This window comes from Episyrphus balteatus, chromosome 1 (genome assembly GCF_945859705.1).
Source record: "Episyrphus balteatus chromosome 1, idEpiBalt1.1, whole genome shotgun sequence".
Taxonomy (NCBI): Eukaryota; Metazoa; Arthropoda; class Insecta; order Diptera; family Syrphidae; genus Episyrphus; species Episyrphus balteatus.
Window position 1 is genome coordinate 154,846,904 of NC_079134.1, and position 502,998 is coordinate 155,349,901.

Consider the following 502,998-nt stretch of genomic DNA (forward strand, 5'->3'; position numbering starts at 1 on the left):
TACATTCAAAAATTTTTAAAACCTAGTACATTCTTTAACTTACTCAAAAGTTATGTTCCTCAAAAGTCTACCAAAATCTAGTGTCCGCAAGTCGGGATTTTGTAGGTCCAACTGGAAAACGCATATGTACATAAAAGTGAAGAAAAATTTGTGCTACGTGTTTTATACATTTTTATAATGACGAATCTATATAGGTCAAAATCAGACCGACAATCATAACGAAATATGTTGGCCAAAAGAGAATGCCCAAAAATAGGTACATTAAAAAAAAAAACCAGGATCATCGATAAGAATGAGACCTATGCATGGCTTGAAAGAGTATAGATAGTAAATAATAAATATGATTTTTTTTTTTTTTTTTCAAAAAAACATATTCGGAACTTGCTATGACGATTCTTATTTTCAAGCTATAAAGTGTTTATTTCAGTCAAAACTTTTTTCAGGGAAGTCCGATTGTCTTGGTTTTAGTTCCATGAGATGCAGCATTGAGAAATATCCCACCCCTACGATCATGTGGCATAAGCAGAGGTTGATTTTTAAATGACGCTGTAAGCTTGTTTTTGGTCAAAATGCACATGATACGTAGATAAATAAAAACATTAAATTATTGGTTTCTTTTATCGTTCTTTAAAGTAATGTTTTTGAATAATTTAGTACAAAATTAAAGTAACTGTAATGCATTTTTTAAAAGCATGCCCAATAATTCCCCTAGAGGAAATGAGCTCAAACAAAAACAAAATTTTATGTACAAAAAGGGATCTATTAATAAGAAAAAAATTTCTTAAAACAATGACATTCAAAAAGATCTAAAATATTTAATTTAGTAAAAAGTGAACTAAGGGCACCCCTCTTCCTTATGCAGATTTCAAATTTCAATAATCTCAACTTTAACCAAAGTTATAGTGTTTATCAAAATTAAAACCGCTGACGACTATTAAGGCAACGGACCACTTGGAGAAATAAATAATTAAAGTGATTTTTCATTATGATTTTCATTTTCTCTTAATACGAAAAAAATAAAAAAAATTTAATAGATACGTTTTCAAAAAGGCAAGGTAACACGAATAATCCAGATAATATTTCATAGTTCGGAAATGTTAGCGGCTAAAGGTTTTTTCAAAATATTTTGAGTCCACAGTTGAAGTGATTATAAGGGCTAATTGTGATTGTTGTTTAACATAACCAAAATCATTATCATGCAAATTGATTGCGTTTCTGATGGTAGTTACTTTTTTATAAATTTTAACACCAGCTAGCTAACAAAAGTTAGACATTTTGTAGTAGTAATAGTTTAATAAAAATCCACTTTTAAAATACTTTCTTTCGGGACCTTGTACCTTTTTTAGAGCTTATTTTGAATATAGTAAAGCAGTATTCTTTTATTTTTCAAATAAAACACCAGTATCTGAAGGATATATCTTAAAAGTGATATAACATTTTTCAATACCATTTCGAAATCAGTGCAACGACAAAACGTTATAATGCATCCGTGTTTTATCCATGCCAAAAGATCTGAAGCTCGCTGCTCTCGGATATCGAAATCAATTAAAATTGTTCGTTCTGTTTATGTTTACGCATCGCCCGCAATTCACAGCAGTCACAGAAGTAGTTCATGAACACTTAAAATGAACGAAAACAACTCTTTAAATGATTTTACATCGAAGACAATAGCTTTTAACGATGTTAATTTTAAGTGGTATTGAAATTAACTTTGTTTCAACTTTGAACCCTGCTTTTTTGGAATTTCTGGTCGGATGCTCTACCATCAGGCTAAAAATTACTAGGTTGAAAATTACTCTGACAAACTGCACCATTAGTTTAAGTCTAATAATTTATTTTTATTTTTCGATTTAGTTTTAATAAGTATGTATTTGATATATCTATAAGTTTTTTGCAAAGTTAAATCAACGTTGATCATAAATTGTATTTTAAGTTGCAACATTTTCGCCAAATTTAATTTTGATATTTCTTGTCAAATCGATTTGGACAACTTTTAATAATTTAATAACGAATAGGTTTCTACATAAAAAGCCTACTTGTGCTTGAAATTTGGTACAGTTGATTTGTTCGTATTTTCACTTTGTTAACATCTCTTGAACGGAGATGACTTCTTGTATAAAATTTTCTAGTTATTTCAATTCTTCAAAAAAAAAAAAAAAAAAACTTAAATTATATCGATTAAGGCTTGGCCACACCGGAGGGTATGCGGTATAGCGGTAACGATATTTGTACTAAAAAAATTCCACACCTGAACGTTGATGTGTCAGTTTGGAATTTTTTTCATACAAGTACCCTCACCGCTACCCGTACCGCTACCGCATACCCTCCAGTGTGGCCAAGCCTTTAAATTTGACTAACGAAATGTTCAAAGAAATTCGAATAAAACCGTTTTTTAGTTTTTATGTCCTTACGGTTTTTTGCCAAAATCGATATTTCTTTGTCTTTGAACGCAGATATCGAAAGCGGACCATGAAATATTATTCAAATTAAATTATTCAATTAAGGGCCAATTTTTCAATAGACAGTTAAATAGTCATTTAGTACTTATTCCTAAGGATAGAGAAAAAATCAATTTTTCAACAAGCAGATATAGCTTATTCCTTAGAATAAAACTATTCAGAGACGAGTATAAATTATTCTAAGGAATAAACTCAACAAAAATATTGTGTCAGTTGTCAAAGCTGTTTTGAAATAATTTTGAAAAAAGTACAGTGGAACACAAGAAAACAAAAACAATCATGAATAAAAATGACGTTTAATTTTAAATTTTTTTGAATTTGACAATTTATTTTTGTTATTCTGTAGAATAAATTATTCTTGATTGAAAAACTCAATGTTTTTATCTGATTGTTTATGAGCCTAATATTTATTCGTCGAACAGTTAACTGACTGTTTATTAGACGATTGAAAAATTGGCTCTAAAAACAAAAAAACTGATTTTTTCTTCTCATTTTTTCATCTAATAATTTAATTTCAAATTCATAGGTACCTACTTTAAACCACAAGAGCAAGTACCTAACTATCATATCACTATAATGCATGCAAGACTTTTTTCAAACTTTAATTAAAACAAAGAGATTCAATGAACTTATTGACTGTCACTCAACAAAATAAATTGAAGACTTGTTTTCAACTAATTAAACGTTTCTTATTAAATTATTGCACTCTTGCTTCTTATTAAATTCTCCACTTAAAATATTAAAAATTTGAATGCGTTTTGGTGATCTTCTTTAACAATATTTCTTAATTAATTCTCAAGTTCAATGTTGATCATCAAGAACTGTCGTTTTTTGTATCAACTAAAAATGATCAAAAAATTACCGCAAATAAAAACAAAGAGAACTATTTTTTTAAGAGTAAAAGTTCTTTAACTATTTAAAAAGAAAGTTCTTGATATTAACATTTTTTTTTTCTCTGCTAATGAAATGTACCTCAATAAAATTGCTTATCCATTTATCAAAAAAATAAAATTATTATCATTAAATCATTATTTTCCAATTAAAGTCTCTTGATTGTACCTACAATAACACCGCCCGCGACAATAAGTTATATCCATAAAATCCACCTTATCCATATAATACACTTGAGAAAAACGACAATATATTATTGCTAGTTTGTTGTTGCTAATAGGCTATCAAGTCCCTTAAGCCTTTATCCAAAATTAAATTAAACCAACTAACCTATATAAAAAAATTTTAAGATAAAGACAAATAAAATTCTTAGATTAAATCAGCCGATCGATTGATGACGGCGATCGGTCAATTTATTCGAAGGTTCACCATTCTGGCGGCGGCGGTATATAAATTACAAGTTTGCTAGGATCGCCCGATCAAACATAATTGTTTCGCTTGGTGAATCGCACGCCTTCTGTAAAAAAAATAAGTAGTGCTCCCCAATCGAACAATCCCATCATACTATCGATCGCAAACATTGTTCTTAGCGTTAAACAAATATTTGAAAGATACTTTTTTTTATCTGTAAACCACACGATTGAGAAGCAACTTTCATCACTGATCTTGCAGAAGCAGGCAGATAGATTCATTCAATCAGTCTGCAACATCAAACTTGGGGGTTCTCAACATCGAACTACTACAACAATCTAGCACCACAACATATCAACGATCGAGCAACCACATCGTCACGATCATCATCATCATTAGAGGCTCTTTTGTGCCGCCCTGATTGCCTCAAGATTGTTGGTTGGAGCATTTAGTCATGTCTGACATCTAGAGACCTTTGGAGATTGCTCCTCAAATATTTACTCTCAGATACATTATTGTGAAGAAAAAGATACTTGCTTCTTAGGTCGCAGCGCGAGTGCGGGCTATAATATTTTGTGTGCGTGAGGATCGAAGTGGGGAAAAAGAAAAAATACATAAAACAAAAAAGAGTAAAGTGAAAATTAAGTGCATCAGTGAAGTTGAAAAGGAATTTGATTTTTGGTGCGCATAAGGGCCCGTTCTAGATACACGAGGTGTGTACGGTTTAGATACTTTTAGCTCGAGGCTTTTTGGATACCAAAACAACAAAAACACTCAAAGTAAGTTCTTCTTTTTACATTCAAGGTAGAAAAAAAATGACATAAAAATGCAATGACAACTGTGCACTGACGACACGACAATAGAATTCAGGAAGTATATCTTCTAGATGCGCGCTACAATCGTGTGTTAGATATAGCAGTCTTTTCCAAAAGGTTATTGACTTCTTCGTTTTATTGGTGCAAGAGGAGGAATGATGGGACTGTCGAGAACCTGTCTTTCACAAAAGACACAGGAAGAAGAACAAATGGAACTTATTACTGTCTTGATATTTTTTTTGTCTTTTTGTACCTTCACGAAAAAAATATACAACTTCTGTCTGTCTGTCAGCAGTCTTGCCTGTCTTGCAAGGTAAATTGTGAGTTTGTTTGGATAGATTTTTTATATTAATTTCGACAGAATAAAAGTGCGCGTTAATTGGCTTATACCAGACACAATCCTCTTAATGTAAACACACATTCATTTTCATTCTGGCCTGATCTTAATTTTAAACTTTTTTTTTTTTGAATTTCTTAAATTTTCATTTTTCAATTTTTGTTTTCATTTTTGCACTTTTTTTTTTTTGAATTTTGCAAAAATGAATCGGAACGAATGCACTTGTGTGCGCTTTAAAAATAGAAAATTAAGATGAATTGCATAAATATACTAAAGATTTTTAGTTTATTTTTGTTTATTTTTTTTTTCTATTTAAAATGAGGATGATGCATCACCCTGTTGCACTAAGAAGCACAGAGTTTTTGTATGCATTTATCAGTATGTCGCGGGTAGAGCAACAAATTTGCAAGTGAGGGAAAATTGACGAATAAATTTATTTGAATTTAGGTCGAAGACGGAGAGGAGACAGGGTGGATGATGGGTTTGGTACAATTTATATACTTGCAACTTTACAGACGTTTTATTTTTCTAGAAACTATATTCATGTGGGGTTATTCAGATGAGTATTATGCGATGGGGTTATATTAATTTTTGTTTTTAATTTTTTTTTTTCTGTAAGATCCTCGTCTTATCTTTAAGATGAACTTAATTTTTACTATTTTTTTTTTTTGTTTATTTGTTGGATTGCAATAGTTGCAGAGTAGAGATAAGAGTGAAAAACAACCACAAGACTGCTCATATTATTTATGATTATCAGAATTTTGAACAGATGAATTCTAGGAAAATATGTACCTAATATGAAACATGGATGTGTTGAAATTTATGTTGGCGTCAGTCAAAATGGTTTAATGTTGGAGGAAGATTAATAGGTTGACGCTTGAAGGAAATGTGGGGTTTGTTGTAAAACAAAGTTGTTGGTTTAACGCGTAACAAATAGGCCTTCATAAAAATGAAAAATTTATGATTACTAGGTACCTACATATGTACATATTTTTATGATGACTAAGTTCTTCGCGATTTAATCAATTTTTGTTTTTTTTTTTTTGAGTTATTTTCCATTAAAATGAATACATTTTTTTTTAGGTAACTATTTTTCTGATTAAAACTTTACGTGTGGCTATCCTTATGTTAAATGATATAAATGAATGATTCACAGTTTACCTACCAGATCGAATAAAAGTTATGGTTCAAAATATTTTTCGAAGTCTAATCAGGGCAGTGATAGTGGAAAAAAAAAATAATTTTATACGTACCTACCTGCAATATTTTAATAAAGAATACAATAACATTTTAAGTACTGCTTTTAATGATGTTTCTATATTTATGAGATCAAAAAATAGACAAATGCGTTACTTTGTTAAAAAATTAGAGTCTTATTTATAAAATTATTTTATTAATCTTTCCAAACACGGCAATTTTAAGCAATGTTAATAACGTAAGTCCCCATAAAATTTAATATCAGATAAATCAATAAAAAAATAGATATTCTTAAAAGTTTATATCACTGTGTTACAAATAATTAACTCATACCAACTTTAGTTTACCTAAAAATGGAGAGCAAAAAATTACTTCATACTGGGGTTAGAATATTCAACTTAGCCCTGATTTTTCAATCGTCAGTTAGACTATCAGCAAAATAAATGTCAATATAAAAAAAAAAAAATATTCCTAGGAATAAGCCCTAACTGAGGTTTATCTGACTATTGAAAAATTGGCCCTTATAATAATAAATCGGAACGCTAAGCTTAGACATTTTTTTAAGTAATTCAGAAGCTCAAACATTCAATATAGTTGGTAAAGCTATAAAAAGTGTAGACAAAAAGTAACGCAGGAGTACCTTGTCTTAGCACCAGAGTAACTTCTTACCTTCATACAATTTGTACTTTCAAATCCAGAATGTATTAATAGTACAGTAAAATAAGGCGAAAAAACTTTCGTTTTTGGCATTCTATAACTTAGCTCAAAAGTCTAGAAAAATTTCATGTCAGCAAGTTCAAGGTCAAACCACTAAATTAAGGTTTTCTAAATAAGCAATAATAGACAATCGTATTATATAACCATATGATACATACAGGGTGTCCGGTAGAAAATGGGTAAGCCGAAAATGGCTTATAGGTGCACTTTTGACTGTTCTGAAACCGAATAGAAAAAGTTTCTATAGCAACCAGTTTAGAAAATATTAGCTCTTGCGTTTTCTTTAACCACAACCACGAATAAATGAATTTTATAAATTTCTTATTTTTATAATTTTCTACAATAATTGGCTCACTGCATACGAAGTTAAAAGTTTTTATAACTGTTGCATCTTTTCTTTAAAAAAAATTTTGAAATTTGTTTTTCGATGCAAAAACACCTGTGGTATAAAAAAAATCCATAGGAACGAAGGTGGCCAACTTTTTTAAAAATATGCGCGTCCAAAGGGGATTGAAGAATGGCAAAAGTTTTTATCAAATCTAAAGTTACTAGGAAGTTATTGGTACCAAAGTGCAAAAAAATCCTACTAATTTAATAAATTATTTTAACTGTAAAATCTTTAGTTTTTCACATTGCTGCCACAAATGCATGGATTCCATCAGTTTTACAAAATGTCATACAACTGGTTGCAATAGAAACTTTTTCTATTCGGTTTCAGAACAGTCAAAAGTGCACCTATCAGCCATTTCAGGCTTATCCATTTTCTATACCGGACACCCTGTATACATACATGCTTTCAAGGTGTTTTTTAATGCTGATTCTCCAAAAACCTTAAAATCAAGGCAATCTTACATTAAGAATGTACAAAAGTTTTTTGGTTTTTCAAAAAATTTGTTTATTTTCGGTGCAAAATTTTCAACACAAAAAAAAGCAGAGAAAACGAGGTTTGAAAATCACTCTCAATAGAATAAATAAATGAAAAATTGTTCGACATGGCTGTATTGAAGTGTTAATATTTCGAGATCTGCGCCTTGTCCTTTTGAAATAAAGGTCTCTAAAGAATTGTGATAAGATTACTGTACGAATATAAACAAAAAATTACCAAAGTTTTGTTGAAAAATTTGGAAAAAAGTCAAAAAAGTTTCCACGTTTGATTAAAAAAAAAACGAAAAAAATTCCATATAGCTACCTTTAAACTTAAACTTAAAACTCTTATTACATGAGAATGCCGCAACCAATTTTTATGTTTATGACCTTAAAATGTAGCTTAGATTATAGAAATTGTTTTCTGTTTTTTTTTTTCAAAAAAAAATTTTACACCCTTATACCAATGTACGAAACATACCTACTTAAAATACCAAACATACGAAACGTATCAAATACATGAAATATACGAAATGTACGAAACACACGAAGCATGCGAAAGTAACGAAACATGCGAAACACCCGAAAAATGCGAAACATACGAATGTAACGAGTAACGATATTATTGATGCGGTTACTAGTATCAAAAGTAACGTATACATGCGGGTACTCATTTTGTCGTTACTTTTACAGCCCTATTTCATAGAGTAAGCAAATTAGGTTGTTAAACCGTTGAACGACCTTTTTCTAAATTTACTTTTGTTTACTTACTCGAATTGGAAATTTCTTAAAGTCTTGAAAAGTATAGTTTTTAAATTGAATTTTGTCTGACATATAATTTTTTGTACACCTCTTAGATTTGTTACATTTTCTAGCACTATTAGCGTATTTGTAAAATGGTTCTTTTGACACTACCTAGACGCCTGAAAACTATTAGACACACATACATGATTTTAGGCTTTAAATTACTATAAATTGTATATGCTTTAAGGCCATTATCAGTCTTCTATTAGCAAGAAATTGTGGTTGATACTACTAAAAACAATACGTAGACAATAGAACGTTCGTCTAAGTCAAGCAAATTCTAAAAAATTTAATGTTTTTCGTTACTTTTTAATTTTTGTACAGTAAATTTATTTTAGGACTTCTTGTTTATATTAACAAAAATGCCCCAAACATTATGCGATTTTGATTTATTATCTTCTACATAAATAATTGCACATTTTTCTGTTTCAGAAAAGTTTGGAAAACGCATGAATTTATTTTGTTTATTGATCTTGAATGGAAAAACTTGAGAATAATCTTCTAAGAGTCTATTTTTCTTAATATTTCAAACAGGCACAAAACTTCGTGACTTTATTGAGTTTAACTAAAAACTGATTTGTACTCGCACAAAAAATTACTCATCTGAGAAATTATAATAATAGTTTTTATCGATTATTTTTTTTTTTGCCTTGCTTCTTTTTTTTTATATCGCGCGAACTTCAAAAGTTTATTCATCCACACTTCAATGAGTCATTTGTCGCCCATCCGATATGTTATATATTTTTTTTTTTTTAATTTTAAAAATAAGTAGGAAAAAAAAACTCTCTTAAGGAAGAGCAATTGTGATAAAGTATAGGAGCTATCGGTCGTTTGCAAAATATATGCGTGCATGAATGCCATTTATTTCCTGCGATCGATAAAAACAATTAATAGAATAATCGATATAGCAATATCTACTCGTATAATAGCTATAGAGCGATGTTGGTTGTAAAGATTGTGAAATTTTAATTTTAATTACTTCGTTTTTTTTTGTTGTAATTAATTTATTTCTCTGTATTATCTTTCTTTGAGTTTTTTTTTTTTTGGTCAGATATCTACTTATGTCGCGAGTCGCGACGGACGTTTTTATATCGAATGTATGATTCCTTTCAATATACATTGGCAATGAGTCCATATATAACATGATGTCGATATTTTTAGTGAATTATGGCTTTGGTAGCAATAAAATGACAATAAAAACGTTAACACGATGATTTGAAGATAATTTTTAAGAAGGAGCTATATAAAGTCGTTAGCTGATAAAAAATATTTTAATTTATGTATACAAAAAATCTTCCAGAACAAAATTAAATGTAGATATGTTAAAGTTAATGTTTTACATACAAGTACCTGCTCATTTGATTATTATGTTACTATGTAAGCAAATTAGGTAGATACTTATCTTTAGATAAAAAACATTTCCAAAACAAACTTAATTTTGGGGCCACTATAAAAAGTCAAAATTTTTATTGAAAAGCGGAATAAATTTTAAAAATGTTCTCTATACATATGGGTCAAAATCATGGAGGTGGAAAATTTGATGTCCAGGCATTTTTTTAAATCAAAATAACATTTATTTAAAGTTTTTTTTTCTTATTTACCAATTAAAATAGTAGGCACGCATATACGAATATTTCGGTTAGAAAAGTTTAAATTTCTTTTTTATTCCATTTTATATACCCAAAAACAGCGTTCCCGGACATGTCCATAACTCAAAAACTGATATTCAAATGACTTAACAACACATTAAAGTCAATTATTTTTAAGTATTTCTTTTCTAAATACTACATATAAACAATACTTTTTATAAATTGGTACATCTCTTACAAAAAAATTAAGTTTTTGTTTTTTTTTATACATTAATAAAAGTTGTCCCAAGAAAAATGACGCATAAAAGCAACATTTCTTAATGTATTAATATTTTAATCATCTAACTTACTTAGATTTATCATTCCACGCTTATTTTTATGGATAAATATATAAAATATATGTAAGAAGCTAGTTTTAGTTTCATTTTTAAGTAGCGTACATCAATTAACCGTCATTCCGGGAACGCTTGTTTTGGGGTATAGTTAGATTGAAATTTTAATTTTTTGGTGATATTATGATCGAAAATCGAGGCCACTGCAATATAATCTCAAAAATATTTCGTTTAACTTTGTGACATAAAAAATAAAAATAAATTAAGGTCAAAACGTCATTTCCGGGAACGTCATTTCCGGGAACGCTCTTAGAATCTGAATAAATAATGTAGTCTAGCACTCATAATTTTGCATTTTTTGGGTATTTTTACTTAGTAGTCTATCTAAGTATGGCTGTAATATACACTTTTATCAAAAAAGTTACAAGAAAACAAAAGAAAAAATTACTTATGGCCTAAGTGTTTCGGACGTGCATAAAAGCATTTTTTTTTGTAGAAATCGGTCTCTGTCCCAAGAAATAAAGTTATATTTCATTTATTTATGACCTACTACCTTAATATAGTAGTATATCATTCACATTGATACTATTTCTAGACCCCTAAAGTCGTTTTGAAGAGATTACCATCATTTCCGAGAACGTTTTTCTAGTACCTACTAATTTTTTGGGGTTTTGCGGTAAATTGAAAAATATACACTTTTGTGCTCTGCCCGTTCATGAACCGACAAATTATGGCTAAAGCGAACATTTGAGCATGAAATTTTTATCATAAAACAAAGTTGATTTTTTAAGAATTCGGTCATCGAAATTTCCTACCTCCATGATTTTGACCCATATAAAGATTTTAAAATTTTTGAACTTGCAGCTACAAATAGTCATGAGTTTTACACTATTTTTGTTTTTTCGTCAATTTCTAACTGGGTTTCCAGAGTTTCATTTTTTTTCATTTAAATTTTTTTTGTAAAGTATATTGAAAAATCATGAATTTAAGTCAATATTTTTTCTGAGAGATATCACACAATGTTGTTTGCGAGAAAAAATATTAAACTTTCGTTTATTTTATGGAGCGGGGGCTCCATAACACTTTACCAAATGTGCATATTCAGGGGATGATAAGTGATTAATAATTTTTCATATTTAAATAATATGTAATTAGAGATGATTTTGAGCCCTATAAATGACATGACACACCAACATTCTTACGACTTTGACGTCATTTTATGTGTGCCTCTTTTTAATTTTAAACAAAAATAATGATGTCAACAATTTTTTTCCATAGTTACATATAAAAAAACTATCTTATCCCCTTGTTTTTTGACTTGTCCCATAAATTCTATCAAATTGAAATCAATATTTTCATAATACGAGCAATTTTATACAGGGTGTCCCAAAAGTTAACGTCGAAACGAAAACGGTAGATATAGTAGGTGGTGACAGTTATCAGAAAAATAATAAAAAAAATCGCAGCCATATATTTTGGGAGTTATGGGCATTTGAAAAAAAGTCGAAAAAATGGTCACCCTGTGACGGTTTTTTATGTGCCGTGACTACAAATCTTAAATTTTCTCATTTTTTTCTTTTGTTACGGAACCTTGAATAACCCTGCTATCAAATGCATTCAAAAATTTTAACTCAGCTGCCTCAGTTTTAAAGAGAATATTATTTTTTTACCCAACTTTGTACTAAAAAATTTTACATGACTCTAATTCAATGAGCCGTAGTGTAAAAAAAATGCACTACGATGTTTCGGCAAGTTGCCTTAAAAGTTGGTGTGTTCAATTCTCTTTTCAAAATGGTATAACATTATCGGGAATATTTCATAAATAACCGAGATAAAATTTTTTTTTTTAAGAAATCCGACTTTTGTTTAGGTAATTTTTCCATATTATTTAAGTTTTTGTATTCTGAAAGGTTCTGAAAGGGTACATAACTTGAATAATATGGAAAATTTACCTCATAAAAAAGTCGGATTTCTTAAGAAAAAAAAATTTATCTCGGTTATTTATGAAATATTCCCAACAATGTTATACCATTTTGAAAAGAAAATTGAACACACCAACTTTTAAGGCAACTTGCCGAAACATCGTAGTGCATTTTTTTTTACACTACGGCTCATTGAATTAGAGTCATGTAAAATTTTTTAGTACAAAGTTGGGTAAAAAAATAATATTCTCTTTAAAACTGAGGCAGCTGAGTTAAAATTTTTGAATGCATTTGATAGCAGGGTTATTCAAGGTTCCGTAACAAAAGAAAAAAATGAGAAAATTTAAGATTTGTAGTCACGGCACATAAAAAACCGTCACAGGGTGACCATTTTTTCGACTTTTTTTCAAATGCCCATAACTCCCAAAATATATGGCTGCGATTTTTTTTATTATTTTTCTGATAACTGTCACCACCTACTAAATCTACCGTTTTCGTTTCGACGTTAACTTTTGGGACACCCTGTATACAAAGCATCATAAATATAATTTTAATAATATTAACTTTTTTATAGTTGGAAATAAATAAAACACGTCACTTTTTTTTTTATAGTGAATTCATAAAAATATTAGATCAAAATACTTATCTGCATTTAAAATTTGACATTTTTTGTGTCTGCAATCATGAAACTTTGAGCCGCTACAAAAAACACATAAATCGATTTAAACTCAATGGGGGGTAATTTTCTTTTATCAGATTATCTAAAATATTCACATTATTTTATTTTTTTTTTTAATGATTATTTTCTTTGTCAGTTTTGTAAATAACAGAAATAAAATTTCAATTTAAAAAATATTTATGTTTAGATACTCATAATAGAGATTATATAATAAAAAATTTGTTGTTTCAATAGCGTTTATCAGAATGACAAAACACAAAATGCAATTATAAAATTTTCAATGAAAAACAAATTTTTATTATTATATTTTAAATGCTTTTTATCCATTTATTGTAAAACTCTTCATCACACGTGTGTAAGTTTGATGTTGTGTATTGTTTTTTTTTTTCTGTGTTAGTATATGTGACCCATTAAATTAGATATGAATAATATCTATAAAATTATTGTTAATTTTAAGATAATTAGGCTCTTCATGGTAATTATATGGATCATATAAAATACAAACAAAAAAAAAAAAACTTTGATAAGGATTTGGGGAGTGGGAATGGAAAAAATAAATTATTTAACCTTGTACTTATAAATATCTATCAGTCAAGAGAGTAATAAAATTATTTACATTTTATCATAATATCTTAACCTTTGATTCTTGAAATCAGATAAATGAATTTTAGGCAAACTAAAATGTTCAACATCATTCGCGACCTTTTGTTTTTTGTATTCAGGTAAAAAACATTAAAAAAAAACAGTTTTTCTTCAAAATTTTCGAAATCTTTCACCTTCGAATACATTTTTCAAAAAACAAATCAAAACAACCAATCCCATACAAATTTCTAGGTTATGTTTACACATAAACAAACTTTTATTTTATATCCCTTCTGGAGATCATTTAATTAACAAGGTCAATGATATCCAAAAATAGCATCCCTTACAACCTTGCTTTCAAAGGGACAGAAGAGAAATGAGTGGTGTTGGGAAAAACCTTTGTCAATATAAATAAACATACCGCCAATGAAACATGTGTGCTTTCAAAAACAAAAAACAAAAAAAAAAAACAAAATCATACAGAAGCAAGAAAACTAACAAGAAGTATTTTTAGAATTTATCATATTTTAAATTCTAGTTTTTGTTTTGTTTTTGTACTTACAGATTTGTTTTTTTATTAAATGAAAATAGATTTTATTTTTAAAGATTTTTGTGTAGTTCATTGTTTAAAATACTGTGACACAAATAAAAAATCAGGCCTACACGGTTGAATTAAATGGCGAATAAAGGTATTTTGTTTTTTATGTTTAGTTTTTCGCAATATTATTTTTTTTATACGTATCCTCTTTATGATATGCATAGGTGTTGACATGGTTTTAGTATTTTACATTTTCAGATATAATTTTAATTTTATAGGTATCTAACTTTAGAAAAAAATCTTGAAGTGCATAGTTTGCATGCTAGACGTTGAGCATGCGAATGTTTTCATAATCGTTCATACAAAAATTGAGATATTTGAGCTTGTTGTTGTTGATTTCAAAAAATTGACTGTTGGAACAATAACACTTTAGACAAAAAATTGGCAAAAAAAGATTTCGTAGATTCGAAAGATCTCTGGTAACTGTGTGGTCCGTGTAAAACAGTGCCATTTTCGAACTTTTTTCAGCTTATAGGTTAAAAATAGTAAATGTTCCATATTATGGAAAAGTCATTAGAAACTAGTTAAAGACTTAAAAACGATAAACAACATATAGCTGTGTTTAAAACTTCTTGATATAATTAATTTTAAATTTAAATGCATCGAAAGTGTGTAAGAAATTTTTAAAATTTTAATAGTTGTTTTATAGTTAAAGAGATCTTCTAGAGTAATGGTACTAAAATGTAAAAAAAATGATTCTCTTATGCATGTTTAGTATCGACTTGTTTGATATGTTTTTTAATATCGATATTTGTTGATACACGTAGTTTTTAATACAACCTTTGGAAATAGGCCTTTTTCAAAACAAAAATTCTTAGTTTTTAATATTGCAATTTTATTACACAAATTTTTAATAATTTTTTTTATTAATTTCAAATATAAATAAAATTAAAATGTATTAGTTTCAAATACAAAACATTAAAATGTAATCAAAAATATTGAAATATAAGGAAATTTTTATTAAAAACTAATTCCTTTAGGTACACCTAAATTATAACTTAATCTGGTTAAGAATTGAAATTAAATACTCGTTTTCTTTTTTTAACACATGAAAAATAAATTTTAATAAAATTGTATTAAAAACGTAAACAAAAATTTAAGCCATTTTAAAACAGAAATACATTTTTTTGTGCCTTAGGGTTATCGCTACCTGAAAAAGTACCTATATAAAACTATTTTATTTCAGAAAAATGCATTTGGTAACATTTTTTCTGATAAAAAAATAAAAAATCTGAATTTGCACTATTTTAAAGGCGTTTTGTATTTTTTCGAAGTAAAATGTATAAAATACTGACAAAATTTGATCGGCAATAAGATTTCACTTCTCATAGTTTTTGAAAAAAAATAATAATAATAAAAAAAATAAAAGAGATAGATACTAACACGGTTGCCACTGGTGAAAAAAAAGTCCTACCAAATTTCCCCAGAAATCCTACCAAATTATACAAAAACCTACCAAATCTCGCATTTTTGTTTTTAACTGATAAAATGATTCAAAATTCGAAAACCAGTAACTACATTTAAAGTATATACATTAAACTATAAAGGCCACTTTTTGCTAGAATTGCAGAGTATAAAAATGAAGCAAAACGAAGAAAAAATTTTTTTTTTTAAATTATAATGTAGCAAAACGAAGAAAAAAAGGTTAATTTCTAGTTTTTGACAAAAAAAAAACATTACGAAGATTTTCTGATGGTCCTCAGGAAATTTCGTTGTTTTTGTCATTTCAAAAGTTTTTTTTTTAAAGCGGAGTGATTGAATAAAATTAAAAGTTTCTCTCTCCTCCAAAATGAGTTTTGGTACCACAAGGTTCATCAGTTAGAAATGCAAATTTTGGTCAATTTCTGACGTTATTTGGATGAACTTATAATCGAAGTTTTGAAGCTACATTATTTTTTCTTATACTAATGCATTGAAATTGCAACTTTTAGAAACAGATTTTGTAATCTATAAGAATGAAATTAAATAAATGTAATTGACGGACTTGAGAATAAAGCGTTTAATAGTCATTCTAAAAACTTTAAAATAGTATTTTAAGTTGACTTGAAAAAACCTACCAAATCGAGTTTAAACCTACCAATTTGGTAGGATTCTACCAAAACGGCAACCGTGGATACTAATATCACCATTATTATATTTATAATGAGATCACTTTCAGAAATGTTCTGTTTCATTTTAAAGAAGTAAGATAGAAATACTTAAAATAACAATAAACTGCAACTTTAAATTTAGGAAAACCTCCTTGATTTTTAATAAAAAAATAATTAAATTTCAATAAATTTTGTATTAGACTAAAAAATGTATCAAAGTATTAAATTTAAATAAAATTTCGTGTTGCCTCACATGTAGATAACCCAAATTTTCGTAGAATCTACACCAAAATTGTTTAACCGTGTACAACTGTATTTACCCCAAATTCTTGTTTTCTAAAAACATACAAACTAGAACTCTGATTATCGCTAGATTTTGGTTCGCCATCGCCAATAATTTAAATTGATATTCAAAGAAGTTTCACCCATTTTTCTTATATTTTTGTTTGTGGGAAAAACCAACAATCACATGTGTAAATCTCAAGAAAAATTGAGAATTTCGTGAAAAATATATAAAAAGTCATAAAATTGTACAGACTATGTCAAAAATGAATCCCCTAGATCCTTATCCTAGAAAAAACAATAAAAACACATTTCTTTATAGTCAGTTCATCCTTCACACTTCATCTGATGCATATACATGTGCTGTGGCTGTGTGAAAAATTTAATGATTACGGAATTAACACCATGCACTTCCCCAAAATCATTCTCAACATGATTATTTCATTAGACTTTATTATGCCGGCTTAATAGGGGGGTGCTAAGACTGAGGCTCAACTTCGAAACCTTGTCCATTTAATAGCCCTCCATCAATATTTTCTCTGTTTTTCTCTATTTGACCAAAAACAACGCACAGTTCATTAGGTCATAACACTTACTTAATATACTTAAGCTATAAACCCAAGGAAAACAAAAAATAACTTAAGTTGGTGTCTTTTAAATGAGAAAAACACTTCATAGTCAAAATGCCTGTGCTAGTGCCGCGCCTTCAAGACTATGAGGCTAGTGCGAGTACAATTTTTTTTCGTCTGTAAAATAAAAATACTTTCAATATACGATTTTCGATTATGAAGTTTTCATTTTCAACGTTCACCGGCATCGGCATAGTAACGATGACGCCATCTTATTCTCTATATATGCGGCCGGATATGATGATATTGTGTGTGTGGTTGGTTGGTTGGGTGGTTTTCGTTTGAAAGCATGCGACATATGTTTTTCGATTCAACAACTTTTAATGGTTCTACAAATAACCATCTGCTAGGTCAATAAACAAAATATATAATTCAATCTGATAAATTGAAAATGAAAATAATGAAATCTCAAAGAAAATTGTAGCAAAAGCAAAACGAAAAACGAGAAATTTTTCGCACACGTTCCTTTCTTGCTTGAGTGATTGACAGAGAACTTAAAATTATGAAAGTTCGATAGAAGAAAATTTTTGTTGAGAAAATAAATACACGAGTGGGTCGCGCAAATACTTGTCAAAATAGTGAATGGGGAAATTCATGTTCTTACATAATTTTTTTTTACAATTTTCACTATTAGTGTATAGTGGAATTGGAAATGATTCAAAAATAATTTTAAGAGTTAAAGTAGGTACTTACCACATAAACTACGACGACATTTATTTAAATATTATTATTATGAGTATGAACATATTATGAACATGTTTTGGAATATTTTTTTTAATGATTTTCAATTGAAGCAGGTTTTCAACAACGTATCCCAACTATTAAAAAAATTTTGTGATGCTTGAATTTATTGAGGCATTATGTCTCCCTGTATTAAACTTGACCAGCTAATATGTTTTTCTTAGATTTTTGAATTATGATTTGATGTAATCTTCTGGATGGAAGTTCATGAATCATCTTTCGAGCCGAGATTAGGGCTGCCAGATAAAATTTTATTAATGTCGGGACAACAAGTCTTAAAAGTCGGGACAAATCGGGATAGCAAAAAAATACAAGAAATCGAAAATTAATAAAATTAAAAAGAAATAAAAATAATAGAACATGCATTTGACTTCATTTCTTACATTTTATACAAAAGTATGAACCAATTTGGTAAAAATTTAATTTTTTTTTTATAAAAAAGGGGAAAGCAATACAAAACATGCTGCGAATGTTCTATAGAAAAAAAATTGAACTTGAAATCTGAACTGACCTCATTTGCGAAACTATCTCATTTGAGCTCTAGTGAAAACAGGCTATAAGGAAATGTCTAATGTAATTCATTTGTTTTTGTAGGTATACCAGTCACTTTTATTTTCTTTACCAAAGTTTTCGAACGAAAACGGATTGTCGGGACAAAATCGGGACATTTTGTAAATCGGGACAGATATCGGGACAGGGTCAAAAAATCGGGACTGTCCCATATACTTGATATGTTCTGAAATGTATCAAGCCATGAAGTTCAAGCTTGCAAACTATCACCTTTAAGAGAAGGCATGTTCGATAGACGTGGTTAAAAAACCAAACCGATCTCAGGAAGAAAGGTCTTAATCTTAATACAAGCTTTTGATGAATTGTTTTTTACATTCCAACATTCAGTGATAAAAATAAATATTTGACAAACATTAAATCACAAATTTGAAAAAAATTAAACAAGAAAAGTTAAAAAGTAATATGCCACTCGCAAAATAAAAATCTCAAAAATAGAAATTAGGCTTTGAAATCATGTCTGCAGGCTTTTCCAACGCCAAAAAATCTGCTTAAGGTATCTCTGGGTGAATGGTTTTTTAGATGTTGCAATTCATATCAGCTTTCTTGCTCCAAAACTATGCTTGAGAGAGGAAAACACGTGCAGTATTGTATCGCTGCAGACCAAGGCTGTGCCAAATATTAAATGAGATTTTAAAACTAACCTATCCCACATAATCTTAGAATGCAAACGCCTTTCTGTATCAAGGCCTCGAGCACCGAGCGTATTTTTAACAAGATTCTCTTTTTGACGTTCTACAATGTAACGCAACGCACGGGTTACACATTTCTAAAAAATAATTCTACAGAAAAGTATACAAATCTCAACGCGTTGTTGAACATGCTTTCTGTGCCATGAGGACTTTAAAGTTCAATCAGCATTCAAAATATCGCCATACAAATCGTTTTTAGAAAAAGTTGCTAGTGGAACATGACTTTAATAACCGATTTTGTTCGAAAGCTGGACGATCGTTATTCAAACGACATTCCTAGAATGTTTTGTTCCTGTTTCAGAGGTATAGTTTAGTCAGTATATACATTTGGAAATGCAAAATGACCGAGAAAGCTAAATTTTGGATATGTTGTAGGGGATGCTTAAAAAGCTTAACTTGAAGTTTTCGACCAAGATTTCCTTTGAGCTTTTTCCGCAATAACTTTTTTGACAATAACTCAGCTATCCTTCGAGATACCAAAATTTTACAAGGAGCTTTTTTGTAGCTTTTACCATGTTCTACAATTCATGCATACACATTTTTTGCGTATCATGTACCGTTTTCGAGATATCGATCAAAAAAGTCAAAAATATACGATGTGCGATTTGTTTTTTGACATTATCTATTTTTTGGTGATGAATATCCAAAAAAATATTAAAATCAAATTTGTAGACCCTGTTCAGACCGCCCGCAAAGTCGTTTGGTCCGCACCCAACGTCAAGCAAGCCGCTCATTCGGTTGTGAAAAAAAAAACAATCATTCGTGTTTTTTTTAATGTCAAAAAAAAAAAATATGAAATTGTAGGTCTGAACAGGGTCTACAAATTTGTAAAGTTTTCGTATCTTGAAGGATAGCCGAGTTATTGTCAAAAAGTTATTGCGGAAAAAGCTCATAGGAAATCTTAGTACTCCAACTTTATGTTTTTTTCACTTATTGAGGAAGCTCCAAAGCAGTTGTGCTGTGGAAGAATGATAACAGCTTTGAAATTTGTAGATCAGATTTTTTTCAAATTGCACATAAGTTGGGCTCTTCATTACTTTTCTGTCATCGAATATTCCATGATAAATTGTTGATCCCTCAATTATTTGAACTTTTCAATGCTGACATCATAAATTTCAAACTGCAATCCTTTAATTTCAACTTGTAACTCCCTTTTCTAAACGACACAGCTCAGAATAATGACTTTAATTAAAACCATAATAATTCTTCTTTCCGTTAAATGTTAAAAAAAAAGAAGATGACCAATGCAACCAAATGGCCAGTTTTTAATAAGATTAAACTATTAAAACATTCCCAAAAGGATGAAAAACTCTAAAAATAAACAGTCTTTTATATCCTTTTTCTATCTCTTTTTTTCCATATCTCTTGCTTGCATACATTGCATTTTATTTAATAGTCCAATTTAATTTTTGTGAAAAGTTTATGTTTCAACTCAAAGCGAAATATGTCGCGTCACGACTTAACTTTTTTCCAAAAAAAGGATTCACATCCAAATTTATTTACTCAATGGGGGCTAGTAAAAATTTTGTTATAAATCCCACGACCATCCAAAAGGATAATGTGACTTTCAATTTGTAGGTATGCTACGACAACATTTGACTAAAAAGAGAGATGTGAAATAAACGAATTCTTCTTCCAGTGGAGAGCAATAAACTCTTAATATCAAGTTGATGTCCGTTGTGTATATACAAAGACCGGCGTCGTATATTTATTTATATGAAAAACAAAAGAAAAGAAAATAGCTTTTAACGATATTTTATTACCCTTAAGACCAACAAAGGATATTTTTTATTTTATCTTTCTATCTTATCCTTTTTTTTCTTTTCTTTTTTTTTTGTTGCAGATGAAATCCAAGTATGAGAATCTGAAAATCATCTATAACCGCAATAAATTTGGTTGGTATTGGGCGCCAGTTTTTGTGAGCTTCTGGTTTGTGTTATTCTACGTGACCGTTATACCATGCTTCGAATATGCGCCAGAACCTTTACTGATAAAGGATGAGGCCAGTAATCCGGAAAGATTTATTGGCGAACGGGCTGAAAATAACCTGTTGAATTTAACCAAAATGGGACCGAGAGTTGTGGGCAGTGCAGCCAATGAACAGGGTGCTGTGCAATTTTTCTTAAATGAAGTGGATAAGATACGAGAATCAGCGAGGAATGATATCTTTGAAATTGAATCAGATGTACAGATTGGATCGGGGAATTATATACTTTGGGAAATGGTCAATATGTATCAGAGTATACAAAATGTAATTGTTAAAGTTTCGAGGCTGGATTCGAATAAAACGTCGTGTTTGCTATTGAATAGTCATTATGATTCGGTTCCAGAGAGTTCTGGTAGGTTCTAAAAGACTTTTTTTTAAACCTATTTGAAGGATATAAATGAATTTGTCTTTTGTTATTTTAGGAGCTGGTGATGCAGGTGCTATGATTGTGATTCTGTTGGAAGTCCTGCGAGTGATAACCAAGAATGACACTCCACTAGATCATTGCTTGTTGTTCCTTTTCAATGGCGCCGAGGAGAATCCTCTTCAAGGATCTCACAACTTTATTACAAATCATAAATGGGCAAAGGATGCTAGAGCAGTGATCAACTTGGATTCAGCTGGCAGTGGTGGTCGAGAGTTACTTTTTCAATCTGGACCGGATCATCCTTGGATCTTGAATGTTTGTGTTTATTTATTTAAACTTTTTTGACTTTGATAAGTTATTTATTTTTTTATATTTTAGTATTATGGAAAACATGTAGTTCATCCATTTGGAACGACAATTGCTGAAGAACTTTTCCAACACAACTTCATTCCGTCCGATACTGATTTTAGAATTTTCCGTGATTTTGGAAAAATTCCTGGTAAGTCTATTTTGTTTGTTATCTGTAATTTTGTTTAGAAATCTTTCTTCTATAGAGATAAAATTACTTGCGTCCAGATCTAATTAAATGCGTTAAGAATTAAAACAGCACTTTTTTCACCAACTTTAATAAATTATTTTACTAAAATTAACTTAATTTGATAAAATTTGAAGCCAGAAATTAGCTTGGAGATCTTTTTTTTAAGCAGACTTTCGTGCTTCTCTCGGAATATGTTTTAAATTGTATAGAAACGCATAATAAGTTTGCAATTTCTTTAGAACTATCGTAACTGTAACATTTTTATAAAGTAAAAAAAAAAACTTAAATGAACATAAAAAATATAGGTTTTGGTTTTATGTCGGTAGATTAAATAAATCATTTCTTGTTACATGCTGTTACGAAACTTAATTTTTTAAGTTGAAGATAATCGTGTATGTTCTAATTTTTCCTCTGTCGCAACTAAATGCTTAATTTTGTTGGAGCAAACGGTTGGTTGACAGAATTTGTCTTACCAAAATTGAAAATTCGATTGGTTATAAGAGAAAGTCGTTAGAAGACTTTAAGAAAATTGGTGTTTTCAGTTCTGTAAGTCTAGCAAACATCTTTTGAATGTTCTAACTTTTTGTAGGCATTGTAGAAATATGATTGAAGCGTCATATTAAAGGTGAAATAATAAGCTTTCAGACGATATAAAATTTATTTTAGGTTGTCATACAAAAAAATTGATTTAATTGTGTTAAAAAAAAGATTGATTTTTTGGTTTTATTTTTTTGATGAAAACTGATTGGGTTCAAAAAATTCTTATGTTCAAAGAATTTGTAAAAAAATTAAACATTAAAAAGGTTTAATTTTTTTCAAGAAAAATGACTCTTTAAGGTTTCACTTGTACACATGATTTTTTTTTACACGGAATTTTTTTGAAACTTTGGTTTTAGGTGTTTAGTGGAGTAACTAAAGCAAAATATTAGGGAACCCGGCGAACAGCTCTGATTTTGACGATTTTTTTTTCAAACGTAGGTAATTAAAAATACTTTAAAGTCTATAGATTAAAAATTACCGATGTTGCCGTATTGTTTTTTAAGATTAAAATTTATTTTTTTTTGAACAAAACCATTTTTTTGCTTAAATTTCATAAAACAAATAATAGCAAAAGATTCTCTAGGTAATTTAAGGAAAAAAAATATAAGGGAGTAAGGGACAATCTTTCATCGTTTAAGCGATAAATGCAATTTTCTAACATTCTGACCTCGAACACAAAAGAATTATTTTGAAAACAACGGCAACATATACAATATTTTAAAATACATTTTTAAAAAGCCAGAAGCTTATTCTTATCTCTAAAATTTAAATCCACTAAATTTAATTAAGAGTTTTTGAAAAAATGGTCCTCAACTCATGTTATTAAAAAAATTTAAAATGACTTTTTTCCAAACTTTTTCTAATAAAATATAAATTTATTTAAAAAAAATTTTGGCCATAAATATTATCAGTTGAATTCCGAAGCAGAAAATATATATCACACTTTTGAAAAAAAAAAATTAAAAATTACTTCAATTTCAATGGTTTTTTTTTTTTTGATAAAAACTGAATTTTTGCATTGAAATAATAAATTTTCTCAAAGAATTTGGTAAATAAGAACTTTAAATTTTTGCTATTTAACTTTCAACAGTAAGGGTTATTAAATGAATGAAAAATAATTTTATTTTTAGATGTTGAACTTTAAAAAAAGTAAGTAAAATTTTTTTTCAAAACTTTTATTAAAAAAAGTTCTTCGAAAATGAATTACTTTTTATTTTTTTTTCATAAACCGTAATACATATTGACATTTTCTTTTATAATTTCAAATCATAATAAATGCGGCCAAAAATATTTGAAAATAAATGCATTTTATATTACGAAAAAGTTTAAAAAACGACATGTTAAAATTTTTTCAATAATTTTTTTTTTCAAAAATCTGAGTTCAGTTACCATTCTTTCGAAAGCCCTTAATTCAATTAACTAAATTTTAATTAATATTGTAGGTGTTGCCTAGGCTTCTATTGTCTGAATTTCCTAGACAATCTTTTGGCATCAATTATTTTATGAAATTAAAGAAAAATTTTTGAAAAAAATATTTTTTTGTTCACAAATTAAAAAACTATTAAATTTAAAAAATTAAAACGGCAACACCGGCAATTTTTATTCCATAGACTTTAAAGTATTTTTACTTACCGACGTTTGAAAAAAAAGATCATCAAAATCTAAGCTGTTCGGCCGGGTTCTCTAATATTGCCAATATTTGAGCTTTAGTTACTCTACTAGTTGTTGAAATGGGATAAAAATTATATTTCCAAAAATTATTTATAAGTAGATATTTTTTTTTAGAACAACCAAGGTTTTTAAACTTCTTTTTAAAAATTCCTATCCAAGTATTCAGATTTTGTATCTAAAATCGTCGAAAAGTAAAGTTTACTAGATTCGGTGCACTTTTCACATTCACGTAGCTTTCTTAGAAGTGATTTTGGTAATGGACATCACCCTATCAAGAACAACATTGAAACAGTTGTTTTACAGTTACTTTACAGTAAAACGTAGTAATTTTGCTACTATTTGTCACTTCTGCTGTGTATTTTTGGGTCTATTTTGTCAAGGTAGTTGTGCCAGCCTCATCGAATTATACTGTTGAAATGTCTATTAGGTACAACTTATTTATATATTTGAGAATAACACTTTCTTCACTTCAAGAATAATTTTTTTTTTAGCCTTTTATATAATATTTTTAATTATCAACTAATGTTTTTAAAGGTCTTGATATGGCACATGTTGTAAATGGCTACGTATACCACACCAAATTTGACAAGTTCAATTTAGTCCCAAGATTCACCTATCAACTTACTGGCGATAATGTCTTAGAACTTACCAAAGCTCTTGGTAATGCACCTGAACTTGATGATCCGTCGGTAAGTAAAAAAAAAACTATACTAAAAAGTTTATTTTGTTATAATTTTTAAATTTATTTTAAAGAAACATGCAGTTGGTCACACTGTATTCTTCGATTTCTTAAATTGGATATTAATTTACTACTCCGAAAGTACTGGAATGATTTTAAATATTTGTGCATGTGTTGCAGCATTGATTAGTATCTTTCTTTATGTCTGGCTTTTGCCCAAACACATGGGACTTAGACGATCACGAACTTTTATACATTTTGCAATAATTTTTGGAATTCAACTGCTATCAGTTATTTTGGCAACTGGTTTAACGATTGGTTTGGGAATCCTTCTTGATTCTGTAGGATTCCCATTATCGTGGTATACTAAAAATTGGATGCTTTTTGGATTGTATTTCTGTCCAATGTTCTTCTTTTTGGGAATTCTACCAGCAATCTATTTGCAGAAGACAAAAGAGGTTTGTCAGAATTCAAATTTTTCGAATCATTTTTAAGATCAAATTTAATTTCAGTATGGAATTCCATTGGGAATAGCAGTCCAATTGTTCATGCATGCACATTGTTTGATTTTGGTCCTTGTCACTATTCCAATGATCTGTTTTGAAATTCGATCAGCTTTCTTGTTGATGATATGCATACTTTTCTACACAATTTCGGTAGTCATCAATCTCGCAACATGTCTTCATAGGAAAAGTAAATATAGCTTTCTTCTTTTTTAATGTTTTTTGAATTGATTTGATTTTTATTTTCAGCATTCTTGTGGTTAATTGCTCATTTATTGTGCCAGATCATTCCATTCCTTTTCTACACTTCAAATTGCTATTCATTCTTTAAAGCTTTCATACCAATGCAAGGACGTGATGGAGCCGATACCGATCCAGAATTGCTGATGAGTGGTTTTATAGCAATAATGAGTTTGTTAATCGCAGGTTTTTTGGTTCCAATTTTATTCGTTTTCCGGAAGACAAAAACTATTCTTTCACTTTTTGCCTTGGTTTGTGTTGTATTCATCATTCTTGCTTGCACACCAGTAGGTTTTCCCTATGAAGCCAAAACATCACCACAAAGATACTATGCTGTGGTAAGAAAGATTTTTCAGTGCGATAAAGGTTTTTAAAAGCTAAGTGGTCAATGTTTCTTTTTAGAATACTTTAAGAAGGTTTTATAATTCTGATATGACAATGAGAAGAGAAGACTCTGGATTTTATATTGTACCTGTCGATCGAAAACCTGACTCTCTTGATGGTAAGTTTAACTTAATCAGCTAAATTTCGTACCATTTTTTGTTAATAGAAACTTACTTTTAAAGTTGTAAGTTGTTGTCAGATTTTTAAAACTTTTAAAAGCTAATTTGAGAATTTGAGTAACAAATTTTAAATTTTTTAAAATTTATGCCAGTAAGTAGAAAATATGCTCAGTTTTTATATAAATTTAAAACAAATGCAAGATCTTTTACCGGTCACATACTACTACAAAGTTTATGATAAAAGCTTAATTTTGAAGCTATACAAAGTTTTGAGTACTAAGCCCCGGTTTTTTCACACTCGATTATCTTTTAATCAAGGATTTTTGTATGGAATAATCCTTGGTTAAAAGATAATCGAGTGTCAACAAACCGGCCCTAAAGCTTTTCTTTGAAAAGCTATGAAATAAAAATTTGACCTTTACTAAATTTATTGGAAAATTATCGTTACTTTGAAATAGTCAAAAATTGGAAATAATTTCAAAATAACAATACCTACTCATTGAAGCTTTGAGCTTTCATAAGTAATATCATGAAACTAAGAGAGAAAAAACTAAATTTTGGTGTCATCAAAGCTGAGCAAAGTTGTTTCTTTTTCAATTGAGATAAAGGATAAATACAAAAAAATAACCTATGCTAACTCGGGGAAAATGGCAGAACATCATTAACTCTGTATAGAATGAAAATAATGTTTAGTTTCTACTTCACTCACTCCAATGGTTGGAAAATCATTCTTATCACATCTTCTTCTTTTATATATATTAAAGTTTGGTTTTGTGTACGTTCGCTAACCGGCCACACCGGCTGACTTATTTTCTTAATTTTTTTTTAAATCAAAGATGCATAAGAGGAGAAGGTTTAAGGCAAAACAAATTTAAGATTTTATAGGGTAAATAGGGGTAACACGACATTGAAAAAAGAGGCTATTTTCTAAACGGTAAGTCATAAAGCGTTGAATTTTTTTTTACATGATAGACACATTTATTCAAATTTATTAAAAAAAAGTATTGAAAAAATTAAAAAAAATTTCACAACCAAGTTGTGAAGGTTTTTTTTTGCAGTCATGGACCTTCGACAAAAGACTAATTACAGGTACGCAAAATTTTGCACAGAAATTTGAGTTACACCATTAGAAAGATATAAAAAAAAAATAGGGGTCTAATACTGATTTTTTTCATAGGCTCTGTATTTTGAAATACAAATTTTTGAAAAACAACTAATTTTTAGGGACATTTTTGAGTAGTCTTTTATTTTTTTTTGGAATTTTTAAAAGTCTGCAAAAAATCTCAAACTTATAGGAAATATAGGTTTTAATCATGCGCATGCATGAGTATTTTGCAAAGGCCACTTTTGCTAAAAGTTTAAAAGTGAACATTTTTAAACTCATTTTATGAACTTTTCAAGTTTTGATCTGAAAAGTTTTCATTTGAAAATTAACTAATTACAGAGGCGAAAATTAGAAATAAATACAAGAAATGGCGGAACGAAGTCCGCCGGGTCAGCTAGTTAACTTATAAAACAAAAAATTAATTGTGAATTTTATTCCCACTTCAAATAGTTTGAACTAAAGCTGTCTTTCACCGAATAATTGAGTAACAAATTTAGGGACTTATTACAGAATCTACTTTCACTTTGAAAAAAAAAACACCCTTCATTCAAAATAAAACTTTATTACCAAATTTCAAATAAAAAAGAAACATCCTTTAACCATGATATTCTAATAGACACATTAGATTCCTGCTTCTAATCAAAAAGTAACATATTTTGGGGTCTATTTGGACCTAGGAACCTAGTACTATTTTAAGTTTAGAAAAAAAATATTTACAAAAAAAAAAAAAAACTGTGTTTTTGAACGCTTCTGTGAAAAAAACTGGTCAGTTAATAACATTAACCATTAAAAACGGGTTCAAAATAACTTACAATTACTAGACACCACTACAAAATTTGCTAACGCAGTAAATTTTCACACATAAAAACTCGATACACTTTTTTGTTAAAAAATGCTGAGTTAATTTTTTTATTCGTAGTACAGAATCAGAAGTTTAAAAATGGCTCTAGTGTAGATTTATGAAGATTGTTTTCAATTAATTTATTTTCGACACAAATATTAGAAATAAGATTTAATTTTTATCAAATCCTAATAAAGACAAATTTATTTATAAAATTTCTTGTTTCGCTTCCAGAATTTTTCTTAAACTCGAATCTCACTAAAGCTTCTGATGAAGATTGTGCAACAGAGGTGGTTTGTGGTTTTCCAATCTATAACTCTAGATGGTTAGGATGGAAGTAAGTAACTAAAAAATTCTTTCAACAAAAGTTTTAATTTTGTGAATTTATCTTTTTTTTTAGAAATCAAAGTTTCTGGATACCTGGGCCAAGTCCTCAACCTATTGGCATACCATCGATGCGTATCATCTCAAAGGAAGCCGTTTCAGCGACCAATATTAAATTCCAAATTGAAGTATCTGGCCCCGATCACATGGGACTATTCTTCCAGCCATTAGACGATGCCAAACTGGTTGACTGGTCATTTAATAAAGAACCAATAGACAAACAATTCACTCCGCCATATTTTGTATATTTCTCACATGGACTTGATCCAACACCTCTAAGGTTTATCGTGGAATTTGAGGTAAAATTAATTTTTGATTTTTTTAATTTTTTAATTTAAGTTAATTTTTTTTTTAAATTTATTTTGCAGAGATACAGTCCTGATTGGTCAGGTCCAACATTTGACTTTGCCTTAATTGGACATTTGGTGCATCATGAAATTCACTACACAGACGAATTTAGAGAATTTATAAAAAGTTTCCCCGAATGGGCATATCCAACAGCATGGACAAGTTCTTATCAAAGTTGGAGGCTGTAAATACACATATACATATAAAAATGTACACTACTTAGTTTCTTATTATTTGCCATTATTCGAGCAAACTTTAAATGTAAATTATTTATATGCTTACATTGATATAGTTTAATATATATTTTGTAATATTAGTTTTTTTTTTTTTATTTTATTATTTGTCTTAGATGTTAAAATTTTTTAATTAATTTTATTATTTCTCATAAGATTAAGATAAATAAAAATATTTTAAAATGCTTCTTTTTTGTAAATCATCTTTATTATTTGTCTTCATTTACAGAAAATGCTATTAATTTAGTGCTTCAATATTAAATTGAAAAAAATCAATTTCAAGTTTTATCTGTAGAGTGAAAATAAATTTATTTGAATTAATTTTTTTCAACAGAATCTCATTATCAAACTAACGAATGCATTCTCTCATTAAAAGATATAATGAAACTGTGTGGATAACTGATTGCATTTTAATTACTTTGGTAACTTCTACCTCACATTTTAAATAATTCCATGAATTTTTTAAATGCAAAAAGAAATCAATAGTAGGTATAGCATTTGCTGGGAAACAATATGCTTCGTTCTTGTTGATTCTCATCGATTTGAGTAACCAATTTCTATCGATGGATTTATATGATAAACTGTTTTCCTATCATTAGCATTGAATTTTGAATTGAATACGTGAGTATGTAGTGTGTAAGCAATTAGACAAATAGAAACAAATCGGGTTGATTGGAACAAAAAAATCCTATTGAAATTCTAGTGAAGGAAAAATGAGTAAGTGCTTTAGGTTGGGTTCTTTCTGAACTTTACTCCTTGTTTTGCCTCACTTAACTGTCAGTCGGTTTCTTATTAGAATGAATTAAGTTGTAAATACTTAAATTATTACATAGATAAAAATTTGTTATTGATTTTATGAAGATGGTTACAGGGGCTGCTAAAAATAGACTCGAAGACCGTAAACCAGTAAGCTCATTATCACTTATTGAATGAACATACATTTTTTTAAATAATTTGTTTAGATAATTACTTGCTTTATAATCATTATCTCTTTTTTTAACAAAGCCGCAACTGAGCCTCTAGGCAAATACTACAAAAATGCACTTCCGTTTGAGTTTAGGAACAAATTTAAAAATTATAGCCAGATTATGCTTTTAAACACTTTATTTAATGGTTTTAAAATTAAGCTTCTTTAAGGTTTGTGATTAGTAAAATCGCAAAAGTCTAAGCCTTGTATGCAGATCACGAAAAACTTAACTTTTCCAAAACTTATGCAGAAATTTAAAAACAAAGAATTTCGTTCTATAGAAGATATTATTGCTATTAAATATAATTTATTTAAAATATTCTAAGAAATGGTCCGTTATATAAATGTTTTGTTTTCACAAATTCTACATTTCAAGAATTAGAACCATAAAAATCATTAAAGGTAAAAATTTTAAAAACTTTCAATGCAAGTTTAAATTAAATAATGGCAATACTGCTTCGGATGTTTTTGGTCAAAAAATGCGGCATTTGTGTTATCTTTTAACAAGAAAAAGTAAGTGTAGTTAATAAAGAAATTTAAAGTTTATTACAAAAGGTAAATAAAATGGTGCTACTTAACGATAAATAAATTGATAATATGATGGAAATGAAAAAAGATTAAAAACAAAAAACCGATAATATGTGTATGGCATTGACTTTCTCTAATCTTTTTATAATTCCTGATTAAAATACACAAAACAAACAGCTTTACGGCTTCTTTATTTTAAATATTGCCGAAACCAAAAACACACAGTCAATTGGTAACCGTTTTAAGAACAATAGGTACGAATATGTTTTCTTCCCGGGTTTAAAGGTTTTGAGTGGTTTTTTTTTGTGTTGAACAAAATTTTATATATTTTTATTTCAACTGCGTGAAAGTAAGTTAAAAACAAAAATAAGTGTAAAGTCAATTTATTATTTTTTATTATATGAATTTGTGCAAGTTCGAAAATACTCCTTTTCACAATATTATATTTATCCGAAAGTTCTTGTGCGTTTTATTAACAAAAATGATTTATTAAAACTTGTTTTTAAAATATTACATGTTTGATATTTTAAATACATATTTCTTTAAAACAATTCCTGAAAGACTTATTCATTTGATTCAAAGTGAGAATGATTCTAAAGAAAAAAAAAAAATAACTCGATGTCTCGTGTTATTTAATTAATTTATATAATTTCAAAAGTACAATGGTAATATTGTTTATTTCCTTATTATTTTTCAAAACTCTTGATATTTCTTTCAACTTTGTTTTTTTTTAAGTTAAAAATTTTATAATAAAAAGAATCTTCTAGAATCTGATAGCAATAAATAAAATACTTCCATGTGCTTCTTAAGTATATTTAATAATTATAAAATATCTTTAATAGACATCAAAGTTAATTATGAGATAAGATTCACTTGAATTATTGTCAATTATTGATTTATCACTGAAATATACCCATAAATAAGCTTGTGAATGAGAATTATAGTAAAAATGTTAACACAAAGACAAAACAAAATCTTTAATCGAAAAACTGTGTTATTTGTCACAAGTGGTTCAATCGGTTCAACAACTTTTAATCGTGATTATATTTTAGACTATAGCTATTATGTGATGGAAATTGCATTGGTGCACTCAAAAGTACCTGCCAATTTATTATGCCGATTAGCTTCTGAAAAAAATTTGTTGTGAAAATGTGTATTTGTATGAAATTAATCGTTTTTTATATAATTTGGAATTTTTTTTGGAAAATGTATAAATTTCACTTTGGAAGAATAATTAAAATCTAATAAATGACTCATAAGAAAACACAAACAACACCATATAACTTGAAATGGGTCATCAAAAGAATTTGGATTAAATTAATTTAAAAACAAACAATAAAATTAATGGTTCATTGTGGTGTATGTGTAACATATTTTTAAAGAATTATTGTTGGGTATGAAATTTTTTATTTTGCTTAACAAATCATAAAATCAATTGTTCGATTGATCTTTATAGACCATTCTCTGACAAAAAAAGAATATTAATAGTTAAGACCTTGTGAACTTTTCATATACAAGGTATATAGGTCCTAAAAACACTTCCGAGTGGAACAACATCTTCCTCGAACTGACTGTGTTATTGGATTAGATTGGATAGCAACATTTAAAAATAAATTCAAAAATATAGCTTTTTCTTCTTATATCTTTTTCATTACACACAGAAAAATAAAATGCACGACTGGGTCGCACGAACTTGCTCTTAGAGTTAAAGTTGCTTAAATTTTTAAGACTTTTTATAGAAATTTGAAAAAAAAAAAAAAAATAAATAAAATAAAATCTGAAATTAAATTGAACTCCAAAACAAGTATGCAGTTTTGATTGATATATTAAGATGCATTTAAAAAAAAAAATTTCAAAATCGTTAGAGCCGTTTTTTTAAAAACTAATTCTTTATAAATAATTTTTTGGAAAAAAAGTTTTAAAATAAAATTGGTATGCCATTTTGTAGAAATCACTAATCAACATCTAAAAACAAAATTTCAAAAAAATTCAATGTCCCGTTTTCGAAAATTTAATTTTTCAAAAAAAAATTTTCAAATTTTTTTTTAAAATCCAAAAATTATTTTTTTCAAAATTTTATTTTTGGCTTATATTTAAATTATATATATATATAAATGCTTCTTCACAAAAAGTTTCGTTGAAATCGAATAAGCAGTTTCGGAGATAATCGGTTCTATGGCAGGTACCGTTAATAATGATTTTCAAAAAAAAAATTTTTTCATTGAAACATAGACCTTAGCTTAAAACTAACATTTGAATTTTTTAAACAAAATCGTTAGAGCCGTTTTGAGATACCTCCCTCGCCAAATAACGCTACATACCAAGTTTGACATTAATCGGTCCATCCGTTTAGGCTGTAGCTCCTTATACAGACAGACAGACTGACAGACAGACTGACAGAATGACAGACAGACTGACAGACAGACAGACTGACAGACAGACAGACGTACTTCCGGGACCCACTTTTTTGGCATTCTCTACCATCGTAATGTCATGGAAAAATGTTATCTCAACTTTTTTTTTTGTACGAATGCATAACTTGATATAAAGTACCTATATCGCAAGTAAAAACATCTAAAATTAAGCGGATTTCTGCATTGTTTTTTTACCAAGATGACTTCCGTCTTAAATTTAGCGGGAATCCACTTAATTTAAGATGAAAATCTTCTTATTTTAATAAAAATATCTTCATCTTCAAATTAGTGGATTTCCACTTAATTTAAGACGGAAGTCATCTTGGCAAAAACTCATGCAGAAATCCGCTTAAATTTTAGGTGGTCTTTTTCTTTGTGTACGTTTGTTATTTTCTTAATTTTATGTTGTTAGTTTTATGACTGTTGTTTACTTATATTGTTAAAGGATAACAATTATTTACATATTTATTACATAATCAGATCGTGACCTAAAAATTATTGTTCGATTGTTGGTGTATTAACTTTTATGTTTCAAATGAAACATAATTCAATCTGATTTTTATAAGTCTTCCTTAACAATAAGGAAGTTAGTGTTATATTTATACTAAATCATTTAAGATTATAACATTTTATAATCAAATGCTATCCTCATGAAATATAAAAATAAAAAAATTGAAATTTGCCAGTTAAATTCATAGAGAACGTTGCTCTTCTACTTTTTTTTTTTAACAATCACTTCAAAGTGGTTCCTGATTTATTAATTGTTGCTAATCATCAAAGATTTATCTAATCTATAAATTCATAACACATATTTGAAATGTTTAAAAAAAAAAAGTTCCATTGTTCCCAAGAATCAGTCTCAGATAGAAAATAAACAATCAAAGCTTGTCAATTATTAATCAACAATGGATAATTGACAGTTTTATTTTATCATTCAGACATTCTTTGTGTGAATTTAAATAAATCATTCAAACCATTTAACAATAATTGAATTTGTTTCTATATCTTATCAAGATTATTTGAAAATCACCTATTGGAATTAAAAAGCAACAATATACTTAAAAAAAAAAAACAAAACTAATTGATTTTGATAATGAGATATTATTAAACGGTTTATATTATTTATGAATTTCCTCCATTTTTCCTTGTTTAATTAATTATGTAAATTAACATATAAAATTCTATAAAAAAACAAAATTGAATTTCAAATATCAACTAAATAAATCTCAATTTGATTTATCACCAAATAACAATTCTCACAGATGCAAAAACCTTACCACAATTTTACTTGACGTTGAACACAATCAAAATCGATTTTTAAATGGTTTTGTTTGCAATAGTTCAAAAATAATTTTACTCTCTATCCGTGAAATTAAATGCACATTAATATCACCAGAGAATTTGAGGTTGCATAAAAAGTTATAAACTTGATTAAGTTGGTTTAAAATTAAAACACTCGACTATTGCATATCGCCAATGTGTTATGGTTATGAAACTTTCTAAATAATACCATGGAGGAGGTTTCTAAAACAAGCTTACCAATTTGTTATTAAAATTGGAAATAAAAATGGAAAACAAAATCACTTTGATGTTTCTATCTACACTTTGTGACGTCAGTTTAAGCTTTTACATAATAAAAAATGCAAATAATTTGTTTTAAGGATTATATCCTTGCAAAATTCTATTGATTTTAATTTGCTCTACGGCAAGTACCTCTTAGTTTAGAGTCAAAAAAATAATCGAGAGTTTTCAATCAAAACCAACATAACGATGATGGATAAATTCAAAAGTCCTTTTATGGGTTAAGAATCCTTTGCACAGTCATTTCTTGACAAAAAGTCATGAATTTTGGTTTGCTAAAGACATACATAGATTTATTTCGACTTCTGATTCGAATTTCGAAAATAAAAATCTATTAGAAAAATATATTTTGGTTAAACGAAAAATTAATTAATTTTGTATTACTTCATGTTTTTTACTTCACTTTACTTACTTTTAAAACATACACAGTTGGCATATACCGCTAAACAATCGTGTTTAATAAGGAATTAAAAAAACAGACTTGTCAAAATTGTTGTAAATTAAAAAAAAACCTAGGAAGTGGCTAATAAAAGGTCAAAAGGGATATTTTACTAATTTTGCTCTTCTTGAACTTTGTTTTTAAAATTTAACATTTTTTTATTGAAAACTAGCTGACCCGGCGGACTTTGTAATTAGTCATAATTTCCAATACAAAAAGGAAATCAAAACTTGAAAAGTTCGTCCAATAAATTTAAAAATATTCACTTTTAAAATTTAAAAAAAGTGGCCTTTGTTAAAAACGTTTTTTAAGTTTTTTAATTTACCATTGTGAAGCTTGTAGTGAATGTAGCGTTATGTGTGATATATCAAATCAAAGATAATATTATCAGGATGCTCAATAAAGATAAATCAAATTTTTTTAAGCTCCAGATCAAAAGATGTAACGTGTTGAAAAATTAGAGTTTATTTTACCGTTATTTCAAATTTGTCATTAGAAAATTAATTGAAACTTTGTACAAATATAGTCTTGCTCATTATCTATATACACTGTTAATTTCATTCATTTATCTATTGAAGAAAAAAAGATAAAAATAAAAAAACTGTTAAAAACGGCCAAAAAATGGGACACAAAAAATTGTTTTTCCCGTTATTCGGTCAAAAATCATTTTAAAAATTCAAAAGTTTGTACATGCACGCGCATGATTAAAACCTATATTTCCTATAAATTTGAGATTTTTTGCAGACTTTTAAAAATTCCAAAAAAATAAAAGACTACTCAAAAATGTCCCTAAAAATTAGGTTGTTTTTCAAAAATTTTTATTTCAAAATACAGGGCCTATGAAAAAAATCCGTTTCAGACCTCTAATTTTTTTTTTAAATATCTTTCTCATGGTGTAACTCAAATTTCTGTGCAAAATTTTGCGTACCTCTAATTAGTATTAGTAAAAAGGTCTATGACTGCAAAAAAACCTTCACAACTTGGTTTTGAAATTTTTTTGAATTTTTTCAATACCTCTTCACTTACTCACTTCACTCAACTCTTTACGACTTACCGTTTAGAAAATAGCCTCTTTTTTCAATGTCGTGTTACCCCTATTTACCATATAAAATCTTAAATTTTTTTTGCCTTAAACCTTCTCCTCTTATGCCTCTTTGATTTAAAAAAAAATTAAGAAAATAAGTCAGTCGGTGTGGCCGGTTAGCGAACGTACACAAAACCAAACTTTAATATATATAATAGATGAACAGTTGTTATACCTAAATTCAAGGTTTTTTTTGATATGAATTTAGTTAAATTTTCTTACTTCTACACTGTTTTTAAAGAGAAAATTCTATTTATGTAAACGCTTTTTTCTATCCGCCATTTTGGAGCCACCATTTTGAAGAAAAATAGTTTAAAGCTTTTTCTTATTCTCCACAATAATTATTCTCCATTGACTTTTATAACTTTTGATCTAATAACGGTAATGCAAACGATTTTTGACGAAAAAAAAAATACAAAAGGCACCACTGTGTGCCCTACGTGTCGCACAGTGGTGCCTATCATATTACATATTACACAAACTTTTAACAAAAATCCTTCTATTTTCAGATGACTTTCACATTGAAAATTCAACTAGACAATGTCGAACCTCGAAAAAGTGCCAAATTTGGTTGGTATTGGCCACCAATTATCTGTGTTGCATGGTTTGCAATATTTTACGCAGCCGTAATTCCAAGTTATTTTGCTTATCCGAAAATACTTTTAACCAAAAATGAACATTTACATCAAGATGAATTTATTGGTGAAAGAGCTGAATTACAATTATTAGCTTTGTCAAATATTGGTGTAAAATTAGCTGGTACACCTGAACATGAAAAAGCTGTCGACTATCTACTCGAACAAATTGAGATTGTTAAGAAAAATGCTCGATATGATTTGTATGATATTGAAGTTGATGTACAATTTTCTTCGGGAGAGTTTTTGCTGTGGAAAATGGTTACAATTTATCATAATATGCAAAATGTTATTGTTAAATTGAGTCCGAAAAATACAAATAGTTCAGCTTATTTGTTGGTCAATAGTCATTTTGATTCAGAAATTGGATCACCAGGTAAAAACTATTGAATAGTTGTTTTAAGAAGTTGTTAAAACCATTTTATTCTTCAAGCTGCTGGTGATGCTGGAGTCATGATTGCCATCATGCTTGAAACTCTTAGAGTGATTTCTATATCCGAAAGACCTTTGAATAATCCAATAGTGTTTTTGTTCAATGGAGCTGAAGAGAACAAGCTTTTGGGATCACATGGTTTCATAACAAAGCACCGATGGGCAGAAAACGTTAAGTAAGAAAACTTATAAAACTTTGGTTTTCAAAACTGAATCTGTCTTTACTTTCAGAGCTGTTATCAACCTTGACTCTGCAGGCTCTGGCGGAAGAGAGGTTCTTTTCCAATCAGGCCCAGGACATCCATGGCTTACAAGGGTAAGATTGACTGAATTTCCTCATTTTCAAAACATTCTTTATCATATTCCTTTTAGTATTATGGAAAATATATTCCCCATCCCTTTGCATCAACGATAGCTGAAGAACTGTTCCAAAACAATTTCATTCCATCGGATACTGATTTTCGAATATTCCGCGATTATAAAGGTGTCCCAGGCTATGATTTGGCCCATAGTAACAATGGATACGTCTATCACACGAAATTCGATCGTTTCAATATAATTCCCCAGGGAACTTATCAAACTACTGGAGAAAATATTCTCGCTTTAACAAGAGCTTTGGCTAATGCACCTGAACTAGAAGATCCAAGTGTAAGACACCTGTCATTCAATGTAACTTTTCGAACTTAATTTCGAATTTAATTTTTCTGATTTTAGAAACACGCAGCTGGTCATACTGTTTTCTATGACTATCTCGGTTGGTTCACTGTTCACTACACAGAGGGCAGTGGTGTAGCTATCAATCTTGTAACTTCTATAGCAGCTTTTGTGAGCATTGGTGTCTCTGTTTGGATGATGTTGAGGGAAAAAGCCTACGAAACTAAAGACTGTTTAATAAGATTTGCTCAGATTTTCGGAGTTCAATTGTTAACTGTGATACTTGCAATTGGCCTGGCAATCCTGGTTGGAATGCTTGTTCGTGTATTGGGATTGGCAATGTCATGGTATAAGGATTCATGGATGCTATTTGGAATATATTTTTGTCCCATATTCTTTGCTATGGGAATTATTCCGGCTTTTTATTTGGGATGGACTAAAGATAAAGTAGGGTTGCCAGTTATTATTTTAGAATTTTTTTTTAAATAATTGTGATATTTTCAGACTGTGATAACTCTACGACACTCAGTGTTCATGTTTTTACATTCTCAAGCTATAATCTTAGCTCTCATAACGATTTTGATGACAGGGTTTGCTATACGATCAGCTTTTCTTCCAATGGTTGGAGTGTTTTTCTATACATGCTCAGTTATAATCAGCATTATTGGATATTTGATCTTCAAATGGAGTAAGTATAATATATTGAAATTTTCATGATAATGCGACTGCGCCTCAAATATGTCATTCAAGTCTGTGACTAAAGTTTTTCACTCAAATCTGTGACTCAAATATGTGACTCAAGTCTGCTTCTCAAGTTTACGACTCGAATCTGCAAGTAAAATCTATGACTCAAATCTTCGACTCAAGCTTTCGACTCAAATCTAACACTCAAATATTTGACTCATGTCTACGACTCAAATCTGCGAGTCAAATCTGTGAGCTGAATCTGCGACTCATGACTGCGGCTCAAATCTGCAACTCAAATCAACTACTCAAATTGAGTTGTAGATTTGACTCACAGTTCACAGATTTGAGTCGCAAATTTGACTCGCAGATTTGAGTCATAGACTTGAGAAGCAGACTCAAGTCTGAAGTTGTTTTGAGACGTAACGAAATTGAACTCCGGATTCGAGTGGAAGAATTTAGTGACAGTTTTGAGTCAAAAACCTGAGTTGCAGATTTAAGAAGAGGATTTGACTTGCAGGTTTAAGTCGTGGGTTTGATTCGCAGATTTGAGTCACAAAATTGAGTTGCAACCTCAACCTCGATTCGTAGATTTGAGTTACACTCAAGTCTGTGACTCAAACTTGAGTGAGAACTTAAGTTTTCGGGTTTGAAACACAAATTTGAGTCGAAGACTTGAGTCACAGTTTGTCTTTGATCAGTTTAAGGCTAAACAAAAATATTAGATCCCAAGTTTTTGACCCTTAAATAACTAAAAGACTATTTTTGTAACATAATTTGTATCTCTTTATTTTTTTGACAATTTTTACAACTTCTTTCCACAGAGCCCATTTGGTTCCCCGTTCATTTAATTTGCAACATACCATCATTCTGGTTCTATTCCTACGTGACATTTACCTTCTGTCATGTGTTTGTTGCAATGCAAGGCCGTGATGGACCTAATAGCAATCCGGAGCTATTTATTAGCGAAGTGGTTTCTGTTTTAGCCCTTCATGTTGGTGGATTTGTTGTAAGTTTCACTATTCTTCGAAATGTTGAAAACTCCACTCAAAACGAAACTTTTTTCCTTTTCAGATTCCATTATTCCATTATTTCCGCAAACCAAAACTATTTTTCTCATCGTTTCTTGTGATAACTTTGATATTTTTTGGCCTAGCCTTTTCGCCAATAGGTTTTCCATTTCAAAAGGATATAAGTGCGAAAAGGTTTTATGTCCTTGTAAGTTTCCTTTAAGCAGACTCGCCGAAATTGTATTCATTTTTTTTTTTTCGAAAGCATACAAATCGAGTATTTCATGACTATGGTGGTGAGGTTTCACGAAACGAATCAGGATATTACGTTCAGCCTGTTGATCCGAGAAATGTTGACTTAGATGGTAAGTGCCAATAAGTGAAACTTTCTTCTGTTAATAACCTTCTTTTTTTTTGTCAATAGATTCAGTTTTTAAAAATGCAATGCCATTGAGCTATACTACTGAGAACTGTGCAACTGAAATGTACTGTGGGCTACCTTTATCCAGTACTAGATGGAAGGATTGGAAGTAGGTTACAATATTTTTAAGTTTTATTTTATTTAATACGTTTTTTTTTGTCAATCTATAGCGCTTACAGTCGATGGGTACCATCAGGAAGGCCCAAAATAACCGACACAATAAATCTTCAACTAAAGGCAAAGAGTTTACTGACACCAACAAAAATTCGTTATGAATTTAGTTTAACTGGACCAGATCGAACGGTGATATATATTGGTCCTTTAGAAGGTGTAGAAGTCACTGATTGGTCATTTAATCGAACACCGTTAGAAGACAAAAAATACAAACCACCATATTTCATTTATACAACTTATTCAAAAGAGTTGATTCCATTGAATTTTTGGATCGAATTTGAGGTTAGAAACGATATATTTTGAAAATAGCCATTTTTTAAATAATATTTTTGTTTTAGCGTTCAAATGCAACATGGGAAGGACCAACATTTAAATTAGCTGTTGGTGGACATTTGATGCATCATCAAAAATATTATACCAGAGAATATAAACGATATTTAGCAAGTTTCCCAGAATGGGTGTATCCAACCGCCTGGGTTGCATCACATGAAAGTTGGCTTTTTTAGTTATTGATTTAAGTTTTCTTATTTATTTTTTTTTTTTTAAAAATAAAAACTCATTTTACTTAAAAAAAAAAATTGCGTTTCAAGAAATATATTTACAATAATAGGTAGCAAATGACTCTTAAAAGTTACTAATGGTAACAATTGATAAAAATTAGTGACGTACAAAACAAGTCGGAATTGTCATTATTTGACACTTACAGGACCTTGTCTAGAGAACAATACTACAAAATTGTCCACTAAAAAACTGACATCTCAAGAAATGAATGCAAGGTTGATGTTCTGAAGGTTTTTCTGCCTCCAGGGTGTAGTTCAACGTTGCACTAAATAGAATAAAGCCCCCTCTATTTTATTTTCACTACATCATTATTTGCACATATGTACATAATTTTAAAACTGTTGGTACTCGAAAAAGTGCGTTTTTAAAGATTTTTTTTACTAAACGAAAGGTGGTAACAAGAATTTTATTAAGTTCACTCATGCTAAAAATTTAACGCATACCAAGAAAAGAATTGCATGTTGATCCTAAAAGTATGCAATTTTTTTAAATCCCTTTTTTAAAGAAGTGGGAGGCTTAAAAGGTTGAATTTTTGGATATTGTGAAGATGGGCACTAACTGAACTAATTCCTAAGTGTAAATGTTAAACAATTTTTCATATTGTTCTAAAACCTCTAGTATTTTCCTATCACGTAAACAAATTAAAACAATCATAACAGCCATACAAGAAGCTTCAGATAATAACTGCTCCGGAACGACAAAGAGACCTGGAATAATACTGTGCAAGTCGAAATCTTAGACCTGGGTGCTGTTGACTGTTTCCCCCTATTTTGGAACTGAGAAATCGAATGGCATCATTAGTTTTTCGATTTATCGGTACAACATTTTTTTCGGAAGTTTTTTCAATAATTTTAAGCATTTTGCTCGGTTTAAAGTCATTTTTCTTGTTTATATTGTTATATATTCTGCTCAAAAGTTATTTACTACCGACATGAAGACTATTAAACAATTTTGAGCAATTTATTTTGCAATCTAGCAATTTTTTTGTTCAAAAAATTCAAGAAATTTGGGTTTTTTTTTTGCATTTTTATCGTTTTATTATGTTTTAGTGGAGTAGGAGTTACTTAAGTAAATTACAGATCCAATTTTTATATTTTCTATTTATTAAACGTGCGTCGGTCGGTAATGAAAAATACTTTAGTCTCTATGGGTTAAAAATTGCCGGTGTTGCCGATTTGTTTTTTTAAACTTAAAAATAAAATTTGTTTCAAAACATTTTCTTTTGAATTTCAGATATAAAATAATGTCAAAAGATTATTTAGATTATTTACAGAAGCATAGAATTTTGTGAAAAATTGATTACAAAAATTTAAATTGACCTTTTTCAATATTTTTCTCAATAGATTTTTCAGGTCCGAAACTGGGCAAAACATTCAATAGCGCACATGTCTAAAAAATTAGTTTGAAAAAAACTTGCACAGTGTAATTAATATAATAGACAATGGCGTAGCTAGCTCTTTGGGGGGCCCTGCATCCAAATTTTTCTGGGGCCCCTAGATTAGGACACAGCCTTTTTCCTTAACTTAAACACTTACATAAATAAGTATCTTTGCACTTAGACTTGTAAAAGTATTACTTTCCATGCCTTAAGGGAAACTTGTTGATTAGTTTTTCAACATTTTCTGCTTTTATTGATAAAATCGATAAGTCCGATAACCCGTAGATATTCTGAGATATTTTTTCAATTTTTTGGCTTGAAAAGTGTGGTAACCTCAGAATTATACATTTTTTCGAAAGTATTTTGAAAGCTCTCTTTTGAACTAACTTTCTTTTTATTAACAAAATCTTGAATATTTTAAAAAGTATTTGAACTACAAAGTTGGGGCTTACACCAAACATTTTGTTTTCAAAAATTTCCACTGTCTACTGAAAAAAATTTAAAAAGTACTTACCTACTTTTTTTTTTAAATTTCTCCACTGGCCTGAGAAAACCGAAGTGCACTTTTTAAACTTAAAGTTGAAATATAAAACTACTTTTATGATCTTTGCGGAACAAATTAGCATTTAACTATAGCTACAATTTTTGAGTTTATTTTTTTTTTTTTGTATTTCACCACAAAATATCCGCAAAAGTAAGTACAAATTTAGTAAGTTCTTTTATGGAATCATTTTGTAAATTTTCGATTTCAAACGATTACGGATTTGAAATTCTTTACTTGTACCGACTCATAAAAAAACAGCTTCTCCATTTATTTTTGAAAGCAGGTTTCACTTTCCAATCGCATTTGTTTAATCTTTGGACTCAGAAAATTTTCGATAATCAATTTTTTGGGGGCCCCTACATCTCGGGGGCCCTGTTACATGGATACAGCTGATACAGCGGTAGCTACTCCCCTGATAATAGACTTACGAGTAAATATGAGTGTATACGCACCTCAAATTTGACAAACCTCAAAAGTTAAGGTTTTTCTCAACAACAGGCAGAAGGATATATAAGGGGTCTAGGGCAAAAACAGCACAATGTACATTCCAAATCATTTCGAAAAAAAACCGCAATTTCAAAATGTTGTTCTTAACCACCTTTTAAAGAAAATATTGCATACTTTTGGGGTCTATAAACTTTGAACTAACTTCCAAACGACACATATAAGTTCCATTCTTACAAGGTTTAATCAAGAATAAGTAATCACCAGTGCACCAAGAAATATTTCAAGCTTCAAAATAAATAAAAAAAAAGTTACCTCTAGTTGTTTTACATTTTTATTTTTATTTAGAAAAGCCTCACAGTCGAATAATTAATGAATCATTCAACAATTGAAGAAAATTAAGTTTTTTTTTACAGAAAAATAACTAAAAAATGAAATCTCTTAACAATAATTAATACTTCCATGATTCATATGAACTTGGCCATGCAGTTGTATCGACATAGTCTGGAAAACTTGCCAAAAATGTTTTAAATTCTGGAGTTTTCATACTATCATGATGATTCCAATGACCACTAACACCAAATTCGATATTTTCTAAACTCCAATCACCAGTAGTTCTCTATAATAAAAAACAAACAGAAAAATAAGATTGATTTATTAAACAAAAGTGTCATTAAAGAGAATTATTGTATACCAGAAATTATGAATTAAATATGATTAAATTAATGATATAATAACTTCATTATTGGAATTTATTGATTTAGTGTACCTACGTAATCAATAAAAATTCTTCTCGATAATAATGCATAATAAGCTGACTCATTAAATTAATTTTAATAATTGCAACAATGGTATACAATTTTAAGAATTGTGTTTAAAAGTTTTTTCTTACTTACCTCAAGTTCCACGAAGAAGCTCAAAGGCTTTGGATCAATACCATATGAGAAATAAATGAAAAATGGTGCTTCCCAGTCTAATCGTAATGGTGTCTTATGGAAGGTCCAATCCTTCACTTTCGCTCCATGCAATGGATTTATAAATATACTCATATGATCAGGCCCAGAAAGTTTCATTTCATATCGAATTTTAGTTTTCGAAATTTGATTTTTCGAAACAACTGTCAGTTGCGGAAGTTTATCAAATACCGGATCTGGTCCTGGAATCCATAAACTATAGATTCTGCAATATCACAAAAAAAGCAAACAAAAGTTATCCTCTTCATATCCTTTCTCCTATTTGCAAATAATGTTACCTTGACTTATGCCACCTGTGATTGTAAACAGGCAAACCACAAAATACTTCAGATTCACAATCTGTGGTAAGGGTTCGAGCTTTGGTCATGTTGAGTGCTTGTTCTGAAAATGATTCCCATTTTGCAACATGCAAACAACCATTTTTTATTATTATATTATTGAAGGATATGCTCTCATAGACAGACAGACAGATAGATGGAAAGTTAAAAGTACTTACGTTTCACGGAATAAGTTCGTCTATCGTTGGGGAATATGAAATATCCTGTTTCCAATCTACGCACTGATAAGTCTGCTTCATGGAATACTCTTCGAGTGTGCTTTAAAAGGTACAAAAAAGGCAGGTTAGTTGGAAATTGTTATACAGAAGTAGTACAAGAGAAATTTATGTATTTCTACATAAGTCTTTGTGTGTCTATGTAATATAGTTACCAAAATCGAAAATCGTTGAACTGATGTTTCAGGACGATATGGGAAACCAATTGGTGTTGCAGCTAGGATGATGAAAAATACAGTTATAACGAGCAATGATGAGATAAGGGTTTTTGACTTTTTGAAAAGGTTCAACACGGGCATCTGTAAGTGAAAAGTTCATTAGTATTATTGATTGTTTTGAAAATATAAAATTGCAGAAATATTATATAAGGGAATGTCCTATAATTTTGTTAGCATTTCAAAAAAACTTCCTCTAAATCCATCGAGTAAGATATTAAAAGAAAGGCCTTTTTAAGCTGGATTAAAAGATGAAAATCAAAACTTTCTATGAGGTCTGGTTGCTGAGTTATTTACATCTAAACATGTTTTTTAAAAAATTTTTTCCTCAAATTTTATTTTGGAAGCAGATTTCTTCGTATTAAGGTCTCGAAACAAGTTTTGAATTATAGATGAGTTCATAATGAACAGGTGTATGCATTTAGCAACAAAATATAGAAATCTAAATTTTTCAGATTTTCGAAAAAAAATCCAAGGTTAACCCCTTGCCACTTAAAAATGCATTTTATAAAATTTCCTATAAAAATATCGAGTCAGATATCAAAAGAAAAGTTTCTTGAAGCTCTATACACAAATGAGAGCCCAAAATTAAAACTCCATTTTTTGTTCGGATTTTCGTAAAATCCTAGGTTAACCCCTTGCCACTTAAAAATGCATTTTAGAAAATTTCCTCCAAATACATTGAATCAGATATCAAAAAAGGTCTCTTTAAGCTCTTTACAAAAATGAAAGCCCAAAATTAAAATTCCAATTTTTGTTCGGATTTTCGAAAAAATCCTAGGTTAACCACTTTCCACTTAAAAATGCATTTTAGAAAATTTCCTCCAAACACATCGAGTAAGATATCAAAAGACAGTTCTCTTGAAGTTCTATACACAAATGAAAGCCCAAAATTAAAATTCCATTTTTTGTTCGGATTTTCGAAAAAATCCTAAGTTAACCCCTTGCCACTTAAAAATGCATTTTAGAAAAATTTCCTTCAAATACATCGAGTCAGATATCAAAAGACAGTTCTCTTGAAGTTCTATACACAAATGAAAGCCCAAAATTAAAATTCCATTTTTTGTTCGGATTTTCGAAAAAATCCTAGGTTAACCCCTTTCCACTTAAAAATGCATTTTAGAAAATTTCTTCTAAATACATCGAGTCAGATATTAAAAGAAAAGTCTCTTGAAGCTCTATACACAAATGAAAGCCCAAAAGTAAAAAAATTCATTTTTTGTCCGGATTTTCGAAAAATCCTAGGTTAACCCCTTGCCACTTAAAAATGCATTTTAGAAAATTTCCTCCAAATACAACGAGTCAGATATCAAAAGACAGTTCTCTTGAAGTTCTATACACAAATGAAAGCCCAAAATTAAAATTCCATTTTTTGTTCGGATTTTCGAAAAAATCCTAGGTTAACCCCTTTCCACTTAAAAATGCATTTTAGAAAATTTCTTCTAAATACATCGAGTCAGATATTAAAAGAAAAGTCTCTTGAAGCTCTTTACAAAAATGAAAGCCCAAAATTAAAAATCCATTTTTTGTTCGGATTTTCGAAAAAAACCAAGGTTAACCCTTTGCCACTTAAAAATGCATTTTAGAAAATTTCTTCCAAATACATCGAGTCAGATATCAAAAGAAAAGTCTCTTGAAGTTCTATACACAAATGAAAGCCCAAAATTAAAATTCCATTTTTTGTTCGGATTTTCGAAAAAATCCTAGGTTAACCCCTTTCCACTTAAAAATGCATTTTAGAAAATTTCTTCTAAATACATCGAGTCAGATATTAAAAGAAAAGTCTCTTGAAGCTCTTTACAAAAATGAAAGCCCAAAATTAAAAATCCATTTTTTGTTCGGATTTTCGAAAAAAACCAAGGTTAACCCCTTGCCACTTAAAAAAGCATTTTAATAAATTTCTTCCAAATACATCGAGTCAGATATTAAAAGAAAAGTCTCTTGAAGCTCTTTACACAAATGAAAGCCCAAAATTAAAAATCCATTTTTTGTTCGGATTTCCGAAAAAATCCTAGGTTAACCCCTTGCCACTTAAAAATGCATTTTAATAAATTTCTTCCAAATACATCGAGTCAGATATTAAAAGAAAAGTCTCTTGAAGCTCTTTACAAAAATGAAAGCTCAAAATTAAAAATCCATTTTTTGTTCGGATTTTCGAAAAAATCCAAGGTTAACCCCTTGCCACTTAAAAATGCATTTTAGAAAATTTCTTCCAAATACATCGAGTCAGATATCAAAAGAAAAGTCTCTTGAAGTTCTATAAAAAAATGAAAGCCCAAAATATAAAATCCATTTTTTGTTCGGGTTTTCGAAAAAATCCTAGGTTAACCCCTTGCCACTTAAAAATGCATTTTAGAAAATTTCCTCTCAATACATTGAATCAGATATCAAAAAAAGTCTCTTGAAGCTCTTTACAAAAATGAAAGCCCAAAATTAAAAATCCATTTTTTGTTCGGATTTCCGAAAAAATCCTAGGTTAAACCCTTACCACTTAAAAATGCATTTTAGAAAATTTCCTCAAAATACATCGAGTCAGATATCAAAAGAAAGTTCTCTTGAAGTTCTATACACAAATGGAAGCCCAAAATTAAAAATCCATTTTTTGTTCGGATTTTCGAAAAAATCCAAGGTTAACCCCTTGTAGGGTGTCCATTTGGGACCTTAATAAAAAGAGAACATTTTACTCTAGAACCTTTAAAAAAAGAGGACTTACAAGAAAAAAAAAACAAAGAACAAAAAATAGAGTAATTGATAAGAAAAAGCAAAAGCTAACGTCACATAAGCAGAACAAATTTATTTTTCCTAAAGAGTTACTTAAAAGTAGTGGATCTGGGACACAGGAATTACGATAAAAATGATCAAATCTTTTCAAAGAAGAACGCGTCCATATTCTCAGTTATTGTAAATCTTTTGAATGGATGTTTAACTTCTCTAGAAAAGTAAACTTTGGAATAACTGCACAAGTCAGCTTTTTAACAAATTGTTAAAAATTACTTAGATACAAAAATCGAGCTAAAAGGCAATTAAACTGGAGATCCGTATAGAAAAAGAAATTATAAAATATGTAGATCGAAAACGAAAAACAGAAAACCTCTTTTGAGTTTAAATGCGATGAACACTTTACCTTAACTGTGAGTGAGCAGAGTTTGATAGTTGAAACAACGAGACAGATAATCGTAACAATCTTGAAAAACTATGGACGAAAATAAAAAAAGATACTAAAAAGAGGACATTTGAAAAATAGAGAACAAAAAAGAATATTATGAAAAAAGAGAGTGTAAAAAAGATCAGAGTTGAAAAAGAGAACATGTTCTCTTTAAAAGAGATGTTCTGGAAACCCTACCCCTTGCCACTTAAAAATGCATTTTAGAAAATTTCCTCCAAATACATCGAGTCAGATATCAAAAGAAAGTTCTCTTGAAGCTCTATACAATATGAAAGCCCAAAATTAAAAATCCATTTTTTGTTCGGATTCTCGAAAAAATCCTAGGTTAACCCCTTTCCACTTAAAAATGCATTTTAGAAAATTTCTTCCAAATACATCGAGTCAGATATCAAAAGAAAAGTCTCTTGAAGCTCTTTACAAAAATGAAAGCCCAAAATTAAAAATCCATTTTTTGTTCGGATTTTCGAAAAAATCCAAGGTTAACCCCTTGCCACTTAAAAATGCATTTTAATAAATTTCTTCCAAATACATCGAGTCAGATATCAAAAGAAAAGTCTCTTGAAGCTCTTTACAAAAATGAAAGCCCAAAATTAAAAATCCATTTTTTGTTCGGATTTCCGAAAAAATCCTAGGTTAACCCTTTGCCACTTAAAAATGCATTTTAGAAAATTTCTTCCAAATACATCGAGTCAGATATCAAATTAAAGGTCTCTTGAAGTTCTATACAAAAATGAAAACCCAAAATTAAAAAATCCATTTTTTGTTCGGATTTCCGAAAAAATCCTAGGTTAACCCTTTGCCACTTAAAAATGCATTTTAGAAAATTTCCTCCAAATACATCGAGTCAGATATCAAATTAAAAGTCTCTTGAAGTTCTATACAAAAATGAAAACCCAAAATTAAAAAATCCATTTTTTGTTCGGATTTTCGAAAAAATCCAAGGTTAACCCCTTGCCACTTAAAAATGCATTTTAATAAATTTCTTCCAAATACATCGAGTCAGATATCAAAAGAAAAGTCTCTTGAAGCTCTTTACAAAAATGAAAGCCCAAAATTAAAAATCCATTTTTTGTTCGGATTTCCGAAAAAATCTTAGGTTAACCCTTTGCCACTTAAAAATGCATTTTAGAAAATTTCTTCCAAATACATCGAGTCAGATATCAAATTAAAGGTCTCTTGAAGTTCTATACAAAAATGAAAGCCCAAAATTAAAAATCCATTTTTTGTTCGGATTTTCGAAAAATTCTACACTGAAAATAATAAATTTCGTAAAATTACGAAAATCCTTTCATACACTACATTTTCGTTGGCCCAACGAAACTTTCGTTGGCTCAACGAAAATATGTAATTTTTCGTAATATGAAAACCTTCATCAATTAATGAAAACGTTTCATACACTTTTTCTCCCTACCTAGTGCCAAAAAATCCAACTTAATGAAAAGATTCATCACTTAACGAAAAATTTCATACTCATTTTAAAGAATAAAAATGAGAATTTTTTCCTTACTTTATCAAAGTTTTAATTAACGAAAAAATTCATTAACTTATGAAATTCAACATTAACTAACGAAAATCTTCATAAGCTTATGAAAATTCTTCATATACTAATGAAATATTACATCGGCTTATGAAAAAATACATCAGTTAACGAAAAAAAATCGTTGCCTTACAAAAAAAAACGTAGCCTTGGGTGCATTTCTGTTTTAATGATTAAAAATTGAATCTTGCTGGATATAGTTCACATTATGTTTTTGTTTAAAAATCTATGTAAGTTGGGCTGAGTATAAACAATATTTGCGTATTGACAAGGTGTCTCACGATAAGTCAGTCAACTGATGAGTCCAAGTGAGTTCCACCGGGATAAATGCCAATTTTTTGTTTGGACTATTAAATCAATGATTTAACAGGTCCAATTAAATATTTATAAAAAGAAAAATGAATGAAAAAATTCGTAGGTTAACGAAAAAATTCGTAATTCTACGAAAAGAATGTAAAAATAATCTACTAAAAAAATAATGAATACAACTAAAAGTTTCGTAATATTTTTTCGTAATTTAATTAAAATATTCATAAAATTTACGAAAAACTTCGTTAGCTTACGAAAGTTTTAATTAAATTTTACGTTAATTGATGAAAAAAATTCGTAAAGTGATGTAAAAATTCATTAATTCTCGATCAAAAATTTGTATGAAAAATTGCATTAAAATACGAAAGTTTTCGTTAATTGATGAAGTTCTTCATTAACGTATGAAAGAAATTCCGTTGAGCCAATTAAATTTTTCATCGGCTGAAAATTAATTAAATTTTCGTTGGCTCAACGAATTTTTTCGTTGTATTTACGTAAGGATTTGGTTCAGTGTAGGTTAACCCTTTGCCACTTAAAAATGCGTTTTATAAAATTTCCTCCAAATACATCGAGTCAGATATCAAAAGAAAAGTTTCTTGAAGCTCTATACAAAAATGAAAGCCTGAAATTAAAAATTCATTTTTTGTTCGGATTTTCGAAAAAAATCCTAGGTTAACCTCTTGCCACTTAACAATGCATTTTAGAAAATTTCTTCCAAATACATCGAGTCAGATATCAAAAGAAAAGACTCTTGAAGTTCTATACACAAATGAAAGCCCAAAATTAAAACTCCATTTTTTGTTCGCGTTTTCGAAAAAAATCCTAGGTTAACCCCTTGTCACTTAAAAATGCATTTTAGAAAATTTCTTCCAAATACATCGAGTCAGATATCAAATTAAAGGTCTCTTGATGTTCTATACAAAAATGAAGCCCAAAATTAAAAAATCCATTTTTTGTTCGGATTTTCGAAAAAAAATCCTAGGTTAACCCCTTACCACTTAAAAATGCATTTTAGAAAATTTCCTCCAAATACATCGAGTCAGATATCAAAAGAAAGTTCTCTTGAAGCTCTATACAATATGAAAGCCCAAAATTAAAAATCCATTTTTTGTTCGGATTCTCGAAAAAATCCTAGGTTAACCCCTTTCCACTTAAAAATGCATTTTAGAAAATTTCTTCCAAATACATCGAGTCAGATATCAAAAGAAAGATCTCTTGAAGCTCTATACACAAATAAAAGCCCAAAATTAAAAATCCATTTTTTGTTCGGATTTCCGAAAAAATCCTAGGTTAACCCTTTGCCACTTAAAAATGCATTTTAGAAAATTTCCTCCAAATACATCGAGTCAGATATCAAAAGAAAAGTTTCTTGATGTTCTATACAAAAATGAAGCCCAAATTTAAAAATCCATTTTTTGTTCGGATTTTCGAAAAAAAATCCTAGGTTAACCCTTTGCCACTTAAAAATGCATTTTAGAAAATTTCCTCCAACCAAATACATCGAGTCAGATATCAAAAGAATCCTTTTTTTGTTCGGATTTTCAAATAAAACATAGGTTAGCCCCCTTTCCACTAAAAATGCATTTAAGAAAATTTCTTCCAAATACATCGAGTCAGATATCAAATTAAAGGTCTCTTGATGTTCTATACAAAAATGAAGCCCAAAATTAAAAATCAATTTTTTGTTCGGATTTTCGAAAAAAATCCTAGGTTAACCCCTTTTCACTTAAAAATGCATTTTAGAAAATTTCTTCCAAATACATCGAGTCAGATATCAAAAGAAAAGACTCTTGAAGTTCTATACAAAAATGAAAGTCCAAAATTAAAAAATCCATTTTTTGTTCGGATTTTCGAAAAATCCTAGGTTAACCCTTTGCCACTTAAAAATGCATTTTAGAAAATTTCCTCCAAATACATCGAGTCAGATATCAAAAGAAAAGTTTCTTGATGTTCTATACAAAAATGAAGCCCAAAATTAAAAAATCCATTTTTTGTTCGGATTTTCGAAAAAAAATCCTAGGTTAACCCCTTACCACTTAAAAATGCATTTTATAAAATTTCTTCCAAACACATCGAGTCAGATATCAAAAGAAAGATCTCTTGAAGTTCTATACACAAATGAAAGCCCAAAATTAAAAATCCATTTTTTGTTCAAATTTTCGAAAAAATTTTAAGGTTTACCCCTTGCCCCAAAAAATTGCATTTTAAAAAATTTTCTCCAAATCCCTCAAGTGAGATATCAAAAGAAATGTCTCTTCAAGCTCGATTAATCGGTGAAAAGCAAAAGTTCCTTTGAGGTCAGGCTGCTGAGTAATCAATGCAAAAAGGTTTTTTTTCGAAATTTGTTTGCAATTTGACAATTTTCTATAGGTAATTTTTTTTTTGTCTAAACTCTTTTAAAATCTATTTAAACCTGCTAATTCCGTCAAAATATATTTTTTCAGTGAACTTTTCTTCAATTATTTGCAGGATAAAAATAACTCAAAACAGAAAAACTGTCCTGTCCCTTCATTACTCTATAAAAATATAATCTACGTACTTTCCGACGTGTAAGTAACTAAATCGATCCTTTTTGAAATAGCCAATTAAATAAATTAATCTACACCTGATGTTGTTTTGAAATTCTTTTCAAAACATAAAAAGAATAAAAAAAGGACTCTCTCAGTCCCTTTTTTTTACAATCTCCTGATGATGATGATATAACCTTTTTTTTTTTTTAAAACGATTTGTTGATTGACGATTCTTTATATCCTTGATCTTCTCTTACTTACCATAAAGGCTCCACATAAAATGCCAACACCCACAGTAAAAGCACAAATAATCAACTCGGGATTGGTTTTTGCGCCATAACGTCCACACATCGGAATGAAGGCAACAAAAAATCCATGCGACAAGTAGGCGTAAAATAGGAAAGGAATTATTTGGCACAAAATATGTGGCAGCATCCAAACAAGGGCTGAAATAATATTGAAAACAAAACGAAGTAAAAAAAAATAACAAAAAATAACAGACGTCATCATTTATATTTTTTTTTGTTTATCGATATAAACTTACGTTGGTTGTGCAACTTTGTGATGAGGTTGATTATAAGAGCCATTGAATAGAATAGTATCGTCAGCATAAATAAAAATGCTGAACGAATACCGCAAATGGTCATTATCAAGGTTAACATGACCAAGAATAGACAATGACCATGCAGCAAAAGCTGCACTCTGAATGAAACTGGCAGACGATCCTGCAAAAATCCATTTAATATAAATCAAGGTGAATGTCCTTTTGATATCTCACACGAAAAAAAAAAATATACTCACATCCTTAGTTTTGGCAATGAATATAGCTGGAACAATGCCCAGTCCGAAGAATAGTGGACAGAAATACAAGCCAAGTATTAGCCATGAATTTGTGAACCATGACAATGGCATATGCACCAAATCCATGAACATGCCAAACAAAAAGGTGAGCGTTATCCCAGCAATGCAACCGAGAACATGAACTCCAAATAGAATCGAAGCTCGTTTGATTATCCTGTCAACCGATAGGCCAGTGATTTGGGACATCATAAAGAAGGAGGCAGTAATCGAACTGATTGCTATGATGCAAACGATGATGTTGAGAATGATACCTTCCATCTCGCTGTAAAAGACAAGGAAATATCCTAAAAAGTCATAGAAGACAGTGTGTCCTTCGGCAAATTGCTAGAAATATAGAATTTTTAAATTGAAGGATTTTCGTATGAAATGTCAGAGAGCTTTACTGAAGGATCTTCGAGTTCAGGTGCATTGGCTATTTCTCTGGCAAGTGCCAGGACATTGTCACCGGTATGTTGAAAGGTTCCTCGAGGTATTATTTCGGGACGGTCAAAGGGTGTATGATAGACATATCCATTGTAGTTGTGAGCCATATCGAGTCCTTAATTAGATTTGAAAATAATATCACTTTGTGTTTGCACACACTGAGAATTTTCAATATTAAAGAAAAAGACTTACCAGGAACACGTCCATGATCTCGGAATATTCTGAAATCCGTATCGGATGGAATATAATGTCTTTGGAACATTTCTTCAGCAACAGTTGATGCAAAAGGATGCATGGCACTTTTTCTATATAACTGAGCGAGTTTATGTGGGAAAAGAATATATAAACATTTTTAATGAGAAAAGTTGATGATAAGTTTGGATTGGGTGTCACATACTCTCATAAGCCATGGATGATTAGGTCCAGATTGAAAGAGAAGTTCCCGACCACCACTTCCAGCTGAATCCAGATTGATGAGTGCCCTTTAATAATGATGTTGAGTATTTCTTTTATTAGAGTTGAATTTAAATATTTTCGGATAGAAAAATAAATAATACAAAAAAGTATGTACAAAAATGGTTGTCTTTTTATATCACGGGTGAGATACGGAACGGATGTTATTAGAAAAGTTTCTTAGGGCAATTTATAACAAAATGAAAAAATCTATGAATGAAATAGTTAAAATAATATTTACTTTAAGTTCTGATTTTTCAATCGGCAATTAGACTATCAGAAGAATAAATATTAATATACAAAAAAACTTTTATCCGTAGGAATAATTGGCTCTTAATCAAATAGGCTAAACAGTTTTTTCCATATTTTTTTCTGTATTCGAATTCTAATACATGTAGGTAAGCTGAATTACATATATAATAAAACCCCTGCACTTGATTAACTAAGACTTTAGGGTAAAATATCATTAAGTTTTTCTTGAAATAATTTGTCAGAAGTAATGGTTTTTAATGCAATAACAACAAAACCTATGCATTGCAAATATTAAGGAGTGAAAAGTGAATTTTCAAAAGGTGATAACATCATTTTTAATTCCTTATTTTCTTTTTTTTTCTAAGTTTTTCTATCTGAGTCATAACATCCAATACATATTTAAGACACTCAAAACCTGGACTTTGCGAACTAGTAAAGCACAATAGACATTGAACTTTAAAAAAAAGTATACCCAAAACTCAACTCATACAAATATGTATGTAGGTATACCTATCAAAAATTTTCTTGATTGTATTTTTTTTTTGTCGAAAATAGTTGTAGTTTTAGTACCTACGACAGACTTAGGCAAATTTGCTCATACGGATCATAAGTTTGAATTATAGCTAAAGGTCGAACATGTTTTACTTAGTTTATTCTAAGTTTAATTTTTTTTTGAGCAATTTAGCTGAAATTTTTCATAAATTTTGTTGTTTTGTGGTTTTTTACTGCAGAAAATAGTAAAATTTAATGAAAATGTCAAAAATTGTGTCTTGATTTAATAAAAAAAAGTGGTTATCTGTAGAGCCGGTTTACGGACGATCACGTGATAACGTCGTAAGAAAACAAGTTGCGTGCTTTTGTTGAAAATGAGTCAGTTGAAGCGTTTCTTTATTTCAAACAATCATAATTTACAAGAAAAAGTTAAAAAAACATTTTTTTCTTTTCTCATTATATTAATTTTTTACTTGCGATATAGGTACTATAGGGCAAGTTTAGGATTCGTAAAAAAAATCGAACTCGAGATAACAATTTTACATGAGGAGAATGCCAAAAAAGTGGGTCCGGCAATTCTGTCTGTCTGTCTCTATCTGGAGCTGCAGCCTAAACAAGTGAAGTGATTTTCTTCAAACTTTGTAGTTAGCCGTTTTTGGTGATTCCCTAGAGGGGAAATTGAAATTTTTTTTTTATGACCAAAACTAACGGTACTTGCCATATAACGGAAATACAAAAGTTAATTTTTTTTTAAAAAACGGCTCTAACGATTTTGATTAAAATTTTTGTTTGTAGTATTACACATAAGAACCAACTTTTAAAATAAAAAAAATATTTTTTGTAGCGTTATTAACGGTACCTGCCATAGAACCGTTTTTTTCGTTTCTGAATATCTCGTACAACATTAACCCGATTTTAATACAAAAGTGTTTAAGTAAAGGCAATATTAAAATTTTAGAAAATTTTCAAAAAACGCATTTTTGGATTTTTAAAAAATATTTCAAAATTTTTTTTTTGAAAATCTATTTTTTGAAAACGGATCAACGAAAAATTTTGAAATTTAGTTTATATGTGTAAATCAATTATTTCTTCAAAATGGCATACCAACTTTTTTTTTGAAAAATGTTAAAAAATTTTTATGTATAAAAAATTATTTTTTTAAAAAACGGCTCCTACAATTTTCGAAATTTTTTTTTCTAAAAATACCTTTTTATACAAGAAATAAAATGGCATATTTGTTTTTTTTTAAGATAATTTAAAACGGAATTTAATTAATTATAAAAAACAAATTTAATTTTTTTTATACTACTTATGAAATTTCTTCAAAATATCAAATTTTAAATTTCTTGAATAAAAAGCTTTAACATTATAGTTACTTTAAGCATAAGAGCAAGTACGTGCGACCCCAGTCGTGCAATTTATTTTATTTGAAAAGCTTACAAAAAAATTATGCTATTAAAAAGCCAAATATTACTTCTAAAGAATAAAACCATTTTTAAATTTTTACAATGTGCAAAAAGGATTAAAATAATTAATTAAAAACAATCATTTCTTTTGAAAAAAGTGAAAAAATCACTTCTATCACCCAAAAATCCATTTTTTTTTATATAACAACCTATAATAAATTTTATACCATCTGAAAGCCTATTATTTCAGCTCAAAATATTTGTATCGCCCATGTCTGTGCAATGTCTAAAAAAAGAGCTAGAATTTTTTGAACCCAATCAGTTTTCATTAATAAATGCAAATATATCAATCTTTTTTATCTTCTCACGCCATTAAATTAATTTTTTTATTTATCAACCTATATTAAATTTTATATCATAAGAAAGCTTATTACACCTTTCATATTATTCTTCCATCATATTTTTATGATTCCTACAAAAAAAGTTAGAATTTTTTAAAACCAACCATGTCGAAATTTCAAACTGAGAATACACTGGTGGGAGTTATGGGCAATATTTTGTTTTGAGGTATTTCTGAAGTTTTTTAATTTAACATTGTGTAGCTTGTAGTAAATGTACCGTCATGTGTGATATATCAAATGAAAGGTAATATTACCTATCAGCATGCTCAATGATAGCTGCGTTCCTTTGGAAATATTTATCTACTTTTTAGTACTTAAAACTACTTTGAACTACTTTTGCTATACTGAAAAAGTAGTTCAAAGCAGCTTTAAGTACTAAAAAGTAGATAAATATTTCCAAAGGAACGCAGCTAAAGGAAAATTAAATTTGTATCTACTGTAAATCAAAAGTAAGAACGTGTGAAAAATAGAACATTATTTTACCGTTATCTCAAAATTGTGACTGAAATTGACAAAATTGACTACAATATAAATTTCATTTATTTATCTGTTGAAAAAAAAGATAAAAATAAAACACGGTTAAAAACAGTCAAAAAACTAGGGACAAAAAACTTGCTTTTCTCATTATTCAGTCAAAAATCATTTTAAAATACGTGTATGCGCACGGTTATAGACTATATCTTTTATAAGTTTGAGATTTTTTGAATTTTAAGAAAAATTAAAAATAAAAACTCACTTGAAAATACCCCAAAAAAAAGTAGGTGTTTTTCATAAATTCATATTTCGAAACGCAGAGACTTAAAAAAAATCTGTATCAGACCTCTAAATTTTTTTTCATTATATTTCGGACGGCATTTTTAAAATTATCAAAAAAATTTCCCTTACCTATAATCACTACTTTGTCAAAGGTCTACCTCATGTTTATTTATACCATTTATAACTTGATTTTGAATTTTTTTAGAATTTAATCTATCGATTAAAAAAAAATTCAACTTTCTACAATATCGCATTTAGAAAATAGTCACTTTTTTCAATTTTGTTTTACCCCTATTTACCCTATTAAATGACGGAATTTTAAAAAATCCTTCATTTGTATACAACTTTAGGTTAATCTAAAAATTTCATGTGGAACGGGAGAAAATGGCGTAACTTTTTCATGGTGGCTGCCATGGTTAATCGATTTATAAGACGTTATCACGTCAAAAAAAAAATATGCAACCTTAAACAATTTCACGCTTTCAATAAGTAGATATATCCAAAAATGCATTTTCTTGGGGTGCCTAATATTTTGGCTATGGGATTAGCTCTGTCAGTTTAAATTTTGTTAAATCGTTATTTTTTGTGCTCAAATAAGATGTTGTTTGAAATTTTACTTAGTTTCTACAACTTAAAGTCCTTTTTGAAGCTAAGTTGTCAGTGTTTGGTTTTTTTCTTAATACAAAAAGACATCCCATACATTTTTTGTTCTTGTTTCAATTATGCCTAAACTTTGTTCGTATCTTGCGGAATTTTTACCTGTGATACTGTTGAGGAACGCAGCAGTTATTGTTTATGTATTTATTTTTTGTTTTGAGTTAAATAATTTTCTATTTACATTTAATTAATTTATTTTCAATTAGTTTTCAATTTAATTTATAATTTCATTTTCATTTAATTTCTTAAAACATATTAATTTTTTCTACAATTGCCAAACATTTTGCATTACCTTATGGTATGTTTCCTATGTCGGTTTTTGTTTGTAATATCATTGGTTTTGTTAAATTAGTTAATCCTCTTATCTTTGGTCTCATCATAAGCATTGTATTTTTTTGTGTATTCATTGCAAATGCAGTGCATACACATTTGCTGAAACCGTTGGTCATTGGAAAAACAAATCACCGCAATGTGAATGCCGATCAATGCTAATGGTGACGTGTGCAATGGTTTTAGCAAATGTGTATGTACCATATGAGTGATAAGAGTTTTACTCTTTCACTTTCTTAGCAACCACCAAAACAGCCGGTCGATTTTTGCATAGGGAATATTCCTATGGAATTTTGTTTATAAAATAATTGATTTGTTTAGTTTGATTTCTTGTTTAATTAAAAGATTAAATTATAACGTTTTGAAATATTTTGCGTTTGTCTTTAATTTCAATCATTCTAAAACAGATACTATTTATAAACTAAAAACTAGAACTTACAGCATGAAATAATTTAATATTTTTTTTTACTGTAATTTCAATGCAAAAAACTATACATTTTTAAATCATATAACCTCACTTTCGAGTTCGTGCAATTTTTCGTTTTGAAAATTTAAGTTTTATTTTAATGTTCTCTGATATAGATACATTATGCAACAACTTGCCTTTATACATATGTCTTTTGCCACAACTTTTCAATTAAAATCAAGACATGTACTTACTTTGCATTCTTTGCCCATTTGTGTTGCGTTATAAAAGCATGTGAAGCTTGCAATGGATTTTCTTCAGCTCCATTGAATAGAAACACAATTGGATTCTTCAAAGGTCTTGCTTTTGATATAACTCTCAGGACTTCCAACATAATAACAACCATTGTACCATCATCACCAGCACCTACAAACAAAATATTTTCCTCTCAATTAAACAAAAAAAACCTACACAAACACAATTCATTACACATACCTGGTCCACCAGGAACCGAATCATAATGACTATTAATCAATAAAAACGACGAACTATTTGAATTTTTCGCTCCAACTTTGACAACAACATTCTGAATGCCCTGATACATATTAACCATTTCCCAATGAATATAGCTGCCCGATGCAACTTGAACATCCAATTCAATATCAATTTCGGGATGTGCGTCTTGTTTGAGCTTTCGTATTGTGTCGAGGAAGAAGTTTACGGTATCTTGTTCATTAGCTTTGCTACCAACTACCCGAGGACCAATATCAACAAGACGACGCAAATTAACTTCGGCACGTTCGGCAATAAATCGATCAGGATATTTGGCCTCATCCTTGATGTTAATTGGCTTCGGAAGATGATGAAAGGCTGGTATTGCAATGCAATAATAGAGTAGTATCCAGAATATAAAGAATACTGGACCCCAATATGCGTTGATTTTGTTCTTTGTTGTAAAGTACTTTAAGTATGGTTGTTGTTGTTTGTCCTGGAAAGAAAAAAAAAAAAAGATTGCGTAGGCGAATGTTAACTTTTATTTTTAGTTAGATTTTTGGTATGTGACGTGATTGGAATATTGTATTGTGTAATAAAAATGCTGAAATAGTATTTGATTGGAGGTACAACAGATCTTATCAAATTATGGGAGTAATCAATCATTTTGTTTTGGATTTTGTTATCGCCATTTCTTCAAGAATGGTGGAATAAATCAAATAAACTAACATTTGTCCAAGGTTTTTATTTTTTTTTTTTAAGAAAGACTTTTTTAACCACAATTTGTTCTGATAAATTTAATTAAAATAAATATTTAAAAAAAATAATTACATGTATCAAAACAATCACTTTGTGTTGTTCCATTTCTTTATTCAACTGGTTTGAAATGCAGTAGGTTCCCGAAACTCTGAAAGCTTGAACCTGACAAAAATGTCTCCAAAAGTACTTTAGACAAAATTATTGATTATTATGAACCATCTTTTCTGTACATTGTACATATCTTTCCTTCATTGATTTATTGCAGTTCTCATAAAATGTAAAGCAATCTTTTGCAATTTTCGTAATTATATTGATTTCCAATAAATTTGGACATCAGATATCTGAATAAACGCTTATAATAAAAAAAAAAGAAGTAAAGTAATAAACAGTAATTAACCGATTGTAAATTATTAAGAGGACACTACCTTTTGAGCTCATGAAAAATATTTGAGAACAATGATGTATCTTTTATCTTTATTACAGGCATGGTGATCGGCCTTTTGAGTAAAAGAGGATGATTCGATATTTATAGCTGTAAGGTTAATGGACTTGAAAACAAAATATGATACATTTTTATATCGTGATATTTTTTTACCAGAAAATAAACTCTTCATTAAAACTGGATACAAACTTAGCTTACCTCAAAAATGTTATCAGATTTTTCTCTATTGACTGAATTATATTACGATGATAGAGAATGAAAAATAAGTAAGCCATGCAAGTCCAACTGTGTTTCAGCAAGTCAGTTTTGTTACTAGGAAAAACAACAGTCTCTAAACGGTTGCGTACCAATTTTAGATTTTCTAGATAATTTCAAAAAAGTGTTCCCAGATTCCAGACACCCTTAAGGGGGGAAATCCCTCTGGACGACACCTTTTTCAATATTTTTTTATGAAAAACTGAAAGCACTTATTGAAATTTGGAAAAAGACAAGATATTAATGACATTATTAAGTATTGAAAAAATTTTTTTTTGAAATGAAAAAATAACAAAATGGCGGCTCTGGAGCCTTTCAAAGTTGACGCCTCTAGTTTACGCCGTGCAATGCACAGGTCCAGGAAATCATCTTAAATCAAAATCCGTTAGATGATATTAGTAGGTACGCATTGCATGAACCCAAAATTTTTTTTTTTTAAATGAAAAATAAAAATTAGAAATCAAAAAATGAAAAATAAACATTTTTTTTTACAAAGAAGTAGTTAAAAAAAATATTTACTGTACAAATTTTATTCAACTTTTAAGTTCATGTTGTGGCCAATAAGTTAAGGAGTAATTTGCTTCAAATTTCAAGTCGATAGCTTCATTAGTTTTTGAGTTACATTGCACGGCGCGGAAAAAAAACTAGTTTCGAAAAAAATGCGTTTAAAGATTTCGTTTTCGTACTATGGTAGGTTCGGAGCACATTGGTTTCGGGACTATCTAGGCACTTTTGAGGCTTCATTTAAGGCTAAGACCATTGAAAATAGTTTCTTCGGTTGATAAATAAATTTATTACGCAAAAAAAAAAAATAATGCAAAAAAAAAATTCCAGAGGGATTTCCCCCCTTAAGCGAACATCTTTTTTGAAGTTATATCGAAAACCTGACGTAATGGGGTAAAATAAACTAATGATTCGGTTTCAGAGACCCAAAAAAAATTTGGATTTACCTCAGCACCCCAGGTCAGAACAATTTTTTATTTTTGTGTGGCTGTGTGTGTGTATTTATTTCTTATTTGTTTTGAATCCTTTGAGAGTTAAAGATGTTCACAGGGATTTATTAAATAAAATGGACTAAAAATTTTGCTCAAAAAAAATTCAATGCATTAAATATTTTTTTTAATGTTCGTCAAATTGTTTACAATAGATTTGCTATTTCAACTATAATATTAAACTTAGGGCCAATTTTTCAATAGTCAGTTAAACAGTCAGTTAGTACTTATTCCTAAGGATAGAGAAAAAATCAATTTTTTAACAGGCAGATATAGCTTATTCCTAAGTCAGCTATTACATGAAGCCTCAAGAGGCGCGCCTCTTTTCAAAACTAATGAGTGCAAGAGAGAAAGAAGATAAACAAAAAATTATCCGACCGGAGAGTCGTGGGCCAAAATTCTGAGACTCTTTTTTGACGTTTCTTTTTCCACTCTTTATTTTTTCAACATTCCCTTCCATTTCTTTTTGCTTCTTGGTGGAATACAACAACAACAATACTTAAATTAAAGGATAAATGTCAAATTTGAGTCTTTGACTCAAGAGGCATCGTGTAATAGTACGCGCCTCACAGAATGATTATCAAAAGAAAATTCGAAAAAAGAGTCAAGCCTCTTGAGGCTTCATGTAATAGCCGACTAAGAATAAAACTATCTGCTTCTTTCAGAGACGAATAAAAATTATTCTAAGGAATAATCTCAACAAAATTATTGTGTCAGTTGTCAAAGCTGTTTTGAAAGAATTTTGAAAAAAATACAGTGGAACACAAGAAAACAAAAACAATCATGAATAAAAATGACGTTTAATTTTAAATATTTTTGAATTTGACAATTTTTTTTTTGTTATTCTGTAGAATAAATTATTCTTGATTGAAAAATTCAATGTTTTTCTCTGATTGCACTGGTCAACAAAATTTAACTTTTTTTTTGCCACAAGAACCAAAATATACTTTTCTAGTAGTTTTTGGGGTGCTGAATCCGAATCTGAAGTCAGAAAAATTTGTTTGGCCTTCGTTTTTGAAATATTACCGTTGGAAAATGTCAAAAAACGTAATTTTGGCTGTTTTCGAGGTTCTGTTTGTATGTGGAGTAATTCATTATAAACAAATTTGTAACGGTTATTATAAGAACAAAAATATTCTTCTTTCAAAAACTGTTTAAATTTTCCTGATATCTCTTTTATTGCTCGAGATATCTTAAGTTTCATTTAATAAGTCAAAGAGAAACTAAATTTAATCTAAAGTTTAAGTCACTGGTCAAAGAATTTTTGCCACAAAAACCAAAATATACTTTTCTGAAGGTTTTTGAGCTGCTGAACTCAAATCCGCAATCGGAAAAAAGGCAAGAAAGAACAAAGGCTAATAGAATTTTTCTGATTGTGGATTCGAGTTCAGCTACCCAAAAACCTTCAGAAAAGTATATTCTGATTCTTGTGGCAAAAAAAGTGAAATTTGGTTGGCCAGTGTTGTTTCTGATTCAAAGACCGCTACTTAAATTTTAAATATCTCGGGCAATAAAAGAGATATCGGAAAGATTTAAACATTTTTTGAAAGAATTAAACTAGCTCTTATAGGCACAGTTACAAATTTATTAACAATTAATTACTCCACATAAAAACATAACCTCGAAAACAACCAAAATTATGTTTTTTGACATTTTCTAACGGTAATATTTCAAAAACGAAGGCCAATCAAATATTTCTGAATTCAGATTCTACTAGAAAAGTATATTTTGGTTCTTGTGGCAAAAACCTTGTTGACCAGTGTTGTTTATGAGCCTAATAACTTTATTCGTCGAACAGTTAACTGACTGTTTATTAGAAGATCGAAAGAAGATTACTTAGTTAGCTATTCTACAGAATAACACAAAAAAATGTCGAATTCAAAAATATTCAAAAATTTTTATTCCACTGTTTTTTTTTTTTATCAAAATTTCTTTCAAAACAGCTTAAGATTTAATATAAAGTACTTAATTCTGATAAAAAATTTTGGGAAAAAAAAAACAAAATTCGGTGTATTTTTCAAAACTTTGAATTGTGGTAGCGACCCCTAGAACGTGTGTAAACTGGCCCAAAATTTACCCAATTTATATTTAAGGCAGGAAGAACAAAATGAAAGGGTGTCCCATTAAAATTTCGAAAATTGATTTTTAAGAAGCACCCTAATGTATATGTATAGTAGGTTAGGTACCTACATCTTCCAAATTTCTATGTAGGTACTACATAGGGCAGCTTAAAAATTCGAACATAGTAACTATATTCCTGCGAAAACAGTAATTGTTCGTTTCCGTACATAAATGAGTAGTGTGTGCATAAAACGAATTTTACAATTTCTTATCGTATTAAAATACAAATATAGGAAATTATTCCGATAAAGTATATTATAGCCTCAGTGTCCGATGAGCTCATTTGCCTCAAATTTTGATAACATTTCGAATAACAATAAAAAAAAACTGTCAAATCAAACTTAAGCTTTTGGAGAACTACTTCTCATAAAAAGTGTTATTAATTTTGTTGAAATTCTTCATTGAACATAACTTTGTTTATTTCAAATATCAATAAATTAAAATATTTTCACTTGGTTACAAATTCCTTCAGCAAAAAGGTATAGATTTTACCACATTTTAATCACACAAAATATTTATCATATCATAGTAACAACGACTTTGCACGTAATAGTTGTTATTTTCAATTCACCAAAAGTACAAAGTCCAAAAATCATGACGAATCAATAAATAACTTATTTATTATTATTACCTCTTCATAATTGAAAGCATGCACAAGCAATGGATCGGTATTGTGTTGATCACTAGTTGGCGTTATAATTCGCCTTCGTATCGGTGTATTATCCATATTTAAATTTATATTAATTTATATCTTAATTATATTAAAACATTTATCTTTATTTTACAAAATTAAAAACCAATATTAACCAGAATGAAAAATTGACAAACTATAACTATGAGCTTCGGCAAACGGTTACCTACTGGCTTTTGAATTTTTATTTGATTCGAATATTTGCAGGTGTGAGGGATTGATTTTATTTGGGGGTATCGAAGTTATCTTATCATTTTCGTTAATACTATTTTATTACCATTTTTTTTTTTTTTATAGTTGCCAGTAAAGATTAGAATTTAATCAAATATTATTTTTTTATTTGGAAAATTCAGCAATTTTGAAAAGTAGAACAACTCATTTTTTAGCAAACAACACAAAAAATTTAACGAAAATCGAAAGTTATCTAGACAAAGAGGGTGCTTATTTGAATTTCAAGCGATTCAAAGATAGACTGTCTACGATCGAACTAAGACGCTAACTCGAACTTGAGATAAAATATCTTTGGCAGACGATGGGGAGTCACCTTTTTTGTTTAATTTGTTTTTTTTCGTTATTTGTTTACTTTTTGAATTGAGTGTTTGCAATATAATTTTTTACGTGAGATAAACATGAATTCAAATATTTTCTGGGAAGAAGTTTTGGATTTGTAAAAAAATTAAGGTCAAGATTTTGATCAAAGGTGGCAAAGTAGAGAAGACGAACAATTTTAGTTACAACAAAGTTCAGAAAATCTAGATTCTAAAGTTTGCAAACACATGCAACGCATGTGTTGGGGTTTTTTTTATAGGTACCAAAAAACCATAAAATTTCAAACGGAAATGTTTCACCAAGAAATTGATGAGTAAAATAAATAGAATAAAACAAAACTCTTAGGTTTGTTCTTAGGCATACGGTGTATAGTATAGGTACTAGGGTGGGTCAAAAAAAATTCGTTAAAATATCTTCTAAACGGTTAATGCAACCAATTTGAGGCCAAGGACTTTTTTGTAGAACATTTAAGCCCCTAAAATAATCCATCTTACTTATTTAATAATAAATGACTTTTCAGTGAATTGGAAAATTTTGAAAAGTAAAAAAAGTTTTTATATTTTTGTTTAACTTTGACCTCGAATATCTTTAGAATGGTTAGATTAATAAAAAGGGTTAATAAGACCTTTTTTGTGGAGCAATCAATTTCCAACAAGAATATGTCTTGGGTGTTTGATTATTATAATTTTTCAATTTGTTACAAAATTAAGAACAAAAAACGAATTTTTAAAGATTTTCTCGATTTTTGGACCTCAAATATCTACTAAACGGTTAGATAATTCAAAAAAGTGTATTTCACCTTTTTTGTAAAGCGTTCAATTTTATTGAAAAACATAAGCAATCGGTTTTAATATTTATTATTGAGAAAATTATTTGTCAGAAATTTTCTCATTCGAATTTTCAACGTTCAAGAAGCAAGACCTGTTTTCTTATAATTGTTTATCACCTTTGTTATATAAATAAACCAACAAACTCTAATAGGTTATGGGCGAAACTAAAGAGTCGGTTTATGGAATTCCGCAATTTCATGGAAGCGGATTTGATGATTGGCAGTTTAGGGTCAAGACCCATCTGGACTCGCTTAATCTGGGAGATGTTTTGACCAATGTCGTTGAAGCAAATGGTGTGGGATACGAAGATTTTCTGAAAAGGGATATGAAAGCCAAAGAACGAATTGTAGCGTTTGTTCATAATGATTTTTTGAGCTACATTCGTGAGAAGACTACAGCTAAAGAGATGTGGAAAAGCCTCCAATCGTCTTTTGCAACAAAGTCTGTGGTGAATCAGATGTTGCTCAGAAAGCAATTGTCGAAGCTCAAGATGAAAGATGGTGATTCAGCCGCTAAGCACATCACTGATTTTGAGAATTTAGTAAGGCAGCTTAAGATGTCGGGAGCATCATTAGAAGAAAGTGATCTTCTAGCTCAGTTTTTTCTTTCCCTGCCTGAAAAATTTGATCCGTTGGTTACTGCTTTACAAAATCTTAGTAGCAGTGATTTAACGTTTCAAACTACCAAAGACAGACTGCTTTTAGAAGAAGCAAAGTTAAATGACAGAGATGAAGAAGATGATCATGTGAGATCAGCATTTGCTGGAAAGAAATTTTTTAAGAAACCTTTCAAATTTCAAGGCAAATGTTTCAAATGCAATAAGCAAGGGCACTTAGCGAGAGATTGTCGAAATTCTGAATCAGGACATAGTCAAAAACCCAATAAAAATTCAAAGCGGGTATGTCTGATGTCGGATCGAAATAATTGTAATAGTTTCAAAGAGTCAAGCTCCAAAATAAAATTTAAGCTTGATTCTGGGGCAAGTGACCATCTGATGAATGTGAACTGGTGTTTTTCTGAAGAGAAAGAACTGAGAGAACCAGTAAAAATCAATGTTGCAAAGAATGGTCAATTTTTAATTGCAAAAAGTGCTGGAATTATTCATGGAAGAAGCAACACTGGTATCGACCTGACAATTAATGATGTTCTGTATCTACCGGAATTAAGAGACAACTTACTTTCCGTTCGAAGATTGACAAGTCTTGGTGTTGATGTCCAATTTGCCAACGATATAGTCAGAATTGTTAAAAATGGTATTCTCATTGCCGAAGGATATCTAAATGGCAGTTTGTATGAAGTTGAATTTGAGATTTAATATCTTTCAGCAAATTTATGTAAGACTGTTGATATCAAATTATGGCATAATCGTTTGGGACATGTTGGACAAGGAGCCTTAAAAGAAATGGCAAAAGAAAATCTTATAAAAGGACTCAATGCGACTTCCGTTGATGGCCTTGGTTTCTGTGATATTTGTGTAGAGGGAAAACATAGTCGTGACCCCTTCAATGGCACAAGAAACAGAGCAACTCGAGTGTTAGAAAGAATTCACTCCGATGTGTGTGGACCCATTGATGAAGCTAACTGGGATGGATCCAAATATTTCGTATCTTTCATTGATGACTATACGCATTTCGCTATGGTGTATGTTATCAAGAGAAAATCTGACGTCTTTGAAGCAATGAAAGAATACGAAGCCATGACGAAATCAATGTTTGGACATTCGATCTCTAAGCTAACCATTGACCAAGGGAGAGAATATTGCTCGAGAGAACAGAACCTGTGGTACAAGAAGATGGGGATTCAAGTTGAACCTACAATCTCTTACTCCCCTCAGCAAAACGGAGTATCAGAAAGGTTCAACAGAACTATTGTTGAAAAAATAAGAACGATGTTATTGCAATCCAACATGCCGAAACGAATGTGGGGTGAGGCAGCACTCACTGCAACATACCTAATTAACAGAACACCAACTAAGTCGGTAAATTGCAAGAAGACACCTGCAGAGTTGTGGTATGGTTCGAAACCAGATTTTGAAAAGTTCCGAGTATTTGGATGCAAGGCTTATGCATGGATTCCAAGTCCACAAAGAAAGAAACTGGATTCCAAGAGTCGAAAATCAATCATGATTGGATACGTACCAAATGGATACAAGCTTTGGGACATCCAAAATAAGAAAATATTCACTGCCCGTGACGTAAAGTTTGATGAAAATGTTTTTCCATTCAATCAAGTTCAAAAAGATGACCAAAACGAAAACGTAATAACGATATTCGACACCCACGAGCAAGAAGGGGAAGAGGTATCTGAAGTACTCGTTGGTGTTGAAAACATCCAAGATACTGGTTGCGATACGAATGAAGATACTGATTGCGATGTGAATGAAGCTGAAAACTATGAACATCAAATAGTTGAAGAAGAAAATGAAGAATCCGATGTTTGGGAAGATGCAGCTGCGCTCCCTTCACAAACTGATAGTGGTAATCTTCATAATGAGATAACTGCAAGGCGCAGTGAACGGGAGCGCCGACTTCCAAGTAAGTTTCATGATTTTTACATGTGTTATAGAACAACTGCTGCTGATAAATTTTCGACAGGTGTACCTAATTCATATGATGAAATCCAAAGACGTTCTGATGCTCCAAAATGGTTCAAGGCTATTGAAGAAGAGCTTTACTCTATGAAAGAAAATGATGTTTGGCAAGTGGTTACAAAACCGAAAAATGCAAAGACCTTGAAGCCCAAATGGATATTCCAAATTAAAGAAAATGAATATGGTGAACCCACAAGGTACAAAGCTCGTCTAGTAGTTAGAGGGTTTACGCAAAAAGCTGGGATAGATTATGAAGAGACTTATTCACCCGTTGCGAAACTAACCACTATTCGAACTGTGTTAGCTGTGGCCTTACGAAACAAGTTTCTCTTTCACCAACTTGATGTAAAAACTGCATTTTTGCATGGCACACTAAAAGAAGAATTGTACATGGCTGCTCCTGAAGGGGTTTCAGTCAAGGATGGAGATGTTTGCAGATTATATAAGTCCATTTATGGTCTTAAACAATCTCCTAGATGTTGGAACAAGAAGTTCAATGATTTTATAATTCAGTTGGGGTTCAAGAGATCTAGACATGACTATTGCTTATACACTAAGATGGGACAAGAAGAAGATGACCTGATTATACTTATACTATATGTGGACGATTTATTGATTACTGGATAGAACTTATTGAAATTACAAGGACTTAAGACAAAACTAGAAGCAAGTTTTAAAATGTCAGATTGTGGAAACCTTAAATTTTTCCTTGGAATTAAAATCGATGTTCAAGAAAATGTGATAAGACTTTCACAAGAATCAAGTATCGACAAGCTGCTTGAAAAATTTGGGATGGAAGAGTGTAATCCAACAAGAAGTCCAATGGAAAAAGGATTACAACTTCAATTGACAAAATCAGAGCAAGAATTTAACAAGCCTTACAGAGAATTACTTGGAAGCCTCATGTATATCATGTTATGTGTTCGACCTGATATATGCTTTCCAGTTGGATACATGGGAAGGTATCAACAAAACCCTTCAGAAAATAACTGGCAAGCACTCAAACGAATAGTGAGGTATCTAAAAGGCACTAAGAAGAAAAACCTTATTTTTGAAATAACTGATGATCACCCTTTAACTGGTTACGCTGATGCTGACTGGGGAAGTGACATAAATGATAGGAAATCGGTTACTGGATATATTTTTAAAGTTTTTGGATGCACGGTTTCCTGGTCAAGTAAAAAGCAAACAACAGTTGCAACTTCTTCCAGTGAAGCTGAGTATATGGCACTCAGTGCAGCTGTTTCCGAAGCTATTTGGATTCGGGGGTTATTGCAAGACTTAAACCAAATTCAAAATGAGCCTGCAATAATTTTTGAAGACAACAAAGGCTGTATTGGAATGGCAACAAATTTAGAAACGAAGAGATCGAAGCATATCGACATTAAACATCATTTCATTCGAGACCACATTCAAAATGGATTGATAGAAGTTAAACCTATTGGTACAAAAGATCAACTTGCTGATATGTTAACAAAGTCCCTGGATTCAACACGTTTTCAAGACCTATGCCAACGCCTTGGATTAAACGATTGAGAAGGGGTATTGAAAAACATAAGCAATCGGTTTTAATATTTATTATTGAGAAAATTATTTGTCAGAAATTTTCTCATTCGAATTTTCAACGTTCAAGAAGCAAGACCTGTTTTCTTATAATTGTTTATCACCTTTGTTATACACTGCGCGTCACTTGAATAGAAACAACATTTTTTCTTTAGAAAATAGCGATTGGCGCTTTGGTGAGTTAACTTAGTAAATTTTTGGTTTTGCATTTTCAAAGAGGAACTTTTAACAAACAATGTTATAAAAACAAAAAACCCAAAACAGAAACCGTATGGCTACTAGTTGCGTTTTTTCGCATAACTTCACAAAAAACAATGTTTTTTTTTGCGTCACTTGAATAGAAACAAGCTCTTAAATTAGATAAAAATGATGAAAAATCATGGACAACACTAATTTTAGTAAAGCAGTATTAAACTTTGACATTATTTGCACATTATAACCAATTATGGGCTACGAGCTACCAATAGGCACCACAGAAAATGCATAAATAGCAGCTAACATTGAAAATGCACTTGCACTATGGAAAATCGCGAAAGATATTGAAAAATTTGGCAAATTTGGATGAGAATATTTTTAACATATCGTAAACTAGTGATTGCATAAAAAAAATAAGACAGGCGAGACCCAAATGAAGAGCAGAGAAAAAATAATTTAAAAACTAGCTGCAATTTCCTTCACTTTGCCGCTAAAATCGGTCAAAAACGTGGTGTTAGTGCGATGATAATGTGTTGGTTTGTTCCATCATGGAAGTTATAAAAGGTGCACAACATTAAAAAAGCCTCAAAATGCAAAATAACAACATTTTAAGTTCTACTAAGATTACAAAAAAGTTAACTATTTTATAGTTGCATTCGAACTGAAAAGAAGTGAGGTAAAGAGTGGTTTTTCAAAGGAAAACATACCAGCTCAGAAGGACCACTTTAATATTAGTCCTATTATTGGTTTATGAAAGAATAACTTTTATCGCATCGCCACCAAAGGGCACTAAAATGTGTTATAGTAATACGCTTTGTTTTTATGATGTGCAATAGCAAAATTGAAGCTTCATACTTCGAAAAAAGATGCAAACTTTTACAAAGAAATAATGGTAGAAGCTCTTGGGAGGTTTAGGAACGTGGAAAAACAACCGTCTTAGAGATTGCACAAGGATAGTTCAAGAAAAAACAACGCAATAAAAACAAAACAGATGCATTCCGGACGAAAACGAAAGTTTATTTCACTTATTCAATCCTTAAATTGTAGAAAATGTCATTTTCTTAATTTGTAAGAAGTTACCAAACACTTTTATAACTTTCTCCAATTAGGTCCACGATTGTGTACAGTACAAGTGCATTTTAAATATTAAATTCTATTTATGCATTTTCTGTGGTGCCTAATGGTAGCTCGTAGCCCACAATTGGATATAATGTGCAAATAATGTCAATTTTTAATACTGCTTTACTAAAATTAGTGTTGTCCATGATTTTTCATCATTTTTATCTAATTTAAGAGCTTGTTTCTATTCAAGTGACGCAAAAAAAAACATTGTTTTTTGTGAAGTTATGCGAAAAAACGCAACTAGTAGCCATACGGTTTCTGTTTTGGGTTTTTTGTTTTTATAACATTGTTTGTTAAAAGTTCCTCTTTGAAAATGCAAAACCAAAAATCTACTAAGTTACCTCACCAAAGCGCCAATCGCTAATTTCTAAAGAAAAAATGTTGTTTCTATTCAAGTGACGCGCAGTGTATAAATAAACCAACAAACTCTAATAAATTTTCTACAAGAATATGTAAAAAAATTGGCTAAAAAGTCAATTAATAAAAAAATTATTTTTTTTTGTTAGAAGCTTGATGTAAAAATGGAAATTATTGAAAAGATAAAGAGCTCATATTTGGTGAGTATATTCCAGAGGTGTCTTACAATCGAGTTTTCGAAGTACCAAATCAAAAAAACGAATTTCCATTTTTTTGACCCACCCTAAAACGTACACATGTTTATAATACCTATAGACATTAGACATTCTCTTAACGGGAATTAACTTTTGAGGATTTCAAGGTAAATTGAACTTTAAACATTATTTCAAAAGCCCCTAACCATTACCTAAATGGGTTTGTGGCAAGAAGTTTTAATAACATTGTCTTTGAATTTTGGGGTAGAGAGTTGGAGACATTTTCCTAGAATCTTAAAATAGGTACTAAGAAATGGAGTCAATAAATTCAATTTAAATTGAATGGAATTTTTTTTCAATTTTGACATAATATTTGGTTTTAAGGAACAATTTAATATATAAGATTTTCTTAAATAGAGATTTTCTTGCCTGAAGATCAAATAACATTATAAGATTTAAATTCTGGATTTTAAAGCATTAGCAAAATTAGCATATATTTCGTTTTTAAAACGAAGGAAATAAAATGCAGCTAATATCATTATGAGATTTTTAATTCTTGGTTTAAAATGAAAATTTCACTTTGACAGTCAATATTGATATTTACAATATTGACTAAATTTTAAGTTGCAGTTTGTTATAATAATATTTCTTTATTTTTCGTTTTTATTAATTTAGGTAAGTACCTATTTTCTTTTTATTTCCCTTAAAATAAAACAAAACATTACCCAAACTATGTGAAGTAAAATCTTATTGTAGATCAAATTTTCTGAGTAGTTCATACTTTTTACTTTGAAAAAAAAAAAAACACAGAGCTCCTTTAAATTAGTACAAATTAAATTTTAAATTTAACATTATTTTTCAATCATTTGGAATTAGAAACAGATGAAAAATTGATATAATAAATTGATATTATAATGTAAAAACAAATTTCAAAAATTTGATATTTTAAATATCATAAAAGCAAAATTTTCCAGCTTTTTTTGCTGAATTGATAAGGTATTTAATTTAATATTTAAAAATATTAAAATAATATTTGATATTTTTTTTTTCAGTGTTTAATTTTAATTTCATTTATTAAGACAAATTTTTAGAAAAAAAAAAAAAATTAAATCTGTTGGAGTTATCTTTAAAAAATATAAATATTTAATTTATTTAACATGTAATTATTTTTTTGCTCTAGGTTATGAAAGTCGACCAAGTCACTTTTTGTATTGTATCAAGAAAAACAAGCCTAAAAATATTATTTTAAAAGTTTATAATGTTATTTCTTTCTTAAAACAACTAAAGGAGTAATATTAAGTCTAATTACAGCTATGCTAGTTTAAAATACTGCAAATTTCAAAAAGTTCAGTAGTGAAAATCAGCCTACTAAGCTATGGAAATGTATCAAAACTTGAACTTAAGATTAAGTTAAGATAGTTTTTGGATTTTTAGCTTAAGATTAAGATATATCAGATAATAAATGAATTAAACAGTTTTTGGAAGAACAAAAAACGTTCTTATATACTTACATCATGCCGGGATAAAAGCAGTAAAAATAACGTTTTTTGCTTTTTATAACTGTAATATTTAAAAAGGAAGCCAAATAAATATATATGGCTTTGGATTCCAGTTCAGCACCCCTTTCACCTTCAGAAAAGTATATTTTGGTTCTTGTGGCAAAAAAAAAGTTAAATTTTGCTTACCAGTGTTATTTAATACATTTCCGTAGCTTAATAGACTGATTTTCACTAGTGAACTTTTTCAGGTTTGCAGTGCTTTATTCATTTTTGGAATTACATACATGTTATGTAAATAATATAATATATCCCGAATCAATGTTAAACTCAAATTTCATCCATATTAAAGGTTTTGAAAGTCAAAAAAATAAAAAAAACATGAAAAAGTGAAGTTTTTGTTTAAAAAATGCTTTGTTAGCGACCGAAACATAACAATCTAGCTTGGAATAGTGTTAAACATATAGCTATATACAAGAATAGCTTTTTTCTAAACTAAAAACTGCTTAAAAAAACTTAATTATTCGAAACTATCAGTATTTTAATAGTCCCGACCTAAGATTTTATTTTCGAAATATCTTGAAAACCTGAGCCAAGTTTTTAAAACGGTTGCCACCAATGAATTCAGCATATACTCGAATTAACAAGAATCGATGTGTCTCCGCTCTGTTGCAAAAAAAAAGTTCTAAAAACTATCACAGTGATGATTTAAATTTTTTTTTGTTGAAAAAAGGCGTAGGTAACTATTTTTTGTAAAACTCAGTATCTACTCATTTTTTTTATTTTATTCGCAATGCAAAAAGAAAACAAATATGTATTTGCTTGTATAGTTTTTTGTTTATTTTGCGCTTAAAATAAAAAGTGAGTAACTACTGAGTTGTACAAAATACCGTTTATTTTTACTACAAAAATTAATTTTTTTCAGGTCTTCGAAGCCCGAAGGTAGTTTAACAAAGCTGGGAGATGGAAGATAGGAGCTGAAAAACAAAAAATTTTCAACCTATATTTTTGATTTTATTATTATTGATTGATGTTATTGATGCCTTTTTTCACTGCTTCTTTAAAATTTTTCAGTTTTTTTTTTTTTCAAAATGGCGTACGAAACAGAGGGTTATTTTGTTCGAATTTTGTGATTTTAAAATAAAACAGAAAAAATTCTCCTCAGCTATTTTTGTAGATATGTTTTGATAATTTTACTGGAATATTTTCTCTTTTACATCCATTAAATTTCGAAAAGACTGATGGCATTATTTGTTCACTGTGTAAAATTCCACACAAACTTACTCCTGGCAACTGAAATTCGCAGAGTGAATTATATGTTCTTCTATCCTGGTTATCTATCAAATGGTCTTTAAAGTTCCTTATCCTGATAGATATTCGATAGTATTTTGATTTATTATTCTAACTTAGACCAACGATTTTTCTTTCCAATAAGTTGAAGATGGATATCTTCATACTCAATGATTTAAATTTATCGGATATGAATATCTTTCTACATTATGTAGATATATTAGTATGCTTACACAATAACTTTTCAAAAGGATTTAAATTGATAAAAGGTGGTATTGACACATGCTATATCCGTTTGTATAGTAACTCTTGCGGAATTGAATCACATTTCAAAAGTAGCAAATTCGAAATTCATCCTATTCTTAGCTTATGAGTATTAATCAGTAGCAATTTTTACCACGTTAATTCCGATATCAGTTCTGTCACCATGTTCAAAGGAAATGAAAAAAAAAGCATTATTATTCATTAAAAATTAAATAAATAACTTCCTCAAATAAATCTTCAAAATGCATCAGGAAATTATAATTTTAATGGCAGTGTCTTTCAAAACAAAAAAATGCACTGACTTTTAACCTTTAAGTGTTCTTAAATTTATAACCATCATGCGGATTATTACAAGACGCTCTTTAACATTTTTTAAAGCACCATAATTTGATGAGACTTAGGTCCATTTTCTTCACTCGGAGTTGAACACAACTTGAGAAATTTTATATTAAAAATTCTCAAGTTATGTTCAACTCCGAGTGAAGAAAATGGACCTTAGTAATCTCCTTATGACAAAGCCATAAAAAGTGACTTAAAAATATTTAAAGAGAATATCATTTTCATAAGACTGAATGAATTTTTAATCTCCGTTGACAAAAAATTCTATAAATAGATACTCGTACATCAGCATGCTTAAAAATAAAATTCCTAGACCTTTATGAGCAGAAAATATACTTATGAATTTAAAATAGCGCTCTCAAAAAACAAAAAAAAAAAAAAAACCTCCCTTTTCATGGTCATAATAAAAGATGAGAACTTAAATGTCTCCATCTCTATATACAAAAATTCAGTTGTAGAGTGTGTTTGTAATTGGTATCTCACAAGCTGTCATATCAGGATTCTTTTTTTTTTTTTTAATTTTTTTTGTTGTAACGAAGGACATCCTTAAAAACCAACGCAGACATAATTGTTTAAAAAGCACTCGACCCAAATCAAGTAGCAACGCGAGTGCTCGAGCTCAAATTAACCCAATGCCAAAACAGACAAAACGACTATGGCTGCCTAATTAAAAAAATAAGCCTGAAAAGAGTATCGGCTTTGGAAAGAAAAAGTTTGTATGTTACTTTACTTCAGCTGTCTTGTTTCCATGTCCTCAATTTATAAGCAAATATCGATTTTAAGTCAAAACCATATAGAATATAATAGATACGACGAGTTTGACAATAACACAGGAAGTCGTTTTGATTGATCAAAAGGAAAAATTTGTTTAAGTAATATGAGTCAGTAGTAGTCTTCTCTAATCGTGATAGTCCATCTTATGAAATATATCCTCTTTTATCCTTTTTTGCCAATAGGAATATAAAACTGCCAAAGAAAAAGAAACCCATATCTGTATGATTTGAAATCCATTTCCATTTTCATTTCATTCTGCTATCTGAATGGTTTTTTATTTTGACAGATTAAAGTTTTTTTTAGGGCTTGTTTGCATTTAAGTGTAAGAAACTGACCTAAAAATTCCAATACTTTACTATATTCTTATATACAGATAGAACTAGAGAGGCATGGATACTACAAAAAAAAAAAGGAATAAAAAGTTCACTCTGAACGCTAAAGTGTGCTTACTCTGGTTCTGGCTGTTACACTCCTCGTACACGCACATAATAATGTCGTTTTGTTGTTGTTGTAATCTGGTGTCATTCAACTTGAGTATCCTTTTTTTCCTGCAGCAATTTTCTCGCCATGAAAATCGATATGATGAATGTGAGAATGAATTTTTACAAGAAATGAATTTTTCAATTTTTCAACTAAGTAATGTGTCATCGACAGATTCTCTTTTCTACTTCTCTTATTTTTTTTGGAAAAAGAGAAATTTTATTTTAACTTTTTTGTATAAGAGATATTATAACTGTTATTGTTTACGTTAGTGGATAAAAGAAGAGGCTAAGTTGAATTCATCATAAGGCTGATTGAAATCGCATAGAGGATGGGGAAGATATGACACTATAGACAAGTAAATAGTAAATAGCAACGGGAAAAAAATAAAGATAAATAAATGATGGCCCATATTTTAAAGCTACAAACTGCGCAACCACATAGGCATTCCAAATCCTAGGTATTGAATAAAGTCATGAACAAGACAGTATGTGAATCAATGAAAAAGAACCAAGCTATGAAAAACAGATATGAAATACCGTGCGGTAGTTTTGGTTTTTTTGGTACAGTTGTCCAAAATAATGGGCAACGTCCTAAGTTTTCACTGTCAAAAATGCAAAAAAATTTCAACAAATACCCCAATCTTTCTGTCTATGTTGATGTCAACTCTAAATTGGAATGTCGCCTCACAGTCTAAATATACCTGAGTAAAATGGAAATGGAACTCCGTCACACTTCCGCACCGCCCCCGCTCACTGGACCCTTTGCTGCTTTTTGCGTCAAAATTCATTTGAACGGACATTTCTTGACCTGTCATGAAATATGGTACACTGAAGAATATTAGAATGGAAAATACGAAAAAGCTCTCAACTTTTTTTTATTCAAAATGGCCGCTCCAAAATGGTGACCAGAATAAGACTTTAAATAGAATTTTCTTTTTAAAAATAGTTTATAAGCTAAGAACATTTTTTAAATTCATGTCAAAAAGGTGTTGGATCTTATATTTAGGATTCATAGATTCATATTCTATAAAAAAAATCAAAAATTATGAAAATAAAGTCCAAAAAGTGCCAAATTATTTATTTTTTAAATCAGCTCAATTTTACAATTTTGACATCTCCTCTATTTATGTTTTATAAGAAATTGAATATTTTGGGGTTAAATGGTTGCCAACTATGTTTTTAAAGTTAATATGAGAAAACATGATATAATGTAAAATTTCAATGTTCAATAAAAATGATAATTAATTTTTTGGGTAAACAAAATATACCTACTTTTGTAATAGATTTTAGTATTCTTAATTCAAATCTGATGTCGAAAAAAATTTATGACGTCACATATCGTAGATAAAAATTCATTTTGAACTTCTTTTATCTCAAAAACGTGACGCATAGGGGAGAGGTGCGGACAGTGAGACACCCTTTTTTTTAAATTGGTATATCTTAGAATGTTTTTAGGATAGCTTAACGAAACTTTGAAGTCAGTTTAAGACATATTTTATCTTAATGTTGCAAAAAAACTTGTAGTTAAAAAATGAATGAGAGCATCACATTGGACTAAAATGTAGAAAAAGTCAAAACGTCTCACTGTTTGCAAGGGGTGCGATCAGTGAAACATAATAGATTTTTTTTTTAAATCTACGTCTCACTGTTTGCTTTTTAAAAATCTATGTCTCACTGTTTGCTTTTTGTCTTTTTTCGGAAAGATATTAAATAACAAAAAACGAGAAGGAATTCTATTTATATGATATTTTTTTATGAAAGAACATAGAAATATAATACATAATTATGTAAAAAAAAGTTCTGTCCACTAACCAGATTTTTTTGTGTTATATACACTCTTTTTATAACACTCCAAAAACTACTTTCACCTGATTTTGTGTGATATTTTACGGTGTAGGAAAATGGACAGCTTTAATTTAGTCGGGACAAAATTAAAAGACGCAGACGGGGAAATAAATGTTTTGACCCAAACTAGCGTTACTGTGCTTATTTTCAGAAAAGAGAAAAATGGATTGTCTCACTGTTTGCACTGTTTCACTGTTCGCACCTTTCCCCTACATTTTTTTCGACCTCGGATTTGTGATTAGAATATTAAAGTCTATTTTGTAAAGGATATTTTGGTTTTTATTTTTGTAATTTTTGATTCTATTAACTCAAACGAAAAATTTTAAGAAGTACTCAGAAGCCTAACTATAGTCAGAAAAACTTTAAAAAACTAATCTGGTGACCACTGATGAAAGTAATGAAAGTACCCAAATCAAAAATTTTAAAAATAAGAAAAAAAATCCAAAACTTCTTCAGAAAACATTTTTCTTTGCTTTATCTACAATTTATCAATAAAATAGTCAAACAAACTCAAAAAAAATTTGATTTTACTCATGTTATCTAATAGTCATTTTATCTATCTAAATATCTGTCTATTAACGTAACTTCATAGAACCTTTTTTTTAAATCAGATTTTATCCCAAACGATTTGCTTAGTTTCAACGAATTTTTTTAAACAAAAGCACTTTATTATTTTTATATAAATCAAAAATTTAGTTTTGAAAAAAATAATTTTAGGATTTAAAAAAAAAAAATTAAAATTAACTGTTGAAAAATCAAACTATCGAAAACATGACATTGAATTTTTTGAAATTATTGTTTTAGGTGTTGATTAATAGTTTCTACTAAATGGCATGCCAACTTTATTTTAAAACATTTTTTTCAAAAAAATATTTATAATAAATTAGTTTTTTTTGAAACGACTTTGAATTTTTTTTCTAAAAATGCATCTTGAAACTAAACTGCATTTTTTTTTGGAGCTCGATATGATTTAAAGAGTTGTTTTTTTTTCATTTAAAGAACGAATTTTATGTTTTTTTTTAATTTTTTTTATTTTCATATTAAATTTTTCAAGTATTTTAAATAAGTCGTGCATTTTATTTGTTCTAATTTTTGGTAATCAAATAATTCAATTGAATAAATCAATCAAAGAAACTTAATAAATTTTAAGTAATAGAAAAATAAAATTTAAAAAAAAAATCAATTAATGGGTTAAAAATAGCATTTTTTTTTGACAAACCTAATTTTGAAAAATGTAAATTTGAAGTTTTGGTTTAGACAAAATGGGATACCAAATTTATTAACTTTTTTCCAAAAAATTATTAATAAATATCTTTTTATAAATAGCTAATCAATTAATCTAAATTAAAGAAATTAAATTGAATACTTGTTTTGAAGCTCAATTTCGCTTAAAACGTTTTTTTCCCTTTAAAGAACGAATTTTATGTTCTTTTTTTTGTCATATACCAAATTTTTGTATAAATCGTCTTGAAAACTTTAGCAAACTTGAATACTTTAAATAACCTTTTTTTGCGAATTGTGTTCAAAAAAAATTTCTAACGCTTTTCACAGAATTTTTTTTAATAAAAAAGCATTTTAATAAAATGTTAGTGTTTTTTCCTACTTTTTTTTTGACGTCTTTACTTTCAGAAAACATGCGAACAGTCATATTTTGCAAGTAATTTTGTACGACTTTTGGCCTTTAAAAATTGTTTTTTTTTTACTTATGGGTAAACGTTTTCCAATGTTAATTTTTATGATGGTAATTTTTTGAAAAAGTTCAAATTTTTGGAAAAAAAAAACTTATAACAAGTTTCTGTCACTTTTCTTGTCACATTCATAGTACTCAATCGTGTATTCCTTTTAAAACCTCATCACCAGTCACCACGTGCTACATTTGACAAAATGTAAACAAACAACATTTCTCATAGTCCGCCATAGAACAAAACTTATGTATGTACGTATGTTGATGTTTTCCAAAACAATAACAAAACAATGTGGTCAACCAACAGCGCATGACACTCCTAGCCAATTTCCCCAGACATATTGTGTACAAGTCATATATGAAAATTCCTTCGAAAAACTAGGTCTCTGAACTGCGTCTGCGAGAGTTTATTATATGCTTGGAGTCTTCCTGATTTCCCCTACTATACTGATTTTTTTCTAATTTTTTTTTTTCGTTTCAGAAAAAAATAACAATACAAAGCTAGGGGTTGAAGAGTCGAGTGGTGCTGTATACATCCAATTGTATCTTATTACACCGGCACTATGCGATGATATACACACTTTCTAACGATAACTTTTTTTTTTTTTGCTTTTACCAGACAACAACGACAAAACGAGGTTCGCAACCATCAGCTTTCATCGAAGAGAAACAATTCGTCGCAGTTCAGTTTGCCGCAGGAACCTTTCGTGTTAAGTTGTGATTTTTCTTCCTTCGAAGGATTACCAGAACAAAAATATATAAAAAATTAAAAAAAAAAAAACCGTCAACGTGAAGAGAGAATTTAATTTTGAACGGAGTCATTACAGAAAAAGGGTCAAACCTTTTCTTTTTCTTAATTTAAAAAGAATTTTAAAAAAATGTGCGTTTTGAAAAAAGTTATGAAGAATTTTGAAGAATAATTACTAAAAGTGTCCTACTTTTGAATTTTGTTGTTTCTCTATTGTTCCCCAAGTCCCGCTAGACAAAAAGAAAACTTCTAAATATTGATTTTATTTTTCCTCAAATTTCCTCCAATTCCATTTCAAATAAATTTGTCTATCCTCCAAGTCCGTCGGAAGAAAAAGAAACAAAAATTTGTGCGTTCACTCGGTCGTATACGTAACCTTTTTTTTTTCAACAAACAAATCTTTTTTATTTGGTCTCTCCGATGGTCCTCTCGATGTTATATCCCAAACCGCTTTTAAGAAGTGTCATCGCTGGTGTTGATAATCTCGAATGAAGAAAGAAAAAAAAAATATATGAGAGTGTGTCCGTGTAACCTACATTTAACAGAATTTAAAAGAGAATTAACCCCTAAAATAAGGGAGGCCAAGGCATAGATAGAATTTTTGTCGACCCAAAAAGAATTACGCTATCCATCTCTCGTGTATAAAAAAGTCAATGGTTTTTTGTTATTTTTCATTTCTATTTTGAGTTATTTTTTTTTTTTTGTTTTTGTGTTTTATATTTTTTACTCGAGTGTTTGTGAGTGAAATAGAAGAAGAAGAGGAAGAAAAAAATGCCCTGTCATATGACACCCGACAAGATGATGATGAAAAAAATGTAAATAACATGTCAGGATGTTTATGCAACGGTGTGGAAGAGTTAATGAAATCGTTTTTCTTCGTTTTTTTTTTGTTTTGGATGGTTTACTATCCCCACACGATTTTGTGTAAAAATCTACTAAAATAAAACAACAACAAAAAAAAAATAGATAAATAAATAAAAATAAAATAAAACATGATTTAGATTCAAGTTTATGTGTTGCGTTTATTAAAAAAGAAAAAAAGGGCAGCAATATAATATTATATACATTTTGTGTATGTAAAAAGAAAAGGATTCTTTGTCCTGCTGAAGAAGGATTAGAATGAACAACGAACATTTGAAGGTGAGTTATGAATTCAATATAGAACTTGGTTTTTGTATAGGTACCTTTTTTTATATATGGAGGATCTCTTTTATATCCGTTTCAAATTATAGGATTTATGTGAAATGAAATTTATTTAGGACTATAGTAGATACCTACACAAAGTCAACAGAAAACTATTTAGGCTGAAGAAAGAAAATTTTGAAAACATTCAAGATAGAAGGATACAACCTTTTTCAATTTACAAGACAAATACAATTTTCTTTGAGAGCTTGAGAGTAGTGTTTTGCTGAAAAGGAACAAAATATAACTTAGTACCTATACAAGAATGTGTAAACATTGCAAAACTAATAGTGCACTTTTGTTAAAAGAATCAAAATATTTTGTACTGATTTTGTTTTAAATTTTCAACTTTTTCAATAAACCTGCCTTTTACATGGGGTATGTAAAAATTAATTTTTGACACTATGTGCTTGTTTAATATAAAATCATATCGGAAAGATCTAAACAGGTGTTGAAAGAAGGAAAACAGTTCTTATAGAAACCATTACTAAATATGTTCAAACAATTTTCCTTATACAGGGTGTCCCAAAAGTAATGGATCAAACGAAATAAGCTGGTAGGCCAACTTAAGGGCTCTCAGAATTTGGTAACTTGTTCATTCTAAATCCTTATGGTTTTGGATTAAATGCAGTTTTTGTGAAATTTCGAAAAATCCCTACTTTGCAACAGTATTTTGCTTTCTCCGGCCATAATTGTTTTTTTTTGTTTTTTTTTTTTTTTTTTTTAGAATTCTTTAGCTAAAACATTGCCTAATAATAAGAAACAGAAAGATTAATTATCAAAATATTTTTTATTTCATGCGCCATTTTGCTGCAAATTAATTAACAGTTCCAAGTTTTATAAAAATTCAAATTCTTACATTTTTTTCGGAGCAACACGCTGAAAAATTTTTTTACGATGTGACACTGGTTTAATATTTTAAAAAACTTGCCCTGTTATTGCTGTTTCTAAAAAAGTACCAAAATTGAAGTTAGATCGAAAGATATTACAATTTTAATTCAACAAAACAGGGATTTTCAGAGCAAAAAAAAAAAACATACAAAAAACACATGAAGTAAGAAAATACACACAATATTGACTTTTACTTAAGAATTTCTTAAAACTGTATTAATTGGTAAATAATTTTATTTATTTTAATTTTTTTGAACAAAATTATGTTAGTTAAAAAATTATCAAAGAAAATTTAATTTTTAACGGTTTGTTTTCTTAGGTTTTTTTTTCTCAGAGTAAATTGAAAATGAATAAAAATTCACAAGACTAAACACATGAATTAGGTAATTAATAAAATATTTTAATATATTTTCTGTAAAATACAGTTTCCAAACTACAAAAACAAAATTAAAATTCAAAATCACAACTTTAACAAAAAATAATTAAAAAAAATATTTTTTAATATTTTGTTTATTTTGATGTGCTTATTTAGGTAATTTTTTATCTATTTTTAATTGATATAGGCTTTATATACACTAAAAAAACGTAAAAATCTCTCATATTCATGATTTTTTATTTAACTTTTGCCAAATTTATTCACACTTTATTAAATTTAATTTTAAAATTTATATGCGATTTGACAGATTTTTAACTGCGACTACAAATAAAATGGCGAGTATCTATATTAATTTTTAAAAAATTAGTAAGTAATCTTTTTAGTACTTTATTTATTACTTATTGCAAGTTGTGTATAAAAATATTTGCATTTGTTTTTTTTTTCTAACATTTTAGCGAAAATTTAAGTAACATTTATTTTTCATTTTAACTTGTTTAATTTACATATCACTTTTTGTGTGTGCAAAGTTTTAAACTTCCCATCGTTTTACGGAATTTTTAAGTTAAAGTCAAAAACTTCAAGTCCTCTGTGGTACGTTTGACTGTTTACTGATTTCAATTAAATTTTCCCGTATATTTTTTTTCAGTTTTCTTGAATTACAGTGGTTTTTTATGATTTCAGGTGTTGTTTTCTTTATATAACTCAAATTTTGACAGACTTTAATAGATTTTAAAAATTTTAGTAAAGTGATTTCTGTATAGTGATAAAGTTAGATATTTGAAAGCAAAACATCAACATTGAATATCGGGCTCTAAAAACAGATAAAAACTCAAAATCGTATCGCTTTTGGTTTTTTTTTTGGAGTGAGCTCCTTGCATTTTTTAAAAAATCCAAAAAACTTTTAACCAAAGTATTTTATTCATTTTTACCGATTGAACTAACTGGTATGTATCTAGAACTGTATTTTTTTTTTTTTTATAAGAATAATTTTCAGTATAATTTTATTCCATCTAATATACCAAATAAAGGGTTCCCGGAACATCTCCGTAACTAAAAAACTGAAACTGAAAGGGTTTAAAGACGTATTAAAGTCTTCTTTTTATACACAAAATTCTTTATAGCTTTTTTAAAAGTCTAAAAAATTATGTATTTGAATTTCATCATATGCGAAAGTAATCTAACAAAAATTTAAGTAAATCCAGAAAATAAATCACTCATACGCCGTAGTGACCAATTTTCAATTTCGCAAAAATTCGATTTCTGTAAGCATTTTTAAGAATTATTAGACAAAATAAAAAACTCTGTTGTTATTTTAAACCTAAAAATAGAAATTTTTGGCAAGTTAAATGGGACTATCCCAACTGTAGCACTCGGAGTGTAAAACTTTTTTAATCACTCCCAATTTGAATTTTACCACAAAATTATATTTTTTAAAAAGCATGCCCAGTTGCAAGATGCAATTATTTTTGTCTGCCTTCTAGTCCTTTGATCCTTATTCAGTTGTTTTTGAATGCCATTTATAGTTTAAGAGAGTATACTCATTGCAAAGATAGTGAAAGTATATCTATGAGTAACATAGACAGATTCATGGTGGATATCTATGTTTTTTTTTTGTTTTATTTTATTTTCGACGAAGAGAAGATTTATTACCTTGGGGCAGCAAAACGTATAGAGTCTTCCTATTTAAATGTTTGTGTTGTATGATATCTATCCTTAAGGTGAGTTCTTACTTTACCTTGTGCCAGAAACCATTATGTAGGTGGCGATGCGAATATGTACGAGTATTTCCGACACTTAACTTTTTGTGCACAAATACAAAAACACACAAACACCTAGAATAACTGTACAGCTAGAAGAAAATAAATTTTCTGCTCTTAACTGGCAGCAAGGACTTGCTTTTTTCTAACAAAACAAAAAAAAATAAAACAAAAAATAGAACTAAAGTATTCTCCTTAAAGAGTAAAGAACTTTTTCTTTCCCAAAAAAAATAAAAAAAAAAAAAATAACATTTCAGTTTTTAGTGCCACAAGTAAAAGAGAAGGTGTGGTCGTTTGAAAAGCACTAAAGTCTGAATTTTTAGGTGAAAGTTATTTGAGGATTTAATTTGGAAAAAAAAGGGTTGATGTGAAATTTAACTTTTATCTTTTTCTTTTGGTGTTTTTTTTTGGGGGGAAAATTCCTGTTCTCATTTTGTAATCTGGGGTAAGAGCACTTAAATGTTTTTGTTTCTAGTTACGAAAACTTGAAGTTTATATTTGAAGTGCTAATTTGAGCAATTTTCGATGAGAAGCAAATAAAAACCAAGGAAAAGGATAAACTTCTGGATTATCAAGTTCTCATCATTACACTTAAACTTTGATGCATGAGTTGAGAGTTTTTATTTTTCACAAATTATATCATTTCCAAAAATTCAAGACTCTTCTCTTGAGAATATAAAAGTTTTACTGCAGTAATCTCATTAAAAAAAACCTACTTTTATAACACTTGAAGTGGGGATTTATAATAAGGGTTTTAATGGTTTACTTAAAATGTAATCGGTTTTAGTTTATTCGGAATTCAGCCCGAATTTTCTATTGCAATTGATGGAAGGTTCAAAAGATTAATAGATCATCGCTTAACTTTTATTTGAAAATTGTTTTCGTCATTTTTTTTTTTTTTTTTTTTGTTGAAGTGAAATATAAAAGTTTTGAATTATCAAAAGATTTAGGCACAACTTTTGTTTTCAAATTTTTTTTTAATATAAACAAACAAAATTTATTTTTATGATAAAATTTTGTGAAAATGTGTTTTTAGTTATAGTAGGTATATAGTTTTAAATTTTAAGTAGCGTAATTTTCAAGCAAAAAAGTTGATTAAAAAATTTTATTTTCGACTTTTTTTTTATTGAAATCAATAAAGAAATGTGGAAAAGTACTAAACTACTAAAAAAAATATTTTTCTAGATCAATTTTTAAGAAAATGCCAGTAATTACACTAGTTTACAAAAAAATAAAAAATTTTTGGTCACCAAGTACCGTTATACTTTTCGTATAGATTAGAGTCCAGAAAACTCAAAAATCTTATCTAATAAAATGTTTATGGATAGGTTTTTGAGATATGATTTTTCAAAGTTTTTTGTCGTTATTTTCCCAGCATATCGGGCTATAATTCTTTAAAATCTAAATCTTTCGAGTCCTCATAGTTTTAAATTTTTCATGTGTAAAACACTTTCTGACAAAGTTAAAAGAATAATTTTCTTCAAAATTTATGAATAAATTATAAAGATATGACCATTTTTGTAACGACTAGTAATATCCTATCGGTATTTATCCTTTTAAAAAAATTTTAAAATAAAAATATTGTAAGAAACTTAAGAAAATATATTCAAAAAGGAGATAATAGTATATTTTGTAAAATAGACTCATATTTTCTACGCTATTCTAATTTGTAGATTTTTAAAAAGCATTTGTTTTTTAAAATAAATTATTTATGTTTTCAAAATCGTTATATTAAAATTAAAACACAATTTTTTACACTGGTTTACAAGGGTTTTGTTGCCGAAACAAAAATATACTTTTCCAAAGGTTTTCGGTGGGCTGAACACGAATCCGAAGTCAGAAACAACTAATCAGCTCCCGTTTTTGAGATATTACCGTTAGAAAATGCAAAAAAATGTTTTTTTCTGTTCTTCGGACCTTATTCTTTTGTATAAGGAAAATCGTTTGAGAATATTTAGTAACGGTTTCTACAAGAACTGTTTTCCATCTTTCGATACCTGTTTAGATCTTTTCAATATCTTTTGTATTGCCCGAGATATAATAAAATGAAGTAAGTGGGTTTGGCTTTATATTTTATAAAGGAGATAATGACGTTATAAAGTTTATAAAAATACCAAACAACTGAGGATATCTTGGGCAGTAAAAAAGATATCGGAAGGATTTAAACAGATTTAAAAAGGTGGAAAATAGTTCCGTTACTAAATATACTCAAACAATTTTCCTTATATAAAAGAATAAGGTCCGAAGTACTGCATCTCAAGTAGCACACTTGTGTATAAATTGGTGTAAATTCATTAATTTTGGTGTAAAATTGAGAAAATTGAAAAAATATGGTGTATTTCTCAAAATTAGTGGTATAAAAATTATACCACTGTCTTTTCTGTACAAAATTTCAACATTTTTTTAAGATTCCGTGCAAAAAATACACCGATTTTCAGTTGTTTTTATAATATACCATTAATGGTGCATAAAATTATTTGATTCTGAAATCAACCAAAACGGTTTATTTTGTACACTCTGTTTGGTGTAGGAAGCACACCCTGTGGACATAAAATTCACCAAAATGCATATGTGGGAGACGCCATATTTTTCAATGGACGCCATTTAAAAATAGAAGACAGCGATTAATTATTTTATTAAAATAGTATATTTATCGACCTAATAGTCCCGCATTCTTAGTTTTTTAGATTCATTATAAAAAAACTTTTCTTAAAAAAATGTAAAACAACACAAAAATTATAATTTTTGAAAAATGGATTCTTAAAATCGAAAAAAAAAATCATTAATTCACTGACATTTTTGAGGCGCTCGATTTTTAGAGGGGGTAGCATCTAAAATTAGTAGATAGAATGTGTTTCGTTTTAAAATTTGGCAAACAAAATCATATTTAACCATTGGTTTCTTATGGCAATATTATGAAAGTGAATAAAAATTCATTTTCATTTATTTCATAAGAAATGGTGTGAATTAGAATTCATCAAACTGTTTGAGATAAAAAATAAACTTTGGTTCAAATTTTAAATCAGAATAATTTAAATGGTGTATTTTATCCATAGATTTATTGTGTATTTTTCAATTTCAAAGGGATAATTTTCACCAAAAACAGATCATTTAATATACCACTAGTGCCATTTATACACCAAAATCGGTATATTTTTTTAACCACCGGAGTTTATTTTATACGAGAAAATGGTGTATTTTTTATATTCAAAATGCATATCACGAAAGTGCAAAAAATACACCAAATATTTTGGTGTATCTTAGACTTTTGTGCTACTTGAGATGTTCTAACGGTAATATTTAAAAAACGGGAGCGGATTAATTTTTTTTGACTTCGGATTCGACTTCAGCACACCGAAAACCTTCGGAAAAGTATATTTTTGTTTCGGCAACAAAAAAAAAGTTTAATTTTGTTAACCAGTGTTATTTCTCATTAATCGTATCCCTTTTTGTTTGAAAAATGGTTGAAAGTTAACTTACACATTAAAAAATATTTTTTTTTAATAAGCGCGATTTAAATGATTCTTTGAATATTTTTTTTTTTTAATTTTCTCTTATGCAAAAAATTTAACTGCATACCTACTTCTACTAGAAACGAAGTCTTGTAAGAGTTTTGATTGGTTTTAGAATATTCATATAAAAATGCAATAGCGAAAAAATTTAGGGATAAAAAAAATTCCAATTTTTTTGAGGTTTTTCAAGCGATTGTATTTCCCTTAAAAATGATCGCACTGTAATTAAAAAAAAAGTGCTTTGAAGCTCGAACTTTCTAATTTAGAGAACTTACAATGAAAACATTTTTCAAGCTAAGTGTTCGACTCAATCCTATTGAATACTTGTTCATTCAGCTTAAATTTCCTTTTTTTTTTTAAATTTTGATGCGAACATTTCGACGCTTAGATATCTAACTTTGAACGGAAAAGGATCTTTTTGCCTTTAATCATCAGTAACCGGTGATTGCACAAGACATTTAAGGAGTGTTTTGAAATCTTGATTTAATTTTCCACAAAAATCAAGTATTTTTTATTTATTTTTTAATAATTTGGAAAATCAAGAAAAACTCTACAAAGTCTCAATTCAATCGATCAAGTCGTTTTTTTTTTTGTTACATTCGATTGAATTTTCACAAAAAAAATTTATATTGACTATAAATGACCAAAGTCTTTAACAAAAAAAAAATGTTAAAAAGTGAAAAAAAAAAACATTTTTTTGTTGAAAATAATCCAAATACAAAAATATAAAATTAATGTTTCGACATTATACGTCAAATATAATCGTTCGGTTGCACTAAAAATATATTGATTGACTGTCAAAAGCTAGAAAAGAGTGTTTAAAAATATGCACTGTGGCGTATGAGTGACGTTTTTTTTTTTGAATAGGTTTTAATTGATTCAATGTGACCAAAAAACGACAACTGTAATTATTTTAATATGAACTTGTGACATGCAATAGTTTTTTTTTTTTTTGTATTGTTTGAATAAATTTGAAATCGTTGAAATGGTTTGAAAAGTGGAAATTTTAAGCGACACGTTTTTTTCGAATTATGTTATGAAAACTGTTCATTAATTTTTAAAATAAATGATATTGTCATCTCGAAGCCAAAATTGTTTATTCATGCATCTATTTTGTTAAAGATACAGCCATGCATAAAATTTTACTGTTGTAATTGCCCATGAAAAAATCTATATCTAGGTTTGAGTAGGAAGAAAGATGTTTTCTATAAATATAACAAAACATTTATTGAGGTTTCACTCAAAAAATTTAAATCATCTCTAAGATATTCCTTCTTTTTACAATGAAGTCTTAGAAATATTTAAAAGAATTTTTAATGCTTCCTAGGATTTTGAACTGTGGGTTGAGAAGAAGTTATTTACGGATATTATGTTGATGTATTATGAAGGTTCACCTACAGATTGAACTTTGTAAAGTAGGTACATATAGGAAAATATATCTACAACTGTTTCAATATTATACCCAAATCAAATATAATAGTAACATGAAATTTTTCATCTTTCAAGAAAAACAAAGAGAATCATTTTTTTAAAGGCAAATGATATTCATTGAATAAAATCAGGAAAATATTAACTTTTTTTTATAATTCGGCATGTTATCAAGAGAAGGATGATATTTCCAATTATTATGCTCTCTAGTTCGGTTTCAAGTGGTTTTAAAAAAAGACTTCCAGTTTTGATAGACATTTAAGAATACTTTTTCATAGAAAAGGTCTTCAAAATATTATGTTTTCAAAAAAAGGTAAAATATACAAATGTTTCCCATCATATAGATTCTAAAGAATATAACTAAAAAGGATAATGTTACAATGAAAATGTTCCTATTTTTTCCTAGAAGTCCTTATAAAAATTAATTTAATAAAAAATATTCCATATTCCTAAGAATTGACCTAAATAACAACTCATCTTTTCACATCTTTACATAAGTATGCTTTTGCTAAATTCTTCTTCAACAACAACAACAACAACAAAACAAATCAACTCATAAAGGATTATATTGTAGACTCAATGCCTGGAACTGATTTAGGGTACTTGAGAGTCATCTCACAAATTGACATGCATCCATGCAAACATAGACGACATACATTATAAAGGATTTCAATATTATAATAGAGTTGAAATATGTATAAAAAAGTTTATCATCTGCTATCATCTATTCGATGACAAACGATATGTGACATGACAACCACTTGAGTCTGTGTCTGTGTGTGTTATAAGTGCAAATAAATGTCAGAGGAGTTTTTCTGAAGAGCTTCACACATTAGATTCATAAAAGGATATCGAGAATTTGTATTGTGCATACGACTTTGAGAGGGAAATTATAGTTTTTTAATTGTTAATATATGGATTAAAGGTAAGGCTTTTCTTTAGGGAAGAAAGATTGGAACAAAAAGTTGGTTTTATGATGAGTTGTATAATGATAAGTTGTCTTGTAATTACTTGTTGCTTCACTGAAATCAAATAAAGAATATAAATTGACACCGACATTGTATTCATTTTAAAAAAATACGTTTACATTTAAAACAAGTTTATCTTCAAATCATCTTAATTTACGAAAATACACAAAAAACCTAAATTTATACCTTTTAAGGATACAATTATCTCTTCATTCATTTGAATGTCTCACACGTAATAAGTTTTATCATCTCTAAACAAATCACATCTCTCTATTATACTCCTATTAGATCTCAATAACCTTTATCTTTGTTTACGTATTTCCTGCCATAACTTGACCATTGTATAGGTGAATTTGAAATTCCTGAAATAGTTGTTTGGTCTTCCGGTATAGTCTTTTATTTAATATCATATCACTCCTTGAGGAAAAAAATCAAAATATCCTTGGCGATGCTATACACAATAATATCACTCTCTATTCTACACCTCTATCAAATATCCCTTAATAGGACCTTTTTTGAATCCTGTTTATCAAAAGTTGTGTTTTCTAGTGAATCTATACTAGAGAAAACCTTATGTTGTAGATGTAGATATGTGTAGGTAAAGCTATATAATATATAAACAGGATATAATATGGCAGTCTCATAAGAGTCGTCGTTATCGTTTTATGCGGAAGTAAAACGAATGGCCGGATGTTCGGACACAAGTCAGGCGTAAAGTGTACCTATGTGTTTGTGAATTCGTGTGCTAAGTATGTGCGAGGAAAAATCTTTTCAGGCGTGTCCCTTATTTCCAATATCATTAGTCCCAAGGGTATTTCATGAAAAACCAATACGATCTTTTTTTTTTTCTTAAAGAAACTTTTATATACGTGTTATAATTTTCTTTTTTTTCGTTTGAATAGGAAATTAAAAGGATATTTGGAGAAATTTTTTATTTTTGATCTTCTGCATCGTTTGGTCTTTATTAAGGAAGATATACTTAAATAACATTAAAGAATTATTAAAAATGCATAGAGTTCCTAAAAACCTTTGATTGGTTTGAATTTTTTCTAAACAGGAGAGATTTTTAAAAGGAATAAGTTTAAAAATTCGTCAGAAATTAAACAAAATATTTTTTTTTAAATTCTTAAGAAATTTTTGTATTCTTTTGATGTCTCACCCGACGGATTTGAGTGGCATTTTTTAAAATACTTTTTTTAGACAATTTTTCAAACTCACATTATTTTCTTCAATATAAACGTTGTCGTTATAACCTTGGATTTTTTTTTTCGAAAACAACAAACTTTCGAAAACCCCATTAAAAAAAATTGATTTTTGGTTTTGGGTTTTCAATTATTATGAATAGAGCTTTAAGATACTTTTCTTTTGATTTCTCACTCGATGGAATACGACGAAATTTTTTAAAATCATTTTTTTCGAAAAAGACTTTGGATTTTTTTTTTTTTTTTCGAAAACCCAAAAAACATAGATTTTCAATTTTTTGTTACAATAATGAAATAAGCTTAAAAAGACCATTCTTATGATTTCTCACTCGATGGAATTTGATGAAATTTTTTAAAATCATGTTTTCAAAAAACGGTTAACTTTGGATTTTTGTTCGAAAACCCAAAAAAACATAGATTTTCAATTTTGAGTTTTTAATAATGAAAAAATCTTCAAAAGACCATTCTTTTGATTTCTCACTCGATGGAATTTGATGAAATTTTTTTAAATCATTTTTTCGAAAAAACGGTTTACTTTGGATGTTTTTTCGAAAACCCAAAAAAACATAGATTTTCAATTTTGTGTTTTCAATAATGAAATAAGCTTCAAAAGACCATTCTTTTGATTTCTCACTCGATGGAATTTGATGAAATTTTTTAAAATCATTTTTTCGAAAAAACGGTTAACTTTGGATGTTTTTTCGAAAACCCAAAAAAACATAGATTTTCAATTTTGTGTTTTCAATAATGAAATAAGCTTCAAAAGACCATTCCTTTGATTTCTCACTTGATGGAATTTGATGAAAATTTTTAAAATCATTTTTTTCGAAAAAGAGGTTAACTTTGGATTTTTGTTCGAAAACCGGACAAAAACATAGATTTTAAATTTTGGGTTTTCAATAATTAATAAAGCTTCAAATAAAAAGACCATTCTTTTAATTCTCACTCGATGGATTTCGCTGGATTTCGATGCAATTTTTAAAAATGCATTTTTTTCGAAAAAGGGGTTAACCTTGTATTTTTTCGAAGATCGGAAAAAAAAATATATTTTGAATTTTGGGTTTTCAATTACTAAAAGAGCTTCAAGAAGCCTTTCTTTTGATGTTTCATTCGATGGATTGGGATGAAATTTTCTAAAATGTTTTTTTTTTTTTGAAGGGGTTAACTTTGGATTTTTTCGAAAACACCAAAAAAAAAATATAGAATTTTAATTTTTTGTTTTCATTGTGAAAAGAGCTTCAAGAGACCTTTTCTTTTATATGTCTTATTCGATGGATTTGGATAAAATATTTATAAAATGTATTTTTTTTTTTTTTGAAAAAGGGGTTCCCTTCGATTTTTTTCGAAAACCCAAAAAAAATTTAGATTTTTAATTTCGGGTTTTCAATTGTGAACATAATTTCAAGAGACCTTTCTTTCTATGTCTCACTCGGTGGATTTGCATTTTCTTCGACAAGGTGTCATTCTTTTATAATGTTCTTATAAAGGTTTTATAAAGCATCACACAAAAAACTACTTCAATAATTTTTTTCAAAGAATTCTTTAAAAAGTTTCCCCCATAATCAAGTCATAATAAAGTGTGTTGGCTCTTTTAAAAATAAACTTCATTTCTCAGAATATATTTTGAAATCATCCATTCAACACAAAACGTAAATGATGTTACCCATTCATTCCCCTGGCAGGTGATTTACTTTCCTGTTTTTTTTTTTTTTTTATTAAAATAAACTAACTTGTCCAAAACAGACATGAAACATGTTAATCAATCAAACATTCTTTTATATTAAAAGAAAAAAAAATGAGGAGGAAAAACATAAATCCAGCCATCAATCAAAACCTGCGAACATAAAAAAATGTGTTCATACCTGTCTGTCATCAATACAAAAAATATAAAAAAATAAAATCAAGAACATATTACGTGCTACTTACATGAGAGTGTCCCCAAAGTACAACAGAAGAGAAAAAAAAACACCTTGTACAGGTCAATTAATTTCCAATTACACTTTGTAACAAACAAACACATACTTGCGTGCTTGCTTGCAGTTTGCTTGCTCGCCTCATGTAGAAGGTACCCTTAGAGACACTACTTCTTCTACACCGCGCGCGTGCTTCACCTGCTCAACATGGATTACTTTAAAGTCTTGTCACGTCTGGCAATATTGTTCGTGTGATGGCTAAGTAAAAAGGACATTCACTGATGGCAAATGGCAACAAGCAGAGTCATCAGCTGATGTCTCTCAAAAACGTTAACAAATTCCATCAACGCAAACTCGAGTATAAAAATTGTTTTTTTTTTTCTTTTTTTTTTTGTTTAAGAAAAAAGTTTTTCTTTCTTTTTTTTCACATCGGTTAATATTGATTTTCAATTTCTTGGAAGAAAAAAAAAAAAAAATGTTTTTAAATTGATATTGAAAGTCTGTGGATAAAGTTCTACTGATGAAACGACTTTAAAAGTTATATCTAAAAGGCGTAAGAGCTCTTCAAAAACTTCATTCAGTTTAATAGTTTTTAAGAGATATGAAATAGATAGAATAATGTCTTTTTGTTTGAAAAAAAAAGTCGAAGAAGAAAAGTTTATCACTAAAAGGCCAAACCAGTATTGAAATGACGTTATTTGAAAGTAGACCATTTTAAATCATTAAAGATTTGTTTTTCTTAAGATAAAGGAAATGCATTCTCAAATATACCTATTTGCTTATATTTACTTTTGTTTTATTCACACCCACCAGGATAATGAGATCATCAACACTTTCACAATAAAGAATTCATCGTTATCTATCTGTGAGAATACTTTAGCCCAATTATCAGGATATCAGCGCTCATTTATTTTACATGAGTTTTCTTGGGTACAGTGATGTGTAAAAAATGTTTATTAGGGAACTTTTATTTAGGCGTTTGTTTATTTTAACTATGAAGGCTACCATTTGCTTCAATTAAACAGTAAGACACATTCAAACCGTTAGAAAAAATTTTTTTTAAGTTCAAAAAATACCTTCGAATTGAACCTTTTTTCACAAGTCCGTCTTTATTATGTTTTCAGGGAGGTTATTATATTTACTTGGATTATACGAAAAGTTTATGATTGGTGAAAAAAACCAACTCCATGTAAAAATCAGACTTGACATTCCGATGATACAGAATGAGAAAAAAGTGCATTGTGCAATGTTTTTCTGTCTGTCTACTTGACCTACAGCCCAAACCAGTTGAGCAATTTTCCTCAAAACCGAATTGCTATACCGATTTCAACGATAACTTTTATACAAAAAAAAAGTTTAAGTAGCCGTATTTTAAATTAAAAAAAAAAAAAATTAGGACTTTTTAAAATATTTTAAAATTATTTTTTGAAAAAATAATTTTTTTGAAAAATTATTTTTTTGAAAACGGATCAGTGAAATTTTAGATTTATGTGTCAGATAATAGTTTCATAAGAATGGCAAAGCATTGTTTTTTTTTATGTTTTGAAGATTTGCAATTATAAAAAAAAACGGGAGCGGGTCATAATTCTGCTTGTCAAAATTCTGTACGACAAAATTCTGTGGGGTCAAAATACTGTAAGACCATAATTCTGTATGTCATTATACGTTAAATACAAAATTCTGTATGTCAAAATACTTTATGAACAAAGCACTGACTTGCAAAATTCTGTTTTGTAAAATTCTGTACTGCAAAATACTGTATTATTCAAGAATTTTCCATTGATAAAAAACACCATAATACTAGCTTTAAATATAATTATTGACAGTAAAGTTGTGATTTTATACAAACATAATTATTAAAGTAAAAAGTAAATGAATTCATAATAAAACCTCTTTTAAATAAATCTGTATTTCAAAGTTCTGTAAAAATGTTGTAAAAAATATCGTTTTGAATTTTGATGTACAGAATTTTGAAATACAGTATTTTGACCAACCAGAATTTTGAGTTTCAGAATTTTGTTCGTACAGCATTTTGCACATACAGAATTTTGACATACAGTATTTTAGCATACAGTATTTTGAATACAGAATTTTGCAACATACAGCATTTCGACCCCAACCCAAAAAAAACTTTAAAAAAAACGACAATAAAAAAAATATATAAAAATTCCTTCCTTATGGGAATTTTTTACTTGCTCTATAGGGCAATTATTGGTTTCGTTTAAAAAAAAAATACGAGGTTTTAATCAAAACCAACATTACGATGATGGAGAAGACCATATAGTCGCATATCTCACATATAACGTTTTCGAGGTATTGCAACTTTCTCGAAAACGGCTCTAACAATTTCGATTAAATTTGGTATACGTAATAATCTTATTGATTTTAACAAAACTGCGTTTTTAGTTTTTCCCAAAAAATTCGGAGAATGGAAATATGGCGTTGCGGTTTTTCAAAAATTGACATAATTTTTAAGTTCATATATTTCATCAAAGCATAAGTTAATTTTATTCAAAATTTACAGAAATCATTTTGAATTGTCAAATGTAAAAAAAAATAAAAAAGTTTTTGAAAAAAAAAATTTTCTAAAACGTTTTTGAAAAAAAAAATTTTTAACTTTTTTTTTTTTAAATTTTTTTCTTGACACTTAACAAAATCTTAAATTTCCAATAGATATTTAAGATAAAGATACTTTGAACTACAAGAGAAAGTACGTGCTACCCAGTCGTGCATTTTATTTTGTATAGTAGTTTTATTTTTACATTTTCTTTCGGGAGAACAGGTTTATGAAATTTTGGATTTCATAGATTTCATTACATCAAACATACTACATTATGTTGGTATATCCTTACGTCATATATTAAGTTTTAGATCAGATTTAGAAAGTGAAGACAATTTTGAATACCTACTTACTTCAATTTCAAGTAAATAAAATGCGCGACTGGCCCGCATGTCCTTGCTCTTATACTAAAACTTGATTAGAATGTTAAGGCTCTTATGTACAAACTTGTTGTTGTAAAATGTATTAATTTAAATTTAATGTTATAACAAGACATCTAAAAACATAGAAAATTTGTTTCTTTTTTTTTAATTAACAAAAACATTATGTTTAAATTGTATTAAACCTTAAACAAAGTATTTCATATAATTTTTTTAATAAAGGAACCGTTCTTTATATAAATAATTTTATATTTATGAAAACTCTTATTCATTATTAAAAAAAAAAAAAAAAATTAGTAAGCCACTCTTAAGAAATTATTATTTTACACATTAAACCAAAATTTAAAAAATTAAAATTTATACAGATGTATTTTTAAAAATAAAAAAAAAATTGATTTTTAAATTTTTTAAAAATTTAAACAAAATTAACAATGTCAAATTTAAATGATTTTTTTTATCAAAATCGTTTGAAAAAACAATATCTTATCAATAAAATCACTCAATTTCAAAATTAAGGACATATTCAAAATCTACTCGTTAAATCGCAACTTTTGGTACCTCTTTCGATTAAATATAGAAACAATAACAAATTTATTTATAAAACAATGGAAACGGTCAATCATTCAAATGTAGCACTTTAATTTTCGAAAATTAAGATTTTGTAATTATTCAACAGATATTTGAATAAAAAAAAAAAAAACAAAAATCATGTATGTTCATTGCTCGTACATTCCATGTTAAATATTTTTTAAGTCGAAATTTAGGTTTTAAAATCCTTAAAGCCATTTCTTTCACAGCACTGTAAAATTCCCCTATACCTGTAAAATATATACTTTTTGACCTATTAAGATCAAGCACCTTCATTAATGAGACTTTTCTTCACCATTTATCTGATTTTATCTGTTTCAAGAAAGAAAGTTACAAAAAACGTGCCTCTTTGTCGTTTTACTTCCTTCAAATTTCAAGATATCAGCATTTAAACAGTAGTTGCAATGGTCAAGTCAAGCCCACATCACAAGGTAAAAGACATAGGTAGGCTATACAATACAATTCAATAGGTCATTTTATCGAAATAAAAAAAAAATTATCCAGGGTATGAGATATTTTGCAGGACTTAAATGACAAATCGATATAAAAAAAAAATACTGTCATCAATTGGAACGTTTATCGATGAAAATCAGAACAAATTTCCGACTCAAATGAGGCGAACAAGATTGTGGTGGTTTCTTATTGTTTTCTTATCGTTTTTTTCTTTTTTATCTTTTTTGAGAAAAAGTCTTAGTAGAGAAATAGACAAGCAACGAAGTTTCTACCCAAGTAACAATTTCAAACCTCGGTTACAAAATAACCAAAGTTATAAAATAACTGCAAATAACCGCGGTCATAAAGCGGCTATAAACGGGTTGTTAAAAGTCTGTGGTTAATTTTAGGTTAGAAAAAAAAACCCAGTATTTTCGAAGGTTTGTTTTGGGTTAAAATTATACGTAAAATAAACTTTTTAGTCATAAATTAGTTTAAAAAATTCCATTTTTAAACTAAGGAAATGTTTTGGCTATTTATTTACTTTTATTAAACCCTGGTTACATTCTTGTTATTTTTTCAACCCAATTTTTTTGGTTAAATTATAACCTCAGTTTGAAGTTGGTTTTAAAATAACCAAATTTCTTCAAAAGTTTCGGAAAAGTATTTAAATAACTCGTTTTTGACACAAAGTCATAAATAAGTTTTTAAATAACTTCTAGTTTTGTGTTTTAAGGGTTAAAAAATAACCAAATTTTGACTCCAAGTTTGAAGTAAGTATTTTAATAACTTTTTTTTCGCACAAAAAGTTTTTTTTTAAGTTAGAATTTAACCAAATCTGATCCCAAAGTTTTAAGTAAGTATTTTAATAACTCTTTTTTTACCCAAAAAGTTATTTATAGGTTATAAATTAACCAAATTTTATCTAAAGTTTGAAACGAGTTTTTAAATTACTCACTTTAAGATGGAAGTTGTTTATTGGTTTAAAATTAACCCATTATAAATCCTAAGTTTAAGGTGAGTTTCTAATTAACTTCTTTATTTTTGTCTTTTATGGGCTAAAAAATAACCAAATTTTCATTACAAGTTTCAAGTAAGTATTTAAATAACTCCTTTTTTACACAAAAAGCTATTTATAGACTAGAAATTAACCAAATTTGACCTTAAGTTTGAAACGAGATTTTAAATTACTGACTTTTTACCATTAAAGTTGTTTATTGGTTTAAAATTAACCCATTATAAATCTTAAGTTCAAGGTGAGTTTCTAATTAACTTCTTTATTTTTGTCTTGTATGGGCTAAAAAATAACCAAATTTTCATTACAAGTTTCAAGTAAGTATTTAAATAACTCCTTTTTTACGCAAAAAGCTATTTATAGACTAGAAATTAACCAAATTTGACCTTAAGTTTGAAACGAGATTTTAAATTACTGACTTTTTACCATGAAAGTTGTTTATTGGTTTAAAATTAACCCATTATAAATCTTAAGTTTAAGGTGAGTTTCTAATTAACTTCTTTATTTTTGTCTTTTATGGGCTAAAAAATAACCAAATTTTCATTACAAGTTTTAAGTAAGTATTTAAATAACTCCTTTTTTACATAAAAAGCTATTTATAGACTAGAAATTAACCAAATTTGACCTTAAGTTTGAAACGAGATTTTAAATTACTGACTTTTTACCATGAAAGTTGTTTATTGGTTTAAAATTAACCCATTATAAATCTTAAGTTTAAGGTGAGTTTCTAATTAACTTCTTTATTTTTGTCTTTTATGGGCTAAAAAATAACCAAATTTTCATTACAAGTTTTAAGTAAGTATTTAAATAACTCCTTTTTTACACAAAAAGCTATTTATAGACTAGAAATTAACCAAATTTGACCTTAAGTTTGAAACGAGATTTTAAATTACTGACTTTTTACCATTAAAGTTGTTTATTGGTTTAAAATTAATCCATTATAAATCCTAAGCTTAAAGTAAGATTTTAAATAACTACTATAAGTACGTATAAGTTTTTAATCAACTCGTTATTTACCTTTTAACAACCCTGGCAATTTTTCAACTAAGTTCAAACCCAATTTCAAATAATCAACAACTCTCCACACATACACATTCACCATACTCGAGCGTCGCGTGTCGCCCATCATATTTTTGTCTCTCATTTTTCTCAGATCTCTCAGTATTCTTTTGTGGCTGGTGGTAACAAGTTATTGTGCGCGAAAGTTATTGTGAAAAAATATAAATTAAATTAAAAAAAATATCTGTCTGTGAAAAATTATTAAGAGGTAAGTTATTTGTTTATAATTTATTTTAAATATTGTTATTTGTTTATAATTTATTTTAACCCTTTGCTTCCTAGTGGTTTCAGCATGATACCACCTATTAATTACTTTGTTAGTTTTTTTTTTACTACAAAATGGACTTTTCCTTTTGTACTCTCAGCTCAAAACATTCCTTATACAATGTTATTACTAGTACAATCATTAGTTTTTTCATTTTAGTGTGTTGTTAGAAAATATCAAAACTTTTTTTCAAGATATTTGTATTTTTTTCCGGGAGCAAAGGGTTAAATATTAAATATTGTTTAATAAATAACTTCAGAGTATGAAAAATAACTTCTGAGTTTGAAAAATATCTTCTGAGTTTGGAAAATAACTTCTGAGTTTGAAAAATATCTTTTGAGTTTGGAAAATAACTTCTGAGTTTGAAAAATATCTTCTGAGTTTAGAAAATAACTTCTGAGTTTGAAAAATATCTTCTGAGTTTAGAAAATAACTTCTGAGTTTGAAAAATATCTTCTGAGTTTGGAAAATAACTTGAGAGTAGGCATACAGATAACTTAGCGCGTCTTTTCATTTGTCTTTCTCATTCCGCGTTATTATCCCAAGCTTGACTGTTGATAAAATCACTGTAATAAAAATGTATTCTATCATTAAAAATAAAATTTGTAGTAGAACTACTTTTAAAAGAAAAGTTAAAAAAATAATATTAGAAATGCGTGAAAAAGAAAGAATTAAAAATCTTGAACAAGTTTTTCTTAGCAAGAGGTTATTTGAAGTGCAGCAACACCTTTCGGAAAATGAAATAAGTGCTAATTGTGAACAAGGTTTTTCTAACACGAAATTTGAACAGTTGCAACACCTATCGAATATTATTTCTGAACATGAAAGTGACAGTGAAAATTCTGGAAACAATTGTGTCGCTGTCTCAACTAATTTTGAAGCTATTCCAGAAAATTTAAAAAAAAACTTAGTATTGTGGGCTATTCAGCATAACATATCGAATATTTGCTTGCGTGATTTGCTTAACATTTTGCATAATTCTCATCCTTATTTGCCATTAGACCCTCGAACATTATTACAAACTCGCGTTTCCCTTGAGAAAATTTTTATCGAAGTTCCACCTGGTAGATACTGGCATTTCGGTTTGGTTCGCGCTCTTACTAAGGTTTTTGAAAGTGTTCAGACATGTCAAACAGTAATATTCTTGGACTTTAATATTGATGGGATTCCTGTTAGCAAAAGTTCAAAGGGCCAATTTTGGCCTATTTTGTGTTCACCAGATGGTTTTCGTGTGCCGCCGCTAGTAATAGGTGTTTACTACGGAATGGCAAAACCTTCAAGTGTTAATGAATTTCTGCGATTATTTCTTGAGGAGGCTGTTAACATTGATGATTTGAACATTGGTTCCAAAAAAATAAGTTTTAAAATCAGGAATTTCATCTGTGACGCCCCCGCTCGTTCTTATTTAAAAGGAATCAAAGGGCATAATGGTTATTTTGCTTGTGAAAGATGTAATGTAGAAGGGGATTATAATTACAAATCTCACCAAATGTGTTTTCCAAACTTATCAAAATCACTTCGCACGAATGATTCTTTCCGGGCTGGGATACACGAAGATCATCATACGCAACCATCTCCATTAGAAAAACTTCCAATAGATATTATTATGAATTTTCCTCCAGATTACATGCACTTGTTGTGCTTAGGTGTCATGAAAAAATTGTTGGTTACATGGATTAAGAATAGAACCCTTAAAACAAAATTCTCGGCAAAAAACATTGAGAGAATCTCTAAGACCTTAGTATCACTACGAAAATATGTTCCATGCGACTTCAATAGAACACCTCGTGGACTTGATGTGATAAGCTTTTGGAAGGCCACTGAATTTCGTATGTTTTTGTTGTACTTAGGTCCGGTTGTTTTGCAAAATGAAACTCATGAAGAAGTATATGCCAATTTTATGGAACTACAGTTTTTGTTGATGTCGCACAGAGTCTGTTCAAATCATTCATATATAACTTTTCTAATATCTATGGAGCTGAAAACATAAGTTATAACGTTCACAATTTATATCATGTCGTAGATGATGTTAAATACCATGGACCTTTAGATAATATAAGTGCTTTCAAATATGAAAATCGTTTACAATATTTAAAACGTCGAATAAGATCTGGAAACAGACCCCTGGAACAAATTGCAAATAGGATTATCGAAGATTTTGAGAATGTAGATCTAATTGATGTAGATGAAAACAAAACTCCTATGCTTTATATGAAAGATAGGAATAAAATATGCAAAATTAAACACTGTGTTGGAATCTATAAAGCAATTCAGCTTCAACATTTTGTTTTGAAGTCGCCACTTGCAGATAGTTACTTCTTAACAAACTCAGAAGAAATTGTTAGAATGGAGTTTGCAACATATCGACATGGCATTCCAGTTATCTATGGTTCAAGCTTAAAACAAAAACAAAATTTTTACGAAAAACCGTTCTATTCTAAATTTTTAAGCGTTTATAAATCAAATGAAGAAGAAAATTTGCCTAATTTTTATAACATAGAAAATATTTCCTCTAAATTTTTCAAAATAACTTTACCAAACACTGAATCTGTTTTTTTTCCATTAGTACATTGTTAATCAAAATGTATTGTGTTGTGGAGACGCTCGAAGATGAAGGGAAGTTCGTGACGGCAGTTCCCAAAAATTGGGTCATCGATGGAACGAAGCTATTATGGCCAAAGTCCAAGAAAGATTCCATTTGCGGTCGGAAAAATTGCATCACAGCATCGGATGATTGGCAAAGCATAGCATGCAAATTAATATTTGATGACATCGGTAAGATACAAGTTTAACTACATCTTTTTTATTTTATTTTTATTAAGTTCACTTAGACCACTTTTCTCCAAGTAAAATTTTATTCGTATCTAAACTTAAAGCAGTTTATCCTGGGGGCCTATTTTTGACAGCTTAGTTACGTTAATTTTGATACACTTTAGGTCCCCTTTCATATACTTAAAGTAATCGCGGTTATGACCTTTCAATATGTAAAAAAAAAGTTTTTTCCTCAAAAAATTACATACATTACTGAACGTAGGGATAAATAAAACTCTTAAACATTAGAAAATCCTATGTATTTCTCATATATCAGCAGCGTACTTGGCTTTAGAGCTTGACCCTAATAAAAAAAAAAAACACAACGAACGGTCTAATGTACACATATAGTGGAGTAACTAAAGCTCAAAAATTGGCAATATTAGGGAACCCGGCCGAACAGCTTAGATTTTGATGATCTTTTTTTCAAAGGTCTTAAATTAAAAATACTTTAAATTTGGCGGTGTTGCCGTTTTAATTTTTTACTTATTCAAATTTTTTAAATTTAATTGAAGATTTTTTTTTAAATTAAATTTTTTTTGAACAAAACCAATTTTTTTTGCTTAAATTTCATAAAACAAATGATAGCAAAGATTCTCTAGGTTATTTAAGGAAAAAAAATATAAGGGAGTAAGGACAATCTTCCATCGTTTAAGAGATAAATGCAATTTTCTCATGATCTGACTTCAAACACAAAAAAAAAATTTGAAAACAACGGCAACACCTACAACATTTAAATATACATTTTTAAAAAGCTAGAAACTTAGTCATATTTGTAAAATTAAAATAAAGTTAATTGAATTAAGAGCTTTTGAAAGAATGGTATCTGAACTCAGATTTTTGAAAAAAAAAATTATTGAAAAAATTTTAAGATGTCGTTTTTTAAACTTTTTCGTAATATAAAATGCATTTATTTTCAAATTTTTCTGGCCACATTTATTACGATTTGAAATTATAAAAGAAAATGTCAATATGTATTACGGTTTATGAAAAAAATTAAAAAGTATTTCATTTTCGAAGAACTTTTTTTAATAGAAGTTTTGAAAAAAAATATTACTTATTTGTTTTTTAAAGTTCAACATCTAAATATAAAGTCATTTTTTCTTCAGTCAATAGCCCTTATTGTTGAAAGTTAAATAGAAAAATTTAAAGTTCTTATTTACCAAAGTCTTTGAGAAAATTAATTATTTCAAAGCAAAAATTCAGTTTTTATCAAAAAAAAACCATTGAAATTGAAATTTTTTTCAAAAACTCTTGATTAAATTTAGTGCATTTAAATTTAGGAGATAAGAATGAGCTTCTGGCTTTTTAAAAGTCAGATTATGAGAAAATTGCATTTATCTCTTAAACGATGGAAGATTGTCCCTTACTCCCTTATATTTTTTTTTTCCTTAAATAACCTCGAGAATCTTTTGCTATCATTTGTTTTATGAAATTTAAGAAAAAAAAAAATGGTTGTGTTCAAAAAAAATTTAATTGTAATTTTAAAAAACAATACGGCAACATCGGCAATTTTTAATCTATAGACTTTAAAGCATTTTTAATTACCTACGTTTGAAAAAAAAATCGTCAAAATCTGAGCTGTTCGGCCGGTCTTAAGCCGCTTCACCTTTTGAACAAATATTTTCTTGTATCCCTTTCATGCCACTTATATTTACGACAAAACATGTATTTCCTTTTAAGGTTCCTGGGAGGAAGCAGTTCAGAAGGAAAAGGATGCCGAGTATTTGTCTTCTTCTGAAGAAAATACGGAAGAAGTGACCATCGACACCAATTCTTCGGAATACATGACAGATATGAACAAATTGATGTCAACTTTGATTCCTAATTCTGGTAAGTTTAAAATGTATAAACATGGGAACAAAGTTACTAATTTTGTCATACTTACTTCTAATTTTCAAGACGTTTCCTCGTTCACCCCCCAAACTGAAGATGTTACCATCACTAATGTCATTTCCGAGTTATACACGTATGAAGGTAAAAAATGTATTTTAGCACTAGTACAATTATCAAAGTCGTTTTTAAACTCCAGCTTATCTTAGACTGGGGTTTATCCAATGTTATTTGAATAGGATAAACCCCAGTCCCTCTTAGTAACAGCTGAGATAGCATATTAGTTCTTTCACTAACCGTATTACTTTTTTTGTATTTTACTATAACTCTTATTTTTAATTGTTTATAGGCCCCAGCACCAGTACCCAATTCAAGGAACTGTCGTCCAAAATAGACGAAAATTTGGAAAGACAGCGTTCCACTGAGGTGAAGGTGCAGGCCATGCAAGGAATGCTGGAGGCATTCATGGCGTCCAAAATTGCAAAAGAGAATGCAGAGGAAGTGGATGAGGAACTGCGACTGGATGAAATTTTCCCACTTACCTCTGTCCAACAAATTGAGGAAATCGAGGAAAAACTCCATCAAAATGCAGCATTCAAAAAAAAATTGGTAAGTATCAAAATATACGAAATATGCAATTTTCTTACTTCAAACACAAAAAAAAATATTTAGAAAACAACGGCAACACCTACAATATTTTAAAATACATTTTTACAAAGCCAGAAGCTTATCTTAAATTTAAATTCACTAAATTTAATTAAGAGTTTTTGAAAAAATGGTCCTCAAACTCAGAATTAAAAAAAAATTTATTAAAAAAATTAAAAATGACTTTTTTCCAAACTTTTTCTAATAAATATTATCAGTTGAATTCCGAAGCAGAAAAGGTAATATATATCACACTTTTGAAAAAACAATTAAAAATAACTTCAATTTCAATTGGTTTTTTTGATAAAAACTGAATTTTTGCATCGAAATAATTAATTTTCTCAAAGACTTTGGTAAATAAGAACTTTAAATTTTTGCTATTTAACTTTCAACAGTAAGGGTTATTAAATAAATAAAAAATAATTTTATGTTTAGATGTTGAACTTTGAAAAAAAAATAAGATACATTTTTTTTCAAAACTTTTATTAAAAAAAGTTCTTCGAAAATGAAATTCTTTTTAATTTTTTTCATAAACCGTAATACATATTGACATTTTCTTTTATAATTTCAAATCATAATAAATGCGGCCAAAAATATTTGAAAATAAATGCATTTTATATTACGAAAAAGTTTAAAAAACGACATCTTAAAACATATTTTTGTTTTCTTTCAGGTCCGTAAGTTGAGCTCATATGGGGGGGTCAACGGAATGAAAACGATCCGCACTATTTGCAAGTGCATTTTTACGGATCCACTACTGGCAGAACATTCTTGGCTGGGGACTAATGCCAAAAAAAGTTTCAGCCAATACAAATTCCTGTATAAAACTATATTGGAAGCGGTCCGATCAAGGTACCCCACTTATAGTGAAGCTGAGGGTGCTTCATTTTTTAAAGGCTTTTTGAAGCAAGCCCCATTTCGAATGGGAAAACCGTCCACGTAAGTTAAAAAATAAAATTATAATCAACATTTAAGTTAACATTTTTCTCTTTACAGAAATACCAGTTCCAACACCAGCTCCTCTGCCTCTGACGGGCAATCCACAACATAATTAAGTTAAGCTATTTTTTATTTTTAGTTTTAGTTTTACTTTTACTTTAAGTTTTAGTTTTAGTTTTAGTTTTAGTTTTACTTCATTAAATAATGTTTCACTAAACTTAAATTTCAGCGTTCTTATTTCAAATATTAAATTTTCAGCTGGGAAGAATCTTATGGTTTGCAGCATGTTGGTAAGCAAACATTTTATAGGTTTTTTAAAATCTGTAAATAACCGGTTATAAAAAAGCTGTGAAGTAACGTTTATTACAGGTTTTATAAGAACCTGTACGAAGTTATTTACAGGTTTTATAGAAACCTATAGGTAAGCGGTTATAAAAAAAACCCGTCAAATAACTTTTGTTATAGGTTTTATAAAAACCTGTACAACGTTTATTACAGGTTTTAAAAAAACTGGAAGAAAACGGTTATAAAAAAACCGTTAAATAACGTTTATTACAGGTTTTATAGAAACCTATAGGTAAGCGGTTATAAAAAAAACCGTCAAATAACGTTTGTTATAGGTTTTATAAAAACCTGTACAACGTTTATTACAGGTTTTAAAAAAACTGGAAGAAAACGGTTATAAAAAAACCGTCAAATAACGTTTATTAGAGGTTTTATAAAAACCTATAGGTAAGAGGTTATAAAAAAAAACCGTAAATTAACGTTTAATACAGGTTTTAAAAGAACTTGTTATATTACAGGTTTCAAAAAAACCTGTAATAACGTTAATTACAGGTTTTATAATAACCGTAGTAAAACGGTTATAAAAAAAACCGTCAAATAACTCAGTACAGGTTTTTTTTAAACTGTATAATAACGGTTTGTAAACGGTTATAAAATAGCCGTAAATGGTTTATTTCAAGTTTTTCTTTAACTAAAAATAAACAGTTATTTAATAACCGTAAAAATTAGGTTTTTAAAAACCCAGTATTTGTAGAAAAAAGTGGGTTTTTTAAAAACCCGATTTAGACGAAGTTAAAAAATAACTGACCATTTTCGGTTGTGGAGACGTTTCTGGAACGTCTTAAATACGTTTATTTAACGAGTTTAGTAACTTATCCGTTAAATAACCAGAGTAAATATCCGGTTTATTTTCCGCTTTCTAACCACAAAATGTTATTTGGGTATGCTTTCATTTGATATCAAATTTCATTTCCTGTTTTTTTTTTTTTCTCATTTTATTTTTATTTTACTTTACATTGAAATATAAGATATCAAAACAAAATTGAGGGAGGAAAAGAATTTTATTGAATACTTAGGAGATATTCTAGTTGATAAATATTCTTCTTTGGAATTCACAGTAAGAAGACACTTCAAAAGGCGGAGAATTTAGATGACGAATCATACAAAGTGGCAGGAGGTATCTAAGTATAATGGGAAAACTTAGAAAACCAGTCAAGAAAGGACGAAGGATGTTTTTGTTTACACAAAACTTAGTTTAAAGTACGAATTTTTATGAGAATTTATTCAAGAGTCGATAATTCGTCACTAAATATACTGAAAATTTTTTTCGTTACTAAAAAATTTTAGTTTTTTTTTTTTCAAAAAAATATTATAGGTATACTAATGAATGTTTCTTGGAAATATTAATTAACTTTTGTAATACTTTTTCTTTGAGTTTCCATAGGAATTGATTTGAAATATCTAAAATGCCTGTAATAATTTTTGTTGAAACAAAAACAATAGCAAAAAACCATAATCCTTAGAATAACTCTCGAGATTGTCATTAGTCTTTGTATCCAAAATTGCAATATGCAATTTCAAAAACAGTTATTCAAATATTTTAATGGGCCAAAGATGTCAGCCATCAAGCATATCATTCCTACCATCATGAATGTTCGGTTCCTTGATCTGAGTCCTGTGTGGTAGATAAAATATGAAAAATAAAGATGCAATATGTGCCTCACTTCTGAGGTTGAGCTCTGACCTAATTCAAAATTCATAGCAATCTGAATAAATGAGCATCAATATCATTATCCCATCAAAAAAGGCGAAGAGAATGCATCACTCCTGTGAGGAGTTTTGGGTCCTCCATACAAGGACACACACTCAAACATAGACACAAATAATGCTGGGGAAAATATTTTATGGGGTGCAAGTCATAAACTTGAGATGAAATGGACTTTTATATGCACATAAAGATTAGAAAAAAAAAAATAATAAAAAAAAAAACACAAACAACGAGGTCATATTTAATTCAGCAATGAACAAAACTTTGCAATTTACGTGCAAATACATAAAATTTGACACTCACAGCATCACACCTTTACGTTCAGCTGTCACCATTATTTGTTGATCCATGAACGTGACACTATGGTGATATTGTGGTTTTCTAGGTTAAAAATAGAAAAAGCACCTTGTGGCACACTCTCTGGATGATGGCTGCAAAATTGATTGGCCTTTATTTGAATTTCAAATTTCAAGATTAAATAAAATTTCATCTGAATTAATTTTCATTTTTTAAATTTCTTAATTTATTTTGAAAAAAATGCAATTAAATTTTATCATTTCTATATTAAAGGGGGTAAATTCTACTTTATTAGATTTATTATTGTGAAATAATTTCTGGTGCTGATTTCTTATTTAAATTGCGAATTTATTTTGAAAAATATTTGCTTTATTTATGAAATCTTGACATTTAAAAAAGGTTTCTTCTTTACACTTTGCCAAAAATTGGTTAGATTAGGGTTGTACTTGTAAAGAAACAATCTGAATCAGCAAACTGCCTTCCCCTTCATTTTGAGATCTGTTTTTGGTGCGAACCATGGTCGGATTTTTACCAAAGATTTGTTGCAATTTTTGCCTTAGTTCCTTGAAATGCCTTCTAACAAAAAAAAAGGTTTACAGACGATGATTTTACTTAATAACGTCGTAAGAAAACAGTTTGTGTGCTTTTAAAATGAGCCATTTGAAGCGTTTATTTATTTTCAAACAATCATAATTTACAAGAAAAAGCTAAAAAAAAATACCTTTTTTCTTTTCTCATTATATTAATTTTTTTTATTTTAAAAGCTCACAAAAAAATTATACCATTAAAAAGCCAAATATTTCTTCTAAATAATAAAACCATTTTTAAATTTTTACAATGATCAAAAAGTATGAAAATAATTTATTGAAAACAATCATTTCTTATGAAAAAAGTGAAAAAATCACTTCACCCAAAAACTCATTTTTTTGATACAACAACCTTTAAGAAATTTTATACCACCTGAAAGCTTATTGCTCAAAATATATATGTATATAGATCATGTCTATTAGACATCTATAAAAAAAGCTATAATTTTTTGAACTCGATCAATTTTCATCAAAAAAGGCAAAAAAACATATAATTTTATCTTCTCACGTTATTGAATCAATTTTTATCATGTGAAAGCTCATTATTTCACCTTTCATTTGACGTTTCAATCTTATTGTGATGCCTAGAAAAAAAGTTAGAACTTTTTAAAGCCAACCATGTCGAAACTCCAAACTGACATTACGGTACTTCCCACACTCGTGGCTGTTCATGGTCAAAAGATCTCCACAGGTGTTTTGAGGTATTTCGCAAGTTTTTTAATTTAACATTGTGTAGCTTGTAGTGAATGTACAGTTATGTGTGATATACCAAATGAAAGGTAACATCATCAGGATGCTCAATAAAGTTAAATCAAATTTGTATTTGCTTTAGATCAAAAGATAGAACCTGTTGAGTAATAAAACTTTATTTTACCGTTATCTCAAAATTGTGAATTGATTGAAATATACAGATATAGCCCTGTCTATTACCTATCTACAATATAAATTTTATTTATTTATCTGTTGAAGAAAAAAAGATAAAAATAAAAAGGTAAAAAAAACTTGGGACAAAAAAACTTGTTTTTCCCGTTATTCAGTCAAAAACCATTTTGAAATACCAATTTTTTGCACATGTATGCGCACAGTTATAGACTACATGTTCTATAAGCTTGAGATTTTTTGAATGCCACAAAAAATTAAAAAAAATAAAAACTCACCCAAAAATACCCCAAAATAAGTAGGTGTTTTTCAAAAATTCATATTTCGAAACGCAGAGACTTTTTTACTATCTTTCGAATGACGTTTTTCAAATTGTCAAAAAAAAAAAAAAATTCCCCTGCCCATAATCACTACTTTGTCAAAGCTCTACCTCATGTTTCAGTTTTAGAAAACCATTAATAGCTTGGTTTTGAAATTTTTTAGAATTTTTTCAATACCATTGTCAGTCTTGCAATAAATTTATCTATTGATTAAAAAAAATTCAACTCTTTACATTATCGCGTTTAGAAAATAGCCAATTTTTTGAAATTTTGTTTTACCCTCATTTACCCTATTAAAAGATGGAATTTTTTAAAATCCTTCAAATGTATTTAACTTTAGGTTATTATCTTTTAAATAAGCTATAGAAGATTTTTGTACCTCTAATAGTTTATTTTTAATTTTGAATTGAAATTTTTGCCGCACTGCGAAAGTGCGAGAGTGGAACGCTAAAAAATGGCGTCACTTTTTCGTGGTGGCTGCCATGGTTCATCGATTTATAAAACGTTATCACGTCGAAAAAAAAAAAACAAAACAGCAGTTAGTTTGACTTATATGTAAGTCGTGAAACTCTGCGTAATTTAAGTGTAACGATGATATTAAATCGTTTTTTATATCAATTTTCGCTCTTATTTTTTTTTTAAGTATTGAATTGCTCAATGCCGTCTTTACCATAAGGGCACACGGGGCCCGTGCCCAGGGCCCCCATTCTCAGGGGGGCCCCGAAGGAACGAAAGTTTCTCTCACACATTTATTCTTAAAACATTTTTGTCGGGCAGACCATCTACCAAAAAATTTTAGTTTTTATATGGCAACCAAACAATCAAATAAATTTTTTTCTACACCTATACGGAAAAAATATGTTTTCAAAAAGAAAACAAATTATATAGCGTTGTATGCGGACAAAATTTTAAATCCAAACGACCAAACCCAAATTCAATTTTCAAAACAAATTAGACAATAATATTTTCAAAAAACAAGAAAAATATCTTTTTTTTTTCCACTGTAGGTAAGATTATTTATTATTTATTAATACAAACAACCAATTCTCAAAACTGTCAAATTTGTAGTGCGTGTTAAAATCAGTGGAAAAATAATATGTAGAATCGTATTAAAAGACGAAAAAAGAATCAATTCGTCGGCAAAAAAACATCAATACTTTTTCCGTTGGAAAACGTTTAAGAAAAAACTATTGCCGTCTCGTCGACGGTACATCAATGTTTTGGTTCAATGGAAAACGCCATTGTACAACGGTTGGCACATCCAAACATTTTTTAATTTGCATTGCGAATTGCTCTCGTATTTAAAATAAGTAACTTTAAAAAAAATTGTTTTTCAAAAAAGAATTAATTTTTTTTTGTAATCCAAAAATAATTTTTTTTTAAAGTTTTCTTAATTTTAATATCAGTTTAAACATTTTTATGCCAAAATTTTCATTAAAATCGGTTCTGTCGTTTACATTAAGAAATCGGTTTTATGGCAAGTAGGTACCGTTAATAACGGTCCAAAAAATATTTTTCTTATTTCAAAAGTGCGGCCTTTTGAGCAGCATTACATGTTTTTTTTTCAAAGCAAAATCGTTATCCGTTTTTGAGAAAATTGCAATATCTCTAAAACTTTATATTAGAGATATTTGTTGAAAAGGAGACATTAAAATAAAATTTAAAAAACGGCTCTTGGAAATTACGTACATATCGTCTGTACCAAGTTTTTAGCAAATTTATCGATCCGTTTGAGCTTTTTTTCCAATTTTTCAAACTGAAACTTATAACGGATACCAGGGTATAATTATTATTGGCAGTATAAAAAGTATACAATTATTGGCAGTGGCAACGATTGATGTCTCAATGCACGTATTATTGGCACCCCCTGTCAATAATAAAGACACTAGGTACTTTATATGGAACGATATATTGGCATTGGCACCCCTTTTTAACCAACCATTGCGTTTAAGCCAACCATTGTTCTTATTTTACTTTCCAAAAGGGCCCCCAAATTCTTATGTGCCCAAGGGCCCCAGGATAGTTAAAGACGGCCCTGGAATTGCTGACCCCTTCTCTTTTTAAATTTACTTGAAAATTCTAACCTTTTTCTACTCCTTTAAATACCAGTTAAGGACATATACATAGAAATAAAAGTCGCCATCAAAATTCAAACCTGTCAGAATTGTTGTCATAGATTGGCACTTTCAAATTTTCCTGGAAGTTTTGTTTTTGTTTTTCACAATAATTTTTGAAAATTATTCATCGGAATTCAACCATATCAGCAAAAAAAATCTCCTTTCGTCACCAATAGAAATATGAAGTGTGTTTAAATGAAAATTGGATTTTGTATTGTTCTAAATTCCAACCCACGACACACGAACAATATTTTCTACTTGGGCGTTTAGAATTATTACAAAGAACACTGTTCCAGGAATATAGGTCTCAAGTAGAGCCTACGATTTTGTTCGTGTATTTAATTACACGTGTACCCGATACACGTGTACACGTGTATCTAAAAAACGTTTACACGTGTATCTTATTTACACGTGTATTTATTAAATACACGTGTATTTATATTTACACGTGTAAATACGAAACAAAATGATTTTTTTGCTTTTTGGGGGTAAAATAAAAGTTTTTAAAACTAAACAACTGAAGATTATTGTGCAAATAAATAGTTCGAATTGGAAAAATAGTATTTGAACTTTTTGAAGACCTTATAAATAATTTATTCAAAAATTAAAAATAATGATGTGCCTTTTCATTAAAAAAAAGCTAATAAATTTTTCCAAGATATATTTGCATATTGCCTACTGTGTCTTTCTCAGAAGAAAGTGTACCAACTGTTACATGTTTTTTTTTTTTTTTTTTGTTAATCACCGTTTATTTGAAGATCATATGGTTTACTAAGTTCATAGTGAAAGTGTAAAAGGTGTTTTATAAATAAAGCGACAAATTCAATCAAAATAAATTTTAAAATAAAACTAAAATATGAAGCCAAGGAGTTGGGTATGGCAATATGCCCACCGAGAAGGGACAAATGCCTACTGTGACTTATGTAGTTCACAACAAAACAACCGTTTTTCTTGTCCCGGTGGAACAACCGGAGCCCTTGGACGGCATTTAAAGGGACTCCATGGAGTCAATTTAATTATTTAATATGTTTTGTTGCTTGGTAATCTAATCTAATCTGCTTTATTTTTTTACTTTTTAGAGCCAATTTTTCAATCTTCTAATAAACAGTCAGTTAACTGTTCGACGAATAAAGTTATTAGGCTCATAAACAATCAGATAAAAACATTGAATTTTTTAATCAAGAATAATTTATTCTACAGAATAACAAAAAAAAATTGTCAAATTCAAAAATATTTAAAATTAAACGTCATTTGTATTCATGATTGTTTTTGTTTTCTTGTGTTCCACTGTATTTTTTTCAAAATTTTTTCAAAACAGCTTTGACAACTGACACAATATTTTTGTTGAGATTATTCCTTAGAATAATTTTTATTCGTTTCTGAAAGAAGCAGATAGTTTTATTCTTAGGAATAAGATATATCTGCTTGTTGAAAAATTGATTTTTTCTCTATCCTTAGGAATAAGTACTAACTGACTGTTTAACTGACTATTGAAAAATTGGCCCTTAGTCGTATAATATTTGAAAGAAGATGATAATTTGCTTGGGTGGTATGAGCTCCCAAAGCCCCTCTCTTGCAATTTACCTACAAAAGCTTTTGCGATATTTAGAATGGGATAAAATAGATTTGGGGTGTTTCAACCCCCCAATGCCCCTCCCCTGAGTTCGGACCCCAAAATATTGCGTTGCAATCCAAACTTCATATGTGTACAAAGTTCAGTTCGATACGATAATGGGAATCGGGTCAAAATTTTTTTCCAAGATTTATATGGCTAGGGTTGAATAAGAATTTCCAATTAAATTTTCCGTGTAATTTCAATGTGTAAATCTAGCCAATAACCGCAAAAACCTGAACAATATCCTTTTCATTCAATATAATACATATTTTAGGAAATCTCCACCAAATCTACCTGTTCGAACGCTATTTACACGTGTAAATATAAATACACGTGTAAATATAAATACACGTGTATTTACAAATACACGTGCTTCGGCACGAATTATTTAAATACACGTGTAGCACGTGTACCTTAATACACGTGCAATAGTAGGCTCTAGTCTCAAGCACCGCTCTAGTTGGGATTTTTTTTGATAAAATCACTTGAGGTGATATATTTTTGTTCCTTTAAGTCACCATTTAAATTTGAATGAGTGATATCCTTTTATGGTGAAGCATCAAACCGAAAAAAAAGTTTAAAGTGATTTGTTAAAGAAATTTCCAAAGGAGCACCTTTTTTGAGCACAGGTAATAGTACCAGTACCTACTTTTATGCTCATACCTTTTATATACAATTTATGTGAAGTACAAATTTGACGAAAAAGCAGCGAAAGAGAGTGGTCCCTTTGCCTACGTTCATTTTCATTTCGTGCTTCGGTGGTATTTTAAAATGGCAATTTGTACAGTGAAATCCAATTAGGAAGCATTTATTCGTGTTTTTTTTTTTTTTTACTTTCTTTTGCTAGCTTGGAGATGTGATGATGTTCGTTCGCATGAGAAAAGGAAGGATATTGATTCTACTTTTTTTTTCATTATTTTGTTAATCTTTAAAGTGATGTCTCTCTATCTTTTTTTTATCCTTCTGTATTTGTGTGAGCCTGCTTTTCAAGTTATTTTATTTCATTAAATATATCGCAAAAGTATCGAAGAAGAGGGTGACTTTTCAATAAAAAAAAAATACAACTTCTTCTTATTTTTCTTTCTTTCTTTGTTACATTTTCAAGGATATTATGACAAATTCAATTTGTGAGTAAAAGATTGCGAGAAAAGAAAGAAAAAACAAAAGTAAATTCAACTATCGGCATTACTTATGCAATCATTTAGATTTGATCAATCTAAAAGCTTTAAGTGAAGACGAGAAGATTCCTTTGTCTTTGATGATAGAATAATTAAATTAAAATAAATTAAATTAAAGTTTGAAGAGCAGAGAATCGTTTAGATTCGAATAAATTGAAATTTTACTAGCTAATTTATATTCAAACTTATTTGGTAACAAAAAGATTTTTTTAAGAATTTGACGGAAACACCTTTCTTTAACAACGTTTAGATATACACGTGCTTTCTTAAATAGAAATGGTTTGCGGGTGAAATATTTTAAGAACTCTGCGAAACGAGTATTAAAAATAGAAACCATATTCTATTGAAAACACTAACCAAAATTTGCTTTAAAAGTTCAAAAATAGTGGCTTGATAAGAATAAACTATCCGATGAAGATTTTTTAACTGTAGTTAGTAGTTTACAGTCAGCATTTTGACTTAATAAAATTTTAACTTCAGATTGCTGTCAGATTCCTTGATAGGATGAAATTGAAAATTTTCAGTACTCAAAACAATTATAGGGAGCGAAATTGTTAGCGTTAACTGAAACCCAAGAGTATAATGTGCTTGAAATTGTTCTTATTGTTCATGTTCGTTGGATTTGAAACTATTGAAATTCTCTTCTCTCTCTTAAATCCGCTTTTGACATCTAGATTCGATACTTAGTCCAGACTTGAACATTTCTGAAAATGGATTTTATCCTGAGAAAAAAAGTGCACGACTGAGTCACACGAACTTCCTCTTACGTTAAAAAAAATGCTTTGAGGGTATAAAACCTTTTAAATTCATTAGAATAACTTAAGTTCAGTTTAGCATTAGGTACTTTAAAAAAAAAAATGTAAAAGAAAAATATAAAAAGTTGTTTTTTTTTTAAACTACAAACATACATTAAAATACGCTACAAGAAGGAAGCCAAGAAGAAATGCGCCCAGCATAAAGCAGAGAGTACGGAAAGCATGTATCGCGAGCTTGGGGAAATATCTGATCCAGCTGCTGATGCAAACCAGGCTCTCCAGGAACTGCGACATGCCAAGATGAACAAGGGTGCAGCCATCTTCAAAATTGCCGCTCAAAGGAGAAGGAATGCTCAGGAAATACGTTCACCAAAGTTCATTAACGATGCTCAAGGCCTACTACTTGTGAATGACGACAAAATTCTCCACAGGTGGCGACAGTATTGTGATGAACTCCTAAATGAGCAATTTCCGAGGATATACTTTCCAACAGCCGAACCTAATTTAGACGAAGTACCCGACCTTACAGTCGAAGAAGTTAGCGTGGCGGTGAAAAACTCCAAGAAAGGAAAAGCTATTGGTCCAGACGAAATACCCTCTGAGTTCTGGAAGAAGATGGGAGACATTGGGTGTAAATGGCTCACGATTCTCATCTCCAAACTCATTAGCGGTGACCAAATGCCAAATCAGTGGAGAGTAAGTTTCCTTCTCCCAATCTACAAAGGAAAGGGGGACACACGAAACTGTGATAACTACCGATCGATTAAGCTGATGTCACACACCATGAAGATCGTTGAGCGGATTTTGGACGGCCGACTGCGAAAAATAATACGGCTGTCTGATGACCAGTGCGGGTTTGTCTCGGGTAAATCAACCACAGATGCCATACAGAGTTTAAGAATCCGAATGGAAAAACACCGTGATTCTTTAAGGGATTTGCATATTGTGCTGGTTGATTTCAAAAAGGCATTCGATAGACAACCACGAGATCTGATTTGGGTGTCCCTGAGACAGCGAGGGGTTCCGGAAATCTACGTACGGATGATCAAGGACATGTACGATGAAGTAAAAACGAAGGTAAAATGCCCCGCAGGAGTCATCCAAGAGTTCCCAATCAAAGTCGGTGTGCACCAGGGAAGCGTCCTGAGTCCTTTGCTCTTTATTACAGTCCTTGACTTTCTGCTTGAAGGAAAAGTGACGGATCCGAAAGTGAATCAGTTATTCTTTGCTGATGATAGAGCCATCATAAGTGAAGATCCAACATCCTTGCAACGAGCACTTGATGTGCGGGTGGATGTTCTGGAGGGAAGTGGGTATCGGATTAGCCCGAAAAAGACAGAATATCTCTGCTGTCCATTTTCTGACCCAGACGGCCCTATTCCGGACATTTACCTGAATGGAACAACACTTCCCAAGTGCGAAAAGTTCAAATATCTTGGATCTATGATCAACAACCAAGCTTCTTGTGATGACGACATCAACCACCGAATAAGTGTAGGGTGGATGAAGTGGCGCGAAAACTCTGCCATCTTCTGTGATCGAAAAATGCCCCCTAAACTGAAAGGAAAGCTCTATACTGCAGTTGTTCGCCCGGCACTTACATACGGTTCACAATGTTGGACAATGTACAGAACGTATGAGAGTAAACTGACAGCAGCTGAGATGAAGATGCTTCGTATGACAGCAGGAGTAACTAAGCTTGATCGAATCAGAAGCAAGAAAATCCGAGGAAGCCTTCACATCAAAAACACCATCTAGGATAAAATACAGCATGACCGTTTAAGCTGGTACTGTCATGTACAAAGACGAAACCCTGAGAACCCAGTTCAAAAGGCGATCGCTTACGACGTTCCAACGCAATCGCGAAGAAGAGGCAGGCCAAAGAACTCATGGAGAAGACAAATGCAACGACAACTGCATTCAGTTGGCCTTAGACATGGAACAATTCAAAATCGAGAAGCCTGCCGACGTTTTCTGAGGTCAACCCGGCGAACCCCACATGCGGAGCCGTAGTGTGAAGCAGTAAAGTGGGAGAGTTGTGACCCCATCCGAGATCATGACTATCGTCGATAATGGAGAAGAAGAAGACAAAAATACATTTTTGAATTGTTTTAACCACTGCATAACACAGAACTGTACTGTAGCGCAGTGGCGTAACCAGAAAAATTTTTGGAGGGGGCTGAAAATTTTTCAATACCTAATATTTGAGAGGATAAAGGTACGAAAAATTTGTCTCTATTTTTAATTCCTCTTTGATCGACAGTGAAGCGCTGTTCTGCGGTACTATGTAAAGTAGTTAAGTAGCATTTTACTGTACAGCTTCGGACTACTCTCTCCTCCTTTCACATTCAAAGTAGTGTTTTTTCAAAGTTCTTGTATCCAAAACATTTTACACAAACAGCAAGATTTTGAGTCATCATTAAAAAAACACTTTATTTCGTTTTGGAATTGAATTGTGCTGAATTAAAACTGTTCACAGATTTATTCCTATCACGTCTAGTTTTTCTACTCACCACAATTAAAATCACATTTCAATTTCACTTGAAATCAAAAATAATGTTCTACATTTCGATCGATTTCGAAAACTTCGAAATTGCTTCGAACTTTCAAAACTGAAGGATCATCCATTTTTATATTGTTTCTTAAGTGAAATTACTGCTGCAATGGATGCAATTTAATTGACAATTTTAATGAAAAAAAGTAGCAGAATTTAAAAGAAAAAATAAGAAGATCCATTTTGCAAGACAAATTAAATAAGTGAAATGCAGAACTTGGGTGATATTATTGCAAATTTTAAAAGAATAATGAATTAGGTAAAGTGTAAAGCGAATGAGCCTGCAAACACAGATGCAGTGCGCCATATCTATCCAAAAAAGTGATGAATTATGATATTTCATGCATCATGTGTTTTATGTATTTTGTATTAAATCAACAACAAATAAACATTACAAAACAATAAAAATATATTAGTTTTGATAATATTTTGCCCGAAAATTGCACATTCATTGAATTCGATCAGAAAATCTAAATGAGTGAAAAAATGCAGAGCACCTTATTTCACTTTCACCAAGTTAATGCACAAAATGCAGGACGTGAAACTCTCAAATGCATATATCCGAAATATATATTCTTTCGTAATATGTTGCTTTTTTAATCCAAATCAGAAGCGCAAACTGGAATTTGCTTAAAGAAACCATTAGTTATGTTGACCACTAAGATTTTAAGATATTAAAAATTTCTATTTCCAATATCTTTGAGAAAAATGTTATTTTTGAAAAAAAAAGGAAATAAAAGTTTTGCAAAATTTAACGGTGATGTAATTTGACGTCAAAGGTAAAATACTATAAAAATGATCTGAAGAATTCCGAATTAAACTAAAATCCGAACAAAATTTACCCCAACCCTGAACGTCAGCTAAGGCTCTTATTCAAACAAACAAAAAAAGCATTTCAGAATTTGGAGGGGGCTCAAGCATCTGAGCTACCCCTTAAACTCTAAGATTTACGAACAAGTTTCAGTTAATCATGTTCAATATGTTAAAATCAGCTAAATAATAACATGATCTTGAAAGCTTGGGAAGGCTTGAGCCCCCTGAAACCCTCCCCCCCCCCCCCCATCAATACGCCACTTCTGTAGCGTATAAGGTCCTACTTTCGATATAAAAAAATATTTTTTGAACCGTTTTAGGTATTGATTTCTTATTTTCTCGTGAGCCATTTAACCGATTTGTTTGTGTAAAAAACTTTTATTAGCCTTAATTTAAAATAAAGAAAAAGAAATTCATAAACTTAAATTTTTTTATTAGGTACAAAAAAAAATATTTAAAAACGGATAAATGAATTTGCTTGAAATTTTGTTTATGTTATGCGGAGGAAAACAGTTCCTTTAAAATGGCATACTCATTTTTTTTTTCCAAAATTTAGGACAACCTACGAAAAATTATTTTTTATTAACGGCTAAAAATATATGTATTAAAGTAATAGACCAGGGTCGATAATTTTTGAAACCAAAAAAAATCATAGTAGGATGAAACCCATTGGAAAAGGAGGTGAATATGATAAAAATTAAAGGAAAAATAAATTACGGGCGAGCCGAGTTCGGGAAGTGGGTAGGTTGAGTTTTTAATGGTAAAAAATGGTATACCTCGATTTCCGGCAAAACTACAAGTTCTATGGAAATAAGTTGTATGGCAAAATTGTAGGTTATAAAAAGATCTACTATTCAAAAAAACGAGTTTTTGGTTTTTTATTTGTATCTTTTTCAAAAATATGTTTTTTTCTACGAAATTTGGTAAAAACCTACCTTATTATATCTCAAATACACAGTAATTTATTTGATTTAAAATATTAATTTTTTAACTTTATTTTGACTTAATATCAAAAAAACACCCTAATTTTCAATCGAAAATTCACGTGTCAAAATATCAGTTTTTTTCAAAAAATCGGTGGGTAATTTGTTCGTTAAAATCTCTACTTTCTGATGGTGTAAACATAAATTTACATTAGTATACGATAGTACATATTCTCGGAAAGTGCAAAAAAGGAAAAAAGCTTAAATTCGAAAAAATTTTTTTATCATTATTAACAATTTTGGCCTATTTATTAAAATTTACACTTTAACTACTCAAAAACCAATAGATTTATCAATGTAACATAAAATCTTATTTCACCAGAGGACAAAGTGAAATAAACTGTTGTGGCGGCGGCCGGCGCGCTGTCCTATAGTTCTTCTCATTGATTCTCTGAAGAAACGAAGCTGTGTTCTTCAGTTGTTCTTCTATTTTATGACCTTGAGTACAAACTAAATTTTGGTTGTTTATTTCAGTGGAATTCCAGCAGATCAGTTAGAACATTTTTTTTTTTTTTTTTGTTAAATAGTATTAACACCAAGTTTCATAAACTAAATTTAAGCAATACTTTGAAACTTTATTCATAATGTCCCAAATATTAAACATAACCTAGGTACTACTTCTTGCTTTTAAAGTTTTTCAACTTGTTAACTTTTACAAAACAAGCAACCACCTCAATTTGAAGAGCAATTTACACACAACTTTGAGGACTCTTGCACTTTATAGGTAGTCATCAGCACTTAATCTAATGTAATAATCAGGGATAGGATCTTGTGGACCTAAAAACTTAAAAAAAGGCAAAATAAAACTCCCAAAAAGGCATAAAAAGGCATTTATTGAGAGAAAAAAATGAAATATAAAAATTAATTGTAGTAATTTGAACAATCATGATTTTTTTTTTTAATTTCAGGTAACAAGCGCCTGTGATTGTCCCTTAAGAGTACTTTAAAGGGGCTAAAAAAATTCTCTACATCTGTAGACACGAGTTGAGCCGAATTAAAGAACTTTTTTTTTCGAGGGTGCTGTTTTCAAATCAGTTATTCTTTTTTTCTATCTTTTTTCGTTGCTGAGATATTCACGTATTGTTTGACGTAAACACCAAATTTTAGCATTTACGTCAAAATTTTTATTGCAATTTATGAAAATTTTGAGAATTGTTTTGACATACATACGTCGAGTTTTTTTTTGACGTACAAACGGCGATGTTTTTTTTGACGTACAAACGTGTATGAACAAAAGAAACTTCTGATTTTCATGGCGTATACGGCAAACTCATTTTGGACAAAAATTTAAATATTTTGAATATTAAACGAATTTCAGATGTCCAATTGTAGAAAAGATAAATTTTAACTATGTATATATTAACTAAAAATCAAAAAATGCCGTATACGGCACTTAAATACTAGGGCGACGATATGCATTCATGAATATTGTAAATTGAGTAAATTCTAGTACGCAGCTGAAGCGAAACGAAATTTTCCATACAAAATTTTCCATACAAAACTTTCCATACGAAATTTTCACGAAATTTTGAACGAAATTAAATTTGTTTTGTTTTTGCTTTAAGACTTATTTTCTGATGTTTTTTCTTGAATTTTTTTATTTGTGGTATTTTTTCTTTAATATGTTCGCTATTGACTTTGGAGACTTCAAAATTTTTCGTTTCGCTTCAGCTGCGTACTAGGCGTAAGTTAGCTTGAGTAGTTAGCTTTTGAACGTGTCGGTTGCCGGCCGCACAATAGACCGTAGAAGGCAATAAATGGTAGCAATAGCAGACAAAGAAGTTGCATTGGTAGATCTTTTCACTCGAATTTGTTTGTGTGGGATAATTAGTGAATACTAAATATGGATATTCAGGCCTATCGAGGTATCCGTTCGGAGAAACGATGGCCCGTTCCGATCGGAACTTACATATCTTTCAAGGTATCCACTTCTGAACAAAAAAATAAAGTATACAATTTTGTGTGAAGGCATTACTTTAAAGACGCTAAAAAGATAAAAAACATAGGAAAAGGCAAAAAAAAAGGCAATAACAGGAGAAAAGGCAAAAAAAGGCAATAACGAAAGAAAAGGCAAAAAAAAGGCAAAATAAAATACATATATTTGGCACGAGGGGGACGTGAAACGTGTTTGTTTTTAATCTATAATGTCGTAGGATTAAGCAAGAAAAAAAGGCAAATTCCACAACATCCTATCCCTGGTAATAATAAAGCTTTTGCTTATTTGAACACAAAGTGGCAATTACACTTGCAGGCATATTCTCACCTTTGTTGAAGGAGCAACAAAATCTAATTCCATCAAAAGGGTATATTATTTGCGCTATTTTCTCTTTTTGATATATTCTTCATTTTACAAGAGAAATCCTTCTTTCACATCCTTCCTATCAACTTTGTTAAAAGTTGAAGAACCGTAAAATTATAACCCTGGCAAATCAACAATAAACAGTTAAACATCCTTATCTGGAGCCATCAAGATGTATATACAATTTTCACTATACCTAGCTCTAGCCCGCCTAAAGCATTAGAGACTTTTGGTGTTGGTTTGATGAGTTGGATGGTAGGAGCTATCTATCTGGGATGTGTGTGTTGTTGGGACGCAGTCTGCTGTCATTGTCAGAAACTCAACATCCGCATCTTCAACTATGTCATGCACATCACGTACCAAAGGCATAGAATTCTTGAATATTTCTCCTTTTCGAGAGGAAAGTATAGACCTTTCTTTTTTTTATAGCTATCGCAGATGTTTATAAAAGGCTTATTTTTTTTTTTTTTTTTGGTTTATGCCATTGGCTATGTAGACAGCGTGGAGACCTATTTAATAAAAAAAAAAAAGCATTATTGTAGCCAATGTGGTGTCTCACTATAATATTGTTCATTTTTGTTTACTCTTTTAAAGAAGAAATCATAATGTTTGTCGATGCAGATGTGAACAAGTTTAGGCCAATTCTCTTTCCTTTCCTCCTTGAAAATGTTTACTTTTTTTTATTTTCTAACATTTTTTTCAAGAAAAGTTTGAGTGAAGTCAAGTGTTTTCTTGACTAGGAGAAATGGTAAATCTGAACATTCATCATTATTTTGTACGATAAGGGTTGTGCTGTGATTTCTTTTGGAATAAATTGAACTTATTTGCTTCAATGAATAAAACAATAAAATGTGTATAGGGTTGAATTTTAATTAAATTAGATTTTCTAAAGAGAATTGAAAAACGTGTTTTTATTCGATGTTTTCCATTTTTGTTTTGAATTTTTTTTTTTTCAAAATTTTGTTTTTCCAGTTGTTTGGTTTTATGTTTTTTTTGTTAAAAGTTAATTCGTAGATGAAACTGTAGATGAAAATGATGACATTAAAGTTCAATAACCGTTTTGAATAGAATATATAGGTACGTTCGAACTTGCCGTTAGGCTCGTTTTCAATCGTGGCATCCTTTTTTAAGGGTTTTAAATTTTTGTTTGTTTTTTTTTTAATTTGTTTCAAAGAAAATAAAACTTTTTATTTATGAGGTCTCATCACTTTTTGAAGTCAATGAGCTTCATGAAGGCTTTTTATTTGCAAAAGTGCCATCATTCGTTGAAGTCTCTTCTAAAGAGGTTTTATTATAAGAAGTCTCGTCACATTTTGAAATCACATCACTTTTTGAAGTTTTTGAGCTTCATGAAGAATTTTGTTCATGAAGTTGCACCGCTTTATGAAATCTCTGAGCTTCATGAAGACTTTTTATTTAAGGATTCCCTTCACATTTTGAAGTCACATCACTCATTGACGTCTCCGAGCTTCATTAAGCTATTTTTTAAGAACTTTAAACGAGTTTTGAAGTCCCTGAGCTTCATAAAGGCTTTTTATTTCAAGAAATGTCATCACTTTTTAAAGTATCTGAGCTTCATGAAGACTTTCTATTGCAAGAAGTCTCGTCACTTTAGTCATTGAAGTCACCGCAGCTTTACAAGGCTTTTTATTTAAAGAAGTGAAGTCTTTGAGTTTTCTTAAGACCTTTTATTGCAAGAAGTTGCACCGCTTTTTAAAGTCTCTGACTTCATGAAGACTTTTTATTTCAAGAAGTCTCATCATATTTTGAAGTCACATTACTTATAAAGTCCTTGAGCTTCATGATTACTTTTTTTCAAGAGGTTCCACCGCTTTTTAAAGTCTCTGACTTCATCAAGTGTTTTAGTTTCAAGAAGTCTCATCACTTTTTGAAGTCTCTGAGCTTCATGAAGACTTTTTATTTATTAAAAAAGTCTTTAAGGTCTCTGAGATTTATGAAGTCTTTTTATTTCAAGAAGTCTTTGAAGCATCTTATTTTCATGAACAAGAAACAATTTAGCTCGTTTTAAAGGTCGCATTAGTTGATCTTTTGACTGTCATGTTGGCAATGACAATGGAGAAAATGATAACACAAAAATCAATTGACGTCGTCGTGACTATTTTTTCAAACGTTTCATTTAAAAGCAGTCTATTCACCGCCATGGTGTTTTTTAAACAAAAACATAAATTTAAAAAAAGCTCAAACAAAGCTTCGTACACAATGTCTATAGTTAAAACTTTTAGCCTTGGGTTGAAACAAAAAAAAATAAATAAAAAAACAAGAAGAACAAAATAAAAACACAAAACGCATAAATACATCCTTTTTTTTACAGCGGAAGTGCACCATCTCGCCATCATAACGATGTTAGAAATAGGAAATGTATGTGTGTTTGTATCTTTTGTGAACGTGCTACAGGCATAATACAAAAACACTTCAAAAATAAAAAAAAAAGAAAATTTTTTAGATTTTTTTAATGCCACTAACAGCACCTGACTGACAATATGAACAGCACACTATTACATAATGCTAACTATGGTTCTTGTGCTTTCTTCGAATTTTTTTTTTAAATTCTTTTTGCATTTTCTATCCTAACAAACTGAATGAAGTGAATGAATAACTCACCCAAGGATGTTGTCCTGCAAAAATGAATGAAATAAAACCAGAACTATGAACAAAAAATTACACACACACACCAAGAGTGAAAATTCTAGAGTTGATGAAGAAAAAAAATAAACAAACAAGAAAAGAAAAAAAAACAACATCTTCCGACCGGAACTCTCAAGGTGTAGCTTGAGGAGGATTTGAAGAGATTGAGGATACCTATCTTATACCAATTTAGGTTTCAGTTGGGTATATGGTTTATATTTTTTTAAGCAATAAAGTTGTAGCTAAATGGTGGTGTAGGTAAATGTTGAAAATTAGGATATTCTATGTCTGTTAGGTGTTTTTTTTTTTTTTAATTAATTGGACGGAAATTAAAAACTTTGGTGTTGACAGAAGAAGTTTTAATAAATATTCAGCAGGACGACAAAGTAATGTTTTTAATTATTATTTTAGAAATATGAATGTTAACTAAAAAAACTACTACGAAAGTTTTGTTTCTGCGTTTTTTCCGCAGAAGTTTTAATTAAACTGGTTAAAATATTGTCAAGTAAAATTTGCACCAAAAAAACTTAAAAACTTATTCTGATTTCTATGTACCAGACTTAATAATAAATTATTTATTGGAGCATACAAACTGAATTATAATAAATCATTTTTAACAAAAAAACAAAACCGACTTCCATGGATCAAAACTGGGATTTATGGTATTTCTGATAGTTTCTATGGCAATAACTGGACGAAATTGAAATGGGATCAAACCAGCTTTCCAATACTAAAAGAATTATCAAAATTGGTTCACTTAGTCTAAAGTTATTTTGGATTATATTTTTTCAATAGCTTTTTGTTTGATCTTTTTTGTAACTTGTTTGGAATCCTTACCAACGATTTAAGGCAAAAGTGAAAAAAATGGGCTATGTGAAGTTGGTTAAAACGGAATTATTTTTTTTTTTTTTTCAAATAAAAAAAAATAATTTTGTTTTTTTTTTCACTGTTAAAATTGTTGGTTTTGCACTGTGGTTCGTTTGCCCAACGTTACCCCAGGATAGCTCTTTTGTTTTTTCTTTATTCAACTATTTTTTCAAAAGATACAACAAAAAACTTTTTTTCATATCAGAAACCGCAAAAAATTGTGATTTTTTTCCTGTGAAAAAATCGTTAGTTTAAAACCTTGGTTTTTGTTTGCCTAAGGTTAGCCCAGGATAGAACAACTTTTTTTTTCGCTATCCTACGCTGAGTTTAAAATTTATAAGAAAATTAGTTTTTATTCACCACAAAAAAAAAGTACGTATACACCACAGTGACCTTTTTTAAAATTTATAATTAAGAACCTTTAAATCAACTGGTGTTTGCATTGCCCCTCAAATGTTATTGATTTTACTTAGAATACTTACTCTATTGAATATAGTCCATAAAACATTCCTGTTAAGCAGCTTAAGTTGACATTTCACCTTAAAAACCACAACATACAAATATTTTTTCAAGTGTAAAAATCATTGATTTATTTTGGTTTGCCATATAAGCACCTAGAAAAGCTACATGCTTAGTAAAATATATCCAAACATTTTTCAAAAGTAACAATTAATATAAAATGGTGTGAAGTGATTTCTTTTTCAGTACAAGAAAATAACTTTTTAGACCTTTCTGAACTGACCTTGGTAATTCAAACAAATTAGATCACAAATTTTCTGTTAGCCAACCCTTAGTTCAAAAATTATGACAAAAAAAACTTTTTTCAAATTACCAGCCTCTTAAAAATCAGTATTTTTTGCCAGTGTAAAAATTGCACTTTTTCCTAATTAATTAGACTATTTTGGGTCAAAAATTTCAAGGTTGCAGTTTTGGCTTCACGAAGCTTTACCTTGACTAATTGAAATAAAATGTAAAACAGATAAATTTTACTTTTATGTATGTATTTTGAAATAAGTTTTTGTGTTAAAATTTCTTAAAAAGAAAAAAACGATAACTTAGGCGCCGAGATTTGAAAACGGTTTTTTTGTAGAGGTATTCAATACAATCATTTTTTGCTATGGAAGGAAGGGTCTATGCGCCCCATTTTAGGAGGGAGGGGCAATATTCTAAAAAAACTACTTAAAAAAATTATTAAAAAACAACGGCAACACTTAAAGTTATCAATGATACCTTTTTCAAAAGCTTGAATTGTACACTTAATTTGAGTTTTTAAATCATTTCATTTGGTAAATTACATGCATTTAGGTTCATTCTGTAAAACAGATAAAACGCGTATAGGAGCTTATCTCCTAACCTAAGGCATTTAAGTAAAGAACGAGCTCATCAATACCTTTGTGCAACTGCATTCAACAAGCTAAAAAAAAAGGATATTATTCAATTAAATTAACAATGAATAGGTATGAATGAATTAAAAATTTGGTAGAATGATTGAAATTATATAAAGTTTAAATTTAAAACTAAAAGCAGTACCTAAATACACTTATTTTCAATAAAAAAGTTAAAATTATGGAAATGAAATGCCCTTCAATGCCGTCCAATGTCCCTCGAATTATAAGTCCTTTGTTTTTTTGCAAATTGAAACTTACATCACAGGCAGAAGAAGCCATTCTATTCGTTTTTTTAATGAACCCTATAAATCAATATAAGGGTCAGTAAATGTTGTCAGTTTAGTATTGGTACTTTTTTCACAAAAATTTTACATACCTAGAACAAACAACCTACCTTGCATTCTGCAGTTCTGTACCTTTAGTTATGGTTGCCATTAAAAAAATTTTAAACAAATTTTAATTTTCTTTAAATCTTATTGAAAAGTTTAATAAAATTTTGGAATTTAATAGATTCTAATAGAAATAGCTTACAAACTACAATTTTGTGTATCATTCCAAAGAATTTTATTAAATTTTATTCAATAAAACCACAATTATTAACAACTTTAGTCGCTATTAGCGACCTTTTTGAAGCCTTAGCGACCAAGCGACGACTTCTTATTTAAAGCGACTTTTTCACTAATTTCATAATAGCGACTTTTTTTTTTCTTTCTAAAAATTGTATTTCTTTTTTAATTTTGAACATTTAGAGCTTCAAATTTGTGTTTCTTTTTTCGTTCTGAGTTTTTTATTTTTATTCAACCCTTTTGGACCCAGCGTTACTCTCATGTAACATATTTTTAAAAATTCGTAAAAAATATTCCATTAAATATTTTTTTTAGGTTTCGATGGCTTAATTGAAAGATAATAATGCCTATTTATTTATTTAATATGTTAAATGGTTACATTAGAAATAAACTTAAATACTAACAATGGAATTATTAAACTACTGGATTATTACAAAAATTTAGTCAAATATCATACCTTTAATTTTTGTTAATCGAAAAAGGGACTGATATTCACATTTTTTTCTTTTTTTTGCAAACATTTTTTTATATATGGTCATAGTTTTGAAAAAAGATATAGAAAATGTTAATGCAATGAAAAAAAAATGTTAATTTTCAATGAAAAAATTTAGTGAGCACAGCATTTTGAAGGCAATTTAATCTTCTTTTTTTCTTTGGAGCAATGTTTATGTCTATCTCAACCCAAAAAAAATGTATAACTAAAAAAACAAAAAAACTCAAAAATTCGATTTTTTTGATATTTTTTTTATGATTGTTTCGACTACTGTGGTATGGAATTTTTTTCAATTTTCAATTTTTTCAATTTTTAAAAAACATTATTCCAATAGGAAATTTAATTCTCTATAAAAAATTTTATATGCAATATATCAAAATTTTGCTTGGTTTACGAGGTATATTGAAAAAACCAAAAAGGGGGCTTTTGCACCCCTATCTTCAGTTTCCACCCTCTCATTTAATAGCACTCCGCAATTTTATCTTCTTTTATAACTACGGTGACCATCCATCCCGGTTTACCCGGGACTGTCCCGTATTTCTACAGCTTGTCCCGGGTTTTTATTTAAGAAACCCGGGACGTATAAGTGTCCCGTATTTTGTAATTTGTCCCGTGATTGTCCCGTATTTGCACATGCTCTGATTTTTGTATTCAATATTTTAAAAACTTTGTACGGAAAACAAGAACAAGAAAACAGTGGTTGGAAATTAACATTTATCTAATTTTTCGGATAAAGCATTAAGCCTAGTACGCTGCTGAAGCAAAACGAAAATTTTTCTAAGTCTCCTAAGTCAAAAAACTTTTGCTGCAAGAAAAATTGCTAGGACAAATAAATGGATAAGAATTTCGTTGCCTAAGCTCCTCCGTATTGTGAAACGAAAAGCAAAATTTTGTTAATGATTTCGTTGTGTTGGTTTTGTATGAAAATTTTCGTTTCGCCTCTAGACTAGGCTATAGTTTTTTTTAAATGTTCGTCAATTATTTAGTTCTAGTTTCTGTTTGTCTGGTTGCTACACCAGCTCTCCCGATTTTGATTAAATATTGATTTTTTAGAAGTTATTAACAGACATTATTATAAAACCATTTTCTTGATTTCTGATTTCGTAAACGACTTAAATGATTTCAACGAAAACGCTCCCAAAAAATCATTCTTGATATCAAAATAAGGAGAAAAATTATTTATTTAAAAAATATTGAATTTTTTTTGGAAAAATCAATATTTTCAAAACGATCCAATGAATTTTGTATGTGTCCCGGGTTTGGCTTCCAGAAATATGGTCACCGTATTTATAACCCATTCAACGATTCCTGCAATAAAAACCCGTGAACGTCTTAGTTCCTTTCTAAACTACATAATCAATAGCCTATTAAGATCCTAAAATGAAGACTGTTTTTTTTTTAGTTTCTAATTTCGTTATTGTTAATGAAAACTTTGTTTCAAGACAACTTATGTTTATTTTTCTATGTAAAAACATATGAAAACGATTTAGCGACTTTTTTTTTTTAAATAGCGACTTTTTCGACAAAAAAGCGACTTTTTTTCAATTTTTCAGGTTAGCGACCTTTTTTTTCTAAAAGCGACTTTTTTAGCGACCTTTCAAAAATTTTCGACGGTAACGCTGTTAACAACCTTTTAAATAACGTATTACACATTTTTAAGGTAAATACTTCTACTACTTACCAAATAGAATCAACTTTTTCCTTGTAGAATTTCTACATCATCAAATTTCCAAACCATTTCCGAAAATTTTCAAAAAAATCCTAAATTTAATAAAAAAATTTCCAAAGTGGCAACCATGCTTTTATATAACATCCATATTTTCAAACAAAGATGCACTAGGTTGCATTTTACTTTTAAAGTGACAAGAAAAGTGTGTCAAGGCGCAGTAGTTACAGCCAGCAAAAACTCACAGAACGGCATAGGCATCATAGTTAGTATAACAATACCGAGAAATAAACAAAAGGCCCATACACATTACGATGATGATGATGATGATGACGACGACGATGGTGATAACTTTTTTTTGTTAATTTGTCGTTGGTCGACATTGCCGTCAGTGATGTCGTAAACGCTCTCTCACTAAATGAAGTGAAGCCCTTTTGTTTTATAGGAAATTATTTGAATGAAAGCAAACTTGTAGTTTGACTTGTGGGAGAGTGTATGAAAATATGAAATATTATTTTCCTTTATAGACCGAGAGCCGGCAGCATATTTTGGCAGTTTTGATATAACCGAAATTCGAGTGTGCACATATCTAGATATGCACCACAGTATATCAACGGAACAAGTCTGGCAGTGATCTTTTTCAGCTTTCCCTTGCCAGACGCATCCAAAGTGCAGCAAAAAATCAATTTTTGGCGTTTTGGTATAACCGAATAAATGATACACCAAAAAATCATAAAAAATCCCCTGATTTCGAATCTGTGGGTACCGCAAATTTCTTTTTCAGCTTTCCCCCCGCCAGACCGCTTTAAAGCATTTTTAAGTGCATTTTTCTAATAAAAAAACCTTATTACTTATTTTCTGTTAGGTATAACCGTATGATGGTAACAAATTAATATTCTATGTCTATTCCAGTACTAGAAAATATAATTTTTAGCCAGCTATTTTTCAGCCTTCCCTCTGCCAGACGCATCCAAAATGCAGTCAAAAATCAACTTTTGGCGTTTTCCTAGGTATTAACCGAATAAATGATACACGAAAAAATCATAAAAAATCCCCTGATTTCAAAAATATGGGTACCAGAAGTTTTGTTTCAGCTTTCGGCCCGCCAGACCGCTTTGAAGCATTTTGAAATGCATTTTTCTAATAAAAAACCTAATAGCTTATTTTCTGTTGGGTATAACCGTATGATGGTAACAAATTAAAATTTTATGTCTATTCCTGGTTTAGAAAATATGAGTTTAAGCCAGATATTTTTCAGCCTTCCCTCTGCCAGACTCCCTTAAAGGTTTCCCAAACAGGTTTTTCCATAGAAAAAACACCTAGTTTCTGTTTTTTTCTTATAAAATTGAAATAATATTTTTTGTTTAGAGTAACCATATGATGGCCAAATATTAACATTCTCTGCCTTTTCCTGATTTAGAAAATGTAAGCTTAAGCCAGTTTTGTTTGAGCCTACCCTCTGCCAGACGCCCTAAAAGGTATCTCAATAGTACGGGAAAGTTAGATTTTGCTATATGGGATATGGGGGTCTGGGAAAAAATCCGAAATGCATTTTGTCGTCAGGGATTAAAAGAGCATAAACCCAGGGATCGAAAGAGTCTAAAACCACATTTTGTACAACCGCACCAAGAATCATTTTGTTTGTCCCTATACAAAAAATTGCAATTTTTTGAAGTTTTTTGCCTACAGATCGAAAACGGTGTGTCAAATCGAAAAACCAATATTGTAACAAATGAAGGTAATTAAAAGATCTACAACTTTTACAACGAACAAATTTTTTTAAAAACGCTCAAGTAAAAGAGATATGACAAAAATAAGAAAATCACTTTTTGACGTGTTTAAAAAAAAAAACACCCTAACTTTTAAACCAAAGGGATAATCGAAAAATGTTATTTAACATATATTGTAGAAAATTAAATTATTTCAAGTTTGTCATACCTACATTGTTTTTTCTGTAGGTTCAAAAATACGCGAGTTATGTGAAAAACTAAAATTTGTATTAAAAAAAAAAAATGGCGGCCAAATGACTCTTGGTGCGATTGAACAAAATTTGGTTTACGACTCGTGTCTTTATGCCTTTCGAGCCCTGAAGTCAAAATGCATTTCGGATTTTTTCCCAGACCCCCATGCCCCATATAGCAAAATCTAACTTTCCCGTACTATTGAGATACCTTTTAGGGCGTCTGGCAGAGGGTAGGCTCAAACAAAACTGGCTTAAGCTTACATTTTCTAAATCAGGAAAAGGCAGAGAATGTTAATATTTGGCCATCATATGGTTACTCTAAACAAAAAATATTATTTCAATTTTATAAGAAAAAAACAGAAACTAGGTGTTTTTTCTATGGAAAAACCTGTTTGGGAAACCTTTAAGGGAGTCTGGCAGAGGGAAGGCTGAAAAATATCTGGCTTAAACTCATATTTTCTAAACCAGGAATAGACATAAAATTTTAATTTGTTACCATCATACGGTTATACCCAACAGAAAATAAGCTATTAGGTTTTTTATTAGAAAAATGCATTTCAAAATGCTTCAAAGCGGTCTGGCGGGCCGAAAGCTGAAACAAAACTTCTGGTACCCATATTTTTGAAATCAGGGGATTTTTTATGATTTTTTCGTGTATCATTTATTCGGTTAATACCTAGGAAAACGCCAAAAGTTGATTTTTGACTGCATTTTGGATGCGTCTGGCAGAGGGAAGGCTGAAAAATAGCTGGCTAAAAATTATATTTTCTAGTACTGGAATAGACATAGAATATTAATTTGTTACCATCATACGGTTATACCTAACAGAAAATAAGTAATAAGGTTTTTTATTAGAAAAATGCACTTAAAAATGCTTTAAAGCGGTCTGGCGGGGGGAAAGCTGAAAAAGAAATTTGCGGTACCCACAGATTCGAAATCAGGGGATTTTTTATGATTTTTTGGTGTATCATTTATTCGGTTATACCAAAACGCCAAAAATTGATTTTTTGCTGCACTTTGGATGCGTCTGGCAAGGGAAAGCTGAAAAAGATCACTGCCAGACTTGTTCCGTTGATATACTGTGGTGCATATCTAGATATGTGCACACTCGAATTTCGGTTATATCAAAACTGCCAAAATATGCTGCCGGCTCTTAGACTATTAGCACAATAAAATAGCAAACAACAAAATATTTTTAAACAAAAACGAAAACTTTTACAAAAAAAAAAAAAAAAAACAAATACTGGTCATGTTGTATTGTAATTGTAATAGGACGTAAGATAGAACGTAGGTAGATTTGTTTTAAAAACTAATTCATTTATTAATTAAGAAGTTTTATTTAAATGAAAATTTGTTGATGTTTTCATTAAAGACACATAGGCACTTGAGAAAATCAAAAACACAACAAAAATATGCATAAGAACTACTAGATAATTTTATTTCTTGCAAAACTGAAAAAAATTGTCGTAGAAAATGCTCAGCTCTGTTTTATTTTAAGACTTTTCTTGCGATTCTTAAATTCCTAAAAATTATTTCCTTTGTCAAAAAAATTTGTCATTTTATGCAAATAATTTCAAAACCTAAAAATTATCATAAGATATCTCAGTTGGTAAGAAATTGAAATACTATAAATTAATCTGTTTGTGTTTTTCTCTTGATAAGAAATGTTACGCATACGCCACAGTAATCAGCTTTTCTTTACATTCGAAAATTGATGAAAAATTATCAAGGTAGCATTATTTCCGAAAAATGAATAACTTTAAAAAACATATATTTCCCAATGGCCCAATTTATTCATTCTCTATATTAAATATAAAGTCTTATAAATTTTTTTTAAGTCATTTCACAGATTTCTAATTTTTAATGACGACTTTAAATATAATAGAGAGTGAATAAAATGCGCCTAAAAAAAAACTTTTAAATCACTATTTGATTCAAGTCTTATTACGAAAAAAAAGTGGTGGCAAATTACAAAAGAAAAATTATATGGAATTTGTATATGTTTTTGTCAAAACTCTGCCGTTATTAATAGTGAAGCAAAATAAGTTACAGTGACTAACAAAATACAAAGAGTCCAAAATTTTGTTTCAAAAGTCATTCCTGTCATGTTCCAAATTTGTTGTTGTATTTTTTTCTTGTAGTCCCTCAAGTTATGAAATTTTATTTAAACGAAAAACTTGTTGACTCTACACGAAGAAAAAAGAATAAATTAACTCAAGCGAATTTTGTATTAAATTAAGCGGATTTCTGCATTTTTTTTTTGTCAAGATGACTTCCATTTTAAATTAATTAAAGACAAATCATCTTAATTTTTTGTAATTTTTTGAATACACAAATTTAAAAGAAATCCACTTAATTTAAAGGGAAAATCATCTTATTTTTATGTGGAATCATTTAAATTAACAAAAAAAAAAAAAAAAACTGGAAGCCACTGCAGGCCCGTAGCCAGAAGGGGCATTAAGGGGCAATGCCCTACCTCAAATTTGAAATGCCCTACCTTAAAATAGCTCTACCTTGGAAAATGCCGTATATTAAAAATTGCCCTACCATCAGAAAGGGATTCCTCCAAAAATGTTCCACCTTCAAAAATACTCTTCTTATAAAAATGCCGTACAATAATTCCCGGCCTTAAAAATTCCCTAAGTCCTACCTTAAAACATTCTCTAGTTATGAAAATATCCTACTTTCAAAAAAGCTCTGGCTTTTAAAATGCCCTAACTTCAAAAAGGCTGCCCTTATAAAAATGCCCTACCTTCAAAAAAGCTCTAGCTTTAAAAATACCCAACTTATAAAGATGCCGTAGCTTCAAAATTGATCCAGCTTTAAAAATTCCCTGCCTCAAAAATGCACTACCTTCAAAAATGCCCTATTTATGAAAACGTTCGACCTTCAAAAATGCTCTTCTTTTAAAAATATCCTACTCATAAAAGAGGCGTAATATTTCTCTTTTATGATATTATAATTCGCTAAACAAGTGAAATATCTCAGACAATAAAAAAAATATCGGAAAGATTTAAACAGTTTTGACAGAAGACAACGTTTTTTATAGGAACCGGTATATTAGAGCCCAATCTCAAAAACAGTAAAAAACGAGTTCAGCGGCCCCAGGAAATAAGGCCGCAATAAAAAAATGAAATAATGCCCCAAAAAATACACACAAAACAACAGGAACGAATTTTCTCAAATTTTGGGGTGTTGTTTCTTTTTTGGAGCCTTATTTAATTTTGCTTTTAAGTCATAATTTAATTACGAAATAAGGCCCCAATGAAATAAGACCCCAACACTAATTTTGGAGAGTCTTATTTCATTTTTCATGATTAACATGAAAATGCTAAACTAAATTGTAAAAATAAAATAAGGTCATGAAAAAGAAAAATTTGAGATTTATTTCATTTTTTCACAAAAGGTCAAAAGAAGTTATTGCCTAATTTCATTTATTTCTGAGGCGTTTTTTCATTTCGTTATGGCCTTATTTCATTGGGGCATAGTTTCATTATAAAAAAATACCCCAATTTGGGGCCTTATATCATTTTTTTCTTTTGGGGCCCTATTTCCCTGGGCCTAATTTTGCGGAGCCGAGTTTTATAGTATTAAATTTGCTGTAGGTACATATATTGTGCTCAATTGCGATTTTAAGAAGAAAACAAAGAAATAAATAAGATATTAAAAGAACATGTTATTTTTTATGTTTATATTATATACCTATTAGGTATGTATAATTACATATTTTCAAATTCAATGAGGTACTTTTCATGAGAATGGGTTGAGAACTGACTGAGAAAAAAATTTAAACAATTACCAATGCCCTACCTGATAAGACCGTTGCCCTACCTTAATTTCAACTCTGGCTACGGGCCTGAGCCACTGGGAATCGAATTTACAACTGATAAGTCACTAAACGAGTGCTTAACCATCAGCCTATTTCAATGTTAAAATACAGTATGATTAATTTTAAGCTGAAGCCTGTCTATAATTTTTAATTTTTATATTTTGGCGTTTTTTTTTTTTAAGATGAAAATTCAAATTAAATTTAGCAGAATTTAAGAGGATTCCATTTATTTTAGTCAGGGATCCAATTATTTTAAGGTGCCCTTTTCTTCACGTATTGTAAAAATATTACATTGAATGAAGGTGTGCTTGAAGTAAATACTGATGTCCTTTTCAAAATCTTAAAATTTATATCTTTTGCGTGTTAAATTTTTGTATTTATCCTTGAGATAGCTGCCAAGCCTTTCTCTATTAACCTTTTCAGCGAAAATTTCATTGAAAAATTACAACCAAGTTTTTTTTTTTTTTAATTTTGAATTATAAAGGAGTTCCAGGAAATGATCATTAAAAGTTGATTATTTGATTCTCTTCTATTATTACCCCCATCTCATTTTCAACTCAAAATCCAAGTGCAACATGCAAAAGTGTAATAAATTTTTGGTATCATTTCTTAGAATTCCATTGTACAAGGAAAAATATTGTAATTTATTGCCATAATCATTCTCTTTCTCTGGTTACCTTTTTACATTTATATGTAGTAAGTATTTGTATAGTTAATGCGTTTGCCAGAAAATTATAAATCTTCTAAATGTGAAAATTCTTTTGAAATTAATACACTTTAGTGTGTGGTGTAAAGTAATCAACATTAATAAATTTAATTGAGTTTGGTCAAATTTTCTAACGAAATAATTATAAAATCGCATGACTTAGGCGAACAAAAAAATTAATGATAAATATTTTCTTGGAAACTGCGAAATCTTTTACTAGCTCGAGGTCCTTTTGGAATCCTTTACTCAGAAAATACAACTAAAATTTTAACAAAAAAAAAAAAAAAAAAACAACAGATCTGACGAAAGTAGTGTCCTATTTATAGAATTTTTTACCCTTTACATCTCTGCAATGTGACTTTTGCTCTTTCGCATCCCACGAATCAAGCAAAGGTTCTCAAAAAAAAGTCATCATCTAGTTTTTAGAACATACATAAATAGCAAATTTCATGCGAGATCCAATCACACTCGAGCAAGTCATGAATTTTCAACGAGGATAGTGTTGGTAACAACTTGCCAACCACAATGTTGTATAGTTTACTTGAAAAAGTTGCATTTTAAATAGTGTACACCAACCAACTCGCATAAATCTGTCCACAGTCTAGTTAACCGCAAATGTAATCAAAATGTAGAAAATTTTGGACTTCAGAGACGAAGAGAGGGAAAAAAAAACCTCAAGGACATAAAAAAAATTGTGTAACTACCACAAAATCGTATTATACACAGAGAAACGAGAGTTATCCTTTACTGAATGATGCCCTTGGGTGAGCAGACCAAACCAATTACCTGGATGCTCCTGTGTGGTTGGGACTTTTTTGCAACAACAAAGTAAAAAAAAAATAAAGAAACTCTCTTCTATGATTACACTATTCTGGAAAAATAAGTTGCACAACTTATTTTATGACTACACCAAGCATGAGTATCGTCTCTAAGGACTTGGAATGCAGCGAACAGGACTATTAAATGTGAGAAATAAATAAGAACTCTTAAAGTGCGAGATGTGCAATCGTCTTAAAGAAAAAACCAACCAAGTCACAGATATTGTTTGGCAGGACGACGGACGCATTCTATCTACCACTTCACCGCAGGGAATCTTCAAACTCTCATATTATCAGATCCAAGTTGTATAGACGAAGTTATCTTGATTTCGTAGAACTCGTGTTTATTTTCTTTGTAATAGAGCAGAAATTCTAGGATAAAGTTTAATGATCAGCGAGCAAATGAAATTCTCGATTGTATATGTCTGCTGCGATGTGGATGGTATAGTGTTTATACGTTAAAGGTCATGCGACTGCACTAGTCACGTTGTGGTTGTACAACAACGCAACTAGCAATTTTGTAACAAAGGATAAGGTGATGGAATTTATTTTTTTCTTTTTGAAATACACAAAATACAATGAGGTTTTATTCACAAAAAAAAAAAAAAATGCAACAAAACAATGTAGTTGACGTGCAGATTATTAGTCAAGTTAAGTTCAAAAAAGATATATCAAAGGATATTGAACTCATCAATAATGTCAATCGATGTTGGTTGGTAGAAGTTTTTTTTTTTTTTTTTTGAAAAACAAAGCAATTTTATTTTGCTTTTGGAAAAGTTTTCATCAAACTTTAGCAATATGATTGCAATGTCTACGAATAAAGAGGAAAATGTAAGAGCATTTTGAGATAATAGTCTGCGATATGAATATACAAATAAGATGTTACAAAATGTTTAAGAATTCGGAGTTCTTCAAATTCTTGTATAAATTTGTTTAAAGAAAAACGATGTTTAAGAAAATCAAAAATTTTGAGTTATACATTTATGAGTGTAGTTACCTTTTACGTGAGGCCATGCGTCAAATCCGGGATATTATTATTAAAAATACCAAAAAAAAAAACATTTTTTCTTAGTATTTGATGATTTTAATTCTTGAAGACATATTTTTGACCAAAATGGTGTATCATGGCCTTAAAGGAATCAAAGATGTAAGAGTCCATTTCATCAAATAACTCCAGTAACAGTTCTTTAAAAAAATTTGTGTCGGCTTTAAGAAAAATAAATTAAATCTTTTGAGATCTAAGCCCCTTTGGGAAACTATATTACAATAAAATAATTCTACATAAATCATTTAGATTTCTTGTTTTCATTGCAATTAAATTTTAAAGGTTGTGATAAATCATTTTATAGTCCATAGAGCTTAACTCAAGAAAGTTGAAAAATTCCTTATTGTTTTTTAAATGTTGCATTTGACACTAGAGTCCGAAAACTAACAATGTTCATTGACCTATAATTACACTGGTCGACAAAAAAAGTCGGGAGCAAGAACTCTGTAAAGTGATTTAAATAAACTTGAGTGTGTTTTTGAGCTTGCTCATCACAATTTTAGCTATTAAGTCCAAAAAACTAATCTTAAATGAAATGTTTTTTGACATTTGATCTAAAAATATTATTTTTCCGTAATATTCTGCTATTTTTTCAACCGAATCAGGAGTCGAAAACTGAAATTTACTTCAAATCTGTTTTAAAAACCTTAAGTTACCTTAACCACCAAGGTTTCGAGATATCATACCTTTCTATACCAAATATCTTTTAAAAGAAAGTATTTTGGCAAAAAACAAATAAAAGTATTTAAGACGATAAAATATGGCTTTTGAAAATTAGATACCTAGTTTTGTGAAAAAAAATTTAACGGTGATGAAATTCAACATTAATCCAGTTAAATAAGGGTTTAACCTCGGAATGAATGTTAGTACAAATTTTTTTTGCTCAATATCTTTCTTTTGCCATTCTATAACATATCTCAAAAGTCTAGAAAAATCTCATGTCCGCTTGTCGCGATTTCAAGGTCAAATCGCGAGATGGAGATTTTCAAAATTAGCAAAAATAGGCTATGGTAGTATATACACATATGATACATGATTTCAAGGTATTTTTTAATGCTGATTCCAAACAATCTAAAATCAAGACAATCTGACGTCTCTGGAAAAAGTTATACCTGTTTTTCATCTGTCAACTCATATTATTATAACAGTTGCAAACTTACTGCTGAAAAACCCTTAAAAGTTATGGTAGATGAACCAAATTTTGCATGAAGATTTAAGAATCCATCATTATTAAAAATCAAAACAATCCCTTACAAAAAATATATATACCTACGAAATAATGGTATTTTTTGAAGGAAGGGCAAATTTTAGGATATGCACTAAAGAAGATTCTTGTTCATCTTAGGAATAAGTGCACATAGGCTAATTTTTTCATTTTAATCTTTGTTTGGATATTTTTTAACTACCCTCAAAAATCTAAAAAAATCTCATGTCCGCAAGTCCTAATTTTCTTGGTTTGAAAATAAGGTGCAGATTTTAAAAAATTAATAAGAAAAGTTTAAATTTTTATATGTATACCAACATAAGCGACATTATTTAAAGGTATTTTTTAACACTAATTCCAACAAAACTCACAAACAAGTCAACCTGACCATCCCTGAAAAGTAATGCACCTTATTCATGTTGATCTGACACAAATATCTGAAGTGTAGTTTTCCAATTTTTTAAAATCTGCACCTTATTTTCAAACCAAGAAAATTAGGACTTGCGGACATGAGATTTTTTTAGATTTTTGAGGGTAGTTAAAAAATATCCAAACAAAGATTAAAATGAAAAAATTAGCCTATTTGCACTTATTTCTAAGATGAACAAGAATCTTCTTTAGTGCATATCCTAAAATTTGCCCTTCCTTCAAAAAATACCATTATTTCGTAGGTATATATATTTTTTGTAAGGGATTGTTTTGATTTTTAATAATGATGGATTCTAAAATCTTCATGCAAAATTTGGTTCATCTACCATAACTTTTAAGGGTTTTTCAGCAGTAAGTTTGCAACTGTTATAATAATATGAGTTGACAGATGAAAAGCAGGTATAACTTTTTCCAGAGACGTCAGATTGTCTTGATTTTAGATTTTTTGGAATCAGCATTAAAAAATACCTTGAAATCATGTATCATATGTGTATATAATACCATAGCCTATTTTTGCTAATTTTGAAAATCTCCATTTCGCGATTTGACCTTGAAATCGCGACAAGCGGACATGAGATTTTTCTAGACTTTTGAGATATGTTATAGAATGGCAAAAGGAAGATATTGAGCAAAAAAAATTTCTACTAACATTCATTCCGAGATTTACCCCTTTTTTCTCCTTATTTTACTGTATTACATCAAAAGTACGTTTTTGACCTGTTAATATTCAAATATTTCGAAAACTTGACATGCTAGTAAGATTTTGACTTCAGATTCGGAATCAGCACACAAAAGTCCTTTACAAAAGTATGGTTTGGTTCAAGCTCCATTTTCGTTGCCGACCAGTGTTATCAGAAATGTTTAATTTTCAGACTCAGTTTTAAATGCGTAATTATTAAAAAAAAATCCCTCCTAAACGTCTTCTAGCTTTTGAAACAAAATACAAATTTTTTGTTTAAGATGGGTCACGGTGGCGTATGCGTAACATTTGTTTCTAGGCATAGAAAAACTTATGGCGTTTTCGATTGGCAGTCCGGAAGCGTCCGGAATCATTCTGAAAAAATTTTATTCACACAAAACTGTCAGTTTTGTACGAATAAAACGCTTTCAGAATGATTCCGGACGCTTCCGGACTGCCAATCGAAAACGCCATTAAACAGTTACATGAAAAACGCTAATATTTGACTTTATTTTTTGAGTTTTTTTTTTGTATAAAAATTGAATAAAAAAAAAATATGAACTTAATTGATACATATTTATTTAATCTAGAAAACCTTATTAATGAAATAACTTTTTTTTAAATGTTAAAGAAATAGAAGATGTTACAAGAAGTGGTTTAAAAGTTTTAAGTTTTTATTTATTTTTTTTTTTTTGTGAGAAAAGAATTGTATCACAATATTTTTTACTATTTTCCAAAATTGTGTGAGAATTTTTTTGAAAATGTGTTGAACTTCTCCATAATATAGTATTACGCCCTCATAGAGTTCACTACTGACGAAAAGAAGGAATCCTTTTTTATGTTAGATCGACAACAAATTTCGATTCAATGGAAACGCCCGTTATGGGAAACGTAAGGCTGTGTTCCCTTCAAAAGATCAGTATGTGAACTGTTGCAAATTTTTGTAAATATATCGCTCAATACAACTTAATAGAAACAAATACATACACTGAGGGAAAAAACGCCACGTAAAATTAAATATGTTCGACGTTGATTTAACGATGAAAAAACTAACATGAAACATCTTTAAATTAAAATTTAAACAACGTAAGAATTTTTTTATTTTTGTCGGATTTCACCTTTTGTTGCATTTTATCACCCTTATTTCTAATGGTGAGTAAGCACATTGGTAAAGCATTCCTCTAGAGATCCAAGAGTTGTAGTTTCTATTCCCATTCACAGTGGTTGCCAATTTTTTTTTTTTTTTTTATAAATTGATGATTTTTTTCAAAGTTGAAACAACGTTGAATTAAAGATGTTTTATAACGGCAAACCACTTTAAACTAACGATTTTCTACTTTGATTTTAAAATTTTCGTCTTCAACGCAAAATCATAGATACCAAAAAATAGTTTAATCAACGTATTTTTCGTTGATTTTAAGTTGTTTTTTCTCAGTGTAGTTTCCTAAAAACAAGAAAACAGCATCATTTAAATAACAGTCTAAGCTTATGGTCTTAGGGTATTTTTCCAATGTTGAATCTCATGGAACTAACAATAAGAAAATCTGACTCCCTTAAAAAAGTTTTGCATACAAATAAAAATACTAAATACTTCTTTATTCCGTGACCTTTCTTTTTAAATAAAGTGAATCTTCTTCGTTGGCTATAGGTCTTGATTTGAGTCTATATTTTCTTCTGTGTCGACGTTTCACGTGTGCTTACACGCTTCTTCAGGACTAAGAACAATAATTCTAGAAAGCTCTAAAAACGTATAGAATAAATACTTATCTTGAATCCTCTAATGATCCCCAATTGATTGCAGTTGATTAAAGTTTAGGTTTTCTTTTCAAGCTTATATGTATATTTTGAAAATCAATAATATAAAAAATGTCTTGAAAAAGACGTTTTGAAATTTTGATAATTAAAAACGTCTTTAAGCTTGATAAAAAAAAAACCTAAACTTTAATCAACTGCATTCAATTGGGGATCATTAGAGGATTCAAGATAAGTATTTATTCTATACGTTTTTAGAGCTTTCTAGAATTATTTTTTTTAGTCCTGAAGAAGCGTGTAAGCACACATGAAACGTCGACACAGAAGAAAATATAGACTGAAATCAAGACCTATAGCCAACGAAGAAGATTCACTTTAAATAAAAACACTATATAATATCAAGTTCCGGGAATTCATTATTCATTGCTGGGTTTTTTCTTGCTTTGTTCTTGAGCATTCCCCTTTGTGATATATTTCAAAACGCCAATGATTTAAATGGTAATTTTAAGAATGTTTTCATCAGATACACCATACAGGCACTGGTATTATTTTTGGTTTCTGTCTTGAATAAAACATTTTAACCCATGTTATTTTATTTAGGTACTTAGGTACCAGCTATTGTAAAAGTTTTTTTGGAATACTATTTCTGAATTTAATCTATTCTTTAAAAAAAAACACCTTTTAGACTTTTTAGACTTTTACTACCATCAACAATAAAAATAGCTTAACAATTTTTTTTAAATATTGAATCCTAAGCGGGCTTTAGGTCACGAAGATAGAAATTATTAATTTTTTTAAAAGTAAAAACTATTTAGGTTAAAAGTAAGTACCTAAATGTTATCTTTTTTACAAATAGCTCAACCTCTCAACCTTAAACACCCTTTTATACATAATAAAATGCACGACTGGGGTCGCACGTACTTGCTCTTATGCTTAAAGTTACTCTAATGTTAAAGCTTTTTATTCAAGAAAATTAAGAAAATTAAAAATTTGATATTTTCAAGAAATTAAAAAAAATAAAATCTGTTTTTATAATTAATTAAATACCGTTTTAAATGACCTTTCACAAAAAACCAAGTATGCATGTTTACTTCTTATATAAAAAGGAATTTTTAGAAAAAAATTTTCGAAAATCGTTAAAGCCGTTTTTTTAAAAAAATAATTTTTTATATATAAAAATTTTCTAACATTTTTCAAAGAAAAAGTTGGTATGCCATTTTGAAGAAATAATTTATTTACGCATAAAAACGAAATTTCAAAATTTTTCATAAACCCGTTTTCAAAAAATTGATTTTTCAAAAAAAAATTTTGAAATATTTTTTAAAAATCCAAAAATGAGTTTTTTGAAATTTTTCTAAAATTTTAATATTACCTTCACCTAAACGCTTTTGTATAAAAATTTTCGTTGAAATCGGGGTGGTCTTGAACGAGATATTCATAAATCAAAAAAACCGTTCTATGACAGGTACCGTTATTTAAGGTAAAAAAATATTTTTTTTATTTCGAAAGTTGGCTCTTATGTGTAATACTACACTCAAAAATTTTAATCAAAATCGTTAGAGCCGTTTTTGAAAAAAATTAACTTTTCTATTTCCGTTATATGATAGGTACCGTTAGTTTTGGTCCTAAAAAAAAAATTCGAATTTCGAATCACCCAAAACTGTTAACTACCAAGTTTGAACAAAATCACTCGAATAGTTTAGGCTGTAGCTCGAGGTAGGGGAGAGTGGGGCCAAATGTAACACTTTTTTCTAAAATCGATGGTTCTCCTACAAATTTGAAAGTGGGTCAACCAGACCTTTTTTAAATTAAAGACCCATGTTTTAGCTCCAAGATCCATCATAAAAATTTAGCAAAACATAACGGTAATGTTGAAAAATATAGCTTCCAAAAAAAAAATCGTGTTGTTTCAACTTACCCCACATACGGGGCAAAGTGTAACACATACCGGGGTAGGTTGTACCAAGAACTAAAAATAAGAGAAAAATACCTTTATTTGTTTATATTTATTTGTTTTTAATTAATAACAATAAAAACAAATCTTAGTCATGAAATTTTGGTGCAAATTTGTAAAAAGTGGAGCAAATCCAAGATTTCCAGAGAAAATTTGACAGTAGTCTTAAATAAAAGTTATTCGAATTCATAAATTGTTTTATAAGCTTTATGAATTCAAATGGTGGTTCAAAAATGTGTTTCCAATTTCAAAATAAATACAAATTCAATTACAAGCATTCATATTCAGGGTTGTTAATTATATTAGGTAAACAGTTTTTCAGTATAGGTAGGTTTTTACATGGTACAACTTGCCCCGGAAAAATGTTACAACTAGCCCCAGCATGAAATTTGGCACATAAAATCAATTTAAAAAAAAAGCGAAACTGATATAGACATAACACATACACGCAATTTGAGCCAAAACACGGTTGCATATAACAAAAAAACACTTAGCACTCTATCTTTTTCGGGTAAAGAGGTAGACCAAAAATAAAATTAAAAAAAAAAGTTACAAACATGCATTTTTTGGGCACCACTAGTGTAACTTCTCACCCTGTCGTCTAATCTTCATCTGAAGAAAATGTGCCGGTAGATATTCAAAAATTGAGCATTTTTCTCCTTTACGCGTTTCTTAATATTGAAAGGAACATCGCTTTTTTTAGCTGTTAATTCTTACCCCTGTTACATTTAGCCCCACTCTCCCCTACATACAGACAGACAGACAGACAGACAGACAGACAGACAGACAGACGGACAGACAGACAGAATTGCCGGACCCACTTTTTTGGCATTCTCCATCATCGTAATGTCATGTAAAATTGTTATCTCCAGTTCGATTTTTTTTACGAATCCTAAACTTACCCTATAGTACCTATATCGCAAGTAAAAAAAATAATGTTCGCCTATTATAATAGGATAATTGTCCTCATACCAAATTTCATCAATGTACCGGTCTATTTCAAAGAGTCCTGCTATTAGGTATCAATTGAAGAAAAAACACAGACATAAATAAATGGACCCTCTGGTCTAAATAATAAGCTACAGTTATTATGATTAAACCTTTAATTATTTTGATTAAAGTCTACCAAGTGATAATAATTCTCAAATTACATCTGCTACGTCCAACAATAATATTCCCTTTATACTATATCATAGATTTTTACTATATAACTTCCAAACATATATTACATCCGTATAAAAACGAACAAAAAGAAAAAAAAACATTAAAAAGCCATAAATCTCTTTCTGATGCGATATCAATCCGCATAATAAGACACATACCAGACGGCTGTAAGTAATTAAGAATATAAACACCATCTCCGCATTATGACGTTTATTTATCTTCTTACTTTTAGACTTTTTATACGTACATATATATTTCACATTAAGCCAAAAACGACCAAACAAAAAAAAAACATCCTTCACGTGTACGACGCACATTATTTCACACATAACCCAAAAATCTCATTAATTTTAATTGATTCATCTCACAACAGCTTATTCACATCCTTTAAGTATAGTAATTCATCTCTCTTTTGCTACTTAAATATATACTGACAAATAAGTAGATGTAGATATATAGGTACATTTAGTATCCTTTCATTTTATTTAACTTAATAAACTAGAGGCCCAAAAAAAATTAAACATAAACCTTATAACCTCCTTGTAAAAGATATGGAATTAGTGTTGATATGCCTTATTCTTATGCCAGTTTTTTTCTTTTTTTTTTTTCATTCTTTTCTTAATTTCTCTCTCATTTCAGGATCAGGATCATCATCTTATATACACATCTTTTCTCATCGCATCTTCAACTTGTCGTTTTCGTCCTTCAGCTTCTAATATCAGAGCTCATTCGGGGATACCTTAAGCCTCTTACTTCAAATTAGCTTTTGGCAAACACAAAAAAAAAATAAGAAAAGACAAAATCTGATTTCCGGATGAGTAATTCATATCATGCACGCAAATTCGCATCACATCTCACCACAGTTACTAATTATATACTTTGACTACCGTAATAACAACAACAACCAACACACACGCACGCAATAAAACCATCGAATAACGCGCTCTTGATGGTTTTGATATGGCTGATGAGTGCTGTGTTCTGAGCGTGGCTTAAAAAGTTTTGCGGGGTTTTTGTTCGTTAAAACTTCTTGTGCATTGCGTGTATTTTGTAAATTGAGAAAATTACATCTTGATGGAAAAACAGGATAAATGTGATTATCCCAATGTAACGGTGTTATCCTTTTGTTGTGGTGAAAGGAAAAAGGAAGTGTGAGCAAGCTTCCAGCTAAAGAAAAAAAAAAGTGTGAAATAATTATAAGATTTTGTGAAAGTTTTCTTCTTTTTTTCTTCATTTTTGTTTTGTTTTTTTTTTTCTGTGCGCGGATTTTTAATGATAAGAGTTTTTTTAATTTTTAACAAAATTTTAATCTTGTAAAACACGAAGAGAAAAAGTAACTGAGTACCAATTAAAATTACATAATTCAATTTTGTTTTATTTATTTTTATTTTCTTTAGTATTTTTTTACGTATAATTCGAAAGGAGAAAAAAAAATAATAGAAATCGACAAAAAATAGAAATTGATAAAAGAAAAGTGTTTTAAAAATCATTCAAGGTGTTTTGTGGATGCATTTTGTTTGGAAAGGGGCCCGACAACAACAATACGGAGGGCCTCAGGAGTGCTTTGGCCCGTCTTCGCAACAGAACGGGCCCCTCACTCCCATCCAATAACCCTTCCAATGGACAACCCCAAAATGTAAGTACAAAAAATATTTTTATATAAATTTTTTCGTTTGATGTTTTTCTTTAACGTAAACTATTAACTTATATAATGTTAATAGACCAGGGTCGATAATTTTTGAAACCAAATAAAATAACAGTAGGATGAAACCCATTGGATAAGGAGGTCAATATGATAAAAATGAAAGGAAAATAAATTACGGGCGCGCCGGGCTCGGTGGGTTGAGTTTTTAATGGTAAAAAATGGTATATTTCGATGTCCAGCAAAAACTATAGGTAATAAAAGAAAAAGATTTACAACTTTTGTACTAACAATTTTTTTGGTTTTTTATTTTTATCTTTTTCAAAAAAAAAAAAAAAATTAATGACAAATGGTGAAAAATTACCTTATAACGTCCCAAATATACTGTAATTTATTTGATTTAAAGTAATATATTTTACCCTATTTTGACTACCTTATACAGGGTGTCCCAAAAGTAATGGATCAAACGAAATATGCAGATAGGCCAACTTTAGGGCTCTCAGAATTTGGTAACTTGTTCATCCCAAATCCTTACGGTTTTCAATTTAATGCAGTTTTTGTGAATTATCGAAAAATCTCGACTTTGCAACAGTATTTTGCTTCCTCCGGTCATAATTGATTTTTGTTTTTTACAATTCTTTCACTAAAACATTGCCTTCTTCTTCTTCTTCCTTTTTTCTCGGCGCTGTTATGATCTCGATGTCGAGGGGATCATAACCTTCCCACGTTACTGCTTCACACTAGTGATCCGCCTGTGGGGTTCGCCGGGTTGACCTCAGAAATCGGCGGCAAGCCTCCCGGTTTTGTATTGTTCCGTTTCTGAGGCCAACTGAATGCTGGTGTTTTTGCATTTGCTTGTACCAGGAGTTTTTAGGCCTACCTTTCTTTTTATTTCACTAAAACATTGCCTAATAATAAGAAATAATTATTTAATCAAAATATTTTTTATTTCATACGCCATTTTGCTGCAAATTATGTAACAGTTCCATGTTTTATAAAAACTCAATTTCTTACTTTTATTTGAGAGGAACATCCCGAAAAAAAATTGTATGGTGTGATACTGGTTTATTATTTTAAAAACTTGCCGTGTTATTGCACTTTTCAAAAATGTATAAAAATTTCCAAAGTTCAAATTAGAACGAAAGATATTACAATTTTAATGCAAAAAAACAGGGGTTTTCAGAGCAAAATAACAAACAAAAATCGAGGCTTTTATTCAAAAAGAAATAAACAAACAACAGTCGAGGAAATGTGTTTATTTTTCTTTGTTATTTTTCTCTGAAAAGGCCTGTTTTGTTGCATTAAAATTGTAATATCTTTTGTTCTAACTTCAAGTTTGGAAACTTTTATACATTTTTGAAAAGTGCAATAACACGGCAATTTTTTAAAATAATTAACCTGTGTCACACTATACAAATTTTTTGCAGTGTGTTGCTCTGAAAAAAAATTAAGTAATTGAGTTTTTATAAAACATGGAACTGTTACATAATTTGCAGCAAAATGGCGTATGAAATAAAAAATATTTTGATTAAATAATTATTTATTCTTATTAGCCAATGTTTTAGTGAAAGAATTGTAAAAAACAAAAATCAATTATGACCGGAGGAAGCAAAATACTGTTGCAAAGTCGAGATTTTTCGATAATTCACAAAAACTGCATTAAATTGAAAACCGTAAGGATTTGGGATGAACAAGTTACTAAATTCTGAGAGCCCTGAAGTTGGCCTATCAGCATATTTCGTTTGATCCATTACTTTTGGGACACCCTGTATATAAAAAAAAAACATTTTTTGCATTTTTCGAGAACATTTACCATAGCATATTGATGTAAATTTTTTTTACAACAACGAACAAAATGCCCACCGACTTTTTGACAAAAGCTTATATTTTGACACGAGAACTTTCGATTAAATGTTGGAGTGTTTTTTTATATTTAGTCAAAATAAGGTGAAGAATAAATATTTTAAATCAAATAAATTACAGTATATTTGGACGTTATAAGGTAAGTTTTCACCATTTTTCATTAATATTTTTTTTAAACCATTATTTTATGTTCAAATTTATACATTAGGGTGATTCTACGCAGGTTGACCATCAATAGGCAAAAAATGAAAGTGAAAAAATAAGAAATTTAATTATGGTATTTAATACTTATATTTTTTACTTTCATAACAAAATGAGGAAATTTTTAATAATAAATTATTTCAATTTTCAAAGCAAACAGTATTTTAACAACACTACAATAAACTGTATTGATGTTTGACACACATTTTTATACAAAATTAAAATTATTTGCTCAAAAAAATCTCCATTCAATCTTCTTTCACATTGAATACGATATCCACGACTTTTCATTCAAAAATCTACAAAATCTACTTTTAAAGTCACCGAAGTAGACTGACTCAATTTAATCTAAAGTCACACCCGTTACACCTAACTTTAAGAGTTTACGACATTGACAGACAGGTTAAAAAAATGTTATTTTAAACAAATATTAACAACTAAATAAATTAGGTGTTGAAGCTATTAAATACACTCCTGCTCAAATTTAGAGCAAGTCCTATTAATTTTACAGTAAATTTCTACTATTACTTTATGCCACAGTATCATGGTTATTTTCTCAAATAAGACAGTAGTGATCTTAAATTCAAGGTATGGAATAAAATAATTGTGGGGAAGATTTGGGGAGAGCTGTGCTGAAGGTAGTCTTTTAAACCGCGAACCTTTTAGAGAAAAGTCATACATTTTCATTGAGTAAAATTTGCTTTACAACACCTACAGATACTTGACTGATGTCCTCGAACAGCATCCGGTTCCAATCACCCTTAGATTTGGTCCACAGTTTAGTCTGATGCACGATAAATGCATGCTAGAGTCCTTTGAGAATATCTTCAATATTTCAATATGCCGGCTTTGGATTGACCACACAGAAAACCGGATTTGAATTCAAAAGAACATGTCTAGGAAATATTGAAAAGATGCATTCGCGACCGAAATCCACCTCCAAGCAGTCTTAATCAATTGCAAACTACAGTGCAAGAAGTAAAATAAAATTATTGAAAAGAACTGTCACTTGCTTCCATTTTTAAAAATTTTTTTTTTTCTTAAAAAACAAAAATTATTTTAATATCAGTTATCAGACCTTGAATTGCTAAATTTGGTTTATCTTTTTTTTTCGGTTGATAATAAATACTGTTGCAGTTTAGCATTTTTTCGACTTGCTAAACAATAAGCAAACACAAAAAAATACACCGAAGAATTTCAAAGCCATTTAAAATAAGATACCGGAATAAAACTAAAGAAGAAAAAAGTGTGCGTTAATTTTGACATTTGAGCAGGAGTGCACTTTATTTAGTGAATAGTACACAAAATAGGATCCAAAAATGAAGCAACTGTGTCACACCCGTTACAATAGAAATACCCAATATTAAATACGGTGATTCCCAAACTTGTTTATTTGTTTTTTTTTTGTTTACTTTAATAGCGTTTTTTAAATATGTAAAATACGTTAAAAGTTAAAATTGATAAATAGGATCAATGACCATATTATTTTCATTTTAGTTCATACAAAAAAAACATAAATAAAGGATAAAGAATATTTTCGAAAGTTTTTCATCTTCTTTTTTTTTTGTCTTATTTTAAAAGAGGTAGCTACTGAAGATAAACATGTTATAATATGATGAATTTGGAAATTAATTGCCGAATTGATTTTTAATTCGAAAATTAGGTCTTTCTTAAAGTCTTAATTGGATATTAAAAGTAAGCTTCGTTTCGTTCTTTCCTACTCAAAAAGTCAAATAATATATTAAGAACTGGTTTTCAAATCTCTTTTTAACAATTTTTAATGGAAAACAAAACTTTCATAAATTACCAATTTTACAAAAATATAATTTTAAAAGCTTCACGCTTTTGTTTCAGTGTAAATTAGTTAAGAAAGAAAACCTACCCAGCCCTCTCGGCTGGGGGTTGACAAGCATCGATGCTTTCAAGTTCTTTTTCAAGGATGATAGTAATGATTATTGAAACACCAAACTGAATCAAAGTCAAAGAGACTCAAAGTGTAACGACAGAGTGAGTGAGAGAAAAAGAGACCTTCTACAGTGTAAAATTTTTAATTTGCTATTTAAGAAAGAAGAAAAATGGTGTGGGCGGATTTTAGATTTTAACTTCTTTGCTTTTAAAATGTAAATTCATTTTTTTATCGATAACAATGTTCGACAAGGTTCAGTTCATTTAAAATTTTTTTTTTTTTTACTTTTACATATCTTTTACTTTGGCAGCCTTCGTTTCGTTTAGAAACTGGCACTCACTCTCTGAAAAGCTGCTGCTTCTGATGGAGTTGGTAAATGGAACAATTTAGGTGTTGCTAATAAAGTTAGGTATGAATTTTATGCTCAATTGAGTGTTAAAAGCCTTTGATCCTATAAAGGGACATTTTTCGTTGAAAGGCTGCTGATGAGGAGGATGGCATAGAAACAGAAAAAAAGGAGACACAAAAAAAAAGTGCGAGTAGTGAGTTAGAAAGAACCGGATGGCTAAAGAATGTCGACGAATAAAAAAAAAAAATGTATAACGAACGAGGGTCAAAATATTTCGAATTTAAAAGCTCATTCGTGTGTAACCTTTAGGCAAATTTTTAAGGTTAAATTATTGAGGATACAAAAAAAAATAAAAGAGAAGGAAAAGGAAACTTTAATTCAATGAGAAGGATATGCTGGTTTTCAATTAACTCTATACAAAATCAATTTAATGCGAACTTATGTTTAAAATCTTTTGTGTGTTGGAAATTGATGCATTGCTAAACGTTTATTGGCATATATACAATACCTGAAAAAGGGGGTTGTTTACACTTCATTGGGTTTAGAAAGTTGATAGTTTTAAAGGATTCAAGGCAAAGGCATTAATATTATTTTTGAAAAGAGCAAATGAAGAGTAAAATAAATTGTTTATGTTTTCTGTTACTAAAAATATAATGCGAAAAGGTCAGTTGATTTTCAAACATAAGGTTTTGAAAACTAAAGTTGGTGAGCAAATATTCTGAACACCAATCCAGAAGACTACCAATAATTATAATTGCCTATTGGAATGATCAAAGAATTCATGTTTTGATTAATCAGCAAATGGTTATGTCAACTTGAACCATTATACATTCCATCCATATACTTTCGTAGCTATATCGATTTGAAGCCATCACGAAACCAAACCATATAAACTCATTAACTATTAACACGAAATGCCCATTAAAGCAAAGTATTTAACTAATTATTTCGTCATTAACATCTGATTTCGATGTTGAGTGAGGTAAAAATATAAATAAATACGTCAAAAACAAACATATAATTTGATGACAAACTTTGAAGCCAAAAAAAATTTGACACAGATTTCAAATACTTTGTTTTATTCTTTCACAACAGAGGCATAAATAATTATGGTGACGTAAAAAAAAAGAACAAGTAAAAACAAAATGAAGTGGTAATTTAATGTTCATATGAACAAAAGTTCGTATACTTCTACAGGACCAAATTATATATGTACGGTATTTAGTAGTAGGTACTAAATGTGTATAATTGGTTCATTAAACTTTTTCATGAAAATGGAAAGTAAATGTGTTAGGCACATTTAAAATATTTGTTTTTGGTTATTTCATTTTTTTTTTTAGGTCAAGAGGTAATTGAGGTCTTTGGGGTAGATTTGTCAATACAATCGATATTGCAGGCTTCTAAAATTAGAAATTCAAAATTGACGGAGAATATTTAGAATGCTCGCACTTTGGCTTGTGTGAGAAAAAAATGTATATTCAACATTTTCAGAAATCATAGTAAAAGGTAAGATTTTTTAGAACAAAAAAATTACTCATACGCCACAGTGACTCAAATGAAATTTAAAATTCTTTGATATTTCAGACTAATGGTTAAAATATATAGTCTTCTAACCATTTATGCGTTATATGAATATTGGTGTCGATGTCAGAAAATGATTTTTTGATGAAAATAAAATTAAGTAAATGTAAATAACAATTACTTCTGGTGGGAAAATTGCGGAACCGCAGGTGGACTATTCATTTATTCAAAATGATTATTTCTTTTACCAAAGGGTTATAAGCATACTCAAAACAAATTAAAAAAAAAAATTTAAAACTCACTTGCACACATATTTGGATTAAAAAAAATTTTGAAGTGAAAACTTCTATAGTATCGTAGTGATTTGAAACAAGATGAAACGAAAAAGCGACACGAAAATTCAATTGATCATAACTTCTTTTTAATAGATAGATGAATGAAATTTATACTGTAGATAGGTAATTAAATAAATTATGATTGTGCAAAAATTCAATTAATTTCATATTCAAAATTCTGAGATAACGGTGAAAAGATGTTCTTTTTCTAAACACCTTATATCTTTTGATCTAGAGCACATAACAAATTTATTTAACTTTAATATGCATGCTGATAATATTACCTTTCATTTAATATATCACACAATTGAAAAACTTGAAAAATACCTCAAAACACCTGTGAAGATTTGTTGCCGATGACCAGCCAGCAGTAGAGGAAGTACCGTAATCTCAGTTTGAAATTTCGACATGGTTGGCTTTAAAAACTCTTACTTTTTTTGTAGGCATGGTAGAAATATGATTGAAGCGTTATATAAAAGGTGAAATGATAAGCTTTCAGATGATATAAAATTTATTATAGGTTGTCTTTTAAAAAATTCATTTAATGGCGTTAGAAGAGAAAAGAGATTGATTGTTTTGCTTTTTTTATGAAAACTAATTGGGTTAAAAAAATTCTAGCTCTTTTTGTAGATGTTGTATAGACATGGTCGATATAAATATTTTGAGCTGAAACAATAAGCTTTTTTTTAATTTATTGTAGGTTGTCATACAAAAAAGTGATAAAATAAAAAACAGTTATATTTTTTCGATTTTTTTTAAATGATTTTTAAGGTTTCACTTCAACCACGTGTTAATTGCAAACATGATTTGTTTTTTTATAAAATCAGTTTTTCAGATGGTTTTTTTTTCCAAAAATATATTAAATAGATTTAATATACAAGCAAGCTTTAAAAACCATCGCTTTTTATTTTCTTGAAAAGAATTTTACCAAGTAGGTCTGAAAATCGGTGAACATCTATTTTTATATATTTTTTATGGGGCTTGGGGGTCTGGTATAAAACCAAAAAATTTGTTTTTATATATATTTTTTTTAAATTGGCTAACGATTTTGAATTTTTTTTTTTTTTCTGAAATGCATCTTATTAAAAGAAATTAAATTTAATTTCAGTTAAGATGTTGTTTGTTTCCTTTTGAAGACCCGAGTAAAAATGGAATTCCACATCAATACGACTGCACCACGTTCGCACCATTTCATTTTGAATGAAAAATTTGGTCCAAACGGCGATGGTGCGGCTGTGGTGTGGCAGTCCAGATTTTTTTTATTTTTTTCTTTAAAAATTCAATTTCTATTTTTACTCGGGGAACGAATTTTATTTACGAGTGAATTTACCAAATTCGTACCTATATAAAAAAGCCTTAAAAATATTAGCAATTTGAATTCTAAGAGCAAGTTCGTGCGACTGTGGCGATTACTTTTGATGTATTTTTTGATTCTGTTGTGACATTTATATAGAGCCGTTTTAAACGTTTCAATCTTTTTTTTATAATTCTGGGTCTTCCAAAAAGTATCAATCGAAATTTAGCTAAATATTTATAATAAGCATTTTTAGATTTAAAAAAATAACACTTCGGTGTTTGTATTTTATTGTGTATTTTCCATTGTTCTATGAAATTATAATTACAGTAGCCGGCAAAAAACAAAAAAAAAAGTCGGGAGCAAAAAGTTTGTAAGGTGATTTGAATTGAATTTAGTGTGCTGAATTCAAAACTGTTTACAGATTTATTCTATCACGTCTAGTTTTTGAGCTACACTCATTACTATTTCCGCTATTAACTCCCAAAAAACTAATTTTCAATTAAGTTCTTTTTGATGTTTAGTCAAAAATATATATATTTTCCGTAATATATTGCTTTTTTTTAAGTCCAAATCAGAAGATACAAAATGGAATTTGGTTCAAAAAACCATTCATTACTTTGGAAAAAAATAAGCAAGATTTTGAGGTATTTATCATAAATTTCTTTTTTCAATATCTTCAAGAAAAAAATAATATTGAAAAAAAAAAATAAGTACCTGAAGGACGTTTTAATATGGCGTTTCGAGATTGCATAAGAAGTTTTTCAAAACAAAATAACTTAACTGTGATGTAATTTGACGTCAAATGTACCCAAAAAAACGCGTTTTTGACCTGTAAATATTCAAGTATTTCGAAAACGTGACGTGCCAGTGAAATTTTGGCTTCGGATTCGGACTCAGGACACAAAAATCTTTTAGAGAAGTAGAGTTTAGGTTAGGTGTAAGTGTAGTTATTAAACCATTTAAAAAAAACTTATGGTTCTATGACAAAGTACCTATCAGGCTTGTTTATATTTTTTAGCGAGTAAAAGAGGTCAGAAAAATATGTTTACTTAGCGAGTAAAAGAGGTCAGAAAAATATGTTTATTATAACAAGGTAATATATTTTCTAGTCAATTAATTTTTCTCTCGGTGTAGTTTTCAAAGTATATTTAGTACTTTAAAATACAGCTTTATTTTAACGACGAACGACGAAATGATAATAGGACTAAAACACGTTACACCTTTATTTTTATTATAATTTTATTATTTGCTCCAACAACTCAATTGCGTAAATTTGCATAAATCTTTATCTAAAGGCTCTTCTCTTTCTACTTATTCTTTTCTTCTTCTTCATTTTTGTGTAACTCCAGAATTGTTTAATTTGACAGGGGTGTGACATATATTTTGAGTGAAAGAATGCAAAGACTTCATAATCAAATTGATTTATTTCCTTAGAAGTTTCTCTGATTTGAACTTGATGGTCGTTGTTATAGAAATTTTGTTCGTGTATAAAAAATAAAAACATTCCGTGGCTCCTATAAGACACACCAAAGTGATGATTCTTCGTACGTGACTTGATAGGCAAAAAAAAAAAAAAAAAAAAACCTACCCCTCTGTCAATCTTCTGGTATACCTATCAAACATAAACTCAAAGCACCTTGTCAAAATGAATCTCATTCCACTTTATACCCATCGCACTTCACAATTCAATTTTATTTGATTTATTCACGTTAGCAGAAGGCTCAGCTCATATACAAGCAGAGGAGACAGTTTTTCTTCATTTGCTTTTAAGTTCTTCTTTTATTTGTATTTCATTTTGCTTTTAAGTTTTTTGTATTTATTTATTTTTCTGTGTTTAATGTAAATCCAAAATTTAAATAAAAAACAAAAAATACAACAAACCTATTCGATATACAAAAAGAAGAGAGAAGTTTGTTAAGTTTTTTGAGGTAGGAAGTTTTTTCGTTTTATGCTCATAAAGAAAGGTGTATCTACTTTATCGTTCACTTAGTTATCCGGTCAAAGGAATAAATAAACTTTTATTTATTTTAATTAATTAAGTTTTTTTTGAAATTTTCACGAAGGAAAGTTTTATGAGGAAAAACTTGTTCCTTTGGGGGAATTGAGCTCATTTAAATTAATAAGAGGAGTTTTTTTTTTAGTAAAACTTTTATACTACGCTTCCTTGAAAAAATTTAAAAAGAAGATTGTATCTTAAATCCAATTAATTAATTTTAATATTTTTAATATTTTGATCAATTTTCCATAGAAATATATTTTTTTTTCTTAATTAATATTAACAAGGGAATAAAAAAATCCCTAATTGATTACTTACTTAAAAAAAAAATCAATATTTAACGAAATTCCAATATTTCAATGATAAAACGGGTTAAAATAAAATTCTACTTTTCCTACATTTCAAAATTACTTTTCATTTTTTTCTATGAACTCCTCTTTCTAGAAATTGGTTTAGTCATTTAAAAACGGTTTTTTTTTCTTATAACAATTCAGTGGCAATCCAATATACCCTCAGATAAATTTTGATTTTTTAGTCAATAGCAGTTTATTAACCATTTCCCAGATTGAAATACTTTTTTCAGTTCCTAAATTGGTATCGATTTTTTATTTCCTGTTATATTTTTCAATAATTCGAGTTTCGGGAATTTACTTGATAGGAATAGCTTTTTTTCTAATTGGAATGCAACATCAGAGTGCAATTGTGATCAAATTCCAACAAAATGGAATGATTAGTATTTATGAAAATGCAAAGTTCCAAAACGACAAAAAATGTATTCGACATATTTGTCCAATATGCAGTTCCCTGAAACAAGGCAATTTAGGAAAAAAAAAAAATATACAGAAAAACAAACGGAATGGTTTCCTAAATTTAACTTGTCTCTTTTAAAAGGGTTTAAAAAAAGCAAAGTAAATTGTATAAGGGGTAATAAATGTGCAGTTGTCTTAAATAAATAATTGGACATTGGTTTGGGAAAGAAAAAAAAAAAGAGTTGTGTAAAGACATTCGACATTCGTGTAGTTCCATTAAAAATTTCTATACTTAGGACCGGTTTGTTCACACTTGATTATCTTTTAATCAAGGATTTTTCTATGGAATAATCCTTGTTTAAAAGATAATCGACTGATAACAAACTGGCCCTTAATGATTCATCCGAAGTTAGACTCAAAGTTGCATATTCATAGCCGTTTTTAGACACCAGTTTATCTTAGACTGTGGTTTATCGAATGTTACTTGAATAGGATAAACTCCAGTCTTTCTTAGTAGCAACAGAGACAGCGTCTATGAATATGGCCCAAAGACTGGAGCAGGTATTAAAGTAAAATTGTTTCGAGGAAAAAAGTTTATTTAGCTAGAGGACTGATTTAAAAAATAGCAATAAAATAATGTGAGACAAAAGACTTTTCTTCTATTGAAACAATTGTTTCCTAAATTGACCCATCACCTTTCAGAATTAAAGCTATTTTGAAGGTTTTAGAAGATTTAATTAAATTTCAGGTGCTGCTGTGTAATATCATGAAAAGCTAAATTTAGTGAATTAATAGTTTCAGATGAAAGTCAAAGCAGTTTTAAATGCAAATACAAATTAAAGTTGAAGACAAAATGAAACCTTGAGGCACAGCAGAATTTTTTAACAATAGATTCAAAAAAAAAATTAAAAACAACTTGAATTTAGTAAAGTCGTAAAGGTAATCGCTTAATCACTGAAGACCATAAATGGAACTTTAAACTCTTAAATGCTTTTGACCTTCTTAAGAAAAATTGAAGTTCGTCTTAAGTTTAAGAAAAGCGAAAGTGGGCGGGAGGTACGATAGAAAAAATAAATAAATAAATAATTCTGGAGCTACACAAAATAAATTTAAGTATTTTTTTGTTGTTGTAAATTTGTTATATATAAAACGCAAACCATTTGAGATAGTTCAAAAATTTTACTACTGGTTTGAAGTAAAAACAATTTCAAACACACACATTTCCTTTAAATATTTTTTTTACGTGAGTCGAAAAAGACCCAATTTTTTTAATAATAAATTGCACGACTGGAGTCGCACGTACTTGCTCTTATGGTAAAAGTTACTCTAATGTTAAAGTTTTCAATTGAACAAAATAAGGGAAAAATTAAAATTTGATATTTTCACTGAATTTCGTTAGTGGTGCAAAAAAATAAAATCTATTTTTATAAATAATTAAATACCGTTTTAAATGCTCTTTTACAAAAAACTAAGTATGCCATTTTATTTCTAGTATAAAAAGGAATTTTTAGAAAAAAAATTTCGAAAATCGTTAGAGCCGTTTTTTAAAAAATTAATTTTTTATATATTAAAATTTCCTAACATTTGTCAAAAAAAAAATTGATATGCAATTTTGAATAAATAATTAATTTACACATAAAAACGAAATTTCAAAATTTTTCACCAACCCGTTTCCAAAAAATTGATTTTTCAAAAAAAAATTTTGAAAGATTTTTTAAAAATCCAAAAATGTGTTTTTTGAAAAATTAAAAATTTTTTTAAATAATGATTGTTTAAACGTTTCTGTATTAAAAATTTGGTCGAAACCTGTTTTGTCGTTTATGAGAAATTCATAAATCCAAAAAACCGTTCTATGGCAGGTACCGTTAATAACGGTACAAAAAATATTTTTTGTATTATCAAAGGCGGCTCTTATCAATTACAGTAAGCATAAAATTTTTAATCAAAATCGTTAGAGCGGTTTTTGAAATAAATCAACTTTTCTGTTTCCGTTATATGACAGGTACCGTTAGTTTTGGTCCTAAAAAAAAAAATTCAATTTCTCCTCTAGGGAATCACCCAAAACTGTTAACTACCAAGTTTGAAGAAAATCGCTTCAGTAGTTTAGGCTGTAGCTCGAGGTTCTTACAGACAGACAGACAGACAGACAGACAGACAGACAGACAGACAGACAGACAGACAGACAGAATTGCCGGACCCACTTTTTTGGCATTCTCCATCATCGTAATGTCACGTAAAATTGTTATCTCGAGTTCGATTTTTTTTACGAATCCTAAACTTGCCCTATAGTACCTATATCGCAAGTAAAAAAAATATTTGTTGGACCGAATCTTATTTCTATCTGTAAAATTTAAATCTACTAAATTTAATCAAGAGTTTTTGAAAGAATGGTCCTGAACTCAGAATTTTGGAAAAAAAATTTTATTAAATAATAAATATTATCAGTTGAATTCCGAAAGCAATATACAGTGGCGACAAAATAAATAGCACATGTACCCTAAAATTTCTAAAATGAAAGTTTTTCGCACTTTTTTAACTTAAAAGAGCTGTTTTATTAATGAGGAAGTAAGAACATAAATATATTTGATTTATTAAAAAAGAAATTAAGTACATTGAATTCTTTAACAAAAAATAACAACAAAATCATTAATACAGCTCAAGTTTTTTAGGACAAAATAAATAGCACACTTCCTAAAAACAAAAACAAATTAACAAAAATTTTAACACGGTTAAAAGAAAATAACTAGTATTTGGTTGGGTAACCCTTATTATTTATCACAGCATAAAACCAGAGGTTAATAGACGTAACAAGACTCCGAAATTGTTCAAAAGGTACTGAGTACCAAGCTCGTCGAAATTCCTGCCAAAGTTTGTCCAAATTTGAGGTATCAGACCTGTTAATCGCTTTTCCCACGTCACTCTACAAGTCCTCAATAGGATTCAGATCTGGGGACTGGCTTGGCAATTCCATAACACCGATTTTTTGGACGGATAGCAATTGTTTCACAGACTTAGTCTTATGTTTTGGATCGTTATTCTGTAGAAATGTCCACTTTAAAGGCATTTCCTTCTCAGTAAAAGGTAGAATAGTGTCCCTTAGGATTTCCTTGTACTTAAGGTGGTCCATAATACCCTCTATCCGATGAAATGGCCCCACACCATGCCAAGAAAAACATCCCCAAACAAGAATACTAGCCCCACCATCCTTAATAGTCTATATTTTATACTGCGGGTCACATTTCAGCTGCCCCACGCGGGGAATTTCCGTATGGCGCAATTGGAAATGCCCCCTATGGGGCATAAGAGGCATTTCCAAATGCCCCATACGGAAATTCCCCGCGTGGGGCAGTTGAAATGTGACCCGCAGTATAAAATATAGACTATTAAGGATTGTGGGGCTAGTTTTCTTGTTTGGGGATGTTTTTCTTGGCATGGTGTGGGGCCATTTCATCGGATAGAGGGTATTATGGACCACCTTAAGTACAAGGAAATCCTAAGGGACACTATTCTACCTTTTACTGAGAAGGAAATGCCTTTAAAGTGGACATTTCTACAGAATAACGATCCAAAACATAAGACTAAGTCTGTGTTCTTACTTCCTCATTAATAAAACAGCTCTTTTAAGTTAAAAAAGTGCGAAAAACTTTCATTTTAGAAATTTTAGGGTACATGTGCTATTTATTTTGTCGCCACTGTATATTACAGTTTTGAAAAAAAAAAAATAAAAACCACATCAATTTCATTGGATTTTTTTGATAAAAACTGAATGTTTGCATTGAAATAATAGATTTTCTCAAAGGCTTTGGCAAATAAGAACTTTAAATTTTGCTATTTTACTCTCAACATTAAGGGGTATTGAATGAAGAAAAAATAACTTTATATTTTTTAAAAGTTGAACTTAAAAAAAAAAAATCATGTGAGCAATTCACAAGTGGTTGAAGTGAAACCTTAAAAATCATTTAAAAAAAAATCGAAAAGATATAACTTTTTTTTATTCCATCACTTTTTTTATATGGCAACCTACAATAAATTTTATACCACCTGAAAGCTTATTGTTTATATTGACCATGTCTATACAACATCTACAAAAAGAGCTAGAATTTTTTTAACCCAATTAGTTTTCATAAAAAAAGCAAAACAATCAATCTCTTTTCTCTTCTAACGCCATTAAATCCATTTTTTTAAAAGAAAACCTTTAATAAATTTTATATCATTGTTATTTCACCTCTTATATGACGCTTCAGTCATATTTCTACCATGCCTACAAAAAAAGTAAGAATTTTTTAAAGCCAACCATTTCGAAATTTCAAACTAAGATTACGGTACTTCCTCTATTGCTGGCTGGTCATCGGCAACAGATCTTCACAGGTGTTTTGAGGTATTTTTCAAGTTTTTCAATTAAAGATTATATAACTTGTAGAGCATGTACCGTTATGTGTGATATATCAAATGAAAGGTAATATTATCAGCATGCGTATTAAAGTTAAATAAATTTGTTATGTGCTCTAGATCAAAAGATATAACGTGTTTAGAAAAAGAACATCTTTTCACCGTTATCTCAGAATTTTGAATATGAAATTAATTGAAATTTTGCACAATTTATTAAATTACCTATCTACTGTATAAATTTCAAAAAAGTTATGATCAATTGATTTTTTGTGTCGCTTTTTCGTTTCATCTTGTTTCAATTCACTACGATACTAAAGAAGTTTTCACTTCAAAAATATGTTAAATTTTTTTTCAAAACTTCTATTAAAAAGAGTTCTTCGAAAGTGATATACTTTTTAATTTTTTTCATAAACTGTAATACATATTGACATCTCCTCTTATAATTTGAAATCATAATAAATGTGGCCAAAAAATTTGAAAAATAAAAGCATTTTATATTACGAAAAAGTTTTAAAAAAGACGTGTTAAAATTTTTTCAATAATTTTTTTTTTTTCAAAAATCTGAGTTTAATTTCCATTTTTTCAAAAATCCTTTCTTCAATTTACTTTATTTTAATTTTAAAAATATAAATAACCTTCTAGCTTTTTAAAAATGTATATTATATTATATGTAGGTGTTGCCGTTGTGTTCAAATATTTGTATTTTGTGTTTGAAGTCAATTTATGAGAAAATTGCATTTATTGCCTCACTCCCAAATCTTACAAGGTCCTTTTTTTTAAATGGGTTTAAAATTTCAAAGAATCAACTCAATCAACAAATAACGAATTTTTTTACCACCCATTAGTGAGTTGAACGAAACTAATGTCTTCGTTCGAATTTCAGTCTGGTTTGAAGAAGTTTAAATTTTTTTTTTCTTGCTCTTGTTTTCAATCGATTTTCATGAAATAGACCTCATTGGATTTGAAACAGATGAAACAAAAGTTCAAATCGGTTGAACTCTGACGAACCTAGTATCTTCGAAATTTCTGAAATTAAAAAAAAAAAAAATTATTTTTAGATTTTAAAATTTATTAGAGAAAAACTGATATCTTCGATATTTGATCTAGAATAACTTATGACACGATCACAATTAGTTTATATACTTTCTTTAAAGCAAAATGAAGATTCTTGCATTTAAAAATTTTCACTTGAGTTTTTTTTGCAGTAAAAATTCATTTGGCATTAGGTATGAATCGAAAAAGCATCAAGTGTGTGCAACCTACGCAGATATAAAAGTTTTTTCCATTTCACGAAATCCAATAGAAAATTCTATTTGCCAAATAAATATAAAAAGTAAATATTTAACCTTGTGGTAACTTTTGGAATTATTAGCTTTTCGTTCTCCATACTCCATAATATTTAATATTCTTTTCATGTAATAGAATTTCTAAAATATGTTTTATTTCTAAGAAAATAGTATTGTTGTTAAGTTTTGTTTAAGTATTTTCATAACACATGTGCCAGCTAACACTTCTGACCCAAACTCTGTAATATTAAATCATTCTATAAGAAAACCTGACTTTCAAAAATAGTTTCTACTTAACAAAAGGTGGTAAACATTATTCTAGCCATCCGCATATTTAAGTGCAAAATTTTCTTTCAAGGTGTAACAATAATAAAAATTGAATTTCAAAATTCTTGTTAACTTGCAAAAGGGTATTTCACAACAAAAGATTATGATATCCTTATACCTACATTCTGAGACTGACGCAATTGGCGTGTGGCAATTAATTTAAATTGCGAACCATACAGTTTAGTAACGCTCTGATGCCATGAGCACGTTTCTTTTTTCGTTTATCCAATCGTATGAATTTCAGTTAGAGAATTCAAATAGAGAAATGCAATAAAACAGTGCTGTCGAAAGTACTATTTGTGTAAAGTTGTTGGTTTTTGTGAAATCTTATTTATTTGATAGTTCTTTCAAAATCTTTCCAAAAAATAGAAAAAAAAAAAGGATCAGCATCACTGAAAATCATCACCTACAATACAAAGTGGCATTGAATATTCCAACAGAAGTGCTTTATTAAATTCCTGAATATATATTACAATGTATAAGCAACAGTTATAAGGATCCAGTGAAACCTTAAAAATGACGTTATGCGGGAATACAAAAACCTTACAAGTGCTAATAATAATAACTCCCCAAAGAAAAAGTAATACAAAATAACTCAAAATACCTATAAGAAGTTTTTTCAGAAATGCATTTATTGTTTTGCTCTCCTTTTGTATACATTTTTAAGGTTAGTATTGGTAAAGTGGTAGAATGTACTTTATGTTCATGTTTAGGGATGATTCTTTTTTTTATTTTTCAAGTGTTACACAGGTTACAACAAAACACTTCACGGGTTATGGTAAGGTTTTTCCTTTGTTTGATTCTTTACGGGTTTATGCAATCGGATGGGTGGCCTCTTTCTACAAAACTTATACTATCCTTGTTGCTATTATCCTTTGTTTATTGTGTGTTTGAAGGCTGAAGCATGTAGCTTAGTTTAGTTTTTTTTTATTTTCTGTTTTCTTTTTTTGTGATGAAGAATTATATATATAGTGAAACAGAATAAAGAGGTTTAAACGAGTGAATCTAGGACAATCTAAAGGTAAGGATGGGATATCCTCTTAAACGAGACCTTCGTACATTTACATGATTTGGATAAAAAAATCGTGAAAAAGTTTCTTTATTTTTAAAGTGGGTTTTTTAAAGAATTTATATAATGGTGTACCTAGGTAAAGATAGATTTTGGAGTATTTACACTTTTTATTGATAGAAATAATAAATTGAAATTTAAGTTCTACTTTAGTTCGAATTGGTTGAACAAGGAAAACTGGATTTTTTCAGCATTTACAACTATGATGAATAAATTAACCATTTTTCCAATGAAAAATAGCTTTTTAATAAAGAAGTTCACTGCGGTGTATACGTAACATTTTGTGTAATAAGAAAAACTCAAACACTTTTAAGATCGTTTCAAGGCAGTTCAATATTTATTAAGCTTTGTTTCTTCTGATAAATTTTTGGATGCAAACAATAATAGTGTGCGCAACGATAATTTTGAAAAGTACGAATGAAGGCCATGTTTTATTCTCCATTATTCTGGCAATTTTGCGTAAATTGTTTCAAAAATGTTGAACTCAGTTTTTGTTTTATTATCTGAGCTTTACTGCGCTTGCTGATTCCACAATTATTTACGCTTGAAAAGATCTAATTTTTGGGTTAAACTTGAGATACATAAGTCTTAAAGCAATACATGCTTTTTAATAAAAATATTTTTTACAATGTTTTTTTTTCATGTTTGTTGTTATTTTCAATTAATATATTTTTTTAATTTCAAATGGATTTATTACTTTATGCCTGTTTTTCCAATGCAGTGATTTATTTCAAACTTTGTTGTAAAGAGGTTTTGATGATTCCCCTCTAGGGAATTGTATTTTTCATAAGACTAAAATGGAATGGGTTTTAAATTCCTGAAAAATACCTCTGTCGATTTTGATTTTAAGCAAATTACATCTACTGTGGCAAATATGATCCAACTTTTGAAATAAATTTTTTTTTTTTGAAAATAATCGTCATAGACTGTTTTTTTTTTAAGTTTAGTATCGTATTGATTTGAAACAAGATGAAACGAAAAAGCGACACGAAAAATTAATTGATCATAACTTTTTTGTTTTAATAGATAGATGAATGAAATTTATACAGTAGATAGGTAATTAAATAAATTGAATTAGTAACGATGAAACGCAAAACTATGATACGCACGACTATGATACGTGTAACGATGTTACGAATTCAAATAATACGAACTTTTTTTTTGTGTTGTTTTTGATCTGGCAACAGTAAGAGGAACGTTGTGAAATAATGACAATAATGAAACACAAGATGTCGTCGGTTCAAAGGAAAAACTCACTAAGTGCTACTGAAATCCTATGTAGTTAGTGAGTTTTTCCTTTGGACCGACGATGTGTAATCAGATTGGTCAAACATTAATAAATAAACCAAGGAGAAGATGGGAATGGTTGAAATTTTTTTGATGAGGTTTCAGAGAATATGTATGAATACGAAAAAGAGGTCTCAGGTCAGATGTATGTGTACATGGGTTTGACAACTCATGTTTGTGGGAATAATTTTAGAGAAGAAAAGAAATAAAACTGGAGGGATATGCTTCCCTTTGAGGCAACTAAACTGGTACAAAATAATGTACATTTGGGCTTTTGTGGACCTTGTAGGTTCTGATATTATGTGGAAATTTTTTTTCGAGATTTAGGTAGGTACTGTCCGTGCATCTGTGGGGTTGAAATTTTTGAAGGAGTTTTATGTGAGTTTACATTTTTTAAATGTAAGTACCCCGCATCAGTAGATGTACTTCAAACTTGAAACTTTGCTTTATGAGACGTTGTATGGGTTTTTTTTTAACAAAAAAATATGTAGAATTCTTTTTTCCCGTAAAATATTCTACATGCCGGTAAAATAATTATTGGTATATAAATGAAGCTAATTGCAATATTGCTGTGATTGAATGGACTCTCGGTCTAACAATAAAAGCACGCATTCGCCCGAGTGTATCTTCTAGGTGCCTACTATGAAATTATGTAGGTACCTACAAAAAACGTTTTATAACATCATAACATGATTTCTTAGCGCAATAAGTTCGAGATGTTAAAGGACAACGGCAAATTGAAGGTGATACCACCAAGCCTTATGTGGAGCTAAAGGTATTCCACGGGTCGCAACGCAACCCGCTACCGCTCTGACAACCCACCTTTTTTGTTTAAAAAAATTTTTAAAACTTCTCATGTATGTTTTTAAACTATCAAGCAAGATTTTAAGTCAAAAGTAATTCTACCAATCTAATAACTTGACATATTACAGTACCTTAAGAAAAAAAGACGCAGCACCACCCTTTGCTAAAGAGGTCAGAGACATACTAAAAATTATTTAAAAAAAATAAACAAATTTGTATTTCAGTTTCAGTTGTTTCAATTTGGTGGGGGGTTTCATTTTTGTTATTTATTTATCGAAGCAATCACCAATAAGAAATTTGAATTTTTTTTTTGTAGGTCCGAACATTTTTAAATATGTATTTGAAAAGTAATTTCTATTGGCTGGTTATTTTTATTTATTTAAATTTAAAGAAAACCCCCACCTTGCGGAATCTACCGAAATGTGAACATTTTGTTTCTTTAGTTTGTTTTTTTTTTAGTGAGGAACTAACCTCCTTACGGAAAGGGTCTGCATATTTTTTCGTTATAAATAAAATACGCGAATGGGTCGCATGTATTTGCTCCCAAAGCAAATGTATCCTATATTTTATTCAGGACATTGTAAAATTATTTTTTTTAAGAAGTAAGTAGGTACTTTATATAAGAAAAACTTATTATCATTTTAAATGGTCTGAGGATAAGAATTGGTTGCTTTGAGAAAAATCACAAGAAAAAGTTTTAGGAGCCTTAGAGCCACTTCTTAATTTGTTTAAGAAGTAAATATGTAAAAGGTAGATACATATGTATATTATACAAGGTGATTCAGGAGGAATCGAGGAATGTGCCAAAAATCTAGAGCGTGTGGATTAGATCGAGACAAGAAAATTATCGTACGGAAGGGGAGGGTTTATTTCGTCTCGTTTAGCGGGGAGGAGCAAATTAAAAAAAAATGACTTAATTTGTTAATAACGTGCTGTAAGGGCATTAAGGCAATAAAATTATTTTATTTTAATGCAAAAACAATAAAGCAAGCAGGTTATAATAAAAAAGGTATTTTTAAATCATAGGTATTCTGTGATTTTTAAAGGTTTCAAGAGAATTATACCATTAGATAGTACATATTTGAATTCTCTTCTTTCGTATTTGTATTTTCTTGTCATTAATTTATTTTTGGGATGTAGTACATACATTATTATTTTTTGTTCGTTTTTCATTAAAAAATTGCGGTTTTATTCACTTAAGGCCCTTACAGCAAGAATCCATGAGCGGTGGTAGCCCCCGAAGTAGTAAGAAAAATTCTCAGGTATGTTTTTAGGTGTTATCCAATGAAAAATGATGATCAATTCAGGGCTTATCCAAGTCTGAATGTTTAAAAAAATAATAGAAAGGTATCGTATATGCTTAGTAAATTAATTTTTCAACAAGTCCAGCCACTTAAAAACCAAAAGTAAAGAGGTTTTTTTAAAGTAGTTTTGTTTTTTTTTTTGTTAATTTCTCCAAAATGACAAAATAGTTTTGAATTCAGTTTTCTATTTTTGTCTTAAAACAAGTAAGACCATTAAATTTGAAAAACTAAATTAGTACTTAATTAATTAAAATTTGAAAAAAAATTAATTAAAACTTTTTTTCGAATTTTTTTTGAAAATTTTGATTTTGAGAATTATTTTTAAAAAACAATACCTACCATAAAATGGCTTTATTTAAATTTTTTTTTAAAACTAGGGTTTTGGCTTTACAAAACAGTATAGCACATTTTTGTTGGTCTAAGCGTTGATTTTTAATAATTTATTTTTCAAATTAAGTCATTTTTTTTTTAATTTGCTCCTCCCCGCTAAACGAGACGAAATAAACCCTCCCCTTCCGTACGATAATTTTCTTGTCTCGATCTAATCCACACGCTCTAGATTTTTGGCACATTCCTCGATTCCTCCTGAATCACCTTGTATAATATACATATGTATCTACCTTTTACATATTTACTTCTTAAACAAATTAAGAAGTGGCTCTAAGGCTCCTAAAACTTTTTCTTGTGATTTTTCTCAAAGCAACCAATTCTTATCCTCAGACCATTTAAAATGATAATAAGTTTTTCTTATATAAAGTACCTACTTACTTCTTAAAAAAAATAATTTTACAATGTCCTGAATAAAATATAGGATACATTTGCTTTGGGAGCAAATACATGCGACCCATTCGCGTATTTTATTTATAACGAAAAAATATGCAGACCCTTTCCGTAAGGAGGTTAGTTCCTCACTAAAAAAAAAACAAACTAAAGAAACAAAATGTTCACATTTCGGTAGATTCCGCAAGGTGGGGGTTTTCTTTAAATTTAAATAAATAAAAATAACCAGCCAATAGAAATTACTTTTCAAATACATATTTAAAAATGTTCGGACCTACAAAAAAAAAATTCAAATTTCTTATTGGTGATTGCTTCGATAAATAAATAACAAAAATGAAACCCCCCACCAAATTGAAACAACTGAAACTGAAATACAAATTTGTTTATTTTTTTTAAATAATTTTTAGTATGTCTCTGACCTCTTTAGCAAAGGGTGGTGCTGCGTCTTTTTTTCTTAAGGTACTGTAATATGTCAAGTTATTAGATTGGTAGAATTACTTTTGACTTAAAATCTTGCTTGATAGTTTAAAAACATACATGAGAAGTTTTAAAAATTTTTTTAAACAAAAAAGGTGGGTTGTCAGAGCGGTAGCGGGTTGCGTTGCGACCCGTGGAATACCTTTAGCTCCACATAAGGCTTGGTGGTATCACCTTCAATTTGCCGTTGTCCTTTAACATCTCGAACTTATTGCGCTAAGAAATCATGTTATGATGTTATAAAACGTTTTTTGTAGGTACCTACATAATTTCATAGTAGGCACCTAGAAGATACACTCGGGCGAATGCGTGCTTTTATTGTTAGACCGAGAGTCCATTCAATCACAGCAATATTGCAATTAGCTTCATTTATATACCAATAATTATTTTACCGGCATGTAGAATATTTTACGGGAAAAAAGAATTCTACATATTTTTTTGTTAAAAAAAAACCCATACAACGTCTCATAAAGCAAAGTTTCAAGTTTGAAGTACATCTACTGATGCGGGGGTACTTACATTTAAAAAATGTAAACTCACATAAAACTCCTTCAAAAATTTCAACCCCACAGATGCACGGACAGTACCTACCTAAATCTCGAAAAAAAATTTCCACATAATATCAGAACCTACAAGGTCCACAAAAGCCCAAATGTACATTATTTTGTACCAGTTTAGTTGCCTCAAAGGGAAGCATATCCCTCCAGTTTTATTTCTTTTCTTCTCTAAAATTATTCCCACAAACATGAGTTGTCAAACCCATGTACACATACATCTGACCTGAGACCTCTTTTTCGTATTCATACATATTCTCTGAAACCTCATCAAAAAAATTTCAACCATTCCCATCTTCTCCTTGGTTTATTTATTAATGTTTGACCAATCTGATTACACATCGTCGGTCCAAAGGAAAAACTCACTAACTACATAGGATTTCAGTAGCACTTAGTGAGTTTTTCCTTTGAACCGACGACATCTTGTGTTTCATTATTGTCATTATTTCACAACGTTCCTCTTACTGTTGCCAGATCAAAAACAACACAAAAAAAAAGTTCGTATTATTTGAATTCGTAACATCGTTACACGTATCATAGTCGCGCGTATCATAGTTTTGCGTCTCATAGGCGCTTTCCCAAATAAATTATGATTGTGCAAAATTTCAATTGATTTCATATTCAAAATTCTGAGATAACGATGAAAAGATGTTCTTTTTCCTAACACGTTATATCTTTTGATCTAGAGCACATATGTAACAAATTTATTTAACTCTAACTTGCTGATAATATTACCTTTCATTTAATATATCATACATAACGGTACGTGCTCTACAAGTTATAATAATCTTTAATTGAAAAACTTGAAAAAATACCTCAAAACACCTGTGAAGATCTGTTGCCGATGACCAGCCAGCAGTAGAGGAAGTACCGTAATCTCAGTTTGAAATTTTTACTTTTTTTGTAGGCATGGTAGAAATATGATTGAAACATCATATAAAAGGTGAAATAATAATTATATAAAATATAGTATAGGTTGTCATTTAAAAAATGGATTTAATGGCGTTAGAAGAGAAAAGAGATTGATTGTTTGTTTTTTTTTTTTGTAGATGTTGTATAGACATGGTCGATATAAATATTTTGAGCTGAAACAATAAGCTTTTAGATGGTGGTATAAAATTTATTGTAGATTGTCATATAAAAAAAAGTGATGGAATAAAAAAAACACTTTTTGTCGATTTATTTTTTTTGCAAGAAAAATGATTTTTAAGGTTTCACTTCAACCACGTGTGAATTGCACACATAATTTTTTTTTTTTTTTATATATGTATGACTTTTCCATAAGCGACGCAAACGATTTCAGTGAAAATTTTTGTGAACAAATTTTTTTTTTTAAAATTAAGAATAAAATAATTGTTTGGTTTAAAAAAGAAATTTTTGAACATTTTTATAAATAAAATAAACAAACTAGCGGAAAAAATTGGAAGTTAAAAAAAATCCCAATTTTTTGATGTTTTTTAAGTTGCTGTATTTCCCTCAAAAATGGTCGTAATGGAATTTTAAAAAGAAGATTTTAAAGCTCGAACTTTAGTTTTTTTTTTCGAGATCATACAATAAAGAACTTTGTCAAGCTTTGTGTTCCTCTCAAACCTAAAAATAATTTTGTCTGGGTCTAAAATCTTGAAAAAAATTTTCCAACTTAAACACTATATGGATCGGATAACTTGTTTATTCAGCTTAAATTTTTTTTGAAGCTTGATACGAACACTTCGACGATGAGATAGGATCTTTCAAAAAATTTCTATTTTTATTTTTTTATACCGTTATTTTTTCCGCAAGTGTATTATAAAAATAAACGGCTTTACAGGTTGACATTTTTTTTTTAAATTCTTTATATGTGTTTTTGGAATTTTAAAATTGTTTGCGAGATGTTTTCAATCATACTTATGACTGTGAGTTTTCGAAAAATTTTGCACATCAAAACTTTGAATCTGCACTATGAAAATAAAAAAAACACGCAATTTGATTGCTACTTAATCAATGCCACTTTTGACCAATTTGGGCTAATTTCACTCTCCCAAAGTCAACTAAGACCAACTGTTAAAAATTGCCTTTATTTTTCTTTTCAAAAGTGTAATAAGGGACATTTTTGAGAATGAACCTTATTTAACTTGGCCTTATTAAATGACCAACAAAAATATTTACAAACTTTAATTCCAAGGTTTAATCTGCATTTGACTGGACTACTAATTTTTTATCTTTGTAAATTGCATTAAAATAACTTTTTTTATAGTTGGTCATTACTTCTATAATAACATTGCTAGAAACCAAAATTATTACTATAACATCACATAATTTTGTCATCTTATTAGTTTTTATTAGTCTTTCAGGTTAAAAGCTTTCCATTTTGGTTTTCCTTTTTAATTTATAGAATTTTACGTTTCCTATAAAGTTTATTGATATTTTCCGGATTGGCGCATTAGAAAACCTTTTAAAATAATTATTACATTCTCTTTAGTATTACAATGTAATTAAATTTTAAAATCCCTCTGTTGGTTTCAATAAACCTCACACATGTTCCATTAACTGAAAATAAAACAATCCTCCTTTTACTGAAAAATTAACGACTATCGAAATTATACTGACAGGAACAGGTATACGAGTATAAATAGGTCTAGGTAACAGACAGCTGAGAACCTACCACACTCGCACCTTTACTTTCATGATAAAAATTTTAAATTAAAATTTTTAATTGCTCCCACACAATCAATTTGGCCCATCATTGGTAACCGCCATTGTAAAATGTCATATCCCCTTCCGTCTCCATCTACCCTCTCTTGATCACACTTCATCGCACCTCACACACAACTCATTCATGTTCCGCTTTCATTAAAACTTCGTTTGCTTTAATACTTTTGACAGCAAACCGAAAGCCGTAGGTGTGAAATATTTCTGTTGACGACTCATTTCCATACAATCAGACCCGCGCCGCGCCGCGACACCAACCCAATACACGCACATTAAACACACTTGGAAGGATTTTAATGATGGCAAAATTTTCGCAAAAAACCCCAAAGGCGTGTGATGTGTACATCAGCAAGGTCACAATAGGATCTGCCGAATTATGTGCACGTCATGCGTAATTATGCTGCCGCAATGGTGAAAGGATCCTTTTGATGTGATTCGCATGGTACCACGGTTTTAAATGGAGAGGAGGTGTGTCTGTGTGTGTTGAAGTCGGTGGAGGTGCTTCAGCTGAATTGGCAGGTTGCAAAGGTATGGTGATGGACTCCTTCTCATTTTTTTTTTTTTTTCTATCTAGACCAAAACTAAAAGTCGAGAGGAGTGCACACATTTTAACCATTATAGGAAAGCCGGCTTTTAGAGTAGAGTAGTAGGTCGCGGTAGCATGAGTGCCAACTGCCAACGTGCCATGAGTCGTCTTCTCTCTGGCAATTGGGGGTAGTAAACCAATTAATTTTTGGGTATAATAAATAATCTATGTATCTAGCTCCTTTGCAGTCTTTCACCCAGGACGAAACGCGATGGTTAGATATATTTCATTGACGACGAAAACGACTACGATAGAAGGATAGCTTTTAGTTAAGTGGTCTTAAGGTGGTTATTCTTTGGTATTCAATTTAAGCTAATAAATCGTTTGGTTAATAGGTATAACTTGAAGCAAGCAAGTCGTGCAATATACCATAACGATTAATTTTGAATAATTGTTAGCGTTTAAAAATGAAAAAAAAAAAACACACAAAGGAAAGGTACACTTATAAGCGAAAGCCATTGACAGATAACTTTTAAACGTGTTATGTGAAGTTGAAAATGGCAATGGCATTCTTGGAAACTATGTTAATTTCTAGCAGGATGCAGTGCACCTGAGAAAATTTCTATAACTAGTGGAAGCTGGATTTGAATCCAGAACCTCGGACGTGACAGTTCATCGCACTAACTATTACACTACTTGGTTCTTCAAAATCATCCAAAGCTTGTTTCAAAAATTTTAAGACAGATGAAATACTCTATTATATCACGGTAACGTATGCCGTCATGCCAAAATGCTTCTTAAACAACAACAAAAATGATCCTCACCGATGATTTCGATTCAATGACAATTTTTTTCATTTTTCAATTTCCCATATGATTTATGTATACATGGAAGTGGTTGTGTTTTTGAGTAAAGAGTTTTATAACTCATTAATGGTTCGTCAAAAATGCTAGACAAAATCATTTTCTGGTATAAAATTGAACGTTTTATAAAAAATCTCTTATACATTTTTTTGATTAACCGACGCGAAAAATGAATAAAAAAAATTTTAGTTGAAGAAAAAAAAATAACACGATAGTATTATTAATTTGATTTGATTTGATTTGTGAAACCAAAATTAAACTTATAGTGGCCTAATTAAATCTCAAAAAATGGCAATATAAGGGAACCCGGCCGAACAGCTCTGATTTTGGTGATCTTTTTTGGCAAACGTCGGTAATTAAAAATACTTTAAAGTCTATAGATTAAAAATTGAAACTGTTGCCGTTTTGATTTTTTTTAATTTAATTTTAAATTTAATTGAACAAAAATATTTTAATTAAATTTCACAAATTTACTAATGCCAAAAGATTGTCTAGACAATTAAAGGAAAACAACTATATCGGAGTGAAGGACAATTTTCCACAATTGACTTCAAACACAAAAAAATATTTAAATACAACGGCAACACCTACAATATTTAAATACACAATTTTAAAAAGCTAGAAAATTATTCATATTTGTGAAATTAAAATTAAGTAAATGGAAGAAAGGGATTTTGAAAAAATGGTAATTTAACTCAGATTTTTGAAAAGAAATTATTGAAAAAATTTTAACATGTCCTTTTTAAAAAAAATTCATAATAGGGGTATTCACGTAAACGCGGAAAACTGTAGAACTTTCTATCGGTAGAAATGAGCTGTCAAAATTTGTATGGGAAAAATATTCCGCAAATCATAGAATTTTATCTCACAAATTTGAAGCAGAAACCGTAGAAAAAAAAATCAGATAAACTTTGGGTGTGTTCAATCACATATCGGATAGGCTATCTGGGATCCCCGTATCTGGAATATCCTTTTGAACACTATTTATGTCTTATTATTCAGGTAACCACAAATATTTGTGCAAATTACATTTTTTTTTTATTGTTGTATAGTATTTGCAAAATTAGCTTGACATATTTTTTTTTAATTAAACAAATTCAATTTGACGTTTAACAAACAGCTGTTTGTTTCACTTGTTTACGCAATTATTTTCTGTTGGGGTGTTCATTTAAACCGTTTGCGGAATTTTCTATATACCCTTAATATAAAATGCATTTATTTTTTTAAAATTTTTGACCATATTTATAATGATTTGAAATTATAAAAGGAAATGTCAATATGTATAATTAAAGTTTATGAAAAAAAATCAAAAAGTATTTCATTTTCGAAGAACTTTTATTAATAGAAATTTGGAAAAAAAAATGTAACTTATTTTTTTTTTTTTAAGTTCAACATTTAAATATAAAGTTAGTTTTTTTTTCATTCAATAGCCGTTTTTGTTGAAAGTTAAATAGCAAAAGTTTGAAGTTTTAATTTGCCATTGTCTTTGAGAAAATCAATTATTTCAATGCAAAAATTCAGTTTTTATCGAAAAATCAAATGAAATTGAAGGAATTTTTTAATTTTTTTTTCAAAACGGTAATAAAACAATACGGCAACATCGGCAATTTGTGACCTATAGACTTTAAAGTATATTTAGGTACCGACATTTGAAAAAAGATCATCAAAATAAGAGCTGTTCTTCCGGGTTCCCTAATAATTTGCTTTAGTTACTCAACCATTATAATACAAAAAATTTGACAAAATTTTTTGAAAAATCAATAGGTAATTTCGTCAATAAACCGGGACTAGGGAGGAAATATTTCTTTTTATATTTTAAAACTGCGAATAACATCGAAACCGTCACACAGTGTGCAATTTGGCATATCTAGCGGTAATTAATTCAAAATTTGAAGTCGGGCCTAAAATTTCCGTTGTTTTCTGTGTTAGAATTCGTTAACTTTTATTGCTTCTGGTTTGCAACCCCATACCTACAATTTTTTTATCTGTTCAGGTTCATAGTGCAAAAACCAATTTTTTGATGTTTTGAAAAATCGTACATCACATTTTTACAAATTGAAAATGACTTTTTTAGATTTTTGTTGACAAAATAAGATGTAAAGATTAAATAAAATTTTTCGATATCTTGCTTCGTATTTGAGATATAGACAGTTTAAGAAGCAACTCCCAAAATCGTTTGCTCGATGTTGGCTCTTCCCCATCCTTTGTTGTACATTTTGTACTCGTATATCACATATTTGCAGGGCCGTACACACCATTGGGGCAAGTGGGGCGGTACCACGGGGCCCCTAACACGCCAGAGCTCCGTAAGGAGACAATGCAGAGAAGGCAACTGTTTATAAAAGTATCGAAGCAAAAAGATAAGATATTTGACATGAATCACTTCGGATACAAGAGAGACAAATTATATTTTTGAGTGAATTGGTAGCCAGCTATACATAATATTTCATCTACAAAAAAAATATTACCTAAGGGGTCCCAAAAAAATAAATTGCTTTTTTGAGAGAAAAATTACATATATTATCTTGGGGCCCCAACAAATATTACTTGCATGATCTTAGCGACCAACAAATGCATATTGGACAAATAGTTAGATATATAATTTTGAAAATCAATAAAATACTTGTAGAAATACATATTTAACATAATAAAAAGCAGCTTTGCATAAAAATAGTTAAGTGTAGCTACTTTGAATCACGAATTAAGTTGCGCTAGATTGACAAAATTGCACACTGTGCGTCGCTTTTTTAATTTTCAAAATCATAATTTTCAAAAATAAATATTTTTTTCAAAATTTTATTAAATTAAGAACTAATTTAGTTTTCGAAATTCAATGTTTTTATTTGTTTTTAAACAAAAACAGAAAACCGTATATAAAAAATCTTGTCGTTTTCGAGAAATTAATATAAAACCAAAACTCCTTTTATGTTAGATAGGTACCTTTTTATTTTGTTTTTTTCTTATCTCGACGCAACCTACACGTTTTAGCTTTTTGGCACATTCCTCCTGAATTGCCCTGTATGTAAATCAATGCAATAATTAATTGTTTGCACTCAAAAGTTGATGACACGAAACTAGCCAAATAAATACTTTGTTGAAAATGATTCAGTTTTTCTAAGGAAAAAAAATATTACACATACACCGTAGTGAACATCAGTTTTTAAAAGTTATTATAAATGGTTAACCATGGTTAATTCTCATACTTTTTTAGGTACTTTGTTTTATTTTCAAAACCTCTGAAAACAATAAACAAAACATTAAGAACATTAAAAAAATAAGAAATGACAAACATTTTAAACATTTTTTTTTTTTTTTTTGAGTTTAAATTTTAATTTTTGGAAAATATTCTTTTCAAGCAATGGCATTTGGCTTTGAGGGCCGGTTATTTGTTATTTGTTTCATTTTGTTTGAAATGCCAATCAACTGGCACGAAAAATGAAATTTGCATCGGGAAAACAAATAAATAAAATTTTAGCAAAAAATAATAATTTCTTTGAATATAGTATTCTCAATACAAATTTTTTTAGTCATTTATAATCGATTGGTACCAATAGCATTTGTGATTGAAATCAAATTAAAACATAACAAAATATCTATTTGAAATTTGTTTACTATACAAATTGGCTTTATTTTTTTTTTATATTGTATGATTTTTCAATTCAGATTAGTTTACTTTGAAGTGCATCTTTGGGATATTAAAAAGAAGAGTTCCATGAATTTCTTGTAAAAAAAAAATCTGAGAAAACATTTCCACGTAAGAAGCTACCTCAAGTTATGTTTTTTTTAACTCTTTACTTTATCCTTCTTTTAAGTCGAATTGAAGAATTTAATTAAAATTTCATCCTGAGAATTTTAAAAACTTATACTTACAACCTTAAAGATATGTACTGGTAAAAAATTTCTGATGAAATTTCAAAACTTATTTTGAAAATAATATTTTTTTTTTCCTAATAGTCGGAGAGGCGACCGTCGAGTTACTTAGCTCATAAGGTTAGAGGTTAAAATTGGTGTCAAATGAAAGATAAATTGATACTGAAAATAAAAAAATAGGGTTGCCACTTCTAAAATGGGAACTTCCATGTGGCAACCCTATTTGAAAGGAAAAATTGTCACATAACTAATACATTCATATCTTTGTTATTTGGCCAGATAAAAGTTTTCTTTTAAATGCCAAACGAAAGTCAAAATATTAAAAAAAAATAATAAAATAATATAAAGAACGTAACCCTACAAATGTGGCAACCCCATTCAAATGAATACAACACTGACAAAAATCTTCTTTGCAGAAAACAGTATAACTTTTTATGCACTAGAAAGCTAAACTATACGCCATATTTTAGATAATACTCCCTTCTATCTAAAAAATGTCGGGTGCCACCTCGCAAATGCAGACAAGTACTCGGCAACCCTACTCAAATGCTAAAAAACGCAAAAATCACTTGTTTTTTGGCCAAAGTGTATAATATTTGACCGAGTTAAAGGCTGTAAAATACATCATGTTTAGCTAAGACTCTCTTCTATCTAAAAAATGTCGGGTGCCACCCCGCAAATGTAGACAAGTACTCGGCAACCCTACTCAAATGCTAAAAAACCCAAAAATCACTTGTTTTTTGGGCAAAGTGTATAATATTTGATCGAGTTAAAGACTATAAAATACATCATGTTTAGCTAAGACTCCCTTCTATCTAAAAAATGTCGGGTGCCATCCCGCAAATGTAGACAAGTACTCGGCAACCCTACTCAAATGCTAAAAAACCCAAAAATCACTTGTTTTTTGGGCAAAGTGTATAATATTTGATCGAGTTAAAGACTATAAAATACATCATGTTTAGCTAAGACTCCCTTCTATCTAAAAAATGTCGGGTGCCACCTCGCAAATGCAGACAAGTACTCGGCAACCCTACTCAAATGCTAAAAAACCCAAAAATCACTTGTTTTTTGGGCAAAGTGTATAATATTTGATCGAGTTAAAGACTATAAAATACATCATGTTTAGCTAAGACTCCCTTCTATCTAAAAAATGTCGGGTGCCACCTCGCAAATGCAGACAAGTACTCGGCAACCCTACTCAAATGCTAAAAAACCCAAAAATCACTTGTTTTTTGGGCAAAGTGTATAATATTTGATCGAGTTAAAGGCTGTAAAATACATTATGTTTAGCTTAGACTCTCTTCTATCTAAAAAATGTCGGGTGCCACCCCACAAATGCAGACAAGTACTCGGCAACCCGAGTACTTGTCTGCATTTGCGGGGAGGCACCCGACATTTTTTAGATAGAAGAGAGTCTTAGCTAAACATGATGTATTTTACAGCCTTTAACTCGATCAAATATTATACACTTTGGCCAAAAAACAAGTGATTTTTGGGTTTTTTAGCATTTGAGTAGGGTTGCCGAGTACTTGTCTACATTTGCGGGGTGGCACCCGACATTTTTTAGATAGAAGAGAGTCTAAGCTAAACATAATGTATTTTACAGCCTTTAACTCGATCAAATATTATACACTTTGGCCAAAAAACAAGTGATTTTTGCGTTTTTTAGCATTTGAGTAGGGTTGCCGAGTACTTGTCTGCATTTGCGAGGTGGCACCCGACATTTTTTAGATAGAAGAGAGTCTAAGCTATACAGGATGTATTTTATAGCCTTTAACTCGATCAAATATTATACACTTTGGCCAAAAAACAAGTGGTTTCTGCGTTTTTTAGCATTTGAGTAGGGTTGCCGAGTACTTGTCTACATTTGCGGGCTGGCACCCGACATTTTTTAGATAGAAGAGAGTCTAAGCTATACAGGATGTATTTTATAGCCTTTAACTCGATCAAATATTATACACTTTGCCCAAAAAACAAGTGATTTTTGGGTTTTTTAGCATTTGAGTAGGGTTGCCGAGTACTTGTCTACATTTGCGGGGTGGCACCCGACATTTTTTAGATAGAAGAGAGTCTAAGCTAAACATAATGTATTTTACAGCCTTTAACTCGATCAAATATTATACACTTTGGCCAAAAAACAAGTGATTTTTGCGTTTTTTAGCATTTGAGTAGGGTTGCCGAGTACTTGTCTGCATTTGCGAGGTGGCACCCGACATTTTTTAAATAGAAGGGAGTATTATCTAAAATATAGTGTTTAGTTTAGCTTTCTAGTGCATAAAAAGTTATACTGTTTTGTTCAAAGAAGATTTTTGTCAGTGTTGTTTTCATTTGGATGGGGTTGCCACATTTGTAGGGTCACGTCCTTTATATTATTTTATTATTTTTTTTTTATTATTTTGGCTTTCGTTTGGCTTTTCAAATTTTTTTTTATCTGGCCAAACAACAAAGATATGAATGTATTAGTTATGTGACAATTTTTCCTTTCAAATAGGGTTGCCACATGGAAGTTCCCATTTTAGAAGTGGCAACCCTATTTTTTTATTTTCAGTATCAATTTATCTTTCATTTGACACTAATTTTAACCTCTAACCTTATAAGCTAAGTAACTCGACGGTCGCCGCTTGGACTATAAGAAATCAAAATAATTCTTTTCACACAATTATTGCACTTTCTTGATCCTTTATGTTTGTAAGTATTCAAAATCTTTACAAAGTACGTGACATTTACAGAAACTTGTAAATGAGTAGGAAGGTAGGTTCTCGTATATATCTTCTAAGATTTCAGTAAAGTTGTTTCAAAGTAACAATGGCAATTTGTTTTATTACACTTCGCTTGAAACAACTTATACAACAGTGTATAGGCGAGAGTGCGACAATGTCTCGACTTGTTTTAATTACTTTTCAACAATTTTCCAAACGACTTCTTCAAATGCCTTTAGACTTATTAACAGGATACCTTGATATTATGTATATGTTCAGACAAGTAGGATAGGTAGTTGTTTTGTTTTTTCTGAATGAAAAGTTAAAGGGAATAGGTATTTCTTTTTTGATTTGTATTTGTGATAAGGAGAAGAAGAAGTAGAGATTTGAGAAGTAAAATTGTTTACTTTTTTTTTCTTGTTATTTTTGTTCTCGATCTTTTCCATTCTAAGAAATAAGAATAATCCTCAAAACTAACTTCTTTCATAATGAAATTTCTTTTTGTCCTGTCCATTTGTCATAAAAAAATGTCCTGGTATCTTTTTTATCTCGTTGCAATATTAAATACATTTTTCACAATTTACGTCTCTTTAACCAATTTTAATCACTTTATGAGCATTCTCAAGATATAATTTCTCCTTTTTCTCTTTTTTGTTGCAATATTTTTAATGGTTTCTCTATGAAATTTAATTTCCTTTTTTTTTACTTTCATATTATCCACAGAATAAATTGCCACTTAAGATTTTTGCAATTATTTCTTTCAAAACAATTTAAATTTATTAAGATTTTTACATTTAATTTTTTTTTTTTTCAAGTAGGATATTGGTATGTTTTGTGTACAAAATAATAAATAATTAATTTATCCCGCCATTTTTTAGTACTTGCTTTAATTTTAATTTTTATTGTTATGAGAGGTTTTGAAAATGAAATTAAGTAAGAATTTATTGAGATTAATCATGATTTGGCCTTTTTACCAATGAAACTAGGATGTTCACCGTGGCGTATGCGTAACTTTTTTTTCTTTGGAAAAATTCAAACATTCGTGTATTCATTTCAAAAAAGTTCAATAAATGAAAATTTAAAATTCTTTTAATTTGAAACTTGTACATTTTAGGGCTCATAATGAATTTTTTAAAAGACCAGGAAATCTTAATTTCATAATCAAAAAAGACGCACAATACCACATTGTATTTTTTTCAAACTTATTTTGGCCTCAAGAATTCGTAAATAACAGCAGTTGAAAAAAAAAGAATGGATACGTGTTCGAGATATGATTTTTGAATTTTTTTGTCGTTGTAATGTAATGTTTTTAATATAATTTTTCTTTTTCTCTTGTTTTTATTAATCCAAATATATTAATTTTCTTTTCTTTTTATTTTGTAAATTATTTACCTAGTAGTGAAAATCCCGACGACACGCTAAGAATCGCACGACGTAAAAAATCATCCTTCTGAAAAAGAAATTATTTTGTTGTTGTAAGCTCAGGAATTAAAACCGGTTTTTTCAAAAAAAAAAAAAAAAAATTGTACACGGAGATAAAATAACCTTATCTCTCGTATATTTAATCATAATCAAGTTAAATATACCAGAAGTCATTTTCCTGAGATGTTTTCTCTCTGTTCTTAGGTGTAAGCATGGAGATTTTCGCTCATAGTAAAAACTGGTGAAAATGCGGTTATTTTTAAAATTATCAATTTTAAGTAAAATAGGCTTAAAATAAATTAAAAATAAGATAAAAATATCTTATATTAGTTTAGTGAAAATGAATTGGATACAATTTTTTTTTTTTACTAATAAACACACAAATTTTAGTGATTTTTTAAGGTCACATAGGGTTTTACCTAAGTACTTCCTCTGTTTGCCTCTGTTGGGTGATAAGTTTGAATCTCAGCAACTGTTTTCATCTAAAATAGAAATAATGAGCAGCTCTTTTCGCCAGACAAATCATTCAAAATTTATTTTGGTGTGCTGAATTTAAATCTGGAAGTCGGTTTTGAATCACTCCCAAAATGTATGATTAAATTGAAAAAAAAAGCATACAAATTTAAATTTTTTTTTCACAATTTTGTCAAACATATCGTGGTGTTTGGTCAAAATGGATTTCAGATTCAGCATGCCAAAATATTACAGTGATATAGGTTTTTTTTCAGTTCCTAAAAGCCAATTTTTTCTGAGAGGGCGTGAAAATGGATTTTTTTTTTTGAAAATTGGTTCAGTGGTTTAGCTTTCTCTCATACAAGGTCCCACTGTACACCGCTGCCACTTGATAAATTCTAACCCAGAAAAGGCTTTTTAATTTATCTAGCATTTTGTATTACCTCACACAAGTTTCTTGTTGTATATACATAAATACATATGTATTTTCCCAGTTCTTGAAAATCATTTTAAAGTCAAATTTTCAAAAAAAAAAATTATTTCCAAACCATAAAATATAATCGCAATAACTTAAACTTCCATATCTATACTTTTTAAAGCCACAAAGTTTTTAATGCAACAAACAATTTTTAGAGCCGCGAAGACATAAATAAAAGTTTTTCTTTTCCCATTGTTTAAAGAAGTACCAAAAGGAACAGATTTGTCATTTCTATGCGTAGTATATGTAGGTATAGTAAAATTCCTAGACAACAAAACTTTGTCTCTGTTTTCATAATAAATTTTGTTCTTCCCAACCATCATCACTTTATCTTGAGACTAGAAAATGTAAATACAGTCGAACTCCCTATAATTCGAATTTCCCTCTAAGTCGAACTTTTTCACCATTTTTAATGAACAATTTTGGAAGAAAAAATATTAAATAAATCCCTCTAACTCGAACCGATTTTCGAGTCCCGTGAAAGTTCGACTTAGAGGGAGTCGACTGTACTACAAATCACTTTCTTTTGTTCTTCTACTTATTTTATTCAAATTATGAAAATAAATTTGCATATCAAAATTGAAAGCTTTTCACTACCTACCTACAAAAAGTATATCCAACCAACTTCTGTTTTGTTAAACAAATATTTAAAATATACATATATCTTTGTGTCTATAGGAATAATAAAAGGTAAGGACATAAACTTTATCCCAAACAAAAAAATTATAAATTCGAATCTTTGCAAATTAGCGTAAAAATGAATTTAAAATTTTAATTGCGCTCACTTGAATTTCCTGAAAAAGGATATTACACACATACAAAGTTTTTTTCTTCAATTTTTTTTTCAACTACGAGAAGTCAATAAATATTCATATACAAAAAAATTGTTCCTCAAAAATTTCAAAAATCTAATGAACCATTTCCATAGCAATTCAACCTTAAACAAACAATTCAAAGATGATCATCAATCAAAATTGTTATGTAAGAAAGTATAGGTTTTAGATACAACCAACTGTGACGACCATATCGTCGTGCCAATGCCAAAGAAGCAGCTCATTATTTTTCAAAAACCAAAAAATTCAACCAACCAATAACTTTTTGCCAAAATAATAATCATAATGAACAAAATTGATTTTTTTTTTGTTCTTCCTTTCTTTCTCATCATTCGTGGAAAACTGCCATCATTATCCTTGATTGCTGAGCCTAGGTCTCAGTATTATAGAGAGAATTTTCCTTTTTATGTACATAGGCATAGATTGAGAGACAGAGCCTTGAGCTACATTCGATTTTATGCAACATAAAGTGGCACAGAACAAAAAAACAAAAAAGCAGAAAAAAAAACAACTAAAATAGCTGAACCTCAGCTCTTTTGTTTTCTTGCTCGAGATCTTCGTCTAATTGTCGGATGCCTTTGCTTCTCTAGCTCCGCATTGTCTTCTCTCAAAATTGTGGAATGTTTATAGAAGAGATATTTTACTTATATAGAAACTTTATAGGTACGAGTAGCTTTAGCTTATATGGAAGCCTTCTTCTTTCTCTGTATAGCCTCGTATCTATACAGATAATTTTCTTATTTGTTTACTCAAGGATGTTTCTATAAAAAAAAAAAAATAAGAAAATATAAACAACCCCCTGATTCATACTCAAACAAAAAAACACTCTTCGACGACGGCTGAAGCTCCTGCTTCCAGCTTCTTATTCAGTTCGCCTTTTATTCTGATGGAATTGGTAATGGGTAGACAAACAATTATTTAGGTGGATGCCTCACATAATATCTCTATACTACTTGGCATTAGGCCGGAAATATGGATCATCTTCAAATAGATGACTTACAAAAGACACTTTGGGGGATGAGGGTGCACATCACCCCTGTTGCTCTCTTTCAAAAAAAAAAAAACCATCGACATTGGAATGAGATAAATCCTTGTATATCTTTGCTTTTTGGAATAATTATTATTATAGTTCAAGGCAAAGAAATAAAACTTCAACCCAATATACACTTGGCACGCGTCCTTTATATGTGTTTGTATGTCTATAGTGCATCATCATAATACAAAATGGCTTTTTATTCATGTGCCAACTTGATCTGTTTGAAAGTTTTCATGAGGTTTTTGTGTGTGTGATGCGGTGAGGTCGGTAAGAGATGATGGTTTAAGAGTAATTATACTAAAAGATATTGTATATATCCTTAAAACTTATTCACACCAAAAAATTAAACACAAGTGGGTGGTGAATGTTCAGTTTTAACGATCTAATATCATCTCGTTTAACTTCATAATATGTATCTTTGATGATAGAAAGTTTAAGGGGTTTTCGTTTTTCTTTATATAAAAGGAAAGACTATAATTGCTTGGTTTTCTGTGCAATTTGTGTAACTCAAAAGACCTCGTGGTGAGATTTAAAACACACTGAAGAGATGTGGAAATGAAGAGGATTATGATTTAAACGAAGGTTTAAAAGAAATTTCCATTTCAGAGACTCTTATCGAAGTTTTAGAGTTTAGATATTAATAGATGTTAAGCATGTATGTATTTACATACATACCTAATCAAATTAAATTTATAAAAAAAAAAATACTCATACGCCAGAGTGAACCTGTAAAATTACACGAAAATTCAAGGGTACATCACAAAAATTATGAGCAGGATTTTCTCTCCATCTTATTATTTCTTTATTCTTATTATTTCCTTAAGGTTTAAGGCATTAAAATACAAATTAGCGTTTTCCCAGTTCAATTTTTCAAATTAGGCGCGTCCCACCAAGAAGAGATCTCTGAGGACTCAATGTCATTTTGGAAGAGAGGAAAATAATTTTGTGGGGCAAGTTTCTCACATGAATCCAATTTTTTTCAAATCCAACACTTCAACTGCAACTTCACACAACGGCAACTTTTCTTCATATATTAAATTGTGATAAAAAAATTATTTCAAAATAAGTTATTTCGTGAAGCAAGCTCAAAATAATACCATTTCTTTCAAATTTTCATTAAATTTTTCATGTTTTTAGCATGTTTAACCAAAATAAAAAATGAAGAAAGAGAAAGAAAATTGAGAAATTGAATCAAAAAAATTTTCGTCTCAGAAATCTCAGAAAAACAAGTGAGCACTCAGCTGAGATTTTTTGTCTTACTTACATTGTATATCAATTCCATGAAAATGAAAATTCATATACAATGCAGATTTCAAGTCTTAGGTCCGACTTCTTAATGTAACGAAATAAAAATATAGAGGCTAATACAGAAGAAGAATTCTAGCACGTTTCGGCTTTGTTTTGATCGGTAGGTGGGCGCTTCTCAAAGGAGGACAAACATTTTAACCTAAATATTTCTTGTTTACACACTTTTATTTTCTAACCAACTTGTTTTGTAATTATTTTTTTGCTGTACGAAAAGCTTCCGCAACTATTTACAGTCAGTCAGGAAGAATCGATGTGAAATAATCGCTGAGCAATCTTCCGAAAATAGCTAACTATTTACGGACACAGTAACTACTTTTTTAAAAAACAGCCTCCTTCTAAGAAAAAGAGTTTGTAGACGTATTTTTTAAAGTTTTAATTAGGTTAATAAATGTTAATGCTGTCTCAAGTTACTTTCTACTTAAAAGAAAATGCGCATTAAAAAACTACAGCGCAAAATCTTTTTTTGAAAGTGTTATTCTTCGTGGAATTTAATGTCTATAAGCTTTTATATTTATATATCCCGTAGATAGAAAACCAAGATTATTTCCTTCAACCTAATAAACAAAAATTAAAATTCATTTTTGTCTATTTATGTTTATACAAAATTAGGAACGTTTAATTAATTAATTTTTCGCTCTTACTTGCGTTTCAATGCTTTATCTTAATTGATCAAAGTTATTGACTAGCCCGGAAGAATTTTCTATTTCATGTATTGCTTAAATCGTCATAGATTGATTCATATATTTTCTATTAATAGTTTATATTCGTAAGAATAAAATATACAGTAAATTGTGTTAGGGAATTATATTTATAAAATAAGCCCTATTCTAAATAGGGCTGATTGGAAGCTCTTCTCCCGAAAACTATTCCCGAGGAGTTTTCATAAATAGAACTTATGGTACCTTCTTAGAAATTAAAAACCTACAAATCAATTTATCAAAAATATTTTAAATCACAATACCACACCCAAATTACCGAATAAATCATGAAAAAAATGGATTTACAAATACCTACTCATTGCTTTCATGTCGTCTCGTTTTGAATTTTCTCTCATTAAACATTCAATTGGCCAAAACCAAAAAAAAAAAATGACACCCGACACGACAAAAAACCATAAAACACGGGTGATAGATTTTGTCAATGGTTAAAATTCGTGACAATAACAATCACTCTTTTTCTGAGGAATGAGTATAGGTAGGTACTTTTTTTGAAACATACAAAATAGAAAGAAAAGAAAAATCGACAAATAAGTGGTCTTAAATAAATAATAGCCATTTATGTCAAATAAAAAGATCTGGTGGTCTTGTGATTCCAGAAAAAGTGATGAATGATAAATAGGAATTGTGGTTAATATGAAAGTAAATATTTCTCTCAATTTGCTGATTTAAAATGTATTTTAGAGGAGAAATATAGAATCCTTCCGAGAACCAAGAGTCTTTCAAGTTGTCTTCTTTTACAACAAGAGCTCCAAACATACCCTCATATAACTTTATTTTGATATCATTGTCTTCTTTATTTACAAAAAAAAAAAAAAACCTTGACAAAATACACAACAATGATGCGGATGCCTATTAAAAAAGTCAAATAGAACGACAACAACGACATAAATAGCAAAGGCACTCTCTCACACAGAGATGACTCAGAGACAGAAAAAAAAAAATAAAGTCAAAAGATTTCCATGGTCAATTAAATAGACTTTCTTTGTTACAAAGTATGTCCTCGTATGTTCTTGATTGATGTTCCTTCTGCTCTTTTTTTTATAGACTTTGCTTTTTAAATTGAGCTTGGGAGAACTTTTAATTAGACCAGAACTTGAGATCAACAAAGAAAACAAATTCCGTTTGGTCAATATTTACACGTCCATTATCAAAAGCAACAAATTTAACCAAAATTAAATACATATATGTCCCTGCGTCTATATCGGAAATGTCAGAAGGACAAGGATAAATTTAAAATATTACAAAACAATAATTGTTATACAGAAAATTATAAAATAACTATTTTATTGATACAAATTATAATTTTGGAAATTAATAGAAAACATTGATAATTTTTTTGTGTCTGGATAAACAATCATAAGGTAATCTTGTTCATGATTACAAAATAAAACAAACTATAAATACTGCTTATATACAAATTAAAGCAAAATTTTCGTTATACAAATAATTTTTAAAATTATAAAACTTATAACAAAATGTTTACAGATCAAACAAAAATTAATTAACTTGTGTCACATACACTTGATAAGGTACATCATTTTGAACTGTTGTTTTCATTTTTTTTTTACATTTTTCTACAACTTTTGCCAGTGATTACTAACTTTTGGCAAAATAATATTCAACTGGGATAGGAGTGACTTTCCCATGTACAAGTTTACACATACATTACTTGTTGTATTGACTTTTCAAATGTACGGAGGACAATAAAGTTCTCAGAATTAAAAACAAAAAACTTGATTTTTTTTTAAACACCAACTGCACCAAAACATAAATTGAACTTTTTCGAAAAAAAAAACAAGACTAAAAAAGTTTGAAAACGCTTGAAAATTTGCCAAATAGAAAAAATTCACACTGATAACTCTAGGATGATAAATGAGTTTGTATGTTTGAACATGTGCACAACATGTCCTTAGTAAACAATGAGTAAATTTTCTTCATTGAATCCTGCCGAATGGCCAGCATTGCGAACAATAAAACAAGAACCATCAAAGTGCATTCGTTTTTCGCCACGTCTAAGAAAAAAAAAATTTTCAGTTTGCATGAAATAAATTTCAAAAGAATCTTACCTCACAAAAAGATGTGAAGTCTTTCCCAACGATGCCGTACAATGAATGGCTGGAGTAGTCAAAGTTGCTGATCCATTAGTGGGACTTGTACGAATAAGGCACTTGTTATGGGTTCGGGTCAATCTGTTAAAAAATGGTGGAATGTGTAAAAAGCAAGTGAGTGAGTGAAAGATGAATGAATAATGAAATGAATTGGCTGTGAAAAATATGCCAGTAACATACTTTACTAAGCCATCAGCGGCTTGTGATATGCGAAATCCATTAATTTCGTACGTCTCAGTACCGTCCTCCGAACAGGATATAATTGAATTTTGGACGACAGCAGCAGCCTCTTGCACACAAGCTGGACCATGACGGGAGTCACTGTTTGGTTAAAATGGGAAAAATCAAAATGTTAATTTCCTTTTCATTTAAAAATCTTTTTATGTACTGACACATTTATGTAAACATAAAAAAAGCTAAATTTAATAAAGTCGTTCTGGTAGTTAAGATTATCATCAAATTAAAAAAAAAATCTTTATTTTTATTCGAAAACCAATACATAAAATACAAACATTTTATACTTCTCTCCCAGAACTGGGGGAGCGATGAAAATTTAGCTAAATTAATGTAAGTAATCTGACAGGTAGTGAACACTTTCACAAAAAATTAAAAAAAAATTAAAAAAAAATCATTTTTGTATCAATCGATTTTTCGCAAATTTCCTTATACACTTTTTTCGTTTATCTAACCGTTAAGTCCAAAGTTTGGGAAAATTATTAAAAATTAAATTATATTATTATTAAATTAAAAATTCGTTTTTTTCCTTAATTTTGTAACAAATTAAAAAATTATAATAATCAAAAAGATCTTTTATACTTTTTTTCATTGGAAAGATATATTCGAAGTCAAAGTTAAAAAAATTTATAAAAGCATTTTTTACTTTTTCAAATTTTTTTAATGCACTGAAAAGTCATTATTATCAAATTAGTAACGGCTTAAACGTTCAACAAAAAAATTTGCTAAAATGTCTGCAATGGGTGTTTTTTTATCTGGGAGTCCAGTGCTACAGAAAGACAGGATGCGTTTAATTAAGTGGTTACTCCAAAGTCTAAAAACGACTAAAAAACGCATTTCCGAACCCTCTGCCGGGGGTTTGGCCCCACTTAAAATGTCTGCCGTTGGTATATTCGTTATCAGTGAGTTTGTGGCGTTGGTTATCTATACATTTTAAGCGGTTACCCCACTAAATCGATTTTCAGAAAAATTATAGTTTTGATGCGCTTTTTATCGACAACAAAGTCGAAAATTTTGTAGAAGTTCTTGAAACTTAAAAAACAAGTCAGAAAAATTTTCTAATCGATAACACTGAATAAAAATAAAATGCACGACTGCGTCGCACGTCCTTGCTCTTAGAATTCAAATTAGTAAAATTTTTAAGACTTTGGGCGAGTTCATAAATGCAGGACTGCAGCAGTTTTGCAAAATAGAACTTGCATTTATTCAGCCAAGGACTGTCTATTGAAAAATGTATCGAACCTATTAGAACTATTTGTCTTTGTTTCTAAGAACGAGTCAAAATTCACTCGTTCAATTATAATTATCAATTTTTTTTTTGCAGCACTGCTCTGCAGTCCTTCATTTATGAACTCGCCCTTTTTAATACAAAATTTAAAAAAAATACATAAAATTCGTTCTTCAGATGAAAAAAACAACATAATAAATCAAATTGAGCTCCAAAACAAGTATGCAGTTTTACTTCTTTTATATCTAAAGATGCATTTTTACAAAAAAAAATTTCAAAATCGTTTTTTAAAAAACTAATTTCTTATAAATACACAATTTAAAAAAAAAATTATAATAAAAATGAAATGTTATTTTTTAGAAATTATTTAGAACGTTTGGGAGAAAAATCAGATTAAAAAAAAAAACGGTTCTATGGGAGGTGCCATTAATAATGATTTCTAAAAAAAATGTTCATTTGAAGATAGATCTTTTCTAAAAAAAAATACTTGAACTTTTCGACCCAAATCGTAGGAGCCGTTTTTGTGAAAATTAAAGTTTTCAAAAATTTGTATAAGACAGGTGTATACCATTGTTTTTGATTTAAACAAAATTAATTCCAAAAACCCCTCTGTACAAGATCTGAAAACTGCTGCATACCATGTATGAAGCAGATGGGCCCATCCGTTGAGGTTGTAGCTTCTTATACAGACTGACAGACAACTGGTAGAATGACACACAGACAAACGGACTTTCGAGACCAACTTTTTTTTAGCATTCCCTATCATCTTTTTAATTGAACTATCATCGTAATGCCATGTTTGATTGACATCTCAACTTTTTTTTGCGAATGCATAACATGATATAATAGTACCTAAATATATCCAAAGTAAAAAGGTAAACTTTCTAATGTTACTACATTTATGAACTCGGGGAAACACATTTCATTCGATAATTTAAATAACATAATTCAATAACATTTAATCAACAATAAAGATTTCTATTCCACAATCTGCCTAATTTATGAATTGGTTATTAACTGGTATTTTACGAAATTTGTAAAGGCTGAAATACCTAAGTTTGTTTGTAAGAGATAACTTATAATTCCTATAAATCCCTTATAATATTGAATTTCCAATAAAAGCTTTAGCCAACCTTTATAATAAAAATATATTGTCTATATAACCTTTAAGGTAAATCCAATAATGCTACAAGTTATTATCGATAATTCCATCATCATCGATTGCTAAATATATAAAAAAAAAAAATAATAATAATATAGAAGAAGAAATAAGAAACATAATGCGTTTGAGCACTATTAGGGCTTCCCATAACTAAAAGTAGCTATTCAATCCAATAATACCATCTAACATTCCAATCAGTTTTATTTTATAATTGGAAAAATATATATAATAATAATTCTCTTCCATTTCATTCGCCCGAAGAGTATCTATGGTATTAAGGTCATTGCATTTAATCGATAGTTCAACTTTTGAATGAAACTTTTACTTAATCCAAAATATAAAAAAAAATTGTAAAGGATACAAAAAGAGGAAAGGCAGAAAAAAAAACTTACTTGTAAAACACGAAAATCGTATAATCCTTGGACATATCGATAAAGCTGTCCGTAGTCGTCCTTGTGCCAGCAGTATCAACTAAGTAAGTCAGAGCGCAGTTTTCACTTGTAAAACTAACTCCTTTGTACCACATTTTTGCATAACGCCTGCAAAATGGATACAAAATGCAATGTTACATCGTTAAACCAAAAAACCCTTTCACTCTGATTGTACTCTATGAAAAAGCTAAAAACAAGTTATCTAAAAAACTAACTACTCACACATAATTGTTGCTTTTCATGCCATCGTAGGTAACTATCTCAACTCGAGATCCATTCTGGTGGACTCTGCCATTCGGATGGACCATTGCCGAGACGCTTCCATTGCTTGAAAGTGCCAAAGCAACCATGCTACGGGTATTGAAAACACGAACAGCCTTGTCAAGTGTCATATCGATGCTGTTATAAGAAAAAGAGAGAGGATATATAACATTCAATGGGATAATTTGTGTCTCATAACCTACCACACTCCGTCCCTCAAACGAATTTGAATGGTTCCATTTGGTAATGCTATCGGTCCGGTAGCATATGAGTTCTCATAATCTCGATTGCTGATGCGGCCAGAGAATGTCGGCATGGATGGGGACAAACTGCCAGCTTGCTAAACGATACGAATGTATTTGGCAAAAGATTCAACACAACACAAACTAGTTAAATGGCACAAACCATTATGACAATGGGACGCATATCGTTGGAAGCGGTGGTGGCACTCTTTATGCCAGCCGAAGAGCCATACACTGCTGAAGGGCTGTAGCGAGCTGATAAGCTTCGCATCATTCTAGCTGCCGGGCTATCATTGTAGGTTGTCGCCGATTGACGATGATGATAAAACTGCCCGCTATTAAAGTGTTCCTTTGGGGCATTTTGTGTTCTGTGTTGTGTCGAAGTTGCCGCCGCCGCCGACACAAAAGGAGGAGCACTAACATTAAATTTTGTCTAAAAAAATTAAAAAAAAAGTTTTTCAAATTTAAACTTTTGAATTTTATCTCTTCTACTCACCACGGGAGGATTTGCTGTAAAAACCGACCTCTGTCGAACACCAGGTGGAGATCTCAGAATATTGTTGATTTTCTCATTGTTCCAATTGCAACGACTGAGAAAATTATCGGCATCGTGGACGACACTATTCGAAACAGAAGGAAGATGATCATATTTTTCTGCATTCGAGTTGATGACGACGTTGGAGGATTCGGGTTCGGTTGATTGCATGGTTTGGGAATTTATTGTGGATGGAATACGGGGACTTGGATATGATTTTTTTTTTTAATTTCGGCTGAAAACTATTGAAGAGGTTGGTTGGAGTGTAGGGCAGCTGATTTAATTTTCAAGTGAGAGAAAATTTTCTTTGTTCAAAAAATATATTTTAATTCTGTAAGCAAGGGTGACTTGATTTTTTTTTTTTTTGATTATTTTTTTTTCGGTAAGAGTGTAAAGTGGATTCTTATTTTAAGTGGAAAGGGATAAAATAGAGAAGTTTTCAATCATATTGATATAAAAATATTATAAAAAATATATGAATGGGCTCGATAGGAGGCAAAAAAAGAAAATTTGTTTTTCTGTCGTGAAGATAATCTTATACACAGCTAAAGGTCGTTTTTTGTGAAATAAGGGATTTTATCTCGAGTCGATATTAGCTGTGTTCCTTTGGAGACATTTATATTCTGCTCAGTAATTAAAGTTGCTTTCAACTACTATTTCTCTTTTTAAAACGCAGTTTAAAACAGCTGTAAAAACTAAGCAGCAGATAAATGTTCCCAAAGGAACGCAGATATTATGAATCAATTTCAACTTGATATCTGATGTACATAATGTATCTTATGTATTAGTTTTTTAAATGATAAAATTAATACTATTTTTCCTTTTTTTTCTTTTCAGGTAAGTTATCATAATTAAGAAAAACTCCTTTGGAATTTTAAAAGTAGTAAGTCATTTTTCAAACATTTATAGTACTAAAATAGTACATAAAAAATAAAAAAAAAATTGTTACACTTAATGAAACTTGGCAAAAAGTTTGCTTTTGGGATAAGAACCAAGTACAAAAAAAAGTCTATAAAAAAAAGTTGGGTGGAAGGGTGTTTTTTCGTGGACAAGAGGGAGGGGTGAAGGTCAAAAATATACTGAAAAAAATTGTTAGTCGAATATTATCACATGACACATGTTTTCAAGGTATTTTTTGATGCTGATTCGAATGACATAAAAATAAAGTCAATACGATTGCTCTAAGAAAAGTTATTGCCGATTAAAAACAAGGTTGCTTGTTTTTTGACTTCAACAAGTAAAATATAACCAAAAGGTTTTAGATAAAGCATCGACAAAGGATTCATAAATTTCTTAAAATTATTTTTCGTTGAAGTATGTTTTTTTTTATGGGTTAAGTTGTGTGTGAGGAAGGTATCATAACAGCTGACTTAAATTTTATTAATTTTTAAAACTTTGTGTAAATGTTTTGGTTGGTATAAGAATTAAGAATCTATAAAGTGTACAAAATTATCTTGAGTGTTTTTTTTTTTTAGAAATGATGAAATTCGGAATTAGTACCACAAAAACTAGGAAAAAATTGTTACACCAATGAAATTTGGTAATAATGTTTCATATATAACGGAAACCAAGAACCCAAACAGTCTATACAAAAATTTTAGGTTAAAGGGTGTTTTTTTTTTTGGAAATAGGGAAAAATCCGTGATAAGTCCGATAAAATCAGTGGTATAAATGGTACCCTTACGAAATTCATTAAATATGTTCTCTTTCAAATGGGAATTACGAATAATGTAAGCCTATAAATTTTTTTTTATGTGAAAGGGTGTTTTTTTTTAGAAGTAAAGAAAATATGTGTATATTTGAAAAAGTGTGTAATATTAGAGTAATATTAGTGGTACCCTATTGAAATTTAGCAATTATGTTACTTTTAAGATAAGAAACAAGAATCTAAAGTGCCTATAAAAATATAATGGTTAAAAGGGTCTATTTTTGAGTGAAAACAAAAAAGATGGGTCACCATAATGAAATTTGGTAAAAACATTGATTTTGGGATAGAAAGCAAGAATAAAGAGTTTTCATAAAAAAAATTTTGGTGAAAGGGTGTTTTTTTCGAAGAGACAGTAAAATCTGCAATTGGTCCCAAAAAGCCAATGATTCGCGTAAAACGTGTAAGAACTTATCTTTAAATGTTTAATTTATCATCATAACCATAAATAAAATGAATCGGAAGGATTAGTCCTTCGCAATCGTCGTCGTACGAAGTTTGTTTCATCGAGAATTTGTAGTATTGTTAACCGTTTTCTATGCTTTTGGGTATTTCTTTTTAGCGTAAGGCCTGGTACGCTGCTCGCGCTAAATTTTAACCGAGATAAAATTCAAATACAAGTTATCGATAATTTGTATGGGATCCATTTTAGCTGAGATAAAATTTTTCGATAATTTGTATGGGAGCTAAAATTTAGCGCGAGCAGCGTACCAGGCTTAAGTCAGAAAATTGCAAAGATTTTTGAAATTTTTTTCATTTTTATATGCAAATTGCGCTATTGGATTTAGTGTTTCTCTCTATAAATCAGAAATATCTATGAAAAATTAATGTAGTTAAGGCTTTTCCGAGATTTAGAATGAATATGGCTTATTCGTTACGGGTCTATTTAATAATTGTAAAAGGGCATACAAGCTGCGTATTGACGAGTAGACTCTGAGGAATTATGTAAGTACTTACTTTTTAATTTCAAAATAATTTTTGGGCTTCAACCAGAATTTATATAGACTAACTGTCATTGTCCTTTTAGGATTACAATTCGAAAAGTTATATTCAAGTTTTCAAGTTAAAAAGTAAGATCATGCCTTTTTAGATTAATAAAGGAACAAAATACAAATTATCAAAGAGTGTACAAAATGACGGGACACTCTAGTGTGCAGGCCCCCAATACTTATTAAACACACTGGACAGTGCAATTGCTTTTAACAAAATACATCAGTGCAGTGCAAGTTCTCCTCAGTGTAGGGTAGAGTTGCCTAATTCCGGCCCTCTCCAGTACCCGGCCACCTTTCAGAAAAATTCTTATAACTAGTGATTTCGTAGGATTTATTCCAAATTTTTGCTCTTATTCTGTTCTTTTAAATGTCTCTAATAAAATTACAATAATTCTTATTATTCTTGTTATTCAGTATTCTTAGAAAAAATAAGTTTTTGTGAAGTGATCCAATCGGCTATGATTTTGTTTTAATTTAACTGCCGAAACCTCCTATCGTAATAAGTGTTTTGTGGAAACAATTTCAGAGCTAATGCTTTGAAATGTTGTTTTTCTCATTAAATATATATTATTCTTCAAATAAAATAGGTTTTAAATAGGAAAAAGATGTGAATTTTGGTAATTTTAAGGGGGGCCGGAGATAGAACACACAAAAAAGCTTTGAAATTCAAGAGTTTCCTGTATTCGGCCCCCTTTTATTGATAAAAGTTTTAAAAAAATGGGGAAAAATAAATACATTTTTAAATCATTTGATGTTATAACTTATTAACAATCAAAATTGTTTCGAAGTTCTTAAAACACAAAAATTTAAATAAAAAACATTCAATTTATTTAAGCATGACCTTATAAAGTCAGTGGCCGGAAATGGGACACTTGATGGCTGAATATAGGAAACAAAGGCCGGATTTAGGAGAATCGGACTTTTTTATACAAAAACTATAATATTTTTGGGAACTACCTATTATTAACTATTTTTTTAGCCATACCGAAAAATTATTAAATAAAGTACATTTTATTTCAAGAATTATTCGAAAATGTTGATATTTGCCGTTCCTGTGCTATATTTTATGAGACAGAATCCTTAAGGGGGCGCAACTCTACCCTATTAGACCGAGAGCTAATAGGGTTTTCGGATTTTTTCCCAGACCCCACCTTTAAGGGCGTCTGGCAGAGGGAAGGCTGAAAAATATTTGGCTTAAACTTATATTTTCTAAACCAGGAATAGACATAGAATTTTAATTTGTTACCATCATACGGTTATACCCAACAGAAAATAAGCTATTATGTTTTTTATTAGAAAAATGCATTTCAAAATGCTTCAAAGCGGTCTGGCGCACAATGGGCCCAAAGGACCATTTGCGTCTCAAAAATGGTTTTTATGAAATTTTAATTTTTGGTAATTTCTTTACGGAAATGAATCAAGGGAAAGTCAATCTATATGTTTTCATTGAAAATTGATTTTTAAAATGAGTTCCTCTATTACAAAATTGTATCTGAAGTCTCCACTTGAAAATACTTTGTTTGCAAATTCAATCTTTGTTTGAGTAACAAAATAAAGCAAATCTTCACGATACGTTTTCAAAACTATATTTGAATAAATTATATAAGTGTTGTATATGTCTGCTATTTATATTGCTGAAAATACAAATTTTTTAAAATATATTTTTAATTAATATTATTTTTTTCAGACAATAAGCTTTTATATGCAGTTTTTTAATTTCGAATTGAGTTTTAAATGTTTCCGCTGTCTTCCGCTGTCTACTTTTTTTCACAATTTTGTTCTTTGGTTTATGTACTAAAAGATACAAAAAGAATTGGCTGCTTTTATCTGCGATTTAAAGCTGCCAGACTTTTGAATTCGTTATTAAAACGCATAAGGCTATAAAACTGCATACTCACATTTTGGTTATACCTCCACTCCCAAAATTTGCTGTGGGCTCTTAGACTTAGTATATGCACCCGAAATTGAAGATATTTGTATTTTGAACAATGCTGTCATTGTACTATTAGAAAAAGTCTAAGGTAGCAGAAAAATGTTAGAATTTAATATTGTAATTGTTGAAAAAAATTTCATCTATGGAAAAAGTTACATAGAGATTTTATTTCCTGATTTTAATTTTACTCGAAGATTTTCAAAAGAGCCGTTTAAAGTATTTCATTAAGAAGGATTTTCGTGAAAATTGACAACCAGTTTTTTTTTGTGATTTCTTTTTTTGCACTTTTCTTAAAAGCGTAGTTTTTCGACTATTTCACTTTGCCTTACAAACGACTTTATTTAAAATGAGTATAATCAATATTTTTTTTATAATTTTTCAATAAAACATCTTTAATTTCAAAAATAACGTAACACAAACAAACTACATTGAAATGTATTTTTTCTTTATTTTATACTCATAAAAATAATTAAGTAATTTTAAGACACGAAAAGAAGGCCTTTATAAAATTAAGAAAACAGTTTTAACTTATTTTGCAAAATTTGAGAAAATAATCTTTTAAGATACAAAAGTTACAGATTTTTGAGACGTTCCAGCCTAGTCAAAATCGTATTTTTTAGCTTTGGATAAACGTTTAATACTTAAATAAAAATATTAGCTAAAAAAACAGTGTGTCAAATAATTTATTAAACATTTTAGGTAATATATTCCTAATTTGAGTTAATTATTTTCAGACTCGAAGAAATGACAGATTTTTGGAACGCCATAGTCGAGCCAAAATTGAACTTTTTGAACTTTGCCTAGCTTTTCAAAGCTCAAAAATAATTTGCATTAAAAAAAAACTACGCTCAATGATTTCTGATACTTAAAGATTATATGTTCGAAATTTGGTTTAATTATTTTAGGAGACAAAAAAGTTACAGATATTTTTAAATACCCAAATCAAGCGAAAATCGTACTTTTTGAACTTTGACTAATTTTTAAAAGCTTAAAAACAATTTTAATTTCAAGAAAAAGTAAGTTGAATGATTCGTTATATATCAAAGGCATTATATTCCAAATTTGAAGCAATTATCACAAAAGACAACAAAGTTACAGATTTTTGAGACGCCTAAGGCCATATGGGCCCACTGTGTGGCGGGGCGAAAGCTAAAAAAAACTTCTGGTACCCACATTTTTTAAATCAGGGGATTTTTTATGATTTTTTGGTGTAGGTATCATTTATTGGGGTAATACCTAGAAAAACGCCAAAAGTTGATTTTTGACTGCACTTTGGATGCGTCTGGCAGAGGGAAGGCTGAAAAATAGCTGGCTAAAAATTATATTTTCTAGACCTGGAATAGACATAGAATATTAATTTGTTACCATCATACGGTTATGCCTAACAGAAAATAAGTAATTAGGTTTTTTATTAGAAAAATGCACTTAAAAATGCTTTAAAGCGGTCTGGCAAGGGAAAGCTGAAAAAGATCACTGCCAGACTTGTTCCGTTGACATACTGTGGTGCATATCTAGATAAGTGCACACTCGAATTTCGGTTATATCAAAACTGCCAAAATATGCTGCCGGCTCTTAGACTATATCTATTGAACAAATTGATTTAAATCTTATTTGATATTTTAATAGAAAGCGATAACATGAGTTTTTTTTTATAAAATTATGGAAAGCTTGAACAAAATCACTACGTTTTATAATTTGTATTAATTAAACAAGGTAACTACTTACCTAATATTTATGATCGTATCGTATTTAGGCATTCAATACATTTTTAAAATAGTATTCGTCATTGAAGTTGTTGAGAGCCAACAAGGTATACTTTTTTAACCATTTTCATTGTTTGTTTTGTTGTTGACATTTTTGTTTACAGTTGATAAGTTATAGTTCTATGGGAAAAAGGGTATTTTATTATTTTTTTAATAAATTGTTGAAACTATTTACCTTTTGAGATTTTGCTATAGAATTTAAAACAAAGCTTGAACTATTCAGAAAGAATTATTCAACACAGTAGAAAAAGTACATAACAGAAACTAAAATCAAGTCAGTAATTAATGCATTACTTAAAAGATTTATTATGCAAGTTTATTTATTTAATTTTAATTTATAAAAAATAATTCTGCCAAAATCAAACTATACTTTGTTTTGTGTACTTGTTTACAAATTGAAAAATAACTGTATATTTTTTTGCCAGAATGTTGGCAACAATTTTAAGAAAAAAATAAGAATAAAAATGTGTTTAGAAAATGTTGCGAATACTATTAAGGTGAAAACACAATTATATTTTAAGGCAGTAAGCACATTAGGCGCGTCTCAATTCAATGCTATTTCCTTTCAAGCAAACGAGTCCGACCACGGTCCGAATCGGCTCCGACGTGAGTCCGACCTCGACTACGAAACGGGTCCCACAGCGGCTTAAATTAGTATGGAAATTATAATTACCGCGTTTTGTCTTTCTATGCTGTTTTGGGAACTTTTGGACGCGTTTCAAACGTTTTGGACGCTTTTTGGACGCGTTTCAGACGAGTTTTGGAAGCGTTTTCGACGCATTTTGGACGCGTTTAAGACGAGTTTTGGACGCGTTTCAGACGCGTTTTGAACCCGTTTTGGACGCGTTTCGGACGCGTTTTTGACGCGTTTTAGACGCGTTTTAGACGCGTTTCAGACGCGTTTTGGACGCGTTTCGGACGCGTTTCGGACGCGTTGCGTTTTGGACGCGTTTTTGACGCGTTTTAGAAGCGTTTTAGACGCGTTTTAGACGCGTTTTGGACGCGTTTTGGACTCGTTTTGGACGCGTTTCGGACGCGTTTCAGACACGTTTTGGACGCGTTTTAGACGCGTTTCAGAGGCGTTTTGGACGCGTTTCGGACGCGTTTCAGACGCGTTTTGGACGCGTTTTGGACGCGTTTCAAACGCGTTTTGGACGCGTTTTAGACGCGTTTTAGACGCGTTTCAGACGCGTTTTGGATGCGTTTCGGACGCGTTTCGGACGCGTTTCAGACGCGTTTTGGACGCGTTTTTGACGCGTTTTAGACGCGTTTCAGGCGCGTTTTGGACGCGTTTCGGACGCGTTTTATACGCGTTTTGGACGCGTTTCGGACGCGTTTCGGACGCGTTTCAGACGCGTTTTGGACGCGTTTTTGACGCGTTTTTGACGCATTTTTGACGCGTTTTAGACGCGTTTTAGACGCGTTTCAGACGCGTTTTGGACGCGTTTTGGACTCGTTTTGGACGCGTTTTAGACGCGTTTCGGACGCGTTTTAGACGCGTTTTAGACGCGTTTCAGACGCGTTTCAGACGCGTTTTGGACGCGTTTTGGACTCGTTTTGGACGCGTTTCGGACGCGTTGCAGACACGTTTTGGACGCGTTTTGGACGCGTTTCAGACGCGTTTTTAACGCGTTTCGGACGCGTTTCAGACGCGTTTTTGACGCGTTTTGGACGCGTTTTGGACGCGTTTTGGACTCGTTTTGGACTCGTTTTGGACGCGTTTCGGACGCGTTTCAGACACGTTTTGGACGCGTTTTGGACGCATTTTGGACGCGTTTCAGACGCGTTTTTAACGCGTTTCGGACGCGTTTTTGACGCGTTTTGGACGCGTTTTGGACGCGTTTCAGACGCGCTTTGGACGCGTTTTAGACGCGTTTAAGACGCATTTCAGACGCGTTTTGGACGCGTTTGGGACGCGTTTCAGACGCGTTTTGGACGCGTTTTTGACGCGTTTTGGACGCGTTTTTGACGCGTTTTGGACGCGTTTTTGACGCGTTTTGGACGCGTTTTTGACGCGTTTTTGACGCGTTTCGGACGCGTTTCAGACGCGTTTTGGACGCGTTTCAGACGCGTTTCGGACGCGTTTCAGACGCGTTTTGGACGCGTTTTTGACGCGTTTCAGACGCATTTCGGACGCGTTTTGGACGCGTTTTAGACGCGTTTCAGACGCGTTTCGGACGCGTTTTAGACGCGTTTTGGACGCGTTTCGGACGCGTTTCGGACGCGTTTCAGACGCGTTTTGGACGCGTTTTTGACGCATTTTTGACGCGTTTTAGACGCGTTTTGGACGCGTTTTGGACTCGTTTTGGACGCGTTTTAGACGCGTTTCGGACGCGTTTTAGACGCGTTTTAGACGCGTTTTAGACGCGTTTCAGACGCGTTTTGGACGCGTTTTGGACTCGTTTTGGACGCGTTTCGGACGCGTTTCAGACACGTTTTGGACGCGTTTTGGACGCGTTTTGGACGCGTTTCAGACGCGTTTTTAACGCGTTTCGGACGCGTTTCAGACGCGTTTTTGACGCGTTTTGGACGCGTTTTGGACGCGTTTTGGACTCGTTTTGGACTCGTTTTGGACGCGTTTCGGACGCGTTTCAGACACGTTTTGGACGCGTTTTGGACGCGTTTTGGACGCGTTTCAGACGCGTTTTTAACGCGTTTCGGACGCGTTTTTGACGCGTTTTGGACGCGTTTTGGACGCGTTTCAGACGCGCTTTGGACGCGTTTTAGACGCGTTTAAGACGCATTTCAGACGCGTTTTGGACGCGTTTTTGACGCGTTTTGGACGCGTTTTTGACGCGTTTTGGACGCGTTTTTGACACGTTTTAGACGCGTTTCAGACGCGTTTCAGACGCGTTTTTAGACGCGTTTCAGACGCGTTTTGGACGCGTTTCGGACGCCTTTCAGACGCGTTTCAGGCGCGTTTTGGACGCGTTTCAGACGCGTTTTGGACGCGTTTTAGACGCGTTTCAGACGCGTTTTGGACGCGTTTTTGACGCGTTTCAGACGCGTTTTGGACGCGTTTAAGACGCGTTTAGGACGCGTTTCAGACGCGTTTTGGACGCGTTTTGGACGCGTTTCAGACGCGTTTTGGACGCGTTTTAGACGCGTTTTGGACGCGTTTCAGACGCGTTTTGGACGCGTTTCAGACGCGTTTCGGACGCGTTTTTGACGCGTTTTAGACGCGTTTTAGACGCGTTTTGGACGCGTTTTTGACGTGTTTTGGACGCGTTTTGGACGCGTTTCAGACGCGTTTTGGACCCGTTTTGGACGCGTTTCAGACGCGTTTTGGACGCGTTTTGGACGCGTTTTGGACGCGTTTCAGACGCGTTTTGGACGCGTTTTGGACGCGTTTCAGACGCGTTTTGGACGCGTTTTAGACGCGTTTTGGACGCGTTTCAGACGCGTTTTGGACGCGTTTTGGACGCGTTTTGGACGCGTTTTGGACGCGTTTCAGACGCGTTTTTGACGCGTTTTAGACGCGTTTCAGGCGCGTTTTGGACGCGTTTCGGACGCGTTTCAGACGCGTTTTGGACGCGTTTTGGACGCGTTTTGGACGCGTTTCAGACGCGTTTTTGACGCGTTTTAGACGCGTTTCAGGCGCGTTTTGGACGCGTTTCGGACGCGTTTTGGACGCGTTCCAGACGCGTTTTGGAAGCGTTTCGGACGCGTTTTTGACGCGTTTTAGACGCGTTTTAGACACGTTTTAGACGCGTTTCAGACGCGTTTTGGACGCGTTTCGGACGCGTTTCAGACGCGTTTTGGACGCGTTTTTGGTGCGTTTTAGACGCGTTTTAGACACGTTTTAGACGCGTTTCAGACGCGTTTTGGACGCGTTTCGGACGCGTTTCAGACGCGTTTTGGACGCGTTTTTGACGCGTTTTAGACGCGTTTCGGACGCATTTTAGACGCGTTTTGGACGCGTTTCAGACACGTTTTGGACCTGTTTTGGAAGCGTTTCAGACGCGTGTTGGACGCGTTTCAGACGCGTTTCAGACGCGTTTTTAGACGCGTTTTGGACGCGTTTCGGACGCGTTTTGGACGCGTTTCGGACGCGTTTTTGACGCGTTTCAGACGCGTTTTGGACCCGTTTTGGACGCGTTTCAGACGCGTTTTGGACGCGTTTCAGACGCGTTTTGGACGCGTTTTTGACGCGTTTTAGACGCGTTTTAGACGCTTTTCAGACGCTTTTCAGACGCGTTCTGGACGCGTTTTGGACGCGTTTCAGACGCGTTTTGGACTCGTTTCGGACTCGTTTGTGACGTGTTCCAGACGCGTTTTGGACGCGTTTCAGACGTATTTATGAAATCAAGCAAAATTTTTGAAAACAAATCTTCAATTAAGTTTAAAAAATCAAAACGACAAAAAAGGCAATTTTTAGTGTATTTAATTATATTAATTGACAAATTAAATCAATGTAAAATTGACAAATCCTAATAAAATTTGATTAAATCAATCATCATCGACGCTTTTATCATATTGTAATGTTTTTTTTCGGGTTCACAATAAAACTTATTTTGTTTATTTATTTTCCACTTTTACTGTCCGTTCAAATAAGAACACACTTTATTTCAACTCAATTTACTTTTATTATTCGCTTAAACAAACACACTTTATTTACTACTAACAATTTCCAACACTTTATTTCACTTTGTACTGTACTCTTTCACTTTCAAGATTAAACTGTGTCCGGTCGGTGTCTACGCTGCCCTTTTATACCGGAATTTCGAAATTCGAGAATGTCTTCGAAGGTTCTCGTCTTTGCTTCTCGAAACTTCCTTTCCAAGAGGGGGCGCTTCATATTTCCAGTCCAGTGGGATATTTTGGGATATTCAGCAGACGAGGGAATTTCTTATGGATGTGTTCAGAGGGTAGTTTCCTAATTTATTAAAGGTGCGTTCACATTTCTACCTTTGCAATAGTAGGTAGTGTGTTCAGACATTTATCTTAAAAGTAGTTCAGTAATTCATCGTTACAATATATACGAATTATTTTATATGTTTTGTCCATTGATGCTATAATAATTATATTAATTTGTCTATAATTAGATTGGAACTTAATTATAATAAAAACTAATGGTTTTTGACAAGCTGTGTTGTCACAAACAAAAGAAATTCATATCAAATGGAGATCGATAATGACAGATTGCTATAGTTTTAGTTAACTTTAATTTAAAGAAGGTAGACTTCCAACTAACAATTTTGCTTCTATAAAGCTTTATAGATGCTACCGTTGCTTCTATAAAGCTTTATATAAGCAAAATTGCTTGTAGGGGAGCGCTGTAGAACGATGCTGTCTAAAGTGATTCTGACATTCAAATTAAAATTAAATTTTTGATTTTCTCATCAAAAATCAATATTTCCATGGACCTTAATTATAGGTATTAAAGGTCGAAATCTTATTTTATACTCTTTTATCTAAAATTTTCGTAACGTAGGATATATTTTTTAATTATGCTTAAAATCTTATAACCTTAGATATTAAGTAATGATATACAGCAAATTTTATATCCAGGAATATATAAGTAAAGGAAGGTTATAACTATAGCAAAAGACTACACGAAAATAGAAGAAAATGACATTGATAGCAATGCCACACATAATAGAAAAACATCTGTTACATAATTATGCCTCAGCTTCCTTTAAGGTTGCTGCTTTTGCATTGGAATAGTAGTTTATCAAAGTAATTGCTTTTATGGTTAAAGGTATAAACGATTATGGGGTTTGTAGCAATAACACATACTAGTATATGGCAACACATCCACACACAAACCATTCAAGGTTAACGGTGTGTTTTTCCAAAGCCTGGTTTCCTCTCTGGCACATAAACTTTGTTACCCTTGCATATAATAGTTGTAATAGAGAGAGTGCAGATGTGGTTTTCTACTTTATTGGTTTTTGAGAAACGAGAGTTTTATAATTTATGAAGTTTTATAGGATTAAACAAGAGGGATCTATGTTTCAATAATGTAGAAATGAAGACCTATTACAAAAAAAGAGAAAGCTCGATGTACTGCCAGTGTTTGTGTTATTTTTGTTTATATATATATTTTTTTTAATTGTAAATCCTAGTACACAGATTGAGATAAATTTAAGCTCCCAAACAAAATTCTCTCAAAAACTAAGATCAGTTAAAATTTATTCAAGAACTTCAGAGTTTACGTATTCATTGAATTGTAATGAATAAAAGAAGTTCCAATCAGCGAACAACTTGAAATTTGTCTTGAGTGTCCATAACACGACTATAGTTCTGTTCAACGAGGAAATAGTTAGATGAGATCAGGAGAAGACAGAATAGTTTGGTGAGAAACGTCAGAACAGAAAATAACAACTAATAAATTTGACAGTTCTCACGAATCTGCTTCTGATTCAAAAATAAGATAAAAAATGCAACATGCCACTTGTCCTATTGGCCCATTTGCAAAGTCACTATTTCACCATATCGCTATGTCAGCATGTCATCATGTCGTTGTGTTGCCATGTCGCTATGTCACTATAGTATTCTGTGGTAGCCTTATAGAAGCAAATACTACTTTCTGTTCTTAACGAGAATATTTACCGGAGTCTTACATTGTACTTTTATAGGGTTCAAAAGGAGTGAAAAAATGTGGCATTTTTTTATTCTTACAGAATCTTATAGGAGTTTTTCAGATGTGAAATTAAGCATTACGAGAAGCTTCTCAGAATCATTATAGGAGCGAAACATAACACTGGCCAACAATTTTCAACTTTTTTAAATTTTCCAGAAAAATTTATATCAAATTTTATAGAGTTTAGTTCAGTAAGCTCAAAAATAATACTGGTTTCTTTCTAGCAGCAGGCTCTAGTTTATGAAATATTTAATTTTTCATATTTGGGGAAATATTCATACTAATTTTTAACTTTTTCTTATTTTGAGCGTTTATTAAAATTTTCTAGAAAAATTTATATTAAACTCAATGTATTTGGGGTCAGTAAACCTAAAACTCACATTCATTTTTTTCTAGGAGCTCTATTTTTTTTTTTTTAATATTCTAGTTTTTCCACATTTTGGGGGTAATTTCGAACTTATTTTAAAGTTATGCTTATTTTAACTGTTTGTTAACATTTTCCTGAACCTAATGCGTTTGGATTCAATAAGCCTAAAAATCTCACTGGTTGCTTTCTAGAAGCTCTATTTTTTTAGATACCTATTTTAATTTTTCACATTTTTGGGGTACTTTCATACCTTTTATACATAAAATATAATCAAAATCAAACAAAAACAAACTCTACTTTGTTTTATTCTCAAATCAAGAACCAATTAATGATCCATAATAATATTACCAACTAGAGTTTATTACTTTTTACCTTCCTCGGGCGCCATCTGCTCACTGTTGTCCAAACAAAAATTATTTCAATTCAATGAAATAATAATAAAAAATCACTTTCATTTATTTTATTCAACTGAGTTTATGTAGAGCTGTCCATCACCTCTGTTGTTATAGGAACAAACTGTCAGTTTGCCTGATTCCATGGAACGAATTTTTCATAAATCCATTCGCATAGTGAATTGGAAAACAAATACGTTTTTTTTTTTCAGAAACAAGACCCATAAGCAAACTCGGAATTGATCTATTTAAATGAATTGCAATTAATATAACCACATACTGGATAACAATGATGCAGTGAGTTCAATTCTGATTCCTTTCACAAGAAATAAATCAAATTGTTTTGTTGTTTCCAAATGCAATCAAGGTTAAATAAAAAAAAGTCCTAAGGTCAGTACCTACTATACAATACGTTATTTCCGCTAAAGGGGTTATATAGTAACGTAAACTTTAAGCCTATAAAAGCACCCTCTGCAGGATTTAAATTTAAAAAAAAAACCCTCTAGCGACTAAATAGAGAAACACAAAATCGATTGTATAAATGCCCTCCGGTGATGGTGCAATTATTTTTCGATTTAGCTCGATTCAATTAATTGTTATTCAATGGCTGAAACTAACGAGGGAATTATATTGAACGTTTTTGTTGCTGTTAGTCCTTCATCCTTACTTCGTCCTTTTCTCATCTTTATACCAACGCTTTTGTTTCAATTTAACGAAATCAAGTGTGTTTGAATAGAATTTTTCTCTCTCCTGTGGTTTTAGTTTAGTTTAGATGGATGCGGATCCTTTGAAAAACAGTCTTTCTCTTTTTTCTCTTTCTCTATCCCTTTCATTTGAATGAATATGAAAAAAAAACTCTCATCACTTTCATATTTCATTTGACTGACTTTGAAGTTTATTTGGCGGGAAAATATGTTGGTACTTTAACGCAAAATTGGATTTTAATTTTGTTTCGTTCAGTTTTTTTTTTGTTTTACTTTACTTTTTATCTCTCTCAACTCAATTACTCAATGGATTGTAAAGGAAAATCAAGCGAATGGAATTGTGTGGGATAGTTAATTTAATTTAGGTTTGTTTCAGTGAGATGCAGACAGCGGAGAAATATTCACATCTCACACATAACTAAGTGAAAAACTTGATTATGTCAACTTTGTTCACGCATCATAATTTGCATACTCTCTCTCACTCTGTGTTTCGTTGAGCTGCCACTTATTTTTTTCGTCAAAAATGTTCAAACGATCTCCTCTTATTTAATCACATTTCACAGATTTGTTGAACAGCAAACAAAAAACCAAAGATTTTCTTTTGAAATCGTAAAAAAAAATAAAATTTTATTTTGATTTCCCCAGACTCGAAGAGGCAGGACTTTTTCAATTTCCTTATAAGTGGCAGCTCAGATAGGGAATCTTAAATTTGCTAACACCGACGACAGCGACAACGACGAACGATGACACATGAAAATTAAATTTTATTTTATTCCAACAAAATGTGTTCATTTTCTCACCACACTGTGACAATGAGTGTGGGCAGATTTATATGTGAAATACGCCTCAGGATGAGCTTTGATTTTATTTAACGAAGGTATTTTTTGGCGAGAAATCTGTTAATTTTTTTTGGAATTTTCAGATTGTGGAATAGGAATTTATTTGGGGCATAATTTCAGGCATTTGAGAGAAAAATTTTATTTGCAATGATATTTAAAATTATTCAAATTCGTGTGGTGGATTGTGGTTAAATTGAAGTGAGTGTGTTGAAAATACTTGTGTGTGTAGATTTTGCAAAATTCAATACTAAATTCCTCCGCAACAATAAAAGCGCGTGCAGAAATTTTCGAAAATGTGCGGTTTACATGCATTTGCATAAAATAATTTCGTAGTATTTGGAAGGTAAAATTGAATTTGATTTTCGTTTTAAATTTGACCAGCGAATTGCTACAAAACCTATCATTATTATATGAGGTCAAATAAAAAGTTCACATTATACGCATATGGATTTTGACATGAGGTCATTTTCTGATACACGTGTTTCTATTTCAATAACAGATCCTTATTGGATTAACGAGAAGGTTACGTCAATGGATTAGAACGAATGAAATGCTATTTGATTTATTTCAATAGAGAATATAGCTTAGTTATAATAGAAATAAGAATTTAAATTTATTTTTAGCGGGGACTCTGGTATCCTATAGGTATTGTTTATAAACAAGTTATAGTCAATATAATAATTCACATTAAAAAATCTTCATAATGTATGTCAACTTCAGGGATTGAAAAGTGTGCCTTCATGGAGTGAAAAGTAGGGGAGAGGTGCGGACAGTGAGACACCCTTTTTTTAAATTGCTATATCTTAGAATGTTTTTATGATAATTTAACGAAACTTTGAAGTCAGTTTAAGACATATTTTATCCTAATGTTGCAAAAAACTTGTAGTTAAAGAATGAATGAGAGCATCACATTGGACTAAAATGTAAAAAAAGTCAAAACGTCTCACTGTTTGCAAAGGGTGCGATCAGTGAGACATTCTTAGGTGAAAAAAAAATTAACGAAAACGTCAAATAATTAGGTAATTGACAAGTATATAATTAATTAATTTATGTTACTTTAAACCATTTTTTTTTCAAAAAATGTAAGAAAAAGCCCAAAAAAAACGAAAGAAAAAATACTACGAAATCATATTGAAGTCATGCTAAAATAATAGATTTTTTTTTTAAATCTTATGTCTCACTGTTTGCTTTTTTAAAAATCTATGTCTCACTGTTTGCTTTTTAATAATGTCTCACTGTTTACTTTTTGTCATTTTTTGGAAAAATATAAAATTACAAAAAACGAGAAGGAATTCTAATTACATGATATTTTTTTATGAAAGAACATATAAATATAATACATATGTAAAAAAAGTTCTGTCCACTAACCATATTTTTTTGTGTTATACACTCTTTTTATAACACTCCAAAAACTACTTTCACCTGATTTTGTGTGATATTTTACAGTGTAGGAAAATGGACAGCTTTAATTTAGTCGGGACAAAATTAAAAGACGCAGACGGGGAAATAAACATTTTGACCCAAACTAGCGTTACTGTGCTTATTTTCAGGAAAGAGAAAAATGGATTGTCTCACTGTTTGCACTGTCTCACTGTCCGCACCTTTCCCCTACTCATTAAAAAGTCTTTATAATGTATTAGAACTTCAGGGAGTGAAAAGTGTGCTTTCATGGACTAAAAAGTACTCATTAAAAAGTCTTCATAATGTATTAGAACTTCTTGGAGTTAAAAGTGTGCCTTCATGCTTCATGGAATAAAAAGTACTCATTAAAAAGTCTTCATAATGTATCAGAACTTCTTGGAGTTAAAAGTGTGCCTTCATGCTTCATGGAATAAAAAGTACTCATTAAAAAGTCTTCATAATGTATTAGAACTTCAAGGAGTGAAAAGTGTGCCTTCATGGACTGAAAAGTACTCATTAAAAAGTCTACATAATGTATGAGAACTTCAGGGAGTGAAAAGTGTTCCTTCATGGAGTAATAAGTACTCATTAAAAACTCTTCATAATGTATGAGAACTTCAGGGAGTGAAAAGTATGCCTTCATGGAGTAATAAGTACTCATTAAAAACTCTTCATAATGTATGAGAACTTCAGGGAGTGAAAAGTATGCCTTCATGGAGTAATAAGTACTCATTTAAAAGTCTTCATAATATATGACAACTTCAGGGAGTGAAAAATGTGCCTTCATGGACTAAAAAGTACTCATTAAAAAGTCTTCATAATGTATTAGAACTTCTTGGAGTTAAAAGTGTGCCTTCATGCTTCATGGAATAAAAAGTACTCATTAAAAATTCTTCATAATGTATCAGAACTTCTTGGAGTTAAAAGTGTGCCTTCATGCTTCATGGAATAAAAAGTACTCATTAAAAAGTCTTCATAATGTATTAGAACTTCAAGGAGTGAAAAGTGTGCCTTCATGGACTGAAAAGTACTCATTTAAAAGTCTACAAAATGTATGAGAACTTCAGGGAGTGAAAAGTGTTCCTTCATGGAGTACAAAGTACTCATTAAAAAGTCTTCATAATGTACGAAAACTTAAGTGAGTTAAAAGTGTGCCTTCATGGAGTAAAAGTAGGTACTCATTAAAAAGTCTTCATAATGTATGAGAACTTCAGGGAGTGAAAAGTATGCCTTCATGGAGTAATAAGTACTCATTAAAAAGTCTTCATAATGTATGAGAACTTCAGTGTTTTATTGATATTAGCGTCCTTTCATTTTATAGATCATTAACAACAAATTTTGTGATATAATATAAATCAGTTGTAAAATAGAATGTAAAAAGCTAATTCCACTGTACTGTGTATTTGTATTGTGAGTATTTCACAGTGGATTGATAACACTGGTAAACAAAATTGCACCAAAAAATCGATTATTGAGTTCTTATAACGGAAATATCTCGAAAACGCGAGCTGATACAAAATTTTTGACTACCGATTCGAGTCCAGCACTCAAAAAACTTTCGGAAAAGTTCATCAAACTTATTAAAACAAAAATCTTGTTGCCCAATGTAATCCTTATAACTTCTATACTGACATGTTTGTATCAATTCTCGTATTAGATTCTGTAAAAGAACTGTTTAAAAGTTAAAACAAAATTATTTAAATCGATGTTCATTATTCAGAATTTAATTTTCAAATTCCAAGACTTGAAAAAATTATAATTTTCAATGAAACCAACCTTAATGAAATCATCCGCAGGTGCGGTTGGTTTTTTTTTTTATATAAATTCATGTATTTGAATTGAGGTTAAAACTGACGGAAATAATTACTTGGTAACCAATATTTTCACTGATAATTGCCTTTTCGTGTTTCCATATCTACTTTTCAGTTTAATATATGTTATTATAGGTACCAACAACTCCAATGCAAAGGTAGAGGATCCTTTGTATGTGAGTTGTTGGTAGAATTTATATATCAAGAAATCAGGATTCCATGAAATACAGGAAAAAGAGAGAGTATTTAATTAAAGTAAAGTTGTGGTTTGTAGGTATTGTCTTCTTGGATTTTTACAGGTTAATTAATTAAATCAAAGGTTAAACATTTATTTAATGAAAAACCACAGTTAAAAAAAGCATGTAGCGTTCACAAGGGAAATGTTAATTAATATTGATTTTTTTGCAGTTCAATTGACTTCAAAAAGATTGGTTGGATTTATTCATGTTGAAAATTGCGTGGTAGCTGAAAATGTTAAAGGTATAAACAAAATGTAAAATTAAGAAGAAATGATGCAAACGGAAAGCTTAAAATACGTTTATCCAGCTCATTTTTCCAAAAGAGACAACAAAATTATTATATTTCCTTTAGCAAAATAAGTCTTTATAGAAGAGTTTGGGGTATTGGAGTTTTAAAACGAAGCAGAATACAAATTTGCTAAATTTTCAAAAAAAGTGTCAATAATGCAAAATCTGAACACGCCTAAAGGCAATGGTTGCCAGCTGTGTTGAATAAAAGAGAAGTTTGAATGAATATTATAAATAAAACAAAGAAAGAAACTAATTTATTTTTACCTTAAAGAGCATTGAAAGACTAATAAAATAAATTGCCTTTTACTGCCTTTACTTAATTGACGCCTTTGGCTCTAACTATATAACTAACACTTTCATGGTCAATATTAATATTTAAAACTAGTGCCCTTGGCAAGTAAAGTGGTATACTGTACTGTGAAATTAAATCTTAAATTAGGTACTACTGATTTTTAATAAATCATATATTACATAGTCAAATTATTATTCAGTAACGAATAATTTTTGATAAATTAAATTGCATTATAGGATTTATAACAGATGTTGTCAATTTAATTTATCGTTTATAAGAAATTCATCCAATCAATCAATAAATCCTATATAAAATTAAAGAAAAAAACAAAATAAATAAAATCCACAGATTTATTTTGTATAAAAAAAAACATTAATGCTAATTTAGTGTCTAGTCGTCCCAAAGTCTGGCGGGGTTTTCTTTATGAATCATAAAATATTCTTCTTATTTTTTCTTTCTTATACATATTTGTTTTTTTTTTTTTTTTTTTGTGTTATTGAGGGATTTAGTTTTATTTTGTGTTCTATTGACCGGATTTGTCGTCATTTCTTAAAATATCCAATATTTGTACGAAAGAATTCATATTGAATTCGTAGAGGGAATTAGATAATATAATACTATTTTTTTTTTAATTTAGATACACATGTAATATGTATTGTATATGTGTGAATGTGTATTAGGGTGTGTCAAAGTGCGTCAAACTATGGAATTTTCAAATTTAATAGCTTTTAAAAGTTGCATTTTCATTTTAATAAATATCTTTGGCTAGCTAAAAATATCGGAAGAAATCGAAGAAATTTGGATTATTAGAGATTTTTGAAATATATGTTTTTTTTGGATATACAAAAAATCATTTCTGATGAAAAACTTTTAAGCTTATATTTGTTCAAATTGAACACTTAATGAAGAAGATGCGAAATAATAAGCGGAGGAAAAAAAAAATCATTTTTTCATATAAAATCTTTTTTTTTTCATACAAAAGTGACACCACCCTAATGTGTATGTTGTATGTGTATAAGAATAAATTTTTTTTTATTTAATTTATCCCTTAAGAGAAAAAAATTAATGAATCAGAAGATAAATACTTGGCTCGGTGATTTATTTTAATGAGAAAATAAAATGTTGAAAAGTGAATAAAACAGATTTAATATGAAAACACATTATGCTTTATATTTTTATAGTTAAAACAAGAGCAATTTAAAAATTAAAAACAAAATCTTTCACTATTTTATTTGTAGCGTTTAGAGCTTTATTAGTTTGGGTTAGAAAATGAAGAAAGAAAGAAAAAGAATTGATCCTTTTCTTTTTTTTTTTTAACTGTTATACAAAGCATAATACACTAGTTATATAGTGTTTTCTCACTTCTGTCACATTTATTTGAGTGACAAAATTGCACATAAATGTATGTATATGACATGTATGACAAAATATCTCTAAAAAATGACAAAAAATCGAATTTTTCACTAACAGAAGGTTGAGTTTTAACTGTTATATTTTACTGAGCACTGCTTCTAATTCGTTCAATACCTAGTAATCTCTTACATCGGTAAGTAGGAAGAAAGTGGACCTAGGTCAGGTGGTCTAGGTCCTTTAATGACTCAAACTAGAAGACGTTAGCTTATCGCGAGTGACAACTTGTCAACTTGTCAACTTGTAAACGCTCTGTATTTTTTTTTTTAAATAATGGCACGGTGCCATATAAGAATTGAGGCCTTCCCACACCTTCTACTGTATGGGTGGCAAAAAAAAACAAAAAATCTACCAAACAACTTTTGTATGAACCGGAACGTCGACGTTCGGGTGTTGAATTTTGTTGATACAAAAACGTTGTCAGTTTTTTTTTTTTTTTTTAAACAAATATTTCTACTGGGCCTTTGAAAAGAACGAACAAATAAAATACAGCCCTTGAAAAAAACAATAAACGACAAACTAGTCGTTGGACAAATTACATTTTACTTCAATCAGTCAAGGTTAAGCTATGTGAAGCCAAAAATGCGACTGCAAATTTTTTTTAACTAAACTTGTCCACTCTATGTTTGTTCAACTAAAATTCTCGTTTGTCCACCCTTCAAAAAAATTTTAGGATAAATAAATTTTTTTTATTGGAAATCTGAAAAATGAAATATCGCTTAAAACCCTCAAAGTTGAGATAAAAGTATAAAACAAATTGCTGTCCAGCTCGAGTTCTTGATACATTTCCAAAATCATAGTTTGTCCACTCTACGTTTAAGAAAAATTCAAAAAAAAAATTTGCACTATACCTTTACAATTCAAAAGTGCACAAAATTAAAAAAAAAAAAGTTACGCATACACCACAGTGACTTTCTTAATTTCTTCTAACTTAATCACTGACTGATTAGTAAAATAAAAAAAACGAATAGTCTAGTAAACAAATCATAACTTTTTTGGTCATTTACTAACTTAAAATTATACGGTTGTAAAGTCAAAATTTTGCCTAATTTTTGAACTAAGAAATACAAACTAAAACAGTGAATTAATTTGTTGGAATAACTGGTTAATTCAGAAAAAGTGTAAAAAGAATAATTCTTACATTGATTAAAACAAATTTTGATTTTTTAGTGGAGTAACTAAAGCTCAAAAATTGGCAATATTAGGGAACCCGGCCGAACAGCTTAGATTTTGATGATCTTTTTTTTCAAACGTCGGTAATTAAAAATACTTTAAAGTCTATAGATTAAAAATTGCCGGTGTTGCCGTTTTGATTTTTTAAATTTAATTGAAGATTTTTGTGAACAAAAACAAATTTTTTTCAAAAATTTTTCTTAAATTTCATAAATTAATTGATGCCAAAAGATTGTCTAGGAAATTCAAGGAAAAAAAATATATGGGAGTGAGGGACAATCTTCCATACTTCAAGCGATAGATGCAATTTTCTTATTAATTGACTTCAAACACAAAAAAAAATATTTGAACACAACGGCAACACCTACAATATTCAAATATACATTTTTTAAAAGCTAGAAGCTTAGTCATATATGTAAAATTAAAATTAAGTTCATTGAATGAACGGCTTTTGAAAGAATGGTAATTGAACTCAGATTTTTGAAAAAAAAAATTATTGAAAAAATTTTAACATGTCGCTTTTAAACTTGGCCGTAATATAAACTGAATTTATTTTCAAATTTTTTTGGCGGCATTTATTATGATTTGAAATTAAAAAACGAACTGTCAATATGTATTACGGTTTATAAAAAAAAAAATTAAAAAGTATTTCATTTTCGAAGAACATTTTTTAATAAGAGTTTTGAAAAAAAATTTAACTTATTTTTTTTTTAAGTTCAACATCTAAACATAAAATTATTTTTTATTCATTTAATAACCCTTACTGTTGAAAGTTAAATAGCAAAAATTTAAAGTTCCTATTTACCACAGTCTTTGAGAAAATTAATTATTTCAATGCAAAAATTCAGTTTTAATAAAAAAAACCATTGAAATTGAAGTAATTTTTCATTTTTTTTTTTTTCAAAAGTGTGATATATTTTACCTTTTTTGCTTCGAAATTTAACTGATAATATTTATGGCCAAAAATTTTTTTTAAATAAATTCATATTTTATTAGAAAAAGTTTGGAAAAAAGTCATTCTAAATTTTTCTAATAACATTTTTTTTTAATTCTGAGTTTGAGGACCATTTTTTCAAAAAGTCTTGATTAAATTTAGTGGATTTAAATTTAAGAGATAAGAATGAGCTTCTGGCTTTTTAAAAATGTATTTTAAAATATTGTAGGTGTTGCCGTTGTTTTCAAAATATTTTTTTTGTGTTTGAGTTCAGAATGTTAGAAAATTGCATTTATCGATTAAACGATGGAAGATTGTCCCTTATATATTTTATATATTTTCCTTAAATTACCTAGAGAATCTTTTGCTATCATTTGTTTTATGAAATTTAAGCAAAAAAGAAATGGTTTTGTTAAAAAAAAATTAATTTTAATTTTAAAAAACAATACGGCAACACCGGCAATTTTTAGTCTATAGACTTTAAAGTATTTTTAATTACCTACGTTTGAAAAAAAATCGTCAAAATCAGAGCTGTTTGGCCGGGTTCCCTAATAATTTGCTTTAGTTACTCTACTATTTAAGAGGTTGGCAATTTGAACAATTTTTTGTTATAAATTTTGAATTAAGGTTGGTCTAGCGGAAAAAAATGTTGGGCTGTCCTGGGCTCATTTTGGAAAATCGAAATAGGCATGCCAACTTCACCTAGCTGGTAAAACGGCACACTGTCTAAACACTGTCTAACTTTAAAAGCAAAATATATAGTCAAAAAGTTCCTTTTCCATTTTCTTGGAAAAAGTGGTGGTAAATCTCTCTAGATTTTTCAAAACCTCTTCTCAGGGTAGTTTTTGGAACTTTGAATTTTTTGGATGCTTTTTTCCAGATTTTGGGCTTTTGATAATGCATCCTCAGTCCAGAATTGTCTCTCTGTACCTACATCGTTTATATTTTCACTATAGCAGAGATGAAAATGTAAATATAAAACGGCATAGTATGCCATTTTACCCGAGTGATAAGTAGGCCATTTTTCCCGTTTTGGGTTATTTTTAATTTAAGTTTTATACATATACATATGTACTAAAAATTCTGACAAAAAATTGTTTATTGGTATAGTAGAAAACAAGGCGTGGGCAAACATCCTTAAAACCACACGAGGTAGGTAAGGTACTTGTGAACAATTTTCTTTATATCGTTCGGATTTTTAACTTTAAATAAATACTTCAAGTTTTCTTATTGTTTTTTTTTTGTCAGGAGATGAGAAGTAGGAATAAGAAAGAATGACGTGATGGTGCGAGAAATACTTTTCATTGTTCTTAAATCTTAATTGTAAAAAATGATGCAGTTTTACATAAAGACTTTACTTTGTCTGGTATTTAATGGCTCGAATAATGGCTACAAGTTACTGTCACTAAATCGTAATTTATGTGTATTGATGTGAGTGGTATATTCTCACACACTAGAAAGAAATACATAAATGTTTTTTTTTTTTTTTTGTGAAAAAAAAAGAGGAACAAATAAAATTAATGAATCAAATAATAAAACACAAAAAGTAATAATAATGAAACAAAAAAAAAAAATAATAATTTCTCTTTGACATTTCGCCGAAATTGACCTAAAAAAACACTTTGTTTTGATGCCGCAGTATGGCAGAAGTGTGCCAATTTCTAGTATCGACGAAACAATATTTTGTGAGTCATTTGTTTTTCCGGCTTTTTGTCAGGGTGTGGCTTGTCTCGTGTCACTGTCTGTGTTTTATTTTAGATCGTAGATGTTATTAATTTAAATTTTAAATTAAATTTTATTCTATGGCATACAAATAAAGAAATAAAAATATGAGATGTTATCTTTTTTCGTTCCTGCGAGCAAAACTGCAATAATAGACAAAAAAAAAAAAACACTTCGAAACCTTTTTAGTCGATTTAAAAGCTTTACAAACAAAAACTAATCCTCGTTAGTTTTCGTTTAAATATTGCCAAATATTGACTCACTACCTCTCAGATTTATTGGCCTAATTATACCTTTATTTATTTTTTCCTATCAATTTAAATGGATTTCTGATCCCCACGTAACTCAATTTAATGCAAAAGCATACAAACCATATAGCCCATTAAATTGAAACAAGCTAATCGCATATCCTATCTAAATCCAGTGTTGATTTTTCGTAGAAATGTCGATATTTTGCCAATTACATATATAAGCGAAAAGGTACATTATAAAGCTTTTGAATTTAGCCAATAAAAGCAAAATAAAAGTGAAATAAAAAAAAAGGAAACCAAACACTGCCAAATTCTACTGTCATTCAAGAGATTAATTGATGTCACTTCTAATTTCAATTGACATGATGTGTAGAGCTACCCAAAATCATTTTGCTGAATACCTTTTTATTTAAAATTATTTGTGTGTTGGTTTATCCTCTGGCTAAACATATACGAAAACACTTTACATCACTCAATTAGGCTTTGATTTTCTTTTATGTGGTAAAAATAACAAATTGAAACTCATGCAACTGCAACGCTTGCAGATCGTTAAAGAAACAGCCAAATCATAGCAAAAACTAATAAATCCTTGAGAAAAACTGATTAATTCAAAGCTGAATTAAGTTAACCTTAGCTGAATTCATTAAACCACAGCTTAGTCCGGTAAATCACTGCTGAATTCAATAAATCACAGTTGAATTGAAAAAAAAAAACAAAGCTGAATTCAGTAAATCGCGGCCAAAAAATGGTGAATCAATGCAGAAACTTGTAAATTAAAGCTGAATCCAGTAAATCTTAGCTGAATACAAAAAATCACAGCTGAATCCTAAAAAATACATCAAAAACTGGTTAATTCTCAGTCAAAACCTATGAATCAATAACGCTAAATCCAGGAAATCCCAGCTGAATCCAATAAATCGTAGCTGAATTCTATAAATTACATCAGAAACCGGTAAACTGCTAAAGAAGAAACTTTTTTATTCACAGGTGAAACTGGTTTATCACAGTTTAAGCCAATAAACCATAGCTGAAACCAGTAAATCACAGCTGAATCCAATAAACCACAGCTGAATGCAATAAATCATAGCTGAATGCGGTAAATCAAGGGTAGATTCGGTGAATTTCAGTCGAATCCAGTAAACTTTAGCTGAATACTGTAAATTACATCAAAGCCTGGTAAACTGTTAAAGAAGAAACTGGTTAATTTACAAGCGAATCACAGCTGAATCCAATTAACCGCAGCTGAATTCAGTAAAGCACAGCTAAATCAAGTAAATCACAGAAGATAATAACTGTTATAGAAACATCATATTTAAGTGAAGTTATCCAGAGTGTATAAATTTAAACAGCAACATACCATTGTAGGTATGCCCATGTCAAACTGGTGTTCCTATCTATTTTCGACAAGCAAAAGTACACAAAACAACCTCATCCACTTTTCAATATTATCCAACTCAGATTGAGGCAACCAAAGCAAAGACCCAACTTAATTAATTGTCTGAACCACTAAGCTCACCCTGGTACCAGATCACCCTAGAACAGAACAGCAGGACACAATCAAAAAAGTTCAACAAAACTTTATGCTGACCATTAATTTTGTTCCTATTTTTTATTTTGGTTGGCTTGCCTGGTTAAGGCGTATTTAAACAACTGTTTTAGACACAAAATACGTAGATATAGTTACATGTAAACATTTTTGCCTTTTACCCATGTTTCACAAAACTTATCTAGGTATGACTTTCCAATTCACCATGCAACCCTTAAAGAGGACCTTAGCTTTAAATCTTCCCCCCAAAAAAAAGTTTACAAATTTTTTTTTTCACTTTTTTCTCTCTTCTTGTTTGAAAGTCATATACACATGTGACTTTTAAGGATAAACAAAAAAAAAAAAAGAAAGGACGAATTTGTATGTATTTTGTGTCGAAAAAAAAACTATGAACAACTTGAACATACACAAAAATGGTAAACAGGAAGTTGGCTGTAAATCACTTTGCTAGATGTAAAATGGAAGCAGGCGAGGAATGTCCTTAAAACGATAAAGTTTTGGGCATCGCATGGATGCCATCTACCTAGTGAGTTGTCAGAAATATTGTTTCCTTTTTTTTAACATATTCGTAAGGTGAATATGCAAGGTAACCAAGCAAATAGGGACACATAAAAAAAATGTCGAATCCATATTCTTTATAATTTTATGTTTCACAAAATGTGTTTCTCTCTCATCCAGAACTAAATTAAATTTCATTTCAAAAATTTAGGTAGGTACCTCTATCTGTATAGTGCTGGTCAGTTGACAGTTATTTTATTATAGAAAATATTTCTATTGATTTATTGAGTGTCCTTTCTAATAAAATTCGTTTCATGGATAAATCACTTTTAGAATTTGGCAAAATTTTGTCCGCATTGAAAATGATTGTGTGAAAGGGTGTTTTTGGACTACATAAATATGATAAAAGCTTTCACCTTTATCGTAGGTAAAGATAATTTATTGAATTGACAAAGTGTATAGGTAGGTATATAATTTAGAACTAAAAAGTTTATAATAATGTAGATACCTACCAGAGGCCAATTTTTGAGAAAATTATGTGCGAATGAGAGGAGTTATATTCTAATATAGACACCATTTTAGGGATCGTAATTTTATTTTAATAGGTTGTATTATGATAACGAGATTTAGGAAACTTTTTGGGTGTAAAAACAAGGAAAGCCTTTCAAAAGTTATAAATCGGAAATCAAATTTTAAAGGTAGGTTATGGTTTGGGTATAATTGGAGAAATTTAAATAAGAGGATTTTGAAATATCCTTGAAAAGACACTATAGGTATAGGTACATTTTAAAGGAAACAGATGGAGGAAATAAATATCTTATCTAACTAAATTCAATTATTGATAATTTTAACTTTAATTTTGACTGTAAAGTGGTTTAATTTCCGACTCATTTGATATAGAGTTTGATTAAATTTTTTATCTTGTGAAAATTATACAAAATGATTTCATAAAATGTGTTTATCGATTTTAGTTTTTTTTCCCGTTAGGTTATAAAATTGAGACTTTAAACATATATCAAGCTCAAAACGTTTAGATATATAACAAAATTGAGAGGATGTTAATCTAAAAAAATGTTCTATAATCATACTCTATCTGCAAAGTTGATACCTTACCTTTAAGAAAAAGCTTACCTTTGTACAAAAATAGCTATTTTAGTTAAATTTAAGGAACAATTAAAAAAAAAAATTATTTTTGCATTAAAAAAAACCATTTTTTTTTTAAATCAATTTTTTGAAAAAGCATCGATGGATTTTGATATGAAACTTGTTGGCATACCATTTTTTTTTTTAAATTTCTATTCTTTAAAAATTATTTGTTAAACAAAATACTAAAACAGATGTTTTTCGTGATTTTAAATACAAATCTTACATTATTTTCAAGTTTTAATTAAATTTCTTATAAAATAATAATAATAGGAGAAAAGTTTAATAAAATGCACGACTGGGGTCGCACGTACTTGCTCTTGCAGTTCAAAGCACTTCTATGTTGGTCTACTTGTAGATTTTAAAAGCTGGATCTAAATTAAAAAAAAAAAGATATTGGGGAAGAGCCGACATTTAGGGCAAAATTTTGTTAAATGAAAAAAAACTTTTTTTGTTATTTGACTTTTTTGAGAAAAAATAAAAATGCAGTTTTATTGCCACTGCTTTAAATATTACGTATACAAAGTTTAATCAAAATCGTTACAGCCGTTTTCGAGAAATTCGTAATATCGTATTTTTTGTATGGGAGGTATACGTTCTAAACGAGATATAAAAAAATAAAAAAAACCAACTTTCAGAATTACATAAAAATCATCTGTACCAAATTTGGAGAAAATCCATCCACCCGTTTAGGCTGTGGAAATGTGTACAGATGGAATTGCGGGACCCACTTTTTTGGAATTCTCCATCATCGTAATGTTGGTTTTGATTAAAACCTCAATTTTTTTTTTCGACACGAAACCAATACTTGCCCTATAGAGCAAGTAAAAATTACTCAATAAAATAAAAGATAAAGAATTTTCTTATACTCATATATTATATGTTGTTTATTTAACAAACGTTTTCGGGAATTCTTCCCATCTTCAGGTTCAAGCAAATAATAAATATTTTAAATATTTTAAATTTAAATTTACATAAAAATCAATTTCTCAAATCTCTTAAATTTAAAAAATTAAAGTAATTTTTTAAAAAAATATCAAATAAGAATGTATGAATTTTAATTTGGTTTTAATATAAAATAAGATAAATGAATAAATGCGTTTTAGAATTTTGTCTCAAATATGTCTTTAGTTGTAAAGGGTTTCAAAAATGCATGTAAGGAAGATCGTTCAAATAATTTGTTTTTATTCATATTATTTGTACGATGAATATATATTTCTTCGTATGCATTTAATAATTTTGGGTTATTTATTTGTTTTAATAACCGAAAACCTGCTAGGTTATGATTATTGCTAATCATGTGATCAGCTGGTGTTGATTGGTCAACTGTTTTAGAGTGGATAGATTTGTAATGTTCTGACCATCTTATTTTAGCCGTTCTTCTCGTTTGACCAATGTAAACTTCATTACAATCTTGACAAATAACGGAATAAATTCCAGATTTGTCAAGAGTGTCAGTCTTGTCTTTTACAGTGCCAATCAAAGTTTTTACTTTATTACCAGTACTGTTCGGTGATAATTTAATTGAATAATTATTAAGCACTTTCATCAAAGAATATGTCAACCCTTCTACAAACGTACCACCCATGTAAGTGATAGCTTTTTCTTTATTAGATACTAAAGTTGTTAAGTCTCTCAACTCCTTTTTTCTCATATGTTTTTTCAATAAAGAATTGACAATTTGTATGCTATAACCATTTATTGTAGCTATTCTATGAATAGTGTCCACTTCTTTGATGAAATTGTTTTTGCTAAGAGGAACATGAACAGCACGGTAACAATAAGAATTAAATGCTGCAAACTTTGTTTGGTTATGCAAGGAGTTTTCAAGATTTCAACAACCAGCCGGATACTATGTTAAAAACTCTCTTGAATTCATAAATGAAGTAAGAAAAATAAAAATTCCAAAGGACTATATTCAAGCATCTATTGACATCGACAACATGTACAACAGTATTCCCGTAACAAATGCTGAAGAGTCAATTAAAAATTGGTTGGAAACCATAAATACATTAGATAATTCAAAGGTAAATGAATACATGCGTCTTGTCCATTTATGTTTTTCAAAAAACTATGTCCAATTTAATGGTGAGGTATATGAGCAAATTGATGGCTTAGCAATGGGTAATCCCTTATCTGCTTTTGCAGCAAATTGTTTCATGGCTGAATTTGAGACAAAAGCCAAGCAAAATTGCCCTGACTTTCCATTTTTATGGGTTAGATATGTTGATGACACTTATATCATCATTCATAAAGACAAACTCAATGTATTTCTCGATTTTTTGAACAATGTTATGCATGGTATAATAAAATTCACATTTGAAACAGAAGTCAATTTTTGTCTACCATTTTTAGACCTTATGGTAAAAAGAGTTGAGAGTTATATTGAGTTTGATATTTATCGAAAACCAACAAATACTGATAGATGTATTCCATCAAGTTCTTACCACCCAAACCAAACAAAGTTTGCAGCATTTAATTCTTATTGTTACCGTGCTGTTCATGTTCCTCTTAGCAAAAACAATTTCATCAAAGAAGTGGACACTATTCATAGAATAGCTACAATAAATGGTTATAGCATACAAATTGTCAATTCTTTATTGAAAAAACATATGAGAAAAAAGGAGTTGAGAGACTTAACAACTTTAGTATCTAATAAAGAAAAAGCTATCACTTACATGGGTGGTACGTTTGTAGAAGGGTTGACATATTCTTTGATGAAAGTGCTTAATAATTATTCAATTAAATTATCACCGAACAGTACTGGTAATAAAGTAAAAACTTTGATTGGCACTGTAAAAGACAAGACTGACACTCTTGACAAATCTGGAATTTATTCCGTTATTTGTCAAGATTGTAATGAAGTTTACATTGGTCAAACGAGAAGAACGGCTAAAATAAGATGGTCAGAACATTACAAATCTATCCACTCTAAAACAGTTGACCAATCAACACCAGCTGATCACATGATTAGCAATAATCATAACCTAGCAGGTTTTCGGTTATTAAAACAAATAAATAACCCAAAATTATTAAATGCATACGAAGAAATATATATTCATCGTACAAATAATATGAATAAAAACAAATTATTTGAACGATCTTCCTTACTTGCATTTTTGAAACCCTTTACAACTAAAGACATATTTGAGACAAAATTCTAAAACGCATTTATTCATTTATCTTATTTTATATTAAAACCAAATTAAAATTCATACATTCTTATTTGATATTTTTTTTAAAAAATTACTTTAATTTTTTAAATTTAAGAGATTTGAGAAATTGATTTTTATGTAAATTTAAATTTAAAATATTTAAAATATTTATTATTTGCTTGAACCTGAAGATGGGAAGAATTCCCGAAAACGTTTGTTAAATAAACAACATATAATATATGAGTATAAGAAAATTCTTTATCTTTTATTTAATTTAAAGACTCATATAGTTTCCAAAAAAAAAAAAAAAAAAAGTAATTTTTTACTTATTCAAATTTAAAAATTACTCCCTAGAACATTTTTTTTGCTACTAACTGCAGCTTTGAGCTACTTTTTCAAAACAAAACCTTAAATAGGTTTTTTAATAAGCGTTCAAGCTACAAAATTGGAGGACTTGTGTCAAAAAGTAATTAAAAAAAAAAATTATTTTTTTCAAAATTTCTCCATTGGCTTGAGCAAACCGTAAGTGAACTTTATGGATTAAAAATTGGAACGCAAAATTATACAATTGTTGAGATTGAATTTTCCACCACAAAGTGTTCGTCAAAGTAAGAGAAGTGAAAGAGCTTGTTGTAGATAACCAAATAGGAACCCTTGAAATAGTTTACGCAACACATCCTATTCATTTTCTTGGATCTCCGAAAGGAAAAATAACAGAATATTATTGCCAGTCCTATTAATATGCCAATATGTTTCTTCTATTTAATTTTTGCGACTCCTGTTTCGAAAAGCCCTCAAAAGATCAGCTATGCAGTCTTGAAGTGGCTTTTAAATTGAAGTACTAAGTAATAATTTTTTTTTTTCAAGTTTTGTTGGGCCCCCACAAACATTTATTTTTACCAAGACCCAATTAAGATACAATAACGCAGAACGCTAAAAGACAAATTATTTGTAATTCTGATGTTCTTGATGATTAATGTCCTTTAGATGTGAACATAATTTTCTTGCAATGTAACTCGCAACATTCTTACAAGTGACAAACTTGATCAATAATATTATGGATTTATTTTTGTTTGTTTTTAGTATTAAGACAATTATTTTTAACTCAATATTAAACATAGAAATTATAAGGTTTTAAATCCTTAAATAAAAAAAAAGAACTACAAACAAACAAAAATAAAAATTAACAAATTTCCCACCCGTGACGTGAGAACACTCCGTCCTTCGCAGATGTATCAAAATTTTGATTCATCCAAACAGCTGTAAAATTTCAACTATTAGCACCAAAACCTATTTAGCAATAAATGAATGATTTATCAATCAACATAATACACCAATCGGCAAAATCAAAATTTTAACCCTCCTCCACTTATTCGTACCTAACTAACCTTGGCGCCAAAAAACTTGAAACTAAAAACCTCTAAACAACAATTTTTTTTAAACAAAAAATCTAAACAAATTAGTAAAACAACGAACTCGCAAAAAAATAAGAATGGCAAGGAGTCAAGGCAACTCAATTTTTGTAGTCATTTTCGACACTTGTCGTTGGCAGCCTCTGGTCAAAACAATTTATACATTTTTGCTTGTTTTTCCCTTTTTTTCTTTCTTCAAAAAACTACAGTTCATTCCTACCCACCTGTCATCATCAGCAAAAACCAGAAAAAAATCCCCTATATTGCCTTCAAGTTGTATTTGAGATTGAGAGCAGTCATCGATGTTTTTTATTTAGATATAAATTTTAGTTTATTTTGTTTTTGAAAAAAAAAAAAAAACTATAAATATTCCCGCTAAAAAGTATATTTTCGATATGAGTTTTCGACATTGAATTTTGTAGATTGTATAATTAGGGTGTTTATGAGTGCTTTGCGGGGATAGGATAGTTTGTTTCAAAAAATTCTATATATCCAAGTGTCAACGAACGGCCTTATGCTAGAAATGTCTCATTTCACACGATTTCAGTTTTAAAAATATAGAAATAAAATTGTATATTTTTAAGTGTACGAACTATTTTTGTGTGTCGCTATTTATTTGAAAAACTGAGACAGAGTGCATTTAACTTTCTTGTTGAAGGGTAAATGATATTTCAAAATAAACGACTTTAGTTTAGGAACAATGTGCCTACCCTGACAAAGACTACAAAGGAAGACTATATTCCTTTGAACATTTTCTTGTTTCAAAAAACTGCCAACACAGAGATGATGGGCCGTAAACTTACATTTTTAAGTTCAATGTTATATTTTAATTGGCTCATTAAAACAAAATTAATGTAAACCTAAATGGTCGACAAGAGTCTCCGTTTTTGCCCGAGATATTAAGGGCCGTAAAAATATGTTTTTTGTCTTTTTACCGACATCATCTGCTTCCAAGCGTAACATGTGTAAATTCGGACTCTTTTATTAACGACCTTGAACTTTTGTAATCAATCTTTTATATTTAAATTTGTGTGCTGTTGAACTTGATGTAAGAATCTTGAGACTTTTATGAGAGCACAAATTAATCACCGGATCTTTGATCTTCATTTTTTTTATTTGGCTGATGGCTATTTTTGAGTCATTTCAAAGAGGGGGAATGGTAAATTTTGTCAGCGATAAAAGATTTGCGAGAGGTCAGTTTAAAAATGTTTGACGTCACTACTATAGGCTTCACAGTCTGTTTGAAAAATTTCATTTAATTTTAGATTTTGTTTAAACTTGAAAACTAACTATATAACTAATTAATTTAAAATATCAATACGTCAAACTAAATAAAAGTATTAATCATGCCTTTTAGTTTATATATGAAGGTACCTATACGTATTCTTAAAAAGATCCTTGTCCTAGTTTTAAAACGTTTTTAGCTGTAAATAATTAGTTTGGTTTTTGTTTATTCTGTCAACAAAGTCATTATCACACCACAAAGATGAAAAAGCATTAAACATAAATAAAATTAAAAAAAAAAAAACTATTTTTAGAACAAAACGTGCGTTATTTGCTGTAATAGAAGAGATAGGATAGTGTGGTACTGGCAACCAAGGTTGCAACTTATTCTCAGCTACGAGTATATACATTTTGTATGTAAATCAAAGTAAAATGAAAATTTTTAAATTTTTGGTAAATGCTTTATTTTATCTTTGAGCGAACTTGTAATCATCGTTGCATTAATTTTTAATTGTTTTCTGTGGTCGAGATAACATATATGAGAAATTAATCAAATAAAACAATTTTTCTTGAAAAAATTTCAATTAATAAAATATACCTGGTTAATAAAATAAAAAAGTCATAGTTTTGGAAATTACCTCCATAGTGGGGCGGCTTAGCAACAAAATTGTGCACTTTGTTATAAAAGCATAAAATTTACATCATTGGTACTACTCAATATAAGAGTTATTTTGAGATATTGGGCCACCTTGTATTCCATCCGGAAGGGTAGATACAAGAGCTTTTCTGTGTTGCACTCGCTTAGTTGCATATCGTAGTGTAGATAGTGAAAAATGTTTATTAATATAACACTCATGATTTCGAGGTATTTTTTAAAATATTTCGGGTTAAAGGGTGTTTTTTTTTAGTGAGAAAGAGCACTTTTGACATGATACCATTGCACCACATGGAAAATGTATGCATTTTTTTAACTTCTATTAAAACTATTTTATACATTCTATGAGAATAAAAAATAAAAAACAAATAATTTTATTTACCATGGAATATTGAATTTTCATGACAAACTTAAAGAGCTTACTTTTATTTTTTATTGAATTTTTATACAAATTAAAGATTTTAAGGATTGAGGTGCATAAGTAAAAGTATTCAAAATAATTGTGCAACTTGTGATAATGATATCAAATTGATAGGATTGTTAGCAAAATATATAACCCTTATTAAATGATACTGGTCCAGTTTATATTTTTGTTGTGATTTCCGAATATTAGTACAAAACATGACTCCAAGAATGGTGATTGGTCTATCGAAGCCGAAACTTGGAGGAATACAGTAAAATTATTGACAGAACTTTCTATGCATTTTATTGTTCTTTGAAGTCTTAGGTATAAGTATATAATTCACCTCCCCCTCATTTCGATTTTTTTTGATCGATATATTTCAAGCAAAAAGTGGGAGAATAAAAAAAATTCACAAAAACATTTATGTCACATGTTTTACATTTCTGTAAGATAGAGGGAGTTTAAGTTACTTAAGTTTTTCAAATTTCTTATTAAATTATGTAAATTAAAAATATTCATTTATGATTCCTGAAAATGTTTTTTAATCTACTTTTAACAAAAAAAAATAAGAACGTGTGACCCACTTGTTCCTTTAACCAATAGACTGTATTTCCAGGACATACTTGAGTAAAGAATAGACATTACTAGAGTAGAGTAAATTACAGTACGATGAGGACATTTTTTGTAATATTTAGAGCAAGTAAAGAGCATACCAGATCTAGAGATTGCAATCCCGGGTTGATTTTCCGATCCCGGGATTTCGGGATTTGAAAAATTGAATCCCGGGATCCCAGGATAATCCCGGGATTTGAAAAATATTTTCAGACTCAATTTGAGAGCCAAAAAAACAAGTTTTATGGATTATTTTTTATTATTGAACGAACAAAGTACCTATAAAAAAAAAATACATTCTTCATAATTCATAAAAAAAAACAAACAAAACAAGTAAAACAAAAACAATATAGCTAACAAAAACTAAAAAATATTCCTAATGGAATAAAATATATACTCCAAACATTAATTCAAAATTAATTCAGTGTACAAAGTACAAACTGAATGAAGTTTAGTTAAGAAGTACTTAAAATAATAAATAAATATTTAATTAACATTAAATAACACATTAGCAATTTAGTGTTAATAACTCAAATTTGGAATTATTTTTATAATAAAATGGAATAAAAAGCAAAGCATCCAATGTTTTGTCTGGAAGTCAGCTTCTTAATTTTGTTCCAAAACTTGAAGCAGCTCGGTTTCAATACTCGTTAATTAATTATTTATGTGCCTGCTCTAAGTATTTTCCTCTTATCCCGTCTTCAAAAAGCAGCATCTTTCCTCTTATCCCGTCTTCAAAAAGCAACATCTCTCATTTAATCAGCTGCTTCTATATTTTGGTGGGGTCCTATGTTTTTGTAACTATTTTTATTTCATTTTCTAATTTTTCTTTCAAGGAAAGATGCTCTTCGCAGCTTGGAACAGCAAAAGGTTCATTTTCTTGAATACTGACAGCACCCACACGTTTGATGTAATTTGCTTTATTTTATTTTGTTAGGACTCAAAAATAAATTTCTTATTTCTGGGCTTGAGTTTTCTAAAATTACTTTTTATTTGGGTTCTGTAGATAAGCAAGACCACCAGAGAATTCGGCTCGCTGCCGCAAGCTCAAGCTATTAATTAAAGCTGTCTTCAATTTGTTATTGTTGAAGTTTTTGACTCTAGAAGAAATTAAGGAACACCACCAGCCAGCTGTACAAAAGTTAGAATCAGAACGGCAAAGAGATTCAACTATTAATTTTTTTGGAGCCAGTACTTCAATAGTCTCATTTATTAAATCAAAATCTGTTTCTTCAAACCTTATAGGATAATTCAGATCGATTAGCGATTTTTGAAGGCTATTCCTCCTTGTTTTGCAATAATGTAATAAGGAAAGTTATTTCCCATGTTCCTTTTCTACATATTTTTGCAGAATTGTGTCATTTTTTGTATGCGAATATTTAGCCACCAATCCCGAATATCCTGGGACTGAAAAGCTATAATCCCGGGATTTTCGGGATCAAAAAATGGGTCGGGATCCCAGGATCCCGAATCCCGGGATTGCAATCTCTAACCAGATCTCAAACTGTTCATATTTTGGCGGATTCTTGAGGTAAAATTGATACTGAACTGAACCTTTTAGTCAAAACAGGTATTCCAAGCGAAATTTCACTTTTTTGGTTTTTTCTTCTTTTGGGCTTTTCTTCGAAAAAAAGGGGCGAGATTAATTTTCGGTAGAGTGGCATTTCATCAATAAAAATATTCGTTGGAGTCAAAATCCCGAAGAAAAATTAAAAAAATCTAGAAATCCCGAAATCAAAACAGACAAAGTTAAAAAAAACTCTTCAAAATTGTCTGTTTACGGAGCTATGCAATAATATTATTTCTTACGCCGTTACTTCTTTACTTCTTAACTTTACACTTTATTATTTATTTTTCGAAATCGAAATCCCGAAAAATTGTTTAAAATGAAAGACTTGCTCAATTTTTTTTTTTTTGTAATTTTTGTATAAATTTTCGGGATTTGCTAAATTTTTTTCATTTCATATAATTTTTCGGGATTTTGTGTTTTCTCGATTTTCTGGATTTCCTGCCCTTATTTAATTATTTGGCATAGCAATATATTAAAACTAATTTTGCAACTATGTATGTACCTACTGTTTTCATATTTTCTGTCATCATATACGAGTAACATATTTGACTGTTATTTAATGTCGTTTTCTTTCACTCCAATGAGAGTACCCTTTTAGTACTTATTTTTGCACTTTTGAAGGTTTTGTGTTCTTTGACGCCACAAAAGTGTAAAAAAAATTACTCCGGAGCAATTTTAGTACTACGGAGTACCCCGGATTTACTCCACATTTTTAGTCAGATTTACACCGAGTTGCACACACACTTATGAATTTGAAGTTTGACATTTTAAAATTTTGTTTGAAAAGTGAAAAATGCGAAAAGTTTTTTTTCAAACTCTTTTGTTATTAACAAAAACAACCATTATGAATATATTTTCTATTGTATTATATTAAGCCAGATATATTTCTTCCTTTTTTTGTTAATTCTTCACTTTTTCCAAAATTAAATTGAAAACCGAATACAAAAATTTTCAGCCAGTGTTCTTCATCAATAACAAAAAAAAAAATCCTGTGCCATATAGCAAAAAAACCCATTTTTATTTTTTTTGCTGCGTTGATGGGATATTTTTATTTTACAATTATCAAACTAAGGGTGTGTGTCAATTAGGTTGAAAACCGCGATCAGAAGCGTATTGAAAAATATACCAAAAGTAAAACTAAGTGCGCATCTACACGAAGACGCAAAGCGCGAGACGCACATAAGAGGAAGAGAGAAATAAAGTTCGAAAAAAAGGGAAGGAAGATTTTCTACCGTGAGTCTCCGGTAAAAAATTGAAATACATAGTCTGCTTCTACACGAAGACGTAGACGCACAAGATGCACATAAGAGCAAAGGCGAAATCGATCTTTCTATCTCCCTTGTTCTTTATTAGCATCTTGTGCGTCTACGTCTTCCTTTAGAAGCAGAGATGGCAGAGTAGATTACGTCAGGTAATCTACTCGGTTAACTACGCGTAGTTAATCGAATAAACTACTCGCTTGATTTGTTTCATTTACTACATACATTTTCTACGTGTAATAACTACATAAAAAACGTTAAATTTCAAAAATATTAAAAAAAAATATTAACAAGTGAAAAATAGTGGACGGCAACTGCTGTATTTTCTTGAGAATTAAGTTTAGTAAAGTAAAACCTTTTCACAGAAACCATCCGAAGTCAATCTGGTTTCAAATATTCTATTCAAATTCACACTATCACAGCTATGTATTTTGATTTGAATACCACTTTGACAATTTAGTGGTAAAATTGGCATTTCAAACTACATTTTGACGTCTAGCGCTACGTCTGTTACATTTAACTACGTTAACTACATTAAACTACGTTTACTACCTCATTTATGTAGTAGACGTAACAAATGTAGAAAATAAAAAAAAATCGCATTTTTGCCATCTCTGTTTAGAAGTCATAATACGAAAACAAGAACAAAATATAACCAAAGAAAATAGCTGTCAAATTTGCGTCTTCAAAAAAATACTACGTGTAGAAGCGCGCGACGCACCGAAACGAAAATCAAAAGGAAATTTAAAGATAATTTCTTCGCCTTGCGTCTTCGTGTAGAAGCAGATTTATCAACGAACGCTTATTATGCTTCATATGTTATTAATACATATTAATTTTTTTTTTCAATTCATAAAATTTTTCCTTAGGCCTGTTATCACTATTTTTTTCATGGAAATTATCCATTTTTGCCTTGTCACACACACAATTACAAAAAAAAAAAATTACTCTCATTATGTTCTTTCACTCCAGAAAAAGGAGTAAAAATTTAGAGTACTCCTTAATAAAGTGAAAGAAAACGACATAAGTTCGATTTTATTACTTGCCGTACCTATCTTAAGAGTTTATCTTATGCTCTTAGAATGAGAATAAAACTTGACCATATAAATAATATTGTAAAATTTCGAAAAAAAATCCCTTCTTTACGATTTATAAGTCAGTGACTTTATTAAAGGATACGTGATTGTCCACTCTTATTTTTAGTTAAAAAAAGTCATTTATTGCAGATATAAAACATGTGAAAGTCATAAAAAAATATAAAACAGTTATTTCTTATTATATTAAAAATGCTGCAAATTCATTGCAATAAGGTTCCTTAACTCATTATAATTTATTAGCAAAGTCTAACTAACATTTCGTGAAATGTTTTTTAATTTATTAATCATGAAATTTGCAGTTAAAAACGAACTGCGTGACCCGCATCTGGGTCACTTGTCAAACTAAAACACAAAAAAAAAAAAAAATCATCCAACATATACAAACAATCATAAAAATTAAATAAATAACTTCAAACATGCCGTTTATTTAAAATAAACCGCCCACATTGTACTGCAATTTTCCACGCAAATACGCATTCTAATTCTTGGCAATAACACAACTAACAACGCTATCGCATGTTACATCTTTTCACACTTTTTTTATAAAAATAGCATTAACAGGAGCTAAATTCAGCAGTTTTTCTTAGAAAACTAAAATTAGTTATTATTAGTGTGTTTTAATTAACAAATTTTTTTTTGTAAGGCAGATATATTTAAAATTACATATAAAAATAAAAAAAGATTTTTTAAAAATAGAGAAAAAAAAAACTAAAAATCATGCAAAAAAAAAACTACTTTCGATTTCATTTCACTGCACAGAGTGGCTGTGAATTTAAAAATAAAACAAAAAAAATTGAATTTCTGTTTTTAAATTTTTGGTGTCAGTAGTTTTAAAAATACTGTTGAATTTTTTTTGTTTTTTTTGATATTTTTGACACGCATTGCATTTTGCAGTATTTTTGCGTGCATGCATGCAAGCGGTTATAATTGCTTCAATAAAATGCAATTCTCTAAAGGTGGGGGCGCTTTATTGCTGCGTACACTGCCAGTTAAAATGTCGGTGGGTGGAAAATATTTCACAAGATGTCATAACAAATTTATAGGTTGTTGCTTTTTATTTGAGAATATTTTTCATTATGCACCACAAAAAATATTGCAAAATTTATGCGAAAAGTGTTGGGTTGGGTAGATGAAAAGAAAAAATTGGCGACAACGATGTTGCATATAGTCTTTGATGGTTGAAATTTTGTTTCGGAGTTTTATGGGGATTTGTTTTTTCTTTAGTGAAGTTTTATGGAGGAGAAACAAATTTATGCTTTTAAGATAAGCCAAATAAATTCAACCGACATGAATCAGCGGGGGTTGAGGTTATAAGATGTTAAACAAAAACATGTTATAAAAGATTTTGAATGTTAAAAAGGGTTGAAATTAAAAAAAAATATCAAAAAAAATATGTCTTGACTATTTTATGATTTTTTTCAGAAAAAAGTTAAAAAATAACCTAAAAATAACCAAAATTATTTGGATGAAAAAAAACCCATTTTAAATAAAAATAAAAACAAATTTAGAAAATATTACCCTCTTAAGTTAGTTTTCCATTTATTTTACCTTCTTATATTCCTTTAAAGTTTGAAAAAAAAACATCTTTGTATACACAATGTCTGTCAAAGAAAAAATTAAAGTATACAAACAGAGTAAGAAAAAGTAAAAAAGAAACTCATGCAGAAATAGCTACTCCTCAAGAAGAACTCTTGAAGAAAATAATGTTCATTCTTCGTCTGTCTGCATCAAACCAACTTGAGTTTTTTATTTATTTATTTTTTTTTTTAAATCTCATTGACACAATGACATTTATCGATCTAGATTTACACTCGATTTGATTTTAGATATTTTTTCATTCTTTATCTTGTTCTTTTTGGTTTTCTATTTCTTCATTCAAAAAAAGAAAAGGAAAAGAAATAAAAAGAGACACTTTAATGTTGAATATATTATATAGAAAAAAAGGTAAAAGTTCCTTTTGGGTCATTTAAAACATTTTCTAGTGCGGTTTTTTTTGCCGCTTGAAAGGTGACAAATGAACCAAATGACTGAGGACATATAATTATTTAAGATTGTCCTTTGAAAAGAAATGCTAATTTTTATTTTTGAAATGGTAACGGAGTTACGAATAACAGAGTTACGGGCGACAGAGTTACGGCCGTCAGAGTTACGCAAAACCGAAGGTACGAAAAACTAGAGGTACGAATTATTACAGCTTGTGTTAAGCTATGAAATGTGATTTTTGGGTTGGCAATAATTGCGAGGAACGATATGGAATTATGGAAACATAAATAAGAGAATATCGTTTCTCATTGGTCAGAACTAAATGAGTAAAGCGAAAATGAGTGTTATTTAATCTTGTAAAATTTTGATCGGATAGGTATAGGTATACATATATGGTTTTGTTTTTGTGAGAAGATCGCAAAAACGTTGAAAAAGAAAAAAAAAAACATAGGTATATTTATGTAAGTTTGGGGGACATAATTGAAATTAACTTCTTATTTGTCCAACTAATATTGCACCTATGTATTTTATATTTATATTAAAATAATAAATAATAAAATAACCAAACCACCCCTTTTTTTTACACACGTTATTTTGGTGTGGTGAACTGATGTGCAATGGTCTTTTATATCATTGAAGTTGCGATCATTCACTGAGCTTTGGTCTAACTGGCTGAATACAATGGTGTAGCTGTGGCTGTAGCTTGTAGTACTATCAAAATTTTATTAAGGGAAACAACAACAAAAGTTGGCGGCAGCTGAGCAAAAAGTTGAGAATTCTTCAACTTGCGCTACAAGCTACAGCCAGAGCTATACCATTTTATTCAGCCAGTAAATTACACTCCCGCCCTCTTTTCTCCTCAGAAGAAATTATTGAATGGGGAACAATTTGCTGACGTTTGTTTTTTTCATTTCTGTTTTGTTTGTAATATAGAATAGAATAATATGTGACAAAATGTGACGCCACAACCTCCTTAAACGGAGGTCAGGGAACCACTAAAAAAAAAAACAAACCAAAGATGAAAATGTTCTATTTCAATCGTTTCTGTTTGGTGGGGGAAACTCCATTCATAATTATGTAAATAATTTGACAATAACTGATAAATAAAAGCAGATACATAACATTATACAAATTCAATGCACACCTATTGAGAAAGAACAATGGTGGTGGTTGGTCCATATTTCCCCAACTCTAAGAATGGATCGCGGATGTAGGAGAAGGAAGGAGCAGTCAAAAAAATAAAAATAAAAAATCATTCACATTTCCGGTAAAGCCTCCGACGTCTCACCTACATAAAGGGGCCAAGGCATAGAAACCGTCGCATTCGTTGATTTGTCGACGGATTTTATTGACCTTGATAAACAACATTTTTATAAGAACCAATTCATATATTAGTTGGACTTGATGGTTTCCGTTTGTTTATAAGTCTGTTTTCATGAGAACTAATGTATTTTATTGAATTGTCCGTTGAATGCCTCTTCAATACTTCATCCAAACATAGCAGACAGACAACTGTCGGATTTTTCCCCATTGACTGAACTAAATGCAAGTTTAAGAAAAGAACAAGTCAACAAGTCAAAAATTTGTTAGGTTATCTCTTTCATAACAATAATATTGTTAGACAGTGACATCTTAAATGAAAAAAAAATGCATTCTTATTTCCCCAACTAAATAAGTAAAATAAAAAGCGCATTTTTATTTCCATTATATGACTCTGTTTTTGTTGTTAGATTGGGACAAACCTAAGCCAACGATAGATGACATCTTTCTCACACACACTCCCCACCTCCACATGAACTAGACGAAAATAATGTGTCATTAAAATACGGTTGTAGTGTTATGTAAAGTATAACACAAGGTGGAGAGAGAGAAGTAGTCGAGTAGTCCAACAGAGAGGTTCATTCTGTGATTGTGTTGCTCGCACTTCCACCTCCCACCAAAAAAGAACACTTTATATGGAACATTTTGTTGCTTAAATTTGTTTTATTTTTTAGTTGGCCTCTGACCTCCATCGAAAAAGGTGGTTGTGTTACCTCCTTCTTATATTTTTTTTTCCTATAGGTATCTACCTGTCATCCTTATTGCAATTGTCAGGTATTAGACCAGTGCAAATCCGGTTTTCAGAGGCCAAAAGTTGAACAAATTATAAGCAGCATAAGAGTGGTGGGAAAATTTAGGATAAATGGTATATGAAAGGGGAAAAATAAATTGCCCACAAAAAAATTGGGGGAAAGGGGGTGGATGGGCGAAAAAGTGGGGTGGGTGTCAAAAATCATGGTTTTTTACGATTTCTGTCAAAACTAGACGTCCTATCGAAAAAAGTCAAATGCAAAAGTTGTAGGTATTATAAATGTCTACAACTTTTACTCAAACAATTTTTTTCTATAACCTCAAAATTATTGAAAAAAATGCAAAAATACGATTTTTTGATTTTTTATTTTTATCTTTTACAGAAATGGTTGGATTTTAACAAAACTTGGTTAAAAACTACTTTGTTATGTTTTCTATCTATTAAAAAAAAGGACAAAAAAACAATTTTTAAGACTGATTTTTCCGTAAATGACAGTAATATTGGCGAGAAATAATTTTCCATAGAAACCAAATTATACTTTTCTAATGGTTTTTTGTGCGCTGAGCTTGAATTCGAAGTCAGAAAAATTCTATCACGTCACATTTTTGACATATTACCATGCCAAAAATCAGAAAAATAGTGTTTTGGACGTTCAAAATTCAATATCTCAAAAACTTTGCACGTAAGAGCTATTCTAGTGCTTGATTCAAATTAAAAAGGTCAATGACCATTAGAAAAGTATAATTTGGTTTCTATGGAAAATTATTTCTCGCCAATATTACTGTCATTTACGGAAAAATCAGTCTTAAAAATTGTTTTTTTGTCCTTTTTTTTAATAGATAGAAAACATAACAAAGTAGTTTTTAACCAAGTTTTGTTAAAATCCAACCATTTCTGTAAAAGATAAAAATAAAAAATCAAAAAATCGTATTTTTGCATTTTTTTCAATAATTTTGAGGTTATAGAAAAAAATTGTTTGAGTAAAAGTTGTAGACATTTATAATACCTACAACTTTTGCATTTGACTTTTTTCGATAGGACGTCTAGTTTTGACAGAAATCGTAAAAAACCATGATTTTTGACACCCACCCCACTTTTTCGCCCATCCACCCCCTTTCCCCCAATTTTTTTGTGGGCAATTTATTTTTCCCCTTTCATATACCATTTATCCTAAATTTTCCCACCACTCTTATGCTGCTTATAATTTGTTCAACTTTTGGCCTCTGAAAACCGGATTTGCACTGGTCTAATACCTGACAATTGCAATAAGGATGACAGGTAGATACCTATAGGAAAAAAAAATATAAGAAGGAGGTAACACAACCACCTTTTTCGATGGAGGTCAGAGGCCAACTAAAAAATAAAACAAATTTAAGCAACAAAATGTTCCATATAAAGTGTTCTTTTTTGGTGGGAGGTGGAAGTGCGAGCAACACAATCACAGAATGAACCTCTCTGTTGGACTACTCGACTACTTCTCTCTCTCCACCTTGTGTTATACTTTACATAACACTACAACCGTATTTTAATGACACATTATTTTCGTCTAGTTCATGTGGAGGTGGGGAGTGTGTGTGAGAAAGATGTCATCTATCGTTGGCTTAGGTTTGTCCCAATCTAACAACAAAAACAGAGTCATATAATGGAAATAAAAATGCGCTTTTTATTTTACTTATTTAGTTGGGGAAATAAGAATGCATTTTTTTTTCATTTAAGATGTCACTGTCTAACAATATTATTGTTATGAAAGAGATAACCTAACAAATTTTTGACTTGTTGACTTGTTCTTTTCTTAAACTTGCATTTAGTTCAGTCAATGGGGAAAAATCCGACAGTTGTCTGTCGGCTATGTTTGGATGAAGTATTGAAGAGGCATTCAACGGACAATTCAATAAAATACATTAGTTCTCATGAAAACAGACTTATAAACAAACGGAAACCATCAAGTCCAACTAATATATGAATTGGTTCTTATAAAAATGTTGTTTATCAAGGTCAATAAAATCCGTCGACAAATCAACGAATGCGACGGTTTCTATGCCTTGGCCCCTTTATGTAGGTGAGACGTCGGAGGCTTTACCGGAAATGTGAATGATTTTTTATTTTTATTTTTTTGACTGCTCCTTCCTTCTCCTACATCCGCGATCCATTCTTAGAGTTGGGGAAATATGGACCAACCACCACCATTGTTCTTTCTCAATAGGTGTGCATTGAATTTGTATAATGTTATGTATCTGCTTTTATTTATCAGTTATTGTCAAATTATTTACATAATTATGAATGGAGTTTCCCCCACCAAACAGAAACGATTGAAATAGAACATTTTCATCTTTGGTTTGTTTTTTTTTTTAGTGGTTCCCTGACCTCCGTTTAAGGAGGTTGTGGCGTCACATTTTGTCACATATTATTCTATTCTATATTACAAACAAAACAGAAATGAAAAAAACAAACGTCAGCAAATTGTTCCCCATTCAATAATTTCTTCTGAGGAGAAAAGAGGGCGGGAGTGTAATTTACTGGCTGAATAAAATGGTATAGCTCTGGCTGTAGCTTGTAGCGCAAGTTGAAGAATTCTCAACTTTTTGCTCAGCTGCCGCCAACTTTTGTTGTTGTTTCCCTTAATAAAATTTTGATAGTACTACAAGCTACAGCCACAGCTACACCATTGTATTCAGCCAGTTAGACCAAAGCTCAGTGAATGATCGCAACTTCAATGATATAAAAGACCATTGCACATCAGTTCACCACACCAAAATAACGTGTGTAAAAAAAAGGGGTGGTTTGGTTATTTTATTATTTATTATTTTAATATAAATATAAAATACATAGGTGCAATATTAGTTGGACAAATAAGAAGTTAATTTCAATTATGTCCCCCAAACTTACATAAGTATACCTATGTTTTTTTTTTTCTTTTTCAACGTTTTTGCGATCTTCTCACAAAAACAAAACCATATATGTATACCTATACCCATAAACAAAAAATACCAAGACTGGAAACTTTCGTACGTCTTTCCCCCCAAAACCCTTTTGTGTACAGTGCTGTCTGTGAATATATGTGAAAGCCACCACGTTGGTAAATGACGTTAACACGCACACATTTATAGATTCACGACATTCGCCACACATCGGACACGAACACAACGATAGGTTCACGACATTCACCACACCTCGCAGCTTGTAGGCAAACGTCAGTTGACCGCCGAGTTTCCAGTCTTGGTATTTTTTGTTTATGCCTATAGGGGAGAGTGGGGCTAAATGTAACAGGGGTAAGAATTAACAGCTAAAAAAAGCGATGTTCCTTTCAATATTAAGAAACGCGTAAATTAGAAAAATGCTCAATTTTTGCATATCTACCGGCACATTTTCTTCAGATGAAGATTAGACGACAGGGTGAGAAGTTACACTAGTGGTGCCCAAAAAATGCATGTTTGTAACTTTTTTTTTTAATTTTATTTTTGGTCTACCTCTTTACCCGAAAAAGTTAGAGTGCTAAGTGTTTTTTTGTTATATGCAACTGTGTTTTGGCTCAAATTGCGTGTATATGTTATGTCTACATCAGTTTCACTTTTTTTTTTAAATTGATTTTATGTGCCAAATTTCATGCTGGGGCTAGTTGTAACATTTTTCCGGGGCAAGTTGTACCATGTAAAAACCTACCTATACTGAAAAATTGTTTACCTAATATAATTATCAACCCTGAATATGAATGCTTGTAATTGAATTTGTATTTATTTTGAAATTGGAAACACATTTATGAACCACCACTTGAATTCATAAAGCTTATAAAACAATTTATGAATTCGAATAATTTTTATTTAAGACTACTGTCAAATTTTCTCTGGAAATCTTGGATCTGCTCCACTTTTTACAAATTTGCACCAAAATTTCATGACTGAGGTTTGTTTTTATTGTTATTAATTAAAAATAAATAAATATAAACAAATAAAGGTATTTTTCTCTTATTTTTAGTTCTTGGTGCAACCTACCCCGGTATGTGTTACACTTTGCCCCGTATGTGGGGTAAGTTGAAACAACACGATTTTTTTTTTTGAAGCTTTATTTTTCAACATTACCGTTATGTTTTGCTAAATTTTTATGATGGATCTTGGAGCTAAAACATGGGTCTTTAATTTAAAAAAGGTCTGGTTGACCCACTTTCAAATTTGTAGGAGAACCATCGATTTTAGAAAAAAGTGTTACATTTGGCCCCACTCTCCCCTACCTATCCGATCAAAATTTTACAAGATTAAATAACACTCATTTTCGCTTTACTCATTTAGTTCTGACCAATGAGAAACGATATTCTCTTATTTATGTTTCCATAATTCCATATCGTTCCTCGCAATTGTTGCCAACCCAAAAATCACATTTCATAGCTTAACACAAGCTGTAATAATTCGTACCTCTAGTTTTTCGTACCTTCGGTTTTGCGTAACTCTGACGGCCGTAACTCTGTCGCCCGTAACTCTGGTATTCGTAACTTCGTCGGTTTCCCTTTATTTTTTCTTCTGTGGTATTAAAATCTAGGTTGGTTATAAGAACTTGCTTTTGCAAAAACTGGAATAAATCATAGAGGCTTTCTATGAGGAAAAAATTTTAATTTATGTACATGGAGTAGTTTTTACATTTTTTTTTTCATTTAATATTTTACTTTATTTTTTTAATTTGAGGAGTGTGGATTTTATTAGACACGAGCTCATATATATTTTCTTACCGAAATCAAATTAATTTTAAACCTTCATCTAGCAATGAAACTGTAGCGAACTTAAGTCTTTTGAAAATACCACGTGAATCCAATAAAAATTTTTAAGTTATTTAACAGTTATTGAAGGGTTTTCTGATTTTCCAATAAACATAAATCATTATTTACAAAAATCAAGCAAAAAACTTCAAAATAGAATTTCTCGAAATTAGATAATATTTTCAAATTCAGAGACTACTGAACTCAAAAACCACGAATATATAAAAAGATATTTAATGCACACAAAAAAATTTGTATTTGCAATTATATTTTTTTTAATGCAAAATATTTTTACTTGCAATAAAAATTTAATTTTCAATGCAAATATTTTTCAGTTGCAATTCAATTTTTTTCAATACAAAATATTTTAAGTTACAATCAATGTTTTTTTTTTAATGTAAATATTCAAAATGAAAGTAAATATTTTTTGTATGTCCTTTTTTTTGGCAACTGTTGCAGTAAATATTTTTTAATGCAAATTTTTTTATTTGAAATAAATATTTTTTTTAACATTTAATAAAAAACAAAAGCACCAATAAAACGATTTTTTATAACCGTTTTTTTAATTAATAGATAAACTTTTGCAATTTTTCTTGAAAGTCTGAATGCCAATTATCAAAGACCCCGTTTTGTTTACGTTTAAAAGATAAGAAACTTTACTCATGGACTAGAATTATTATGAGAATTTTTATCAATGCAAAAAAGTATTTAATACAATAAAAATTTACTCCAAACACTTTTTGAACTAAAAAAAATTATTAAAAAAAAAAAATTACAAAATTTCCATTAAAAATAAAATTTAATGCAAATTGAAAATTATTTGCATTAAAAAAAAATGTTTGCAAATTAAAGAAAGGTTGCATTAATAAAATGCTATTGCAAATATAAAATTAATAAAATTAAAAATAAAATTTAATGCAAGATGTGTTCATTAAATATTCAATATTCATGCCATCATTTTAATTAAATCAAAATAAAAACGTTAATTTGAATTGGTTTCCAAAAAAAAAAAAAAAACAAATTTGAATGAAAGTCATTCATTTTTTTTTAAATTTTGTTCAAAGATGTTTTATCCAAAAATATTATCAATCAAATACTTTTTTTTTTTTTATTTACAAATTTATAGTAACAACTGTTTTTTTATTTTTTTGCAGGTAAGTTTGACAACTATTTGGAATTTTAATGGCAGTAAGTTATTTTTCGTTTATATAATAAAATAGATAGCTGACAAATAAAGAACAATAAATATTGTTTCCCTCTTTTGCTTTACTAACAAATTGGTGTATGACAGGTATAATTTTTTGATCGACAAAATAATTCCAAGAACTCAACGAAATTCTGGAAAATATTTGAAACAAACCGACAACGATTCAAAAATTAATTCCAGGAACCCTTCGGAAGATGTCAACAAAATTCTAGGAAAAATTATTTAGAATGACATTACAAATCGTATGTATGGCGTATACGCAACTTTTTTTTATGGTTTTATGTACATATATGGTACAATATAATTTTTTTTGCTTAACTTTCATAACTAAAAGTTTGTATACATTCGTTGCAAACCCAATAATAAATTAATGAAAATAAAAATTCAAACAATACATCACTTGCTAGATATTACCTTTTTTAATAAATCAATAAATTAAAAAATAATAAATAATACAATTTACCATTTTATATTAACTTAATTCCCTTAACTATGGTGTTTATTCGTTTAAATAAAAATAAAATATTGTATTAGGTATGTTATTGTGATAAATTCATTTTGTTTATAAATCGAAATTTATCTCACATATCATTTTTTGAATGAATTTTCAACAAAATTGTTTGAATTTATGTTAATTTAAAAATGCTTCCGTCGTCGTATATACGTTTTGAAAACAAGGAACTTATATCTCTCGCGTGAATATTATAACTCATGTGGGACGACATGTTCCAAAGTTACAACCTCATCCTGTTTTTATTTTTCGTCTACTGTATGCTCTGTCAAGTGAATATAATACAGTCTTTTTGCTTCTGGAAGCATGCCAAATTAATATTACCCAATCCATCAGCGTTAGTCACGATTTTCTGGAAGAAAATTCTCAACACACCAAGAAAAGAAGCTTGCTGAATAATTTGTGTTATAATTTGTCTTGCTTTAATTTTTTATTTGAAACCTGTGATCCAATGGGACATGTATTGTTATAGTAACATGAACAAAAAATGAGTAAAAATGTGTTAAGGAACAATTTTGACTTATTTGTGAATGCGCGAGAGTAAATTCGAAAGAATTACCTAAAATTAGCAACTAATTTAGTGTATTCGTTAAAAAAAAACCATGCATTTACTACTCAGAGTTAAATATATATTTTTTTAAATTGTTTAGAATTGTTCAGAATTGTTTAGAAATGTTTAGAATTGTTTAGAATCATATAGAATTAATTAAAATTGTCCTCAAATCATTCATTAAAGTTATATTTTTAAACATAAAACTTTTTATTCAACATTATAGAACTAAAACCATAGTTAAATGATTTTTATTTTGTTAAATTTGGTACCAAACGTAAATTTTTTTGGTATGACCGAATTCATACAACCTAAAACTGAATTAAATGTATCTCTTTTAAATGCGGAAGATATTGTCACACACAGTAGGATAACACCACCTTGTGTATATTGTGGCACATGGATTCAATTCCACCGAGAAATGGTGTCAGTAGCGACTAGTCGGCACCACCAACAAAATGCAGACACAAATACCAAACTTGTGATGATTATGAGGGCCACATTGGTTGAATTGAGCTCTTTTGTATCATCCATTCATGGCTAAAAACAAAAACAATCCGAAATATCACACTCTTAATTACAACACAGAATTGCAGATAATGAAGAATAAATTAATATTCCTCCATAAAGTAGTGTTTTGGCTGTCGGTTTTTGTTGTTGTTGTTGTCATTTTTCAACCCCCCCAAAAAAACAATGGTTCTCTGTTGTTCCTTTATAATCTACAAAATGGATATACACAAAGTTCTTAATAACTATTTTCAAGAAAAAGAAGGGAAGTTGAATGACATGCCAAAATGTGGGCAAACAAAAACCAAAATATAGGGGAAAGACATCGCAGCGAGAGAAGAGGAAATATGGAGGGATAAAGAAATGACTCGTTGTAATTTGAAATTGGAACCAAGAGTGACGAACAATGGGAGACCAATGACACCATTTTTAGTGGTATTTTCTCGTCTTCGGTTTTAGGTAGTTTGTTTTGGGTGACAATTTATTAATGCTTTTCGAGGACTCACAACCTCAATGACCGCACAAAAGTGAATAATTTGTTTTAGGGGGGTATTTGTATATTTTTGTATATATCCAAACAATATATTAATGTTGTCTCGCCATAACGAAAAATATAAATGTTGGGTCAGAAGGGTTTGGGTTGTGGGTTTGAGTTTGAGGTATTTATGGTATTTATGCTGTGGTCTGGGAAATTCTGTGGTCACTGAATCAATCAATATCAATTTATTACCCAGATAAATTATTTTTTTTTTTAGGATTAAATTGATTGAAAGTTCAAGTGGGTTTAAGCTATCAATGGGGAGTAGGACTAGAAAATTAGACTCTTGACACTATTAGAAATGGTTTGTTGATTTAATCAGTTGATAAAAATGTACTAAATACTTAAGTAGAGGTCAGTTAAAGATCAAGAGAACTTTTGAAAACCAATAAGGTACTAAGTTACAATAAAGTACTCATACACCACATAAAATAGAACAAAAACGATAAGATTTCTCTATGGTTTTCATACAAATCGATTTATATCATTTCCTTAAAATGAAACCAAATTTAAAAGAAATACTTCTTATAGTATTTTATTGAAGATAAAAATTAAAACTTAATTTACATATTACGTTTTGTAGAAAAAAGGGGTAATTTTTTGAAGCAAATCAATTTAAAAAAAAAAAAAGCTAGAATATTACTTTATTTTCGTTTACTATTTTACAAAAATAAAAAATTATACCATCTTAAAGCCTTACATATCTTCTAAAAAAAAACTATTGTCAAGTCTATAAATGTGCTGTAAAAAGCATAATAATGATTTTTTGAAATCAATAAATTTTTCATGAAAAAAACATGCCTAATTGTTCGAGGTTTTTTTGAAGCTTTGAAAAATTTTTTAAAACAAAAAAACCACTCAAAAACGCCTAAAAAAAATCATATTTCGAAATCAAGCGCTTTAGAAAAAAATCCGAAGGTATAATTTAATTAATAATACTCAAATTGTCAAAACTGAGATATAGTTTTGAAGTTTTTAAAAAAATTTTTCAACAACTATGTTATTGTTGTAACAAATTTTACTATCGATTTAAAAAATTCAACTGTCAATGACCTACCGTTTAGAAATTAACACGGTGTAACACTCAAAATATACGCGGGCAGAGACCTATCAGGTTTGGTAGAGCTAGTCGTACTGAATACGAAACGGTATTTGAAAATCCCTTAACACCCCCAAAATCTAGAGTTACGGGCAAAAAACGGTTTTTTGGACCCTCACCCATTGAAAAAATTCTAGCTTCGACAATTTGTACCCATTTTTTTTTACCGTTTTAACAATGTATAAAACATGTAACTCGGTTAAACCACTTAGAATTTATAAGCTTTCAAAGTTCAAAAATTCCATTTTTTTCGTCATCAATTTAGAGTATATGTTTTCAAAACAACATGCTATTTAAAAAAATATATTCTAAAACTATATCTATTTCTCAATCAATCGAGGTATTTTTTATAAAAATCACTTCAAAATTGGCTTAGAAAAAAAATATTTTCGATTTCAACCCAGATACAGAAATTCGAACTTTTAGGTATAGAACAAAAATGTTGTTTCGGCACGTAGTAGGATAACTTGGGCGCCAGGGTTTGATAACGGGTTTTTGTATAGGAGCTCAATACAAACATTTTTTTTTTTGGGAGGGGGGTCTATCTCTCCCCGTTTAGGTGGGAGGGGCATTTTTCTAAAAATAAAATTATCAAAATAAAAAAAAATTATTTAAAAACAACGGCAACACTTACAGAAATAAATGATACCATTTCCGAAAGGAAAAATTGTACATTTGATTTTTATTTTTAAATCAATATAATATAACCAATAGTTTTTGAAATAATCGATTTCAAAGTTAAAAATAGGCGAAACAAAATTTTTTAAAACTCATTTTATATTATTTTTGTCCAGACTGTGAATTTTAGTAAAAAAAATTACTCACACAGAAAACTGCCTCAATTGATTCCTTATCGAACAGTGAAAACTATATGTTTCTATGTCTTCTAGTTTATGAGAAAAAACCTGATAGGTCTCCGCCCGCGTATATTTTGAAACCTCATTTTTGTAACACCGTGTAATTTTAGTTTACCATCTCATTTTATCCCTATTTACTCTATTCAATGATGGAATCCTTTAAAATCCTTTCCTTGTGTTCACGTTTAGGATATAAAGCCTTTCAAATAAGCTATTGTAGATTTTTGTATCTCTAATAGTGGAAATAAAAAATTCAAAAAACCAAGTTTTTGTTTTTTTTTATTTTTATTTTTTTTTTTTTTTTGAAAAAAAAAACTTTTCCATGAAATTTGGTGATAACTTACCTTATCCCAAATATACTGTAATTTATTTGATTTAAAATACTTCTTTGTTTCACCTTATTTTTACTTAATATCAAAAAACACCCCAGTTTTCAATCGGGAATTCTCATTTCAGTACCAGTTTTTTTTTTGTCAAAAAGTCGATGGTTCATTGAAATCTCTACTTTCTGAGATACGGGTTGCTCAAAACTCGTAAGATTTATCAATATAACATGAAATCTTATGGTGATGTTTTGAGAGAAAAAAAAAAATAAGAATAAAACCAAAAACTTGGTTATGTAAGTATGAGCAAGTTAAGTTGAAACCCCAATAAGTAATTTTAAATTTTGTGATTCTTCATGTGAAAAATAATTTGTACTATATATTAAAATTGGAATACCTAATTAAAAGTCTTGACTTTTTTTTTTTTATAATAAAAGGTGGGAACCGATGAAGATATATCATACGTGTCTTATTATTGCAAGAAAAATTTCATTCCGATTTGATAGATAGGATATTGCCCCCACGTGGGTGTAAGGCCGTTTTTGTTATAGTTTTGTTCATTTAATTTTTTTTATAATAATGAATCTTAATGAATAAAGACGTTCTATTAATTAAATTATGTTTTGTATTAGTTTTAAAGGCAGTTAAACACTAAAGGGGCGGTCATGAACCCCCACTTCCCTTATATCATATTCCCCTCCTTTTTGAATGGATTTAATCCTACTGTAATTTTTGTTTGGTTTCAAAAGTTATCAACCCTGGTCACTTGGATTAAAGTTCTACAGAAATTGAAATTATTAAAAATAGGGATACAAATTGGGCAAAATGTATACTGGGGAGGGGCCTGCAAATTATCTATTTTTGTTTCCATTTTGCAACATTGCATTTAAAGTTTTATTCCTAAAATAAATCTTTTATGTAAGAACTGAAAATAAAAAATAAATGTCAGATATTTTTCCGCTTGTCTTAAAAATCCTCAATGCTTAGCAAACACTCATCTATAACATAGTCTAATTTTATCTTTGCATCAAAAGGTCAGAAACTCGGAAGAATACGGAAGAACAAAAGTGTGTTAAGGGCAATTAATTTTATTCGTTTTTTTTTTTTTTTTTTTAATTTTAAAAGCTCCAAAAATAAACCTGATTAAGAAAACGCCCACATAATTTTGCATTCCATTATAATAATAGAACAATTCACTTGTTGATTTCTCACATCAAAAGCAATTTTCTTGTTGACAATTTTAAAATAAACCAAAACCATAAAAATAAACAAATTAAATGTTAAAAAATAAACATAAAATTAATATTTATATTTTTGTTGGTAAAAAGAAATGATTTCGTTGACCAAAAAAACAAAACCAAAAACTCGTTAACATAGGAATTTAAAAAAAAAAAAACGTTTAAAAAATTCCTTGCGAGATGCGAAAAAGGATGCCATACTCTTTACCCAGACGACATTCTTGCACAATTTTTTCTCTCCTTAGACAAAAGTTCAATATCCGATTATGAGTGTATAAAAGTTCCTTCATATAAACCTAGACCACTTTTAACTCGTTTTGATTCGAAACCGGAAATAAAATAAAAAGTCACCATGTTGATGGGAAATGTCGCGTTCATTGCACCCGCATTGCACGAATCACCCAACAATCATGACATCATCGCATCGCACTTTGTGCTATAGCAAACGGTTTTGTAGCTTTTTCATTTTATTCTCATTATAGGTCTGTTTGGGTTCTTTTTGCACAAAAATATGAAACCTGTCAAATTTTAAGGAGTGGGGATGAAATTCTCTCAGAGAAAGAAAAATTGTGTAAAAGTACCCAAACGCTTTTGGCACAAAATTTTCTGCTACTTTTTCTACAACAACAAAAATGTAAACAACAACACCAATTGAAAAAAAAAATAAAGAAAGGAAAAATATCAAAACATTTTGTTTTGTTTTACGAACACTTTTTTTTATTCATTTTTTCATAAATCATTTATAAAATAAAGCACTTCTTAACCATTAAAACACAAAAAAATAAAAACACAAAACATAGCCACATCGCCATGTTTGTACTTTGTTTTGTGCATTAAAAAATGTAAACACAAATAAAAAAAAAAAAAGAAATGAATAATATTAAAAACACTTTGTTTTATTTTTGAAACACTTTTTTTATTATTTTGTTCATAAAATATTAATTTGTTTTGAGTATTACATCACTAAAACGAAATAAATAAAAAAAAAACAAGAAAAAAATCCACGCCACCATGTTTATAGTTTGTTTTCTTTATGTTGTGCGACAAGAACAAATAAAGAAAAACAGAGAAAGCACTACCTTCTGACAGATTTCAAATTTTTGTTCGATGAAATTTTTTGGGCAGAAATTCGCAAGAAGGGGAAATTTTTTTCTCTCTCGCGGCCATCTTTTTTGTGAAAAAATGTACAATTTCAGAGTACCCAAACAGGAATTGGGTTAAAAAAGTTGAAAAAAGTTGAAATATTTCTGTTTTAGGCAGTACCCAAACAGACCTTATATATACGACAATGTCAAATTGAATCACTTATATTCTAGGAGCGAGCGCAACAAACACGATGAAGGAGCAGCGGCGGCGATATCGTGTAATCGTATATAAGCGAGCGACATCGCATAGAGCAGGATTGGTGAAATCCGGATACTGAACTTTGTGGCATTTCCTTGACAGGGACTAAGTTGCGCCCTCATTTTACACACCAGCTTTCAATACTCTCTTGTGTTTGAGGACGAGGAGAAGTAATAATAATGTGAATCGATGCAATTGTGGGTGTAAATGTGGATGATGATGTTGAATAAACAATAGCATGTCAATTTATTTTGAAACCGGAGAGTTAATATCTGCTTTGCTGCTGGCTGGATGTTCAAAAAGCATTCGTATATAGAGCTTTCATCTGAATTTCCTGGAAACAATAGCTGCAATATGGTAAAACATTTCCTGGTAAATAAAAAAAAAAACAATGTGAATGAACTTCTGGAAGCAACAGGTTCTCTTAATGGGATATCTATAGAGTTGCATAGGCAGGGCCGTAGATAGAAGGTTTTTGGGTCATTTTAATTTTTGAAATATCTGTCCTGCATCTTTTATTAAAATTTTGGATTCGTGGTTCTCAAAAATGTTATTGGATAAGGCCAAAACCCGCAGTTGGTACACAGAGAAAAAGTCCACCTAAAATCGAGCGGATTTCTGCATGGTTTTTTGCCACAATGACTTCCGTCAAAATTAAGTAGAATTCCACTTACCTAATAAATTTAAGATGAAAATATTCTTATCTTATTGAGTTCCGTCAAAATTAAGCGGGAATCCACTTAATTTAACATGAAAATATTCTAATCTTATTAACTTCCGTCAAAATTAAGCGGGAATCCACTTAATTTAAGATGAAAATATTCTAATCTTATTGACTTCCGACAAAATAAAGCGGAAATCCATTCAATTTAAGACAAAAATCTGCTTATTATTATAAAAATAAGAAGATTTTCATCTTGAATAAAGTGAATTTCCGCTTAATTTAGACGGATTTCTTTATGGTAAAAAACATACAGAAATCCTCTTGTTTCTATGCGGTCCTTTTCTCCGTGTAACTGGTTAGTTAGCGCCAGTTGAACAGTCTTTGCGTATTTATAAATATGACCCCAAATCTTGATGTAAGTTTTTTGTAACTACGGCTCTGATTGTTTTGTAAAACCAACACATCATAATGACTCAATATATAGTGGCGTCATTTTTCTGCTGAATTTTTGTAAGATTTATGCAGACTATGAAAGAATAAGAAGTAAAAAATGGAAATATAAACACATTATCATATTTCGCAAGCAGAAAAAGAAAACACATTAAGAAGAAAGAAGAAAGCAGACAATTTTGTAGGTACTGGTCTTTCTTTTTGTTATTTTTTTAATTGCATACATATTCATCTACTAGAATTACTTAACTTACAAAAGCTGTTGGAAAACAATCATAATACCACATTAAATTGAACAAACATTTACTTTCTGTAGAAAAATGAGTTTGGCTTGTTATTGCGAGTAAGTGCTTATTACTTAGATGTTGATTATTTTTACTGAGTGTAGGCGTTCAAAAGGAGTATAATTTCCTTGTGGAATGTTGTATTGTACATTTTTAGAAAAATCTTATTTTTCTGTTTGCATTTATCATATTTTAAGAAAATCAGTCCTGTAATTAAGTCAATTGTCTCATTAAATCGTAGCAATTGTCCATCAGTTAAAATCGTTAATATGTCTCAGAAAGTTTTAGGACATAGGACGATATTTAAAAATAAGAAGAAAATAAATGAGCTTTTTTTCATTTCTAGAGGAGAAGTTTTAAGTTGGATGTATGTGTATATAAAACTAATAAATTTTCCTTCTGGGGAGGAAGGGAAGTTTGTGGTTCAATTTGGAATCCCCCTTAAATCTGCCACTGAAATGTACCGATTTTAAATTTTCAAATGCAATAGATTTTGAAGCATGATGACATCTGAGGAATCTTTATTTTTGATAATAGAGTTCAAGTTGCTTGAATTTTTAAGGCTTTTTATATATATGTAAATTTGGGAAATGTACATAGGTACCTATGTATATAAAAACAAAAAACATAAAATTCGTTTTTTAAAGGAATAAAACAAAATCTAAAATCAAATTGCCCTCCAAAACAAGTATGCAGTTTTGTTTGATATATTAAGGGGCATTTTTAGAAAAAAAAATTTTCAAAATCGTTAAAGCCGTTTTTTAAAAAAACTAATTTTTTATAAATAATTTTTTGGAAAAAAGTTTTAAAATAAAATTGACATGCCATTTTGTAGAAATCACTAATCAACATCTGAAAACTAATTTTCAAAAAAATTCAATGTTTTTTTTTCGAAAATTTGATATTTAAAAAAAAAATTTTCAAATTTTTTTTTTAAATCCAAAAATTATTTTTTTTCAAAATTTCATTTTTGGCTTATATCGAAATTATATATATATGCTTTTTTACAAAAAGTTTCGTTGAAATCGAATAATAAGTTTCGGAGTAAATCGGATTAAAAAAAAAAAAAAAAAACGGTTCTATGGCAGGTACTGTTAATAGTGATTTTCAAAATAAAAGAATTCTCTGGGCTTAACTTTTTCAACAGATTTAAATCTGTGCTACCAAATTAACTTGTTCGTAAATTGTTTAGAATTTGTTTAAAAACATCAAAACTGATGTTTGGAATGACAATTATTATTTTAAATATTTATTTAATAGTTAGTTAAACTTTTTTTTATTCAAAAACACACAAGAAAACCCAAAAGCGAAAAATATGACAACTTTATATTTTTTTGTGTCAGCTGATTTCGGAACAGCAGTGTTGCCAATTTTTCTCGCTAAGCCCCGAGGCGTTTTTTTAAACCAGTTAAGCCCGGTGGTAATAAAAAACACACCTAATGTGAACTTTGAAAATTTTTAGACTCTGTAATGTGAAGTTCTTTTGTAAAAGCTGGTGTGTTTTTTTTTTGTTCGTGCACGGAATTTTTTTATAATCCTGGATAATGGACAAATGTTATTGGTCTAGATAAATCTTAAGAAATATTGAATGCGATGACTTTTTTTTTTAAGTTTTGAAATGGAGTGCACTCGTAATTAATTTTTTTTTTTTTTTGATTTTTTTATTTATCTTTGAAATTTTTTTCAATAAATGCTTAAACTGAGCTTCAAAAAACATCTTTTGCTACATTCATTGCTTATAAATATTGTTTTAATCAGTTTAATGAGAATTGGAAAAAGTTCCAGGATGTGAATCCCTCTAAAGTTCGAAAACGCCTTGTTTTAATTAGTTCACATTATCGAGGGACTACTGTATATGGCAAGTACCGTTATTTTTGGTTCAAAAAAATTAATTCCAAAAACCCCTCTGGAGAGTCACCAAATAATGCCAATTACCAAGTTTTACATCAATCGGTATATCCGTTTAGGCTGTAGCTTCGTATACAGAAAGACAGACTGACAGACGGACTTCCGGGACCCACTTTTTTAGTTACAAAAACCATGGAAAATGTTATCGCAACTTTTTTTTTTGTACGAATGCATAACTTGATATACATATGTATAGTCGCAAGTAAAAATGCACTATTATTAATAAACAGATGACAGGTGAAAAATGACAGATGACAGCAGAGTACCGGTGACAGGTGACACATGACAGATGAAACGTGACAGATGCATAAATGGAAAATTTCACATAAAGCACGTAACATAAAAATATATGTATACCAAAATGTAAACACATACTAAAATCACGATTTAAAATATGGAGTAATCCTGTATACTTCAGACTCTTGGGAACAAGATACTTCAAATTGATGTTAAAAAAAATTCTTAAAAATTCTTTTATAAAGACTTACTTAAAGATGTTTTTTTTTACAAAAAGCAGTTTGCGTAGAACAAAATGAAAGAAAATGTTCAACAGGTTATGCCATACCCATTTTATCTGGAACGGCTTAATGCTTTCACCAAAAAGAGCGTTAACAAATCAATAAATATTTTTCTATTTGATGAAGTCTGGCAAAATGTTGTTTCAAGTACGTTTAAAGACGTTTAAAGATTTCGTTTGTCATGGTAATCAAGGATTTAAATATGTAGTTCATGAAAAACAATTATCTCCTGTAAAACAGCTTGCAAAGCAATAATAAAAACCGGTTGGCATAAATATTTTTTACGTTGATAGATATAACATTTTATGTGCTTGATTGGCCTACTGCTTTTCGTTTTAAAAAATAATGTCCAATATATCTATATGCCCCATGCATCAAAGTCCCGCTTTACCTTATCGAAAACACAGATACGTCAATTTTAGTTAAAGACCAGCAGCATTGTTGATGCAGTTTTCTGAAAAACAAATCTCAGATTGAAGTTAATTTCAATGATTTAACGTGAAAAATTAGAGGAACTATAAGTGCCTGTCGATCTCATATAATTCAGCTTTTTCGACTTGAGAGATTGTGTGTGGTATGTTTTAAACTTTATTTTTAATCGAGTGTTTATAAAACAAACCTTAATTTATGAATAATAATGCTAAATAAAATTTTTAATCAATTACCTACTATATTTTCTTTCTGATGTTTGTTCCCTTAAAACAAAACCCCAAAAATAAAATCCACTGTTTTGTAATTTACTGAATGGACTTGCTTGTTGGAATAAATTATTCAAATTTAATTAACTTATATTTCCTATAAATACTATATAATCGCCCAACCATAATTTTAATTTCATTCAAAGAGTTCTGCTCCAATAACCTAGAGACCCACTTTTTTTCCCCCAAAAAATACTATAATTCTTCGCCACTTACACTGCCACCATCATCGTCAACGTCACCATCATCGCCCGCCAGCGCTAATGAGCCCATCAGGCTTTAACCATAAAGTCATCTCTCGTCGTTAATCATAAAAATCAAATTTCAAGGAATTTCAAAAATGGGACCAATAAAATTAACAATCCCACACCATCACTATATACCAACTCGTGAAGATGGAGACACCCAAACAACCCTGTTCTGCTTATTAATTAAATATGACCCAAAACTGACAGAACGAAGTAGAAAAAAAAAAGAGGAGGATGTGTGTCAAAATATGAGCTACCCCATTAACCCTATGTCTTGAACTTCTCACGTTTTTTTTTCTGTAAACAATATAAAAATAAATGACTCCATCAAAATTTAGGGCACTCCATCAGTTGATAGTCGTCATGTAAAGTGCAGATATAAATGTAAAAGATAGGGGAGGTAGGGGTAATGGAGTACATTCAGGAACTGGGACTTATTTAGACTCTGAAAGTCTGAACTTCCATTCTTATTTTTATGTTAAATACCAAAAAAAAACATTCAACATTCCAAAAAATGTTATTATTTGTAAGAACCGAAAAAAGAAAATACTCTTAACCGACACATTTAATTTAATTCACAGTTATTATTGTTATTGTTGTGTACAATGAGATTTTATAGCATTTAAAACGGCAGCGATGCGATGATGGCGTGGAAAATTTCATTCGGTCGTGTAATTATAGTACACTGGCACAGTGGCAGGCTACAACAAAATATTTAACTTAACATGAATTGTTAAAGTAAAGAAAAAAAAAAAAAAAATATATAAAAAATTACGGAAACTGCCAGGAGCTAGCTGTACCGCACTTTGTGTGTGTTGTAGGTGTTTTTCCTCGTGCAAAAGAACCTCAATTAAGCGGCTTTATTTTTATATTTCCCAGTGCGATATGCGATGGATTGCGGTGGCGACGGTATTATATTGGTGGCGGGGGTATTATAAAGGCAATGTAAAGTGTGAGATGTTATTTCGGGAAATGTAGAATAAAATGATAATTTTAAATATATTTTTTACCTTGTTTTTTTTTTTGGTAAAATGAAAATGATTTTTTTTTTCTTGATGAGATTAAAATCGAGCCTGAAATTGTGGCACTCTATCGTGTTCTCCCCGAGTCTCAACACAATGATAATAATGATGATGATGATGGTTGGTAAGTATACCTATAATACAACTGGATGTTGTGATGCTGACGATGATGATGGGATACACAAAACAAGGAATTTTTCGCGCATTTGGTTAATACCCATACCCGACTATACATTAATTGGTGCGATAAATTGGAATTTGTATTGCTCTGGTTTTAATACCTATACCTACTCTCTGATGGAATTTGAATAAATTTTAAAGTTTTGCATTTTATCTGCGGGGGAAAATTTAAATTTAAAGTGTTGTTTTGTCTGGATTTTGTTGTTTATTTCTTTTTTTATTTTGTACTTTGTTGAATAAAAAATAGTTTTTCGAGTTCAAGGAGGGTAGGTATATCTCTTTGGTAAACAAAAAAGGCTATTTATAACAATTTTTGACTTTAAATATAAACTCTTTGTAGCAATTAATAGGATATCAAGACAAAAGTCCATATTTTTTTCAAAAGAGTAGTAAAGTTAAGAAGTTATGAGCCTTTGAAAGTTTAAATATCTTAAGTGAAAATAATTTCTTTAACTTAGCAACACAAATTTTATTGTACACCAGAAGCAAAAAGAAAATATGCAAAAAGTTGATTATTTTCGGAGCACGTTTTCGAAAATCTGCAAATTTTGAAATGGAATAGGTATTTTTGAAATCTAACCACAAGAGTTCTAGATGGAATATATATATAAGCTTGCAACTCCCAGAAAAATATTTAAAAATCATCAAAAATGTTTCTAAAAATTTTGCACCTCAAGATACTTCAATAAAAAATTATTTTTTTTTTTTCATTTTCATGATTTTAACATCGATTTTTTTTTACATTTTATATATTGGCAAGTATTTAGAGACACAACTGCTATATCAGGTTCCATTGGAATATTTCGGATATCTTAGCTGATCGAGTTATAGAACAACTCTAAATCATATTCCCTAACTAAAATAACGACCAACGAAAAGTTTCTCTTGAAAAACAAAATTTTAAGGCTATGAGTTTAAACAACAAAACTGCCAACGGGGAGCGGTATGTATCATTGTATTTCAAAATGCTGTATGATAAAAAGTCTGTATTTCAAAATATTGTAAATTCAGAATCCTGTAACTTATAAAATAATACAAATTTCTGTATCTTGAAATATAGGGATACAAAAATACCATATTTTCGCAAAATATCGAAGCAGCTTTAAAAATTGCGTGAACATTCGTGGAAGTTTTGAATGATCATACAATTTGATGCAGTTGGTGATTTTTCAAAGCAATGTATGTAAGATGGATAAAAAAGAAAAGTAGAAAAAGATGAAAATAATAATATGAAATATAAAAAATGTAAAAAAAAAGTGCTCACTTTTTTACATTATCAAAACGATTTTTTAGCATTTTAAAATACAGAATTTTGAAATACAGTATTTTGAAATGCAGAATTTTTCATTACAGTATTTTGGTCTTGCAGTATTTTGTACATACAGAATTTTGAAATACAGTGCTTTGACATACAGCATTTTAAATACAGTATTATGACCCATACAATATTTCGACCCCAACCATTGCCAAAGTCTGAGACAAAATTGAACCCTACAGATTTTCTTGCACGTTATTAAAATAGAAAGGAGGAAAAATTATATGGGATCTGGGAGAACGAAGCACGTACAGTCGTACAGCCATGGGACTGGTGTTAAATCAATCTTGAACGCTATTGCACGACTGCATACAAAGTGTGAAAATCGTATGTGTGGTTATAGAGATATTACCATATGAAATTCATATTAAAAATATATACAAATGAAGAGTAATTTCATTAAATTTCGTTCACAATTAATTACATAATAACATATTTCGAAAAAGTCTCTAAAGATTTTGATCAAATTCCGTACTATGAGTGATTCAAACAACACTGCAACAGAGCAATGGCGTTTCTTTTTTTTTTGTCAAAAATTGACATATTTTTTGCTTATTCCTAGACGCGTATAATTTACAGACAGATATTTCTTATCATTTGAAACAAATTTTAAAAACTGTATTGGAAAATAAAAAAAAAAAAATGCACGACTAGGTCGCACGTACTTTTTGTTACGGTAAAAGTAACACTTATTCAAAAACTTTTTATCAAACAAAAATAGGAAAAATTTTTAATTCGATTTTTGAAGGAATTTCAAGTAATGTAAAAAAATGAAATCTGTTTTTATAATTAATTAAACACCGTTTTAAATGATCATTTACACAAAACCAAGTATGCCATTTGAGTTTTTGTATAAAAATGAATTTAAAAAAAAATTGAATCGTTAGAGCCGTTCAAAAAAAAAAAATGTTTCTAACATTTTTCAAAAAACAAGTTGGTAGGTAAGCTATTTTGAAGAAAATGTTATTCAACATATAGAAACGAATTTTCGATAAAATTTATCAACCCGCTTTCAAAAAATTGAAAATTTTTAACGTTTACGAATAAATATGTTGGTTGAGATCGGCTGTGTTTTTTACAACGAATTTATAAATAAAAAAACCATTCTATGGCAGGTACCCTTAGGAACGGTACAAAAAATATTTTTTTTTTTTGACGTGGTAACGTCTTATAAATCGATGAACCATGGCAGCCACCACAAAAAAGTGACGCCATTTTCTAACGTTACACTCTCGCACTTTCGCAGTGCGGCAAAAAATTTCAATTAAAAATTAAAAATAACCTATTAGAGATACAAAAATCTTCTATAGCTTATTTGAAAGATAATAATCTAAAGCTTTATCCAAATGAAGGATTATTAAAAATTCCGTCATTTAGTAGGGTAAACAGGGGTAAAACAGAAAGATGAAATTTGGGCTAAAATCTAAACGCAAAGTCGTAGAGAATTGATTTTAGATGAGATTAATTTAAGAATAACTGCATTTCAGAAGAATTTTGAAACGAAGCTGTAACGTTTTGTTTGAACGTTGTACACGTGTTGGGGCTATGACAAAATGATGATTTTGGGTAAAGGAAATTTTTTTTGACAATTCTAAAGATGCCAGGTGAAAGATAAGGGAGAAAAAATTAAGGGTCTGATACGGATTTTTTTCCAACACTCTGCGTTTCGAAATATGAATTTTTGAAAAACACCTCGTTTTTTATTGGTATTTTTGGGTAATTTTTGATTTTTAGTTTTTTTTTGGCGCGTTCAAAAAATCTCAAACTTATAGGACTCAAACTTATGAATACATGTGCAAAAACTTTTTTTAGTTTAGTGAGTTTTGACTGAATAACGGAAGAAACAAGTTTTTAAAAAACACGTTTTTTGACCGTTACTAACCGATTTTCATGGTTTTTTATTTTTATCTTTTTTTCTTTAATAGATACAGGAATAAAGTATAAATGGAGTAATGATAGACCATGACCACGACTAAATGTGTGCGAAGTTTCAATCATTTTAGTAAACACAATTTTGAGATAACGGTAAAATAAAATTTTAGAATTAAACAGGTTATAACTTTTGACCAAGAGCAGATAGAAATTTTATTAAACTTTTATGAGCATCCTGATACAATTACCTTTCATTTGGTTTAACACACATAAACTAACTACAAGCTACACAATGTTAAATCAAGAAACTTGCGAAAAACCTCAAAACACCAGTGGAGATCTGTTGCCCCCCGAACAGCCACCAGTGTGGGAAGTACCGTAATCTCAGTCTGGAAATTCGACATGGTTGACTTTAAAAAATTCTAACTTCTCTTGTAGGCATCTTTGAAATGAGGTTGATACGTCATATGAAAGGTGAAATAATAAGCTTTCACATGGTGTTTATTTTGTATAGGTTGTCAAACAAAAAAATTGATTCCATAGCCTGAGAACATAAAAATAAATGTTTTTTTTTTTGCTTTTTTTAATGAAATTTGATCGAGTTCAAAAAATTCTAGCTCTTTTTGTAGATGTCTAATAGACATGATCGATATATATATTTTGAGCTAAGACAATAAGCTTTCAGATGGTATAACATTTTTTATATAGGTTGTTAGGGAAATAAATGGAATTAATGACGTGAGAAGATAAAAATTTGCTTTTTTTGATGAAAATGATTGTTTTCAATAAATTATTTTTATACTCTTTGCGCATTATAAAAATTTAAAAATAAAAGAAGAAATACTTGGCTTTTAAATTGCATAATTTTTTTTGTAAGCTTTTAATAAAAAAATTAATATAATGAGAAAATAAAAAAGGTATTTTTAGCTTTTTCTTGTAAATTATGATTGTTTGAAAAAAGTAAACTCTTCAATTGACTCATTTTAAACAAAACCACACAACCTGTTTTCTGACGACGTTATCACGTAAAATCATCGTCCGTAAACCGGCTTTATAGACAACCTCTTTTTTTTATATTTTATATAGGTATTGGCAAGGATTTAGAGAAACAACTGCTATATCAGGTTAAGTTTTCGTAATGTTCCATTGGAATATTTCGGATATCTTAGCTGATCGAGTTATTTTTTTATACAAAAATACTGTATTTTCGCAAAATATCGAAGCAGCTTAAAAAAATTGAGTGAATATTCTCGGAAGTTTTGAATGATCATACAATTTGATGCAGTATGGTGATTGAAAAGTAGAAAAAGATGAAAATAATATATGAAATGATAAAGAATTCTTGAAAAAACTGTCATTTTAAAGATCTGTATTTTAAAATGCTGTAGGTAAAAAGGCTAAAAAATGTAAAAAAAAGTGCTCACTTTTTTACATTATCAAAACGATTTTTTAGCATTTTAAAATACGGAATTTTGAAATACAGTATTTTGAAATGCAGAATTTTTCATTACAGTATTTTGGTCTTGCATTATTTTGTACATACAGAATTTTGAAATACAGTGCTTTGACATACAGTATTTTAAATACAGTATTATGACCCATACAATATTTCGACCCCAACCCTTGCCAAAGTCTGAGACAAAATTGAACCCTACAGACTTTCTTGCACGTTATTAAAATAGAAAGGAGGAAAAATTATATGGGATCTGGGAGAACGAAGCACGTACCGTGCGTCGCACAGCCATGGGACTGGTGTTAAATTAATTTTGAACGCCATTCCGCGACTGCATACAATGTGTGAAAATCGTATGTGTGGTTATAGAGATATTACCATGTGAAATTCATATTAAAAATATATAGGGTAAAGGTAAATAAGGGTAATTTCATTAAATTTCGTTCAAAATTAATTACATAATAACATGTTTCGAAAAGTATATAAAGATTTTGATCAAATTCCGTACTATGAGTGATTCAAACAACACTGCAACAGAGCAATGGCGTTTCTTTTTTTTTTTTGTCAAAAATTGACATATTTTTTGCTTATTCCTAGTCGCGTATAATTTACAGACAGATATTTCTTATCATTTAAAACAAATTTTAAAAACTGTATTGGAAAATAAAAAAAAAAATTCACGACTACTTCTCAAGAACTTTTTGTTACGGTAAAAGTAACAATTATGCAAAAGCTTTTTATTAAACAAAAATAGGAAAAATTTTTAATTTGATTTTTGAAGAAATTTCAAGTAATGTAAAAAAATGAAATCTATTTTTATAATTAATTAAACACGGTTTTAAATGATCTTTTACACAAAACCAAGTATGCCATTTGAGTTTTTGTATAAAAATGACTTTAAAACAAAAAATTGAATCGTTAGAGCCGTTTCAAAAAAAAAAAAAAAATGTTTCTAACATTTTTCAAAAAAAAAGTTGGTAGGTAAGCTATTTTGAAGAAAATATTATTCAACACATAGAAACGAATATTCAATAAAATTTATCAACCCGCTTTCAAAAAATTGAAAATTTTGTTTTTTATACAACGAATTTATAGATTAAAAAAACCATTCTATGGCAGGTACCGGTAATAACGGTACAAAGATGTTTTTTTTTTTTATTTCAAAAGTTGGCTCTTAGTTATACTAAACAATCAAATTTTAATTTTTATAGCAACCATCGTTTTTTTCAAATATTTTTGTTGGCATATAGGTAACATATTTATTTATTTAGGTAACCAAACTATAAAGTTATGAGAAATATAGTGATGTAGAATTTATAGTCATATAATTTAATCAAAGTTTGGCGCATTTAGCAGTAACATCCTGACAAGAATGAAATGAAAAGATACTAAAATAATTCAAGAAATATGTACATAAATATGTTGTTCAAAATTTCAAAACCAATTTGTTAGAAAAACTACGGTGGGATTTTATGGGCTAGTATTGTGTTCTATCCTTGATTAATCTTTCATTTCAATACCGTACTAACTTCAATATATACTTTATTATATCCAGTCATTAATTTGATCGAACATGGTCCTTCTTCATTTACTCCATAATATTGAAATTGTATAAATTGTATATGCAGAACCTTATTTTGGGAATAAATGCAATTAACAAAAGCTTTTTAAGCCTTTATTGTTTATTCATCCCCTTTTCCCGGATCTCCTGAAATTCTCACATAAAGCCAGACTGTGCCATTAAAGTGAAGTTTTTAACTCCTGATTCCTAGCAATCAGTGCAAAACAAACACAACATATACAAACACGTATATATCCTACATATTGTTTGTATACTCATCGCCAGCCAAACAATTCGAAAACTTAATTATTTCAAAATTCTATCGATTGGAACAATGGCACACATTACTCTTTGTCCCCAAAACCCCATTTCAACGATAGATACTCTTCTGTTGTATTAAATAGAGCTCTGGCAGGCTGCCTGCTGAGTATAGATTCTTAAAAAGGCTTGCCTTAACTTTTTGTTTGTTACCCCTTCCGTCCGATCGGACCTCAAGCCTCACTCGGCACCACTCTCAAACAATGTTATTTTAATTTATTCTCCGATTTCCATTCGATGAAAGCAATTAAAAGTTAACAAAGTGCAAGGAGAACACACAAGGTGGTGTGTGTATTATGTAGATATAATGGAGTGCTGTCCTAAGTCCTCCTCTGCCAAACTGTGCCAAGGAGCACAATTCATTATTAAACGTCCTTCACATGCAAACACACACAAATACAGATTGTGTGTATTGGATGCAATAATTTCGGAAATCTACTGTGTGCCACGTGTGGCTGTATTATGCCGAGTTTGCAATGTTAAAAATAATCACTTGGTGATTTAACTCAATTAATCGAATTCTAAGGCATCCTTTGGACAAGGACGAGAAGGGACTTTACTGTCTGGAGCATAAATAAATTTATTCAAGTTTTTTTTTGTGTGTTACACAATGTAATTCAATGAAATGGAAGACACACAAAAAAGTGTTAACACGAAACAGGACACACACATGTGTCCATGAATACATACAAGGATCGCAACCTTATAAAAGAGAACAAAATGATGGACAACAGAGTTAATTATTACAATAAGGAGTGAAAAACAAGGTGAAACATACAAAGTTTTCAACCCACGTTGGTTATATCCTCTCTTTCACATTTCCCAGAATATGTGAAATTTTAAATTAAAACTTTGTTGGAAGCCCCAAAGGTGTAACCTTTTTTATTTTATTAAAACCACAAAAGCAAAATGTTATTGGAAGAGAACATTTTTTTTTAATTCATATAGGTATATGATTATAAGAAATTTAAAAAATTATACACATAACCCATGTCAAAAGGATTAAGTATAAAGAAATTGTCTGTTTTGAAAAGGATCCATTTTTTCCTTCGACAATTAAATTCTCGCCAGCACCAAAGTCTGGATCGGCTGCTGATAATATTTGACGACCATCACCGTTGTTACAAAGGTCAGATGTACAAGATCGATAATAGACTTTGTATGTTGAATCGGATTGGATATCGTTGAGGTACTGCAAAAGAGAAAGACAATTTTTATTTAGTTTTGATTGATGTTAAATAAAAGATAAACAATATAATGCAATTGGAATGAGAAGAAGTGTTGTGTGAAATTTTTTAATAGATTGTTTTGTGTTGTCATTTGACAAGGGTTATTAGATACAAATTATTTATTTTAGGTTTTGTACCTGAGGTATTTAATAGTTTGCATTTGCAGTTTGTTATTCAGTTATCTTATTTAAAGCCAATACAGTGCTTAAGTCCATTAGGAGTCTGGCTGATAAATTTCAATATTTTAATGGTTATTCCCACACATGAATAAAATGAATAATTACCATATTTAATTTAGTATAAAAATGAGTCACTGTGGTGTAAGCGTAATATTTTTTGCAGTAAAATTTTCACGATGGATCAAACTCTTTTGATCTTTAATGTTCATTGTAATATTCTTAATTTTCGTAATTCACTACTCAAATAACTCTACTTTACTCTTATTTAATGTAAAATTATCAGCCAAAAAAGTTAGTACAGGAAAGTTAGTAAAAAAACAGGCATATTGTGGAACGAAATATAGGACGGCTGAATTTTTCAAATCTGAAAGAGGGGTATTAGAAAAGCTTAAGTCCTGGTTTTCGGGACGCCACCCCCTGGCGAAATCCGCCATTTTGGAAAACACGAATCGCTCTATATCTTCAAAACTATTTGTCCTAGAGAAATGGTTATCAGAAAAAAGTTCTTGGAAATTTAATTATCTTTCTCTTTGTAATACATTATTATTCTGAGCGGGCAATATTTTTGAGGTTATGTTGTTTTAATTTATTTTTTTTTCGGTTTTTTTTTTAAGATTTAAACATTCCCGGTAATAGTAACATAATTTTTTAAACAGTTAAAGTTATAGACCATCAAATTTCCAATAATTTGGTATATTTTTAAAAGTCATGCGATGTATGAGTCGAAAGTTATTGATCATAAAACTATAGTCTAAGTACAGGAAAGTTAGTAAATAAAAAACGAAATTTTGTGAAACGAAATATAGGGAGGCTTATTTTTAAAAATCTGAAATAAAGGTTAGAAAAAAGCTTAAGTCCTGGTTCTCGGGACGCCAATCCCATGGTGAAATCCGCCATTTTGAAAAACGCGAATTGGTCTATATCTACTAAACTATTGGTTTGGCCGAATAAGTTACTTAACCAAAGTTGCAGGTAATATAAATATCTTTTCTTGTGCATTCACTGTTTTTCAACGAGGACAACACTTTTGAGGTTATGTTGTTTTATTTTTTCGGTTTTTTTAATTTTTCTCAGCATCTATGATAGAAACATAATTTTTTAGCATGAATAAAGTTGTAGAACATCAAATTTATATTCTTCTTCTTCCTTTTTCTCGGCGCTGTTATGATCTCGATGTCGAGGGGATCATAACTATCCCACGTATCTGCTTCACACTAGTGATCCGCCTGTGGGGTTCGCCGGGTTGACCTCAGAAATCGGCGGCAAGCCTCCCGGTTTTGTATTGTTCCATTTCTAAGGCCAACTGAATGCTGGTGTTTTTGCATTTGCTTGTACCAGGAGTTTTTAGGCCTACCTTTCTTTTTATTTCAAATTTATATTAATTTGGTATAATTTTGAAGATTATATGTTTAAACCAAAGATACAGAATTTTAAGAGCAATCCCTTTCAATATTTTCAAAAAATATACTAATATGTTTTTGCATAAGATATGAAAAAAAGGCTAAATCTTTTATGTAACGTAAAAACAAGAAACAAATGATACGAGAGGGAGTTATTAAGGTGGGTAACGGTAAACTTAGAATATTGTGGTACACATATTTTGCTTTAAGTCAAAATACAACTTTTATGATGCTAAACATTATGTTTCCATCATAGAGACTGAGAAAAATTAAAAACCGAAAAAATAAAAAATAAAACCACATAACTTCAAAAGTGTTGTCCTCGCTGAAAAACAGTGCATGTACAAGAAAAGATATTTATATTGCCTGCAACTTTGGTTGAGTAACTTATTCGGTCAAGTCAATAGTATAGCAGATATAGACCAATTCAAGTTTTCAAAATGGTGGATTTCGCCTGGTGGTTGGCGTCCCGAGAACCAGAACTTAAGCTTTTCTAATACCCTTCTTTCAGATTTGAAAAAATCAGCCTCCCTATATTTCGTTCCACAAAATGCCTGTTTTTTTACTAACTTTCCTGTACTTAGACTATAGTTTTATGATCAATAACTTTCGACTCATACATCGCATGACTTTCAAAAATATACCAAATTATTGGAAATTTGATGGTCTATAACTTTAACTGTTTAAAAAATTGTGTTACTATTACCGGGAATGTTTAAATCTTAAAAAAACCGAAAAAAAAATAAATTAAAACAACATAACCTCAAAACTATTGCCCGCTCAGAATAATAATGTATTACAAAGAAAAATATAATTAAATTTCCAAGAACTTTGGTCTAATAACCATTTCTCTAGGACAAATAGTTTTGAAGATATAGAGCGATTCGCGTTTTCCAAAATGGCGGATTTCGCCAGGGGGGTGGCGTCCCGAAAACCAGGACTTAAGCTTTTCTAATACCCCTCTTTCAGATTTGAAAAATTCAGCCGTCCTATATTTCGTTCCACGAAAAAGTCTATCTTTCCTGTACTAAGTGTTTTTCAAGAACTTTTTTTAGCTTGAAGTTTATGTTTGAATAATTGTAATCTTAATGAAATTATTCATGAGTTCAATAAGATTTTTCTTTAGTTAAAGTTACAGTTAGTCAATGGATTGGGTTTCTAAAAATAGTGCAAACGGTTTTTATGTAAAAGCAAATTATAAAACCAGTATTGCCATTAAAAAAATAGATATCATTAATTTTTAAACATATTAAAACATATTTTCAAATGGTTTTGAGTTTGAAAATAAATGGTTTTTATGTTTTATTTCCTCTCCAAAGAAGAATTTAAGAAAAACTGAAAATCATTAGACTGTGTAGTTATTTATAAAAAAAATTATCATTTTGAAGCTTAAACAATAGAGAATTATTGCTCAATTCGACAAAAAAAATTTTGAGTACTTATGTGGGCAAAAAAAAGGAAAAAGGTCTCTTCGACCACTAGAACGAACAAAAAGACTAAATGGTGGGGTTTGTATGACAAAGTCGTGGGTTTGAATGACCTTTCTTACTGTAAATCCCACCTTTATAATCCAAGTCAAAATCCAATTAAAATTATTTCGAACTTTAACTTTATTTGAGTATAATAGATCAATTTGTTTTAAGGGCTTAAAATCACAGTACTTGAAATAAATTTAGTTCAAAAACGATTTTTATACTTTTCATAAAAACTAATCCAATTTCAATGCAATTTATTATATGTTCTCAGACCTTTTTTTTTAATTTGTTTTTTTTTTTTTTTAGGTTTATTAAGAGTTGTAAGCCACACATTATTCAAATTAAATAATTTTCAAAATTATTAACACTTTTTTATTTATATACAAAAATTTACTATAGCATTTTTAAAGCTACGTTAATTTATGATATTTTTGATGCGTTTTAATAAAATTCTATCAAACAATAAGGTTCATTTTTTTTTACATAAGTTTCAAAATTATTTCTTGGGGTGTTTTAATTTTTCACTAAGCCCTGATTTTTCAATCGTCAGTTAGACTATCAGATGAATAAAAACTGCCAAATGTCAATATAAAAAAAACTTTTATTCCTAGGAATAAGCTCTATCTGAGGTTTATCTGACTATTGAAAAATTGGCCCTAAATAAAAAAAAAAACTAAATTTTAACTATGCTTTGTTAATTTCATTGATCATTAAAAATTCTATCAATGCTTTCAGTAAAAGAAAAACGTCCACCCAAACTGGAATGTGAAAAATCGATCTAGCGATGATTTTGGTATAATGCGCTTTTTTTTCAAATCGTTTTTAAACCGCTTTTATTCTTCCAAGAATTGGAAAAATACCGCTTACGAATAATTTCAATAAAAAATATCATAAATAAACGAAAAACTCCCGTAAATAAACAAGTGCATTTATCGAAGTTATTGATGCAGGTCACTGTGGCGTATGTGGAACATTTGTATCTATTGAAATACAGCAACAGTTAAAAAAAGTATTTACAGTATCAAAACTCAAAAGTATTCGAAGTCATTTTCAAGTTTTGAGTTAAGATTTTATAAAATCTTATAACAAACATTTCACCAATGAAAGGAACATGATACGAATAGTAAACCGTATTAAGATTTATTATTTTGTGAAATTTTTTTTTTCCTCATGGATTTTAAAATATAATTTACAATCAAGAGTCCACGATCTAGTTACAATTTTGTCCAAAAAATATTTATTTCTTTTATGACAGTTAAGTAAAATAATTGGAGTAAATCCTTATTGTTATCGTTTGAAAATTTTAATCCTTGAATGTATAGAAACATGTTAATTATTTTTTATTCAGTAGTTGTCTCTTCTTTTCCTTCCACTTAAATATGTATCAATAAAAAACTTTGATTGCAAGATTAAAAATAACACTTACCAATGGTTTGTCCTGGCAATCTCTGATAAACGAAACAATCTTTCCTGGTGGATTCTGCAAAAAAAAAATTAAATACAAATAGCAATTATAATAACAGAGCACGTATTGATAGAGAATATTAAATAAAAAGAAAGATACACAATATCGTATTTCCATCCAAGAAAAATTAAATACCTATATTTTTTAAAATATCATCAAAATGAAAGAAAATATAAACTTTCTCCTATAAGCACCTCATGCAGAAAATTAATCTTTTTATATTTTGACAAAAATTATTACGAAAATTGTCATAATATAAAAATTATTTCGCAGAAGATAGAATATCTTCGCCGTCCGGAAGAAGTCCGGAAATATGGCCAACATTAAAGAAACAACTTGAAATTTCCTGCTTTCGCCATGAAACAGGTAGGTAGGTATATAATTTTTTTTCTTTTAATATCCTCACGTCCGAAGTCTATTATTTAAAGCAGATGATCCCAGTTTCTGTTTATGGAGAGGAGATATTTTTTTTTTTTTTTTTATTATTAGCTTTATTTGCTATACAAACAGCTATACACTCACTTCTCGCTGTCTTCTGAAGATGATATTAAAATTTTTTTTGAGCTTTGTGTTGAATTATGAGTCCGAATTTTGTTAAAGAATATGATTAAGTTTTCGTAAATCGTTTTCTTTGAAAAAGGTGGATATATTTTTAAAATATTCTGGAGAAAAAAGTTTAAATTCGTAGCGCTACTTTTTTTTTTTAATTTCCTACTATTCTAATAACAATGGTCTGCAAGGAAATCCTCCTTTTAATAAAACTATACTTTTCTAAAGGATTTTTTTGTGTTGATTCTTAATCTGAAGACAAAATTGGCCTAGCACGTCACGGTTTTAGGATATTCAAGTTAGAAAATCTCGAAAACCCATTTTTTTTTTGCTGTTTTCGAAGCAATATTTTGGCGTAATGTAAACCTTTTCAACTAAACTAGTCAGAGTCACGGATTATAAAAGAAATTATTTTTTTCTTTCAAATTCAGATCCATTCTGCTCAATATATTTGAGAACAAAAATTAAAATATCTCTTTTCTTATTCGAGAAATTTAAGTACGAGAAAATTAAGTAGTTTTGGGATATCTAACCATAAAGAAACTGATCATTAAAAATTCATATTTCTTTCTTCCAAAAACAAAAGTATACTCTTCTATTAGATTTTAATATGCTGATTTTGAATCCGAATTCAAAAAATTTCGATCAGCTCCTATTTTTGAGATATAATAGTTTTTTTTTGAGATTTTTTAACCAAAAACTTGATTTTGTGATTCTTTAACGCGTATATGGGTCAAAATCATGGAGGTGGAAAATTTGATGTCCAGGCATTTTTTTAAATCAAAATAACATTTATTTTAAGTTTTTTTTTTCTCATTTACCAATTAAAATAGTAGGCACTCATATACGAATATATTTGTTTCGGTTAGAAAAGTTTAAATTTCTTTTTTATTCCATTTTATAAACCCAAAAACAGCGTTCCCGGACATGTCCATAACTCAAAAACTGATATTCAAATGACTTAAAAACACATTAAAGTCAATTATTTTTAAGTATTTATTTTCTAAATACTACATATAAACAATACTTTTTATAAATTGGTACATCTCTTAAAAAAAAACTAAGTTTTTTGTTTTTTTTTATACATTAATAAAAGTTGTACCAAAAAAATGACGCATAAAAGCAACATTTCTTAATGTATCAATATTTTAATCATCTAACTTACAAATTGTGCTGCAAGCAGTTTTTAAAGTTGATTTTATATAGATTTATCATTCCACGCTTATTTGTATGGATAAATATATAAAATATATGTAAGAAGCTAGTTTTAGTTTCATTTTTAAGTAGCGTACATCAATTAACCGTCATTCCGGGAACGCTTGTTTTGGGGTATAGTTAGATTGAAATTTTAATTTTTTGGTGATATTATGATCGAAAATCGAGGCCACTGCAATATAATCTCGAAAATATTTCGTTTAACTTTGTGACATACAAAATAAAAATAAATTAAGGTCAAAACGTCATTTCCGGGAACGTCATTTCCGGGAACGCTCTTAGAATCTGAATAAATAATGTAGTCTAACACTCATAATTTTGCATTTTTTGGGTATTTTTACTTAGTAGTCTATCTAAGAATGGCTGTAATATACACTTTTATCAAAAAAGTTACAAGAAAACAAAATAAAAAATTACTTATAGCCTAAGTGCATAAAAGCATTTTTTTGTAGAAATCGGTCTCTGTCCCAAGAAATAAAGTTATATTTCATTTATTTATGACCTACTACCTTAATATAATAGTATATCATTCACATTGATACTATTTCCGGGAACGTTTTTCTAGTACTAATTTTTGGGGTTTTGCTTTAAATTGAAAAATATACATTTTTGTGCTCTGCCCGTTCATGAACCGACAAATTATGGCTGAAGTGAACATTTGAGCATGAAATTTTTATCATAAAACAAAGTTGATTTTTTAAGAATTCGGTCATCGAAATTTCCCACCTCCATGATTTTGACCCATATCTCAAAATCCTGACGTGCTAGATTCTTTTTGAATTCGGATTCAAATTCAGCACTTCAAAAATCATAAAAAAAGTATACTTTTGTTCCTAGGAGAAACAAATTTGAAGCTTTAGAAGGCAGTGTATCGAATGGTTTATCACAGATAAAATATTTCTAAATAGAAAAATATTATATAATATTACAAAACACGTATAAATTGTCTTAATGTATTTTATTACAGTTTTTTTTCACATATTTGACTTTTTATATAAACGGGCGTTGAGATTTTACATTTTCCTTAATTAAGGTGTTTTTGTTCATGTGGAATTTCCTAAGAACTGCAATATTTCAATATTTTTGCTGTTTTTGTCAACTAGTATCTTAAAATGTGTGTTAACTTTAATTAATAAATACAAATTTGGTGTCATATGATAGATCATGTTATGAAAAATAAGTCCTCTAAATTTGGGCTCAATACGAATATTTGTTTTATTTTTGTACTAGCTTAACCGAATCTAAAAGGGTTATTTTCTACAATCTACCCATATTTTTCAAAAATCATTTAAAAAAAAAATGGTACGTGCTAGAATTTTTCTGAAACCAGATTTAGATTCATAGATAAAGCTCAAAAATTGGCAATATTAGGGAACCCGGCCGACCAGCTTAGATTTTGATGATCTTTTTTTTTCAAACGTCGGTAATTAAAAATACTTTAAAGTCTATAGATTAAAAGTTGCCGGTGTTGCCGTTTTGATTTTTTAAATTTAATTGAAGTTTTTTGTGAACAAAAACAAATTTTTTTCAAAAATTTTTCTTAAATTTCATAAATTAATTGATGCCAAAAGATTGTCTAGGAAATTCAAGGAAAAAAAATATATGGGAGTGAGGGACAATCTTCCAAAGCTCAAGCGATAGATGCAATTTTCTTATTAATTGACTTCAAACACAAAAAAAAATATTTGAACACAACGGCAACACCTACAATATTCAAATATACATTTTTTAAAAGCTAGAAGCTTAGTCATATATGTAAAATTAAAATTAAGTTAATTGAATGAACGGCTTTTGAAAGAATGGTAATTGAACTCAGATTTTTGAAAAAAAAAAAATTATTGAAAAAATTTTAACATGTCGTTTTTAAACTTGGTCGTAATATAAAATGCATTTATTTTCAAATTTTTTTGGCCGCATTTATTATGATTTCAAATTGTAAAAGGAAATGCCAATATGTATTACGGTTTATGAAAAAAATTAAAAAGTATTTCATTTTCGAAGAACTTTTTTTAATAAAAGTTTTGAAAAAAAATGTAACTTATTTTTTTTTTAAAGTTCAACATCTAAACATAAAATTATTTTTTATTCATTTAATAACCCTTACTGTTGAAAGTTAAATAGCAAAAATTTAAAGTTCCTATTTACCACAGTCTTTGAGAAAATTAATTATTTCAATGCAAAAATTCAGTTTTAATAAAAAAAAAAACATTGAAATTTAAGTAATTTTTCATTTTACCTTTTTTGCTTCGAAATTCTTATCAGTTGAATTTATGGCCAAACATTTTTTTTAAATAAATTCATATTTTATTAGAAAAAGTTTGGAAAAAAGTCATTTTAAATTTTTCTAATAATATTTTTTTTTAATTCTGAGTTTGAGGACCATTTTTTAAAAAAGTCTTGATTAAATTTAGTGGATTTAAATTTAAGAGATAAGAATGAGCTTCTGGCTTTTTAAAAATGTATTTTAAAATATTGTTGTTGCCGTTGTTTTCAAAATATTTTTTTTTGTGTTTGAGGTCAGAATGTTAGAAAATTGCATTTATCGCTTAAACGATGGAAGATTGTCCCTTACTGCCTTTTATATATTTTCCTTAAATTACCTAGAGAATCTTTTGCTATCATTTGTCTTATGAAATTTAAGCAAAAAAAAAATGGTTTTGTTAAAAAAAAATTTAATTTTAATTTTAAAAAAACAATACGGCAACACCGGCAATTTTTAATCTATAGACTTTAAAGTATTTTTAATTACCTACGTTTGAAAAAAAAATCGTCAAAATCAGAGCTGTTCGGCCGGGTTTCCTAATATTTTGCTTTAGTTACTCTACTATCAGGAAAGTCAAATACACGCCAACATCAGTACATTCATCAAACGCAATTATAAAAGAATTCTAAAGTTATAATGAAACTTCCGTGAAGTAAATAAAAACATTAAAATGACTTTTAATTGTGAATCTAAAAACTTTAAGCATCACTATTAATATGCTTGAATGTTTTCCTTATAATTAATTTCTCAAATTACTTCTCTTTGATACCTGAAGCATAAACAATAAACCATTTGGATTGCCCTGTTATTCATATTATTAAAATCTACCCTCCAATTTTCTGTTAAAGTTTCCCTTCATAGAAAAACTTTTTTATGAAAACAAGCTAAAACCTACCCGTAGTTATTTCAATTAATATTATTATTTTCACAAAACTTCACCATTGACAATTTTATTACGCCTAAATTACAAGCTTTTTAAATTAAAAAAAAAAAATCTCGCTGATAGCTGGAACCCACTCCTGTTCGCATAATTTTAAACAAAACAGTGAAACCTTCTTTGGTAGCAAGGACATAGAATATTATTGTAAATTGTATTGACACGTGGGATATAGAGAGAGAGTATGAGGGTCAAAATATGAGATTGAAACAGATAAATTCAATTATCCTTCCCCAGAGAGATGAGATGAGACAGGATAAAAGACAAGAGAGACACGAGAAAAATTGAAAAATTAATTACATCTTGGTGCTTCATTCTATATAGAAAGTCGTCCTTTTTTTCACGAGCACGAGTACTCTCCTATTGTATATGAGTTTATATGTTAATGTGTAGGATGAGTGAGTGTCACTATCGGACAAGGAATTACCATAATTTAATGCATAAATGCAAGGGAGTATGTATGTGACATTTAAGAGCCAGTTCAGTGCTATGACATGTACTCGTGGGATCATCAGGCATCATCATCCAGAGAGACTATTCAACAATCGAGGCAACTTTTCGAAGTGGATCAGACGAAACGAACGAAACTACACCAAAGAGTGCAATTTTATATTCCATCGGTGCATCGCAATGATGGATTTATCCTCTGTAGAATATATAAATTCCATTTACCTTCCATCTCTCACGATGTGTGATAATCTGTTGTCCAGCACTCGTCAGTTTGCATAAGAGCATTCTGCTTTAGCATAGTGATGTGCATTTCAAAAAACAACACAAAAAAAAAGCAGGAATATGGTGACCTTTTTAAATATTAAGAGAAAAAAATGTCAATTTGTCATTTTATTTTTTAAGTACCTAATTAAAAAAAATAATTTTATTTCGTTTTTTTTTTTTTGTCACACCCGGAACGTTTTTGTCACACCTGCGACAGTATTTAAAGGCGTATTTTGGATTGTTTCTCCTCGTATTGACTCTAATTCTGGAAAGGGTATTGAAAATAGACATTTAAATATATATTTTGAAAATAAATAATTTGGGTCACGCCCGTAAAAAACGAAAATTCCATATTTATTTAAAGGAAGATTATGGATTTTAGCCTGTATTTCAGAAGAATTATTTTGATTTTGAATAATGGCCTAAAACTTCATCAGATTTTAAGTAAGAGTGTCACACCCGTAACGAGGTAAATGTCCAATTATGAAATGATATAGATTTCTTCTATGTATATCTTCTAAAAAAGGATCACATGGTCACATTAAATACCCACATGAGCTAGGCAATGGTCATTTCACTAAAATTACAAATAAAATAGGTACAAACGTGTTGAAATCCAGGAGCTTAAGTGAATTTAATATATTTGTTTAAATGTTTTATATTGTATCCTATAATACTAGAGTAAAAAGTATTTTTTGTTATTTTTAGCTTGAAGGAAAACTAAAAAAAAAAGACTAGATAAAAAATGTATTTAAAAAAAAAAAATATACACGAGCGAGTTGAATTTTAAAACTTTAATTGGAAATTATAATTTTTTTTCGAATGAAATTGTGAATTGAATTTCAATGAAATGTTAAATGGAGATAATCGACGCACGTATAGTTTGAAGGTTTTTATTTATTTTCAGAATACAGTTTAGCTCTAATAAAAAACACATGATATTTAATTGTTTATAGTATATCATATTTTAATTCTACATTATTAAGGTTCTCTTAAAATAGTTTATGTTGTTTGAATTTTTGTATTCAACAAATTTATAATGCTTATAAATAATATAGTTTTGCGAGTTGAAGGTGTTTACTGATATAATTTTTTATCAAATTTCATGCAATAAAAAATTCACATTTTTGTTTTCAAATAAAAAACAAGCTTTTTTCAAAATGTTCTTCTTGTAATTTTTTAAGGCAAAGTAAATGTTTTCATATAAAAAAAATAAATGAAATTTATTGAGTTACTTACGAGGAAGCTTAACGGACATGTTGCCATATGATTTTTTTGGCTTTTGTAGTAGATACCTAATGATTTTTTCTCCTAAAATCAATTTTTTTTCGGGTTAGGGTCATATTTTGTATTCCTAAAATCTGTATTTCAAAATTCTGTAAATTCAAAATTCTGCAAACAAAAAATCAATGTCGAAATTCTGTATTACAAAATTCTGTAAATGATAAAAAAAATTGTTTTGATAGTGAAAAAAAAAAAAAATACAGATTTTTGATATTTTATTTTGCAGAAGTTTGAAGTTTGGTTAAAAAAAAAACGAAGATTATTAAGTAACGTAGATTACACTGGTTAACAAAATTAAACTTTTTTTTTTGTAGCAGAAACAAAATTATACTTTTCTGAAGGTTTTCGGTGCGCTGAACTCGAATCTGAAGTCAAAAAAAATTATTCAGCTCCCGTTTTTTAAATATTACCGTTAGAAAATGCAATACTTCGGACCTTATTCTTTTATATGAGGAAAATTGTTTGAGCATATTTAGTAACGGTTTTATAAGAACTATTTTCTACCTTTTAAATCTGTTTAAATCTTTCCGATATCTTTTTTACTGCCCGAGATATCCTCAGTTGTTTGGTATTATTATAAATTTTATATGGTCATTATCTCCTTTATGATATATGAAGCCAAACCCACTTACTTCATTTTAAGATAACTCTGGCAATACAAAAGATATTGAAAAGATTTAAACAGGTAACGAAAAATGGAAAACAGTTTTTATAGAAACCGTTACTAAATATGCTCAAACAATTTTCCTTTTACAAAAGAATAAGGTCCGAAGAACTGAAAAAAAAAAACATTTTTTTGCATTTTCACGGTAATATCTCAAAAACGGGACCTGATTAGTTGTTTCTAACTTCGGATTCAAGTTCAGCACAACGAAAACCTTCAGAAAAGTATATTTTTGTTTCGGCAACAAAACCCTTGTAAACCAGTGTTATATAAGAAGGTTAGCCAGGAATCTTCACCATGTTTTTCACTTGGTTATTTTTTTTTTTTTTTTGTGTTGCTGAAAGGTTTTTTTATATAGAGTGTTACTTTGTTAATATAATACAAATCTGTTCAGCAGACAATTAAATAAAATTGTTCATAACTGTGAGTTTTTATTTAGATTTTTGGAATTACAGAATTTCGAAAAGCAGTGTAATGGATTTGCACCATTTTGGATCTACGGAATTTTGAAACACAAAATACCTAATATAGAATTATGTTCATACAGAATTTTTTATTCAGATACAGAATTTCGGTCCTACAGAATTTTGGAATACAGAAAAACCCGTGCCTTTTTCTCTTAAACTACTTAACGGAATTCAGTTATTGTTTTTTTTGTTCTTTTAAATATTCACGATGCTTTAGAGTCCTATTTCAAAAACTAAATTTAAAAAAGAAATTTCCGTTTAAAAAATTTTAACATTTTTGAATATTTTACATTATTTATTTTTTAAATTTTGTTTCTATAATTAAAATTTTTTGAAATAAAAAAAAAAAAAATAATTTTTTTTAGTGCTTTTGTGTTATTTTTTTTTAACTTTATTGTGTTTTTTTTTTTACTTTGAGTTCAATTTATTCAGAAGAACGCGTTTTAAAATAAATTTATTTTTTGAAATAATGAATTATAAAATAGGAATAACTGTCACAATTATTTAAAAAAAAATTTAATATTTTGACAGTTTTAATAGTTGGTTTGTTGTTTTTTTTTTTTTTTTTTTAAAGATTCAAATATTCCTATTTTGTTATAAAAAAATACACTAGTGAAAAAAAATAATAACCAGAAAAAATGCACTTTGTTTTTAAGAGCGACCAAGAAGGGTTATAAAATTTAAATAATTTCAATCAATATAATTTTAGTTGCAATAAAACTAATTTTTTTTTAAAATAAGTCGAAGTTTGGAAAATATAGAACTATTATAAAAAAAACAACACTGAAAAATCATTAAAGCCTTTATAATTTCTTTATTACTTCATAAGATTTTCCACTAAAATAAATTTGTATTTCAGAGAAAGAGAAGCTTTTTATTAATGATCGACATAATTTAAAATATATAATTAGCGAAAATAAACAGCTTGGATTTCAGAGATTCTCAAAGTAACAATATTTCTTACGATTCCAATGTACAATTAAATAATAAATAAATTGTAGATTTCTTAGAAATTACAAAAAATAATTCAATTAAAACGAAGTTCCTCTCAATTTGCATAATACTCAGAAGCAAATATATTTTATGAATCCTCAAATGTAAGTCACTTATAAAAATAAATTTATTCATAATACTAAATTATCAAAGTTTCAAAAGAAATTAACACAAATCTTTTGACTCAATTGGTTAAATTATTTCTATATCTGAACCAATTAAAATATCAACTTGTCAATACAAACATCATTAAATTCAATTTTAATTCATTCAATAATACATTATTAAAAAAAATTTAACAATTTTTAATTTATTTTTTATGACTATCCACTTAATTGAAATTTTAGGGCCAGTATGTTGCTTAAACGGTTTTATCTGACCCATTTAACGATATAATGATCATCATCACAATCTTATATCTGAGATTTTTTAGATCAAGCAACTCAACTCAACTCCTACACAATTTTGAAGGCGACTCTCTGTCTAGAATTCTGGGAAACCAACAAAATTAAAACAAAAACACAAAGCAGTTTATTTTTGATGTATTTAATTAATACAGATTTCATTTTGTGTGTGAATAAGAAATTTTTCAAAGGAAATATCAATTTTATCTGTCACATCACGTATCCAATAAAAAAATTCTATTTTTGATTATTTTCTTTGAAGACAAAAAAAAAATCAGAAATAATATTTTAATATTTTCGAAAAAAAAATGAAACATACTTTTCTTGGAAATATGAAATATCAAGGGCTTAATGTTATAACAAGTGTTTTTGGTGAAGGACAAAATTTGAAGAAATTATTAAAGCTATTTTAAGGCTTTTTTATTGTTAACAAAAATGTATGTTTTTGAAATTTTATGAAATTCAAACTAAACAGGCAATCAAAAGCAGCTGGCTTATTATCATAATGATTCTTTTAACGTAAATTAATTTCTTTTTGGTGGTTCTTCCAAGAAAAGCAGTAAGTACTCTTAAACGTTTTACTTACTACCAACCTTTTTGAATATTTTTTAACTTTTCACAGAATTTAGATTTTTCTAAGAATTATTGTTATAGGCTTCAAAAACAAGTCAACTCTTATTCCCAACCTTTTTGTAGAGAAAAAAAAAAAAAAAAAATATAGGAATCTCAAATCAAAATCTGATTAATTGAAGACTTATTAATAAGACAAAGAGGATGAAACTGATGACTCATATTTACTTCCTTTTTTCTAATGGAATTTGGCTATCATGGAAAAAACCTTTAGGCTGTTTTTTTTTTTTTTTGTTTTTTGTTTTTGTTTCTCAATATGGAAGCAATTCATTAATCTGATTTGTTTAGACAGGCATAATAAAATAAATTGATTGGGAGTGCTCTAGCTGTGGATGATGACAGCCAATGACCGACCGACTACGCACACGACCATGATGATGGACGGGAAATAAGACGAAATAATGATAAACGGATGTGAAAGGTTGAGCCTTGATATTTAGGAAAATTAGTTAGCTCAGCAGGTCTCATGATGCATCAATAATAATATTCCCTTCGTCGTCGGTTTTAGTGAAAAGGAGAAAATGATTCTTCAATTAAGGAATGTTCTTTTTTTTTTCGATAAGGTTTTTATTGAATTATCTTAATGGAGACAATTATTTTTCGTAATTAAATAAAAGTTCGATGATACTTCGTTTGTTCAAGCAAAAGCTCTTGATTTATGTACATATATCAAAATGAAAAACAAAAATGTATTATTTATTAGATTTAATTTCTTTGATTAATCTGGTTGTATAATAGGTAGGTAAATAATTCAGGATCTTTTTTTTTATTTTAAGAAAATTATTAGTTTTTTAATCTATTTTTCTTCTTAGAAATATCCAATAACACTCCTTTTATAAGATCTTACAAAAATTTTCTTTTTTTTCCCACTTTTTTGTCTGTTTTTTTTATCTGCTTTTTTACCTAGTAGTCAATAAATTCTAAATAACTGAAAGAGTCCTTTTGAAAACTCGTGATTAAAAAAATGCATCTATAACTTTTAAACTGAAAAAAAAAAAAAACAATTTCAACTTTAAACCAAAAACCCCACGGGATACATTTTTAATTATGATTTTAAAGGAAAAATAAACCTTTGCAAGTTTTAACTTTACGAAAATTTCCCTTTTCCTTATAATTTTTGCAATGAATAAAAGTTAAATTTCCAAAAGTGTTTAATAAATCCTTTGCAGTTAAAGCTACGTAATATTGCTTTACATTATGTCATCGTTCAGTGAGAATATCGGAAAGCCTTTTTTATATGCGAATTTTATGGATTGAATTTATAACAAACCATTCACATTTATAGGTCGGTCGTTTGTATAGGCGTTTATCGACTGTTTTTATGATTATAAAGACAACACACCCCCTATAGCTTGATATTTCTAAATCCTAATCCTTACAGAAAAACGACAGAAACGGTTATCCCTCTCTCCTCGTTCTTCAATAAAAAAAAAACAAAGTTTAATAAGTTCAACCATCGATATGATTCTATATAGATGAAACGTGCAATTTTGTCAGCAATAAATTTTCTTTTAATCATACACACTCAACTCGTATATATACACGAGTTTGTTGTTCCTATACTAATCCTAACTGACATTTTCTAACATCACAATTATTTGCTCTGTCGAAAAATAAAAAAAAAAACTCTGTTTGATGGTGGAACCGTTTTGCAAGATAATCGAAGTATTCATGTAATAATAAATTAAATGCACTATTAAGTCGTATAGACTTGTTTATTTTTGAAGTATTTTGGAATAATCTAAAAACAAAATATTTTAAATAAAAAAATAACTTGGAAAACTAGAACATGAATACTAAAAAATCGTGTTTAAAAAATTAGGAATCAAGAAGATATTCTTATATAAATCAAAATTCGATATCCCGAAAACTTGGCACGTTAGCGAAATTCCAATGCTAGATTTAAATTTATAAGATCAAAGGCTATTAGGAAAGTATGATTTGGTTTCTAGAGAAAAATATTTCTCGCCAATAGATATTATTTACGGAAAAATCGATCTTAAAGATCGTTTTTTTTTTGGTTTTTTTTTTCCATTTTTTCAATATTTTCTGACATAAAAGTGTAGTTTTTCTGCGTAGTCTTAAATAAATGGTTTAAATCTAAATAACTGCGTTTTTTTAGAAACTTTTTTGATTGAAAAATAGGCTATTTTTTCAAACTAAATTCGTCAAGAATCTAAAAATTAATATTTTTCAAAAAGAAAAAAAAAACATTAAAAATAGATAAAAACATAAGAAAGTAAATGTTTACTTAGTTATGTTAAAATCCAACACTTTTTTTAAAAGATAAAAATAAAAACCAAACATTTTTTTTTTGCTTTTTTTTTCAATATTTTTGATGTTTTACATATAATGTATATTTTGGGTAAAAGTTGTACAGATTTTTTTACTATCTTTAATTTTTGTAGTAAACTTGTTTTCCATTGGAGGTCTACTTTTGACAGAAATCCTAAAAAAACACGATTTTTGATATCCAACCCTTTTTTTCACCCACCTCCAATTTTGAGGGCAATTTATTTTTATTATACCATTTATAATATATTTTCCCTTTCTGCTTATAATTTTTTCAACTTTTGCCCTCTGAAAACCGGATAGGCACTGGTCTATAATTGATAACCTTTTTTTGTGATGTATCTCTCCAATTTTTTTTTTTTAAGAAAGTATAGTAGAGTAACTAAAGCAAATTATTAGGGAACCCGGCCGAACAGCTCTGATTTTGACGATTTTTTTTTTCAAACGTAGGTAATTAAAAATACTTTAAAGTCTATTGATTAAAAATTGCCGGTGTTGCCGTATTGTTTTTTAAAATTAAAATTAAATTTTTTTTTAACAAAACCATTTTTTTTGCTTAAATTTCATAAAACAAATGATAGCAAAAGATTCTCTAGGTAATTTAAGGAAAATATATAAAAGGCAGTAAGGGACAATCTTCCATCGTTTAAGCGATAAATGCAATTTTCTAACATTCTGCCCTCAATTACAAAAAAAATACTTTGAAAACAACGGCAACACCTACAATATTTTAAAATACATTTTTAAAAAGCCTGAAGCTCATTCTTATCTCTTAAATTTAAATCCACTAAATTAAATCAAGACTTTTTGAAAAAATGGTCCTCAAACTCAGAATTAAAAAAAAAAAGTTATTAGACAAATTTGAAATGATTTATTTCCAAACTTTTTCTAATAAAATATGAATTTATTTAAAAAAAATGTTTGACCATAAATATTATCAGTTGAATTTCGAAGCAAAAAAGGTAAAATATATCACATTTTTGACAAAAAAAAAATGAAAAATTACTTCAATTTCAATAATTTTTTTTTTATTAAAACTGAATTTTTGCATTGAAATAATTAATTTTCTCAAAGACTGTTGTAAATAGGAACTTTAAATTTTTGCTATTTAACTTTCAACAGTAAGGGTTATTAAATGAATAAAAAATAATTTTATGTTTAGATGTTGAACTTTAAAAAAAAATAAGTTACATTTTTTTTCAAAACTTTTATTAAAAAAAGTTCTTCGAAAATGAAATACTTTTTAATTTTTTTCATAAACCGTAATACCTACATATTGACATTTCCTTTTATAATTTGAAATCATAATAAATGCGGCCAAAAAAATTTGAAAATAAATGCATTTTATATTACGACCAAGTTTAAAAACGACATGTTAAAATTTTTTCAATAATTTTTTTTTTTCAAAAATCTGAGTTCAATTACCATTTTTTCAAAAGCCGTTCATTCAATTAACTTAATTTTAATTTTACATATATAACTAAGCTTCTAGCTTTTAAAAAATGTATATTTGAATATTGAAGGTGTTGCCGTTGTGTATATATTTTTTTTGTGTTGAAGTCAATTAATAAGAAAATTGCATCTATCGCTTGAACTATGGAAGATTGTCCCTCACTCCCATATATTTTTTTTCCTTGAATTTCCTAGACAATCTTTTGGCATTAATTAATTTATGAAATTTAAGAAAAATTTTTGAAAAAAATTTGTTTTTGTTCACAAAAAACTTCAATTAAATTTAAAAAATCAAAACGGCAACACCGGCAATTTTTAATCTATAGACTTTAAAGTATTTTTAATTACCGACGCTTGAAAAAAAAGATCATCAAAATCTAAGGTTCCCTAATATTGCCAATTTTTGAGCTTTAGTTACTCCACTAAAGTGCTTATACTTTAGGCAAGTAACAAAATTTTATATTTTCTGCTAAATTTTTTAAATAGAATTTGGTTCTGACAATCTTCATTCCGTTTGATTTTCTTTAATTTTGCAATCGGGTCGGCTAAACCGTTGTTAGTAACCGGAACGGAAATAAAAAACTAATATCCTTCAGTGTACCAAATTTCATGACATTTAGTCAAAAAATGGTTGTGCAAATGAATTTTGACGTCAAAAGCAGACTAAAAACACAGATAATTGCAAAATCTTGAATATTTTGTAGGTTTACGTTATAAAGGTAACATAAAAAAAATAAAACTCTTGGAAATAATATTAAACTCATTTACACCAAGTCTTAAGTAAATCCTTTAACCCGTTTAGGATCTGGATCTATGTAGGGTGGTCATTATTAAAACAAAATTTGTTTTCTCTTATATGGCTAAGGTATATGGTTGGAATTAAATTTAACAAAAATATTCCCCAAATTTGAAGTCTCTAACTCAATTCTAATCGTGCCTTCCAGCGTTTGAAGTTTCTAATGTGAATAACATGGGGTTTCGGAGCTTTTCCGATCAATTCTAAATTCCAGCCAAACTATTTGTTCTAAAAATTTGAAACTTTTAAAACTAAAGCCTTATAGTTGAATTTTTTTCATTGAATATGAAGATTTATACCCAAATCCAAAACTTTTTAATTGAAAAATTTCCAACTTGCCTATTGTTTTTAAAAGCCTTTTCCTAAATTAATGGATGATTTGCTTTAACATGATAGATATGTTTTTTGCGTAAATTCCTAGACCCGTTTTTTTCTTTTTTTGATATCTCACCTAAAAAGTTTACCTCCCATGCAAAGTGTTTTAGTTATTGCAACTTTCTCGATTTTTATTTCATTTCATTTTTTTTTATTAAATTTGGTATACGTTATGCTGTAAGTAATTCTAGAAAAACTGGGTTTTTAGTTTTTCTAAAAAAAAAATTACTGATATCGGCTCTTCCCCTAATTCGATAATGGTTAAACCAATTTTCTTTAAAATTTTTATATAGACGGTTCGTATAATAATAAAGGTTAATGCTTATTGGTAACCTAATATAAAGATATTTTGAACTAAAAGAGTAAGTTCATACGACCCAGTCGGGCATTTTATTTCTTTTTCGCATTATTTTGAAAAACCTAAAAAAATAACTCTCAGATAAAAAATACCTGCAAAACTACCAAGTTTAAATCTCTCTGTCATAAATCCTACAAAGTTTCAATTCAATGGAAATTCGTATCAAAACCTGAATTGATTTTTAAAAATTTTGTTTCTTAATCCAAAATATGCCCTTTAGCATTTTTTTTTCCCATAATATTGCAAGTAAAATAATACCTAAAACAAAATAAAAACTGAACTCTTACCAAAGTTTCCTGTCGCTGAATGGTGCAGTATTTTTTCGAGCACAAGGTCGTTCGTTGTCCCTCTGTTTCAGAACTCGAAATGCATGATTTATCAGGACTCGGATCAACATAGCTACAGGTGTAGCAGCGTAGACCTATACAAAAAGAAAGGATTAAAATAGTTTTATGTTCGTCATATCTTTTTTTTTTATTCTTCCGCCGCCGATGGGGATGAATGATAAGCACGAAAAGTCCCCCCCATGAAAATAGGGTTGCCAGATGTTAACAATTATGTGATATATATAGTCACAATTTATACAATGAAAAGCAGAATATAGAATTAGACTATTTTCAAACATTAAAATTATCCTTGGCAACCCTCCCAACTTCTAAAGATAAAAATTTAAAAAAAAATATACAATCATAGATACTTTTTTTTTTTTTGTTTTTGTTTTGTTTTGTATGAATGAACCAAATGAAAAATAAAGCGCAATGATGACGTCAATGCAGTGATTCAAATAAAAACAAACAGAAATCCATGAGTAACCTCGATTGAATCGAAAAAGAAAAATTAGATATAGCGATAGGTAAACCTATATGAAGATAGAAAGATACTTTTTGGTGGTGCGGTGGTGGTGGCACGATGGGATTTAAGCTTTTACAATATACACTCCGTTTCAACTGAATAAGCACACAAATTTTCAAAGGTATTTTGTCCATTTTTTCCTAAGATTAAGCTTTCATGTAACATTTGATGATGTTTATCGTTAGCTTGTGATGTTGAGAAACCAAATCAGAAAGAATAATTCTCAAAGTACCGCTATTTTTCTTCGTATTCTCTTACAAAGCGTCCCATATGGAAAAATGCAGTTTTTTTTTGCGTCAACTGAATAGACACACGGTCTTTAAAGGTCAATATCTTCGTTGTTTGTGAGAGTTTTGAGGTGATTGGCATACCAAATGAAAGGTTGAAATGTTCTTATTGAGATTTTGTCATTTAATTAAAATTTAAAAAAAAGTAGTAGATTAAAAGCTTTGAATACTGTCGACAGAGCTAAAATTAATTTGTTAACGGAACAAGTACTGACCGGGTTTGCTATAGCTACCAAAATTGATCGGAGTTTTAGTGTGTTGCCTATTCGTACCTCCAAAATAAAAGTTCGAACAGGAAAAATATGAATTAAGGTAAAAAACGGCAAAAATAGCAGTTAATCGACGAGAAATTTTGAGATCTGCCTCCAATTCATTTGACTCTGGGGCAAAAATCAAACAAAAAGCTGGTGTTTCTGCAAGTGTTTCAACACTCCGCAGAGTTATTAATAGCACGGATCATTTTAACCCATTAAAAGTCCAAAAGAAACCAACTTTAAACAAGCAACAAAAAAGTATTCGTTTAGAATTTTCTAGACTCCATATGAGCTGGAAAAATGAGTGACGCAAAGTGGTTTTTTTCGTTTGAAAAATGTCAATTTTGATGGCCCCGATGACTTCAATTGTGAATCCATCAAAATTGAACTTTTTTAAATGAGAAAAACCACTTTGCGTCACTCATTTTTCCAGCTCATATGGAGTCTAGAAAATTCTAAACGAATACCTTTTTGTTGCTTGTTTAAAGTTGGTTTCTTTTGGACTTTTAATGGGTTAAAATGATCCGTGCTATTAATAACTCTGCGGAGTGTTGAAACACTTGCAGAAACACCAGCTTTTTGTTTGATTTTTGCCCCAGAGTCAAATGAATTGGAGGCAGATCTCAAAATTTCTCGTCGATTAACTGCTATTTTTGCCGTTTTTTACCTTAATTCATATTTTTCCTGTACGAACTTTTATTTTTGAGGTACGAATAGGCAACACACTAAAACTCCGATCAATTTTGGTAGCTATAGCAGACCCGGTCAGTACTTGTTCCGTTAGCAAATTCATTTTAGCTCTGTCGACAATATTCAAAGCTTTTAATCTACTACTTTTTTTTTTTAATTTTAATTAAATGGCAAAATCTCACTGAGAACATTTCAACCTTTGATTTGGTATGCCAAACACCTCAAAACTCTCATAAACGACGAAGATATTGACCTTGAAAGACCGTGTGTCTATTCAGTTGACGCAAAAAAAAACTGCATTTTTCCATATGGGACGCTTTGTAAGAGAACACGAAAAAAAATAGCGGTACTTTGAGAATTATTCTTTCTGATTTGGTTTCTCAACATCGCAAGCTAACTGTAAACATCATCAAATGTTACAAGAAAGCTTAATCTTAGGAAAAAATGAACAAAATACCTTTGAAAATTTGTGTGCTTATTCAGTTGAAGCGGAGTGTACAAACCAAGACTCGACGACACAACATTTCATTACATTTGAATTTTGGATGAGTTCATTAGAGGTGTATTTTTAGATGAGCACCGTTTCCAAGTTATTAGCGCCGCCAAACAAGTAGGTATCAGACTTTACGAGGATGAGGTGGAGGTTTTTATGGGGATGTATATGTAAGAGGCACAAAAGATACAATTCACTATAAATATTATGACGCGATGATTTCTTGTATTTTTTTTTTATGAGACTCAAAGAGACTTTTATGACACTTAAGCCTTTTGTATATACATTGCATGATGATTATTATTATTATTTGCATGCCACGTTCTCATCATTGTTTTGGCAATAAAAACCACACCTCCTGCCAACATTGACAAACTGACACATACATAATTTATGAGAAGTTGTCAATTTGACACATAATTCGATTTTATTGACATCGTTTAGTGTAAGGGTTAATTTAGTTTTTTTTTGTCACAAACACTCACAGTAAACTTGATTAAAAATGCTCGAAATTACTAGGAAAAATATAACTTTGATTAAATTTGACATCCTTCAAGTATTTGACGATAAACGTGGTTATAAAAACACCTGTTTAATTTTGTTGGTTAGAATTATTACACTTTTCGTTTATTGATGATTGTGAAGTGAAAGTCATAATGAGTGCAGTTTTTTTTTTGGAATGTGGGAAAATAAAGATATCTTTTATCATTTTTTTTATCAAATTGTATAGCTTGATAAAAAAAATATATTGAATTTTTGCTCTGTTTGTTTATATTTTGTCAATTAGTGTGATAAGAAATAATGTATTGATTGTAGTTTTTTCATCAGTAAATAATGTTTTTTGCCTTGATTGTTTTTTCCTGGCTATCAATTACATTATTTACGTTGTCAGAGAACTGAAATATTTGTATTTGATTTTCTATGGATTTTCAAAATAACTAGAAAAAAGAAAAAGAAGTTTTAGGCACCTTATTTTAAATAAAGAATAATTGGTTAAAATAAATGTTACCTTAATTTATATTAAACCAAGAATTGAAATACTCAAGATAAATTGTCATAAAATGTGCAACTTTGACTACCTAAATAATAAATAAAACTATTTTTTATAATTTGCCATGAAAACATTTGTTTCTTTCGATATGAACATAATTTTTGTATGTGATTCTTTGAAAAATGTTTTTTTTTTTTTTTTCATTAACCAAACAAATATTTCTTATTTAAGCTGTTAGGTCACTCTAGATGTTGAAAAAAGTAAGTTTTCAAGGATTTTGTTTTAATAAATAGAAAGGTGGTCCATCTTAGGGAGGTATTTAAGTTTAACTGCAAAAACGTACAAAAAAAATTCAACCAAATTTAGCCCTCTTGGAAAAATAAAATGCACGACTGGGGTCGCACGTACTTGCTCTTGCAGTTCAAAGCACTTTTATGTTAGTCTACTTATAGATTTTAAAAGCTGGCTCTAAATTAAAAAAAAAAATTGATATTGGGGAAGAGCCGACATTTAGGGTAAAATTTTGTTAAATGAAAAAATAAAAATTCAGTTTTATTGCCACTGCTTTAAATATTACGTATACAAAGTTTAATCAAAATCGTTAGAGCCGTTTTCGAGAAATTCGCAATATCGTATTTTTTGTATGGGAAGTATACGTTCTAAACGAGATATAAAAAAACAAAAAAAACCAACTTTCAGAATTCCATACAAATCATCTGTACGAAATTTGAAGAAAATCCGTCCACCCGTTTAGGCTGTGGAAATGTGTACAAATGGACGCACAGACGCACAGACGGACGGACGGAATTGCGGGACCCACTTTTTCGGAATTCTCTTTATCATCGTAATGTTGGTTTTGATTAAAACGTCAATTTTTTTTTTCGACACGAAACCAATACTTGCCCTATAGCGCAAGTAAAAAACGGCACGAAGAATAACTTAAGAAATTTTGAATATTTCTAAAAAAATTTATAGGTACAATTCTTTAAAATACAATTCTTCCAAATTTTAAATAATGTACACCCAGAATAAAGACTTCCCCGCAAATACAGAGGACCTCACGTGTGTCCAAATATTCTAATTAAAATCAATTAATTGAATTTCAAGTCAAAAAAGATGAAAGCGAAAAGTGTACAAATGGCATAAATTTTGAGACCTAAGAGATAATTATTTTTTTCTTCCTTCGTTATGACCATACCTAATGACTTACAAAGACTAAATATTTTACGTTCTTTTTAGCACCTTTTAAATCCAAGAAATATTAAGACCAAATTCCTTCAGTATATGTGATTTTAATATTTTGCGAAGTTGCATAGGTAGTATTTTTTAGAACTTTCATCTATCTTTTCGGAAGTTCTCACGTTACGTTTCTGGAAGCAACAGCAATAACTAGTCGAAATAATTTTTGAAGTGAAAACTTCTTTAGTATCGTAGTGATTTGAAACAAAATGAAACGAAAACGCGACACGACTTCAACTTGTTATAACTTTTTTGTTTTAATAGATAGATGAATGAAATTTGTACTGTAGATAGGTAATTAAATAATATATTATTGTACAAAATTTCAATTAATTTCATATTCAAAATTCGGAGATAACGGTAAAAAGATGTTCTTTTCGAACACACGTTATATCTTTTGATCTAGTGCACATACAAATTTGATTTAACTTTAATACGCATGCTGCTAACATAACCTTTTATTTGATATATCACACATAACGTTACGTGCTCTACAAGTTACACAATCTTAAATTGAAAAAAATTTAAAAATACCTCAAAACACCTGTGGAGATCTGTTGGCGATGACCAGCTATCAGTGTAGGAAGTACCGTAATCTCAGTCTGGAAATTCGACATGGTTGACTTTAAAAAATTCTAACTTCTCTTGTAGACATCTTTGAAATAAGATTTATACATCATTATACAAGGTGAAACAATAAGCTTTCACATGGTATAAAATTTTTTATAGGTTGTCAAACAAAAAAATTGATTTAAAGCATGAGAACATAAAAATAAATGTTTTTTTTGCTTTTTAGATGAAATTTCATCGAGTTAAAAAAATTCTAGCTCTTTTTGTAGATGTCTCATACACCTGATCGATATATATATTTTGAGCTAAGACAATAAGCTTTCAGATGGTGTAAAAATTTGTATAGGTTGTTTGGGAAAAAATGGATTTAATAGCGTGAGAAGATAAAAATACGTGTTTTTTTGCTTTTTTTGATGGAAATTGATCGAGTTCAAAAAATTCTAGCTCTTTTTGTAGATGTCTCATAGAACTGATCGAAATATATATTTTGATCTTAGACAATAAGCTTTCAGATGATATAAGATTTATATAGGTTGTCATATAAAAAACATGGATTTGAAGGTGATAGAATAAAAATAGGTAAATTTTTTCTATTTTTTTATTTTTGCAAGAAAAATGATTTTTTAAGGTTTCATTTCTACCACGTGTGAATTGCACACATGATTTTTTTTTTTCAAACTCAAACGTAGTTTAAAAAGTTAAAAATTTCTAGGATTAAATTATATTATTTAGAAGGGTAATAATGCACTAAACTCGAATCTGAAGAACTTCTTTTTCAAAATAAAAGAAAAAAGTTTTCTGACAGTTTCAAAATTCTAATAGCATTTGCAATCTACTTCTTTGATTAGCTTAAATGTAAAGAACAACTTAAATATTTAAAAATAATAAAAAAAAAACAATTGCTTCTTATATGGAAATAAAGTTACGCATACACCACAGTGACCGAACTTTTTATATAAAAGAGAAAGTTCTCTTTCTACCCTTAACACTAGATAATTAAATAAAAAGAAGACTGTATATGAAACCATTTGTAATGTTTTTTTTTTTTTAATTTAGTGATTAAGGTTTAAAAAGTAGCTTGAAGTGTAAAATATTGTATTCCATTCTTTTTGTTATTAATATTTTTTTTTTTTCAATTGAATCAAATGTAAAAGCTAATTATTTATGGCATAACCTTCAAAAAATTTAATGAATGTTATTAACATACTAACAAACAAATTTGAAAAATAGTTCCTACATATTTCATTATTTTTTAAATTATTGTATAAAAATTCTAAAAAAAAATTACTAAACTATGGTATCAATTTTTTTTTTTTACAAAATTTGACTTTTCAAAATAAAAGCTTGGAAAATATAAAAAAGAAAGCTGGTTAATACTTTTAGAATTGTTTGAGGATAGCTGATATAGGCCACTATACCACTGCAAAACCAAAAATCTTTTTGAAGAGAAAGTGTTTCATATCATTATTGAAACGCGACAAAAATTTGTTTTTTTTTTTTTTAAATAATGCAATACCTTCCGTAAAATCCGATAAAAATAAGCCTTAACCACAGAACTATCGAAGTTAATTTTTTTTTTGTCATCTAAAAAGAACATGATTTTAGAATTGTTTTAAAAGAAAATGGCTTTGGACCGACAAATCCACTTGTGAGGAAAATGAGGTTTTGCTAATTGGACAATTGGAAGATTCCATTAGAAGAAACTCCTTCAGAAAGAACCTAATAGCTACCCAAGTTTTTATGATCTGAGAACTAAAAAATGTCATAAAGGAAGAAAATTTTTATTTTAATTTTGGTTCTCTCCCAAGACTTTTACAAAAAAAAAAACCCGTACAAATTGTATTTAAGTATTGTATCAACCCGTTCAAATTTTTCAATTAACTAAAGGTAAAAAAAATTCGCTTATATTAACATTTCCCAAAAAAAAGGCAACTTCATTTTATTTTTAATTTTCTTCCAAGGAATTCAAACATCAAAATATTTTCCAAACAAAATAATTTAATAACACACAAACCATGCCGATTCTCCGTTTTCTTATCTAATCAGATTTAATCTTATCAAAATACTCAGGGAACAAAAAAATCGTATTTACATAATAAATTAGGGATAACCCGAAAAGAGCTTCCAAATCATTATCTCCCTCGAGAGAGAGGAATATGTGTGGGATGTTATTTTCTTACCTTTTTTTTTTTTTGTTTCTATAAATAAATTATTTATAAGAAATTGAAGGCAGCCAAAGATAAAGTTTTTCCTTAACAAACATCTTAATGTAACATTCCATCATCTTAGAAATATTTCTGTGACGAAATTTAACTGTGTTTTTTGTATTCTTTTTTTACAGAACGATCGATTCGAACCAAGATCTCCTTTATTCCACGACGAAAGGAAAACGCCACCATTAACCCCAGCGCCACCGTCTACTCCCAGAAGTAAGACTAAAGGTTCGTATACACGAGTTGGTTTATAATGTTTGTATGTAAATAAGTGTACACAGTAAAATGCTTCAGTAAACCACATTATTTATTCCAAATTCACCCACAATTTATCCTTTTCTGCAAGGATTTGTTGTTTGCAGAAAATTAAGGACCTGATTATCATAAATTACAAATCCTGTGACTTTGCTGTTTTTGTTATTATTATTATTTTTTTTTTTTTTTTATTGAAAATATACTTCGAGGGTATCCTTTGCTTGTTTATGGAATGCTCCCTTAACTCATTGCCAGGATAAGCGGATCAACAACAGCAAAAAACATATCCATTTTTTACGAGTATATTTTCAATAAAATCACAAACAAAAAAAATTAATATGAATATCATCACATTCGGGTATGAGCTGGTTAAGTAATACATTATCCTTTTTTTGTACTTTGGATTGGTTCATTTTCATATATTCCACATCAAAATGTTAAGGACAATGACAAACAAAAAAGGATAATAGTGATTCTTAAAAATGAATGAGATTATTAAATGACGCATTAAATGAATTTCTGCAAGAGCGGAACTTGTGTGTTGTATTGTTTGATATATTGTAAATGGATTTTGTTGTTCTTTTTATATAAAAAATGTCCTTTGAATATATAATAACATTTTCCATACATAATCTGATAGTGTTGGATTTTTTTTTGCAAATTCATTCAATCAACTTGATGGACAAGTAAAAGGACTCCTTAATGGTGATTATGTTCCATCAATTTTGCTCCAATGTTTGAGTTAAATGGTTTATTTATGTTAATTTGACAGAATGGTCGTTTTATTAAATGATTTTTATGTTTTTTGTTAGGACAATATTGTTGAGGACATTGTATAAAAACAAACAATATTGTTTAGTTAAAAATGAATGTGTAATTATGATAATTGAAATGTTGTTTATGCATTTTTTTTTTGTTCAAGGAATAGAGTCAATGGACTTAGTACTTGAGTACTTTTGTACTGCAAAACCTCTTTAAAAAAACGTTTGCAAGAAACTTAAGAAATCGGTATTCAAAGTTTTAATTTGGTTTTCAACAGAAAAACAAATGTCAATTAGTGCCTTATGACACTCATACTGATAAAAATTTGTAAATTTTGACGTGTTATTCCAGTGATTTTACTGGTGCAAGCTTCACAACATAAAACAATTTACGTTGTGGACACTTAACAAATTCTGAATTAAATTGTATTTTTTAAGATTTTTTCTTTTGCGCCAGCCAAAGTCAGTACAAAATTTTCAAGTGAAAAACATTTAAATCACTGTTTTTTTATTGATTCACTGATGTAGTATGCAAAATTGAGCTGGATACCATAATGGCGAAAATTTTATATTAATCATTGTTGCCCTAGTACTAAAAAGTACAAACATTTCATTTTATATGCTAAACTATAATAAAATTAACCAATGAGGCTAGCTGGTTTCATTATTTGTTTAGTTAAACAAAATTGTTTCTGTGCCAATAGAAATTTGCATTGAAAAAAATGTTACGTATACGTCACAGTGACCATTTAATTTTAAATGGTTGAGCTTTGTAGATTGTTTTCAAATAATTGAATATTAAAATTATTTATTTACATGTGGAATCATAAGTATAACTTGAATTTAAGATTTATGACATAATTGTAAAAAAAAATTGTTGAAATCGGTCATTGAGGGGAAAGTCAGAAATCAAGAAAACGTTTCTATGGTTCAAAAAATATGTTTTTTTTTATTTCAAAAGAAATACATTGTTTTTGATCAAAATCTAGTCGTCTTTGGTAAAAACCTACAAATCCTAATAGTCTTGCAAATAACTTTTTTTCCCAAAAAACATTCCTACCAAGTTTAAAGTAAATCGCTTTTTTCATGTGAAAGGGTGTTTACTAGGTGAAAGAAAATGTGGGTATATTGGAAAAACTAAGAATTAATAGTGGTACCCTGTTGAAACTCAGCAGTTATGTTACTTTTGAGATTGGAAACAAGAATCTTAAGTGTCTATAAGAATATCATGAACAAAAGGGTGTTTTTTTTCGAGTGAAGTTAAAATTAACATAGGCTAATAAAATTTTTCTGATTGCGGATTCGAGTTCAACAACATGAAAACCTTTAGAAAAGTATATTTTGGTTCTTGTGGAAAAATTCTGTGGCCAGTGACTTAAATTTTAAATTAAGTTTAGATTCTCTTTAGCTTATTAACTGAAACTTAAGATATCTCGAGCAATAAAAGAGATATCGGAAAATGTTAACAGTTTTTGAAAGAAGAATATCTGTTCTTTTAATCAACGTTACAAATTTGTTTATAATGAATTACCCCATACAAAAACAGAACCTCGAAAACAGCCAAAATGACGTTTTTTAGCATTTTATAACGGTAATATTTCAAAAATGGAGGCCAATCAAATTTTTCCGACCTCAGATTCAAGATCAGCACATCAAAAACCTCTAGAAAAGTATATATTGGTTCTTGTCGAAAAAAAAAGTTCAATCAATCAGTAAAAGTTTACTCAAAAAAGTCATAATTTCATTTATTTTGAACTTTAAGTTTGAATAACTTCAAATGGGTTCACTCTATGAAAAAATTTCCAAAGATATTTTGGAGAGCGCTTAATTAACTATAAGAATAATATTACAGTTAATTTTTACAATGACTTATTGTAAAGTTACAAAAATTAGAAAAAAAATGATTTTTTTCCATGTTATTTATATGGAAAATAGAAAATTAGAAAAAGGCACCTCTAAATAATAATATTAGGAGCTCATTTTTTGAGAGACTATTAACTTTATATTTTCGAAAATATTGAACCTATTTTTTATTTGAAAAACGAAAGTTGCCTCAAAATGGCACAGCCTAGTTATCACGTCAAAAATTAAGTTTAAGGGGTTTTTTTTTCGAAGAGACCAAAAAGTCAATTCTAATATGTAATAGCCATTTATACTTTGAAACAGATATTTTTAACTGAAATTGCTTGAGCTATAAAATGTAATCGAAAAAAATTTAGAGTCCCAAATAGCGCGTTAGGAAAAGTGTTGGCCTAAAAAAAAAACAAACAAAAAAATGGTTCTGAACGTATCAAAGATTTCAAATTTTGGAAAATTCTTCGAAATGGTCTTAAAAATATGGTGACTTTTTATTTAAAATACATGAAACTATTGAAAAAACTACATTTTCCTCAAAAATAATAATTTCATTTATTTCTTATTAATGATTGTTAACCAACAAAAGTGCTGTTAAATATAATGCTGGACAAATTCCTAATTTTGATGCAAAATTGCACGCATTTTGGTTATGACTTTTCGTCTAGAAAAAAGAAGTTAAAAGTTTAAGTTTTTATCAAAAAAAATTAGCACACTGATAAAATTTCAATAAGTAGTTCAGAAGCCATGAAAGAACAGATGAACATACATTCGAACAAACAAAAAGAATTAAATATTTACACAAGGCATTTATGAAATCTGTTGTATACGTCCAGCGATTTAAATATCACAGCTAAGTATAAAAAAAAATCATGTGTGCAATTCACACGTGGTTGAAGTGAAACCTTAAAAATCATTTAAAAAAAATCGAAAAAATATAACTTTTTTTTATTCCATCACTTTTTTTTATATGACAACCTACAATAAATTTTATACTTTCCAAAAGCTTATTGTTTCAGTTCAAAATATTTATATCGACCATGTCTATACAACATCTACAAAAAGAGCTAGAATTAGTTTTCATAAAAAAAAGCAAAACAATCAATCTCTTTTCTCTTCTAACGCCATTAAATTCATTTTTTAAAAGACAAAATATAATAAATTTTGTATCATTATTATTTCACCTTTTATATGACGCTTCAATCATATTTCTACCATGCCTACAAAAAAAGTAAGAATTTTTTAAAGCCAACAATGTCGAAATTTCAAACCGAGATTACGCATTACGGTACTTCCTCTACTGCTGGCTGGTGTTTTGAGGTATTTTTCAAGTTTTTCAATTAAAGATTATATAACTTGTAGAGCACGTACCGTTATGTGTGATATATTAAATGAAAGGTAATATTTTCATGCGTAATATTGCGCATGCGTAATAAAGTTAAATAAATTTTCTAGATCAGAAGATATAAAGTGTTTAGAAAAAGAACATCTTTTCACCGTTATCTCAGAATTTTGAATATGAAATTAATTGAATTTTTGAAATTAAAACAAAAAAGTTATGATCAATTGATTTTTCGTGTCGCTTTTTTGTTTCATCTTGTTTCAAATCACTACGATGCTAAAGAAGTTTTCACTTCAAAAAGCAGGATTATTCCAATTTATACAAAATACATTTATAGAAATAGGAATCGCGGTTATGAGCACCATTTTGATGATTTAATTAGCGCTAAGATCACCATTTTGATAATACCTACATTTATAAAAACCACACATGTCCATTGAATATCTTTAATTAAAACTGATTAAATCTTTCCCATTTAAGACACTTTATATTTGTTTACCCAATTTTGTAAACTATTTGACATTTGTGAGCATCTATATAGTATATGTATATTGTTTTATCAATTTCAAAATTAATAAATGTTACCTCTAAAAGGATTTTGTAATTCTGAATTAACGTTTGTTTTATGAAATGGTTATTTATTAAAATAGAACCCTTCACAACTTTCATATTCTTTTATAGAAAAAAAAAAAATCACCAAAAATTGCTACCATAAAGAACAACTCGTACGTGCAACCTCGTTGCTTACATTACAACTCTCCCCAAAAAAATTGACTTGGCTCTTTGATGATAGCGGAAATATATCCGACATTTTATACTTCATCATCATCATACTCCATCATATACGACGCGGTCCATTCACAGCCGCCGAAAGATATATAACATTCACTCTTCCTCGACAGAAATGTATTTTTAACCATGCATAAGAGGGAAGTAGGGTGCTCTTTTTTTTTTGTGTATTTTATTTAAATCCGTGAGTTATGTGGAAATAATATTATCGCCATCGTATCGTTGGGATTCACTGAAGCGAGCCGTATTTTTTTTATTACTATTAAAAGTGATATTCTGTTCAAATTCAGACAAGGAAGATAGAGATAGTATCTCTATTGAGGGTTTAACTTATCGTGACCTAGAGGGCTACATGGTTGAAGAGTAACGTAGACGTGATTCGATTAACATCCTTTGAAATGTATATTATATCCTTTCAAGCCAGCCTAAGGGGGGCCCAAAATGAAGAGAATGACAATGGCAGGTGAATTCTCGCCTATACCATAAAGACACTTGGAAGTGCTTTTCTGAATTAGAATTGAAGAAGAAGAAGTATTTTTGGTGTTAAACATAAAGGTTTCTGATACCGAGAGAACTTAAAATGGTTTCGCTGGAGAGAGTTTACGATGACGATGGGAAAGTGTTAAGGACATACGGTTTTGTAAGATTTTGTATTTGCTCTGTTATCGTTTATATTATATTTTGTTTACAGGTTGTTGAATTTCAGTGACATTCCCTTTGGGATTAAGACTTAATGTTTGAATGAAAATTGAAGAGGTTTTTTTTTTTTGGTGATAAAATTAAATGTAAGGTTCCTAAGGGTGGGAGAAAAAAGGGTTCTATAATGCGAACACAGAGATGATTTTAAAGGAGCATTTTTTTTGTCTTCTTTTATGTTGGAATAAAACCCTTGTTAAAAGAATTTTTCAGTTGTATTAATTTTACTTAAATTTAACATTTAGAAATGTTTCGCAAGTGTAAACTCTTTGTTAGGAATTTTCAAACCCTCAAGGGTCTTCACACACATTAATTGATTAGGGAGAGTTTGTGTGCTGGACAGATTCTAAATTAAATGACAACACTTCTGTTGTAAATGATAAAAAATGAAAGGTTTGTAGTAGAGATAAATTTGGGTAATTATCTGTTTGGCTTTTGAAAGATTAAAATAATTCTCCTGAGTATAAAACAAAATAAAATGTCAGAATACAAGTTATTTTCGTTTGAAAAATTTCATGATAGTTTGCATTAATGAACTTTGCATTATGAACTATACATACTTAAGCTACTGCTTACAAAAAGTGCTAAAGTGAACATTTTCCAAAATCAATTGTCAAGAATAAAAGAAGAAAAACATTATAAGTAATTTATGTCTTGTTTTATTTTTATATCGCCATAATTTTTTTTAGAAAATCTATTCGTTTTATTTAAAACAGTGCTGATCTGTACTGATCTTTTCAATGTCATAAACTGAACTTCAACGTGAATAAAAAACATAAAGCCAATTAAATACCATTCAAGTTTATACAAGAAACCAATCTTTATTATTTATAATCAAAATTTATTACCTAATACAAAACTTAATTTTTTTGAAGTGAAAACTTCTTTAGTATCGTAGTGATTTGAAACAAGATGAAACGAAAACGCGACACGAACATTCAACCTGTTAAACCTTTTTTTGTTTTAATGGATAGATTAATGAAATTTGTACTGTAGAAAGGTAAATACATAAACTTTAAATGTACAAAATTTCAATTAATTTTATAGTCAAAATTCTGAGATAACGGTAAAAAGATGTTCTTTTTCTACACACGTTATATCTTTTGATCTAGTGCACATACAAATTTGATTTAACTTATATACGCATGCTTATAACATAACCTTTCATTTAATATATTAAAATTAACTGTACGAGCTCTACAAGTTACACAATCTTAAATTGAAAAACTTGAAAAATACACCTGTGGAGATCTGTTGACGATGACCAGTGTAGGAAGTACCGTAATCTCAGATTGAAATTTCGACATAGTTGGCTTTAGGAATATTATTCATACGTCATATAAAAGGTGAGACAACCTTTCAGAAGATATAAAACTTAAAATAGGTTGTCATTTAAAAAAATATATTTAATGGTGTTAACAGTGAAAAAAGATTGATTTTTTTGCTTTTTTTTTATGAAAAGATTTGGTTTGAAAAAAATAAGATCTTTTTGTAGATGTTGTATAGACAAGGACAATATAAATATTTTGAGCTGAAACAATAAGCTTTCAGATGATATAAAATTAATATACATAGGTTGACATATAAAAAACATGTTTTTAAAGGAGATAGAATAAAAAAATAGGTAGATTGTTTTTTTTTTTTTTTGCAAGAAAAATTTTTTTTTAAGGTTTTACTTCTACTTCTGTGAATTTCACACATGACTTTTTTTTAATTTTATTTTTGAAATAGTGTTCAAATTAATAAATAGTTGCATCGTTAGAAATTTTTTTTTTACATTTAAAAAATAAGCAAATCGAATAGTCCCGATTTTGACAATTTATTTTTTTTTTAATTTGTCGCCAAACGCCATTGGTGAATAAAAATACTTTATGGAATCTATGGATACAAAATTGTCACTCCTGCCGTATTGTTTTTTTTTTTTTTTTAATAAAATTAAGATTTCAGTTGACAATAAAATATTAATTTTTTGTCATAATTCAGTTGATATAAAAATTTTGGGAACAGATCAAAATTCTTGTTTTCATATCTACATATATTTAAAAAGCATATATGTATTTAAAAAAAAAAAAAGCATAGACTTTCTTTCAAATAACATCTAAATACTAATACTTGTTAGAAACGATGATGTTTGAAACAAAATATTTCTTTTCTTATTAATTTATTTGAATATCCATCTTTATTTGATAAATTCAATTATTTTTCGAAAATATTTAATATTAAAAACCTTTTTATTAATATTTTCAAATTTTATTGATTCATCAAACAAAAAATTAATAAGCATACAATAAATGACAAAGTAAAAGCGAGAAGATGGTTTAACAGAATTCTGAAAAAAGGGTTTGGAACATGTTGAAATGCGCGCTTTCTAAATTTTTCCAACTTTTTCTTTTTTATAAAAAAAAAAAAATTTATGCGAGTGATGAACAATTTTTTATTGTTCTTATAAATTGCAAAAAAAAAAAAAACAAAAAACATTAAGAACGGCAAAACCTCCAATTCTATGAAAATTATTTGACTTTTGGTTTAAAATCAAGTAAATTGAATGAAATGCTTTCGAAAAAACTGGTCCCTAAACTCATAAATTTGAAGTAAAGTAAAATTCTACTGCTCTTGAACATACCCCTTTTTCAAATTTTAATTTCAAAAATATATTTCAATAGTTTTGAAGAAAATAATTTGTCTAGGTTGTGACGTATCTTCCTTGGTTTTAGATAATGATAAAAGTGGATGAAAATAATTGTGATGGTTTATCTTATAAAGGAAAAGAAATTTTACATAAAAAAATTTGGGGCAGAGTCCATAGTGGGCGAATATTCTTCACAAAATGTTTGAAAAATGTTGGAAAATGATTCAAAAGCGTGTCATACAAAGTAAATAGTAAAGGATTGTTAACAAAATAAAAAAAAAAAAAAAACAAAACAAAAATTCAAGCAACACTGTTTCGGTTACTTAAATTGCTCATTACAAATAAGTATTTGCAAAAAAATATATGCTTTAAAACCATGGTTAGCGAATAGATTTATAAATAGATTTCCAAATCAATAAATTAGTTGTGTAAATATAAAAAGTTTATATTTCTGCTTAATCAATTTCTATTTAATACGTTCCATTAACCACAACATAAAAAAAAACCTTATGTGAATTCTTTTTTTTTTTCTAAAACAAAGTTTTTGTCATCCTTCTCTTGTCTTGCCAATTTACAATGTTCATCAATATTTAATATCCTTCAAAACAAAAAGTTCTATTTGCATAAAAGAAAATACAAAACCAAGCACATTAATGTATTTTTAAAAACATCCTTCCTTTACCAACGTTATTTATTCAACTTCAAAAAAGATTTGAACTTTAGTTCTTTTTCATGATAGCAAAACTACATAGTTCGTTTGTACCTAACCTATATTAAACCGAACTACAGAGGAAGAGTTTGAAAGTTTTATGAGTTTGCATAGGAAATTATTTTGTGGTCAACAATCTGAAACTGTTTGTTAATGGTTGAAATGGAGTTGAGGATAGGATAGACGTGTTTCGTGTTATTATGAAGTATTAAATAATTTTTGAAGTACAAAAGTTCTTCTTTAACTAATGTATGCTTCTAAATTTTTTAAATACCTATTCATTCTATTACTTTTTTTTTTATTTTAGAAAAAAGTTTGTATACAAAAATGATAGGTACCTTCCTGCTTGCAAATATCCTTATCAGAAAATAGAAGATATATGGGATTATTATGTAAAAGACGCAAATGTTTAATGGAGTGTACACCGAAAAAAAAAACCAATATCAATTTAACATTTTTTAAATATCAAATTAACATTTTTTAAATATCAGCCAAAAATGCTATATAAAATGTGTTTTATGATATTTAAAATGTTAAAACAACATTTTTATTATCAGGATGATATTTAAATGTCACATTTTGGAAATTTTTTTTGATATTTTATTATCATTTTTTCATATCAATTTCTCATTCCAAATTATTGAAAAATATTAAATAAAAAATTCTTAATGTGTACCTACTACTTTAAAGGCGCTTTGTGTTTTTTCGAAGTAAAATGTATGATTTACTGAGAAAATTTCATCGGCACTAAGATTTTACTTCACATAGTTTGGGAGAAAATAACAGAACAATTATATCACCTATAGGTAATAGAAAAAATAATATCACCATTATTTTGTAAAGAATATTCCCTTTCAGTAATGTTTTGAAAAAAGAAAGAAAATTCTTAAAATAATAAAAATAATAAAAATGAAAAGGAAAGAAATAGGTTTCATTATAATAAACTAAAACGTAAAATCTAGTCAACATTGATATTTTAGTTGTCAAAGTGAAATTTTCACTATCCACTTAAACTTAAAAAAATGTCAAAATGATATTTTAATTGTCAAAGTGAAATTTTCACTATCCCACCTGAAATTAAAAAATGTCAAAATGATATGATAAAATATCAAAATTGATATTTTAATTGTTGGACGACTTTTGTCACTGAAAAATGTTAATTTGATAGCTGTTATTATCAAATTTTTTTTTCGGTGTACGCTTGGTGCTTTGGTCTCTTATCAAAACCAAAACAGACAATAACCAAACTTGAGGACATCGTTAATTTTGTGGGCTTATCAGTGGATGTTAAATCATTTGCACAGCTGTATAGGTCCTCATAATTAATAATATTTTTGTTAAACCCCAATGTTTGCAGTAAAGTATGTAAGAAGTGCGATTAGGAAAAATGACTTATTGTTGTAGGGAGGTACTTCGGATACTGTTTGACGTTGATTAATTTAGTTAATTTTTTTTCTTTTGGTTGCAAAGTGTATGTAGGTAATTGATAATTCCATTTAAAAAATTAAATGAAGTACATATTCACACAAAGTTGCTTTAATAAATTTAATTAAAATTAGATTTTGAAACTTTTTATATTAAAAAAAAATGGTAATGTAACTTAAGTGTGTCCCCTAGAATCAAAAACAATGTATTCCACTTTTTCTTTTATTGAGTTATTTAAAAAAAATCGTTGCTAAGCACTTTGTCCCGCTTTATTAACCCTTTCGGACCCAGCGTTACTTTCATGTAACATTTTTTTAAAAATTCGTAAAAAAATATTAAATTAAACAATTTTTTAGGTTACGATGGCTTAATTGAAAGATAATAATGCCTAGTTATTGGATTATTACAAAATGTTCGTCAAATATCATACCTTTCAATTCTTTTTTATCGAGAAAGGGACTGAAATTCACATTTTTATATATGGTCATAATTTTGAAAAAAAGATATAAAAAATGTTAATGCAGAAAGTGTTTTGTTTTTTTGCTTAGAAGAAGTAGCATACATTATAGTTTCATAAAAAGTTATTTTCTCAGTTCTCCGACGTTTTTTGGTGGTCATAGGCAGTGCATGTTACTTACATGTAACATGTAATGAAAAACACATTAGTTTTGCTATTTATTATTTTGGAAAATAACTTTTTGCTATTCATATTTCTTAGTTGTGATGTTTTTGACCCGATAATACCGAAAAAACATTTTTTTATATTGATTTTCATAGCTTGGGTTCGAAAGGGTTAAAAAAAAAACAACTTCTGAATCGAATTAAACATGTACTTTTGATTTTAAACCGACTGTGTATTCCTTTGTCACCCAACGCGTTCCGAATATATTTAATAATTAATTTTGGAATAGAGTTGTTTTGAAAGTCATGCATAGGAATAGTTTAGTTTTGAAACTTAACATTAAAATTATTTTGCTTTATACTATGAGGAATAGTGTTGTTTTGATTCTTTTGTTTCTCAAATAATGTGGAATACATTCGTTTTGATTCAAATTGTAATATTTCTATAAAGTATAACTCTGAAACAAGTTGACTTTGAAAGTGCTCAACCACACTCAAAGAAAGAGGCTGAAAAATTGAGATAAACTGCGTTTCTAACTCATTTTTCACAAAAAGTGGAATAGATTGTTTTTGATTCTAGGGGACACAAGTATACTTCTACGACCTTGAAAGTATACAAAACAATTTTTGAATTATTTCACTCAATTTTTAATGTTTTTGTCAAACTAGCTTACATTTGTTGGTCTCATTATTTTATTGACCTTACCTTTTTAAATTTTGATTGATTTAATAAAATTTTAAAAAAGTATACCTATATTTTGAATGAAAATACCATGCAAACAACGCCAAGTACCCTATATTGGATAGATATAGATACTTCGAGCCTCAAAAACTAATTCCAAATGTGACAGTAAAAAAAGGACGTAATGAACCATTTTGAATGGAGGATGTTTGATTTTATTGGAATAATATAATATTTATATATTATATGGGAGGTTTATTATCCGGGTTTAATGGACATTAATCCACGAAAAAAAGTATTTATTTATGTCCCACCTGAATTTTTGGAAATGTCCAATTTTGGCCCCCTTCTTAGGTTCACTGTAGGATTTGGGAAAGGTGCAAAGTTGAGTATGCCAAAAGCTTCTTTTAATCCAAAAAAATATTTAAATGCAAAAAAACTTTGCATAATAAATCAACATCAAACCTATCCCAAATCTTACAGTAAGATTAAGAAGTTGGGTTGCAGAGAGGCAGTCTGCCCTCCATATTCATCAGACTTTATTCATGCAAGTTTAGCTTTTTTTACAATTGAACTAGAATTATGTCTCACCTATCAACAAAAAAAAGAATGGACTTTAAACCTGCTTAAAATGGTCATAAGTCCATAACCAAACTATGAGGTTATTCTCAGTGGCGTATTGCTGCGGTGCGTACTTCTCTCGACACTCAATCTACTCGTAAAATCGTCTTTAAAAAGATAGTTTTGAAATTTAATACAAATATTGTATCATCTAGTGGCTAGTCGTCTTGAATCTTTTTCCTATCACTTACAATGGTAAACAAAATTGAACTGTTTTTGTTATATGAAGTTTCTTAACTTCGTTTTTACTTGCGATATAAGGTACTATAGGGCAAGTTTAGGATTCGTAAAAAAATCGAACTCGAGATAACAATTTTACATGACATTACGATGATGAAGAATGCCAAAAAAGTGGGTCCGGCAATTCTGTCTGTCTGTCTGTGTGTCTGTCTCTATCTGGAGCTGCACCCTAAACGAGTGAAGTGATTTTCTTCAAACTTGGTAGTTAGCAGTTTTTGGTGATTCCCTAGAGGGGAAATTGAAATTTTTTTTATGACCAAAACTAACGGTACCTGCCATATAACGGAAATAGAAAAGTTAATTTTTTTTAAAAACGGCTCTAACGATTTTGATTAAAATTTTTATGTGTAGTATTACACACAAGAGCCAACTTTTGAAATAAAAAAAATATTTTTTGTACCGTTATTAACGGCACAGGTACCGTTAATAACGGTACAAAAAATATTTTTTTTTAAGAACGGTTTTTTTTTAGAACGGTTTTTTTGGTTTCTGAATATCACGGACAAAATTAACCCGATTTCAACGCAAATTTTTATGCAAAAGCGTTTAGATAAAGGTAATATTAAAATTTTAGACAATTTTCAAAAAGTACATTTTGGGATTTTTAAAAAATATTTCAAAATTAATTTTTGAAAAATCAATTTTTGGAAAACGGTTTGGTGAAAAATTTTGAAATTTCGGTTTTATGTGTAAATTAATTATTTCTTTAAAATGGCATACCAACTTTTGTTTTGAAAAATGTTAGAAATTTTTTATATAAAAAAAATTATTTTTTTAAAAAACGGTTCTAACGATTTTGGAAAATTTTTTTCTAAAAATACCTTGTTATGCAAGTAATAAAATGGCATACTTGGTTTTTTGTAAAACATAATTTAAAACGGTGTTTCTTGAATAAAAAGCTTTAACATTAGTTACTTTTAGCATAAGAGCAAGAACGTGCGACCCCAGTCGTGAATTTTATTTTTTATAATTTGGGAAATGATTAAAAAGTAGCAAATAATCGATTATTAAAATTTTATAACGGGAATATCTAAAAAAACCGAGCTGATAGAATGATAGAAAAGTATTATTTTGTTTCGAAACAAAAAAGTTGTAAGCTTAAACCACTGTAGCTTAAAAAATTGCAAACAAATTGATTTGCCCAGTGTTATTTTCTATATTCTATTTTCTTATATTACAATAATTCTAACTAAAAAGAATAGAAGGTAAATGAGGATGGATGAGGGAAGGTATGGTGGGTTCTGCTACTATAAAACAAGTTCAACGCAACTTTTATTTCATACAAAACTCGTTCTTTTCAGAATTGCTCAAAACTGGGTTGTAGAACTGGCATTGCTTTTGATTTAAATACAATTTCCCATCATGATTTCACAAATCCATAACATAACCCTTATGAAGATTATTCGAAACTTTATTGCAACAAAAATTATTATTAACGCAGTTTCATTGGAATAGGTTATTAAATCGAATGCGAATCCATGCGAACAGTTATTTTGTTCGACAAAAATATTACCATAAATCCAAAATGGATACATGTTTTTTTTTTTATTGTGATTATGATGGAAAATCATTCGAATGCTAAATAAACAAATCGATTGGATTTGTATTTTATATTCCATCTGGTAGATTGTTTATTTTTAAGTGTGTGCTGTGAATTGTGATGAAAATTTTCAAAGATAAAGCCGCGAATGTACAACGCGACGCGAGTATTTTTGGATTTCACAGTATTTTTTTTTGTGAGATAATAAAAAAAAAGTTTTTCCATTGCCTTCAATTGGGCTAATAAATGGTAGATCGATGAAAATCTATATTGAAATTGACTGCGTATGGAAATAAAGAGGGAATAAATAGAAAAAATGAGAGTTTGGATAATGTGTCTTTAGACTTTGCTTATATTTATTTTCAAGGCTATGATGATATAAATACTGCAGGGGTGAAAAAAAAAGTTTGGGAAAATTTGTTTGGCAAATAATGCGTGCTTATTTATTTGGATAAAGATGTTTTTTTTTTTTCATTTGGACAGACTCAATTAAAATACAATTTGTAGATTGATTGGTTTTTAATGGTCTCGAATCTAAAACCGCAGATGGGTAGATGACAGCTAAAGATTTATTTTGATGTTGACATCTTCAATAGGCTGAGAAAAAATGTATGTAAATAGAACTGTGGGGTCCAATAAATGTCTCAATGTCTTTGAAAATTATAATTAAGTTTGAAAACAAAAAATATGCTTGTGTTTTAGCACATAAAGGTCGAACGTTGAAGTAATTATTACTTCGATGAAATCACAAAAAGACTTATCGTAACATGTTGATGTTATTTATATTTATTGAAACGAAAATTGAATATGCAATTGAGACAACGAACTTTGACCTTAATATTTGGCACCCCTCTTGTCACTGGAGTTTTTTGTTTTCAAAATAATAATTAAATTTGATGAGTATCTATTGTATCGTAAATCGTATGCAATTTTATTATGCAGCGTATTGCTTGAAAACACCCTTTTACCGCATGCCACAAAAAAGGTACAAATAGGTTTACGTTAGATTAAATTTATTTAAGGTACTACCTTAACTTTATAACCTTGAGAATTAAAAAAAAAGTTTTTGTTTCTACAGTTTTAACAATTTGTCACCGATCGGTAAATAATTGACAACTAGAAATATCGTGTAATAAAAGTCGAAGAAAACGTGTGATCAAAAAATTTAAAAAAAAAATGCACAACTGGGTTGCAAGTGCATGCTCTTATGGTTTAAGTTGCTAAGAATGTTAAAGGTTTTAGATTTTTTTATTATTAATTTGGAAAAAAATGTAAAAAAGATTTAAAGTTGTCTTTTTTTTTAAGTACGAAATCACCTTTCAGATGGTACTATTACGAAATAAAGTACTATGCCATTAGATTTCTTGTATTAAATAGTATTTTTGGAAATTTTTTTTTGAAAATTGTAGGACCTGTTTAAAAAAAAATAATTTTTTGTAATTTCGAAAAAAAATTGGTATGGGTAATTCCATGTGTAACGATCCTTAAATAATATGTCCGTCTTCAATTAATTATCAACACGCAAATATATAGAGAATATTTATTCATGTGAACAGTTTAATTAATATTGAAGTAATAACAAATAATATGAAACAATTAATAAAATATATAACAAAACTTGCTCTGTTATATTAAATGTTCAAAGTGATATCAGTTATCAATAACAGATCTGTACATCCCTTCTTTGTTCTTTAGATTGAATCTTATAATCTATTTAGATAACATCTGCGTCAGGAGAGGACATGGAAACATTTTGAGTGGTATCAAATTGTTCTTGTTCTGAATTAGAATACAATGGAATCTTCTTAACATGGCTGATGTTTCGTCTTAAGACTCTTCCATCTTCCGCTCGTACTGTTACTTCGTTAGGGGAAAGTTCGATTACTTTAAACTCAGTCGAAGTGAAAGTTGGTGTCAATTTATTTTGGGAAACCATGTTGCGAACAAGTACTTTATCTCCAACTTTAATTTCACTGATTTTTGCACCCCGTTTCTTATCTGCTACCTGCTTTCCCTTCTCTTTATTGACTAAGTCAAAATCTCGTACTTCTGAGTCAACTGATTCTGCGTCTATATCCTGAACAGAAGGAATCTTGTCTCTTATCAGTCTACTATAAAGAAGCTCAGATGGTGCTTTTCCAGTAGTGCCATGTGGTGTAACATTATACATAAGAATAAACTTTTGAATTTCTTTCTTGTAATCGATTCCATTTCCATTTGCAATTTGTAGTCTTTTCAATATCGATCGATTCATGTTTTCAACCTCGCCATTTGCCTGTGGCCAATATGGAGGCGATGTGATAAGATTTATATTGTTGTTTTTGCAGAAAAGTTTGAATTCTTCGCTAACAAATTGTCGTCCGTTATCAGCTTTTATTGATTTTGGATATCCTAATCGACTAAATATTTCTTCTAAAATTGAAATAATTTTGGATGAAGTTATTTTTCTTATAAATCGTATCTCTTGATATCTGGAAAAATAGTCTATAATAACAAAAACAAAGTCATGATTTGGTAATGGACCCAACAAATCCATTGCTAAACACTGCCACGGACCATTTGGAAATGCATGTCGTATCATAGGAACAGGTGGTGTTGGACGGGACACTAATAAGCATTCACGACTGCTTTTCACCCAATTTGTTACGTCTTTGTCCATTGAAGGCCACCAAACTTTGACTCTAAGTCTTCGTTTCATAACTGTCTCTCCTGGATGACCTTCATGAGCAAGAGCTAAAACCCTGGTTCGTAAACTTCGTGGTATGATAATCCGAGATCCTCGCAAAAGAATATTTCCCAAAACAGATAATTCCCACCTAAATGGAAAATATTTATTCTTAACGCTCATGTTCCACTCGTCTTTTTTTGTGTTTTCTACAGCTTCCATTAGTTCTCCATCTGAAGAGTTACTGTTTAAGATATCAGTTATTGTAAGTGCTTGTGGTATCGTTGATTCTATAATAGCATAGATATTGTGTTCACAGACACTATCGAATGAGTTTTCAACTTCAATCTTGCAAAGTCGTGAAAGTGAATCAGCTATGTTATATTTTCCTGGTTGATACACAACCTTAAATTTAAATGACTGAAGTCTTAAAACCCATCGTTCAATTCGAGCTGGTGGTTTGGATGTTGGTTTGAATATGGCTTCCAATGGCTTGTGATCCGTCACTAACTCAAATTCAATTCCTGCCAGATAATAGTAGAAACGCTCTGCCGCCCAAACTAATGCCAGACTTTCTTTTTCTGTTTGTGAATATCGTCTTTCAACGGATGAAAGACTCTTGCTAGCAAATGAAATAACTTGAGGAATGTTCTCTTGAAATTGGAGCAGTACTGCTCCAAGAGCAACTGGACTTGCATCAGCCACTAAACGAGTCCGATCCTTAAAGTTGAAATAAGAAAGTGTTGGAATTTTAGCAAGTGCACCTTTTAACTTTTGAAATGCTTGTTGTTGTTCATTATCCCAAACAAATTTTAAGTCTTTTTTAATTAGTTTCCACAACGGGTCAGTTACATCTGCCAAATCTGGGATAAATTTTCCTAAATAAGTAACCAGTCCTAAAAAACTTCTTGTTTCCTCTTTAGAGTTAGGTGGGCGAAATTCGAGTACTGTTTTGACTTTTTCAGGGTCGGCAGATATACCAGTATTAGATAAAATATGACCCAAAAACTTAAGTTCTTTTACTTTAAAAACGCACTTTCCTTTGTTAAGAGTAACATTCTTATCCTTAAAAATATTAAGTACATGTTCAAGTTCTTTGTTGTGTTCTTCCTCTGTTTGGCCAAAAATGATAACGTCATCTAAATAGTTGAGGGTGTTTTGACATGAGACTAAAATGTTCTCCATTGTCTTCTGGAATATCTCCGGAGCTGAATTGACGCCAAAAAGTAGCCTTTTGTAACGAAATAAACCCTTATGAGTGATGAAAGTTGTGATTTCTCTACTCTCCTCAGCCAGGTCTAATTGATGATAGGCGTTTTTTAGATCTAATCGCGAAAAATACTGTGCTCCTTTTAATTTAGTCATAATAGAGTCAAAAGTCGGTAGAGGATAGTTTTCTCTCTGTATAGCAAAATTAGCTTGACGCATGTCAATACATAAACGAATTTCACCGGATTCTTTGTGAGTAATCACTATTGGTGAAATCCAAGGACTTGGTCCATGTACAGACTCAATTATATCTAAATCGATTGCTTCTTTGAGTTTGGCCTCGACTTTATCCTCTAATGCTGATGGAACGCGTCTCATAGGTTGTTGAACAGGTCTTACAGAAATATCGATTGAAAGGTGTATAATTATATCTTTTATTTTTGGAAATGGTTGTTGGACCTCTAGTTGATTCACATCGATTCCTAGTTTCAAGACCCCTAGTTTAATTGCTGTTTCTCGACCCAGTAAAGACTGTTTAGCATTTTTGATAACGTAAAAAGAGGAAATAATTTCTCTTCGTTTATCTATACTTATTGGAGATTCAAAAACAAACTTTACTTCTAGCAATTCATTACCAGCGTACGCTCTAAATCGATTTTCAGATTTTGTACGTAAATTTCCCAGTATTGTAGGATTTGATTGAAATTTCTCCCAATCACTTTCACTAAGTAAATTAAATCTTGAACCAGAGTCAATAAGCATTAACAATCTAGTGCTCCCAATATAGCAGTAGATTTTTTCGCTCATAGGTTCATTGAAATCATTTGTTACTTGTAAACAATCATACTCATCAATTTTTTTACGATCCTTATCGATAACATCTTTTTCTTCAATGAACTGAATCTTTGAAGTCTCTATTCGTCGTCGCTTAGAGTTTGGATTGTTCCATGTTATGTTCACATCCCTACGTTTATTTGATTTGGTTTTACACATTTTTGCAAAATGGCCCAAGAACCCACATTTGTTACATTTGGAATTTCTTGCTGGACAAAGTTGATCGTCTCCTAGATGGTCTGTTCGACTGCATCTGAAACATTCCTTACCAAAACTCGAAAATCTGACCCTGTTGTTTTTGTTTGAAAATACTTTACTAACTTCATTTGGTAAAGTAGAATAAGCCATCTTATCTGTTTGACATTTAATTTGCTCATGAACAATACATTTTTCCAGAATTTCATCTAAAGAATATTCTTTTTCAAGAAGTCGTTTCTTAAGATCATCTACCGCCCACACATCTATAATTTTGTCTTTCAAGTTTATATCTAAAATTTCTTGTTGTGTGGTACCAAAAGAGCATTTAGTTGCCTGATTTCTAAGTCTCATTATAAATTTGTTGAAATTTTCCCCTTCTTCTGGTTTGAGTGATCGAAATAAATGTCTTTCGAATGTAGAATTTCGCTTTGGTGAAAAGTAACTATTTAATTTATCTACTAAAATTGTATATTTATCCCCCACTGTTCCCTCCGGAACCTCTTCCACTAAAGCACCCGGAATATTAAAAATTACCTCCTGAAGTTGAGGGCCTCCTAAATGAAGGAGTTTATTTTTCTTTTTGTCAGGATAAATAATTTCTTCAGACTTGAGATATAATTGGAAACTCCGGAACCATTTTTCCCATTCTATTCGAATCAACGATTTATCGATAGCTTCGCACAAAAATGGTTTTATGGTTTCACTCATCTTTATATTTATTTTCTTTGTTTTCTTTTATTTCTTGGCTTGACAGTTTTTTTTTTTTTATTTTTGGTTCTTTTGTTTTTTTATTTTCTTTTTTTTTTTTTTTTTGCAATTTCTGTATTTAATTTCTGTATTCTTTTATCTTTTTATATTACCTATAAAAAAAAATTATGAATTTATTTTGTATTCATAACTTCTCTTTTTTGTAAATAAACTTTTTTTTTTTTAACATTTAATACTACATTCTATATTTTGCATCAAAATTTTTTTTGCAATTTATTTTTATTTACCTGTTTGCATGTAACGATCCTTAAATAATATGTCCGTCTTCAATTAATTATCAACACGCAAATATATAGAGAATATTTATTCATGTGAACAGTTTAATTAATATTGAAGTAATAACAAATAATATGAAACAATTAATAAAATATATAACAAAACTTGCTCTGTTATATTAAATGTTCAAAGTGATATCAGTTATCAATAACAGATCTGTACACCATGAAATAGTGGAAATTACTTTTTCCAATAGCAAATCACTATTTACAAATGGCAACTCCTTATTAAAGTTGCAAGAAAAGATTCTGACTAGAAATTTAATTCATGGAGTACCTCTTAGTTATCTAAAAGCATTTTTAAAGCATAAACTTTTCAACTACAGAAGAGTTCCCGTAAACGTGATGGGAAAAAAAAGCCCACAGAAAACAAGATGAATCTAATAAGACGGTGACAATATACCCTCGTTAAAAAAAATTTACATTCAAGCAAACTTCGTTACACAATATTCGATTTTAAAATAACTTTTATGAAAATGCATGTTATCTTTATTTTTGCAACAGTAAATGGCAAGTAACATGAGTTTATAAATTAATGTAACGTGAGTTACCTAAATATTTTCATATTTTTCCTCAAAGTATTGTGTAAAATGTTTGGTTTTTTTTACTAATTTTAATAGCTTGTAATTTTCTTTCTAAATTTTACAGAAAAACTTCATATTGTTGGACTCTTAAAAATCGTTTCCAATTTTTGTAACGTGAGTTACCATACCAACAGACTTTTATTTTTTCTTAGTAAATTATTTAAAGAAAAAATTGTTTACATAATTATAAAAGTAATAGAAATGCTACATTCATGGACAATATTTTCGTATCAATTTATATTAAAAATGACAAAAATATCTATTTTGTGTTTTTTTGAATGTTACGTGAGTTACCATAGAATTACCAGTATGCCATTTTAAATAAATAGTTAATCCACATATAAAAACAAATTAAAAAAAAAAATTCAATAACCCATTTTGAAGAAGAATAGATTTTTCCAAAAAAAAAATTAATATTTTTAAAAAAATCCAAAATTAATTTTTTTGAAAATTTTTTTTTAATTTAGTCGTTAAGGAAAAAAAAATAAATCTTTAAAGTTAAAATACGCCAATTTATATTTTTATACTTTAGACTTTGAAAAAAAAGTCATGTCATAAAAAAAAGGCTTTAGAGCACCAACGCGATTATGTGCGTTCACTATGGCGTATGCGTATTATAAAATTCAAAAGTAACCTAAAATTTGATGGATGACGACAACAATTCAGAGGTTGTAATAATATAACACAATTGTATTCAAAATAACAAAATCTTATCAAAGTAAAATAGAATATTTTTCCCAAAATTTAAATAAGTTTGGTTAGTAGAAATCCCATTTCTATCCCCAACTTTGTAGTTACATAAATATATTCTCGTTTCTTTAAATTACACTAGTCTTCAAAATTTAACTTTTTTTTTCTCCTTCAAATAATTTTTTGACATTATGAAAGATTAGACTTTCCTGAATCTAAATCTGGTTTCAGAAAAATTCCATCAGGTACCATTTTTGTAAAAATGATTTTTGAAAAATGTGGGTAGTTTCTAAAAAATCACCCTTTTAGATTCATTTGATCTTGTATAAAATTAAAACTATTTGTCGCATTGAGCACAAATTTGGAGGACTTATTCCTCATAATATGACCTATTAATTGACATCAAATATGTCCTTCTACATTAATGTTTACTCATATTTTAAAATACTGATTGACAAAAAAAGCAGAAATATCGAAATCCTTCACTTTTAAGTAAATCCTACATGAACAAAAACACCTCAGACAAGTCTGTTATTGTTCATTCGGTTTCTTTCACTTTTTCTCCAACTCTATTCGTATGACAACAATTCGTTGTTCGTATACACGGAGGGAGATGAGCGGAAAGAAGTTGACCACTGGTCAAATTTTTAATTCATTATTAGAAGAGGTTTGTGTATTTTCATACTTGCAGGCAGCTGCTTGTGTAATCAATTTATATTGAAGGTTTTGAATGAACAAACTTGAACTTGGTGGTAACACACACAGGTTGTTGTTGTTCATTCAAAACCTTCAATATAAATTGATTACACAAGCAGCTGCCTGCAAGTATGAAAATACACAAACCTCTTCTAAAAAACACCTTAATTAAGGAAATTGTAAAATATCAACGCCCATTATATTTAAAAATTCAAAAATGTAAAAAAAAACCATAATAACATACATTAAAGAGAATTTTTACGTGTTTTGTAATTTTATATACTACTTTTCTATTTAGAAATATCTTATTTGTAATAAACCTATCGATAAACTGCATGGTCAAGCTTCAGATTTGTTTCTCCTAGAAACAAAAGTATACTTTTCTTATAGTTTTTGATGTGCTGAGTTAGAATCCGAAGTCAAAAAAATTCTATCACGTCAGAATTTTGAGATATTCACATTAATGTATCACAAAATCAAGTTTTTTTTTAGAAAATCTCAAAAAAACTACTATATCTCAAAAACCAGAGCTGACCGAAATTTTTTGAGTTCGGATTCAAAATCAGCACACTAAAGTCCATAACAAAAGTATACTTTTGTTCTAGGAGAAAGATATATTAATTTTTAGAGATCGGTTTCTTTATGGTAAGATATGCCAAACCCACTAAACTTACTTAAATTAAGATATCTCGGAGAAGAAAAGAGATATTGAGAAGATTGAAACTGAATTTGAAAGAAAAAAATAAGTTCTTTTATAAACCGTATCAATTTTAACTGAAAAAGATAACATTATGCCAAAATATTTCTTCGAAAATAGCAAAAAAATGGGTTTTTGAGATTTTCTAACGAGAATATCTAAAAAACGTGACGTGCTAGGTCAATTCTGACTTCGGATTCGAAATCAGCATATGAAAATCCTTTAGAAAAGTATAGTTTTATTTAAAGGAGGATTTCCTTGCAGACCAGTGTTATCTATAAGTATCCAAAAACTACTTAACATCTGTATTTTTACATCACACATATTCTTCCCTAGGCAGAAGAATATTGTGAATAATGAAAAGAGAGAAAATTGTTCCATTTACAAGACATTATATCCATTTGTTTCGGTTTTCCTGGTAAAGACACAACAATTAAAACGAAACAAATTTATCTTTTCAATTCCAATTGAATAGATTTCAGAATGTATTTTGCAATCAAATAAACGACAACACAACAAAAACACAAACATTAATTATTATATATCCTCATGTAATTTCGTTCAACCAAAAACAAAGGCTTGTCTCACCATCAATTCACAAATCACCAAAATGCAAATGTTATTGACAGACAATTTACATCTCTCTTAATTGATTTAGCATAGACGATTAACTAAAACAATGTTCACTCAACCATTCTTGCCAAAGCCTTCTAATTCTAAATACAAAATCCTTATTCTCATGTTTATAATTTTAGCTAACGTTCAAACTCCAGCTGCAATGACAGTTTCTGTAACTCATGTCACGCAGGGTGCATCAGTCGTCACAACCAGAACCACCACCGCAACAACAACAGCAACCACACAACAACCACCATCAGCAACGAGTCGCTCCTCCAAAACCACCACAATGATGGCCCTTGCAATGGGACGCTCCCAAAGTCCAGGTAATTCAAGTGGATCGGACACCGATGGTTTTGCAAGTTCCTCAGCCTCGGCAACGGCACTCAGGAGGATGTACTTTAAAAGTGGGCGCAGTGCCAAGACAAAGCTCAATTCGACCATGCCGTGCACCGGCAGCAGTCCAAATGCCACTGCCTCAAATGGTACCACCGTCGTAGTCCACCATAATTCGGTTGCTGCATCTAATGCAACTGTATCAGGAGGATACTCTGCTGCAGCACTATCATCATCAAGTGTACCTAAGGTAAGTTTTTTCTTTGAACGATTAAGGCAAGTTGCATGTAATATTCTAATTTTATCTTCACGTGATGACGTTTGTGTTAGGTTGAAAGAAATAATATCTGTTTGATCATCATTGCACGATTTGCAAACTGCAAGTGAAATGAAACACATGTTACTTTTGTGTGTGAAAAGAGTGCATTTTCTGATTTTATGAAAAATTGCACTTTTTTTTGTTGAAGTGTTTTAAAGTTTTTGATCTCAAAAATATTTTCTAAGAACATTGTTAATATTTGATGAAAAGTATCTAAACAAGAAATTTAAGTGAACAATTAAATAAAAATATCTTTTATTACGTACCTATTCAAGAAAAAAGATAAATTATCTCAAAACATTTCACTAATTTTATTTCACTTGAAAAAGTGATTCTTATTATAAAATTAATTTGTTTATACATAGTTTTTCCAATTAAATCAAAATTTTTTGTGATGCGCAATTTATTAAGATATTTGTTTATTTTTCTATTTCAAATTTTAAGATTTCAACAGATTTGATTTAATACTTACAGATTTTAGGTTTTATCACCTGTGAATGAATTTCTTTGGGATTCCCCTTTGAGAATTAACACCGACATTGTGTAGGATTTTCGAAAAAAACATTAATGATTTTTCTTAAAGTTAACTAATAAAATTGATGGGTCTTTAAATTTTCCTACACCATGGCGCCTGCAATCAAATGATTTTAAAGACCACCCATGTAAAGCAAGATCATCTTCCACAATTTTTGAATTTGTGCTGAAAAACCAAAACTTCAATTTGGCATCAAATAGAAAGCTTTCGACTCAGTGCAAAACCTGTAAAGCGATTTTAGTATTTTTTGTGCCGGATTTTAAGCGAAAAGTTGGAGATCCAATAAGCGTGAAGTGTACTGCACAGTGGTGCCTTTATCGTTTTTTGAGTCAAATATCACTTTTTGATGAAAAATGGTGAAATTTATTAAAGTGAAAGATATTAATTTAAAAAATTCGTAAAAGCTGACAATTTTTTGCGTTAATAGTGGTGGCTTCTAAATGGTGACCAGATTAAGCGTTAAAATAGAATTATCTTTCTAAAAGGACTATACTTAGAACTTAGTTAGAATTGACATGAAAAATTTTTTCTATCTTTAATTTTTGTATAGGTATTTAAAATTCAAACATTTTGAAAATTAAGTCCTTTTTAGCACATACATACAAGGTTGACATTGATAAAACACATTCTAGAGAAATTATTGTGCTATTACGTTTTTTTTTACTTTAAAAAAATAAGTAAGCTATTGTAGGGCTATATAATTGCCAACTATGTTTTTTAAAAAAAAATATTTAAAAATGAGCAAATATTACAATTTTTCATAAAACAGAAAATTTAAAGAGATTGATAATTCGAATGCAGAGAAAAAATGTGTACTTTTAAATTTTATTGTATCTCAAAAATTTTATTTCATGTTTTTTTTTTACTCAGGATTCGAATTAAGAATATCTTAATATGTTAGAAAAGATTATTTTGGCATAAGAGAACGTTAATTTAATACATAATTCAATTTTATTAAACATTTGAATTTTTTTATATTTGTTTTAAAACTAAGTTGCATATAACACGGTGTAACACTCAAAATATCACGTTTTGTAGATCTAGTCGCACTGATTACGAAACGGTTTTTAAAAAGTCCCTAACACCCCCAAAATCTGGAGTTAGGGGCAAAAAACGGTTTTTTTGACCTTCACCCATTGAAAAAAATCTAGATTCGTCAAATTTTTACCCATTTTCGATTTACAGTTTCTAATAGGAGATAGATATACCTATTGAACAATGTATAAAACATGTAACTCGGTTAAACCACCTAGAATTTATAAGCTGTCAAAATTCAAAAATTCCATTTTTTTCGTCATTTATCCAACTTCGACATCAAATTTAAGTATATATTTTTACAACAACATGCTGTTTTAAAAATATATTCTAAAATAATATTTATTTCCAAATCAAACGAAGTATTTTTTATGCAAATCAGTTTAAAATTGGCTTAGAAAAAAAAATTTTCGATTTCAACCCAGATACAGGAATTCTAACTTTTAGGTATAGAACAAAAATGTTGTTTCGGCACGTAGTACGATAACTTAGGCGCCAGGATATGATAAAAGGTTTTTGTAGAGGAACTCAATACAAACATTCTTTTTCTTTGGAAGGGGTGTCTATCTCCCCCCGTTCAGGTGGCAGGGGCAATTTTCTAAAAAAAAATTATAAAAATAAAAAAAAATTATTAAAAAACATCGGCAACACTTACAGTAATAAATGATACCATTTTCAAAAGGCAAAATTGAACATTTAATTCTAATTTTTAAATCAATATATTATAACTAATAGTTTTTGAAATAATCGATTTCAAAGTTAAAAATAGGCGACAAAAAATTTTTAAAAACTTATTTTACACTATTTTTGTCCAGACTGTGAATTTTGATAAAAAAAAATTACTCACACAGAAAACTGCCTCAATTGATTCCTTATCGAACAGTGAAAACTATATGTTACTATGTATGTCTTCTAGTTTTTGAGAAAATTGAAAAATAAAAACAAAAAATATTTTGAAAAAAGAAAAATCTGATAAAATAATTTTTCAATTTTCGCAAAAACTACATAGAACTAGAACTGTAAAAAAATCGAAAATTGGTAAAAATTTGACGAATCTAGATTTTTTTCAATGGGTGAAGGGGGTGTAATGGACTTTTTTAAATAGGTACCGTTTTCGCAATCAGTGCGACTAGTTCTACAAACCGTGATAGGTCTCCGCCCGCGTATATTTTAAAATCTCATTTTTGTAACACCGTGTAATAGGTACACCAAAAAAAAATATCAATTTAACATTTTTTTAAATATCAAATTTACATTTTCAAAATATCATCAAAAAAATGCTAGAAAATTGGGTTTTATAATAATAACAAAACAATATTTGTATTATGAGGATCATATTTAAAAATCAAATTTTTGACATTTTTTTGATATTTTATTATCAATTTATCATATCAATTTTTCATCTATTTCTCATTCCAAATGATTGAAAAATATTAAATAAAAAACTATTTGTACTAATTTGAGGGCGCTTTGTGTTTTTCGAAGTAAAATGTATGAATTACTGATAAAATTTGGTTGGGCAATAAGATTTTACTTCGTATTAGGAGAAAATAATAAAACAATTATATCACGTATAATAGAGAAAATAATACCACAATTATTATATAAGGAATATTCACTTAGTAATGTGTTGTTTCATTTTAGAGAGAAAGAAAGAAAATGCTTAAATTAATAAAGAAGAAAAAGAAAGAAATATCATTTTTATTACAATAAACTGAAACGTAAAATATAGTCAAGATTTATATCAAAATTGTCAAAGTGAAATTTTCATTATCAACCTAAAATTAAAAATATGTCATAATCAAATCAAAATTGATATTTTAGTTGTTGGACGACTTTTGTTATGAATTTTTTTTTTCGGTGTACATATAACCCCAAAACAGTTATACCTACCTATTTTATTTTTAAAACTCATAGAAATGTTTTCAATATTGTTGCTGCTTTGAAAAATGTTACAAATGGCTTGATAACAGCTCTAAAGTGTGTTCTACCAATTTTACAAATTTCTTGTCTGATTAGACTTTGTTTCCAAAATGTTTGATCTTTTTTTTATTGATTATGACAAGCTAAACCTCAATAAAAAATAGTACACATTTTTCATATTAAAGTTAAATTTTTAACTTTTTTTTCTAACTTGTTTACCACGCGCAAGGAAAAACCTTTAAAAAAAGGGTTTCTTCATTTTGTAATACATTTCTTCAAAACTCGATGTGATAGAATTTTTCTGACTTCGAATACGAGCTCAGCACATAAGAAACCTCTTTAAAAGTTTGATTTTGTTTCTTTAACAACAAGTACCTACTTAAAATAAGAAACAAATTTAACCCTCGTGGGGCGCCATCTAGCGTCACAATAAAAATCTGCAAAAATTTGGGGATTTTTAAAAAAATATTTTGAAATATGTTTTCGAAAAACCCTTAATTAACGAAAGCCCTAGTATAAACTTTTCTGATACTAGAATATCCTTCACTCTTCACTTCACTTCTATCAAGCCTTATAAAAGCTGTTATTCAAAATAAAGAGCCTTAAAGGAAAACGAACGCCAACTTGATGAGCATCTCTTCTTCTTGCAAGGTTGCCAAGGAATCCCAAAAAGATTCGGTTAGGATATTATTGAATAAGAATTAAGTATATAAAAGTTATGTAAAGATCTTTTTAAGTTCATTAGAATATGTAGTCAAATACCTACATATGTAGGTACATTTACAAGCCAAATGTATAGACAACTTTTAAGCAGTCAATTTCCTTGTATGTCTGTCAACAATCAACAATCATTATAATCCCCAGATTTGTGAAATCAATTTCATGATATTGAACTGAATTTCGCTTTTAAACTATGTACGAGTAAATGTGTGTTGATGTGGATTAAATATTACTGGATTCTGAATGTCAAAACTTTATTTAAGATTATTGGTTCTTTGACATTTATATGAATTAAATAACACTTCCACAGAAACACTGGTGTTGACACAACTTAACTTGAAGTTTCAGATGTCAAGATTTATTGTTTATACATAAAGTCAAAAATTGCCTTTACAATATAAACATACACATTAGGGTGCTTCTTATATGGTCGAAAAAAATTTTTCGATTTTTTAATGGGACACCCCTGCATTATGTTCTACCATATAAGCATAGTATATGGTATTATTTTCCGATTTTAATATTAAAATTTAGGGGTCGCTACCATTCACTAAAGATTTAAGTAAAAAAAAAAGATCAATTTCAACAAAAACTTTTTTGTTACAATACAAAGTATATACGCTTAAGACCCGATTTTTCAATCTTTTAATTAACAGTCAGTTAACTGTCTGACGAATAAAGATATAAGGCTCATAAACAATCAGATAAAAACATTGAATTTTTCAATTAAGAAAGATCACTTAGTTAGCTATTCTACAGAATAACACAAAAAAAAAAAATGTCGAATTCAAAAATATTCAAAAAATTTTATTCCGCTGTATTTTTATCAAAATTTCTTTCAAAACAGCTAAAGATTTAATATAAAGTACTTATTTCTGATAACAAATTTTAAAATTTTGAAAAAAAAAAAACAAAATTTGGTGTATTTTCCAAAACTTTGAATTGTGGTAGCGACCCCTAGAACGTGTGTAAAATGGCCCAAATTTTACCCAATTTATATTTAAGGCAGGAAGAACAAAATGAAAGGGTGTCCCATTAAAATTTCGAAAATTGATTTTTAAGAAGCACCCTAATACACATCCATCATTCCCAAAACAAAAAATTAATAAAAAAATATTTAATTCAGTATAAAACTTCTCTACATAAATTTATTATTATTATTTACTTTAATATTTTTCCAGGTTGTTATAATGGGATCATCAACGGCCTCCATGACCGACACGAATATCAATACATCAACTGATTCGGCTTCCACTCTTGTGACAAGTGTTGCTGCAACAGATACCTCAGAGACATGTGATTCTTTGGATATGGGTATGTTTAACAAAAAAAAAAATATAGCTAAGATTGATTTTTAATAATTTCTATAATAACCACAACAATATGAATAAATTAAACCTGTGGCAACTCTATCGTGATTTCTTTGTTTTAGGTGAAAACCAAACTTTTTTCATCAATCCTTTTCTTATGTTATCAGAAAAAAAAAAAACAGTTTTTCATGTGTGCTGATTTCTTATTTTACGTTTCAACATTCCTTAAATATTTGACAATAGGGTAGTGCACATTTTAACGACAAAATTGTAATCTCCGGCTTTTGATTTTATTATTGTATAAATGAACTTGAAGGCTTAACCTGACTTACTTGAAGTCTTTTTACCTACTTCATGAAACATTTTTGAAGCCTTTCAACTTCATGAAGTAATTTCGTTTTCTGAAATTTTGTCGCTCTTTGAAACGTCTTTATTTCATGAAGTCGTTATATTTTTTGAAGTCTCATCGCTCATTGAAGCCTCTTAACTCCATGAAGTCGATTTACCCTATGAAGTCATTTTATTTCTCGAAGTCTCAGCTATCATTGAAACCTCTTGACTCCAAGAAATCGATTTATTTCTTAAAGTCTCATTAAAGCGTCTTTACTTCATGAAGTCATTTTATTTCTTGAAGTCCCATCGCTCGTTGAATTGTCTTTACTTTATAAATTTATTTGATTTTTTTAAGTCTCAGCACCCTTTGAAGCCTTGCAACTTCATGAAGTCGTTTTATTTCATGAAGTTTCGTCACTCATTGAAGCTTTATTACTTCTTAAAGTCGTTTTATCTCCTGAATTCTCATAGCTCATTGAAGCTTCTTCATGAAGTCATTTTGATTTTTGAAGTTTTATCGCTCATTGAAGCTTTCTAACTTCATGAAGTTAATTTATTTCTTAAAGTTTTGTTGCTTATTGAAACTTTCTGGCTTAATGAAGTCCTTTTATTTCCTGAAGTCTCGTCGCTCATTGAAGCTTCTTTACTTCATGAAGTCATTTTATGTTTTGAAGTTTCATTGCTCATTGAAGCTTCCTTAATTCATGAAGTCGTTTTATTTCCTTATGTCTCATCACTCATTGAAGCTTTCTTACTTCATGAAGTCGTTTTATTCTATGAAGTCTTATCGATCATTGAAGCCTCTTTATTCCATGAAGTCGATTTATTTCTTAAAGTCTCACCTCTAATTGAAGTCCTTTACTTTCTTGAAGTCTCATCGCCAATCGAAGTCTTTTTATATACTTCATGAAGTCGATTTATTTATTGAAGTCTCATCGCTCATTAAAGTTTCTATCATTCCTTCAATTTTTTGGAGCCCCAACACTTTTTGAAGTCTTTCATATTCATGAAAGTAATCTGAGCACTTATTTTTTTTTTTTTTTTAAAGTCCAATAAGAATTCGATTGACAGAATTCCAACGCTATAGGGTATTATGATTTATTACTTCTCTACAAAATGTAGTTCTTCTGTATAATATCGCTTTTACTTACCTTAAATATAATGAACATAACATAAAAAGGAAATGTTGATGATATGGCGGATCAAAGTTTGTTCCTTAAGTCTTCTTATAACAGCACAAATGGTAAGTGACGACCTTTCTGTTATTGTGCGGTATAAGCGATAAAAGCTTACATCTATAAATTATGTATATATGAATAAGGTGAAGAAGGGTGCTTTACTGTAAGCCAAAACTTTTAATAGAGTGCGACATTTCGTTAAATGGAATGGGTTTATACAACATATGTTGTAGCGTGTGCATACGTAACGTACGTGTTTCACATTTATAATAATCCTTGTGTGGTTATAAGGAAAGGAAAGAAAGAAAGTTCCTTCACGCAACATTTATTATTTTTTTTTTCTTCCACACGGACCTGTAAGTCTTGATATATAATGAATAAAATTCGTCAAAGTTAAGTGTTTTATTTTTATATTTTTTTTCACATCCTTTAACAACAAACAAAGAAAGAAGTGATGTTATTTGTTTTTCGTGGAAGAATTTTCCTGAATTTTTGATTAGATTATGTGGCGAATGGTAAAAGTTGCAATATAGAAAGGCATGTTGTTGAGAATGTTTTTATTTGAATTTTGTTGTTATCAACAACAAAAAAAAAAAGTTTGGATTAGATGGATAAGTGATTTTTTACATTTTTTAATTAAATATTTTTGTTTGTCTTTCGTGTTTATCACGATTACAACACTTTGTTTAGAAAACCTTAATATATAAATACCTTCATCGAATATGAAATTTTTTACGATTACAACATAATTAGGCTTTATTTTCATATCACTCCAGAAGAGGGAAAATAACAGAAAAATGTCATTTTTGATGATATTATGTTAAAAAAGTCCTAAGAAATTTTCTCACTTAACTTTTCTCCGTGTTTCTTCCATGTCCACTGAAAATAGGAGTTCCTAAGTACAATTTTCATAATTGAACATCAACCCGTTTATATAAATAATAGACCAAATCAAAAGATCCTCACGTTTTTGTTGAGCTAATTAGAATTATAAATTTCAACCTATTTGGTTCACTGTGGCGTATACGTACTTTTATTTGGTGAGTATGTTCATGTTCACAATATAGTTCGCCATCCCCGTGATATGATTCTGTCGAAACTCAGCATGGTCTTAGAAGAAGGTTAATTAGAGCCGTACCTATATAATAAAATAGTTTAAGAGCAAACCCTTTTAATCATGATTTTTTTGGCAATAAGAAATCAGAAACGTTCACCTTTTAATATCCAAAGTACTTGGATCGTACAAAAACTTTTGTCGGCAAATTCCACCGTAATTCTTTCGAAGAATCCATTATTTCATAAATTGGATCAATCTTTAAATTAGGAGTATTTGTTATGATAATGATTTTTGAAGTGAAAATTTCTTTAGTATCGTAGTGATTTGAAACAAGATGAAACGAAAAAGCGACACCAAAAATCAATTGACCATAACTTTTTTATTTTAATAGATAGATGAATGAAATACAGTAGAAAGGTAATTAAATAAATTACGATTGTGCTAAATTTCAATTAATTTCATATTCAAAATTCTGAGATAACGGTGAAAATATATTCTTTTTCTAAACACGTTATATCTTTTTATCTAGAGGACATAACAAATTTATTTAACTTTAATACGGATGCTGATAATATTACCTTTCATTAAATATATCACACATAACGGTACATGCTCTAAAAGTTATATAATCTTTAATTGAAAAACTTGAAAAATACCTCAAAACACCTGTGAAGATTTGTTGCCGATGACCAGCCAGCAGTAGAGGAAGTACCGTAATCTCAGTTTGAAATTTCGACATTGTTGGCTTTGAAAAATTCTTACTTTTTTCGTAGGCATGGTAGAAATATGATTGAAGCGTTTTTTATGAAAACTAATTGTGTTCAAAAAAATTCTAGCTCTTTTTGTAGATGTTGTATAGACATGGTCGATATAAATATTTTGAGCTGAAACAATAAGCTTTCAAATTGTATAAAATTTATTGTAGGTTGTAATATGAAAAAAAGTGATGGAATAAAAAAAAGTTATATATTTTTGATTTTTTTAAAAATGATTTTTAAGGTTTCACTTCAACCACGTGTGAATTGCACACATGATTTTTATTTAGTGATGTGTTTTTTTTTTTGTCATATAAAAACCAAATGAATATTGTACAAAATTGTATTGGTTTTTACATTTAGGTAACCAAATGATAGAAAAAAAGAGTTCATAAATAAAATTCCAAAATTTTATTTAATATGAATTTTTTTCTTTTTGGAAAAAAATCGTTAAAATATTTTTTTTCATAAATTAAAATTTCAAAAATTTATCAAATAAAAAATAAGAAATTATACTGGCCAACAATTTTCAACTTTTTGAATTTTTCAGGAATATTTATATCAAATATTATCGGTTTTTGCTAAAAAAAATCATATTAAGAAATGATAATCCAAAATTTTAATTAATTATTTTAAGTTTATGCTGAAATAGTCGTTGACGATAGAGTAATAAATTAGGAAAACGGTAATTTGACAAGAATCATTGAAACTATTTTTTCTTTTTGTTGAGCAGTTTTTGGGAAAATTAATAAAAATATCGGTCATATGACAGGAGTACCTACCGTTAATTTTTATTCTTTTTTGACTTTCCCTCTAGAGAAAAAAATAACTTTTTTTATTAAGTTTGAAGAAAGTTACTGGGCTGTGGCTAAGAAAAAAATGAAAATTGATTTTTTTTGTTCAGTAGGCCTCTATTAATAAATCATTGATGACCCTTTAACTTTCATAGATTTTAACAATTTTAAGTAATGATCATTTTTGATAACTACCTATCTTCTTAAAAAAAAAAGCCATTATTAATAAAATAAAAAAAAAAAAATTTTTGTAGGGTTTGATGTTTCTACTATAATGGCTCAGATACGCGGAGGAAATCATCATTTTAGAAAGAAAATTATCCTAGAATTTCCCTTTTATTTGTATATCTTGTGCAAAATAAATTGCACGACTGGGGTCGCACGTACTTGCTCTTATGCTTAAAGTAACTATAATGTTAAAGCTTTTCATTCAAGAAATTTAAAATTTGATATTTTGAAGAAATTTCATAAGTAGTATAAAAAAATTAAATCTGTTTTTATAATTAATTAAACTCCGTTTTAAATTATCTTAAAAAAAATAAAAAATATGCCATTTTATTTCTTGTATAAAAAGGTATTTTTAGAAAAAAATTTTCGAAAATTGTAGGAGCCGTTTTTTAAAAAAATAATTTTTTATATATAAAAATTTTTTAACATTTTTCAAAAAAAAAGTTGGTATGCCATTTTGAAGAAATAATTAATTTACACATAAAAACTAAATTTCAAAATTTTTCATTGATTCGTTTTCAAAAAATTGATTTTTCAAAAAAAAAATTTGAAATATTTTTAAAAAAACCAAAAATGCGTTTTTTGAAAATTTTTTAAAATTTTAATATTATCTTTACTTACACACTTTTGTATACAAATTCAGAAACGAAAAAAACCGTTCTATGACAGGTACCGTTAATAACGGTACAAAAAATATTTTTTTTATTTAAAAAGTTGGCTATTATGTGTAGTACTACACACAAAAATTTTAATCAAAATCGTTAGAGCCGTTTTTGAAAAAAATTAACTTTTCTATTTCCGTTATATGGCAGGTACCGTTAGTTTTGGTCATAAAAAAAAATTTCAATTTCCCCTCTAGGGAATCACCAAAAACTGCTAACCACCAAGTTTGAAGAAAATCACTTCACTCGTTTAGGCTGCAGCTCCAGATAGAGACAGACACACAGACAGACAGACAGACAGACAGACAGACAGACAGACAGACAGACAGACAGACAGACAGAATTGCCGGACCCACTTTTTTGGCATTCTCCATCATCGTAATGTCATGTAAAATTGTTATCTCGAGTTCGATTTTGTTTACGAATCCTAAACTTGCCCTATAGTACCTATATCGCAAGTAAAAATTACTTATAGTTTGGATGATATTAAGGTATTTTAAGTAAGGCTTAAGTCAAGTAAATCTTTCGAAGTTAACTTCAAACAAATTTTAGGATGCAACTACCGAATCCTAATGCTTTCAGAAAACAAAATTACTGGGTCATGATATAAAGATCAGAATTTGAATGAAATTAAAAGTCGTTATTTTTTTTTCTTTCAAGACCTGAAAAGTACACATTTGAAGATAAATTCAATTTAATGAAACAAAATCTTTTTTATCCTAAACTTTAAGTAGTCTACGGAATACTTAGGTTGAAATCCAATTTCCAAAGTGAACTCTTCTATTGGTGTCTAGTTTCTCTTCACCATTATGTTTCAAAAAAATAAAATTTTTTAAAGTGTAAAACAATCTATGTAGGTTACCAAAATTGAATATGAATTCGAAAGAATATGTTAAAACATCAACAAAATTCTCAAGTAAATAGAATTCTCGAATATCAAATAATATTGTTAGCTAAGCCAATCCCCTATTGAATAACACATCACTCAAGACTCAACTCAATCCATAAGATTTTTTTCAATATTGTGCGAAAATTTACATCTCTCACTTTTGTTTTTTTTTTTCTTGTTTTTTTTTTTTTCGAAAAATAAATTCCCAAAATATTTCCAATCTCACTTCCAAAATACCTGAAAAGTAAACACAACATTTTTGCTGATTGTGTTTTAATAGTATTTATTCGAAAAAAAAAAAAAATAAAACACCTCATCTATACTAGATGGAAAAAATTCTTTTTCACTTTCCTAGAAAAAAATATATAAACACAACACACCTCCACGTTCCTTCTGCATATCATATTGAATTCAAAATCCGTAGAACAACGAGAAAAAAAAAATCCCATTCAATAAATAACCCAAGCATAACAAGAATAAATTTCCATGTGAGTTGAAATTGCTTGCTTCCGTGACATGAATACTCTCCAAAAACCTACATATTTGGTTTTGTTTTTGAATAAACTTCCCCAACGATATTGTTTCCTCCTGCTAAATATTATTCAGATTCATCTTAACACACAGCAGAATCAAAATTTCCATCTTATTCTTCTTTAACTTCTTGTTTTGCTATGCTAATTCAACTGTTTCAATAAAAAAAAAAAGATATAAAAAAGCTTCTTTAAACAAAATTGTATCTAGATATATAAATTGTAAACTGTATCCTTGTTGTTTTTTTTTCTTCTTCTCTTTGCATTTTTCAAGGTGATACATCCGGACAGAGTGAACCTATTTTCAGTTCAATAGAAGAGCCCCTCCTAACCGCCATTCATGGAGGCGGCGACTCCGAACTGGATTCCAATGAAATGGAACTAACCAGCACAATGTATTTTGGTCCTCGTATGAATGCCCAAGAAAGCATTGAGGTTGGTATTTTAAACACACCAGAAAACTCTTTGATTTCATACTTCATTAGGTTTTTTTCCGATAAAATAATTTTACATTTTTTTATTGTTGTTGTGTATTTTACAGAGTCAAGAATCCTCGCTATCAATTCAGGTCGAACCAACGTCTACAACGCCCTTGCTATCGCATAAAACCCCCCGAACGGCGCCATTATCAAGTAATTCGTCTAATCACTTCCCCTTCGACAAACCAATTTCGCCGAAGAGTGCCCGGACAACGGAAAAAAACAAATCACTATTTACATTCAAAGAGGCGGAAATTTTCTTAGAAAAACAGAGGCGGAAATCCGCTTATGAAACTGTTCAAAATACCGACGATGGTTGTCGAAGGGAAAACTCCTCACGAAGCTACAATTTAAGAAGACGAGAATCTTCGGCCAATGAGAAAGAAAAACGCCGTTCAATTCGAGAATCTTCACCGGGGAAGAATAAATCGCACAAGGAGTCTTCGAATAACCGAAATAACCGCTGTTATGATGAAGATGACATCACCTATGACTATGACCATTCGAATGAAGACGATGTCAAGAAACAGAAGAGAGAACCGAAATTTCGCACAAAATCGGCTAGTCGCCATGCAAGCAATATGAAAACCAGTCCCAAGAGGGACCGCCGACAGATCAATTCCGCTCCAGCTGTAACGTCCAAGGAGAAGTTTTTCAGTAAACAACAACAACTTTCGCCGTCCAGCGGAACCCATCATCAACAGCAACAACAACAGCATACAAATCGCAAATACTCTTCCTCGTCATCGTCCAGCAGTGACCGGAAAGATATAACCATGTTTCCGTTCGATCGGGAGGCCCTCGATTATGAGCGGATTCAGCGAGAGTGTTTTGCAGTCGACGAAGACCCACACGACTCAAGTTCCACAACAAGTTCCACAGACAGTGAAGATCATAATGCTTCTGTCTACGAACGGAAACCGATGTATGTGTCACCATCCAAGGTGATCTTAAATGCCTGTTCGATCAAGAGCAATGACATCTTCCAGCAATACACTCTTCTGTCGCAACAAGAAACCTTCCATTCTTACGAACGCAAAGGTTCGAAAAGAAACCGTCCCGATGCCGTGCACCATCCCAAATACCACGATCACCTGTCCACATCAGATGCCTTCTATCCAAAGCCACCAACAGCTAATGGCAGTGGTGACTCAGCTACCACAACCGCCAGTAGCATAACCTCACCAAAATCACACGCCGAATTGCATCGTTTCGACCAGATCGCCTCGAAGTTCGATCAGATACCTCCGAAGGCGGCAGCGGCAAATGATCATCAATACCAAGGGTCCAATGCCAATATCTATGGCAGCACCAATAACACCACCAACAGCACCAGCAACCTTAACAACAACAACAACCGATGTTCTTCCCCATCCAATTTGGCCAATAACGTAAGCAGTCCGAATGGATCAATGCGTGGCACACCGCCCTTACCTGATCTGCGAGTTGATTTCTTCTCGGAAGCGTCCAAATTGAATGCGAAATCATCATCACATCATCAACTACCTGAGAAGGACCACGCACAGTTTTTACAGCAGCAACACCATCATCATCATCAACAGCAGCAGCAGCACGACATTTTGGATGAATGCCAGAGATTATCATTAAATGCTTCCGTTGCTGCTGCTACAGCCGGTAATGGTGGACCTATAAATGTGACTGCCAATCCGATGGAAGCAGCAGTTTGTACGCAACCGCGAGCTACTATAGTCGTTCAACAAGTACGTATATAATAATTCCCTAAAAATTTTCACTAAGATACTTGAAAAATTTCCTTTTATTTACTCTCGATTTTTTTTTTTTTTTAAAGAAAATTTCCCCTTTTTCTCAATAATCGGCATTTTCAATTTTGTTTGCGAGAAAACGGTGTGTTTTGAAAAACACAAAATCATTTAGTATCTTTTGAATACGTGATCTAGACTGTTGTCTTCGGTTAATTTTTTGAGAAATATTCCTAAATCAGTGTTTTTGAATATAAGTTGAATTTTCGAAAATTATTTAGCAGTTCGATTCGAATTGTGAAAGTGTTTACGGTCGTTATCTGAGTTTTGAAACAAATATATAAATTGATAGTAACTCCATAGTTGAAACGTTTAATTTTTTGCTTCTGGTTAATATTTTTGATTGATAAAGTATGTGATCTGATAAAACCAAATTGTGATTAACTCTAAAATATTCAAGAGTACCTTAGAAAGTGATTTATTCAAAGTATTGAAATCAATTGAGGATTTGTAACAAACAAAAAGTTTAATAAGGAAAAATAATAAAAATGGCACCTTTCTACAAGAGAATGTGCAGGAGTTTCACCAAACAATACATTAAGGTTTGTTAAAAAATTATTTTTTTTTTGAAGGGATTCTCAATAAAATAAGTTTTGAAAATTTTCAATAACAAAGAAGAAGTTCAAGAAATTTCCCTTCGCAATGTTAAAAAAAAACTAAGGCGAAGTAAGTTACCAATTTGTGGTGGACTTCAAAATGTTTTCTCAAGCCTTCATCTCAAAGTTTTTTGAAAGTTGATTAGTGGATTTTGTAAAAGTTACAACCCAAATAACAATATTCAACTTATTATGCCAAGAGTTCATAATTTTTTTTCTATCATCGGCAAATCTTTTTGTAAGTTTTCTAAATGTTTGTTTTGTGACGATCCCGACAGTTGGTACAGTTCGATTTTCGTAGTATTTAAAGTAATATTCACAAAATTGTAAGACCACCAAAAAAAAATCACCCTTTTCAAAATGTTTGTATAAAAATTAATAGCTTATAAACTTTAAGGTACTTCTTATTAGATCATATATTTTCTTCCGTCAAACTTCTATACAATTCAAAATAATACATAAAAAAAAACCTTGAATATTTTTTTGTCGAATTTTTCAACTCAGGGAAAACCCTACAAAAATTACCTTATTTTTCTTTTTGAAAAAGTCAACAAAAAATGTTTACATGAGTATTTTCTCTAAATTTGAATAAAACTCGCAGATATAATACTCTAAAACAATCTCTAGGAACCATTTACTTTTCAAGTATGTTTATTTTTAATTATTTTGTAAATTAAATTTTTTAAAAAAATTGTATCTTCTTTAACTGGTTCCTGAAAACTTTTTCCATAATTGCACGCTTCAGAAGTTATAAGTTTTAAACTGAAAAAAATACGGGTTTTCGCGAACCAGCTTTTTGCTTAAATTTTTTTCAAAACTTGTCAAGGTTGAAGCTATTAGGATCTGAATATCTCTTGTCAGCCAGGCACTTTCATGCAACTTCACTTTTTGCATCTGTTTTTCATTGATCTTCAACCTAAATCACAACCAATTTTTTTTTTAACTTGAAAGTTAAAAATGTTGTTCGCTAGAAGAAAATTAAAATTTAAGAAAAACGCTAGCCGTATAAGCCAGCCATTCTATGTCCCCAACCACAACCAGAACCACCTAGTTTAAGTCGAGATAGGATAATATTTTATGAGTTACTCAAAACCCTTTGCATTTCTGAATTTGCCGCAATAATAGCTCTATTTGTATTAACTCGACTTTGGTGGACTTAGTCTATGTTTTTTTTTTTTTGTAGCTAAAAAATAAGCATAGGTATGAATAGTTAAAAAATTATTTTCGAAACTACGGACTGGTTACTTTTTTCTAACTCATAAATTCTTTTGAATAACTTTGTAAAATTTTATTTGAAAATTTAAAAATAGGCGCCTGTTATTTTACTATGGTAATCTAATTGCATTTAATTTTTTGTTAGCAAAAACAATAAAACAAAATTATGAAATCAAAAAATCATACGCCAAATAATTGTAGGTAAAATATCTTTAAATATTCATTAAAAAATATAATTTCGAGAAAATTGCAAAAGAAAGAAAGGATCAAGTTTCTTTCTCTTGTGATTAGCCCGCAGTGACTTAACACTTAACCTTCCTGTCGAAAAATGTCTTTAACTTCGCTAATTTAGAGTATCTCCACACGCAACACGGCTAACAAATATTTTTAGAAGTTCAGGGCTAATACAAAAAAAAAAAAATTTAGACCCTTTATACATTTAGAAGTTTTTTTAAAGTGACAAATTATTATCGACCTTTTTTATTAAGATAATGCATTAAATAATTTCATTTCAATCTTACAAGACTCAAATTACACTATAGCAAAGAAGTAGATACGTTTTAAGACTTAAAGCCGTTCAGTCTTCCAGTGATATTAGGCCTTGAACCAAAAGGGAGTAGAGTTCAAAATATTTCCCATACTTATTTCCCAAAATACTACTGCATTTTTTTTTGTGGTTAGACCACTATTCCGAAAAAAAAAAGAGTTCGAAATACGTTCTTCACAGCTATATCTAGGGAAAATAATTCTTAAAAAAAATCCAGTGATTAACTGTTTTTTTCGCTTAATCTTATATTACATACTTCGATTTAGACAATATGACGTCTCAAAGTAAACTTATACTCTTTCAAAGTTTACTTTGTATTTTTTGCAACAGCTAACTTTCATCTTTAAAACCAAGAACAAACTGAGAAAAAAACATTTAAAGAGCTTTTTCGAATTTCTTCTGTAACACAAAAAAAAAAGAACTTAACCTATTTCAGGAAAAGGGTCAATTCTCCACCCATCTCTACTCCATCTAAGAACTTAAAAAAAATACAAAATTCTTAATGTATTTTAACAAGGAAAATACCAGAAAAATTAGATTAGTATGACTTTGAAATCGATGTGTTTCAAAGAAAAGAGTTATCCTTCTAACTACATTTTTCAGTTTATTTGCAATAATTTACCTGCACCTGTAGGTATGTTAACGTATTCGTGAGAAAATATATATTTCTTTTCGGTTTCTTAATAGGTTTCACTAGAATTTATACTTTTTTTGGAAACAAAAGTAACTTTAAAAACAAGTTAGTATAACAATTCTAAAAATTAATGCATTAAAAATGCTAGAACTCGTTGTTTCTGTTTTGTGTTGGAGTCTTTCAACTTCTAGTTTTTTTCACTTAAAATTTGTTTGTCAATCTGTCATGTTAACATTTTCCAACACTTTCCAGTTGATTCAATTTTCAAAGCAACGATAAATCGGTTTATTTATTTCCATCAATATCTTAAGAATTAAAAATAAAAAAATAAATTCAACTTGTTTAATAATTCTAAATAACCAATTAATTAAAAAGAAGTTTCATTTCAACATTTGTTGATTTTCTCTCCTTAATGTTGTCAAATTATATCCATCCTCACTTCCTCATTTTGTTTTTTTTTTTAACGTTAACTTCAAAGTCGCAATTCCAAGAATCATTCAATACAATATCAAGAAACTGAAAGTATACACATTACACATACATAAACAACTTTTTAGTAACACACCCCTATCATCATTGTGTCAACTTTTTGACAGGTCTAAAAGTCTATAAATTTAGCCTTTACGCATCATTCAATCTTTTTAAATTCGTCGACAGAACAATGTTAACAAAGTGTAAACAAAAAATAAAAACACGAGTATATTTCTTATTTTGAATTTTAACCAAAGAAAAAAACATATAAATATAAACATTTGCATACAACAAGTTTATTTATAATAGCAAACTTGAATAAAATACGAAGCGCAACGCTTTTTTAGCATATAAAAGACTTTCAAGATTGATTTATATTTTTGTTTTTTTTTTTTTTTCACTCTGAAACTTTTTCTTTCAAAAACACAAGTTATACACACTCTTTTAGCCACAAAGTGTTAATTGATATTTTAATATTGTAGAGCTTTCTTAGAAACTATGTATGAGTTCTTTCTTTTGATTTATTTATGAATAAATGAGTACTTTGCTGACATTTTAAAAGCAGGAAGTCAATTTTTTGAAGGAAATCTTTTTTGGACAGAATAAAAAAAGTCAGGGCTTCCGAAAAAAGAACGATATGTTTTTGTGGATATTTACCAAAAACAAGTAATCCACGGAACCAAAAGCTACTTAAAAATTCATTAAAGTGACAAATCAACACAATTCTCAAGGATAAACCATGTTTGAGAGAAAATACTCAACATTTTTAAGGAATAAGCAGTTTATGAGAGAGATTCTCAACACCTGGGCCTTACAATTTGATAGAAAAATATATTTTTTTTTTGTTTTTTATTTGGCAAAGTCATGGGAGTTTATTTAAACCGTCCCTTGGCCCTGACAATGATTAATGACTTTTCAGGCTGTACGAATATTAAACAACACAAAAAAAAAACAACAAAACCATTGACAATGACCTCTAACACAATTCACAGGCCCTAATTCTAACATAAAATAGGCAACAAAATATACGCCCAGTCACACAGAGTGTAGTTGTGCTTTTTCTCACGTAGCTTCTGCCAGTTCGTCTATTTAATGATTCCTTAAATCGGTTGAAGGTAAATCATCATCCATCTAGGCGGCTAGCCGGCCGGCCTGTGGGTGTGCCGGCTCCCAATTATACAAAACACCTGCGAAATGCTAACTAATTTTGATGCTGTGCTTGATGAAAAATGAGATAAGAGGAGATTTTCACACCCTTTAAGAGCTTCCGCGTTTAATTCAATTCCTCTTATCCATTATTGTAACAAATAAGTACCTCAAAATTTGTAACAGGGTGTTCTTGTTGATAAAAATAAGAACTTTTGACTAAGACTAAGACTAAGACTAAGACTAAGACTAAGACTAAGACTAAGACTAAGACTAAGACTAAGACTAAGACTAAGACTAAGACTAAGACTAAGACTAAGACTAAGACTAAGACTAAGACTAAGACTAAGACTAAGACTAAGACTAAGACTAAGACTAAGACTAAGACTAAGACTAAGACTAAGACTAAGACTAAGACTAAGACTAAGACTAAGACTAAGACTAAGACTAAGACTAAGACTAAGACTAAGACTAAGACTAAGACTAAGACTAAGACTAAGACTAAGACTAAGACTAAGACTAAGACTAAGACTAAGACTAAGACTAAGACTAAGACTGAGACTGAGACTGAGACTAAGATTTTCTTCCATAAAAACAACGAAAATTCCAAAACTAGAATCGATTTAATAACTGCTTCGAAAACATTAAACAAAAAAACACCCTGTAGACAACTTAATTGTATGAAATCCGATGGCGTGGGTTCCATTCCAATTATTCCAGATACAAATCCGATTTTCTTTTTTTGCAATACTCTCGACCTTGTTTAAATAAACATTTGTGCTATTTTAGCTCCATCTTTTTATGTCTGTACTCTATAGAAGTTCCGAAATCCATTTACATGCAATTTTTTTTTTTAATTAAACACATTTCATTCTTGTTTAAAATTCTTGTAAATTAACAAATTGCGCATTTTTTTTTCGTTAGAATTTTATTCTTATTAAACTTTTTGCAGGGGATTTCTACAAAAGCAGGATGTTTACACAACATTCAAGTTTCAAATAATATTCTAATGGCTCTCTTGTATAGAATAGACCAAAACACATAATATAACAATCAATTGCGATGATATTTTGGATTAAATCAAATAGAATTTACAGTAGGTATTTGTAAATATTATTCATCATTATTATGTTGAACTATACGAGTATAATTCCTGAGCTTTTGTCTATGAGGGAATTCAAATTGTGCGATGATTGTGTTTGTTGAAAATTAAGCTTAACGTAAATACTATTGTAATATTTGGGCTGTTAAACCCACTAAATAGTCATAGTTTACCTACTCATTTATGTTATTGAAAATATAGGTAATCTAGTTATATGGGGGGGGGGGGGGGGGGGGGAAAATGTTTTGAATTTATAATGAGCTTATTGACTTATATTAGTAAATCGAGCGAGGATATTTGGTATATAGATATTTTTGCATTTGCAGATAGACATAATAGCATTTAAGTAGTTATTGTTGTTATCTAAAAAACAATTTGTAGTTATTTGAGCTTTGTTTTAAGTGATGTTATGAATATGAGTACGTTTTGGATACCTTGAGGGCTATCGAAAACAATGATATTATTAAATTTATGTAATGTTTCTTATTTGATCTTAAGTGTTTGCAAAGGAAGCTATTATGAGCTTAAGGAATTGTTATGTTTGCTGTATACTAAATCAATTAATATGAATTTAACCTTCTCAATTGAAAGTTCAATATAAAAGAGCGAAGATCGAAGCATGTATCAATTGATTTGAACTTTATGTTTTACACTGTTCTTCCAGTAGTAGGTCAAATCATTTCTGTGGCATGGCATTGTTTTCAATGTTATTCACATGACCCAGCCCGATCAAGTATTCCACCTTGAATAGTTTTGTTCAGCTTCTTCGCTTGAACACAAAAGAGTCCACTGCGTTCACGGAAACCTCAAAACTGGCGGTTAGTACTTATTGGTTAGGGATTCGGCTTTTGTTAAAGCCTAATCCATTATCGAAAAACAGGAGGGTCTCTGCATTCGTAAGACAGGGTTACTGAAGGGAAATTGTCCTAGTTTAGTTATTTGCGTAACTCCGACTTTCATGGTCCTTATTATGATTTGGTAACTTTATCTTGGGGATAAGAAATAAGATAGTGTTGAGCGAACAACTGCAGAGCTTTTCTTTCAGTTTAGGAGGAATTTTATGGTCACAGAAAAAAACAACTCCATTCATCAACTGCCCGTAGAAGCAAAAAACTAAAAAAACTAATTCACTTTCGGAAACTAAGCAGAAACTTGGGGACTGTGATAAAAAGTAAAGGACTGAAGATGCTTCCCTGGTGCACACCAACTTTGATTGGGAACTCTTCAGTAATAACTGCTGGCATCTTATATCTCTTTCCAATTATTACTTTGAACTGTCAAAAAAACCAACCTTCGAGAAAGTTTAATTTTTGAAGAGAAATATTAAAAAATTACAATCGAAAACCGAGAACAATAAGTGTTTTGAATGCCTTTTGGCAAACAAACAAACATTATTATCCCTCTGTGGGCACACGGGTGCGAATTTGGCACGACAAAAATTAAAAAAATTACAATTTTCCAAAAAAGTGGGTGTAAATGGTGTAAATACATTTTTTTTTATTGTAAAAACAATATTCGAGTTCTTCGGAAAATTCTACATTAATTTCATATTAGTTCATTATTGCATAGTACCTAATTTAAATTAGAATCTTTAAATGGCGCCCAACGTTAGTTAAAGAAAACTATCAAAATAGTAGATAAGTAGAATATTTATCTTCAAAAAAGTGTGTAAAGCTTACAAATAATATAAAATGAAGATAAAAGTAGTATTTTCTAAAAATACTTTCAAATTAAACATAAATAAAATAACAAATACAAAAATCTTAAACCAAACACCTTTTTCTCGAATTAAAAACTTGTAAATCGATTTATTACTTCAACTTTTTCTGTGCGTAGGTAATCGTTTCTATGATCACACGTAAAAGTACAAAATTAATATTATTCTCGGTCAGCAACCAAAGAGTAATTAAAAATAAATGTTCCAATAACAACACAAAAAAAAAAAAAACTATATCAAAAAAACATTGACCATCTGCTCTATCGTACCTCTGTAGTTTTAATTGTAATCAAAATCAATTAAAAGAACTAAAAAAAAATATAAAGACAAACATACAAAACGCAGAGATTTCAAAGCACTTCTTCTTCTATATCGCTACCAGATACTGGCAATCATCAATTACACTTTTTTGTATTCACGAACAGTTAAATAAAAATATACACTGAAAAGCCATAAACACGTAAAATAATCTAAACAAACATTCATGGTCCAATAACCAAACAAAAAACTGCAAATTGTTTCAATTTCAATGGCTCTCTGTGAATATTGTATCTTGAAAACGGTCTATTTTTGAAAATAGAAAAACTGTCTAGTTTTATGTCGATGTTGAGTTTCAAAAATATAATATAAAAGAAAGGCATTGATTTTGTGTGGAAAAGGTTTCGTTTTCTCCTATTAACAAGTCATAAAAATCGCTATACAAACGTTAAACAGTTTTTAAGATTTGCAGTTTTTTGGTTTATTGTTTTTGAAATATTTGTTTGTTTTGCGGTTTGCGTTTATAAAAATAATTTAAAAAAAAAGTCCAAATTAAAATACGCAGATGTTTTCTATCTGATAAGTTTGACATCGAATTGCATTTCTATTTCTAGCTTGCACACAACTTCTCTTGAAGAATTGCTATTTTCAAATCAATTAATAATTTTTTTTTTTATTTTTTCTCCTTTTCAAAAAAAAAAAACATAATTCATGTTGTTTTCCAAAATATTTATTTTCATAATTTAAGAGGCAGAACAGAGAACACCCGTGAAAAAAATAATGTGATGATATTTTTACACAAATTAGATCATTATTTTGTTTGGTTTTATTCTTATTTTTTCTGTTTGATTGGCAACGCTTGATTGAATTCAAATTTGTCTTAACGATAAATTGGTGATGACAAGCTAAGAATTATGTTAGAACTGGATGAAAAGTTGAAAAGAGTGGCAGCTGGTTCTTATCAATATTTGATTTTTGTTTATTAAAATTTGGAAAAAAAAATAATATTATTGTTTTTAAATGCATTTGGAGAAAGCTTTTGATCAACAGGTTTTTAGAAAGTTAAAACAACAGTCTTAAGTTTTGTAAGCATGCAAAAATACCAAATATAACTCGGATAGACTCAAGCCTTTTAATGGATTTGGTGTATTTTTTGTGTTTAAGTGCGAATTACAGAATTGAAATTCTAAAAGTTGTACGTTCGACTATCGATTTCAAAAAATTGAGTTGACAACTTTCGGCCTTCGTCTCTAAAATCGACTAGGATTCTGGACTTGATTTAACAAAGAGTATAAAATTCTCCTTGATTATTTTTTTGTTCTCATGTACCATGACCCTCTTCATCATTTCTTCTCTCCTGAGTAAAGCCTTCTTTATAGTCCTCATTTAAAACAACCACAAACTATGGGTTAACCTTGGGGGCATGTTAAACCCAAGATAAACATCAAATTAACATATTCTTATTACTTTGATCTTCCTTTTGGGGTGGAGTTTTTTTTTTTTTTTTTTTTGAGAACAAGGTCATAAGCCAAAGATTTATGTATATCTATGTTTTTTTTTTTTTGTTATTGTTGTTGTTGTTATTTTCTCTTAAACATGACATTAGTTCTTTAACAATCCCAAAAATAAGGAAAAAAAAAATTATTGGCAATTTAAAGTGTGTCCTTCTCTCTTCCTTAGGGACAACGATTAAGGGTAGAATCAAGTGTATAATATACATAAAGTTAAACATCCTTAAGGCATAAATTGATTACTCAATGGGAATAACAGATTCAAGGATGTTTGAAGGAAAAAGTTTTTTGTTGATTGTTGGATGAAAATTTGAAAATTGTTTAAGAATGAGAAAACTTCAAGTTTCTTTTTTTTTGTTAAGGGGTGACAAACTTAACTGTTAAAATTAAAAAAAAGTCAACTTTGAAAATATAATATCCTTCTTCAAAAATAAAATTCGGTGGGTATAATTCGGTTTATGGATGTCCTTGATATTATTTATAGAAGCAATAAGATGATTGTTTACATTAAATATTTTTTGGTTATAAGACTTTTGCTGATTTTAACCCACTTGAAGTTTCAGTGAAACTTGAAACGGCAAAAAAAAAACATTACGAAAACAACAAAGTAACCTTTAGGTAAAAATTTTTCAAAAAACACATTTTTGGGTTTTTAAAGAATATTTCAAAAAAAATTTTTTTGAATAATCCAATTTTCTAAGAACCGGTTGATGAATTTTATCGAAATTTCTTTTTTACTTCTTGAATAATATTTTATTTAAGTGACCAACTTTTTTTTTTTATATTTTTATATATAAAAAAAATGTATATTTAAAAAAATATTTAAAAAAAACGGCTCTAACGATTTTAATTTTTTTTTGTATACCTACAAGAAATCAGAAATCAGGCATTCTTCGTGTTGTGGTTAAAACCGTTAAAAAACGTGTTTTATTAAGTATATAAAAAACGATTTTATGTACATACTTTTTTACGTTATCAGAAATATGCTCCGATTAAATAATCTTTTTTATCAAAAAACAAAACCGACTTCCATGGATCAAGTTATGGTTTTTCTAATTGTTCCTATGGCTATAACTGAACGAAATTGAAATGGGACCACATTGCAGCCACCAGCTTTCCAATACAAAAATAATTATCAAAATTGGTTCACTTAGTCCAAAGTTATGAGGTAACAAACATAAAAAAAAAAAAACAAAAAAATACAAGCGAATTAATACCTCCTACTTTTTGGAAGTCGGTAATAAAATCAAATTATAATTTTCCTTAATTTTTTTTCATAAAAACCTTTAAGATAAAAGCTACTTTTACCATATATACCAAAAAGCAGTGCTTGATATCGTAAAATTAAAAATAAAATTAAAATAGGAAAAACAATTTAAAAAAAGGTTAAAATGTTTGAGTTTAAAAATTAATTATTTCAAAAACTGTACGACATTTTAGCATCTTGATTGAGAATAAGCTAGATAATTAAATTAAATTACCAAAAGCAAAGCTTGATCGTGTAAAATTAAAAAAAAATTAAAATTAAAAAAAAAAATTAAAAAAAACTTAAAATTTTGAGTTTAAAATCTTTCACGAAAACAACATTATTTAAAAAAGATTATTAATTAAAAGGTTTCTGGCTTTAAAAAACAAAAAACATAAGTTTGTAGGTGTTGACGTTGTTTTTAAATATTTAAAAAAAAAAGTTTTTTTTGGCACTCTGAAGTAAAAAATTGAAAAAAAAAATAGAACCCATCCAGTCTACTTTCTGCCATTTTGAAGTTAGAAACTACATACCATCAGGAACACACTTGCAATATGACAGTCATTTCCGAGTCAGTAAATTTCATAAAAAAAATTACCACTTTGCTCCACCCCTTTTCCATCCACTTAGCTTTTTGCCATTATGAAATTGTCACTTTAACACCACCTTCTGAGTTAAGCTTAAAGTCTGCTTATCTTTTTTGTATATTTTCAAAAATTATTATCGAAAAATTGTCGACCAAAAATAAGAAACAGGATTTTGATTTGAATGCAATTTTATGTATTAGATAGATAAAACTAAAATTTAAAAACTACAGAAACCATACAAACTCAATATAAAATCAAAGGGAAACCGACGAAGTTACGAATACCAGAGTTACGGGCGACAGAGTTACGACCGTCAAAGTTACGCGAAACCGAAGTTACGAAAAACTAGAGTTACGAATTCTAAAGTTATGTTAAGCTATGACATGTGATTTTTGGGTTGGCAACAATTGCGAGGAATGATATGGAATTATGGAAATACAAACAAGAGATTAACATTTTTCTCATTGGTCAGAACTAAATGAGTAAAGCGAAAATGGGTATTATTTAATCTTGTAAAATTTTGATTGGATAGGTATAGTATAGATATACATATTGACGGTTAAACTTCATAACCTCGTAAGTCGAAAAATTCGAAAAAAATATTATTATTGCAAACAATTCAGAAAATTCAGAGCTATCTTTTGGTATATTCAGTTCAACAATGTTGTTTTGAAAATTTTTCAGGAATGACGAAATTCAAAAGCTCGTATTGATATATCCCATACCTACAGAAACAAGAAACACAACATATTGTTTTTTGATTTCTGAAAAACTTGCAAAAACGACTTACGAAGTTATGAAGTTTAACCGTCGATATATGGTTTTGTTTTTGTGAAAAGATCGCAAAAACATTGAAATAGAAAAAAAAACATAAGTATACTTATGTAAGTTTGGGGGACATAATTGAAATTAACTTCTTATTTGTCCAACTAATATTGCACCTATGTACGTATCGATATTCTCTTATTTATGTTTCCATAATTCCATATCGTTCCTCGCAATTGTTGCCAACCCAAAAATCACATGTCATAGCTTAACATAACTTTAGAATTCGTAACTCTAGTTACGAAAGTAACTTCGGTTTCGCGTAACTTTGACGGCCGTAACTCTGTCGCGCGTAACTCTGTCGCGCGTAACTCTGTTATTCGTAACTCCGTTACCATTTCTCCAAACCCCAAAACCAGACACTCACGTATTTTACCAAAAAAAAAAAAATAATAAATAATATCCTTTCAAATATAATTAATTTTTGTATTAAAATAAAAAATAAAACAAATTAATTTTCAAGAATCCATTACCCATGGTTTAGAAGAACACACCCCACAGCAAACCATTAAAACCCTTACACTTAGCTTCATTAAACTTTTGGGTAGATTTTGAAGAAACTTTTTTTCCACGAAACAAAAATCTACACAAAACCAATCTGTTTTTGTGTTTTCTTTAACTTTTTTTTTTTCAAAAACACTCTTGTAACGCTCTCAATTATTATTTTTTCAAGTAGAGATGTAGAGTAGGCCCTCCATTATATTTTACCATGGTAAAAAAAAATTTAATTAAAAAACCGATTAATTTAATATTAAAGTCTCATATAAGCGCTGTTAGCGCTGTGTTGTGTTGGGTTTTTATTACGTTTTTCTGTATTTTTAACCTCACTCCTACACTTGACATTTTTTTTTTTGTGTACAACAATATTCTTTCTGTCTGCTGTTGTTGACGTTATTATTGTGTTGTAGTCTGCAGATGGAGAGTCCTTTTTTTTTGTATTTATATTGTTTTCTCTAGTAGTAAGGGGACATACAAAATAATAATTCATTTATGTCCTTAAAAATAAAAAAAAAATTTAATATAAAAATATGTTTTTCAATTTAATTTACTGTTGTGGTTTGATCAACAATACCAAAATAACATTATTATGAATATTATTTTATGAATTCAATTAATTTATCCTTTTGAAGGACAAAATAAATTAACTTACCAGTAAAAACAAAAACCATGATAAACCAATGATTTATTAAAATAAAACCCAAGCCTATCCCCTTTGACTATTTAAACCAACAACAAAAAAAAAAAAAAATAAAAGAGAGAACTAACTTACATTATCCCTTACTGGATGATGTCCTTTTTTTAAAACAACTTTTCCTGCTATTTTATGATGTTTTTAAATTTTATTCATTTTTTTTATATATTATTTTTTTGTTTATATTACAGCCGTCCTTAAGCCTAGATAGCACAGTAGAAACCTTACTAATAAAAAGTGAGGGTGATTTTGTGAGTGTGGAACAAGGCAAGGACTCTCGCAAAAGAAATTCACAACAGCTTCACATTCAACAGCAACTTAACCATCATCATCAACAACAGTCGTCACAGCAGCAGCAACAACAACAACAACAATCACAAACAACACAGCAACAACAACAACAACGTAGGGACGAAAATATGAGGCAATTGCTGGATGTTACAAACACATTAACTTTTGAAGAGTTAAGGGATTTCGAAATGAGGTAAGTCTCTTTTTTTTTTGTTCCTTCTTCTTCTGGCTTCTAGTCATCTTGTGGTACATGGATTTTCTGAAGGTTTTTTTTTTCTCATGGGTTGATTTATATTTGGGGATCAAGCGAAGTAATTTGGCTTGGTGTATTTTAGGATTAGGGCTGATTTGTGAGAAAAGTTATAGATTTTTTTTTTTTTATTTTGCTGAGAGAATTTAAAAGAATTTTATTTTACTTTTTTTGTTTTGTTAAGTCGTAGAGATGTAATGAGACTGAAATCATTCTTTGATACCCACCTTCATTTACAAACCTTCTCTAAACATTGTTTTGAATGAAGGACAAAGTCGTCTGAAAATTAATTATGTGAGCTAAAAAAAAAGTAAAAGCAAAAACTTTAATGTGATTAATTGGCTTTCGTGGAAATTATGTACATCAACATTTTAGGAAAATTATATGGAAGGGAAAGGATGTGTGAAAATAATTTGTTTTGATAAACTTTGAAATTTGCTACACGCCCAGTCTTAGTAAAGTGGGTTAATGGAAGTAAAGTTTTGTTGAAAATTGTTGCTAATTAAGAAAAAAGTTAAAAAAGTTGGATAGTTACACAGCAGAATTAGTCAAAAAAAAATAAGGTAGGCATCCGACTACAGAAAAATTTACTAAGACTACCTAAATAATGGTAAAGACTGAAATTTAGATTTTTTAATTGAATATTAAAATCTTAAGCGTTGGAAGAAGAATTTTTTTTTTATATTAATCTAGTCAAAAGTTTTATGTTTAATTTTTTGAGAAAAGTAATATAATTGAGTTGATAGAGTTTTAAGTACCTACAAATATTAATTTCAAAATTAAATAGAAAGCCAAAAAAGTTTTAGTTTTCTTATAAAATTTTCTACAAAAGTATGTAGTTTTTTTCTTCTGAAAAAATAATAAAAACAAACTCAAAATATATTGGCAAAATATTAAAAAATTAAAAAATGGCGTTTTAATTGAATTTCAAGAAAGCTATACAACTAAAGAATATCAAAAATAAAGGTTTTTGTTTTTAACTCCTAAATACAGAAATTATCAAATCATGCTTTGAGATCGCTTTATGAAGCATTCACTATAATAACTTTTTCGATACGAGCGACCAACAGTTACAATGCACAGTGAGCCTGAACAAGTTTAAGGTTGACCTAAAATGACGACAAAAACTAAAGATGAGGCTTTGTTCCTGAAGGCCTCAGCAATAATAATCCATTTTTACCAAAATCGGATTAGCTTCCTCTTTCGAGATACCCCCCTTAAATGTGTTTTTTTCGAGAAAAATTCATATCAACGCAAGGCTCGACTACGATAACTTAGGCGCCGAGAATTGAAAACGGTTTTTAGTAGAGGTATTTAATACAATCATTTTTGGTCTTGGGAGGGAGGGTCTATGTCCCCCCCTCTAGGCGGGAGGGGCAGTTTTCTAAAAAATCAAGCAAAAAATTATTAAAAAACAATGGCAACATAAACAGTTATGAATGATACCTTTTTCAAAAGCTAGAATTGTACACTTAATTATAGTTTTTAAAACAAGTTATTTTAAACAGTTGTTTTCGAAATAATCGATTCCAAAGTCAACAATTGTGAAAAAGAAGTTTAAAAAAAAATACATTGAATACTATTTTGTCAAGACTTTGGGTTTCATTACGGGATAAATTGATAAAGTAAACTACCTCAATAAATTCTTTATCAAATACTGAAAACCATATGTTTCTATGCCTTCTAGTTTTTGAGAAAATTGAAAAATAGGAAAACTACTTTCTTTATCAGGCTCACTAATGAGCGTTCTGGTACCACACTGGTACTAAGAAATTTTATTTTTAAGGTCCAATTTTAAATGGAAATAAAACAAATTCATGGAATCGAAGTAGATTAAGCACAGTACTTTTTAATTTTTGATAATGGCAAAGCAAAATAGCCAAGAAAATAAAAATAAGACAAAGAAAGTAGTTTTCGTATTTTTCAATTTTCTCAAAAACTAGAAGGCATAGAAACATATGGTTTTCAGTATTTGATAAGGAATTTATTGAGGTAGTTTACTTTATCAATTTATCCCGTAATGAAAAAGGTATCATTCCTAACTGTAAGTGTTGCCATTGTTTTTTAATAATTTTTTGTTTGATTTTTTAGAAAACTGCCCCTCCCGCCTAAAGGGGGGGCATAGACCCTCCCTCCCAAGACCAAAAATGATTGTATTGAATACCTCAACTAAAAACCGTTTTCAATTCTCGGCGCCTAAGTTATCGTACTCGAGCCTTGCGTTGATATAAATTTTTCTCGAAAAAAACACGTTTAAGGGGGGTATCTCGAAAAAGGAAGCTAATCCGATTTTGGTAAAAACGGATTATTATTGCTGAGGCCTTCAGGAACAAAGCCTCATCTTTAGTTTTTGTCGTCATTTTAGGTCAACCTTAAACTTGTTCAGGCTCACTGTGAATGACCTTAAGAGTTGTCATATTTCAAAAACACCCGTTTTTCGATAACCATTTTTCAAATCACAATAACTTTTAACTGATCGCTCATATCAAAAAATTTAATATGAGACTGCTTTTAGGGAATACTTTTGTCTATTATATGAGAAATATTTGGCTTTATCACGAAGTCCAGTCGTATCGGAAATTTGCTACGATTTCCGTGAAAACAATCACGGAATCCGTTCGTAATGGAAAATTTCATACAAATCAACCCTACGCACAGTGTGTCGTCCCCTTATGATAAATCACTTTTTTTTTGTTAAAAATTTATATTTTTGCTATTAAAATATAATTTAGAAGTGTCAACTCTTATCTTAGAAAATAACCCATTTTATGTATTCAAAATAAGATCCGAAACATGAGTACCTCGGAAATCGAAAATATTTTGAGGAATTTATGCGAATCTTTGAGAGTGTATATTTCACGTTTGGTAAATGTTTGAAAAATTTTGTTAATGTTATTTTGTTTATTGTAAAACGAGTAACATAAAAAATTTAAATTTATAAAATTATATATGAGTTATTAAAATTTCTTTGATATATAGCCAAAAAAAAAAAAAATAAATTTTTAAACTTAATTTAAAAAAAAACATTGAAAATCATATCTATAATTTTTTTATATTATTTTGCCTTAGCTCTATACTTAATATTGGCAAAGTTTGATCTGCTTCTGTTTGCGATTACCAGAGATATTATCATTTATGTGCTGCGAGTCAAGTACTCAAAATAATTAATTTTTTGAGAAACAGCTTCAAGGGGATCACAAAAATAAAAACACCGATGTTTTTAATAATTTTTAACCATATACAAGTAAAAACAAGCTGTTTATGTAATTAGAAATATTTAAATATTGTTTTCAACAAGAAAAAAATTATATTTTTCTGCATACTAAATTTTTAATATAATTACTTGACCCGGCCACGCTCTACTGTGTATTATAGCATATTCACCAACCTCACCGATATAAGAAGTTACGAAAATGCAAATAAAACGTTGAAAGCGATTGACAAAAAACTATTCGAGATTTGCTATGAAACGCAAATACACACGATTTTTTTGTATATAGAAGATAAACAAAACAAGTTGACTTCAACTTAAGTTTTCTCAAAGTAGAAAAAAGATATTGAAAAGATTTAAAAGGGCTTTAAAAGAAAACATTTAGTTCTTTTAGAAACTGTCACAAATTTATTTAAAATAAATCACCACGTTCAAGAACATAACCTCAAAAACAGTTAAAAAACGACATTTCAGATTTTCTAACGGGAATATTTCAAAAACGTGATATGATAGAATTTTCCTGACTTTGGATTCGAGTTCAGCACACTAAAAACCTTACGAAAAGTATATTTTTGTTTATATAACAAAAAAAAATTATTTTGCTCACAAGTGGCTTCTTCAATAAATGTTAATTTCATAAATTATACTAAAAAAAAAAGTTGTAGGTTGTTTAATTTGTTAATTTGTAACTTTTTTTTAGTCCAGTCAAGTTATACTTTTGCTGAGAAATAATTCGCAACTGCAATTTGTACTCAAAATATGAAAGTACACTAGTACAGGAACTAAACCCCCCATTTTCCGAACAAATGTCTGGACGACTTTGGCCGCCATTTTGTTTTGAACAGTTTTGCGACTATCGCTTTTAGTTCGGCTAGTTTTGGTCTTAGAGAAAAATGTTATGAGACAAAGTTGTAGCAAATTTTATTTCCCACAAAAAATGTTAAGTAAGTTTTTATTCTAAAACCTACCATTTAGGAGTTATAATGAATTTCGTAAAATGCTATGCTCACTTATTTTTTATATTCACCATAACTTTTTTTTTCAAACTTTTATTAAAAAATTGTTGTTATAAAAGTTAAAGAGCTACTAATTATCTATGTTTGTCTCATACTAAGTTTTTTTGTCCGAGTTGCCGTTTCCTCACTAAAACAAAAATTCAATAAAAAAAAAAATTTGCAAAAACAGGGTGATTTGAGTAAGTTGAGTTGAGACAAGAAAAAAATCGTACTGGAGGGGGGGTCTATTCCCCCCCATTTAGCCAGAAGGGGAAATTTTCTAAAAATAATGGCTTAATTTGGAAACAAAATTATTAAAAATCAACGGTAACACCTACAATAACGTGTTATAAGTTTTTGTGAAGATAAAAACTTTGTCTTGTATTTCGTTTTTGAATGAAGCTGTTTTATGAAATAGTTTTTGAAAAATTAATTTTCAAAATCGAAATTTTGAAAAGAAAATAAAAAAAAAAACTTTTTTTCAAAATTGTGTGTGATAAAGTTCTAAATTAGTTTTCGAATTTCAATTCTCTTATTTGTTTTCAATTAAATACAGAAAACTCGCTGCAAAAATGTCTTGTAGTTTTCGAGAAAGTAAAAAATAAACATAACCAACTTTGTTGCGGCGACATAAATATGATAAATACACTGGTCAACAAAATTTGACTTTTTTTTTGCCACAAGAACCAAAATATACTTTTCTAGTATTTTTCGGGGTGCTGAATCCGAATCTGAAGTCAGAAAAATTTGATTGGCCTCCGTTTTCGAAATATTACCGTTATAAAATGCTAAAAAACGTCATTTTGGCTGTTTTCGAGGTTCTGTTTTTATGTGGGGTAATTCATTAGAAACAAATTTGTAACGGTTATTATAAGAACTGATATTCTACTTTCAAAAACTGTTTAAATTTTCCCGATATCTCTTTTATTGCTCGAGATATCTTAAATTTCAGTTAATAAGCCAAAGAGAAACTAAACTTAATTTAAAGATTAAGTCTCTGATCACAGAATTTTTGCCACAAGAACCAAAATATACTTTTCTGAAGGTTTTTGGGTTGCTGAGCACGAATCCGCAATCAGAAAAATTCTATTAGCCTCCGCTCTTGAAATATAACCGTTATAAAAAAAAACCTTTTTTTTGCACTTTATAACGGTAATATTTCAAGAACTAAGGCTAATAAAATTTTTCTGATTGCGGATTCGAGCTCATCAACCCAAAAACCTTCAGAAAAGTATATTTTGGTTCTTGTGGCAAAAAAAGTTTAATTTGGTTGGCCAGTGTTGTTTCTGATTCAAAGACCGCTGCTTATATTTTAAATATCTCGGGCAGTAAAACAGATATAGGAAAGATTTAAACATTTTTTGAAAGAATAAAATCAGTTCTTATAGCCACCGTTACAAATTTACTCACAATGTATTACCCCACAAAAAAACATAACCTCGAAAGCAGCCAAAATTACGTTTTTTTACATTTTCTAACGGTAATATTTAAAAAACGGAGGCCAATAACAATTTTCTGACTTCAGATTCGAGTTCAGCACATCAAAAACTACTAGAAAAGTATATTTTGATTGTTGTGGCAAAAACCTTGTTGACCAGTGATATTAGGGATTTATACGTGCCCCCATGGAGTTTGGGAGACAAAGGGTAATTACTTTTGATTTTTTTCTTGGATCTGAGGAGTTACTACCTTTAATTAGTGTGTAGGTTTTTTAAAATACCCTTTTTTAAATCGTTTGTTTACATATTTGAGAGTATTTTTTAATAATAATAATAGAGTGCTTCGATAATAGAGTGCGTCAATATGAAAAACCATAGAAACCTAAGATAGTAGAAAACCGCTTGAATTGTTATTTTTTATTTCCCCAATTTGAAATATAACGTTGAAATCAAAGCAACACAAGAAAATGAAAAAGGATCTCAACCAACAATCCTAACGGGACGCTTTTTTTTTAAACCAGCAGCTACAGCTGCGGTTAAGAAAACTTAAGGCACAGATAATATAATCATACAGATATCTTGTCTGCTCAGAAAAATATGAATCATTTTTTTTTCTTTATATTTATTTATATTTATATTTATTTATTACCAGACGATTCTTACCAGACAAGGAGCTTTCAAAAATAAAGCTGAAAAAAGCTCTTTTTCAATTGGTAATTTTTTCTCACTCACTCTCATAGGAAAGAAGAGGTTTTTTTTTAAGAAAGAAGATGAGCGAGATGATTTTGTGTGTATTTACTGAATATTTTAAAGCTTTTGGAAAAGCTTTTTTTGGTCAATTTCAGTTTCTAAGGAATTTAGGACGATAGACGCTATTTTTTGTTGGCGAGACATCTAGGATATGATTTTTTTGTAGGACATTGTAAGTTTTTCACTATCATTATCGTTTAGAGTAAGTTCACGTCGGTCGTTTCTCGAGTAACTAAACTAAGTGATATTTTGTGATTGCAAAATTGTGAAACTAGTTTTGTGTGATATAGATATAATACAAAATATAATATACAAATAATAATAATAATTTATTAAAAACTGTGGAGTGTTGAAAATGAATTCGTGTTTCGTGTGTGAGAAAACTTAAAGTGAAGGTGATGTTGTTTTTGTGAAACAAAAAGGTATTTTGTCACTCCTTAATGCCGCGATAAAAAGAAAAGATACAAAAAATGAGAAGTTTCTCACAGGAACTCAAAATGTTTCAATGCACCCAACTTGCTGGAAAAATTACGTGAACCAAAGGATGATTGAAGCTGACTTGCGTAAAAAAAGGCTCAATTCAAGCCCAGCCCCAGATATTCAAGTTGAGCCAAACTTTTCTTACCAGACAACATGTTTATTTTGCGGTGAGTACATTGAAGAACATTTTTATAAACATAAACAAGTAAAATTCGTGACTAGCAATTCCTTAAGAGACAAAATTATTGCCACTTTAACCAACCGTGGTGATGATAAGGCACAAGCTCTCTTGTCTCGTGTCATTGATTGCACTGATTTGTCCGTTGTTGGTGCACGATATCACATGAAGTGCATTTTTACCATGTATCATGAAAAATCGGATCAATCGGCAGGACGACCATTTTCGACTGGAATAGACGCGGCAATGGATGATATTTATTCTTATCTTGAAAAACATTCTGAAGAATGTCAATTCAGCCTTCGCTTTCTTTCAAAGCAAATAACTCAAGAACCAAAACCAACATTAACCAACAAATAGACCCCCCCTCCAGTACGATTTTTTTCTTGTCTCAACTCAACTTACTCGAATCACCCTGTTTTTGCAAATTTTTTTTTATTGAATTTTTGTTTTAGTGAGGAAACGGCAACTCGGACAAAAAAACTTAGTATGAGACAAACATAGATAATTAGTAGCTCTTTAACTTTTATAACAACAATTTTTTAATAAAAGTTTGAAAAAAAAAGTTATGGTGAATATAAAAAATAAGTGAGCATAGCATTTTACGAAATTCATTATAACTCCTAAATGGTAGGTTTTAGAATAAAAACTTACTTAACATTTTTTGTGGGAAATAAAATTTGCTACAACTTTGTCTCATAACATTTTTCTCTAAGACCAAAACTAGCCGAACTACAAGCGATAGTCGCAAAACTGTTCAAAACAAAATGGCGGCCAAAGTCGTCCAGACATTTGTTCGGAAAATGGGGGGTTTAGTTCCTGTACTAGTGTACTTTCATATTTTTAGTCCGAATTGCAGTTGCGAATTATTTCTCAGACCTCCATACAACCAAATCTAAAATGACTGGACTATTCTATTCCTGCCATAAACACAAAAAAAGATATTAAAACTCCTCAAAAAACTAAGCTGCAAGTATTTATGATAAACTTTTGTATGGGCTCGACACACTGTGCTACGATTGGATTTTGTATTTATTTTACGAGAACCGTAGAAAATTTCCTATACGAATAGAAGAGTCATGCATGATAAGGCCGATTGACAAGATAGATGACAAAACATAATAGATCGTAAATTCGGAATTTTCGTTAAATCGTAAAAAATAAATGAGCGATAAAAATGTGAGGTCTACTAAAATTCTTTAAACAAATTGGGAATACACTTTGACAGCTATAACTATCTTAACTATCGAGACATTGCTCCAGAATTTTAAATACAAACAAATTAAAAATGTTTTAAAATGCTAACCTAAAATTAGATTTTTATAGAATCAAATAATTGTCTACATTTAATGAGTGATGCATACTACTTCTTTTGTATACAAACATATGTTTGGTTAGAAATGAAAAAAACCCTGATTTAAGCTTAAACTTGCGTGAAAAGCTTAAAAAAGTGGAAAACGTTCAGAAAATCTAATTCTAATTGAATACCTGAGTTTTAATTGAGTCTTAAATAGTTGGTTTTACCTTATCATTTTTGGTATATTCATTGAATATGTCAAATACTTTTTTTCCCAAAAATCATTAAAGATTTTCCACATCACTTCACATATGTATATTAGGGTGTGTCAAAATGCTAAAGAAATTTTCAAATGTAATAGCTTTTAAAAGTTGCATTACTTATCAAAAATAAATCCAGCGTTTACAATTTTCATTTTAATTAATATCTTTCGCTCGCTCAAAATATAGGAAGAATTCGAAGAAATTTGAATTTTTAGAGATTTTTGAAATATATTTTTTTTTTTAATTTCGCCGGTTGAATACAAAAATAAATATATTAAATATATATCTTTATAAGAAAAAACTTTTAAGCTTATATTTGTTGGAATTGAACACTTAGTAAAGAAGCTGCGAAACAATATGTGAAGAAAAAAAATAATTTTTTCATATACAATCGTTTTTTCCTAACAACTTCAACCGATTTGAGCGAGCCAAAGACGAACGATATTATAATTTTTTTTTTACATATTATTAAACCTTAGACCAAATAAAACTTTTGGCCACTATTACATTGCAAAATTAGGGTACTTTTTTTCGGCCATACAAAAGTGACACACCCTAATGTATATTCGTGTGGAGAATTATTTTATTAAAGTTTTAAACATAATCGACCACCATTAATTAATTAAGTTGGAAATGTTCTCTTCCAATATTATTCGCTTCAAAGAACTGTTTACCTGTGCAAATCAATTTATTTATTAATTTCCGTACACGTGTTTGACCTGCTGTGCTGGTCAATAACACTGGTCAACAAGGTTTTTGTTACAGACACCAAGATATAATTTTCTATAGGTTTTTTGGTGTGCTGAGCTTGAATCCGAAGTCAGAACAATTCTATCACATCACGTTTTTGAGATAATCCCGTTAGAAAATCGAAAATGCCGCTTTTTACCAGTTTTCGAGATTATTTCTTAGCTGTTGGTTATTTGTTTTAAATAAATTTGTAACGGTTTCTAATAGAACTAAATCTTGTCTTTCTAAATTTGTTTAAATCTTTTAAATATCTCTTTTCTTCTTTGAGAAATCTGAAATTGAAATCAACGTGTTTGGTATATTTCATGTTTATTTGCTTTTAATAGCAAATCTCGAAATGTTCTTTGCCAATCGCTTTCAAATTTTGACACAACGTTTCATTTACATTCCAGTAAGTTCTTATCTTGTTTTTAACAAGAAAAAAATTATATTTTTCTCACTGGTAATTATTTAGAATAACTATCTGACACGGCCACGCTTTGATGAATCTCACAGCAATTCAAAACCTTCGCAAACATAAAAACTTGCAGGATTCTAAATGGAACGTTATGTAAATTTGAAAGCGATTGGCAAAGAACATTTCGAGATTTGCTATTAAAAGCAAATAAACATGAGATATACCAAACACGTTGATTTCAATTTCAGATTTCTCAAAGAAGAAAAGAGATATTTAAAAGATTTAAACGGATTTAGAAAGACAAGATTTAGTTCTATTAGAAACCGTTACAAATTTATTTAAAACAAATAACCAACAGCTAAGAAATAATCTTGAAAACTGGTAAAAAGCGGCATTTTCGATTTTCTAACGGGATTATCTCAAAAACCTGATGTGATAGAATTTTTTTGACTTCGGATTCGAGCTCAGCACACCAAAATCCTATAGAAAAGTATACCTTGGTTTCTGTAACAAAAAAAAAGTTTAATTTTGTTGACCAGTGTAATTTAATATTTGACTTCATAATAATTCCAAAATAAGTAGAACGCACATAATTTCCATACAAAGTCCATAGAACCTCAAAATTGTTGCCATTAAATTAAATATTAGCACAAATTGATTTTAAATATGCAAAGAATGCAAAAGAAGCAAATCCAGACATCAAACAGAGTCTCGAATGCCATTAAGGCATCAATCAAAATGTCGAGTTTATATTTTTCCATATTTTTTGAGTTCCTTCATTCTTCTTATTTTTATTTTTTTTAATATTTTGTTTATCAGCACCTGTTTACGTTTGAAAAAAAAAAATGTCATAATTTACCTCTTGCACTCTCACATAAAGATTTTGATCTTTTAAGTATATTTACCATCGACTAAAAAGAAAAAATGAAATTTAACTTAAAATCGATATTTTATTACTCGAAGATAAATTTTTGTTTTCCCTGTCAGACATTCCCAAGTGGTTCTACTGTCAACACTTCTTGGAAAAGTATTTTGCTAGTATTTTCTACTCATATAAAATATGTTGTTTATTATGTTCTTATAATTTGTTTGTAACTTAAAAACTTTCATATAACATTTTGAATTTCAAATGCAATGAACTTTCAACTTAAAGTATAGAAGACACATATTAAGTGCATATCAAGTTGGATTCTTAATAGTTTTTTCTGTCGTCCTTTTTTTCTCCTTCCGACAAACACTAGCTCCTTTAACTATGCAAAATTATATTTCTTCTTTTGAAACAGTTATGATGATGCACTGGAATAATATAAAAGTATTTAAAAAAAAAAAAAAAACATTTTCAAGAAATTTGAACTTTAAATTGTCGACACTTGTTACATGAGTGGGTATTTTCCTTTTGGCGTTTTTGTTTGTAGTTTTTTTTTTTCTTCTTGTTTTTTTGATTATTATTCTTTATGGCGCAAAAGTACCTACTCTACGCTATGGAAAGCTTCAAAAGAAAATGAGTTATGAAGGAACTTTTGTTCAAGTGCGCTTGGGGATTTATAAAGCCAGTTCTTTTGATATGAATTAAGAGCTTTGCAATCATTATTGCAAAAAGAATGCAAAATATTGTAATTAAGTATTAAAAGTGCAATCATATTTATTATGTAAGTTATTAATCATTGTATGCTTTTAGGCGATGTGAGTTGATAAAGAAGAATTTTGCTTTGTATTTTTACTAGTCTCTCTTTAAATTTTAAATTTATTTTTTTTACATGCGTATGCATTTGTTAAATAAAATGGAAGTTGAGATAAAAATCAATACAATGATAGAGAATGTGAAAGAAGTCCGTCTGTTTGTCAGTCAGTCTATATAAGTAATTTTCAGCCTCGATTGAAACGGTTTTTTTTTTAAACACCCCAACAGAATATTTTTAATTTAAAATTCTTTAAACATGTTTTAAACTAACGAGCTATAACACAGGTCGACAAAAATCAAAATATTTTTTGTGCTTGGGTTTAATTTGCACTTTTTGGATTTATGGTAAACCAAAACAATAGATAATCACCCTTTCCCCTCCTAAGATTTGCTTTTGTAGTGTTGGAAGCAAAAATACAATTTTCATACCCTGTGAGCCTAACTCCAGTTTTATGAGCTATAGTGCAAGAACCGTGCATTGTACAAAAAAAACTGTGAAGGTATAAAATGTAGATAATTTAAAGTTCTACATTTTTGCTAAAGCACTTTATTCGACTTAAATCATTAGAAAAAAGTTATGATGAATAAAAGGCTTTTTTGGTCTGAAAACTCCCGTTTTGTTGAGTTAAAACTGTAATATTTTTTTATCTAACTTCAACTTTGGAAACATTTATTCTTTTTTGAAAACTGCAATGCCGGGACATATTTTAAAAATAATAAACCAGAGTCACACTATACAAATACTGTTCGTCTTGTTATTTTGAAATAAAAGTAAGAAATTGAGTTTTTATGAAACTTGGAACTGTTAATTAATTTGAAGAAAAATGGCGTATGAAATAAGAAATATTTTTATTAATTAATTGTTTCTTATTGTTAGGTAATGTTTTAGTGAAAGAATCGTAAAAAAAAAATCAATTATGGGCAGAGGAACCAAAATACTGTTGCAAAGTAGGGATTTTTAGAAATTTCACAAGAACTGCATATTTAATCGAAAACCTCAAGTATTTGGGATGAACAAGTTACCAATTTTTGAAAGATCTAAAGTTGGCCTAACCGCACATTTCGTTTGGTCCATTACTTTTTAGACACCCTGCATATGCAACAAAATAATAAAAATACTATGCAAACAAATTAATTTAATTTTTCAATAAATAAATAATTTCAATATAAACTAGTTTGGCTACTGTTTGGATACAGTTATTTTTGTAAGCAATTATTTTTGTATAATAAAAATACCATCGGAGTGAATTACTTTTACCATAAATATTGACAATAGAAGGTATCATATCGCACCCTCAGTGCAAAAGAGCGAGAACTCAAAAAAGTTCATTTCGAGAAAACTCTTCTGCAAAATAAATACTGACTCTAAACTTTCCCCTATAACTTTCCATGGGACAGCAATTTCCATAATGTCAAAGCTCTATTACAAGAACCATTATGTTTATTTTGTAGTTTTAATAAATTTATTTTTTAAAATTGTTTAAATTAGGAAACAGTTCGACTTTTAATATAGTAGGAATTGGATAAAAACAGTCATAATCTTTCGAATTTTTCGTTTACGTTAACAACAGCCCTTCAAAAGAAAGATAATTTAAAAAGCAACATTTCCTCATCATTATCTCAAAAATGTCATTTATTGACTTATCGCTTTTTTGCACTGAGGGTGCGATATAATGCCTCAAGCTCAAATCTGACAAAAATTCGAATAAAACGAAAATTTCGATTTAATTTTTCTTTTTTCTTCTTAAATTTTTTGATTTTTTTTTTTAATTTGAATATGAAAACAGCATTAATATGAAGAAAATAAAACAAAAATCAGCCAAATTGGTTAAGACGTTCTCGAGTTTTTGCCAAAATTACGCACGACAATTTTTGTAAAAGACAGATTTACTTGAATACTGGAAATTGCTCTGCTGACATCAAAAGCAAATTTAAAAAAAAAAATAAAAAATATTTTCCAGATGAGAATCAATATATCTATCATAATTTCATAGTCACAACCATAAACAAAAAATACCAAGACTGGAAACTTTCGTACGTCTTTCCCCCCGAAGCCCTTTTGTGTACAGTGCTGTCTGTGAATATATGTGAAAGCCACCACGTTGGTAAATGACGTTAACACGCACACATTTATAGACTCACGACATTCACCACACATTTGACACGAACACAACGATAGGTTCACGACATTCACCACACCTCGCAGCTTGTAGGCAAACGTCAGTTGACCGCCGAGTTTCCAGTCTTGGTATTTTTTGTTTATGGTCACAACTCAAGCACAAATTTCGTGTTGACCTGTGTAATCTATTCAATAGGTACTTTCAGTTTTTTTCCAACAAGATTGTGGTAGTGGAGAGTTTTTGTTCAACAGTTAATTTTTAGAAAAAAAAAAAAATTGGAAACTAAAAACAGCTGAAAGGATATCAACATAACTATTTGACTAAACTTGTCATTGTTTCAATATTTCTTCCTCACGAATATTCAAAAATAAAAACAAATACCTACGAAACCATACAAAAATTTGAACTCACTAATAAAAATCGATTTTTTTGTTTCAACCGAAAATTGCTTAAGGATAAAACACAACATACAATCATACAATGGCAGACGACGATGTTTCTAAACTAAAAAATTTTCTTTCAGACAGAAAACAAACAAAAATATAAATTTTATTTTCTCTCATGGATGGACTCCACAGCCACACTCGACACAAAACTCGACACAATGTAGATTTCTACTGTCAAGTTGTTGTCATTGTTTGCATGTATTTGTTTTGGCTATATGCGTTTACAAAAATTCCTGGAAAAATAAATAAAATATAAAATAAAAATGTTGGTAATGCCAAATGGATAGGATAAATATTTTGACTGAAATTGTATGTCATTTTATTTTATTTTTTTTTTGTTTGTGATATGTGTAGAATTGGCTTAGTTGTGAGTCAGCATTCAATTTATTTGAATTTTCAAAATTATTTTATTATTTTATTTTTTTTTTTGTTGTTTCTGTAAGTTTATTGACAGCGAATATTTTATTTACATTTTGAATCCATGAATGTGTGTATAAAATTTGACGTGTGCTCTTACCTGTTATTTTCAAAAAAAAAAATTGTAATACAATTTAAGGATGTCATTGTACGAGTACAGACAGCAACACAACATGGATGTGGATATTATCTCGTTTATTAAAATTGTGTTCACCTGAGTGTAACATTAAATTGGATATTATATTAAGCCATTTCAAAAGTTATATATGTATAAATCCTTGAGGATTTGTAACATTTTTTTTTTCATAGAGAAAATATCACGTTATCCTTTCAGTAACGATAAAGATTATTTAAAAATATAAAAAGCTCAAAAGGTTCAAAACTGTTCATCACAAAAATCTTCTTATAGATTTTAAAAGTATATATGTACTTTTTATCTATGACCTGAATTGAAATCCAATAAAGACAATATCAAAACTGAAATAAGGCAAAACATTTATAAGAAAAAATTAGTTTGAGGTTACAATAAAAAAAAAATCCATGAATTTCTTCATGACAGACTCTATGACGCAGGTTTATTAGAATACACTCTAATTGGCTTTTAAAATTCAATAAAACATTTGAAAACAAAAACAAACAAAATTAATTTGTATATAAAATATCATTAATTCTAACTTCTAAAACAATCAACACCTTCATTTGGTAAAAAAAAATTCAATGTGTATTATTTTTTCTAAAGAAAAATTAAATAAATTTAAATTTTCCAAACTAAATATAAATTAATTTAATAAATCCATCGTTAACACAAGAAAACATTTGTATTTACTCCATAGAAAAAAAAAATCATAGACAATAAAAAAGATGAAATCAGCGTGGCTTCATTTGAATTTTTTGGCAATTCTTTTCTATTTAAAATTCCTTTAAATAAAAAATGTATTGCAGGTGTGGGATTTTACTCATAAAAGTTAAGTCAGAAAAAACTTTTTCCTTTTAAATAATGCTTAATTGACCTTATTCACAATTAAAAAAGTTTTGTAATTCGCTAAAATATTCATATTTCTAGGAGTTTTCTCATGAATATAATTTTTGTTAGAAACCATTTCAGAAAAATAAATTTAAAAACAAATTTGATGCTTGTTTAATTTTCTATAGAAAAATCAATTCAATATAAATCTGTTTAGAATATTAAAAAAAAATACATTTTACAAAAACCTCGTTATCAGTCATATTTTGAGTTTCAAGAAGAAAAGATATGAATAATTCAATACTTTCTAATTCATTTATGTAGTTTAAAAAATAAATCCTTTTCAAGCATAAATTTCATTTAATACAATTTTACCACGGTTTTGAAAATCCTTATCACCCAACTGTTCGAATAACCTTGTTTATATTTATTTTCATTTTGAATAAAGAAAAAGATTATGATCGTTATTGAGCTTGATATATTATAACCTCCGGAAGAGGATGCATTTAATGTAAGCAAGAGAAATAAAGAAGGAAATCACTCTATGTTGTTGATACCAAATCAATATTCAACATTTGTTTCTATAAATTTTCTTAGAAATCCTTCATCCAATATAGAGCGATTGCATGTTAAAAGGATATTTGCTTAAAAAATTAATAACAACTGATAGCTGATATTTGAAATAAATTCAACTATCAGAGGAAGTACATAGTTATTGGTATAGTTTTCGATATCATAGGGGATTGTACAAGGTTAGTGGAAATTCTAAAACAATTTTTGCTATGCTGCTTAAATGGTAACGGAAGCAAAAGTTAAACTGGAAATAAATAGGTAAAGTTTTTCGATAGGGGAATACCAACCATACCAACCAACGTGACCATGAAAATTAAGTTTAACCTCAGAGATTCTATGGCTTGGCATGTGTATTGGATTATGTTTCATTTTAAAAATGAATTGTTAGAAAATTTAGTTTATACAATTTAAAACTTAGTAACTCTTTAATTTTAGATTAAGCGGAATTATTGACATTTTTTTGTTAAACTTTTCTTTAACACAATACTAAATATATTCATTTAAGCCTTGAAATATAAACTATTTTATAGTAAACTACTGTCAAGTTTGTCTCATTTTTTCGCCAACCAATGATTGCAAAATACGATGCATTCTAAGGTTCTGTTATTTTGAATTAGTCAACTGCTTTGTGAGAAGTCTTGAAAAAAACATTTTTGACGAAAAAATTGAGTTGGCCTTATTTCACTTATAGTAAAGTGAAATAAGACCAACTCGGCTTTATTTCTCAACAAAAGTTGGCTTTATTTCACTTTCTGAAAGCGAAATAATACACAACTTTGAAAAGTCGAGAAATAAAGGAAATTTTTAAAAGTTGGCGTTATTTCACTTGGCACCACAAAAATTAGCAAATGAAATCCAGTACAAATCGAGTTGTGTTTGAAAAAGAACAAAATACCAATCTGGTGTACGAAGTTCCTTTTCACTTTTTAAAGGACTAATATTCCAAAAAAATAACTGTGGAACCAGGTTCAAAGTAGTTAGAGTGAAGCCTTTCAAGTTGTGATTTATAGTGGTAACTGATGCATCTCAGTCAAATTTATCCTAAAATGATTCCTTTCAATTTTAAAACGAATGTATAAATATACGAAAAGAAATAAATTATTGTTAGCCCATTGTAAACAACTTATAAAAGGAATATGAATAAAAAAAAAATCAAAAACTCAATTTTGTCGCTTCTTTATGGCGTTTTCGATTGGCAGTCCGGAAGCGTCCGGAATCATTCTGAAAAAATTTTATTCACACAAAACTGTCAGTTTTGTACGAATAAAACGCTTTCAGAATGATTCCGGACGCTTCCGGACTGCCAATCGAAAACGCCATTAGTTAAATCTTGGATCTGGCGAATCAGGCTTTCACAAATATTTGGTACTGAATTTTGTAATGCGGTTCTTAAATTCTATTTTTTTTATCGCAAGTTTGAATTTTGTACAAGAAAGGTGTAGTTTTGACAGTTTAAAAATATAAAAACGAGTTTTGAAAAATGTTGTTTATATCAAAATAATCAAGTTATTACAAAAAAACAACAAAATTAAAAATTGACAGTTATTTTTACCGTGGAAAAATAAATTTTTCATCAATATCTACTAGCCCATATAAATATATGAAAAAAAATTAAATTATTGTAAGCCCATTGTAAAGATCTTATAAAAAGAATATGAATAAAAAAAAATTCAAAAACTCAATTTTGTTGCTTCTTTAATTAAATCATTGATCTAGCGAGTCAGCCTTTCACAAATATTTTGCTCTTTAAACTCTGATTTTTTTCTTAGTTTTTTTAGATTTTAAAATTTATATTTTAAAGATCACAAAAGTTTGGATTTTATGCAAAAAAGGTTTAGGTTTGTTGTTAATATCAAAATAATCTATAGAAAATCGTGTTTAACCATAAAAATTAAAATTTACAATTATTTTAACTGTGAAAAAATAAATTTGTCATCAATATCTACTAGCCTATGATATTCATGAAATGACAACGTTCAACAATTTAAATAAGTATATTTTTTTTCTAGATAAAAAATACTATTTTGAAAAGTGTTTTCTATCGACTATTTAGATATAAACAATATTTTTTAAAAACTCTATTTTAATAAAATAATCAAAATAAGACATTTTTGTATAAAATCCATGCTAGTATTTTAGTATTTTTTAACACAGAAAAGCTTAATTAAAAACAAATTCCTTAAAATAACAAGAAATTTCAAATGTTATCCACCCTAATGTTTGAATTTTAATTTTTTTTTTAATTAAATTAATAAGAGTTATTTAAATAAAAATTCGAAAAAAAAGAAAACAAAAAACAATTTTTCTTGTTTTTTTTTTATTTTAATTTTTCATCAATTCTCAGATAAACATACAATAGCTGTCACAGCAACTAATTGTGACATGTTCTTAATTTTTATCGGCTTAAGGCCGTTTGAGCTCTTGAAAATAAAATTTAACTTAAAATTTAAAATCAAAAAAATATAAGCATTAATCATTAAAAAAACAAAATTTTAAACTATTTTTTTTTTTACAAACATTGTGAACTAAACGAACCAGCCTTCAACAAAATTTCAATGTCAATGATCTCTCCGATAGTGTTAAATAATTTCTAATTATTTAACCTTCAACATCTTTTAAACCAAAAACAAATTAAACATGTCAAAATATTGACTTAAACAAATATTTTACTGTCATTTTAAGGAATGACTTCAATTATTAGGAAAAACACACAATTTTAACTAATTGACAAAGTTGTAGGTTTAAAAACAAAACAAAAAAAACACACACTTTAACATTCGTCAGTGACATATGTACCTAAAAATAAAAATTGTCCTCTTGACACAGATAAAAATAAATTGTCATTGTAAGATTTTGTTTATATTTATATTTTTCTTTTAAATATTTTTTTATTTAAACATTAAAAGTTCTTATTTTTAAATTTACCTGCCTACAAATAAAAATATTTTCAAAATGACGACAGAGATAATCTTTTGTTCTTGGTCAACTTACGTAATGTTTTTTTTTTTTTGTATAATGAATTATTATTTTTGTGTGTCATCCAAGCAAAACAAGAAAATTTGTATACGTCATTAATGTTGAAAATAATAAAAGATGTGAATGAAAAGACCAGCTGCTCAAAAGAACAACATAAACTCTGGCACAGAAAATGCACGATGATGACGATAATGAATAGCGACAACATGGGTGGATTTTGTGTTTATGTTAGAAGCAAGGTTAACTTTTAAGTAGTTTTTTAAAAGACATCACCTTACACAATATTCATATTATAGGTCTACTTAGAGTGATAAAAGTTGTTTTTCTTTTAAAGTTTCTATGAGGCAATCAAAAAGTGACAATAACATAGTTTTGTTTGATTTTAAAGGAAGGTCAGGAAGAATTCGGTCTAAAACCTATTTGAAAATATGCTATTAGGTACTTAAAAACAAAGTTTAAATAACTTTCTTCAACAAGTATTTGATTATAAGCGAAGAAAAACATAAAAGACTTATCTTTTGTTCGAAATAAAAAAAAAAGTGTATGGCGTATACGTAACCTTTTCTTATGTTTTCTTTATTAATCGATTATTCTATACAAATTTTATGAAAGCCAACAATTATTTTCTTTAATCTATTTAAAGCATATTTTAACTTAATATTTATTCAATTTCAGATATGGTTCACCACATCACAGTCGATCACAATCGGTTAAAACACCAGGCAGTAGAGCCTCGGGGAGGCCGAACCAATTATGCTTGCCTCAACAAAGATCTCGGTAAGTGTGTGTGTTTGGGTTTTTGAAGGATGTTGATTTTTGTGGTCTTATGCTTGAGTTGACTTTATGAGTTAAAGGATTAAATAAGATTTGATGTTTTAAAAAACAAAGTCAATTAAAATTGGGTTTTTCGGTTTTTGCTTTTAGTGTGGCATCAATGCCAAATACTGGCGTCGAGGAGGAGTATTATAGACTGAGACATTTTTCCATAACTGGTAAAGGTGTCGTTAATCGTGGTGATTCGTTAAAAAGTCGTCGTAGTCGATCAAATAATAGTGTTGCCAGTTCAAATTCAAGGTAATGACAATTCGAATTTAAAAAAAAAAAGGTTGATATACTCTTCTTTATTTTCTTTTTTGTTAATTTTTTAGTACTGAACATTTAACAGCAACACAAATTCCAGCACCAAGTTCAGCTCGCACTTCAGCTACCTGCAGTTTGGCTTCTAGTCGAGAAAGTAGCACATCAAATCCTGGAAGTGGACCATACAGGTAAATATAAAAAAAAAAAAATTAAATTTTCAGGAAATTTTTAAGACATGTTAAGTTCAGGACATTTTTAAGAAATTAAATTCTTTTGAGCCAATTTATTTCTATTCTTAAAACCCAAATAAATTGGTGTCATTTTTTTTTTTTAGAGTTCTCATGCTTGGTGGATCAGCTGTTGGCAAAAGTTCATTGGTGTCACAATTTATGACCTCCGAATATTTGCATGCCTACGACACAAGTATTGGTAAGTTTTATTTATTTAACTTAAAAGAAGTTTTCAAAGCTTTGCTTATTCTGTTTTTTTTTTTTTTTTTGATAATTTCAAAAATATAAACACATTAAGAAATATTGGAATTTTCAAAACTTCCTTATCCAAGATTTATGAGCTTTTTAATTTTAATAGGCTATTAATCAGATTTATATGCTACTTCTTACTCAACTATTAAAATTTTTGTATAGTCGTATTTCTAGACCTACTACAAACGAGAATTTTAAAATATTTAACTCTTACAAAAAAAAAAAAAAACGTTACGTCCAAAATTTTGAAAATTAATTTTAATCACTTACAGAATTATGACCCCAGCCCTTTTTAAAAAAAAGTTTCTGAGTTCTCTCTAATAGCAGCATTTTTATTTCCACAAAACCGACAAATTTGAGAGCAAAAAATGGTTTGAAAATTGTTGCGAACATTGATTTATATTAAGTTCCCGTTCCAAGCTCAAATTTGATTTCGTTTTCTTTAAAAGGCTCTAGATTTTTAGAGGCGAGAACTAAAACCTTTTATTAAAAAAAAAATTACTAAAACAATTTTTCATTTTCTGAAAGTTTTTAGTGGAATTTGTGTAAAAAGTCACTCGGAATTTTTAAGATCACAAAATGACAAAAATAAAAATTTAAATATACTCTTCTCAAGATGTATAGTAAGTTGTGTAGGGCTTGTTGAACATACATATGTATAATGTAGGGGAAGTAGTAGCAAGACCGCCCCTTTAGTGTTTAACCGTCTTAAAAACCAATAAAAAATCATCTTTTAATTAAAATAAAGTGTTTATTCATTAATTTTAATGTTTTTTGTAGGAAATCATTAAAAAAATAAAAAAAATATTGAACAAAACATAATACGTTTTGAAAAAACGTCTAATAAAAAACCCCCTATCAACTTCTGTTGACAATAAAACCCTTTCTATCTTAAAATATGAAATCTTTTCTCAATAATCACAAACGTATGCTATATTTTTATCGGTTCTCAACTTTTATTACATTAGTTAAGGTGGGAAAACCCTCTGGAATTTTTTTTTATTTTTGCATTATTAATTGTTTGCCTAAAAAAATCATTTATCAACCGAAGAAACTATTTTAGGGATCTTAGCCTTAAATAAAGCCCCAAAAGTCCCCAGATAGTCCTGAAACCCATGCGTTCGGAGCCTGCCACAGTACAAAAATTAAAACTTTAAACGAATTTTCCTCGAAACACGTTTTTTTTAATGAAGCTATCGACTTGAAATAAAGTGTAAATTACTAGTCAACTCATTGGTCATTGCATGAACCTAAAAGTTCAATATAATTTTCACAATAAATATTTTTTTTAACAATTTGTTTATAAAAAAACATTGTCTTTTTTCGTTTTTTTTGGTCTCTAATTTTTATTGTACACTTTTTTTTTGCTAAATTTAGGTTCATGCAATGCGTATAAATATATTTTAATGGAAAAAAATGTCTCTTTTGATTATAAATAATTACCTGGACTTGGGCATTGCACGGCGCAAACGCGAGGCATCAACTTTAAACGGCTGTAGAGCCGCCATTTTGTTTTTTTATTACTTCAAAAAAATTGTGTAAGCACTTTATGATGTCAATAATATCATGTATTTTTCCAAATTTTAATTAATGCTTTCAGTTTTCCAATAAAAATTCTTGAAAAACCCGTCGTCCAGAGGGATTTCCCCCCTTAACAAAAGAAAAAGTTAAAACTTTTAAATATTTCATTTAAAAAAGTATAAATTTATTTTTATACGAAACATGACGATTTGATGAAAAATCACAAAATTTATTATAACTTATCGGGATTTCAACCAAAGATGCTCGACATAATCGATCTTACCAGTTAATTTTTGTTCATACAACATAGTACAAAAACGATCCTGCGATCTCATAGGCGGTCTTGCCCCCACTTCCCTTATATCTTGTAAAATGGCTTATTTTGTTTTTTTTTTTTTTGGATTCCCCGATTAAGTGGCATTTTACAAAACGAAAATGTGGAAAAATTCGGAATTCTTGAGTTAATAAAGTCCAAATTTTCTACCTAGACTTCAGGTCTTCCCCATTGGAGAAAACGCCAGAGTATATTCTTCTTACTTCGTAAACAGTCTGACAAATCCTATAAAGCCATATTTTTTTTAGTGTAACATAGTGATATGCAAAAAAAAAGCCACTTTAAAATAAGTTGGTGTCCACTTTAAATCATAACTTCTTAAAACAAAAAAACTGTGATAAATTTAAAGTGAAATTTATTTCGTTTTAATAAGAATTTTTGCTTAAGCAAATTCGACTAGAAATGAAAAAAATTTCTAAAAAATTCAATATGGGTACATATTAATTAAAGTTTTTGATAGTTATTATTTTTTTTTTTTTTTTTTTTGTGAAATGCATTTTGATTGGCAATTTTTTTTTAAATTTATATGTCTTCACATAAAAAAGAAAGATTTCCTCATTAAATTAAAGAAATTTATTCTTCTATATTAGAACATTCAAGAAAATAAGAAAATTTGTCCACTTAAGTAAGTTTTTTTAGCAAAAAAACATGGAGATATCCTTTTAATTTAATACAGATTCTTCTTGTTTTTATGATTTGTTTAAGGATGCTTCATAGAAAACTCCCTTTTTCCTACTAGAATAAATAAAATGATTTTTTTTTTTTGCTTTGATAAGAAGTATAATTTCCAAGACTTATTACTTCTAAGACACAAAACGCTAATTTAAGTTGTCTCTAAAAACTTGTGTTGTTTACACAACACACATAAGTAAAATATAAACTTAACATGGAAAGAGTTTTTCAAGACTTGAAACTTTTAACACTAAAATATGCAGTGGTACCATCAATTTCCATGAATCCATGTTATCTTCTCTTTTTTTTTTTTTGTTCTAAACGACGACAAAATGAAAGATAAAAATAATTTAGCCAAAGTGTTGGCAATTTTGTTGAGGACTTTAAAAACTTGAATTTTATCCTTAGGGTATAGTAAAACTTGAAATAAATTTATTTTACGAACAAAAAAAAAAAAAAAAACAAAAACAATGTATTTTGTGTCACACTTAAGACAATATCCTAAAATTTTTCATATCAGCAAAAATTCTGAGATAAAAAGGTAATAAATTTGCTATGGGAATTTTGTGTTTATGGAAAAGATGGTTATGAGAACAAAATATGCAACAAAAAATTCTTTACTCTTTCATTTATATTGGATGGTTTGGATGATGAGTTTCAAGACTCTTTAGACAACGTCATTGTTTAATAAAAACTATTCTTAGATTTATTTTGAGCTATTTGCATTTTGCAGAGTGTTACAAAAAGTCAGTCCATTCTACTTTCCTATTTCAATGATGCAAGTTTAACATAAAAACCAAACACTAGGAAAAAACATTTTTAAAGACAATATTCGTCACCCACATGTTAACATTCGTCGTGTTGAAAGAAAATACAGATGCTTACCCTAAAGTCGTAAAAATACGGCCTCAAAAGACTTTATTTACAGTTTGAAATCATGTCCAACTTATTTCATAGTGAGAGAGTGTTTTTGAAAAGGCCACAATTTCATGGACACTTAAATTTTTCTGCGGGCCATACCTGTCCGTGTTATATTAATTTTTACGTTACTAGCTAAATAAAAAAACAAAACTTATCTCCAAGGATGAAAAAAACAGTCCTCTTGAAAAAAATATTCTGCCCTTAGCAACTCCATTCACTTCTTTAAAAATGATAAAATTCTATCCTTGGTCAAACTTAACCTTCAATTTTTTCCTTACAAAAATTTTATATCTGGGGTTTCAAAAAGAGCCATATGTTGTTTGTCACCTGAAGTAATAAATCCATTTTTTTTTCTTGGTAAAGCCGTTAAAAGTATGTTGTTAAATGTTGAAATAAATTTCAGGTTACGACTTACGAATAAAATGATATCTTTGTTTGTCAAAGCACACGGGCACAGTGTACCTATTCCATTTTCTCCGTCAAAAACGTAGACCTTTTCATATTTCAATGATTGTTGTAATTTGGATTTTGGAAGATGAATCACTTTGAAATGTGGTCCTTTTTTCAATTTTTTTTTTAAGTATCTTACGGATTGTTTTTCTTTGTGTGTGCAATTACAAAGAAGATTTATGATTGAACCTTTTTTCGAGAGTTTTGTAAACTTTTTTTTTTAATGTTTATTTTTTTTTTATTGTGAACAAATAAGGGTACTTGATTGAATGTGGGGTAATTTGGGTTAATTATTTGGATACAAAAGTTTTATATAACTTTTCATGTAGTTACAAACAACCCAAATTTTATTTAAATGGGAAAACTGCAAAACTCTTACAAAATTTTTAAAGAGGATAATGTTAAAACTTTTTGAAACACTCATAACTTGTAGTAATTTATTCGGATCGAAAAATATTGCCTTGAGAATATTTAATTGCACTATAGGCCATAGGAATTATGCATCTTTTTCACTCTAAATATTATTTTAGAAATGTCTGATAAAAAAAAAATTATAAAAACAACAGAAATATTTGGATTTGGATTTGCTAGTTTCCTTATAGATAACCATTATTTTAGTAACAAAACTAATTTTTCTTATTTTAAATAAAAAAAAAACTTTATTTTAAATAAAAATACTTTATTTTAAGTAAAATATTGTAAATAATTCAAATTATTTTTTAACTTCTTCTTTTCTCTTTTTTCTCTTTTAAATGTTTTTTTTTTATTACTATTATTTGCATTCATTTATCTTATTTACTTTATTTATTCATTTTAAAAAACTATTTATTTTCTTTCAAAAAAATGCGAATCGAAACAAAAAATTCCCTAGGCAACACAAATATCCAAATTCGTATTGAAAAACCGTCCGATGGTAAAAATATATTCAAATTTTATTATTGTATTTAGTTTCACTTAAGTTTCTTTTTTAATAAGTAGGATGAACCAAAACAAAACCAACACAAAGTTGTCACTTTAAATTAAAAGTACAATAAATTATTATAGTTAAATTTGATTCATTACAAATCTGAAAATTACAATGCAAGTAGCTTTTTTTAATCCTTCCCATCACACTTCCTTCAAAAATATTTGGCACGTAAAACCGTCTAGTACCTCAGAAAGATTTGAAGCTTTTAAGCATTTTTGCTTGTTGTTTATTATTATCACATCCCAATTGGGCTTAAAATAACTCCTAATGTCATTCATTTATCAATTTAGTAAAAACAAAAAACCAACTTAAACATTTTCAAAGTTATTTTGATGCTCGAAGAAACATTGAATCAGATTTTCAATTTTTATATATTTTTTTTTCTCCATATTGTATTTTGTTTTCTTTATTATACTTATAGTGGAGTAACTAAAGCTAAAAAAATTCCAATATTAGGGAATCCTTAGCTTAGATTTTGATGATCTGTTTTTTCAAACGTAGGTAATTAAAAATACTTTAATGTCTATAGATTAAAAATTGCCGGTGTTGCCGTTTTGATTTTTTAAATTTTATTGAAGATTTTTGTGAACAAAAAAATTTTTTTTCAAAAATTTTGCTTAAATTTTATAAATTAATTGATGCCAACATATTGTCTAGGAAATTCAAGGAAAACAAATATATGGGGGTGAGGGACAATCTTCCATCGTTCAAGCGATAGATGCAATTTTCTTATAATTGACGTTTAACACAAAAAAAAATATTTGATCACAACGGCAACATCTACAATATATAAATGTACATTTTTAAAAAGCAAGAAGCTCAGACATATTTGTAAAATTAAAATTAAGTTAATTGAATGAAGGGCTTTTGAAAGAATGGTAATTGAACTCAGATTTTTGAAAAAAAAAAAAAATAATTGACAAAATTTTAACATGTCGTTCTTAAAACTTTTTCGTAATATAAAATGCATTTATTTTCAATTTTTTTTTGGCCACATTTTTTCCAAAATTTTCAAAAACTCTTGACTAAATTAAGTGCATTTAAATTTTACTGATAGAAATGAGATTCTGGCTTTTTAAAAACGTGTCTGTCAATATTGTAGGTGTTGCCGTTGTGTTCAAAATATTTTTTTTTTGTGTTTGAAGTCAGTTTGTGAGAAGATTGAATTTATCGCTTAAACGATGAAAGATTGTCCCTTACTCCCATATATTTTTTTTCCTTAAATTATCTAGAGAATCTTTTGCTATCATTTGTTTTATGTAAACAAAAAAAAAAGTTTTGTTCAAAAAAAATTTAATTTTAATTTTTAAAAACAATACGGCAACATCGGCAATTTTTAATCTATAGACTTTAAAGTATTTTTAATTACCTATGTTTGAAAAAAAAAAATCGTCAAAAACAGAGCTGTTCGGCCGGGTTCCGTAATAATTTGCTTTAGTTACTCTACTATTAACCCTGATTTTCAATCGTCAGTTTGACTATCAGAAGAATAAATGTCAATATAAAAAAAACTTTTATTCCTAGGAATAGGCTCTAACTGAGGTTTATCTGACTATTGAACAATTGGCCCCTAAAAAAAACATTTATGTTTTTAGAATTAAATTGTATTTATTAATATTGATTCAAATTTTAAGTGCATCGGAAAGCTGAGCATAAAATAATATTTTGTTTTTATCGTAACGCTATAATATATGCATTTAAGACCAAGAGCCTTTTAAATGTAATTTCCATAAAAAAGTTAGAGAGATTATAATAAAAAAGGAAGAAGTTTTTGCTGATGCAGTTGAGAATAGGATTTATGACTTAATCGCCAAGCCCTTTTATCGGCTAAAACAATTTTTTTTAAATTTATTTTCTATTATATGACCATTTTATAACTAACATTAAATCAAAAATATATTTTTTATTTATTTTTGAAACTGTAATCCTTTTAGCAATCACAAGAAAACATTACTTTACAAACAATTTTATTGCAAAAAAATTGCGTTACAATTTGAAATATATTCCATTTAAATTTGTCTTCAAGTCAACACTGTACCTTTATTACCTTAATGTAAAATTTGAGTAAGAAACAACCTATCTCTGCAGACTCCTTTGGTTTTTCATTTCCTTGGCGAATGAAATTTGTATGCCAATTTAATACATACAGTAAAATTGAAAAAAAAAAAAATGATTGCAAATAACAAATTTTGCATTAAAAATGACAATTTGAACTAACATTAGCTAGGTATTTGAATTATAATATGGAAGCTAATGTTAAGTCAAATAAACGCATTGATTTTTTAGTGCAATATCAAAAAATATTTTGACTTGCAATATAAATTTTTTTTATGCAAATAATAAAAATGCAACAGCATTTTTTCAATGCAAATTATTTAATGCAATTTTTTTTTTATTTGAAAGAAATGTTTATTTTTTTTTTATTTTTGATTTTGTAAATAAAAGCAAAAACATTAAAAAAAAATGATTTCTTATAATCCATTACACCGAAATACATTTTTCTTAAGAATTTTGGTTTTGTAAATTCGAATTCAAAAACATCGAACAAAACTAAACTATTTTTTTTAGATTTAAAAATGAAAAAAAAAAAATTATATTTACCAGATTTTTGGACAGGTTTGTTAAATAAAAAGATATTCAGAATTTAATGTAGGTAAGAGAAAAGGACTGTTTTATGAGAAACTTTAAAAAAAAATTAAAATCAAGTACAGAATATCTTGTTCTAATGTGGTTTTTTACAGTGTCATTGAACCAATTCGAAAGAGCTAGAAGTAGTTTTTTTAGCAGTTGTTTTTTTATTGAATAGAACTAATATCACAAAAAAAGTTTGTCTACATTTGGACAGACTCACCTAGGATTATGTGTTTTTGATGGCCTGAATCCAATCCAAATCAAAGATCCGTTTAACCCGTAAAGGTGCAGGTCCACCTTTTTGTACTTGCTCTTAAGGGCAAGTATTGGTTCGGTGTCAAAAAAAGATTCTAGGTTTTAATCAAAACCAATATTACGATAATGGAGAAGTCCGAAAAAGTCGGTCTCGGAATTCTGTCCGTCCGTCTTTGAGTCTGTATGTCGGTATGGAAATTTTAAAATCATTTTTTTCTAAGGAAGTGTTATCATGTAATATAAAGGCACTATTATTGATTAAATATTTTATTAAATTCGTATGTGCGTTCATCAAATCCTCTCACCGTTTTTGGTGACATTCTTGTTAGATATATTATATACCTAAATATATCTATAAATAATAAGCTTTTAACAACCGTGTCGTCTCCTTGAAACCGTTGCGCTGTTATGATAATAATTCCATTAAGGTTCATCTACCGTAAGAAATTTAATACCAAAAAAAATCTCATTCTTCTTTCCATCCACACAAATTCAGTATAATGACTTTTTCGTATATAGAACAACAAAGACATATTTCCAACAGCTTCCTGTGTGATGGCTCCTATCAACCACAACTAAAAACCACCCTAAAATAAGAAAAGATTTTTCGATCTACAAGAAATATAGGAGAAACTCCAATCTACTTTTAATAGGACATTATCTCTTTCCATCCTCTTTTTGCATTTAAGATTATTTTTTTTATATTTTTTTTTGTCTGTACTCCAACATGTGCTTGTTTTAATTTTATTCCAAAAAAAAAAAAGCAACAACTTTATCAGCACCTTCAGCTACACACCTTTTTTCTCAACAACACTCTTAAAAAAAAAAAAAAAAGACAAGACCAAAATGTCTCAATCTAGCCTTCGTAATATGTAAAACATTTACTTTAAGCACGTTCCAAGCCGTTTGTTCCAATATTTGTTATCATCCTTTTTTCTCAAGATCGAGTCCTTTTTTGTTTTTTTATTCTTGGTTGTTTTGTATCTTCTTTACTTTTTTTTACTACACTATCTTCTGCTCGATTGCATTATATTGTTAACGTTGGTCCTTTGTCTTCTTTCCTCTCTCTCTTTTATTCAACTCTTTCTAAAAAAAAAGAACACACACCTTTTGCTCACAAAATGCAGAGATAGTGGGATATCCTTTTTGTATGCAAATTTTATTCTTATGTTAAATTTTAGTTTTTTTTTTTTGTTGTATTTTTAAGTTTTCTTTTCTTGTCGGTTAAACTAAATCTGTATAAGAATATTTTTTAAAATGTTAAAAAATAAAATTCTTTGTTAAGCATAAAATGCATAAAATATATTATATTAAAAACACAAAAGCACAATTTTTCTTTTTTAAATTTTTTATTATTTTTTATATACAAAAAAAAAACAAGAAAAATCTTTTGAATAATATCCTTTTATGAAACATTTCAATCAATTTCCTTTGTTGTAGATGATGATTCTGGTGAAAAATCTGTTTCAGTTCTTTTAAGCGGAGAAGAGTCAGAACTGATTTTCATTGACCATCCTTACACAGATATGACGGTAAGTTTTTTTTTTTTTATTTTTATTGATTTATTCTTGGTTATATGCATCAGGTGGACGTATACAGTGGCGTAACAATTCCATCCTACTACGCCACTGTTCATTCTTTTCAACCCATATATAACTTATTTATAATAAATTTGAATATTAAACTGTGTCCTTTGGTCTCATAAATTCCTTATTTTTTTTTATTTTTTTGAATATTTCCTTACTAAAGCCGGATGACTGTTTGACCAGCTATGATCCACATGGTTATTGTGTTATTTATTCATCAGCTGACCGTAGCAGTTTCACTATTGCCGAAAGGGTTTTGCAAGTATTATGGACAAATGAAAACATTGCACAAAAGGCTGTTATTTTAGTTGGCAACAAAGCCGATTTGGCCAGAAGCAGACATATTACATCTGAAGGTAAGCTTTTATATATGTATATTTTTTCAATGTGAATATTATGCAGGTAGAAAATTATTATAAAATATTTATTCTATAAAATACAACAATGTTGGTAAAATTGATGCAAAAAATTATACATTTTTATCAAGAGGGAAGATTTTAATAAGGAGATTTGGTATTGTTTAAAAATGTTTTGTGGGTGAGGCAGACAAAAGGATTGAAACAAAGTGTAAGAAATTTATTTTTCGGCATCAAGATGTCTCAGTATTTTGTGGTTTAAGGGGAAAGTGCTGGAAAAAAATTCTGTTTATTTGAATCTTTTTTTAATTGAAAGTAAAGGACAAATTGGTAGAAAAAAATGATTTATAATAGGAGCTCAACGGCACACAGTTTTGTTTTAAAATTGCCCCTCCCGCCTACAAGGAGGGACATAGACCCTTCTCCCATACGATTTTTTTCTTATCTGAGAGCAACCTACACGCTCTAGGTTTTTGTTACATTTTATGCAAATTACCCTGTATTATTACCTTTGTACCTATATACAAAATTGCAATCGTTTTGAAGTTTTTTTGCCTACAGATCGGAAAGGTCTGTCAAATCGAAAAACTGTCAATGTTACAAATGAAGATGAAAGATCTTTTAGTTCGAACTAATTTTCCAAAAAAGCTCAAATAAAAGAGATATGACGTGTTTAAAAAAACACTCTAACTCTTAAACCGAAGGGATAATCGAAAAAAGTTATTTAACATATTTTGTAGGAAATTAATTTTTTTTTCAAGTTTGCGATACATTTTTTTTTTCGTGCAGATTAAAAAATACGTGAATTATGTGAATAAGTAAAATTTGTATAAAAAAAAAAACTAATTGGTGGCCAAATGGCTCTAGGTGCTATTGATGAAAAGTGTTGTTTTTCGACTTGTGTCTTGATACTCTTTCGAGTCCTAAAGTCAATGCAATAATTTTTTCCCAAACCCCATATACCTAATAAAATCTAGCTTTCCCTTACTCTTACTAAATTAATTAACGAATATATCTTTTGCATTATGGTTCACTGTGGTGTATGAGTAACTTTTTTATCTATAGAAAACTTAAAATGTAATGTAATGTAAATTTTAGTGCCAAAAAGCTAAAACGTGTAAATTGGAATCGTAAAAAAAATGTTATTGGAAGGGAGTTTTGTTATGACCTTCCTCCCCTCTATTCTATTTACATAAGTCGAGAAGGGGAAATTTTCTGTTTTTCTTAAAAGAAAAAAAAAATCTATTTACTATCACTTTTAACGATTGTTAACAGTCATACAATTTCTTTTACATTTTTAAGATTTTACAAAATAAATACAGCTCACTCAAAGCTTTTTATCCATTTTTGGTCAAGTATTTAACTGTTTTTTTTTTTTTTTTTAGTTTTACTGAATTTGTTGATTCTTCTTAATCTAACATTCTTTTTTGTCAGACAAAATCAAGCATTTTTTTAACCCTCTGTCGGCACACGGGTGCGCATTTGGCAGGACAAAAATAAAAAGTGGTCACAAAAAAGTGTCTTCATAAGGGTGAAAATACATTTTTTTGAAATTGTGAATACAATATTCGAATTCCTCGGATAATTCTACATCAATTTCTTATATGATTCTCTAAAAAATAGTGAGACGGAAAAAAGTTCTAGCGACATGAAAAAGTATAAACCAAATTCGCAAAAAAGAGGTGTGCCTACAGAGGGTTAAGGGACCTGTCTTTCGTAATTAGTGGAAAAAGATGATATCAAGTAATGTAATTTTCTGAAAGAAATAATGTCAAAGTTAAAAAAATAGGAGAGAACCCTTCTTTGAAACAAAATTCCGGACTATTCATTAGAACAAAAAAAATTCAGAAACAAGTTATCATTTATAATTTTTGTTCGAATAAAAATCAGTTTAAGTTTGGCAAAAATAGAGCTATTACAAAAAAAAAAAACAACACGTAAAAAACATAAAAACCTTTAACGTAAACACAACGAAAACGAAAAAATTACCTCACGTTTTTGCACTTTGTATTACCACAACTTTCTGACATTCAAGTGCAATTCAATTTATTTCGAGAAATATCTTTTTACCAAATAATACAAAGCTTTTCAAAATTATTTAATTAAGAATGTTAAATTTTACATAATACAGAAAATTGTAAATATTTTTATTTCAATAGTGATTTCATAACTATTGTTCTACAAAACATATTCCAATAGTTTGATAAATTGTATTCAGGGTGTTTCCTTGTTCGAGCAAAATACTTTATACATTTAGGTAGAAACATGCGCCTACTGTCTTCTTTATTTTATTCGATGATTGTCAAATTTATTAAAATCATTTTTTAAATTCGCCAAACTTTTCGAGTTTTTGTTCCGGATTTTGGGAAGACGTTTAGCCATTCCTGAAAAAAATGGACTTTTTTAAATATAATATTGATAAGGGACTATTAAATTTCCTTATATTATTTCCTTATAATATTTCCTTATTTCCCTTTGTCTTCTTTGAGAAAAGATATTCCCTCAGGAATCAATTATATACCTACTACCAGATTGTCTTTTTTGTATCTTTTTTGCATAATTAAAAAACTTTTTCAAAACATTTACTTTCTAAATCCTTTCCATAAAATTCACTGTACCATATAAGTATACTAATTTCAATAGAATTTTATGTTATCCGAAATCATAAAATACTAAATTTGTTTTCAAACGAACTTTTTCTGCACATAAAGGTCAAGAATATATGTTTCATTTTTCATCTTATTTATGATATTAGAAAATTTAAATACCAAAAGCATTTTATGTTATCCTTTTATGGAGCATCCTTATTTTGAATAAGAACCATTAAATATGTTTATTATTTTCAAATTTATTTCCTTACCATGTTTATCTTGTTGTTTATTAAGGAACAGACATAATAAAATAACAATTATGATTGTAGAATAATCAAATTTTAATAGTTTCTTAAAGCATTCAAGTGTAAATAAATGAAGTGACCTACTAAAAAGTATATGCAAATTTATTGAAAATAGAATTTCTTAAGTATTTTTGCCATTAATAATCTCGTTTAAAAATCAAATTAGAAAACTAATAATCCAGTCAAATAAGGGTTTAACCTCGGAATGAATGTTAGTAGACATTTTTTTTGCTCAATATCTTCCTTTTGCCATTCTATAACATATCTCAAAAGTCTAGAAAAATCTCATGTCCGCTTGTCGCGATTTCAAGGTCAAATCGCGAAATTGAGATTTTCAAAATTAGCAAAAATAGGCTATGGTATTATATACACATATGATACATGATTTGAAGGTATTTTTTAATGCAAATTCCAAAAAATCTAAAATCAAGACAATCTGACGTCTCTGGAAAAAGTTATACCTGTTTTTCATCTGTCAACTCATATTATTATAACAGTTGCAAACTTACTGCCGAAAAACCCTTAAAAGTTATGGTAGATGAACCAAATTTTGCATGAAGATTTTAGAATCCATCATTATTAAAAATCAAAACAATCCATTACAAAAAATATATATACCTACGAAATAATGGTTTTTTTTATGGAGGGGCAAATTTTAGGATATGCACTAAAGAAGATTCTTGTTCATCTTAGGAATAAGTGCTAATAGGCTAATTTTTTCATTTTAATCTTTGTTTGGATATTCTTTAACTACCCTCAAAAATCTAAAAAAATCTCATGTCCGCAAGTCCTACTTTTCTTGGTTTGAAGATAAGTTGCATATTTAAAAAAATTGAAAAACTACACTTCAGATATTTGTGTCAGATCAACATGAATAAGGTGCATTACTTTTCAAGGATGGTCAGGTTGACTTGTTTGTGAGTTTTATTGGAATAAGTGTTAAAGAATACCTTTATATCATGTCGCTTATGTTGGTATACATATAAAAATTTAAACTTTTCTTATTAATTTTTTAAAATCTGCACCTTATTTTCAAACCAAGAAAATTAGGACTTGTGGACATGAGATGTTTTTAGATTTTTGAGGGTAGTTAAAGAATATCCAAACAAAGATTAAAATGAAAAAATTAGCCTATTAGCACTTATTCCTAAGATGAACAAGAATCTTCTTTAGTGCATATCCTAAAATTTGGCCCTCCATCAAAAAATGCCATTATTTCGTAGGTATGTATATTTTTTGTAATGGATTGTTTTGATTTTTAATAATGATGGATTCTAAAATTTTCATGCAAAATTTGGTTCATCTACCATAACTTTTAAGGGTTTTTCGGCAGTAAGTTTGCAACTGTTATAATAATATGAGTTGACAGATGAAAAACAGGTATAACTTTTTCCAGAGACGTCAGATTGTCTTGATTTTAGATTTTTTGGAATTTGCATTAAAAAATACCTTGAAATCATGTATCATATGTGTATATAATACCATAGCCTATTTTTGCTAATTTTGAAAATCTCCATTTCGCGATTTGACCTTGAAATAGCGACAAGCGGACATGAGATTTTTCTAGACTTTTGAGATATGTTATAGAATGGCAAAAGGAAGATATTGAGCAAAAAAAATTTCTACTAACATTCATTCCGAGATTTACCCCTTTTTTCTCCTTATTTGACTGTATTATAAGCCTCACCAAAAATATTATAAACACCAATTTTCTTAACAAGGACTTGCCCACTTCACAATTCCACCCAAATTATGCGTTTTAATATGTACCAAAATAATGAGATTTTCCCTTAATGACGAAATAGGTATTTCCTCTTTACACAGAATCAATACCAATCTACGATATACCATCACCGATTTATACAAACACAAAACTTAATTGCAAAACACACATTGATTATATTATTAATTGTTCCTCTCTCTCATTTCGAATTCTCATTACAGAAGGCAAAGCAATGGCAACTGCATACGATTGTAAATTCATCGAGACCTCGGTTGGGATTAATCATAATGTTGATGAGCTTCTCGTTGGCCTTCTTTCGCAAATTCGCCTCAAATTGGAAAATCCAGAAAAATCAAGGTAAAAAAAAAAAACAAAATCATAACAACAACCTCCTCTCTCAAAAGCATAATTTCGATTAACCACAAAAGAAATCCTTAATTTTCAAAAGAAGAAGAGGATTACAATCTGCTAATTTTTTTTTTGTGGGTGCTTTTTTAATAGAAGCAATTTGAAATCCTCTTGAATCTTAACCCATATTGATCCCTTCTTTAAAAATGAAAGCAAAAGAAACCTTTTTTTTTCTGAGAAAATCCTTCATAAATATAAAAAATCCTCATAAATCCACTCGATCTCTATACACTCATTCAAAAAAAAAAAAAATACAATATTGTTCATAAAGCACACGCCTCTTAACTTCTTATATATAATTTTTTTGTATATTGTTTAGGGATTTATTCAGAAAACGTTCCACAAGGAAATCAAAGCGAAGAGCCTGTTCACCGTTGGGAGGCGCCTGTTTGACTGGCAACGGTGGCACTAATCCGAATACACCCGTAGGACCGGCAAATAATGTGATCACAGATGTTAGTACGCCACCAGGAAGTTCACATAGCAGGTAATTTCAAAACACAACACAAAAACACCCCTTATCCTTAGCAAAAACCTCTTTATTATTATATTTTTCATCTTATTAAAGCAACAACAAAAAAATAAAATCCTTTTATTTTTCTGCTCTCTTTCGTTTACAGTCCTCGCAAATACCGTGGATCACGTACATCGGCCAGTCTAAAGGTTAAAGGACTCCTGGGACGTGTTTGGGCAAGGGATTCAAAGTCAAAGAGCTGTGAAAATTTACATGTCCTATAAGCAAAAAATAATAAGTATATGTAATTCAGAGTTACTTCAAAAAAAAAACCTATATCTGTGTTTATGGTTTCATCCCATCTGTGTTCCGAGTGTTAAAATAAATGAACAAACAAATTAAATAACCTATCAAAACAACAACAAGTCCTTGGAGAGAATAAATAAAAAAAAAGAACAAGTATTACAAAATCCTTTACATTGTGGTATAACTATATCTTTATGTTTTATAAAAAAAAAAAAAGTTTAAAATATGATGACTCTCATTACGTAAATTTCGTATCTTCTATGTGTATAAATGTATATCTATCTTATCTATAGCTAAATAATGTATTTCTAAGTTTCACTCACACTTTCTTATTAAAATCAAAAAAGTAAAAAAAAAATCATTATGTGGGAATTAAAAATAAAATAATACAACTTTTAAGAAAGTCCTTCCGCGCGCAACAGTATCATTTATGTATTTTTGTTTATATAATTTTTGTTACTTTATTTTATAAAAATAAAAATATTTGTACAACTTATATAAGTAAATTAAACTATTCAACATGCCATGTATATTTCCTTAATTGTAAGATTTGTTGAAAAAGTTTTTTTTTAAGTGAATGTTAAATCTATTTTTTTAATTAAGTTTCTTTAATTATTAATTTTAACTTTATTCTTTTTTATATAAAAATATATACTTACATTTAATCGATTTGTTTTGTTTTATTTCATTTTGAAAAGTATTTTGTTTTTTTTTTCTATAACTTTCATAATTTTAAGGAAAAGGTTTTAAAACAAATTTTTCTGAACTGTTTAAAACTGCAAGTTTTAATAGACAGCAGAGCAAAATCTTTATAATGCGATGAAATACAACAAAAATGCTTTTGTTGTAAATTTTTAATCACGATCAAGAGAAAAAAAAAACTTTTAAAATTCTTAATTCGAATCCAAAGTTTAAATAAATTCGATAAAGTCATGTTGGCAGCAAATAAGGCACCACTATACCGCGGTGTTGACGTTTGTATTGAATTTTATTCGTTTTCAAAATTTTGGATGACTTCAAAACTGATGAGAAAGACGTAAAAATAAGAACAATGAATTTTTAATTTGACATAACCTTCATAAACCTTACATACAAGTTTATGTTCCTATTTATAAAGACGATAAGAAATAACAACTTTTTTAAAGCTTAGAAAAGCAAGTAGTCAATTTTTTCGAACTTGAAACCAAACATAAAAGAGTCACTGATTGGACCTCAAAAACCCTAGACTGATTTGTGTAGAAAAGAACTTTCGTACTTAAAATTGAAATTGAATAGTTAAGTGGTAAATATTTTGTTTCAAAGAAAAAAAATATTGAACCAGTAGTTCATTAGACGAATACCCTGAAAAAGTTGCATAAGTTTTGCGAAGATATATGCAACTAAGAAATATTTGTTTAATTTTAGTTGTAAACTTAAATTATTTTTCAACAGCTCGAAAAATAAAATGCACGACTGGGTCGCACGTACTTGCTCTTGTAGTTCAAAGCATCTTTATCTTAAATATCTATTGGAAATTTAAGATTTTGTGGAGAAAAAAAAATAAAAACAAAAAAAAAAAATCGAAAGTTAAAAAAATTCAACTTTTTTAAATATTTTTTTAAAAACTTTTTTTTTTTAATTTTTTTTTACATTTTACACTTCAATACCTATTATGTCTGTAAATTTTGAAAAAATTGACTTATGCTTTGATGAAATATATGAACTTAAAAAACATGTCAATTTTTGAAAAACGGCAACGCCATATTTCCTCTCTCGGCATTTTTTGAGAAAAACTAAAAATGCAGTTTTGTTAGAATCAATAAGAGTACTGCGCACACCAAATTTAAACGAAATCGTTAAAGCCGTTTTCGAGAAATTTGAAATACCTCGAAAACGTTATATGGGAGATATGCGTTAAATTGGAGATATTAAAAAAATAAAAAAAACGGTCCTAGGGAATTACGTAAAAATCATCTGTACCAAGTTTCAAGCAAATCCATCCATCCGTTTAGGCCCTAGCTCCATGTACAGATGGACGCACAGACGCACAGACCGACGGACGGCATGACGAAAACCACTTTTTTGATCTTCTCCATCATCGTAATGTTGTTTTTTTTTTAAAACCTCGATTTTTTTTTTCTACACGAAACCAATACTTGCCCTATAGAGCAAGTAAAAATAAGTTTTTCTTTTCTTTAAAATTGCCGCAATTTCAATGTTTAGAAAAGTTCTCGGTTGAAAAATGTATATCCAAGACAGGAATAGGTATTGCTTGATTTGAGTTATTCTTTTATAAATTCAAACTCTTTAAAAATCACATGACGAATTAAATTATACGAAAGGTTGGAGAATGGTCAACAGAGGTTAACTCGTCTAAAAGTCGAGATTTTCCAAAAATGAAAAAAATGTCACACATACGCCACAGTGAACCTCAAAGTTATATCGAAGGAAAACAAATAAATTTTTAAATATACAGGGAAGTCAGTTGCCACATAACTTTCACCTCTCACTAAAAAAAAAATGATCTTATATAAAAATATTGTACCTAGCTAGAATCTATAAAATTTATTAATAAAAAAAACTATAAATTTGCGACGAACAAAGAAGAAAAATAGACTTAAAAACTGCTAGTACAAGCAAATGCCACACAAATCAAGCAGATTTGGTGCCGCTGTCTGAGGTCAATTTTGTGCATCTTTAATTTAAACCACCAAAAAAAAGTGAAACTGTCTTGAAATTCAAACAAAGAATGCTATTTTTTTTTATTTTTTACACAAAATAAAAAGAAAAATATATTTAAAAAAAATCCAGAAAATATTTTTTTCATATTTTGGTTCTTGAACTATTTTAAGGCAATTTTAATGTTTTCGCATAAACAATCATTGACATCAGCTGAGTCGTTTTCTTTTATGGAAGATGCCGTTATAGACCAGGGTCGATAATTTTTGAAACCAAAAAAAATCATAGTAGAATGAAACCCATTGGAAAAGGAGGTGAATATGATGAAAATTAAAGGAAAAATAAATTACGGGCGAGCCGAGTTCGGGAAGTGGGTGGGTTGAGTTTTTAATGGTTAAAAATGGTATATCTCGATTTCCGGCAAAACTACAAATCCTATAGAAAAAAGTTTTATAGCAAAGTTGTAGGTAATAAAATGATCTACAACTTTTGTATCAACAATTTTTTCACATAACCTCAAAATTTATGTGAAAAATTCAAAAAACCGAGTTTTTGGTTTTTTATTTTTATCTTTTTCAAAAACAATAATTTTTCTACGAAATTTGGTGAAAACTTACCTTATTATGTCCCAAATACACTGTAATTTATTTGATTTAAAATATTAATTTGTTCACCTTATTTTGACTTAATACCAAAAAAACACCCTAATTTTCAATCGAAAATTCACGTGTCAAAATATCAGCTTTTTTTCAAAAAGTCGATAGGCATTTCGTTCGTTAAAATGTCTTTTTTCTGATGGTGTAAAAAAAATTTTACATTAGTATACTATAGAACATGTTCTAGTAAAATTCAAAAAATGAAAAAAGCTTGAATTCGAAAAGAAATTTTATCATTGTTTACAATTTTGGCCTATTTATTCAAATTTACACTCTAATTACTCAAAAAACGTAAGATTAATCAATGTTACATGAAATCTTACGTTTTTTGAGTAATTAAAGTGTAAATTTGAATAAATAGGCCAAAATTGTAAACAATGATAAAATTTCTTTTCGAATTCAAGCTTTTTTCATTTTTTGAATTTTACTAGAACATGTTCTATAGTATACTAATGTAAAATTTTTTTTACACCATCAGAAAAAAGACATTTTAACGAACGAAATGCCTATCGACTTTTTGAAAAAAAGCTGATATTTTGACACGTGAATTTTCGATTGAAAATTAGGGTGTTTTTTTGGTATTAAGTCAAAATAAGGTGAACAAATTAATATTTTAAATCAAATAAATTACAGTGTATTTGGGACATAATAAGGTAAGTTTTTACCAAATTTCGTAGAAAAATTATTGTTTTTGAAAAAGATAAAAATAAAAAACCAAAAACTCGGTTTTTTGAATTTTTCACATAAATTTTGAGGTTATGTGAAAAAATTGTTGATACAAAAGTTGTAGATCATTTTATTACCTACAACTTTGCTATAAAACTTTTTTCTATAGGATTTGTAGTTTTGCCGGAAATCGAGATATACCATTTTTAACCATTAAAAACTCAACCCACCCACTTCCCGAACTCGGCTCGCCCGTAATTTATTTTTCCTTTAATTTTCATCATATTCACCTCCTTTTCCAATGGGTTTCATCCTACTATGATTTTTTTGTACTTTTTAATGTTTTTGAAGACATCGGCACTGGTCTATTAATAATGAATGTTTACAAAAAAAAATTGTATTTACAGTCTAAAAAAGTACAAAAAATCATTGCAAATATATTAATTTTATGAGAAAATTTTAATTTTTTTTAACCAATTTTGAACCAATCATAGAACTTGGTAAGCTCCGTTATTTTTTATTCTTATATATTTATTCGAATACCCTTCTCAAACTGAACATGCATATGAATATTTGTCCTAGCTTTATTGCGCAAGTGAAATGAAAAAAAAAAAAAATTGATCAACTCGACAATCTCGCATGAATATCCCAAAAAAAAATCACAAGATGGGAGTGATTTTATATATAAGATCAGAATACTTTAATTGTTTATTTTAAATTAAATTTTAATTTACATTTTAAATTATGAGTTATTGACAGCTTTTATTTTTTTGATGATCTGAGTTTTCATTTTTTTACAGCGCAAGGACTAACAAAATATTTCCAATTGACATTTTCCATCTTATTTTCATTATATTCACTCGAGTACAATTATCTTCCTTCTTTTTTATTTATTTTGTTCATATGCAAAAAAAAAACATCCAAATAAACCTTAACATAGCACAAAAAAAAGCTTAGCCTCAAAACAACACAACACCATTTTATCCATTCCTTCAATTTAAACAAATAAAAAAACAAATTGATATTGAGAAACAAATTAAAAAATTAAGAATAAAAAATAAAAAATATTTTTACATTAAAAATAACTGTATAATCACAATAAATAATAATAAATTATGCACATTGGGTCCATTTAAAATTTAATTATATATTAATAAAATATTACAAAAAAAAAATAAATGTGTAGCATTTTTTTTTTATTAAGTAACACTAGATGTAGTACGAATTTTATAAAATTTATTATCGGTGTAGTAAAACTAAATAAAAACAAAAACATTCCAAAAATTTTATCGTTAATATGTCAATCATAATAAAAAAAAAAAAATATTTCATAATAAACAAAATAAAATCAGATATGTATTTAAATTATAATTAAAAATTAATTAACAAATTATTATGTTAATGTTTAGTTTAAAAAAAATATATTTGTATATGAAAAAAGCAATATTTTGAAACATTCGAATTTTATACTTAATTAAACAAGAATTATATAAGTAGCGGAACATACATAATATAGAGCCTCAGTTTTATTTTTCTTATAGCAAAAATTAAATTTAAATTAGTTAAATTTAATTTTAATTAAGTATGTAGATAAATTGCATAAATTTTATACTGATACTGAATAGAATCAAAATCAAGCAAAAATCAAATACTGTCTGTTTTTTTTTTTTTCAATTTATTTCGAAATAATTTTAATTTTTAAATAAATTAAATTTTAACTAAGTTCAATCAGCTTGTTTGCATTTTTATTTGCGAAAACCTGCTCAAAAACAAAAGACTGGTAACGTTTTTCTTTCCGAAAACACCTTTCTTTTATTCGCTTTTCAGTCATGACTCCTACTAAAATACTGCTAATTTTTCTATATTGTTACTCTTTCCTAAAAAAATTTAAACAAAAATCGCAGTAAAATAGCAAACGCTTGCAAAATATTATATTTTAGTTTTCTCAAATTAAAAACAAAAATGCCTACCAATCCCAATTCAACGATATTTACAAACAAAATTAAAAAATTAGATCTTAAAGTTGAAAGAACAAATAAAAAGTTTGCAGTAGTTTTTTATATTAAATTAGATTTTATCAAATTATAAATATTTTTATTTTTATGAAACCAAAACATAAACATTAAATTTAAAAATTTAAAAAAAAATAATATTATTATAATTATATAAATATTATAAAAATGCTGCACAAAGGAATTTATAGAGAAACAATAATATTGTATTTAAACAATTATACATAAAAATGTTTACTTACTTAAAACAAAAATTCATTAACATAAATATAATATAAAATCTAAGTATAAAAACTTATATATATATAAAAAAAATTCATGTTATTTGATTAAAATTTAAATTCCATAATATAATTAAATTATATTGAAGTGATATTTTCCAATTTACTCATCAAAATAACAAAAATTGTTTTCGGTGTTTTTTAATAAATAATTAGGTATATTATTAAATCAATATTCATCTATAGCTTATTAAAAATAAATACCTACAAAAAAAAAAGAATACATAAAAAGAATTTAAACAAGCAAATGTGTTTCGTTGACCAAAGTCAATTTGATAGCTGATTTAATAACAAAAAAAATAAAAATGGGATGAGTTAAAAAATAATTATATATATTTTTAACGCATCAAATGATTGCTGATTAATAAATTAAAGATAAAACGGAAAAAAAATACCTACAGACACCCAAAACACATTAAAATAAACCAAAAAAAAAAAAAAAAAGTACATCCCATTTATGTGATTGCTTTGTAATTTTTAAAAGGGAAATACATACATTTTAATTATATTTGTATAAAATAATAATCAATGAAATGCAATTAATTATTGTATAAAATGTTGTATAATTGTTTATTATTAATTTTTTTTTTTTTTTGTTATTTTTTCAGAAGAAATTGTATGCGTATTTATTATAATGAATGTTAAAAGTGTACACAAAATATAACAAGGAAAAAACAAAGATAAAAAAGTTTATGTTAAATTGACAAACAATTCCAAAATAAATATATAACAACAAATTTCAAGAAAAAGTTGTTTGATTTACTCTACTTCTACATTATATTGACATATTTATTAATTATAGTGCAAATTGAAAAGGAAATAAAGCTAAATTTTCAAATACGGTACATGCAAAAGAGAAGTCTTATTTAGGTAAGTAAGTCTAAAACCTTTTTTAATGTTATACTACGCAATCAGCAATCTTGCAAAGCAATATTGACATCTAATTTTTAAACCAGTACAAATAGAAATTTCGATAATAAGAAGCGATTGATTTGAAAATTACTCTGTTTCCCTCGATGAGGTCCTTATTAACAATCGTTTTATTTTTTACCCATCGCGTTTTTATAAGCCTTTTGTTAATCAGAGAACAGCCATGTTGCAAAATGTAAATTAAATTTATTAAAATTCCAAAAGAAAGTTAACGGGTTTTCACCCTCAAATGGACTTCTACTACTTTCATTAATAAAAAAAAAAAATAATTAAAATTAAAGACTCAACTTAAAGTCCATTAGTTAAAAAGAAAATTTAAAATTAGACTTACCTTTAAAAAAAATAATAATAACGTTATTTTGGGCTTGTGATTAATAAGAAATTAAGAGGACGGAAAATTGACCATTAAGTCATTTTTTTTTTCCAAAAGTCAACTTATACCACTTAAAAAAGAAACCGTTTATAATACGGGATACGGCATAAATTACACGGTGCAACACTCAAAATATACGCTAGTCGCACTGATTACGAAAAGGTATTTAAAAACTCTCCAACACCCCAAAAATCTGGAGTTAGGGGCAAAAAACGGTTTTTTTTACCTTCACCCATTGAAAAAAATCTAGCTTCGTCAAATTTTTGTCAAAATTGGGTAAATGACGAAAAAAATGGAATTTTTGAACTTTGACAGCTTATAAATTCTAGGTGGTTTAACCGAGTTACATGTTTTATACATTGTTCAAAAAGGTATATTTATCTCCTATCAGAAACTGTAAGAAAATCGAAAATGGGTATGGAAATTTGACGAAGCTAGATTTTTTTCAATGGGTGAAGGTAAAAAAAACCGTTTTTTGCCCTTAACTCCAGATTTTGGGGGTGTTGGAGAGTTTTTAAATACCGTTTCGTAATCAGTGCGACTAGCTCTACAAAACGTGATAGGTCTCCGCCCGCATATATTTTAAAACCTCATTTTTGTAACACCGTGCTATTATTAAATTATGTTGTGATTTTCTTTAAAAAGGCTCATGGTAATGGAAGATACTCTTTGTTTTCATTAACTTGTTAACTAATATTAACATGTTACAACTTTTTATATTAAATAAAATAGGGTTTAGACTTATTTTAGGCCCAGTTATCGAGTGTGTGCTAAATATACCAGTTTCGATACTGGTGATTCATGTGGCAGACCTTAGAGATGTGCGAGGGGGGGAGGGCGACCCACAATCATATTATTTTTATTTGGATTCTTAGCGTTGACATCATTTATTCAAAAGAAAAGATTAAAAATGATCACATACAGTTAACATTTCGTTTATATCTCGAAAAATTGAGTTTTAAGGTGCAGTTAGGCCATGTGTGAATTGCGTTAAGATTTGGGTTGTGAGTTACGTTAAAAGGATTTTTTTGACTAATTTTCCTGGTGAAGATTTAAGAAATTTTTCTTTTTTCAGGTAAAATATAATAGATTCTCGTACAAAACCAAACTTAAAAAAGAAAAAAATAAAGGATACAAAAGTCCACAAATTAAAAAAAAAAATCTGTTTCTCTCGATTTTGAAGTGATAATTGGATTTTTTGATTCAATAGTAATAAATCTTTAAACAAAAATTCCACTTCAAGATAGTTGGATTATTCAGTACCTATGGTTACACTGAAAAAAAATCTTTTACATCTAATATGTCATCATTTTCAAAAGAAAAAAAAGAACTATTATTTCATATTACGATTTTGAAATATGAGCAATTTAAACTTTTTTATAAATATAAATTCTTACTTAAATTTACATTTATTGTGTGGTTTTCCTGCACTGCAAGTCTTCGTTATTTTTCTTGATTTTGTTCATCTCTTTTTTCAATAAATTGTTTTAATTTTCACATCTTTGAATTATTTTTTCAAGAATTTTGAAAAGGAAAAAAAAAGATAAAATGTAAATTATACAAAATTTTTGAATAATCACATAATTTTTTGTGAATAATATGAACAAAATATTAAATCCTTGGATTTATTAAATTCAGATTTAAGTGATTGGATTTAAAATTAACTTTAATCCGTACTAAATCCAGAGTGAATAATATGCCTTAAAGATAATGAAAAGTTATTTGGCTGCTCCACCGCCATCGCCATATGCTTTGATAGGGGACGCTCTGAACGTTTATCTACTTTCAATTACTAAGCCTGGTAGGTACGCAGATCCGAGATATATTTTAGCTTACATACAAATTATCGATAAAATACTTAGATACATTTTAAAATTTATCTCTGTGCTGTGCTGCGGTACTGAAAGTCGTATAGTAGCATTTTACTGTTCCCGACAACTTCGTACTACTGTCTCCACCTTTCACATTCAAAGTAGCCATTTTAGAATTTAGAGGAGGCTCGATCATTTGAGCTGCCTCTTAATATCTACGATTTACGAAGAAGTTTCAGTTAATCATGTAGATTATGGTGAATTCAGATAAATATTAACATGATTTTGGAGACTTGGGGGGGCTTGAGCCCCCTGAGCCCCCCCCCTCAATACGCCACTGTCTGGATCAGGATCAATTTTACATGTAAATAAAAAAAAAACAATTAATCCTGATATCGGGATTCCCGACAAAACAATTTTGGTTCTATAAAGCTTTACAGATGCAATTGTTGCTTCTGTAAAGCATTATAGAAGCAAAATTGTTAGTAGGGTAGTTCTAATTGGACCAAAAATTAGTTCCTATTTTGAAAAGTAGATGGCTCTCGTACGTGTCGGTAGGAAGAAGACAAAAATGTGTATGCAGGTACCAAGAGAAATTAAAACGTAAACTTATACACTTTGTCAAAATTCTATCCTCAGCTTGGTTTAATTTAAATTCTTATTCGCAGCTGCGTGTTGTTTTTTAATGTATATGTAAACGTCAACTGCAAATACGAATAGAAATGCAAAAAAAAAAAACAGCTAGTCAGCTATTATACGAAGCCTCAAGAGACGCGCCTCGTTTCAAAACTAATGAGTGCAAAAGAGAAAGAAGATAAAACAAAAATTCATCCGACCGGAGAGTTTTGGGTCGAAATTCTGAGACTCTTTTTTGACGTTTCTTTTTCCACTTTTTCTTTTTTCAACACTCCCTTTCATTTCTTTTTGCTTCTTGGTGCAATACAACAACAACAAATTTTAAATCAAAAGAAAAATGTCAAATTTGAGTCTTTGACTCAAGAGGCATCGTGTAATAGGACGCGCCTCACAGAATGATTAACAAAAGAAAATTCGGAAAAAGAGTCAAGCCTCTTGAGGCTTCGTGTAATAGCTGAACTACTGTTTAAAACTACTGAACTCAATCAAGGGAACCGAAGTGTAAAACCACCGATTTCACTACCGCCATCTGTTTATCACTTCACATATCACTTCCAATACAATTGTGGATTGTGGACCATGTCCGCCATCTTGTAATTCCACATTTCCAATTGTCATAATTTTTCCCATCATTATATCCAAATGTCAAAGTTCCAATTTCTACGAACTAAAAAAACGTCAATTTTCCTTCCAACACACAAATGAAGAAAAAATTTATATTTCTTGTGTGTCGGCCGATAAGAAAAGAATTATTAAATTAATAAATTTTATATTTTTATCAAAAAAGAAAAATTCATCAAATTCAATCTCTGCAAAAGACTAATTGTTATTTTGTATTTGTTTTTTGTGATAATTGCTGGCTTAGCAAAAAACTATGGTAAGTTTATGTGTTGCAAAATAAGTTGTAGCCGCAATTCTACTTCCCCGCATAGGTACGAGTTTCTTCTTTTTTTTTTCAATTTGTCGTCGATTGCAATTGAAAAAAAAACGCCATTCATTTCGCTATTCTCTTTCAATCTTGAAAAAAAAACGTTAAAATTACTAAAAAACGAAAGAAATGTACCCGTGGACTTCACCAGCATACAACAGCACAAATTCTTCTGCATTTGCATCCGCCTCCGCCACAACAAGGGTAATCTTTCTTCCTCGTAAAATCTTCTTTTTTTCTTTCGTTCTTCATTCTGCAAAAGTAAAAAAAAAAAAAAATTGGACGCACTTTGGGCTCTGGGATTTACTTATAAAAAAATAGGTGGTTGTTGGTTATGGCTTCATTTGGACTTTTGGGCAAAAAATCAAAATAACATAATTTAAAAATTGTGGGCTTGATTCATTTGTATGTGATTTGTGTGATTGTTTCGCTTCGCGGCGCTTAAATATGATGAGACAGAGACACCCCTTAAATAAATTGTTTTTCTCATATATTCATTTTGTAGTTCCATTTCATCCATCCAACAAAGGTCAGGTCCGTCAGTCGAACGAACGAGGGCATTTCAAGTGCAATATAATTGAGGGATTCATAAGTTAGTTGGTTAACTTCAAAAGGCACATTGTAACGTTGAAACAGGTTGTTTCGCATTCTATAGGTGTTTTAAATGTTTGGCCTGGTCGTGGCCGATGACACCGATTAGTCAGCTTGTAGTTTATCTGCGAGTGTGTTTGTGTTGCGTTATTGAGAGTATTCGCAAATCACAATCACAGCTCGCACTGATAATGTAATTAGCAACAAATTAATGTCCATTGAGATGGAAATTATTATTTTGCTGTCAAAATAAATTACATTCGAGGGGTTTGACAGGAATATGTCATTTTAGGGATGAATGTTATGCAACTTGCTTTAGTTTATTGTATTCATAGTAGCCAAGTAAGGAAGGTTTATGAATGAAATAACAATTGGAAGAAATCTTGTAAACAAAAGAATATTTTTAAAATATTTTTCTCTTGTTATCTTTAAAACAAAAAGAGCTATGCAAGAAGATTGCAGGCAATCTTACTTCAAGTAGAATAATCTAGGGTGACAACCCTTAGTAAGATAATTTTGCAATTTGAAGCTTGAAATAGTGTTTTATACTTACTTGATGACTGTTTATTTAATGATGCATAGAGTAATATCTCGACTGAAAAGGTAAAGTATCTTAAGTCGTTTTTTTGTTGAACCTCAGTGCCATCTCAAAGGCCTAGAGTTCTGTCTTATCGGCATCTTTCTATCTCACCCCTTTGCTTTTTTAAGCACAAAAACAATTTCATCTTATGTTCAAAAGACACATCGTCGCCCTAGTATTGGAGTGCCGTATACGCCAAATTGCATTTTTTGAACTAGGTATGCAATCATATGTTTTCGAAGTTGCTCTTTTCAAATCTGCTATCCGTTTTTTTCTATCTTTTTTCGTTGCCGAGATATTCACTATTGTTTTGACAAAAACAAGAAGTTTTGGCATTTACGTCAAATTTTTCATGCACTGCAAGAAAATTTTGAGAATTGTTTTGACGTACGTTATGTATTTTTTTGACGTACGTGTATATGAATAAAAGAAACTTCTGATTTTCATGGCGTATACGGCAAACTCATTTTGGACAAAAATTTAAATATTTTGAAAACTAAACGAATTGCAGATGTCCAATAACATTTATATAAAAGACAAATTTAAATTATATATCATACTAAAATATCAAAAAATACCAGCGGTTAGTTCTTTCGCAATTATCATCCGAACATTTAAATGCGATTTCCCAAAAATGTAAAAATGGCGTATACGGCACTTCAATACTAGGGCGACGACATATTCAAATCCTTAAGTAGACTTAAGATTATATTGGGTTAAGACTTTTTTTGATTATTGTGAAATCTTAAATTATCTTATGTTGACTTAAGATATTTTCGCGCGTGCAAGCAGAAACAAAAAGTCATCCTTAAGTTGATATAAGATAAAATATTTTAAAAACTTCCGAAAGAGTGTGAAAAGGCAAATCATCTTATGTCAACTTAAGATGTTGGAAATTAATATAAAATACAATTTATAGAAAAGCCAACTATCTTAAGTCATATTATAACGTATTTAAGGCCCATTTGCTGAAACGAAACTTAAATATTTAAGTGAATCGTAAAGCCCTAAGTTCTATATTGCGATTTGCACGAACTTCAAAGTAGGTCATAAATTCCTCTAAGTTAAACATAACTTAGGGGGAAGAAATAGTAGATCATAAGTAGTTTACGTTCTACTTAAGCATATTTATTTGAGAAAAAAGAGAGAATATAGCTAAAAAAATGATGCGTTGGTACCAAAATGGACAAAAATTAAGTATAGCAATATGAGTTGACTTACTTTTATAAATCCTAACCATCTGCAAACGCAAAAAATTCTCTGAAAAATTTTTTGAGAGAATGTTCACCCTTTTGTTGTTTTTTTTTCAACACTTATTTTACACACACATACGTTCACAAAACACAAACACATTCACTAAAATTATTCCATTTATTAATTAAAACGCAAGTTTTACTGGGCTTTCACTATTTTTACCTTTTTCCATTAATTTAAAGGCGTTCTTAACAATTTGTATTGCTAAAATTTCTCAAAAACAAATAAAAACTAACTGACGTTTATATCGATTTGACAAATTAATTTGAAGTTCTCAGGGATTTCTCGCATGAAAGTCAATCAGTGCTAGGTTGAACATAAAATTTTTTTAGAAACTTAGAATAAACTAAGTAAAACATAAGAGCTATGTTCGGCCTAGCTAAGATCAAAATTTACGACTAGTTTCAGCAAATGGGCCTAAGTCCTTATAACGGGAAAAATATTAAAAATATCTTTTTGAAACAAACTTAATAAAAAAGATCATAACATTTTACATCTAAGGGCCAATTTATTGAGCCTCCATTAAATTTTGAAATTTATCGTTTTAGTTAACAGCGTTGTTAAACTATTGACGCCTTTAAGTATACGTCATTAAGGCCCATTTGCTGAAACGAGTCTTAAATATTTATGTGAAACATAAACCCTTAAGTTCTACATTACGGTTTGCACGAACTTCAAACTGTGTCATAAATTCCTCTAAGTTTAACATAACTTAGGGGGAAGGAATAGTAGAACTTAAGCTGTTATGTTCTACCTAGGCACTTTTATTTTATGAAAAAAGCAAGAATGTCGCTCAAAAATTGATGTCGGTAGTACAAAGGACATGAATTATTATCAATTTAATAAAAATAAACTTACATTCATTAACTTAAACCATCCACAGATGGTACAATTTACACCACAGTTCTTTGTATGAGGCACTATTTTGCTGTCATATTTCATTGACTAATTTTGACACACCAGCACATTTACACACACACACGAATAATTTTTGTTTAACCAATTAACACTTATTTTGGCTCAAATATACTTTTTTACACTTTTATTCCGCAAGATAAAGACACAAACTTGAAAATTTAACGATATTGTTGTATATTAATTGCTAAATTGCTCAAAATCTATTTAAATTATTTGACGTTTCTATTGATTTGACTTTTGAATTTGAAGTTCTCAGCGATTTATATCATGAAAGTAAATCATTGCTAGGTTAAACATAAATATTTTTTAGCAACTTAGAATAAACTAAGTAAAACACAAGAGTTATGTTCGACCTAGCTAAGATGAGAATGAGCAAATGGGCCTAAAAATTCATTTAATTCACTCTACTTTAGTTAAAGTCTTTACATTTAGGCCCATTTGCTCATACAGATCATAAATTTAGATCTTAGCTAGGTCGAACATAGCACTTCTGTTTTACTTAGTTTATTCCAAGTTGCTAAAAAATATTTATGTTAATCCTAGCAATGATTTACTTTCATGCGAGAAATCGCTGAGAGCTTCAAATCAAATTGTCAAATCGACACAAACGTCAGTTAATTTAAATTATTTTTGAACAATTTACGGAAAATAATTCAAGAAATTTTGTTATTCTGTCTATGTTTATTGCAGAAAAAATGAATATTAGTGAAAGCGGTAAAATAAATGGTGTTTAATTCAATAAAAAACAAATTATTAATTTGAAAGATTTATTTTTGTGTATGTATTTGTGTGTCATTGTGTTTGTTTGTATTGTGTGTGAAAATTTTGACAGCAAAATGTTAAAAAATGTATACGAATTTGTGCGGCAAATTGTACCATCTGCTACTAGTTAACACGTATAAAGTAAGTTAACCGTTCTTAAACTTATAATTATTGTTCACTTTACACCCAAAATCATTTTTAAGGGGTGTTTTTTTCTTTTTTTCGCAGTTAAAATTGCTTAAGAAGAACATAAAACCCTTATGATCTACTATTTCCTCATCCTAAATAATGTTAAACTTAGTCAGATTTAGGGGTTACTTTTAAGTTCGTGCAAACCGGTATGTGAAACTTAGGCCTTTATGATTTACTTAAATATTTAAGACTCGTTTCAGCAAATGGGCCTTAATGGAATCTTTAAATTTAAAACTCCATTAAAAATATCCTAAGGATTTTTTATGGCGTTTTCGATTGGCAGTCCGGAAGCGTCCGGAATCATTCTGAAAAAATTTTATTCACACAAAACTGTCAGTTTTGTACGAATAAAACGCTTTCAGAATGATTCCGGACGCTTCCGGACTGCCAATCGAAAACGCCATTAGTTTTTGAAAAATAAAAATGTCAACAGCAGAAATTATTTGTCAAATGTTTTCAAATTTGATGATTTGAAGAAAGAAAAAACAATACAAAAAACATAAGAGCTATGGCCCGTAAGTATTTTGGAGCCGTAAAACGCCAGGCGAAAGCACACAGACGAGAGTAACGATATACCATCAGTGGTAACCAAAGACTGTTACAATTGCAATGTTTTGGGATGATTACATTATGCAGCATCTCAGTTTTACATCTGATTAGTTTTACCTCGTGATTATTTTAAAGTGAAGAAGATTATCTAGTTTTTGATAGATCTATTACTATATGTGCTTCTTCTGCGCTCATCGAAGTAGAAAAATGAGAAATGAGAAAAATCTAAAATGAAGTGTTGTCTATTTAACCCTCATACGTCATACCCGCATAGAAAAAAATTTCTGGCGAGCCGTAGTCATTTTAAATTGTAACTTATTTATGGAATAAATACATAATGAATAAATACCTATGTATGTCCCTACAAAAATATTCTATTCTGGACTGTTACATATACATACAAAATTTTTGTTTTAATGATTTCTTATGTAGCTTATTTCACAAAATTTTTTTTTTTTTAAATAAAATAATAATGAAATAATAATTGCGTTTTTGATTGGCCGTCCGGAATCGTTCGGAAGCGTTCAGAAGTCTTCTGAAAGTGTTTTATTCGCACGAAAATGACAGCTAGAACGCTTCTCAGGAGAGAAATTTTCTTCTCGATATAAATTCAGAATCCACTAATACATGGATATTTAAAAGTCAAAACAATCACTCAATCAGTTTTTTTTTTTTGTTTTTAATTCAAAATTTTAGAAATTGTTTTCTGAAATTAGTTTTTTAATTTATTTTCAAACAAATAAACGCATTATATACTTATTTAAAATATTTTGCAGATCAACTATCCCAATAATTTGTTGAATATTACCATTTTTGAAAGAAAAATAAATTAATTTATATTTGACATTTGAAATTTTACAGAAAAACTAACACAATCACAATAAAAAGAATTGAGTAGAAGCGATTTGACCTGTTCCATTCGATTTCAGAATGAGTTAATCCTTGAGTGAAACCAATCGAAAACGACATAACTGAAATGACATTTGACGCTAACGGAGAGTGAATAAATAGAAATTCTTTTTTAAGCCTCCATTTGCTCTAAAAATCCCTCTTAAAAGGTCGAATTTGGCTTTTTAACTAAAAGGACTTTTAAATTTAATGTTCAATTAGTTAATGATTCCAAACTTCAAAAAAATCCTTAACAGAGACTGAATTAAACGAATTTTGTTTTTAATTTTAAAATTCCCGTTTTTAATGGCGATTTAAGTTTAATGGAGAGTCAATAAATTAGGCCTAAATGTTTTATACAATTAAATATACACTTGAAAGAATCTCTCTTTTGGTATATTGTCGAAATAAAGTGATGGAGACAAAAATATCTTAAAAGTACCGTTATTTTCTATATTCCCTAGTAGACACAGAAATAGCACACATACGTTTAACCGTTAAATTTTTATTCAGCGTTCGAAAGTTGTAAACGAAAATGCATTTATTTTATTGCTACTATTTAGCTAACAAGTATTTTTGAAATAAAAATAGGCAGAAAAAAATCATTAAACTGCGAAAAAAGGGAGAATTACATTCGATCTTCATAGTCAAGGGAAAAATCCTTCTCAATTAGCTTAAACTCTAAATTTTTCGAATGAATGATAGATGAAGCCATTTATTTAGAAAGAGCAAATAGAAATTTAAACTCTGAAATTAAATTGCGTTAAATTCTTCCCCGCAAAACTTCTATGCGAGTTGATTTGATCACAAAGAAGCCCAAATGTGGGCTTTTTAAGTCATCTCGCACGATTTTGCCTCAAGTAAATATAGAATTCGGTGAAAAAAGTGTCAAGCAGACTTTTAAGAAGGATATTATTTAATGATGCTGAGTTGTAGAGAAGGGTAAGCAAGAAAAATCCAATCATACAAAAAGACACATCAAAGATCGCCTAACATTAGCTAAAAAACATCTGAATAAAAACATGCAGTTTTGAATGAGAGTCTTTTGGAGTGATGAAATAAAGATTAACCGCATTGGAACCGATGACAAAACCTTTGTCCATCGCCCTAAATGTAAAAAGAACAAAGCAAAGTATTATCTAGAGACGATGAAACTAGGAGAATAGGATTTGATGGTCTGGGGCGCATTTTCCTGCCATGGTGGATGGCAAAATTGAAATTCTTTTGTCTTAATATTACATTAGATATTCATACATGACAATGACCCAAACCTGCATCAAAAATAGTACAAGATAGGTTTTCGGACGAAAAAAATCGATGTTTGCACCTAGCCATCTCAAATTCACGATCTTAACCCCATAGAAAATTTATAAATTGATGTCAAGGTTAAGCTTGGGGAACCAAAATTCGAAAATTCAAATGATCTTTAAGTCAGAATCAAAGAAGCGTGCGCTAACGTACTCCACAAAGTGAATACCAGACGTTAGTTGAAAGTTTACCAAAGTGGTGCCAAGAAACTTTGAACAACCGTGGTCTACTAACAAGTTACTAACATAGTAGTATTGAATTTATTGGGTATTGTAAGAATTTTTCCTTAGAAATGATGATTTTTATGATTTTCGTGTGCTATTTCTTTGTCCACAAAAAAAAGGGTATTTTCTACAAATCATAACTTTTAAAAATTGAATTGAAATGAAATAATTTATAATTATTAATTTTATGAATATAAACTAATTACATTTCCTGATATAAAAATTATAATATATAAGTTAAAAGGTCCCAAATAAATCCAATTTTTTGTAAGAAAAATCAAAAGTGTGCTATTTCTTTGTCCATAGCTGTAGTTTAAAATTAATAAATATTAACCAAGTTCAAGGAAACGCTCGAGAAACATCATCAACTCATGAAAACTAATTAACAAATAAAATATCAAAACAAATCAATTTTTATCAAATAAGCAGTCAAATATAAGGAAAAAAAAGAATAATTAAGGCGTTTCGAATAAAAATGAGCCCAATTAACCAAGTTAAAGGGTACATTCGAGTTCTGCTTTAAAAGTTATAGGGGCATTTCATAAAATTCGTTTTCAAAAACAATCATTATTTGCCCTTAGTGCACTTGGCTCGCTTTTAGGGGCTCTGTATCAAATATTATTTTTGTGGGGCCACTTTCCTTGACTAGAACACAGCCTTCATAGGTACAGTCACATTGTACATTTTTTTTTAATAAATCCAGGATAAATTTTAGCACGATCTTCGTATTAGGTTTAACTTTGAAAACAGTTTTCTGAATTTCCGAACAAGAATATCACAAAAATGAAACGATTAAAACTAACAAATACATAATTAAAATTTCAGGGTTAAACTTCATTTGAAATCGATATTGCATTAAATACACTTGTTTATGGCTTCTTCAATTAAAAAAAAAAGAAACATAATTAAATCTTTTAAATAAAATTATTGAGTTAGTTTTTCTTGAAACAATGCATAAAGTGACCTAGGCCACTTTCATAATTATGGGCACATTTTGGTAACTTATGCTTAGAGTTCAGCAATCCGAATAACACATGGAAAAACACACATTATCGCATCGACTAGTCCGATCATTGCAATGCCCTAAAATTCTCTGAACATTTTTAAGTAATTAAGTACCTATTTGGTGTTGTAATCGTATAGTCAGAAATAGAAGACATTCGATGAGAACTTGTGGAAAACTATAAGCAAGACTCTTCAAAACAATCGCCAATAATTTAGCTAGTTCCCTATAGAAAAATTCTTCTTAAGCAGGTTTAATGAGTTGAATAAAGAGGCTTTGAAATCCTTTTTTAAGTTGGAGTCTTAAAAATACCAAAACAGATGTAAAATTCTGTCATATATGGATGCCCAGACTTTTACAAGATCCTGAGACTTTTAAGCAAACCAATTAATGAATTTTGAATTCTTATTTTTTGCAGGAGCAGCACATTATTAGAAGATACCACAATTGTTCGTCGAAAGTCATTACCTTCATGCTGAAGGGCTTTGAAACTGCCTCCTGTTGTCATAATGAAAATTTGTGTACACATTTTAGATGCCCTGTATTTTCGGGGCATAAGCATCTGTATCATTGATACAACCGCAGATACGCCCCTGCCTACCACTTTTTTAGTTTTGCTCATTTGAAATAATGATCACACATCACACTGGTCGTTTACTGAATCTCTAAAAATTCTTTTTAACTTTAAATTGTCTGTCAAAATTTCATATAAAATTATTTTTTCCTTTATTTTTTTTATCGAAAATGTATTTACTGTACCATCTTCATTCTAAAATTATGTTTTACTTGAATTTATTGTACTAAATTAATTTTTTTTAAATACCATTTATTGCAAGTATGACATTATCTCATAGCGTTCTTAATTTAATGATTAACTGAATATTATTATGTCGATTTTCATAACGAATATCTTATTAGTCGGTCAATTCTAATTCAATGCACTAACACAAGTGTTTAAATCGAAAAAAACTTGTTAACAATATACCCAATATTGTTTCTTGTGTTAAGAACAAGAATCTTTTTAAAGATTCAGCCATTTCTGGGGATTGGCACTACTGACCAGACCACTCTTTATTGTTTGTCAATAACATTGTTATTAGCTCTTTTTCGTTAGTTCTTCAACTTCAACGAAACAATAATTATTAAATTGTACTTAGAAAACTCCGGTGTTTAGTTTAAATGGTTTCCCCAAAATCCATAAAAACATTAACGATAACAAAGTTGTAGTACCTACCTATTCTGTTGAGCAAAAAAAATAAGTGATGTTATGATAGTCATCAGCGCGAATCGCATTAGTTTAATATGACTTGAGTCCGAGGGTATACCACTACTCGTGACCTATGATCGAGTGTTAATTTATTTTCAATTGCCCTCTTACACTGTCCGTAAGCAGAAGCCTAAAATACTTGTTTTGGTTTTCAGTAAAGAAATCGACTATGAAATCTATTTTTTTTTTCTTATTTTGAATGCATAAAATCATTAAATCCAATGTACTTCTCAGGTTTGTGTGAGAGACAAGATTTTTTTTTAAACGATACAAACACAAATGATACTAAGTGAGAAAAAAAAATAACAAAAAGTTTCACGGTCGAAAATGCAAATTTATTATAAAAAAAAATCTCCTATTTTAATAGTGTAAACCCATTTTATTTAATTTTCAGTCTCATTTGGTATTTTTTAACCTCTTACTAAGAGCTCATATCTGAAGTCATCAATTTCATGTGTATTCAAATTGTTGTGTTAATTTTGTCTATAAGTTTTATAACCAAGATCAGCATTCCTTAAAGTGCTCTCTCTAATCACGCATTTGGCCTGTTGTTTAATGTTCTATATTTTATTAGTCACTAACCTAATGATATAGTACCTCCTCATTTTACTTGTACCCGATTATCATTTATTATGCAAACAAAAAGCAGTTTACTAACTCAAGTCAACTAAACAATGTAGTGTTAATCTGAAGCGGAATATCTGTATAAGAATATAAGTTTTCTTGTATGGTCCGTCGGCGGACCTGCACTCACTTATGATTGATTGCAAATACCTAGTTGTTTTTATTTTAATTAACAATTTGGAACGTGTTAATTTACTGACATAGTCCACAATCCATTAATGGGGTTGTCTTATCACAAAAAAAAAAAAATACTTGCGGGCGCTAGTGTCTCTATGTTAAATGTTTGTTTTGTTTCTTTATATTTGTTGTTAATCGTATAATGTGGGTTTTTGTATTTCAATTTTGTTCATCATTTCTTCATATAATTTATTAAATTTCATTACAGACCATGCCGAATGGTTTGGATGAACAAGAAAAGCTCCTTAGCGAGATCATTGGCAATGTCCGGAAGCAAGCGTTTCAAATGAAACACTTTTTCGATAAAAATCGCCTGATGGAAGCCATCAAATGCGCTAGCACAATGTTAACTGAGCTCAGAACTTCACAGTTATCTCCAAAAAGTTATTATGAGTTGTGTAAGTCAAAAAATTTCATTAGACCACCAGAAAAATGTCATATAAATTTGATTCCTCTCTAGACATGGCCATCACAGATGAACTGTGTCATCTCGAGTTTTACTTGATTGAAGATTTCCAAAAGAATCGCAGTACTACCACAGATTTGTACGAAACTGTCCAGTACTCGGCTAATATAGTACCACGTCTGTATCTCCTGATCACAGTTGGCTTAGTTTACATCAAAAGCAATTCAGCTTTAAAACGAAGCATACTCAAGGACTTGGTCGAAATGTGCCGCGGAGTTCAACATCCACTACGTGGTCTGTTCTTGCGCAATTACCTGCTGCAATGCACACGCAACATCCTTCCCGATGTTGTTGTTGCCGAAGACGAAAACGAGGGCAATGTACTCGATGCCATTGAATTTGTTCTCATGAATTTCGCCGAAATGAATAAGCTCTGGGTGCGAATGCAACATCAAGGACACTCGAGCGAAAAAACTCGCCGCGAAAAAGAACGAGAAGAACTCAAAATCTTGGTTGGAACCAACTTGGTGCGTTTGTCGCAATTGGAATCGGCTTCGCTGGAAACATATCAGCGTTTGATATTGCCTGGTATTCTCGAGCAAGTTGTCAGTTGCCGCGATGCAATTGCTCAAGAATATTTAATGGAATGCATAATCCAAGTGTTCCCCGATGAATTCCATCTGCAGACTTTGGATCCGTTTTTAAAGTCTTGCGCCCAGCTTGAAACTGGTGTGAATGTCAAAAATATTATTATTTCATTGATCGATAGACTGGCTGCATATAATCAAAGAAATGCAAAGGTTTGTTATCTAGAAACGAGAAATGTTCCCGAAAGACTGTATGTTTGCCTTTATTTTTTAGCCAAGTGAAGCTGGTTCAGCGATCCCTGCAGAAGTCGAACTATTTGAAGTTTTCAGCGTCCAGGTGGCCAACATTGTCCAGACACGAACTGATATGCCCCTGGAAGATACTATCTCGTTGCAAGTCGCTTTGCTAAGTCTCGCCCAAAAGGTCTATCAAGATCGTGTTGATTATGTTGACAAAGTTTTGGAAACTACAACTCAAATCCTCGAGCGAATGAATATGAATAAGTAAAAAGATGGACTTAAGACAAGCAAAACTGAAACTAATTATTTTTTCCTTCTTTTAGCATTTCTCACTTATTAACAGTAAATCAGGAGCTATCTCGTCTCCTTCGCATCTGTATCGATTTCTACAACAACGTCCTAACAATTATCCAACTGAATAACTTTTGTCCATTGCTCGAGAAATTTGATTACACTTCTCGCAAATCTCTGGCATTGTACCTCATAATGAATATTCTCGAAAACGAGACACTTGTTCCAACTGCCGATGAAGCTGACAAAGTCCTAACAATGATTGCCCCACTCGTGAAGGATGAAGATGGAGTTAATGTTAACATGGAAGATAAATATGATCCCGAAGAGTTTGCTGAAGAACAAGGAATCGTAGCTCGGTAAATAAAACATCCTATTCTTCAGTTAGAGATATTTTTCATTTCTTTTTTTTTTTCTAGATTTGTTCATCTTATGAAATCTGAAGATCCTGATATGCAATACAAGATCCTGCAAAGTGCCAGAAAACACCTTGGCATCGGTGGACCACAAAGAATAAAACACGTTCTTCCACCGCTAATATTTTCCGCCTATCAATTGGCTTACAAATATAAAAACATCGCCAACGAGGACGAGAACTGGGACAAGAAATGCCAAAAAATTCTGCAATACTGTCACAGCACAATTGCTGTTCTCGCCAAGGCTGATTTGCCAGAGCTCGCTCTAAGGTTGTATTTGCAAGGAGCGTTAGTTATTGGTGAGATTGGTTATTCCAATCATGAAACAGTTGCCTATGACTTTATGACACAAGCATTTTCCCTCTACGAGGATGAGATTTCTGACTCAAAGTCTCAATTGGCGGCCATAACTCTGATTATGTCCACTTTTGAGCAGATGACTTGTTTCGATGAAGAGAACGCTGAGCCTCTGCGAACGAATTGTGCTCTTGCCGCGTCAAAATTACTCAAAAAACCCGATCAATGTAGGGGTGTGGTATCGTGTGCGAGTCTCTTTTGGAGTGGAAAGTAAGTCAAATTAAATTTGTAATCAAAGTGAGTTTACTTATGGAATTGTTTTCTAGGAAAAATGGAGAAGAAATGCGCGATGAGAAGCGCACACTCGAGTGCCTGAAGAAGGGCGCCCGAATCGCATCTCAGTGCCTAGATACTGGTGTACAGGTTCAATTATATGTAGAACTCCTCAATCACTACCTTTTCTATTTCGAACGCGGTAATTCACTTATTACAGTCGCTATGTTAAATCAAGTAAGTTTGTCCAATTCTGATCTTATTCATTTTTTCTAAATCATTTTTATTTTGTTTGTATCAGTTAATAGCAAAGGTTAATGAGGAACTGCCCAATTTAGAACCAAGTGAAGAAACAAAACAAATTGAAATGCACTACAAAAATACATTGGCTCACATAAAAAGCCGCATAGAATCAAATGACGCCGGATTAGAAGTATCTTTCGCTGGCATTTCTATAAATTAGTTTATTATTATTAATACAAAAAAAATTATATTTTATTATTATTATTATTATTGCTGCCCCTGCTCCTTTCCCTAACAGAGAAATTCTTTTTTTGTATCCTCTATCCCCAATCTCTAAATCTTTCCCACTGATCTATAAATCTCTTCCCAAAATTGTCCTTCCTAAATATTATTATTATTATTATCAAGTAAAAAAAAAGATTTTATGTTAATTATATTAGTATATCATTTAAATTTTGTTTTTTTTTTTCTTGAAATTATTAACGAAATTAATATCCTTTAAAATAAAAAGAAAGGAACTTACTTAAAAAATTGTTATATTGCTAAAAGTTTATTATATATTCCAAAATCCTTACATATTTTTTTTTTCGTTTGTTTTTAAGTTTAAAGAAACACATTCTTGAAATTATAGTATTTACATATTGTATAACTAACTGACTTATAAAGTGAAAACAAAAAAACAAAAACAATATTATAAAGAAATTAATAATAAAACAAAAAAAAAAATAAAAACACGATCGTTAAAACTTGGTAAAATTGATGTGTTTTTTTTTGAATAGCCAACGAATATCTGCAAAAACTGAATAATGCACTACATTCTCTTAGCAATACTGCCCATAATCTCGTAAAGGCCCTAACTACACTTTTCTTACTTCTGAGTTATAGAGGGAAACACTAAATCTAATATCGCAATTTGCATATAAAAATGAAAATAATCAAAAGTACATTTTGAATTTTCTGACATATTTGAAGACCTAGGCTAAAAAAATAAATGAGAATAAATCAGGGACAATGCCCTAACTCCAAATATGCAAAAAAATCAAAATCGAAAATTTTGTAGTTAGGGCCTTTACGAGATTATGGGCAGAATAGTTGATTGATTTTTCTGTGTTGTCAGAAGTTCTCACAGTTCACAGTAAAATTAAAGCTCAAACGAAGTTGCTTTTAACAAGAATACAATTAAATATTTTAAAAAAGGTTTTATCAATTTTGTATTACTCTTAAAGGAAGAATCTTGCCTTACAAAAACAATAGTGTATAAATTGCATTGCTGGTTTGAATTATCCAGAGAGTCGATTGAAGATGATTCTGTGGCTTCAAGTTTTTGGGATAGTGAACCGATTTTGATAATCGATTTTAAAAGAAGGGTGTCAATATAATCCGTGCACGTTATTTATAAACCCTTTTACCAATGTTAAAAATGCATTAGGCTTTCTTTATGTTGGTGCGGGGACATACATTTTATTCCATTCTAAAAAAAAAGTGTTCGAATTTGCAAAATCGGATCTATGAAAATTGAACTCTTCCAACAGTGCGAGTAGGAAGTGCGGTTGAAATTTACTTTTTTTTACGTTATCACTATAGATAGAGTTTTGAAAATTGTACACACGCATTATCCGTTTCTCTAACCGTTATTTGAGTCATTATGTTTGAAAGTGGTATAAGTCCATTAAAAAAACATTCAGTTGAATTTTAAACTAACCGCAATTTAACGGTATTTCTTTTCCAAATAAAAAAATACAGTCAGTAGATGGGTTAGTTACTCCATTTTTTTATTTGTATTTTATTGAATAAATTGATATTTTTTTGAAAATAATGCAAAATGTGACTTATATCACTTTCAAATATAACGACTCATATAACCAGCAATATAATGTAATCGCGTGTAAATTTTTACAAAGTGCATACAATATTTTTTGGAGGTATTTGTTCAGTTCATTAGGCAAAAATTTATTTTTGATTTAAATCAATTTTTACGAATCGCAAAATATTATTTTAGATAAGAAGGGGTTTGTGCATGTCTTTTTCATACATGCAGTGTTGCTACCTGTGTAATCAATTTGATGAAAACAAAGTGTACTTGGAACAACGAATAAAGCTCTGCTTAATTCATAAGCAGGGTTTTAAGAATATACATAAATTCAAAGAAAATACCTAATTATTCATTTGGAATTACAAAAAAAATTGCAAAATTTCAATGCAAACCAAACATTTTCTGCATTAAAAAAATGTCAAAATAATATTTTTTCATAATATTCGTCGATTTTCTTACAATTTTGACTATTTGTCCTCGCATAAGCTTTAATATTATTATAGTTGAAATATGGAAAATATTTTTGTTTTGGGGACTCAGATATGTATGTTTTTGAAATCATTTTTCATAGGACCAAAATATTAACGGTAACTACCATAAACTTATTTTGGAAAAAGTTAACTTCTCAAAAACGGCTGAATAATTTATGAAAATGTAAAAAAAATGTAAAATTTTAAGCAAGCATATCTTTATTTTTTGAAAATCGTCATTAACGGTGCTTGCTACAGAACGGTTTTTTCTCAGGATTTCTCCCAAGGTAGTAAATTAATTTAATACCTTGATGCAAGTTAAATAGATTTACTAACAATTTCAGTAGTCGTAAAAAAAAAAAACAAGTTTTATTTTATTGAATTATTTCTAAACTTTTATTATTATGAGTACGTAATCGACTTATCTCCTACAAACATTTACAAAACTCTTAAAAAATACATTAGATGTTTTTCTTTTTTTTAACACAAGACATTTTTTTAGTTTGTTTCTTTTGTTTTTACATCAATAACATTAAAATTAGAAAGCAAACAAAAAATAAAATTAAAATAAAATCTTAATCAATGAAATTAAATAATTAAAATTATTATTAATAAATTTTAATTTAAAAAAAAATGAACAAATTAAGGTTTTTGGCAGTTTATGTTTCCACATGAACGCATTTTGATGTTTAATAAATTTTAGTTTTTTTTTTAAATAAAATAATAAAATAGTTAATTAATAAAATAACATTTATCATCACAATGAAAAATTAAAAAAAAAAATTAAATTTATTTTAAAAGAAGTGAATACATGTTAAAAATTAATTACCTACATTATTGAACAAAGAAAAAGAAAACAATATTAATACATTTTTTAACTTTTATCTATAAGTGCTTTTATACTCTTAGTTTTTTTTTTGTTTTTAAATAAACAACTAAATGAGTTGGGTATAGGGTTACAATTCGATTCTTTTTGTGTTGAATTTTTGTTTTTTTTTTTTTTTCAAAAGTTGACTTATAAATTATTACTTAGGTAATACTCGTCCTTATAATAAAAATCACTTAAGTAGATTTTTCGTTTTATATTATTTATATAATAACTTAAATAAGAAACCTACGGATATAGGTGTGTGTCACTTGTGGGAGTTTTTTTTTTTTAAAGGCAGATATTTTATATTAACTTAGGGTAGATTTTTTTTCACTTTATAATGATTGAATACATTTGGCCATGAAGCTAAAACATATTCCTCAATACCACATTCATTACTACCACGAAGGATACGGAAGTATCCATGCTCACCCCACCATGGACCCCAAGAATTGGCAGCAATCTAATATGAAAAAAAGATCAAAGGATACACGATGTGAATATGAAGTTTTTATAAAGTCAAAATTAATCTTTAACCTACCCAATATTTGTCTCCATATCGTTCTTCACCCCAACCAACAAGTTTCACTGAATGGAATCCACGTTCACCACCTCGAGTGGCTGCTGATTTTCGATAGACACCACCCGAATATGAGAAGAAATCTCTGTAGACAAACATTGTGGCCTGAACTGGACCGGAATTCATAATTTCAACCATTATATCGGTTTCATTGTTTATCGAATAAGCTGGAGCAACTGTGTAGAATTCATCACGTTCTGAGTAGAATGATGGACGACAACCGGCAGCACGAAGAGATTTGTTGTGACGAATTTTGCAGGCAGTTCTTTCGGCAGTGTATGGGTAGCAGCTTTCTTCAACAACACTAAAATGGAAGAAAATAAATACACATAGTTTTATAAGCTGAAAGTTCAGATGAAATTGATTAAAAATGACACGGAAAACTCTGAGGAAAAAAATTAGGAATTCTTATGTTTCCGGCAGATATTCGGTAGAAAAATATTTGGTCGAAAAATTCTAGAACTGTCCTCTAAATCCGACGAGTGAGACATTAAAAGAAAGATCTCTTCAGGATCTATAAAAACATGAAAACCAAAAGTTTCTTAGATGTCTGGTTGCTGAGTTATTTGCAACTAAACATGCTTTTTTCATACATTGGGAAGCAAATCGAAGGTATCGTGGGATCCAAGTCTCCGAAAAAGTTTTGGTTTGAAGATATGAGTTTATAGTGATTTTAGGTACAAAAATTAGATATCTAGTTTTTTTAGATTTTCGAAAAAATTCTAGGTTAACCCCTTGCCGAAAAAAATGCATTTTAAAAAAATTTCTCAAAATCAATCGAGTGAGACGTCATTATAAAAGCCGTTTTAAGCTCTAAAAATACATGAAAGTCAAAAGTTTCCTTGAGGTCTGGTTGCTGGGATATTTGCAACCAAACATATTTGTTTCTTACAATCAGACCCAAATATCTTAAATCCAAGTCTCTGAAATAGTTTTGATTTGAAGATATGATTTCATAGTGAACAGGCCTTTGCATTTAAGTATAAAAATTACATATCTATTTTTTTTTTTAAGATTTTCGAAAAAAAATCTAAGGTTAACCCCTTGTCTAAAAAAATGCATTTTGAAAAATTTTCTCCAAATCTATCAAGTGGAACATCAGAAGAAAGGTCTCTTTAAGCTCTTTAAAACATGAAAACTAAAAGTGTCTTTGTGGTCTGGTTGCTGAGTTATTTGCAACCAAACATGTTTTTATTCAGAAACAGGTACAGGCAGAAAAATAATGGACCCACCGAAAAGTTTTTTCGGTTGGTTAAAAAAAATGTGTTAAAAAAAAAACGTAGTCTGGGTTAAAAACTACGCAGTTCTCGTTGCTAAACTCAATGAAGTCGCCTCGGTCAATTTAAATTGTTTAAAATTATCAATTTAGAAGGTTATTTTAACCGATCAAATTGTTTACATATATTGATCTAGAAACTCGGTTAAAATTTGAGATTCAAGTTAAATTTAACCGAGAAAATGGGTAAGATTAAACAATTTTGAATAACCGAGTCGACTCGTGTAGTTTTAACCGGGGTTAGTTTGCAGGTGCTATATTTAACAATCTTCTCTGTTAATTTTACACCTTTACCTTTTTTTTAACAGATCATTTTTCTCCTAGTATCTTAGAACCAAGTCTCCGTTCATTGTTATTCATTGTTAACCACCCTATATGCATTAAGGTGCAAATCAATTTTTTATAGATTTTCGAAAAAATGGAGGTAATTTTTGTTAGTTATTATTTTTGCAGAAACTTAGACCGTGTGTGAATTGCGTTAAAAAGTTAAATCCGTGTTAAATTTTTGACACTATTGAGGTTAATATTTAACGCAATTCACACACGGCCTTAGGACAACTTATAGGGTTGCCATAGTCATCAAATCATATGTATATATTTAATTTCAGTTAAAACAAATTTAAATTTTTACTTGCGATATAGGTACTATAGGGCAAGTTTAGGATTCGTAAAAAAAATCGAACTCGAGATAACAATTTTACATGACATTACGATGATGGAGAATGCCAAAAAAGTGGGTCCGGCAATTCTGTCTGTCTGTCTGTCTGTCTCTATCTGGAGCTGCAGGCTAAACGAGTGAAGTGATTTTCTTCAAACTTGTTAGTAAGCAGTTTTTGGTGATTCCCTAGAGGGGAAATTGAAATTTTTTTTTTATGACCAAAACTAACGGTACCTGCCATATAACGGAAATAAAAGAGTTAATTTTTTTCAAAAACGGCTCTAACGATTTTGATTAAAATTTTTGTGTGTAGTACTACACATAAGAGCCAACTTTTTAAATAAAAAAAATATTTTTTGTACCGTTATTAACGGTACCTGTCATAGAACGGTTTTTTTCGTTTCTGAATATCTCGTACAACATTAACCCAATTTAAATGAAAATTTTTATACAAAAGTGTGTAAGTAAAGATAATATTAAACTTTTAGAAAATTTTCAAAAAACGCATTTTTGGTTTTTTAAAAAATATTTCAAATTTTTTTTTTGAAAAATCAATTTTTTGAAAAAGGATCAATGAAAAATTTTGAAATTTAGTTTTTATGTGTAAATTAATTATTTCTTCAAAATGGCATACATACTTTTTTTTTGAAAAATGTTAAAAAATTTTTATATATAAAAAATTATTTTTTTAAAAAACGGCTCCTACAATTTTCGAAAATTTTTTTCTAAAAATACCTTTTTATACAAGAAATAAAATGGCATATTTGTTTTTTTTTTTTAAGATAATTTAAAACGGAGTTTAATTAATTATAAAAACAGATTTAATTTTTTTATACTATGAAATTTCGTTGGTCGCGGATTTTGCTTTTAACTAAAAAAGTCAAAAATTTAGAAAAAGTGCTAATTTTTGAATAGGTACATTTAAGTTGTTTCTTGACAAAAAAAATTAAAAATTGCATATTATCAAAGGATTTTACCTCTACTTTATTTCATTAGTACAAAGTTTGGACGTCCCGGCTACATACACAAAATGCCCCTTGATTTAGTAAAAAAAAATAAAATTGTCAATTTTTTAACTTTTTTTTTCTTTGATTTTAGGTTAGAATATTAGTCAAAAATAATTTTTAAAATTTTTTAACCATCTTAACTTGACAGAAAATTTAATTTGCAAAAAGTGTCTTTGAACCATTTCAAAGTCAGGCTTGATTTTCGAGTTAAATCAAAAAAACTGAAAACCGACCAGTGTTGCCGTTTTCTCAGAAATGCATCAATGGACTTAGTAGCACTTTTGGCTGGAGTATTCTTGTATGCCAAGGAATCATAATCGCCAATAAAAACTCTTGAACGAATTTGTTCCATCCAAAAGGGTCTATTCAATAGACTAAAAATATCAAATTTTAAATTTCTTGAATAAAAAGCTTTAACATTATAGTTACTTTAAGCATAAGAGCAAGTACGTGCGACCCCAGTCGTGCAATTTATTTAAATTCGTATTCATATATGTAATTCTTGCAAATATTAAGAAGGTACACAAATGCCAGAGGCACTAATGAGTACGACAGTGTTGCCGCTTAGATTGGATTATTAAGACGAATACGAAAACTAATAAACGGAATGCTCATATTATTTAAAGTTTTAAGTTTTTAACATACCCTTGTTTGTGCAAGTATCTCCAGGCAGCATCCAAATGACCTCCATCACAACCGCGTTGCCGTCTGGTACAAGATAGAATATTTTGTGGCGATAGATTAACGACTTCCTTGCCCTGAGATTGAATAGCATAACGATCAGATGCAACAGAAGTTGTCGAAATAACCCAAGATGAACCGCACCATCCTTAAACAGAAAAATGGATTTATTAAACGTTTCAAAAAGGTCCTTAAGAAAAGTTTATTACCTTGATCTGGTACATCAGAAATATAACTCGACCACTTATCAACCGAATTGAAAGATCTTGGCAAATTCACATGTGGACTTGATAATCTAGACATAGCCTTTACTCTAAATGTTGGTTCCATTGTACCTAAAATTGGATATATTATTTAATTTTAATTCATAATTTATTAAAGTTTTATGCAAGTATTTTACCTAAACGCAATGTCAATCCTTCCTTGTATTTCCTTCCCCAAAATTCATCATATTTTCTCGCTGACCAACCAAGATCTGAGATTGAATTAACATTATAAATGAGATCATCATCTGTCAGACAGAGATCCTGTTCACAAACAACACGTCCATCTAATTGACATTTGCATACGTTGCAGTTATCCTTGACCGTTGTCAATGGTTTCATGCTACGTTTGTTATGAATGCATTGTATTATTGGATGAGCAACTGGTTCGTTTAGACAAAATGGTCTGTAATCGGGACAGCAATCACCGGGATTCCAATTACAAAATTGATCACAGTAACAAAGTGTATCTGAAAGAAATAAGCAAGGATTTAATAAAAAAATGCAAATGATCAATTTAGCACCAATTGAAGCTTCTAGGACATGTGTCACAATTTTGTACACAGTTGTTGACCTTTTTTTTTATTATACCCCGAAGAATTTTGATATTCCTTGTAACAAATATCAACAAATATCTTTACAAATATTTTACTCGATTTCAAATAAAAAGATTATTTTATTCGTATATACTCACTTGCAATTGGAACTGAGCAATTATCTTGTCTGTTATTGCAACAACTATTTTGTCGCTCACAATACTGTCCAGGGAAGTCTGCTCGCAAATCTTCTCTATAATCATTTGCAGCTATCACAGCGATCAGAATGGCCGCCACAAGAATTTGTGACGGTATATGCTGCAATCTGAGATTCATTTTGCTCAACTTAAAAATTATATTAAGTTAACTGAAAATAAAAATTCAAAAAAAAAAAAAAATCAGTTGTTAGCTTAAATAATGAAGAATTATGAATTGAAGGTCCTCAAATAAAACTTGGAAACTGATCAAGTTAACTCCAAATAGCACTACTGAAAAAAACAAGAGATTGGGTTTAATTCGGTTCTTCAAGAGTGTGATTGCTTTACAAAGTTTTTACAACACAAAAAGTGTCTGAATAGGTGGTTGCTTAAAATTTTAAATAGTAAAATCCACTAAATTAATGAATAGATTTTTGAATTTTTATACAAAATTTGTTTGCTAGTTTGCATACACAAAAATTATGTACCTACATATTCAATGTTTCTAAAAATTTCATAAAATAGTATTATGGTAGGAAAAATATTTAAGACGTACATACTAATTAATTAATTTCACATCTTCAAAATCACATGCTTGCCGACTGAGTAAAAAATAAAAAAAAAAAAAAACACGTATACGCCCGAGTGATTTTTTTTTTTTCAAAAGTGGATAAGGATTTTGGCTTATTCTCTAGAATTGAAATTGAATTGTTTTTAAATAAAAAAAAAATATTTTTTGAGTCGTTTTATTAACGCTACATACCACAGAACCGTTATCTCGATTTCTAAGTTTCTTGTTACCAATCGACTTCAAAAAAACAAAATTAGTGAAGTAGACTTACGGTAAATTTGAGAAAAGTTTTCAGAAAAATGATTTTTGAACTTTTGAAAAAATTTGAAAAATCATGCTTTTCGAAAACCGACTGCAGGCATTTTTTTGAAACTTTATTTTTATTTTCCAATGTATGTATTTTCTTTTGAATGGCATACGAAATTGTTTTTTTTTTTTTTATTTTTAAAAATTGTATTTATAAAAAACTTTTTAATATTTGCCACGACTCTAAAGATTTTGAAATTTAAGAAATTAAATAGCATACTTCGTTTTGAGATCAAAACTAGTTAAAAAGATGTTTTTGTAATTTTAAGAAAGAGTTTTATTTTTTTTACATTTCTTGTAAAGTTATCTTATTAAATTTAATTTATTCCTTTATGAATGATTAATAGAAAAGTCTTAATATTTTTAGCAATCAAAAAAACAAGTACGTGCAGTTGTGCAATTTATTTAATTTTGTTTTCCAAATGGCAATTTGATCTTATCCTTCTGTAAGGAGTAGAAGTTTTATGCATCTTCTTTAACTTAAAACGATTGCTATATGTTAAAAACGTGAAAATTATTATAATTGTGAAATTCTAAAGGTTTGAAACTTCTTGTGCTTAGAATATCCTTAAACAAGTAGCATACCCCTTTATAATCCACCTATTTTATTAGTTAATAATAAAGACAAGAAGATGAAAAAAACCTTGTGTGTCCTACTTCTGACATTTTTTTTTATTATTATTTTAATCAAAAAACAATCAAAAATTATTTCATAACTAAAAGGCAAATTCATTTATTATTCAACTTATTTCAGACGTCATATTATGATTTTGTTTATTTATTTTACCCAAGAATTTAAATATTTTTCCCGATAAGATTTAAAAGAAATTTTTTTTTTTTAATAAAATTTGAAAATCTTATCAAAAAGTGACAAAATATATGTACAAATAAATATGCCTATTTTATTTATTATTTTCAATCAAAAAAAAAAGAAAAAATTATAATGTTTAGTTAATTGTTTTATTTTATTTATAATTTGCATATTATTATCACACTTTCAATTATTTTAATTAATTTTAAACCTTTTTAACAAAATGATGTCATTTGCTTTAAATTTATTGAACACTCTGAAAGTCTGAAAGAATTTGAATGAAATGCGCAAAATGACAATGTCAATGTCAAAAACAAGTTAGGTTTATCATTTTGCCATCACTATTAAATTAATTTAAATTCAGTATATTTTTAATCAACACCTTTTGTTCTAATCTAGTTCTATAAAAAAAGAAATATACGTTTATTGGACTGTGCAGAGACTTAGTGACAGTAATACATTGATTTTTTGTATTCGTTAAAATGTCCCAGGTGGTTAATTGGATATTTTTTTATACCCCAAATAGACAGGATATCTTATTTTTATGGATCCACTATTCGAATTTTTGGTTGGTAGACAGATGTTAGCCGATAACAATTAAAAACAAATTAACAGTCAAAATAAGAATTGCAGTTTAGTTTTTTTTTTTCTTCTTAAAAAATATTACTGAGTGACTTTTCTAAATGACTCATGTTAACCCGTTATAGTTCACATTCACTATTGGACTTTAATTAGTGTTGCCGTCTTTATAAATAATAATTAAATTGCAAAAAACTTGGTAGAGTTTTTGAATTCTGGCTACAAAACTGACTTGATTCTGAAAAAACGTAGGTACCTTTAAAAAACAATGTTTGCTTACAATCATACAAAATTAATATAGTAAACTCTGAAACTAAAAAAGAAGTTCTAAATTTTCGTTTTGAGTAATTTACAATCAAAAAGCCAAAGATTTGTCTCACTATTGTTTGAACTATCAACTAATTTTAAATTCAAATAGCTAACAATTTGCCAGTTCACGAACTTATTTATCAACTTTTGAACAAATAAACGAAGTTTTGTTTTGTATATTTTGTCTGGCTCCATTTATTTATTTTTGCCATTCCAAAAATATTTTGGATTTTTCCAAAATCTGTTTTGATTGAAAAGAATTTCGAACTAAAAATAAAATGACGATATCTTGGTTTTCTATTGGTTAATAGACACTTTTTACTTTCATTTACTAGTATTTGAATAAGTTTTGGTGTTATTCAAAACAAGTAACAGCTGTTTAAATAGAATTTAGAATTTTATTGTTAATTAGCAGGTAACGTGCGTCGTCGGGTTTTAACCACTACAATTAGATGACAGCTGTTTTTAATTTGCGAAATTAAGTTTTTTTTTAATATGGTTTTTATTATTTTAATCTATCTAATATTGATGTGATATTTTTATAATTAGGGAAAACACACATCTTGCACAAAATCATTAATATTATCTGTTTTTAAACACAGTAAATCATTTATTTTTTTCTCACGCAAATTCCGAATAAATTTAAGCAAATTTTAAAATAACTTTTCTTTTCAAAATTGACGTGCATTTCTTTCTTAATTTTAATTGCATCTGTTTATTACTTCTTTTCAAGAGTATCCATTTGTCTAAGACTCTTCAAGCTCAAATTAAATTTTTAAAAATTAGTGGAAAAAGACATGTTTAACTAGCCCTTTAAACAGTTTTATCTCATACGAAAAAATGTAAGATAAGAAGAAGAAAAACAAAATTCCTAATAAACGAAGAATTTTATTTGGTGGAAGTTTCCGTTTCATGTTTATGTGTTTTTGTTAACAAATATTTGCTAAAACAAAACAAAAAAAACATTAGAAGATATCTTGTTGATGTAGATAAGGTTTAACACACCTTGGTTTTTATATAAAATGACTTTGAAAAAAAAAAAAAAAACAATTGAAGGGCAAAAATGTGTTTTGATAAAAGTACAAGGAACATTTTTTTAAGTGATAGGTACAGCAAGTTTTCTCCCTAATTTTTTGGAAAACAAAGAAAATAAATTTCAGCCAAAACTATCTTTTACAAAACAAAATCTCAGCTTGAAAACCTTTTCCAACCATTATGAAAAAAAGTCAAGAACTAGCACCTTTTGGGTACCAAAGCATGATCCACAAATTGGGGTCTTACAAAATTATAAACGAATTAACTAATTCACTGTCACTTGCTCAACCACACTAAGCAGTGTGTGCAGTCTTGAAATCCTAAACTGAACAAATTTTTTGATCAGAAGGTGGTACCTGACCAATTTTCATTCATTAATTTTTAGAATGTAAGAAGCATCTCTAAACTTCTACATTTTATTTCTATTCAAGCTAGTGCTAGTTTGTTATACAAATTCTAAAACGAAATAAAATGAATAAAAATCAGGAAGAAATTATCTTACACCTGGTGTTATAAGCAGAAATACAACTTTTTGTCAACTTTATAAATATTAGACAAATTATTTTCGTAAATGACTCAAAAAACCTGTCTGTATTTTGCTTTATCACAAAATAAATTTTGTATACAAATATAAACTAAAATTTAAAATGATAATATCAAGCTAAGATTTTAAGATGATAAAAAAATATCATCATTAAACTCGAAAAAATCACTTAAATCACTTAAGAATTTCAAATTAATTTTAAACAAAAGATTTGTCGATTTTTATTTATTCCAAATTAAACAAGGTACAAATTGTTGTTAAATGTCATTCAAATAATAGATCGATACTTTAATTTCGTTAAATGTTTTCTTTAAAAAAAAAAATCAATTAATTTCATATTGGTTTATTCTTAAAGAACGTGTTTTATTTTTCTGTTTGTCAAATTGAATAAGAATATTATGTTAATGAAATAGCTCATCAAAGCTGGTTAATACAACTCTCGTGCAAAACAGCTGGAAGTTTCCTATAAATTATAGCATAAATAATTTAAAAAAAAAAATAAAGAAAAGAAATACCTGTTTAGTAAAAGAAGTATAATATACAATACTGTTAATCTTATCCAGATTGCTAAGATTATCAGATTATCACATTCCAAACATGGTTTATCATTTAAATGTTATTTTAACTAACTCGATTCGATGTCTGCCTGTGCGTCTGTTTGAATCATAATTGATTTTAAACTAATTTCTCATTAAGTTAGAAACATGAAACTTTTAACAAAGCTGAATAGCACAGAAATAAAAATGTATTTTGTTTAAAAAATTTAATATTTCAAGATTTTTTGTTTAATATCAAAAATTAACATAATCAAGGGGCACGGCAGTGCCCAGCCAAGTTCTCTTGCAACTTTGGCACTACACCCTTATTTACAGGAAACAACTTAGGCCATTTTCGACCCCCTCTAACTTCCACACCAAAGATGCCAGAAATTTCAAACTCGCTACATTTGTCGAGCTGTACAAAACCAAACTCTCCACAAAATGCCAGCTTTTAACGATGAGTAGTTTCTGAGATATAGGGCTTCCAAAATAGCGAAAACCGTAACTGACTCCCCTACTAACAATTTTGTTTCTATAATGCTTTACAGAAGCATCTGTAAAGCTTTATAGAACCAAAATTGTTTGTCGGGTCACTGACTCACTGATTCACTAACTCACTGACAGATCATCAAAATTATGGAGAACTTCTCGCTATCGTAGAATCTTGAAATTTTACACGCTGATGGGACTTGTGGTTTAGGAAAAAATTGAAAATTTGAGATTTTCAATTTAGGGGGCTTCACTGATTTTTCATCAATTATAATAGAGCACTTCTGACTATCGTAGAATCTTGAAACTTATTAGAGCTGGTAGTTTATACAAAGGAAAAAATATTAAATGTGCGAATCTTAGACAGGGGACGTGGTAACCGCCTATTTTCGCTGAATTTTCATCAAATATACACTGAGGGAAAAAATAAATTGAAGTTGAAACGTCGTTGTTTCAAAGATGAACTACTTTGATTTATGTGACTTTAAGATACGAAACCATCAAAAATTAACTTTTTTCCACGTTGATTTTAAAATGTTCATCTTCAACACAAAATCATTCCGAATAATAGTTAAATCAATGTGGTTTTCATTGGTTTTACGTTGTTTTATGGTGGCTTTTCCCTCAGTGTAGAGATTTTAAATTCTACAGCAAAACCTTGCAAAAAGTAGTAAAATCACAACAAAAACATTACTGTTAAAAATTATGCTGACACACAAAGTATTGACATGTAAAAGTGTACCAAGTTCTAAAGTTTGGTTTCAAATTTGTATCAGTAAAATTTTGATTGTTTACTTGGCAATTTTTGAAATAGCTTTAAAAATCGGCAATTTAAAGACAAATTGTCACGAGAACTAAATCAAAATTTTATTGATTACAAATTTGAAAATACAAGGAAATCACCTAAAAGCCTATGGGACATAGGTCGAGTTTATAAATGCAGGACTGTGTTGAAAAATGTATCTAACTTATTGGAACTATTTGTCTTTGTTTCTAAGCGAGCACTAAATTAGTCAAAATTCACTCGTAATTATAACAATATTATCAATTCTTTTTTGCAGCACTGCTGTAGTCCTGAATTTATGAACTCGCCCATACTCTTTATCATGGCAAAATTAATATTGAAATTTCATGTCTGATTGTTATCTTGAGTTGTCCAATAGTACAAATTTGAATAAATAAAAATGTAAACTGGATCGCACGTACTTGCTCTTGCAGTTTAGTTTACTTGTGGATTTTAAGAGCTGCCTTTATATAAATTTTAAACAATTTTGTTAATTGGGGAAGAGCCGACATTTAGGCCAAATTTTTGTTAAATGAAAATAAAAAAAAATTGATTTGACTTTTTGGGGGAAAAAAATGCCGTTTTATTGCTTTAAATTTTACGTCTGCAAAGTTTTGTCAAAATTGTTAGAGCCGTTTTCGAGTTATTTACAAAATTTACAATTATTAACCCTCTGTAGGCACACCTCTTTTTTGCGAATTTAGTTTATACTTTTTCATGTCCCTAGAACTTTTTTCGGTCTCACTATTTTAAAGAGAATCATTTATAAAATTGATGTAGAATTTTCCGAGGAATTCGAATATTGGATTCACAATTCCAAAAAAAGGTATTTTCACCCTTCTAAAGACACTTTTTTGTGAACACCTTTTATTTTTGTCCTGCCAAATTCGCAACCGTGTGCCGACAGAGGTTTAAAATTTAATTGATTTTTTATTATTTTCCACCTTTTTCTCCGCTTATAGACTCTAACTCAGTCTATCAACAGATAGACAAACAGAATAAATAGACGAACAGACCGACCCGAACGAAAACCTGTATAACGAAACTACTTTTTAGGAGGATTTTTTTAAATACAAACTTAAAGGCATTTTTAAAATACTTTTTTTTTTGCCAAATAAAAAAACTAATATTATTACAACAAAAAGCACGCTTTAAAAAAAATAAAAGTTAGTAAAAACTTGCTTTAATTTGGTTTAAAAAAAATTGTTCGAGTCGTTGTAAGAGATAGGTACATTTTGTTTAAATAAATAATAGCCAGTCCCCTAGATTGTACCAATACAGGTTATTTTTGCAAATATATAGTATTTCCTTTGTAATTAATTTAAATTAAATACCTATGTAAAAAAAAAAACAAAAAAACATCAAAAGTCACCTAAAACAGATGTACAGGAAGTATAAATATATCATTGTACATAAGCTTGCACATTTGTATGTAACATCTGCTTTTATTCAATTTGATATTTTATAAACACTTGTTTTATTAGACACATGTAATTTATTTATAAAACAAAAAAATCTATAACGTGACATTTTTCTGTGTTAAAATAGTCCTAGCATCGGAAGCTTAGACTCTGTCCATCTAAAAAGTGTATTTAACATACGAAAAATTAAATAAAATTTGAAGCCCTTTAGTTAATGTTAGGTTGATCCAATCCAATCTCAATAGTTTAAGTATTTACCTTTTTTCGAAACGTCGTCAATGTACAACAATTTTTTTTTGAAAACACGTAAATGTATTGAAAAAATTAGCATTCACTCTTGAATTCAAGCAGTAAAATGTCCTTGTTTTTGAAGACGAAAAAATAAGTGCATAAATGCGGTCGACTTAAGAGTGATGGATAAATAAAAAAACAATTTTAACATTAAAAAATATTCCAAAATATTTTTGTATAAAAAAAAAAAAAAACATGATTCTGAAAATTTTTAATTTTGTATTTCCAGAATAAATATTCTGTTAATAGGTATTCCTTTACAGACCCCGAAAATATTTTAAAACATAAAATCATTTTATCGCGATCAAAAAATTCTTTCAAATATTTTCAAATCCACTAATTTCTAAAAACTCAGGTAAGTAAATTACAAAAAAAAAAAATATAATAATATCTTGTCATAAAAATTTTTTTTTAAGGTATCTATAAAACTTCATTTGTCACACTTACATTATTTATTAAATATTAATCGAGATAAAGAATGTGATAACTTCAGCAAAAGCAAAAAATATCACAAACAGTAAATTGATTCGAAAAATTTGAATTTGAACTTCGGTTCGGTTTCACTGTATCATCAATTTATTTTTTTTTTTATATCACTAAGTTTTCGGCTTGCGACAGTTGTTTAATTTCTTCTGCCAACTTAAAATGTTTCACGATTTAAATAACTTAAGGATATAAAAACCACAAAAAAATAGTTTCGATTTATTTAAAAAAATTATTTTTTATCAATTTTTCACAGCCGAAAAAAATTCGAAGCATTCAAAATTTTATTTAAAAATGCAATTATTTTCTTTTTTCCTCAATGAACTATGAAGTTCAAAAAATTTCTTTACTAACAGACTACGAAGATCTTTTTATAATCAAAGACAACGTATTTCACATTTTCTACATTCAACGCTGAATGTTTGGCACACAACCCGTTAAGTTCACTTCAAGATTGAAACTGAATTTTCAAAAACAATTTGTAACACACGAAAGCCCCAAGTGCGAGCCCCAACTTGATACAAGTGCCTAGTATACCAGCTACCTTAATAACAATTTTGCAGATAAATTCGCATTTATCAAGAAGAAAAAGATACAATTTAATTTTATATATACAAAAAGAATCTAAAGAGCAGACATTCTAAGAACTTTTGAACTTTTTTTTTGTTGGTTTCTGCTTAACTGATCGCCGCGCGCTCGCAAAAGGGTGCTCTGCTAATAATAACTTCTGCACAACTTTGCTTATATCTATGTTGTGTATTATGCGTGAAACTCAGACCCAGCAGATACACCATCAACGACCGTCTGTTCAAGAGGTTAGCGGTTTTTTCTTTTGTTTTGCAGCTGGTGGGTGGTTGGGGATACTAGAAACTTTACTTCGACATACCGTTGTTTTTTGCCCCAAATAAGTAAGTTTCTCTCTTAGACTCTCTTCGATAAGAGAGAATCAAATCTGCAAAAAATTTACTAACCCACTTGTTGAAGAAAGCTTTATACAAACTTCTCTCGCTCTCTGTGAGCTTTTTGCAGAATTTAACAAAGCTGAATCATCCAACGGATACGCGTCGATCGCGATCGTGCCGGTCAGCTAGTCAGAATAGAATTTGTTCACCTTTTAGATTTTTTGAATTGTATACAATAGGTGTATTGGTTCTATCTTTTTTTTTTACGTCATTTTTGTACTGTCTGAGGGTAGAAAAAGTAGGTTGGCGCCAAAGGGGTGGAATATTTTGAATTTGTTAATTTCTTTAGTTAGTGTTGTGATGGTTTTTCCCCCTAAAACAAAGGAAAGATTTGAATATTTTCATTTATGAAATCACTTTGGAGATATTTTTGCATACGTTTGTTGTAGGTAAAGTATCTTTAAGATTCTTTTTTGTGTTTTGTTTATTTTTTTTTTGTATTTTTCTTGTTTTCAAGAGCGATCGATAAGTTTGGCGGATATTGTTTTGTAGTTGATAAATAATCCTATAAATTCTTTTAGTTTAAAATAATATTGTGCTTGAATCGAATTATATGACGGAAGAATATTTGAAAGAAAAGAAAAAAAAAAAAAATTATAGAATCGATTTGAATTGCTCATCGATCATTTTTATTGAATGGATATAGGATTGACGTAGTTAAGTTTTTTTTTTTTTTTTTGTAGACAAAATCAGATGTTATTACATTTCAGTTTTGATATTTTGATTAGGTTATTGAGCTATGTTACTTTAAGTTTTTGGATGTTTTTTTTTTTACATGTCAAAATAATGTCAAGTCACAAAGATTATAATTTTATACCTAGTGTTTATCGATCCATGATTTTACTTAAATTTTTGTCCAAGAGTGGCATTGAGACGTTTTTCCGATGAATACTTTAAAGCGTAGGTACGTGTTTTTTTTAACGTTGGTCGCGACGGTAATTAAAAATAATTTTACCTGTAAAAAATTTTGTTTAAATTTCATTAATTAAATGATGTAAAAAATTGCTTCCATCGGTAATGCGGTTTAGAAATAATTTTCTCATGACTAAAAAAAAATTATTTTAACACAAAGACAACACCTACATATGTACATTTAACCCTTTCGGACCCAGCGTTACTCTCACGTAACATTTTTTTAAAAATTCGTAAAAAATATTAAATTAAACAATTTTTTAGGTTACGATGGCTTAATTGAAAGATAATAATGCCTAGTTACTGGATTATTACAAAAAGTTAGTCAAATATCATACCTTTAATTTTTTTTTATCGAGACTGAAATTCAGATATTTTTTTTTTTTGCAAAAAAATTTTTTTTATATATGGTCATAATTTTGAAAAAAGAGAATATAAAAAATGTTAATGCAGAAAGTGTTTTGTTTTTTGCTTAGAAGAAGTAGCATACATTATAGTTTCATAAAAAGTTATTTTCTCAGTTCTCCGACTTTTTTTGGTGGTCATAGGCATTGCATGTTACTAACATGTAACATGAGAAAAACACATTAGTTTTGCTATTTATTATTTTGGAAAATAAATTTTTGCTGTTCATATTTCTTAGTTGTGATGTTTTTGACCCGATAATACCGAAAAAACATTTTTTAATATTGATTTTCATAGCTTGGGTTCGAAAGGGTTAACAAAAAACATTTATTGCAAAGAAGAAAAATTTGCATTAAAAAAAAAAATATTTATTGCAACTGAAAAAAATTACTGCAACTAAAAAATATTTCCATTGAATATAAAATTTGTATTGCAAATAAAAATATTTTGCATTCAAAAAAATTTTTATTCCAAATATGTAAAAAATTAGGTACTTAAATATTTTGTTTTAATATTTGTCGAATTTCTTAAAATTTTGTTTATTTGACCATATATTAGGTTCAAATTGAAAAATATATTATAGTTTAAATCGTTAATGTACCTATGGGCAAATCTCCAAAATTGTAAGAAATATAAAAAATAATAGATTTTGCAATACAAATCATATAATAAAACGGCAAACACTTATTTTGTGGTACAAAATACGCGGCCCACAAAAACCGAAGGGGCATAAATTATATACCGAACGATAGGAAATTTTATCTAGATGTGCAGAATGTATACTTTTTTTTATTTTTTTTTTTACCGAAATAGATAAAAATAATAAATTAAAATTGAGAAAAAAAAACAAAAACAAATGTGCTGAACCACGCCCTCTCCCTTCTGTAAGTGGAAACTTCTAAAAGCAAAGACGAGAACCTTCGAAGACATTCTCGAATTTCGAATAAAATTAAGTGTTGCATATTCTTAGTAGTAAATAAAGTGATTTATATAGTGTGCTTATTTGAGCATAAATAAAAGTTACAATTGGCACTCGAATTTTGAGTGCGGGGTCGGCTAGTTTCTTTTAATGCAAAATATTTTTTTTTGCAATACAAATTTTATTTTCACTTGCAATACATTTTTTTAATGCATTTTTTTTTTTATTTACAATAATATTTTTTTAATGCAAATATTTTTCAGTTCCAATAATTTTTTTTTTTAATTTGTAATGGAAAAAATAATGCATTAAAAAAAATTATTTTTTACAACCTTGATTTACATACAGTTTTGTGTGCAGTACAAAAAGCTTTTCAAACATGATAGGTCTCCACCAATATTTTTTGAGTTTAAAAACAAAAGTAAAAACTTTTCATACAATTCTGATTTTTTTTTTTACTATTTCAAAACTAATTTTTCAAAACCATTTCATCAAAATACTCTTTCTAAAACGATCCACTGTGCATCTTCGAATTCCATCAAAAGAATATAAATTTTAACGCATGCTGCATAAGTGCACATAAATAACTGCAAAATTTCTCATAGTTTTAAAAATTTTGTTATTTGATTTGTATAACAAATTAACTAACATAAGGTCAGTTAAATATACCTAACCCACAAATCAAACCCTCTTATAAAATAATAGAGTTAAAGTTGCTTAAATTTTTAAGACTTTGTATAGAAATTTGGAAAAAAAAAATAAAATTCGTTTTTTAAAAAAATAAAATAAAATCTAAAATTAAATTGCCCTAGAAAACAAGTATGCAGTTTTGATTGATACATTAACATGCATTGTTAGAAAAAAAAAATTTCAAAATCGTTAGAGCCGTTTTTAAAAAAACTAATTTTTTATAAATAATTTTTTGGAAAAAAAGTTTCAAAATAAAATTGGTATGCCATTTTGTAGAAATCACTAATCAACATCAAAAAACAAAATTTCAAAAAAATTCAATGTCCCGTTTTCGAAAATTTGATTTTTCAAACAAAAACTTTCAAATTTTTTTTTTAAATCCAAAAATTATTTTTTTGGAAAGTTTATTTTTGGTTTATATTTTAATTATATAAATGCTTTTTCACAAAAAGTTTCGTTGAAATCGAATTAGCAGTTTCGGAGATAATCGGATTTGAAAAAAAAACCGTTCTATGGCAGGTACCGTTAATAATGATTTTCAAAAAAAAATTTTTTCATTTAAAGATAGACCTTTGCTTAAAACTAACATTTGAATTTTTTAAACAAAATCGTTGGAGCCGTTTTCAAGATATTTCAATTTTACCTAAATCGGTATATGACAAGTACCGTTATTTTTGGTCCAAAAAAATTAATTCCAAAAACCCCTCTGGAGAGTCGCCAAATAACGCTAGTTACCAAGTTTGACATTAATCGGTCCATTCGTTTAGGCTGTAGCTCCTTATACAGACAGACAGACAGACGGACTTCCAGGACCCACTTTTTTGGTATTGTCTACCATCGTAATGTCATGGAAAAATGTTATCTCAACTTTTTTTTTGTGTACGAATGCATAACTTGATATAAGTACCTATATCGCAAGTAAAAAATTGCACTTTCGTCGTCGGACCTGCCAATATTATTTACTTATACGATTTCTTTAAAATGACGTCATCTTCAACATACAATTTATCAATATTTATACAAATTAATATTGGTCATAAATAAGAATTCCAATTGAATTCATTTTGCTACGTTTTTTTTTTTTTTTTTTTCAAGACAGAGCAAGAGCATGCAACCAAATATAAAATACAAAGTTCAGGAACAATTTTGAATTCATAAAATAACGAAAAATAATAATAAATAAAATGATGACAATTAATTAAAACCATTATCGAGAAAAAATATATATTTATTCTTAAAGCTTTACTGGAAAATGATTAACTTGACCTCAAACTCAATATCAGGCACACATGCAAAGATAAGATAAAATCAAAATTACAAGGAGTGGTTTTATAGAGTATATGAGTTAAAGGCAATTTGTTAATTAGGTCAAATTAATTTGGAATTATATTCACGGAAATTGTGTAACACAAGTTTTAATATTTCTGATATTAAAATAAAATTGTAATAATTTTTTAAAATAAATCCTAATATAGATCCAATTTAATTCTTTTTTTTTTTAAATAAGTTTTCCTTGGACCTGTAATTTCCTTCACATAATAGTTTGAAGAATATTAATAATTTTATCTAAATATCAACTTGTTGTAGAATTTTTCCATTGAACTTGATTGTTTAAACTTAAAACAAGCATCTGTTGTATCTTCTGTAGACTTTTAAATTGAGTTATTTATGTAGTGTAGTGACAAGTGCGATTTTATAATGACAGAGCTCTTGAAGGCACTCAAAATATATGTCTTTTATCATCATGTCATCATTATTATCGTTGATATCAATTAAATGGTTAAATACCTACTTTTTTTTCCTCTAAATTGCAATTCCGCATAGTTTTCATATAGAACTGATAATGAAATCGAAGTGTAGATACTTATTTAGTTAACTTAATGGTTTCCTGATTGAAGCGTGTTTCCAAGACAAACAAAAAACGCATTGCAATTCTATTACATCATTATGGGAAGTGTTTGTAAGAATGCAACATAATAATAAAGTGTTGACAAATCATACAACGCTAACAATATGAACAAGTGGCGGGTGGTTTTCATTTAAAGACCTAGATCAATTGCAATTAAGTTTTATTTGAAGTAGATTTTAAATTTTATAAAAAGCAATTGACTACAAAAATGAATGGAATTTTTGTTTTTCGTTTGCTAGAATAACAATCGAAATCAAGAAATTTCAAATCAGTCTGCTAACCTATTTTGAAAAATTTACAATTCTTCAGATTCAGATTGAGTGAATGAACGATTATGTAAATAATAGTGGAAAAAGTACTTATATTATGTACTTGGAGTTATATTTCGTTTTCAATTTGTTCCAAAGCATATATGTATGACTATGTTTTGAGTTTCTATTCGGGTTCTTAAAAAAAAAATGATTTAATATAATCAAATTCTAAGACAAAAAAGTAGAAATGTTAAGGACACAATTAATTTTGAATAAGAATAATCCTAAAATCTGTTAAACTTTATAAGATGACAAAAATTAAAATTTTTACAGAAAAGTAATTTTTGCTCTAAAAAAAGGGGATAAAATAATGCTCTTTTTTAGTAAAAAAAAAATTCTTTTTTCTTTTCCCAAATAATGAAAATATTTGTTCTGTTAAATTGCTAAGAGGTAGAAAAATTCGTAAAGTATTTGAATAAAAAAGCACACATACACCATAGTGACCCATTAAAACAATTTTTTTTTTTAATAATGAAAATTATATAAATTTTGGATCAATTAGAAATTGTTTATTTATTTTTATACATATATTGATTAATCTAAGATTGCAGTCCTAATTTTCAAATACAGTGCAAATATTTTTAGGACAAAAAAAAATTTTAGCAGAAAATTAATGATGAGAAAAGGAAGTAGGGACAGAAAAAGGGACGGGGAGAAAATAAAAGGATTTTAACGACTTCTGGCAAAAGTGAACCTAAAAAGGGAAAAATGTATGTTTAAAGTAGTAGATAATTAAAAGACATAAAACTTTTTAGTTATTTAAAATAGGTACTCACAAGGATACAAGGAAAAATGTAAAAAAATTTGTTTGGTTTTTATTTCATCTTCCAAAAAATAGTTTGATTTTGATAAGTTTTTTTTTAAATTTTATTTATTAAAATAAAAGGTACTTACATTAAAATTATATATTTTATAGTACTAAGATAAACTATGTTTGTAAAGAATTTAATTAATAAATGATTGTTGATTTGATAAAACTAATAAAAATATATATTTAATAATTTTATAAATTAATAATTTAATATTAGTTGGGAAAATAATTTTTCTAAAACGGAACACTGATTTTTTTGAAACCGAAAGTTTGACAAACAAACAAATATTATGTCAAATTTTATGTTATTAAAATATTTTTAAAAAAATATCTAAAGATTAAAAAAAAAATAATAATTATAAAAAACTGATTTTTTTAACATGAAATTTATTAGGCACATTTCTTTTCTCAACATTGAAAAAAAATATTTTTGTAAATTAAAAAAACAATTTTTATTTTTTTCATTTCTTTTCAAATTAAATTTAAATCAAATATTTTTAGAAAATTTTACTATAGAGCAAAGTCATTAGGCTTTTTAATATTTAGGTAGTTTTTAAAAGACTATGTTTTAGGTTTTCCGAGAAAAAAAATTTAAAAAAACGATTGCATTTTCAGAATCAGAACTGCTATTTAGTTCCAAGCAAAAAATATCAGAATTACTCTGAACTTTTCCGGATTGTTCCGGACGACCAAACGTTATTTAAAAAGACTCTAGAATAAAAAAAGGGCCCCTAATAAGTCTTGCCCCTGGGCCCCGACAGCTCAACGTACGCCTCTGCATTTAAGCATTTAAGAAACCTTTAAAAAAAATATTCCAAGGGTAAGAACGCTTGTACCTAATCCCAATAATAATAATCTCTAACAATAACATGACTGAAAGCTATAAGGTATTAGGTATAATAAATTGCACTTGATAAATATTAACAAGCTAACACTTCAAATGATGATAGGAAAAAATCCCCAAATTTGAGGGATGTCTTACCTTATGAGTCAGATGTATTATTTTTTATTAACTTTAAAGTAATTTTTAAGGCGCTAGCAATTCACTCTTTTTCTTAAGAATTCCAAATTATTCATGACACTGAAATACACTTACGCAAATATTCTGTTAAACATTTCCTTTAACTGATAACGATTTCTCAGATTTTCAGAATAGTCATTTATAGATCATTTAAAAACTGAAAGTGACGATTTCTGTATTTATTTTCTGACCACAAACTTTTGATAAAGTGGAACAAATCCGGTTATTGAGGCGTACGTCTACGTCTTCGTGGCGCTAAATTACTAATTGCTTTTTAAATATAACTCTCATTTTTCATTCATTTTGCTTGCCCTACAAATTCCGTGCCACTTTCATTTGATAAATTTTTGTGATGAATAATTTTTGACAGCTTCATATATTGAAGTCGGCAAATATTCTTTTGGCAAACACGTCGTAGACCATTATCAATATATGGGCAGTCAAATTGTGTTAATTAAATTTTATTACCCTTAAACACTTTGTTTTGCTATTGACAATATCAATTCATGGGCCAAACCATTGGACTATACATTCCAGACAAATTCCACACCAATATCATAACGTGATGTCATTGTTACTATTTCGGTTTTTCGGCAACTTCTTGTTATTAATTCAATTATTATCCGTCATCAATAATATTTAACGGTACCTATGAACATGCAAACATGGGCCCAATTTTTCAAGACCAAACCAATCAAACGCTTTCAATATAAATTGGCTAGCATTCAGGTTTGGAGCGAGATTTTTGGCGCCATTTTAATTAAATATAGCCAAATGAATGACGGTAATGTATGTTCTCTAACATCATCACCATCCAGGAAAAACATATACCTACTCATCATTTTATATTTTCCGGGTGCAATAAGAATGATTAAGAAGATTACAATTTTCTGGTACTGAGGAAGGATGGATATGGTTTATGTCGAGTTCAGTGGGCCAAGATGAAATTTATATTTCAAAAAATTAAAATTCTTTTCTTCTGAAAAATCGTGATAAGTGCAAGTGGATTCTATTTTCAGATAAATTGGCAATGTTTTTACGTATATAAATTGTTTTAGCCTCAAAAGCTTATAAATCACGAAGAGGCCAACAAAAGATGAATGGTTTTTATTTCCAGGATTAACCTGGTTTTTATGTGTTTTTTTTTAGGATACCTGTCGCTGTCATTTTGCTGTTGCAGACGTTCGATGAATTATGTATCATAAAAATGACATGCAAATCTATATACCTGACTATTGTTGGGCTTTGAATGTGGTTTTTTTTTGTGGATTCAATGATTGTTAAAGTTTAAGTATAGTCTTAACGTCTTGTCATGGATTTAATTTGAAAAAGTTTGGTATTTTATGGTCAAATGTTGGGAGCCATGATTGGAATAATTGAAATCAGCACCTGCCACGATTTTATTCTTATGAGACAATTACTTTTTGGGGTTTTGAATGAGAGACTCTTTTTTTTTATTGAAGATTAGTGTTTTATGGTCTTGAATGATCGTAGGCATTTCAAAGGAACCTATAAAAGGTGGTTGCGAACAAGCATTTTATTGGGTTTGGTTATTCTTTGAGGTAACATAGGTTGTTAATTGAAATCGTTACCGAAATGACTGATAAAATAAAAAAAAAAAAACGAGAACCAAGTTTCTTGACCTACACCCAAAGGTTGTGTGCTTTTCATAAAAAAAAAAATGATCTTTTCTCGTTATATCAATTTTTTATATGCAAAGTTTACAAAATAATTACACCAATAAAAAGTATAATATTTCTACTAAAGAATAAAGCCATGCCATACTTAAATTTTTGCAATAAGTAAAAAGTATAAAAATAATTTATTAAAAACAATAGAATTTTTTGATCCCAATCAGTTTTCATCAAAAAAGCAATATCAATCTTTTTTATCTTCTCATGCCATTAAATAAATTTTTTTCTCTGACAACCTATATTTAATTTTATATCATAAGAAAGCTTATTATTTCACCTTTAATATCACGCTGCAATCATATTTTTTTGATGTCTACAAAAAAAAATTAGAACTTTTTAAAGCCAACCATGTTGAAATTTCAAATTGAGAATACGGTACTTCCCACAAATCATTTTAAAATACCAATTTTTTGCGCATACATGCGCACGGTTATAGACTACATGTTCTATAAGTTTGATATTTTTTAAACGCTACGAAAAATTAAAAAAAAAATAAAAACTCACATAAAAATACCCCAAAAAAAGATGTGCTTTTTTTGAGACTTGAAAAAAAAAATTCTGTATTAGATCCTAACTTTTTTTTTATAATCTTTCGAATGACGTTTTTCAAATTGTCAAAAAAATTTCTATAATCACTAGTTTGTCAAAGGTCTACCTCATGTTTTAGTTTAAACAAAAAAACCATTTATTACTTGGTTTTGAAATTTTTTAGAATTTTTTCAATACTATTGTCAGCCTTATACCTAATAAATTTATCTATCGATTAAAAAAAGTTCAACTTTCTACAACATCGCGTTTAGAAAATAGCCATTTTTTTTCAATTTTGTTTTACCCCTATTTAACCTATTAAATGACGGAATTTTTAAAATTCCTTCATTTGTTTTCAAACTTTAGGTTAATATCTTTCAAATAAGCTATAGAAGATTTTTGTATCTCTAATAGTTGTTGTTTATTTTTAATTTTTAATTGAAATTTTTGCCGCACTGCTAAAAATTTCAAGTGGAACGGGAGAAAATGGCGGCACTTTTTCGTGGATGCTCGTTATCACATAAAAAAAAAAACAAAGCCTGTTTATAAAATAAAAGCTCATTCATATAGTAGTAAAAACTTAATTACTACAAAACACCTAATCAATTGAGTTATTAACAATAATCAATTAATAAAGTTATGAGCTACACACAAATGAGTCTCACCTTTAAAAAAGGCTTTGAAACAAAGCAAGCGCCTACATTAAAATATCAACTAACAGCTACGTTAAAAGTCACACCCACTTAGAATATTACAATTAAAAAATGCAATGCAATATTGAAAATCATTAATCCATACATTATGGCCCATTATTTCCAATTGCCGTAAAGTATAAACACCTTCAATATATTTTTTTTTTTCATCGTGAACTTAAGTTTAGAATGACTAAATAACTTGGCATGTTTATAAAAACTACGTCATATAAAAGATTAAATTCTACCTTCAAAAAAAAAAAAAACAGACTCAGAAGATGTATTTTCATGAGCAAATATTGCTGACATAATCTTTCAGCACGTGTGCTTTACAGCGATAGATATACTCGATGCAGCTATTAATTTTATTCGAAGAATCGAATCCAGGCATTACTAAACTAATCAATATGCAAATTTATTATACATTTACTTGAAGAAAATATTGACATAAACAAATGTGTTTAGGTTGTGAGAAATTTCAAAATGTATAAATGCTTGTTAGTTGAAGGGGTATAAGTAATAGATTGATGTGCACTATTAAAATGAGAACTGATGGCACTCCAATACGTGTGTCATGTCATGACTCAAACCGGAATTCACGTTAAAAAATGTTGAGTTTATTTTGAGCTGATGGGAAAGTGCATCATTTGCAGATAGAAAATGCAATTTTGATATAGATCTAGGTAGTTGAAAACTTTTCAATTAGGTATTTTTAGAATAATTAAAAGCTATGATGTGACGTAAATGTTTACGGAAATTACTTTTATCAAAATTAAGATCAAAGAACTTGTTGTTGCATATAAAGAGGTCTTAATAAAGGCAATAACAACCCATGAGAAGGTAGTGAAACCTAGCCTAACCTAACCTAACCTAACCTAACCAAGTCAAACTTTGACTATTTTCTTCTGCTTTGGATGTAGTTTTGTGATTAGTGGAAACTCTGAAAAAATTTACATGACATTTCGCGTGAATATTTGACCTTAACTGAAGAACGGAAATTGGTTCGGCGATGGTTAGGAGAAAGATGATTAAAACGTGTAATAATTACACTGTGTAACACTCAAAATATACGCGGGTGGGGACCTATCACATTTTGTAGAGATAGTTGCACTGATTACGAAAGGTTACTTAAAAATTCCGTAACACCCCCAAAATCTGGAGTTAATGGCAAAAGGCGGGTTTTCGGGCCTTCACTCATTGAAAAAAACATTTAGACCTTTTCAACAATGTATAAAACATGTATTTTGAACAAACTACCCAGAATTTAAAAGCTGACAAAATTCAAAAATATAATTTTTTTCGTCATTTACCCAACTTGTACATCAATTTAATGTATTGTTTTCAAAACAACATTCTGTTTTAAATAATAATTCTGTTTTAAATAATAATTCTTAAATAATAATTACTTTCAAATGAAACGAGGTATTTGTTATGAAAATCAGTTCAAAATTGGCTAAAAAAAATTTTACGATTTCAACTCAGATATAGAAATTCGAACGTTTAGGCACCGAACTTGGGCGCCAGGATTTGATTTTTTGTAGAAGAATTCAATACAATCATTTTTTACTATGGGAAGGGGGCCTATCTCTCCCCCCTATTGAAGGGAGGGGCATTTTTCTAAAAAAATAATTAAAATTTAAAAAAACAGTTATTAAAAAACAACGGTAACACTTACAATCATAAATGATACCATTTCCGAAAGGCAGAATTGTCCACATAATTCTTATTTTTAAATCAATATATTTCAACTAATTGTTTTTGAAATAATCGATTTTGAAGTTAAAAATAGACGAAACAAAATACAAAAAAAACTCGTTGATTGCTATTTTTGTCCAGACTGTGGATTTTAATAAAAAATTGACTCATACAGAAGACTGCCTTAATTAATTCCTTACCGAACAATGAAAACTATGTGTTTTTTGTCTTCTAGGTTTTGAGACCATTGAAAAATAAAAAAAAATAATTTCAAAAAGAAAAATCTGATAAAATGTTTGAACTTTGTCAGCTTTTTAATTCTGGGTTATCCAAACCACATGTTTTATACATTGTTGAAAAGGTCTAAATGTCTTCTATCCAAATCTGAAATGGGTAAACGTCCGAAAAACCGTTTTTTGCCCCTAACTCCGGATTTTGGGGTGTTACGGAATTTCGTAATCAGTTTTTGTTATTTAGGTTTGAATCTATTGACTTTTGAATTCTTCGTCAACAAAATTCTTCATCCAATGTCGAAATATCAGAGAAACAATCTCCAATAAATATTTTAAGCTTATACCAATGATCTAATTACATAGACAACAGGTTCAAAAATTTAAAGAAATGGTACAATCAATTGATCGAAATACCAAAATGAAAACCAGAAAACCAGAAAAATCAAGTCATTATTATGGTTAATCTTCAAGTACAAAAGAATTAACCCTGCGGGATAATATTTATCATCTCTAAGAATCTAAATACCAAAAAACTGACTCATATCTAACTCTTTAGAAATTATTCTATTATTTTGAGTCCTATGATATAATCTCGAGTTTTCCATAAGTTTGTCATACATCAAAAATGATCAAGTACATTTTAAAATTTTTTTGATCAATTGTTATAAAGCCATGTGATTAAGAGATATCCAATCCATAATATCACTTCACGGTTATTTGAATTTACGTTATACAGTAATGTGTCATTTTTTTTGCTATTCATCAAGAGACAAGTGAATAACGTAGCACCTTTACTATTGTTTAAAAAAGAATAAATAAACAAATAAAATGACGACGTAGAATTCTGTCATCGAAATAAAATACGGGTAATTTTGATTTCTTTTTTTTTCTATTCAATTGGTTAAACAAACCCATAAATTCCTGATTTAATAATGTATGAACCCCCATGACAATGAAATAAAATTTACAACATAAAAAAATAATTTTATAGATCGAATGATATAGGCAGCTATAGCAATATTTATGTTGATCACATCACATCATTGCGCCTCAATTCTTGGGTGTGGATGAATTCAATTTGGAATAAATTACATGAAACTTAAATTTAAGTAACCATTCAAAATATGTATAATTTTTATTTGTTTGTTTAATTCATCAAAAAAATACTTTGGAATTTTTTTTAATTGTTAATAAAAAATTTTGTTTTTTTGTTTGATGAAACTGATTTTCAATTGTTTATTCATTACAATTGTTCGTTATTAAAAAAATTCTCGGGTAAATATTTAGACTTATTTTTTTATATTAATTCAAATCTTTGAAGCAGTTAAAAATATTAACGATCATATAAAATATTGAGATTTCGTTGATAAAACAACTTTATGTTCACAGAGACAAAGAAGGCAACAGACGCAACGGTGTCAATTGACATGTTATAGGAATGGGCATCTTTATTATTTTTATATAGGTCTTAACATTCCTCAGTGATTCGAAGTAGGTACGCTACATTGGCTCGGACACATCAAGTGAATGGACAAAAATGCTCTAACCAAGATGGTCTTTGAATCGTATTTCCATCAGGTTAGAAACGGCTGGGAGGACCGAACCGTGAGTCGCACAACGCCAATATCTCTAGATGAATACTAATGAAATTTGAAACACATTAATGTAATAGTATGACGAATACGAAAAGCTTGCCAACATTATTGTATTAAAAATGACGGCTTAAGAATGGTATCGAGTATTAAATTAGAAATTTAGGTTAAAAAAAATGAAAACGAATCCATGAAACATACCTACTTTAAGAACTGTTCCTAAGCTGTTTTTAAGCTAAGCTGTTGCCAAGTTTTTTCATAATTTCGAAATATTTAATCAATGTGCTAAAAAATACCTTGATAGCAACAATATAACCCAGTAATAGTTATTTTTTTATGAAAATTGGTAGGAAAGTTATCAATACTGAAAAATATTGACATTGCAAAAAATCTAAGGTCCGGTGCACCGATGCACCTATGATGCTGCGGAAAAAAAAACACTCGCAGAAAATAGTGTTTGATTTTTAAAAACTTTTCAAAATATCAAATTTTGAATTTTTTACAATATTTAAATTCGCGTACCAAATTTTGTTTATAAAATATTTGAAGTTTTTTTTGATAATAACTTTTTACTTGCTCTATAGGGCAAGTATTGGTTTCGTGTAGAAAAAAATCGAGGTTTTATTCAAAACCAACATTACGATGATGGAGAAGATCAAAAAAGTGGTTTTCGTTATGCCGTCCGTCGGTCTGTGTGTGTGTGCGTCTGTGCGTCCATCTGTACATCGAGCTAGGGCCTAAACGGATGGATGGATTTGCTTGAAACTTGGTACAGATGATTTTTACGTAATTTTACGTAATTTTTTTAATATCTCCATTTTAACGCATACCTCCCATATAACGTTTTCGAGGTATTGCAAATTTCTCGAAAACTGATCTAACGATTTCGATCAAATTTGTTGTGCGGAATACTCTTATTAATTCTAACAAAACTGCGTTTTTAGTTTTTCTCAAAAAATGCGGAGAACGGAAATATGGCGTTGCCGTTTTTAAAACATTGACATATTTTTTAAATTCATATATTTCATCAAAGCATTAATTATTTTATTTAAAATTTACACAGATCATTAAGTATAAAATTTTTAAAAATATTTTTGAAAAAAGAAATTTTTAATTTAATTTTCACACTTTTGATTTTTTTTTTTTTTTTTTGATTTTTTTCTACAAAATCTTAAATTTCCAATAGATATTTAAGATAAAGATACTGTGAACTACAAGAGCAAGTACGTGCGACCCAGTCGTGCATTTTATTTTTTTAACTCTAACGATTTTCAACAAACAAAATCTAAAAATTATTTGTTATACAAAAAATGTATGAGTTACGCCTGATTTACAATATTGCGAGACGAGACGAGAGCGAGACGACATTTTTTCTTGGTCATTCAAATCGTAAGCCATTTGGTAATGTTAAGAATTTTTTTGGTTATTGTCTATTTTTGACAGGAAATAGAAGAATGTTTGTAATAAGAAATAAATTATTTGGCCAAAAATCGAAAACTAGATATCAATTTTATTCTCGCAACGCTCTCGTCTCGTCGTCTCGCAATATTGTGAATCAGGCCTTAAGTTGTTTCGAGGTCAAAACCACAATATTTTATAAATTTTCAATAAATTACTTGTAAAATTTTCTAACGAATTTTTCAAAAACTTTAGTAGGTACCTATTTAAAGAACTTTTACCTAGGAGCAAGTACGTACGACGCAGTCGAACATTTTATTTTTTTTATTTCATAACCAAACATATTGATATCTTTTAATACCAACTTTTAAATGCGTAGTTTAACTTTCAATGGATTTAGGTACTTAAAAAATATATTTTTTTAAATCATGTCTTTTTAAATTTTTTTTTGAACTCTACTTTTATGTTTGGATTAATAATAAAATTTGTTGAAAATGGCATATAAATTTTATTTGAAAAAGATTTATCTATAAAAAAGTACTTAATAAAAAAGTGACAAGTAAAAATTTTGCAATGGTTTTGAGTTAAATAAAATATGAAAGCGGATTTATTATATAAAAATTAGTTTTTTAAATGAAAAACATCATACCTAGTCATTATTAATCGCCTTCTAAAACAAAATTTTATTGAGTCTTCTTAAAACTTTGGTTATATCACTGTTTAAACGTTACAACTTACTCAAAAGATTTTTTGAATGAAACCAATATCAATACAAAGTGTATTTAAAATTTCATTATTGTGCATTTTTCTGTTCAAAACTTATTGATTTGCTCTCGTAATTTTATTAAAATAAAACCATAGTATAAATTTAATAATCAAGGACTTATTGCACATGAAGGCTTACAAAAAGGTCACATCACCTTTAAAATATCATCAAAAATGCGGAAATTTCAAACACCCACCATAAGTGCAACAATAAACACCTGGAATTTCCCACAATTGTGTACTCGTAAACTATAAAAATACACTTCCCTTGTTTCTATTTCCATTACAAATTTTTAATTAAACAAACAAAATTTTCCAAAAAGAATCCTCAATCATTTGCGTAGGTTTTTCATACATAATCTGTACATAATAACACCCAGAGCATATACTTATTTCAAAAACGATCGTTTCCAACAAACAGAAACTAAAATTTGTTATTGTTTTGTTCAGTATGTAGATTTGTCTAAAAACAAAGTGCTAAAAAAATTTAACTTATCAAAAAAATCAAAATTGTCAATTTATTGTACTTGCACGTGATAACGTCTCCAAACCAAATTGTCCTATTGCATGCAAGTTATAAATTATAATTTATCATTAATTTAAAAACGGAAATCATTCAAACTATTAAGGAAAAAGAGTCAACCCCAAAAAACGTAATAGAAACTTTTAAGTATACTGTCGGTATAGCAGAGTAGTCTCCAAGTTTCATTATAACCTCGATGTCATTTCAATCATCAAACTCATATGTCCAAACAACAAACAAAAAAAAAACTCATTCAAACATTAGAACAAACATAAAAATAATAATTCATTTTATGAATGGCAAAATAATTGTGTTTGAAAATATCATATATGCGTGTTATCAAACTTTAAAGAATATTTTTAATTTAACTGTCAAGGACAAGTGAAAAAAGACGTCACCGCCCACCCGTCAACTGTCACAGACGATAAAAATTTATGAAACCCATCATTGGACCCCAATAAAGAAAATATTAAACCAACACACAATGTCAGGCATATTTAACTGGGTGAATAAAATAGACCGGCCCATTCATTAATTAATTGAAAACAAAAAATGTTTCTTCTTCTTCAAACAAAGCAAATGCGGCTACAAACAAGTCGTAAATTTTTCGGTTGAACTATCAAGTGCTGTGATCTTGAACTGCCTTGGGTGAACACTGAACAAAAACATTGAACATGACCTCTAACTTTTCTCTTCTCCTCCCATAAGCAGAACATGGAAAAATTCCATATATTTAGCCTTGAAATGAGAGCAAAATTCTTCTCTGGAATGTTTATTTTATTTACATGGGTTGTTTGAAATGTTTTCAAACAGATTACAAGGTTAGAAACGATAGTTTTTGAAATATGTTATTTTTTTCCCTCTAATTTATAGGTGATGTATGAAAAACCTACACAAATGATTGAAGATTATTTTCGAAAATTTGTTTGTTTAATTAAAAATTTGTAATGGAAATAGAAACAAGGGAAGTGTATTTTTATAGTTTACGAGTACACAGTTGTGGGAAATTCCAGGTGTTTATTATTGCACTTAAGATGGGTGTTTGAAATTTCCGCATTTTCAATTATATTTTAATGTGATTTTGTATGACCTTTCTGTCGGGTGCAATTAGTCCTTGATTACTAAATTTATACTTAAGTATTTGGTTTAATTTTAATAAAATTAAAAATGTAAACCAAATTAGATTTGAACAGAAAAATGCATTAGTTTCGGTCCCAAAAAATTCAGTGGTATGTAGTACAATGTAATATAAATATAATCAAAGTTTTTTGGCAAGTCAAAAAAAAAAAAAAAATATTTAAAATTAAAATTTGTATTTAAAACTAAAATTTGTATGTATTTAAAAAAAATTATTTTTCAAAAAAAAATATTTTTTTTTCACCACTATTTGTAAAGGAAATAGCTTTTTGATCGGGTTGGGGTCAAAATTCTGTATGTGCCAAAATTTGGATTCCAAAATTATGTATTCCAAAATTCTGTATTTTAAAAATCTGTTAACATAAAATTCTGTATTTCAAAATTCTGTAAATGATAAAAGAAATATTGTTTTGATAGTGAAAAAAATTTAATTTACAGGATTTTTGGAGCACCTACAGATTTTTGGTATTTTTTTTGGAGAAATTGCTTTGAAATAAAGTACCTCCCCATTCCCCAATTAATTTCCATATGGCTTACAGCTATTTGATTGAATTTGAATGGAATACCTTAATTACCAAAGTACTTGTAATATTTAGCAAAGATATTTCATCATTTTGTTTTTTGTTTTTTATTTTTTATTTGCTAAACTGTCACATAAGGTTTTATGTAGAATAAAAATCCTTAAGTTTCGTTTTACCAAACGGCTCTTATACACTGTTATAATTAATTTGTTAATTGAATACAAATTGTTCAACAGGCAAGATAAAAATGTATAGGTTTTTGGAATATGCAGAATTCCAAAAAGTAGAACAATGGATTTGCAGAATTTTAGAAACAGAATTTTGGATTTACAGAATTTTGAAATAAAGAATAAGAAAAGCAGAATAATGGAATACAGAATTATGTTCATACAGAATTTTTTTTTTACCCTTAAGACTTACCATATACCTACATAGGTAGGGTGGTGTTGTCGAAAAAACTAAAAAATAAATGAAATTTAAAGTGTGGCAACCCTATGCCTTGACAGGATGCTTCTAAGCATAGTTTTATTGCTTCACAGGATGCTTCTTAAACTTGAATTCAAAAATAGTTTTTTATGTATTTTATTAAGCTCCAAACCAGTGGCGTACGTTGAGTCGTCGGGGCCACGGGGCAAGACTACATTTTGGGGCCCCTTTGATATTTGGGGGCCCTTTAGATACAAAAAAAAAAGTACGTATACGTCATACATTTTTTTTTGTATGGCTTATTTATTTTTAGGTTTATTTTAATGTTTTAATATGTTCGTAATGCACTTTGCTATACTTACTTAAAATTTCAATCATAAAAGTAGTAAATAGTTGTAGACCGGGCGGCGGCTGCAGAAACGCTCAACTCATCGAGCTAAAGAAAAATTCACTTTTGTAGCAAAAGATGAATTTGAGTAACTTCGAAAACCAGAGGGGCCCCCAAAATTTATTATTAATTTAGAGACCCCTAAATAATTTTTTTCTAGCTTAGAATAGAATAGCTCATAGATAGTTCTTGGGGCCTCTGTTCTGAAGTAATATGAACATGTACATATTTGATTTTCCAGCATCAAACATAATTTTTTTTTATGGTGGGGCCCCTGAAAAATTAATTTGGGGTCCCCAAAATTAAATATTTAGCGGCCCCTAAAATAAAAATTTTTGAAGCTTAGAATTGATAGTTCTTGGGGCCTCTGTTTTGAAGTAATAAATACATATATTTGATTTTCCATCATCAGACATAATTTTTATTTTTTTTGGGGCCCCTGCGGTAACCTTTTTACTAAATCAATATATATTGTGTGGTTACCAAAGCATTATACATTATACTGAATGACATAATTTGTCTCCCTCTTGTATCCGAAGTGATTCAAATACATTTTAATTTACTTCGTTACTCAATTTATGCTAACAGTTTCCTTCTCTGCATTGTCTCCAGTGGGGGCCCTGAGGTCAGTCGGGGGCCCCGGGGCGTCGCCCTGCTTGCCCCAAGGGAGTGTACGCCCCTGCTCCAAACCAGAAATCCCTCATTTTGATTATGCACATCTCCAAGTATTGTTTAAATCATGACCTAAATTTATTCTTCGAAGTCGATTTGACTTCCTTAAAAATTTTAAATGTTTAAAAATGTTTGTCTAAAGATCCAATTTATAAGTGGCTATACACAATTTAACCTTTATGTGCCGACAGCACATAATTAATGTTAACATTCAAATTATTGCCAATTTTTAAGCTGTTCCTTTAAGCTTTCTATTGAATAGCTTGTTCTACTTATGTCATTCAAAATTAACTTTATTCTTTGTAATAACTTACATAAATTCAAATTTGCATTGAATCAACAATCATTAAATTGATTATATTGTCCACTTGCCCACATAAAAAACCTAACCAATTTAATAAAGCAAATATTTATCCCAATGGTGTCAGACTGTCCATCAGACTTTGAAGACAAGTTCAATTCAAATCAAACATTGAATTCAATGTAATTTTTTTTCTGCTGTCTTCAAACTTAATCACCTTTCAATTAAATCACAAAACACTATTTCGAGCGAAATAGAAACATGAAAAATGTCTGATTCTTCTATTCAAGTGTCAAAATACAAATCGGATTTACTGATTTGTTGCCTTACCAATCCAATGTGGCGATTAAGGTCTATTGATTATTTTGTTGTTAACAAAAAAAAAAAAAACAAAAACGTAAAACTATCAGGTTGTATTGGTTTTAACATAAGCGGTCTATAGCAGGGGGCACAAAGTCCATCCTTAACTATTGATATCTCATCGATTTCGAATATGGTTGTGTTGATGGTTGTTTTTGTATAGAATAGAGAAGTGATTTAGCTGCGGATTTGGCGCCACAGAGGTGAAAATTATTATAGGCTGTATTATGTTCCCCGGCGATTTAAGACCTTTTCAAAATTTGCAGACACAATGACGCATAGCCACATAAATCATTACGATTTAGTCAGATTTTTGTTTTTTTTTTGGTGGCTTTCTTGCCAAAGGTGCTATTTTAGATTGGAAATAATAATTTTAAAAATGTCTGCAAAGAAATTATATTTTATTTTTTTCGGGGCAATGATCTTTAAGTTTGATTTGTTGCCAAAAAAAGAAGAGCTTGACTTTTTTTGAAGATGACACACTCGCTTAGAGGGATTATTAGAAACTGAAAAGATGATATAATGACTCAAAGTTGAAGAAATACCTGTTTGTACATCAATATTTCTTGTATTCATATTGAATACAAAAAGTAGTGGCCCTAACGTTCAACCCTGAGGCACTTTTTGCCTAACTTCAAATCTTGTTTTGTTTATATAGTCATGATGGAAGCCACTGTAATTAACAGATGTTTTTTTTCTTTTGTAAAACTGTCTGCAGTTTTCAATCATGTCTGATGTGTCCAAAGAAAATAAAACTAGACCTCACGTAACCTGGTTTAAATTAAATAAAAAAAATATCTAGAACCTCTGTCGATTACAATTCAAGTGCAATTCGATTACATAAAAACCATCAATGAATGCAAATAGCATATAAACAAATGAAAGGCGTTCAAATAGAAACAGCTGGCTTTTACTATGACATCACTTTGAGACAGAATATGTGTTTAGCATTAATTGGTGTTAATCAACAATCTACGAGAGTAAAACGTAAATCGAAGTGTAAATGCAATAAGCATATACTCCTTAATTTGGCTTGGTTTTGTTTTATTGTCAATTTTCTAATTGAAGTCAATTTCCTTCTTTTCAACTGCATGGCTAACGCTCCTCTTGTAACGTTATTAGTATTTAATCGAACTTGGGTGATTTGTTGACTTTAACTAACAGTTTGTTTGACAACTCAACAATTACTTCTTCTAAGATTGTATGAAAGTGCTCGGTGGCCGTATGTGTCAATAGATTGACAGATAAAGACGATTAAATAGATATATGCATGTACAAGTTGGCGCACACAAAACTGTCCGTCTATACCCACACGTTCACCAGACAAAAGATTACAATCAACATGTTCGATTTCTATGGGAGAGTCCTTTTTTATTGACGTATTGTTGCACTGATTTGCAATCACTTTGATCGATTAAAAAGGCAATTCAATGAAAAAACACTCACATATTGATTGTCAGAAGTCATAGACTATGCGTTAAATTGATGATTATGCAAAAAGAGTCATTTGTCAGATTGATTGACAATTGATGATCTGCAATTGGAAAGTGCTTTGTGAATGCAAAGTGATTGTTTCACAGTTTTGAATGAAATGTGTTTAGTTTTTGTGTGGTTGATATAGATGTTTGTTTGATATAGAATTTGAATACCATTTATGGCTACTTTATAGAATAAACGTATGAAGAGCTTAAGTGATGATGACTGCTTAATAATGATTCATGCAACTTAAAATAGTTTATTGAGCTACGTTTACAAAGTAAACGAAATTAGTCAACGCATTGATTCTCTGAAGTAATAATGATGTCAAAATTTTTTTCAAGTGTGTTGTAACGTGTGTTTACGAGTAGGTAATGCTGCGCTGACACACAATTTTGAATTTTGATATTGACCAATTTTAAACTATTTTGTAATATTTTTAAGTACGTAGATAGTATGTTCTCACCTGAGTCTCAGTTTAAAGACATGAGTTTGTAGTGGACAAGCCTATCCATTTAGGAACGAAAATTCCGACTCTAATTTTTTGTTGATTTTTCAAAAAATACAAAGCCATGGCATGCATACCCGTAGGGAGGAAAGACCGCCCCATTTAGTGTTTAAGGGCCAAAATCATGGAGGTGGAAAATTTAATGTCCACGCATTTTTTTAAATCAAAATAACATTTATTTAAAGTTTTTTTCTCATTTACCAATTAAAATAGTAGGCACGCATATACGAATATATTTGTTTCGGTTAGAAAAGTTTAAATTTCTTTTTTATTCCATTTTATATACCCAAAAACAGCGTTCCCGGACATGTCCATAACTCAAAAACTGATATTCAAATGACTTAAAAACACATTAAAGTCAATTATTTTTAAGTATTTTGTTTTCTAAATACTACATATATGTAAACAATACTTTTTATAAATTGGTACATCTCTTACAAAAAAAAATAAGTTTTTTGTTTTTTTTATACATTAATAAAAGTTGTCCCAAGAAAAATGACGCATAAAAGCAACATTTCTTAATGTATCAATATTTTAATTATCTAACTTACAAATTGTGCTGCAAGCTGTTTTTAAAGTTGATTTTATATAGATTTATCATTCCACGCTTATTTTTATGGATAAATATATAAAATGTATGTAAGAAGCTAGTTTTAGTTTCATTTTTAATTAGCGTACATCAGTTAACCGTCATTTCGGGAACGCTTGTTTCGGGGTATAGTTAGATTGAAATTTTAATTTTTTGGTGATATTTTGATCGAAAATTGAGGCCACTGCAATATAATCTCAAAAATATTTCGTTTAACTTTGTGACATAAAAAAAATAAATTAAGGTCAAAACGTCATTTCCGGGAACGTCATTTCCGGGAACGCTCTTAGAATCTGAATAAATAATGTAGTCTAACACTCATAATTTTGCATTTTTTTGGTATTTTTACTTAGTAGTCTATCTAAGTATGGCTGTAATATACACTTTTATCAAAAAAGTTACAAGAATACAAAAGAAAAAATTACTTATGGCCTAAGTGTTTCGGACGTGCATAAAAGCATTTTTTTTGTAGAAATCGGTCTCTGTTCATTTATTTATGACCTACTACCTCAATATAATAGTATATCATTCACATTGATACTATTTCTAGACCCCTAAAGTCGTTTTGAAGAGATTACTAATTTTTGGGGTTTTGCGGTAAATTGAAAAATATACATTTTTGTGCTCTGCCCGTTCATGAACCGACAAATTATGGCTAAAGCGAACATTTGAGCATGAAATTTTTATCATAAGACAAAGTTGATTTCTTAAGAATTCGGTCATCGAAATTTCCCACCTCCATGATTTTGACCCTTAACCGTTTTAAAAAATCAATACAAAATATCGTTTAATTAAAATAAAGTGTTTATTCATCAACTTTAATGTTTTTTTTTGCAGGAAAACTCATTATTAAAAAAAATTAAAAATTACTGAACAAAAGATAATACGTTTTGAAAAAAACATCTAACAAAAAAAGGCATTGCCCTCTATCAACTTCCGTTGATTATAAAACCGTTTTTATCTTAAAATTTGGATGCTTTTTGTAATAATCACAAACGTATGCTATATTTTTATCGGTTCCCAACTTTTATTACAAGAAAAGAAAAAGTTTAAACTTTAAAATATTTCATTTAAAAAAGTATAAATTTCTTTTCACACAAAACATGACGATTTGCTGAAAAATCACAAAATTTACTATATCTTTTCGAGATTTCAACCAAACTTGCTCATACTTACAGGCATAATACATAAATCGATCTTACCAGAAGCCATTTATTTTATATTTAAAGTATTGCCAATTTAATTTTTTTTTCATACAAAATAGTACAAAAACGGTCTTGCCCTCACTTCCCCTACTTATTACCAAAATCAGTTAACTTGTTCGATACCTATCCGAAATTCAGAAGGTCTGCCAAATTCAAAGTCATAAAGTTTTTACATTTTTACCCAAACTATTGAGAATGAAATACAATTCAAGTTCTAATGAATAGTAGGAGTTTTACCATTGAAATTTAAAGAGTATCAATAGTTTACAGTAGTATGCAATTAAATGGACTTGATTTAAGTGCGTTCCCTGCTTAATTAAGTTAGAAAGAACTATCATTCTTCAAAAAAAAAAACAAAAACATTTAGAAGCAAGAATTTTAAAATTGGGTTTGCGTTAAAAAAATCATGTGTGCAATTCACACGTGGTTGAAGTGAAACCTTAAAAATCATTTTAAAAAAATCGAAAAAATACAACTTTTTTTATTCCATCACTTTTTTTGACTTTTTAATCAAAACCAACATTACGATGATGGAGAATTCCGAAAAAGTGGGTCTCGCAATTCCGTCCGTCCGTATGTGCGTCTGTGAGTCTGTGCGTCTGTGAGTCTGTGCGTCTGTACGTCCATCTGTACACATTTCCACAGCCTTAACGCGTGGATGGATTTTCTTCAAATTTGGTACAGATGATTTTTATGGAATTCTGAACGTTGGTTTTTCTTTTGTTTTTTTATATCTCGTTTAGAACGTATACCTCCCATACAAAAAAATACGATATTGCGAATTTCTCGAAAACGGCTCTAACGATTTTGATTAAACTTTGTATAGGTAATATTTAAAGCAATGGCAATAAAACTGCATTTTTATGTTTTCTCAAAAAAGTCAAATACAAAAAAAAATTTTTTATATGAAAAAAATTTAGTCTAAATGTCGGCTCTTCCCCAACCTCAACAAAATTTCTTTAAAATTTATTTTAGAGGAAGCTCGTAAAATCTACAAGTAAACTAACATAAAAGTGCTTTGAACTGCAAGAGCAAGTACGTGCGACCCCAGTCGTGCATTTTATTTTATATGACAACCTACAATAAATTTTATACCATCTGAAAGCTTATTGTTTCAGCTCAAAATATTTATATCGACAATGTTTATACAACATCTACAAAAAAAGCTAGAATTTTTTTAACCCAATTAGTTTTCTAAAAAAAGAAAAACAATCAATCTCTTTTCTCTTCTAATAATAAATTTTATATCATTAGTATTTCAGCTTTTATATGACGCTTATGCCTACAAAAAAAGTAAGAATATTTTAAAGCCAACCATGTAGAAATTTCAAACTGAAATTACGGTACTTCCTACACTGGTCATCGGCAACAAATCTTCACAGGTGTTTTGAGGTATTTTTTCAAGTTTTTCAATTAAAGATTATATAACTTGTAGAGCACGTACCGTTATGTGTGATACATTAAATGAAAGGTAATATTATCAGCATGCGTATTAAAGTTAAATAAATTTGTTATGTGCTCTAGATCAAAAGATATAATGTGTTTAGAAAAAGAACATCTTTTCACCGAATTTTCTCAGAATTTTGAATATTAAATTAATTGAAATTTTGCACAATCATAATTTATTTAATTATTATCTATCTATTGTATAAATTTCATTCATCTATCTATTAAAACAAAAAAGTTATGATCAATTGATTTTTCGTGCTGCTTTTTCGTTTCACCTTGTTTCAAATCACTACGATACTGAAGAAGTTTTCAATTCAAAAATATGCATTTTTGACCAACACTTTTATTCGGGGATTAGTGGATATTAGTTTTTAAAATTAAGATTTGATACTAAATTATTGTAAATTATTTTTATTTCAACTGTCTTTTTAACCCTATTTTTTTTAAATTTATTTTTAGTATTTTTTTTTGTTACGTATACGCCAGAGTGAACCAAAAGTATTTTTCTTACGTTTCAATTACAAGTACATGTCCATTGTCCATTATATTTTGCGTAAAGCAGCAAAACAAATTAATATGCAGTTGGAAATAGGTCTTTTTTAACACAAACATATTCAATCAGCTTCTGAATAAAAATGTGCTCCTACACATTATAAGATCACAACAACTCCTTCACAAGCTTTTTGTATAAAGTTAATTTTTACAAATTAATTTATTAATAGGTATCATGACACCAACAGATAGTTATATCGCAAATATATTATAAAAACGAAAATCTCAACAAAAAAAAAAGCTGATCAGGAAATCTTAAAAAAAAAAACTACCTAAAGTTGGTAGCTTTTGATTGTAAATTTTTTTGTATTCAAATGAAACAATGTTGTTCTATCATCATGACGTGTGTGGTTCTAATGATAAATTAATTGCGGTAGACATATAATAAGATAGACAATAACATGATTGTGGTTATTATTATGATTGTATTAAAAATTTAACAATTGACCGCTCTGATATATGAAATTCGATTGAGTTAACCAACAAAAAAAAAATTCCATATTGTTTGTAAATAAAAACACATACATGAACACAAATGTTGTAAAGTGATTGATTGATTGTTGATTGCAAGGTTACAGGCTGAAATCATATTATGATAAACGCTGAACTTGTTTAAATTACATTTTTTTTTTACTTGGCTCAAACACTTTTTGTACGTTTGTTAAAAGAGTCTAATGAAATTAATTAAATTGTGCCCAAAAAAATTAATTCATTTGATTTAACTTACAACTAAACAAGATTACAATTATTATTATAAATGATTTTTTAATTTTTGTTTTACTTGTCTGAATTCAGATTTTTCCTGTTTGGCTTTTTTACTTGTCTTTTATGTTTAAAATATCATTGCGTATTTTTTAATAGCAAAATTCTTTTCTGGCTGCAAATTAACAAAACTTATCTCTTTAAATTTATTTTCATAAAGAAAGATACAGTGATATCTATTTTATTTTTTTAAATTTTGATTGCTAAATAAATAATGAAATTCCAAAGTTCTTAAAAAAAATATATAAAAAAAAAAAAAAAAAAAAACAAAAATGTGACTGAGCTTTGCATAGCCTTGGTTCAATTATAAAACTGACACAAACATTTGGCGCCTTCATAATTATTTTTTTCGAGACAAATGAAATAAATGCCTATAAAACAATTATATGAGAAAATATTGTTATCAAAATTATCAAATATAGTATTTACGTGTTAAATATTTATGGTTCTCAGATAATGAAAGGAATTTAAAGAATGTCTTGATAACAAATAAAGTAAATTGAACTTTCAATGTCAGATCTGTATTGAGATCATTAAAAAGTTTAGTTATCTATTAAATTTTTTGTTTTAAATGTGATTCAGATTGTCATTAAAACAGGTGAAATTTATTTTGATTGTTTAATAAATTCCAATTGAAACAATCACGATCTAAAAATTTAAAGATTACGGATAGATGAATGAAAAATAAACACAAAGACAAACTACGCGGCAGCGGCGCACAATGGGACCAAACGACCAAAACCATCTCAAAATTGGTTTTAACAAATGTGATCATTTCAAAAAAGTAATGATTGTTTAACATAATAGAAATGTGCGCAATTATGATAGCAAACATTGTTTTTAATATATTTTGGATGAAATTACTTAAAATGAGTCTCGAACCTTACATTTCAATTTTTATTGTTTTTCGTCCTATTTTATATAACAAACTTAGTTTTCTCAGAAGTTTGTGAAGAAACCTTATAAGTGTTGTATATCAATAAAAAGGCTAGAATCTCTACTTTATAAATCCGTCATTTGTTTTTGAATGTACTTCAAATTGATTGTTTTAAAAAAATAACAATTAATGGGATGTAATTTGGCCAACTTTAATTTTCAATTGTTGATTTCTCCTTTGCCGACGACTGCCGATGTCGAGTTATGAATGAATTTAGAATCTCATACTACTCAAAATTAAGGAAGAAAAATAAAATTTTGAGCATATTTGCGCCATTTTGATTTACGGTCAAAAATATATAAAATAAAAATTTTCCAAAAATGTTTGCAAATCTTTTTTTTACTGTCATCTACAGGGTGTCTCAAAATTAATAATTCAAATGAATAATTCTGATAGGCTATTTAAAGGGCTCTTATAATTTGGTAACTTGTTTATCCCAAATATTTACGGTTTTCGAATAAATACACTTCTTGTGAAATTTCGAAAAATTCCTACTTTAAAACAGTATTTTGCTTCCCCTGTTCATAATTTATTTTTGTTTTTTTACAAATCTGTCCCTTAAACAATAATTGATAATTAGGAACAATTGACAAATGAAAAAAAAAAAAAAAGTCATGTGTGCAATTCACACGTGGTAGAAGTGAAACCTTAAAAAATCATTTTTCTTGCAAAAAAAAAAAAAAATAGAAAAAATCTAACTATTTTTATTCTATCACCTTCAAATCCATGTTTTTTATATGACAACCTATATACATTTTATACCATCTGAAAGCTTATTGTCCAAGCTCAAAATATACATTTCGATCAAATCAATGAGACATCTACAAAAAGAGCTAGAATTTTTTGAACTCGATCAATTTCCATCAAAAAAAGCGAAAAAAAACACGTATTTTTTGTCTTCTCACGCTATTAAATATATTTTTTTCTAACAACCTATAAAAAATTTTATACCATCTGAAAGTTTTTTGTCCAAGCTCAAAATATACATTTCGATCAAGTCAATGAGACATCTACAAAAAGAGCTAGAATTTTTTAAAATCGATGAAATTTCATCAAAAAAACCAAAAAAAACATTTATTTTTATGTTCTCATGCTATTAATTCAATTTTTTTGTTTAAAAACCTACACAAATTTTTATACCATGTGAAAGCTTATTGTTTCCTTGTATAATGATGTATAAATCTTATTTCAAATATGTCTACAAGAGAAGTTAGAATTTTGTAAAGTCAACCATGTCGAATTTCCAGACTGAGATTACGGTACTTCCTACACTGGTAGCTGGTCATCGCCAACAAATCTCCACAGGTGTTTTGAGGTATTTTTCAATTTTTTCAATTTAAGATTGTGTAACTTGTAGAGCACGTTATGTGTGATATATCAAATAAAAGGTTATGTTATCAGCATGCGTATTAAAGTTAAATCAAATTTGTATGTGCACTAGATCAAAAGATATAACGTGTGTTGGAAAAGAACATCTTTTTACCGTTATCTCCGAATTTTTGAATATGAAATTAATTGAAATTTTGTACAATTATAATTTATTTAATTACCTATCTACAGTACAAATTTCACTCATCTATCTATTAAAACAAAAAAGTTATAACAAGTTGAAGTCGTGTCGCGTTTTCGTTTCATCTTGTTTCAAATCACTACGATACTAAAGAAGTTTTCACTTCAAAAATTATTTCGCTACAAATTAGTTTAGGCTTTTGCCTATGTTTTTTTTTTAACTCTGAAAAACCTTATTTTGTTGAATTCAAATTATAGTATCTTTCATCCTAACTTCAATTTCCGAATCTTGTATACTTTTTTTGAAAACTGTGATAACTAGACAAGTTATAAAAATGATAAACCAGTTTCAAAATGTACAATTTATTTTTTAGGGTGTTGGTCTAAAATAGGAAAGTAGGAAATTGAGTTTCATTAAAACTGCTAACTAATTTGTAGCGATAAGGCGAACAAAATAAATAATGTTTTGATTAAATAATTGATTCTAATTTACCAATGTTTTAGTAAACGTTTGTAAAAACAAAAATCAATTATGAACAGGGGAAGTAAAATACAGTTGCAAAGTAGGAATTTTTCGAAATTTCACAAGAAGTGCATTTAATCGAAAATGGTAAGAATTTGAGATATGTATTTATTACTTTGGGATCCCCTATAAAGGGAATTCCTAACAAGCTTGACATTCTGAACGGATTTCAAGTCCCATTTTCTGCCGCAAATCAAAATCTGCAGATTTGATTTTATTTTATTTCATCCCATTTTTTCAAACTTTTATTTTTTTACGCTATTTTAAGTCTTATCTCAAGCTTTTGTTTTATTTAAAAAGTCTTCTCTATAAAATATAAATAATTTTCATATTCTATTTCGTTTTAATACTTTTTTCCTCTTCAACTTTTTTTGTTGTTGTTTGAGTTTTATAAAATACACAATAATTTTGTTTTATTAAGAAAGTGGTTAATTTAGTCTCTACGTTTATAGATACTTATCCCTTTCACATTTTTTCTTTCTTTTCTTACTTACAAAAAAAATTCTACCTACAATGAATTTTATATTAACTTTCATTAGTATGATTTATTTTGAATTTATAATCTTTCAATTTTTGCTTTTGAGTCGGTCTATGGTTTGAATCGGGCTGTCGTGAGTCGGGCTCTGCTTCTACTTAAGAATAAAATAATAATAATATTTTTTAGCATTTTGATTTCTTCATTTAACACTTTGTGTTAACTTAACTCCAAATCTCTTTACTTCCAATATTTAAAGAAATTTAATACCACTTGCTCAAAAAATCAATCAAACATAAAAATCCCGAAGTTTTAAAATTGATTATTTTTTCATGATATTCCAATAAATTCCCTGCGATATGGTATCGCTCAGTGTCAAGTTCTTGTATACAAAAATCGTAGACATAAACAAATTGGATTTAACCCTTCTTACATAAATAAAAAGAAACAAACAAAAACATATATAAATTTAATTGTGAGTATCAGATGAGTTATTAATAAGGAAAGAAGACGATGAATTATGTTTGGTAGCCGTTGCAAGATTTTATTGATGATAATTACGCATATTCGTCAATATCAAATTCTTATTCAAAATTATACAGGGTGTCCCAAAAGTAATGGATCAAACGAAGTATGCTGATAGGCCAACTTTAGGGCTCTCAGAATTTGGTAACTTGTTCATCCCAAATCCTTACGGTTTTCAATTTAATGCAGTTTTTGTGAAATTTCGAAAAATCCCGACTTGGCAACAGTATTTTGCTTCCTCCGCTCATAATTGATTTTTGTTTTTTACAATTCTTTCACTAAAACATTGAGAAATAATAAGAAATAATTAATTAATCAAAATATTTTTTATTTCATATGCTATTTTGCTGCAAATTAATTAACAGTTCCATGTTTAATAAAAACTCAATTTCGTAGTTTTATTTCAGAGCATCATACCGGAAAAAATTTGTATGGTGTGACACTGGTTTATTACTTTAAAAACTTGCCGTGTTATTGCAGTTTTCAAAAATGTATACAAGTTTCCAAAGATAAAATTAGAACGAAAGTTATTACAATTTAAATGCAAAAAAACAGGGGTTTTCAGAGCAAAATAACAAACAAAAAGCGAGGCTTTTATTCAAAAAGAAATAAACAAACAACAGCCGAGAAAATGTGTTTATTTTTCTTTGTTATTTTGCTGTGAAAAGCCCTGTTTTGTTGCATTTAAATTGTAATATCTTTAGTTCTAACTTCAACTTTGAAAACTTTTATACATTTTTGAAAACTGCAATAACACGGCAAGTTTTTAAAGCAATACACCAGTGTCACACCATACAAATTTTTTTCAAGGTGTTATTCTGAAATAAAAGTATGAAATTGAGTTTTTATAAAACATGGAACTGTTAATAAATTTGCATCAAAATGGCGTATGAAATAAAAAATATTTTGATTAATTAGTTATTTCTTATTATTTGGCAATGTTTTAGTGAAAGAATTGTAAAAAACAAAAATCAATTATGAGCGGAGGAAGCAAAATACTGTTGCCAAGTCGGGATTTTTCGAAATTTCACAAAAACTGCATTAAATCGAAAACCGTAAGGATTTGGGATGAACAAGTTACCAAATTCTGAGAGCCCTAAAGTTGGCCTATCAGCATACTTCGTTTGATCCATTACTTTTGGGACACCCTGTATAAACAAAAAATAAATATTGAGTCAGCAATTACATTTTTGGAATAAACATCCTGTGGTTCTTTGTTCGAGGACTTAGGTACTCTTCAAAACATATTTTTTTTTTCAAATTTTCCACAGTTTGACTTAAAATTAAGGTAGGCAAACAATACTAGCTACCAGATAACTTGCTCTAAATTCTTTTAAAGATAAACGCCCCTCTGCATAAAAAAAGCTAGCATACCTATCTACAAAAATAAACAAAAACAAATTTAAAAATAAAATTAACAAACAAAAACAAACCGTTTATCAATGGCCAACGTCAATTCAATTCTTATTTTAATTTTAAACAATTCCATAAGAAAAAAAAAAAAATGAATATAATATAAAAAAATGTAAACATAAACATATTTTTATTTACAAGACTACTGATGAGTCGATCAAGAGAAGAAATCAACAAGTTATCATAAAGAGAAACGAATAAAAACAATGGAACTTTGGAAGTCAATCAAAACTTTATCCAAGAGCAACTTTACACAATATTGTTCTATCGTTAAAAATTTACTACAATTCGAATAACATAAAAAAAAAAAATTAAATAAACAAACTTGATTATCAAAAGAAAAAAATCAACATTCGTTCCTGTTCTCAATCGATTGAGTTAAATATTATTAACCTTCAACTTTTAATAGTGTCACATATTTTGTTAAGAATTTACTGTCTATTTTCATTACACAAACACACACATCCATACTTTCAATTATACATGCATATTTCAATTTGTTAATTAGTTTCCAATTTCCCCTACATTCTATGTATATAAAAATATGATATCGATTTTCAATTAATAAAAAAAAAAAGAGCGATATCGTCTTTATACCTACTTTGAATAAACCTGCAACCAATTAATAAATAAATAATAAATAACTAATAAATAATTGAAGCAATACATTCCAATCTTATCTCGTTTTTTCATTCTATTTATTTTATTTTATTGAGATGAAACGAAAAATGATTCACAACAAATTTTATTACAAAACCTATAAGGTAGCAATGATAATAATAAAATTAGAAATGACGTATAGCTAGAATAACAAGAACAACAACTAAACTTTTAATTATTCAACGATTAAATGCTATTTAATTTTATAATCAATTAATTTATTCAAAAAATTTATTAATTAATTCAAATTAAATTGTCAAAGCATAACAACCATGCTAATGGACTTTTAAACTTCTGACATGCGCTATTAATTATATGAAACAAAATTAATAAAAAATAATAATTCCAAAACTAATAAAATAATTATGGGACCACAGATAAATCATTGGGGACTCGAAGAACATAAAATTTTACCTAAATTAAAATGTTTCTGCTTCTACAAATTCAATATTTAATTATCCAGAAGAATTAATTCAAATTGACCAGAACTGAAAAAAAAAAAGAAAAATAAAAACAAATTCCAAAACAGGTATCCATATCAACTTTAACATAACCATGGTGACGATGCGGTACAGTGGGACAGATTCAACAAAAAATTGGTATAAAATTAATAATGTTTAAATCTAAAAATAACACAATAATAAATTAGAGTTAGTTTTTAAAACAATTTGAAATAAAATCAATTAAAGTGCTTATTACTAAATATTTAGAAATGTTTATTTTTATAAATTTTGTTAATGAGTTCTTATATTTATTTGTTCAAAAGCAAACTAAACAACTTTAAAAGGATGTTTTTTTTTTTTTAATAAAAGCTAAAATAATGTAAAAAAATATATTTTTACATTATTTAATAAGAATTTTTGGATCCAAAAATACAAATTTTTACAATATTCATTTTTTTCCTATTTTTTAAGACTACCTTTCCCAGTGTACTACGATGAGAGCTACAAGTGGTTGGTTTAGACATTTTTGTGACGATGACGCAGGCAGCGGTGGTGGTTGGGTTCTAGTGTGTTATCAATTTGTTTGTTTTTTTTTCCATTCTGTCTGACAATGAATTGGTGGTGGTGTTTTTCAATATTTTATTTTTATTTATTTTTCTAGATTCACATTCTCTTTTTGCTAGAAATGTTATGTGTAGAAGTTAAGTGGAGACAAACGAATGTTCTAATCCGGGAAATGACGATTGGGTGATAATCTCGCTTCTATGCATGATAGCTGTTAGCCCAACAAATTCTTGTTACGAAATATTTAACAGGAGTGAACCATCCGATCCCGTATTGAATCAATTATTTTAGATGAGAAATTCAAATTAAATTATATACATTCATTATCAAACATGAAAATGTGATTCATCATTTAGTGGTGAATCATTTATTTTATTAATGAAAAATATAAAATTATAAATTAAATTAATGTTTTGCGAATTGCGATTGCGATTAGCATTTTAATTCACCTCTTGTTAAAAGAGAGATAATAATTAATAAATAAAATGTTTTTAATATTTTTGTTTATTTTTTAAGTCAACTAATCTAGTAGAATGCAAATGCAGAAGTAGATAGATGCAGTATGCTATTTGCTATGTGCTAAGCTAATACTTGTGCTATTTGCATCCAATACCAACTATAGTACTTAATTTCCATTGCTGGTCGATGACGATTGACCATTGACGACAATGGAATTATGAATTTTTAACGTAAAGTTGGGTTGCAGTTTTTGAAGAAGTCAAACAGTCAAAGTCAATTTTTTTTTTGTAGGTATAAAAACAATCTTTTTTTTATGCCCAGTTCCAACAAAAAATTTTGTTGGGGCTGTGACATTTTTTGAGGTTATCATGAAAACCTGATGTGATTGGGCAAAATGAACTTCGGATTCGGTTTCAACGACCCTAAAAACCTATGGAAAAAACCCGTTATTTTAAAAACTGTCAATTTTTCGACTTTCTGCCCATATTTGATCAAGGGCTTTAAGAGAACAACATACTAAAATTTCAGACAATTTCACCGAGGGCCACTTCACATACAAAATGTGCGGGGTCCTTTAGTCGAATTATATGGTATTGGTATTTGGTAGTATTCAAAAGAGAAACAGTAAACTCAACTGTCCGTACCCGTGACGATGGAATGTCCCAGGAAAAAAAAATAATGCAGGAATAATTTGTAGATAGTAAAAAATTATAACTTTATAAAAATGTTCTCTAGATTTTTGGTAATGATGCAAAAATAATGGGTTTTCGGATTCTTCATTTAAATTGTAAACTTGTTTCGATAATAATTTGTGCACATTCTGAAGATAAAAATGTTCATTATACTAAACTTACCTTAAATGGCACTCAGTATAGATATCGGTCAGGAGTCAGGATCAGGACAGTTGCTTGCAGTGGCGATTCCAATTTTGAAGTAGTTTAAGTATTTTTAAGTCGTTCAAGTAGTTTAAATTACTTTGTAAGTTTTAAAATAAGACAAAAAAAAAATGATAAGATACCATATTTTTTTGTAAAATATTTCTTGGTAAAAAATAATACCTTGCAAAATTTTAATTAAAATAGTTTTAAGGTCGAAAGGCATTAGTATTAAGAAAAATTAACCCTCTGTTTTTGTGACGTGATAACACGGGTGCGAATTTGGTTTATACTTTTTCATGTCGCTAAAACTTTTTTCGGTCACAATATTTTATAGAGAATCAAGTATGAAATTGGTGTAGAATATTCCGAGGAATTCGAATATTGTATTCAAAATTCCGAAAAAAAATATTTTCACCGTTATAAAGAGACTTTTTTGTGACCACATTTTTGAAAAATCGTAATATTTTTTCATTTTTGTCCTGCCAAATTCGCACCCTTGTGCCGACAGAGGGTTAAGTATAACCAAGTGTGCCCGTATAGAGCCAGTAATTTAGTGGTAAGTTAATGAAAATTAGCCTATACATTTTATGAATTTTTGTCTACCTTTAAGGTAATTTTAAGATGATGAAAAATAAAAATCAATTTAAAATTTAAAAAATTGAAATCTCGGCCGTTACAAAAATTTTATCATATTTTTTGCAGCCCAAGAACAAATTGAGCTTAATTACCTATTAGTTTCAGAAATTTGCACCTGTCTTTATATTACTGAGTTTTACTATATGTAGGTACGTCAGTCTCAGTATTCATAATGGAATCTTTGGCAATTAAATGAAATTTCGTCAGATAAAACTCTTCTAAAAAAATTAATTTCTATATCAAAAACTAAAACCATAAAAATTAATTTTGATAAACCTTATGTCTAGTTAAATCTACAAAATACCGCAACCTTGTTTAGTTAATATTTAATCTTCATGTTCTAGTTTACAAAAAAAAAAGGAAATTACAAAGTCCATTATTTTATGTTTTGTTTTGTCAATTTACAACCGCCCACTCAATTATTACGTTTAACTTTAAGACAATTTATTATTCAGAACTATTATAGCTAACTACCTACTTTTTCTTATCTTTGAAACGTTTTTTTTATGGCAATAAAAATGCAAATACATTTAAGGTCAACAGCATTTTAAGCATTCTTATAATCACACGAATAGAATATATAAAAGAACAATTTTATTGTGCTGGGCTAGGTCTAGGTTAACTGTGTCAGATTGTTTTATGGACTTCCAAAATTACGTCATAAAATAAAAAGGAAACAAATTGTTTAGTCTAGCGACGTAAAAATAACGCAAAATTAATCCCGAATTAAGTGAAAAGACCAAACAAAACTATAAAGAATATAATAATACAACAACAATAGAAATATAAAATAATTACTAGGAATTAAATCACTAAAAATTAGCATAATCGCAAAATTACGAGCGTGTTGTTATTTTTTGAATTTCAAAAAAAAAAAAAAAATAGGCAAACCAATGGAACACGCCCGCTGCGAATATTATTGCTATTAAGGGTTGCTCTATCGGAATGACATCAGATCACGGAAATGTAACACCATAAAATATCAACAACGCAACGGTTCCAGTCAGTTAGTTTTTGTGCCAAAAAATTAATATTTACACACGTGGAATTTTATCAAATTGTTGTTTTTTTTCTATTTCATTTTTTTAATATGCCATGTTGACACACCTGTTAACATTAAGATTAGATTATAGTGACAGAGTGTGAACACAAAATAACTGACCTTGGTCAATGTTCGGGTGAAGGTGGCAATCGATTATATTAGTTTTGACGCTAATGTGCGGCGCCAAAGAATTATAGGTATAGGATTGTTTCGCTGAAACTTTTTCACAGTGAGTGGCTAGCCAGCTAATTAACATTTTTAGAAATAAGGAACTCAATCAGATTTTTTTTTTTGAAAAATTGATGGTGGGTGTCAGGTCGATATTTAATGAAATTGAATAATTGGTATTTATTTTTTTGTTATTGTTTCCTTGTCGTCTGAGTGATTATTTCTTGTTTGTTATTGTTTATTTAGGACAAAAAATGTCGACTAAATTCAGACGGACGCGAAAAATTTGACATTTGAACTTGAATACATTTGATTTGTTGTTTCGTATTGATAGAGTTTAAGTCACCCTTTAGGTACATTAGTTGTCAGAGTGAGTGACACGTTTTTTTAATGTACAGGAACAGGAAGGGCAAATACTAACCTTATCTAAAAGTATTCTGTATATATTATTTTCAAATAATTGTAAAACATAAAATAAAAATCATAGATGAATTGTGCCGTTAATTATGAAAAATGGCATCAAATCTAGCCTAAAAATGATTACTATTTATGCGGTAAAGTTTATTTGAACGCGAAATTACAATAAATAAATTTCTTTATTGCTCCTTCAGTGAGTTCATAAAAGAAATATAAATAAATCGTTATGAAAAAATTATTATGTAAGTTTTTCTTTAACCAATGCAAAAAGTGACTTAGTTCACTTTCATAATCAAGGGCACAATTGGGTTTTAGTTTTTTAACTAAATTTTTGTTCAAATTATTTTCAAGAAATTTCGGGATCGACGGCATTATAAACCAGTACCAATAAATTTTAAAGAAAACAAAATTATTAACAGCATATTGGTGGTGGAAAAATTTGTTAGGATAAATGTTTTATATAAGGGGAAAAATAAATTGCCCACAGAAGATTTGGGGGGAAAGTGGGTGGGTGGGCGAAAAAGTGGGGTGGTTGTCAAAAATCTTGCTATTGAAAATGTTTTATACCTACATACACACAGAAATTTTTGATAATAAAAAGATCTACAACTTTTCTTTTGTTTAGAGCCCCCGCACACTACAAACTTTCTATCGGCCGATAGTTTTGTCGGGTTGGGCTCCTAGTGTGCGCACAGGCAGGCGACTAATTAGTCGGCTGGGTAAGAAATATTTTAGCTTGAAGGCAATTGTGTAGCAAAACAAACTTTTTTTTTAGATCAAACAAACTTTTTGATCGGCCGATACTTAGAGCAGAATTCATAGTCGTTACTCAAGTTAAGATTTTAAGATTTTTCTCAACTCCAGTAAGTTGAGAAATATTTCAAGCAAACGCTCAAGGGAATTGAAAATCGGGCTGTCACTTGAGTAAAAAAAAATTTTTTCTTGAGGAAAATTTTTTCTCCAACTCTAAAATTTGACTGATTTGAATTAACTGTCATCAAAAAATATTTTTATAATAATTCGCCATCGATTTATGTCGTATTTGCCCAACATACTCGTCAAATTCGTCGTGCCACTAGTACAACTCAAACAAATATTCGCGATTAATTTATTTTAGTCAGTATAAATTTTAATTGTTAAATACAAAAAACAAACACTTGCAATGACACTTGCATTTTAATGTCAACTGAATGAAAAAAACTAAAGCGTTTCCTCAAGTTAAAAGGCCTCCTCGGACGTTCACTTGAGAACAATTTCGACTCCAGTGATTACAATGAATAAGGTTTCGCTTAAGATATTTCTCAACTTGAGTGACGACTATGAATTCCGCTCTTAATCGTTGTAGTGTGCGCACTGGGATCCGGTCAAAATTTTGGCTTCAAAATTCTGCTTTTCAAAATTTCAAAATTTTCTTATTCAATTTTTTTTTTAATATTCATCTTTATTTGATAAATTAATAAAATTTTAATTCTTTTCGGAAGTGATTATATTAAAAACCTTTTCTTAATATTTTCGAATTCATTCATTTATAAAACAAAAATTAATATGCATTCAAAGAATGACAAATTATGTAGGTTTGGAAAATGTTAAAAAGCGCACGCTTTTTAACATTTTTCAAACCCTGTTTTAATTTTTTGCAGAATTTTGAAAAACAGAATTATGAAAACCAGAATTTTGAAAAACAGAATTTTGAAAACAGAACTTTGATAGCAGAATTTTGACACAAGAATTTTGACCCCGACAGAACTTTGATCCCAACCCGTGCGCACTCCCATACATTTTAATTCTGATTAAGAGACCGACTAAACTGTCGGCCGATAGGAAGTTTGTAGTGTGCGGGGGCTCTTATAGTCTCAAAAATAGTGAGTATAATAAAAACGTGTAGCTAGGTAGGCAGTTTTTTATTTTTTATTTTTTTACAAAAATTTTTGACAAAACTTGTTTAACTTATTTTTTTTATTTTTGTTCCTATTTTTATTTTTTTTTACAAAAATATTGATTTTTGTGTTTTTGACGAATTTAAATTTCCTTTCAAAATGTAATTCACTTCATTAAAAAAAAAATGGTCTATTTTTCAATCAAAATTCACCGAAAAAATTTTGGAAGTTTGGGATGCCGAGTTTTAGATTAAAAGCTATTATTTAAGAATATGTGTAAAAACGTTCCTACTTGAATTTATTGAAAATCTTTTCGTTTTTTCCCGAAAATATTGGAAAAAATTGAAAAAAAAAAATTATCTTAAGATCGATTTTTTCGTAACTGTACTTAAGCCTCTGTACCTCTGCTAAAAGTGACGAATTTTAATGTTTACTAGTTTTGTATTTTAGATATTCGTATAGGGTGTGAAAAAATGGTTTAAATTCATATTTATATATATTACGAAATTGCTAGCGTACCAGAAAAAAACTTTTTAAGAAGGAATTGAGTTTAACCCTAAGCCTTAGGTATTCACAAAAAAAAAAAAAAACTGTAGCCCCCCTTTCTCCACATAAATACGGCTATGGACATAACTCACTTTTGGCGAATCAGTAGTGGTTTAAAAAGGTTTTTGTTTTATTTATTTCAATAAATATTTTCGAATTCAAAAAAATAAACTATTCCGGAGTAAAATAAAAAAGTACAGTGTGAGATCAATGATTTCTTGATAATTGAAAATTTAGTTACTTTTCAAAAAAGAATGGGTTTTCGAAGAAACAACTTAGGTACTTCCTTTACCTATATAAATTAATCATACCAAAATTTTTTTTATGCAGACTTCTGATTATTTGAACGGCTCAACATAAGGCTAATTGAAACTAATTCATGGACCTCTGAAAACCTTAGTTGATAACTCGCTAACCAAAAGCTCTCCATTCTAAGTCAATGTTGCATTGTTTCAACTTTAATTTAACACAAAAAAAAAACAACACTTTTACTTTCATTCTGCATACCTTGCACGTTCTTTCATAAATCACTTACCCTCAAACCCCCCCCCCCTAGCTCATAGGTCAGAGGAATCTCATATAAGTGTGGCAAACGAAAAAAAAAGAAAAACATTCAAACATCATGCCTAACCAAGAATCTCACAATAAGATCTCCGATTACAAAAACATGTCCAACAAGATTGCACACATATTATGCTCATCACATGCGGAACAACAACATAAATTTAAAATGAAGTCTTCTAATCTGACAAATGGACAAACTACTGACAGGCGGGAGCCAAGCCAACCCAACACACCGACACGCCGACATTTTATGTCATTCACCCTTTGTGCAGATTGAGAAGAGGAGAATTTATACGACTTAAGCGACCAAACAAAGCTAAAATGTTTTCTTTGCGTAATTCTCGTAAATGTGCAAAATTTTTATTATATAGTTTCACCAGATGTCAAACGAGCGAAATAAAAAAAAAAAAAACAGTGACAATTACATTTACAGAATATTTATGTGCTCATTAAATCGCGTACAGAAAACAAAAAATGGGCCAGTCACCAGTCTCATCCATCAGCAAATCGTATCGGAATAGTTTAAAAAGGTTTTAAAGAAAGCGTTAAACTTTAGCAAACTTTTATAAAAATATTGGCCAACCGTTTAAATTGATTTTTGACACACCCGTTCGCTGTCATTCGATAGTGATAGTGATGCATTCTGGAGCATACCGTGTGTGTAATCCTTGAACCAATTGTCAGCATGACAGAAGTCATATTGTGAAAATTATAGTCCCCTGTCAATTAACACAAATGATTTAATAGTAGAGTGCCGCCAAGAAACATACAACAACCGAATCAAGGTGTGTTCTTGTGATATGACTCTATTCCGCCCACACTTAGTCGTTGTAGTTGTTGAAAATACAACACTGTGAGAATTACCGTCACTGTCACTTTGTCGGGGCAACACAACGACTATACATGAAAGATCGAATTGGACTTTGAATGACTGTCATGGAGTTGACGATGAAATCGATTTTTATATTTTGTGGTAGAACCGGACCTCTTGTTTACGTAACTTAATGATGACCGCAACCGCAACAAATGTCAGCACTATGTGCTCAACGTCAAACTCCCTCACGCTCCTCTTGACAGCTGCCAAACAGGTGTCAAATTCTAGTAGATATCAGAGAGTGCGGGGTCGGATTGAAAGAATTTATGCCAATATCATACAACGTCTCTCCGATGCACCAGGTGATCCGTGATTGCTAACTTTATTGATCAACTACTGAGCAGTAGTTTGGCCGACGACGTGTGAGCAATTAGCGGGATTATAATTAATTTCTGCACTTCAAGATTTATTGAGGTGATAACGAAAACATTATTGTTCGACCGTGTAGACAATATAACGTTGCCTCTGTTGGCATAGTTAGCACTGCATTGTGAAAAATCTGTCGATGATGATCATCAGCGCGATGATATACCTATCAGCGATATGTGAAGATGAGCCGGATAAGATTGATGTATGCTTTTGCATAGCTCAGTAAATTACGAAGTCGACTAAATGTCTACAACATGATTTATGGCTTGACGCTTCATTGCCGACAGTTTTTGGTCAAGTAGTCTTCTTCGTTATCATACTCGGCAGAGTAGTTGTCATTGTCGTGTGGCATCAGGCATAGTGGCATTCATATCTTTGACACATGATGGATGCAACATGAAGCTGACTGACTGATCAATTGGCGTAAATAAATTGATTAAATTTTATTATGGCAATGCTATTAAGAAAAAAAAAGTATACAAATTTACAAGTTTAATTAATTAGTTTATGAAAATAAATTGAAAAGTTGTGTTAAATTATTTTTATAGTTTTATATGAGTTAGACACTGAATAGAGGGGAAAACATTTTAATAATTTATAATGAAGATAATAAAATGTGATGAATTGTTTGTGCAATTAGTTTAAACTTCCCAGCAGAGACCAGAGAAACTGGTTTTAATACAGCTTGATAAAGATTTGAATAATGGGATTTTATACATAATATACACGTAAATTAAGCAGATAACTACGTATGTATTAATTAAATGATCAATGATGGTTTTCTAATTAAAAAAAAATCTAATGCTTAGAAAATTATTATTTCTCAGTTAAATATTGCATGATCCGAACCTTTGAACGAGCTTCCGCACTTAAAGAGCTTTCTTTAAAAGTCAACTTAAAAACTTGCTTCAACAAATCTTACATCAAAATTGTTTAGTGTTCAAGAAGTCGTCAGTGAGAAATTTTTCAAGTACTTATTTTAATGAAACTTGCAAAAGGGGATATCTTGGTTCACAATATTAAATCATTTGTAAGTACAACTTAGGAACAAATGGCTTTAATTTTGTCAAACAGTAGTAACAAATTTTCCAAATTTTAAATTCAGCGGTCACTGTGGCGTATGTGGAATATTTTTTTTTCAAAACAATTTTTTCAAAAAATAATAAAATCAGTTGAACTTTGTCAACTATTTTGTAGCAGTGTACGATGGATTGTCAAATTAAGCAAGAATGATTTTTATGGAATGTTGATTTTTATCTATAACGATTAAACATTTTCGAGGTATAAGAATTTTTTTGAAAACGTTTATTTTTTTATTTTTGACTTTCTAAATAGAAAGTTCAATCTTAACTCTCTTATTTATAAATAAGTTCTAATACAGATGATAAATTTTTCAAAAAATACTTTTTTCGATTGAAAAAAAATTTTTTTTTCTTTAAGATCAATTTACACTAATTTTTTTTTTGAAATTTTAGTCTAAAGTGTCGATGACTAACAAGTACGAAATAGTATACCAATCTGATTTTTATTTTTTTTTTTATAAATAATTAGCTATGTTTGAAGGTATAAAAAATATTTTTTTTTAAATGATTTAAAAAATTATTTTTCTAAAAATGTATTTTAATAAAAGAAACGAAATAATTTATCATATGGAGTCTTAAATTCGATATAGGACGAATTTTATATTTCAATTTTTACGAATTTTTTAAACAGAATCTTCAAGTGGCTGATGAATATTGATACATTAAGAAACTCAAATAACTTTTTTTAGATAATTTAATTTATTTTATTTCATTAGCCCCGATTTTTCAATCGTCAGTTAGACTTTCAAAAGAATAAATGTCAATAGCTGTGTTTTTTTTGCATCAGCAGTTGGCGTTTTCATGCATTACAAAAACAACACGCAGCTGCCGATAGGAATAGGGAAATCCTACTGCGGATAGCTTTGCCAAAAAAACACGGCTAATATAAAAAAAAAAATTATTCCTAAGAATAAGCCGTATCTGACTATTGGAAAATTCGCCCTCAAACAATGATTCAATTTTATTTTGTCAATTTAATAAATGTTTAAAAATTACTTAGCTAAAATATTGCCACGTTTTAATCAAAATAGCTCTCATCGGTACCTAAAAAAAAAGTTGGACAGGAGGAATAGCTTCAATCATCGGTTTTTCTTGAATCACTCAAATTTATTGGTTTGGTTTTGGACTTTCTCTATAGTGGCCGATACGATTTTAACATTCAAATTTTTTTATAAAATGTCAATTATAGTCTTGAAATCAAAATTTATTTATTTAAGTACTCCTGAGAAAAATGTTTAGAGTTCATATATGCATCAGGCACTCTGCATAAAAAGTTTAAAGAATTTAAGTAACTTGAACTCTAAGAAAAAGTCTTGCATTTTATTTTACTGGTTATCATAGCATTTATCTACATTTAAATAATTTATTATTATAGACTTAAGATTATATGTTACACAAAAGTTGATAGACCCATAATACCTCTATAAGCCACAATAAAAATACTAAAGCCAAGGAAACACTGTTGTAGCATTATAATTTAAGTTCAAATAAACCCCAATTCATGTGATGCTTCAATAAGTTAAAAGTTTACATAGCACGTTGCTTTATGCAATGCAAATTGCAGAGAAGAAATAAATCCATTAAACTATAGAAACATTGTTTTAGGTCATAGTGTGCCCTAGGCGTCGCATAAATTAATCGACTAAATCGTGGCAATTAAATGAATTTTTCAACACGCTGTTGACTCTGCTATAAGTCTTTTGAATCCAAATGAATTATAGGATAATAGATTTTTGTTCTAATTTTAAAATAAAATACACCATTTATTTTTGTTTATGTTGCATGTTCTGATTATTATCATCAACGCAAGAGAGGGTGTCTTAATTGCAGTCGTGCTAAGTGGTTGTCAAATGCGTTCAATCTTATTGGCGCTATGAGGTGTTTTTATTCGCATCTTCTATGAGAAAAAAGCATAGATTCTTGTTTACAATGAGATTTATGTTTATTAAAATTGAAATGGTCAACAGTGGGGCAAAATACAAGGAAAAATGGTGATGTTTTAAAAAAGTTTTCATGAAAATGTTGGTAAAATCATTGAAATACTTAAAGTATACATTCTCCTCATTTTATATCAAATCAAACAATGGATTTATACCAACTAAAAAGTACATGGTGCCCCACTGTGTTATGTTAGGCTCAATATACGCAATATTGTTCAATTTGAAATGCAAATTAAAGTGCATTAAAACGATTAAGCGCCAATCTTTGAGAGGCAAGGCGAAGATTAATTGCACTGCATTCTTGAAATAGTTTCTTTGAAATATTGTTAAAAATTATTCGATGTCCTAGATGAAGATTGTAACCTTAACCGTCAATTATCTTAAAGTATTAAATTAATGACTTTGGCTTGAAATCTTCAATTGAAAAATTTATCAGATGAATCAAAGTACCATGTATTAATCTTAATCACTTAAATAATGTCAATTTCTGTCAAGTTTTTGTGAAAATCAGATTTCCACATAAACTTGTTACTTTAAGCAAAAAAGATAATTTTCTAAGGCCCAATTTATTGACTCTCCATTAAACTTAAATCGCCATTAAAAAATGGATTTTAAAATTAAAAACCAATTTCGTTTAATTCAGTCTCTTTTAAGGATTTTTTTGAAGTTTGGCATCATAAACTAATTGAGCATTAAATTTAAAAGTAGTTTTAGTTAAAACACCAAATTCGACCTTTTAAGAGGGATTTATAGAGCTAGTGGAGGTTTTTAACAGAATTTCTATTTATTCACTCTCCATTAGTGATTAGTGTCAAATGTCATTTCATTTATTTTTTTTATTTGAATTATTATTTTATTTGAAAAATGCCAAATGAGCTAAAGAATTATTAAAAAAACATCACAATTATGAAAAAAGTCCAGACTAGAATTTTTTGTAGGTATACTATACACACATGCATTTGTACCATAAAAAAGAACAAAATTCAAAGAAATTAATGCATTTCTTGTCTACTTCGCACAGATAATACTAGATCTACTAGATTATATTCTCCACTTCAAAACTAATCATTTTTGAGATGCTGCATAACACATACATAACATACATAACATTGCAATTGAAGCCATGAGAAGAAGAGATATAAAGCTACTTCTAAACCAATGACACGAGATGAATGCCGATAACACTTAAATTTAAGTTGTTATTTGACACCGATGGAAAAAATTAAAAATTTCACTTAACTCCTTCTTCTTCTCATGGTTTCAATTGTAGGTTGTAGCATTCTTTGGTTACCACTGGTATATCGTTAATCTCTTGCATTTTCTGGCGTTTTTTGGTTTTTCTTCCAATTCAAATCTATTTGATTTGACAAAATTGTAGCTTTTGACAGATTTTTTTTCAAACAAAATAAAAAATCCCTAGGATATTTTTAACAGAGCTTTAAATTTAAAGTTTCCATTAAAAGTAAGGACTTTAACTAAAGAAGAGTGAATTAAATGAATTTTTAATGATGAAAGAATTATATCGAAAGCTTTTAAATTCTTCTCCTTAAAACAACATCTGAACAATTTGCATCGTTTTTGACTGCAATTTGTTTTTTTTTTTTCTAAATCTAACCTGAGGCTAAATTCTTAAAATTCCGCACTAAAAATATACTAATTCCGACAGTTTTCCTCCACATTGTGAATCAGAAAGTGAAAATTCAAGAAAATTCAAATTCTCATTGTCTAGAAATGCAGCTTGCAGCGACTTGCGGTTAGTTCGAGCACCTTCATTTAATTTGTCTAACTTTAAAAATATATAAAAAAAAAAAGTCTTACATCATTGGCAAATTGTCAGTCGAAAAATTCAAACAATTATTGTCTTTTCTCTATAAAGGCTGGTTGTTGGGAATTTTTTCTTTAATTTTATTTTGTTTTGTTTTTTTTTTTTGTTAAGTGAATTAAATTTAAAAATAGAAATGCGGATCTGTTTTGGTATATGGCGCAATAGAAAATGATTAGCACACCTGACAGGGGCGACTACTAAATTCCTGACAAGACAATAAGCTTAATTTTAAACTTCTATTCCTCCTCTATAACTAACGAAAGTGTCACTGTCAATGTTAAACTGAAAGTGGACCACATGGCTGAGAACTTGATAATTAGCCAAAAATGTGTTGTTGTTTTTTTTTTTTTTGGTCATTCTTATAACAAAAATATTGTATCTCTCTTTCTTTTTGGTCTATACGACCATAGGAAATGTTAATGTTTACAATTTGTGAGGAAAGAAAAGAAAAACTAAACAAACAAACCATGGCTGAAGTGTTATTTTTGGTGAACGCTCAACTGTCACCATGACTGTCACACAAAATTATAGTTGCAGTGTCAGAATATTTTGTTTTTTTTTTTTTTTTTGAAATATTCAACACTTGCGTTGGTTGTGGCTGTCAGTTTTTACATAGATAGGACGCAAACGTTCTGACGATTTCAATAGAATTATTCTATTTTTGGAAAATTTTTTGTAGTCGTGTTACAATTAAAATGCGACAAAATATGAGATGTTTTGAAAAATTACAAATTCTGGCAATTAAAAAAAAAATATACATTTCAGATATCATAAAAAATTAAATATTGGTTTGAAGTACAATCATTAAAAGGTTTATATGTACATAGGTAGGTAAAGAGTTCGATATGTCACCCCAGGAATGTTTCCGCAGACGACTTGGAATGTGGGAAAACAGATTCTGTTCTCTGTGTAACGGGAAATCTAGTCAAAAATCCCTATTCTGCAATTCGATTCACGTGAAAGTCCAAAATAAATAAATTTAACTCGTACAAAAAATCTAGTGTTCAGTTTACTTTAAAAGTCTAAAACTTTCCGAATTTATTACCTTCTTAACGCATTTAAAACATTGTTACTTTTAGCCAAACAAAAGTCAAAAATAAAAAAGAGCTAATGTTTGAGACTTTTTTTGCAAAAAAAAAAAAAAAATAAAATCATTCATAGTATCAAGGATTTCACCTCTACTTTATTTTATTAGTACAAATTTTGAAGATAGCAGCTTCAGAAAAAAATTAAATCCTCAAATTTTAACTTTATTTTCATTGGCTTTAGGTTAGAATTTTAGTCAAAAGTAGTTTTTAAATTTTTTTTTAACCAACTTAAATAGCTTTATTGATAAAAAATTTAGTTTTCTATAAAAAGTGTCCTAAACATTTTTTTTTTCATAATACAAAAAACTGAAAACCGATCTGTAATGCCATTTATCAGAAATGCAGAAATGGATTTAGGAAAATTTTCACTCAGCATTATTTACAAAAATTTTAAATATTTTTTGGGTATACACTCTCTATAGTGCTGAATATATTTGTAAAATTTATAAATTTACTTTGACAGCTTTACCGATTTTTTCAGTAAATCACTTCAAAACTACCTGTATGGAAACATTAAAAATTAAGTCGGGTTAGAAAAAAGATAGGGACTTAGAACTTGGGGAATATTTTTTTTTTTTTTGATTATTTCGAAACTTTTGAGCCCATATGCAAATTTAAATTCAGCCATTTTCAATATAAGGGACACCCTAACTTTTAGGGCAAGGAATCATATTCATCAAATTTTTTGAACAAATTTTTTCCATTCAAAAGAGTCTACTGAATTTAGATTTTGTATTACCAATAAATTTGACTATGAAAATCTTAACTGGGCGACAAATGATCTTATTAGGGGTGCCGTGAAATAACGCCGAGCGAAATAACGCCGAATTCCAAAATTCGGCGTTATTTCACTTAACAAAAGCGAAATAACGCCGAATTTCAACATTCGGCCTTATTTCACAATGATAAAGTGAAATTACGCCGATTCGGCGTTATTTCATTTTTCAGTGTAGCAAATCCTGCTAAGTGGAGCTTAGGAAAAATTTCTATGTAACCACCTGCTGTCAGTTTGGTATTGAAATGCCATATTTTTGGCACAGGGACATAAGGCCCATGGAATAACAGCCACTATTTATTTGTCCCGCTTGAGTGAGACATAAGTTCCAAATTAAATGTGTTGCTTATGTCAAACTCAGGTTGGACAAAAGACCCACAAATAAAGGATGGGCGTTATGTCTCACTAACAAAGAATTTACAAATTATAAAATTATCTCCCAATTGAATAACTGTAATTGGGATAGTTACATAATTCGATTTTGCACTTATGTCCCACCTTATTGGCAAATAAGCCGATTCAATAGTGTATCCAATCAAGGGGATTGCAGCAGAGCAGCATGCTCTCAGCCTCCAAACATATTTCACTGTTTATAAACCTAAGTATCCTGGGTTTTATTGTTTTATTTATGTGTATACCAAACAACAAAGATATGTTTGTGTTAGAACTTGGCAAACGCGAAGCGAAAAATAAATTCTTACATAAGAATCTATTTAATTTTTGGAACCCAAACGCGAAGCGAAAAAAAATTTTGCCCACGGGAGAATCAATTTTGAGGTGTGAAAATAAAAATTCGCGCGAATTTTTTATTTTCACACCTCAAAATTGATTCTCCCGTGGGCAAAATTTTTTTTCGCTTCGCGTTTGGGTTCCAAAAATTAAATAGATTCTCATGTAAGAAATTTTTTTCCGCTTTGCTTTCCACCAATTAAAACAGGTGGGATCTATTTGTTTCTTATCATTATCTTATTCAAAGTTTCTTTTGCATTTAAAGAATCTGGAACAAAACGCGAATAAAATATAACAAAAGTTATAATTGTTCATTATTGTTTTATATTTCGAAAAGCGTGGGGCTTGTCCCACTTAAATGAAAAAAATATGGAGCTTATGTCCCACTCAAGTGGGATATAATTCTTAAATTAAATGTCAACCCACTCAAGTGGAACATAACTCCCATAAATTAAAAGTGGGTGCTATATCCCTGGGCCATTTGTCCCCGCGACATGTTTTTGTACCTTCTTGAGACTAATCTGTTAATGAATAAATAAGAGGCACATAAGACAAAAAACTTTTTTGGAACCTATACCTCGATTGGATGGACATAAGTCCCAAATTGGTATTGGGGCCATTCTGCCTTAATAAATTAGGGCCTTATATGCCTTTGAAAATAAAAAAGGTTAGCATTTTAATATACGGGCTAACTTAGGGCCACTTCTATGCTCACTTTTCTAGCATTCGGCCTTATTTCTCACTTGGGACTCGGCGTTATTTCACTTTGACAATGCGCAATAAGGCCGAATGTTGAAATTCGGCGTTATTTCGCTTTTGTAAAGTGAAATAACGCCGAATTTTGGAATTCGGCGTTATTTCGCTCGGCGTTATTTCACGGCACCCTTATTAGGTTTTATTGAGAAGTTACAAAACTTGAAAGCTAATAATTTCACAAATTGTATGGAAATAATCATTCATTCTTTTTCAACGCGTATCGTACAAAATTTTTGGCTTCAAACAGTTTGAAAAGATCTCGTACCCTAGAAATTTGGAAATGGCATTATTACGAACCAAAGGAACATTTTTATTCCATCTTTGTTAAAAAAATAAAATCCACAAAATAAATTCCAGTGTAAAAAAAAGAATTTTTTTATTTCACTGATGATCAAAGTCCATTTTCAAACAAACTTATCTCTCTTTGAGATAAAAAAGCAATTACTGTGAGCATCAACACTCCTCCATTTTTATGGTTCATCTTCATCATTAATATTTTAATGTATATTTTTTTCAAATACCCTTCTGCTTATTAAATGAAGATTAAAGATATTTTGTGCCTTGTTAACACTATCTAAGACGTTCAGCAAATCAAGAAACGCTCGTTAAATAATAAGACCCATGTCACTCAACAAAAATCTCAAAAACTCTTTTATATCTTTCAAATCCAAGTTCAACGATCTTGATATCGAAGAATCACAATCGATCTAATAAATTAAATACAAACTGACAGGTAGGGGAGAATGGAGCAATATTTTACAAGGAGCTTTTTAACAAACGGTTTAAAAATTTAAAAAAAAAATGTTGAATTCACTTTCGTTGCAAATTGGGCCAAAGCTCAAATTTTGTATTCAAATTCTTTGGCAACTTTTCGCAAACTTCTCTGTTAAAATTTGGATTTTATAAATAAACTTCACATGATTCTATTTAGAAGCCTAAAGATTTCAGAACTTTTTTCTAAATAAGTCAAGAACATCAACTTCTGTCTGCCCTACTTGAAAAAATGTGCTCCATTTAACCCATCCAATTTATCTCACCCCTATATCCCCTATTCACAGCCAAAAGGGAGACATAAACAAAAGCGGTTCGGCCTACAATTGTCAGATGTGCAAATATCGGGCAAAAAGAAATAAAACAAACCATGGATTGGGGGCTTTTAAAATATATAAAAGCCAAACAAAAAACACAAAAAAAAAAACACAACAATAACATCCGTTTGACATATTTACGATGTGATTTTTATTTCTCGCTGAACGTTGATCCACTCTCGCAAGAGTCCCAAATAATGGGTGGTCTGTTGAGTTGGTCTTATATAAAAATTCACCGGCCGGCGGCAATTGTCCCGTCCGTTCGTTCGTCTGAATGTCTGTCTATCTGAAGAAAAATGATGCAAACCAAAAAAAATTAAAAAAACATTTTAGTTAGATCGATGGCCATCAAAGAAACGTTATAACTGCAAACGAAACTTTCTCGTAACAAATCGCATACTAATTTCCCGTTTGATCTTCGAAGAGCCTCTTCTTGCGAAAGTTTAAAATTTTGATGCGATGCGCGCGCTGTGTGGAAGTGGTGGGCGTTCGCGCATCCATCTGAATCACGTTTTTCCTCCAGTTGCCAGCGCAGCCACTAAGTATCTGATGCATGCATCTTTCGCATCAACAACACAAACATTCATCTATCTAATTCGCCACCGAAATAAAAATAAAAAAAATCGTTTTGAAATGCCAAAAGGGAACAGGTATATCCCGCATCCCGATAACATACATATCCTTATCTCTTTGCGATTTGGAAAACGTCACGAAAAAAGTGGGGTAATTGTGACCGTGATTTTTCTGCACGATTTTCCCTCCACCATCATAGTGGAACCTATGTCTTGGAATGAAAACGGTACTAGAGAAGAGAAAAAATTAGGTTTAAGGCTTAAGATCATTTAGTCACATAAATCATCTATATGAACGATTTTTCAAGACATTCCAGCTTCTATCTTTTAGCACAAAGTACATATTTGACAGCTTTAAGCCAAGACTCTGACTTGTTAAACGATTGAAAAGGAAAACGTTAATTTATCAGATAAGTCATCTGGGATTTGGAAGACAAAAATAAAAAAAATGCAACAAATTGTTTTGGATTGTAAATGACATTTAGAATGCATCAGAGACAGTAACAGAAAACAGCAGACAGTTTTTAACTACTAAAGTTGTACTAAATAACACTGACAGTGACTTTGATTTAAGTATACACAAAAACATATCAGCTTAAGTGAGGCTGACACATCTTTTTATGAGTAATTACACTATACGGAATAATTTATGGTATACTTAAGTATACAAAGTATAGGTAGTAGAAGGAAAGTGCAAGACGAAAAACGATTTGACCTACAGAAATGATTTGATTGAGAGAGACCATGAACTTGACATAAATCCAACAGAAAATGACAACGGTAATGGAATTTAAAATTCTAGTTATTTTTCGTTAAATGGGCAACATACGGGAGACCTCAAGGTCGCATTTGGAGAATGTTGAGAGAAAGAATACATTTGGTTGACAATTTTTCTCTTCTACCCCTGAGTTGATTTATTAAGATTATAAGCTTAACATCTAAAAAAAATTTCGTTAAGTTCATTAGCTTAGGTTTATTGTTATTAAGGTGATCGTTATTTAAAAAATTTTAATTTGTATGCTCCCGAGCTTAGGTATATGGTTGGAAATAAATTAAAAAAAGTTCTCCTAGTTTTAAGTCTTTAACTTAATTCTAATCCGTGCCTCCAAGCGGTTGAAGTTTCTTATGGAAATAAAACGTTGTTTTGGACCTTGTCTAATCAATTTCAAATTCCAGCCAAACTATTTGTTCCATTAATTGAGACCTTGCAGACTAGAAGTTTTCAGTTTTAGCTATTGTTTTGCAGATTTTTAACTGTATAATTTCGCAGATTCAGCTTGGTAAAGAAATCCGTTTTTTTGTATACTGTCAAAAAATTTAAAAATTAACATTTTTATTTACAAATCAGGTAGTAGAGTAACTAAAGCAAATTATTAGGGAACCCGGCCGAACAGCTCTGATTTTGACGATTTTTTTTTTCAAACGTAGGTAATTAAAAATACTTTAAAGTCTATAGATTAAAAATTGCCGGTGTTGCCGTATTGTTTTTTTAAATTAAAATTAAATTTTTTTTTTAACAAAACCATTTTTTTTGCTTAAATTTCATAAAACAAATGATAGCAAAAGATTCTCTAGGTAATTTAAGGGAAATATATAAAAGGCAGTAAGGGACAATCTTCCATCGTTTAAGCGATAAACATTCTGACCTCAAACACAAAAAAATATTTTGAAAACAACCGCAACACCTACAATATTTTAAAATACATTTTTAAAAAGCCAGAAGCTCATTCTTATCTCTTCAATTTAAATCCACTAAATTTAATCAAGACTTTTTGAAAAAATGGTCCTCAAACTCAGAATAAAAAAAAAAATGTTATTAGAAAAATTTAAAATGACTTTTTTCCAAACTTTTTCTAATAAAATATGAATTTATTTAAAAAAAATTTTTGGCCATAAATATTATCAGTTGAATTTCGAAGCAAAAAAGGTAAAATATATCACACTTTTGAAAAAAAATAATCATTTTTAGCAAAAAACAAAACCGACTTCCATGGATCAAAACTGGGCTTTATGGTTTTTAAAATAGTTCCTATCGCAAAAAGTGAACGAAATTGAAATGGGACCACACTGCAGCCACCAGCTATCCAATACAAAAAGAATTATCAAAATTGGTTCACTCAGTCCAAAGTTATGCGGTAACAAACATAAAAAAAAAAAAAAAAAAAAATACAGACGAATTGAATACCTCCTCCTTTTTGGAAGTCGGTAAAAATGAAAAATTACTTCAATTTCAATGGTTTTTTACTTGCTCTATAGGGCAAGTATTGGTTTCGTGTCAAAAAAAAAATTCGAGGTTTTAATTGAAACTAACATTACGATGATGGAGAGGTCCGAAAAAGTGGTTTTCGTCATGACGTCCGTCGGTCTGTGCGTCGGTGCGTCTGTGCGTCTGTGCGTCTGTGCGTCGTCAAAAAAAGGTGTACATGAAGCTGCAGCCTAAACGGGTGAACGGTTTTTCTTGAAATTTGGTACAGATGATTTTTTTGTAATTTCCAAGGTTTGTTTTTTTTTGTTTTGTAATATCTCGCTTAGAACATATACCTCCCATACAAAATGTTCGAGGTATTGCAATTTTCTCGAAAACGGCTCTAACGATTTTGATTAAATTTGACTCAGGTAATGCTGTACGTAAATCTAATATATCTGCGTTTTTAGTTTTTCTCAAAAAATACGGATAATAGAAATATGATATTAAATTTTTTTTTAAAGCGCTGATGTCGGCTCTTCCCATACATCGTAAATGAGTTATTTCAATTTTCTCGAAAACGGCTCTAATGATTTTGATTAAATTGGACACACTAAATTTTGTATGTAAATCTAAGATAACTGCGTTTTTAGTTTTTCTCAAAAAATACGGATAATGGAAATATGATATTTACATTTTTTTTTAATCGCTGATGTCGGCTCTTCCCGTGCATCGTTAATTAGTTGTTTCAATTCTCTCGAAAACGGCTCTAATGATTTTGATTATATTTAATATGCACAATGCTTAGTGACTTTAACATAACTTCGTTTTTTGTTTTTCTCAAAAATAGAGCTAGGGAAATATGGCGTTGCCGTTTTTTTTTTTAACGAAAATTGACATTTATGTTGATTGACACTAGCTAAAATCTCTTGAAGGGCTTAGATTTGTATATCAACTATTTGTCAACAAAAATTTATTATACCAAATTTAGCCCTGATTTTTCAATCGTCAGATAGACTATCAGAAGAATAAATGTCAATATAAAAAAAAAACTTTTTTCCTAGGAATAAGCTCTAACTGAGGTTTATCTGACTATTGAAAATTGGCCCTTAAAGGGATATTCGATATTGTGTCGTCAAATATAAAACAATCGAACAAAATTAATATAAATATAAATACTTATGTAAGAAAAAAGTTTGTCTTTTAAAATTTTAAGCTATGGCATTATGTAGGTACATAATTACATTAATGGAAATATCCAGCTTATAATGTTGAACTTTGAAAGAATAAAGATGTACAACGATAAAACTGTCCATTGTATCTATTGTTGCGATTTTATATTTCTTCAAAAATAGTAGGTATTAAATGGACCTAGAATATTTGAATTCTTTTCAATCTGGTGGTCTAAGAAACAATAATAAAACATCAGAAATAAAATTTTAGATCTTTCCACGTTACCCAGGAGGTAGATCCTTCACGCGTTTTTTTTATCGAGGTTTCCCCGGTAGGCATAGTCCTCATGTTGTAATGTAATAAATACTGTTATGAGCAAAAAATGTATGCAAAATGTATGTAATATTATAATAAAGAAAAAAAAAAACAATTATAAAAGAAGAACTATGAAAACCTAACCAAAACCTATTCGATCATCTCACCATATTAATTTATTCTTGTGGAAATATAAAGTAAATTGGTTTATGATCTGAGAAGAAGCTTTCATACACTCCACACTCTAGTGGATGTATGTTTGAAAATATGACATCAATTTGGGTATTGTTATCTGTAGTAACTGCATTGTTAGGTAGTGCGGATCTAAGATTCCATTCCGTCAAAGTTTCATGGAGAAATGTGTTCTGCTTATTTCTTAAATTGATGTTAAAATCTCCCAACAGAACGATTTTTCCACGTAATTTGTGTCTTATTTCGTTCATAAAATCTTTGAATTGTTCCCTAAAGTCTTCAAATGAAGCCGAAGGAGATTTATAACCTGCGATAACTAAAACTTCACCTAATTCAAATGAGAGCAAATCAATATGAGTTTTCTTTGTCGAATCTATAATTATTTGTATTGTTGCCGATTTGATGCTCTTTGTGTCAATTGATAAAGTTTCCTTTACAAAACACATTAATCCTCTGGGCTTACGCTTTTTATAATCCTGATCTGACCTATAAATTAGTTTAAATCCCGGTATATTCAAAGAATCTGAATAAAGTGTTTGAGTTTCGGAAAAAACTAAAACATCACAATTTGAGTACCAGTGATCGGCTATAACGCAATTTATGTTCTTTTTCAGAGAACGAGCATTTTGGTAAGCAACAATTAAGCCGGTTTTTTTTTCAAAATTTTTAAACGACAAATTCATTTTACAATCATTTCTAAGACGTCTTAACTCGTCCAAAATTAAATTTTCTTCGGCTGTAGCATTTGGTGGTGAGAAATTACCAATTATAAAAAGCCCTGTCAAAGATGTTACTCTACTTAACGCAACGTACATCATAGATCTTCTGATTTTTTTCGATTTCCTTAGATCGATGCACACTTTATCGTATGTTTGGCCTTGGCTTTTATGAATTGTTATGGCTTCTGCTGGAACTATTGGAAATTGTTTTCTTAGAATTTGGTATGTGTTAACGGTATTCACATTTATTGAATGAACTTTCCTTTCAATAGGTACCAAGTTGCAATCTATATTGTTTGATTCTATGAACTTTTTTAGGGATAACTGGGCTTTCAATCCAACTCGAGGATTTGGTGGAAATAGGATCCAAATTTTGTCTACTTCGTTGGTATTGGGTTTCATTGAAATGTGCTTGAGTTCACCACATGCTCCGTTGACCAAACCGTCTTCAACATCTATATTTGTTGTAATCATATATTTGATGTTTTTCTTAAGACGTACTGTATTTGAAAGACCCCCTAAATCAGACAACTTTTTCTTCTGAAGTGCTTCCAATGCTCGTTTTTTAATTGCTTCTCCCACTTTTCCAAGCACAGAATCGATGGATTTGGCACTTATTTCTTCACCCGGTGCTTTTGATAGTTTTAAACTATTATACTCATCAACGTCATTGTTCGTTGAGTACAATCGAATTACGTCTTCAGGTATAGAATTGCTATCAACTTCACGGCTCTTTACTAGCTGAATATCTTCACTTGTCATTGTTCCCGTTGCAAGATGGTTCAGTGCGTTTATAAATAAGGTTTCATTTTGTTGGCGCATGATTTTGGTTAGCTCAAAAATCTTGAAAAGTACCCATAACGTGTTCGTTTCAGCAAAAACATTTAAGTCGTTATTTTGTGGTGCCTTAAATACAAACGTGTCAAAGACAGGGGGTAACTGGTTTAAGTCTCCAACTAAAATAATGGAAATCCCTCCAAATGGTTCATTTCGGCCCATAACCTGTCGTAGTCTTGTATCTACCCTACTTAGAAGTCGACTTCCAACCATTGATATTTCATCAATAATAAGCAATTTAAGATTGACTAACTTCTGCCGTATCGTGTTCGCAATATCACTTGAAAGATTGGGCATGGTCCCTCCGTACTGAGAAACGGGGAGAGCGAAAGCAGTATGAAGTGTCACTCCATTAATCAAAAAAGCAGCTTTTCCTGAAGGAGCAGTGAGCAACACTTTGATGGAATCTCCAATTGCTCCCGGCCTACTGTCAAAGTATTTTGTTATAAGCTGGAATATGGAGTTGATTACCGTTGATTTACCGACTCCAGCAGAACCACTTAAGAATATATTAAGAGGCAAACCGTTTTTCGTTTTAAAACAATTGTATACATGCATAACAAAGTCTCGCTGATCTTTATTTAATTTGTTCAGCAGTAAAATCATACCCTCTTGGGAAATTTTGGGTGGACTCACGAAACGATTTACTAAATTTTCCTTTTTATTTTCTACTCCGCCTTGCTCTAAAATATCTATTTGCTCTGGTTCAGGAAGAAAATCTGATGGAGTGCTTTCATGCCTTTCGTTGCCTTGTCGTATTTCTTCAAGTGCTTCATCTAAAATATCGTCTTCTACTATGGCATATTTTAATCTATTCGCTTCAACTAATGTCCTATTCCTCAAATAAGCTTCCTTAGAATCAATATTTTCTATTTCCACGGCCTCATTTCTCCAAGGCATAAATAAAAGTATCTGTTCGCGATAATAATGGAGTGGATCCTGTGCCAATTTGTACCTTCTATATCGAATTATCTTAGAATTATGTCTTAAATGGTAGTTATCTTCATTTTCATTTTCTTCATCATTTTGCTTACGCGAGTGAGTGAAATTTGCAACAAAATCCGCTAAGCATAATTCTTCGTGCTTTACAGGCCTTTTCGAATATTTTTGAAAATCATTTTCAACAAAAATGTCAGTGGAATCAGAGTTAAGGTTCTGAAGAAACTTATTGGACTTTAGCATCATTAATCTACTTTCAATTGGACTTGTATTTATAAAAACATGTCCTCTACTACTTTTCGACAATGGCAAAGATAGCACGTGATATGCAGCCTCTTGAGCAGACATCAAATTGCTGTTGAGAAAAACATTCGCGATATTTCTAAATTTGTCCTTAATGTTCTTATGGCCCTGATTAATATCAGAAGCAGCATCTCTTAGAAGCTTGGATAAACCAGCATCCACTTTGCTTATGTAATTGACAATATAATTAGCTATCCCGTATTCCTCCAAGACAAACTGAACATCGATGTTTGACTCAAACAAATTTAGAACGTCTTTATTATATGAATTTATTGCAACTTCTAAACTGTTGCGTTTTAAAAATACTTGGGAATTTTTTAACGAACTCCTGATGGCATTGATATATTGGGATTCTGTAATTTTAAGTGAGTTCAATATCTCTTCAAAAGGAACAAAAGATGGTTTGTCAAAGAAATGTTGCATTCGGGTCCTTATGTTTCCTAATATCGCTGAAAGTTCTTCCTTTTCTTTACCTACTGGAATTTCGGGAAGAGGCTCAAGAATTTGGGTCTTTGGCATAACTGGTATAGGAAAGTTAAACCTGCATTTGGTTTTATTTAACTTTCCCTTATTACAAGTGTGAGAATGTCTATGACGAAGGTAAGGTATATAGGGACTATTAGGATTATCTTCGCACGTGATAAACCTATCAATAAATGAAGTGCATCGCGACTTTCTTTCTTCATCGTTTAGCTTATAAACTGGAGCATTTTTGAGCCACAAGAACATGTGCTCATGAGGTGAACCACGCATCTGGAATTCTACTCTTTGATAACTGTCAAGTACTTCAAATTCCTTGAATGGTCCATTTTTGCTTTTTATGTACTTCATAAATTTGGCAACTTTATGGTCAAAATATCTAGCACAAGTTACTGGGTCATTTCTAATGAGCTCAGTTTTCTCGAAATTTTCCAGTGACATGGCTTCTACAATACTCAGTTTTTGGTTGTTTAAAAGTTTTGCTAGAAGTTGGATTAATTCGGGCCAATTTGATTCGGCAGCAGACAGGGTTAAGAAGAGTGTAGGCTTTCCTAATTGGCGAATCATTGCCATTAGTTGCATTTTTTTTAACTCCCAGTATGATGGAGATGACGGAATACGGTTAAGAATTCTATACCCAGCATCGTGTTGAATAAGTGAATCCAGGAAATGTTTCTTTAAAACGTTGTCTGCAGTCACCTTATTCGTGCTTTTGCTTTTTCTTAGACAAATGTTGATATTCGATAAACACGATTGCTCTAATTTCTTTTTTGCCATATAAAGAATTTTAGTTGGAACAGAACCTCGTCTATCATATCGTCTTGCGATTGATTTCGCTCTCTCGGAGTATGATATTTTATTTGTGGATTCTAAAGGATGTCCGCAGTAGATTTTAGGAAAACATAATTCTTCTAAATTTGGGAATAAATGCCATGGTACTGGAGCCTTTCCCTGACCAGGTGCTATTACTTGAACACTATCCGCCGCTTCTTTGTTCCTATCCATAACAAGGACCTCATCATTCATATCTAACTGTAAAATTTGTTGCTCTTCAAGTTGTTTAGCTTTATTTTCTGTATTAGTTTTTGATTTCTGTAAGTCTACGAATTCATTCAAATTTATGTCTTCTACCACGTTGTCATCTTGTGAAAAACCATCGGTAGTGCCCTTCGGGTTCTGTGCATCATTGCTGTCTACAATGAACTCAACCAATTCATCATATGCTTTGTCATACTGTTCAAGGTAAGCTACATCGATTTGAATGTTGTTTTTTTGATAAAGAGGGGTAGTCTTTAGGTACTGCAAAGCATCGCACACAACTGCGGGCCGAATTGTCTCAAACATATAGTTTGAAGAATGGTCAAGGTGTCGTTTGAGTTTTAACTGAATAGTTTTCATGTTATCAAACTTGCGTGGCAGTACCTGCAGCATATCGTTTACCTCAACTGAAATATTGACAACGCTTCCTTTCATTCCAAGCTGGGGATTCAGGGCAAAGGGCTTTAAATCGCGAATTTGCATAAAATTTATGAAGGGTGCAACCATTCTCTCTTCAAGAGGAGATAAAATTTGGATTGATTTGGGAATAGGAACGAAGTTAAGTCCATTAGCAATTGCTAGCTTAGGAACAAGACCTTTCTGGATATATCTGTAACAGGTTTTACATGTCCAGGCTGATTTATGGGTTCTTATTTTATTTATACTTTCTACAAATTTTTTTCCAAAATACTTTTTCGAATAAGTTGTTTGGTACTTTACAACAGAATGCGCAAAAAATGTCCCTTCACAAAAACAACAAACATACTCTGGGCACATGCTTCTTTCCTTAATAAATAAAAGCTTTGCTTGACTTTCTTCATTATTTTGCTTTTTTAAGTTATCACGGTATTGCTCCCTAAATTTATATAAAAGATTGTCACGTTTTTCTTTTCGTTGTGTTGTATTAATTTGCTGTTCTTTTTGTTTTAATTCAGGAAGGTTTCTTTTAGATTGTTTAAATCGTGTGTCTTTTTGCCTCTTTCGTTCCAAAGTGGTTTTAAGACTACGGCTTAGTTGTTTTCGCGCTACATCTTTAACTTTTTCTGTTGAACGAAGATCTTTATTACTTCTTCTACTTCGCATTCTTTCAGAAAGCTTTGTATTTTCTACAATTTTATAATCTTGTCGACTCCTAAGAGATCGTTTCCTTGCATTGTCTATTTCCCTTTTCAAAACTCTATTTTCTGTCACACTTCGCCTTGCGCGCATTCTCGTCAAAAGCTTTGCGTTTTCATCATTTTTAAAGTTTTCTTGACTCCTGAGAATTCGTTTCCTTTCACTATCTTTTTCCCTTTGCAAAATTACGTTTTCTATGACACTTCGCCTTGTGCGCATTCTTGTCAAAAGCTTTGCGTTTTCGTCATTTTTAAAGTTTTCTTGACTCCTGAGAATTCGTTTCTTTTCACTATCTTTTTCCCTTTGCAAAATTACGTTTTCTATGACACTTCGCCTTGTGCGCATTCTTGTCAAAAGCTTTGCGTTTTCGTCATTTTTATAGTTTTCTTGACTCCTGAGAATTCGTTTCTTTTCACTATCTTTTTCCCTTTGCAAAATTACGTTTTCTGTGACACTTCGCCTTGTGCGCATTCTTGTCAAAAGCTTCGAGTTTTCGTCAGTTTTATAGTCTTGTTGACCTCTCAGAATTCGTTTCTTTGCACTGTCTTTTTCCCTTTTTAAAATTCTACTTTCTGTTACACTTCGCCTTGCGCGCATTCTTTGAACCTGCTTTGTTCTTGATACCTTTCGCGCCGTTCGTTCCTTAGCCTTAAATGTTTCATTTAATCGCAGAAGTCTTAGTCTTTCTTTGTTGTGTTCATCAAAAATTTTTTTTTGACTGATTGAAAACAATTTGCTCTTTATTGACCACTGCGTTTCGAGACAAGAATCAAACTCTATTTTCAAAGGTGTTATACTAAATAATTGTTTTCCCATTGCACAAAATGATGATTTAAAAGCTGAAGCAAGGTCATGAATGCTTTTAAACCTACAAAGAACAGCTACGCCATTTTGAACCGAATTTAGATTTTCATCTCTACTGTGAGGATCAAATAACCAGTATAAATTGTCCTTCCTTAAAATTGCAACCGATAAATTACTAACAGTCAGAACACCGAAAATCTCAATCGAAAAAAATCTATCTAATTCACAACAGAAAAAGTCTGTTTCATCAATATAACCCTGAAAAGGATCTAGTTTATACTCGACGTTAAATCTCGTATTTTCCACAGTAAAGGATTGAAGAACCTCATCTGCCGCCAGATAAAAAGATGATGGTGGCTCTTTGCCAAACCTTTCTGAAAAACTAGAAACAGATTGAACATGAAGATTATGTCCATGCCTAAGAACTTGATTAATATTATCTGCGTTCCAGGCCGTTACGGATGTCAACTGGGACATACACAATGCCATTACCGAATTGCTTGTACATTGTGTATTTTTATAAATTCCCTCAAAAATGTCATTGTTTTGACAAAAAGATCCCATAATGCAACTACTGATGTCAACTCTATTCATACAATTTTCATTAAGCACCTTTTCTGAATTTTCATCGACCTGGCTAAAGTTAAATACAATTTTTTTCTTTCCCCTGCCTTTCTTTTGAATTTTTAAAAAGTTGTTATCCATTTCGATAAAAATTAAAATAGTTTTGAAAAAAGTAATTTAAATAGTAAAAATGTTTTAAAAAATTATTCAAAATTATTTGTTTTAAACCAAATAACTTACCGAATAGTTTTTGGTCAAAATTTTAAGAATTCGCCTGTTCTTGTTTTAATTAAAGCTCTTAATTCACAATATTCACATTCACACGACTTTAATTCTAAAAATCATAATAAAATTTCAATTTTTAATTTCACTGTTAACACCACTGCCTTAAATTAAAAATTATAAGAAACTTAAAGTTTTGTAATAAAAAAAGAAACTATTTTTTTTTTCAACTTGTATTATTTAATTCGTATGTAAAATTTTACTTTAAAACTTTTACTTCTTACACTTAAAACACCACCAAATTGTTTTTTTTATTATTTTTATGAGATTTTTTATAAAAACACTCACTTTTCACACTCTATTAAAATTGCATTTAAAAATGCAGTTTGTACAGTTTTGTAATCTATAAGACTTTTGTATAGAATTGCTTCTTCAAAAATTGTTTTTTTTTTTTCAAATGCTCACTTCTTTCCACTATCGGTTAGAAACGATTATTGATGAGGATATTGATTTTTTAAAACAAAAGAACCTTAAAATTTTACTTTTTTTTATATATTTACACACACATACATATAACCCTAAAAAACTTTCAAAAAATTTTTTTATGACATTCCCAAAATATAGTACCTACCTAATGATAAGAAGGGTTGCGTAATTTCAAGAATTAAAAAACATAATACAGCCATGAATGGTATGGTAGGTATAGGTAGTATGGGATTTTCCACAGCTAGATTCTACCTGCATATAACAATAAATTTGCAATACACTCATTACAAATTGGATGACTTTCTTAACACCCACCGTCGAAAAAGAGGTATCTATCCATTCATAAATAAATATAGGTACACAAATCTTTTTTTTGTTATAATTTTGGGTTGAATGATTAAGATTAAGATTGAATGAATTAGGGTTTGTTTTTTTTTTGGGCGGATAGATATATATATTGTACATTGAACCACATGACCAAATGTAGGTACGTTCAATATAGAAACCCATTACTCTGAGCTTTTATGATTTTATTGTTAAAATACTTACATATGTGTATTTTCAGGTATACATACCTACATACATTTATACATGTACCTACATAAAAAAAAAACGATGAATGCTTAGAACTTCGTGTGAGAATTTTGCATTTTGAAAACCATTTGAAGTTTGCATCAAAATAAATGCCAAGCAACACACGCACTTCAACATCATAAACATTGATATTTAAATTTTAGAAACATAGGTCTAGCGATACTAACTTGAAATACGAAAGCAAGAGGTACGTGTGATAAAATCGTGCAATAAACAATAATTCAAATGGGATACCTACTTCGATTTGTAGGCAAAATTATTTAAAATGGCGTAAGAAATTATAAAAAAAAATTTACATATTTTCAGATTTCTTATGAAATTCCTTTAAAAATCAAATTATAACTATGTTATTCAAAATATTTTTCCTAAAAATCTTTGACATAAAAGCTACTTTTATCATAAGAGCAAGTACGTGCGACCCCAGTCGTGCATTTTATTTTGTATTAAAACTGAATTTTTGCATTGAAATAATTAATTTTCTCAAAGACTGTGGTAAATAGGAACTTTAAATTTTTGCTATTTAACTTTCACCAGTAAGCGTTATTAAATGAATAAAAAATAATTTTATGTTTAGATGTTGAACTTTAAAAAAAAAATACATAAGTTACATTTTTTTTCAAAACTTTTATTAAAAAAAGTTCTTCGAAAATGAAATACTTTTTAATTTTTTTCATAAACCGTAATACATATTGACATTTCCTTTTCTAATTTGAAATCATAATAAATGCGGCCAAAAAAATTTGAAAATAAATGCATTTTATATTACGACCAAGTTTAAAAAACGACATGTTAAAATTTTTTCAATAATTTTCTTTTTCAAAAATCGGAGTTCAATTACCATTCTTTCAAAAGCCGTTCATTCAATTAACTTAATTTTAATTTTACATATATGACTAAGCTTCTAGCTTTTAAAAAATGTATATTTGAATATTGTAGGTGTTGCCGTTGTGTTCAAATATTTTTTTTTTGTGTTTGAAGTCAATTAATAAGAAAATTGCATCTATCGCTTGAACTATGGAAGATTGTCCCTCACTCCCATATATTTTTTTTCCTTGAATTTCCTAGACAATCTTTTGGCATCAAATAATTTATGAAATTTAAGAAAAATTTTTGAAAAAAATTGATTTTTGTTCATAAAAATCTTCAATTAAATTTAAAAAATCAAAACGGCAACACCGGCAATTTTTAATCTATAGATTTTAAAGTATTTTTAATTACCGACGTTTGAATAAAAAGATCATCAAAATCTATACTGTTCGGCCGGGTTCCCTAATATTGCCAATTTTTGAGCTTTAGTTACTCCACTAAGGGTAATTTTTATAATTTATATTTACACAATAATTTATTAGTTGTGCATTTATTTATTATTGTAAGTACATTAATGTTAATTGAACTAAAATTGCAGGTCAACAACATTTAACTCTTTTATTTTTGCTTCTGAGTATAAAATATACTTTTCGAAAGATTTTGGTGTTTTTAACTCAAATCCAAAGTAAAAATTATTTAAACTTTGTTCATTTTTAAAATAAAATTTGTAAAAATTCTTTAAAAACGTATTGTCTTCTTTCAAATACTAATTTAATTTTTCCTATATAATTTTTATTTTATTTGTCTGTGTTCGTAAGACAGGATCATATCACGTTAGTTATCGATCTAATAGAGAACCTGTTACGGAGTTGGAATTGCATGTAGAATTTGAACCAGTGTTGTGCCCACTTTTTTAATAAAAATAAAAAGAAAGGTAGGCCTAAAAACTCCTGGTACAAGCAAATTCAAAAACACCAGCATTCAGTTGGCCTTAGAAATGGAACAATACAAAACGGGGAGGCTTGCCGCCGATTTCTGAGGTCAACCCGGCGAACCCCACAAGCGGATCACTAGTGTGAAGCAGTAACGTGGGATAGTTATGATCCCCTCGACATCGAGATCATAACAGCGCTGCAGCGCCGAGAAAAAGGAAGAAGAAGTTGTGCCCACTTTTTTGCATCGAGTTTTATACTGCGTTTCTTACATGTTAAATACTCGATGTTAAAAACTTGAAACCCAATGATGTAAAAAATGGTACAAAAATCCTAAAAACAAATCTTATTGTTATGGAATGTTTTAATTCTTTTGCTTTTTTTTTAACTATTGGGGAAAAAGAAAACTCTGTAATTTTTTAACGATATGGTAAGGAGGTAACTAAATTTTATTAAATTTTTTTTATTATCTTCATCATCAAAATGCAGAGGAAATGCATCATTTCGTTTGCTTTTCAACGTAAAATACATGTCAATTAATTCCTTGGAACTTTCAAATATTAATGGAATTGCGCCCAATTTAAATTTCGGGAAAAATTTACTTTAAAGCTTATTTGGAGAGGTTTTCGTTTTTCATTCCTGCCATAGCACAAAAAACATCACCTTCTTTAAATTAATCCACATTTTTGCTTAAAATAATGCCAATCTTCAATGCCCTCTCCTGAAAATTTAACGTTATTTGGTCGTTAGTCAGAATTTCGATATCGATAAATGGTTGCAAATAATATAATATTAGAGCATTATCATTTAGTGCCATGTTTTGGCGATGTTCTATGATATGTATTAATTAAAAAAAAAAAAAACTAATGTAGGTGATTCTTGAGAGCAATATACTGACCGACTACGCTATAGATATAGATTTTGTATTTGATTTGAAGAGCACAAAATTCAACTCATCGAAATTTCCGTCCGGAAGTTTGATTTCAATTGATTTTAAAAATTTTAGTTATATTTTAACAAAAATTGATAATGATTTAAAGTATTCTCACAAGTTTTTCCTGTTCATTTATTCTTTTACCATTTCTTTACCCAGATTTTTGTTTTGAAACATTTTTTCTAATATTTTTTTTTACTTCGACATCGTTTTATTCAGAAAAAAAAATGACATTTTTCTCTTCTGATTTTGAACATAAGTTAAAATTATTAGAAAATCCTTTGAAGTAAACCACCTTCTCCTACAACACTCATAATTTCAAATTATGCTTAGGTACTCCGCTCACTTCGAGGGAATAAAATTCATGATAATATAAATGTCCTTTTTTTTGGGTAAAATACTGCAGTTTATAAATTCCAAATGGAGCAAATTGGTGAACTGTAGTTTAAACCAAAAGTAGAATTCTAACGGGATCGAGCCAAAATTCTGCTTTTTTAACGAAAATTCAGTTTTTCAAAATGTTTTTCTATTCTGTTTTTCAAAATTCTGCTAGCATTATACTTGAACAAAAAAAAACTGCCAATTCTGTTTTTTTTTTTTTTTATAGCATAGGGTAAAAGCGGGTGAGATGGCATACCTTTTTTGTTTTTGGCATATTTTTCAAAGTAAACCACATTTCATACTTCTAACAATGCAAAAATGTTCTATATTCAATATCCAACGTATTGTTTGTTTTACAGATTTTTATATATTAGATTTATATTTTTAAATTAATATAGAAAAAAAGTTTAAAAAAAAAACCATCTCCCCCTATAGGGTGGGTGAGATGACGCATGAGTTTGTTTTAGGTTTCTATTGCCAAATTCATTGCACAAATGGTTGAACGATGTGAAGGAGTCAAGCACCAATGCATGCCATATAACAGATTGCAACTAGTCGTCTTTTTTATAAAATTTGAACTTGGTTGAATTACTTAAAAAAAAATAGTTTGAGGGTGATATGGCACATGCTAACACTATACTCGAGTAAAAAATTCTAGTACGGAATGCGCCATTTCACAAGAAAAAAACTGCGCCATCTCACCTTTTTTCGCATAACTCCTATTCGTAAGCACCTATTAAAAGCAGATAGAAATAGAGCTCAGATTTCACATGCAATGCATAACTTATACTCTCTTGTATGTATTGTTGTATCAAGGGCATCTAAGATCCCACCGACTCACAAAATATCGGAACAAAAAAAAAAGAGCGAAAAAAAAAATTCGAAAAAAATAATCACATGATTTGCTTTGAAATTTTTTTTAATTTTTTGTATCACAGACAAAGAAACGAATACTAGACCAGGGTCGATAATTTTTGAAACCAAAAAAAATCATAGTAGGATGAAACCCATTGAAAAAGGAGGTGAATATGATGAAAATTAAAGGAAAAATAAATTACGGGCGAGCCGAGTTCGGGAAGTGGGTGGGTTGAGTTTTTAATGGTAAAAAATGGTATATCTCGATTTCCGGCAAAACTACAAATCCTATAGAAAAAAGTTGTATGGCAAAGTTGTAGGTAATAAAAAGATCTACAACTTTTGTATCAACAATTTTTTCACATAACCTCAAAATTTATGTGAAAAATTCAAAAACCCGAGTTTTTGGTTTTTTATTTTTATCTTTTTCAAAAACAAAAATTTTTCTACGAAATTTGGTGAAAACTTACTTTATTATGTTCCAAATACACTGTAATTTATTTGATTTAAAATATTAATTTGTTCTCCTTATTTTGACTTAATACCAAAAAAACACCCTAATTTTCAATCGAAAATTCACGTGTCAAAATATCAGCTTTTTTCAAAAAGTCGGTGGGCATTTCGTTCGTTAAAATGTCTATTTTCTGATGGTGTAAAAAAAATTTTACATTAGTATACTATAGAACATGTTCTAGTAAAATTCAAAAAATGAAAAAAGCTTGAATTCGAAAAAAAATTTTTATCATTGTTTACAATTTTGGCCTATTTATTCAAATTTACACTTTAATTACTCAAAAAACGTAAGATTAATCAATGTTACATGAAATCTTACGTTTTTTGAGTAATTAAAGTGTAAATTTGAATAAATAGGCCAAAATTGTAAACAATGATAAAAATTTTTTTTCGAATTCAAGCTTTTTTCATTTTTTGAATTTTACTAGAACATGTTCTATAGTATACTAATGTAAAATTTTTTTTACACCATCAGAAAATAGACATTTTAACGAACGAAATGCCCACCGACTTTTTGAAAAAAGCTGATATTTTGACACGTGAATTTTCGATTGAAAATTAGGGTGTTTTTTTGGTATTAAGTCAAAATAAGGAGAACAAATTAATATTTTAAATCAAATAAATTACAGTGTATTTGGAACATAATAAAGTAAGTTTTCACCAAATTTCGTAGAAAAATTTTTGTTTTTGAAAAAGATAAAAATAAAAAACCAAAAACTCGGTTTTTTGAATTTTTCACATAAATTTTGAGGTTATGTGAAAAAATTGTTGATACAAAAGTTGTAGATCTTTTTATTACCTACAACTTTGCCATACAACTTTTTTCTATAGGATTTGTAGTTTTGCGGAAATCGAGATATACCATTTTTTACCATCAAAAACTCAACCCACCCACTTCCCGAACTCGGCTCGCCCGTAATTTATTTTTTCTTTCATTCTTATCATATTCCCCTCCTTTTCCAATGGGTTTCATCCTACTATGATTTTTTTGTACTTTTTAATGTTTTTGAAGGCATCGGCACTGGTCTATACTGGCTACTTCGATTTTAAATATTTAAAGAAAGCTAAAATATTTTTCATACATTTTTAAAGCAATAAATGCCCAAGATATTTAAGGTGCGCCATCTCCCCCGTTGCGCCATATCACCCGCTTTTACCCTATGCGCTGACTAAAGAAAAATACACCTTATTAATGTTATAGGTAATTCAACATTGGTACTTTCCTAATTTTTTTTTGTTTAAGTGTCGCAAATATTTTTTTAAATGCATAGACTGACTTTCTTTCAAATAAATTCTTTAACTTATTGGAACCGATGTTGCTTGATACAAAATATTCCTTTTCTTATTCAAATTTTTGAAATTCAAATTTTTGAATATTCATTTTTATTTGATAAATTAAAAAATTTTGAATTATTTTCGGAAATGTTATGTATTAAAAACCTTTTCTTAATATTTTCAAATTTATTCATTTATAAAACAAAAATTAATATGCATTCAAAGAATGACAAATTATGTAGGTAGGTAATCAAATAAGTAGATAATTTTTCAAGAAGATGATTTTACAGAATTTCGCAAAAAATTAAAAAAGGGTTTGGAAAATGTTAAAAGGCGCGCGCTTTTTAACATTTTCCAAACCCTTTTTCAATTTTTTGCTGAATTTTGAAAAACAGAATTATGAAACGCAGAATTTTGAAAGCAGAATTTTGACCCCGGCAGAATTTTGACCCCAACCCATTCTAACTTCTGCTGTGAAACTGAAAAAAAAAAACACTTCCTTGATAGAATCTGGCGGCACAACTTTTTTACTAATAGTTCTTAAAAAAAATCCTCTTTCTGTCAATTATTTTTGAAGACCAGTTTCTTTTTTTTTTAATTTCCGGATCCAAACTTCAAAACAATCTCAGTAATTATAAATATTTTTTATTTAACCTAAAACTTGATTTAAAAAAAAAAAAATTAAATAAAAATACTAGTAATTAGTGCGATTTTTAAAGTTTAGAACTACCTTAATTTAAATAATGGACTAGCATCCATTTTGATGCAAGAAACTCAATTCCTTCGCTTTGGCTTTGAGTACCTATAAATAAAATCCAGGGTTTAACAGTTTTTGATCTTAAAAATTAACATTTTGATTACCTATACATTTAACTTTTGAGTAGATTCATACACGAGTAGCAAAACAAAAATTCAATTTTATTATGACACTTCATAATTCATTCTATATTAAGTCTTAAAATGGTGAGGCTTCTTATTAATACTAGACTGATTCAAAAAAAAATTTTTTTTTTTTGTTCAAAGCATTGTTGAAAATATTGTTGGAAATGACGATAAAAAAATGCTGTAAAAGTTTCAGCCCTTAATGTTAACATTTAATACCGCCGCATCGCAAATTTCTATTTCCCATGCGATTTGTATGGGAAAGATTGTGTATTTGTGTTTAGAATTGTTTATCTTTTTAATGGTTCATCCAAAAGGCTTGACAAATCATTTTCTTTTATAAAATTGTCTGCTCTACAAAAAAGCTCTTAATAATTTTTTTGATTTACCCCCGCGTTTCGAAGTTATTCAAATTTAAAATATAAAAAGCAATTTTTTCTCATTTTTTTCCGATTTTTTGACGAAATTATTAGGTTTTTCAAAAAATTTGGCAAAATTTTCGAATATTTGTATTCTATGTTGTGTTTTGGTTTCACAGATCCTTTAATATAACTCTCAAACCCCTAATACTATCATATTAGATTTCTTCAATAAATTTGAATTATTCATTTTTTCAACTAAAAATTATTTTAATTAATTTTTCGCGTCCGTTTTTTTTTAAATTTTATAAATGCAATTTTGTAAAGCGTTCAATTTTATACTAGAAAATGATTAAATCTAGCCTTTTTGATGAACCATTATAAATATTAAAAAAATCTAAACACGAATACACAATTTTTCCCATACAAATCGTATGGGAAATAGAAATTTGTGATGCGGCGGTACTAAATGATAACATTAAGGGCTGAAACTTTTACTGTATTTTTTTTATCGTCATTTCCAACAATATTTTCAAAAATGCTGAACAAAAAAAAAAAAAAATTTTTTTGAATCAGTCTAATTAATACAACTTAATTTCGTTTTAAAAATAAAACGTTTTTTATTATACAACTGCTGGAAAGCATTTTTATTTTACTTATTAATCAAATAACATGTTTGGAAAAAAATAACTAAGACTTATGCACAAGGATACAATAATCATTATTTGTCACGCTAGCGATTTTTTCAGTAGGATTTAGTATGTAGGATGAAAATATAATTTTGTAATCCCTATAACTTCTCATCCACCCACAGTCACCCACATTATGTATGTTTTTTTACATGGAAATTATTAGTTCAATATAAAAATATAGAATTATTTTGTTTGCTTGTTTATTTTATTATTTTCTATAATAAAGTTGAAAATATCTCAAGCATCAATTTTTTCCATAATTATCTAACAAACAATTTTTTTTCTATGAAATTATCTAATATGTATATGAACAATGCTTCGCATCGTTAATACAAAAAAAAAAAAAAATAAATAAATCAATAAAGTGTCATCATGTAGGAGAATTTAATTAAAACCACTTCATCGATGTAATGCATCATGATTGACACGTGTATGTAAGTACGTCGCGTCGGTCGTCGTATATAAATGTATCTTGAATACTGTGTGGTCGATGCTATAGAGAAATGGCATTATTTTACATCATTCTATTAATATAATTATAATTATTATTTTTTACTACCAAGAAAACAAAAAAAAAAAAAAACAAATATAAACAAATCAAACAACATAACATTAATACACAATGTAGGTAGATTAGAAGAGTATAGGTAGGTAATACTAATATTGTCGGCTTTAAATAATAAATAATTTGCAACCGTTACACTTTGATCGATTCTAAACGAAATTTAATCCACATATAGAAAAATTCTTAAACACTAAGCAAAAAAAAAAAAAGTATTTTCAAGTCATGTTTAAACCACAAAAATATCTAAGCATCTGAGAAATAGGTATTCCGTTACAAAAAGGCAGATACTATCCACTCTATTCCACGACTATACGAAGATGGATAAAACATGGCAACATAAGTTTGTTTCCTATAACGGTATCATATGGCACAGTATCTAAGTGCCCCATTAACACATTGTCAAATTAAGGGATGCAGAAAATTTATGAAAGAATTTCAAACATCTATTTCCGGTTAGGAAGGTATCTTAACTCTTACCTGAATCTCCTATTATTCTAACTGGTTTTTTATATTCGTATAGATCGTTAATTTAGGGAACACTTTTGTCAATGAAAAGGACAATAAAAAAAACACAAACAGTTTTGAGTGTCAAAGTCGTTCGTTATATTATTTCCGTAAGAATATATTGTTTTTTTTTTGTTCACACAAAAACCGCCAGGAGGCGCAACACGTGCTGCTTAGAACAGAAGACACAAGGATTTCCGAATTGCCAATTCAAACAAGCCACCACATCGATTCAAGCCGCACAACAAACTGATCTCATTGATTATGGTGGCAGAGCCAAACGTCAGTTGTTAGATCGCAAAAATAAAAAAAAAATAAAAACAAAAGCAGCAACAAGCAACAACACAGCAATAACATCAACATCAAATGCAAAAAAAAAAAAAAATAATGCAGTTCCAGCGTTGCCAAGATGTTAAAGAAATCATAAAACAACAAAAAAAAAAAATCTGAAAAGAATTTTACTTTTTTTAAACTAGCATTTGAAAATTTGAGTTACATAAATTAATGTCATCTTTTGGAATGTCTTGTCTTTTTGCGTTAAATTGTAAATATTCTGTATGAAATAAAGAAAATAGGGGAGAATGGTGTAGAATTGGACAAAATATTTATTCTTAAGCTGTGATAGGAGGAATGTCGGTTGCTTGGAAAATTAAAACAAAATTATCTGTTGTTTTCTGCTCTAAACAAATTTTGAGTTTTAACTTTCAAACTTTTGATTTTTAATCAATTATGATATGTATCATAAAACTAACGAAGGCAAATAAAAAGTTTTTCGAAGTTTTGTCTGTCTTTCAGTTCATCATATAGACCAATTTATTTTAAGCTGAAGATCATCATTTATCAAATCAAATTTTCCCGCAAATATTATTTAAGTATCAGTCTTCCGTTACTTCCAAAGTGATTTTGATTTCATAATATATAATTTTGTACTCTAAAAGTTCTTTCGAAAACAACCAAGTATTTGATGATTTCAAATGCCATATTATTACTTTTTTAGTAGCTTCAGACTTGAAATTTCAAGAAGAGACATTCGTAAAATTTAAAGTTGAACGAGATAAATTCAACAATAAAAGTTGTTTAATTAAACGTTAAATAACTTAACATTGCTCTTTTATGATAAGTTACCAAAAAATATCATTTAAATTGTGTATAGGTAAATACATTTTGATCACCCAAAACTAAGGAAATGGCAATTATTTTTTAAACATTATTATAAGTTTTACAGTCAGATTTTTATCTGTGCTGTCTTGGAATTTGTGTAGAAAGGTAAAAACCCTTCATGAAATTTTGATTTTTTATTTAAAGTAGATATTTTATTTTTCAAATTAATCTTTAAAAAGAAATGGTCCGCAACGAAATTCGTTTTGAACTAAACCATAATTTTGTGAAGACTTTTTGTATGCGGATTTCCTTATGCAAAGTCAAAATTGATTGGCATGTCATACTTGAATATTAAAGTATAAGAATACGATTTTTGGGTACTTTTCATGTCGAATTACGTCAAAAGCTAAATTACTTGCATATAACTATGTATAATCTAAAAAGTCATTTCTGTTGTCGAAAATACATTTCTTTCAAAATTAATTTTTCTCTCAAATTTATTGGAAGAAACAATTTATGATACTTACTTGATACATATTTCAAGATCTTAGTGGTTTACCTAATGAATGGTTTTTTGAAGGAAATACAAATTTGTGACTTCTATTTTGGATAAAAAAAAACATAATACGTAAAAACTTGTATTTTAGATTAAATATAAAAAAGCGTTTCATTTAAAATAAGTTTTTGAGATTTTATAGTTAAAATACTAAGGAGTACAGTTATAAAACTAGACGAATTCGATGTACAATAAAGTTAACTTAAAACAACATAACATATTTCTTACTCAGAATTTTGTATATTAAGCTGATAAGTGTAATTGGTTGAACTCACGAGTAAGTCGAAAATTAAAAATCTACGTCAAGTTTCGATTATTTTAGTTCAACTTAGTTCATCAATCGCTCAAGATTAGAATATTTGCATTCCGATTTGTCAATAAAAAAAAAAGGTTCCACATACACCACAGTGACCCATTGATTTTGCTGACTATTTAACTATGTGAACAAATTATGAAATAATACTAAATAGCGGTTGTTGGTGGAACGTTTTATTTATTTACCTGATGCTGAAAAATAGTGCCAACATTTTGAAGTACCAAGTAGAGAAGACATGATTCGCAATAGTTAACAATAAGTTCAATTGCTACAATATTATAATATTTTAATGATGGAAATGGACCCCTCATCCCCTTCCAATAAAAAAAAATTAAATTTTGATTTGTGCATTAAATATTTTTTTTTTTTTGTTAATACTAAACGATTTTGGCTATTTGACCATACATTAGAAATATCATTTATAATATTGAACCTAATGTAAGGCCAAATAGTCAAAATTGTAAGAAATTCAATGAATATTAAAAAAAAGTATTAAATGCACATGTTTTGCATTTTTTTTTTTTCGATGCAGAAAATTTTTTATTTCCAATAGGTAACATTTTTTTTATTAAAATGTTTGTATTTGCAGTAAATATTATTTTTAAACTTGTAATGGGAAACAAAAGCATTAAAAAATATATGGTTTCGTCTCTAAATATTTATGTTCGAAATTTCTGTAAAATTTTGGTCTTTTTATCATGATTTTGGTTTTAAAATGACTAGTGCATCCCGAAGAAATTTTCTTGGTTGGAATGTTTGAAAATGAATAGAAAACTCATTATTTAAAAAACTCATTAAAAGTTTTTACAAAATAACTCAATTCTTAAAGTATTTTTATTGTGACAACACTTCTATTACTTTCTAGACTAATACCCCCACGGATACAAATGTCATGTTTTGCATAGTGTCTCCATATTGGTTTGAGAATATAGTTAAGTCTTAAGTGGAAGCAGAGTGGTATCCCTGGTTGCATTGACAACGGTCTAACATGGCAGTGAGGCTGCTGACGGTAGCCGATTTATAGCAAAGTGATTTGTGGCTTGTGGGCTTTTTGCCTGCTGCTTCAGCTCCATATTCTTGTTTCGCTAGTCAATTCGGTGGAGGCGTTTGTTGTGACGATATTTTTTGTAGCTTTTTCCCTTTTTTTGTCTCCAACAAAATGAATATAAAATATCGTTTGTTGTCCAGTTAGATGCAATGGAAATAAAATTCAGAATTATGTGCGAGATTGCATACATAGTGATCATCACATGGGTTTTCGGAGTTTGGGAACAATGCCTGATGTTGGATGTGAATCCTGAAGCTACACACAGTAAAGAACGTAATATTCTAAAATTAGACAATGATGAGATCAGTTTTCACAGTAAACTGTGAGAATCCTTTTTATTTTAATATGTTTGTTTTTTTCCTTTTGCTTTTTGTATGTCAAGGGCATACATTGAGAGTTCAGTGTAGAGTTGTGTGAATGGATCGTAAACTCGAAGATTATCTTCGACGACGCCAATTTGTTGATTCTTGGTTGACCAAATTATTATGATCGGAATGTTAATTGGTAGGGTATTTGTTTGAGGATGATCTTTATAATGTTAATTGATGCACAACATCCAAAAGTTAAAACAAAAAAAACTGAATTTGACTTTGAAATGAAAGGTTAAGTGTTAAGAAGTTCTTTCAAACTGCAATATTCTTTTTCGCTTGCTATAAAAACAAAGTGAATTAAAAAAAATGTTTCATCAAAATTGATGAATTTAAAATAGTATTAAACTGTAAAACCAATCAGAGCTTACTTAATTTTCCCGGTTTTGTAAATTTGCTCAGTCAATTTATTCAAAAAATAGCAATGAAATATAATTTTTGCAGGGCAATGTTTTTCTCATGAAATATGTTTGGGTACATCTCCTCATTATAAGACACAATTTTTTTTGGAAGATTGGTGCATTGGAAGAGCCGTAAACTTGAAAAAGAGATTGGTTCGGACTTAACGATCGTATCTCAAAAATAGATTATATAGTGTTGTATTTAGAAATGAATGTTCCCAATGGTTTAAAACTAATTCGGGTGTACCTCAAGGTAGTCACCTTGGTCCTTTATTGTTTGTCTTATTTATTAATGATCTTCCTTCTGTTTTAAGTAACTCTATGTCTTTAATTTATGCCGATGACGTGAAAATATTTCGAAAAATTGACTCAGTAGCTGACTGTGAACTTTTACAAGAAGATCTTCAAAAATTCTGGGAATGGTGCAATACTAATCGTCTGTCTTTAAATATTGAAAAGTGTAAAATAATGCGTTTTACACGCAAACACAATGTCCTGTCATATACTTATTTGTTGAACACGTCTCAATTATGTAGTCTTTCAAGTTTCTCTGACCTCGGTGTGGTGTTGGATTCAAAACTTTCATTCACTAACCATTACAATTATATTATAAAAAAAGCTAATAAGATGCTTGGTTTCATTAAAAGATTTGCTCGTGACTTTCGTGATCCTTATGTGCTTAAAATTCTGTATGTTTCATTTGTTAGGTCTATTCTGGAATACGGTTGTATTGTATGGGTCCCATATTACGCGGTTCATGTCAACAGAATAGAATGTGTTCAAAGAAGATTTATGAGAATCTGTTTACGTTTTCTTCCCTGGTCTAGTATGATTGATTTGCCACCATATTCACATAGACTTCAACTAATAAATCTTCCATCTCTTTTAAGTTATCGAGAGTACCTGCAATTCTGTTTTATGGTGGGAATTGTTAGCGGAACTGTTACAGCTCTGTTCTGTTCTGTGTAGATTGAGTTTTAGTGTTAGTCGTTGCAGCTTAAGAAGGCAACTGCCTCTTTGTAATATCTTTAGTAGATCTAACTATGGGGCCAATAGTCCTCTCAATATTTTGATAAATATCTTCTATAAAAACTATTTTTTAATTCAATCAAATAATGTTAACGTAAAATCACAAAATTTTAAGAATATGTTCTTCATTCATTGCAATTAAATTTATAAAATAAAATAGATTTAAGTATTTATAAGTATATTTAATGTACATAATGTCATAATATAAGAGATTACTGCGTTAGTATTTAACGTGTTGAATAAATAAATAAAGGTTCGGTTTTCAATGACTTACAAAATTTTTGTTGTAAGTATTCACACAACACTACCATTTTTCCTCACAGAGTATGCAAAACAAAACTGGAAAAAAAGGCATAAGAATGATGCCCGGTTAAAATATATAGTTAGGTTTGTACATATTATATACCCTGATCTGTAATTTAATGTTTTTTTTTTTGTTTAAGGAAAAGATTTTCGATTCTCTGTCTGTATAGTAGCCTTAAAATTGGTCACATTCAAGTTCCCTACACTTAAAAAGCAAAATTTCAAGTTAGTTTAAAATTGAACCTTCTTGATACGCTCTATTGCTGCTTTTATGCACTGCTTAAAAATATTATAAGAAAGTTTTAATTTTTAAAATTCATTAAAATAGGTATAATTTAAATCAAAAATATAAAAAGTGCGTATACGTCAAGGTGGATTTTGTTTTTCTTTTTCCAAAACATATGTGTGTATTGTGTACCTACAATGTTCATCAGAAGAAATTCTATAATTTATAATATGTATAGTGTTTTTATAAAAAGAGGAAATGTTTTAAAAATGTTCACTGGGGTGTATACGTACTTTTTTTGATTTTTATTAAAATTATATTTTAATGTACTTTAGAGATTGAAATTAACTTTGCAATATTTTCGAGATAAAAAAAAACTAAAAATATCAACATCGCTAATTTTTTTTAACAAGCCTTATAACCTAGAAACATTTGAAAATACGGATATTGCACCTGGCAAAAACAGTCAACAAAACATAAAAAAAAATATTGTTTGTGGAATATGTATAGTACTTGTAATCATATGAAAAATGTTTTTAATTAATTTCTTGACACTGAATGTAATGACATACAAAATCAAGTCAATACTAGCACTCTAAGATAAGTGAAGAATCCATAAAGTTTTTTAAAAATATAAGGAAATAAAAGGAATTATTGCAAAAAATCTGTTAAGAAAATGATACACGATTGAAATCTGGTAATAATGTTACTCTAACATATAAGTCAGTCAAAAATCATTCGAGGCCATATAAATTTTTTTGGAAGGAAAGGTGTTTTTCTAGCAAATAAAAAAAAAATTGTTTGGAGTTAAGTATATTTCCTTCCATCAAAACCAAACTCGTTTTGGTTTCAATTGCGTTTATTTTAAATGATTATACACTAAACTTGTTAACGAATAATTTTTAGGACTTATTACATAGCTAATTAACTCCCTCCTCGAAAAACTCCCTATCGCTGAAAACTATCCTTTTTTCTTGGTTTTTATTACAGACTTAAAGTTCATTAGGGTATCCCATTAGTTTTTATAATTTTAATAAAATGTCATTTATAAAATTCCAACAAAGTTTCCATATTTAAAAAAAAATGCTTTTTACCAAAAATATTTTATATTCTACCTAAATTCTTGGTCTCTATGATTAATGAAACCAATTTACCAATTTTCACTGCGGTATCATTTTTATTACAGTTTTTTTGATACTAATTCTGAATTTTATCTTTCAAAAAAAAAAAAAACATATAGGGTTTTCCTTGTACCTGTACTTTTTGAATCTTTACTGTGTGGAACGGTTGATTAAACAAACCTATGATTATATTCCACAAACAATTTTTTCACTGTTTTTTTTTTTTTTTAAGTTCGATCGTTGCAAAAAAACGTTTTGCCAAGTTTCATGAGGGTATAACATTCTAATTTATTTATTGATTTTAGTCATGTAAATGCATTATTACACAAATACACGACAACTTTAACGTCAACAAAAAAAAAAATTAGAAACTTTTTAGGTACATGAATTCAAAATCATCTAGTCTAAAATAACGATTTTTTTTTTAGGTAATTCATTTTATTTCAAATTTATATAAAAAAAAAAAACTGTCATACTGCCATGTTTTCTGTCATCAAAATGACAAATGAAATGAACTATATCAATTGATCAATGTATATAAAAGATACTAGAGGCAGATATTCATTCATTAATACATTTAAAACCAAGTGTCACAAAATGACATGTTAGTAATTTATTAGAATAATGGCAATTTGCCAAAGAAATGTGAGCAGGTTAATTTTTGTATATTTTGTGGTTAAAAAAAAAAAAAATTAAAATATACGATATCAAGCAAAATACATAGTTGCATACATGCTATCTATTATTAAAGTCACTTATCCATATTTTTTTATTGTTTTTATAAACAATTATTTGGAAATTTTATTGTACCTATGTATTTACAAAAAAAGGCAACATTATGAGAAATCGTAAAAATTTTATTTTATTCTTAATGGTTCATATATAAAAACATTTATTGTTTTTGATCAAAACCTGTATGCATTTTTATCTTCATTTAATATAAATAAATATAAATAAAAATCAGCATGATTCACTCGTGCCTACCTATTTTATTTGTTGATGATTTTGTCAAAATTAAGGTATGATGTCAATTAAAGCTCATTTTAAACACCTTTCTATCTTACGTCGACATTTAAAATAAACCCCTTTATTTTATAGACTCGATGTCATCTTGATTATTATTTAAATAAACAAATTTATATATTAGCATTTTTATTATTAACCAACAACAATAGACCAAATACGTAATTTTGTCAAAAATAAATATTATTTATAGGAAAAGTCTCTAATAAATTTTTAAAAGAAAATCCAAAACAAAAATGAGAACGATGAACTTGAATTTTTTTTTATGAGTAAAATTTGTGCAGCTCTTAAACTTTGTGATTGTAATTAGCGTGGGGCTGATGATTTTGAGATGCAAGTCATAATATTTATCTTGGAGGAGGAGGTCATTGAATTTTTGTGCACTCACTCACACCTTTTTTATTATCACTTGGGATGAGAATAACTCAAAATGAAATTGAAATCTATTAATTTTTTATGAAGAAAGTTCATGAATTTTAAGGTAAATAAAATTAAATTTTAACGCATTTGAACTTTGAGTTTAAAGTAATAATTTCTTTAAGTAAATGAATAAGATATTTTTAAACAAAATCGAATGTTTGGATTGATTTCTTGAACTTCTTTAAATTATCTTAACAAAAAAGTGGTTGTCTGTACAGTCGGTTTACGGACTAGAATTTTACGTGAGAACGTCATAAGGAAAATTGATTTAAACATTTTTTTCTGTCAACATTCTTGTTAAAAAAATTATATAATAATAAATCTTATAGTAAAGTACTTAAGCTTAACCCTCTGTCGGCACACGGGTGCGAATTTGGCAGGACAAAAATAAAAAAATTACGATTTTTCAAAAAAATGGTCACAATAAGTCTCTTTATAAGGGTGAAAATATTTTTTTTCGGAATTGTGAATACAATATTCGAATTCCTCGGAATATTCTACATCAATTTCATACTTGATTCTCTATAAAATATTGTGACCGAAAAAAGTTCTAGCGACATGAAAAAGTATACATCAAAATCGCACCCGTGTGCCTGTCACGTCACAAAAAAGAGGTGTGCCTACAGAGGGTTAAGATCAAGACCTTACATATGTATGCTTTGTCGAAAAACGGAATAACTTTTTGAATCTAATCATTATTTATTTATTCATTATAACAATTTGTTTATATGAAAAGCTAAAAAAAAAGCTTGATATTTTTTCTAAAGAATGAAACCATACTTAAATTTTTACAATGCCCAAAAGTTAAAAAATAATTTATTGAAAACAATCGTTTTTTATGAAAAAATTGAAAAAATCACTTCCATCATCTAAAAATCAATTTTATCATATATCAACCAAAAATAAATTTTAAACCATCTTAAAGCCTTTTCTTTCAGCTCAAAACATTCACATCAACCAAGCCTGTACGACATCTAAAACAAGAGCAAGAATTTTCAATTATAATTTTAATTATAAAAAGCAAGAAAATCAATCTTTTTTTCTTCTTTTACCTTCAACTATAAAAAATTTTATATCATCCAAAAGATTATTATTTCAGCTTTAATATGATGTTTCAATCATATTTGTAATATGCCTGCAAAAAAAGTAAGAAATTTTTTAAAGCCAACCATGTCGAAATTTCAAACGGCAAATAAAAAACTTTTAAAATTCCAATTTTTGCACATGCATAAATTGGCATGGCCAACACCTATATGTTCTAAAAGTTTGAGATTTTCTAAAAGCTCCAAAAAATTGTTAAAAATAAAAAAAAAACCTAAAAATACCCCTAAAAAACGCAGAGACGTAGGAACAAATCCCTTAATTTTTTTTTATCATCTTTTGAAAGGCATTTTTCAAACTGTCCTAGGTATAATCACCACTTTATCAAAGGTCTATGACATGTTTTAGTTTTGAAAAACCGTTCACAACTTTGTTTTGAAATTTTTTTATAATTTGTTCAATATTTTTGTTAGCCTAATAACACTGGTTAACAAAATTAAACTTTTTTTTTGTTGCCGAAACAAAAATATACTTTTCTGAAGGTTTTCGGTGTGCTGAACTCGAATCCGAAGTCAAAAAAAATTAATCAGCTCCCGTTTTTGAAATATTACCGTTAGAAAATGCAGTACTTCGGACATTATTCTTTTATATAAGGAAAATTGTTTGAGCATATTAAGTAACGATTTTAAAAAGAACAATTTTCCACCTTTTTAAATCTGTTTAAATCTTTCCGATATCTTTTTTACTGCCCGAGATATCCTCAGTTGTTTGGTGTTTTTATAAATTTTTTAACGTCATTATCTCCTTTATGATGTATGAAGCCAAACCCACTTACTTCATTTTAAGATATTTCGGGCAATACAAAATATATTGAAAAGATTTAAACGGGTATCGAAAGATGGAAAACAGTTCTTATAGAAACCATTACTAAATATGCTCAAACAATTTTCCTTATACAAAAGAATAAGGTCCGAAGAACTGAAAAAAACATTTTTTTTGCATTTTCTAACGGTAATATCTCAAAAACGGGAGCTGATTAGTTGTTTCTGACTTCGGATTCGAGTTCAGCACACCTAAAACCTTTAGAAAAGTATATTTTTGTTTCGACAACAAAACCCTTGTAAACCAGTGTAATAAATATGTATCTAGGTATCACTTTTTTCCAATTTCATTTTACCCCTATTTACCCTATTTAATGATTGAATTTTTAAAAATCCTTCATGTATATTCACCTTAAGGTTATTACTTTCTAAATAAGTTATAGAAGATTTTTGTATCTCAAATAGTTTATTTTTAATTTTTAATTGAAATTTATTTCACACTGCTAAAAATTTCAAGCGGAACATGAGAAAATGGCTTCACTTTTTCGAGATTGCTGCCATGGTTCATCGATTCAAAAATCATCGACGTCACAAAAGTTCAAAGTTATGCTATTGCAAGGCCAGAAAAAAGTTATTTTCGTTTACTTTCCATGATTTTTGTCAATGGCCAATCGATTTTGATTAAATTTTCATGAACAAGATTTTAGGATTTTTTAATAGCTTGAGAAATTCTTATTTTTTTTTCAGATTCTTCAATTTCCTTATAAAAATCTTAAAAAATTCTATCACCGACTCAACTCCTTTCTGAATCCTATTCCGAACTTGTCAACACATTGCCTCGCCTGGAATCACCATGTAGTTGGCCCAGTCACATATATATGACAGTGTGACAGAGTGAGTTTCTAATTCATTTTTATTAATTCACCTGTCATAAATTGTCACCAGAAATATTCCGTCTAGTCTGGTCTTGGTGATAACCTTGAGCTTGTTGAAAAT

General features: G+C 29.2%; 10 protein-coding genes across 18 annotated transcripts; 5 read left to right on the forward strand and 5 right to left on the reverse strand.

The window, feature by feature from the left end:
- The first annotated feature begins 3,831 nt into the window (after window positions 1-3,831).
- LOC129905278 (endoplasmic reticulum metallopeptidase 1) lies at window positions 3,832-29,337 on the forward strand. The gene is made up of 12 exons (XM_055980718.1): window positions 3,832-4,540; window positions 21,042-21,537; window positions 21,608-21,867; window positions 21,931-22,051; window positions 24,836-24,990; window positions 25,055-25,438; window positions 25,493-25,673; window positions 25,733-26,061; window positions 26,126-26,225; window positions 28,407-28,509; window positions 28,573-28,855; window positions 28,925-29,337. The coding sequence occupies exons 2-12, from the start codon at window positions 21,042-21,044 to the stop codon at window positions 29,090-29,092; spliced, it is 2,580 nt and encodes an 859-aa protein (XP_055836693.1). The 5' UTR covers window positions 3,832-4,540; the 3' UTR covers window positions 29,093-29,337.
- A 2,208-nt stretch (window positions 29,338-31,545) lies between these two features.
- On the forward strand, window positions 31,546-40,673 carry LOC129907165 (endoplasmic reticulum metallopeptidase 1-like). The gene is made up of 13 exons (XM_055983251.1): window positions 31,546-31,728; window positions 36,660-37,161; window positions 37,219-37,393; window positions 37,449-37,533; window positions 37,590-37,865; window positions 37,932-38,318; window positions 38,376-38,559; window positions 39,380-39,564; window positions 39,630-39,773; window positions 39,831-39,930; window positions 39,990-40,095; window positions 40,157-40,442; window positions 40,499-40,673. The coding sequence occupies exons 1-13, from the start codon at window positions 31,564-31,566 to the stop codon at window positions 40,664-40,666; spliced, it is 2,763 nt and encodes a 920-aa protein (XP_055839226.1). The 5' UTR covers window positions 31,546-31,563; the 3' UTR covers window positions 40,667-40,673.
- Window positions 40,674-43,405: 2,732 nt separating this feature from the next.
- On the reverse strand, window positions 43,406-64,716 carry LOC129905929 (endoplasmic reticulum metallopeptidase 1). Its single transcript, XM_055981557.1, has 14 exons — window positions 64,481-64,716; window positions 59,284-59,776; window positions 59,043-59,214; window positions 54,033-54,117; window positions 53,828-53,948; window positions 53,596-53,750; window positions 53,153-53,536; window positions 52,896-53,076; window positions 52,613-52,797; window positions 44,770-44,913; window positions 44,558-44,657; window positions 44,340-44,442; window positions 43,984-44,266; window positions 43,406-43,706 (listed from the first exon to the last, which is right to left on the reverse strand). Exons 1-14 carry the CDS (start codon window positions 64,574-64,576, stop codon window positions 43,539-43,541), a joined length of 2,670 nt encoding a protein of 889 aa, XP_055837532.1. The 5' UTR covers window positions 64,577-64,716; the 3' UTR covers window positions 43,406-43,538.
- Window positions 64,717-80,796: 16,080 nt separating this feature from the next.
- Window positions 80,797-379,390, forward strand: LOC129906805 (uncharacterized protein DDB_G0288805). 3 transcript variants are annotated; one of them, XM_055982727.1, is made up of 17 exons: window positions 80,797-82,002; window positions 291,170-291,269; window positions 314,577-315,025; window positions 320,489-320,621; window positions 327,318-327,478; window positions 327,585-329,243; window positions 342,542-342,834; window positions 362,504-362,605; window positions 362,753-362,902; window positions 362,977-363,096; window positions 363,243-363,337; window positions 368,160-368,201; window positions 372,582-372,673; window positions 372,891-373,083; window positions 377,924-378,059; window positions 378,430-378,597; window positions 378,731-379,390. In XM_055982727.1, exons 1-17 carry the CDS (start codon window positions 81,982-81,984, stop codon window positions 378,846-378,848), a joined length of 4,032 nt encoding a protein of 1,343 aa, XP_055838702.1. In that variant the 5' UTR covers window positions 80,797-81,981; the 3' UTR covers window positions 378,849-379,390. The 3 variants fall into 3 exon arrangements, with proteins under 3 accessions (XP_055838702.1, XP_055838703.1, XP_055838704.1); XM_055982729.1 differs by lacking the exon at window positions 80,797-82,002 and adding an exon at window positions 147,864-147,873; XM_055982728.1 differs by lacking the exon at window positions 368,160-368,201 and having other exon boundaries at window positions 80,798-82,002; window positions 378,731-379,389.
- On the forward strand, window positions 105,488-107,273 carry LOC129906809 (uncharacterized). Of its 3 annotated transcripts, XR_008770855.1 has the most exons (4): window positions 105,488-105,643; window positions 106,353-106,618; window positions 106,676-107,020; window positions 107,177-107,273. XR_008770855.1 is itself a non-coding variant. In XM_055982734.1 (3 exons), exons 1-3 carry the CDS (start codon window positions 105,500-105,502, stop codon window positions 106,728-106,730), a joined length of 465 nt encoding a protein of 154 aa, XP_055838709.1. In that variant the 5' UTR covers window positions 105,488-105,499; the 3' UTR covers window positions 106,731-107,046. The 3 variants fall into 3 exon arrangements, 2 of the variants coding, with proteins under 2 accessions (XP_055838709.1, XP_055838710.1); XM_055982734.1 differs by lacking the exon at window positions 107,177-107,273 and having other exon boundaries at window positions 106,676-107,046; XM_055982735.1 differs by lacking the exon at window positions 107,177-107,273 and having other exon boundaries at window positions 106,685-107,046.
- Window positions 188,521-199,982, reverse strand: LOC129906807 (uncharacterized). 2 transcript variants are annotated; one of them, XM_055982731.1, is made up of 9 exons: window positions 199,825-199,982; window positions 193,431-193,711; window positions 193,098-193,367; window positions 192,896-193,032; window positions 192,654-192,830; window positions 192,393-192,539; window positions 189,557-189,697; window positions 189,335-189,457; window positions 188,521-189,280 (listed from the first exon to the last, which is right to left on the reverse strand). In XM_055982731.1, the coding sequence occupies exons 2-9, from the start codon at window positions 193,638-193,640 to the stop codon at window positions 189,178-189,180; spliced, it is 1,308 nt and encodes a 435-aa protein (XP_055838706.1). In that variant the 5' UTR covers window positions 193,641-193,711; window positions 199,825-199,982; the 3' UTR covers window positions 188,521-189,177. The 2 variants fall into 2 exon arrangements, with proteins under 2 accessions (XP_055838706.1, XP_055838705.1); XM_055982730.1 differs by lacking the exon at window positions 199,825-199,982 and having other exon boundaries at window positions 193,431-193,776.
- On the reverse strand, window positions 263,222-286,699 carry LOC129906808 (uncharacterized). The gene is made up of 4 exons (XM_055982732.1): window positions 286,514-286,699; window positions 283,740-283,873; window positions 268,021-268,074; window positions 263,222-263,503 (listed from the first exon to the last, which is right to left on the reverse strand). The coding sequence occupies exons 1-4, from the start codon at window positions 286,575-286,577 to the stop codon at window positions 263,279-263,281; spliced, it is 477 nt and encodes a 158-aa protein (XP_055838707.1). The 5' UTR covers window positions 286,578-286,699; the 3' UTR covers window positions 263,222-263,278.
- A 10,228-nt stretch (window positions 379,391-389,618) lies between the features above and the next one.
- LOC129921439 (vacuolar protein sorting-associated protein 35) lies at window positions 389,619-403,474 on the forward strand. 3 transcript variants are annotated; one of them, XM_056003264.1, is made up of 9 exons: window positions 389,621-389,770; window positions 389,949-390,025; window positions 400,367-400,556; window positions 400,619-401,364; window positions 401,426-401,655; window positions 401,715-402,041; window positions 402,102-402,665; window positions 402,722-402,905; window positions 402,970-403,474. In XM_056003264.1, exons 2-9 carry the CDS (start codon window positions 389,951-389,953, stop codon window positions 403,129-403,131), a joined length of 2,478 nt encoding a protein of 825 aa, XP_055859239.1. In that variant the 5' UTR covers window positions 389,621-389,770; window positions 389,949-389,950; the 3' UTR covers window positions 403,132-403,474. The 3 variants fall into 3 exon arrangements, with proteins under 3 accessions (XP_055859240.1, XP_055859239.1, XP_055859238.1); XM_056003265.1 differs by lacking the exon at window positions 389,949-390,025 and having other exon boundaries at window positions 389,619-389,770; window positions 402,970-403,473; XM_056003263.1 differs by lacking the exon at window positions 389,621-389,770 and having other exon boundaries at window positions 389,782-390,025.
- Window positions 403,475-405,999: 2,525 nt separating this feature from the next.
- LOC129917796 (tubulointerstitial nephritis antigen-like) lies at window positions 406,000-419,531 on the reverse strand. Of its 2 annotated transcripts, XM_055997971.1 has the most exons (7): window positions 419,387-419,531; window positions 411,222-411,430; window positions 410,665-410,997; window positions 410,474-410,599; window positions 410,229-410,412; window positions 406,604-406,946; window positions 406,001-406,525 (listed from the first exon to the last, which is right to left on the reverse strand). In XM_055997971.1, the coding sequence occupies exons 2-7, from the start codon at window positions 411,397-411,399 to the stop codon at window positions 406,376-406,378; spliced, it is 1,314 nt and encodes a 437-aa protein (XP_055853946.1). In that variant the 5' UTR covers window positions 411,400-411,430; window positions 419,387-419,531; the 3' UTR covers window positions 406,001-406,375. The 2 variants fall into 2 exon arrangements, with proteins under 2 accessions (XP_055853954.1, XP_055853946.1); XM_055997979.1 differs by lacking the exon at window positions 419,387-419,531 and having other exon boundaries at window positions 406,000-406,525.
- A 55,880-nt stretch (window positions 419,532-475,411) lies between these two features.
- LOC129911529 (uncharacterized) lies at window positions 475,412-481,456 on the reverse strand. Its single transcript, XM_055989356.1, has 2 exons — window positions 480,510-481,456; window positions 475,412-480,353 (listed from the first exon to the last, which is right to left on the reverse strand). The coding sequence occupies exons 1-2, from the start codon at window positions 481,454-481,456 to the stop codon at window positions 475,412-475,414; spliced, it is 5,889 nt and encodes a 1,962-aa protein (XP_055845331.1).
- Window positions 481,457-502,998: the final 21,542 nt, after the last annotated feature.

Coding starts and splice junctions, on each gene's coding strand:
- LOC129905278 (XM_055980718.1), top strand. CDS start 21,042: ATGAAATCCAAGTATGAGAATCTGAAAATCATCTATAACCGCAATAAA. Junction 25,674..25,732: donor AACATGTCTTCATAGGAAAA/GTAAATATAGCT, acceptor TTTTATTTTCAG/CATTCTTGTGGTTAATTGCT. Junction 26,226..28,406: donor AAAACCTGACTCTCTTGATG/GTAAGTTTAACT, acceptor TTTCGCTTCCAG/AATTTTTCTTAAACTCGAAT.
- LOC129907165 (XM_055983251.1), top strand. CDS start 31,564: ATGAGAATTATAGTAAAAATGTTAACACAAAGACAAAACAAAATCTTT. Junction 39,931..39,989: donor GAGAAATGTTGACTTAGATG/GTAAGTGCCAAT, acceptor TTTTGTCAATAG/ATTCAGTTTTTAAAAATGCA. Junction 40,443..40,498: donor ATTTTTGGATCGAATTTGAG/GTTAGAAACGAT, acceptor TTTTTGTTTTAG/CGTTCAAATGCAACATGGGA.
- LOC129905929 (XM_055981557.1), bottom strand. CDS start 64,576: ATGGATAATACACCGATACGAAGGCGAATTATAACGCCAACTAGTGAT. Junction 59,777..64,480: donor ATGCTTTCAATTATGAAGAG/GTAATAATAATA, acceptor TTTTCTTTCCAG/GACAAACAACAACAACCATA. Junction 44,443..44,557: donor ACGAACTTATTCCGTGAAAC/GTAAGTACTTTT, acceptor AATCATTTTCAG/AACAAGCACTCAACATGACC.
- LOC129906805 (XM_055982727.1), top strand. CDS start 81,982: ATGAACAACGAACATTTGAAG. Junction 291,270..314,576: donor TCCCAGAAGTAAGACTAAAG/GTTCGTATACAC, acceptor TTATAATTTTAG/CTAACGTTCAAACTCCAGCT. Junction 342,835..362,503: donor TTAAGGGATTTCGAAATGAG/GTAAGTCTCTTT, acceptor ATTCAATTTCAG/ATATGGTTCACCACATCACA.
- LOC129906809 (XM_055982734.1), top strand. CDS start 105,500: ATGGCGTCCAAAATTGCAAAAGAGAATGCAGAGGAAGTGGATGAGGAA. Junction 105,644..106,352: donor CAGCATTCAAAAAAAAATTG/GTAAGTATCAAA, acceptor GTTTTCTTTCAG/GTCCGTAAGTTGAGCTCATA. Junction 106,619..106,675: donor CGAATGGGAAAACCGTCCAC/GTAAGTTAAAAA, acceptor TTCTCTTTACAG/AAATACCAGTTCCAACACCA.
- LOC129906807 (XM_055982731.1), bottom strand. CDS start 193,640: ATGCAATCAACCGAACCCGAATCCTCCAACGTCGTCATCAACTCGAAT. Junction 192,831..192,895: donor CGTTTGAGGGACGGAGTGTG/GTAGGTTATGAG, acceptor TTCTTATAACAG/CATCGATATGACACTTGACA. Junction 189,698..192,392: donor ACGATTTTCGTGTTTTACAA/GTAAGTTTTTTT, acceptor TTAACCAAACAG/TGACTCCCGTCATGGTCCAG.
- LOC129906808 (XM_055982732.1), bottom strand. CDS start 286,577: ATGTCAAATTTAATCAAAGTTATATTTTTCCTAGTAATTTCGAGCATT. Junction 268,075..283,739: donor TTCAGCGACAGGAAACTTTG/GTAAGAGTTCAG, acceptor TTTTTTTTGCAG/AATCCACCAGGAAAGATTGT. Junction 263,504..268,020: donor ATTGCCAGGACAAACCATTG/GTAAGTGTTATT, acceptor TCTCTTTTGCAG/TACCTCAACGATATCCAATC.
- LOC129921439 (XM_056003264.1), top strand. CDS start 389,951: ATGTACCCGTGGACTTCACCAGCATACAACAGCACAAATTCTTCTGCA. Junction 390,026..400,366: donor CCGCCTCCGCCACAACAAGG/GTAATCTTTCTT, acceptor ATTTCATTACAG/ACCATGCCGAATGGTTTGGA. Junction 402,042..402,101: donor GAACAAGGAATCGTAGCTCG/GTAAATAAAACA, acceptor TTTTTTTTCTAG/ATTTGTTCATCTTATGAAAT.
- LOC129917796 (XM_055997979.1), bottom strand. CDS start 411,399: ATGAATCTCAGATTGCAGCATATACCGTCACAAATTCTTGTGGCGGCC. Junction 410,998..411,221: donor TTGCTCAGTTCCAATTGCAA/GTGAGTATATAC, acceptor TATTTCTTTCAG/ATACACTTTGTTACTGTGAT. Junction 406,947..410,228: donor AGATACTTGCACAAACAAGG/GTATGTTAAAAA, acceptor CTTCCATTTTAG/TGTTGTTGAAGAAAGCTGCT.
- LOC129911529 (XM_055989356.1), bottom strand. CDS start 481,456: ATGCGCGCAAGGCGAAGTGTAACAGAAAGTAGAATTTTAAAAAGGGAA. Junction 480,354..480,509: donor GAAAGAAGCATGTGCCCAGA/GTATGTTTGTTG, acceptor AACCTGTTACAG/ATATATCCAGAAAGGTCTTG.